General features: G+C 46.2%; 1 protein-coding gene and 1 long non-coding RNA gene across 2 annotated transcripts in view; one reads left to right on the forward strand and one right to left on the reverse strand.

Moving 5' to 3' along the window:
• Positions 1-1382: 1382 nt before the first annotated feature.
• On the reverse strand, positions 1383-371230 carry LOC138488308 (uncharacterized). Its single transcript, XR_011274634.1, has 4 exons — positions 371049-371230; positions 287236-287281; positions 157193-157327; positions 1383-1446 (listed from the first exon to the last, which is right to left on the reverse strand). It is a non-coding gene; the product is annotated as an uncharacterized lncRNA (long non-coding RNA).
• A 55908-nt stretch (positions 371231-427138) lies between these two features.
• Positions 427139-576716, forward strand: part of ASPA (aspartoacylase) — a 336193-nt gene continuing 186615 nt past the window's right edge. Inside the window, exons 1-2 of the mRNA XM_069615192.1 lie at positions 427139-427506; positions 541097-541292. Coding sequence (XP_069471293.1) covers positions 427283-427506; positions 541097-541292 — 420 coding nt within the window. The 5' untranslated portion in view covers positions 427139-427282. The remainder of the gene's footprint in view (positions 427507-541096; positions 541293-576716) is intronic.

The raw sequence follows: 576716 nt of genomic DNA on the forward strand, positions 1-576716 counted from the left end.
TCAGAAGGGAGCTGGATAGTAGAGATAGCAACGAGAGAGAGGAGAGTAGGAGGCGGAATGTGGCGAGGTAAAACAGTGGTAGTGAAAGTAGAGTGAAGAAAAGATTGAGAGACAGACATCATGAGGAAGGGAGCCAGGGCAAACAGACTACCTCGCTTGATCACCTAGGAAGTCCCTGAGGGAATTAGACAGACAAGGCTTCTGCCTTTTGGCCCTCTTATAGAAGGGCTAGTTTAAACAGTAGAGATCACTTGGCTATATAACATATGTATTGTCACCAGAGCGGTTTGAGTATGTAGCCTGGTGTAGGGAGGTGGGAGCCCTCTTTAAGGATGAGGTAAAGAACACAGAGACCACAACCTTGACCCCGTTGTTTCTTTTTGTATACATTTTTATTACAAATAGAGAAAGATATTGGACGTGTCTTGTGACTTATTGAGAACCTTGTGACACAAGCAGGTAATGAAAAAACACATTAAAAGCCTCACTGTATAACAATACTTTTAATTTAATTACCTAATTCTTTATCTACCTGCATTCATACCTAAAATTCCCTGCTTAGTAAAACATGTAGTCAGATTCTAAAGGAAACTGTGGTTGAAAGAGTACAAAATCAAGCATTGATAATATTTTTTTTTTAAAACAAACAATATTAAAACAAGTGAACTCCATATATTTGCTCGGATTCAAAAAGGTTTGTGCATGCCCTTGAGTCAGTACACTGAATGGCACCTGCGGGTACATATGCACAATTGTCCCCGCAGTATAAAACAGAGGGACTTCGTTGTCGCCCCTTTCACACCTTTGCACATGCACTGAAACACACTCATGTGTGATAGGAGTGTTTACCGAGTTCTTTTGCATTGCACTTTAGGAACTACCGTGCAGCTGTGATTGCCAGTAGCCTGCGCTCTGTTCAGCACACAGGTTCTGTAATACATCCCCTGATGTGAAACCCCAAAGTTAACTCTGAATATGTCTAGAATCATCTACTGCTTATGCCAGTGTTAATCTTTCTCTATGTACGGATTGTATTAAATTGTACCTAACCAGTGATTTTATGTACTGCTTTAATATTTACATTGCTCTAACCCCACTCCCCCGCCCCAAACCCCTTTAAATTAAGTCTCGGGAGGATAACTCAGGGGCAACGCGCTCGTCTTGGAAGCAAGACGACGCGGAGCAAGACAGTTTAGATTCCCGAGTCCACGCTTAGAAACCTCTGGGTAATAAGCGCGTTATAAAGAAGCCATTACAATTACAAGTCCCATCGCTTTTGTACTGCGCCCTGACACCCAATTGGGCCTGGTTCACAGACACATAATCCACTAAACATGATAATGGCATTGATTCTATTGAAATGTGAGGAATGCATTTCTACATACCCATAGTTCAATGTTTTCTCCTGAAGAGGTGATGGCAGCGTTCTGGTTTCGCAAGCTTTATCTTAAAAGACAGATGGCAGTGATTGGTTAAATACTAGACATGTGAATAGATGGCAATGTTCTCAAATCAAAATGACACCTCTTACAGGTTAGCTACACACGTTACTATAACTGAGCGCCTGGGGACCAAATCCGTTGGTGACCGCGCGCGGTATAAATACCTTTAACATTTAACATAAATACAAGTTCTACTTGTTCTGCCACGTATAAGTACTGTACACACAGCACTCTAATATACTAACCCCGCACTCTACGCACTGAACTATCAAATGCACTTTTAACGAGCAGGGAAAACGCTATGTATTGATTCTGTTCATTTGTTGTATCGTTGTGATTTGTTACAAACATGTTATTAATGTTGTGTGGCAACCTGTGAAATGTAGGAAATATGAATTACCTCAATTGTTGTGTTGAATGCCACATATGATTTTAGATACATTTGTATTTCTGTTTTGAATAAAATTACTGTATGGAAAAGGGGCGAAGTGCAGGATTTGTTTGTCACCACCTGCAACCTTCCAGAAATGGAGGCGTTGCCTTACACTACTAGACTGTGTTTTCTGTTTTAAAAAAACGTACAGTACAGCTACCCAACTGTAAAATTGTATATAGGCATTTGAATGGTGACGCAGGGGAATGCCCCCTCAGCTCAGCCTCTCAACTTTTTTTGCACTCTTAAGACGCCCACCAACTTAAGCATGGTGTGCAAGTCGCAAATGCAATTGTGAAATTGATGCCTCCCCTTCACTCGGATGGGAATGAATAGACACTGGCAATGCTGGGCAGCCTAAATCTGAAATAGAAGCAAAGTTGTGTGACCCTTTTAACTCTGGATGAGTGATGTTCACTTTACGGTAATAGCTAAACAGTCAAATGTGATGATTTTCATGATAAAGACTTCTTGGGAGACTCCTTATTGGCTGCGATTGACAGGTATCTGCGATCATATCAACACACATGTGAACACATATCGTATTAACTCAAACTACTCCCAGCAGCTACCGAGATAGTAGAGGGCAGAATGTTGTCAGTTGAGCTAAATCTGCAGAACCTCCCCAATAGCCCCCATCCCCGGCGGGACGAATTCCACTTCACTGACACAGGTGAACTGTAAGAATCGTGAGCCATACTTCCACATACTTTCGCTTTTGGTGTGCAGGTGCCAGGTGCGCAACCATTTCAGCCAATCAAGAGGCCAGAATGTTCTGATTAGTTGCAATGACAAACATTTCAGCCAACCAGAGCAAGCAGATAATTCTGGCATCCAAGTTGGCTGACCTATCTGCGTGCTCTGTGGTGGAGTCACATCTAGGGTGGCTTTGGGAGAGGATGGGGGTGTTTGGCGGTGAAGGGAATCCACAAGCTAACTGTTAGGACCCTAGTAGGGTGTGCATGTTCATCCAGACATGCCAAGCCACACTCGCAGGTAATTCCAAAACACTTGCTGCGGGGTAGCCCTGCCCTTTTTGATCACAAGGAGGTGTATTATCTATGCAGCTACATGGGATCCCCCACAGTAAAGTGCCAAGCGTTATAGCATCAAGAACAAGAATTACATAACACATTAGTATGTGAACTTTCATTAAACACCTTAAGGGTAGCGAGTATACCAGGCTTGTAGCACCCTGCCCCTGAGGCGCCCATGGAATGGAAATACATCTCACCAAGCATCATGAGTGCTGGGGAACTCAGTGGAAGGTTGCGGATGGGGAGACAGGTAAGCACAAACTTGCGAGCAAGCTAGCTCCATGCACATTGTGCTGAATGCGAAACAGGAAAAAGCATTCAATGGCAGCTAGGGTGCCGGCTTGCAGAGAGATACGGCCACCCTGACAGGTCAGACAGATGAAGTGCTAGGAATGTTGAGTGCTACATGGCCATGCTCAGGAAGATCTGAGAGATCACAACTTTTTTTGTTTTTGTTTGTATGCTGTCCTTGCTTTCTGTTGATTGTTAATAAAGCAGGGTTTTGCCATTAACCTTGACTATTTCTATTTTTGTGTTTGGGATTTCCCAGCCTACCATTTCCGCTTAAGCGGGGGTTTTCTAGACCATTATTACAGGATTGTCGAATGCTTCTACCTTCCTCCTCCCCTTGTTTTTCTTTTCTTTTCACTCTTAGGGCCTCATTATGACCCGGGCGGTAAGGGATTACCGGCACCAGTGCCCTTACCGGTACCGGTAATCCCTTACTGCCCGGGTCGTAATGAGGCCCTAAGAGTGAAAAGAAAAACAAGGGCAGGAGGAAGGTAGAAGCATTCGACAATCCTGTAATAATGGTCTAGAAAACCCCCGCTTAAGCGGAAATGGTAGGCTGGGAAATCCCAAACAGAAAAACGGAAATAGTCAAGGTTAATGGCAAAACCCTGCTTTATTAACAACCAACAGAAAGCAAGGGCAGCATAAAAACAAAAACAAAAAAAGTTGTGATCTCTCAGATCTTCCTGAGCATGGCCATGTAGCACTCAACATTCCTAGCACTTCATCTGTGGCTCACCCATGCGTTCAGACCCCCTCAGCACTCCCACCTGCCCTCTTCCTTGCTGCACTGGCCCGTTCTGAATACTCACAAGGCATAGCAGGTTTGTCCTCTTTTCCTTTTCCCCCACTGCTCTTAGGTATTGTGGGCCTCATTACACGGATGGCGGTGAACCAATGCGCTATTAGCGCCATGGTTCATGCCGGTAAAATACCAGCACCGCCTTGGTGGAAAGGGGAATTACCGCCCTATTCCAAGGTTGGCGGGGCGGTAATTCCCCCTTCCACCATTGCCCTTCCCCAGTCCCATTTTTGCCCCATAGGGCTCTATGGGAATGGGGAAGGCGCTAATTACGGTACCGCAAATTGCGGTACCGTAATTAGCTCCCTGGTCCCTTTGCGGGTTGGTTTTTAACGCCTGCAAAAAGCAGGCGTTAAATTCCTCAACCCGCAAAGGGACCTCGTAGTAAGGCGGTAAGGATTTACCGGTACCAGTAAAATACCGGTACCAGTAAATCCTTACCGCCATCCGTGTAATGAGGCCCTGTGTTTTTTAGGTATTTTAATGTATTTCCCACTCCTGCTCCCTCCCTAGCCCTGTGGGCGCTACAGTATTTCTTATTGTATAACCGCCTAACAAGCAAACAATAAATAAATAAAAACAGAAAACGCATCATCACTGACGTCGCATCACAATCTTGGTTACAAAAACCTACGGGGTTGAGGTATTGGTTAAGGGGATTGACTGTATATGGAAGCTGTAGGGGTTAGTCTATTCATTGGTTACACTAAATTGATAATAGCGAATACATGTCATCTTTAGAGTAGCTTATTGGCTAATGCAACATACACTGTGCGGCACAACATTAAGAGTTTCTACTGGTTGGAACCTTACCAACCTTGAGCAATTGACAGGCCTTCAACACATGACCCAAAAATGGGAATAGGGGGAGAGAAACCCAACACCTGCATTCTTCCAATTAAATAAGACACTATCCCTTATCCCTAGACCACGAGCCTGAGTCTTCCTTTGTATTTGACCTTGTAAGGCACCATGATTCTGGGAATATGTGGGGAGTTGAGGCAGGTGCTGGGCCGTGTCTGGCCGTAATGAATAGTCACTGTTTTTGAAATATGGGCCACATGTGAGAGGACCATGTTCTGAATTACTTCACTGTGCATTTATTTAGGTTTTAGCTAACATTGGTGGGCTAGTCTGGATACACTTTGTTACTGTGGCATGTTTTAATGGGCATCAAGAGTAAAAGAAACATGATGCATGTTTGCTTTACTCTTGATGCCCATTTTGCTATAACGTGGCAAGATTCTCATATATTGGTGGGCGAGCCTTGATATATGTTGTTGCTGGGCTGGCATGGCATGATATAATGGGGATCAAGAGTAAAGCAAACATGTTGTAAATGGCTAGACTGGCCTACTTTGGCACAACCAGTCTGAATACACTTTTTGACGTGGCGTTGCATTTTTTACCGGCGTAAAAGGTAAAACCAGTATGATCTGGGTTTTTTTCTGCAGCCAGTCTTGACATGTTTTCTCTTGTCCTTTTTACTTGCAAAGCCAGCAGGATTAGGTTCTTACAATGGGATATTGGCAAAGCCAGCTTAGACCTATTTTCTTACAGTCTCATTACTGCCATTTTGTGCAAAGCAAGCATGAGTATGTTCTTATACGGGAATGGTGGCAGATATTGGTGCAGCCATCATGAAAATGGACTGGAAAATGCTCCTATGTAATATTACGTGAGTTGCAACTATTGGATTCTTTCATGGGTTACTCAAGAAAAGCAATTGCAAACTGTTGGGTTTTTTTTACCCACTTTTTCAAAAAGATGTGCCGTAAAGTGCACAATTTTGTAGGCCACCAGGGGGTGCAGACAAGATGGCTGCCTGAGCCTAGAGTTCCCGCTCAAACCCCAGGAACTTTGCAGAGACAGAGGAGAAGGAAGGTCCCAGCCCACTCACGAGGCCAAGAAAAGCTTTCTGAGCAAAGCCCAACACAACGTTTGAAGTCTGGAGCTCGGAGGTGCCCCCAGGCCTGAGCTACGCGGCAGGGAGTGCGAGCGCCCCTCCCCCTCCGGGACTCCACGCTACGCCACAGAGCAGCGCATGGGGAGCAACAACAGGCGAGTGGTCAGAGTCCCACCGGACGCGCTGCACCTGCGGCCTAGACGGCGCACCCCCTCCCAACGGACAAGCATCACCATCAGCATGGTGTGTAGCGGGGTGCAACAGCCCCCGCACACCACCAGTGAGGCGTGCATCGAGAGGGACCGCGGAAAGGAGGTGGGGGCCACGTTGCTGGAAACAGTGCCACTACCCACCCTCTCGGCGGTCGCCCGCCCCCGAGCCCAGCACCAGCAACTGTCTACGGGGCCGGCATGGGGGCACGCCCATACCGCGGTCCATGGGAGGAGCGGCCAGGAGCGGAGGCCAAGACAAAAAGATGAGGAGCTTTTCAGGGGGAAGCCCCCAACGAACGCTGGCAATGCCCATGGCCCGCGTGGGGGCCCCACCGTGCCACAACCTGTGAGACCACTGTGAGGGTTAAAGGACACATGCCCAGAAGAACCCAAGAGCCCTCAAGTCCCTGAAGTCAGGCCTGAAGAATCAAATGCCTCCGGGACCCCTCCAACCTGGGCCGACGCGGGAGCGCGCCCGAACGTTGGCTGGTTGGGGACCCAACACCGCAGGGACACGTGTAACAAGGTGAGGAGGTAGCACATAGGGGGCCCCGGGCAAGTGGCACTGACCCCCACCATCCATGCAAGGGGGACTAGCCAATCTACGACCACTATCAGAGGGTCGAATCCTGCGAGCCCACGCACCCAGACGCTGGTCCCCAGCCACAGGGCCCACAACATCAACCACTGGAGAGTCACTCACAGGCGCCCAGCGACACCAAGAGAGGTCACGTTAACCCTAACAGGACCCCCTTCCAGCCTGGGCCGACGCAGGAGCGTGCCTTCCACACAGCTGGTGTGGAAAATACAGAAGGGGTCCGGACTGATGGCCACCACCCAAGTGATCACCCCCGTAGCTGGGCCACAGAGAGAAGCATCATCTACCCAGCAAAAGCCCCTGGGCCCAAGCTCACCCTACAGAAAGCCCACTCTCACCACGGATAAGGCCCACGCGCCGGACCCCGGCGCACCTCAGACCCGGGGCTGCCCTGCACCAGGCCCAGAAGGACCAAGAGATCCCTGGAAAGAGACCCTGAAACAGGGGCCAGACGAGCAACCAGCGACCTAACCCCGACCCAACTCATCCGCGGACCACTGACTACAGGTATAACAGCCCAACCACTGAAGTCTCTGAAACACCGGTCAGGAGATAAATTGAAGTGGGTCGGGGGGACAGCAACCACCACACGGGTTCCGCGGGGCCGTCCACACACCCGACCTTGGCACAATCTACATGAGTTGGAAGGAAGCTGTTTCCAAATTCCAATTCCGAGCTGACGAGAACGAAATGGTTTCTGGCGAGAACGAAATCCAGAACGCGATCCAGAACAACATCCAGATGATCCTAGAAGAGATCCGGGTGATCAGAACAGACGTGGGGGCCGAGCTGGCAGACCTCACCACAAAAGTGACAACTCTGGAGGACCGCATGGAATGGGTCGAAAAAACAACCAACTCTCCACTGCACTTCTAGAGACTCAAATGGAAGCCAGGTTCATGGAGGTCCAGCGGTGCGAAAAGAAACTAAGATTCAAGGTTGACGACATGGAAAACAGGGAAAGGAGAAACAATTTACGCACTTTCGGCCTAGTGGAATCGGAGGGAGAGAGCCCGCTTGGCCTAGAGGGCAAGATACACAACATCATACAGATCATTCTGGGCACAGAAGCCGCTGAAGACATCAAAATGGACAGAGTGCACCGCGCCGGACGTGGAGGCAAGGGCCCTCGCTCGGTCCTAGCGAGATTACATTATTACAGCGACAAGGCTAGGATCTTGGAGAAGGCTAGGACTCTTGGTAACATACAATACGGGAACTCCAAGGCGGCTGTTTTCCAAGAACTCTCGGCCCTCACCTTGCTGATGAGGAAGAAATGCGGCAACCTCACTAAATGGCTCCAGGAGAGAGGGGTCAGATACCGTTGGGGCCACCCCTTCTACTTAGCATTTGAATGGAAAGGAGAGAAGCACCACCTTGTATCTGAAGAAGATATCCAGAGGGTCACGGAAGAATTATTAAATGATCGGGCTGGCCCCTCAGCTGGCTGTGACGGACACATGCGGGACCCGGGTCGTGGCCCTAGCGGCCCAGACAATTTAAGAGGCAAGGCAAAGGTGAAAGGGGCCCGCAAGTTTCAGAAAACTATACACCCCTCCTCGGCATCCGAGGGACACCTGAAATGAACCAGACGCCGCAATATAGCTTTCAGTCTAAAATGTTGCTGGCCCGACGGCCACACACAAATTCATCAGAGAAACCGAGGACCGAGGTCCCTAGACAGTAAGTTCACTTGACACGTTGGCATCAGGTTAGCTCCTGAGTTAGAGGAGCCAGTTTGAAGTTTGCCACCGAGGGCCAGGACGTGGTTGGCCCTGCCAAGGAAATACTAGTGAGATGGGAGGCGGGAGGGGGGCAGCACATCGAAGTCTGGAGTGTGAGACCCTCTGACAAACCTAAATGGGCAATGGCTCTGACAAGCAGTTGATGCTGGGGAATCCAGACAAACTATGACACTTGGGGCTGGGAAAGAAGCCCTGGTGATTCGTTGACCAGTCCCGACAACCATCGTGGGATGAAGACGAACGCCTCGACAACTGGGAAAGGGGGCAGTGAACCGGGAAGGGGGAGGGATCAGGGGGGGACAACCCTATAAGGTTTGAGGGAAATGGGTTCAGCCAGATCGAGAAGGGGCTCTTAGCTTCACAACGGGCTCCACACCGGAAACAAATAGAGGTGCACAAAGAAAACACGATCAAGGACGACAATAGTTGAAGGTAGGATAGGCACGCTCAATGTCAAGGGATTAAACTCTCCAAACAAAAGATCACTGACCAGCAACATGTTCCGCAAACAACAGCTGATGGTACTCTTCCTACAAGAAACTCACTACAAACAGGGCAAAGAGTTGCTGATTAAAGGAAAAGAAATTGGGAGCAACTTCTAGGCCTCCCATAGAAGTTCAAAGAAGGAAGGGCTGGGCATTCTTCTGAACAAGACTCTCCACCTCACAAATATAGAAACCAAGAGGGGCTTCGGGGGCGATTCCTGGGGATCAAGGGCACTTGTGAGGGCGAACCTATCACGCTGGCCACCCTATACGTGCCCAACTCTGGTCAGATACGGTTCCTGACCCAGATCTTCAGACTAATGGATGAATGGGCAGAGGAGGGCCATGATACTAGGAGGGGATTTCAACCTCATAATGGACCCCAACCTGGACTGGTGGACGGCAAGAGGTGCGGGGCCGAAGGGTGTCACCAAAGACAATCTAGCTCTACAAACTCTCCTCAGTGAACACTATTGGGCAGACGTGTGGCGCAAGGCGTGGCCAGGCCCTGGGGGATACACCTTCTTCTCCCCTCCACACTACACCTATACGAGAATTGACCTGCTTTTAAACTCAGAGGAGGGGGGAGGAGTGGCCTCGCACCTCAGGGTGAAAGCAATAACATGGTCCGACCACAAACTGTTGGTGGCAAACTGGTCGCTCCCTTGTCCCCGGGATCCACCCGATGGCGCTGCAATGACAGACACCTGAGAGACCCAGTCTTCAGAGACTTCCTAAGGAATGAGAGGGTAGCCTACTTTGAAATAAATGACAACGGGGAATCCGACATGGTGATGGTGTGGGAAGCCGGCAAGGCCACCTTTCGGGGTCTCCTGATAGCCGAGGGCTCCAAGCGTAAGCAAGAGTGAGGACTTATTGAAAGCAAACTCCGAGAAGAACTAAAGGCCCTGCGCGCAAGGCTTAGCTCGATGGGGAGGACAGGGAGGCCCTCCTGATAAAGATGCAAGGGAAGAGACAGGCACTTCATACAGTCCTCATAGGGGAAGTGGTCAAGAAACTGAGATACACACGACAAAGGTACTACAAAAGGGTGGATAGAGTGGGGACTTTCCTAGCGCGTAGAGCCAGGGGATGTAGAATGGAAAGGAGGGTGGGACCCACCAGAGATAAAGGGGGCAATGAGTGCAACAAGAAGGAGCAAATAGCAGAATGCTTCGCTGACTTTTACAGGGAACTCTACACAAAACAAGGGAGGGAATCAGTGGAGGGGATCCGGGCATACTTAGTGGAACATCCATTACCCCGACTGACCGAGCAGGAGCTACAGGGGCTGGAGGGGGACATATCAGTTGAGGAGATGAAAGGCGCCATTAAGAGGCTAAAAGTGGGAAAGGCCCCGGGGGGATGGGTATACGGCAGATTTCTATAAACAGTGGTAAGCCATTCTAGCAGAACCCATGGCCAAATTGTTCAATCAAATTAGAAACCGAGACACAATCCTACCCACCTTCCTACATGCCCTCATCACTGTAATACCCAAACCGTGCAGAGATCCGGCAGACTGCGGATCATACAAGCTATTTCCCTCATGAACCTGGACGCTAAGATCTTTGCCAGAATTCTAGCTGCCCGACTAGAAAGATGCCTCCCCGTCTGGTCCACCCAGATCAGGCGGGATTTATCCTTAATAGACAAAGCTCTGACAGCATGCGCAAAACCCTCCATGTACTAAATTCAAAGGCGGTCCGGGATGAAGGGGCTCTGCTCCTGGCACTCGATGCAGAGAAGGCCTTCGACAAGGTCAGTTGGGGATTCATGGGGGAGGTCTTCTCTGCGGTGGGAATGGGACCTAGATGGTTGGGCTGGATGTTGGCGTTATACTCTGCCCCCTCAGCCATGTTGGTTGTTAACGGGACAGAATCAGGGGCCTTCCCCCTGGGGAGAGGTACGAGACAGGGCTGCCCACTATCCCCTCTAATATACGCTTTGGTCATGGAGCCTTGGGCGGTCTCAGTCCGGAAGAATGAGGCAATCAACGGGGTACTGATAGGAGACTCCCACTGTAAGATTATCCTATTCGCAGATGATGCGCTTCTTTACATTACCAAACCATCCCAGACGGTTCCTCATGTGCTGCAGGGCCTAACGCGCTACAGAGAACTCTCGGGATTTAAGGTTAACCTGGGGAAGTCGGTGGCTTTCATAGAGGGAAATCTATCGGAGACAGAGACAGAGTATGTGGGAGAGCTCCCCTTCCGACTCCAGAGGGATGGGTTCCGTTATCTGGGAGTCCAAGTCACAGGGGACCCTACAGGCCTCTACCCCAATAACTTCACCCCACTCTGGATAGAAGTCAAGAGGGATATAGAGAGATGGCCAAGCTGGGGGCTCTCATGGATGGCGCGTCTTAATCTGATTAAAATGGTGGTCCTCCCTAAATTCCTATTCCTTTTCCAGATGCTCCCCATCCAGGTGCCCAAGACCTTCCTGACGGAAATAAAACGAACCCTCTTGAGATTCCTCTGGGCGGGCAAGAAGCACAGGATTTCATACGAGGTCCTAACGAAGCCCATGGAAGACGGAGGGGTGGGGTTCCCGGACCTTGAAACATACTACAAGGCAGCCCAGTTGAGGGTCCTGACGGATCACTTTAACCCTGGGACGGAAAAGCAGTGGGTGGCAATGGACAACAAGGTACTAGCCCCAGTCACGGTGGATGAATGGTTGTGGGTCCCAAAATCGCGTATCCCAAGAAGGGTACTACACCACCCAGTGTTGGGGGTCCTGTGGTCGGTCTGGAAGGAAGGAGGTTACTACAGATGGCTCACCACATGGCCCTCTCTGCTGAGTTGCATTTGGGCCACCCCCGTTTAAAGATAAAATAGCGGAACCGGCTGCGTTCCAGCAATGGTATGAGGCAGGTTTCACTAGAACGGGACACCTTTGGGTGGGGGAATCCTTCCTAACCCTACTAGACCTGGAGGAGGCCCTAGGGTTGGGCAAACTTTCACCGTTCCGCTACCTCCAGCTCAAGGGAGTCCTCACCGAACCTTTGTGGGGGGACACCCTCAGGAGAGACCTGACAGAATTCGACACACTGCTAATCTCCACCCGGGGCTCCAGGGGGGTCATATCTCGCCTCTACAAACTCCTCTTACACTTGGCCCCTGGGGAACCCCCATCAACCCGGACACAATGGGAAAGGGACCTGAGAGGGGCAATTGATGATAAAAGATGGTCCAAAATGTGCATACGAGCTAGCCGATCAACGACCTCGCTTCAGTACCGGCACCAGGCCCTGAAGATATTGCATAGGTTGCATTATTCCCCCTCCAGAGGATCGCTAGGATGAGGGTGGGATATGACCCACACTGTTGGAAATGCTGGAAAGAAAAAGGTGATTACATACACATGTGTTGGAAATGCCCCATGGTTCAAACATACTGTGGAGAGGTACTATCCTGGATTAAAGGGGTCGATAGCGTGGTTAGATCTTTGTGCCCCTGGCTCCTCCTCTTCGGGATTGATGTAGGAGACGACCATGAGGAAACCCAGGGTCACATGCTACAGGTCATGTTGGTGGTGGCTAGGTGCTGCCTGGCCCAAAAGTGGAAGTGCCCACACATTCCAGGAGAAAAAGACTGGGTCAACAAGGTCCGGGTCATCTACGACATGGAGTTTCTGACACATCTCATGGATGAATCTAGAACCAATATCGAAGAACTCTGGCTCCCCTTTTTTGAGAAGTATGAACGCCTGGCCTGAAGTGACAACAGCAAACCCAGGGCCCAATTCGGACTCTAATGGCCACTAGGGATGTCGCCCCACGTGCATGGGGCACTACATTAATAACCACCCCATAAATACCATAAAAAGCTGAGCCCAAGACATCAGTCCGCAAAGAACTGACAGACTGTGCCTTGAAAAGGTTTACATGAGCTCGCCAGACGAACTAGATACCAGCACCCGATTCATGGCTGAGGGTGAGGGAGGGGCAAGGGTTATTGTTAAAATGTTCGAAGGCGAATATTCATGACATTTAATGTATGATGTGATAACCAGAAAATGCCAATAGAATACGATTTTCAAAAAGAAAAAAAGGAACAATTTCAACCCATTACTTTAAGAATGTTCTGGGTGAGAAGCCCCCCCCCGCACACCAAACCCTCCAGAATTTGTTCAGGATCGCTCTCTACACTCAGGCTTATTTGTAGAAAGGTTTATGCCAATCCGGTTAAAAAATTCACCAACCGCCACTGAACGCTAAGGAAACAACATAAAAATATTTTAGCAATACGTTTAAGAAAATATTCTATTAAAATCAAACAACATGGTAACCTTAGCACACCCATAAATCTGAACACATCAAATGTTATATAATATAAAGTCATATGCATACAAACAAATCTTTTTAAAAAAAGCAAAAGTATTACAAAGTTAATTAAATGTACACCATTGATACGACAAACCATAACATATTTTTATGATAGAAAAATACTGCATAATTAAAAAAACATTATGCATATAATTCATATAAAATGTACAAATAAAATATTCAGCAAATATATATTTAAAAAGGCTACTTTAACATCAAAATAAAAACACTAAACATTTCAATATTATTGAATTAGAACAAAATAATCAAATTAGATTTTACAATTACAAACATATAATTCAGTAACAATAAACATAACATAAAATACAACAAAGAGTACACAAAAACATAGAACATAGACTAAACAACCAAAAAAACGTACAATACAACAAACACCATTTAGTAGCATTTATTTCAACAAATAACAATATGTACACAACCTATAAGATTTACAAACTTAGTTACATCTAAATTATAATAGATATACTTTACATAGGCACAAATACAAACATTACATTTCTACTAACAAATCATTATTAAATAACGCAAAATGTAAATAGTAACAAAAACATCCCAAATAGAATACACATTATAACATAAATCAATAAAAATGGTTTTACATTTTTATCAAATACAAATATTTATACAACAAATTATATCACCTTCACTGTTAAACAATGTTAGCATCCAAGCTAATCATTACAAAACAATAACAGGGTTAGTTGAGCTTACCATGATATTTAAGTTTAATATTATTATTTTAATGTATTGATTATATAATTAATGTTTTTACTTTAACGTTATTATTTCTAATGTTTGTAGACTTTATGTTTTTGTTGGTTTCATATTAATTCTTTTCTAAAAAAATATTCAAATAATTAGGATGCCTTCGCGCTAGCGCAAGGCATAGTTAATGTTAACACAAAGTCTCTATGGCATTTCAGAAAATGACTTTTCTTAATAACCATTGCATGCTTGCATGAAAAAATCTAAAAATACTCCAGAGTAATATTTTGAGACAGCCGCCTGTGCATACAAAATTTCACAGATTTGTACATTAACGGCTTCATATATGAACAGTATTTTACTTGGTTCGTATTTTGAACAGTTTTTAACATGGGGTTTTCCCATAGGGATAAAAAATGTGGCCCAAATATCTCAAAATTGTCAGCTTCGATTTTCCTTATTTTTTGCAGGTTTCCAGAGTTTGAATGAGTGCACTGGAAATAAAAATGTTAAATCGACGATTAATTTTGAGGCATTAAGGATTGAAAATGTATCTAAATATGACTCATGTGCACGGACAACCAAGTTTCCAGAGAAAGAATTATGAAACAACTTAAAAATACTTGAAAACCATATGCTCAGCAACCACGCCACACATACACAAAGCAGTTGTAACCACACCGGCATACACAACAACCCACAGTCCTTACACATTAGAAACATACACTTGAGCAACAAAATTACATAACACAAGCAATATGTAGCTAACATTATCATGACAGCATACGCACCCACCCACACTGCGTGTACATCTCAACATACACTCAAGCAATAAAATACAGAATACACACACAACATGCACAACTACAACCACAACCCGCATATGCAACAACAAATTGCATACACATTACAAACATACACTTGAGCAACACCATTACATATTTCAGGCAATATGTAGCCAAAATGATCATGACCGCACACAGCATACGTACCCCCCACACTCTTACATATCTCAACATACACTGAAGCAAGAAAATACAGAATTCACACACAACACACACATAAGCAACAGAAGCACCCACCCCCATTGCATACACACTGATATGATATGGTAAGATATGGCATTTATAATGCGTCTATACACAAGTGTTTCAAGGTGCGACGAGGCAAGAGAGGGGGAACAGAGGGAAGACAGAGACAACAATCTTACTAGGCCAGGTGACATTGATATCGCGCAAGTGCAGCTGAAGGGGGGAAGGGAAAAGTGCAGTGGGGGAGGGGCAGTGCAGTACAAGGGAACAACAGTAAAAATAAATAGAATAAATAAAAGAAATAAGTAAAAGTGCAGCCAACTGGTGGCAAGAGCAAGGGTAAGTGTGGACATCAGGTGTCAAGTGCTGGTAGGGGGCTACAGGGATACAGAAAACAGTTTCCAAGTGCGGGGATGCCAGGAAGGCAGTGCATGGTTTGTCCATTGGCATGACCTTGGTCAACCATACCCACAAAGATATCCTTGATATATATATATATTTTAAATGAATTGAGTAAAGACCGAAAAAAAAAGATAATTACTTCTTGATTTTTTAACTTTTTTTGTTATAATGCAAAGGGAGTCCCCCTCAGCTCCCTCTCGCACCCCCCTACCGTAACTTATACCCTTACCCCACTCCCCATCTATTATTTACCATACATATATCAAAATACCTACTATTTTCGGTCAAATAAATTAGTTCAATTCTCTTTTTTTTTTGCATTAGGTTGTTTGTACAGATTCGTACCCACAATATACTTAGGACAGCCAGAGCAAATCTCAAGTCTCTCATGCGCCCAGACTTTCCTTATATATTTACAATACAGAAATCTCCACTCTTCTGTCACCTGTGTGCACACACCTTTTCATTCTTTACATCTGTTTATAGCACACATATTTCTGGTCACTTCGTCGTAAACACACAAAGGTTCTGCTGTCCCTGGGAGGGAAACAATGCACCTTAAGTCGCACAAAGTATATGCGCTTTGAGATACTACCATGGTGAGCTGGCTCATCATTATTTAAATAGTCAACAATTATTAACGCACAAATCTTGATTATGAATTGCTTAAATGTGCACATTACTTGTTCAATTAAAAAGTAAATGTAGCAAGGCTTCATTGGGCCAAGATTCCAAGGGTAAAAGTTCAAATTTAATTTATTTCCAAAAACAAGCTGATTGTGATAAACACCTTCGGGCCTAGAGTTTGATCTGCGACAAACGTGAATTCCCTCCTTGGGATTGGCCTACATCATTTTTGTAAAGAAGGGTAAAATAATAAAGTTTCTGGGTTTTCCATAACTTGGGGGAATCTTGGTCTCTACCTGTTTCTGTCAGTGCAATACAATTGTGCAGATATAGTGCCTTACTTTATTTTGGCTCAAACTCAAAGTCACAAGGTCATAATACCACACTGTATCTTGTTTAGGGTACTTTCAGTGGGATATTACTCCCAGTTGCTTCTTCATCACTGATCGTTTGACAAATTCGACCATCTGCATGGTGGGCATGTGCTCACAAGGGCTATTTTGAACATTTTAATTAAATGGAATGAAAGTAGACCAATCTCAGGAATATGAGTGGGGCTAATCCACACACATTGTCCTATGCTCACACCACGACAAATGCATAGACCTGTGTACTCGGGCGTGGACACAGCATACAGGCGCAGTCCACCCCTATCAAATTTAGTTGGAATGCGACAGCCAAGAGGGCACAATGTCATCTCCAGGAAGGGGGGAGGACAAACCTTCCCCCTGCCATGGTCAGCCTGATTAACTGACAAAGGCTCCACAGAACCGCCCTGCACTTTTGTTAGGTCCCGCAGCTGGGGGCAGCGATTAACATACCAAAAGAGGGTACTTCCATCAGGCCCACATAGGTCCTGACTGCTTAGGTTAACAAAGAATACAGGAAACCCAACAACCTTTCATATGTAACTGTGTCAACCTGAAGCCAGCTCCGGCCCTCAGTATCAATGACAGTGAACTGTCAAGTCTGGGCCTGTGTACAGTAGGCCACCCCGCAAGGGGAACCCCATTCATAAGGTACAAGAATGTGGTTTGGAAGAGCCAGAGAGTCTGGTCTTGCTGCAGCTTCAAGGGAGACCTGCCTCTTTAAAAGCGACCACACATTGAGGACCATTAACCAGAGAGACTCTGAACACAACAGACAGGATGATGGGTGGGCCTTAGTAGCACAAGGGAGTGAGCCCCGAGCTTTTTCCTGTTTTCACTCCTTTACCTTTCCTGTTGCAAAGCACTCTGGCTATGGCCTCACGCATATAGGAGATTAATGGTAGGGACCCCAGGGTTGATACATTAAGGTAGGCTTAGCCTACATCAATCACTGTGGCCTACTTGGCTTTAAAAGAGGGCTGAGCCCCTCTTTTTGTAGATAATCTGAAGACTTCACCCAGAAGTAACAAAGAAGAACTCAACCGTGGACCCTAGCTGAAGGTACAGTCTGCCTTACATATTCCTCCAGTGAAGGAAGGCCAGGATATCCAAAGAGGGAAACAATATCCCTCCCCTAAACATCTCCCAGGGAACAGAGGGAGATGCAGAACTCAGAGGACCCTCCAACAGCTCCAGAACCAGTACCCAGCCAGCACACAGCATGCCATGGATTCATGGAAAGGAAGTGCCAGAAGTTGTCAACCTACAACCAAGGACAAGGCAGCTGCCTGTAACACACTCCTCAGCTTTGGCCCGTACGTTTTAAAGGATGACACAAGCCAATTGAAGAAGCTGGGAGAAGTGCTGCGACAAGCATCTACCGACGTCAGCCGTAAAAGGACATTTTTGTGCCAGTCGGACCGTTGTCAAGCCGCTGTCGCTTAAAGACATCTGAGACGTCTCGACCAGCACTTCAGTACCAATGATCATCATCGAGACAACGATTCCTGACACTGAGCCACTGTGTAGGCCAACCTGCAGCCATTCGTCCAGCTTCGCTTGCCGAACCTTCGTGCTGCCTGATACCTGTAGCGATTCCCATCTCCAACTCTGTCACAGAAGCCTGCAAAGGGCCCTGAAGCAGATGCAACCCTGTTCAGCACCAAGAACAAATACAACACAAGGTACAATGTGGTTCTGTTACCTATGTCATTTCCAGAAGGCCCCCACAGTTAATTTAAGACCCATTGTTCTTTTTTGCTAAAGCAAAGAAACCTTAGCAAACTGTTGTGGTTATTAACCATACCGACTACCCTCCTGTCAGTATTCAGAGTGCATCCCTTTTCATTTTTTGAAACAATCTGCCCTCTGCATCCCTTTAGAGGGTGGGTTGTATTTTGTAGTGTTGTTAGACTGTCTGTTGTGATTAATGAAGTAGATACTTTTAATACAACCTTGACTGGACACTCCTTTTATTATTGGGTAATAATTGTATTTATGCTGTGTTGCAACTAACCAATGATCCACCACTTTCAGGATATAAGCCTGCTGTTCCGTCCACGTAACCAAAATTGAACAAGGACGTTTATAATTTGCTTGTTATTTCAATCAGTTCAGATCCCTTCTGGTGTATTATAGGTGTGGGGCTGGTAGATGGTTTAGAAACTGATATTCACCCCCGGATCACTGGTACCCCGGAAGTTGATTTGTCACATTGGTGGCAGACAGTCGGATCTAGTTGGAGCCTTGCGCACAGCATAGTTACCCAACGATAAAAGTACTGTTGCAGGCAACATTTATAACAATGCTAGGAATTTGTTAATAATCATGGATCTTGACATAGAGACTGTGAAAGGCATGAGCAATTGTTCCGGTGGTAAACAATGTAGCGGCTAGAAAGCGCTTGTTGGAGGAAAGGAGACTAGCAATGAAGGAACAAAAAGAGCGGAACAAGGTCACCATTGAGCTGCGCAAACTGGCACTCAAAGAGAAGGAGGCCAACAGGTCCACCTCTAGCGAAAACAGCAGTAGTGGCCCAAACCAAGATGTCCGGTATAAACCCCCAGCGTCACATCCCCAAAGATTTAGTACAGACTTATGAAGTGGGGAAGGATATATTTGATTGGTTTGAAGCACTTGAGCTTGCTTTTCAGCTACAGGAGGTGGAGGAGGTACTGTGGGGTGCAGCCCTGATGAGTCGCTTGCAGACCCAAGGGACTGATGCAACCCGTCAGTTAACTCCAGAGGAAAAGCCTGTTTATCAGAGCATGAAGGGGGCCCTTCTCAGGAAGTTCTGGAGCTTCAGAAAGCTTGGAAAGAAAAGTGGGCAGACATTTGAAGCATTCACACACTTATTGAAATATCTGAGCGGGTGGGTGTCTGGTAACAAAGTTGAAATATTTAAAGGGATGTACAATTTGATTGTGTGTGAGCATGTCGTGAAGAATTGTGAGGTTGACCTACACCAGCATCTTGATGACAAGACTATTACAGATCCTAGGGAGCTTGCAAAGGCTGCCTTCACATTTGTAAGTACTCGAGTCCAGAAAAAGGCTCAGGGGAGCACGCCCAAACCAGAAGAGAAATCTTCAGGCAAGAACAGTAACAAGGATGGGAAGGACAAAGGTCCAATCCACTCCTCTTCTAAGTCTGGTCGCCAAAAGAATGAAGGGAAATCCCACAACTTTAGCTGAGCCGTGCATCCAGAAAAGAAGAGCGCAGGCACTTCTAAAACTGGGACACCTGCATTCTCACAACCCAAAGGTTGTTTTGTGTGCAAGGAGTTGGGCCATAGGAAAGGCAATCCTGCTTGCAAGGGTTTAGCCAAGCAAGCCATAGTGAATGTTGGACTCCTGGAGGAGGCCATCATTAGTGTGGGCCTTCTAGAGGAGAACCTCCCACTAGGCCAAGGAGTGGCTGAATGTGGAGGTTACACTGAGTGGGAACAGTACCAGGTCTCCAGAAGAGATTCCAGTTCCCAATAATACCCTACTGTTCTTAGAGCATGTGTATTTCAATGGACATAAAACTCTAGCAGTCAGAGATACCGCAGCTAGCCTCACTGCTGTCACACATCAGTAGGTGCAGCCAGGAAAATATATTACTGGACCTTATTGTACGTTCCGTGGGTTTGAAGGACAGAGTAAGCACCCATTAAAGATAGTGGAGTTCAGTTGGTGATGTGAAATGACCCAGGGCCATGTAGCCGTGAAAGACCAAATCCCGATCCCATGTCTGTGGATTCGAGATAGTCACGGTGGCTACCAGATCGAAGGCCAAAGAGGCTGCCAGATTGAAGACTCTAAGAGTCTTAAAGTCTGGAGTGCTTCCAGAGGGCTTGTGTGAGGGGCCCGTGTAGGCGGTAGCCCCATGTCCAGTGCCACAGACTGCTGAGTCGCCTACTACTGCGGGAGAGAGGCCTGTAGCCACTGAGGACCCTACTTTGGTAGCAGGGGACCCAGTGAACTCAGAGTTGCCTGGTGCAGCAGAGGAACCGGAGGTGGATGACCAGATGAGTTCAGATATGAAGGGCCTGCCTAAGCTGGATGAGTTTACATCAGCTTGGGGCCCAGACCAGACTGCCTTATTTTAACCCAGAAAGAGTGTCCTGGCGGGCCTGCAGAAGCAGGCAGAGGAGAAGGCTAAAGGCGAGGCCTCTGGACTGTTCAAAGTGAACTGGGAGGATGGACTCGTGTACAGTGAGCTAAAATACTCTGAGGACGAGGGCACCAAGGTTGGTGATTTCCCAATGCCACAGAAAGTTCCTTTTGGATTTGGCTCACCAGATTCTTTTAGCGGGTCTCTTTGGAGTGACTAAAACATAAGACTGGTTGTCTGCACACTTTTACTAGCTCGAGTTTGTTGACAAGGTGAAGGAATTTGTCTGGTCCTGCCCAACTTGCAATGCTTCTGGCAAGTCAGGCGGTGCCACAAAGGTCCCCTTAATTCTACTACCGGTGGTTGGGCGGCCTTTCGAGAGAATAGGCATAGACACTGTGGGTCCTTTGGGTCCTCAAACCAGCTCAGGGAACAGATACATCTTGGTGGTGGTAGACCACGCCACAAGGTACCCTGAGGATGTCCCTCTGAGAAGCATCAAAACCCCTGTGGTTGCGAAGACTCTGATAGGAATATTCAGCCATGTTCATTTCCCCAAGGAAGTTGTTTCTGACGGGAACAAACTTCATATCAGTAAATATAAAGGCTATTTGGGAAGAATGTGGAGTCACCCATCGGTTCTCCACATCCTTCCATCCACAAACGGGGTTGTTGAGTGGTTCAACGAGACCCTGAAAGGCATTATAGGTGACTTGGAAGAGCACCCGAAGAGAAAATGGCATATTCTCCTGCCAAGCTTACTGTTCAACTACAGGAAAGTATCACAGGACGGAGAAGGATTTAGCACCTTTGAGATTCTGTTTGGACACCCTGTATGAGATCCCTCCAGTCTAGTGAGAGAGGGATGGAAGGGCAACTCTTCATCCCCCACGCGAGATGTGGTGGACTATGTACTTGGCCTTCGGTCTTGAATGACAAAGTACATGGAACAGTTGACAATGAATCTAAAGGCCAGTCAGGAGCTGGTGAAGCACTGGCATGACGACAAGGCCACAGTGATAGTATATTCTACAGGCCAGTGGGTGTGGATTATTGAACCGGTCAAACCCAGCGCCCTTCAGGACAAGTGAACTGGGCCGTCCTGCGTGTTGGAAAAAGTTGGTGAGGTAAACTATCTCAGTGACGTGAACAGATCTAAACAGATAGGCATGTTCTTTCACGTCAACCGGCTAAAACCCCATTATAGCCGGCATGACTTGGTCATGGCGTTGGTGACAGATGGAGACACTGAGGACGAACTGATCTCCTCCCAGACCTCCTGCACACTGAAGCCACAGATTGTCAACCTTGCAACGGACGTGTCAGAATAGCAACTGACAGACTGACGCTGTTTATTGGGACAGTTTGCTAGTCTGTTTTCGCTGAATCTAGGTTGCGCAGATTGGCGTTCCCATGACGTGGACACTGGAGACAGTAAGCCAGTGTAGTGAAGGACTCACCGGATGTCAGATAAGGTGAGGGACACCATCAAGGAGGACGTTTTCAAGATGTTGGCGCTAGGAGTGATAGAGCCATCACACTGCCCCTGGCTAGCCCAGTGGTACTAGTCCCTAGAAAGAACAGTGGTGGATAGACTGAAGTCCGCTTTTGTGTGGACTAGAGGGGCTTGATTCTGTCACAAAGACAGATGTTCACCCCATTCCTTGGGCAGATGAGCTCATTGACAAGGTTGCCACTAACTTTGACCTTACAGCAGGGTTCTGGCAGGTTGGCTTGACAGAAAGAGCGAGAGACAGGTCAGCATTTTCAACACTAGAAGGACATTAGCAGTTCGCTGTGATGCCCTGCGAATTGAAGAATGCCCCTGACACTTTTCAGAGTATGGTTAACAGGTTTTGTCTGGACTCAAAAAAACATCAGTGTGGCCAATTTAGACAGCATTACTGTGTTCAGCCACACCTGGGCGGATCATTTATCCCACCTGAAGCAAGTGCTATAGGCGCTGCATAACGCAGGTCTGGCTATCAATGCCACAAAGGGCCAGATAGAGCAGGGCAAAGTGACTTACTTAGGCCACTTGGTTGGTGGAGGTAAGAAACAACCTATGGAAGCTAAAGTACAGGTTATTAGAGATTGGGACATCCCCACCACACAGACATAGGTGCGGCCTTCCTAGGGCTCAGTGGGTACTACTGTTCATAAAGGGGTACAAGACCATTGTCATGCCCCTGAATGATGCAACTTCAAAGAAAATGCCAAAGAAAGTGATTTCGACACCTGCTTGTCAAACCTCTTTTCAGGATTTGAAGAATGGATTGTGCAGGGCCCCAGTTCTGAAAGTTGCACACTACGGTCAGGAGTTCATTATCCAGACAGACACCTGTGATTTTGGGATTGTAGCAGTGTTTGCGCAGCTGAACTCTCAAGGGGTAGAGCAACCTATCACCTACCTTAGCAGGCGAATAACAAAAAGAGAAAGGAACTAGGCCATCATTGAAAAAGTAGCTTACGCGGTCGTATGGGCAGTGAAGAAGCTGAAACCCCATATCTTTGTGTCACACTTCACTATCTAAACACACCACCAGCCTCTTAGATGGTTGAATGGCCATGCAATGGGAGAACCCTAAGCTTTTTTGGTGGGCCATATGCCTACAGGGATATGATATGGACATCCAGTACAAGCCAAGCTCCCAGCATGGAAATGCAGATGGCCTCAGGCGGTACTTTCGCCTAGATGATGAACCAGAGCCTCAGTAGGGTGGTGGTTCACATGTTGAGGCCGGGGGGGGGGCGGGGAGGGGCATGTGGGGAATTCAACCATCCGCATGGTGGGCAAGTACTCGTCTTTTGAAATGTGTAATTAAATGGAATGATGGTAGACCAACCTCAGGAAAATGAGTGGGGCTAATCCACACACATTTTCCTAGGCTCACACCACTACAAACTCATAGACTTGTGTACTCTGGTGTGGACACAGCCTACAGGCACAGTCTGCCCCTGTCATATTTAGTTTGAATGAGACAGCCAGGAGTGAACCATGTCATCTACAGGAAGGGGGAGGACCAACCTTGCCCCTGCCAAGGTCAGCCTCATTAACTAAAAAAGGCTCCATGGAACCGCCCTGCTCTGTTGTTAGGCCCTGCAGCTGGTGGCAGCGATTAACATACGAATAGAGGTTACTTCAAACAGGCCCCCGTGGGGCCTGACTACAGAGGTTAACAAAGGAGACAGGAAATCCAACAACCTTTCATATGTAACTGTCAAACTGTCAACCTGAAGCCAGGTCCTGCCCTCCGTCTCAATGACAGTGAACTGTCATGTCTAGGTCTGTTGCTTATAATAGGCCACTCTGCTATAAGGTACGATAATGTTTGCAGGAGCCAGAGAGTCTGGTGTCGCCGCATCTTCAAGGGAGAACTGCTGCTTTAACAGTCTAGAGGAGGCGCCAAGTACCCCCACTTCACCGGTCCCGCCTACATTACCTGAGAGGTATGAACCAAAGTATGTGACGTATACTGCACCAATAAGAAAGCAAGAAGAAGAGCAACGACTCTGTGCAGTACCCATAAGAATACCTATACCTAAGAGAATATGGGAAGTGAAGTACCCATTGAGGAAACCATGCCTGCCTACATCCAAGACAATATGATGGGAATTTGAATGCGATTCCTGATGTAACAAAGAAACTGAATGCTCAGGATGAATGGTGATGTCATACGAAACTGAATCGACTACATTAAGATGATAGCCAGACCAGAAGGGCAGATGATTTTTGAAGAACAAAGAAGTACCATGGATAAGTGACGTCTTGGGATCAAGATGAAGAGACTTATGCCATAAGCATGATGAAGAGACTTAGGTAGTTTAAACGTGTACAGATGCAATGAAACGCAAGCAGCAAAACAATCATGAAGCTAGCCACATGCGTATGGTGAATAGATCGCGGCAAGCGCCAACATATGCATATATACCTCATAGATATATATGGATTAAATAAAGAATGAATTTTCCACTACGTATAAAGCAGTCTTGAGCAACGAGGAAGGCCTCAATTTGGTGTCGCAGTTACAAAAGCAATTGAATTAAACAGAATATATTTCAGCTAAGGAATTGGCTGAGCCAAGAAAGCCAAGGTCTTATCAGAACTAGAATTGTCTGACAGCGGATACAATTAAGGTGAAAGAACAGAAGCTCCTGTTCAAGAAGGTCAAGCGAAAACAAAAGACAGAGTACGATCAGAGAATAAAATCAAATACACAAAAAGGCTCAAATCGTGGTGTCCAGTCACGTGATTGAAGAAAGTTGGACGCATAAGAAGATCACACCTACGCACGGAAGCCAGACAGTACCCATGCTCCTTGAAAACTCTCAAAGAACAGTACAAACTCAAGGCCAACTTCAAAGTGCTAATTGACACTGAACCATTGAGGTGATGATGGATTAGAGTTTTAATTCGTGGGAAGCTGGTATCAAGACAAGCTTACCCGCACCTGGTTGTTCGGCTTGCGTGCTGCTCACGTAGGTTGAAAGTTATTGACGGAGTTAGTAGCCAAAGAATTGTAGAGGACCACGTAGTTGGGGGTCCTATATTTGTGTAGCCAATGTGACGACGTACATTTAGTGACGTTCATAGTGGCCATTTTGGAGGGAAGGCTTAGTTGCCCCACCTGATGTTAAGTATCCAATTATTTCTCTCTTTTACTCTACACATATAACACCTATACACAGTTATTCACTTAGAACCAATCCCGCTTCCCGATAGGTTTTTTGTAGTTTGCCACGTAGCATGACGTTGGTAATGACGCAGGTCAGCACGTCAGTTATGACCAATTTTGGGTTTAAGAACCCAGCTTTTTTATGAAATGTGGAGAGAGTTGAGTATCAAGTGATTGCTGATGTTCGTTGTACTCCCTGTTTTAATTACTTGCATGAAAACAGACAAACTTTTGCCAAGCTATTTGTGTCGTTTCAATTATTGATATTTGATTAAAATCTGCATCCCCATCCATCTCCAGGGTATTGCTACTCATCTTAAAGGGCTGGGACCTCCAGTTCACTTGGTAGCAGAGGATGGTTAGATAAAATACCATCGGCCGTCGACATAAGTAACTTTAGAGTCTCCGCAATATCACACGACCTTTGCCATTCGGCTGACAGGACACAGGACGTGAACTCCCCATAGATCGTGGTTAGAATAAGACAAAATCCTTGCAAGGAGGGTGTGACAGGACCCCTAGTTTCAATAGAAACCCCTCCCACATCTACGAGAAGCGGATTGGAAATCGGCTCGAAGAGGTGGTAACAAAGGCGGTGATCCCGAGGGTCCGAAGACGAAAAACATGCGAACGGTGAGTGAATAAGACCAAAGAGTGTGGCAAAAGGGATGCATGCGTGGTAAATAACAAAGAGTAATGGAGGGAGGTGGGATAAAATATAATGCACAGTAAGAGCATTATATATATATATGTATATGGGGAAAAAGATATTGACTGAGTGTTGTCAAGATATATGAGAGGAAAAAAGTTGTGAGGTGCAGCCACGCTATGAGGATACGCCCTGTTCGTAGACTTTAAAGAGTGCTAGCAGAAGCTTTAATTCAGAGCCCCCTATGAGGGACATATAGAAGACGAGATTAGTTTAAAGACTTTATTAAAGGAATTGGCTTAAGTTAGTTCCAATCGGAGCAGAATTTAGACGGTAAGGCGAGTCCTAAGAGAGGATCGTGAGGTGCATGTACATGTGGCCGGTCAAGTCTCTCTGTTTTCTTTTATGTGGTTGCAAGGGGTGATGACGTCAGAGTTGAAAAAATAAATGTTTTAAGTAATAGAGAAATGTGAGGTTAAGACGCAAAGAGCCTTCCGCTCCGTCCGCCCCGTCTGAAATGAAAGACGAGATTAAGAAAGACGAAGGATAATACCCATTAAGAGAATTTAAAGCATCAACGGGATATGGCAATCCGTCATACGAGTCACCTACGCAAAGTAGTGACGAGGGCCCAGAGAAAGATGCCGGGAAAGATATAACCTCCAAAGTCCCAAGGGACAAGGCTTTGAGATAAGGAAAGAAGTGATCAAGCAAGTACATCTCTAGACATAAGGAGAGAAATAAAGAGATGGAAGAGAGATAAGGATAAAACTGATGAGATAGCGCTCGTAGAGAATGAATGGTTGGGAGGTCAGATTTTACTTAAACTCGATGGTAAAGGCATCAAAGATGTAAGACAAAGGGGCGATCAAGACGAACAAGACAGAAAAGACAAAGAAAGGAAGGAACGATTGAGAGATGAAGGAGCGAAAAGAAAAGATAGACAAAGACAAGAACAGTTATATCAAGATGAGCAAGCTAAAAAACAATAGAGAGCAGAAGAGCAAAGAAAGCGTGATAATAAAAGAAGAACAGCTGATGAAAAAGAAAGGCTGAAAGAGAAAAGAATAGAAGCTGATGAACAGGAAAGGATAAGAGAAAAGAATACAGAGATGAAGAGATGAGGAAAAACAAAGGGCATATGAACGAAGGGATAAGAAAAAGAAAGAGGAAGATAGAATAAGAGAAGAGACGAGAAAGCACAGAGAAGTCGATGACGACATGGAACGCAAAAGGAGACAGAGAGTACGCGATCTTGAGTATCTGAAAAGGGAGGTAAGAGATCCCAATCCATGGGTAGCATGGGAAGACATAGGGGAATTCTTTCCCGAGTCCGAACCATTACTAGGTACGTCTAGAATAAATCTAGAAGACGACTTTGACTCGCAAAGCATTGGGGTAACGATCGATAAAGTATACCACGAAATGCAAGCCCAGAAAGAAGCACAAAGGAAGGGAAAGAATTATCATCTCGAGAGTACTCAGTTGTATGGCACGGAGGAAGCCTCAGGTAGTATGAGACACAAGGAGCTGTCTTTAGACATATTAACATTAAATAGAGATGATGATGAGAGGAGTTGCACGAGTTGGGCACAAGAAGTATCAGATAAAGAAAGGGAAACCTGCTCGAGGGAGGTTAGGAGTGATATATGTGATCTAGAAGAACACCCGCCTTTGGATAAGGAAGTAAGATGGTCAGACTTAAAGATACCTATGTCCAAGCCATCAGAGCCACTGACACAGTCAAGACCGACATAAGGGGCAACCCCATGGTCAGAGAGGGGTAGTCCCCACCCTATGTAAGCAGGCTAAGGTCAGTGCCAGGTAGACGACGATGTGGGAATATTACTCCAGCAGTAGATAGACAAATGATGAGAGATGACAATGAGTTTGGAGCATCACAGTTCCCCTTGTTAGAAAAGGGAGGAACCAGACCACAGTATATACCATGGCCCCAGATGGACAGTGAAAACTTAAAATGTAAACTCCCAAATTTAACTTCCTGCGCTTGAAAATGGATACATGAGTTAGAAAAAATGACGAGAGGGAATACATTAGCTGTAGGGGATATTAAAGGTCTTCTACTCACCATACTTGGTGAAAGAGCTGATGACGTATGGACACAGGCAAGTTACCCTGGTGTGACTACAGTCAACACCGTGCATAGTGGAGCACCGTTTAACAATTGTAGAGCAGCAATTTGGAAAGCGCTTCGAGTACTATATCCAGATACTTCCCAAATGGGAGCTATAATGACAAGAAAGATGAAAGAGGGAGAGGACCCATTGCTTTATATTCATCATTTTCAAGACGCATGGGCGCTTGAAACACGTGAGGCTTAGGGGAAGTCTGTACCTGTATTTTATCATATATTATGTCAAGGGCTGCCACAGCAGGTACAGAAACAGCTCAAGAAATTAATGGGGATAGAAGCAAAACCATGGTCGGAAATTCAGCTAACCATTGCACATTATTACAGACTCCTGCAGGAAAAGAATCGCAAAAAAAGACGATGCACGAAAAGGTGAAGAAGCAAAGTTAGTTCAGAAAAAAATATCCAAATATGCCATTGAAGAGGCAATGTTAACTAACATGGGTGGATCAATCTGGCAGCAGGCAGTAAACATGCCACAAGTAAATGACAAAGACAGTTTGATCAGACAAATACTGGATATGCTCCAAGAGGTAGGGGATATCGAGGATGAGGTCGGCAAGGTAATCAAGGTTATTGGCAGAATAATCAGCAAGGATTTCAGAATATGCAAAATGGTAATCAAAACATGCAATATGGGCAGATCGGGAGACAACCTCTTGTATGTTGGACATGTGGAATGACAGGGCACATAGCTCGTATGTGTAGAAGTCAAGGGATGGTACAGAATGCTCAGTTTTCAAGACAGGCAATGCCAAAACCACCTGCATATTCGCAGCAGAGCAGAAATGGATTTGTGCAAGATCAAACAGTGCAGCAGCAAGCACCGAGAGTGCAACAAGGCTTGCAACCCCAGCAAGTATTAGGGTAATCAACTGCAAGGACAATCGCAGAAATCTCCTATGCAACTTCAGCAGAACACAAACACAGAGCAACCTATGACGCGTAGAATAGGGGGTGTCACTGTTGATGGAGGAAATCCATTTGCGAGTGATGAAGTGAGGCTGTACCCGCAATGGGACAGCTCACTGGAAGACCTGATGTGTTCAGTCCTATCTTTATCGCCGAATCCTCATGAGGAGCCAAGGGTAGATGTAATTGTAGCCGGCAAAGCTTTTTCCTTCTTAGTGGACACTGGTGCAACATGCTCGTGTATACGTGAGGGTACATTTTTAATGTCTGGCGATGCAATGAATACTCAGGGCTATGCAGGAGCAACAAGTTGTGTTCCTTTTACAGAAGAATTACCAGTCTCTATAGGAGAATGTGATATGAAGGTGCCACAGCTTTATTCGAGGCAAACACCTGTCAACATATTAGGACAAGATTTAATGACAAAAATGTATATGACCATTTCGTTTACAGATAGTATAGTATGCTCAACACCGGGAATGCACTATTTAAACGTGTGCGAAATGATCAGGGCATACGCAGGACAAATAGCACCTAGAGCAATACCATTGAAACCTGAAGTGTTCCATTATGGAATACGCATTCTGTTAACATGGCTGCCAGGTCTAGTAGGCAGAACCATGAGAATACCAAATGAGTTTCTATTTAGAGCACAGATACCTATGGATGAAGAAGAGGGGCGAATTTTTCCCCTGGCCTTAGAAGCAGCTATAGTCTGAGGAAATATGGCTTTGCTTGATACAACTGACGATACGGGTAGACGATGGAGCACAATAATTGCCATTGAGGAAGGCTGCAGAGTGACTGACGTCAATGATGAAGATTTGTTTGGAGATGACATAAATGTGCATTACTTATTGGGTCAAAGCGATTAAGAGAGAGGTCCTGCAGAGAATGATGTTAGCAAAGAAACGTCCTGAATATTTTGATGAAGATATGGCGAAAGTGCCAATTTCAGTATGGACCACTGGCCCCTATGATGTAGGCTTACCGAAAGGAGTTGGGGAAGTGAAGATTAAATTTCAACCAGGAGCAATTTTGCCTTGAGCACGGCAATATCCCATGTCTCGAGAGGCAGATGAAGGAATTTTCAAGACGATTTCCGCCACAATGGACCAAGGTATCTTAGTGACCTCAGAGTCACCATGTAATACTTTGATTTACCCAGTGAACAAAGGGAAAGGGGGGGTCGTGGAGGCTAATCCAAGACCTTCGCCCAATAAACAAGATTGTAGACACCGAGTTGCCTCTAGTCCCAAGCCCGTCTACGATTCTATGTCATATACTTGTTGATGCACGATATTTCACAGTGATTGACTTGAAAAATGCATTTTTCTCAATCACATTGTACAAAGACTCACGAGATTTGATATAATTCACTTTTGGACAAGTGAGATTAAAACGCACGAGGCTGCCACAGGGGTACTGTGAGTCTCCATAAATATTTAATAGAGTCCTCCAGATGGACTTGAGCAATATTGCTTTAGAAAGCGGTGTGTTGCCATATGTAGATGACATTTTAGTTTGCAGCACCACAGAGGAAGAGTGCAGACGTGATTCTTTTCAGCTAATGATTTTACTTGCTGACAAAGGATATAAGGTTGACAAGGAACAGTTACAATATTGTCAACAAGAAGTGTTGTACATGGGCCAATTGATTTCACATGTGGGAAAGAAAGTTACTCCTGAAAGAGCTGATGCCATTTTAAAAACAGCTAAGCCATACGCGATAAAACAGATGCAGAGTTTTTTAGGACTATGTAATTATGTCAGAGCTTGGGTCTTTGACTATAGCTCATATACTAGGCAGCTCTTACAGGCCTTGAAGAAAGCACAGGGAATGCAAGAGAAAATCTTGTGGATTGAGGCAATGGAAGAAGGCTTTGACGAATTGAAAAAAGCCATTTGTACGGCTCCAGTTTTAGGGATTCCCAATTATGCAGAGGAATTATTTTTATTCTCGCACACAGAAGGTACTTTTATGACAGCAGTACTCACACAGAGAACTACATTGGGGTACAAACCCCTTGCATATTACAGTGGAATTTTGGACCCAGTAATGAGAGGTCACTTTCCATGCGAACAAAGTTTAGCAGCCGCCACGTTCGCTATAGAAAAGGCTACAAACAGTGATGGGATGCTCCATGACGTTATTTGTTGAACATGCATTATTTGTAATTTTAGAAAAACCAAAAGGCACGTTGACTTCTGCCTAGGAGGTAATCATATCGACTCCAGTGATTAAAATAGTCTGATGCAAAATAGTGAATCCAGCTATGTTTATAGCTGAGCTTATTACCGAAGGAGAGCCTATACACCAGCGGTATTCAAACTGTGGGGCACGGCCCCCCAGAGGTCCGCAGGTGCATCCCTGGGGGGCCCTGAGAGCTCAGCATGAAATGTTTAAAAAAAAAATAAAAAAATGTATGGGCAGGGGCAGCTCACATGGTCAGGCTGAAGCATGAAACTGTCTCAGGCAACAATTAAAAGGTGGCTCGCAATTGTAAATGGATATTCATTCCTTTAGTCACAGACTGGGCCTCATTACAACTATGGCGGTATGGTAACAATGGTGCCGGTAAGCTAACGGCACCATTGCTACCGTATCGCTATAGTACGAGCTGTGCTTGCGAGTGCCTGACAGCCCGCCAGGTCTGACTATGCGGCACCCGCGAGCACAGCTCGTTGGATGCCCTGGCACCGTTGTTAACAGTGCCGGTGCATCCGAGCTCCCCCAAATGGGAATGGGGATCTACTGGTACCGGCACCTGCGAAAGGGCAATTACCAGGTTCACCTAACTCGGCATGACCCGGTAACTGCCCATTCTTGGGTGCCGGACCCAGATGCAACTCCGGAGGCAGCCATGCCGGTTTTACCGGCACAGCTACCGCTAGGGTTGTAATGAAGACCACTGTTTCAATAGTACCCAAGGGGTGCTTTGTGTTAAAATGTAAGTAAATTGTGATATATTCAGCAATAATGGTCAAAATAACTAACCGCATAGTGAAGTAACTCCTCAAACTTTGGTATAGGCATTGCCCTATAGGCCAGTCCAAGCCTGGTGGCTCATCCATAATGGCGAGGAGGCGCCTACCCAGTGGTCCCTCACCCATTATGGAGGAGCTAAGGAGCCAGCCCAGTGAAACAGTGAGCACTCCCTCAGCTGCTTTTTTTCAGCTGAGGGAGTGCTCCTGGGCTGGCTGCACTGTCAAAAGGACTTTGACTGTTCAGTTCAGTTCCCCAGCCGCACATGCTCACTGAGCCATGCAAGGCTGGGGCATTTTGCTTTGCCAGCATTACATAGCTCATTGGAAATGTTGGCTGGGACACTGCATGTCTGTGTGTCCGAGGGGGAGATCCTGCACCTCCTCGCACATACGGACAGAGCAGCCTGGAGCAGGGCGTTTCAGCACCCACATGCAGGCCAATGCAGAAGGTACGTTTATGTTATTTTTTTTTATTTAAACATGTGTATGGATGCGTGTATGCTTATGTTAAGAGTGAATGTATGGTGATGGATGCTCGTGTGAATGATAGTGATTGCTGTATGAATGTGCAGCGCCTTGCATACACACATAATCATGTTGACTGTGTTAGGCCCAGTAGGGCCCAGGGGACAGGGATGGTATCTTATTACTGGACATCTATCATAGATGTCCAGTAAAAAATGTCATACCTGCCCCTTGGGCCCCCCAGCACCAATTGCAAACTGTTTGGCTATTTACCCATGTTTTTGTTAAAAGTATGCTCTACAATGCAACATTTTAACCTATTATTTAAAGAAAATTCACAGGGGGAAACCCCCCGAATACCCCTTTATTGGTTTGGGCTCCCTCCCTATGCTCGGTCGCGATGGCATTTTTGGGGGAAATAGTCATGCCCCTCCACTTAAAAAAATCACCAGCCGCCACTGGCCCTTAGACTGTGTTGGGAACGGGATGGTGGGAACCCAGGAACTATGGTGGGAGCACAATGGCCGGGAACCATGGAATAGTGGTGGGAGCAGAGTGGGGACAGCCCAGGGTGTGTGATGGGGTGGGGCAAGACCACGGACTGGGTAGGAGTGGGATGAGGGAGCCCAGCGACTGTGATGGGAGCAGGTGATGGCGTGCAATACATACTGTCCGTTTGGCATTTCTGGGGGTCCCGGCCTGCCCACTGCTATACACGATTGTGCGAACGATGAAGAGTTCTATGATGAGCTCCCTACAGTAAAAGAGAATGCACTCGCGGGGGAAGAGATTGTCTTCATAGACGGCTCTTCGCAAATTGATCAAAATTACAGGCAAAGATATACAGGTACCGCGATAGTGAGACATTTGGCAAATGGAGAATTTCGAGTGCTTGTGAGTATTCGATTGCCATCACATTATTCAGCGAAAGCTGCAGAATTATTGGCGTTAATACTCGCAGTCGGCAAATCACGCAGACCAGGAAGTAACACTGTACAGCGACCCCACCTATGTGATGTCGACAGTGCACGCAGGATTAGCGTGCTGGAAAAGGAGGGGCTACCTCCGAGCAGACGGCAGGCCAGTGCAGCACTCACCTTTATTGGACAGGCTCACTAAGGCACTAAATCTCCCAGTGGGCATAGCAGTCGTTAAATGCGCAGCTCACACGAAAGGGACAGATTTTTATCTCGCACGGAAATCAAGCAGCAGACGCTGAAGCCAAGCGCATAGCAAATACAGATACAGGAATGATGAATATCCAAACCATTGATGTGAATGAAAGAATGACTGTGATGACAAGTGTGGATGAGGGATATAATCATATGCCTAAAACACAAATAATGGATCTTCAAGGAGAGGCACCGTCAGTCTAGAAATACGGATAACTCTACTTTGCGACCGCAAACGCATTTTGGTGGCCGTGGACCAACCGTCTCAAGCACGATAAGACAGAATATAGGTTTTCGAGTTTGCCAATGAACGGCCATTTTGATGTAACAAGAATCGCCATTTTGTTTTCTAACCATTGCTCATTGCTTTCTGTTCATATTGCCTCGCAGTATATTTTCCGCTTACACTGCTCGACTGTGGAACATTGCCGAAGGTCAAGGAAAAGGTTCAAGGCCGCAATGCCGTGAGGATAACAAGAGTTCGCTGAAACACAAACGTAGGCAGAGCCAGGAAGAATGCCCGGCTCTCTCCCGAATGTAGCCTTGAAGCAGAGCTGCAGGGCATTTAATCATTTTGACAGCTGCCAGCCAGCCTCGTTATATGGTAGAATATGTTAGAATAATACCGCTAAAGGCTTGAATTATGCTGTTCTAACGGCCCCCCTTTGCTGAGCCCGCTAGAGCATGTCGGCTCCCAGGACGCGAATAGCACCTGATAGATAGCAAGGTCCGGAATGCAACTTCCCCCCCGTATGTAGTTCGCTTCCAAGAACAGAAGCGCCGTGTTCTATTCAATAACCAAAAGATGCCTTCGCCCTCACAAATTACAAATTGTTACTAGAATAGATGTTTGAAAATGTCATAGTGGTCGGAGATGTCCATCATCACACCAAGTTCAAAGAAACCCAATAAAGGGGGGGTGTTAAACATGTCATAGCTGATTGTTTGATATGCATTTTGTATATATGTAACTGATGTACGTAATTCACTCTCTTGCGTCCCTCGAGGTCTAGAGATACACGTCGCGGGGCGTGAGACCGAGTTGGCCAACTGAGACTTTTGCTTTGCAATAAAACCCTAGCTTTGGGAATACAACCTCGTGTCTGACATCTCTATCGTGTGTGGTGACCCGCCTTGTTTCCATAGACGTCAGGGTCCCCTAGGGGCCCCTTTCAAGATGGCGCCCGAATAGGGACCCTCCCCCACTTGTTCCTTCGCGTAACGTTGTAATTGAGAAAGGCAGAAGAACGGCGAGGACGGGATGATCGAGCCAGGATCAAGAGGTGTTCGGGGCGCCCTGTAGTGATGAGAGACTCCTTTGCAGATCTGCACACATCTGATCCCTGATCGACGTGCCTGGCTAGAGAACAAGGAGGTGAGGTTCCCGAAATGAGGCGGAAGCCAAGAAACGCAGACACGACGTCCTTTGGTGCGTCAGTATACAGACGACGATTTATCAGGTGAGCCATTCCCCGATTCAAAGTATCCTGATATTGGTTGAGAGTTGACTTTGCAAAATCAAACGCCCTAGGTAAGGTTGATTAATCAGGGGGAAGGTTGAAACATGCCTGGGGTATTGTCCACCCTAGCGGGGTTTTTCCGCTGTGGTAGACAATCTTTGGAAGATGGCCAAATTGTAGCACCTGGGGGAACGCCGGCGTATGAGATGTATGTGAAGTATGGAGTGGGTGCGATAATATTCTGTGAGACTTGGCATAGGCAAACCAGAAAGCAACAAGACCATCAGTGGCCGATTAATGGTAGTTTTGAGATGGCGAGGATAGATAACTTGGAAAGGATGTTGATAAGAAAGAAAGCGCGTCCTGCAGCATTTGAGACTATTAAAGACTGGAGAAAGGAAGCAATGCTCCGATTTAAAAGCAGAGCAAAGCATGCGCGCAGGCATAAATCAAAAGGTGAGGTAGCAGAAGAAAAAGAAGAGGAGGAGTGGACTGAGAGTCTAAGAAGGGCAGGCAGGCGTGACCAGTTGAATATAAAAAAGATATACCGACAGCGAGAATTACACATGGCAGATGAATTGATAGAAACTATATTGACCCATACAAAACAAGGCCCAAGATCAGAAGTAAGACCAGACACGTCAGTAGCTATTGCCCAGACCCCCCCATAGCCCAAGCTCCCCCTCCGGTAGCTCAAGCCCTCCCACAGCCACAGACCGCGCGCGTAACACTTCCTACTAGCCAACCAGGCCCACAACAGACACTCGCTGTTCCCATTGTCCCATCCGCACCTCCCGCCTTAGACACAGACTCGGTACCGTCCGTTCCTTCCGGGGTTGAAGTTGAAACCGCGGGGGCAAGAGGTGGGACTGACCAACGGGAGTGCACAATCAGCAAAGAAAGGAAGGTGAAATTGCAGCAACAGGCAGAGATGTATATAGACGGGAATGATGGAACAGCAACATTGGCTTCGATATATGACTTTCGTAGAAGCAACGAAAGACAGGTAGTGTTGGAATGCATGGGTGAATAATTTGGTGGAGAAATGGAAACAGCTAATTGGGAAATTACCACCGCAGCGATTGTTAGATTTGAATGCATTAGCATGCTGTAGGGAGAGGGTTGAAGAAGTGAGAGAACATGTGTATAGACTTTTTGAGATTAAAGATGAATTAGATAATGATTATGTGAAAACATTTACTGCACCTGTCAAAGTGTTTACTACACCTGCGTACAGGAGTAGGGAAGTCGGGAGACCTGGGACGGGGAAAAAGGGGTCGCATAATAAACGGCAGCAGTTACTATCGCCGGGGCAGAAGGAGATGGTGAACGAATTATCGTTGCTAAAACAGGTGGGGGCAGACTTGAAGGAATGTCTAATTAGAACACGGATACTATTGCAGCAAGTAGTAGGACATAATAGAGGGCGAGGGAACGCACAAGGAAGGAGTAGTTCGAATATGCATGGGGGAACAGTGGGGCCAAATCAGTGTGCATATTGTAAAGAGGAAGGACATTGGCGAGCGCAATGCCCGCATCTACAGAATAGAAATGGGTCTGGTCAGAGGAGACAGCATAGAGGACACCCAGGAGCAAATGGACCAAATAGGAATAGTATGCAGCAGCATCATAATAACGGAGGTAATCAAAACCAAGGCCAAAACCAAAATTCCCCAAACCAGAGCCAGGGACAGCAAAATCAACAATATGGAAATCAGAGTGGGGGAAATAGAGGGAAGAGTGGAAATGTTTTCGATACACAGCCAAACACGTATTACAGTAATAGTAATGATTACACATCGGACGATGTGTTATTTCCCCAATAGGACAGTCCAGGACAGGGGTCGGAACCAGTGTCTATTCCCGTGAATCAGAGAGGACCCTACGTAGAAATGAGAGTCGGGAATGAGGAGCACCACTTTCTTGTAGATACAGGAGCACAGAAGTGTTCAATAGACCATCACTTGGTTCCGAATATACCACTGTCAGGGCAAAAGAATATTTCCGTAAGGTTTGCAGGTACACCAGTCATAAACCCAGTGTCCAAACCAGTCCCAGTTACCATAGGACCATTTACCGAACATTGTCCTTTCCTTCTAAAAGAAAATTGTGGAGAAAATTTGTTGGGATTAAATTTGTTGAAAAAACTAGGTTCTGTTATACATTGCACGGCAGACGGAGTGTTTCTAACGATATGACCACACGATGCCCCTGTGTCAGAATTCATGTCCGAAGCGTTACCAGGGGAACTAAGTAAAGTACCAACCTGTATATGGGCAATGCATGACAACGATGTGGGATGTTTAAAGATAGAGCCAGTAAAGATTATTTTAAAAGAAGGTGTTACCCTACCGCGAATATCCCAATACAAAATTTTGGTTGAAGGTGAGAAAGGATTGAAGAGTATTGTTACCGATTTGGTGAAATTAGGGGTAATAGAGGAAATCACAGGCAGTACATGCAACAGCCTGATTCTTCCGGTTTATAAAAAAGGAGGTAATGAGATACCATACTGTTTCATAATTGATCTACACACATTGAATAAGGAAGTAGATCTGCAATTTCCTCTAGTGCCAGACGTCACTACAATATTGACAATGATACCTGTTTCAGCAGAACAGTAGATATTTGTTCGCGTTCACATTAGGAGGACGATCATTTACATTTACGCGGATTCCGCAAGGTTATACGGAAAGTCCAAGTATTTACAGTAGAGCATTAAAAGAACAGCTAGACATGCTGGAATTACCCGTGGGTTGTGTACTTTTGCAATACATAGGCGATTTATTGCTAGCTGCAGACACAGAGGAGATTTGTAAAGAAAGCACTGTATTACTACTGTCACACCTAGCGGCACATGGCCATAAAGCTAGTTTGAAGAAATTTCAGTATAATCGAAAGGAGGTGGCTTATTTGGGCTACCTACTTTCGAAAGGAGGGAGAAGACTAACGCCAGAATGCATAGAAAGTATTTCTTGTATGCCTATTCCAATGACACAAAAAGGAGTCAGAGCCATAATAGGCATGGCTTCATATTGCCGACAATGGATTGGTAATTTTGCGTTAATTGTGAAACCATTAGTGAATTTAACTAGAAAAGAAGCAGTTATGCCTTTGCAGTGGGATGAGGAATGTCAGAGAGCATTTGATGGATTGAAAACTGCATTATGCTCGGCTCCAGTTTTAGGTACGCCGAACTATGAGAAAATGTTTAGACTATTTGTGTGTGAAAGTGAAGGATGTGCATTGGTGGTTTTGACACAGGAACAAGGTGGAAGAAATAGGCCGTGCGGCTATTTTTCTTCTGCGCTGGACCCTGTAGCGCGCGCACTACCACAATGTTTGCGATCTGTCGCGACGGCTGCTGCGTCAGTGAAACAAACGGAAGGGATGGTAGTGGGGCACACTTTAATTCTGATGGTGCCACATGCCATAGACGTTCTATTAAATAGGACACAGACGCAACACCTCACCTCTGCTAGATTGACAAGATATGAGATTATCTTGTTCGCGCCCCATATCCAAATTATGAGGTGTAGCGCTTTGAATCCTGCAGAATTAATGCCACTAACCATAAAAGAAATTGGGAAGAATGAATCACCCCCCCCCCCACAATTGCTTAATGGTCACTGAGGAAGAAACCAAGGGAAGAGTTGATTTAAGTGATATTCCACAGAAAGAGCCGGATGGAGAGTTATTTTGTGACGGGTCATGTTTTAAATTACCAGATTGCAAGACAACTGCCGCATACGCTATCACTACCCTAGAGAGTGTTGTAGAAAGTAAAAGAATCCCCTATAATTCAGCACAAGCCGCGGAAATAATAGCAGTAACCAGAGCCTGCGAGATTTCTGAAAATTTGAATGTGAATATATATATACTGATAGTCAGTATACTTTTGGAGTGGTCCATAACTTTGGTCAACTCTGGGCTGAGAGAGGGTTTCTGACATCACATGGTGCCAGAATTCAACATGGCCCTTTGATTGTACGTTTGCTGTCAGCACTCACGTTTCCAAAGCGCCTACCAATAGTGAAATGCGAGGCACATAAAAAAGTAACATGCACAATAGGAGAGGGAAATGCGTTTGCAGACAAAATTGCAAAACAAACTGCCACTGATTTGAATACCAAGATGATGACGGTTCAGACAGAGGAAGTACCCTGTATGATAGAAGATGGAGTTGCGACTGTCAAAGAAATGCAGGCCGAGGCTACGGCCGATGAAATACAGGGATGGGCAGAGGGATCTGCTGAGTTGGATTTGGAGGGTTGTTGGGTGGACAAGGGAACTAGAACCTGGATGTTGCCAAATTCGTATGTGACTGCAATGGTCACAATGGCCCACAGCCCTACGCACATTTGTGCCAAGAAAATGATACAGCACCTTTCTACAGTATGGCAGAATGTAAACATAAAAAAGAATGCAGAGAGGTTGGTGCAGAACTGTATCACGTGTTTACAACACAATGTAGGAAAGGGAACAGTGACACCAACAGGCAGTTTTGGCCCGCCCTCCATGCCGTTTGAGGTAGTTCATTTTGATTTCATAGAGATGGAGAGGTGCCAAAACTTAAAATACGTCTTGGTGGTAATCTGTGCATTCAGTAAGTGGGTGGAGGCATATCCTTTGAAAGATTGCACAGCAATGAGTACGGCAAAAGTAATGTCGAAGGAGTATTTTTCCAGATTTGGCTTGCCCCGGGTCCTATGGTCTGATCATGGACCGCATTTTGTGGGTGCAGTGGTATTACAGATATGTGCTGGTCTCCAGATTGATAAGAGATTCCATAGTTCAAGGCATCCGAGTTCTGCCGGTCTTGTGGAGAGGCACAACGGGATTCTTAAATCAAAGATTAGCAAGATTTGTGCAGGAAGCAAGTTGAGTTGGGTGGATGCATTACCAATAGCACTATTAGGCATGCGTACGTCTGTACAGGCTAAAACTGGGCTCTCCCCGTACGGAATCGTAATGGGAAGGCCGGCAAATGTTTGGTGCGCACCTCAGCCAAAACGACTTAGTGAGATAGAACATCCTGTGCTTAGTACTTATTGTGGCTTTTTAATGCAGAAATTGTGTTTGATTCATCAGCACGTGCAGGAGGCATTACCAGTAAGGTACACTGGTCCGGGGCACGCGCTGGAGCCAGGAGACTGGGTGCTGCTAAAAAACTTTGAAAGAAAGTCATCATTAGCACCCAGGTGGCGCAGGCCCCATCAAGTACTTTTGGCGACGCAGACGGCAATACGGGTGGGTGGAAGGAAGTCGTGGATCCATGCCACCCATGCCCAAAAGATTCCAACTGCACTGAAAGTCTTGCCTGACAATGCTGACCGGAAAGAGACAGCGGTCCCAGAAACGAAAGAAACTGTTGCCGGTGAGCAGCCACCTAATCTGCCAAAACAAGAAGTGAAACTCGAAACAAAGCCTGAAACGATTGCCAAAAAGGGGGAAGGGCAAAGAGTGCCCCAACGTTGCCCAGCAGAATCGACATCACTGCTGACCGACATGAAATCTGCCTTGCAGATACCAGCAAAACCAAATTGTGTACCCCTTTGGCGCCCACCAGCACTTGCCAACACGCCAAAAAACGGATCTGCATCATTGGCGCGGCGCACACCAGCCCCTGCAGTAGCGCCACAGGCTGACTTCAAGCCTGAATCTGAAAGTGCACCGGCACTGTTCACGGATCATACGATACCAGGAGCAAGGCGATACAACCTGCGGCCTCGGAAGACAAAGTGATCCGCATTCTTTTTTTTTTGTGTTTATGTCAACCTCTGGTTCAGCTCATGGACGGAGAAGGAACCAGGGGTGTAGAGGAGAGAAGCATGAGAATTGTGCAAATTGGACAATTCAAGACTCGCGGCTCCTCGGTGCAATCATAAAAAGTACATGTGTCCGGAACCAGAGCGGACAAGCTGGGCGCACATGGTACTATGGCAAGTGAGATAATTGATTAACAGTACATGTGTCGGGAACCAGAGCGGACAAGCTGGGCGCACATGATACTGAGGCGATAACTGATCAAAGGTCCTCTGAGCAATATAAGAAGGGACAAGTGGTCTCGCCTAAAAACGAATAATCGAATCCAGGCTAAAAAGGACAGGCAAAACTGAACTGTGCGAATTCCACTGAACTTATAGACATCAGAACAAGCGTGACGAAGAGAGATATCCACAACAAACTGTGATAAGGAAGAACAAGGACGACGAGAAACATGCCAGGACCAGTTCCAGCCTCCTCCTGCACCACCACCGTTGAGAATGAGTCAGTTATAAAGACTATAAGTTTAAGGAAAACGCATGGTAAAACAAATTGTATGCTGGCACTAACGATAATAATGTGCTTTATGAGCGTGGTAGCACCAATATCGACAGCCCTAATATTATGGTGGGTAGAAACAATACACCCATTAGAAATGTTTTTACCAATAATTAATATATCCACTACTGAAAGCCCGGTTCAGGTGATCACTTATACCCTACCCCCAATGGAAGAAAAACACAGGGAAGGTTTTAGAAATAACACCTTACTACTGATAATGAACATGAGGCATGCAATCCTGAAGAAAAAAACTGCTGGGTATGTGCTCATTTACCGCAGTATGCCAGAAAAAGAATAGGGTGGTATGTGCAGCCATTACCATTAAGTTCTGCATGTTGTGCATCTTTAGGTGCAATGTTCTATGGGAAGTGGAATGAGAGTAATACGGGTCAATTAGACAGAACCAACATGAATGAGTTTGAGGAGATAATAATGAAGGCTGTGGGTTGTTCCATTTTCCATAAAACACAAGTAATAGCCCCAGAGCCCACGAGGAAAAGTACACAGAAGATAACAGGACAAAATAGACGAGATAGATTGTCCCCGCCAGAAAAAACATCTGTAATGACGTTTCGTGTAAGAACAGAAGGGGACAAAGATGCAATTCCCCCATCTTACACGGTGAATTATAGCCCAAGAACTGTCCCTTTTTGTCTAAAAAAGAAAGGCTCTTTTTCAGTCGGAACATATACTGGTTGTATGAATACAGTGGTACTAAAATGGGAAATAGAACCAGTATACGTAGGTGATCCAGTTTATTTTATATGTGGAGAGAAAGCATAACCTTGGTTGCCCAGAAACTGGGGAGGTACATGTTGCCTAGGGCTACTATTCCCAGGAGTATTCCTCTTAGAAACAGCAGCCATGGCCAGATTATCCAGAACTAGAGCCAAGAGGACTGACAAAGGTGTTTTAATAGCAACTGATGTAGCAAAATCATTCATTCTATTCTTAGGACAGATAGTGAACTCCTATAATATAAGGCAACTGTCCAGAATCCTAAAGAATACAATAAACACAACAACAGATATATTATTTAACATGACGTTGGAAGAAAGAGGAATAAGGTTAATGATGCAGCAAAATAGAATGGCTCTCGATGTAATCCTGGTTGATCGTGGGGGGAATTTGCAAAATAGTGAGATCAGCATGCTACGTTTATGTCGATGACTATTCCCCCACGATCTTTGAAGCAATAAAGAAAATGCACGTTCTAAGCTCTGAACTCCCCACGGGAGAATGGAGCTGGGGAATAGGATCTTGGTTTTGGGGAATACTACGATCTTGGGATGGAAGTTGACCTCAATATTAGTAGTGGTGTTCAGAATATTCCTAATGTGCTGTTGTTGAATACATTGTTTACCCATAGTTTGCGCAGAGGTAACTGAGGGATGTACGGAAGGATGCATGCATATGATAACAAAGAAAAAACAACCTCATGATCGAACTAGCCCAGACCCAAATGAGATGAGAGCAGTGAAAGAGTTGATGGCAATAGATATTGATGAAGACAATGATGTCCACGATAGCATGCAAGACTCAGACAAAAGTACTTCAGATTCATCATCACTAGAGGAGGTTTCAATAAATAGATGAGTCGTTTGGCATACGGCCAAAGGAGGGTTTGTCAGTCTAGAAATACGGATACCTCTACTTTGAAACCGCAAACGCTTTTTGGTGGCCGTGGACCAACCGTCTCATGCACGATACGAAAGAATATAGGTTTTCGAGTTTGCCAATGAACGGCCATTTTGATGTAACAAGAATCGCCATTTTGTTTTCTAACCATTGCTCATTGCTTTCTGTTCCTATTGCTTCGCAGTATATTTTCCGCTTACACTGCTCGACTGTGGAACATTGTTGTCTGTATGTGAAAAGGACAAGGCCGCAGGGCCGTGAGGATAACAAGAGTTTGCTGAAACACAAACGTAGGCAGCGCCAGGAAGAATGCCCGGCTCCCTCCCGAATGTAGCCTTGAAGCAGAGCTGCAGGGCATTTAATCATTTCACAGCTGCAGGCCAGTCTCGTTATATGGTAGAATATGTTAGAATAATACTGCTAAAGGCTTGAATTATGCTGTTCTAACAGCCCCCCTTTGCTGAGCCCGCTAGAGCATGTCGGCTACCTGGACGCGAATAGCACCTGATAGATAGCAAGGTCCGGAATGCAACTTCCCCCGTATGTAGTTTGCTTCCAAAAACAGAAGCGCTGTGTTCTATTCAATAACCAAAAGATGCTTTCGCACTCACAAATTACAAATTGTTACTAGAATAGATGTTTGAAGGTGTCATAGTGGTCGGAGATGTCCATCATCACACCAAGTTCAAAGAAATCCAATAAAGGGGGGGTGTTAAACATGTCATAGCTGATTGTTTGATATGCATTTTGTATATATGTAACTGATGTACGTAATTCACTCTCTTGCGCCCCTCGAGGTCTAGAGATACACGTCGCGGGCGTGACACCGAGTTGGCCAATTGAGACTTTTGCTTTGCAATAAAACCCTAGCTTTGGGAATACAACCTCATGTCTGGCGTCTCTATCGTGGTGGTGACCCGCCTTGTTTCCATAGACGTCAGGGTCCCCTAGGGGCCCCTTTCGGCACCTCAAGAGGAAAAGAGCTTACGGAAGCAAAGAGGGTGTTCTTCAAACCCCTCTGAAGCATTGTGGCGACAAGACAGCACTGGTAAACCAGTGATGCCTATAGCCTTACTAAGTGTAGCGCTAGAACAGTTACACTACCCAGTGCATACAACTAGGGAGAATCTTGCTGTAACCATTGCTGAGGATTGGTTCGTACCGAACCTAATGGAGCAAGTTGCATATTTTATGGTAAATTGTATTATTTGCCAGCAGTTCACGGCTGGGCATACACTGTGCATAGTGAGTGGGCTCATGCCAAGACCCAATGGCCCTTTTCAGCACTTGCATATCGACTATGTCGACATGATACAAGTTTGTAATGGATATAGATACCTATTAGTTGTAGTATGTCCTTTCTCCAGATGGATAGAGGAGGGTCCATGTACGCACCCAGACTCTACCTGTGCAGCCAAGTTCTTGGTTCGTGAAGTGTTTCCTAGATGGGGGAGTGTGTGAAGTAATGAGATCGGATAACGGACCTCACTTTGTTAATACAGTTTTCGAGCAGATCACCTTGCTGCTTGGTATAAAACACAAGTTTTCTTTGGCTTATCATCCGCGAGTTAGAAGTGATGCTCGACCAACGTCAGAAATATAAGGACTTGAATTGCAAAACTACTTGAACTGTTTAACATCCAGTTTTTCTGTAATTTCAGGACAGTTGCAGAGACAAAGGTGTAAGGCAGTATAGAACACAGAAGGAGATGCTTCAACAATCCAAACTCCTGAAATTCTACATCAAAGAATCTACCCAAGAGATAAAGTCCTGATTCGTAATCACACAAGGAAAAAGTCGGATGAGCCCAGATTCCACGGTCCTTTCGTTGTAGAGGACATGACACCATCTGCTGTCAAAGTGCAGGGTAGACGAGCTTGGATCTTCCTGGGAGACACTAAAATCTACGCCGGAGAGACTCCTCTGTTCACACCCCACCACGAAGAAGCTACAAACATCGGGGAAGAACAACAGCACATGCAGACGAGATCCATGACGAGGAATGACGCATAACCTGACAAGTGGAAAGCGTGAAGAACTTTTTAGTTGGTCTTTGGCTTAATTTGGACATCCCTTTTCAGCTATAAATAAAAGGGTAAAAGGACACGTACAAACACTCTGTGCATCCTAGTTGCAGAGTAACAGAGGATCTGCATTCTTGAAAGCCACAGTAGGTTATTAACTTTGGACTAAGGCATGCTTAAGCCTTGATAACAAGAAAAGTGAGAAAGGTTTATTAACCTTGGACAGAGGCACACTTAAGCCTTGATAAGTATAAGGATATGCCACATTTTGATCGTGGACACAGCAATTGGAAAAGGTACAGTACCCTGATTCCTTCTATGCAGATCTCATTCTGCGAGTGGAAGTAACTGCAAACAAGAACACTGTCTTGAAGCACAATAATCTCAACGGACAAGAGTGCAAAGGTTCAAATGGAGCACCCATTAGAAATTTCAAAACCAAATTCAAATCCCAAACCAACACCTGGGATGGGGACTGCGGGAACACATTAGTTAGTCCTTTAAGAAATTGAGAAACCAAAGGAATCTTAAAGTAAGAGCATTCTTCAGGCAACCGCTTAAATATAGACAGCGCCGCCAGGTAACCAGTAATGGTACCTACTTGAAGAAAGTAAGAAAGACAAAACCATAGGAATGTAACACTGAAAAGGATCAACATTTTGTCCTCTGCACCAGTCGCAAAACCTATGCCAACGGTACAGGGATTTTGTTGCTAGCCTCTTGGCTGAAAGCAACACCTCCATCACAGCATCCGGGAGGTCCCAATACTTATACCTCAATCTTTCAGAAACCAAGTGTGAAGGTTGAGAATTCTGACCTATGGATGGAGAACCTGGACCCCCTCTCTAGAGAGAGAGAGAGAGAGAGAGAGAGAGAGAGCAGATCCTCTCGGTAGGGAAGACGGCGTGGAGGGTAGATGGACATTTCTAGAAGGTCCTGTTACCACACTCTCCTGGCCCAATCCAGAGAAATGAGGATCATGTGGGAACTGAACCTCCGTAACCTCTGCAACACTTGAGGAATGACGGGGACTGGAGGAAACGCGTACAGCAGTGGGAATGACCAATCCACTAGGAACGCGTCTCCTAAGGCTCCTCTCGGAGGAAATTCCCTTGAGCAGAATCTCTCGCACTTCCAGTTGGCACTGGTGGTGAAGAGATCCACTTGTGGGGTTCCCCAAAGGGCAAAGATCGCCAGAAGGACTTCCTCAGCCAACTCCCACTCGTGAGAGACTGTGCTCAGTCTGCTCAGAGCATCTGCTGCTGCATTTTTGTCTCTGGCCAGATGAACTGCTGAGATTGAAATTCCCTGCTGGTTCGCCCAGAACCAGAGCTGCATTGCCTCTCTGCACAACGGGAGTGACCCTACCCCCCTTTTTTGTTGAGGTAATGCATGGCGACTGTGTTGTCCATCATGATCAGGACACTCTTCCCCCGCACAGACGGCGAAAAAGCCTTCAGGGCCAGCCTGATGGCCCTCAGCTCTAACAGATTGATGTGGAATTTGGACTCCGACGGAGACCAACGACTTCTTGCGGTCAAGTCGTTGGCATGAGCGCCCCATCCTGTGAGGGAAGCATCTGTCACTACCGTCACCTCCTGCCACGTTGCCAAAATGGCTCCCCTTCATCAGATTCCCTTTTTTGGCCCACCACAGAAGATCCTGGGAGACCGAGATTGGAATCTGAACGGGATCCGACATCTTGCCTGAGAACTGCCACCACTGCATCATGAGGACCCATTGCAGGGATCTCATCCTCAGCCTGGCCTCTGGCACCAGAAAAATTCAGGATGCCATGAGGCCAAGCAACCTCAAAAAATTCAAAAGCTGGGAGACTCTGGGCATGTTGAAACTTGTCCACCATCTGCACAATGTGATGAGCCTTCACCTTGGGAGATGAGCACTTCCCCAAGGACATGTCCAACACAGCCCGATGTACTGGAGCTATTGAGAAGGTGTCAGATGCGACTTCTTGAAATTGAGGGAGAAGCCCAGCCTGTGGCAGGAGCGGCAGGTGAGACCCCGATGATCCAATGCTTGTTCTGGAGAACGCGCACAGATCAGTCAGTCATCCAGGTAGTGGTAGACGTGAATCCCCCCTTTGCCTGAGATACGCTGCAACCACCACCATTAGCTTGGTGAAGACCCTTGGGGTGGAGGTCAATCCGAAGGGCAGGACCCAAAACTGAAAATGCAAGTCGCCAGCCGCAAACCTCAGGTACTTCCTGTGCTTTGGATGAATCAGCACATGAAAGTAAGCATCCTGTAGGTCCAGAAACACCAACCAATCATGAAGTTGAAAGGCCTGGAGGACTTCAGAAAGAGTGACCATTTTGAACTTGTCCTTCCTGAGAGGTTTGTTCAACCAACGCAAGTCCAGGATAGGTCTCATTCCTCCGTCTTTCTTTGGGATAAAAAATAATGGGAATACCATCTCTTGTTCCTCTCCACTGCAGGCACCAGTTCTATAGCACCTTTCTGTAGCAGGGTCAGGATTTCCGGCACAAGGAGCAGATCCGGAAGCATCAAAGAGAAATTCCCTGGTGGGTTGTCGTGAGGCCGCTTTAGGAAGGGAAGGCAGTAGCCATGGGCTATAGTATCCAGAACCCACGCATCCAAAGTAATGGCTCGCCACTCTTCGAGGTGCTGAGACAGTCTGCCCCCAACCGGCGAACCATGGGACATGGCCTTATGACTGTTTTGGAGTGGCTGCGGCAGAGCCTAAAGGCAAAGAGGCAGCTGCCTGAGCGGCTTTGGCATCTCAATTTCCCTGACCACCACGGGTACTTTTTCGCTGATCCCTTTGACTGGCGGCCCCTCTCGTTCTACCAAAGGAGGAGTAGTAACGAAAAGAACCCCCCGTCCACTGCTGTCCCCTAGGACAAAAAGGCGGAGGTTGACGCACAGCTGTGCTTAAAGATTTTTCCGCAGCTTTCGAGGTCTGCAACCTCTCAAGGCTCTTGTCAGCCTTGTTGCCAAACAAATGTGCGCCATAAAAGGGCATGTTCAAAAGACGGGCTTGCGCAGCCGGGGCAAAACCCGACTTTCGCAACCACGCAAACCTGCGTATGGCGATGCTCACAGCCATGGACCGGCTAACACTGTCGGCCGTACACAAACCCGACTGAAGGGATTCACACATGGCATCCTTGCCATCTTGCACGACAGCAAGGAAACCATCCCTTTCTTCCCCCTCGGGAATATGCTCCGCCGCTAGAGAAACACAGTTCCACTGAGTGTGTGAAAACCTTGCTAAGGCACAAGTGGAGTTAGCTGATTTCAATGCCATACTCCCCGCTGAACATACCTTGCAAGTCCAACCGTCGAAGCGTTTGTCGTCACAATCAGGAGGGATGGTAGGGTACACCGCCTGCCTTGAGGTGGCCGTAGCCGCCTGAACTACCAAACTCTCGGGAGTGGGGTGAGTGGATAAGTAGCTGGGGTCGCTAACGGAAGGGCGTTCCTTCTTTATCAATGATCTGTTAACAGCCAGAAGAGATTCCGGTGACTGCCAAGCAGCCGCCACCCTTTTCTGTAAAGTGAGATGTAACGGTAACACCAGGTCAGAGGATGGACCTTGATCTAAAATGTCAGTTAGATCATCTTGTACAAAATCTTCAGGAGGACTGGACCAGCCCAGATACTCCGTGCCCCTAGCCATGAGCCACTTGTACAACGACTCAGCATGAGCCCCAGGCTCAGGCCTGCCAAATTGCACTTCCGGAGAAGTGTTCAACCCACTGGCATCATGAAGGGTTTGCCTTAACTCTTCCAATTGACTGTCTCCAGAAAAGACAGGAGCCACATCCTGCTCAACAAGGTCCTCAAAGTCAGACCTTTCTTCCTCCTCATATATGTCGTCCAGAGAGAGGTGAAAACCTTGCCTGGGGACAGAAGAGGGTCTGGAGTCCACCACTGGCCTCACAGACTTAGCAGTATCCTTCCTTGGCGTATCCACCATATCAGGGAACTCCAACAGTACATTTCGGGCAAAAATCCCTGAAGGCGTCGAGAGCGTCGACAGCTTCGGCGTCGAGAGCGCTGACGTCTTTGGCGTCGATATCAACAATGATGCCGACGGCTGATAAGAAGGCAAAGCCTCGATGTCCGAGTCGGATGGACACGGCAACCACCGATTTGACGCAGGCTTCGAGCCCTTAGCAGGTTACAGCGGTCTCACTGGGGACGAGCACGTCTCTTGCGCCTATCCTGAATCTTGTCCAAACGGGACCTCAAAGGTTCCCGATGCGAGTCGCGATGCGGACCCGAGCCCAAAGGCGTGCGAGCCACGGTACGAGACAGTTCCTTGACGGCTTCATCAGGAGGCGCAGCCAGAACCATGCCTTGCGATTGAAAAATCGCAAACATCTGCTCCTTAAAGGCAGCCCATTCCTCCAGAGTCGAGGACTTCGTCGGACATGCCACTTTCCTCGCGGCTCTATCCTCCGAGGAGGACGGGGAAGGCAACCAGTGACGGCGCTTCCTAGAATGCCGCGACGAGGAAAAGAATGGGGGGAACCACTCCGGGACCGAGAACCCCGGGCCTCCTCCCAATGCGGAGAATCGCCTCTCGAGTCGTCGGTGGACACCCCTTTGGACGATTTAGATTTTCGGGACTTGCTGGGTTTAGAACCCCTACCCAATGAAGCTTTCCTTACGTTCCCGCAAGGCCTTGGCAGTCAGCGACTGGCATTTTGAACAGTCGTCGGTGTCGTGACTCTCGCCCAAGCACCACAAACAAATGCGATGCGGGTCGGTGATCGACATTTTATACTTGTAGTCCCAGCAAGTCTTGAAGCTAGACCTCAGAGGCAGAGGGGTCGAAGAAGAAGACATCTCTACGATGAAACACACGAGGCGCGCCGAGTTCTTGAAACAAACACGTTTGCAGAAAAAACGGAACTGAGGTTACGGGCGCCGTGCGTCCTATTTAAAACATCCGGTGACGTCGCCCTCGACGGAGGCCTTTGAGGGACATCGACCCAACGTCATTGACGCAGTATGCCCTCTGCCGAAAAAGTTTCTGAAGTGCACAGCTGTGGACATCACATGTCAAAGATGTGGCATACATTGGAGGACACAATCCATTCGAAGTAGAAGATATTGCTGTTGACAGCTGGAGTGGCTCACGCTTCTCTTGAGTTCCACAATGGATGGCAGATATCTTCAAATTTCTTGGAGCTTTGCTATTATTAGTGATGCTTGGATTCTGTGTGATAAAGATAATAATGTTTCAATGCAAGAAGTCATCAAGGAAAGCCACAGGGATGAAGATCATGATCGATGTTGAACCAGGATGGAAGCCTAAAGACTTGACTGATGAAGAAATCAGAGACTTTGTGAAGTCTAGTATCCATGCACCAGAGGGAACAAAGTTCCTGTATACAAAGGACCACAAGGAATATGTGGGAAGATGGATCTACTGCAGTTCAAGTGGGCAGTGCATGCTCATGACATGGAACAAGGATGAGCATATGAAATCAGCCGGATACCTGTAGGGAGTCATAAAAATATGGGTCCCTAAGAGGCACTTCTTCAGATCAGGATGTCTAGTAATAAAAGACGATGTGAGAGTGGTTGATAAATCACTCAGAGTGGGGAGTGTAGAGGAGGAGCCAAGTGCCTCCACTCCACTGGCCCTGCCTACATTACCTGAGAAGTATGAACCAAAGTATGTGATGTATACTGCACCAATAAGAAAGCAAGAAGAGCAACGACCCTGTGCAGTACCCATAAGAATACCTATACCTAAGAGAATATGGAAGTGAAGTACCCATTGAGGAAACCATACCTACATCCAAGACAATATGATGGCCATTTGAATGCCATTCCTGGTGAAACAAAGAAACTGAATGACCAGGATGAACAGTTACGTCATACGAAACTGATTCGACTCCATATAGATGATAGCCAGACCAGAAAAGCAGACGATTTATGAAGCACAAAGTACCAAGGATAAGTGACGTCTTGTGATCAAGATGAAGAGACACATGCCATAAGCATGATGAAGATACTTAGGTAGTTTAAACGTGTACAGATGTAATGAAACGCAAGCAGCAAAGCAATCTTGAAGCTAGCCACATGCTTATAGTGAATAGATTGCGGCACCTGCCAACATATACATACATACCTCATAGATACATATGGATTAAATAAAGAATTAATGTTCCACTACGTATAAAGCAGTCTTGAGCAACGAGGAAGGCCTCAATTCAGTGTCGCAGTTACAAAAGTAATTGAATTAAACAGAATATATTTCAGCTAAGGAGTTGGCTGAGCCAAGAAAGCCGAGGTCTTATCAGAACTAGAATTGCCTAACATTGAATACAATTAACGTGAAAGAACAGAGCTCCTGTTGAAGAAGGTCAAGCGAAAACAAAAGACGTCAGAAGACTATTGTAGAATAAAATCAAATACACAAAAAAGGCTCAAATCGTGGTGTCCAGTCACATGATGGAAGAAAGTTGGACGCATGATAAGATCACAGCTACGCACGGAAACCAGACAGTACCCATACTCCTCAAAAATTCTCAGAGGACAGTACAGACTCATGGTCAACTTCAAAGTGCTAATTGACACTGAACGATTGAGGTGATGATGTATTAGACTTTTAATTGGTGGGAAGCTGATATCAAGACAAGCTAACCCGCACCTGGTTGTTCGGCCTGCGTGCTGCTCACGTAGGTGGAAAGTTATTGACGGGGGTTAGTAGCCAACCAGTTGTAGATGACCACATAGTTGGGGGTCCTATAGTTTATGTAGCCAATGGGACGTTGTACATTTAGTGACGTTCATAGTGGCCATTTTGAAGGGATGGCTTAGTTATTCACTTAGAACCAATCCCGCTTCCCGAAAGGTTTTTAGTAGTTTGCTACGTAGGATGACGTTAGTAATGACGCAGGTCAGCACGTCAGCTATGACCAATTTTGGGTTCAAGAGCCCAGAATTTTCATGAAATGTGGAGAGAGTTGAGTATCGTTGGATTGCTGATGTTCGTTGTACTCCCTGTTTTAATTACTTGCATTAAAACAGACAAACTTTTGCCAAGCTATTTGTGTCGTCTGATTGTTGATGTTTGATTAAAATCTGCATCCCTATCCATATCCAGGGTATTGCTGCTCATCCTAAATGGCTGGAAGCCTCCAGTCCTATAGGGATCACAACAAACAGGAAGATGGGTGGGACTTAGTAGCACAAGGGAGTGAGCCCAGAGCTCTTTCTGTTGTGAGAAGGGATCAGCCAATTTAGTTCTGGGGCACACCTTGTTCCTGGTTTCACCCCATTACCTTTCCTGTTGCAAAGCACTCTGGTTCTGACCTCACGTATATAGGAGATTGTTGGTAGGGACCCCAGGATTGGTTCATTAAGGTAGGCTTAGCCTACACCAATCACTATGGGCCACTTGACAGATCATCTAAAGACTTCACCAGAAGTAACAAAGTAGAACTCAACCTTGGACCCTGGCAGACGAGTCTGCCTTACATCTTCCGCCAGTGAAGGAAAGCCAGTATATCCAAAGAGGGAAGCCAGATCCCTCCCCTAAACATCTCCCAGGGAACAGAGGGAGATAAAGAACTCAGAGTACCTTCCAGCCACTCCAGAACCAGTGCCCAGCCAGTACAATGTATGCCATGCTAGGCTCTGCAGGAAGCTTCCTGGATAGGAAGTGCCAGAAGGTCTCTGAACCTAAAACCAAGGACAAGGCAGCTGCCTGCAACACTCTCTTCAGCTTTGGGCCGTACGCCTTAAAGGACAACACAAGTCCATTGAAGAAGCTGGGAAAAGTGCTGCGACGAGCATCCGCCGACATCCGTCTTAAAGGATATTTTCCAGCCCGTCAAGTTCCTCGATCCGCAACTGACGGTACCGCTAACAGTTGTCAATCCGCCGTCTCTTAAACACATCCTAGATGTCTCGACCAGCACTTCAGGACCACCGATCAGCACAAAGACAACAATTCCTGACCCTGAGCCGCCGTGTAGGCCAACCTGCAGCCGTTCGTTCAGCTTTGCTTGACGAACCGTCATGCCGCCTGATAACCGCGACTCCCGCCTCAAACTGTCACAGAAGCCTGCAAAGTGCCCTATAGCTGACTCGACTCTGTCATGCACCAAGAAAATCTACAGCATAAGGTACATTGTGGATCTGTCCCCCGGGTCCTTCCCAGAAGGCCTCTACAGACATTCTAAGACCCATTGCTCCCTTTGTGCTAAAGCCAAGAAAGCTTAACAAACTGTTGTGGTTATCAACCATACCGACTACCCTCCTGTAAGTATCCAGAGTGCATCCCCTTTCCTTCTTTGAAACTGTCTGTCCACTGCATTCCTTAACAGGGTGGGTTGTATTTCGTAGTGTTGTTAGACTGTTTGTTGTGATTAATAAAGTAGATATTTTTTAATACAACCTTGACTGTACAATCCTTTTATCATTGGCTAATAATTGTATTTCCGCGTTGTTGCAACCAACCAACGATCCACAGCTTTTCAGAGATAAGCCTGCCGTTCCATCCACGTTACCAAAATTGGACAAGGAGTTTTACAATTTGCTTGCTATTCTAATCTGTTTGGATCCCTTCTGGTGTATTAGAGGTGTGGGGCTGATTGATGGTTTAGAAACCGATATTCACCTCTGGGCCACTGGTACGCCAGAGGTTGATTTGTCACAGGTCCTCTTCACAGAGAAATATTGTGAAGTTTGCTAATTGTAATCCACACCAGGAGGATACTGCTTGGTCTACATCTTTTTGGCCCGATGCATACTGCCTTAGGTCATTGTAAAGGAGATGGTGCCTGTCACATGCTATAAACGATATACTGCTCATAGGCCCTCTTCACTTCTCCACGTTTTCAGCTGATGGACTGCTAGAGGAAGTCTATTCTATTGCAGGGTTCATGGTTCATTAGTGTACATGCCCATTATTGTTTTTGTTTTCAAATTTAAGTTTTATTAGGTTTTCAAAAAAAACATAGATGTTGGGTTACAATAATACACAAGACTTTTGCATTTGTATACACACTTCTCATTCTTATCATGTCTTCCTGATGTAGTAAAATTTTACTGTTTAACATGACCCTTCAACTGGTCCGTTTCCCCCCCTCCAGCCCCCACATCCCACCTTTTCCCAGAGCAGAACCACAGTAGGGGGTTGTACATTTTACATTACATTGATGCGTTTGGGTAGCAGCAAGAGCGGTGCGTCCGCATTTTCCTGAAGTCCATACGGTTTGTGAACAATGTGGTCAGAAGTAGTATATGCAAGGGCCACCTTGGGGCTCGCATCAGGTCGGGAGGAGTTGTAGTGATGGATAGGAGGGTCTATCCGTGTTCGTATGATTCAGGCCCTAGGGAGGATTCAGTCAAATATTCTCTTACAAAGTCACACCACATCATTTCATTCTGGGCTGCTTTTCCATGGCGGCAGCGGTGATCCGTTCCATTGTGTATATGTTGCTTGCTACTATAGTCCATTCCCTCTCGCTAGGGAGCGTGGGCGATTTCCATTTAGTGGCCAAGCATGCTGTCGCGGCTAGGAGGAGCATGGTCGCTATACCTCTTATTCTATTAATTTCCCCCTCAGACTGATCAAGACCGAATAGCACCAACAGTGGGGTTGTTTCCCTTTAGATTCTGTCAACCTTTCTGATCCTGCTAAGGACCTCCTCCCAATAAGTCTGTGTCTTGGGACATGCCCACCACATGTGCCAGTATTCCGCCCGCTGCCCACATTGGCGTCAACACAGGGAGTTGCAGGCCTGATATATTTTGGATAATTTATGGGGGTCATATTGCCAGCTATGGAGGAGTTTGATGGCGTGGAGCTTATATTGTGCTGCTATTGATACTTGGGTCGTTCCTGCACAAATTACATCCCATTCGCTAGGGTCTAGTTCCATGCCCAGGTCCCTTTCCCACTTGCGTTTTAGATTTTAAGTCGAACCCTTTCCTACATCCAGTAATGTTTTGTACATGTTTGATATCAAGCCCTTTGTCTCGGACCACGTTTCCAGGAGCTTCTCAAAGGGGGGGGGGAGTTCTCTTTGAATTTTTTCTGCCCATTCTCTCCTCATAAGGGTACCCTTTAGTTGCAGGAAGAGGAAGACTGATAGTGGGTGTATTCCCAGTGCTTCCTCAAGTTCAGTGATCGTGATGTAAGTCCCGTTTCACCATAATTGCCCAACCCTTTCCAGGCCCGCATCAAACAACGGCTGGAATCTTTGGTGATCATGGATTTCCTCCCTTCTACCTGGGGACCATATTTGGCTCAGCGGGGAGGGCCACGTTGTGATTCCTTTCATGCCTGCGCCCTCTCTCCAAATATCCCATATTCTTCCTAATATCGGGTGGTTTCGTAGTCTGTGTTTAAGTTTGCTTCTGGGTACCCACAGCCATTCCGCTAACGTCACCGGAGTCAAGGTGTGGTTATCTAAATATAACCATTGTAATTTCTTCCTTTCCCTTAGATGGGGGATTAGTATTCTCAGTTGCACAGCGTTGTAATACAGTCGTAGATCAGGGCGACCTACGCCTCCCTTTTCTTTGGGCATGGTAAGGGTGTCATGAACTATTCTTGGTTTTTTCCCCCAACCATAGGAATTTAATGATAGCTCTTTTTACTTCCTTGAAGAGTGTGTCTAGGATTTTTATGGGGAGCATCTGGAATGGGTATAGGAACCTCGGAAGGCAAAACATCTTAATCGCATTCATTCTCCCCATCCAGGAGATGTTAAGGTTTTGCCATTTCGCTAGGTCGCTATGGAAGCCAGCTAGGAGTTGGGGGAAGTTTGCTTCGTACAAGTGCTCAGGTGTTTGTGTAAGATTTATACCTAAATACCGGAGGGTGCTGCTTCCCATTACCAATCCAAGTGCAGAGAGGGTGGCAGTGTCTGCCAGGGTGAGTTCTTTCAGGGGGAATATTAACGATTTTGACTTGTTAATTTTGATGCCTGATAGAGCACTCTATTGCTCAGTCAGTAGTATGGCCCTTGGCATGGTTGTAAGGGGGTTCTGAACGTGAAGCAGTATATCATCTGCATAGAGGGCTATTTTGTATTCCCTGCCGCCCATACTTAGGCCTTCTACTCTGGGATCTGCTCTGAGGATTTGGGCTAGGGGTTCCACTGATCGGGCGAATAGGATCGCAGATAATGGGCATCCCTGTCTCGTTCCTCTACTTAACTCAAACCATCTTGAATATTCAGAGTCTACCATTACCGAGGCCTTTGGGGATGTGTATACTGCCTTGATTCCTCTACGTAGGGCTGGCCTTATTCCGATCTTGACCAGGACCGCTTCCAAGAAGCTCCATTCCACTCTGTCAAATGCTTTTTCAGCATCTAAGGACAGGATCATTGGGCTGCACGTCATTTTCTGTGACTTGTGAATAAGGTGTAGTGTTTTTCTCATTGTGTCAGCTCCCTGCCGTCCTAATATGAATCCTACTTGGTCAGAGTGGATTATGGAAGGCATGTGAGTTTCTAACCCGGCCGCAAGGACTTTAGTGTATATTTCCGCGTCTATATTTAGAAGGGAGATTGGGCAGTAGGAGCTACAGTGTTTGGGGTCCTTATCTACTTTTGGTATTACTGAGATCAGAGCCTGGGAGAAGGATTCAGGGGCTAGTCCCGTTCGCAGGATGTCATTGAATAGCTCAACCAGGAAGGGGAGGATGGGGGTTATAAAGGTTTTATAGAACCCTGCTGAATAACCATCGTTTCCTGGTGCTTTCCCCTGTGGGAGCATTTTAATTGCTCTTTCAATTTCCTCTGCTGTTATTTGTGAGTCCATCCCTTTTGCTGTGTCTGGGGGGAGTCTTGACATATGTATTCCCTCTAGATATTGGCCGATCTGATCCTGGGCTTGTCATATTTCTGACGTGTATAGGCATTCGTAGAATTTCGCAAATGCCTCTGTGATCCCCCCTAGGTCTGATATCTGTGTCCCATTCTCAGCTTCAATTGCCTTGACCCACCTTTCTGTCCATCGTCCTCGTAGCCTGGCCGCCAGTAAGGCGTCAGCCTTATCTCCCTTCTCGTAATGCTTCTGCTTGAGGAATTGGAGTTTGCGGATCACTAGGCCTTCCTCTAAACATTTTAATTCCTCCGTTTTTTGCATTGCCTCTGCGGCTTTAGTTGCCCTCTCCGTGTCACTGTTCCATGCTATTGAGTCTAATTGCGTGATCTCATTCCTCAGCCTTTTCGCTATTAAGGTTCTTTCCCTTTTTTTGGCCGCCCCTCCCTGATTAAGACGCCCCTCCATGTCGCCTGGCCTGCCTCCCAAACTGTTCTTTTTGAGATATTGGCCATGTCATTTATTTTAAAATATTCTTTGATTTCGCGGGTCATTTCTGTACAGAAAATTGGGTCTTTCCAAAGGGATTCGTTACAATGCCATTTTGAGTTTTTGGATGGTAGGGTGTCCAGACTAACGCCAACCGTTACCAAGTTGTGGTAGGACCATGAGATTGGGATTATGTCAGCTGTGTCGGTGGCTTCGAGAATGTCCTTCGTTAAGTATATGTAGTCTATCCTTGTGTATGTTTGGTGTGGGGCTAAGTAGAAAGTGAATCCTTTTTCCCTAGGGTGTAGATGCCGCCAAGTGTCATGTAAATCATAGATACGCATCATCTCTATCACTCTGCACGGCCTCCGTCGGAGGAGGGACTGGGCCAGGGTTGCCTGCCTGTCTGTCTATGGCGGGGTCAGCCCATAAATTAAAGTCTCCTCTTAAGATGATATATCCGGCTGTTTCTAGCATTATTTTCGGGATGGTGCGTTTCAAAAAGCACGTCTGACCTGTGTTGGGGGAATATAGTGTAGCTAGAGTGAGAGTGACATTGTGGATTCTACACACCAATAAGATGACCCTCCCTTCCTGATCGGTCCACGTCTTTGGGACCTCCAAGTGTAATCCCTTCCTTATCAGTATGCCCACTCCAGCCTTTCTCAAGGGGACAGAGCTCCAGTATTCGGAGCCCGTTCGGTGTGCAAGATTTTTCGTTCTTCGCCCCGTTTATATTTAGTTTCCTGCAAAAAAAGCACATCTAATCAGGCTCTCTTGAATTCTCTGCATACCAGGGATCTTTTATTTGGTGAGTTCAAGCCCTTCACATTCAGTGTGCCAAACCTAAGCAGCCCATGTCCATTAGCTTGAGATGCTGACGACATTGTATTCCCGTACTGTTCCGTCACTATGCAGGGAACACACACACCTCTGATCTTCTGGTTGCTTCTTAGCTTTGCTTCCATCTGTAGGTCCCCTTGGTTCTTCTAGGTTCTTTTCCCCCTCCACCCACCTCCCTCCCTCCCTTCCCTTTGGCATCCGATCTAGCTGGAACATCTTTACCCAGCCAGCCTCGGACCACCAGTGCGGAACGTGCAATCCACGGTCCGAATATTAAACATCTGTAATAACTGTGAAGCCCTCTGACCCCCCTCTCTGTCCCTCCTCTTTTGTGTTCCATCCCGGAAGTTCTTCTGCTTCCCCCTTAATATTCATATGACATTCCCCTTTCCAGGCAACACCCAACTGTTCGTGTTGTGGTTAGGTTCAGACGGTTTGACTCACCATGTCGATGCTTAGCCCAGTCATCATCTGGAAATCAGTACGGGCATCTGCTGGACGATTTATGAGAAGTGTTGTGAGTCTCACCGGACTCTGAGGGAGTGTTCCCCTACACCCCTTCTGTTCAGTGTTCACTGTTCTTACTGTTCCATATCCAGAGACGTGTTCATTCTGTATTTCCTTGATCCCGGGATTTTCCTACATCTGGGACCTTTTATTCTCCACTGCCGGTCTTTGCGAGGCCCCTCCTCCGGGTTCTGTGTGTTGGGTGGATCACCTAGTAAGTCAGCTATGCAGTTCCGTATGTCTTTTTCTGTTTGTAGTTTAACAGTGTTCCCTTCATGTTTGAATGTGAGGGAGAAGGAATATCCCCATCGATATCAAGTTCCCTTTTCTTTGAGCCATTTGGTCAGCGGTATGCATTTCCTTCGCATGGCAAGGGTGAGTGAGGACAGATCTTGGAAAATCATTACATTGACCGTGTCGCAAACTCTTTGAGGTGTGGGCTTTCTCTAGTATTCTCGCTCTGTCCGAGTAATTGTGGAATCTTACGAGTACCGTCCTCGGGCCACTTGGGGATCCCCCAGCTCTTTGTATACGGTCTATTTTAGGTTCCTCTACCGTATCATCTTGGAACAATACTTTGAGGATCTCGTGAAGTGATTTTTTCAGGTCTTGCTCTGTTTCTCCTTCCCTTGTTGGTATTCCAAAGATTCGTAAATTGTTGCGTCTTTCGCGATTTTGCAAGTCATCGAGTTTCAATCGATATTCTTCTTCTCTTAACTCAATGTTTATGAGTCTCTGGTCTATTTGGGATTCCAGCGTGTCCAGCGAGGATTGGTTAGTCTACACTCCTTCAAGCCTTTCTTCCAGTTTGTCTATTCTGTTTGTGATTCTGTCAATTTTCCCTACAATATCTGCTCTTCATTTCGGAAAGAAGGGCTGCCACGTCGCTCTTTGTTGCAGCAGCTTCTGTTCCTGATGTTGCAATGTTGGCTGTTGAATTGGAGTCAAAGTCAGAGTGAAGTGGGGAGTATTGATACCTGACAAACTTGTGTTGTATGTCCATGCGGTTTGTGTTGCGTACACAGCGATTGTGCTTTCGGGTTGGCTCTTCTCGCCGGGTTCCATAGGTGTGTATATGTCTGGGGAAGTCTCCTGAGGTAGAGGTCCGTGTGTGAGGCGCTGTTCCTCTCCTTTTGTACCTTGGAGATCTTTTCTTGTGTTCTTAGTTGGTTATTTTATTGGCACAAGGGAGGCACACGCCTCTCTGTTTTTCTGAGAGGGCCCAACCCCTTGATTTGTTCAGTTCAGATGTGAAGCTAGATAGTCCCTCTCTTGGGGTGGGAAGACGTTGAATTGGGTTGCTGTGCAGTGTGCTGTTCAGTGGGCCTAATGGAGGCTGCTACCAGGGTGCACAGAATGCTGAGGTTTGTTTCCATAAGGAGGGGGGCCAAGTTCAACACATTACCCTGAGGTCACCACGTGATCGCCGCCTCGGCTGGGTGGGTTTGTGTTCACCAACCCAGGGGGAGAAGGCTGCGGGCCGAGACTGGTGTTTAGCTGTATTGTCTCTTCCGCAGGCTGTACCAATTAGTGTTGTTTGTTTATCCCCACCTCCAGTCCGTCTTGCATTTATGTCCATAGTTAATAGTATGATTCCTCACCGTGGTTGTGAGGGACTGCGCTCAGGTGCTCACCAGCTTGTTTCCAATCGCATTCCGTTTACCTCCATCTATGTAGTTTCTAGGAGGGGTAAGTTCTGCTCAAGACCTGTGTTCTCTTCTTGGAAGCGCCTCCTGGAGAGCTATGGCACCGCAGGGGCGGTATGTCCACATTTCGGTGTAGTTCTTGGGTTTGCCACATGGCCGCTGTGGATTTGGACGCTGCCTATGTCAGTTCAATTGGCCGATGCGGGGTGTCTAGTCCTTACGTTTCACTAGAGGGTCACTCTGTTGCGGCCCACTTGCGTGAGCAAGGCGTTCCCTACTGCTGTTGCCCAGCACCCCAAAGCAGTTTCTGTGTAAGAAGTCTGCTGAGGTTGCAGAGTTTGCCGACTCAATATGGCTGGAGGGTGGAGTTTTGTTTGCTTTCTGCGTGCGTAAATACTCAACATTTCCAAATAGATGTTTCATTAATGGCATTTAAAAGAAAAGACATTTGAATCTGTAAAAGAAACCACTTTTGTGAGTGTGTATTTCCCTCACCAGACAGAGACTTCTAATTCAGTGCCATGTCTTTTTGGCCCCCGAGAGGACATTGTTCCTGTCCCGTTTCTAACCGAAACCACAGAGGGTCTTTAACATGTGCTGCCTGCTGCAGGCGCGCTAATTGTGGGAGCACACAAAGGGATGATTTGTGAGGGCCGTGCACCTATGGTGCCTGCGCAGGCAGATGGCCTTGTGAGGCACTGCAAGGTGGGTCAGTGAGACGGGGGGGGCGTTGAAATGCATTGGGTGCGCTATGTTGGTGAAGCACCCTTCCCGAACGCTGTTCGCCTCCTACACCAGGGAGCGGGGGCCAGTATGGACAGTACCTTGTGTTTGAGGTTTTCAGGGGGCGGTCTGCATCCCTCGGCATAGGTCGTGCGCTTACTCAGTTGCAGTGCGTGTCCATGCATTGATATGCGGCACTGCGTCCTCACTAAATGCTAATTTCGGGGTCCGGTGCGTTTTTCCGTGGGCCGACTGGGGGCCAGGTCTCTGGTGGGGTGGGTTCAGGTGTGCAGCTGTCTTTAGTGCTTCAGTGCAGGTTAATTCCGTGTGAGGCAGTCGGGAAGCCGCGTGTTGTTGCATGCAGGCTCTAGGACGTGGAGCTGGTTCCTCCTTCAGAGGCTCCTAACACGGGAGTCCCACGTCCGATTTCTTCTCCCGATGCGCCCCAAGCACGTTCAGTCTTCAAATTCCGTCGCGTGCCAGACTGGGGGGGTCCAACTGTAGGGGCTCAATCCACTTTCAACAGACCTCGAGACGGAGCTTACACGCGAGGGTTTGTCATCCGTGCACCCGCTGGTGGCCAATCATGCCCATTATTCTTTGAAGGTATCACAGGAGCGGAAAGTGAAGGAGAACAGGAACTTACATGGTTGCGGTTATTATCCAGTCCGTGATGACTCAGACTTTTCCACTGTGCTGAGACAGTTTAGGCTAACTTCTAGAATAGCATATCCTTTGCACCTATAAACAAAATCTCTTTAGATTGTCTAGCCAACATCCTACTCTCCTTTGTAAGAAATGCTTATGTGAACATCTGGCATGTGGTCGTTAGAATATTGAGTAAAGTGTACCCTTTGCATCCATTCCAGAACCATCTCATCTTCATATGGTAATTTTGATATTCTTCTGAAGAGACTCTGTGCCAATTCCTTCAGGTCCCAGTCTTGCACATGTTAGTGAATGCTGCAAATCCTGATATCGTTAGAACGGGATCTATTCTTGTGGTCTTCTTACTTCGGAAGAATTGCATCCAACCAAGACTCCAGCTTTTCCATCCATTGAGAGAGATCCCCCCTGTTCATACGCTGGGTCTCACAGGGTGTCCTGTATCTTATCCAGACATCTCTCAGTAGCTGAGGCATATTTGAACAGATTTGATATTGTCTTGGAGAGGTCTGCTGAACTTCCGTGAATTGTTTTTTTGTCAGAGCATTTGATAGTGGATATCATTTTCATGAGAGGTGCATCCAGCATTTCATCACATTCCGGGGAACGTAAAACCCAGTCAACTGTCTGTTGCTTTTCTTTTTTTATATTCCAGGAACAACATAATACATTTTATATATGCCAACATTGATCTTTTCTTCTTGCCTGGGTCCTTTACCATTTGTTCTGATGAGCTCACCTAGATGTGCCATTTAAATAGGTGCCTCACTGCAGAGATAATGAGTAGCTCTTAATTCCGGTAAGCCCCATTATCTTTTGCCATATTGGATGCACCTGGCTACACCGGCTGCACTGACGGCTCCCAACCCGAAGGAGGTGTAGAGGACACAAGTGACCATGACCTGGAATAACTGAAGGGATCGACGCTCCGCAAACTCTGACATATCCGTCAGATCTGAAACCTAGTCACTGCAAGGCAGAACTCGTAATAGCAACAGTAGCAAGACCTCAAAAGGCAAGTAAAAATAATACAAAACAAAATGAAGAGTGCATAAATCTAACAAGTAAAAATTTGGTTCAGATGTCACATTTAAAAAAAGATACAAGTAGATTGTCTTACATCTGACCATGTTACTTACCCGTCTGCAAACCTACTTGCAAAACAAGCATAACACTGAATGCAGGGAGCCATACACCTTTGCATCCCTGTTAACATTAATCCCAATGAATAACTAATGATACAACAAGTGTTTATGTTTGTAAAAAGAACCTTCTCTAGAGGTGAAGTTTGGTCTCTCAAGGGCAGTTGTGCTCAATTTAGCGCATAGTTAATGGCTTAGGTTTCTAGATTAAAAATAGCTGCATGTCTGAGTACTCTGGTGTGATAATGACATTGGGCCTCATTATAAGTTTGCCGGTCCAGGAACTATGGAACTGGTAAGCTTGCTGGTACTGTAGTTCCCGGATCGGCAAACTACGAGTTCTGTGGGCGGGTGGCACCCGCCAGTAGACCATGTCGGATGCACCGGCACCGTTATAAATGGTGCCGGTGCATCCAACCACCCCATTCTGATTGAGGCCTGTGGGGCTCAAATGGGAATGGGGAGCAATTTTTTACGGCGCCCGTGAAAGGGCAATTACTGGGCCCGGCAGGCCGTAATGACCCGGTAATTGCCCATTCGCAAGTGCCGGAAAAGAAATGATACCAGCGGCAGCCGTGCCTGTATTAGAGGCACGGCTATCGCTGATCTGGTAATGAGGCCCATTATAATGAAAGCCGAATTACAGGAATTACAGGAATACATTGGTGCAATAAGCAGGTCTCCCAACAAACTATGGTAAGTCTCTGCAATTACCTGATACGCAAACTGAAACCGGTAACATTGTAGAAGCCAGGCAGATAAGGGGACGCAATGGTACACACAGTGACAAAACTCGCTAAAGCGAGGGGGTGCCATGGATATTGCTAGGACATCAGAATTAGAACAGTCAGGGGGCCTGATTCACAGAGCATTTTCCAATGGAATTGCACCATTATAAAACGCTTATGTGAATAGGGCCAAGTGTCAGTTATTTTTCATTCATTATGCCCAACTGTAAGGAACTATTTATTTTATTTATTTATTTTAGCATTTATATAGCGCTACGAACACTCAGGCATCTGAGCGCTGCTTATTTCCCACGGTGTGTGGTGCTCATTTATTGACCTCGGAAGGATGAAAGGCTGAGTTTGGGATTCGAACCTGCATCTGGAGGCTCGGCACAGATGTCAAAGTGAGCGCTCTACTCGCTGTGCTATCTGACCGGCTACATGGCGCAACAGTAAAGACAGAGTTAAATAAAACGTTTTTGTGACTAGGGAAAACTCCACATAACTGTGGAAAAAGAGAGCCATGTAAATAAATGTAAAACTTGTAGCTTATGTGGGATTTTCCTGCAGAAATAAAGTATTTTTAGTACAACTTCTGTATGTAGGGTTGTGCTGATACACAGAAAATGTATTTAAAACATTTACTCATGGTGGCAACAGTAAAGACAGACAAAAGTGATCACAGTTCAAGGGTGTTTATTAACTGTATGCAGGTTGGAAAAATGCCTAATCTAAAACTAAATGTAAATATCTAAATCTAAGACACTAACTTTGCGGATGACACCCAGATCTCCATTCCCATCACTGGCAACCATGAGCAAGACACAATTACTGTAAACAAGATATATGCCATAAACCAAAACTGGATGGCTACAAACAGTGTATGTCTCAAAGATAAAAAAACAGATTCTCATTGTGGGATCCCCCCGCAAATATCAAATCTCTCCACTCTGACTATTCGTCCATCACTATTGATGGGTGTCCATTTAGATACTAATCTAACAACTACCAAACAGGTCAATGTCCTAGCCTCAGCCACCTCCTACACGGCCAAACTCATTGCTTCAAGTCGTCAATTTCTGACTCCACAAAACTGTATCACACTGCTCCGTGCGCTCATTTTGTTTAAATTAGACAACTGCAATGTACTGTTGCTAGGCTCTTCTAATACTAATCTGGCCAGACTCCAACTATTACAAAATAAAGCGCTGCGAGCATCCCTTGGCATAAAAGAACCTGACTACATCTCCAAGATCAGGAGGGAAGCACACTGGTTACCGGTTAAAGCAAGAATTATCTTTAAAACTCTCGGTATTACCCACAAATGCCTCACTAAGACTGCACCTATTTACCTTAGCAATGCCATCACCCATAACAGGGCCACAAAAACACTGAGATCCAACAATAGTACTCAACTCTTTGTTCCACGATTCAATTCCACAAGGGCAGGGGGGAGCAGTTTTCCAGTGATGGCGCCGAAACTCTGGAACTCCCTCCGCCTTCACACCAGAAATGAGCCTTCCCAAAAGAGATTTAAAAAGTCGCTAAAAACCTGGCTTTTTAATAAATACTAATCTAGGGCTTGCCCCGTCTCTATCTAACCAGATAACCCTTATCACACATGACCTACTCCCCCAACCCGCTTATCCTGTAACCAGAAACGATTTTGTACTGTAAATGTATGTTTTACTTGTAACAACATCACTGTAACAAGAGACTCAAATATGTAACCCGTGATGTACTTTGACCAGCTAACCCTAACATATGTATGAAGAGTAACTTTTCTTTCACTGTAACCAGAGAATTAAGCCAGCTGTAACCTATGCCATAATACCCCCGGGTTTGGGCGTATAATAAATGCAATAAATAAATAAATAAGATGGGAGCAAGTGTCGACCATCAAATGAAAAATAAGGCAGTCCTAGTGGCGTTGTGTCAAATAAAATTGCCTATACTAAGAAAAACCTATTGCCAATCCTTACAATTAATACAAAAAAGGGTGTGGGATAGTTTGAAAGAAAAGAAAGAAGTGTTCACAAATAATATGCCAGGATGCGGGAGCCTGGGTCTCCCTTCCCAGCGTTTTGAGCACAGGATAAGATGGGACTTCAAAGCACAGCACAATTCTCGAGCTTTCCTCAATCTTAGATTTAGGTTTAGATTAGGCGTTTTTCCAACCAGCATACAGTTTAATAAACACAATTGAACTGTGATCACTTGTGCCTGTCTTTACTGTTGCCACCATGAGTTCCTTACACATCTCTCCAATCCCCAAGGACCCTCCACTCAGGTGATCCTCCCCCGTTTGTCCACCCCCAGGGTTTGGATCCAAAAGCGATGGCCCTTCCCTTGCCATCTGAACAGAAGATCCTCGGGAGTAGATGTGCGAGTACCTTCAGGTTTCTCACAGGACCTTTAAACATTTATAGGCCTTTCAGGTGCAGGCTGAGGAGAAGCAGCAGGGAGAAGCAGAAGTTAGAGTTGCAGCTGTCCTGACAGCGGCACGCCGTGCAGAAAACGTGGCATGAGTCAGGAGTTATGATTTATAAAGAACGCGCAGCAGGAAGCGGTATTGAGGCCAGCTACCCCGAGGCAGACTGTGACCTGTAACCTGCTCCGGTGTAAAGTTCATACAGGAGAGGATACAGAGCTGTGAAAGCTCGTCTGACGGTCAGTGGGACCAACAGCAGACTGACAGGAGCTGCCAAACGCTGAGGAAGGCCAGACAAACGAAAAGCAGTGCCGGCGAGTCAGAAGAAGATACCAGAATATACCAGTGAGTTGGCCTGATACAGGTAGCCCCGGGGCACTCAGAAGGAGACTACTAGGTAGAAAGGAATTCTTTGAATACCAAACATTTGAATTAAAGCTAACTGGGCACAACACCTAGTAAGAGATATCAAATAGGTGAATATTGTAACCCAAATGAAAAAGCCAAAAAGTGCAATAATAAAGCAAAGTGAATTCAACCTTCCTAAAGAGGGATATCCAATAAGGGAATATTGTAACCCGGATTGCCAAAGCCAAAGAAGGGCAATAGTAAAGCAAAGGGTACACAATATTCCTAAAGAGGGACATCCAATAAAGGGACATTGTAACCTGCATTGCCAAGGCCAAAGAAAGCTAAGAGACACCAAAGCAATTTGAATATGATGTTCCCAAAACAAGATACCCCAAGGGAGAAAGTTGTAAGCTACGTTGCCAACAGCCAAAGTGTTGTGTAGAAGGAAACCAGAGACTGCAGGAGCAAAGTCCTCCTTGTAAAAGGGATTAAGGGGGAAGAGAACTGTAACCTGCCTTGCCTATGGCAAACAGATCAATGTGCGAATGACTGTCTTTTGGTGCAATATATTTATGAAAGAAGCTAAAAGTCAATTGTGTTGAAAGTCAAACGACTAAACCAAGAAGCAGTTGTTGGTTCAACTCTTTCCATTGAGGATTTAAGTGTGGAAAGTTTGGAGCAAGCCTTACCACAGAGTACAAGTTGTGATAGTAGGAGTTTTATCCTGGCAGACGAGTAAACCAGGCAGGGGACAAATAGTGGTTAGTCTTGGCAGCTGAGTGCACCAGGAAAAAGATAATTTGAAGTACTGTGAATGTGGTAGGAGGTTGTTGTGGAAAATAAGTGGCACCCCACTACAGTGTTCGATGAACTGTTATATAACCATCCTGACTAAAGAATGTGATAGAAGGTTGTGGTGGAAAAGAAGTGGCCATTTCACAATCATGTTTGATGAACTATTGTATGATCATCTTGACTGAAGTATATCATTTTAAGAGAACTGTCCTGACAGAGGTGTTACTTCTAAAGGAGAAGTCTGATGTAATAAAAAGTAAATGATCTTCATAGAGAAGAGCACTTATATTTGGCTTTGGATTTGAAGTGTGAAGAGAAAGGGCCTCATCATGACTCCAGTGGTAAGCCTTAAAAGTGGCTGTAACGGATAAACTGCCGCAATTACGGCTCTGTCGAATCATGGGTCGGCGCAAATGCTGCCAACTGTATTACAGCCAGTGCAATCAGTGCCGACACAAGGAAGCGCAATTACTGCCACATCATAAGTCTTAACACAGCAGAATTAGTGCCGAAATACGGCACTAATACCGCCAAAAACACGGCACAGTTACCTCCAGCCTTAGGTGGAGGTAAATGCATACAGGTGCCACAAATTAAGCCACAGATGAACTAAATCCACTCAAGAGGGCTACATAAGGCACACACCTAGCCCAAAAACAGTTCCGAACACCATGCTCCCAGTACACATTGTGAGATGGGACATGCTGCGCCTGGAACTACAGAGGCAGGATAACCAGTCCAGGGCACAGGGTGCAGAGAGGCGGAGGAGAGGCCAAGCAAGGCGTGCACCAATACCCATGGTCAGGCCCTCACCTCGGAACCTCACTGACAGTCAGTTGGTAACCCTCTACTGCCTCAACAGGGAGACCATAAGTGAGCTGCTCTCCACAATACGGGGGACATAGAGAGCGGGATCAATATCAGGACAGCTGTGATGTGACTGCTAAAGTTAGTCTCCGTCCTGCAATTGCTAGGAACTGGCACCTTTCAGCACTCCATGGCAATGCCGCATAGCATGGCACAGCCAACATTTTGTGCCCTGCTAGTCCAGGTTCTGGAGGCCCTCCTGCGGCATGTCTCATGTTACATCTCACTGTCCACCACACCAGCACAGGTGCACACCATGAAGGCACAGTCCCATGTTGTTGCACACATGCCAAATGTCATTGCAGCTCTGGACTGTACCCATGTGGCATTGGTGGCCCCAAGGCTCACAAAGCAATGTACTGCAACAAAAAGCACTACCACTCATGGAACGTGCAGGTGACCTGCAATCCTAACCTGTACACCATCCACTATTGTGCTTGCTACCCTGGTTCCACGCACAACGCCATAGTCCTACGCAACAGTTCACTGCCTGGATACATGGAGAGGCACAGAGGACAACGGACGTGGATCGTGGGTGAGTAAAAGTGGCATCACACAATATGTGAATGTGCTGAAATGCATCCAACTGCATTGGGGCGGGGGGAATGTGCACAATTGCAGAATGCATGCCGGGACAAGTCAATCTACAAGTCGAACTTGCCCTACTCCAGCACCAATGACACCGTACACCCCAGAGAACATGTACATGTCAGACGTACCTGTATGGATACGCTGATGCACATCAACAGTGAGGACTACCAACACACACATGACTACAGGTACGAAATGCAACATGTAAGATCAATGATCAATGTTACACAAAGTATTACATTACATCCCACACCAATGAACCTGCCAGTACCACAGCCAAGTACCTAGGTACACTCAGCCTGCAAAGTAGAGCCGCTGCCCCCAGAAGCCTTTGGATGCGTGATGAATGATCCTTCAGGCCACATGCACTATAGGAATATACTGGCACAAGACAGCCACCATGTCATCTTGACATGACAACGATAGACACTTGAAAATACATCTGCAAGAGAACAGGGTGCAAGTGGTCACACTACTATGCATGAGGCGATAAATACAACATGCACATACAGTGAGTCAAACACTTGACAAGCAATGGAGCCCCATATGCATGCACATGGCGTCCTATGCCCTGATGCCGTGAAAGGCCACACCCACACAATACATTGACTCATGGTTCTGCCTTTCTCCTTGCAGGTGACTCTGGATACCCGCAGCTGCCTTGGCTCATGACACCTGTGCGGGATCTACAGATAGTTGGCATACAATCACGCTCACAGCAGGCCCCATGTCTGCATAGAGCGTACCTTTGGCCTCCTGGAGGCCTGTTTCCGCTGTCTGGACCATACGGTAGGTGCACTAATGTATAGCCCAGAAAAAGTGGGGAACATGGTGCTGGTGTGAGCCATGCTGCACAATATCGGCCTCCAGATGAATGTCCCTCTACCGCCTGATGTGAACATGCAACCCAAAGAGGATGACGACACAGTGCCCGTGGCAGAGGCATCTGTACGCATTTGCAGAGATGACATCAGAGCTGGACGAGTGGTGCTCCAGTTACTGATGGACAGTTTCTAATATTTCAACATGGCACACAGCATGCTCCACTGTATACCCAGACACATCAATGATTAAACACAGTGACACAAAAACACCACCCCAACACACTATCCCCATCCCTCACCCCACAACTCCACCCCAACACACCATCCACCCGCCCCACAACACTACCCCAACACACCCCTCTCCCCCATGCCAGAACACCACCTCAACATGCCCACTGTGGGCAACAACTAGGACTGAGTCACTTGCGTGGCCTCTTCCCCCTCAGGGCATCCCCAAGTGTCTTCGGGCCCAGATTGGGAACGGGCCGGTGCCTTGGGGTGCTTGGCAATGACCCGTCTGTAGGAGTAGCAGAACTCTAGGGTATGGACCCTGGCCCGTGGCTATGTTGCAGTCAGTTAAATGCACTGCTGCATGGACTCAGCAAAGGCAGAGATGCACTCTGTCAGCTCCCTGTCACGCTGACCGACACTGTCAGTGCGGCAGTTGTTGCATCCGCCTGTGCCCGGTTGAGCTTCTCGCTGCGAACAATTCTGCATGCGGCACCCTGCATGCAGTCCCGTATGGCCGGGAAGTGGTAGGAGTTGGTGCTTGTAATAGCATCCATTTCAACTTGCTGCCTTTCCAAGGCGTCCAGCCTCTACATGATGTTGTGGCTTGGTGTTGACTGATGAATGGGTTGTGGGCTACATGGTGAGCTAGGACTGTAACAGGAAAAACCCATACAAGGGGTTGTCCATGTCACCCTCTGGTGTCTGGGACGGCTGGCTGTGTAGCATGCAGACTGTGCAATTCAACAGCACTCTGTGGCTGTTGGGTGGTTTTCTACACACTGGCTTTGTCAAACCTGCCAGTAGGGGTATCATCAGTCTGTGGCCGGCTGTTTGGGCGCACCTGGAGTGGTGGTGCTCCCTGAGGCACGTGGGGTGGGTGCAACGCCTGCGCTGCCACCAGCAGGCCTGGTTTTGCTGGGGCCAGGTGTGGCATCCTGTGGCTTGCGCTTGCACGTCACTTCTGGTCGCCCTTTGGGGTTGTAGTGGGCATCGATGCCTTGGAGACACCAGTTGCTGATGGGACTTCACCCTCATCATCCTCAGCCTCTCCCTGAGCTGCCCGAGAGGCTGTAGGGGACAAATGACATGCTTATAAGGCATTGTGCGTTTGCGTACATTGGCATGCAAGTCACACATGCTATTAACAGAGTGACATCCCACCCATGTGGCCAGATGGGCATGGATGTACAAGGCCCACTGCATGTGCCCACAGCAGTGCGGGACTGGTCGCAGCTGTGTGTGTGTGACCCATGGCCAGTTGACCCTTGTGGGGTAAAGGCGGGCTGTCCATGCAGGTACAGCTGTCTGCCGTGGATGCAAGAGGCCCTGTAGGGTCAAGCATATTGTGGCATACTCTCATGGTCATGTGCTGGCATCCAGGCCCAACCTTTGATTTAGCAGCAAAATGGACGATCGGATGTGCTCATGTCCCCACAGCCTCTTCCTTGGCGACGGAACACCTGGTGGGAGTGGATTTACTTGCATCGTCTAGGGCACTGCCATGGCTCAATGGGACGCTGCTGTGCAGCCAACAACGTTGCTCTGTCTGGTTTTGTGTTTGGCTCGCTGCACCCATGCAGGCACTTCTAACATACCACATGGGGCTGACCGACTGGGCCCGGCACATGTTGGCGTGACGACTGTGCGGTGTTGTGGACACTCACATGCCACACTCCTGCTAGCATGGACAGCTCCAGCGGGGGAGTGGAATGCATTGCACTTGGATAATCCGCTTTCCACACCAGCTGTGGGGTGCACTTGGTCGCCTCCCCGCAGGCTGTTGTGGAGGCGGGCTGATGTGAACCCCATCAGGTTACCCGGACTGCCCGGGCCAGCTGCTGGGCCTGCTGGCATGTGCCCCTGTCCATCGGTATTTTTTATGCTAAGGGACATATACATGGTTGGTCATTTACAATGTGAATTGGGGGAAGGGGATGAATCACCTCCTCCCTCCTGGCTGCTGGCAACTGCCTCCCCTCCGACAACTCCCTTGATCCCCTCCATATCGAGGATGCTGCAAGCCGTCTCTCCATATGGTGTGAGGCAAAGGGGCTCTGTGGTTCAGCCTCCGGTGGCCATAGCTTTCTGCCTGTGTTGGGCGAAGAGGCTCTGCACCCTGACGCATGGGTAATTCCAGTGCTTGCAGCAGTCTTCTGTCTCTCCTTCCTGATCTCTCCTATGCTTTCAACACAGTCAACCAATACCACCCTGCTCAATCGTCGATCAGACTCTGGCCTGGCTGACCTCTTTCCTCTCTGATCAACCCTCCCAGGTACAACTTGGGTCCTTCCTATCTTCTATCTCCCGCTCTACCTGTGGTGTTCCCCAGGGGTCTAACCTCTCGCCCTGGCATTTCAACCAATACCTGGCAACTCTCGCCTTCTGCATTTCCATTTTATGCTCAAATTTCCAGTGCTATGCTGACAACACCCAACTCATTTTCAGGCTTCCTTCAGCCACCTCCTCTCCTTCCCTCATCTCGGACTGCCTAATTGCCATTCACAATTGGTGTGCCGTCAATAATCTTTGTTTAAATGCCAACAAGACTGAGATCCTCCTCATTGGTACACCTTCTCCATCCTTTCCCCTCACTCTCTGGCCTACCTCCCTTGGCCCTTCTCCTGCCCCTACCTGCGAGGCTAAGAACCTCGGGGTAATCTTTGACTCCACACTTTCCTTCTCTGAAAACATCTCTGACATCTCTAAAAATACTTATTACTGCACCTGCTTAGAGATACTCTTCCTTTCCTCTCCTTCCTTCAGAAGCTCACTGTCTCCCAAGCTCTGATTCTTTCTAGGTTGGAATAATGTAACAGCCTCTTTCTAAATCTACCTGCCACCACTCTCCGCCCTTTACATCTAATCCAGAACAGGACTGCAAGGCTTGTCCCTGGCCTCAAGCCCTGAGATCTTATCTCTCCAGCTCTGATCCCTTCATTGGCTCCCAGTGGATGCAAGGATTACATTTAAAACTTTCTGCATTATCCACAAGACTCTCTGGGGCCTGGGTCCAAAATACCTTCCACTATCCCTCTGTAAAACCCTACCCTCTCGAGTCCTCCGCTCCTCCAACTCTAACTCCCTCAGGGTCAGTCGCTTTTCAAAGAAACGAGCTGGGGGTAGATCTCTTTCTTCTGCTGGGGCCTCCCTCTGGAACAGCCTCCCTTCCTCTCTGAAACTTGAGGAGAACCATCTCTGGTTCCGGAAGCACCACAAGACCTTCCTCTTTGCTTCTGCTTTCCATACTTCTCTCCCCTGCTGATCTCCTGGCTGAATCTGAAATTGCACAGGTTACCTGGCTACCCCCTGATCTCAGGCCCAGGTCCCCTGCCCGCCAGTTGTACACCTGCACTGCCCCACTGGCAACCCTTGCACTCGGGAACTGTTTCTGTATCCCTACAGCTACTACTACCACTTGACACCTGGTGTCTGCAATTACCCTTGCACTGGTCACCAACTGGCCGCACTTTTATTTATTGTCTTTATTTACTTACTGTTATCCAATGTACTGCAATGCCCTCTCCCCTTTCCCCCTGCACTTTTCCACTTCCCCCCTCCCCTGCACTTGCACAATCTCAATGTCACCTGGCCTAGTTAGTAGGATCGTTGTCTCTGTCTTCCCTCCGTTTCCCTCCCTTGCCTCGTCGCTTCTTAAAACACTTGTGTACAGGCGCGTTATAAATGCCATATCATATATCATATCATACACTCTCTTCCCACTTCGCCCTACTCTCCACTCTGACTACACTACACCTACACCTTTTCCCAATTGCCCTCCTTTCACTTGGAAGTCAATCTCACTTAGTCTCACTCACTCACATTTCACGCACTCTTACACCCAAGTCCCACTTTCTCTCACCAGCCAATACCTCACCTTGCACATGCTTTCATCAATCCATCTCCACACCCTCTGCGTCGTCCTTCACCCACCTAGTCTCTTGGTCCTCCCTTGAACTCACCCGAACAATCCACACTGGCATGTCCTTTCTGCCCCCCATCATCCTCACCCATGCCCCTTGATTGGTCCTCCATGCCAGCTAGTTCACAGGGCCAATTGCCCCCTGGGCCAGCTTACAAGCAGCAGAGAATATAAAATGGGTTTTAAGACTGACCTCCTTTTCATATGCAGCTGTCCAAAGGCTCTCTGTAATGGGCCCCCCCTATAACAGTAGTCAATGTCAAAGTTAGTCTATGCTTTGTATGGAGCATCAAGTTTGCCGTTCTGACACGCACCGCGCTCTGCTGCTTCCCCACTCACTGCCGCCTCTCTCACCGGTGAGTTGTGAAATCAGGTCCCCCACCAAAAGGGTTACTGGAAGTTGCAGTCATATGAGACAAAAATAATCAGTGGCTGGCATGTTATACAGCAGGTATGGGGCAAGAAGAAGTGGAAGTTCCTACATTTAACCAGGCACATGTTGAAAGGAGGGAGACTGGCGCCATCGCCATCCCAACTCTCTTACCCCACCTCTGGGCAGGACTGGTTATAGCAAGTACCGTGGGAGGCCTCCTGCACCAGGTTGAGAGGGGTACCCATCCCCTCTTGACAGGTTCATGTCCATGACCTATGCTTTTTGTTCATCTCCAGAATTGCTCTGAAGGAAGTTCTGGTGGTGATTTTATAGTATCTGCACTGGGGTGGGGAGGCAGACTAGTGATGTCCTGCGAGCTGTTCTGGCGTGCCCAGCGACACACATCTACAAATAACCAACAAAAGAATTTCATCCAAGTAAAACTAAAGGAGAGGAGGTGAGTAGAGGGATTATTGAATATTGAACAGAGGTCCCACCCACCATACGGCCTAGAAATTTCAATGAGAACTGGGCGCCCAATAATTGGAGAAATAAAGGAGCGAGGTGAAATAAATGCAATAGTGGATAACAGAAGCAAATGTCCCACTGATAGTGGTAGCTTAAAATCAGCACATGATGCACAAGTCCACAGCCCTAAAAGTAGTTGTCTAGACAAAAGTAGACTTGCTTTTGTACCTCTAGTATAGGACCATCGTCTTCCAATTGTGTCGTCAACCAACCAATTATTACCTAATAACAATCATAATGGCAGCAGTAATGAGGGAAATGAGCATGGTTACCCAATGTATGTAAGTCCAATTCGAGTATTTTTTACAAATATGTAAAAATGTTTTAACTGGAAAACGGAAATGTTTTCGTAATTATTTCTTTGCACCTAGTTATTCATGCACATTAAAAGATACATGTTTACTTCTTTCGATCAGGCAGTTATAATAGTAGTTTGTTCCTGTGGCAGTACGTGCACTACTGGTCCAAACATATCCATGGAGCTTTGTGAGTGAAAACAGAGGCACATGGGTCTATGGGTCTGTTTCTTATTTTCTGTTGGCAGTGTTTTTACTCCCCTTTTTTTGGGGAGTATTTGCATATTTTTAGGGAGTAAAAGTGGCCGATACACCCATTATCTCTAGGGCTGGTCATGACACATAGGCTCAAGTGGGCCAAGCCATACAGGGAAGGATGACTAACATGGTCTGCACCCCGATTCAGAGAGTGGCATCTGTGATGTCTGCATCGAGGTGCCCTTAGGGTCGGAGTTGCATTTAATTTCATGGAATATCACAGGTCAAATAAAAAATCTGAATGATGAGGATGGGGTAAAATTCATCAGAGCACACAAGATAGTGTGCTTTCAGGAAACATGGGCTACTGGCACACCCTATTTGCAGCGATATACCACATTTGACATCCCGGCCATTAACGGGTGACCAAGTGATGGGCTTCTGGTATGGATTGATGCTTTCATTGGTGTAACTGTGGTGGTTATAAACAACGGTAGCAGGGACTTCTTGTATTTACATCTAAAATCAGGGAATGGTCAGGAATTGCTACTGATAAATATGTATAATAGACAACATTCGGGACGGAGGATGGGTGTATTTAACCTGCTAAAGGCAAGGGCAGACTTATGGGGAGAGCATCATCCCATAAATCCCACAATGACTACAGTGGGAGATTTCAACTTAAAATTCAAACTCCTGGAAATGATGGAGGGCATTTGCAAAGAAGTGGATGACATATGTGGTATTCAAAAGTTAATAACAGATCCAACTAGGAGACCTTACAGAAACGTGTTAGAATGGATTTCTAAACTGTGCTCGCTCAGGTGTTTAGGAGGCCACCCTTGTTAGTGAAACAGGGAACACTTCTGGAAAGATAGCCAGACCAATTCACAGTATCTTGGAGAGCAATTAAGGCTAAATCACAGGAGGAGTGGGGGTGATCTGAGGTCTTTGATGAGCACACACAGTAAGAAACCAAGAATTACCCTTAGACAGTAGTATATGAAAATATACAACTTATTAGGCCCAAGAATAAAAACAAGTGAATAATGAAATGCACAGTAAAATCACCACTCAAACAACACACTTTGTAAAATATATATAGTCACTTTGGTCAATGCAGTAAAGTGTGGAATCCTGCCAAAACCTGTAAGGGAAAAGGACCGGCAAACTTTATGGCATAGACATTCTTCAGAGATGGATAACCCAAACTTTATAAGTCCAGCCCTACGACGAAAGGAGCCTTGTGCTCAATGTTAAATGTGCTCAATGTTAAATGTGCTCGTAAATGCGCTCAGTCGTGCGTAAAGTCACAAAGTACAATTTCTAAGGAGCAGGCAAAGATAGAGACAGGATTCTGAAGGGTGAAACGAATTTCCAAGAGTCAAGGCAGGATCTATTGCGATGACCAAAGCTATTCCCAACTTTTGGAAGACTTTAGGATGCAGAAGCTACCCAAGCCAAAGATAGGACCGCAAAATAAAATGGATGAACAAGGGGCTTCAGTACTCAACCACCCTTAGCTCGGTTTGGGTCCAAACCTGGCAGGTTTGGAGGGGGTCGCCTGAGGTACGATGTCCAGCCATTGATTCGGCTTCAAAGTGCAAAGCCGCTGCAGGTGCAGAGGTGGGTCCTATTTACACTCTGAGCTGTATCTCTAGTCTCGGTTGAAGCACAAAGAAAACACCAATGCAGCTGGTCTCAGGGTACTTGAAGAAACACATGAAAACCACCTTCAGCGACCGTCACTTTTGCACTGTGATGATGGGGTATCCAACTCCCATGGTCTGACGCAAGCTTCTCTCTCATGGCCCAAAGCAGCTGGGATGATTAATTTGGCAAGAAGGTGCTTTGCCGTGCTAGCTAGGATTCCTCAAACGTTTGAGGAAAAACTTGATGGGACAACGCTCCTGCACAGGTGCCAAGGTTCGAGCTGGACAGTCCACACTTCCAAACAAGCTTTTTTGCAGGGCAACCAGGAGGCCTCGAGAGTGATTGGTCCCACCATTCCAAGGGATTGAAGCACCTTTGCAGGTCTTCGGAGATCGAGCGCAAAGCAGGGCTCTACCAGGACAACAGCGAGCTCAGGGTGCCAACCTTCTTCTGCGTGGTTCTGGATAGTCCTTGGACCTGCTTGTCACTTCTGAATACTTGGCTCCGTCTACAGGTCGATTCGGACCTGTTGCTGATCTGTGGGTCTGCATTCAGGGCCCCTCCTCATATCCACAAGTCCAGTGAGTTCTCGCACCTAGCAGCCAATGAGGAGATCTGCCCCACTCATGCAAGGCACCAGTGGCCCAATCCGGAAGCACTGCTGCTCTCATGCTCTCGGGCACACCAGACATCCTGGCACCAGTAGTGTGGCTTGGGACCAGACGGTCCAAGCCCACTTCCTGGGTACTGTAGGGGAGGCATGGTATCACAAGTATGACACTGACACAAAAGGTACAATTTGTAAAACCTTTATTGAAGTTTCTGGGTTTGGAAAAACTCCTACTTTGCCCTATAACTAAGAGGGGAGTAGTCTCGACCATCAAACGATACAGGCCTAATGGAGTCTGTCAAATCAAAATGGCCTATGCTAACAAAAGGTAATGCATGCCCTATCTCATGTACAAAAAGTGCATAAAGGAGAAATGTATGTAAAGGAAAAATCAATGCTCAAAAGAATAAATGTGGCAAAATCAGCTCTCCTCCCAACGTTACACCACACAAAGTAAGGCGGTCCCCGTAGGCAGGACGACACACTCTGGCTCAGTTTTTCCTACACAAAACAGTTCAAGAAGTGGATCGAGAGCCAACTGGCCTTCGACGTTTAGTGGCCTTTTTCAGCCTTTCAAACAAAGTTCATGCCTGTCCCCCACTGTCAGGTTCAGACCTCTTAAAAAAGAAAGTTCACGTTGTTCTGCCTCGGTTCAGACCTCAAAAGTTCACTTACTTCACTTTTGCAGTTCATTTGCTTCATCATTACAAACGATGCACATTTCAGAGACACTTTCCAGTGGGCTACTTCCTTTCGCCAGACCACTCCGTTCTTCAGTATCGCTGATTTGTCAGCCGTTTTTATTTCAAAGTTCATTCACAGATCTGCCTTTCTTCACTTGCAACACACACTGGTCTCAGGTCGCTTGCCAACTCACCGGCTTTGTGCGTTTCTCTCTTGGTTTTTCGATTTCCAATTCACGAGTCAAGGTTAGTACCACAGGCTTGACCTTGCTTCTCAAACGCTGCCGTTCAACCGGGAGGGTCGCTGGCATCCTTGGAACACAATGCAGCATTCTGATTTGGGATCTGTCCTTCTCCATGTGTCTTTTGCGGACTGTTGGAGGCAACGACCTCTGGTAGGTAACTCCTGGGGTTTTCGACCCGCTGCTTTCGTCCCTTGGTCCGTCGCTCTGCTCCAGTAGGTTTGCCTTGGCCCCAGGTGTCCTGCTTGCTTAGAGTATCTATCTAGGTTCTGCCTTTTATCCGTGTGAGGAGAGCTAATTTTTATCAGGTGTATGCACTTGAAAAGTACCTGACTTTGTGTGACCCGATTAGCGGGACATGTCCAGTATGATGTATAAGAGTTAGTCTTGTTACTCTCAGTCACCGTGAGTGAATACCGTGTGTCACCATCAGCTGACTCACCCCCATACTCCGAAGACCCCTCACCTAGGTGATCCTGCGCACTGGTCCATCCCCAGCGTCTGGATCCAAAGGCGATGGCCATGTCCTGGCCCTGGCCACCTGTTTTGCTTCTTTGCATGTGGATTACCTTAGATAGCACTTACCTTAACACACCTACCAAAATGTTCTCAGACTCAGAGAGGCAATAACACACACAAACAACCAATAATGAGGATATAAATTGGCTCTTTACAGGCCCTTTATTCCTTATATAATAACAAAAACATTTACAATTACGCTATCAATGTATACAGTTAATGTAGATATATATGTTAATAAGTATAGAGAAAGCACATCACCGTCAGGATTGTTGAGGAAGAGAGCTTCATCTCGCCCACCACGACACTACCCAGTCCCAAGGCAGGTAGACAGAGAGAACACACACTAACGGGGTCTGGAGCAGAGCGTCCTCCCTCTCAGTGAGACTTCTTCACCCGGGGTTCCCAATCTGAATCTACTACCTGGATGTCCTCTCTCTTATGGGGAGACAGGTCCCCTCCCCACCTCACTTCGGTTGCTAACGCCTGTGCTCCACTGGCAAAAGTCAGGTCAGGATGCTGAAACAAAAGCAAACATTTTGGGGGGGGGGCACAAATGACATGCATTACTTACCGTAAAAGCATTTCTGATGATTGTATCTGCTTAGATTCACATGCTGTGCATATAGTCCGACATCGAGTGGTAACCACAGTGTATTTAATCTTGTCTTTCGAGAATCAAAAGGGGACGTCGACATGAGTGTGCCTGTAACATTATCTCTACATGACGAGTAGTGTACCCAAAATCCCTCACACGTCGTGGTCCCTCTGATTGTATTTTTTCTGCCGTGAGGGAGCCTATGTCTATCGTGAGTGAGTCCAGAAAAGAGAGAGAGAAAGTAGTAGGACGTCTATGTTAGTTCCATCCGAGCAGGGAGGAAGGGTGGGCGCATGTGAATCTAAGCAGATACAATCATCAGAAATGCTTTTACGGTAAGTAATACATGTCTTCTGATGCTTGTTAATCTGCTTAGAATCACATGTTGTGCATCGACTAGCGAGCAGTACCCAGAGTTGGAGGTTGGTTATGAGAAGGAACAGTAGAGAAAAGATGTCTTAGTACTGCTTATCCCACCTGAGACTCAGACCTAGAATGAGTGTCTAGGCAATAGTGTTTTGTAAAGGTGTGTACAGAACTCCAGGTTGCCACTTTGCAAATGGACTCTAGGGGAACATTTGCAATAAATGCTATGGAAGCCCCAGTGCCCCGAGTAGAGTGTGCTCTAGGCTTGAAGGGCAGTTCTCTCTTAGCAAGAGTGTAAGAGAGTGTGATGCATTTAACAATCACTTAGAGATTGCTGATTTAGAGACAGTATCCCCTTCTCTACCAGCTGCTACTTAAACGAAAAATTGGTTTGTCTTTCTCACTGGTTAAGTTCTGTCCAGGTAAAACATGACTGCCCTATGCCCACGCACACATCTAATGTGTGTAAACTTCTCTCAGACATGTTAGTAGGGTTCTGGCAGAAAGTAGGCAGTTCTTTTGATTGGTTCACATGGAACTTGGAGATAAATTTAGGCGCAAAACGGGGGTGAGTGCGCAGAACCACCTTATCTCTGTGAACTGTAATGAAAGGGTCCACAACTGAAGGCACCTCCAGTTCACTAACCCTTCTTATAGAAATGATAACCACTTGGAAGGCTGTCTGATAGGTAAGAGCTTTGTGACTTGCCTTATTCATAGATTCAAATGGAGACACCATAAGTCTGGTTAATACCAAATTCAGGTCCCATCCGGGGGCTGGGTTTGAAATGGGGGGTGGGGGTGAATCCTCTTGACCCCTTCCATGAAAGCCTTAACAATTGGTATCTTCCACCATGACACTTTTTGTTGTGACGTAGTGTAGGCTGAGAGAGCAGCTAAGTGAACCTTAAAGGAATTAAAAACCAGGCCTGAGTCAAGCAAGTGAGCCAGGTACACTAAAATGTGAGTAGGAGAGCAGTCAATGGGATTGATGCACTTGGCTTTGCACCAGATAACAAAGCATTTCCATTTACTGGAATAGCAATATCGGGTGTTAGGTTTTCTCGCTTCCTTAAGTATGTCCATCTATCTCTGAGAGAGTTGTAGATGTCCGAACTCTATGACCTCAGGAGCCAGGCAGCTAAGTTCAAAGTTTGCGGGCATGGGTGAAGTGTTTCCCTTTTGTCCTGAGACAACCTGTTATACGGGCAAGGTAGTTTCCCGGGGGGAGATAGAGGCATCTCCATCAGATGAGCGAACCAGGGTTGGTGGGCCCACATGGGGGCTACCAATATCATGGTGACTGGTTCCTGGTGCATCTTGTGCACTATCTTGTTGAGTAGGGGAGTCGGGGGTGGGGGGAAAGCGTAAACAATATTTCCCTGACCATGTGATCCAGAGTCTGTTCCTCTTGGAGCGGTTCTGTGGGTACCTGGAGGCGTAGTCTTGGCATTGAGTGTTCTCCAGAGTTGCGAACAAGTTCATCTTTGGGAAGCCCCATTCTGCGAAAAAATTGGAGACAATGTTTTTGTGTAATCGCCATTCGTACTCCATGGGTAGTGGGAAATCTCTGCTGAGAACGTCTGCCAGAAGATTGAGTTCCCCTGGAACATGTTGTGATAATAGGAACATGTTGTGTTTGAGAGCCCACTTCCAAATGTTCTGGGACAGTTTGGACAGCCCTGGAGAGTGAGTGCCCCCTTGTTTCACAAGAAACTAAGATATTTCCTTAACACTGTTAAACCGTTCAGAGGCCCCAAAGGAAAGTGTCAGAATGTTTAAACCTTTGGCTGAAACTATCTGGGACAGAGTTATTGGCAAACGGCGATCCCGCAGTTCAAAAGGTCGAGGTTATAGATTGGGATGCCTCATGATTCGATGTAGAATCTCGAAAAGAAAATTGAACCATGAATGAGTGGTGTGTACACGGCTGACCAAAAGGGCATATAAAAATGCAATTGTCGAGATATACATTATGCCAACTCCTTGGAGAAGTAGCCCTTGGACCACCAGCCCCCCATGGTAATGGGCCAATTGCCTTACTGGACATTGCCTTTAGGATATTTTCCAAATGGTTGTTGCTCAGACTGGGAGAGTGGGCTCAAAGTAACAATATCTTGATGTCCTCTCAAGGGGCTTAAAGGTGAGGGGTTAGTACAGTGGGCCACTGCTTCACTCTGAGCATGATCAGTGAGAAATATGGTAAGGTTAAGGAAGGAAGATTATTTGTGGCTTTTTTCAGATTTTGAGAAAGCTTTTCATTTGATCGATAAAAACATTTTGTGGTGTAATTTACATTTTATTGGGGTGCCTAATGGTTATTAAATCTTATCCAACTATGATAGCCAGACATCGCAGCGTCTGTCCAATATACAAGATCAGGGAATTATACATTGTACATTGTTTTTCCACACAAATAACGATATCAGTTGGCCCCAATGTATTCCTTCCAGACTTTGGGCCTCATTACGAGGTTGGAGGTAATGGAAAAACGATGCCGGTAAACGATTACCGGCATCGCTTACCACTCTGGTATATTATTATGACCCGGCAACCCGCTATTAGCGGCACCCTAAACAATGGTGCCTCCAATAGCGGCATGGGTGCGTACACGCGCCCCTTTGGGGAGCAAATACCGGCATGCCGATAATAGGAGGCCATCACAACCCATGCGGACATGCAAATAACGGCATCCACAACCATGTGTCCCACTCCCATTGTCTGGCCACAATACTTCTGGGTCTTTTTGCTGTCGGGGTGGCATCTCGGAGTGCCGTGCACTCCTCCGAGTCTGGCGCACAGGGCTTGCGGGGACTGAGGATGCAGGTGTGGTGGCTGTGGATGAGTCCGAGGCAGGTTCCACGCCTGCTCCAAGGCGTGACCGCTGCATATGGAGAAGGATGGAAGTGAGGACTTGGGTTACTGCCCCCAGACAGTCACTCATGAGTGCAGCTGATGCATTCACGGCGGCTGTGTTCGCTGCAATGGCCGCTGTGGTCCCCGCAATGGCAGTTGCAATACCCCTCCTTGTGTCCTCACCATCGGCAATATACTGCCGCAGGAGATCCAACATGGCCTCCTGTCGGGCCTCCACCCTCGACAGGAGTAACTCCAGGGTGTTGGTGGGAGCTGGATTGGTGGGGGCTGGAGTGGTGGGAGTGCACTGGTGGGTGGTACACTGGTGGGTGGTGCAATCACGGGGCCTGTGTCCTGGGTGCTGTCCTCCTCGAAGGGGCACAGGTCCGAATCCCTCAGGTCAGAGTCATGGAGGCAGGGATCATCACTGCTGTAGGTGTTTGAGGGCTCCATATGGGGTGGAGGGGGCAGGGGGCTTGGGGTGGGTGGACAAGTCACTACTGTGACTCTCCCAAAGTCCACATTGCCATCCAAGACACCCTCGGTGGTGGACGGCACAGGAAGGGACCCCCCTCCGACTGGTGTGGGTGTGGGCAGCTGGGTATGATGTGTGTCCGGCACACTGGGAGCAGGTGTTGGTGCATGTGTTTCCACTCGGACCGGCACACTGCCTGTGGGTGTGGCCTGCTTGTCTGCCATGGGGGTGGTGGTGGTGGCGGTGGCCCTTTTCTTTTGGTGTGACACGGATGCCCTTGCGGTGTTCTCCTGACTGGCATCTTCCTCATCAGTGCCTGGGGAGTAGAAGAGATGCAGGTCATCAGTGATGGTGTCACACGCCAGAGGCATACAATCGTGCTGTTCAATATTCATTAATTCATGCATTCATGTCTTACAGGTGTGTCACACTTGGTGGTCTGAGGGGGCATATTGGCATTCACTGCATGGCAGGTGGCATGCCGTTGATTTGGGGTTTGTGTGATGTGTTACATGGGCACGGTCCAGGTGTGTTGGCCGTGTGTTGGTTATGGGATTGGCACTCAGCATGCATTTCTGTGTGGCAGGGTTTGGGCCGCAATCTGGACTTGGATATGTTGATGTGGGTGTAGGAAAATGCATTGCCTTGCCTAGTCTCTCTTCCACATCACTTGTGCTACGTCATGGTTTCCCCTACAGGGATGTGCAGGGTCACTCATCTCCTTCTGAGGATGATGCTGCACTCCCCGAATCCCTCAATCGACTCAGGATCGATGAAGCTGCTAGCAGTCTCCTCCCAGGGCATCATCTTTGCAGGTGAGTGGGGACCCCACCTGTCGCCATGGCCGCCCTCCTGTTGCTTGACATGATGTTTCTGACCCTCAAGCAGAGGTCGTCCCACCTCTTACAGCAGTCCCGGACAGTACGTGAGGTGGTCCCCACAGCCGACACCTTGCGGGCTACCTCCTGCCAGATTTCCTTTTTCCTTTTTCTTGAGCTGGGCCTCACGCTTCATATCATTTGCTTTCATGATGTCTGCATGTGCAGCGAGAGTGTCCGCCAACATATTCAGCTCTGCATCGGAGAAACGCTGTTTCCGCTGCCGGGGGGTGGTCTTCTGGGTAGCCTTGGACATCCTCAGAGTATTGCCACAGAGCACAACAGGAATCGACTGGTGGTTTGGGAGGATTGCAATGGATTGTGTTTTTAAAGATGGCTGCCGGCCAATTTCCCATTCTGACGCGATGACGTTATTTCTGGTTTTACGAGCCCGGTATTAGCATGTTGGTATTACCGGGTTGGTATTTAGGGGTTCCTCCTAGGCGGTGGCGGTATCGGCGGGTCCCGTGATGCCGCTATCTGGGGGTTGGTGGGCCTTTTGCGGCATGCCGGTATGGCCATTACCGGCATGGGGGTTTGCGCATGCTCGCGCACTCGTAATCACCCACTATTAGCGCCGTCATATGAGCACGGACCCGCTCGTTCCGCCATGCCGTAATGACCACGGTTTTACTGCGCTACTCGTAATGAGGCCCTTTGACTCTAGTACTTCTCTTAGAAAAGTTAATCCATCGTCTCTGAAGGGTATATTTTATAGCATGCTTCTTTATGCCAATGACACAGCTATTTTAGACTTAACCTGGTAGGTCTCCAACAGGACATGCTATACATAAATTACTATTTTGGCAACTATAGTTTGAAATTAAATGTGATAAAAACAAAAATTATGTTTTTCACGGGAAAAGGGTGACACCTTGTAGCTGGTTTCTAAATGAATGTAGAGATAAGAGTGTTGTCCCATTTTTATTTGAAGAAAAAGTGGCAGAAAAGGCCAGCAGGATACAGCGCATAGAACGGTAACTTATGTGGCTGTGATAGGGCTGCGGCTGAGAGCTTGAGTAGGAGCCTGCCAAATTCCCACTGGAAATTGGAATTAGAGAAAGAAAGGGTTTGCTCTCAAACTGCGCACACACATAGAATAATAAGCAATTGCAAATTAAATGAGTGGTTTTAATCAGAATTGGTGCAGCCTGACACGTGTTTCGAGCTTCCCGCTCTTCTACTGAGGCTTAATCTTGGCTAGTGTGTATTTTGAATACAAAGGTAGAAGTTGAGTAATCTGACAAAGTTAGGCGTGGGCTCCCATTATTTTGCAGTTGCACGAATGAATTTTCAGTAAATTATTATCTTGCAGTACTTTCACTGCTATGTGGAGAACTGAAAGTACTGCAAGATAATAATTTACTGAAAATTCATTCGTGCAACTGCAAAATAATGGGAGCCCACGCCTAACTTTGTCAGATTACTCAACTTCTACCTTTGTATTCAAAATACACACTAGCCAAGATTAAGCCTCAGTAGAAGAGCGGGAAGCTCGAAACACGTGTCAGGCTGCACCAATTCTGATTAAAACCACTCATTTAATTTGCAATTGCTTATTATTCTATGTGTGTGCGCAGTTTGAGAGCAAACCCTTTCTTTCTCTAATTCCATTTTTATTTGAACCTAGTCTTATCAAAGAGCCGTGCTTGTGTCAATCAATTTAAGAAGACTGCTGAAAGGGCATCATTAAGGGTTAAAGGGCTTGTTAAAATGTTATTTCAAGTCTGGGGAATTCAGTTCTGTGATTTATTATGGCAGCGAAATCTGGGGCTGTTCGAACTGTCACGTCCTGGAGGGGTTGCTAAATAAATTATTGTGCCAAATAGAAGGTCTCCCGCCAGGTAAACATGGTAGCGCTTTATGAGCTGAATTGGGGGTATTCGGTTTGAAGGTGTTTGCCCAGTTAAGATTTATTAATGTATTTTTTTAAAGCATATCTGGGATTTTCAGCTAATCATAAAGTGAATTTCAATGTAAGCGCAATTGCAGCCTCCCCTGGTAAAGAAAAATACTTGTGGTATGGGGTTGTAAGGCACTGTCCTTTGGAATAGGGGCTGGGATATAACTAAATTTGGCACATTAAGTCAACTCAAAATAGCTCTAAAAGCAAGAGCTTGTCCGATGGGGAGGGATGCAGATGACCAAAATATACATAAATTGCCCTCTTTAGCATTATATGTAGATTTACATACAGATATAAAAGAGGAAGGAAAAATCAGTGGAATAAGATCCCCAGAATGCAGGAGGCTGATGCTAATGGTACGTTTAAATGTACCCAACCCACAATAATTGAAGAAGGTTTGAAGGAGGAAGAACAAAGTGTCCCTGCAAAATGGGAGCCCATGAAGATTTGTCATTATTTCTCTGTTTTTCGTACGCGTGGACATGCATGGAAGCTATGTTTTATATAATTAGTTGTAATTATAAGGTATTTTTTTATAGAGCTTGTTTGAATATATAAAGTTGCCTTATTATTTTGGGCTTGTTCTTTGTGAATTTGATGAGATATGATACATGTTTTTAAATGTTGCTGACGTAATGGAGAAATATGATTAAATAAATATTGATTGAGTAATACTGATCATTGCATGGTAGGCTTTACAGATTACTTCGGTGGATCTTTGGAGATTACTTCCTAAGAATTCTTTTGGCATGTATTATGGCCATAATGATGAGGAACCGGGCCGTTTTGCGTTGTAACGGCCCAGGACCTATGTTGCGATGTCCTTTAACAAAGGCCCCGGACAATTCTACCCAGTACAGCATAGGTTCCTTTTTAATATGGACATAAGCACCCGTGTAGTTTCCTATGCCGGTGCTAATTGTGTTTAATTTAAAAAGCAAAGAAAATTACTTTGTGTTGCATCGCCACGCCACACCATAGTTTTCCAGCCCATTTTCTATGTTGATGACTGTCATGTCATCAACAAGGAAACAGAGTTAGATTACGGTGCTGCACTCAACCGAACCGCAAAACACGTTTAGCAAGGGGAAGGGAAGGCAAGGGGAAGGGAAGAAGGAGGTGGGACAGGAAGGGGACGCTGCCCAACAGCACTTAGGCTGCTCGGAAAATGGGCTTATACTGGAGAATCCAACCCACGTTCCGTGCATCCTGATTGGCCAGTTCCCCCTTCCAGGGTACTAATGGCAAATAGTGCATTTTCAGACACCTTGGGCCTGCTACATTGGTTAGGTATAAAAGTAATATTTTTCTGAAGGATTTGAGCCTCTTTTCTCTCCTCAAAAGAGATTGTGCACAAAACCTAGTGGCAAACATTGGTTAAAACCTTGTGGTGGTGTTAACTAGGTATTTGGACTGATTAATTGGCTTGTTAATTCAGATTTATCAACATAATCTTAATTGGATTTGAATATAGGGCAAATTCATTCTGAAAAATATGGCATGCATTTGCTTTATCTGCCCATTATCCACATGCCAGATGGGCAGAGTATCAAATGATGAAATCTTTTCGATTAGAACACTATGGGCCTCATTACATGTTTGGTGGTATCCCGCCTGTAAATCCAGCGGGATACCACCAAAGGGTAATAGTGTAACTGCCATTGGCAGATTACAAGGATCAGCAAGGGTAGGTTAGGACTCCATGGGGGGATTGCCAGCAGGAATACCTATGCCGGTAATATGGACTGTTTTATGCCAGTGATATGATATGATATGATATGATATGATATGGCATTTGTAACGCGCCTATACACAAGTGTTTCAAGGCGCGACGAGGCAGGGAGGGGGGAACAAGGGGAAGACAGACAACGATCCTACTAGGCCAGGTGTCATTCAGATCGCGCAAGTGCAGGGGTAGGGGGAAGGGAAGAAGTGCAGGGGGAAGGGAAGGGGGAAGTGCAGTACAGGTAAGTAGAATAAAAATAAATAAATAGGGCCAGCTGGTGGCAAGTGCAAGGTAAGTGCAGACAAGAGCTGGGAAGGGGGGGCTGTAGGGATACAGAGACAGTCCTGCAGGGCAGGGGTTGCCAGGGAGGCAGTGCAAGTGGAGAGTGGCTGGGCCCAGGACCGAGGTCGCTGAGAGTGGCCCAGTTGCAGATTCAGTGCAGTTTCAGTGAAGAATTTAGCAGGGGAGGTAAATCAGGCCAAGCCACCGTCGAACTTGTAGTTTGCCGTTCTGGAAGCGTGCCGGTAAACGTTATCACTGGCACGTTAATTCCAAACCGACAAACTTGTAATGAGCCCCAATGTAATAATAAATATAGGTGACACTAAACGTAATAGTTCCGATAAATATCATTTGTGGTGGCATCAAGCACAGACCAAATATAATGCGTGGTGGCATCAAGCACAGACCTCACTTGTACAAAAAGCAGAGCATGCAAATTATTTAATAAAGGAAAGTTGAGTATGAATGCCGAGCATTTATACATTTTTGCTTCTGCTAGCTGTACAAAGGAACAGAACATCACCACTTTCTCCAGGATACAAATATTGGAACATGGTTCAATTATTTTGCTCATTAATACATTGGTCAGCTGAGCAAGGTATCTAACGATGACAGGGTTCTAACAGGGTTCTAACAAGGACACTGCTATAATAAGTAAGAACATTCACAGAAAAATAATATGCATGGTGGCAAAAATCTACAAAAATAAGTCAATTGGAACCACAACAGGATCATTGGCCAACATTCTCACACAGTCCAGTAATCTGTCCTGGTTATACTGCTACTGAGGCTGCATCCTTTCAACACCTCCTTCTAGGACTCCACACCATGGCCCAGAGCAACTGGCGAGAAACAATTTGGTGTTCTACAAGCAACATGTTGCTCCCGAGCTACATGTTGGGGATCACTGCCTTAAGGCATGTAATGGTAGGGTACCTGGGGACACACCGGAAATAAAAACATTTATTAGCGGCCCACATTCAAGTCTTATAGATTTTGCCCAAGTTAATTCTGGAGTCATGGGGCTTGGTTAAGAGATTTGAGATAACAATCGGATTTGAAAGAGACCACCACCACTAGTATTAACAGTGGGAAACGATATGCTTAGGGTCGACAGAGCGAGTGACGGGGAAGAAAAGACAGAATTGGCTGTGGTTGGACATGCCAGACGGGTAATTAAATGGCAGACAATTAACAAGGAGGAGGTATTACCGGATCTTTATGACAGCATTTTACCATCACTGGAAAACCTCTTTAATTAAGCAATAAGCCCCTAGCCGCGGGGGCATTACCAAGTCAGGTAATGTCCCGGGGCCCATAGTTATAGGCCTGAGCGAAGCGAGAACCTTAACGAAGGCCCCGGGTCATTACCTGACTCGGTAATGCCCCTGCGGCGAGGGGCTTATTGCTATTAGTACTCTGGCCCGCAAGACCGAGGTACTAATAGCATTTTGTCTGTTCCAAAACACTGCAGCATTTCGGAACAGAAAAAAAAGAAGAAGAAAATGGTCGCCGGGGAAGGGAAAAAGGGGTCAGTTTTCCCTGTCCATGGCGGCCATCTGGAACGGACACGCTGGGAACAGAAGTGTTCCCAGTGCGTTCGCTCCCGAAAAAGGAGGAATAAGAAGGTAAGTGGGGTTGGGAGGGTGGGGAGTTTGGGGAGGGGAATGTTTGCAGGGGAGAGGGGAGGAAAAAAAAACACACTTAACTGAATCCCCGGTGGGGGAGGATGGCAGCCTCCAGCCGTGTGGAGGCTCGGAGTGGGGATGGCCTGTTTCGAGCCTCCTCATTGGCTGAGGGGCTGCCACACCCCCCGTCGGGAACAAAGGCAAAGAATCCCAGCTGAGGGATTCCTGATCGCGTAAAGCCACGGCAAGGGCCAATCAGAATGTTTGTTACATTCTGATTGACCCTCGCCGGGTACTACTAATAATGAATGCAGTACTTGCGAGATCATAATCCTGTCATATATAAGTACAAGAAACAGGGGGGGATACTTTACATCTAGCGCGAGATCAAATAAGAAAAAGACAATTAAGAAAACACTGGGTATGACACATGTGCGAAGAATGCATCCAGGATACCTCAATGTTGCGCGAAGCAAGAGGGCGCTATAAAAAACGGATACAAAATAAGAAGGAGGAACATGCACAAAACTCATGGGACTTATTATTTATAGCCATTAACAATAAAGACCTGACACATTTCTGGAAGTTGATGGGAGCAGGGACAATTGAGAACCAGACAGTAATTCAAGGAAATATCCCAGAGACGCGCACATTTATTGACCAGCCCCGATGGCAATAAGCAGCAATAGTTCAGGGCAACTAGTCCTCACATTTTCAGTAGATGATATAGGGGCAGCCCTCATGAGTAAAAAAAAACTCAAAGCCCCAGGTCCTGACAAAATTCAAATGGACCGATATAAATCAGAAACCTGAACATGGGCACCATACCTCACATAGCTATTGAATGCAGTGGTAAATTCAAACTCTTGGACAAAGGCAGAGATAGTCCCGCTGTATAAAAAGGGAGGGAGAGAAGACCCATGTAATTATCGCTCAATCTCACAGTTAGATGCAGGGGAACAAATATTTGCCAGAGCAGTGCTGCCACATGCAGAGACCTGGGTCGAGGAAAGAAACATAATAAACCACCTGTAGGCCGATTTCCAAATAGGCACCAGCATCACATATCAGAGCGTGTGCTTGCAGCTCCTCTGTGACAAATGCGTGACCCTACGAAATATGAATTTATACACCATGTTCATTGATCTAAAGACCGCTTTTGACAAGAGTTAGGTTATGGAGCACCTTAATGAATTTAGGCATAACCCCAGCACTCCTCACAGCTATTCAACTCCTCTATACAAATAATGAAGCTGGAGTAAGGTTGGCTGTGGATGGCAGGACATCCAAATCGTTTGAGATACAAATGGGGTTGGACCCAACGCTGTGTGCTTGCACCAAAACTATTTTGTATTTTTATCAATGGTGTTATAGAACGTCTGAAAGCAACCCACACTGATGCACCAGCAATGGTGGGAGAAAGATACCCAATCCTCATGTTTGCAGAAGGTTTAGCTCTCATTTCTTTGACATGGGTTGGGTGAAAATCTCAAATTGTATTTTTTGAGGAGTTCAACTAATTGCTTATCCATTAATGCGCAAAAAACGAAAGTACTGTTTTTTTTTGCAGGGAAAAGGAGGGGACATAAATCAAGCCACAATAACGAACGGAAGGGTGAGAAAATAGAGCAAGTTGACAAAGGTGATTATTTAGGGCTACGAGTCAGAGATAACTGCACCTGGATATCATAGGTAGTGAAAGGAGGAGGAGCAAGATGGCTGCCAACAACTGAACCTTTGTTGCCTTCATCCAATTCGATTGTTTTATGACCCATAATGCAGTGATCACACCCGCTGTAAACTGGCATGTGATGGTATTGGTGACAACTAGGGAAGATCTGGTGGCAATCGAGGCGTCAGGGCCAAAGATACTCCATCCTGTGCGCAGACCTGGAGGAAACCTGTGAGCAATAGTGGAGCGGCGCCGGAGCACCAGGCGAGATCCGTGAAGCAACCCGGACGGTGAGGGGAGAGAGCTCCGTAACCCCCCTCCAAAACACTGCAGTGCAGCATGCAATACAGGCAGCAGTGCTGCGCGGTGACCCAAACGTGGCCAAGCAGTGAGGTGCACGTGCAATGAGCAAGGAAATCTGTGTGCTAGAGGACAACGCAAAGATATATGCGAAGCGAGGGGGTGGCGCAGAGCCTCCGCAGGCTGAAATTTGGACATGAGGTGCATGTGGAGTGACCACAAAGCACCATGATCATTATATAAAACAGCACATAGAACAACACGGCCTGACAGAGTGCTGTAAAGGATCTTGTGTGGACGACGGTGGGGAGAGGGCGGCCTGCAATACCCAGTACTGATGGCAGAGTTAACTTTGGCACTTAAAGCGATGCCATCCGGTGGTGGCGAGTTTGCTGCCTGATCCACTTTGCTCTCGGGCAGTGGACAAAAATGTAACCCAAGCCCCCACCCCAACCCCCTCTTAATGCCCCCATATGCAGAATCACCCCCGGGACCCTTGAGACCGACATTGAGGCACACCAGCTCCAAGTTTGGAGTCATTTGTTGACCGCAGTACGAAGCTGGCTGTAAAGCGCCAAGCACGGATGAGGAAACAGAGCTATGCATGGTCAGAGTTCCGCCAGCACTCCAGTGACACTGCGGCCTCAGGCCTGCTGCGGAAAGAGGACTCTGTTTCAATTAGGTAATAGAGAGGCTGCAATTGCAGGAGGAGAAGGGGAGCGGCAAAGTGCTCTCCTGACAAGAACCGTGGTGGGTGCAGAGCCACGTCGACTGCTATAAGAGGAACGAGATGGTGTCTGGGAAATTGAGGCAGCAGGAGAAGTGAGCAGCATAGTAGGTCCAGATCTCTGTAAGGCATCATAGGCCGTGAGTGCCTTCAAGTGCTGGAGTGCAGGTGGTCCTGGACTGCCCTCACTCCATTGTTGGTTGGCTTGGAGCAACTGGTGGGGAACATCATGACTGGATGCTGATCAGTTGACTGCCCAGTGTATTGTTCTGAATTACAAACTTTTACCTTGATCTGGCTAGACCTAACCTAAAACTTATCACCTGCTTGATCTATGCTCCTAGCCCTTAGAGAGGGTTCTACTGACCTTTGGTCCTGAAGAGTCTGGGGAGAACACGATCTGTACCTGACTTATCTGCATCTGTTTGCTGATAGGCTGCCTGGGCTTACTGAGTGGCTGCCTGCCCTGCTTGCTTCTACTGCATATTCGCCTCCTCTCTGGGCTAATTGGTCACATTTCAATTAATGCTGTTTAACATGGCCTCATTACAACTCAGGCGGTAAGGGGTTTACGGCGCCGTAAACAGCGCCGACCCTTACCGCCTGAGTATGAGGTCCCTTAGCGCCATGGCGGATTTAACACCTGCTTTTAACAGGTGTTAAAATCCATGGCGCTAAGGGACCATGGAGTTAATTACGCCACCGTAATTTACGGTGGCGTAATTAACGCCTTCCCCACTCCCATTATGCCCTATGGGGCAAAAATGGGAATGGGGAAGGGTAAATGGGGATTGGGGACTTACCGCCCCGCCAAAGTCGGAATGGGGCGGTAAGTCCGCCAACCACCATGGCGTAAACATAGTTTACGCCATGGTGGTAAAGTCACGGCCCAGGCGGTAACTTACCGCCTGGGTCGTAATGAGGCCCGTGTGCAGTGGACATTACTGTCAAAGCTCTCTGTTTGCCTCCTTGAGGCCTTCACCGGAAGAGGAATCTACCCACCTAAAGGAATCTTTGACTCTAGTACCTAACACCTTCACCTGCTGCTTCTTTGCATCTGCTTCAGTGGAAGGTGGCCCTGACCGACCGTGCACCACTGATGAGTCAGAAAAAGACACTGCCTGCTTCTTTCCTACGTCATCTGTCTGCTACTAGGCCGCATCGTGAGTTCTTCGCGCCTGTGCAGCTCTCCGCTCCCCCTCCTCTTTCCTTCTATCTCTCTCCCTTCTCCCTCCATCTATCCATCCATCCATGATGCTCTCCAGCTCACCAATCCACTCTAACTGCTACTCTATCACTTATCCATCCTCCCTCTCAAAGCCTGGAAGAAACAAGTTAAAAAAAAATCTCCTGGTCTCCAACCCAGGACTGACCATCGCCGACACCTATGTCAATGCTTCTTCCAGGCAGACTGTCACAGACATCCTCTTTGTCGCTCCTTCCCTGACCTATGGACTCGACATATGGTCTCTGCCATATCTCCCTTCTCCTAGTCTACCATTAATGGTGGCACGAGATGGGATGTTCTCTTGACGGGTTTCTCATCCTCTAGGTGCATCATTAATGTCTTTCACAGTGGAAGTGTCATGGCCCAGGGCTCTCAGCCCAAACATTTCCTTTTTGACAGGCCTCTTCCGTCTCTCATCAATTTTGTCCCTTCTTCCACCACTCCTCTGGCACCCCCCCCTTCCTCTTCTTTACCTCCGAAAGCCGTACCACATCCCTGTAACGCCCCCCTCGGTAGACCTTCAAAGGTAGTAACCAGGTCCACTTGCAACCCTCAACTCTCGCTCTGCAGTTAAACACGCTTCTGATATCTGTCTCCTCCTGGAAGACTTTGACCTCACTTTTCTCGCACTCACTGAGAGGTGGTTCACTGCTAGCTCGGTCACTGCTTTTGACACACTCCTGCATGAGGGTTACAAGATCATCTGCAAGCCCAGGTCTAACCGGTCTGGAGGTGGAATGGCCTTGATCTTCCCTGACTGGATCCCTGCCTTTATCATTCCCACTCATTCCTACTCCTCCTTTGAATGTCTTGTCTACAGGCTTGACGTCTCTCCAGCCTTTTCGTTGACTCTTGCCACTATTTACATAACCCCTGGTCCGGTCGCCCTCTTCTTCTCTGAGTGGTCTGACCTCACCTCCTCCCTTCTTACCTCTACCTCTAAACTTCTCCTACTTGATGACTTCAATATTCACCTTGACTCTTCCGAGGTGGCCACTAGAAGCTTCTGTGGCCTCTGCAACATTCTTTCCCTCACCATTCATCCCTCAGGTCTGAAGCATTCTGACCGACATACCTTGGATGCTCTCATCTCCTCAGACATTCCTATCTCCAACCTTCTCACTACTCCTATCTCTTGGTCTGCCACCTCCTCCTTTCTTCTCGTGTGGATCTGTTAGGTGCCCCTAATAGTCCTCTGCCAGCACTGCCGGTCTCCTTCTCTGTCATTCGACCGATGAAGCGAATGTCAGTTGCTGCCTTTGCTTTCACCTTCATTCCCCCTCCCACTCCTGCCTCTGACGCCCACTCTGTCTCTGCCCTTACTAATCTTCACCTTTCTATCACCAACACTCTGGATATCCTTGCCCCTGTTATGAGGATCCGAATGAAGCCTGCTTCCAAGCGCAACACCAGGTATGATTCTGAGCTAGCCTATTTGAAAAGCAATTGCAGAGTGGCTAAGCGGAAATGGCAGGTTTCAGACTCGTTCTCTGACAAACTGGTATGTCGCCTATTCCAAAAGTAATACAGAATCTCTATTCGCTCCAAGAAGAGGTTTCACATCCAAGCCTGCATCTCCAGAGCCACTAACAACTCTGGCAAACTGTTCAAAATCTGCAAGGAACTCGCCAATCCTTCTGCAGTCTCCACATATCCCCTTCCATCCCTGACCCTGTGTACCTCTCTGGTCAGCCACTTCCTTTCCAAAACCCGGACAGTCTGCCCTCACTCTCCTCTACCCCCAACCCCCAGCTATCTTGCCTCCCTTGACTCCACTCTCCCCTTCCCTACCTCTCTCCTCCAACTCTCCCATAGCACTGGATGAGGTATCTAGACTAATCCTCTTTATGAAAGTCTCCCCCAAACAGGTCCTCACCTGCTCCTCTAGAACTATCAAGGATAACATTGCCTCCCTTGCACCTTCCCGGCCTGATTTCTGTAACCATTCCTTTGCCACTGGGAACCCCTCAAGCACTTCCTTGTGCATCCCCTCCTTAAAAAGCCCTCTTCTGGCCCCTCCTACCCTGCTAACTATTGCCCTATCTCTATGACCCCCTTCATGGGAAAACTCCTTGAGAAGCTTGTCATCTCCGAACTCACCCAGCACTTTGCTTCTGTCAGCTGTCACCACAACCATCAGTATGGCTTCAGCTGTCAGAGGCACAGAAACTGCTCTACTGAACACCCGTGACGACTTGCTCTCTAATCGTTACTCTAACTCTCCTTCCGTTCTTATCCTCCTGGATCTTTCCTCCGCTTTTGACACAGCCAATCATGACACCCTGCTAAATCAGCTGTGTGACACCCTTAGCATCACATATCTGGCTCTGGACTTGTTGGCCTCCTTCCTCTCCAACAGACCTCCCCAGGTCCCACTGGGCCCTCTTCTCTCCCCTATCACACTCTCCACCTGCGGCGTCCCTTGAGGCTCTATTCCGCTGCCGTGGCTTTTCAATATCTACCTTGCCCATTTGGTCTACCTGATCTCCTCTTTCTCTCGTCAATTCCAGTGTTATGCAGACGACACGCAGCTCTCCTTCAAGCTGCCCTCTCCTTCCTCCTCCTCTCTCATCCCTGACTGCCTAACTGCCATTCAGTCTTGGTGTACCGCCAAGGATCTCTGCCTTAATGCCAGTAAGACTGAGATCCTTTCCATTGGGACCCCAGCTCCCTCGTTCCCCCTCGGCGCCCTCTATGGGCCTCCTCCACTCTCCCTCCAGTGAGATAAAAATCCTTGGTGTCATCTTTGATTCCTCTCTCTCTCTCCTTCTCTCCTCACATTGCGGACCTTTGCTACAAAGGCCCACTATCATGTGCTCCTCCTCAGCATTATTCTCCCTTACCTCACCTTCCTCCAGAAACTCAATGGGCCTCATTACGAGTTTGGAGGTAGCCATGCCATTCTTACCGGCATGGCTACCCCCAAACCAGGTACCGGGTCCGGGTCCCAAAAATAGGGAATTACCAAGCCATTCCGACATTGAAGGGCTCAGTAATTCCCTTTCGCAGGACCCGGACCTGGTACATCCCCATTCCCATTTGAGCCTCCGTAGGGCTCAATGGGAATGGGGAGGATGCTAACGACGGGCCCGTTAATGACGGGCCTGTTGTTAGCATCCTGGACTGGTAGCAGGTCCCGCTCTGCACGTCTGGTCTGGCTAGGCGTCCAGAGCGGGACCCGCTGACGACTTCGTAATGAGGCGGCCCGGAATGAACGTGCCGGTCCCTTACCGGCACCGTTCATTCTGCGGCCGCCTATGTTGTAATGAGGCCTAATGTCTCCAGAGCTCTGGTCCTTTCTAGGCTTGACTACTGTAACAGCCTCTTCCTCAATCTTACTTCATCTCCCCTTTGTCCCCTTCAACTAATCCAGAATAGGAGACTGCAAGACGTATTCTTTGCCTCAAGCCCAGGGACAGCTTCTCTCCACCCCTAATTTCTTTCCAATGGCTCCCGGTTGCTGCTAGGATCAAATTCAAGACCCTTTGCATCATCCACCAGGGTTTCTGGGACCCCGCTACATCCAACTCTCTCTACCTACATACCTCCCTGCTAGAGCCCTTCTTTCTGCCTACTCCAACTCTCTGCAAATCCATCGCTTCACTGAGCAAAGAGTGGGGGGTAGATGTCCCTCCTCCGCAGGAGCCTCCCTCTGGAATGGTCTCTCTGCCCCTCTCAGGCTTGAGCCGGATCTCCTTAAGTTCTGGAAGCTCCTCAAGACCCTCCTTTTCTCCTCCTCCTTCTCTCCTCCTCCCCTGCTAACTCCTTCCTCCTCATCTATGACTGGCTCCTGGTTTCCTTCGGAGTTCTAGAGGGTCCCAGGCCCCCTCCGCCCTGTCCCCCACCCCCACTTCCCTGCGCTTATCTGGTTTACATGGCACTTGCCCTTGGGCCTCTCCATTAGACCTGCACTTCCCCCTTCACCCTTTTCTTCCCACCTTAACACTTTTTTTGCGCTGGCCGGCACTTCCCCGTCCCCTCCCTCGCACTTTGTGTTCAGCACTTGCACGATCCATATGTCACAAGGCCTAGAAGGACCGTTCTTGTATCTTTCTCCCTTCTCCCCCCATCCTCCTTTTGTGGTCTTGTGGCGTCTTGAAATACAACTTCTTGTATAGGCGCCTTACAAATATCCAATAAATAAATGTTATATATATATATACATATATATATAGTGTGGCCATTGCCAGATACACGAGAGTACATGGGAATGGTGCTGTAAAGGTTTCACTGGAACCTACAGATTGCATGCTTGGCAGGCAGCTTTGTATGGGGCAGAATTATGGGAAAACACACACTGCAATAGCCTTAGCATCATTGAAAAATAGATTTGTAAAAAAACATTTTGGGTCTACCTATCAAAGCTCCCAAACTCCCTGTATGCATGGCGAAAAACTTGCAAGGTATAGACCTATTAATTAAGCTAAAACCTGTTTGCTATTGGATGAGAGTTTGGACTTCCGCATGAGTAATAAAATACAGAGAAGCACTGGAAGATGTGTTGTCTCAAGAGGGAGGCTGCTCATTACTATGTTATGTCCCTATTAAGAGGATGCTCAATAGCACTGGGTGTAGTGACTATTGGAGAGTACCGGAACAAATGAGCAACCAATTGAAGTCTATAGTCAAGAGTGCATTTAATGCCAAAGCATATAAGGAAGTAATGGAAACGTTTAGAGGATCAGAGAGGCTTAAGAAATACTGGGAAACGAAGAAAGTACTAGGTTATGAGAAGTACCTAGATAACCTAACCTAAGGCCCAAATATTATAGTATATTATACATTAAGCTAAGAATCGGAACATTGCCAGTAGGTGCTTCATGTAATAAGTGGAATAGTGAAAACTCAGATAAATGCATTATTGTAATGAAATGACAGAGAATATCACACATTTTATGTTAACCTGTCCGCTATTCCTGGATTTGCACAATAGATATCTGAAACCACTTTTTCTGGCACGATCAATAAGAGTGACTGCAAAAGCCATTGTACTTTGTCATGAATCCATGGACGACCTAACGGTGCACTCAGTGACGAATTACCTTTATAGGGCCTGGCTGAGGAGGCAAGCCAAGATAAGGAATATGTGCCACAATGAATGAATACTTTTTCTAATTGATTGTCACCTTGCATTTTAGAATTGTTTACAAATCTTCTGTCTGATGATTATGTTATATCAAAGAATGCTGCTTGACAAGGTTAATGTCATGAGCGCTACTCCCAAGGAGCCAAGACTGGCCCAGCGTCCCCGGAAGCAGGCTCATCATCCACACCCCCGGTTCCAGCAGACCCCTACAGGGGCCCTTTGGACCATGTCCTGGCGCCTCTGGCGCAAGGTTCATAAGGAACCACAGTCCTGGCACCATGGGCGCCGGGCTCATATTCTTAAAGTGTGCAGTAGTGATTGGGTGGGCTTACCTGTGCAGACCATGCTGCATACTAACCTAGAACAATCCAAGCTGGGTGAAGTCCCAGCCACTGGCTGGGAGGGACCAATCCTCTGTTACAGGAACTCTTTTCTTACCTGGGTGAGACTGGAGGAAGAATACGCACCAAAGCACTTCTCCACTATTTAAACCACGCCCGAAAGAATTCACGTGCTTCGCGTTATTCTGCAACAGCAGCAGGACGCTCACCGAGTCGGCTCCTGCATTCCAGGTCCAGACACACCCTCAGCTTCTCGAGCAGCAACCTGTGGATGAAGAAAAGGCACAGGAACATCTACTCACCAGAATTCAGCCACAAGAGTCCAGTCTCCGACAACCTGCAAATAAAGACATAAGGTTAGAAAACGGGCAACACGCTCGCAGCTGCGCTCGCTTACCTTATCCATCCGTGATCACACCGGAGTTCACCGCGGCCTTCGCTTCGGCAGCATCCCAGCACCTGGAAGACAAAAGACATTGTTAGTGGTGTCTGAGCCGAAGGGTTCGCAACTCAGTTATACTTACGCGCTTCTTCACGCACAGCAGCAGCAGCATCGCCCTCAGCATTTCGGCACCTGAAAGGAAGGAAAAGACATCATCAGAGGCGCCCATTTGGAAACGGCCACAATTCAGTTATACTTACGTGCCACCGCACGTGCAACAGCGGCGGCATCGCCCACAGCATCTCGGCACCTGAAAGACAGAAAAGGACATTATAAGAGGGTGCTCCTTCAGAAGCGGCCTCAGATCTTCTATACTCACGAGCCTCTTCTTGCACAGCAGTGGTGGTGTCGCCAACAGCTCCTCGGCACCTGAAGGACTATTACAAGCCACAAAAGGACACTGAGCCTAAACACTGAAATCATCCAGTGACGTAACTGGATTCCACGCGCCCCTGCACCAGAAGCAGGATGGAGAGCTCGGCTTTACTAAACCAAAGGTGAGAGTTTGTGGAGCCCAGTCGAGAACCAAGAAGTGGGAAAAGCAGAAGATTGGTGGGAGAACTTATCCAACCAGCTTGTAATTACCCCTTTTTCTTCCACCTGCAGAAAGCTCACCTTACAAGCCAGACAGTCAATATTCGGAGGTCCTGCCCAGAGCGTCTTCCGAGTTCTACGCCTCATCATAGTCATAGAAGGAACTGTAGCAGTCCAGTTTGGGTCAGCGCCTCCGTGGGAATCAGGTGAGCATTACAGTTAAACAGTGAAGCATAGTGGGTATAGTGTATTACAATGCTAAGATTAGAAGCCTTGATGAGAGCAGGTCTGCAAGAAAAAATGCACTGAAGTGAATTGCATTTTAATAATTGCACTTTACAAATTGGCTGCTATAAGATGCCTACAGCAGTTTTAGATGATTTTAATAGCTGTATATCAAGTACAAATATTGTGTGTTTAGTTGTTTTATGTTTTATGAAACTGTAACCTTTTATGGCCTAGTGCCGAAATAAAGCTAATTTGAAATTGAATTGGAATAAGACAGGGTTGCGTTTTAGCTCCTCGCCTCTTTAACCTCTCCTCCGATTTGGGGGAATAATTAGAGAAGGTTCACTCTTCCCCTAACCATCTGGTTAGGCCAACTAAGGATAAGATTTTTAAATGATGACCATATTGATTTTCTTCTTGATTCAATTGGATTAAAATATATGAAAAATGTTTTTCGGCTCAATGCATTGACTAACAACATGGTTATAAATAATACTAAATAAAAAATGATAGGTTTCTGTGCTTCCAAAAAAGCCTTGCCGTTTTCTTGGAAAAACAATGAAACAAAATTATAAGTGGGCAATCGACTGACTGATCTAGGCTTTTCGGTATTTAGTAAGCCAAATGTGGAAGCTATGTTTATGAAGCAAAAAACAAAAATTTAAAATTTTTCACCACAGATTAAAATAATGAATGCCAGATATGCTTGATTCCCTTTAATGCCCATTATTACATTTTAAAGTTGTAAAGCTGTTTTAGGTATTATCTATGACATTAAGATTTGATAATTGGAGAAATTGTATAAGTTGGTTAGGTTAGAAGGTCTTTTTTAGAGAAGATCTCTTTGGCTCCCTTATTCTGTCCCAGCTAGCATTTTGAGAGGTGAATTGGAGTTAGTATGTTTGCAGGCTCAAGTTAAATGAAATCTTTTATTTTTGTATCACAAGATGCTAGACTAACCAGAGGATTCCTTTTATGTGGACCTTCATTAAATTATAGGCAGGAGCTCTGCTAACGTGATTAATAGCTATGTAATGAAATGTAACAACATATAAGAGTCATTGGGGGGGGGGTCATTCTGAAGGCATTATTTTTAACCCCTTGTATGCTAAGAGAAAACTTTGGTTGATGCATTGGTACATGACAAGGGATTTTATTTCGAGGTGCAGATTATATGAGGACCTGGCTGACAAGGAGAACATTCTTGGGGTGATCCCCCTTAGTTGTGTAAGTTTCCTAATGCAAGCATGCATTCTCTTTTTGAGATTTCGTTTTAATGTGCTCCCTAAAGAGATCATAGGGATTCGAGGAAAAACACATTCTGAGGAACGTACCTGTAGATTCTGTAAATGAATTGGCCGAATCGATTTTTTGAGACATTTAATTCTTCATTGTCCAAATATTCTGGGTAAAAGGTTATTTCACCTTGGAAGATTTGTTTACAATTAAATGGCCCTCTCATCTGTGTATTTCTTTTTTCAATCGTTTTCAGAAGCTCCGGGCTCTTTGAGACTGGGGGAGATTAAATATTTTAATAATATATTATTGAAACCAAATAAATGTGTTTAGATTTTATGGATGTTTTTCTAAAATCATGATTGTATGTGATGTGTTGAGTATTTATTTTAAGGGTCTCCATTGCAACCACGACCACCTAAAAGGACAAATTATCAGGGCCATGAAATAAATTAAATTGATCCGTTAGAGGGGGTCAGGAGGTATTGACGTAGTTACTATGTCAGCACGAACAATTGATCCGACTCCATTCATTAGGCTGCATGAATCCTTAAATGACAGCTTTAAGGACCGTGCAACTATGTTGGCAATGCTCCACTCTAAACTCATTTTTATTGAAGGTTTTGTTACGGCACCCAAAGGCAACCTGGAGAAGTCATCTGATTATTCTCTCCATACATTAAGATCTTTATTACAAGAAAGAGACAAACTACAGGGGGAAAGATATCTACAAATGAGCACACAAAGAAAGATGGAGGGAAAGGGCTTGAGATGGCCTCTCATGTAGATTCATCAGTTCCACAAGGATATCAGGAAAACTCTACAGATCTTTGGAAGCCGTCCGAAATGGCACCTTGTCAATCAGACTCTCCTTTGGAGACATCACAATTGCACTTGGGTTCTTCATCAACTGCCACTATAGTAGATCTGCCTTCGAGTGACTTGATACAATGCGCAACAGCGGTCCATGCATCTAGTTTGAACATTCGGTAGGAGAGGCTGCAACTGAGGGCATAAATCTTGTTTTGTCGAGTCCATCTCGGCTGAGTACTTCCATTGCTACAGACTACCCAATCTTAGCCAGGAATAACGTAAAGAAGCAGCAAGGCGGGACGCAATCACAGTCATTATCAAAAAAAAAAATGAACATATGGGCAATGATAAAAGAATTAAATACAAAAACTCAAGGACATTTCGGAGAGACTTGAAAATTCCAGCAAGCCTAAATGCAATGGCCACTTGCACTAGGAGGAATACAACCATATTGCCATTTGATACCCGAAATGTGGAGGAAAGCATGACTGGAGCCGTTAATGCTGCCTCTGAAGAGGAACCACAAAGAGAGGTTTCTCCATGCAACAAGTTTTGATGAACCTCTTGGTGTATTCAGTAGACGATCATTTCAAGCAATCGATGAGACTAGATGAGAGGCAACCACACAGCCAAGTAAATCAGCCTAGGCTGTACTAATCTACCGCAAGGGTCATGGAAGAAGATGATGTCAGTGCAACAAGGATGACAAAGCAATCAAATTTAGGTGTAGGAGGAAATCTCTCTTAGTTAACAACATGACATTTGGAAGTACTGCTAAACCTAATTCAGTTTTCAAAACATTGGAACAAAGAAGATTGGCTTTGGCTCAAGCCTCATCCACTCAGAGTAATCTACCTTCAATCCAAAGGGATAGGCGACAGTCTTTGACTGGTCAACAGAGGGATCAGGCCCAACGGGCAGGAGTCACTAGTTCCTTTATATCCTTGGAAAGATTGTTTAACATCCCTGATGGCCTATCCCTAAACAGAACCAACATACTACACCTTTTCCACAATGCTCCAAAATTGAGGTTTGTAAACTTAGGAGACATAACTCTAGTTGAGTTTCCAAACAAAAACTGCCTGGATAGAGTAACTTTGCACCTATCATCAAGTTTGGTAAAAACGCTACTGCTGGAGGAAGCAGCAGGTCTACTTCCCTTGGGCTTTGACCTAAGAGAGTCATACAAACCTCACTGTGGAGGTTTGGGGGGTGAACGCACAGTTAGGGTAGAGAATTACGCTAAGGAGGACACTCCTCTATATTCAGCCAAAGAGCGTCTAGAACCTCAACAAAGAGATTACAGGAAAGGCTATATGGGCCAGAATTCAGACCAGGCTCATTCGGCATCTAAAGGTTTATGGTATAAAATAACTGTGGATGGGCTAAAGGCTACAAGAAGAAGAGTGGAACTTACAGACAAAGAGTGTGGTGGCCTGAATGTCCAAAAGGGATCATGAATAGGAGGGAGGATTAACTGGAGGAGTCCCCAAAGCAAAGGGTTTTTAAGTTGGCATTGTGGATCTGTAGAGGTTCACGCCACCTCTTTGCGAAGGGCAACCTCCAGTTTGAATCCTTCAGGATTGTGTGCCTGCAGGAAACTTGGCTGTTGGTGCCTCCATCATTGGATGGCTATTCTATTTACTTGAACAGGGCAGTTAAGGGGGCGCCCATCATCGGGCCTCATGATAGCTGTGAAAAGTGGAGTCGACCTCCGGGTAGTGGAGGAAAAATGCCCTAATCCATTTGTTCAGATATTGGTTATGGCCAAGAAATTGGAGGGCAACCCGCTCATGAGTGCCTTATTTTGTGTAACCTGTATTGGAACCCAAAGGGGGTCAAAGACCAGGACTTTATTGATGCTTCATTGATACTTTGATCTATTGTTGCAAGCTCTTGCAGAATTTTTCCATAATAATCTGTGGTGATTTTAACATCACTGGCTTAGAGGAGATCACCAACTCAAGAAATTGGGGGTCAACCAGATAGAGAGCTTTGGACAAAAGAAAAGCATTATGGGGGAAATTATGTCTAACATGAACTTGCATATGTCAAATGGAAAAATAGAATGTGACATCTGAGCCGAACAACGTGGAAACTTGGTAGTAAGAGTACGGTTCTAGATTACATTTTTGTCAGTAGCCATTCAGTCAGTCAGTAAAGCTTTATTCTGCAAATTTGTCTTTACCACACAAAAAGAGGATATACATTAATTAGATACACAGAAGTAGACAATTCATAATAGATCAAAATGGTATGCCGTGATTATGAAGAATCAAAAAATATCTAATCCAATTACAACAAATCCAAAATAACTAATTGCAAAATAACGAATTTGGGAAAAAACAAAAAATGGGTTTGGGAGCGGGAATAGTGGATTTGGGGGTGGGGGAAAAGTATTAGGAACCAAAAAAAGGGGGGGACTTGGGGTGGTAATACCCCCAAACCACAACGAAAAAGGAATTCGTTTTTTTTTAAATTAGTTATTTTAGTATTAGTTGTAATTGGATTAGGTATTTTGTGATTCCACATAGTGACATGCAACCATAAAAATATTCAATTCGCCAATACAACATAGTGTATAAAAACCCAGAAGAATTAATCAAACAGTTACAATGACGTCCTACGAAACCAAGCTCGGTAGAGAAATTCAGCTACAAAATACACATCATTCACTCAAAGAGTGGATTTGCAAAGGTTAACAGCATCTACAATAGTATTCACACATGCTTTTCTAAATAGTGGCCTCAAATATATTTTCCTCAAATCACTATAACCCAAACAAAGTAACAGGAAATGAGTAACAGACTCGCGATCCAATCCATATATTGGCTAAGTTTCGGAATTGCCAGCCCTCCAGTCACGCATAAATGTCACAACTTGCAGTGTACCGATCCTAATCTCCAGGAATAAGGTGTGCGCACGGGCTGGGGTTATTAGATCCAGGTACCTCTCTCCACCTACTGTTGTTTTCAGAGATAGATATGCAAGTCCCACTTTTGATTTCAAACATGCGATTATAAGGCATTCTTGCGTATAGCATTTGGCAAACAACTTGGCATCACTTTTTAGACTACACGGCAGATAATGCGGATTCCGCCATAATTCATCAAAGCCAGTCGATTTGAGTTGATGTTTAACGTGAAGCAGCCATTGGAGGGAACATCCACCAGGGTGGTTCATTAAATCAAAGAGTGCTTCTTGATACTTTTCCAGCTCAGGCGACCCCCAGAGCTTGATCCAATAAAAAACAGGTTTCCAGACCAACTGGTCAATAATAGGGTCAAGCCCACATTCCATTAAATGAGGGGTACTTGGGAAGCCACACAGTAGCCTCAGTAGCTTTGTCAAGAACTTATTCTCTGCTACTTCCAGGTTCAAGCAGTTTGTGTGGTGCCAAATCTTAGCTCAGCTCCATACAGCGCCGCTGGTATGGTCTGGATAGTATAGAAATCCAAGGCCGGGACAAAGCTTGCTCTGCATGGGAAACAAAGAATTTTTTGAGGCCTCTGCTGTTTCTTTCCATAAATGGTCTGTGACCTAGTGGACTGTGCTACCCATGAACCAGTGTCTGTGAACCTCACTCCCAAGTAATCATAGTAGGTAACTTGTTCCAAAAGAGTACCATCAATCTCCAGACAAAGAGCCACAGGCTTGGCTCTCCTTGGCCTTAAAACTAGCGCTTGGTCTTTCTCCTATTTATGGTCAGACCTAGCTGAGAACACTAGATAATAGAGCACATCAAATCATGCCTGATCCCCTTGGGAGATGTAGCCACAAAACTGAATCATCAGCAAAAAGAATAAATCTGGTTAAACATCAGTACCAATTTTAGGGGGTCCAGCCCCTTCGCAGTGCATTCTGCCATGGTGCCCAGGATAATCTCATTGATATAGAGACAAAAGAGGAGCGGGGCAAGGACGCAGCTTTGCCGAACACCTCTATCAACTGTAAACTGCCTGGTAGATTCCCCTCTCGGGTCCCACCTCACAACCGCTGAACTATTAGAGTAAAGTTCAGCTATTACAGACATCAAATGAACCGGAACCAACGTTTCAGAAGCACCTGCCAAAGCTTGGTCCTGGGTACAATGCCAAAGGGATTATGCAAGTCAATAAACACAGCGTAGACCCGCATACGTTTTAATATAGTATATTTCTGGAGGATGGTAGACAAGCGGAAGCACTGGCTCACTGTGCTCAGCCCTTGCTGAAACCCAACCTGTCAATGGGAAATAAGGTCATTGCTCGTCACCCAATCCTGCAATTGCTGGAGGCCCACCCTGGCAAATAGATACCCATGGCATCAAGAAATGAGATAGGCCTGTAATTGGCCGGGTTTTCTCTCCCCCCGTTTTTATATATGGAGATAATCTCTGCGCAACGCCATGATTCCAGAATATGCTCACAATTGGCCACTGTTTGAAATAGCCTTGCTGGTAATGGCATCCAAATATCCGGCTCATCCTTTAAAAGGTCGACTGGAGTATAATCAGAGCCTGGGGCCTTTTGCCCCTTAGCGTTCGATAAGACTTTTCTTACAGGCGCCATGGTGATAATGATAGGCGACCTGGCATGGTCGGTAAGCAACAATCTTGTTTCCACTTATTCTGTTATGTCGGAACCTTTAGGGCAGGCCTCAGTTTTATAAAGGCCACCAAAGTGGGAAAACACAAAGTGCAGCCTTTTGTCATTGGAGTCCTTCCGTTTGGCTACAAGAGACCAAAAAGCCTTACTATCCTTATTAAGCAAAGCTTCCCTGAGCACCTCCCATTTAGATTTAAGGAATTCAGTTTTCCTAGACTTCACTATATTTATGTAATTGCTCCTCTTAATATGCAACACCTCCTTTTTCACCTTTCCATCTGGTGCAAGATAGTGCATAAGGTCATTCTTGGCCTGGCTTCAAAGATTGTCAAACCAGAAGGGTTTCTGCTCGCTTCTCCGGTTGGGACGGGTCACTACGCTAGAGAACCAGGGACCAAGCTCACAGATCAGATGATCATAGTCGACCAATACCTCAAGATCCCCCTGCTAGGATCACATAGATGTTCAATTGCGGGGAAGATTGAGAGGTAAATGGAATGCTTTTTCCTGCTATTGTCCCACTTGACGACCCGTCAGGTGTTCCCAGATATCACAATCAGCACGGAAAACACAGTGCCAATATCCTCCTTTCCCTGCCACCTTAGTTTTACGGAAAGAGGTTTATGATGACTGTCCCTACGATCAGGATTAAAAAAACTCTTCCACTGCAGCCCAGTCACCCATCATAACCAAAATATAATCAATCCTGGAAGAACAGTCAGAACCAAAGAAGGTGTCTTTTCCCTGGCCTATCTTCGATACACCTTCCATTGCATGCCCTTAAATTAAGGCCATACAAGATCCTTGCTGTTTCCAGGGCATGTTTATGTGTCTGAATAGGAAAGCTAGCCATTTATGTCCACCCAGAGCCCTTCCAATTCACAAAGGGGCTCAAACTGGAGGTTAAAATCCCCACCAACAATGGTGTGACAAGGGCCAGGCAACTTTATCTCACAACTATTCACACGGTCATGCATCAAGGCCATTGTCCCCAATAGGTTGAGGCCATAAGGCATGTTGTACACATTAAAAATAAGTAGTGACAGCCACTTAGTATTTGTAGCAACAACCAGCTGCAAAAACGGGGTACTTTCTCCACTCATCTTTGTTTCCCACCCTAATCCTACTGCCACCAGTGTCAACAGCCCCCCTCACGGTCTGCCTCTCGGGCCCTTAACTGCTGGTAAAAGTTAAAAGCCTTAAACCCCTGTATTTCAACAGGTAATACAGCCCAGGTTTCCTGCATACATATAATCTCATTTGATGATACAAAAGTTAACCAGCCAGAGTCCATCAGATGTCTGGCAATCCCAGCAACGTTCCAGAAAAGCACCTTCATATCTTCCGGCCCAGCCAGTCTTAATGATGGGTGTGGTGTGGGGGAGAGGTGTCAATCCAACTCGTCCAAGGATATGCCCCTTTCAGGGAGAATCCGATCACCATTCATTGGTGATGGGCCTGATGGATAATTATGTCGTGCATTAGGTGGAAAGGGTCTCACGAGAGATTAGTGACCTGTGGGGCGGGGGGGCAGGCTCTTGACTATTGCCAGTAACCCCTCTACCAGTTTAGGGTCCCTCAGGTCCAACTCTATATAATCACCCTGCTTGGGGGCCATGCTCCCTCTAGCAGCCCATAAAATATCTTCTCTGAGGACAGAGGTACAACCCCTCATATGGCGAATCCAGTGGATGCTCTTATTGATAAGAGTGTACTTGTTTTCATAAACACCGGGTCTTAGTTTGGGAATGTTGCACAGGAAGATTGAGTTGCACTTTTGTACTCATAGGGACTTCGTTAGTTGGTAAGCGGGCTCCTTCCCTGGGAATTTGGGAAGAAGCGTTGCCGCCTTGGTGTTTTGCTTGTGGCGGAGGACTCTCCACATGCTTGCTCAGTTAAGGGTTTGACCCACTGGGGATCCTTCATAGATTTAATTTTCAAAGACGGTAAAGGAACCCTGCCATTCATTGAAAGAACCATCCTAGCCTGGCACTGTCACTCCAGGGCCCCTCTACCTCCATTTATAGGAATAGGTATACTGCAGTCCTTCTGCTGTTTACATAGGACAGGCGAAGATCCTATCTGGGCTTATAAAAGTAAAGCCCCATGTTTATAACAGTTTTAATTAGGCTGGCAAGCAGTTCTTTAAGGTTACCAACCTCCAATAATAATACAATAATTCCCCAAATACACTTCAACAGTCGCATTTACAGGAGACAGCTTTTCCCTCCTTCCTTATCTATGCCATTGTTCACTATGAACTTTGCCAGCAGCTCTACTTTGAGTTGTCTCCTTGGGCCCCCAGATTTGTTTTTTCCCTTTGGACAACCAGCCCCACTCTCAGCCCAGGGCTCTAGTACACCCATGTTACAATCGTCCTCTTGGTTTGCACAGAGTTGCGCTTTAACTGCCCAGAAGCATCTGCGGCCCCCAAGTCCAAATCATACAAAAAGCCTTTGATTTCGGAGATCAAAACATTAACTTCTAGAATAGGCTCAAAAAGTTTATAAACCCTCTTGGGGTCCACCCCTGGTGAAATTGATGAATTTGCCTTACGTTTTACCATCCTCCTCGCTATGGGCTCCCAAGGGTTAACAAATATCTGTGGCCCTAGAGCAGAGTGGAGAGCCAGCGCACTGAAATAGATTAGAATTACGCAACACTACAGAACACTAGAAGGGATCAAATATAAAAAGGTAAAAAATTCAAAAAACAAATACATCCCGTGTGCATAGTAATAAAAACGGACAAAAATACAAATATGCAAACAATGCCGGTTGGAACAAAATTGCCCAATCTCAAAACATAAAATAAAAATAAGAACAGTTTAAGAACAATAAAAAGTAAAAGGTGTCAAAGGTTTCAAAATCTTAGAATACAAAAAAACAAAGGATTTAAGTACCCTAATACACCAATCAAATAAAAATGGACCCGGCAAGCCTTATAGGTCCAGAAATACAAACTGCAGACTAAGGATCAGAATTGAAAGTCACTGTTGGAACAGGCCCGGAAACATAAAATATAACATAAAATAAAAAGTCACCTAATAAACAGTAAAGTTCAAACAAACAGGGCACGTTGGAAAGTGGAAACGGATTTTGCCTTCAAAGACTGAAGACAAAATCCGTTTCCAACTTCCCACTCAGCGGACCTCAGCGAACAAAGTTCAAGAAAATAAGAGGTAAACTTGCCAGTGTGTGCGGGCAGGGCATGCCCGAATGGCTAAGGATGCTGCCAAAGTCCGTCACCTCCTCCCTGCTCTACATGTTAATCAAAAGTCAGACAAAAGTGGGAATCAATGGGTCAATCATCACTAAACGTGGATCCTGCCAAGAAAATCCAGCTGATTTTGCAAAAGCCTATTCGAGGGAAAAAGAGGAAGACTTCTTTATTTATTTCCCAACAATGCAGGAGACGGGATGTGGGAAGCCGCTAGTAGTATCTAGCCGTCTCAATGGTCAGTGATTGAATCAGCAATCACCTTACTCTGTCCCCTCACAAGTTAGGCAACTGTGATGTGCTAACTGCAGCCTGGTTGGAAAAAGTCAAGCGTGATTCAAGTGCAATTCAATTACACTACAGCAGCCACAGGTCAAAAGTAAAGGTTAACATGTCATATGCTGTGTTACATTTTGAAAGGCTCCATTTAGCATTTAGATTCTATCTGCAGGAACGGCACTCGCTAATTACTATCGTCTAATCAGTGTTACTGGATGCCCATGAGAGCTTATGGGTGCAGTCCGTCCAGTGCCCATGCACGCCACAGCACAGCAGCAAGCAAAACAACAACTGCAGCAGGCTCGGAACTCGGTAGTTGTAACGGTAGTTGTATCCCGCGATTCCTTGGATGTTAAACACACCAGGGTTAATAATTATCGCACCGCAACAGGGATCAATGCTGAGCGGCTTCTAACAGTTTGACACGCGGCAAAAGTTACTTGATTTGAGGTCTTGCCATCATTTAGTAGAGGCCACGACATTTTGCAAATTACATGGTCGACCAGTAACAGTCTTCAGGCACCAGTGAATAGATTGAATCTGGATATCTCGCAAGGCCATCACGGATTGCGTATGTCTGCGCAAAGTATATTAAAATTAAGGCAAAGGTTAATAAGTAAAGTCATGGTCGAATAACAAGTCATTTCTGTCCTTTCATTTACTACCCCCTGCTCCTAACAGACTAAGGCTAGGGAAATTGCATTGAGTATACCTACAAATATACATATAATCACGAGGTGGTTCTTCAAAAAAGATGCCTTTGGGTGGATCTAAAAAAATCAAACAAGATGGAGCATGTAGTATGTTAACTCTATTAAAAAAGAGGAGATAGAAATATAAAAAGTGGCTCAAGGTGTTTAAGCGTGCTATTGTTCTAAAGGCGCACAAAATATTCTGTGAAAAATATGCAGCAACAATGTGAGTGAGATTTGCCAGCTTTTGAATACTGCGGGTACACCAAGCAGTGTCAGTAGAAAGGTGGGTGAGTCACTTTTTCATTTTGCACGACTCTTTAAATGTACCTAACAATGATTTTGAGGTTAAGCTCCCGGGGGAATGGCATACCAACTTTGATAAAAAAAGGTTTGTAGGATCCAATTAGAAGGGCTAGTAGCTCAAGGGCCTCAGGCCTGGATGGCATAACCAAACTAATGCTCAAGATGGACCTCAACAAATGGGTGGAATTTTTAATGGTGTTATTCAAAGAGATCATGAGAGCAAGAGCTATACCAGCCTCATGGAAGGTTTCGATTGCAGTCCCAGACTGACTGGGGCCTTCCCAGGTACTGTGTGTTGTGGGTACACCCTTGGGGTGGGACCTGTAACAATGGAGTCTGAAGTCACCTCAAGTTCTGTGTTGTGGGTGTCTGGTTTTGTTTGTGTGACACAATGCATGGGCCAGCCCTGACTGAAACTGGAGCGAGTGCAGTGTCGGGTTCTAAAGGGCTGGGTGCTTACTCCAATCTACATTCTGTGTTATGGGTGTCTGGTTTGGGCGAACGGCCTGAATGCCTGTGAGCCTGATTGGCTGCCTGCCTGCATGCACTTGTGTATGATTGGCTGACTGAGCCTGGCTTAACCTGAGTGAATGGGGAACAAATGTGTATAAGTAAGGACCCCTCACTCAACTATTTGTTCAAAAGCTGAAGCTGAAGCAAGAAGAAGCTGTTCCCTGTAGGCCAGCTGGAGGAAGAAGTCTGCTGCTGCTTTTCTTCACCAAAATCCAAAAGCTGCTGTGTTTTTCCAAGGATTGATCCCAAGAGAGCACCGGGATAGGCAACCTCTTCCCGTTCTATGAGGAACCATCGTGCACCTGCTACTTTTCATCAGAAGTACCTTGGATGCGAGTCCTGTATGCCTGCCGTCCGGAGAATGGGTCTTCGTGAGTCCAGAAGAGGAGTGCTTGGACATCTCGATCCGAAGAAGTCCAGTTGTGTAGCCCAGGGTCTGGAGGAGTGTTCGTGATCGCTGAAAGCCAGATTGCTACGTATCGCCCAGAAGAGCGGGTATCCTGTCATAGTGTTGCTTGACACCCAGAGCTGCAAAAGTTCCACCTGATCAAACAATCTTTCAAGAGATACCTGACATGACATCTGACCACTTTTTCCCACCAAAGAAGATCCCAGCTCGCTGTGTGAAGAGGAAGGTCAGCCAGTTGGTTTCTTGGCACCAAAAACCGAAGATGTCCCAAGGTTCCAGACTTGGTGAGGATCGGTAGACCAGTCCAATGGTCAAGTCGATGTCGTCAGAAGTCATCCAGAGGTCCATGCTGTGGCTGCAGCACCCAAGAACCAAAAGTCGGTAAACCGCGAAATCCTGAAACCCGACACCTAGAGGTATGTGCTGCGGCTGCAGCACAGAAGAACCTTCAGCGAAATCCTGAAACCCGAAACGTATTTCTGCCACTGCACCTGTCGTCAACGAAAGGCATTCAAGATCCCCAAGGGTCTTATCCTCTTTAGCCAGGCCTTTTCAGAGTCCACAGCAAGTTTCACCTTCGTGGGACATCCACAACCGGAGTAACGACCTTCCAACGTGTAAAACTAAATATGCTATGCTATGTAAACAAAACAGAAGAAATCACAAAGACACAGGAATCAGAGATTTCAAAACAGAATGCATCTTTATTCATGCATTGCATGGCAAAATGTCACTAATCTCTAACAAGCAGCACTCTCTAGCTACGAGTGCTTTTTAGCAAATCCCAACCCTCCCAGCATTAGCTCTACCCCTACACTGCCAGCCTCCTAAAACTAAGACTGTGAGGCTGCCTCCCTCCCTCTAGCTGAACCTAACCTCTCCTACTGAACAGAACAACAATTCGCTGTTATACTGAACAATGACGCATTGCCGCTCTACACACGGAGGGGAAAGGAGCCCTTCTCCCTTCCTCCCGACGGCCCGAGGCTGCAGGAGCAGCCTACAATGCCTGAGCAGCCTTCCAGACGCCAGCCCTCTTCCTACCTCACCTCTGGCCTCGTGCTCTGACAGGTTTGAAACCCTGATGCTGATAAGTGCTTGTTATTTCATAGCACGAATCACTGTGCGCATTAACTGCTTACATACCGAGCAATCGAGTGGAATTTCATTCTGAAATGGCCGCCCACAACTCGATCTACGTTGCCTAACAACATTTGTGTATTTTAGTACACGTTTCCGCCGGCAGGCAGAAGGAGCCGGCTGCAGCCCTTCCGGCGAAGGGCCGCGGCTAAGGGCCCTGTTTTGCGCCTGACTCTTCATTGCCGCTCTACACACGGAGGGGGCAGGAGCCCTTCTCCTGATGACCCGAGGATGCAGGAGCAGACCTACAACACCCGAGCAGCCTTCCAGACACCGGCCCTCTTCCTACAGCGCCTCTGGCCACGCGCTCAGACAGGTTTGAAACCCTGATACTGATACCCGCTTGTTATTTCATAGCACAAATCACTGTGCGCATTAACTGCTTACATACCGAGCAATCGAGGGGAATTCCATTCTGAAATGGCTGCCCACAACTCGATCTACGTTGCCTAGCAACGTTCGTGTATTTTAGTAGACGTTTCCGCCGGCAGGCGGAAGGAGCTGGCTGCAGCCCTTCCAGCAGAAGGAGCCAACTGCAGCCCTTCTTGCGAAGGGCTGCAGCTAAGGGCCCTGTTTTGCGCATGGGAGCGTGACGCCGCTATCTTCCTTAGCCCCACAGTATGAAAGGTACGTCGTCACCAAACCCTCACAAACTCTCAAGGTACCTGGATCCACCTTCACCAGTGCATCCATTGAACTTATCAACAACACTGCAAGCCGCAAGCCTCAACTAGATGAGCCTTTGCATAACTCTTGGTCACTCCACCCTTCGTTACTTTTCTCCTGACAGTCATGCTACTGCCTATGCTGCTGCGATACTAGCCTCGCCGCAATTGCTCGTTTCAACCCACTGCACATGAAATTGTTTCTTACTGTGTGACATTGTTTCTTACTGTGTTTATGGCGACTGCGCTACGTTCATCGGTGCTGACCGATTGATGCTACCTTCATTAGTCCAAGTGGCGCACCTCTACCGGTAACCCACCCTAGTTCATGTTAACTTTGCATAAACAAATCCATATGCCCTCTATTGTTTCATGCCTAAGAAGGGACTCTATATGCTCCATCCTGCCTAATGTAGCTCAAAGCGGTGTTTCACTATCACTCGCTAGCGAATTAATTGGATCGTCACTTACTGCACCTGCTTTTAATTTGTCATAGTGCCTTCCTCAACTGTATCACTTGCACTGTATTGACACAATTGTAAGCTGCCTCTCAGATTCTGTTGCCCTGCCTCTACTCCTTAGAAATGTTTTTCTCCTACAACTAGAGATTTATATGGCACCCCATGCTGATTCAACCAAGTGGTACCTTTTGACTCATTTGTATGATGCTTCCCCTAATGTGTATTATTTTTAGTAGGGCTCTGCACTATTGACCCTATTGCGCCTTATAGAAAGCAATGACCCATAGACTATGACTGTCTCCTATGACCAACAAATCTAGTTTTAGACCCAAGACCAAGAGCCACCCCCTTTACCTCATTGCACCTACACGTCTAAGTGCAAAGTACCTCACTTTCATCCCCAGTCCCACCCAACCATGTCAAGTTGGTTAACCTTCATTATGTTCCCGTTTTGTCTTACCCCGAACCACACAACCTTTTCTAGGAACCACTATATCGGTTATAAAAATGGCCTTTTTCGAAACTAGCTTGCCCCCCCGGCACCACCCCATCCCATGCCCTATTCTGTTTTTGCACTTGCTACCACCATTCCCACCCGCCGCCAACCACGCCCCCGTCACAAGCCCCAATGTCACCACGTATGCCAACACTTAGCATCCCACCACTACACCTACATTAGAACGCTCTGCAGAAAACCACGCTCTCCCAATTTTGGGCGAGGCAAGACACCTTTGCTTAAGATCATGAACAATGTATCGTGCCAACTGCCTCACACATGAACATATAACACCTAAGCAGTCACTGCCTATAGCACACCCCCTTAACGCAAACCTAAATTTAATACTAAACAAAATCCAATTCCAAAACCTACCTCCCCATGACAGCTGACACCTCTAGGCAGTCACCCTCAACCACCTTTCAAAGCGCCCTCATAAATGCACACTCCCTAGGAGCTCATGCCATTGATATACACTACCTCATTACGGAATCACAGCTTGACCTCTTAGTAGTCACTGAATCCTGGCTTCACCAAGCGTCTGGCCCTCTCTTGACGCTCGCTATTCCACCAGACTACACCATCCTTAGAACTGATAGGACCCATTCACATGGAGGTGGTGTTGCCATTATTGGTAAGACCAAACTCTAGCTTAGTCCCTGCCCTATTGAAAACACTGCAGGCTATGAAATACTGCTTGCCAAATTTCCTCCAAATAAAAAACTACGATTAACCTAGTAGTGATCTATAGATCCCCAAACTCCAAAAACCATCCAGAAATAGACATCCCTTTACTACTAGCTCCACTCATACAATATCTAATACCAAATGCATCATCCTGGGAGACCTGAACCTAGGTTTCAATGACAGCCACGACTCAAAAGATATTAACAAAAATTATTTTTGCTTTGACACTGGGCACTTGATCACAAGAGTCACTGCAATATTTGCATCAATTTAATTGAATACAGGACAGCCTCACACATGTTTCGAGCTTTAAAGCTGTTCCTCTGAGGCTGAATCAACATATACACCAATGATTCAGGGTTGCAGCATAGATAGTACCCAATGCAATGTTATCCAACACACAAGGAAGGCACAGTTGATGGGTAATTGGTCATTAGTCAGGCAACAGAATGTTCGATAAGCAGTAGCCAAAATAAATTAAAATTGCCCACATTGGAACAGATATCAAGAATTATACAAAACAAGTCATATGGCCATTGCATATATATAAAATACATATAAAAAGGATATTGATCATCAATTAGATGTCGCAGAAATTTCGAATTTGGGTGGATGCAATATAGCGAGAAAAAGGAAAAGACAACAAAAGACACATCCTTATTAGCATAGAGTCCATAACGGTTCAACTTGTGCACATATACTAGATGCACGAAAGCTATCACATATACTAGATGCACGAAAGCTATATTGATACTTTAAACTCTGGAAATAATATTGTACCTTTGAAATCCTTGCCAATCATACGTAGTACTAGAGAAAATGATTAAGGGTATGATTATCAGTGGAAAGCTTGTAACCAAAGCTACATAAAGAATTAATGCTGGTGGCTGTAAAATAATATTGCCACTTACCAATAAGTTATTGTTAATTTTGCCGATTGTGCCCATTTTTTTCCTGTCATATTGCAAGCATATCAATTCTATTGCTTCCAACCAATTCTATTAATCAAGAGTATATGGTGTAATATAAGCTCACATACCTATATATGTCGCTATTGTGAAGTAATGTCCCTCTAATTGGTTGTGGGCAGTTCTTCAACCGCATATTAGGTAAGTTGCAAATCACATAGGTGAAACGGGAAGAAGGGGAGAAAGTACACTAAATTAGTCTAATTAGCTTAACAAGGATAAGGAAGAGGTCACATGCGCATTCTCAGGCCCTAATGGGCCAGCTAAGGGACGTCCGCGAAAGGCCTCACTTACCAGCGTTTCCGCGTGAGCCGTGTACAGAGCCGGCCGCAGCTATCACTTGTTGCCTTTTTATCACTTCAACAGAGACTAGCGCATACGTCGTGTTACTGACGTATGGCTATAGTATGCGGCCATGTTGAGTGTGTGAAAAGGATCGTAATAATGCCTGTTAGTCAGTTACACAAATTACTTAATAGTTGCCAGCTACATCTAGTGACCCTAAGATGGAATTATGTATAGAATGTGATTAACAGCAAGACAATCCACAGATATGCAGACTGTATGTGAAGAAAATAAAATGGTTATAATGTGAACTTAATTAAGAACCCGCGCATATAGTTATACATAGGCATATAGTTTTGGTGGTGATCCACAGAATTCAACATGCTTGTTCTCACCTTCTCCATAAGCATGGAGAGGCCGATATGCCTTTGACTAAAAACATCCATACACTGTAAATTAATTGAGATGAATGGCTTTCGAGCACCTGTAGAGGGCAACATGCATCTCCGGTCATGAATGGGGTACATATATTGATATGGTAATTATGTTGAACCAATCTTATTCATGAATTAGGTTATACAACACAGATAACACATCTACTGTACATAGCTCCAAAGAGACACAGATAGTTCATGGGTGTGTTGAGTCCATGTGCAACAGTACGATACTGACATATGAGACAGGCTTCCAATTGCCTGAGCTTGAGAATGAGGTTGCCCCCTCGCTGAGGTAAAGATACTTTTGCCATACCCACAAATCTAATCGATTGTTTGTTATCCATTTGGTGAGTTTGTGAGGGTAATTTGCCTCCTGATACCAAATTCTGTGTGTATTGTATTATCTGTATATGTGGACAGCACTATATAGGTAGCACAATCCGGCCTCTTAAAATTTGAATGCGTGAACATTTGTCCACTATTTCCAATAGCGAGGAGGCAACCTCGTTCTCAAGCTCAGGCAATTGGAAGCCCGTCTCATATGTCAGTATCATACGGTTGCACATGGAGACATCTCGGGTACTTTGGGGTGGTCGAACCTGCAGAATTAAAGCAGAAAATGATTTAACATTTATGGACTGGGCTGTAAAAGGCAAGATAAAGTACCCCCTAACTTTTCCCTTACAGGTTGCCCAGGTGGGGGCATCCTCACACAATATTACTATTTTAGTCTAAAGAGAGTACACTGCCCATGTTCTGAAACTAACATGCCTTTCTGACCACTTTTTCCCACTGAAGAAAATCCCAGTTCACTGTGTACAGAGGAAGGTCCGCCGGTGGGTTCCCCGTCACCAAAAACCAAAGACGACGTCCAGAGGTTCCAGTTTTGGTGAGGTCACTGCTGCGGCTGCAGCAACGAAGAATCAAAGGTCGGAAAATCGCCAAATCCTGAAACCCAACACCTACTTCTGCCACGGCACCCGTCATCACATAAAGGCATCCAAGGTCCCCTAGGATCTTATCCTCTTTCGCCAGGCCTTTTCGGAGTCCACAACAAGTGTTTCCTTCATGGGACATCCACAGCCGGAGTAACAACGCGCCAACGGAGACAACCACGAAGACCGAAAGTGCTCCCTTTCAGACAATGTCCGGTTCCTCTTTTTTCTTGGCCTCGACATCCCAGACAACTCCTTCTTGCAAAGGGGTCCATCCTCAAGGGTTCCCATCTAATGAAGCCAAGAACCTCCACCTCTTCGCCTGCCAAGGCACCAAAGATACTGTGATGAGGAAGAGTATCTTCCAGTCTCAGGAATCATCCAGGGGTCCCAGATTCATCTTGGATCATGTTCTCAGTGACATATCAGGTACTTTGGTGGTGGGGGAACCTGTAGAAGTAAAGCAGAACATTATTGAACATTTATGGACTGGGCTAAGGTACACCCCAGCCTTTCCCTTACAGGTTGCCCAGGTGGGAGGATCCTCACATAGTATTATTATTTTAGTAACAAGAGAGTATACTACCTATGTTCCAAAACTAAAATGCCTTCCTACCGTATTCTCTGCAGTTACACCTTGCTTAGCAATTCACATGCTTTTTAAAGACTGTTAGCAGTTGGTGCATTTTTCATGAATCTAGGCATTGTGTGGTACCACATGGAATATATGTTATTGCCATTATTATTGCCATTATTAGAATAGTATTACCAAAGTACAAAGTGCCATTGTTTATATGTATATATTTTACTGAACCTTATTTTATCAAAAGAAGCACCCAACTGTGTGTGGACATTCCTTTGTGGGGGGTTGGGGACTCACTGTACTTAAGAACCAGCCTGCATCATCTCCTGAGAGCTGAAGCCTTGGTTGCTAATCCATTGATACCATATATAGAATCTTGGCTTGTGTGCTCTGTGCCTCCACCCCAACCATTTAAGAGTGCAGAAGTGCAGATACCACCCTCCAGTCTTCACACCAGTGCACAATAAAAAAAGAAATATTAAAAATGTGTATGATTTTTTATAAAAGAAAGTGTACATAAAACTAGTAAATACTACAAATGAAACATTGTACCAGGCAAGCAGGTGTTGAACTATTACCAATGGTTGCACAACTGGCAAAGGAAAATTATAATACAGACGAAAATTGGATTTATACTTAATAATCACTCACTCATGACTACTCATGAGTGAATATACTATTATATGTACTTGATATTTCCCCACAGGGTGCTAAGAGGGTTGATCTAAACATATGTTTTGTGTCTAAAAGCAATAGCCCACCAATGGGAGTAATGTATGGCTTTTCTATACTGAGAATCATACTTTAATTCATGAAATAAATGCATTCTGTCTGCACTGTGGCAACGAAAAAGGGTAAGTTACAAAAGAAACTCCAGTTTAGTCAGGTGCATGGTAACATCATATAGGTGCCAACTTTTCTACAAAAGATCCAAAACTGCTTCAAACCTCTGGTGTGGAAGAAGATGAGAAATCCAAGGGGGATGTTTACACACTAACTCACCTGGTCCATTTGAAGAAAAAAAGACCAGAGCAAAAAAGGCAGGCGGGCCCATTTTGCTTTGGCCGGCCTTATATCTTCGAGAACTCAAGCTGTCACTGCTAGCCTGAGGCTGACTAAGAGTTGCCTCTTTTGCTGAAACACTGCCAGGAAAATAACAATCAAAGCATGACAACATCGAAGAGGTACTTATCCTATATGCCCTAAAATATAGCAAGAGAGCTCAAGGGGTCGACTGGAGGGGTTGCAACTTTATCCACCAAAGCTATGGCTACCGAGGCTGGTTTATCTTCCCAGCAAGAGACAAAACCAGGGCTCAAGAGGATACCCTCAAGGAGCAGATGTTGAGCTAGCTCAAGGTAGCTATAGGACACAAAGACATCATTGATAAGCAAGTCAGGCACAACAATAGAGGTGATGAGCAGACGGTTTAGAATTAATCCTAACCTCTGGCATTGCGCTGGGAAACCCTCCAGACGATTGTTTTTCACCTGCAAAGTCATTACAGAAAGGGGAAAGACCAAATGCAAATCTGGCTTGCTACCCCAAAATGGGTAGTGCAGCCGAACTGCTTGGTCACATCCCTGCACAAGACCACAAGCAAGGTGTATCTTGGGTCTGTAGGAACAGCAGGCATGGAACCCACGTCCCAGCATACCTGTCCCACTCAGGTTGACTTTGAAACAGCAAAGGAGGTGATGCCAGGAGGTTTAGAATGAAACTTAAACTCTGGCATTGATTTGGGTAACCCTCCAAACCATTGTTCTTCACCTGGCAAGTTATTACAGAAAGGGGAAAGAACATATACAAATCAGGCTTGGTCCTATCCCTTCTGCGCAAGAACACAAGCAACCCCAAACATGTTTTTCGGCCTCACTGTCATCGGTTAGGTGTAGCTTGGCTCTCTAGGACCAGCAGGCACAGACCCATGTCTGAGTATACCTGTCCGACTCAGGGTGACTAAGAAACAACAAAAGAGGTGATGGCCGAAAAGGTTTAAAATTAATATTTACCTCTGGCATTGCTCTGTATAATCCTCCAGACCATCGCTCTTCACCCACTAGGCCATTGCAGAAAGGAGAACGACTATCTGCAAATAAGGCTTGGTCCCACCCCACTCTCCTGAAGACATTTGTGGCTGGAGAGGACCGGGGACAATTTTTTACAAATTTTAAGTACGTAGCAGAAACAGACATATAAGTATGATATGATATTTTATTTATAGCGTGAAAGAATATAGGGGCAGGTTAATCATGCCACTATTGACGGGTGAACTCAAGGTTGTTATCAAGTCCTTAATGCTGAGTTTGAGGCAACATTCAACTATCTAAATAAGGGCACTCTTGAGAGACTGGTCTTGGCACTGAACGCCACCAACAATGACGAAAATATCTTCGACTCCACAGAGCTGAGTCTACACTATGGGAAGTGGATCAAGGGATTTTCTCCAGAAGACGTCAAGGAACTAGTGGTACCATATCAAATCTCTGTGTCTATATCACCTTCTTTTCAATGCTCAGTAAAACAGATACATCAGCCTACTCTGGAACAGGCAGTCCAAACCGCCACAGGCTATCTCTGGGCATATCAAGCCAAGCCAAGCAAACTAGAGGCATTGACGCATAGAAGTAATTCCTGGACCGGAGAGAAGCTGGATACATCTGTTCTCGCACCCAGAATCCTCTAGGATGTTAGTACCCAAAGCAAAATGCACCCCAGCTCACTGACTATCAGAAGGTGAAAAACCTTTAAGGTCTGTCCCTGGACTGGCAAAAAAAGGGCTCCATCAAATGAGATGCCTATGGCAAATTAAGCCATATACCATGGGCTGCTCAGAAAAAACAACCAAAAAGCCCATGGACACCAGGTACTGTTGTCCAGCAGAGTGCCAAGATGAAGGCAAAGCTGGGGATATTTGAAGACTGGTAGTACAGAGAAGAATATGAGGATGGGATGGAAGGGCAACTTGTAACATTATAGACAACGGGAGTCAGCAAACATCCATTCGGGCAGGTTTGGTCTTCACAGGCCAATTACTAAAAGGTCATACTGTCCTCAGTAGCTGAAGATATTTCAGTGGAGGAAGGCAAAGTGCCTGAATTGCTAGTGGAAATAATCTTTGGGGCAGACCTTGTCTACTTTCCCAGTAGATGTCTACTTCCCAAAACGTGATGAAAGCCAGACAGAGAGCCACCATCATCAGGAGGGAGAAGCAGCCTGGCAACCCAACCTCTGAAGGACTAGTTATCTGGATTTGAACTCAAGGGCTTGTTAATGATATACCCACAAAGAGCACTTTTTATTAGATCATGTCCAAAGGGGCTTTATGAAAGGAAGGGGTTAGATGGCCAAGTGCCATGTTTTACTCGGTTGTGGTAAAGATGGGCTCTCAGGTCCCCAGTCCTTCAGCACCCTCACATAAAACACCCTCTCAGCAGATCTTCCTCAACCTCTAGATGACGTGAGGAATGATGGGGACTGGAGGAAACGTGTGCAGGACTGGAAACTCCCAGTCCACTACGAATGCATCTCCCACAGTTCCTCACAGAGGAAATTCCCTGGAGCAGAACAGGTCGTACTTCCTGTTGACACTGGACACAAACAGATCCATTTGAGGGGCTCCCCAAAAGGTGAAGATCTCCTGAAGGACTTCCTGAGCTAGTTCCCACTTGTGGGAGACTATGCTCTGCATGCTCAGAGTGTCCGCTGCCGTGTTCTCTTCTCCGGCCAGGTGAGCAGCTGTGAACAAAATTCCTCCCTGTAGTGCCCAGAACCAGAAATGCATTGTCTCTCTGCATAGTGGTAGTGACCCTACACCTCCTCTCTTGTTGAGGTAGTACATGGCCACTGTGTTGTCCATGATGTTCAGGACATTCTTTCCCCGTTCAGAGGGCAGAAAGACCATCAGCACTAGTCTGATTTCCCTAAGCGCCAAAAGGTTGATGTGTAGTTTGGACTCCGATGTAGACAAACTACCGCTGATGGTCTGATCATTGGCGTAGGCTCCCCAACCCATGAAGGAGAGGAGACGTCTGTAACTACTGTTATCTCCAGCCGCGGTTGCCGGGAAGGTTCCCCTTTCAGTACGCTCTCCTCGCAGGCCCACCAAAGAAGATCCTGTGCGGCTTTTCTCTGGACCTGAATTAGGTCTGTCATTTTTTTTTTTTTTTTTATATGTTTGTGTTTAATCAAAAAACGGAGGGTCTCGCTAAAATGTGCCCTTGTCGCGGGCTATGTCCGTGGCAGATTTACTGATTCCAGTATTTTGTACGTAGCTATCTGCCATTTTGTCTTATCTCCTTCCATTAAACGAGCCCAACAAGTATCTTCATCAGCTATAATAAAGTCCGAAAAAATGTGTCTTAACGACTTCTTACTTGTTGTTTTGCGGCACATTTTAGAAGTAAATGTCGTATCGATTCTATTTCTTGTGCATTGCAAAAACGACAAAAGTTAGATGCGGCTTTGCCTCTTATTGCCACGATCTCTTTTGTAGGCAGAAGGTTGAGGCGAGCACGTAACAGCATGTCTCTCCCCTTCCTACAAGGGAATTTTTTGTTGTATTCTTGTAATTCGTTTAGTCTTTTAACATTTGGCGGCAGGTGTGCAGTTAATTTATTTTTTCCTGCAATTTCCAAAGTTAATACCCAATCATATTCTCATAATTTTTTGAGAACTTTTTTCAGATTGGTGATTAGTGTATCTTCGTTCTCCTGTATTTGTTTCAACACTCGGATGTTATCTTTTTTCCATTTCATTAGACTTCTAATAGTGGCCCGTTCAATTTCCTGATTTATCAAATTATAAATTGATGGAGGCTCCGCCATCCGGCATTTCCTGTAAAGCATCAATTTCGCCTGTTCTACGGAGCTTTTAAGGGACGGCAAACTAAGCTCTTTACGGATTGAAGCACCAGATGTTGAGTTAGGCAACGTGAGGACTTTCCTCCAAAACTTTGCCTCCATTTTGGTCCAGATATCCAATGGCAAGTTTATCATGGCGTCACCTCCATATGATAGTGTTGGCATCACCTTTTTCTTGTAAAATTCTTGCACTGGCATCAGCAAGTATCTGCCAAACTTTCTATCTATGGCCCTGGCTTGGGCTGTCATTTTATTTACTTTCGCTATTAATGATATTTGCATAGCTTTATCATGTTTTGTGCTGTCTAATGTGACTCCTAGATATTTGAAGTCCAAGACTGTTTCAATCGGCTTGCCCTCAAGATTTAAGCATGGTCCTTTTCTTTTTCTGGTCGACGTCTCGAATCTCAGCAGTTTTGTTTTTTTAACGTTAATTTCCAGCATATTTTCTTGCATATAACTCTGCAAACTTGCCATTTGTCTCTGTAGTCCCACGGGAGTGTAGTCCAAAAGGACTAAATCATCCGCATATAGGAGCCTCGTTATAGGCGTTTTGCAGAGTTTTGGTGGAAAAGATCGTGTTGCTGTGTCTGAGCCATTTATGTCGCCAATGAATGCCAAGAACAAGGCCGGGGCCAATGGGCACCCCTGTTTCACACCTCTTGCTGTTGATATCGGGTTTGATAGTAATCCGTTTTGGTCCAAACGGATCCGCATGTTGGTGTCTGTATACAGTGCCTTAATTGGATTTAGCAGGGTAGCTGGACAATCCCACGCCTCCAGTTTAGACCAGAGCCTAGACCTGTCTATGCGGTCAAAGGCCTGGGTCAGGTCGATGAATGCCACAAAAATGTTTTGACCACCTTCCAGGACTTTGTTTTTCAGCACGGAAAGGAGTAGAATGTTGGCCGTCGTACCCATATTTTTCTTAAATCCCGTTTGAAACAGGTCTTCGCATGGAGCATTTGCTGCCCACAGCTTAAAGTGATCTAACAACATTGATCCAAACACTTTTCCTATGACATCAAGCAACGCGATTGGTCTGTAATTCGCTGGGTCCTTTTTATCACCTTTTTTTGAAAATTGGTACCACTGTTGCTGATTTCCAGGACGGCGGTATGGTTCTCAAATCCGAACATTTTCTGAAGATTTTGCTCAGTAAACTTGCCCACTCTTCAGGGTTTGTTTTTAAATCCACGTTGGTGACCCCATCGGGCCCTGGGGCTCTTGAGTTCTTTAGTCGGATCTCCTCTGGATCATCCACTTTTAGCCATGGGCCAGGCTCACATCCAAAATATTTGGTAGTGGGTTTCGTTGGAGCCGAATACATTGTTTCGAAGTGTTTTACCCATGTTACTTCACCCACCTCACTTATTAAGGATTTTTCTTGTACATCCATCGTGGCTCTCAAAGTGCTCCAGAATTCCCTTGTGTTTCTCCCACCTATAATTTTTAAGATGTTTTCCGAGTCTTGTTGATAGAGTTTTAACCTGTGTCCTCTTACCCAGGATTTGTAGTGTTTTGCTGCAGCCACTGCTTCTTCGTATGCCGCAGGTGTGTCTTTAGTTTTCGCTCTACGTTGGATTTTGCGAAGGATACAGCGTTTCTCCACCAGAGACTTATTGAACACGTGTTTTGGTGGATTTCCGCCGAACTTTTTTACAATTGCAGTTTTTTTATACTTCGTTAGAGGCGGAATATAGTTGGTTTTATTTGCATCCGCTATCTCCGTCATGGAATGAAATCTGTTCTCTATTTCCACGATGTGCTCCTTTGATAGTTTAAGACGATTTCCTTGTCCATTGATTGCAATATTGGCTTCCATATGGTCGTTCGGGGGGCTTGATGCCTCCCAAGAAGTTGAGAGCAGATTATGGTCACTAGCCCTTGTTCTAATTATTCCAAAATCTTTCGTTATGGCCAAAATCAGTTCTGTAACAAACATGTGGTCTATTGTTGCCTTTGAATTGTTTCTTTCCCATGATGGCAGACACTTTGGGTCTGGGAAGGCTTCATGTAAATTGTGTAAATTTCTCGATTCCATCAGACGGGTCCATAGTTTTCCACGCTGTTCTCCCGATGATCTGTTTACTTGTCTATTTCCATTCCCTGGGAATGCAGAGCAGATTGCATTTAAATCCCCACAGATCAGGAAGTGTTTTACTAAGTGACCTGCCAAGGCTTCATCTATCGCTTCTTCAACTTTTTCCAGGAAGGTAGTTGTTTCTGTGGCCGCTGGATTCCAATAGACGTTTGCTATTATTAATGGTGTTTTTCCGTAACCCTCCTTGTTGTTTGTCTTGAGGGTCCATGAGGCTTTCACCATCAATATATCAAGGTTACTGATCAATGTCTTTTCTAATCTGATCCCGCATCCATTTTTACAGGCGATCAGAAGCCCTGAAGATGGTCTTCCCAAACGACCCTGCTTAGCGGGTGCCAGGATTAAATCAAATCCCCTCATGGAGGGTGGTTCACACAACCAGGTCTCCTGAAGGCATATTAGATCATATGCTCCCAAAATCATGTCACTTGCGGATAGGAGATGAAGATGTCCTCTCGTGTTCCACAAGCACATTTTTATTGACTGCTTCTGTTGTCCTGACTTACATTTTCCTCTTTGAATGTGCTCGTCTCCAATAAACTGCTATTTTTGCTTCTTTTCTGTTAACGCTTTTGGCAACCAGGACCATATTCCTTTAATTGGGACACATTTTAGTGGAAGTTCGCTCTCGATTTTGTTTTGTTGTTGTTCCTGATTCTGTTCCTTTGGGCTGTTGTTTTCCTAACTCTATGAGTCTTTCTTGTGTCTTCTTGTTTTTGTTCCTGATTTTGATCCTTTTGAGAGGATGTTTCCCTGACACTATAGGTTTGTCTCTTGTCTTCTCTCTCACTTCTTCCGTAGTGGATGGTTTCCTTCGGGTTCAATGGCTTTTGCCCTTCTCGCTTTTGCATTACTCGTGTCTTTTCCTTAACTCCGGGACTTGTATGACTTTTCTTTGTTTGAAAATTGAAATTCCGCTGTTTATTCAAGTTTATGTCCGGAGATTCTTTCCTCTTCCTTTCTTTACTTTCGTGTTTCTGCCCTATCTGCGTCACCTGATACACTCTTAAGTCGTATCCCATATTTTCTAGTTCTCTTTTATTTTCCAGGAAGGTGTTTTTTAGCTTTGTTGACGGTATATGCAAGTAAGTTCTGGCCTTGGTGTTTCTATGGCTTGGCTCTACCACAAGTAACTCTTCTGATTTGATATATTTTAAATTTCGGATGTTTTTGAACAGTTTTAACACCGAATTTCTGTTTAGTGTTATCTTGTCCTCATTTTCTTCCACTTGAGTTAATTTAATCTGCCATTTCGCTTGGTCCCATTTCCTTGGTTTTTGATTACACCATTTGGTCCTAGCTCTGTACTGCGAACTCATTTCCCCTAAGCCCCTTGATGAATTTGCAGAGGTCTTTTCGTTTTCTCCACGTTTGCCATATTTGGGTTTCGTGTCAATGCGCATTGGCGTATGCTCTCTTGAGCTTTTACTTTTACTCTTTTTCTAATCTTGGCGATACTGAAAGTCGTCACGCTGTACCCGGTTGGAACGTTCACCCTCCCGGGCCTCTGATCCTGCACGGGAATGATGATCTACCTTCTCTAAGTTTCTGCTACTCTGATTTTCCGGTGTTCTTGATCTAGCCCTTTCTCTCTCCTTTTTTGTTTCCATCATTTGTTTTAGAATTTTTTTGTCTCGAAGTTTCAGTTACCTGGGTTTCTTTTTTGTTTTGACTGCTGGTCTTTACCATTTTTTGTTTTTGACGTTGTTCATTCCATTGTGAATTTTCCTCTATGTTATTATCTGCTTTATTTGTTTTACAGGCAGATTGTGGAGGCGCAATTTTAGAAGTTTTCTTTGGGCTCATGCCTGAAATAGAGTCTTCCGACACATATTGACTCAGGTTCATCAGTTCCTCATTTGCCAGAAAATCGTTTGTTGTCGTCGGTGATGGTGTCTTGTTCGTTTCCGAGCTTTCCTGTCTTTTCCTGGGTTCTATATTTACGTCCGAACTCTCCCCAAGGCATACTTTGTCTTTGTGGTTTACTGGCCGCTTAAAAACTTGAAAAATCGCTTCTACTGATTGAGTACCAGGCTTGGCCAGCCTAGGTGGCAGTGTCTTTGTTCCCCCTTTTTTATGGACGGTTTTTCGCCCTTGAGATTTTCCTCCTAATACTTCAATTGTAATTTCTGGTTTATTTGAGTTCAGTATAATATCTGGATGGCCTGGTCGGGTGTTCGTCTCTGCTACTTTAGTGGCTTCTTCTACTGATGATTTGCTCGCTGTTAAATCTATCATGGTAATTGTTTGAGTCTCTATAGTTTTTCTCGCCACTGTCTGAGCCTCACCTTTCCGGCATGCTTGTTTAGGTGTGACTGATGAATCTTGATTCGCTTCTCGGTTGTTTGTTTTTCTTGCTTCTAGGGCCATGATGTAGGCTTCTAAAAAGATGACTTTGCTATACATCATTGCTTGAATACTAGTGTGGTCCTTCAATGAGTCAGCGATGGCTTCATAGAGCTTCATAAATGGAGAGAGTGCTATGTTTACCGATGACATAATGGAGAGTAGGTCAGTCTTTTTGTTTAAATGTTCCGCTGGACTCGATGAGTGTTGTTGCATTGAGGATCTCCTTGTTGGGGCGTCAGTTATAATTGTTGTCGTATTTCCCCCCTGATGTTTTAACGGTCCAGCAATATCCAGTGAGCATCTTCGATTCCCCGTCGTATCCAGTCGGGGGCTAAGTGGTTCAAGGCCCCACAGGTTTTGATGATGGTTCTGCAAATGTTTCTTCGTTTGAACCTGAACTGGTATTGTCAAATTGGACGGGGTTGGTAGGTCTACTGAATGTATATTTTTCTCCTTCTTGCTCAGATGTCGTTCCCGTCTAGTCCCATCGATTAGTTTCGGATCGGGCTCCTGAAATGGTTTAGTAGATGTTACGTAATCTGGTTCAAACGTGCCTCCTTTATCAAGCTGTGAAGATGATGTGGTATCTACTTCCCGCAATATTTTATTTGACTTGTCCGTCTGTGTTGGTATGCCACCAGAGACTTCTTCTTCATCCCTGGTGTCTGATTTTTCATATGGACTTTCTATTTCCAGTTGGTTTATTGATTTCATTTGCTCCCTGGCAATCGAATTATCCAGTTTCTCCCCCTCTTCTCTCTTTTCTATGTCGGCTTGTGGATGCAAATCGCCATTAGGCGTCTCCATTTCCATAGAGCATAGAGAATCTCCATATCCGATAGCTCCATGTGATGTCTGTTAACCGCTTTTGTGTTTACTCGAGACGTAAAGTAATTTGTCACTGAATTTTTTTCATTTGTTGTTGGCCTATTTTTGTTGAAGTATTTACCACCCTTTTTTCTTTTAGTGGTAATTTTAACCATTTGTCTTTGCCTTTTTTTGTAATTGGGCGTTTTACTGACTTTACTGTCCACAAGAACTGCTTCCGTGTCTGTTTGATCGTCCTTATCGTCTATGCTGCCCTCCGCCTCCACGTGGATCACCGCCTCCACTTGGATCCGGGCCGGCGTCAACTCCGGAGGCGGCGACCGGGGCGTGACCCGCTCCCACACGGCTCCCGCCGTTCGAATCTCATCCCCAGGGACACGCTCCTCCACGTCCTCCGCAGATGCCGTCTCAACCCTCAAGCAACTCCTGCCCTCCCCCCCAGCACCCGATATGGATGGGGGCCCCCCTCCGAGGGACTCCTCCATGCGGCGCGGCTCACCTTGTTGGGCCGCGCTGGGAGGGATTTGGCTCGGCTCGCCGGGTGGTGCGCTTCGCAAGGACTCCACCGCCTCCCCACCTTCCCCGCCTCCCTGGCCGCTCTCCTCCCCACTCATGGACGGGGGACCGACTCCATGAGCCCTCGGCATCCAAACCGAGGGATCCCCACGCAGGTCAACCAGGTCAACCAGGACCGGGACCAGCTCCAAAACGGGATCGGGGTCGGGATCAGGATCAGGCAATAATTGCAATGGTAGCGATGACTGCAGTTGTAGTTTTTTCATTTCGTTTAGGGTGCGTGCCCATGATTAAGTCGTTGATGATTTTGTGGGTCCTGTTTGTTCTGTTTGTACAATTTGTTCTGACTGCGGGGCCAAAATCTGGTGTAAAGTCTGTTGGCCTCCCTTCTCTGGCAGACCCCATTCACTGAGTCTGCCATTTTCGTTTATCTTGGGACTACATGCAAGTATTCCCTCCTGACTCTTAAGGATAATTCCCTGTTGTTTTTGTGACATTTTAGTACTTCTTAAACACCGACCTTTGTCTTCTTCTAGGGGGGATTCATTTAGTTCAATTTTTCTGTTTGCTCTTGCAGCCCTGACAGTCATGACTGCAGGACTGCCACTCGTCGTCCACTCCGTGTCCGCTCCGCGGGTGGATGGTGATTTTAAGCAGGACCTCCCACAATAGTCCAGCAACAGAAAGAGGAGAAAGACTCTCCGGCACAGCACTGCAGGACTGCCACTCGTCGTCCACTCCGCGTCCGCTCCGCGGGTGGATGGTGATTTTAAGCAGGACCTCCCACAATAGTCCAGCAACAGAAAGAGGAGAAAGACTCTCCGGCACAGCACTGCAGGACTGCCACTCGTCGTCCACTCCGTCATATTGCCAGAGAAATGAGACCACTGGGATCTGAGGGCCCATTGGTGAGACCCCATTCTCAGATGAGCCTCCGGTACAAGGAAAACCTCAAAAAAAATCGAAGGCCAGAAGACATTGAGCATTCTGGAACTTGATTACCATCTGCTGAATGTGTTGAGCCCTCACCTCGAGAGGCGAGTCCTTTCCTGGGGAAGCATCCAGGACTGCTCCGATGAATTGTAGTTGAGGAACTTGTTCAAGTATATCAAGTCCAAAATATGTCTCAGTCCTCTGTCCTTTTTGGGATCACAAACTAAGGGGAGTACCACCCCCAGTTCCTCTCAGGTACCGGCTCTATGACACCTTTCTCCAGCAGTATGGAGATCTCCTGAAGCAGGAATGGATCCGGAACTTGAAGGGACTGGCTCCCTGGTGGATGATCCAGAGGCCATTTTATGAAAGGGAGGCAGTAACCCTGGGCTACAGTCTGCAAGGCCCAAGCATCGGAAGTAATGCCCAACCAGTCTTCTGTCATGATGCCTATCCCCGGGCATCCGGACCCAGCCCAGCAGCCTCGGGAGCAGGCATTCAGACATTTATTGAGACCCCAGCAGCCCCGGCTGGGGGCTATCTGGGTTCAGTCCTGGCGCCTTAGGCACAAGGCTCATAATAGACATCAGTCCTTGTGCCATAGGAGCCAGGCTCATAGACATTACTTACCTCCTGCAGACCATGCTGCAAATGAATCAAAGCCCACGTGAGGCCTGGATGGGAATATTTAATTACAGGGACTATTTTTTACTCGGGTGTGGTTCTGGGGAACTTCTTACCTGGGACTACTTTGCAGGCTATTTAAACCACGCCCGAACAGCAGCCCATGCTTCGTGTTATTCTGCACTTCAGCAGCGTGACGCTCACCGTGCCTGCAGGATCCAGTCCTCTGCCACGCCCGCTTCGAACCTGGACACCATCCTAGAAGAAAGGGAAATAAGAACAAGAACTTAACTTTTAATCTTCATCTGTTCCTGAATTCGCTGCACTTCAGAATTGGAAAAGACACATCGGAAATAAAAGCATTGCATCGCTAACAGGCGCGCCACGCCATACTTACCAGTCTGCATCTCCACGGTTCAGCGCTGTAGCCATCATTTCATCACTGCATCCGTGGAACCTGGAAGGGACAAAGAGAACAAGGTGAGCCGGGTGCTAACAAAGACAATCAAAGCAACCATATTCTACTCACCAGAGTTACCGCTCCTCTAGGCATCTTTCATCGGCGTTCCACCTCTTTAACGCCGCACCTGTGGGAGGAAAGAACACTTGTTAAAGACATTTATTTCACTTTTACCGGACAATGCTGGGTAATACAGACTCTTACCCACGCGCAACCTGCAGCACTTCAGGTGAACTCTTCTCGGATTAAGCTGCAATACAAAAGGGATAAAAACAAGTGAAATACAGACAATTGAACTCTATAGACATTATACTTACGGCTCCTTGCCATTTACCACGGAGTCCAACACGTCTGGAACTCGCCCAAAATCTGCAAACCAGTGAAGCAACTGGGATTCTACGCGCCCCTACGCTCGGTGCAGGATGGAGAGCTCATCATTACATACAATAAGGAAACTACTTCTATGAATCAAGCAGACGAAGCTAGGAAGGCCGGTCCAGTCAGCCGTCTCTGCAGTACGAATAACGCTGGTGGAGACCTTAGCAGTCCAGTTCCGATCGACGCCCCAGTGGGAATCAGGTGAGCGTTACATCTTCCAAATGCTGACTGAGCCACCACAGTCCTGTGGACTAAGGCCTCAGCGAGGTTTTGGGGCAGTTGCTAAGGTGGCTGAGGGTAAGGCAGCTGTTGCCTGGGAGGATTTTGTACCACAACCTTGTCCACTTCGAGGAAATCTCCTCTGGCCTCTCTGGCTAGCTTAACCTCTCGCCCTTCTGAGGAAAGTGCAATAGTGAAAGGACCGATGTCTCCATGGCTCAGAAGTTGTATGTTTTGATTGTGGCTGCCGTATTGCCGCACTCAATGACTTGACCACTGTTTTAGAAGTCTAAGGTTTTTACAGACTTCTGTCTGCCTTGTTACTAAAAAGAGGGGACCCATCAAAAGGCATGTTAAGTAACCTGATTGAAAGGCAGATGCAAAACCAAATTCTCACAACCAGGCAAATCTCCTTGGTACAGTACTAGGCGCCATGGCTCTGCTGACACTGTCAGCTAAATCCAGCCCTGATTGTATGGACTCACACATAGCGCCCTTACCATCTCTGATTATACTGAGGAAGCCATCTCTTTCCTCCCCTTCTGGGATATGATCGCCCGCCATAGCTATAAAATCCCACTAAGTATGCGTACATTTAGCTAAGGCACATGTAGCATTAATGGATTTAAGGGCCATACCACTGCCCGAGAAGACCCTCTTGAAGACCCTTTTAGCAAGAGTGTCAAAACGTTGGTCATCCCTAATGGGAGGGATAGTTAGATAGGCGGCAGCCATGGACGTAGCAGCCTTCCCCAACAAGCTCTCATGCTTTGATAGAAAGCGTGGATCCAATGAAAATGGTTAATACTTCCTAGTGAGAAGCCTACTCACTGCTGGATTTCTATCTGGGGTTTCCCAGTTTGTCATAACCCTTTTCTGCAAAGCAGAATGGAAGGATAAAATTGGATCCTTCTGCGGACCCTTGTCTTGAATGTCATTGAGGCCGTCCTGCTGGAATACTGAAGCAGGCCTCCCCATGACGCATGGTGCCCTCTGGAGAAAATATTTTCCAAAGCAGCTGGCACTGGAAAGAGATTATCAAAGATGAGGAATACGTAGGAGGACACAATCCATTAGAGAGGGAAGCAATGAGAAGTGAAAGAAGCCAAGGATTGTGAAAAGTCAATAATCTCAGAAAATTGGAAGGGTGAAAGAGAGGTGTTGCAGCCAAACATGGGGAAAGCGAAACGAGTAGAGGCGAGGAGAAATGTAACACATCTTCTCCCGTGGAAAATAAAACTGAAACAGAGAAAAGTTAACAAAGATAAGAAATAGAAGGATAGGGAACTATGACAGCGGGAAATCTCAGAGGTGCTGCTGTGTTGTCGGGCCTTGAGGATGCATTAAAAGGAAGAATAGTTTCTGAGGTATTGGTACAACAGAAAGGTTAGGAGACTCAGGAGGAGCCCAATTAATAAAACACTTGACTACTCTGCTACACGGCAATACAGTGCTGACAGGGAATCTAGAAAAGTCTGCCAAGGGTACTGTGGTGCCGGCGTTCCTTTATATTCAGTTCTAGGGAGTTCAGGCATTGCGTCATTCAGGCTCTGGTGATCTGACACGTGAACACTGTGCCGAAGCTGAAGGGAGGGGGTGGCCACCGAAAAAGCCCCATCCTGACCAAGACAACCACTGAGAAAAACCTGCAAGCAAGACAAGAAAGAAGTGCAGGGGACACTGGGAAACCCACAGAATGTGAGTGACTTTAATTTTATAGCCAAGAGGCAGAATCCAAAGTAAGTGTAGTAAGGACTGATTCAGTCCTTATGCAAGCTGTAATATCCCTCCTTTGACTTATTTGATTTTACCACATTCATTTATCCCATCCATACCGACTGCAGGGCATGTTTAAGATAAAAATAAATTGTACTGAATTTTATGAGTCTTCAATTCTCTATTAATCCCTTGGCCGTGACAGTACTATGTATGATGCCTCATGCCTTTGCCCACCTTGTTGTTATTCTCAACCCTATATCACAAACCCCTTCTCTCAATGAAGTAGAGTCCTTGTTTTTGGGGGGTTTCTGCCTAGTCACTATCTACTCAAAGGTATGATGGAGAAACAAGTCATTATTTTAAGCCACTGCAAAGTCAAGAGTGTGCTCTTCATTCCCTTGTGGGAAAGTATATTCTATCTATCACTCCCTCTATCTTATCCATTTCTTTTGGGGAAGAACCACACACATCATCCCACCCGCTACCGCCGGTTATTCCCAAGTCTTGCACTTACTCCACTTCAGATAGAAAAATCAATTCACAAATGCAATGAAGAAAGCCGCTAAATCCCTTCCCGCTGCAAAGCACACAACATGCGCAAAGCACTAAGAGCTTGCTACCTTTACCAGGTACAAAACCTCAAATTCCCTTCCAGCCTTGAAGAGTGCAAAGAACAGTTGACAAGGCAGTCCACAAGGAGGCACTGTGGGGATTGGGGAGCTGTGACAAATTTGAGAAGGTTGTCCCTTCTCCCATGAGGGAGAGCCCTTCTCATTTGACCAGGGCGGTGCAACACAGTCCAATAATCCCCACTGGGGGTGGTGCACCGTGGGAGGTTCACATGGGGAGAGATAAACACTGTAGGATGAGGGGCGACAGCCCATGAGATACGTGGTGTAGTCATAACCCTATCCCACCTTCATCAACCTCCCCATAGTCCTGTAGTTCCCTACAAATCCATGTACTTGTGTAAAGTATACCCTTGCACCTCTTTGCCCAGTACTAGCACAAGGAAGAGTAGAGACTATCCACATGACTCACACAAAAGTTTTACTGAGACCAACAATAGCGTCTACATATATGGAGATCAAATTAGAACAACTGTGACGAAGAAGAAAGACAGAGCAATACTGAGCACTGCAAAAGTCCCAACAGCGCAGTCTAGTCATTATGGACCATTGAGAATACCACTTCATATAAAAACAGAAGAAGGACTTGAGATTGAGTCAAGTCCTACCTGGAGAAACCGCTGCTGCAAGTGTCATGCCATGAATTTGGGGAAATAGGCTGGCCGGGATGGCAAGAAGGGAGCGAGATGGAGAGGAAAAGGGAGCAAGATGGAGAGGAGCTGGCCCTAAGTGAAAGGACCACTCTCCGAGCCACGAAGCAGACGCTCCCTGTGTGCCCAGGTTCTGGGAGATGCGAGGAAGCAAAGCCGGATCCCCAGAGCAGAACTTAGCTTCGCAGAACCTCAGAAAGATGCCGGACAACAGCAAAGGCAAACCGAGCCCCACAGCAGACCCCAGGCACCACCGAAGACACACAGCCATCGCGGACCCAGAGTCAAGGTACGCTGGTTGTCATGTGGACGTGGGGTCCCTAAGAAGCAGTAGTAGAAGTTGGAAAGAAGGGAGGGATCCCAAATACAGGGTCTGGGATCCTGACAGAAGAAGGAAGAATCTTGCCAAAGCAAAAATACAGAGAAAGCGAATCTGGGACTCGCACCTATATGGGGATTGCATCCAAGACAATCTTCATAGTCACAGTATCTGGCAGGCTAGTGTACCAGGTTGGCTATGACTTAAGAAAGCCTACAGAAAACAAAACCCAAAAGTGAAGCATCCTGAAAAGGTCGAGTAGAGTACCCACACATGGTTACACATGATTTTATCGAATTATGAAACAAAGAATGAATTTTGAACAAACCCAAAACATCTAAAAAAATAACTTTTTCCTGATGTTTTGGGGGTAGAGGGAGTTAGCTCTAAGCCCCCCTTTTTTCCTTTTTTTAATACTTTTCCCCACCCCAAAAACTACTATTCCTATTCCCAACCGCATATTGAATTCATTCTTTGTTTAATAATTCGATAATATCACTGCATACCCTCACACACATGAAGTTTAATATCAAGATTCATCTGCACAATCACAAAACCTGTCAGTATAGTGTGCCGGATTGGCTGTGAGAATAAGAAGAAATAAAGGGGAGGAAAAGCCAGTACCCTTGAGAATAGTGCTGAGAATCATTTTCCTAGTCGCCATAACTGGGAGAAGAGGACACCAGGTTGACTGGGGAGAGACTGCAAGAAACAACGGGAAAGGTAACATAGCTCTTGACTTTAGGATATCCACGAAAGACTTTAGAGAAAATAAATCTTGATTGGAAAATGGCAGAAATCAAGGAAAAGGGAAGCAAACCCCTTAGTGTTATTTGTGAACATAGTATGAAGCCAAGAGACAGGAACCCCTCTCTTGGCAGTGTGAGAATCGGACAACCTTGTGGGACTAGGTTGTCAATCATTTGGGAAGTTGTTTTGTTGCACCAGTTTTGGAACTTTACTTTATGAACTGGAGAATAACTTTGGCCATCAATCTGAAGAAGATTCCCTTTCACCTAAGTTTGAGTTATTAGTGTTAGAAATAGGTTTTTGACACAACGGTGGACTTGTTTTGTTTGACATCCTGACAAACTCCTGAGACTACTATTTTGAGGCAGGGAAACCCCTCCTAGTGTTAGGGAAAGGAAGGCATTTCCCCAATCCTTATTTTGCTTTAAATATAAGTTTATAGCATTCAAAATGCCACCACTGTGTCAATCTCTTACTGCTACACCCCCAGAGAGCGAAGCATGTTTAACATTTTCTGCACCATAGGTCTAAAGAATGAACTATGCAGACTTGAAGGCAAGGACACTATTCTCAAATCGTCTTAATCCACAGTAGGGGATTCACAACTTCTTACTACATGGAGAAGTGTTTATATTATACAAAAAGAAGTTCAATAGTTCACAAGTGCCTGTCTAAAAAGGTATCCTCACTGGCAGTCAATACCATTCCATATTTCTTCATTTGCATGTACTTCAAATTGTATTAATCACATTTAATGAAATGATTGGTAAAAACAATCATAAAATGATCATATCACATAAAACAAATACAAAAAATAAAACAACAACACAAGTGTATCTTTATAAGTGGGTCCTAATAATATGAATTCTCTAGGGTCAAAAAAAGTGTCAATTATTCACAAACAGATCCTTATGCCACAGAAAAATCTGGCTATTTCATATTCTTTGATGTACTCAATAGGTTCCCAACTTGTACAATTTTCTGTCCCTTATACACATAAAATGTAGGTTATTCTTCAGGGGTATAAAATGTCTTGGGTCGATTCTGTTCAAAGTAGCTTCTAACAGTGAGGGAATACCCTCTCTGTCTTGTGGGATAATTGTCCCGGAGTCTCTTAAAACCTTGAATGGTTTATATTAGGCAGGTTCCAATTGATTGCAGAATTTTTGCCTCTGTTTCCTCTATCTCCCAACCCAACCAAGAGCTGGGTCATCAAATGTCCTCCTTCTTAAGACACCTGCTGGATGTTTCTGATCTATAGTCACCCAAATGTCGTTCCACAATGATTCTTGTAGTTATTTGTGTATATAACTGATTTTCACCACTCAATTCATCTGGTCCAAATAGTGGAATAATGTGCAATTGAAGCACACCAATATTCTTAAGATTTGAGCGCTCCTTGTTCTTTGCTCTTTTACGTTTATAAAGGACAGAAACTTGTACACGTTGAGAAGTTGAAGTACATGCAAATGAAGAAATATGAAATGGTATTGACTGCCAGTCAGGATACCTTTTTAGACTTGAAGGCAAGGAACATGGTCCACAGTATACCAGCACAAGTCTTGTACTAGCGCAAAATTACATTAGAAAATAAGGGAGTTAAATTAGACATAAAGCTACATTTCCAGCTAGCCTAGAGAACAGTGTGCAATCAATTAGCTAATTTGTTAGCTATCCCATTCAGTGCTTTGCAATGCATTGTGTGATGATTTTACGAAACACGTCACAGTTAAACCCTCTAGCACCCAGTATCTCCCCCGTTATCGAGGACTTAGCACCAGATTATTTTGTATAGTTTCAACACTGCATTTTGATATAATATGATATGATAGTATATTTATATAGCACCTATACAAAATGTGTTTCAAAGCGCTTCAAGGCAAGGGAGGGAACAAGGGAAAATACAATGACATTCTTACAGGCCATCAACAGTAAGGATGTGAAATTAACTATCGTACTCGGTCTTACGACATTTCAGATAGTGCAAGAGCTAAGACATAGATAAGGAAAGGAGGGGAAGAGTGTGAAGGAAATGGAAACAGACAGGCGACGACTGTACTAGGCCTGACAACATTTCTGGTAGAGCCGGAGAAAACAAAAGGTGAGGGAGAGGGGTGCAGAGAGGGAGGGGAGGAACAAAACAAGCGACTATCGTACTAGGCCTGACGATATTTCAGATAGTGCTGGAGGGGTGCATGGGGCGACAGACAAGGTTGCTATCATACTAGGTCGAGGGACAATTCAGATAGAGTAAATGCATAGAAGAAAGTAAGGGGAGGAGAGGAAGAGATAGGAAAAGGGACAAATGGAGAGGAGGAGAGAACAGAGAGTAAGCGGTCAAAAAGAGTGGAAAAGCAAGAGGGGAGAGCGAATACAATTGCAGAAGTCAGTGGTAGCACGTAATGTTGCAAGCCAGGATACAAGATGAATATGGAACAGCATGATTTAGGGCCACCATGAGTACAAGATGCAAAGGAAGTCCTGCATGAGAGTTGAGAAAGGGTGACGCACCTTTAATCAATGAAGTTCATAAATGTCAAATCCAGCATTGGCCACAAGACGGTGATGGTGAAACCAGAATGTATCAGGACAGCTTCCTGCAGAAGTAGGCTGGAGGGGGGTGGGAAGCAGTGCAGAAAAATCAAGCAAAACATGCAACACCTGTGTACGAGAAGGGAGGGGACAAGGGAACATCACGGGGGGGACCAGAGGGTGTGGGGATGGCCTGTAGGAACAGAGGGAGTAAACACATGTTGGTGCATGCTTACCTGCTCTCTGAGCAGGGGGTCGGGCCCGGGGTCCTCCTAGTCTGAACAGGTCCAAACAGGAATTGTCCTTTTCTTCATCTTCGCTTCGGACGCCCAGGCGAGAGATGACCTTGATCCAAGGCAGAGGCAGGGCTAAGAAGGTGGGTGAGGCTTCGGCCAGGTGACCTAGATCCACTTGTACCTGCTCCCCAGCTGCAAAGGAAAAGAGGCTGGAGAGCTCCTTAAGAAGGGAAAAGAGCAGCAAGCAGGAAGGCACCAGGTGGGCAGGGCTTAGGCCAGGTGACCTAGATCCACTTGCACCTGCTCTCCAGCTGCAAAGGAAAAGAGGCTGGAGGGCTCCTTAAGTAGGGAAAAAAGCAGCATTGACCACATTTAAGGCCACTACACGCTTCTCTGCTGTGCCTCTTCTGAAGAAATCTGCTGCAATAGCAGCTCCAACTGATCAAGCCAATGAGCGAATTACGGAACTGAAATATTAAGTGGCCTGAAGGAGAATGATATGGACTTGAGGGGTGTCCCTAGATAAAATCAAGAGAGACAAGCTGCTAAAAAGGGGAAAAGGAGCCTGAAAGAGCCTTATACTGCTGCAGGACAAACTGGGCCACCAGATAATACTCATAGGTGATTTAAACCTCCAAATAGAACCCGTTGCAGACCTTTAAGGGACTTGGAATGATCTGGATGAGGCATGGGGCATACCGCCCCTGCACCACCCACTGAGCGTTAGAGCTCAACTGATGGCTCTTATTGATGCCACTATGCTTTTAGGCTTAGGGCATGTAGTGGGCGCTTTAAAAAAGATCAGCTGCCAAAACCAACCTTTGATGTCCCCAACAGTACCTCCCACATTGATTATATCTTTTTATCAATGAGTCTATGGGGCAAAATAAAAGACTTCTAAGTCTTGAGTACATACGGGAGCGAACATAAGTCGCTGTCCCTGAAACTATCTAATATTAGAGGCTACGAGAAAGATTACTATAGTACCCCAAGCCACGTTATTTACATCCAGGGCCAATCTAAACAGTGCATAAAATGGGCAGATCTCAGCCTGGACTCTGTGAAACCACATATTTATGACACCATCATGCCCCAACTAGAACACCTCTCATTGATTGCACACGGGGACCTGGATATTTTCCCAATATATAATAAAACTGCCCAGAGTATCCAACTCTACGTCACCAAACCAAGTAAAAGAATTAAAAATTGTGCAATTAAATCCCATCCATGGTTCGATGAGGACTGTAGATTAGCGAAATCTGATATACTGAGCTGTCTATAAAAAGAAAATGCCAAGGCCCAGATAAAACAGAGCTGAGAGCTCATAGGACATATTATAAGTAAATTGGTCATAGCAAAAGAATAGGCCTATCTACAGGAAGAAAAGGACATAATGCAGAAAGTCTCCCAATCTGGAGATTCCTGCACGTTTTGGAGGATAGTGAGTGGGAATTCACCAGGGCACAAAAGGTTAATGGTGACAGAGATAACCCCCAGTTCCTGGAAATACCATTTTCAAGAGCTTTATGGAATGAAAGATCCACCACATGAACAGGTTACCCCTGCAACAAACTCAGGACGGTGGGAACATTATTGAACCAATACAACTAGGGCTAAGGGGGATATTTAATGCCATATACTCCCAGAAGTGAGGGATGGCTCTGGGCCCTGATGTAATGCCCATTGACTTGATCAAATACGAATCACTGGCATGGGTGCCTACATTGTGGCTCCTTTTTAAATACTCCATTTAAACCGAAATCAGTGTATACCCCAACCTCGCAGATGATCTCTAAAGAGACGGCGATGTTTGAAAAAGCTGTGTTGAGGGATTTTAATTCAGTTTATGAAGAAAAGAATGGACAAAAAAACACAGAGTTATCATTTTTCTAAAACTGATTGGCAGGCTATGAATAGTCTTAAAGAAGACAAATCGGTGGTAATTAAGAAAGCAGACAACGGGGGAGGTGTAGTTGTCTGGGACATCATAAAATATGATCAAGAAATTATGAGATAACTGGATAATGGAGATGTCTACATAAAGTTAAGAGGAGACCCTAATGATACTATACAAAAGGAGATCTTAAGGCTCTGCAATGAAGAATTAGAAAGAGGGGTTATAACTAAAAAAGAACTTGCATTCCTCATTGCAACTAATACTAGAACTCCATTAATTTATATTCTGACAAAAATAAATAAAAATTCAATTAACCCCCCAGGTAGACCCATTGTTTCACTCTGCGGCTCCATTTTGGAACCTATTGGGCAATACTTAGATTTTCTCTTCAAACCGTTAGCAAAACAAACATTGACATATCTGGCAGACAATACAGATGTCATTAAGGAAATAGAACATCTACCTTATGATTCCAGTTCTGATATTCTTATAACATTGGATGTTGAATCATTGTATTATAACATACCACAGATTGAATCCCTTGGAGTGATGAAAAACTTTTTGGAGAAAAGAGTAGACAGAGACAAAATTCTGACTAGTTTTCTTATTGAACTATTGGAAATTGCATTGACAAAGAATTTCTTTCATTTTAAGAACTCCTACTATATGCAAATTAAAGGTACGGCGATGGGGGTGGCCTTCGCCCCTAATTATGTAACACTTTATATGTGGGAGTTCGAAGAGTCCAATATAATGGTTGACACTAATCTTGATTGTATGGGATGGTAAAAAAAGGCGACCCCAATAGGTTTCTCTACTAGATTAGCAATCTTAATCCCAATTTGCGTTTTACAATGCAAACTGATTGTAAGAAGATTCCTTTTTTGGATCTGCTAAATAAAGATGAGGAAAGTGTACTATTGGTAGACCTATACAGAAAAGATACTGATAGAAACACCATTTTGCACTATGCAAGTTTTCACTCTCGAGCACTCTGTTCTAACATCCTGTATGGAGAATTCCTAAGAGCCTGTCGGAATTCCACTAAAGTGGAAGACTTTTCCGTACAATCCAATATAATTGAAGAGAGACTGAAAGCCAGAGGTTATCCCACCAACCTATTGAGACAATCGAAAAAAAGAGCAAAGCATCAACATCGAGATGAGCTTTTGAAAAAAGAGACTAAGCCAGATTTAAATATTGAACAACTTGTGTTCACATTGTCTTATAATACCCAACACAACAAAATAAGGAAGATAATATATAAACATTGGCATCTGCTTCAACTAAATATTCCCAACTTGAAAAAACCTATGTATGCCTTTAAAAACGGAAAACATTTCAAGGAATGGTTGTCTAAAGCAGACAGGATTTCCACATGAGAAAAAAAATTGAAGATCATCACCACGTGGGGGATGGCTCCTATTTTAGGGCACTATCCATGTGGAGGTTGCTGTAATTGCACCTCCACTTCAGCGAGTACAAGTATAACTATTAAGAACAGGAAGTGGATGTTGAAGAATCACACCACTTGTAACAGTAACAACGTCATTTATGTGATAATATGCCCATGTGACAAGACCTACATAGGTAAAACATCTCGGGCAGTGAAGTTGAGAATATCAGAACACAAATCTAAGATCAGGACCAAGCAAATGAATGCTCCTTTGGCTATGCATTATATTGAGGCAAATCATAGTTGCTACAACTTGAAATGGTGGGCCATAGAAAAGGTTTGGGGTACAGATATAGTCAACACCACCAGTAGATTATCACAAACAGAACAATGGTGGTTGTACCACACTCAGAGCTATATGAGGGGTCTGAGCTTACAAGAAGAGTGGAATCAATGCATTAGATAGAACTGTAATGCCTTTTATTTACTTTTGTATTTTTTCCACATGTGAAAGATTTCCTCTGTGTGGTAATATTTATATATGGTATACCATTCTTATTATTGCTTTCCCTGTTCAGAGTATTTTGAAGGGAATTTAGGTCAATTATGGTAGGCAGCCGGCAATAATCAATAACTTTTAAATTTAGATTTGTTTATTGATATTTGCAGTCTTAATTATAAAGTTTTCAGATGCCCGATTGATATATTCCCCACCAAACTTTGTATTTATGGAAAACGTAAGGAATCGCGAGATAATTTTTTCTTCCTATACTCGGATGGAGTGACATGCGATAGTCCTATTTCTATGGTTAGCCTTATGTTGCTGTAGCCTATGCAGCCGAAGCAACTAGAATCCTCTTTCTATGGCTAAAATCTATGATGCCGTTTGTATTTATAGCCCATTCAAGACGCAATCACGCTCTTGAGCTCTAACTTAGAAAAGAGACGGTTCCTGAATGATGTTGACCGACAAGACCTTCTTTTAATTATTTCTAGGTAAGCAAAAGCGGGATGTCCAGTTGCTATACCGCCAGAGGACGTTTTTTACAATTAATGAGACAGGGGGAGTGTTTCATGTACTCTTGGAGGTCTACAGCAATATTCATTGACTGCTTTGGTCATTTATTCTTCCTTCTTCCGCTTTTCTTTTTAATGAGATTGCGTTATGTTGAAAAAAGGACGCTGAAACGCATTGAAAAAGGACAGAAGGATTTTCCTTTCTACCTTGAATAATTCATGAAGGAAGTTAATTTGTGAAATACCTGAAGATACAATCTAACCGAAAAGTTCCTATTTAATCCCAACGGATGCATATACTTTTTGGGTCAACGGCTCTATTACTAAATTAGAACTACAGCCTATGGACAAATATTAGACAAGAATCTTCGCCTATGCCAGCAGTATTATAGATGGAATTGGTGTTCCTGGCAGATTTTAGGACAATATGTTAATGATACTGCATTTTTTACTTTTGTTGATCGACTCTTTCTGCAATGCCCTGTAACGCTCACCTGACTCCCACGGAGGCGCTGGCCTGGTTCGCGCTGCTGTGACCTCTTCTAAGGTGATGCGGAGGGTTCGGAAGACGGACTGGACCGGGCCCCCAAATCTGGCTTGTCTGGCTCGCAGAAGTATCCTTCTTAGGGTCTGGAAGGACGAGCTCTCCATCCTGCTTCTGATGCAGGGGCGCGTTGGTATCCAGTTACTTCACTGGATTTTCTGATTGGTGAGAACCAAACTTGCTTGGCTTCCAGGTAAGTTTTTTGATAAGAGGTTCCCCTTGTGTCCATGCATTAATGTACTAATGCTAGTGTCTTTTTCCCCATAGGGGCCGGGGTACGGAATGCCGGGGAACAGGCACCGACCCGAGATGAGAGGTGAAATCCTTGTAGAAATCAGGTAAGTCTTTAATGAGCGTTTTTTGGTAATGTCTTTTCATTCTCTCATTAACGCTGATGTCTCTTTTTCCCCCTTAGGGGCTGGGGTCCGGAAATGCCAGGATGCGGCGCCGACCCGAAATGAAGAGGGAATGAATCAACAGGTAAGTCTTAACATGGAGATTTAGCTTTCCTTATTCCCTTCTCTCTCTCACCTTTTGTTCTGGTCTTTTTCTCCCTAGGCGCTGGGGCGTGACTGCGAGTCTGGATGATCGCTGCTGTACATGGAGGCGCCCTGTAAAGGTGAGTGGAATGCGGCGCTGCAGCGATCGACGCGATGAGCTTTTGAATAAAAGTCTTCCTTTTCAGGATTGTCGGCGAGATGTCTCCGGGATGCGGCGTTTAGCAGGTAAGGACTTTTCCTTCTTCTGTTCTCTTCTTCTCTTCCTTTGCAGGTGATCCAGGATGCTGGCAGGTGTGGCAGAAGTCAGGATGCAGGAGCAGACACGGTGAGCGTCCAGCTGCTAGATGCAGAACAACGCGAAGCACGTGTGGCTGTTCGGGTGGGGTTTAAATAGCCTTGGAAGAAGTTCCAGGTATGTATCCTTCCTCCAATCAGGTATGTATCCTTCCCCGACCACGCCCGGATGGTAAATTAGTCCCACAGGTAAAGTAGTTCCTTTCAGGCCTCAAGGAGGCCGGGATCCTGCAGATTGGTGTGCATCAGGTAAGTGCACCCAAGCACTTCCATAATGAGCCTGGCGCCTATGGCGCCAGGACTGATGTCTTTTATGAGCCTGGCGCCATAGGCGCCAGGACACTGTCCAAAGGGCCCCTATATGGGGTTGCTGGGTCCTTCCTTGGGGACTGGATGTCCGCTTTCGAGGACGCAGGGCTTGAACCGGCTCCCCGGGAGCGGGCATCATGACAGCACTCCCCCCCAAGGCCCCTCCCAAGGTTGTTCCCTCCGGGGGTTTTGGTTTGTCTGGGAAGAGTCGGTGGAATTTCCTGACTAATCGAGGTGCGTGCACATGGTCGCTGGGTTCCCACGACCTCTCCTGAGGTCCGTACCCCTTCCAATCAATTAGGTAGAACAGTTTTGACCTAAACATTTTTGAGTCTAAAATGTTCTTCACTTCGAATTCAGGCTCCCCATCTATTAGAATAGGTTCTGGAGGTTTGAGTAGTCGGGTTCCGGGTACCACTGGTTTCAGAAGTGACACATGAAAAACAGGGTGAATTTGCATACTAGCTGGTAAATCAAGTTTAACAGCCACTGGGTTAATTATTGCCGTAATAGAATAAGGTCCCAGATATTTTGGGTTAAAAGTTCGAGGCCCTTTGAGTGGTAAATGTCTGGTAGCTAACCACACTTGATCCCCAATCTGATACGGAGGTGCTTCACTCCGATGTAGATCAGCATTCTCCTTGTATTTTCTCTTGGCTTGTTGTAAATGCGTAGTTGCCTCTTTGAAGGCTTGGGTAATTGTAGAATGCAGATGTTCTACTGCAGGCATTCCGAGGTTCTGAGGTGAGTCAAGGTTTGAGGTTCGGGGGTGATGCCCAAACAAAGTATAAAAAGGACTGTGGCCAGTTCCAGAGTGTACCGAATTATTATATGCGTATTCGGCTATCCAAAGAATGTCTTTCCAGTTGCTTTCAGATTGCTGTAACATACACCGTAAGTATTGCTCAAGGGTCTGATTTGTCCTCTCGGTCTGACCATCGGTCTGAGGGTGGTGACTGGTCGATAATCTTACGTCGATCTGCGCCATTTGACAACATTTGCGCCAGAAGTGGGAAATGAATTGGCTTCCCCGGTCAGAGATTAGTATAGATGGGAATCCATGTAGCCGAACAATATTTTCGAGGAATTCTTTGGCTAGGACAGAAGCTGAAGGTAAACCTTTCAAAGGAATAAAGTGGGCCATTTCGGAAAACAAATCCACAATTACCAGAATAGTATTGTACCCCGAACAAGGAGGCAGGTCCGTAATAAAATCCATTGATAGGGTGTGCCAGGGTGCTGGCGGTATGTCTAGAGGTTGAAGGAGACCGGCTGGTCTTTTCTTTTGACTTTTATTTTGGGCGCAAACACCACAGGACATCACAAAAGATTTAACATCTTTTCGCCAAGAGGGCCACCAAAATTGTCGTTTCACCTTTTCCTCTGTCTTGGCAATACCGGGGTGTCCCTCTATTAATGCATCATGATAACCGGAAATAACTAGTTCGTGTAATTCCTTATGTGGCAGGAATAAGCGTCCTTGGAAATAAGGTAAACCATTATCTATGGTAAAGTCTGATCCCTTTTGTATCCAATCCTGTAAGGTTGTAGGGTCCAGGAGTTGTTTCACTCTGACTTGAATGTCTTCAAGCGTCTGTAACGAAGTCATGCCTAGAATCCTCTGTTCGGGAATTATTGGTACTGGTTCTGAGTTTGTATCAGATTCTCCCATTCCAATTCGGGATAAGGCGTCTGCTTTGCCATTCTTGCAGCTAGGTTGATAGGTAATCACAAAATCAAATTCAGCGAAAAACAAAGCCCATCGGAGCTGCCGTGATGACTGAGCCTTGGCGGTTTTCAAATACTGTAAATTCCGGTGATCAGTGATCCCTGTGATGGTATGTCAAGCGCCAAGCAGACAATGCCGCCAGGCTTTAAAAGCGGACTTAATGGCTAACAGTTCTTTGTCCGTGATTGCATAATTAACCTCGGGTGCCGAGAATTTTCTGGACCAAAATGCTACGGGATACAGTTGGTTGGTTTTGGGATTTCTTTGGGACAGGACAGCTCCCATGGCTAGGCTGGATGCGTCAGTCTCAACGACATAAGGGAGATCTGGATGCATGTGTTTCAATATAGGTGCAGAGGTAAACTTAGCTTTTAAATCCTGAAAGGCCTGCTCGGCTTCTTCAGACCATTCAAAACGTTTATTTTTCCTCAAGAGTGCAGTAATGGGTTGTACCACGCGTGAAAATTCCGGGATAAACCTGCGATAGAAATTGGCAAAGCCGAGCATGCTTTGAACCCCTTTCACAGAGCTAGGTGATGGCCATTTGAGGATGGCATCCACTTTTCTTGAGTCCATTGGGACTCCCTTGGGTGTCAGGATGAAACCTAGAAACTCGACTTCTGTGGTATGGAAAACACATTTCTCCAATTTAGCAAATAGTTTGTGTTGGCGCAGTTTTTCAAGTACTGCCCTGAAGTGTTTTCTGTGATCAGATTCTGAAGAGGAGTACACCAGAATGTCTTCAATATATACGACAACACAAACATCGATGAGTTCCCGAAGGACATCATTCATGAAGTATTGGAAGGCAGCCGGCGCGTTACACAATCCGAAAGGCATCACCTGGTCCTCGAATAATCCATATTTAGTACGGAAGGCAGTTATCCATTCGTCGCCTTCTTTAACTCGTACCAGATGATAAGCCCCCCAGAGATCTAACTTGGCGTATATGCAAGCATCCTTCACCTGGTCAAGGAGTTCAGGGATCAGAGGCAGAGGATAACGGTTTTTAACCGTTATCTGGTTCAATGCGCGGTAATCGATACAAGTTCTAAGGTCGCCTTCTTTTTTGGGCACAAAGAACAAATCCGAGGATGCTGGGGGCTTTGACGGGTGAATAAAACCATTAGCTAGGTATTGATCCAAATATTGTCTCAAATGCAGATTCTCATGTTCGGTAAGGGCATAAATCCTGCTACAAGGGGGTTGTGCACCGGGCACCAGATCGATTTGGCAATCGTACGATCTGTGAGGAGGTAACGTGTTGGCCTGTTCCTTTTGGAAGACGTCCTGAAAGTCTTGGTATTCCGGAGGTAGTTGCATGGAGGCAGAGGTTACAGATGCTAGATTTATCTTCAGGTTTTCTGGGTAGCAGGTTTGTGTACAATCCGGGAAGGTTATTCTCTTAACTCGCCAATCAATTTGAGGATTATGTGTCTCTAACCAAGGGATTCCAAGAATAACCTGAAACTGTGGAGCCTTGATTACATCAAACACAACACCCTCCCGATGGCGTCGGGACCAATAAGAGTCACCTCAGTAGTGGAATGTGTTACCGGTCCGGAGGCAATTTCGACTGTGGTGATGACATCTTTGCTGGTTTTAGGACGGAGAGGGAGGTTAATCCTAGAGACCAATTCACGATCCACATAGTTTCCAATAGCCCCACTATCGATGTATGCATTTATTGCATGCAACCGCTTAGGCTGTTCTGGATCTACGAGAACCATTGGCACAATGAAATGCGAGGTCTGAGAGTTAGTTTTCAAGCTCGGCAAGCAGACCCCTACACTTGTCGGGCGGAGTCGTTTCCCGAAACAGCGTCTTCATGGTTTTTATCAGCGGCTCCTACCGCCTTTCGGGGCGGTTTTGCCGGGCAATCTCGTAGAAAGTGTCCAGAATTCCCACAATAAAGACATAATTTTAACTGCCGCCTCCTTTCACGTTCCTTTTGAGTTAAGGGTCCTTTAACCCCTCCAATTTGCATAGGCTCAGAGACATCAACTCCCTTGGGATTAGCATGGGTCTTGACCAACACCCGGGTCTCAAACCTGGACCGATCTGCTTTTCTGTTTTGAAGTCTGTGATCCAACTGGACCACTAAGTCTATATACTCTGTGCATTCTTGGGGCAGATTTACAACTTGGGCCAAGACATCTTTAAGTTCTCTGCGTAGGCCACGATAAAACAACGTGACTCTTTTATCCTCTGGCCATCCCGTTTCCACAATTAGTCTATTAAAGGTTGCAATATAGGATAGGAGGTCCTGATTGCCCTGTCACAGGGATAGAAGGTCGTCATCCAGAGCCTGCCCCTGAGAGTGTCGAGCAAATAACCTTTCCATGCTTGCTTGAAACCTTTGAAAATCACGGAGAATCGGGTCATCTTGAGTAACCAGTGGAACTGACCAATCGGCAGCGCAGCCGCTGAGATATGACAATACAAAGGCTACCTTGGTCTGATCATTAGGGAAGGCTCCAGGTCTGCATAGGAAGTGCAAACGACACTGATTCATGAATAAGGCGAATCGTTTGGGGTCCCCAGCAAAGCGTTCGGGTGGGGCCAGCGGCATGTTTCCAGGTAGATTAATCTGCACAGGGTTACTGGAAACCACAGGAGCGGGGTTCCCTCCGGAACCGGGTAGAGGAGTTTGCCCAGCTTGACCTTGCAAAAGCTGTCTGGCCAGGTCATCAGTTCTTTCCTTTGATATTATTAATTCCCTCCTGAGGGCATTAGTCTCTTGACGAGCAGCATGTACTTCGGCCCGTAATTCCCCCAGTAATTGGGCCAACTGATCAGTCTCAGAACTTTCCATAGCGCCTGGGTGGGAATTTGTAGGAAGGCTTCGCGTTCTGTAACGCTCACCTGACTCCCACGGAGGCGCTGGCCTGGTTCGCGCTGCTGTGACCTCTTCTAAGGTGATGCGCAGGGTTCGGAAGACGGACTGGACCAGGGCCCCAAATCTGGCTTGTCTGGCTCGCAGAAGTATCCTTCTTAGGGTCTGGAACGACAAGCTCTCCATCCTTCTTCTGATGCAGGGGCGCGTTGGTATCCCGTTACTTCACTGGATTTTCGGATTGGTGTGAACCAAACTTGCTTGGCTTCCAGGTAAGTTTTTTGATAAGAGGTTCCCCTTGTGTCCATGCATTAATGTACTAATGCTAGTGTCTTTTTCCCCATAGGGGCCGGGGTACGGAATGCCGGGGAACAGGCACCGACCCGAGATGAGAGGTGAAATCCTTGTAGAAATCAGGTAAGTCTTTAATGAGCGTTTTTTGGTAATGTCTTTTCATTCGCTCATTAACGCTGATGTCTCTTTTTCCCCCTCAGGGGCCGGGGTCCGGAAATGCCAGGATGCTGCGCGGACCCGAAATGAAGAGGGAATGAATCAACAGGTAAGTCTTAACATAGAGATTTAGCTTTCCTTATTCCCTTCTCTCTCTCACCTTTTGTTCTGGTCTTTTTCTCCCTAGGCGCTGGGGCGTGACTGCGCATCCGGATGATCGCTGCTGAACATGGAGGCGCCCTGTAAAGGTGAGTGGAATGCGGCGCTGCAGCGATCGACGCAATGAGCTTTTGAATAAAAGTCTTCCTTTTCAGGATTGTCGGCAAGATGTCTCCGGGATGCGGCGTTTAGCAGGTAAGGACTTTTCCTTCTTCTGTTCTCTTCTTCTCTTCCTTTACAGGTGATCCAGGATGCTGGCAGGCGTGGCAGAAGTCAGGATGCAGGAGCAGACACGGTGAGCGTCCAGCTGCTAGATGCAGAACAACGCGAAGCACGTGTGGCTGTTCGGGTGGGGTTTAAATAGCCTTGGAAGAAGTTCCAGGTATGTATCCTTCCTCCAATCAGGTATGTATCCTTCCCCGACCACGCCCGGATGGTAAATTAGTCCCACAGGTAAAGTAGTTCCTTTCAGGCCTCAAGGAGGCCGGGATCCTGCAGCATGGTCTGCATCAGGTAAGTGCACCCAAGCACTTCCATAATGAGCCTGGCGCCTATGGCGTCAGGACTGATGTCTTTTATGAGCCTGGCGCCATAGGCGCCAGGACACTGTCCAAAGGGCCCCTATATGGGGTTGCTGGGTCCTTCCTTGGGGACTGGATGTCCGCTTTCGGGGACGCAGGGCTTGAACCGGCTCCCCGGGAGCGGGCATCATGACATGCCCGCTATATATGGGATTAATTGATTGTTTTTTCCTTTAGATTTTGGTTAGGTAGTAACTCGCACTGCTACTACACGGATGGAGATAGATTGGCTATTACAGAGATCCACACCTGTGTATTTTTGAATAGAGCAAGAAATAGGTAAAAAGCTCCTCGCCTTTTGATCGTGGAAAGATCTGGGCTTATTGGGGTAATATTTGGACTGTTGGTTTAGTGTGTTTGATTTTAATAGTATGTTTTTTAACTTGTGTTTTAGTGCTTTACAAGTAGCAACTTTAAAAGAAAACGTGCCTTATGTTTACAGTCCTGAAGAAGCCAGATATTAGCGCCCAGTAGGGGATTGCTAGACTTTACATCGTCAAAACTATGAGATAAGGGAAGTCCTATAAAGCTAAAGAGGAATTGTTGTTTTTATTCCCTAGGACACCTATAGTTGACTATTCTGAAGTGGGCAGCTAGAATGGGCCGCTACCACTTTTAGTAGAGGACTGCTATTTGTGCTCTCAAAACGTTTTTAAAGCTATTTTTGATTTCTTTAGCTTTTTGCACTATTTTGCACAATTAAATGTTTTTGCACAATAAGATGGCCCTCTATGCTCCAAGGTTAAATAATTGGAGATTTATTCTCAAGTGATGTATGTGAAAATGGAATATTACTATGTATGTTTAATAACTTTTTATTATTAATTTCATTGCTATATATATATATATGTGTGCTTTTTATAGATATAAACAGGTTTAATAAAATTAAATACATTGAGATGATGTTTGTTTTATCTGTTACACATTAGCCGCAGTACAAGTGTCCCAATATAGCTGTTTTCTACTATGTAAAACAAATTTCCATATGGCATCACCCCATGATTATATATTATTTGCAAAAGCCATATAAAAGCCATTTGCAACAGTGGGTAACTGAGGGCAAGGTGATAGACCATCTGCAAGCCAGGGGTTTGCCAAATATAGGCACCCTAGAACAGGTTAATTACCCAGAAATACACAACCTTAAAAAAGATGAAGGTATACTCGGTCTTCGTCGATCTTAGTGAAAGGGGCCCCTAGGCGTCCCTCGTTCTATGGAAACAAGGCAATAACCATACACGAAAAGATGTGCCAGACACGAGGTTCAAATTCCCAATGCTAGGGTTTATTGCAAGCAAAAAATAGTATCAATTGGCCAATTCTGATCTCACGCCCCGCGATGTGAGTTTCCTAGAACTCGAGGGTCGCAAGAGAGAGAATTACGTACATCAGTTACATATCTACAAAATGCATATCATACAATCAGTAAAGTCATGTTCAACACCCCTCTTTATTAAGTTCCTTTGAACTCGGGATGACGATGGACATATCCGACGAGTATGACGATTATGACATTTTCGATGTCTATTCTAGTAACAATGTGCAATTAGAAAGTGCGGAGGCATCTTTTAGTTGTTGAACAGAACACAGTGGTTCTGTTCTTGAAAGCAAGCTGCACACGGGGGAAGAGCCACATTCCAAGCTTTGCTATCTATGAGGTACTATTCGTGTCCTGGAAGCCGACACGTTCTAAAGGGTTTTGCGAAGGGGGGCCGTAAGAAAAGCATGATTCAAGCCTTTAGCTGTACTATTCTAACATATTCTACCATCGTACGAGACTGGCTGGCAGCTGTGAAGTGATTAAATGCCCTGCAGCTCTCTCCCAAGGCTACAGAGAGGGAGCGTGGGCATTCCTCTCTGGGCTACTCATGAGGAGTTTCAACAAACTCTTCAGTCCCACGACCTTGTGCTTTCATATTCAGACAACAATGTTAACAGTTGAGCAGAGTAAGCAGAATCCACAAGAATTGCAAGCTGCAAAGCAGTTTTCAGACAGAAAGCAATGAGCAATGGTTAACAAGCAAAATGGCGATTCTTGCTACGTTTAAAATGGCCGCTCGTTGTTCAAGCATAGCAGTTTATATTTCTATAATTCGGTGCATAAGACGGTTGGCCCACGGCCATCAAGTTACGTATATCATTAAAATGAAGGGTATTCATTTTTCCAGATTGACACAGATTGATTTTTCCAGTGGGTCACTGAGGGCAAGATGATAGACCATCTGCAAGCCAGGGGTTTGCCAAATATAGGCACCCTAGAACAGGTTAATTACCCAGAAACACACAACCTTAAAAAAGATGAAGGTATACTCGGTCTTCGTCGATCTTAGGAGCGCCTTTGATAGTGTGTCTAGGGCATTATTGTGGTCAATATTAGCGAAAAGGGGTGTACCTGCTGGACTATTACAAATAATTATCTAACTCTATTCCAATAATACGGCATTAGCATAGTGGGGGTTGGGAGGAACTTACAGACCCATTTAAGGTATCTAGAGGTGTGAGGCAAGGAGGTATCCTGGCCCCCCTCCTCTTTTTGATTTATTTTGATGAGGTGGTCCGGCATGTCAAGTTGAATTACCAAAACTGTCCGAAATTAGGCCAAGCGGCATGTCCAATCCTCCTTTTCGCAGATGATGCTGTTCTTTTATCAACATCTGTCTGGGGCCTCACAACCACGTTGATGGACTTTGCAGGAAAATGCCTGGAGCTCCAACTCAACATTAATATAACAAAAAGCAAATCATTTTTTTTTGTCCCAGATTCAGAAAATATGTCAAATGCAGATTGGCAATTAACAATACCATCTTTGAGCAGGTGCAACAATTTGACTATCTATGGGTGAGACTTAATGATCAAGGCAATTGGCCTTCCCAGCTGCCCAAATGTAGCCTGTCCCTGGGAAAATACAGGGGGAGGCATACTGAGATTTTTTTATTCTCACAGTCAAAGCCCCATTTCACCTGTTATTAAAATGCATTCAGCCCAAGCTAAGGCTGCAGCAGTGTATTGGGCTGAAATCTAAGGGTTATTCGAAAGATCCTTTTTGAAAAAACTATTAGGTTTGCCCAAATCTTGTCAGAGCACTCCCATTTATGCTGAATTGGGCCTGAGATAAATTCAGAAAGTTGCCCTCCAGGGTGACATCTAAATCAAAAAACATCTACCACAGAATGATTGAGGCTGAGCTAATCAACGACTGCATGAGTCTTTCTTCAGGTACCCTTTATTTGTCGCATTAACCATCAAGTGGGTTAGAAAAATATCTTGACCATGTCATGCCCCCACTGACACGCAACCATACATTTGAAGTGAAAAAACATGTTTATCATAAAAAATGCTTATGTAACATTGCATGTCGAATATAACGAGGGACCTCCTGAGCCTGTCAATACTGAAATCGCAACACTTGAAATGGCAAATGAGGTTCTTTTCTCCTCTTGCGTTATCAGAAAATCATTTTGGTGTACCCATGAACACATCTCCTCCTTGAGTTGCGAATCTGAAGAGTCCTAAACATACAAAGTCTACTGTGGTATGTGGCGATCTAGACAGAACTCTACAGTTGGTTTGATTACTAACATATAGAAGGGATGTGCAAATGTTTGCTCAAGTGACTGCTCTCAGATGGGAATTAGGCGAGGTGGGTGCAGGGATCCCTCCATACAGCCACTGGGCACAACACCCACTGGCTTGGGGAGGAAACCAGCCCTCTGGTACACCCCACTTGATGTCCCCAGAGACCAGGGGAAGACTTTGTCACAATGCATATATTCATCCTGCATATCCAGAGTGCATAATAAATCCCCATGTTGATGGGTGGAGACAATCTGTGACCGGGAGACTATTTTTAACTTCTCTTCCACCAGAAATGAGTTGAAATCATAGAGGTAGAGTATGGAGTTTGGCCCTGATTTGTCCTTCTTCAGAACATGTAGTAAACACAATGCAGGGTCTCAGAAGGAGATACTCTATCACCCATGTGCTCAATAACTTTGAAATCTCTGAAGCAAGATTCAATGAAAGTTGCTAAGGGGGAGAGGACATTTGGGATAATCAAAGAATTCTTGTTAGTGGCGGCCACATTTTGAGACACTGCCACCAACTAGGCAGATCTGCTCCTCCAGCATTTCCAATCAGTTCTTTGATTTGTCACTGGAAGAGAAAGGAAGAAGTCCCATTGTTGGCTGTAGCCATTTACCGTATTGCGAGGACAAGGAAAAATCCTATTGTTTCCGGAACTACAACCAGGAGACAAAGCCCCTAAAGCCTGCAAGTGCTCTGCCTCTGTCCCCTGTCTGGGTTGAGGGTGAGGCAGATTTAAGAAGGGTTTGAGGTGATAGCTGAATGATTTCACAGTCAATGTATTTGCTTTTTCATTTGTGAATACTTCATCTGTGAAAAAGTGGAACTGCTGCCCATCAAAGGGAATAGCCCTGCTCCCTTCTGGGTGTAAAACTCTCGGATGGTACATTTCATGCTAATAGGGTATGTCCAAGATGACACACATACTGCTGGCAGTCATGTCCAAATGCCTAGCTACTGCCTCTAGCATGTCTCCTGGAAATGCCAGGCAAGAAAGCCTCCTGCTTGTCAGCAGGGAGATTGTTGGAAGAAAATAATGGTCGGTCTTAAGTGCAACGTGCATTACTATAAACAATTCTACTAATGGTTTCAATCATTTTTCCTCCTTAGGAAAAGGATAAAGGCATTGTCAGTTGACAAAGAGCCCCGCCCCCTGCTCTGCCATGTCTGCTGGTTGAGAGGAGGATGGGTCCCCAGACAGTGCTTCTATTCCACTAGGGTTCCAAACCATGCATTCAGCTTCCTAGTGGTCACGGTTGTGAAGAGTGGGTTCTCCCTAAGATTTTGTACCTCCTTTTGTCATCAGGTTGTAGTGATAGGACTTTTTACTGTGTCTTCTTGATACAACCTCCAACATAATGCTAATTCCAATGTGCTCTGGTTCTTTTTCTTGCAGTTTCAAGCAATGTATCACCTAAAGCATATGCTCTTGAAAAGATTTACTGGATAAGGCAGCAATAGTGGGTGCACCGGAAATGGTGGAACCAGCGGTAGTTGACAGTTGTGCAGTCTGTGACAGGGGGTCCTCAACATAGGTGGAGCTAATGGGATAAATGGTCTGGGGAGGAGCTCTTGGAGGAACCATCTCCACATTCAGGTCAAGTAGAAGAAGCACAGAGTCATTATTTGTCTAAATGTGTACATGAATCTAGCTAGTAAACCTAGTGCTCGGAATAGTACTGCATCAAGGGGCCTGCCTGTTGGCCGGTGAGGGTCTCAGGGACGAGGCTGTGTTCGTCATCCAGCCCAGTTTTAAAATGGTTACACATTACATGGCACTTAATTCTACTCAGTTTCGGACTCTAAAACCACCAGAAAAGGCTATGTACAGCAATTCACAGCATTTGGCTAGTCAGACACGAGAATCCCTGGCATGTTTTTTTAAGGTTACAAACAAAAGAAATCAAGAAAACTCAATTGCGGACACAGTACATTATAGTGTCATGGGTTCCAGTACCTTGAGGGCTAGTGAATATTTTCTAATCCAAAGTGAATCATAGAGGGACATAGAGGAAGTGGGGCACAGATGGCTGACGGGCACACCCTTTTGTGTGCCATTAGTTGTAGTGCTATCTACCTAATAATTCATTATAAAGAGAAGTCAGAGTAAATGATTTACAGCTATAAAAAGATATTTTAATCTGACCCTCTCTATTTTAGCTTGTGTGTTTTGAATAATTGTAGGTGGGCCAAGAATAAAGCTGAGACAGTAAAGAAGGGAAGAGAAGAGCAGTGAATTGTTGCTGGGGGGTACTGAAAAGGTGAACTCATTATGGTGGGCATAGTTTTATTACTATTAAAACTAGGTCATACACAATGAATAGTAAGTCCATACCGCATACAAAATTGCTTTATCTGTACATTAGAATACGTTGTGGTTTATTTATTTCCCAGAATCCAGAACCCTCCATGCTAAGGACAAAACATTTGGAATACTTTACACACAAATTGTAAGTAAAACAACTGTGGCCACATTACACGAGGAGCACAAATATTAAGTGATCTCTTCTCAGGGCAATAATGTAGGGGGCATTGTTTCAATGAGGTACTACCAGTTTTGGTAAGAAATAACAAAACATGGTAAATACCATTGGATGTAAAAATACAGCCAGTGGAACACCCGTTTGCCGATATGTTCAGCAGCTCAACCAATAATGCTGGGAATAGAAAATAAAAAAAGTACTCCCATTAGAAAAGACTGCCAGAAATAACATTTAAATGTAGAGAGGAGTAAAAGGAGCCATATAGTACCAACCACTGCTCCATCATTGCTCAAAGTTATACGGGCTACATCAAATGCACACTTCACATTGCAGCAGTTGATTGTACATTATTTCATTTTTATGACCACCTTGGGCCTGTTCCATTTTCAGCAGTAAATGACACCAATTTGTAACGTTATAATGCATTTTCTGCTGCCAATAATTATGATCACCACCATTAACCCGGCAGAAGCCCGGTGCAGTGGATTGATTATACACCCCAACAAAACTTTCCTCTATTGTAATGGGATCCTTGTTACTGCTGGTGGTAATTTACTGTATACTGGTGCTGGTGGTATTCATGTTGCAATTTTCATAAGGATGCCCTTGATGCAGACTTCAGATTTATATCTATACAAAGTGTAGAACATTCAAACATTTGACAACAATTACTTACCCTCTAAAAAAGGAGACAAATTAAAATAATCAAATGTGTCCATGTCGTTGTAGTTTGATTCATTTTTCTGTGGATTTGAAGTTAGTGGTTGTCTGCTTCTTTTTTTCTGATTGAACAGTGGCACAGGTAGGCAACCTTAAGTAAAATGACCAAATATAAATATGTAATGAAATCAATGGGACGGAAAACATATTTGTAACAATCTTGATCCAGTCATACAGTTTCCATAGATTCACACTTAGAAAAGCCTTCTTTGCTAGAAGGAAGATCTTCATCAAAAATACTACACAGGCTCATTACAAGTAAGCAGCTAAGCCCCCCGCAAGGGACGGGTATCTCCATCCACTACAGGGACATTTATTATTACTATTTTGGAATAGGGAGAAAATAAGGGAATCCAGGAGGTTGAGGATTCCCGTGCCTACCGCCACCCTTGACAGAAAATGGGAGGTACGGTATTAGAATGAATCCCTATGGATTTCACCTGCTTTTTTCATGTGTAAAAAGCAGGAGGAATCATTGGGGATTCAAGACTCTCTGCACTCATCAAAACTAAATATGGGAGGAGACACTGTCAGTTACCCGTAACCAAGAGGGGAATCGTGACTAAAATGGTACTTAAGGTAAATAAAAAATAAGCACCCAGGTGGAGAACTTGTCTCTGTTCATTTATTTATATTCTGTGCCATTTTAAACAGGAACTCAAAATGGGTCCCTAAGAGTTTAAAGAAAATGTGTGACACCCACTAGTTTTAGGCCATTACCATGATGAAAGATAAATGCAGTTTAATTTGTCATTCACCCCCTCTATGAGTACAGTGGAATGCTTGCCTGGTCCCAACGATAACTATTTCTCTTTGTTTTAGAATGTCTATCACTTTTGAGAATGGTTAAGAAGTCTGATGTCTGCTAAATTCACTTATGCTGTTTTGGATGCAGAACTTTGCCTTCCTTCTTGGACAGCAGGAATCATATTTTAGGGAAATGGGTGGTATGGTGCTGTAAAATGAAAGGGTTTCCATCCCAGGATCTTCCGTGTACTGGATGGAGCTGTTCATTTTATGTAAATTGCATCCATTTGATTACAAGTAGGGCCTGATGAGATGGACAATCTCACAAAGATGGGAGTCTACTAAGAATCTCATTGCTATGTTGATATTCTGAAAGAAGAACAAGTTACTTACCAACTGTAACGTTCTTTCGACTGGATATTCCTCCCACGTATTCCTTATCTTTGATAAATCCGCTTCCAGCTTGCTGGCCTCGGAAATACGTCCCTCGAGTCGGTGTCCCTCGAAGGCCTCCATATCGGCGCCAACTTCACCATAGGTTTAAATAGTCTCGCGCAGCATCCGTTGCTCAGTTCCGTTTTGAGGTACTGTTTTTGCCTTGTATGAGATGGTTAATAAACTTGAAGGAGCGTAGGCTGCACCTACAAGGGAAGTTTTACTGCAGGGAAGGATGGGAGGGGCGATAAGGAATAAGTGGGAGGAACATCCAGTCTAAAGAACGTTACAGTTGGTAAGTAACTTGTTCTTCGAATGGATTGTGTCCTCCCACGTATTCCTTATCTTTGATAGACTCCCAAAGCAGTAATGAGTAGAGGAGGCAGGAGTAAAACAAAATGTTTCCCTTTAAAGATGCAAAGTGCAACACAGCTTTTCCAAATCTTGTCTCTTGGTTAGAGGAGGAATCAAGACTGTAGAATTTAGTGAAAGTATGTGCGGACGACCCTGTGGCAGCCGCACATATGTCTTTAATTGGAACTCCTCTTTGGAGAGCTGAAGAGGCTGCAATACCCCTGGTTGAATGAGCCCTGAGGTTTTGAGGGGGCTCTTTTCCTGCCAATTTATAGCACTATATAATAGTTAATATAATCCATCTTGAGATGGTCTGTTTTGTAATAGGTAAACCTAACTCGTGCCCTGCATACCCCACAAACAATTGGTCTAATTGCCTAATCCTTGCAAGTCTGGTAATGTAAAAACTCAGGGCACACCTTGGATCCAGTCTGTGCAATCTCTCTTCCTCTTTTCCTGGATGGGGAGGATGGTAAGGTTATTTTTTGTGTGATGTGGAATTCTGAGACCACCTTTGGGAGAAAATTCGGCTTCACTTTGAGAACTACCTTATCTTTGTGAAAGATTGTATGTGGAGGTTTGCAAGACACAGCTTGTAATCACTGTCGCTCACTCTTCTGACAGAAGTTAAAGCCACTAGAAAGACTGTTTTAAGAGTGAGAAATCTTAATGAACAGGAATGAAGGGGTTCGAATGGAGTACCCATTCGAAATTTCAAGACTAGGTTTAGGTCCCACAGTGAAACTTGAAAAGGAGTTGGGGGAAAAACATTTGTTAACCCTTTCAGAAATTGAATCACTATGGGCAATTTGAATTATGAAGGCTTCTCAGCAGTGCGCTTGAAGATTGACAGCGCTGCGAGGTAACCCTTCATTGTGCCAACTTGAAGACCTGAATTTGCCAAGTATAGCAAAAAAGATAACACCATCGGTGTAGTACATGAAAAGGCTAAAATATTAGTTTCTCTACACCAGCTGCAAAATTTGTTCCAACGGCAGCACTATAAAGATTTTGTTGCTGGCCTTCTGGCTGAAAGCAACACCTCCATTAAGTCATCCGGGAGGTCCCAATCCTTGTATCGCAACCATTCAGAAAGGTAGAGGGTCCTGATATCCGGATGGAGAACCCAGCCTCCCATCTGCGAGAGAAGATCCTCTCATTGCGGAAGACAAATCGGAGGACAGATGGACATGTCTAGAAGATCCTGGTACCACGTTCTCCTGGCCCAATCCGGGGCAATTAGGATCATGGGTTTCCGGAATCTCTTCAACCTCTTGATCATTTGAGGAATGACGGGGATTGGAGGAAACACGTACTGAAGTGGAAACTCCCAGTACACCACGAACGCGTCCCCTAGAGCTCCTCTCGGGGGAAATTCCCTTGAGCAATACTGATTGCACTTCTGGTTAATACTGGTGGCGAACACATCCACTTGAGGGATTCCCCAAAGGGCGAAGATCTCTTGAAGGACTTCCTGAGCTAGTTCCCACTCATGGGAGATTGTGTTCTGCCTGCTCAGAGTGTCTGCCATCGAGTTCTTCTCTCTGGCTAGGTGAACTACCGATAGAGAGATTCCTCCTTGAACTGCCCAGGACCAGAGCTGCATCGCCTCTCTGCACAGTGACAGTGACCCTACGCCTCCTCTTTTGTTGAGGTAATGCATGGCCACTGTGTTGTCTGTCATTATCAGGACATTCTTTCCCTGTACTGATGGCAGGAAAGCCTTCAGCGCTAGTCTGATCGCTCTCAGCTCTAATAGGTTGATGTGTACTGGACTCCGATGGAGACCAACGACTGCTGATGGTCAAGTCGTTGGCATGGGCTCCCCACCCTGTGAGTGAAGCGTCCGTGACTACTGTTATCTCCAGCCATGGTTGCCAAAACTGTTCTCCTTTCAAGATGTTCTCCTGGCAGGCCCACCACTGAAGGTCTTGAGCCACTCTGTCTGGGATTAATAGGAGATCTGACATTTTACCTCAGTATTGTGACCACTGGGTCCTTAGCCCCCACTGGAGAGATCTCATTCTCAGGCGAGCCTCTGGCACTAGAAAAACGCAGGATGCCATGAGGCCAAGCAACCTCAAAAAGGCGAAGGCTGGTAGACGCTGGGCATTTTGAAACTTGGTGACCATTTGTAGAATATCTTGAGCCCTCACCTTTGGTGGCAAGGCTTTTCCCGGGGATGTGTCCAGGACTCCTCCAATGAACTGGAGTCTCTGTAATGGTATCATCTGTGACTTCTTTAAGTTGAGGGAGAAGCCAAGCTTGTGGAGGAAGTGGCAAACATAATCTACATGGATCTGAGCCTGCTCCGGGGACGCTGCTCTGATCAACCAGTCGTCCGGGTAGGAGTAGACATGAATCCCTTCCCTCCTTAGACTTGAAGCCACAACCACCATTAGCTTGGTGAAGACGCTCAGGCGGAGGTCAGCCCAAATGGCAGAACTCGAAATTGATAATGAGAGTTGCCAATGGCAAACCTCAGGTACTTCCTGAACTTGTGATGGTTTGGCACATGAAAGTAAGCATCCTGAAGGTCTAGAGATACCAACCAGTCCTGAAGCTGGAGGGCCTGAAGGATCTGAGAAAGGGTTACCATCTTGATCTTGTCTTTCCTGAGGAATCTATTTAATTCTTGCAAGTCCAAGATGGGTCTCAATACTCCGTCCTTCTTCGGTATTAGAAAATAGGGGGAATACCAACCCTTGTTCCTCTCCGCTACAGGTACCGGTTCTATGGCACCTTTCTCTAGCAGGTCTGAAATCTCCTGCATAAGGAGCGGGTCTGGAAGCTTCAAAGAGTTGCTCCCTGGTGGATGATTCTGAGGAGTGTGTAGGAAAGGCAGGCAGTAACCTTGGGCAACTGTTTCCAATGCCCAAGCATCTGACGTAATAGCCATCCATTCTATCAGATGTTGAGTTAAACTGTCTCCTAGTGGTGTTTTGTGTGGGGAGACCTCAGAGGTGTTTAGAAGCGGCTGACGCAGATGCTGAGGGTAAAGCAGCACCTGCTGATGCGGGTTTAGTACCCTTGGCCCGTCCACCACGGGTGAATCGTCTCTGGCCCCTTTGAGCTGGCTGCCCTCTGCCTTTCCCAAATGCGGAGTAAAAACGAAAGGGCTTCCCCCTCCAGGACGTACCTGTGGGGCGATTTTGATTGCAGCCCCAAGTGATTTTGCTGCCACCTTTGAGGTTTGCAATTTCTCCAGGCTGTCATCAGATTTTTTGCCAAATAGAGAGGTGCCGTCAAAGGGCATATTCAGAAGCCTGGCTTGTACATCAGGAGCAAAATCAGACTTACGCAACCACGCAAATCTGCGGATTGTGGTACTCGCCGCTTGGCTCTGCTGATGCTGTCAGCAGAGTCGATACCTGTTTAGAGGGACTCACACATCGCATCCTTCCCATCCTTGAGGATGTTCAAGAATGGGTCTCATTCCTCCCCTTCTGGGAGACAGTCAGCCGCTGATAAGGCACACTCCTAAAGGGTGTTGTTGAATTTAGCTAGCGTGCAAGTGGCGTTAATAGACTTAAGTGCCATACTGCATGCAGAAAATACTTTTTTAGACATGGCATCAAATCTTTTGTCGTCTCTATCTTGTGTTATAGTGGGGTATGCCGACTTACTATTTGACGACGTTGCTACCTGCACTACCAAAACTCTCTGGAGTTGGGTGCTTACGTAAATATTCAGGGTCTGAGGCTGACACTCTGTACTTCGCAGAGAGCTTTTTATTTACTGCAGGGATAACTTCACATGTCTCCCAATTTGCAGCTATTTTTCTCTGCAATGCAGCATGAAAAGGGACTATAGGGTCTTCTTGAGGCCCTTTATCTGAGATGTCAATAAGATCATCTTGCTGGAAAGAGGATGCAGGTGTTGTCCACCCCATAAATTGCATAATTATTGCCATAAGGGCTCTGTAAGGCATTTCTGCATGTTCTCCAGGTTCTGGGATAACTTCACGTGTCTCCCAATTTGCAGCTATTTTTCTCTGCAATGCAGCATGAAAAGGGACTATAGGGTCTTCTTGAGGCCCTTTATCTAAGATGTCAATAAGATCATCTTGCTGGAAAGAGGATGCAGGTGTTGTCCACCCCATAAATTGCATAATTCTTGCCATAAGGCCTCTGTAAGGCATTTCTGCATGTTCTCCAGGTTCTGGTCTGGAAAAGTCTGCCTCTGGAGAGGTATCTATGCCACTGGCATCTTGTAAAGATTCTTGCAGATCTTTCAATCTATTCTCCTGAGAAATGAGTTCCTCTGGAATGAGTACTCTTGATGTTTTTAACCCAAAGGGTCTCTCATTGTCAGAGTCCTCCCCTTCCTCATATATAGAGGATAAAGCACTGAAATAGTCAGATCTTAGATAAGGGGGTACCACCCATTTCCAGAGAAGAAGGAGCCAAATTGGTGGACGCTGCTTGGGAAAAAGTTGTGGTTTTCGATGCAGACGTTATAGGTCTCGACAAAACCCGTAAATGGAGTCGAAAAACTCGAAAAGGGTCTCGACGTATTCGAGAGAACCGGAATCCTACTCGGTGTCGTTGATATTGTCAACGCCACTTTTGACGCATTGGGGGGAACCTTGGACACCTCTGGTGCCGGTGGCGCAGTTGAGGTTTGAGGCTTCGAGGACCTATCCTTCATCAGGGTCAACAACGGCGTCGATGACAGTGTCAATGACACAGATTTGTGCGTCGAAGGTACCTTCGATGATGGCGTTGATGACGCAGTTTTATTCAATGATTTTTTGTCTTTACTCGAGGGTTCATGACAGTCTTGAGGGTTTTTGTTGGCCGGGTCCGACGACTCACTGCGTTTTTGTTTTTTGGGTCTTTCACCTGGGGTTTCACACCTAGGCATCTGCGAGGGGGTCAAGGCCACGTTCTCGAAGACCCTAAGCATTTTTTGAACGAAATTCCTCCCACTTGGCTGGAGAGCTGTGTTTAGTGGGGCAGGTGACCCTTTCTGGGGAATTTGAGGATGAAGAGGAGGGAGATCTATGACGCCTCTTCTTAGAGTGTCTCGATCTCGAAGAATGGTAAGAACCGCTTCGAGATCTCGATCGAGAATGTTTCTTTCGATGGTGAGGAGACAAATGTCTCGACTCAGCCGAGGACAATTTTGAAGGGGTAGAAGATTTAACTGCCTTACCTTGTTCCAGCTTCCCCTTACGCTCCTTCAAGGCTTTCGCCGTCATAGACATGCAGTCCTCACATTCCGAACACTGCTGCTCTGATCACAGGCACCACAAACAGATCCTGTGAGGATCCGTTAATGACATATTTTTACCACAATCTCAAAATTTCTTGAAGTTGGATTGTGGTGTCGATGTTTCGGATGAAGATGCCATTGTAGGACATTGAAATTTTAAAAGATTTTGAAAATTTTCGATGAGCAGAAGAACCGAGCTTTGCGTCTCTGAGGCTTACAAAGTGTGGAAAAACGGAACTGAGCAACGGAAGCCGCGTAAGTCTAGATTTATACCTATGGTGACGTCGGCGCCGATACGGAGGCCTTCGAGGGACACTGACGCGTAGCGCCCTCTACTGTGAAAAAATGTTCTGAGGCCAGCAAGCTGGAAGTGGATTTATTAAGGATAAGGAATACGTGGGAAGACACAATCCATTCGAATTGTGCATTACATCCATACAGTGCAACTCTGCACAAGTACAATGGTAAACATGCACACAAAAAATATCATCCTTCGAGTCAAATGCACATGAAAATTAGGGATACGCGTAGTTTTCATGCAAATGCATCACGCTGCATAGAAAATGTTTGCATTTGACGGATGTGCCCAAAAAGTACTTACTTACCCTCAAAAGCCTGGTGAAGCTAGATGTGCCTAACAGAACAACGGGGAGTAAAGGCGGTGAGACAGGGCAGCATGCCAAGAATTTTCAAATGTCAGAGATTGACCACTTGGTAATCTTTTTGGAGGAGCTTGAGGATATGGTGTTCAGCCTCGGTGGCCAGCATTCCAGCATTGCCGTATCCAGTGCCCACTTGCTAGGGATAACAAACAACTTCAGTAAGGATAGACCATACGTGGAGGTCTTGCTCGCTGCACCACAGCCACAACTCACTGATGTTGTCCAGCAAGGAAGAAACATGTGTCTAGAATTGCTGGTGAGTCTCTTGTTGAGAGTAGAATTTCCTAGCATGTCTGTGCAGGGGTGTTCTCGTGGGTGGGACCCGCCTGATATGCAAACAGATATTTCTCCTCTGGTAAGGTACACTGAGCTAAAATATGGTTGTAGACCCTCCTGCATTGAAACCATTCCATAGAACAGGTTATACGGCTGTGTTCAATAGTAGATCTCAGTAGTCGGCTTATGACATGTTTTACAAACAAGGTCAATGCACTGAGACTACATAATCACACTTCAATGAAGTAAGAAAGCACTCACTGGTGTGAAAAGGCACACAAAGTTAAGGAAGCCCAGAGGAGGGACCTTGCGATTGGGATAGTGTCATACCTGTCCTTAACACAATGCTAACAGAAATGGAGACAGCTGTGGTTAGAAGAATTCCAGCACTTGATGTGAAGGGCATCAGAGGAACACATGCTGGAGATACCTAACAAGGTGAGTGAGCATCCACACAATCCTGGAGTAACTCATGTATGTGCCGCCTGCATCAGAGTGTACAGGTGGGGAATGTCCTTGTGCGTTTCAAGGAAGCATGTGTAGGGCAATGGATGGCAGAAGTTGCAAGTTGGCCTGGCAGCACGTGTCTAATGACATAGTAGCAGTATACAATTCCTATCAATTCAGTTTCCACCAAAAACGTGCATGTGGCAGCATGATAGCATTGGAATTCATTATAAAACTAAAATGTAGTGTACAATGTAATGTTACAGGTAGAAGTGAATGTAATATTTCTGCACCTACTAAAGTGTAATGAATGAAGCCCATGCAATTAAGGATTCATAAGTGAGTAAACATCCACAATTAAGTAATACACTTGCAGTGCCACAGCTCTGATAGCACAACTAAACATGATAGATAAGTATACAGGTGTGTGCTGAAACAGGGGCCTGGCACACAAGCAACAATCTCATCTTACCTTCCATAGGAGTGTCACTACTGGACATGGATTGGATGATGGGAGAAAAGTTCGGGTGTTTGGATTTGATATTCAGCTATGCTGATATTTTCATGTTCGCTTAATGATTGTAAGCCCGGTAAAAGTGGGAGCTTGGTTTGATTAGTGTATGCAAAAGGAAATGCTAGTTATACTTGCTGTTGTATTGATATGGACAGTTTGAAAATACACAGCTGCTGTGTGTTGATCTGTGCTGACAGCACATGAGGTACCTGTATCCAGAGAGGAGACTTGTGTGTCCCTGGTGCGCGGATGCATTGGTTGGGCCTGTGAAATGCAAGTTGGTTTGAAAGGAGTAGTATTCGGATGTTTCATGTGTGTTGCTGCACAGTGTTCAAATTCCGTGTGTGGGTGCTTAGTTGTATTATATGTTGGAAAGTTGATTTTTGTACATGTCACCTACAAGGGAGATATGGGCCTCATTCCGAGTTTGGAGGGCCCGATATTTCCCCATTCAGGGAACCCAGACCCAGTCCATCCCCATTCCCATTTGAGGCCCCATAGGGCTCAATGTGAATGGGGAGCATGCTAACAACGGGCCTGTTAATGATGGGCCCGTTGTTAGCATGCTGGGCCGCTCGCGGGACCCGCTAAGGACGTCTGGTAAAACCAGGCATCCTGAGAGGGTCCCGCGAGCGGACCTCGTAGTGGGGCAGTAAGGGGTTAGCGGTTCTGGCACCCTTACCGGCGCCGTTAACCCCTTACCGCCCGCATTATAGTCTGTATATTAATGCTGCAAAGTATTGCTGCCTTTCACCTACACCAGGGGTTCCTAAATCAAAGGGCCGGTTTGGATTCAAATCTCACAAGTCGCACCACTTATATTATAATTGGTTATTTATAACGTGCTTAATACCCAGAGGTTTCTAAGTGTGGACCAGGGGTTAGAACCTGTGTCCCTCTGCGTCGTCTTGCTTCCTTGATGAGCGCATTGCCCCTGAGCTATCGTCCAAATAGCTTCATTGGAACTACGAAAATGAAAATCTTAGTAACACATTGGCAGCTGGTACAATTTTAAAGGTATGAGACTTAAAGGCTTGCCTCCAAATAAATGCAACAGAGCCATCAAAGTGCGGAAGACTGAAACCATTCAGGAGGGGTTTGAGGGGGTTTTCCTCTTAAAAATGTAATATAGAGTTGCATCTAACACACCAGGGAACAGACCAGAAGAAATAACACTGTGTTGGCACATTAAATGGTTTGGATCTCAAAAAGCAGCTTTAATTTAAGATTATGGTGTTACCACTTATCAAAACTAGTGCTAGACTCCCAAAGGAATGTGCACAAGTACTTTAATAACAATTGTAAATTCATGTTTGTTTCAAATACTGAACAGTTGCCATGACTGTCTTCCTTCTAATTTTATGTCCCAGTGACCAGTAATATTGATCAATTTTGTGTATCTTTGTGAGCTCAGAATAACTGCCTTCTTGTTTATAAATGGGGCCAAATTCCACTTGGGTGGCTACAGAAACAAATACCATTCAGCTTTTGCTTAAATTAAAACAGTATTTCAATGCTAGGTTGATGGTTCATTTATAAGCATTTATTTTGTTGGCCCCATTTTTGTTTGTCAATCTGCCTCATTACAATTGTGCCGGTCCGGAAACAACGGTGCCGGTAAGCCTAAAGGTGCCGGTAGGCTTACCGGCAACGTTGTTTCCGGACCGGCACACTACAACCCTGTGGGCAGGTGCTGTCCCACCCACCAGGGTCAGACAAGCCGGGCGGGACGGCACCCACCTGCGGAGTTTTCACGGGGGCACCATTGTTAATGGTAACGGTGCTCCCATGTCCCCATTGGACTCCATGGGAATGGGGACTAACAAAATTAACGTCACCTGAATTCCCGGCCACCGGACTTTGAATAGCCCGGTGGCAGCGGGAAGTCGGATGCTGGTTATTTGTTACGGGTTTGGCGGCAACCCGCCGGTAGCACCGCCAGGTTTACCGCCAGACCCGCAATGCGGGTCGTTTATCCTGAGCTTTGATAGTCCATCCTTTTAAGCTACTTTGCTTTTGGGCTAATGGTGCTCCTGGACAACCTGCAGGGAATCAGCTACAGGTGACAGCGTCTTCTTCTCACTTTTTTACGGAAACCGAACCAACTACAGGAAAATAGGCCTTCTCTTTGTTCCTTCCCTTGTCTGAATAAATGTATACCCTCTGTTTGGTGGGACGAAGTGACGGGTTTGGATGCCTGCTCTAGCCTGTGAGCCTTATGTTTATCACCCCTGGACCACACAGAAATGTTCAAACGAATGGCAGTAAACAACCACATTCTCACACAGATGTTGCACCACTGGGATCAATACCGACAGACCCATATGCGACCACATATGCTCTGAGGGGTGGTTAGGTTATGTTACTGAGCTTTTTTACCATGACCCATTCTCATTTTAATAGTCTCCTGTTGCTCTGCTGGTCTGAATTATGGGATGGGCTTAGTTAGGGGGGATAGAGGAAAAACGCCAGAAAACATTGCTCTTATGTTGATTCATGCGGTTCAGAGGTACAGAGCACTAAGGCATTTGTGCCTAAATGGGAGGTCTATATGCTCATTGCTAGGATGCATTGTCTAATACTGTTATATGTAAGTTGGTTATAGAGGTGTAGTGCTCTGATATTTGATGTCTGTTGGGAGAGCTATTTATGTGTTGTATGTGTGTGGCTCATTGTTATGCAAATAGTGTGTATGAACCTAGCCTTTTAGTGTGTTAGTGTAGGGGGCAGGTTGGTGGGGGCCCCAGTTGGCAACTTTGAGTATCCATCCTGTGTAGTTGTCACACTCATCTGGATAGAGATGCTATTTAGGTGATGGATTCTGATCTGCCCTGTTATGTAGGGCCTGGAGAAGGCAGACAACAGATCCTCCAGGCTCCCTAGCCTCTCACCATCCTTAAGGAAGGCGAACCAGCACTGAATACAAAGAATACCCTGAGATAAGGTCAGGTAGGGCCGACAAGGCATGAGACTCCAAAGTAATGCGCAGAATAGTGAGTTTCAGAAATCGTTTGTGTGAAGAGAACAAAGTCACAGGGGACTGGGTTGACCTGTCGGCTACCGGATGTGTCTCACAGAGTCTGAATGGAAGAGGATACCCTGGGCTCGTCTCCCCTCAGAGACACAGTATGCATTGAAGCATAAGGTTTAATGCTGGAGAACAATAGTTACAGGTAAGTAACTTAAACTTTCTCCAGCATGGGGTCTGGCATGGATTCACATGCTCATTAATAACAAATACATAGCAGTACAACATTACACAACCACAGACGGTGGCAAGGCTCAACAGAAGCAATAATCCTTACCTATTCTATTCTATGGATTTTTTATATTGTGCCAGCACACCCGCAGACCTCAGGGCGCTCACAAGACATACAACAGAAAACAATCAAGCAGGAAACAAGGAAAAAAAGAACTATTCTTCCATAAGGCTCTCACTCATCTTCTTCGTCAAACAAATATGTCTTTAAACCTTTATTAAACTGAGCAATTCTGAGCGACAATGGTAAGATGGTGCACATGGTTGGAGCCCAGGAATCAAAGCTGATTCAGTAAATGGCGTGGGTGAAACAGAAGGTCATCTTTATTTGAATGCAAAGTGTGCCTAATTGGTGCTCTACTGATTCGTGAACTGAGATACCGAGGGGCATACCAGCCACACATTTGTATACCACACTAGATGCTTTGAAGTGGATTCTCTATTGAATGGGGAGCCAGTGCATCTTCCAACGGGCCCCAGAGATATGTGCCCTCCTATCCATACCACAAACTGCAAGGACTGCCCCATTCTGAATCACTTGGAGCTTTTTAATTTTGGCCTGGGATGTTTCAACTAAGAGACTATTACAATAGTCTGGTTTTGTGTCTATCGTTGTGGCTGCGATTAGTGCTCCGTTTGTTTCTGATAGTTAGGGGCAGATCGGCCAAAGTAAATGTGTTGTCTAAGCACAGGAAGAATTCAAATATGAGACATGCCTTTTGAAGGTTAATAAGGGAGCAAAATAAACCCCCTAAATTTTTACATGTTCTGAGACCTGAATCATGTTTCCTTCAATAATAAAAGCATTGTATTGGAGATCACGTTTTTTCAATTTAGCATCGGTACATAAAATCTGAATTTTTGGTATTTAGAGCAAGTGAGTTTCTAGCTATCCATATTTTGATGGCCTCAATAACCTAAATCTTCTGTGTATGACCCTGACAACACCAGGACGATCCAGATGTTGTCCACATAATTTGCAAACTTAACACCCAGGCCAGTCACACAGTGGTCTAGAGTATACATTGTACAGCAAAGGCGACAGACATGAGCCCTGCGGAGCACCCAAGTTAAGTGGAACCTGCTGTAACTGGGAGTCATCCCTGAACACTCTTGCCATCCTTGGGCCAAGAAACGATTTGAACCAGTTTGCAGCAAGGTTTGAACATTTGCCTATATCAATCAACTTCTCCACCAGCATCTTGTGGTTCACCAAATCAAATGCGGCGGGAAGGTCAAGCAGCAACAATAGTGGTAGACCACCCATGTCAACAATATGGGTTATATTACGCTTCAGATCAAGCAGTGCATTCCCCGTACCATGCTTTGCCTGAAAGCATGATTGTCCTATAGCCAAGATTCACTGTTGCTCAATGAAACTCTGGTACTGGCTACAGGCCACTATCAATAACCTTCAGAAAGTAAGGGACATTCGTTATGGGTCTGTAACTAGCAGGGTCTTTGGGGTCGAGGTTATCCTGTTTTAACAAGGGGGATATCCAAGCTTCCTTGATACACTCTGGAACATAGCCTTCCTGGAAGGAACGGTTTATAAAAACCGTGAGCCAAAGAACGAAAGATGGTAGAAACTCTTTAAACAATGCCGCAGGAAGAGCATATCCCTTGCATGAAGTGGGTTTCATTGTTTGCACTATATCTAGGACTTCATTATCTGAGACTTATTTTAATGTAAATGAAAAATTGTCAGGATTTGGTTCTACCCTAGGAGCAGTAGTTACAATTTCAGATTTGGATATGTTATTAATGCAGTCTGCAACGTGTGCTCGGTGCAGATTTATTTTCTGTGTGAATCCCTCAATCACTTTTTGACACCAAAGATTATCAGTTACAGCATGCAAATCCTTTACAGTACCCTTTAACTCTTGTAGAATCGTGAACAGCTCTCTCGAGTTTGACTTGGCTCCCCTAATCCGTTCATCAAGTTTGATCTCATTTGCCTCTGGAACAGACTAACCTCACAGGTTGTGTAACACAGGTTAGCCGACTCTGGACTCCTCCCTGGAATCCCTAATGACGCAGTAGAACTTTGTGAAGGTGTGCATGGACCTCCACGTAGCAGCCCTGCAGATGTCCAGCAGGGGCACAACAGACAGGAATGCCGTCGTCGCAGTGATCGCTCTGGTGGAATGGGCTCTCGGATGGCCAGGCAGAGTTCAGCTGGCCAACCGGTGACAGTGCGTGATGCAGCCGGAGAGCCACCTTGAAATGGAAGCCTTGGACAAGGCCTTGCCATGGTTCAAAGGACCAAAGTTCACAAACAGTTGTTTAGTCTTCCGAAAACTCTTTGTGCGTGTCACGTAGAACTTCAGGGCACGGGCAACGTCCAGCGAGTGTAAGGCCCTTTCTGCCATTGACAAAGGTTTTGGACATAAAACAGGTAACAGCAAAGGCTTGTTGAGGTGGAATTCCGACGGAACCTTTGGCATGAAAGATGGGTGCGTACGCAGCACCACCCTCAATTCGTGGAAAGTCAAGTACAGTTGTTTGCAGGATAGGGCCTGGATCTCACCTACCCTTCTGGCAGAGGTGATGGCGACAAGGAAAGCCATTTCCCACAAGAGAAACTTGAGTGGGGCCTGATGCATAGGCTCGAAAGGGGCCCCCATGAGCCTCATCAGAACCACATTGAGTTCCCACGCCAGGGCAGGAGCCTTCACCGGCGGGAAAGATCGGAAAAGTCCTCTGAGAAACTCCTTAACGAGTCGGTGGGTCCAAAGTGAAGATCTTCCTGGGGACCTGGTGCTGCAGGAGATAGCTGCCAGATGTACCTTGATGGAGGCGTGCGCCAGTACTGGGGGGCTGTGACCCTCAGAGGGGTAATAATCTGTGACCGGCACCACTTAGCAAAACGCTTCCACTCGTGGCCGTAGCACTTCAACGTCAACAACGCCATGGCCGTGGCGAGGACCTCCTTGCAATCCGCTGGCAACTTATGCCCTTCAAAATCTAGGGCTGCAGGAGCCAAGCACTTTAGTTCAGCGATCCTGGGTCGTGATGATGGATTGCGCCTCCTTCTCTGGTGAGAAGATCCAGAACTACTGGCAACTTCACCGGTGGCGACTCTGACAGGTTAGAAGGTCCGAACACCAAATCTGCCTCAGCCACGCCGGGGCAATGAGTATAATCTTGCATTGACACTGCCTGATTTTGTTGATGACTCGTAGCAGGAAAGGGAACGGAGGAAACGCGTACAGAAACAGCCCTTCCCACAGGACGGAGAACGCGTCCCCCAAGCTCCTCGGCTGGTGGAATCTGCTGGCAAACCTCTGGCATTTGGAGTTTGGTGCCGTCGCAAACAGATCGACCTGGGGACTGCCCCATTTGACGAACAGGCGGTCCAACTGATCTTGACAAAGCTCCCACTTGTGGCAGGAGCGCAGTCCCCTGCTGAGGGAGTCTGCAATGGTGTTCTTGACTCCTGCTAGGTGGAGAGGGACGAGGAAACTCCCCTGTTCGACGGCCTATGCCCACAAGCCCTGTGCTTCCTTGGAGAGCGCTGGGGATCAAGTGCTCCCCTGCTTCTTGATGTAAAACATGGTGGCTGTGGTGTCTGTGAAGATCCTCGCCACCTTGCGTTTCAGTAGTGGGAGGAACGACTTGAGGGGCCAGAACACTGCCCGTAGCACCAGGATGTTGATATGAAGATCATTCTCCTCCGGCAGCCACAGGCCCCTGATGTGCAGACGTTCGGTGTGCGCTCCCCAACCTTCCAGGGAGGCGTCCGTGGTGACCGACTCCTGGTATGGGGGGTTTTGAAATCCTGTGCCTTGGCCCATGTTGGAGTGGACCGACACCTGTATCCAGCGGGAATCCAGGAATTCCTGTAGGGGTCGTATCTGCAACCTGCAGAGACGGACGAGATAGATGCAGGACGGCATCATGCCCAGTAACGACATGATGGCCACCACCGTGGCCGTCTTCGTCGACGATAGCCGTTGCACCTTTCCTTGAATGGCTGCCAGCCTCTAATCTGAGGGCAAAGCCATGCAAGACACTGTATTGAGTCTGGTGCCTAGGAACAGCACGTTCTGCGATGGCTTTAAGCAGACTGGATAGTTGATGGAGAATCCCATATCAGTCAATAACAGGACAGTCGTCTCCATGTGTCCGTCGGCCAGCTCCCGGGAGCAGGCGTTTATCAGCCAGTTGTCCAGGTACGGGTATACAAGTATGCCCGGTAGACGCAGATGGGCCACCACTGGTGCCAGGCATTTTGTGAACACTCTGGGGGCCGACTTCAAGCCAAAAGGCAGGGCCTTGATATGATAGTGCTGGCCCTGCACCATGAAGCGCAGAAACATCTGTTGTTTCATGTGAATGGTGATGTGTAAATAGGCATCCTCCAGGTCCAACAACATCAAGAAGTCTCCTTTTTCCAGCTGGCCAGACATGTGCTGCAACGTGACCATCCTGAACTTTTGGGACTGGTATTTGTTCAGGTGTCGTAGGTCTAGCATGGGCCTCCAGCCCCATGTCTTCTTTCTGACTAGAAAGCATCTAGAATAGACTCCAGAGCCCCAGAGCCGCTGGGGAACCAGCTCTATTGCCTATATTTTCGCAGCATGGCTCATACTTCTTCCAGAAGCTGAGCGCTGCTCCTGACAGGGAACTGGAGGGATCCGTGGACACTTGCATTGGAACTCCAGGGTGTGTTCTTCGGCGAGAGCATCTAGCACCCATCTGTCATTGGTAATCTTTATCCACACGCTGACTCGTCAGCCGGCCTCCCACCGGGGTGTACGAGTGGGTGCTTGACGTCCCAGTCAGTTCAGGCTTGCTTAGGCGCCACCGTCCTGCCCTGCAGGCGACAGCGACGCTGTCCTCCGCACAAAAGGCCTGGGATCGGCCTCTGTAGGCTTCTTGCATTGAGGATCTGGAAGGCTGTCTGTACGACGTGGAGAACCCTTTTGAACACCTACTCGACTCTCCCCTGGAGGAGCGAAAAGAAGATGAGCGGTGCTGCAGGAGAGTGCCCAGGGAACCAGCCGTCTACGTAACAGTCTGGGTGGACTGGAAGGGACTCGGCGACGGCCTTCCCAAACAGATTTTCCCCATCGAAGGGCATGTCCAGCACCTTCGCTTGGACCTCCTGACGGAAATAAGTGGCTTTCATCCTACCCTGTCGCTAAAGGCAGACACTGTTCCCCATTTGGCAGAACCCTGTGTCGGCGACATTCAATGCCACTGTGATGAAGTGATCCGACGCAACTTCCCCTTCCTGGAAGAGAGCGAGTGCTTACATCTTCTTGTCGTCGGGGAGGAACTCCATGATCGGTCCCAGCTTGTACCACAATTCCTTGTCGTACCTGGCCAGAATCGCCAGTGCGTTCGCCGCCTTGATAGTTGACGATGCTGTTTAAGTCACCTTCTTTCCCATTACGTCCTTTTCCCCTCAATGTCTGGAGGCACCGAAGATGATGAGGCCGGGTTAGCCGACCATTTCCTCGCGGCCGACGACACGACCGAGTCCGGCGATGGTTATGACATCAGGCACTTGGGTGCTGAGTCCTGCACCCTATATTTTCTTCTGCAGCCTATCCCGCTTGGCTGGAGCTGTCCAAGTGTTCTTCATAAGGGCCAGGCACCTCCTCCCAAACATCGTCCAGAAAAGGCATTGCCATGATCGTCTTCCTCTTGGCCCTGCGCCTTTGATACAAGAAGCCATCCTCCTTGGTTTCCGCGGGCACCAGCTGGAATAGCTCGGAGACCCTGGCGATCATGGAGTGAAACGCCCCACCTCATCCGGTGGAGACACTAAGTGGAGCATCCAAATCTATTCACTGTCCACTGCGACAGCATCTTCGTCATCATCCGTCGTCGTGGCCGTATCCGTTCCCGTACCCGTGTCTGGGTCTGCTGGGGAGAAGAACAAGTTACTTACCCCTGGTAACGTTCTTCCGATTGGATGTTCCTCCCACGTATTCCTCATCTTATGTTAATTATCCTTACAGCTTTAGCTGCTTTGGAATTTTGTTTCGACAGGGGGGCGCTGTGTGCCGTCTCGTCGAGTCGATGCCCCTCGAGGGCCTCCATTCGATGGTCGACGTCATCCTCAGTATAAATAGCGCACGCAGAGCCCATTGGCTTCAGTTCTGTTTTTCCCTTCCTGTAGAGTAATTACCAGGCATACCATAGACTCCAAGAAAGCTTAAAGTGTAAGAAAATGTAAATTGTACGGTGGGGTAGGCTTGGAGGGACAATGAGGAATACGTGGGAGAAACATCCAATCGAAAGAACATTACCAGGGGTAAGTAACTTGGTCTTTGAATGGATTGTGTCCTCCCACGTATTCCTCATCTTGTGATAGACTCCCAAAGCAGTACTAATTTGGTGGTGGGAGTACTAATTATATTAAACTATTGTCATGGACATAATGTAGGACCACTTTTCTAAATTGTCCTTCCTGACTGGAAGATGAATCCAGGCAGTAATGTTTCACAAAAGTGTGAATAGATGACCAAGTGGCCGCTGAACAAATATCTTTGACCGATACACCGCTCTGAAGAGCAGCAGAGGTTGCCATGCCCCTTGTTGAGTGTGCTCTTAAACCCTCCGGTGGGTCTTTGCCCACTAATCTGTAACATTCCCCAATAGTCAGGATGATCCATCTGGATAGGGCCTGTTTATAACACCTAAACCCAATTTAGGGGCTGTATAGTCAATGAATAACTAGTCAGTTTGACAAAATTTTGCCATTCGTGATATATAAAAACAGTACCCTTTTTGGACCCTGCCTATGTAATCTCTTCTCCTCCTTTCTAGGGGGAGGTGGATAGAAAGTTGGCAAAATTATTTTTTTGCGACAAGTGGAAGTCAGAGACTACTTTATGTAAAAAAGAAGGTTTTTGGTAACATTGGTGTAAGTGTTTAAATCCTCCATCTCCTTGGGATTACTTTGATGAGGTATCCTGCGCTCCCTGTTGAGAACGCACATATTTATATATTCTTTACAGTTGAAAATAATAACATTGCATTACCGTGGAAACCATAATATTTCCTTGGGGCTGTGTGCGTTTTTTCCATCATTTCTTTTCCATCATTTTTTTTTCCATCGTTTTTTCCATTGTGTGGGCTCTTTTAGTAGGGCTGACTGCCTGTGGAGGCAATAATGCGCAGGTTTTGCTTCTCTGTTGCTTCTCTGCAGTATCTATTTGCCATTTTGGTACAGTGTTCAAATCATTCACCGTTTTTTTGGGATGAATTTGACGAAGTAATTCTGTATTCTCTGCCTGCGAACTCAGACAACAATATACTTCCTTGATAAAAAGTAACAATATTGCATTACCATATAGATCATGATTTTTTCGGGGGGCTGTGCCTGTTCTCTCCAGGGCGTGGGCTCTTTCATTAGGGCTGGCTGCCTGTGTAGGTATGAATGCACATTTTCTGTATTCCGTTAGCTTTTATACGCTATTCGGTGCAGGACAGCTCCCGTATCCTTCTGCTTCAGCTCGTGCCTTGTATGGGTGAATACCCATTTAAACCAACAATAGACTGGTTAACTTCCACACATTATCCATTACAGGATGATTTCTGCTCCCATCCGTTTCGCGTTGTTCCTCGCACGGGTTAACATCCAGTGAGAAATCAGGACTACAAGTCCCAATACACTGTGGAATGTAGATGTCATTTGGGAATGGTAGCTGCAACAGCTGCACCTAATTAAGGGAGGCACGCAGGCCATTTGTTGACTGGCCTATATAAACGAAAGAGCGCATTATTGACCTATCGCTCTCCGGAAGTTGGCAACAAGACGAGTCACATACCAAACTGGGCTGCAGTTCACTCCATGACACGCCAGACCTCTACGGGCTTTGTCGGCGGTGTGTCGACTTTATAACGGTAAGGACTGGAGCTGCGTTTGTTCCGATTTCGACATTCTCACTAGTCACGTTGTGTGTGTGCAGATGTCGGAGCCAGATTAAACTAGGGAGTGCCTGTACAAATCATGCCACTTTTAATGACTAAAGTTGGCTTAGAGAATGTGGGTCACAGAAATGTGCTAATTCGCCTGATAAGGCTGCTTATGTCTGTGAGAATGGCTCTGCCTACGGCTATACAGGAAACTGCCCTTGGCGAGTAAGAGCCTTCATCTCTGGTGTTAAAAGGCTGTAGAAATTCAGAATAAGTGGCCGGTTTGTTTGACTCTTATTTGAGCTTTAAACGGATTGCTTATTTTAAGTCAGGATGTTGGTGATGGCTACGTTTTCTAAACTAACACAGGGTCGTTGCGTGAGACGTACTGCTGCTGTCTAATAAATATGTATTATAATTGATACTAAATTAGATTCTGCCTATATATATATTTTTTTGCCCTTGTAGACATACTTGATTGGGTGGTGAACTATGGCAGTAATCACGTTAAGTGCAGCAGTTTATCGGTGCAATGCATAACGCTATCAACTCAAGGTAAGGCAGAGTGACCTTTTGATTTTATTACCTCCCTGAGTTGAAATAGATTTTGAGACATTGTTAACAGCGTCCTCCATTTTTTTCTGCCTTCACACTTTTTAACAGATGCCTGGAAGTGCATTATAGTGAAACCCGTTTAGTAATCTGACAGTGGTCATTTGAATTTGTTAAGACACTCTACACATACCTAGTTTTGTCGAATTACTGCGTAAGCTACCGCAAGGTAAGCTCTGTGAAGTTCTGGCTTTACTTAATTTGGTAGAAATTGCTCACCTAGCGACTTCTTTTCCCTTTTCCCTTCTCCCGCTTCCGTTTTTGCACTATTTAGGGCATTCTAAATACTTAGCATATGATGTGTTGCTCTACGGGAAATTGGGCTCTCCAGAGTGTTTTTTTTTTCATATGAAGTCTTGTTATTTTTAAACATAAGGAGTCCGGCTCTTGGTTGAACAGCCCTATAAGTAGACAAGTTGGAGCATTGAACAGCTCCACAGACATTGTAATATAACAGTCTGATGAGTGAGGGACTATATTGATTGGTCTTTTTATCTCCTTGTCTCTTCACAGATGTCACATGTCCGTCCCTCCCAGTTTGAAATCTATCACAACAGGAAAACAGCTGTTTTTTTTTATGGGATTCAGCAACAGTCCACTTTGAACGGATTGTAAATTGTATGGCTCCAGTTGCCTTTTTAAGTCAGTCTCCACGTAGTTCTTAATGTGGATGATGGCTGAATAGTCGTGGAGAATTAATGTTTATCTTCAACTAATCAGGTTGTGAGGCGGTGATTATAGCTCCGCCCCGTTATACAATCAATTGAGACACATTGTGTTTTTAAGTATATACCCCTGATGAATTTCCCCTGACTGTGTATGTATGGAATGAGTGAGGAATGAAACATGTTGGGTTGAATGGGAGTGAAGTAGTGTGGAATTTATTAGTTAATCCAGCCGTGTTATTTTTCTTTAAACCCCATTACTGTGGTTAGGCTTAGAAGTAACAAATAGATTTAGATATTTTTGTTCATGTTGTAATCCTTGATTTTGTGTTTCCTTAGGATTATTTGTACACTTCTTTTTCCCGGTGTACTTAATTTGTCACCGTTGTGGGTTGGTCGTTGTTATTTTGTTTTTTTCTTTTTCTTTTTATGTATAAAAAGTTTTTATGGATCGTGTCTAAGATTTGTATTAAATGATGAATCATGCCATGTTGGCATTTTTATGATGTATATTTACCATTGAAGGTTAAATAAAATTGATAATTGAATACCTGGTTAAATGTACATTGTTTTTGTATCCACTTCCCATTGTGCAGTGCTTTAATACTGAAGTACAAATGATTAGAGATATGTGAACTTGTTTTTTCTATCTCTATTCCTGCCTTATAACTAGCGAGGTTGGACAAGTGACCTTGTGACACCACACTGTGGACCATTTCCTTAGTTTATATTATTTAGGTGTTCCTAAGGTTAGGGGGCTCTTTTGGTCCTACAGTTTAATCCCCCGACCTCTTTTGTGTATATTGTTTTTCACCCTGAGAACAACCTTGTCTTTATAGAAAACCGTATGTGGGGGTATACAGGAAAGTCCCTTCAACTCCCTTACCCTGCGGGCTGACTTTATTGCTATTAGCAAAACAGTTTTCAAGGTTAAGAGTCTTAATGGGCATGAGTGTATAGGCTCAAAAGAAATGCATGTTAGATATTTTAACACCAGGTTAAGATCCCATACAGGGACTTTGAATGGTACTGGTGGAAATACATTAGTAAGAAGCTTTAGGAATTGAACAATCAGAGGTATTTTAAAATATGAATCCTCCTCTGAAGAGAGCTTGAAAATAGAAAGTGCCGCCAGGTAACCTTTAATTGTTCCAATATGGAGCCCCAGATTTGTCAAATATAACAAAAAAGAAAGCACCATAGATGTGTCACACAGAAAGGTATCCACATTCTTATCCCTGCACCAACTGCTAAACTTGTTTCAACAGCAGCGGTACAAAGATTATGTTGCTGGCATAGCCGAAATCAAGATCTCCATTACGTCATCCCTGAAGTCCCAATCCTTGTATCTCAACCTCTCAGAAACCATGCGTGAAGGTTGAGAGTCCTGACCTCTGGATGGAGAACCCGACCCTCCTCTCGCAAGAGATGGTCCTCTCTTTGTTGAAGACGCATTGGAGGGCAGATGGACATGTCCAGATGGTCCGGGTACCACGCCCTCAAGGCCCAATTCGGAGCAAATAGGATCATGGATTTCCAGATCTTTCTCAACCTCCTGATCACATGTGGAATGATGGGGACTGGAGGCAACACGTACAGGAGTGGAAAATCACAGTCCACTTTGAACGTGTCTCCTTGAGCTCCACTTAGGGGAAATTCCATGGAGCAGACCAGTTTGCACTTCCGGTTGACACTGGTCGCAAACAGATCCACTCAGGTGGTTCCCCAAAGGGCGAAGATCTTTAGAAGAACTTCCTGAGCTAGTTCCCACTCGTGGGGGACTGTGCTCTGCCTGCTCAGAGCATCCACCGGCGTGTCCTACTCTCCGGTTAGGTGAACTGCTGATATGGAGATTCCTTCTTCAATTGCCCAGAACCAGAGCTGGATTGCTTCTCTGTAGAGTGGTAGTGAGCCTACGCCTCCTTTCTTGTTGAGGTAGTACATGGCCACCATGTTGTCCGTCATTATCCGGACATTTTTTCCCCATACAGAGAGGAGACAGGCCTTCAGCGCTAGTCTGATTGCCCTCAGCTCCAAAAGGTTGATGCGTAGTTTGGACTCGGATGGAGACCAACAACCGCTGATTGTCAGTTTGTTGGCGTGGGCTCCCATCCCCGTGAATGAGGCATCCGTCACTACAGTTATCTCCGGTCATGGTTACCAAAAAGATACTCCCTTGAGAATGTTGTCCTTGCAAGCCCACCACAGAAGGTCTTGAGAGACCCTGTTTGGAACCTTTAGGTGGTCTGACAATCTGCCTGAGATTTGGGACCATTGAGTCCTGAGAGCCCATTGGAGGGATCTCATTCTGAGGCAGGTCTCTGGCACCAGAAAAATGCAGGATGCCATTAGACCGAGCAACCTCAAAAAATGGAAGGCTGGAAGATGTTGGGTATTCTGGAATTTGGTGACCATCTGCAGAATATGTTGAGCTCTCACCTCGGGTGGCAAAGCTTTCCCTGAGGAAGCATACAGGACTGCTCCAATAAATTGGAGTTTTTGAGATGGTATCATGTGGGACTTCTTGTAATTGAGGGAGAAGCCCAGTCTGTGGAGAGAGTGACAGGTTACGCTGAGATGTTCCCAGGCTTGTTCGGGTGAACAGGCCCTAATCAGCCAATCGTCCAGGTATGGATAAACATGAATACCCCCCTTCCTGAGACTCGCTGCCACTACCGCCATTAACTTGGTGAAAACCCTGGGGCGGAGGTCAGCCTGAATGGCAGAACTCAAAACTGATAATGAGAGCCGCCACCCGCAAACTTTCTGTGCCTGAGATGGATCGGCACATGTAAGTAAGCATCCTGAAGGTCCAATGAGTTGGAGAGCCTGAAGCATTTGGAAAAGGGTAACCATCTTGTCCTTGCCCATTTATACTGATGATGATGTCGACAGTCGAGCGGAGGCCCTTGAGGGACATCGACTCGACGAGACGGCACACAGCGACCCCTGTCGAAATGTTTTTATTTCCGAAGCAGCTAAAGCTGGAAGGATAATTATCATAAGATGAGGAATAGGTGGGAGGACACAATCCATTCGAAGGGGCCGGACGGGGTGGAGGAAGTTGATATAGGGGCGTCAGATGACGTTCCTCTTCTTCGCTGGAGGCTGATCGGGGACCTGGGGGATCACAGGTACCAGTGACTGAGACATTCTCATCTGGATCTCTGACACCAAGGTGTGTAGAGTCGATAGAATATGCAAGGAAATATCCCTCGGCTGAGAAGCCAGAACAGGACAACTAGGCCCTGCACCGTCGTCCTCCTCTTCAATGTCCTTGTGGACCGTGTGCAAGGACTCTTGATCTCCGTTGTCCATAGACGAGACCTCCATGGTTTCGGTGACAGCCTGGAAGGGCTGTTTCGGGCCATCCTCACCTCCCCTCTTTCCCCCTCTGAGGGTCTTGAACCGGGGCCTGGGCCGGTTTCACCCCTTCTGGAGTGCCTGCAGATGTTGCCAAAGTCACTGCGGCGGTGTTTCACATTGGGGGAAGACACACTTTATGAGCCGTGGGAGCTACGGTCGTAGGATCAGCGCCCGTAGCTGCCGTGGTTGTAGTCGCCGTCGAGAGAGTCGGCAACGAGGTCTTCGCCTGTGCCGGTTGAGACTGCTTGGACTGCGCTGCCTTCTTCTCCTCTGTCCGCAGCTTAATGGATTTCTCCCGCAGTTTTGCTAGTGTAGATGACTTTCCCTTTGAAGAGGAGCTTGAAGGTATGCTGATAATGGAGGCAGAAGGTGATGCTGATCGCGGCCGATCCACTTTGGGACCTGCTTCCATGGTGAACACGATTGCAGTTCTTGGCCTTATCTTGCATGAGGCCCATGGTCTCCTTCTGTGTTTTGGCTTTAGGTGATTTGGACATTGACTTGATGCTACATTGAGCCATTTGTTGACCCTGGGCACCTTTGAAATTTGAATTGGGCATCTGTATCCAGACTCATTTGAAGGCAATTGAGAGGAACAGAACACCAGCCTGTGTTGTGACATATGCCTCAGCGGGAGATAGTCATTACCCGTATTAATAGCTGGGTATGTGGTATGTTTTTCTCTGCAGTGTCTCTAATCGAATACTGAGGCGGTGGTTTGCGCCTATGGTGGAAGTAGATGCATCTAGCAATTGGTGCATGTGGTGTAGCGTCTATTAAGAGTAAACCTTTGATGAGAATTCCCAGTGAAGGTAATTTTGAGTTCACTTACAGAACTGTTGGGAGGGTGGCCTAGTTGTGGACCATGCCTCTAGTCCTCACACTTCAGAAGTTATTGCTGTAGTGCGGGATGGTATATTTAGTATTGTAAACTCTTGACCCACACCTGAAGGTTCCCCTTTTTGTATTTTAGGTGTATTGACATCCATTTATGTGATATGTGAAATGACGCTCCTTAACATAGTGTTGAAGCAGTCTACAATTTTTACAGAAGTTTCCCCTGAAGAATGTTCACCCTTTGAGGAATTGGAAGAACAGAAACATGTCGGGAATCATTTTTACGACACATTCTGAATGTTGAATGTATTAGTGTATTGTCATTTGTGTCTGTCAAATTGTGTTAGGATGTTTTAGATTAATTTTTTTAGGTATTAGTTTTTGGATTCGCTGTGTTCTGTGTTTTGGGTCAATTTATGTTTTAACATGAAATATATATTTTTGAATAAATTTAGATTATGTTTTTTTGATACATCAATGCATACAGTCTATTTTTTACAGACGTAGTGTGCCGGGTAATCAAGGACCTTGGATGTGTGGTTGAGAAAATTGGTGCATAGCCTGGACCTATCTCCATTATACAATTACATATATATTTCCCCTGCTGATGGAGGTAGATGTTGTGTTAGGTAGGGGTATTGTCATACAAACCTATTTAAAACACACAGGAGGAAGGAACCACCCATACTGTCACAAGTGTTACATTGAGAGAAACCAAAGTATTGGAGAGACGAGAGGGAAGCCGGAGAGAATATAAGGTTGATGCGAGACCTGAGAAGGTTTATGTGTTACATAAACAAGATGCCATGGGGTGGCCTGACAACTTTGTGGAAAGCAGACATCTTTCAGAAAACAAAACTGAGTAACCTCAGGCGATGACTGTCTGGGAAAAAATTGTGATGTATTTCTGTGTGATTTGGGACTTTAATGGATAGGTTTTTGGACAGTTTTGTTGACCACACTTGGAGAACTCTGATGTTGTGAATTAGGTTTAGCTTGGAGGCTCAAGGACATATAAAATAGTTTTGAACCTCCTTTAGGTGTTCATTGTTGGAACTTTAATTATTAGAGTAGGGCTTCCCTGGATGGACAAAGACTTATAAGAATAGGTTCAAGACTTTTTGTTACACCCTTTCGACACCCTCAGTTACAGGAAGCACCCAGCAAACCATACTTTGAGTTGTTCAATCCTTGTGACTAGTTCATTAAAAAGATTTTTTATTTTTTGTAGCACTATTCCCTAGTACATATAGGCGTCCATCCAGCCCAAGAGCTTATCTTGTAAATTCAAGTAAAAGATTGTTAAGTGAAATGTGTGTTGTATGTTGTGCCACTGCTAGAAATACATACAGCAGGCAGGATCAGTGTGTAATGCTTAAGTGATCCCAAAACATTAATGATATCTTCATGATTTGGCAAGGTAATTAAAATGAATTCCTGTACTTTTGAGTATCTCAAAAAAAGCACACTTCAAATCTATTTAATCTGACATATGTGAAAAACCCAAGGGCCCTTTTTCAGCACTTAGCAAGCCCCGCCCACATTTGTATTTGTATTTTATTGAACGTATATAGCCCTTTACTCCAAAGTGCTTTACATAAGAACAAGTAAACATACAGCAAGCATAAGATGACAACTGAACCACAACCTGGATACAGCATAAAGAACAACTTACAGTATTGTAGAGGTGAGGCGGGTGTGGGAGGGGGGAGGTGAGCAAGGGAGTGGTAGGTGTTAGAGGAGGTAAGGACGGGGGAAAGAGCAGGAATGTGAGGGAAGAAGAGCGGAGAAGGTGAGACAAGAATCAAGCGGGAGGGAGGGAGGAAGGGGATCGGAGGGATGGAGAGGGTAAGGAAGAGGAGGAGTAGGAGGTAAGGGTAAAGGGGAAGGGAGGAGGTAGGGAAGGTGGGGTGTTAGAGAGGTGAGTGGAAGAGGTAAGATTTTAGAGAAGAGCAAAAGGAAGGGTAGGAGGGAAAAGAGAGGATGTGAAGGGGGAGGCGGTTCCAGTGGAAAAGAGCAAGGAGATGGAAGGAGCGGTAGCGGGAGGGGGCACAGGGTGGAGGAGGAGAGAGTAGGAAAAGATTAGTAGAGCGGAGAGGACGAGAAGGGTGTAGAAGGAAAGAAGGGACGAGAGGTAAGGGGGAGCAAGATCATAGAGGGATCTGAAGACAAGACAGAGGAACTTGAACTTGAGTTGGGAGTGGAAAGAGAGCCAACCTAGAGAGGTGAGGGAGGAGGAGATGGAATCAAGAGGTGAGAGAAGGCATAGAGAGCGGATGGCAGAGTGGTATATGGATTTAAGAGGGGAGAGAGGAGAGGAGGGGAGTCCGAAGAGAAGGGACGAACAGTAGAAGAGTCTGGAGAAGAGGAGGGAAGTAATTAAAAGTTTAGGGGCGTGAAAGGTAAGGAGGGGTCGAATTTTACGAATCTTATAGAGGTGAAAGCGACAGGATTTAGCAGTGAGAGAAATGTGGTGAGATAGAGAGAGGTGAGGGTCAAGATGGAGACCAAGGTTGCGGGAATGGGGAGAGAAGGAGAGCTCGGCGGGGGGAAAGAGAATGAATGGGGGAGGGGAGAGAGGAGGAACAGTGATAGCAGGAAAGAAAAGGAGTTCAGTTGTATCAGTATTCAGAGTGAGGAAGTGTGAGGACATCCAGGATTTAATAGCAGAAAGGCAAGAAGAGAGTTTATCATGAATGTCAGGAGAGAAGGAGGAGAAGGAGAGGAAGAGCTGGGTGTCATCAGCATAGAAGTGGTGGGAGATGCCAAACGAGGAGATAATAGGAGCTAAGAATGAGGTGTAGAGTGGGAAAAGAAAAGGGCCAAGGACAGAGCCTTGGGGAACTCTGGGGAACATGGTGCCTTCCTGCTTGCCGCTCTTTTCCCTAATTACGGTGCCCTCCAGCCTCTTTTCCTATGCAGCTGGGGAGCAGGCCTAAGTGGATCTAGGTCACCTGGCCTAAGCCCTGCCCACCTGGTGCCTTCCTGGTTGCTGCTCTTATTCACCACTTAGCAAGCCTCGCCCATCTAGTGCCTTCCTGCTTGCCGCTCTTTTCCCTACATAAGGAGCCCTCTAGCCTCTTTTCTTTTGCAGCTGGGGAGCAGGTGTAAGTGGATCTAGGTCACCTGGCCTAAGCACCCCCCACGCCCTGCCTCTTCCTTCCTGCTCTTAACTCGTAGATCAAGGGCGTTCAAAGTGAAGGGCAGTCAAAGAAAGGGGCAATTCCTGTTTGGACCTGTGCAGACCAGGAGGATTCAGGGTCCAACCCCCTGCTAAGACAGCAGGTAAGCATGCACCAACATGTGTTTACACCTCTGTCCCCACAGGCCATCCTCACCCTCTCTGGTCCCTCCGTATTGTTCCCTTGTGCCCCCCCTCTTCCCGCACAAAGGAGTCTGTACTGATACATTCTGGTTTCACCATCACTGTCTTGTGGCCAATGCTGGATTTTACTTTTATAGACTTCATTGATTCATGGTGCGTCACCCTTTCTCAACTCTCATGCTGGACTTCCTTTGCATCTTTTACTCATGGTGGCCCTGAATCATGCTGTTCCCATCTTCATCTTGTATCCTGGCTTGCAACATTATATGTTACTACTGACTTCTGCAACCATATTCACTCTCCCCTCTTGCTTCTCCACTCTTTTTGACTGCTTACTCTCTGTTCTCTCATCCTCTCCCCTCTCCCTTTTCCTATCTCCTCTCCTCCTCCCCTTACTTTCTTCTAAGCACTTACTCTATCCAAATTGTCCCTGGACCTAGTATGATAGCAACCTTGTCTGTCGCTCCCCCATCCCCTTAATGTTCCCCCCCTCCCTACAGCACTATCTGAAACGTTGTCAGGTCTAGTAAGATAGTCGCTTGTTTTGTTCCTCCCCTCCCTTTCTGCACCCCTCTCCTTCACCTTTTGTTTTCCTCCGGCTCTACCAGAAATGTCGTCAGGCCTAGTACAGTAGTCGCATGTCTGTTTCCATTTCCTTCCCACTTTCCCCCTCCCTTCCTTATCTATGCCTTAGCTCTTGCACTATCTGAAATGTCGTCATGTTGAGTACGATAGTTAATTTCACATCCTTACTGTTCATGGCCTGTAAGAATGTTGTTGTATTTTCCCTTGTTCCCTCCCTTGCCTTAAAGCGTTTTGAAACACATTGTGTATAGGCGCTATATAAATAAACTATCATATCATATCATATAAACCCCCTAGGTATCCTCTTGAAGGGTGGCTAGGGTGGGGGGGTAATTGCTGTCGGGTCCAGACCTGGCAAGTGGACCAGAGAAGGAGGAGTCCCAAGGTGAGAGATGGCGTCCTCCTTTCTATAACACCTCCCTACCCGACATTCCCTCCACCGGCATACAACATTATGAATCCTAAACCGTTGCCCCTTCCCCAATTCCAACAGGTACCAAAACAAAAGGGAGACGTAGGAGAACTGGGAAAAGGAAGTTACACATATCACCCCGTGTCCTACAGCAACAGGATTATCCCCCTTTTACTGACAACATTCTACCTGATTTACCCATAATCACTAGGAAGCACTACAACTCCCATAATTCCTCCCCACTTTTTTCCCCAAACCACTGAGACAAAGAAGAGGCAAGAAAGAGCCATGAAGATTGCCCATAGGAAACAATATATCATGAATTCCTATGGACAACCTCCAATTTGTCCCCTTAACAAGGTCAGGCAGTGGCAGGCAGGGCTGGACAACCACTTACACCTGACTCCTGTTCATTCTTTCAGCCAATATAAAAGGTGGAGCACATAGGCACACTTTCAGTGAGCTGGGGATGCTGGAGGAAGCACAGAGGCCAGGAGGAAGGAACTGCAGCTGGTGGAACCCTGGAAGGCCTGGAGGAATAAGGACTGACAAAATATTGAGCCTCTGAGTACAAGGAAGGCTGCAGTATGGCGAGGGAGCTCTGTCTCCAGAGAGCCTAACCAGGGGCAGCTGGCATCAATCGGGCAGTGTCCAAGCCAGAGCTCCTACCTTGGGTCAGATACTAATGTCCAGGCATTTGAGAGGCAGGTGGTGAGACCCTGACCTCAGGAAACATCCTATTTTAAAACCTGCAGCTCCCAAAACTGCCAGAATGCTGTTTTAGTGGAACTGGTTGAAGCTGGAGCAAAATAAGAACATTGCATTATGGTACTTGAAGTCCAGATAATTGTTTTTAATGGTTGAACTTTTGAGCAAAGTGGTGCATGAGAAGGAACAGTTATTTCAGGGCAACGGTGAAACAAGTGGAGCAGAGCGACAGTCCGATGGACGGAACCGAGGTACGTAGAAATCTTGGACAACCCGGCGAGAGATCATAACCTCCAAAGTGCCTTGAAGACTGTGCTAGGAAGCCCAGGTTGAGGCCAAGTCTCAGACGAGAGAAGCCTGAGATGCCTAGTGGAAAACTGCACTTTTTGTGCAAAGCGAGAGGGTCCGAGCCTGGCTGAGGGAGACCCAAGTGCAAAGTAAAAATAGGGTCTAAGCCTGGCTGAGAGAGAACCGAGTGAGAAGTAAAGGAGGGGTCTGAAGGCGGCTGGGGGAGACCCGTGTGAGAAGTAAAGGAGGGGTCTGAACCTGATGATGGGAGACCTGTGTGAGAAGTAGATGGGAGTCCGAGCCCGACCAAGGGAGACCCATGAGAAGTTAAGTGACCGAACTGTGATGTTAAAGATAACAGCCACCCTGCAGGGTGAACGGCAGAGTTGCGAAGGTGCAGCAGCAGTTGTGGTATCAGCCTTGACTTCAGGATTGAAGCCACAAAAGACGAAAATAAATTAACACAACCGGTGAGTTGATGAACGCAATGAAAGTCTGGTCTGTGTTAAATGACACTTGACGGCAACAGTATCCGACGAATGAAGGTTGCATGTGTGCCAATAAGACATGAGAGAAAGCAGAGCACTGTAAAAAACTATAAATTAAAGATACAAAGTAACAGAGTGCTTCATCGAAAGAAGATTGCCCAATCGAAAGTCTCTGTGAAATGTCTGATGTCGTAGAAGGGGCAGGAAGAGAAAGAAACTAAGATGCAGAATTTGAACTGTTAGGTTTGATCCCGGCAGAGGGAATCCTGGATATGAGAGATGTCTTTGAACCGTTCGGTTTGATCTCGGCAGAGGGAAACATGGATGCAAGAGATATCTTTGAACTTTTAAAATAAGTACTGTGCTTGAAACTACATTTACCAAGAGGCCTTGGTGAAGGAGAGAAAAAGTGACGTTTAAAGAAAGAAGGTTGAAGTGGTCAAACCAAGGTAAGGGCCAAAGCCTCGAAGTTTCAAAAATCTTTGACAGCAGAAGTAAAGTGAAAGCAGGCTTGAGCCCGACAGAGGGAAGCCTATGAAGGTGTGATTGAAGCTTGGGGATGGGAACCCCATAAATTGTGATTGAAAGGTTTGAGCCTAACGGAGGGAAGCCTGTACTGAATTGTGGTAACCAGAAGGAAGCAAACTTTTGTTGAATTGTATAACTAGTTAAAAGGTGACCTGGGCTGGAGTGAGAGAAAGTCGAGAGGTCCAACGGATAAACTAGTGACTTTTCGTGGAAGGCCAAGTTGGCCCTGGTCTACAAAACAAACTACATCTTTGTGTGCCCGAAGCCAGAGTGTGTCGCAAGGTCCAAGTGTGCCACATTACCCCGTGCTAGGATACCGCCCAACTCGTTATCAGGCCCTTTCATCTGTTACATCAGAATAGAAACAAAAATGTTTCAGTAAATATCAGGAGCAGCTTTTATGTTTGACGCCAAGGGTTGTCAAAAATGTAGCCTCATTGACAACATGTCCTGGGGAAATTTACCAGAGCTAAAGAAAAGGGAACTGAAACTGACATGAAGATTATATGAAAGAAGTACAATTTATACACATTTGATTTCGATGCAGAGTGTACGATACATGAACTTAAGCAATTCCTAATTTCCAGGAACAGGTTAGATAAGATTTACTACTTTCTAAAGGCTCTAGTAAACGTACCAATGTACCTACAAATATGACATTTAGAAATGTATTGCACCTACTGTACACAATAATTAGTAAGAACTGGTATATTCTTCATTTAAACATAGACATACCATAGGAATATATTGGTCAACAACCACACATACGTTACAAGAGAGTTAACACAGTGAGTACTTTACTGTCTCATAGACATTTGTCCTCAGTGGAACATCCCAGGACCGATGGTTAAAATCCCAGGGACATATTTTATATACATGTGGTCTGGAAATGAGGTGCCGGTAGCAGCATTACCGGCACCTTTTCCAGACCGGCAAACTACAAGTGTGCCGGTAAGCACAGTGAACTACCGGCAGGTCAGACCTGCCAGTAGTTCAAGCCCCTATCATCATATTTTTCACTGAAGCACCGGCACTGTTACTAATGGTTCCAGTGCTTCAGGGTTCCCATTCCCATGGAGTCCTTTGGGATTGCACAGGAATGGGAATTTACAGTTCCTCTGCCGCCTGTAATATCCTAGTATTACCAGGATTTTGGGCATCTGAAACGGTAAGCCAAGGTTGCCGGTAGGCTGCCGGTCCGGCCACCTCATAATGAGGGCATCTGTGTCAATATGCTTACTAGAGGATTCTTATTTAAACTGATAGAGAAAACAATATAAATCAATTCATTGATTGTAGGAACACATTTGTAGTGTACATTCTATGACAAGATAGGAGGCTAGCATCATGCTTTAACTTTCTTTAATACTGCCATATCAGCACTTTAAAACATCAACTTTAACTTTCATCTTTATTTTTTTTACTGTATGTTCTCAGGGGAAATAAATGAAATCTCCAAGTTCAAAGTTCTAATGACAACATTCCAGCCTTGTAACAAAGGAACTACGACCTCCATGATCCTCAGGGCCTTAGAAGTCCTGACCTCCTCCTCTCCACCTATCGGTGTCCTGCCTAGGGTATAACCACTCTCAGCCCGAGGTCTGTTCCTCTTTCTTTTTACTGCCATAGTGGAGATAAAAGCCTTTGTTATATATCCGTGCTTTTTACATGATATATATGTTTATAGTAGGTCTTCTCTTTTACAGTAATGCTATTTATTATAAGCGACATGCTTTAAATGCTTTGCAATAATGAATAGATATTCTTATCTGAAGCACTCACAAGTGCGTAACAATCTTTCATGAGAGGGAAGACAGCAGACAGAGCGCACGCGTGCGACTCGCGTTTTCATTTTAATGGTGCTTTGTTTTTCTGTCACGTTTTGGTAGCATTTTCGTTGTGGCGCGTCAGGACGGAGCCGCAAGCAATTCCGCTTGTATAAGGTAGCCGGCCCGCTCTTCGTTTCTCTCGTTCCTGCCTAAGTTCACATGCCGGCGAACATGGCAGGATTTAGGACCCAGAGTAGCCAGAGCCTGTCAAGCTTCCTGGCATCCTCCGGGTCGTGCTAACGCTCGCGCATTTCATTTTCTTTGCAAAACGAAGCGCAGAGCGACCACGGCTCCAGCAGCAGATTAAAAGTTAAAAAATAAAATAAAAAGGCAGAAGATTATTACGCTCATTACAGTGGAGCAGCCTGGAAGGTACAGAGTCTTGGGCATTATTGACTCTGTTTCAGGGCCACATTTGGATTGCTGACTCCCGATAAGTTAGCTTTGTTAACAGAAGGAAGATGGCTCAATTTTCACACGCCAGAGTCACAGTCCACCACACCAGAGTAGAGTGAGCAGGAGTGGGTGGAGGAGCCCACACTGAAAGACACTGAGTTATCCCTCTGTTTCAGAAAAGTACTGAGGGACTCAATGACACAAGCAGTTTCACAAGGGGTGCAACCTATAATGCAAAGGTTTGATATGCTGGAGCCACTCATGGCTGAGCAGCAGGAACAGCTAGCAGCCAGAAAAACACGGGCAGACCGTCCTGGAGAGGGGACGTCAGCAGGACACCCCCGAAAGGGGTTGAAAACAAGGGGTGTAAGTGGACCCGGAAAAGCGCTGACTCTTTGACCCTCCCCCCGCCCCGGGCACTGAAGAAAGGGTTAACTCTGTTCCCCGAGGGCAAGGCGACCCTGTCGCCAGATTGAAAAAAGCCTTCCTGATGAAAAAGGCAGATCGCCAAGACATACCCCCTACCCCGGGGATTACGAGGAGGGCTATGCACCCGACTACGAAGGGGGTGAAGATGAAGACATCTGTAAGCCCGTCAAACAGAATATTGTTCCCGAAGAGGAAGAAAACACAGTGGATATGTTCGACCCAGAGGCCATCAGGCACCCAAAGTCATCGAGTGGGTGCCATCGACAAGAGTAGCACTATATATGGCCCAACATATAAGAAAGCCTCTAGACCGAGAGGTACGATCTCGTATGCAGTCTGAGGGTCCAAGACCGGAGCTGCCAGGGAAGCTGGCTGAGACACCAGATTTCGACTGCAATATGGTCACTTTTGTCAACAAATCGGCGCAAGACATCAGAAAGGGTGTCGACTGCTCGTGGAGGGGATGTCAGGACAAGGTCCTGGATCTAGCGGGGCCACTAGCAAAAATTATGGATTTGGCTGAAAAAGCAAAAGACACCGGCACCGGCACCCCAGTAGATGCCCAGACTTGGGAAACTGGGCGCAGCAGGCAGTGAGGCCGACTGGGAAATGCCAACTGCGCCCTCTTCGGAGAGGAGAAGGGGCGTTCTTCTGAAAATTGACGGCAAGCTCAGCGACCTCGCCTCCTATGAGGCAGGGTAGAGCGCTAAATGGCTTCTTTTTGGGGAAGCTTTTGCAAAAGAAATGTCCCAGTTTGTAGGAACATACTCCGCTTTGGAAAAATATTTCCGGGACAAGTTTTTGCCGGGACCGGACATTACAGGGGTCATTGGTCTGGTTGCTAAAACTACCAGCAGAGACCCCAGGGACCACACGGCCAGTATTGGGAAGGACGTCAGCAGGACCCCTTCTTTCCGGCCAGAGCGAAACACCCAAGAGGTCGCAGAGGGAGAGGCTCCCACCGGCAGCCCAGCGCATCATGCGGTGAGTACACCAAGTATGCGTGTAGGAGGGAGAACTCTCCACTTTGTAAGAGAATGGCAGGCGTTATCAAGCGATGCATAGGTATTGCAAGCAGTAGCGGGTCTGCATTTAGATTTCGTAGGCTATCCAATCCAGTGGAGGGAGCCTCATCCCATTCGCATGCCGCGAGAGGAAAGAGGCGCTTTTGTAGAGCAAACTAATGAAAGTGGTAGAAAAGAAGGCAGTAGAGCGCAACAGGCAAGGAGGAAAGGGCTTTCTCAGCAACATGTTCCTAGTGCGCAGAGGTGAAAAGATCAGACCAGTCAGAAACTTAAAGAACTTGAACAAATGGCTCAAGTACAACCCTTTCAAGACGGAGGGCATTCATCTGCCCTGAGACCTCTTACGTACGGGAGACTGGCTGGTTTGAATTTAAAAGATGCATATCTCACGATTCCGATAATGACAGCTTTTCAGAAGTATCTCCGTTTCCGGTGGGAAGGGGAGATATGGCGCTTTACTTGCCTCCGTTTGGTCTAGCGTGCGCCCCCTGGGCATTCACCAAATTGATGAGACCCGTGGCTGCGGCCATAAGAGAAAGAGGTATTTGCATTATCATTTACCTAGACGATATCCTTGTGCTGGGGTCCGACAAAGAATCTCTCACAAGAGACGTTCAGTGGATTTTCAAGCTTCTGTCCTTGCTGGGTTTCCTAGTGAAATTGGAAAAATCACAGCTCGTACCAGTTCAGAAAGTGGAATTCTTGGGTTTCACCATAGATATTGTAAGGGCAATACTAAAACTCCCAGGGCGCAAAGTGAGGGCAATCATGAAGGAGCTCAGAGCCGTGATAGCGAAGAAGACTATTTTGCTTAGGAAGCTAGCCAGGATAGTGGGTCTGCTGGTGGCCTCCATTCAAGCTATCTTTCCAGGACCGCTTCATTATCAAGCACTACAGAGGCTGAAGATCAGGCACCTACGGGCAGGTAAAGGTTACCATCAGTTAGTGAACTTGGATCTCGAAGCCCTTACAGAGCTGCAGTGGTGGTTGCAGAATATGGAGTCCTGGAACGGCCGGGCGATTTTCTGAGATGTTCCAGACCTGATCATAGAATCAGACGAAAGCAGATCAGGCTCAGGAGCCAGGTGTGAGCAAATACAGACAGGGGAAAAATGGCCAGACGAGGGATTAAGTTTGCACATAAATTGTCTCCAGCTGCTACCATGCTTTTCGCGGTTTGCGCGTTAATGAGAGACAAGATCAGGTGCTGCGTGCTGTTCAAGATGGACAACATCTCAGCCGTACGCTATATGAACAAGTTAGGAGGAACGAAATCCAAGATGCTGACAGAACTGGTGACGGATTTCTGGCATTATTGCCTGCAGAACAGAGTGGCATTGACAGCAGAGTATCTTCCGGCGATTCAGAACAGTGTAGCAGACTAGAATTCACGGTATCTTGTATACTCCAGCGACTGGAAACTACATCCACAGATTTTCAGACAATTACAGGAAATATGGAGCCCTCTAGATGTAGATCTATTTGCATCCTGACTGAACACACAGACGCAGAAGTACTTCAGCTTTCGACCCGGATGCAGTGGGTACAGATACATTTCTACACCCATGGAGTGGAGCAGTACACTATGCCTTCCCGCCATTCATAATGATCACAAGAGCAATAGCGAGAGACAAAGAGGAACTGGTGATGGTGCTACCATTTTGGAAATCACAGGCCTGGTTTCCAGTAGCGATGGAACTTTCTTCGGATTTCCCAAGGATAGTTCCGAATCGGCTGGACCTTCTTCTCGGCCCGACCGGCCGAGCTCAACCACTGATAGAAGCGGGCAAGTTGCACTTGATCGCCTGCAGGGTTTCAGGAGGAGATGGGAGTTGCCAGGAATTTTACAACTTGCGGCAGACTGTATCAGAAACTCCTGGGCGCCTTCGACCATTAGGAGCTATAGTACCGAATGGATCGTTTGGGCGCTATGGTGTACAGAGTGCAGTTTGGATCCCATTTCAGCCCCTATAGTGCAGGTCCTCAACTTCTTAGCATCTAAATTTCAAGAAGGTTGTGCCTACAGAATGGTAGGAGTCTACAGATCAGCGATTTCAGGTGGCCACAACAAAGTGGAAGGTAGTGCTATAGGGGAGCACCCGGCAGTCCTGCGACTCTGCAAGGGTATAACATTGAAAAGACCGCCAGAACCCAAGTACGCGGACTTGCGGAATGTCAGGGACGTTTTTCGTCTATTCCTTGGATGGCCAGAGAATGAAAACCTAACCCGATCACAGCTGTCAGGAAAGTTAGCAATGCTATTATGTCTAGCGGCGTGTCGCAGAGTATCGGACATTAAATCCCTGGAGATAGATGAACTAGTTACTCTTACCTTGTAACGTTCTTTCGATGGGATGTTCCTCCGACGTATTCCTTATCTTAGATATAAATCCTTCAGCTTTGCTGGCCTCGGAAAATTTTTTCGCCAGAGGGCGCTGCGCGTCGATGATCGCCGAGTCGATGACCCTCGACGGCCTCCGTGCCGACGTCGACGTCATCCTGCCTATAAAGGCCGCGCGCAGCGTCCGTTGCTCAGTTCCGTTTTGTAGTCCCCAGTAATGTTTTTGGATTAGACTAATCACCTTGAAGGAGCATAGGCTGCAAACCCACAGGAAGTCATACTGCGGGGATGGATGGGAGGGTCGATAAGGAATACGTCGGAGGAACATCCCATCGAAAGAACGTTACAAGGTAAGAGTAACTAGTTCTTCGAAGGGATTGTGTCCTCCGACGTATTCCTTATCTTAGATAGACTCCCATAGCAGTGGTATTGTGACTGGAGGCGGGAGTAATAAAAGTTATGTTACCCTTCCAGAATGGACAGAGTGTAACACAGCCTTGCCGAATCTAGTTTCTTGACTAGAGGAGGAATCCAGGCTATAGAATTTGGTAAATGTATGTGCGGACGACCATGTGGCAGCCGCACATATATCTCGAATTGGCACCCCTCTTTGAAGGGCTGAGGATGTTGCGATACCCCTGGTAGAATGAGCCCTTAGATTTTGAGGAGGCTCCTTTCCTGCCAATTTGTAGCACTCCAGAATGGCTAAAATAATCCATCTGGAGATGGTTTGTTTTGTTATTGGAAGGCCCAACTTATGTCCTGCATAACCTACAAAGAGTTGGTCTGCTTGTCTGATCTTAGCCAATCTGCTGATATAGAAGCTCAAGGCTCGCTTAGGGTCCAGCCTGTGCAGTCTCTCTTCCTCCTTCCCCGGATGAGGAGGAGGGTAGAAAGAAGGTAATATAATCTTCTGAGTGATGTGAAACTCCGAGACTACCTTCGGGAGGAAGTTAGGCTTCACCTGAAGAACAACTTTGTCCTTGTAAAAGATTGTATGTGGAGGTTTACACGATAAGGCTTGCAACTCGCTAACCCTTCTAGCAGATGTCAATGCTATTAGCAAAACAGTTTTGAGGGTGAGAAGCTTCAATGAACAAGAGTGTAGTGGTTCAAAAGGGGCACCCTTTAGGAAGTTTAAAATTAGGTTTAAATCCCATAAGGGAACTTGAAAAGGTTTCGGGGGATAAACATTAGTTAATCCTTTTAGGTATTGTATTACCAATGGAATTTTGAAGTATGAAGGCTCCTCTGCAGTGCGCTTAAAGATTGATAGCGCTGCGAGATAGCCCTTAATTGTGCCAACCTGTAGGCCTGAATTAGCCAGGTAAAGTAAGAATGACAACACCATAGGTGTACCACAAGAAAAGGGTTCAATATTCTTTTCTCTGCACCAGCTGCAAAATTTGTTCCAACGGCAGCGGTATAGAGTTTTAGTTGCCGGCCTTCTGGCCGAAAGCAACACCTCCATAACATCATCCGGAAGGTCCCAATCCTTGTACCTCAACCTTTCAGACACCAAGCGTGAAGGTTGAGGGTCTTGATGGCTGGATGGAGAACCTGACCTTCCTTCTGCGAGAGAAGATCCTCTCTGTATGGCAGTCGAATTGGAGGGCAGATGGACATGTCTAGAAGGTCCGGGTACCACGTTCTCCTGGCCCAATCCGGGGCAATTAGGATCATGGTCTTCCGAAACCTTCTCAACCTCCTGATCATTTGAGGAATGACAGGGACCGGAGGGAACGCGTACAGAAGTGGGAACTCCCAGTCCACTACGAACGCATCTCCTAGAGCTCCTCTCGGGGGAAATTCCCTTGAGCAAAATCTGTCGCACTTCCTGTTGATACTGGTGGCGAACAGATCCACTTGAGGGGTTCCCCAAAGGGCGAAGATCTCTTGAAGGACTTCCTGAGCTATCTCCCACTCGTGAGAGACTGTGCTCTGCCTGCTCAGAGCGTCCGCTGTCAAGTTCTTCTCTCCGGCTAGGTGAATTGCCGATAGAGAGATTCCTTCCTGAATTGCCCAAAACCAGAGCTGCATCGCCTCTCTGCACAGTGGTAGTGAGCCTACGCCTCCTCTTTTGATGAGGTAGTGCATGGCCACTGTATTGTCCGTCATTATTAGGACGTTTCTTCCCCGTACAGACGGCAGAAAAGCCTTCAGCGCTAGTCTGATGGCTCTCAGCTCCAACAGGTTGATATGTAGTCTGGACTCCGATGGAGACCAACGACCGCTGATGGTCAAGTCGTTGGCGTGAGCTCCCCACCCCGTGAGTGAGGCATCCGTGACTACTGTTATCTCCGGCCATGGTTGCCAAAACATTTCTCCTTTCAGGATGTTCTCCCGACAGGCCCACCACTGAAGGTCTCGGGCTACTTTGACCGGGATCCGAAGGAGATCTGTCATCCTTCCTGAGAACTGTGACCACTGAGTTCTCAGTGCCCACTGGAGGGATCTCATTCTCAGGCGAGCCTCCGGCACGAGGAATATGCAGGATGCCATGAGGCCTAGCAACCTCAGAAAGTCGTAGGCTGGGAGATATTGGGCATTCTGAAATCTGATGACCATCTGCAGAATATCTCGAGCCCTCACCTCTGGTGGCAAGGCTTTTCCCAGGGAAGTGTCCAGGACTGCTCCAATGAATTGGAGTCTCTGTGATGGTATCATCTGTGACTTCTTTAAATTGAGGGAGAAGCCCAGCTTGTGAAGGAAGTGGCAAACATAATCCAGTTGTCTCTGAGCCTGTTCCGAAGATACAGCTCTGATCAACCAATCGTCTAGGTAAGGGTAGACATGAATCCCTTCCCTCCTTAGACTTGCAGCCACAACCGACATTAGCTTGGTAAAGACCCTCGGGGCGGAGGTTAGCCCAAATGGCAGAACTCGAAATTGATAATGAGAGCTGCCAATTGCGAACCTCAGGTATCTCCTGTGCCTGGGATGGATCGGCACATGGAAATAAGCGTCCTGGAGGTCTAGAGATACCAACCAGTCCTGAAGCTGGAGGGCCTGAAGGATCTGAGAGAGAGTCACCATCTTGAACTTGTCCTTTCGGAGGAATTTGTTCAATTCCCGTAAGTCTAAGATGGGTCTCAGTCCTCCGTCCTTCTTCGGTATTATGAAGTAGGGGGAGTACCAACCCTTGTTCCTTTCCGCTACAGGTACCAGTTCTATGGCACCTTTCTCTAGCAGGTCTAAAACCTCCTGCAAGAGGAGCGGATCTGGAAGCTTCAAAGGGTTGTTCCCCGGTGGATGACTCTGAGGGATATGTAGGAAGGGCAGGCAGTAACCTTGGGCCACTGTCTCCAGAGCCCAAGCATCTGACGTAATAGCCTGCCATTCCGTCAGATGGTGAGTTAACCTGCCCCCTACTGGTGTTCTGTGAGGGGAGACCTCAGAGTGGTTTTGAAGCGGCTGATGCAGTTGCCGAAGGTAAAGTGGCTCCTGCTCCTGCGGGTGCGGCTTTCTTTCCCCTACCCCGTCCACCACGGGTAAATCTTCCTTGGCCTCTTTGAGCCGGTCGTCCCCTGCCCCTTCCATATGAGGAATAGTAACGAAAGGACCGTCCTCTCCACGATGATCCCGAAGGACGAAAGGTATTCTGACGGATAGCAGCTCCCAATGACTTGGCTGCTGCCTTGGACGTTTGCAGTTTCTCCAAACTGTCATCCGCCTTCTTTCCAAAGAGGGTAGAACCGTCAAAGGGCATATTCAAAAGCCTGGTCTGCACGTCAGAGGCAAAACCAGACTTCCTCAACCACGCATGCCTGCGGATTGTGGTACTTGCCGCCATGGCCCTGCTGATACTGTCAGCAGAATCTAGGCCAGTTTGTAGGGTCTCGCACATCGCATCTTTACCATCCCTGATGATGTTTAAAAATGCGTCCCTTTCCTCTCCTTCTTGGAGGCAGTCAGCCGCTGATGAAGCGCACTCCCAAAGGGTGTGGCTGAACCTAGCGAGCGTACAGGTCGCGTTAATAGACTTTAACGCCATGCTACAGGCAGAAAAAACCTTCTTAGCCATGGCATCATACTTTTTGTCATCCCTATCCTGCGGAGCAGTGGGGTATGCAGATGTGCTGCCTGATGAGGTTGCAGCCTGTACAACCAAGCTCTCAGGAGTAGGGTGTTTTGACAAATATTCAGGGTCAGAACTAGCCACCCTGTATTTTGTTGACAGTTTTTTATTTACTGCCGGGATAATTTCTGGCGTTTCCCAGTTTGTCAAAATCCTTCTCTGTAGAGCAGAGTGAAATGGAACCACAGGATCCTCCTGTGGGCCCTTGTCCAGTATGTCAGTGAGGTCATCCTGCTGAAAGGCAGGAGAAGGTGCAGACCAACCCATAAATTCTATGATTCTAGACATCAGAGCTCTATATGGAGTCTCCGCATGTTCTCCTGGGTCTGGTTTGATAAATTCTGCTTCAGGAGAAGTGTCCAAGCCACTAGCTTCCTGAAGTGCATCCTGAAGATTTTTTAATCTTCCTTCCTCAGAGGCGAAAGCCTCTGGCTCTGGTGATGTGGTCCTCTGTAAATCAATATCTTGGTCTGAATCCTCCCTTTCCTCAAAAATCGAGGTTAAAGGGGGATACATTGGTTTTTGGAATGGTATAAACCCCATTTCCAATGCAGAAGGAGCCATCATCACAGGCCTTGAAAACGTCGATGTCGTCGACACCGACGTGAAAGTACTCGAAGGCGCCGTGAAAAGCGTCGAGAAATGTGTACTAGGCCTCGAAGAACTCGAAAGGATCGGAGTCCTGCTCGAGAACGACGTCGACGTTCTCGGCGTCGAGTCGGAGGTCTTTTGTCTAACCGTTGGCTGTGGAGTAGCCGTGGTTCTTTCCTTCACCGGCGTCGATATCGGCGTCGACGTCGGCGTCGACTCGCTCGACTGATGCGCCGATGGATCCTTCGACAACGGCGTCGATGGCGCCGACCTCTGTTTCGAAGGAGTTTTCGACGATGGCGTCGATGATGCTTTATCTCCCGATGGCTCGAGGCGCTTTCGGGTTGACTTTTCCGCCGGGTACTGCGACTCGCGGCGTTTAGATTTTTTGGGTTTTTTACCCGGGGTATCACCCTCAGCTGTCTTCGAGGGGGACGAGGCCGCTTTCTCGAAGACGCTTAGCATCTTTTTCCTGAATTCCTCCCACTCAGCTTGCGAGCTGCGTTTTGTGGGGCAATGAACTCTCTCAGGAGAACTCGACGAAGATGACGAAGGGGATCTCCTACGTCTCTTCTTCGAGTGTCTCGATGTCGACGAGTGGTGGGAGCCACTTCGTGATCTAGATCGAGAGTGTTTTTTATGGTGAGGAGACGAACGTCTCGACTCTACCGAAGAAGCTTTCGAGGAAGTTAAAGTTGACCTACCTCTCTCGAGCTTCCCCCTACGCTCCTTCAAGGCTTTCGCCGTCATGGAAAGGCATTCCTCACACTCCGAACTCTGGTGCGTGATTCCCAGACACCACAAACAGACCCTGTGAGGGTCCGTCAACGACATTTTCTTCCCGCAGTCTCGGCACTTTTTTGAAACCGGACCGAGGGGTCGTCGGGTCGGAGGAGGATGCCATCGATATCGAGGTAAATAGTAGTTATTATATACGTTATCTTGACGAGAACTGAGCAACGGTGTTCCGAGGCACAACGAAGCGCGGAAAAACGGAACTGAGCAACGGACGCTGCGCGCGGCCTTTATAGGCAGGATGACGTCGACGTCGGCACGGAGGCCGTCGAGGGTCATCGACTCGGCGATCATCGACGCGCAGCGCCCTCTGGCGAAAAAATTTTCCGAGGCCAGCAAAGCTGAAGGATTTATATCTAAGATAAGGAATACGTCGGAGGACACAATCCCTTCGAAAGAAAGATCTTCTGCCCAGAGGGAGTAGCGTTTACTATTGCTAAAAGAACGAAGACTAATTCCAGAGTTATTTCATACCCTTACTTTAGAGAGAATAAGAAATTGTGTGTGGCGCAATGCATTATAGATTATGAAGTAGCGACAGCCCATTTTAGACCGCGTGGGGTGACCCAAATGCTTATATGCGGTGGCGACAGTGACTATTGCTGGATGGGTGAGGGGAGTATTGCAATGGGTGGGGATAGACTTATCCTTGTTTGGAGCGCATCCAGCTAGGGGAGCAATGGCTTCTAGAGCCTTTACAGCAGGCGTCTCACTTCAGGACATAATGAAATCAGCAGATTGGTCCTTTGAGTCCACCTTTAAGACATTCTATTTCAAGCCAGTGTCAGATATAACCAATAGAGTGGTTGCAAGCTTTGAACAAGCATAATGCGAGCCTCCTGTCTTGTCATAGAATAAAGATTGCCCACGCTTACAGCTCAGATAGTCTTCATTCTATTAAAGACAAGGAGGCGAGCATTATATCCCACCTAGAATGGCAAAAGCTTGATTGAACTTGTAAAGTAGTATGTGCAAGCTTTAGCTCATTCCCACCCTCATTTTTACTTCTCTATTCTTGCAGGAGATACCAGAAAGCGGCTTGAAAGGGTTTAAAGAAAGAATAAGAATGTGTGGTCGCAAGTTGTCCCTGTTGGACACATGAGTTATTAGCTGCGGCACAGCAGTTCACAGACCTATTATGGAGCTCTTTTGTTGACAAGAACTGTTCACATTACGGATCGAGAGCATGGATGGCAAAGAAAGAGGAAGGGCCCTGGGGCTGAGAGTGGTTATACCTCAGGCAGGACACTGATAGGTGGAGAGGAGGAGGTCAGGACTACTAAGGCCCTGAGGATCATGGGGGTCGTAGTTCCTTTGTTACATGGCTGGAAATGTTGTCATTAGAAATTTGAACTTGGAGATTTCATTTTTTTTTCCGAGAACATGCAGTAAAAAAAATCAAAATGCGAAGTTAAAGTTGATGTTTTAAAGTGCTGATATGGCAGTATTAAAGAAAATTAAAGCATAATGCTTGCCTTCTTGTCTTTAATAGAATGAAGACTACCTGAGCTGTAAGCGTGGGCAATCTCTATTGTTGTCTGTGTTTATCAATGCCAATAGGTAGTACAAAACAATAGTTGCGTACAAGAACCTATGAGCACATCAGGTTGATTACAATATTGAATAACCATTGTACTCTGGCTTCACATTGGAAACCACACCATACAAAGGACAGCCTCATGACAAGTATGGCGGAGCGGGGTAAAATTGGCAGTAACAGAATTACTGCCAATATTTCTGCTCCGGCATACTAAGAGTAAGGCCCTGGAGTGGTGGAGTACCTCCAGCATCATGCTGGAGGTACATCCTCCAACTCTCCGCTGAAAAATCGGCAACATTTGTGGAATTACCGCAGCAGAATTCCAGCAACAGTAATTCCACCAAAGTGGTTTAGCCTTTTCGCTTTGCGACCAACCGCACTTTTGTCTGCTCATCATCCACAGACAACAGTAATTCCATTAAGTCTATGGACTCATAAAAATGGGGACTTACACCACCACCACTTGTAATCCGGAAGTAACAACGCTGCACCAAGTGGCGGTAACGGTAATTAAATTTGGTGGTATCTGGGCAGATTTACCTCCCAGATACCACCAAACTCGTAATGAGGCATGTGTAGGAGTTGTGATTTCTTGGCAAAGAAAAAGCTAAGACCCCAAAGTGAAAGGAAGACAAGTAACTGCATCAGACAACAGGAAGCATGAACTATCTTTTCATTCCTTCTACTCCCTACTTCTGCTCCCTCTCTCTCAAGGTTCTTAATCGATCTCTCCATCACTCACTCCCTCCACTTTATTACCTTCTCTGCTTCTTCCTTCCACACTCTTCTTTTATCTCTCCGATCTGTTCACACACACACTCTCTCTCTCTCCTTTCCTGCTATCTATACTCTATAACTCTCTTTCCACCCCCCATTCCCCACAGAAACCACTCACTAGATTCTGCGGTCCATTCTAAACATGCCCTTCTCACTAGCATAGTGTTCATTACGAGTTTGCTGGTATTCCGACAGTAAACCTGCCGGAATACCAGAAAACGGAATTGCCAATACCACCACTTGGTCAGGCGGTATTACCATTGGAGGTATTACCTGCAGCAGTAAAACTGCCAGATTACAAGTGGTGGTTTGGCGGTGTAAATCCCCATCTCATGGAGTCCACATGACTCCATTGGGGATTTATGCCGGTATTAAATCTTTGGAGTTAAACTGGCGGAGTTACCTCCAGTTTGTAGCTGGAGGTAACTCCACCACTTTACATCCAAACATACCGCCAGAGATAATACCGGCAAATGTGTGATTTGGCGGTGGGGAAAAATGGAGGTAAACGGAATTACCCGCACTTTTCCCCCCACACTGCCAAACTCGTAATGAGCCCCAATTTTTGGAAACCCCTATTTAACCCGTCCCTTCTTCGTGCGCAGGTCTTCCTGCAGTCTGCTCTACTTGGTATTCTTTCAACATTCTCTTCTTCTTGCAGTAAGTGGCATTTTTCCCATGGTATCCGGAGGCAGAGTTGTACAGTCTTGATGGCTGCAGGTTACTATGACTAGCTGTTCATTCTGTTTTCTGACGGCCGCACAGTGAGCCTCATTTTGACCCTGCTGGTGTCCAGGCGGTAGAGCCACCAAGATACCGGCAAATGTGGATACTGTTTCCGGCACCCGGTGCCACCGGATTACAGGTGCCGGCGGAGCAGTGTTGATCCCAATTCATGGAGTCCACTCCATGAGGGAATTTGCCATCTTTACCACCAACGGCAATGCTGGTGGGGGTAACAAGAGCTTTTTTGGCCGGTAGGGCACCTGGCTTACCTCCAAATCCAGGTGCCCCACTGGCACTCCAATAGTCGGGCAGTCTGGTAAAGTGCTGGTATCCTCGAATACCGGCACTTTTTTGCCAGACCGCCCTACTCGGAATGAGGCCCAGTGTTGTGGGACATGTGCTCCTGAAATAACCAAAAGAGGAACTGTGGCCTGCAATGGGTTTGCATGGCATAGTGCAAAAGACAGTGGCAACAGTTACATCATCCACAGCACGTTCAGGAGGAGTTTCACAGACTGGGCCCTATCAACTCCCTCAACCCTCCTCTGGGATAGGATTGGCTGTGGCATACGCCCAATGTCGCTTACCCTGGAGCAGAGGGTTCCATGTTTTCCCCTATCAGGGTCAATACCCTAACCCTGTTACAATACATAGAATGCATGTTTCCATACCATCCTGGTCCATGATTACAATGAGTACATTTTTTTTAAAATGTACTCAACATTGCAATAGACACTTAGCTTGAATATATTACAATAACCTGGACAAATACTTTATTCTTGCCACTAAACTTTCAGGTAATCTACAACAGAAAACACACTTAGAGAACATGAACATATAAACAAATCCCCAGGAGTATAAGAAAGATATAAAAGAACCATAGGAGGGATGAGAGACATGATCATGGATACCTTTATTTATCCAATATAATATATAGAATATACATCAAAGATTGGTTGTTACTGAATGGACTATTTGATTACAAATTACCAACTAATCTCCAAATATTTGTGCTACAAATGGTTTTTGGAACATTTCAAGCATTATTTGAACAGAGGTCAGCAAGTTAAGAACAAACAATTACAAAAAAGCCTTTTCTTTGATTAGAACGTGTGTCACAGATGCCCTCAATAACACACCAAGTCCCAAAGACATTTCAAGGATTTTTTATGATTTTCGTGAAAGGGGAGCTAAGGGCCTTCTCTCTCTCTCTCTCGTCTAGAGACTGCAAGACCCTCCCTAATCCATGCGTCCCTACTCCCCAGGTTAGGATCGACTGATTATGTACCCCTACTGTTTAGGTCCCAATTGTCTGGTCATGAGGTTCTAAAGGCAAATGACTTATCTATTTAAATTCCTCTGGACTTCCTAGGTGCGATTAGACTATTTCACAGCTATTTTAGGGGTTGTTGGAGTGCCTTTGAGACACTCTGCCTACTCTGTCCCCTTCCTGTCACATTCTGATATTCTGCTCACTGTCACTCTCCTTTCCTCCACCTACTCACCACAAACCAAGCCCACCCATCTTCTATCCCCTCTCCCTGTGTCTTCCTCCCCTGTCCCTCTAATGTCTCTCAGTAATCTACCTCCACCCTCCCATCTTACTCCTTCCTACTCTCTTGCTCTTCCTACTCTGCCCTCTCCACAGCACTGCACTGCTACTCTTCCCTCTCCACACCACCACCACCACCACTACTACTCTACCCTTGCAACCCTACCTCTCTCCACATTAGTACTACTCTCCCCTCTCCACACTATTACACTATTACTTCTACTATTACTCTCCCCTCCACACTAGTATTACTATACCCCACCTTCAACTCAGTCATCCTTTCACTCCCTCAGTCACCCTCCACTGATCCCGTACTATTTCACTACTACTCACACAACTTACACACACACTCCCAACACAGCACAACTTTCTCTCACCAACCAATACATCACCTTTCCTGAAAACCGCCTAGAAACTCCTATCAACCGTCATTCCTTCTTCTGGTCGCTTGGACTGGGAGGTCTGCCACCTGCTCCTCTTTCTCTGACCTCACGCGAACAACCCACACGTTCCTGTTTCCGGTCCCCAGATTTATCATCCTTTTCCCACTGGTCCTCACCCACTGATTCCGGGGCCAATCTTTGCCTGCTTTTCCCTGCCCAGGAGGTGTTACAGATAATCCATTGCAACTGCTCAGGCTGGGATACGATCGGGACATGACGGGATGGTGGGCATATGAAGAAAAGGGAACTTTGGAATAAGAGTAAAACAGTCACTAAAGTGAGTTTTTTAAAATAGTCCCATCCCGCTTTCTTCATACCTAAGGGAGATTAAGAAACATTACTTAATTACAGGTGAATGGTACTTTTTCACCTGAATAAATTGCGTCATGACATTATCTGCCCAAAGCAGGTGTCCGTCCTGGAGTTAGTATCCAATGAATAATGTTTGCAAAAGAGAAAGTGCAAGCCCATTTAACCACCTTGCAAATTACCTCAATTGATAAATTCCTCTAAATAGCTAAATCAGCCATTGCCAAAATCCTTTCAGTGGAGTTTTAGCCTAAACCTTGTAAAAATCAATGATGCACAAATCTATCCACCTTGTGATGGCATCCTTTGAAGGTTGCTTGTCTACACATTGAGGGCCATACGTTAAGAAGAGTTTGTCCGAGTCTGTCCTCTGAAGATAGAAATTGAGGGGCACATCTATGTAGTGCAGTCACCTTTCAGCTTTGAGGTTAGGGTCCAGAAAGAAGGTTGAAAGGAATATCTCCTGGTTATTGTGGAATGCTGACACTATTTTGGAAAGGAAGGTCCAATGGATCTTCAAAACCTCTGTCCTTATAGAACACTGTAAAAGGTTCCCTATTGAAGAACTCCTGAAGCTCACTTATTCGCCTGGCAGATGTGACTGCCACCAGAAACGTTGGCCACGGGCTCGAAAGACCTATTTACTAAAGTACTCAACACAATATTCAAGTCCCATGATGGATGAGGGAGCTTCACCAGATATATCGCCTTAATTATCCTACAAATTGTTTTTTCATCATGGGATTAGAGAAGGACAAATCCAAGGACCTTGAATTCAAGAATGCCGTCAGGGCAGCTGAAAAAACAACGTCCTCTATGAATGACAATATAACATCTAGAGAAGCCGTATGAGGGTTAAGCTGCATAGACAGGGTCCAATGGCAGAATCTGAGAGCCATTTGATGCAGTATTGAGATCTCCTGGACTCGTTCCTTGCCACCCTTAAAATTGCTTAAAGTTGCTGTACTGTTTTCAGACAGTCCCAGATGCCCCAGGCATGTCTTGATGAATGGGTAACATCAGAGGGGCGGTGAGCCTTAAGTTCAGAAAACTAGAACTTTGTCAGTCAATGGGGAGCTATCGGGATGACCGGCCTCCCAGAATTTCCTCAACACTTGTGGATCGTTGATAGAGGTGGAAAGCCAAAAGCTGTCAGATTATTGTGCAGTACTTGCAGGGCATCCCCTAGAGACCTAGAAGACTGATCCACCCAGGATGCAGCAGTTAAAGTTGGCTTGATTGGTACAAACGTCTGTCTGCAGGAAACCCCTTGTTTCGAAAATTGTCAACAGAACTTTTTGGGTTTACAATTACTGGCAAGAATGGTGATGAAGTCTGCTGAGCTCGTCTGACAACACATTGGTTGCACGGGACATGAGAAGCTTGTATGCATAGTCTGTACTGTGTCACTCACTTCCATATGCCTATTGTCAGAAGACCTAGTTGGGAAGATGTGGTTTCCCAGTACTTGTTCAGGTAAAACATAGCAATTGAGTTGTCTCTTAAGAATAGGAAGTTGCTGCCCTGAACCAGAGGAACGAAAGCTTTCACTGCTAAACAATCGACTTTCAGCTCCAATCCATTTATATGAGCTGCTGAACATCCTCACAACTCCAAAAATCATTAATGACAAAGCCTTCCATTTAAGGACAAAGAGGTGTTCTTTGTCACCGTCATGTTCCACATAGGATTGTGGATGGACAAGGCCTGGATATGGTTCTGCTCCAAAAACAGCTTTGTCGCCTCCTACTTACTGTGTCCAGGATTGGAAGAATGGCCAACTGAAGGGAGTCACTCTGACGCCAAACATTCCCCAGTTGCACCTCATGTGCAGTTGGGCCAATGGAACTGCTGTAACGCATGAAGTCATAATTCCCAAAAGTCTCTAATACCACCAGGTCGACAACTGATGCCTTTGTCAGAAATGACAAAAAGCCTTCTTGATGTGTCATGATGCCCGCTCCCGGGGAGCCGGTTCAAGCCCGGCGTCCCCGAAAGCGGACATCCAGTCCCCAAGGAAGGACCCAGCAACCCCATATAGAGGCCCTTTGGACAGTGTCCTGGCGCCATAGGCGCCAGGCTCATAAAAGACATCAGTCCTGGCGCCATAGGCGCCAGGCTCATTATGGGAATGCTTGGGTGCACTTACCTGATGCAGACCATGCTGCAGGATCCCGGCCTCCTTGAGGCCTGAAAGGAACTACTTTACCTGTGGGACTAATTTACCATCCGGGTGTGGTCGGGGAAGGATACATACCTGATTGGAGGAAGGATACATACCTGGAACTTCTTCCAAGGCTATTTAAAGCCCACCCGAACAGCCACACGTGCTTCGCGTTGTTCTGCATCTAGCAGCTGGACGCTCACCGTGTCTGCTCCTGCATCCTGACTTCGGCCACGCCTGCCAGCATCCTGGATCACCTGCAAAGGAAGAGAAGAAGAGAACAGAAGAAGGAAAAGTCCTTACCTGCTAAATCCGCATCCCGGAGACATCTCGCCGACAATCCTGAAAAGGAAGACTTTAATTTAAAAGCTCATTGCGTCGATCGCTGCAGCGCCGCATTCCACTCACCTTTACAGGGCGCCTCCATGTTCAGCAGCGATCATCTGGATTCGCAGTCACGCCCCAGCGCCTAGGGAGAAAAACACCAGAACAAAAGGTGAGAGAGAGAAGGGAATAAGGAAAGCTAAATCTCCATGTTAAGACTTACCTGTTGAATCATTCCCTCTTCATTTCGGGTCCGCGCCGCATCCTGGAATTTCCGGACCCCGGCCCCTAGGGGGAAAAAGAGACGTCAGCGTTAATGAGCGAATGAAAAGACATTACCAAAAAACGCTCATTAAAGACTTACCAGATTTCTACAAGGATTTCACCTCTCATCTCGGGTCGGTGCCTGTTCCCCGGCATTCCGTACCCCGGCCCCTATGGGGAAAAAGACACTACCATTAGTACATTAATGCATGGACACAAGGGGAACCTCTTATCAAAAAACTTACCTGGAAGCCAAGCAAGTTTGGTTCTCACCAATCCGAAAATCCAGTGAAGTAACTGGATACCAACGCGCCCCTGCATCAGAAGCAGGATGGAGAGCTCGTCCTTCCAGACCCTAAGGTGAGACGCTACGAGAAATCACAGAAGGGTCTCAAGGAGGGTGAGAGGGGAAAGTGGGAGGCCGATTGCATTACCCAGCAGACAGTTAATCCCCTATTTTCGCCTACAGAAGGATACTTCTGCGAGCCCCATTTGGGGGCCCGGTCCAGTCCGTCTTCCGAACCCTGCGCATCACCTTAGAAGAGGTCACAGCAGCGCGAACCAGGCCAGCGCCTCCGTGGGAGTCAGGTGAGCGTAACAGAACGCGAAGCCTTCCTACAAATTCCCACCCAGGCGCTATGGAAAGTTCTGAGACTGAACAGTTGGCCCAATTACTGGGGGAATTACGGGCCGAAGTACATGCCGCTCGTCAAGAGACTAATGCCCTCAGGAGGGAATTAATAATATCAAAGGAAAGAACTGATGACCTGGCCGGACAGCTTTTGCAAGGTCAAGCTGGGCAAACTCCTCTACCCGGTTCCGGAGGGAACCCCGCTCCTGTGGTTTCCAGTAACCCTGTGCATCTACCTGGAAACATGCCGCTGGCCCCACCCGAACGCTTTGCTGGGGACCCCAAACGATTCGCCGTATTCATGAATCAGTGTCGTTTGCACTTCCTATGCAGACCTGGGGCCTTCCCTAATGATCAGACCAAGGTAGCATTTGTATTGTCATATCTCAGCGGCTGCGCTGCCGATTGGTCAGTTCCACTGGTTACTCAAGATGACCCGATTCTCCGTGATTTTCAAAGGTTTCAAGCAAGAATGGAAAGGTTATTTGCTCGACACTCTCAGGGGCAGGCTCTGGATGGCAAACTTCTATCCCTGCGACAGGGCAATCAGGACCTCCTATCCTATATTGCAACCTTTAATAGACTAATTGTGGAAACGGGATGGCCAGAGGATAAAAGAGTCACGTTGTTTTATCGAGGCCTTCGCAGAGAACTTAAAGATGTCTTGGCCCAAGTTGTAAATCCGCCCCAAGAATGCACAGAGTATATAGACTTAGTGGTCCAATTGGATCACAGACTTCAAAACAGAAAAGCAGATCGGTCCAGGTTTGAGACCCGGGTGTTGGTCAAGACCCATACTAATCCCAAGGGAGATGACGTCTCTGAGCCTATGCAAATTGGAGGGGTTAAAGGACCCTTAACTCAAAAGGAACGTGAAAGGAGGCGGCAGTTAAAATTATGTCTTTATTGTGGGAATTCTGGACACTTTCTACGAGATTGCCCGGCAAAACCGCCCCGAAAGGCGGTAGGAGCCGCTGATAAAAACCATGAAGACTCTGTTTCGGGAAACGACTCCGCCCGACAAGTGTAGGGGTCCGCTTGCCGAGCTTGTAAACTAACTCTCAGACCTCGCATTTCATTGTGCCAATGGTTCTCGTAGATCCAGAACAGCCTAAGCAGTTGCATGCAATAAAGGCATACATCGATAGTGGGGCTATTGGAAACTATGTGGATCGTGAAGTGGTCTCTAGGATTAACCTCCCTCTCCGTCCTAAAACCAGCAAAGATGTCATCACCACAGTCGATGGAACCGAAATTGCCTCTGGACCGGTAACACATTCCACTACTGAGGTGACTCTTATTGGTCCCGACGGCCATCGGGAGGGTGTTTTGTTTGATGTAATCAAGGCTCCACAGTTTCAGGTTATTCTTGGAATCCCTTGGTTAGACACATAATCCTCGAATTGATTGGTGAGCTAAGAGAATAACCTTCCCGGATTGTACACAAACCTGCTACCCAGAAAACCTGAAGATTAATCTAGCATCTGTAACCTCTGCCTCCATGCAACTACCTCCGGAATACCAAGACTTTCAGGACGTCTTCCAAAAGGAACAGGCCATTTGAGACAATATTTGGATCAATACCTAGCTAATGGTTTTATTCGCCCGTCAAAGTCCCCGGCATCCTCGGCTTTGTTTTTCGTGCCCAAAAAAGAAGGCGACCTTAGAACTTGTATCGATTACCGCGCATTGAACCAGATAACGGTTAAAAACCGTTATCCTCTGCCTCTGATCCCTGAACTCCTTGACCAGGTGAAGGACGCTTGCATATACACCAAGTTAGATCTCCGGGGGGCTTATCATCTGGTACGAGTTAAAGAAGGCGACAAATGGAAAACTGCCTTCCGTACTAAATACGGATTATTCGAGTACCAGGTGATGCCTTTCGGATTGTGTAACGCGCCGGCTGCCTTCCAATACTTCATGAATGATGTCCTTCGGGAACTCATCGATGTTTGTGTTGTCGTATATATCGATGACATTCTGGTGTACTCCTCTTCGGAATCTGATCACAGAAAACACGTCAGGACAGTACTTGAAAAACTGCGCCAACACAAACTATTTGCTAAATTGGAGAAATGTGTTTTCCATACCACAGAAGTCAAGTTTCTAGGTTTCATCCTGACACCCAAAGGAGTCTGAATGGACTCAAGAAAAATGGATGCCATCCTCAAATGGCCATCACCTAGCTCTGTAAAAGGGGTTCAAAGCATGCTCGGCTTTGCCAATTTCTATCGCAGGTTTATCCCGGAATTTTCACGCGTGGTACAACCCATTACTGCACTCTTGAGGAAAAATAAACGTTTTGAATGGTCTGAAGAAGCCGAGCAGGCCTTTCAGGATTTAAAAGCTAAGTTTACCTCTGCACCTATTTTGAAACACCCGCGTCCAGATCTCCCTTATGTCGTCGAAACTGACGCATCCAGCCTAGCCATGGGAGCTGTCCTGTCCCAAAGAGATCCCGAAACCAACCAACTGCATCCCGTAGCATTTTGGTCCAGAAAATTTTCGGCACCCGAGGTTAATTATGCAATCACGGACAAAGAACTGTTAGCCATTAAGTCCGCTTTTAAAGCCTGGCGGCATTATCTGCTTGGCGCTCGACATACCATCACAGTGATCACTGATCACCGGAATTTGCAGTATTTGAAAACCGCCAAGGCTCAGTCATCACGGCAGCTCCGATGGGCTTTGTTTTTCGCTGAATTTGATTTCGTGATTACCTATCGACCTGGTTGCAAGAATGGCAAAACAGACGCCTTATCCCGAATTGGAATGGGAGAATCTGATACAAACTCAGAACCAGTACCAATAATTCCCGAACAGAGGATTCTAGGCATGACTTCGTTACAGACGCTTGAAGACATTCAAGCCAGAGTGAAACAACTCCTGGACCCTACAACCTTACAGGAATGGATACAAAAGGGATCAGACTTTACCATAGATAATGGTTTACCTTATTTCCAAGGACGCTTATTCCTGCCACATAAGGAATTACACAAACTAGTTATTTCCGGTTATCATGATACATTAATAGAGGGACACCCCGGTATTGCCAAGACAGAGGAAAAGGTGAAACGACAATTTTGGTGGCCCTCTTGGCGAAAAGATGTTAAATCTTTTGTGATGTCCTGTGGTGTTTGCGCCCAAAATAAAAGTCAAAAGAAAAGACCAGCCGGTCTCCTTCAACCTCTAGACATACCACCAGCACCCTGGCACACCCTATCAATGGAATTTATTACGGACCTGCCTCCTTGTTCGGGGTACAATACTATTCTGGTAATTGTGGATTTGTTTTCCAAAATGGCCCACTTTATTCCTTTGAAAGGTTTACCTTCAGCTTCTGTCGTAGCCAAAGAATTCCTCGAAAATATTGTTCGGCTACATGTATTCCCATCTATACTAATCTCTGACCGGGGAAGCCAATTAATTTCCTACTTCTGGAGCAAATGTTGTCAAATGGCACAGATCGACGTAAGATTATCGACCAGTCACCACCCTCAGACCGATGGTCAGACCGAGAGGACAAATCAGACACTTGAACAGTACTTAAGGTGTATGTTACAGCAATCTGAAAGCAACTGGAAAGACATTCTTTGGATAGCCGAATACGCATATAATAATTCGGTACACTCTGGAACTGGCCACAGTCCTTTTTATACTTTATTTGGGCATCACCCTCGAACCTCAAACCTTGACTCACCTCAGAACCTCGGAATGCCTGCAGCAGAACATCTGCATTCTACAATTACCCAAGCCTTCAAAGAGGCAACTACGCATTTACAACAAGCCAAGAGAAAATACAAGGAGAATGCTGATATACATCGGAGTGAAGCACGTCCGTATCAGATTGGGGATCAAGTGTGGTTAGCTACCAGACATTTACCACTCAAAGGGCCTTGAACTTTTAACCCAAAATATCTGGGACCTTATTCTATTACGGCAATAATTAACCCAGTGGCTGTTAAACTTGATTTACCAGCTAGTATGCGAATTCACCCTGTGTTTCATGTGTCACTTCTGAAACCAGTGGTACCCGGAACCCGACTACTCAAACCTCCAGAACCTATTCTAATAGATGGGGAGCCCGAATTCGAAGTGAAGAACATTTTAGACTCAAAAATGTTTAGGTCAAAACTGTTCTACCTAATTGATTGGAAGGGGTACGGACCTCAGGAGAGATCGTGGGAACCCAGCGACCATGTGTATGCACCTCGATTAGTCAGGAAATTCCACCGACTCTTCCCAGACAAACCAAACCCCCCGGAGGGAAGAACCTTGGGAGGGGCCTTGGGGGGGAGTGCTGTCATGATGCCCGCTCCCGGGGAGCCGGTTCAAGCCCAGCGTCCCCGAAAGTGGACATCCAGTCCCCAAGGAAGGACCCAGCAACCCCATATAGGGGCCCTTTGGACAGTGTCCTGGCGCCATGGGCGCCAGGCTCATAAAAGACATCAGTCCTGGCGCCATAGGCGCCAGGCTCATTATGGGAATGCTTGGGTGCACTTACCTGATGCAGACCATGCTGCAGGATCCCGGCCTCCTTGAGGCCTGAAAGGAACTACTTTACCTGTGGGACTAATTTACCATCCGGGCGTGGTCGGGGAAGGATACATACCTGATTGGAGGAAGGATACATACCTGGAACTTCTTCCAAGGCTATTTAAAGCCCACCCGAACAGCCACACGTGCTTCGCGTTGTTCTGCATCTAGCAGCTGGACACTCACCGTGTCTGCTCCTGCATCCTCACTTCTGCCACGCCTGCCAGCATCCTGGATCACCTGCAAGGGAAGAGAAGAAGAGAACGGAAGAAGGAAAAGTCCTTACCTGCTAAATCCGCATCCCGGAGACATCTCGCCGACAATCCTGAAAAGGAAGACTTTTATTTAAAAGCTCATCGCGTTGATCGCTGCAGCGCCACATTCCACTCACCTTTACAGGGCGCCTCCATGTTCAGCAGCGATCATCCGGATTCGCAGTCACGCCCCAGCGCCTAGGGAGAAAAACACCAGAACAAAAGGTGAGAGAGAGAAGGGAATAAGGAAAGCTAAATCTCCATGTTAAGACTTACCTGTTGATTCATTCCCTCTTCATTTCGGGTCCGCGCCACATCCTGGCATTTCCGGACCCCGGCCCCTAAGGGGAAAAAGAGACATCAGCGTTAATGAGCGAATGAAAAGACATTACCAAAAAACGCTCATTAAAGACTTACCTGATTTCTACAAGGATTTCACCTCTCATCTCGGGTCGGTGCCTGTTCCCCGGCATTCCGTACCCCGGCCCCTATGGGGAAAAAGACACTAGCATTAGTACATTAATGCATGGACACAAGGGGAACCTCTTATCAAAAAACTTACCTGGAAGCCAAGCAAGTTTGGTTCTCACCAATCCGAAAATCCAGTGAAGTAACTGGATACCAACGCGCCCCTGCATCAGAAGCAGGATGGAGAGCTCGTCCTTCCAGACCCTAAGGTGAGACGCTACGAGAAATCACAGAAGGGTCTCAAGGAGGGTGAGAGGGGAAAGTGGGAGGCCGATTGCATTACCCCGCAGACAGTTAATCCCCTATTTTCGCCTACAGAAGGATACTTCTGCGAGCCAGACAAGCCAGATTTGGTGGCCCGGTCCAGTCCGTCTTCCGAACCCTGCGCATCACCTTAGAAGAGGTCACAGCAGCGCGAACCAGGCCAGCGCCTCCGTGGGAGTCAGGTGAGCGTAACATGATGTCTGAGATACTGTGTTGAGTATGAAACACCTTGGCTTGTAAGGTATCTGAAATGTAGCCTATGTACTTCAGCCATTGGTATGGAGTCAACTGAGATGTTTTAAGATTGATGGAAATCCTATGCGAAAAGAAGTTCCATTAGAGCTTGGGATGAAGCAATGGTTTGAATGAGCCAGTCATCCAGGTTGGGATATGCATGCACAACTGAGTCAGAGGACAGCCACCACTGATGCTGGAGACTCGACAAGCCGCATTTAAACCAAATGGGAGGCCTGTGCACTGATATGGTGTTTTCCCATCGAACAACAAAAGCATTTTGGATGCTGTGCTCAGATGAGGACATGAAGGTAAGCATCCTTCAGATCGACACTGCAAATCCAGTTCCCCTTGTTCACAGAGTACTGGATTTGCATTGGCGTAATCATATTGTATCTTTGAAGGGGAAGTTATAGATTGAGGCGGGATGAATACAGGATTGTTCGCAGGCCAGTCTGATGGTTCTTCTGAATAATGTACAGTCTTGAAATGAACCCAGACTTCTTCTCTAAAAGGTACCACTGTTTTGCTCCATTTAAAAGGAGACTCTGGATCTCTCTGCAAAGGGCTTTGCTTCTCTTCTGAAGGAGAGGAGTGAGAAGGGGAGAGCTCAAATCCTACTACAGGTAGCACAACTATGAAGACATCAACGTTAAGCTGTTCTTGGTATAATGATAGAAATGTGATTAGTAGCACAATAATGTACTCTTATAACCGTGGCCTTCACTTTGCAGTCATCTTGTTCATAGTTTTAATGTTTCTATTGGGGATATATTGGTGTATATATTTGATCTGGGCTGGCCATCCAAAAGAAGGGAGGAGGGACCACAGGGAACTGGAACGATAGTGCACCCTATTATTTAACTGAATTGGACCCAAGCCCAAACCAGAATGAAAGAATGAATGAAACACAGCCTAGAACAAGTACACACAAGTACAATTATGCATAACGTGATCCCCACAAATAGTAGCAACTCCCTTACAACTGTGTGTACAAGTACAATTTATGGAATCTTACTTCCTAATGTCAAAGTGCAGTTGTGCAATGCAAGCAGCAATGCAAATATAACAAATAGCAAAAGCAAGGTAGCAAAAAGGCACGTACTAGGCCATAAGAGAATAAAAATAAAAAGACACTCACGTAAACCCAAATATGATGCATACCCTGGCTTAGGCCTAGATGCAGTTGAAGATATTCCTCATCCCGAGCACTCCAACAGTTGGTATTCAAACATGAGTACAGTGGAAAGACGAACAACCAATGGCAGCTGCTACGTTTGCTCCTTAATACTGCACGCATTTGGGCCACCCAAGGTTTTAGTACCGCAGGAAGTACCAATGGTAGAGGCGCAATGCCGAATTCATCTTGCGCTCTTTATGTAGGATCAGAGGCACCATTCAGGCACGCAACGTTCACCTAGAACTTGTTCATCCAGATGCTCAGAAGTATAAAATGAGTGCAACCAACCCAAACTGTCTGAAACAACCCTACCTGGTGATCGAAGGGGCGAAATACACTCACAACAAGTGGCAAGAAACAACCCTCACAAGTAAAGCTGAAGGACTGTTAGGTTTTCCCAAAAAGATTGTGGCACTTGTTGAACAGACATGCACACAAGTATGGACAGAGCACATCACCAATTGACATGGATTGCAGCCATGGAGAAGCTAGTAAAAGTGCACCAAGAAAAGACTTATGAACTATGTTTTTTCAGTGAAGCAACTGTTTCTGTCGGCTCAAACAAACAGTGTAACAGTACTGTGATGATTTCAGACCTCAAGAAAGGCCCTGCAGCACTGATGTACTACTACTGGTTGTGTGGCCAACAAGCGTATTTGCACCGCCCGCTCTCTTGGATGGGAAATTGCTCGCTAGCTAGTAGTCCCAGAAGAACACCTGAAAGGGGGGGGCCCTGTATAACAATGAACCCGCAGTGTCCCCAGCCATCAAAGCATAGCACACAAAGCCACCACCAAACTAGCATTCTTTCTGAGAAAGAGCCATATGACCAACTGCGAAGAATGAAAAGATCATCAAATTACATATCAACAGACTCATCCAAATTGGTCACACAAATACCTAATGAGTGCTAGCTCTATAATTCTGCAGAGACATGTTTTGCATCTTTAGTACCCAGCATACAGACGCGAGTAAATGCTAAATGGCTGCAAATAGTTAGATGGGAGCTGATCCAATTGGCCAACGATACTGAACCAGGGTTCAACGTCATAAGAGTAGAGCTGAGGGCTGTTACTAATGACAATGCAGAACAGGTATGTGCTGAATCTACTGACTGCAATTGAAGGAGGGGTTTGCAAAATAATCACGAGTTCATGTTACACATTCGTACCTTCTGAAGATGCTGAAAATGGAACATTGTCACATGTAATCGCTGCAGTACATGACCTCGGAGTCAAATGAAAAAAGAAGCTGGCATTCAAGATGAAGATTGGCTCTCCTTGGCTTCAGCTGGGTCCCATTATGGCTTGGAACATTGGTGAAAATGTTGGTGCCCATCATTGTGTTTGTCTTGTTGAACTTCTGCACGTGCCAACTGGGTCTCCTGTGTTGTGCCAAAGCAGTGCTTAATAGCGCAATGATGATGGTTTCTATTGGCAGTCCTAAGGTTCCTCATGATACAAAGGAAAAAGAAGTACAAACTGACCACCCATTCGCCACATGGACCCAAACCCTGTTGGAGATATAGTTGGCCGACTATACTACACAACCATTGTCCCTCCCCCTGAAAATTACAAATAAGTATGGGTTGACCTGGCTGGAAATGGGGGGTGCATTTATATGACATGTACACCTCATCAGTATCCACAAGCAGTAGAAAGTTTGAGACGTGTGCAGGGCCTGGATGCCGATAAAGGGAACACCCGCATATGAGGAGGCAGTGAGGCAAGAAAATTAGCACAAATATGGGGGAGGAGATTTCTTTTACTGTAGAAGTAACGAAAGGGGGGGATTTTGGGATGGAAATTAGTCTACGCCACCCTCATAGGCGCTTTAAAGTGAGGCAAATCCCTTATGAAATAGTGTAGTGTACAAGGGGTGAGAGAACCGCACTATGAAACTCAGCGCAGATATAATATAGTGCGAACAGCAGATGCATAACCTTAGAAGACGCATAGAAACAAATTTTGTAATTATGGCAGAGACACAGACTTGTATGGCCACGCTGCATCAGTTAAGCGCCATGGAAGGATCAGTCTAGGCCCAAATCATTAAGCCAGAATGAGCCCGCACCATCAGTTCTCACAGAAGCTCACTTCCCCCTTGTCCCTTCACTGTTGCAAATACTTAGTATCTGTGGAAAGAATGCTCCCTGAAAGGCCATGAGACAACACCAGGCTCCTCGCAGTGCCCATTCATCACAAACAAGCTGCCAGCAGGCCTCTAACTCCCACCCAGCCCACACCCCTTACCCGACGCCGACAACCCTGCATTCCATGATAGCAAGTGACCCCCAACCCATAGCATAAACCAAATGACCATAAATGATCTAAGCATGTGCCACTGTTTCACCCCTCAGCATAAAATACATCCTTTGTAACACAAGGTACAGGGAAGGATAAATTATAGACTAAAACAAGGATGGAAGCCTTGAGTGCGAGAGGTGCGGTATCAACAAAGTCCAGAATGTGTGGGTCAGTACGACTGTATTTCTTCCCCCCTTCCCCCTGGCACAAGTCCCTGAGCCTCACAGGTGCATGCCACAGTGATGTAGTAGTAGGCTTAGGATATTATCATAGTTTCACAATGTAACTTATGATAGACCTGACCTTCACTCCATAGAGAGATGAGCCCAGCTGACCCACGTGGGAATCGAATGACGGCTGAGAAACTGACCAATTGTAGCCTGGCATCCCCTATGGAGCAGGATCATGTATAATGTCTTACCAATCATCTGTGCAGGTTCAGACCCTATATGTGATGTCATCAGTGACGCTGTGGCCTCAAAATTCAATTTGGAGTCAGAACATTCTCGAGCAGCAGAGTCCTTTTCTGATAGTTTGTACTGTATACAATTAAACCTTGTTATCCTTGCAAGCTATCTCTTGGCTTCTTTCCCTAGCAGGTTGTATTCATTCTAGTGTGTGCGCATCAGGGACTTGCCTTCACCTTGTTCTCAGAAACACATACGCAGGCTCGTACACTTTTACTACCTATAAATTAGGCAAATAATCCCAAAAAATAAAAATAGAGAGTAAACATACTCCCAACAAAAAAATAGAAAACAGACACGTAGAACTATGTGCCCTTTCGTTCACCCACAGCTCCATGGATGTGTTTGGACCAGGAGAAAAAGCAGTAGCACAGGAGTGAACGCAGTAGCACAGAAAGAAAATACTATTACTACTACCTGATTGGAAAAAGTAAATATGTATCTTTTAATGTGCATGAATAAATAGGTGCCAATAAATAATGATTACAAAAACATTACCATTTTCAAGTTAAAACATATTTTTACATGCTTTTAAAATACTCCCATTAGGATTTGGACTTACATTTTCACTCTAAAAATCATTTTACTCCAAACTTGAAAAATTAGTAAGTAAAATACTCCCACTTGAAAATGTTGTCTGGAACACTACACGCAGGGCAAAAGAAAAGAAATTGTCGCATCTCCTCCTCCGCATGGCACATAGGGCTTCTTGCTCAGCTTCTTGCCCTGTTGTTTTGGTTAAAAGTTCACATAAAAGTAAACAGTTAAAGCTGACTCTAGTTATGGATCTACTTTGGGCTTTAAAATTACTCCAAACCAAGTAATCTTTTGTAGTACAAGTGCCTAAATCATAAAACGCCTATTTTTTAGTTTTACAATTTCCAATGTCCCCTTGTATCCCTCACCATACATTTAAATCTTTTTAAATCGCTTTTTAAGATTGCAGCTGTCAATAGAGTTAAATAAAGTCAGGGGATCGAAATAGGAAGTTGAATTAATAATATGTAGCATTTGTTTTATATGTTTAAACCATTTGATGTCCCCCCGCAGATAAGTACATTTATCAGGATGTGTTGTGTTAATGAAGCATTAGGATTAAACCATACCCTAATCCATAATAAAATAGGTTCTAGAGCTAGCTCATCCTGAATAAACCTAAGCCCCCTACCTCATTATGTGTCACGTAGTTCAGGGCAGAACTGGGGAGGGCTAGCAAATTCCTCAAAAAGCAATTTTCAACTATCTGAATGTCAGAGTTATCTAAAAATTCCCATACAGCTGCCCCATGATTAACTGCCCCAATTGTGCGTGTAGTATACATTGATTTTATAATATTAAGTGGTTGTTGCTTAGATTGCTTAACAAAATTAAAAATACCCCCTATAGACTGTCATTTGCAACGCTTCTTTTATGAAATGGGCATCCGCCGTAAAACTCTCTGAGAAACAATCAAGTAATCAAAGTAATTAAAGTGATTTACTCTGGGAATAGGATTCACCTTACACCACATGGTTTTAAAATTGGCCTTCCTGTTAGTTTGGCAACAAATCATAACCGCTGATTTTTTTAAATTGGCCTGTAAATCTAATCCATTCATTAATTACATGTATTTGTTAATCAAGGTATATATCACCAGCTAAATTATGGTGGGTTTAAAAAGACTTAAAACACCTTCCACCTGAAATGCGAAAGTTTAATATTCTATTTCAGCCAAGTCACACATGCCACAACGCCACCTTGTAACCATCCTTGGATTTACACCTTCAGTTCAGAGCCACATCAGCAAGGCATTGTGGGTATGCAAATTAGCTGAAAAGCAAGGCATTTGCTCCAGGAAATTGTCTTTGTCTTAAAGGGCAGTGCTACTTTATACATGGCTTAATCAACCAAAGACAGACATTTCTCAAGACTGCAGACAACTGCATACCTGGTTTCACCCTAATTGGGGATCACCAGTGTAGTATCATCTGCAAGTTTTATGGTTGGAGCGTTGTGGCATCTTTAAAAAACACCAGCTAAATTATGGTGGATTTAAAAGGCAATTTCCTGGTGGCGTTGTGGCACGTGTGACTTGGATCAAATAGAATATTAAACTTTCACATTTCCGGTGAAAGGGTTATTTTCCAGCATTTTTAAACCCATCATGATATATTCAACCATTGATGAGTATTTTGTCTGAATTAAATCTTTCACAGCACTCATACTCAAATCTATTTACAGGTTTTAGACTGTTGGGGAGAATTCTCATTTTATGGCTAATTTCCCTTCCTATAGAGTCCCCCAGTAGCTTTGCTGGATTTGGAGGGTGTGTTTCTTTTTACCTGCTAAGAGTGAGACTCTTTTTCCCACTCTTAGGCATTTTTTCTATGGTGTGTTCTAGGCTATTTTTGTGTTTAATGCCTATGGGTCTTTCTCTCCCCCATAGGAACCATCTTTATGCACATGTGTTACACAGCACCTGTCGTGCCGTACCACAGGGGTGTTGTAGCGATCCCCAAACATAGACTCCATACCCTGGGACTGACTACTGTCTCCCAGGGCATGTAAAGTCCCCATTGACTTTACTAGTCAATTTCTACGAACTTAACCAGTACAACCCATCTTAATATGGAGGTGCTGGAAGGCGTTAATAGTTTTTCCCCTAGTTTCATTTTCGAGAGTGTACCCTACAGTACCCCTCTAAAAAGTTTCTGGCTGGTGGCAGTGGTTGCTACCAAAAATATCTGACCACAAATATTTCTGTATGGGATTTTTCCATTGTTCGAGGCTACCACTTTTTCTGACAGCCTCTAACATATCGCCGGTGCATTTTAATATTAACTTTGCTCCGGTAGGATTTATTTGACAGAACTTTGATATAACTTCTTTTTCGTGTCTTTCTCTACAATCCTAACCCAGGTCGGGGATCCTTTGTTCGTCCTTTTGGCGGGCTTCTACCAAGAAGCCCTCCTTTCAGCGCCACTGAGTCTGGGGTGGGTCTATTGTGTGGGAGGGGGAGTAGGACCCCTGGACAGGGTTGCCTCAGCAACCCATGTCGCACTCTATCCTGATAGGCTGGAGGGTCTCCCGTCAAGATGACCACTCCACTGTGTGAGTGACAACTAGGCTGTATGAATGGGTCTCTTTCTGCATAAAAGCAGGGTCCGAGGACTGGAAGAGCAAGACGTTGCCACTGGAACTACGGAACCGAAGGGGAGAGAAGCCACAGACCTCTTCAGCATCTACACCACCGGTGAAGCCCTGCCGGATCGTCTCAACACCTTTCTTCCACACGACGAGAGGAGATCTTCTTCGAAAGAGCCTCCTTCCATTGAGCTGGTGGGAACAACCAGTTCGCCCATCGCTTCTCCGGACCTGCCTTGGTCGAATCGACAGTGCCCAGCACTTGGAGACCGATAGTCAGGCAGCTATCGACCCGGACCGCGATTAAAAGGAGCATACCTCTTAAACTTCGTTTGGCAGCACCGCGGTTGGCTTCTTTCTTCCCTGAGTAGTGCAGTACCTCGAACCTTCCTCCACGACGATAGCCTCTCTTCCTCTGCTGGTTTCCCTGAACTGCAGGAACTACTAGGAACACCCGCCAACCCAGGAGCCATTTCTCCACTTTTAAGGTACATTGTTCCGCCAGGCCAACCTTTTTCCACGGTAATGCTAAAGGTGTTTTAAATCCTATTTCCTACCTGTAGGGTTGGCCGCCCTTCTCTCTTAACATTGTCTTCCACTTTCTGCATCCACCTTTTCAACATCGTTAACCAAAGACTTGACTGCAGCTACAAGAACATTTTGCTCCTGGGACCTTGCCCTGTACCACTAACTCTGGCACAGACCTATTGACTCTGGTCACATTTGTTAGACCTGCTTTCTCGAGATTGATTCTCCATTCGAACTGCGTGGTGCAACCCTGTCTTATAACTACCCTTTCCCTCCCACTGCATAATCATTGTGAAATGCCATTTTGCTCAGTTTTCATTCTAAGTATTGCTTATATTGATGCACTGTCTTGCTGAACTGGTTCACAAATGATGGGAAGTGTAGCTAGGGGGTATAATAGCCTATTTCTAGATAACTTGTGTTTTCCCTCCCTTGTGAGAAATTACTAGAGGTTCCCTGGTGTGTAGTTATCACTGTCCCGTTTTGCTCAGTTTTCACTTGGCTCACTTGGTCTACAATTTATATAGGGAGGGTGTATATTTTTCTATTGACTTAATTTAACTTGCTTGATACTTATGATATATGTATATAAAATAAATATATATCTACTTTTTAACTACAAAGCTTTGGTCAGTGTTTCCTTGTACCATAGTACAGTAGGCCTATTGTGTAATCCCTGAATACTGCTCATCTCCCTCTTGAGATAAGTCTGACTGCTCAGCCACAGCTATCAACTAAATCTTTGTGGTACAGACTGATACCAAAGGGGATGTATTGCTCTCACTTGTAGTCCTAATCTGGTGTAGTGCTCCCTAAGGGAACTGCACTGGATTCTGCCTAACATAGACCTGTCAGTATCTTTTGCAAGTATTTCCTGCTGTACCGATGAGATTGCTCAATGAATGACATTGAATAAGTTACAACTTGGCCCCACAAAACCTGAAATTATATTGCTAGGTCCTAAAGGAATAATGACAAATCCAACCACTATCCCCATGCCTATTTGGCTTGACTGCAACATATGCCACCAAGGTAAAGAATTTAGGATGCTACTGGCAGATTGACCTGGGCTGGGATCAGCAAATTGTAGCTATGGTGCAATCAGCATATTAAAAGTAAAGGGTAAGTCACACCAAAACCGGTATGGCTAATGATCTGTGTACACTTCTATGCATCCAATCAATGCAAAACATATTCTTCTGTGTTTACCGCATGTATAATTTAATAAAATGATAATATAAATAAGATTTATTCACAAATTGTGTTCAACAAGATGACATTCTGATAGTCAATACCCTGCACTTGGGTATATTACATTTGTTTCAACTTCATAGTGATTACAACGTTATAAAAATGATAATACAGTGCTTTCACAATTTCATGACTAACACAAAGATTTTTTTTTTTATTCACAAGTCTAAAAGTCAATTTTGTGTATATGTCTAGGGTTAGTATAGATATAGAAGGTGTTTTATTTTGGTGTCTCTTGTGCTACAACACATTTCGGGCTTACTCACACTCAGGTATGGACAAGTTCTTTAAGTTTCTGTAAATGCAAAATGAAAGATATATATATTTTACTCTATTGTTCAATTACATTTATTTTGTTGCATTTTCTGTAGGTTCCATAATTGAAAACTCTAACCTGTGGACCTGAAGGATCAAGTAATTTTGCTTTATTGTGATAGAGTCAGTTCCAGTTGTCTGGTGAATTTGATGTTCTCACGCATTAACAATCCGATCTGTAAATAAGTCACAGTTGCTAACCTAAGTATGGTTGTGGATGGAGGGCTAGAGTTGAAGAGTTCTCAAAATCATCAACTAATACAGAGCCTGAAACTTTGAAAAGAGGTCTCGAATCCATTACAAGAGAAGAACTAACATTGATATTAGAAGACACAAATAACAAACTGGACAACTATAAAAAGAAAATTGAAGCAAAGAAAATAAGAAAGGTCAGACGAGACACCCTGGACTACAAATTAGATATAGTTTATTCCTGGAAGGAATATTATCATCAAAAAGACGTGCCAAAAAGTGGAAAAACTTCATACAACAGAAAGACACCCACAACAGGAAGTGCATCGTCAGAGGCTTCAAGCGCGGAATCTGAAACACCTGAAACAGAACAAGAATCAACTATTGAAGTAGACTACCAAACAGCAACATCATCGGGTCTTTCAAAACGGCCTTCTGAAAATATCTCTTCTTTTTTAGCGGCGCAAAACGAGAAGAAGCGCAAAGAAAAAATCTGTGAAGGAAGGTGAACTTCACCCAGAAAGAAAATGTGTTATTAACATCTCAAACTATAAATTAACTAAATTTGAGGAAAATACCCTACAAAAGGAGATCTCATTTGTGCCACGCCATAGCTGTTCACTTCTGAAAGAGAACATTGATTTTTTCAAGTTAACTCGAAAAATGCGTTTAAAAATATTCTTTGACACTTGTGAATGGGGAAACCCCAGAGAAGAAAATATCTAGAAATGAAACTAAAAAGCATGTTTCTACCACCAATTCACAATCCATTATTGGAAGTCTTCCAGAAACAGGTGCTCAAAGATCTTGAAAAACTTAATTTTAAAAAAAAAGAACCAAATCCAACTTCACCAACAGAGAACAACAGGCATTGGACAGACTATGAAAGAACCCGAATCTTGTCATAAAACCGGCAGACTAGGGGGGTGCCTTAGTATTGATGAACAGCACACAATACACTATGGAATTAGAGAGACAATTGTCAGATGAAAATACCTACTTAGAAATCTTTGAAAACCCGACAGAAAAAGTATGTCAGATCATTAAGTCTGTACTGGAAGAAGAAAAAGCAGATGAAATGATTAGCCATCGCACTGAAAGCTTCCCAACAAATACACACCCTTCTATTCTGATAATATACATACTGCCAAAGGTACATAAGAACTTGATGAATCCATCAGGCAGACCGATAATTGCAGCTAAAAACAGCTTGCTAGAACCACTGGCTCAATACATAAATCGTGAAAGTCAACTACTAATCCACAAGTTCAAAACATATATCAAGGACACAAATGATTGTTTGAATAGACTAGAGAACATAGAAATTGATGAAGCAAATGACATTTTATTCACCATGGATGTGGTGAGTCTGTACACCCATATAACCCATGAAGGTGGCCTCGAAGCTATGGAGTGGCTGCTCCTATCTCCAACAACTAACTGTAAAGCGGGTGAGTTATTCATTCTGAAACTACTAAAAATAGTACTACAATATAACTTCATGTTTGAAGATAGGTACTTCATTCAGACATTTTTAAACTCTATGGGGGCCGCTATGGTCCCCAGCTATGCAAATACATATACGGCTTATATCGAGGAGAAAACATCTTTTGTGACACAAAATGGACCAAACACCTGAAATTTCTGGGAAGATTTATTGACGATCTATTTGGGATCTGGAATGGTCCTGAAGAAAATCTGTCAGAATTTTTCTGGCACTTGAACACAATGGCACCGAGGATCCAACTCACATCCAAAATCACTAGAAAATCAAAAGAATTCTTGGACGTAGAGGTATACAAGAAAGCTGGCAAACTGGAAACTACTGTATTCACAGAGAAAACTGACAGAAATAGCGTACTACATGCAAACAGTTTCCATCCCAGGAAAACTAATGAGTATTCCATTTAGTCAATTCCTTCGGTACAGACGTATCATCTCAAAACAACAAGACTACATCCAAAAAAGTGAGGAATTAAATAAGAAATTCAAGAAAAGAGGGCCTCAACAAGCCAATATAAACGCAGGAGCCAGTGGTCGAAGCGTATGAAAAGAAAGAGTGGAACGATGTTCCCTGCTGGCCTGCACCCACTCCCCACAAACCCCATCCTGACGCTCCCCTCCCACGCTCCATACACACCCTCAAATACATGCACCTGCTGTTTAAGGGAACGTTCAGTGCAGTGCACTGAAAGTGCAAGTTTCAACTGCTTCCTGCACTTTTATTTCAAAACGAAACCATTCCGGAACGGTTTCTTTTTAAAATAAAAGTATAGGAACTGTAATGATGAATTTTAAAAAGTCGAGGTGCACTGCTCGCAACCGCTCCGGGCCACTTTGACCACTGGCAGGAGCAGAAAAAGCAGGCAACATCAGAAGATGTGATGCACTTGATCCCAAAACTAAAGCGCAAGGTGAAGAACTGGTATACATGACTACATATTCCCAGCAAAGTCCAAAGATTAAGAAAATAATCAAGAAAAACTGGAACATGCTAACACAGGACACGATGATGGGGATACTATTCCCAGAACCACTCCTATTTGCGTACAACAATAGCAAATCAAAGCAGACTTCTCTACAAAGAAATAAACAAAAGAAAAACACAGGAGAACCATGCCATCTCACAACTGCAACCATTGTAATAATGTAATTAAAGTAAACAGTATCAATCACCCACACATAGGATACAAAATCAACCTCTACCATTCCTCTACTTGTGATTCCAAAAATATTATTTATGGGATAATATGTCCTTGTGGCCTGTACTATGTGGGTCTGACAACCCGGAAAGCCAAAACCAGGTGGTCAGACCACAAATCTAACATACGTATGGCATTGGAAAAAAAATCGCCAGTGGCACAACATTTTAAAAGTCATAAACACACAAATAAGATTTATTATCTTAGAGCAAGTGAACACAACGAGGAGAAGTGGGAACATCAACAGACTGCTCCTTCAACAGGAAAATTACTGGATCGATCGTCTCAATAGCATGTCCCCAACGGGATGAACATGGACTGGGACTTAAGCTGTTTCCTACAGAAAATAAATGAATCAAAAAACACTGCACGTGAACCAAGTTCTATACATCTTTTGAGACACTGATATTTGGTCCAGGATAAACAGCAACCATAGATTCCATATGATAATCCGATCCTAATTATAACTTCAAGACCTTCCCGACACTGATAACTGTCTCAATTTGGATGTATATCCGCATAAATTGTCAAGGTACGGTAGAAATATTGAGAAGCTAAGAACAGTATATGCCACTTCATATACATATCCTTTTACTTCAGTGAGCATCTATCACTGTAACCATCATCTAACATGGACATGTTTTAATAACAATCACATGGTTTGCTATTATTGAATTTGCACCTTTCAAAGATGGCGCACTGGAAACTATGATGATTAGTCCTTCTTTAGCTCGATGTTCACATCCGAGCAAGCCGGTACACTACTTGGTTACCACAGTAATAACCTCAACAAGGCAAGAGACAACGCTGGACGTGGAACACTGCATATCGAAAAAGAAAGCCGTTAGAAGGTAAGATCGTGAACAACTGAAACAGCGCTGAATGCATGATCTACATAGAAATAGAGGCAACAAAATTAATAATTGCAAACCGGGCTACTACGAAGACTCTTTAATAATAAAAAAGCAGTGAAAAAGACAAAGGCACAGCACGGCTGAATGCATGATTTACATCAAAACAGAGGCATAAACAATTAATACTTTATTTCAGACCGGGCTACTACAAGGACTTTTTAATAACAAAAAAGCCACAAAAAATACACGGGCACAGCACGACTCAAACCCGCGAAGTGTTAATCATCAGAATAAGCAAAATAGAAGTTGTGATAATAGATGTAATGGATCCAACCCATTCTCAAATGTCTTGATGCAAGAAAAATGAAGGACTTGCAATGCAGGACTAATATCGATTTATCCCCCACAGGAATCAGTCATGATGGCTTCAAGTCTTTAAAAACAAACAAGGACGTTTTATCTTCACTGCTCCCCACCAAGGGCGAGATCGATCAGAGACACGGACCAGCATAATTCAAATCCCTACCCCATCTGTAGAGGTGAGCGCAAACATGAAAAAAATCAAAGTGTATATGCACTATTGAAAATGTGGGCTTAGAATTGGGACACAGCGATACACTTTAACGACTGATCCCAATTCTAGCCCTCCATCCACAACCATACTTACGTTAGCAACTGTGAGTTATTTACAGATCGGATTGTTAATATATGAGGACATCAAATTCACCAGACAACTTGAACTGACTATCACAATCAAGCAAGATTACTTGATCCTTCAGGTTCACAGGTTAGAGTTTTTTGAATTTACAGAAACTTAAAGAACTTGTCCATACCTGATGAAGGGCGAGTAAGCTCGAAACACGTCATAGCACAAGAGACAAGTCGATACACCAGAACAAAACACCTTTGTGTATATCTATACTAACCCTGGACATACAAAACAATCGACTTTTAGACTTGGGACAAAGTCACGTGAATTTAAAAAAAAAGAAAAATATTTGTGTTAGTCATGAAATTGTGAAAGCACTGTATTATCATTTTTAAAATGTAATCACTACGGAGTTGAAACAAATTTAATATAACCAAGTGCAGGGTATTGACTATCAGAATTTCATTTTATTGAACACAATTTGTGAATAATTCTTAATTATATTATCATTTTATTAAACTATACATGTGGTAAACACAGAAGAATATGTTTTGCATTGATTAGATGCATAGAAGTGTGCACAGATCATTAGCCATACCGGTTTTGGTGTGACTTACTCTATACTTTCTGTATACATCGATCCTGTAGCCCAGGATCAACTTCTGTAGCACCTGAATACTATTGAAGACACATTAAAAGCTATATCATTTGATTGAAGGTCAAGTAAAAACGCCCAGAATTTTGAGTGCCCCTCTACATCACTGTTTTCACTGCAATAATGTATACATCATGATTGCTAAGTTCAGCCTTGCCTCTCATTGACCTTGAAGATTTCCCTGCTATGGTAGGCTCACCTGTCAATTCAAAATTTGACTATGCCTACGCCATCCTAACAGGCATTCCAAAGCAACTACAGTGACTCGGATTAGCCCAAAATGAGGCTGTTAGACGAGTTTTTAGGACATCTAAGTTTTCATTGTTGTCAGCCCCCCATATCTCACTTCATTGGTTATCAGTAGGCAAAATAACTGATTTCAAGCTCCTTTATTTTGTCTACAAATGCATAAATGGCCTTGCCCCTATGTAGTTAGCGGGCAGGATGACTTGCATTACTTACCGTAATAGCATTTCTGATGATTGTATCTGCTTAGATTCACATGCTGTGCATATAGTTAGACATCCAGTGGTAACCACAGAGTATTGCATCTTGTCTTTCGGGGACCGAAAGGGGACGTCGGCATAGGCGTGTCTGTAACACTATCTCTATTGTGACATGTAGTGTACCCAAAATCCCTCACGCGCCGAGGTCCCTCCCATTGTATTTTTTCTGCCATGAGGGATTCCAAGGCTATAGTGAGTGAGTACATAAAGAGAGAAAGTAGTAAGACGTTTATGTTCCTGCCACCCCGAGCGGGGAGGTAGGGAGGGCGCATGTGAATCTAAGCAGATACAATCATCAGAAATGCTATTATGGTAAGTAATGCATGTCTTCTGATGCTTGTTGATCTGCTTAGAATCAAATGCTGTGCATAGACTAGCGAGCAGTACCCAGAGTTGGAGGTGGGTTATGAGAAGGAACAGTAGAGAAAAGATGTCTTAGTACTGCTATTGCCACCTGGGAATCAGACCTAGAATGAGTGTCTAGGCAATAGTGTTTTGGAAAGGTGTGTACAGAACTCCAGGTTGCCGCTTTGCAAATGGACTCGAGGGGAACATTTGCAATGAATGCTATGGATGCCCCAGTGCCTCGAGTAGAATGTGCTCTAGGCTTGAAGGGCAGTTCTCCCTTAGCAATAGTGTAACATAGTGTGATGCATTTGACAATTCACCTTGAGCTAGCGGTTTAGAGAAAGGATCCCCTTCTCTACCAGCAACCACTGAAACAAAAAATTGGTTTGTTTTCCTCAGTGGTTTAGTTCTTTCGAGGTAGAGCATGACTGCCCTGCGCACATCTAGTGTGTGCAGGCTTCTTTCGGCCATGCTAGTGGGATTCTGGAAAAAGGTAGGTAGTTCAATCGACTGGCTCACATGGAACTTCGATATGAATTTAGGCACAAATCTGGGGTGCGTGTGCAGAACTACCTTATCCCTGTGGACTGTAACAAAGGGGTCTAGAACAGAAAGTGCCTGTAGTTCGCGAACTCTTCTGATGGAAGTGATAGCCACTAGGAAGGCCGTTTTATAAGTCAGGTCTTTTAGACTTGCTTTATGCATAGGCTCAAAGGGAGCTCCCATGAGCCTGGTCAAAACCACATTAGGTCCCACCCAGGAGCTGGGTGAGAAATGGGAGGATAAATCCTCTTAACCCCTTCCATAAAGGCCGTAATCACTGGTATCTTCCACCACAACACTTTCTGTTGTAATGTGGTGTAGGCTGACAGTGCAGGCAGATGCACCTTTAGGGAATTGAAGACTAACCCAGTGTCCAACAGATGGGTTAGGTACAGCACAATGTGTGTGGGTGAGCAATCGATGGGATGTACGCCCTTGGAATTACACCAGATGACAAAACGTTTCCATTTGCTGGCATAGCAATAACGTGTGTTCGGTTTCCTAGCTTCCCTGAGTATGTCCTAGCACCTCTGAGGGACCTGTAGATGTCCAAACTCTATGACCTCAGGAGCCAAGCTGCTAAGTTCAGAGTTTGTGGGCATGGGTGTAGGGTCTCCCCCTGTCCTGAGACAACATGTTGTGTGGGCAGGGTAGTTTCACTGGTGGGGAGAGGGACATTTCCATCAGGTGAGCGAACCAGGGTTGGCCGGCCCACATGGGGGGCCACCAGTATCATGGTAACTGGTTCCTGGTGCATCTTGTGCAATATCTTGTTGAAAAGGAGAGTTGGGGGAAAACGGGTAGACACATTTCCCTGACCATGCTATCCAGAGACCGTTCCCCTTGGAGCGGTTCTGGGGGTACCGGGAGGCGTAGTCTTGGCATTGGGTTCCCCTGAGTTGCGAACAGGTCGATCTCTGGGAAGCCCCATTCTGCAAAGACGTTGGACACAATGGGCCTCATTACGACCCTGGCGGAACGGGTTAAACAGCGCTGTAAAAGGCTGCGGTGCCGTTCAACCCGTTCCGCCACATTACGAGGTCCCCTCGCGGGACATGTTAAGCACGCCTGGGAAAACCAGGCGTGCATACCGGGTCCCGCGAGGGGAAGAGGGAGCAAACAACGGGCCATATCGTAATGGCCCGTTGTTTACTCCCTCTCCCATTCCCATTCAGCCCTATGGGGGCTGAAATGGGAATGGGGATGAACCGTGTCCGTGTCCTCGAGTGAGGAATTACCGGGCCATCCGAACTCGGAATGGTCCGGTAAGTCCTCATTCCGAGGACACGGACACGGATGCGGTTTTGCCGGCAGCCATGCCGCCAATAGCGGCATGGCTACCGGCATACCTCGTAATGAGGCCCAATGTCTTCGTGCAGATGCCATTCGTATTCGTCAGTCAGAGGAAAATCTCTGCTTGAGCATGTCTGCTAGAAGATTGAGTTCCCCTGGAACATGTTGGGACAACAGAAACATCTTGTGTCTGAAAGCCCATATCCAAATGTTTTGGGACAGCTTGGATAGCCCTGGAGAGGGGGCCTCATTAGGACCCAGGCGGTAAGGGGTTTACGGCGGTGTAAACAGCGCCGACCCTTACCGCCTGATTCCGAGGTCCCTTAGCGCCATGGAGGATTTAACCCCTGCTTTTAGCAGGTGTTAAAATCCATGGCGCTAAGGGACCATGTTGTTAATTACGCCACCGTAATTTACGGTGGCATAATTAACGCCTTCCCCACTCCCATTATGCCCTATGGGGCAAAAATGGGAATGGGGAAGGGTAAATGGGTTAATGGGGACTTACGGCCCCGCCAACCTCGGAATGGGGCGGTAAGTCCACCAACCACCATGGCGTAAACATAGTTTACGCCATGGCGGTAAAGGTACGGCCCAGGCGGTAACTTACCGCCTGGGTCGTAATGAGGCCCAGTGAGTGCCCCCCTGTTAGTTCAGGTAATACATGGCTGTAGTGCTGTCCGTTAGAATCAGCACCGTCTTCTCTTGCAGCTGCATCTGAAAGGCCTTTAGTGATTTGAACACCGATAATAGCTCCAGTAAATTTATATGGTTCGATGCTACTTGAGGGGACCACACTCCATGTGCTGTCTGCTGAAGCAGGTGAGCCCCCGACCCCGTGAAAGATGCGTCTGTCGTGAAAGTGGCTTCCACTGCAGGGGTGGTGAAGGTTTTCCCCTTCAAGAGGGCTTCTCTTGACCACCACTGCAGAGAGAGAACAAGGGCAGGCGAGACAACTACCAGATCTTCCCATTGTCCGCTGGCCTGACACCACTGGCTGTTGAGCCACTCTTGCATGGGACGCATGCGCAACCGCGTGTGGGGAACCAAGTATATGCACAACGCCATCATTCCTAGCAAGCGCATGGCCTTGTGTACCGTCACCTCCCGACTGGCTACATATTGAGGAATCTGAAAAAGCATGTTCTGAACCCTCTCGTTGGAGGGGAAGACGAGACTGTCTTCTGTCCGAATTAGAGCACCCAGAAATTATTTTGTTTGACTGGGGACTAGACTGGATTTCTTCTTGTTGATTAAGAAACCCAGCCTGAAGAGAAGATCTACTGTTTTTTGGGTGTTCGAAAAACATGTGTTGTATGAGTCCCCTGTGATGAGCCAGTCGTCGAGGTAAGGGTAAACTGGGACGGATAGTCTGCGCAGGTGTGCTGCAGCCACTGCCAGGACCTTGGTAAACACCCTTGGCGCCGAGGCGATTTCGAAGGGGAGTACCTTGAATTGGTAATGCCTGTCCTCTATCATGAAACTTAGATATTCCCTGTGCGCTGGCAACATTGAAATATGAAAGTGTGTCTCTTTCATGTCCAATGTTGCCATCTAGTCCCCCTGTTTCAGCAGTGGGATCACTTCCTGTAGTGTTACGATGCAAAACTTTTGGGGTTTTATGAACTTGTTCGCTGGGCGCAGGTCTAGAACAGAGCGCATGGTGAGGTCCTTTTTGGGTACAAGGAAGTACACTGAATAAATACCCTTGTTTATCTGAAGAATAGGGACAGCTTCTATGGCGTCCTTTCCCAGCAGCACTTCCATCTCTTGATTCAGGATCTCCAGATGGTCCGGTGAAAGGCACTGTGAGCGCCGCGGTCTGTATTGGGGAGGTCGGGAGAATTCCACGCAGTACCCGTGGGCGACCGTCTTTATGACCCACTGGTCTGAAGTTATCCCCTCCCATGCCGTGAGAAAAGATGTTAATCGCCCCCCGACCGGGTTGACATGGGAGGGGACCTGGATTTGGTGGTCATTTCTGACCAAAAGCTGCGGCTCCTCTAGGATTGGGGCTCTACCTTTGTTTTTGCTACGTCGCTGACCCCTTGAAGGGTAGTATGCGGGGCTTGCTGAAGTTTGTCCTGTGTTGAAATTCCCCGTGCCATAGTGCTTTGACCTGCACGGGACTGCCCTCGAAAGGACCACCGAGAGTTATTGCCTCTCTTGGGGGAAGGTCTTTGTGTAATCTGTTGTAGGGACTTAAGAGTCTCATGCTCTTTCTTGGCTGTTTCCAAGGTCTCATCAACCACTTTCCCGAAGAGGTTAGCTTCCTCAATAGGCTTATTGATGAGAGAGGCCTGTGTTTCGGGTTTGAACCCTGAGGTACGCAGCCAAGCGCGACTTTTGAGTAGGGTTCCTTGGGCCAGAGACCGGCCTGCTGTCTCAGCCGTGTCCAGGGTATTTTTAATCACATTCTGACCACACTAGAGAGAAGCTTGGACTTGACTGGTTCTGGGACCTCTTGGAGGCCTTCTTGGAGTACATCCCACTGAGCGTCAGGATAACTTACCAATATCGTGGTATTATTAGCTATCCGCGTAGTGTATGCGGCAGCCGAGGTGACTCGTTTGCCTAGAGCATAGAGCCGTTTGGATTCCTTGTCTGGAGATGCCTCCCCAGTGGCAAGGGGTACCCCTGCCCTCTTTCGGGTGGTAGTCACTACTAGAGAGTCTGGGATGGCATGCCCCCTAATGTATAGAGGGTCAGAAGGAGACGGCTGAAACAATTTTTCCACTCTTGGGTTCACTGCTCGGGTTTGAGGGAGGGAGCCAACCTTCGCTTGATGAAATTAAGTAGGGGAATAGCTTGGCTAGATGGAGGCTTTTCCTTAAGGCTATCCTCTACAAAATCCTGTTCAGGCACAGACTCTTGAGTAGAGATTTTAAAGTGTTCAGCTGCCTTTTTCAACATAGAGTTGAAGGCCAACTGGTCATCTACAGGCGAGGCCCGGCGAGCCGGGGTGGACGGTGGGGAATCCAGACACAAAACATCAGTGTCCTGATCTTGAAGTGGCAGTGTCTATGTGTCCGTACCCTCCTGCTGGGTTTCTTCCCAATTATCTGTGGCACCCTGCTGTTCCTCTTCATAATTCTGTAGAAAAGAAGTTTCTTCCTCTTCATTGTAAATGTCCATATAGGTGTCCATGTGGACAATGTCTTCCTGCTGGATGGGGACAGAAGGTTGATCTTCTTGAAAATGAGAAGAAGATTGCGGGTTAGGCTCTCCACAAGACCTTTTCGGGGATGGATGATCAGAAAAACTGATAATCCTCTCCAGCCGGTCCATACACCCTTCGAATTTCTCTCTAGTCCATTTAGAGGACCCAGACGGGCCTACGGGTGGAAAAACGTCGTCCTCTGCCCTACGGCGCTGGTAAGAGTCTCTTAGGGTGTTGGAAAGAGGCTCTTGACTATGTTCAAAAGTATCGTGAAAATCGGGGCCCCTTGCCGCATCCAAAGATTTGTCCGCGGCTTGCCCCACGATTTTAGGCCGAACCGGGATAAATCCCACCGCTGCCGTAATCCTCTCGATGCTGTCTTTCATAAACGCCAAATCGACGTGAGATAATTGCTCCGATGGTCTATCGATAGGTGTATTACCTTCCGTGGCGTTAGAGGACCTAGCAGTCGGTTTTTTGACTAAAGGCCTAGTCGTAACTTTCGGGCCTACAATGGCCTTCGTGGCTGTTGCAGCATCGGATTTCCACAATTCGACATGTGAAGTTTTTGGGGTAGCGCCCTTACTTGTTTTTGATTGCCCAGTCGCAAGACGCTGCTGCGGATGTGGGGAAGGCTTTGGACCTGCGCGATCCGAGGAACCCGTCGACCGAGTCAGGCCTTAAAGGGTCGGGGACGGGCGTGGCAGACCTAAAAGTGTCAGCCTCGAGATCTATTACATCCGCAATGGATGTTTGGTCATCTGAGGTGCCCCGTCATTCTCAGTGGGTGTGGCGGTGGGGGAAGGGGGTTCCACCCGCGGCACACCATACGCGGCCCACTGCTTTACATGGCGCTCCTTAAGGGTCTTAGGCCGAAGGAGTTTGCAGGCCGCACACCGCTTTTCATCGTGATCTAAGGGGAGACAGGCGTTGCACGTCCTGTGTTCGTCCTTCCAAGGATATATGACCCTACACTTAGGGCAGAACCTAAAAGGAGTCCTTTCCATAGCCAAAGGGGAAGATGACCAGACCAAAAGGGGAAAGGAGGAAAGACATACCGAAAATATGGTCACCCCAAGCCCCCCACTCTCCCTACTGTAAAGGTCGGCCAGAGGGCCCGACCATGTGGAAAGTCCGGCTGCCGGATCTTAGGCGCCGAAATCCACCACCGTAAACGAATCCCCCGCAGTCTTCATCGGAGATGTTCTTGTGACCGAAGTGACTTAACGGGGAATAACCAACAAGTCGGTATAAGATAAACAATGTCTCTTTCTGTAGGAGCTCCGCTATAGGGCGACCAGTTATCTGGGTGGAAAAAAACAATCTGAGGGACCTCGGCACGTGATGGATTTTGGGTACACAACCCGTCACGATGGGGATAGTGTTACAGACACGCCTTTTCCGAGGTCCCCTTTCGGTCCCCGAAAGACAACATGCAATACTCTGTGGTTACCACTGGATGTCGGACTATATGCACAGCATGTGATTCGAAGCAGATTAACAAGCATCAGAACACCTTTTATCATCCAGCCAGATCACTTCGATCTGTGGATAAAAAGCTATTGGTAATATTGCCTTCTTCTGTATTCATAGGGGAGAGAGGTGTTTTTCTGTCTATGAACAACGATTATGAAATGCTCTACCTTTGGATCTTAGAAACACAACTTCTTTATTGCCATTCCACAAAGCACTTAAGACGCATCTCTTCCGGTAACATATATCTGTCTTGCTCCCTCTTTATATTTCTTGGCAATAAACGTGTTGATATGACCTGCGCCTAAATCCGATTCGTTCTTTTTTGTTGCGCAATATAAATATTAAAAAAATACAAGTTGCGATATTAAACCGACCCTTCTGGATACATTCCTTGCATCCCGAGTCTATATGCGAAAACAGATAATCTGAAAACTGGTGAATATCAAAGGCCCAATTCGATGGTGTACCGAGCCGGGGAAGAATAGACCCTGTAATTACAACCATCTGTTGAAAACAGAAGAGGATGTCTAAATATCCTCTTCAAGCTAACAGTCCACAAAGGCCTCCAAACTCAGAGATAGTATGATTACCAGAAAACTCTTTCCCAGGAATACTCTGGCAAGAGAACAAAACCCAAAAGCCATCTACAAGAAAGAATGAGAACATCGGCAGATGAATGAAAAGGGATGTGACACAGGCAAAGACTCTGAGTCTAGCGATGTTGGCAATCAATCTGAATCTGATGATTCTCTGTACATGAATGTTCTAACACCAATGTATCAAACAGTTCTAGCAACTACTTTAGCATGGCAGACACTGGAGAGACTTAGAGGTCCCCTTTCGGTCCCCGGAACAGTGTGACAACTCACCAAGTAGTTTATCATCAGAGAAAACTATATTTCAAAGTGGAGACAGCGCTGAAAAATCTGAGAGGATGTGGACTAGACCAACCAATCATTTAAATAGTGGTAGGCATGCATCCCGAGATGTCTACGGTGAGCAGCCAGCATGACCATAGGTTTCATAAACACCTGCTGAGTCTCAATGAGCCCAAAGTGGAACACTGTATTGAAACAGACGCTCCAAAGAAAAAGCCTTATAAACCAGTAATGTAGAGGCAAAATGTGTACATGCAGGTATTGTCAAGGGTCATTAGTATGACCGAGTAAAGAGACCCCAAGGATCCCTCTCAAAATGCGGTAGTGGACCTACCATCAGAGGTGTTGTGTGAGGGAGTGGAAAGCGACCTTCATCCCTAGCTCCCCAGTCCTGGAGTCACGTATATTCATTGGTACCTCTTTCCCTGTCTTAATGCCTATCAGTCTGTCCCAGACAGTTCTCTTTCTAATCTTTCAAGTGGTTTCCCAGAGGCATGGCAATCAGAACGACCTGATATACTCAGTCCTCCAGATAAGGTGCATATAAGGCCTTTTAACACACAGAAATGTTGTCAATACGGCCCTTTTGATGCTTCCTTGCATACCACTTACACAGGCTATTTATGACAGAACCCCCATAAATCATGGAGCTCACTGGTGACAGCCTGGCCAGCAGCAGCTTGCAAATCCACTCTTTACTTTAGCAATCCACACAGTTCCTTGAAAGAAGCAACTGGGATGAAAGAGTCCTGGCCCGTTTATTTTTTTAACACTCTTCTCTGTTAATGATCCTATGAAATTAATACCTTCTGAGTAGTGTACAAGGGAATTTATGTTTTGTTTACTTTGTTCAACGGCTTGCATTTTGTAGGTTATAATGTTATTAAATCATTTTGAATCATGAACATGCTTTTCACGTTGCTTTAGGACACATGTAGTATTGTGTAAAATGAAAATGGTCTTAAACAAGGGCTGCATTTCTGCTTCATTTTCCCCTGTTTTAATTGGCCTTAATAGAAGTAGTTGCAGCAGATGGGCATGTCATGCTTTCTTTTTTACTTTCATAACGGAGCACATCAATTGCATTTAATGGCTTGGGGTTCTTGATTTCTTTAAGTTTTAGGAGAGCCACTCAGCAAGCAGTTGTTTCTCATTTGTCAGAAGAAAAAGCTTTTGGTGTTATATATGAAGATGTGGTTTTTGTTTGTCTTAAGATTGCATGTGTTCGCATGCACTGTACATAGTTTGATTTCTTGGAGAGCAAGGAATAGCTAATGTTAGGGGAGAAGTTGGGCCTCATTACAACTCAGGCGTTAAGGGTTAACGCCACCGTTAACCCTTAACGCCTGATTCTGATTTTAACGCCTGCTTTTAGCAGGCGTTAAAATCCATGGCGCTAACCTGCCATGGTGCTAATTACGCCGCCGTAATTTACGGCGGTGTAATTAGCGCCTTCCCCACTCCCATTATGCCCTATGGGGCAAAAATGGGAATGGGGAAGGGAAAATGGGAAATGGGGATTTACCGCCCCACTCACCTTAGAATGGGGCGGTAAATCCGCCATCCACCATGGTGTAAACGGAGTTTACACCATGGTGGTAAAGTTGGTGCACTTAGCACCAAGGTTGTAATGAGGCCCGTTGTCTTTGCCGCCCCCTTACCATTCCCGCGCTGAACAAATGCTGTTTGTGCTAAAGGGGGGAGATGCCCCCCTCCTCTCTGTAATGTCTACTAATCACTTTTCTAACCACTAACAATAAAAACCAAGCCTTATTGATGCTTAGAAACTCCATTTTGTGACACAGAACACCATTGTTTGCTAGGCCTGAAAATTATCTCTAATATTGCCTCTCCCCTGCCCGGCGCCTCGCCCAGACAGCCCAGGCCGGCCCCTGTCAGCTCAGCACAAGCCCTGTTCTCACGAAGTCCAGCCATTCATTATTGCAACATTTAGTATTGTCCCGAGTGAAGATGAGCTCATTGCACTGTGTGGGACCGGAGCAGGCCCCAACCCGAGAGCATCTCCACTGCCCTCCCTGTGCTCCTTCAACCCTCACCCCGCCAGGCCATAGGCCACTGGGCCATTGCCCCTCTGCTCTTTGATACAGATACACATCCGACCCCTTTAAGTGACAAGATGGGGACACCCACCATAGATCTAATCGCATGCACCCATATATTCTCTGTAGAAACAACACATGTCCATCCGTATCATGAGGCACCAGGTAGATCAAAACCCCCAAGGCGGGCACCTGGGTCTGGGGCACTGTTTTATGGGGGCCTAGGCGCAGAGGGTATAAAGCCCATATACCGGTCAGGGAACTCTAAAGCACCCCCATCCATGCCAAACTGCCATTTGTCTCTTGCCCTCAGATCCTGTTGTCGTAGCTTAGATAGCCAAGAACGTAACACTCTGCCAACACGACCTTCACCCCGCGGAGATGAGCCCAGCTGACTCACATGCTGCAGGAGCGACACCTAAGCAACAGCCAATCCAACATGGTCATCCATAAGGATACATACAGTGTCATTGTGTTTTACAATTGTATTGCAGTGTTGTGTACCTATAGTGTGGCATCATTAGCGACGCGGTTTTGACTTATAATGTGCTACCCGTGTAATGTTTGGCAGAGTGCTCTCAGGGCAGCAGAGTTTTCTGCATGCACAAATGATCTTATATAAACATGTTTTGCTTGCAATCTATCTCCTGGTCTCATTCCCTAGTGGGGCGTGTCCGTTATTTAGTCTATTAGTTATAGCGTGCTGGGGAGTGGGTGCCTTCATTTGGTGATACCAACGTGATAGTCCTAGATGCCCCCGTACTTGGGGTGAGAGCCAGGGCTTCCCTGGAAATGCTGCCCCCCCACCTACAGCTGACCAGTCCCCAAACAAAACGCATACACAGAAGAGACGGTTTTGTGGGTCCCGGCTTTGCAAATACCCAACTGCTCGCCGGAGCTGGGTGGGGCCACGGTGTCCAGTCAACTGGTCGAAAAAAAACTGGTCGACTGCAATTTGGTCGACGCAATTTGGTCGAAAACCAAATGGTCGAATTTTTTTTTTTATTTATATATTTATTTTTCGGGTTTTCGTTTAGTATAAAAAGGGGTTTTTAGAGAAAAAAAGGGAGTTGGGGGGGACCCCCCAAAAAAAAAAAAAAGGGTTAAAATAAAAAAAAAAAAAAAAATTCGACCATTTGGTTTTCGTTCAAATTGGTTCGACCATTTGTCTGGTCGACCAATTTTTTTCGACCAAATGTCTGGCAACCTGGGGCCACAACGGGGAGGCCCAGCCATTGGGGATAGACCGCAAACAGAGGGTCTTGGAAGAACATGGTACATGAGTATTGATTGAAAGAAAAAACAAAGGAGGGAAGCGGGAAGGTATGGAGCAGATTTGTTAAAGGGAACACGCAAGGGTTAGATGTGAATGGAGTGATTGTGGAGAACAAAGCAGTTTTCTTTTTCCATGGCCATTAGTTTTTTATATGAAGGAGAGTAAGGTGATAACATAAGAGGAGAAACAGGAACCTAGCTCCGAAAAGGGGGTGCAAGGCAGCGCCACAGAGCACCGTCTCGTCCAGTGCCGGAAATAAGTGAGGAAAATAAAAAAAGTAGGAGCCTTGTATATTTAGTAGGCCTGGGAAATAGTAGTGGTTATTGTTTCAAAATGTTGTGGAGGTAGGCCCAGGAGGGGCGGAGGTGATGCGAATGCTGAGTGTGGAAGAAGGGGGTAGGGTTTAATGAGAAGGGGTCCAAAGTATAAGGGAATATCCTAAGGTTTTATGTTGTTTGTTTGATGTTATCAGTATATTTGTTGGTTTGTTGTGTTAAAATGTTCAGTAGTTAACGTTTTTATGTGTCCGTCATAACCACATATAATTAATGTTTTTGAAGTGAAAAATTGAAAATTGTGATCGATACACCAAAGGTTAACAGTTGAAGGTAAAGGTGAGACAGGGTGGAAATAAAATCCACTTGACAAACATGGGAATGGATACACCCCTCTCACATATTTGTGAGCACCTCCCCTTGTACAGTGATCGAATAAAGAAGTACCATGGGCAGTGGATAACTAAAATAAAGAGGGAAGGGTCACCTCAAGGTCTGGCCGGAAGAGGGGTCTTTTGACAAGGTGGTATTAGATCATATATCAACTTATTTGATCGCTAAACACAAGGGAAAGCAGCTCCAAAATAGAAGAGAAGAACAAGTTAGTTACCAACTATAACGTTCCTTCTACTGGATGTTCCTTCCACGTATTCCTCATTTTATGATATTCGTATACTGCCAGCTTCGCTGCTTTAAAGAAAAAATTCTCGGCAGAGGGCGCTGTGCACAAGGTCATGGCGTTGATGTCCCTTGACAGGCTCCGTACCGTGTCGATGTCACCATTAGTATAAATAGCTTGTGCCGCGCCCGTTGGCTTCAGTTCTGTTTTTTAGAGGAAATATTCGAGGAACACCCAGGCGTGCCTCATGACCGATAGACTCTTCGTGAGAGGAAAGTGTAAGAAACGTAAACTGTACTGTGGGGTAGGATGAGAGGAGTGATGAGGAATACGTGGGAAGAACATCCAGTCGAAAGAATGTTACAGTTGGTAACTAACTTGTTCTTCGAATGGATTTTGTCCTCCTACGTATTCCTCATCTTATGATAGACTCCCATAGCAGTGGTAATTTTGGAGGTGGGAGTACTAGTGATTGTTCTCATGGACGGAATGAAGTACCGCATTGGCAAATAAACCCTCATTGGAGGAAGAGGCATCTAAGCAATAATGCTTGATGAAGGTACGCATTGATGCCCATGTTGCAGCTGAACAAATATCTGCTGCAGGGACACCCCTCTTCAGAGCCACAGAAGTAGCCATCCCCATAGTGGAATGGGCTCGCAGCCCATCGAGTGGGTCTTTTCCCGCCAATCTGTAGCACTCAATTATAGCAAGAATGATCCTGCGGGATATAGTTTGTTTTGTCACCGCTAATCCTAATTTATGCCCTGTATAACCCACAAAAAGTTGGTAATTTTAACGTAATTTTGACATTCTTGAAATGTAAAAACTGAGAGCCTTTTTGGGATCCAGTCTATGCAGTCTTTCCTCTTCTTTGCCCAAATGAGGAGGAGGATACAATGTTGGTAATATGATTTTTTGTGACAAGTGGAAGTCAGAAACTACTTTTGGTAAGAAAGATGGTTTAACCTTAAGAACCACTTTGTCCTTGTAAAAAGTAGTATATGGAGGTTTACATGAGAGAGCCTGTAGTTCACTAACCCTGCAGGCTGATGTTAAGGCCACAAGAAGGACAGTCTTCAATGTTAGAAGCCTCAAGGAACAGGAGTGCAGAGGCTCAAAAGGTATACCAATTAGAAACTTAAGTACTAGATTTAAATCACAAGTTGGAACATGAAAGGGGACTGGAGGGTATGCAATAGTAAGCCCTTTCAGGAACTGAATTATCAATAGAATTTTTAAGTAAGAAACCTCTTCTGAGGAGTGCTTAAAAATGGACAGCGCAGCTAGATATCCTTTAATTGGTCCGATTTGGAGCCCTAGATTGGCTAGATGCAATAGGAAAGAGAGCACCATTGGGGTGCCACATTGAAAAGGGTCCACATCCTTATCTTTGCAGCAGTTACTGAATTTGTTCCAACGACACCGGGACAAGGATTTTGTTGCTGGCCTTCTGGCCGAAAGCAAAATCTCCATTACGCCATCCGGAAGATCCCAATCCTTGTATCTCAACCCCTCAGAACCATGTGTGAAGGTTGAGTGTCTTGGCCTCTGGATGGAGAACCCGACCTTCCTCTTGCGAGAGAAGATCCTCTCTATGCGGAAGACATATTGGAGGGCAGATGGACATGTCCAGAAAGTCCGGGTACCACGTCCTCATGGCCCAATCCGGGGCAATTAGGATCATGGTTTTCCTGAACTTTCTAAACCTCCTGATTACTTGAGGAATCACGGGTACTGGAGGAAACGCTTACAGAAGTGGAAACTTTCAGTCCACCACATACGCGTCTCCTGGAGCTCCTCTCAGAGGAAATTCCCTTGAGCAGTACTGTTCGCACTTCCGGTTTACCGTGATCGCGAACAAGTCCACTTGAGGGGCTCCCCAAAGGGCAAAGATCTCCAGAAGGACTTCCTGAGATAGCTCCCACTCGTGGGATACTGTGCTCTGCCTGCTCAGAGCGTCTGCCGTCGTGTTCTGCTCTCCGGCTAGGTGAACTGCGGATAGAGACATTCCTTCTTGTATTGGGCAGAACCAGAGCTGCATTGCCTCTCTGCACAGTGAGAGTGACCCTACGCCTCCTCTCTTGTTGAGGTAGTACATGGGCACCATGTTGTCCGTCATTATCAGGACATTCTTTCCCTGTACAGAGGGCAGGAAGACCTTCAGCGCTAGTCTCATTGCCCTCAGCTCCAATAGGTTTATGTGTAGTTTGTACTCCGATGTAGACAAACAACCGCTGATTGTCAGATCGTTGGTATGGGCTCCCCACCCGTGAGTGATGCGTCCGTTACTACTGTTATCTCCGGCCATGGTTGCCAAAAAGATTCTCCCTTGAGGATGTTGTCGTTGCAAGTCCACCATAGTAGATCCTGAGCAACTGCACTCGAGACTTGCAGAAGATCCGACATACTCGCCGAGAACTGGGACCACTGAGTTCTGAGGGCCCATTGAAGGGATCTCATCCTCAATCTGGCCTCTGGCACCAGAAAAATGCAGGATGCCATAAGGCCGAGCAACCTCAGAAAATCAAAGGCTGGCAGATGCTGGGCATTCTGGAACTTTTTTACCATCTGCAGAATGTGGAGGGCTCTCACCTCGGGTGGCGAGGCTTTGCCTGAGGAAGTATCCAAAACTGCACCGATAAACTGGAGCTTTTGGGATGGTATCATGTGCCAAGTTTGTGAAGGAAGTGACAGGTGATCGACAGATGTTCCTGAGCTTGTTCGGGAGAACGTGCTCTGATCAACCAATCATCCAGGTAGGGGGAGAAGTGAATCCCCCCTCTCCTGAGACTCGCTGCCACAACCGCATTCAGTTTGGTGAAAACCCTCGGGCGGAGGTCAGCCCGAATGGCAGAACTCAAAACTGAAAGTGAGACCTGCCAACCGTGAACCTCAGGTACTTTCTATGCTTGGGATGGATTTGCACATGAAAGTAAGCATCCTGAAGGTCCAATGATACCAACCAGTCTTGGAGTTGGAGAGCCTGATGGATCTGAGAAAGAGTTACCATCTTGAACTTGTCCTTCCTGAGGAACTTGTTCAAGTTTCTTAAGTCCAAGATGGGTCTCAATCCTCCGTCCTTCTTTGGAATGAGAAAGTAAGGGTACCAACCCTTGTTCCTCTCGGCTACAGGTACCTGTTCTATTGCATCTTTCTCTAGCAGTGTCACACCTTGGGGAAGATGGCGAGTTTGGGATCGCTGGCGTCACGGTACACCATTGAATGTTCCACCACGTCTTTCCAAGCGCAGGGTGCGGGACTAGCTTTCTTTGCGTCGCGTACGTAACCGGTAGCACTTATTCCCCTGCTTCCGGGTTGCGGACGCGTTGCAACGTTTCCTTGGTTCTTCCTTGGTTGCCTGCGCTCCGTGTTACCTCTCTTGCGTTTTTCCCCGTTTTTGGCTTTCTCCCTCTCTCCCGTTTAGCCTCCCTCTGATTCTACCTTTTATTCCTCTCGCTCATATTTCTAGCCTTCCTGCCTCCTCTCCCTCGGGGTTCTTCCCGAGATCCTTCCCGTCATTTCCGATGTCAGCCCGTCTCTTTCCTTCGCTTTGCTTCTTTTTCCTCCTCTTCCTGGCTTACTCTCACTCCTCTGTATTTCCCGCTACCAATGGTACCCTAACCCCTGCCTGTTTACTTACCCGTCTCAGCCTCCCGATCTGTGTCTGCATTGATTACCTGTGTATCGGACCCGGCCTGTTTATTGGATTGCTCCTGCCTCCCGATCTGTGCACGCATTGCTTACCTGTGAATCGGACCCAGCCTGTTTACTGGACTGCCTTTGCCTACTGTAGTGCTCCCTCTGGTCTTCCCTCGTGGATTCCTTGGATCTTCTCCCATCGCACCTGACTTCATCTTGGTTTCCGAGGACTTCAGACTTCTCTAGTACAGCCTGAGGAGTTCATCTGTTTTTTTTTGTGCCTTTGGCTTTTTCCCCCTTCTGCTGACGGTCACGGGGAATCATCCACCGACCCACCTATACGGTGGCACTGTTGCATCCTTCCGTGGCTGTCCTTCCTTGCATAAAAAAAAGGAGAGACCCGGAATCAAAGAACAAAGGAAACCCAGGAGAAAAGACAAAGGTGAGGAGGAAGGAGAGGGATTCGAGACAGAGACCTCTTTTGAGGAAGAGGACATAGCCGACCCTTGTGACAAGCAGGGTTAACATTTCCTGCAACAGGAGCGGATCTGGAATTTTGACTGAGTTGGTTCCCGGTGGATGGTACTGAGACCTTTTTAGGAAGGGAAGGCAGTAACCTTGAGCTACTGTCTCCAGTGCCCAAGCATCTGAAGTAATGCCCCGCCATTATTTCAGATGCTGGGAGATTCTGCCTCCAACCAGGGTTTTGTGTGATAAGGCCTCAGAGTGATTTGGAGGCAGCTGCAGGAGCAGCTGAGGGCAAAGATGCCGTTCCTGAGGCTGGTTTTGCACTTTTTCCTCGTCCACCACGAGCAACATTTCTCTTGCCTCTTTGAATGGCCTGTCCTCTTCCTCTACCAAAAGAGGAGTAGTACCGAAAAGAATGACCTCTCCGGGAAGATGAGCGCGAATAAGGTTTCTGAGGCTGTCGCATGGAGGCGCTAAGAGATTTAGCTTCCGCTTTTGAGGTCTGTAGTTTCTCTACGCTTTCATCAGCTTTATTACCAAACAGCCTCAAACCATCAAAAGGCATGTTGAGTAGCCTGGCCTGCACATCTAGTGCAAACCCCGACTTCCTCAACCACGCAAATCTGCGTAGCACTGTGCTTGCAGCCATGGATCTGCTGATACTATCAGCAGTATCCAGTCCAGACTGGAGACATTCCCCCATTGCCTTCTTTCCATCTTTGACAATATTCAGGAAGCCTTCCCTTTCCTCGCCTTCCGGAATATGTTCAGCCGCTGCCAAAATGCAGTCCCACAGGGTATGGATGAACCTGGCCAGGGTACAGGTGACATTAGTTGACTTGAAAGCCATGCTACCGAAATAAAGACCTTACGGGCCCAAGCATCCACCTTCTTATTCTCTCTATCCGGGGGGATAGATGGATATGCTTTCTGTCTTGAGGAGGTTGTAGCCTGAATAACAAGACTTTCTGGAGTGGGATGCCTGCTTAAATAATCAGGATCAGAACTAGAAGTTCTATACTTCTTAGGAAAATTACTATTGACTGCAGAAATAGTATCAGGAACTTCCCAGTTTTTTTCTACCATTCTTTGAAGTGCTCTATGGAAGGGGAGAACTAGATCCTTCTGGGGGCCCTGATCAAGTATGTCAGTCATACCATCCTGATCAAAAGTGGGTGAGGCTCTACCCCAGCCCATGTATTCCACCACTCTATTCATTAAACTCCTGTACCCTAAATATGAATTTTCTGCAGTGTCAGGTTTTGCAAACTCCAGGTCAGGTGACGTATCAATGCCACTAGCAGAGTGACGGGTATCACACAGGTCTCTCATTTTCGACTCTGGATTGATTAATTCTTCTTCGACCTCTCTACTACCATATTGTATTCTAAAAGGAGAAACCTCCTCTTCTTCAGAGCCACTTTCTTCAAAAATAGAAGACATAGGACCTCATTACGAGTCCGGCGCTAACCGAGGCGGTAAAACCGCCTGGTTACCGCCGGACTCGTATTACCATTCCGCCTCCGTGATTCCCGGAATTACCGGGGCATCACAACCCCGGTTTCCTGGGAATCACGGAGGCGGAATGGTGTTAATCCCCATTCCCATTGAGTCCTGTGGGACTCAATGGGAATGGGGATCATGGAAACACTGGCAGCATCTCGTAATGCTGCAGATGTTTCCTCGTCCGCCTGCAGGCGGGCGGTGTTAAACCCGCCAGGTCAGACCTGGCGGGAACATCACCTCCCGCCTGCAGGAGTTGTGATCACCTGGCATGGAAACAACGGTGGCGGCGGGTTTACCGCCACCGTTGTTTCCATACTGAGTGATTTGTAATGAGGCCCATAGACTTAAAGAAGTCTGACTTAGGTAAAGGAGTAAATCTCCTTTCCTGTTCATGAGTTTGGGTCCAAGGAACCTTCGATGATATCGAAGGAGTCTTCGAGGACACCGATGATATCTTCGAAGTCGTCAAGGGTTTCAATGATTTTTTGTTTTTTATACGGTGTCGGAGAAACACTCGATTCTCGAGGAATCTTCGACGATTTGACGTCGACTCGAGTCTTACGGGTTTCACCCATACTACTGGGTTTTACCACAGTAGTTCCTTACTTCCCTGTGTTGTTCGTCGGAGTGACCGGGGTCTGGCTCTTTTGAGGCTTCTTTGAGGGGGTCGAGGCTGCATTCTCAAAGACCTCCACCATCTTCCTTCTTAATTCTTCCCATTTTCTTGGGGAAACCGACTTAGTCGGGCATCGTACCAATTCGTTAGATGTATCGGAGGATGAAGAGGGAGATCTATGTCTCCTCTTAAGCTTTGAAGAGGAAGATGAAGAGCGTCTCGATTTACTACGAGATTGAGATGTCTTAGAGTGTTTACGACAATCCGATTCTTTCGAAATGCTCGACTTCCTATGTCTTTTTGACAAGGCCTTCGAGGAGGCCTTAGAAGCTTCCCGCCCCACCAGCAGTTTACCTTTCCACTCATAAGGGCCTTCTCCGTCATCGACTGACAGGAGCCACAGTTGCCGGTCGATGGTCTGAACCTAGGCACCAAAGACAAACGCGGTGAGGATCTGTAATCGACATCTTCGATACGCAGTCGATATATTTTTGAACCCCATCTTGGGAGTAGAAGAAGACGACATTTTCAGAAGAAAATTTCGAAGCGCGTCGTTCTCGAGAGCGAAGCAATCGGAAAAACGCAACTGAAGCCAACAGGCGTGGCACAAGCTATTTATACTGATGGTGACTTCGACACGGTACAGAGCCCGTCGAAGGACATCGACGCCACGACCTCATGCACAGCGCCCTCCACAGAGAATTTTTTTTTCCGAAGCTGCAAAGCTAGCAGGATATGAATATCATAAAATGACGAATACGTGGGAGGACACAACCCATTCAAAGTATTATATTTGTGGAGGATGTTTGAGGAAACACCCCCGACAAATAAAAAGGAAAGGGAACCAGAGCCCACAGTAATACCAAATGAGTGAGTGGAAAGAAAGGAGAGCAAGAGGGGGGGACCCAAGAAAATATACCAATTGTTCACAAGACCCGCAGAGGGATATGCTGACCCAGTATACGTACCAAGTGGAAATGCTCCTACCACACCTGCCACTGCAACGCCCTCTCCTTAAGTCAAATTAACCACAACCCCTGCCGCCACAGGTCCAACCACCCGAGATTTAGAAATAGTACCAAAATCTACCCAGGCTGAATTAGCCCGATTACGAAGCCTGTGTGAGACAACATTGCCATTACCCGGGGGCGGGCAACCACCTTTGCAGCCACCATTAAAAAGCTCATCCTTACTGCCAGAGGATGAGTGGAAATCTGGAGACTTCTTCTTTAGGGTAGACAGTGCACGAATAAAAGCGGTTCGAGTAGAGCTTGAAGGGGAGAGAGACATTGTGGGATACGACACCATCGCATCAGAACGTGATGACGAGTGTTGGAGCAACTTTGATGACTCTGACGAGGGAGCAGTAGGAGGGATGCCGCAAGTCCAGTGGGCAACACCGCAAGTGGCAGGGGAGAAAGAAGGATGAGAGGGAAGGCTCCGAAACAGGATGGGTAGAATGGCATTAGCAAAGAAAAAGGGAACAAAAGTGAGCAAGGGGAAAAACAAAAGGTGAAATTCCAGATGCCCCTCATCCATAAAGGGGCACAACGATCTCATTATGTGCCCTGGGCCCTGATGGACAAGAATAATCTCCTCAAGACCCTCCCACCACTCTCAGGGGGCGCGGGGAAATGGATATATGCATTTGAGAAGAACACAGCAGGGGTCCATTGGCCATAGGAGATATTAAAAGCCTCTTGGTATCAACAGTGGACGATCAAGCAGACTCGGTGTGGGAGAAGGCGGGGTTCCCAGGAGTAACCATGGGTAATGGCCTGCACAATGGGGCGCCCTTTAATAACGTGAGAGCACAAGTATGGGATACACTGCGGAGGACCTTCCTTGACACCCCAGATTAACACTCCGTAATGCAATGCACTATGGGGGATGAGGAAGATGCTGCACAGTTCATTCTTCGGGTGCAGTAGATGTGGTGCACAGAGACGGGCACGGCTTGGGACCAATCCACCTCCCTATTCTATTTCATCATTAAAAGCAGCCTCCCGAAGGAGGTACAGGAGGCCCTTGATAAAATAGCTGGGATAGAAGCCAAAGGGTGGCCAGAAATACAGAGCATTATAGTACACCATTGCAGAAGGATCAAAGAAAGGGAAAAAGAAACAGCCCAGAGGAGATTAGCAGATGAAGCAAAGCTTGTGCAGAGCAAGTTGGTGAAGGTCGCCGCAATAATGGCAGTGCTGCCCCCAGAATGGCAGGGAGAAGAAGGGGAGGGGTCAGTAGCCCTACAGGCTAGGATGGCAGCTACATGGGCAGACATGGGACCCCAATGGCCAGGAGGACCCACGAGAGGGAGAGATGGGTATCGAGGGCAACGGGGAGGAAGAGGGGGATATGGAGGACAAGGACCAAGGAGAGTGGACCTGGACCATGTTGGTCGTGCGGGAGGTGGTGCCATTTTGCAAGGGAATATCAAAATGATCAGAGATACAGCAATGAACAACAGTACGGCCACCCGTATGGCCTGCCTAGGGGAAATTACTAACCAGATGGGCAGCCTGACAGTAGACCTATATCAGTGAACAATACACTTTGACACCCCCACACTGCATGCAGTCCCACCCTACTTGCCAGAACCAAGTGACACATACACACGCAAACCCCTTCATCATCACAGCCAACGGTGCTCCAGCGCCTTACCAAGGAACATGTGTACTGAGTGAAAACGTTTTTTCTTGCCCTGGAACGAACACCCACCCAGATTAGGACAGCCCACAGAGAGCACTTGCGTTTCCAGTCCTATCAACTACCTTACGCCCAGACAAGGAACCACTTGGGGGAGCAGAAATAGGGAGCAAACAGTTAATCTTTATGGTGGACTCGGGGTGGAGAAATCATGTCGATCTGAAGGAAATTTCCCACCCTCTGGCAAAAATCTCAAGACGCAAAGGTTCTCTGGGGCTGTGGTCACGGTTCCTTGCACAGAAGACGTGGATGTTAGGATAGGGGGAAAACAGTACAGCACCCCTCCTTTACCATAAGAACTCACCCGTAAATTTACTAGGATGAGACTTACTCATCAAGTTTAATATGAGGATAGCATTTACTGACAGGGGGATAGTGTGCTCCACCTCTGGCATGTGCTCGATCCGAGCAATGCTGCTAATACAGACAATTGCTAATGAGACAGCTATACAAGGGATAGCAACTAATGCAGACATGTTCATTTATGGCATACGAGCGATAGCAAGAGTAGTGCCAGAAATCACACATAAAGACTGGAGAGTACCTTCTGGTTTTGTCTTCTGTCCAGTAGCCACCCCTGAGATATTGCCTGGCACTGTCCTGTCTCTCGAAAGGTATCAGCAAAACGTATTGTAGCGATTGGCCTAGACACACCCAGGTGCGAGTGGCGGACAGTAGTGTGTATTGACCCAAACGTACCATTACGCGAATTAACTGATGAAGAACTGTTAGCTGACAGCGACACTGATGGGAAATAATAATGGAAATATATATTTCATGTGATATAATGGTACAAAACAGGCCAGTGACAAACCCCTCATGGCCATTGTCAGTGCACCGCCATCTTTTTGCAATGCAGATCTGCAGCAAGCACCGCCAAATTTATGGACCACAAACCCCCATGATGTAGGGTTATTGACAGAAGTGACTCTAAAACAAAACTCAAACCCGAGGCGGTACTGCCCAGGATCAGACAGTACCCCCTGTCAAGAGAAGCAGAGGAAGGAATAAAAGACATGCTATGTGCACTACTGCAACAGGGCATTATTGTCCCCTCCAACTCCCCATGCAAATCGGCCATATATCCGATCAAGAAAGCAAAAGGGGGTTGTGGCGTATGGTCCGAGACCTCCGCCCACTTAATGACATTGTTCAAAAGGAGTTCCCTCTCGTCCCAAACCCAGCATCCATTTTATGCAGTATCCCAAAGCAGGCCACGCACTTTACTGTGGTGGACCTAAACAATGCCTTTTTCTCAGTACCCCTCGACTCAGACTCCCAATACCTAACAGTTTTCACCCTAAGGGGAAAAGGATATGAGCATTGTCGGATGCCTCAGGGGTACTGCGAGAGCCCAAGCATTTTCAACAGGATATTGCACAAAGACCTCGGCAATATTGATGTTCAAAGCACCATCATTCAATATGTTGATGACCTCCTGATATGTAGTGAGGGTGAAAAAGCATGCAGGAAGGACTTTGTTACCCTGCTCAAACTGCTGGCCCACAAGGGGTACAAGGTAGACAAGAACAAACTCCAATATTTCCTGGCAGAGGTGTTGTACCTAGGTCAATTGATCTCAAAAGATGGCAAAAGAAGAATAACAGACCGAGGGCCACAGTGCACGCTTCAGCCAGGCCCCACACTCTTAAGGATATGCAGAAATTACTTGGCATATGTTACTACTGCACGGCATGGATATTAGACTACGCCACCTACACCAGACCCCAATTACAATGGTTAAAAAAAGCTCAGAAAGACACCACAATTACATGGACACCTGAGATGCACACTGCTTTTACAACACTAAAAGAATAACTGATATGCACAGCTCCCATCCTAGCCACACCTGATTATGAACAGGAATTTTTCCTCACATTCAAATGGAACATTGATGACAACTGCTGACACAAAAAACATCCTTGGGTCACAAGCCACTATCTTACTACAGCAGCACTCTTGACACAGTAATGCAGGGTCACTTCGCTTGCGAACAGGCTCCTGCAGCCACTCCCCTTGCAATTGAATAAATGGAATGCTCCGTCACATTGTTCGTGGAACACTTCTTGTTTGCCATACTTGAACGATCCAAATGCACCCTCAAACAACATTCCCAAAGCAAATGAAAACACATTGAGCGGGGGGAAGTGTCTTTTTGTAGAAAGGTCAGCATCCATTTGCCCAGAGACTGGTGAAAACACATTGGCACAGCAGAAGTGAGATTGGAGGAGGGAAAGTATGAGATTCTGGTACAAAAATGCTTACCAATGCACTATTCGGCCCAAGTAGCAGAATTGGTAACACTAATTGAGGCCCTCCATGCAGCAAAAGGGTGTGCAGTAAACTTATATTCCGATTCGGCATATGTAACCATGACGGTACATGCTGGATTATCTCGGTGGAGAAGAAGGGGGTTCAGAAGGGCTGATGGGTCCCCAGTACAACATGCAGAGTTATTTAATAAATTGATCAAAGCCCTTGCAGAGCCATCAGTAGTGGTCCTAGTAAAATGCCAAGCTCGCACCAACAACAATATCATTGGGGAATGCAGTGGCATACTTCCCAAACAAAAAACCGACCACAGAATGTGTGCTAAAAGGTAGAGAGGAAGAACTCAGAGGGGATGGATACAATGCACTGCCAATAGCACAAATAATACAGCTCCAAAAGAAAGCACGACCTGTAGAATAAGAGCTATGACCAAAACGGGGATGTACGCAGTCACCCACAGATCTCCTTTGGAGGCAGGACACGACAGGGAAGGTATTGATGCCTGTAGAGTTGTTGCAAGTAGCATTCCAACAATTACACTTTCCCGCCCACACCTCAAAACAGCACATAGCTGCAGACATCCAGGAGGACTGGTTAATTCCGAATCTCCAAGAGTATCTTAATAAAATGACCATTGAATGCATAATGTGCCAAAGATTTTATTCAGGAATGACTCTCAGAACATTACGAGGAACTTTGCCCCGTCCCATCGGAACTTTCCGTGAGCTGCACATCAATTATGCAGACATGGGAGAAAGGTGCAATGGAGCAAGATACTTGATAGTGGTGGTCTGTCCCTTTTCACGCTGGGTCGAGGCAGGTTCCTGCGCCCACCCAGACGCGAAGTGTGCATAAAAACTTCAAGTTAGAGAAGTGTTCCCACGTTCGGGCATATGCGATGTCATACGCTCCGACAATGGTACACATTTCGTAAATTACCTCTTCAAGGAAGTAACAACATTATTAGGCATAAAACATAAAATGTGTTCAATTTACCACCCGCAAGCGAATGGAATGGTTTGAGAAAATCAACGGCCTTCCCAAAAGTAGATTGTCCAAACTCTGTCACACTCTCAAAAAGAAATAGATCTATTGTTTACCATTGTTTACCATTAGCGTTATTCCAGCGCCACCACTTGCCCCCTCATGAAATAGTGACTGGACGATGCATGCAAATGCCACTGTCACCATTGGGAAGAATGTCCAATGCACATAGAACAGCAGCAGTGTTAGGTGAAGAATTCAAAGAATACCTCACACAACTCACAAGAGCAGTAAGAAACATTGCAAAACAAGTTGCTCCCCATTCACAAGGGAAAATGAAACAGAAACCTCCACTGCCTCAGCTGAAAACCTCTAATGTTGGGGGAATTGGTGTACGTTCGCAGTTTTGTGTGAAGGTGGAATTCACCAAGATTTCATGGCCCATATAAAGTGGTGTATTGCACCCCTCTAGCAGTAAAGGTGAAGGGCCTGAAGTATTGGATCCACCTGTCCGATGTCAGGAAGGCCCATGATAGTGTAACACCAGGGAATACAGAACTAAATGAATGAGAAGCAGCAGTGCCCTAAAGAGACAGTGAGAAAATGCAGAACACACCAAAATAATAGACAGGGAGAATAAAGGCACCAAAGTAATACAATTTCTGAAGAAAAATTATATACGCTGAATAATATATTAAGATGTGAAAAGTAATTTCTTTTCCTTGTACTTCATTTCCATGCTTTCCTCTGTTTCTCTATTGTTCTCATAGCTTACTCACACTCAAACTTTATTTAAGCCATTATGTCCCATTCTGTAGGCGCTACAATGGTCGAAAGGACGTCATTCACTACTACTAGAACTCAGTTAGCAGTATGAATGAAATAAGTGCCTCTAGAGCATATTCGTATGGCTGTGGATTGTACTTTATAGCAATTGTTTTTTCAATTATTTTATTACGTCTAGGAATGTATTGGAGTATATCTTTTATTGTGGGAGACATAAAAGAAGGAGGGAGGGGTAAAACTAATATGGGATGGTGTAAAACTAATATGGGTTCACAACACATCGCCAAACCTCACTACCTTACACAGAAATCACACAAAAGTGACACCACAACCTGGGCTAGTGGTAAATAAGGAAAGTGAAAGAATAATCTATGCAAAGATTGATGACTTGTTTACAATGCCACAAAGTGTCTCACAGACAACCGAAGACCCTTCCTCAAATGTTCAAATTGAGTGGGTATGTGAATGTGTGACATGTCCGTTGACACCCACTCAGCCTCGATGCCAATGTTTCACATCTGCCATACCCACCCACCCTTCCCTGTTGCGAGCGCACAGGCATAGGCCTGCTTGTACTGCCTATAGGATAATAGGGCCAGGGTTGAACCACAAATGCACAATGTTTTTGTGGGTAATTTTTTTTAATGAAAGTGGCCAACGTTTTGCCCATGTGGGCCAGTTTGATGTGTTACTTCAATATGCAGCTAGTAGTGAACACTGCCGAATATATATTTTTTAAAATGCACAATTTGCATCACCTTTTCATCAAAATACTCACCTTTGGGTAATATTCAAACAGTGTCCGAAAAGGAATAAATAGCGACTTTGAACTGTGTGCCAAGTTTTTAATTGGTGCTCGAGACAAACGTATGGCCCAGTACGACCCTGTTTGAAGATGCCAACTGTCATTGATACTAGGGAGGAGGATGGATGGGGACGAGCTGAGTGCCAAAGTCCTGGAACACTGCTCAATGGGCAAAAACATATGTTGATTGCAGGGACGGGGTCTTGAAGAGGGGAGTCAGGAGACAATGGGTCTGGCCTGGCCATGTGGACAACGGATACCACAGAATATGTGACACATTATTTGAGGATAGTCACAGCCACATCCGCATGGCGTAGAGGCATGGGGACCCAAGTAGTCAAAAAGATAGAGGAGGTTGGAAATCACATTTTTTCACAAGATGTATAAGACCAGAGCTAACATAAGGAATATGCTTTAACAGATAAGAGAAACTCTACAAATCAGCATGTTTTGTGGGACATTTCTTTCTGGGTAGGACAAGAAAGTGGACCGAAGAGTCAAGAAGCAAACTACCATTTAAAAACATGATCACATCCTGGTGGGAGCAGTCTATTCTGACCCAGAGTGTTTCCACAAAAACAGAACACACCTATCAGTAAATGGGAGGGAATTATTCCATACAGGGATTTTAAACATACTAGCAACAAGGGTGTGTGAATAGAGCTTTAGGAGAGGAAGGGTCTTTTGGGTGAACCCGAGTGGCCCTGGACAGACTCAGGTGTGGCGGCATGGGCCTGGAAGGAAACTGCCAGCAATCGCAAGAGGGCTCACCAGACAAGATGTAGGTCCCCAACACACAGACCTGAGAGCCCACAATGAGGGCAGCTGGTGAGCAAAGGAGGGCCAGTTCCTGTTTCACGGTCCAAGTGCCCAAAAAGTTCAGAACTATGATAACGCTACACACCTGTTAATTTGTGACAAACATAGTAATCTTGTTTGGTTTATTATTTTTATGTTTATAAAAGCCACAGACTTTTATTGCCAACACAAAAGCAAAGAGTCTGCATAATTTTCTATGATGCGTAATGTATATTTTTGTTGCTACACAGAGGCTAGTGATTCCACAGCTTGTGGCACCTTGAGCGTCCACACCCATCGAGCTGTCTTGCGAGCGCATGGTCTGGTGAACTGCCATCGATACTGGGGAGGGACGGAGAGAGGGGTATGGATGGACTTGAAGAGGGGAGTCTGGAGACACTGGGTCTGGGGAGGCCATGTGTACAATGGTCATGGTGCAGAAAATCCCTTTGAGGTGCACATGGTGTTTGGCAACTTGAGTGTTCCCACCCACTCAGCCCCCTTGGGAGCGCACAGTCATAGGTGTGAACTGCCATTGATACTGCAGGGGAGATGGATGGGCATGAGGCGAGTGCAAAAGGCCCTGATCACTGCTGAAGGGACACAAACTTATGTTGATTGCTGGGGCGGGGTCTTGACGAGGGGAGTCTGGAGGATCCCTTTGAGTTTTACATGGCGCTTGGCACCTTGAGCGTTCTCAACCACCCACTACTGGAGGTGGGATGGATGGGGATGAGGCGAACGAAAATAAAAGGGCACCAACCATTCTTTCATGACCCTCATAGACGATTGAGCGTACTCTTTTCTCACTGACAGATTCAAAGAACTATTCGTATATGCTCATTTGTATTTTATTTTGGTGATGTAGATGGCACAAACAAACTACAATTTGTATACTTGTGGTTGCAGCATAGTGTGAAAATCCCCTGTACTTTCCGCTGTCACTGGGGAATTTGGTGCAAATGGCTTGAAAAACGCATGCGGGTATTACTCGTCGAACGTGGAATCCAAGACTCCCATAAAGCTACCATGTAAACGAACGGTAGGCCACCAGCCTGTACCACCTGCAAAAGAGGAACATAAATATTTTAATTGAATGAACCAGATAAGTGTACCACCTTAGTTGAAAATGCATCCTAAATTCTATGGCATAGTTGCCCTGGGAAAAGTAACTTTATGGAAAAATGTACTTAGGCTTTGAAGTATCAACAGATTACAAAAGTGAACACCCATTCAACCCAGAACGGTTTGACAAATAGAGAAATATAGTTTTTTATTTGAAAGTGAAAGACACGTAAGCGATTAACACTCTGATTTGCAATAAGCGAGAGAAATGTATTCAATTTACATACTAAATTCATTTGTCAGTGATCGGACAAAGTTACGACAACGTAGGAGAACAACATAAAATGTTAGTCACCTCAGTAGTCAAAATTACATCACATCTAGAGTATACTTACTCGTTACTTGGATTGCGATGGTGAATTGTTGCGCGAAGTTTGTGCATGAGCACCATCGTAATCCTCAACACGGTCCTTGTGAAGCAGGCTGCTCTGAGGTCATGCAGCTCGGTAACACATAGCAGTGGTGTGTCTTCTTCAGCTATGTAGGCCAAGCCTCCAGAGTTTTCTTGGCAGCAGCAGTTTTCCACCTCGGTTGGCAGGACGTCGCAACAATTGCAGGTACACCAGGTGGAAACATCTTCCATGCGACTAGGCTCAGGCTCATGCTCTTGTGATTCATCTTCCCAACTATCGTCCGATTCCCCATCGTTTCCGCTTCTTTCTCTTTCTATTAGTTCCTCTTTGGGAAAACGGAGGCTCGTACTGGTAGGGCTGTATTGTTGCCATTATACGACAAATATTTAAACATATAACCAGGTTACTCACCGTAGTGACCACCTTACTCCTAGTCCATAGTCCCCGTTCCTCCATACTTATGGAACATCTCTCCGTCCTGTGGGACGGGACCGGAGCATTTTGTAAAAAACATCCAAAATGTTTGCAAAAATGTTGTCCTTCCTCTCTTTCTTGCGCGGGGCCCGGCACGCGGCCGTAACCCCGCCCACCTTGGCTCCGCGCATCGCCCATCAGTCCTTTTCTATCGCCAGGTCAGAGACCTATTAGCAATAACAGAGGAACCTTATTAGAGGGGACGGCGGGCGGGCGTATGGAGGAAAGGGGACTATGGACTAGGAGTAAGGTGGTCACTACGGTGAGTAACCTGGTTATACTCCTATGTCCCGTCCCCTTTCCTCCATACTTATGGGAGATTCCCAAGCACTCCTAACAGGAACTACGGGTGGATGGAAATACCCCTTACTGAAAAAGGTTCTTCAGCAGAGCTTGACCAAACTGAGCATCAGCTCTTGAACTCATGTCAAGAAAATAATGCTCACAAAAAGCAGATGGGGAGGCCCAAGTAGCTGCACTAGCGATGGACTCCCAGGGAACATATTTCTGAAAAGCAACTGTGGCTGCCTTGCCCCACACCAGGTGTGCGTGAATACCCTTAAGAGGTTTCAGCCCTTGGACGGTGAAAGACTCCGTGATGCAGGCGGTGATCCACCGAGAAATAGTCGCCTTAGACGCTTGCTTATCCTGAGGGTTGCTGAAGGTCACAAAAAGTTGAGAAGAACTCCTAAGCTCGGAAGTCCTGTCAAGGAAGAATTTAAGAGCCCTTCTGACTTGAAGACAGTGCAGAACCCTTTCAGCCACTGAGGCAGGGTTCGGAAAAAAGACTGGTAGGGTGATCGACTGATTCATATGGAATTCAGTTACCACCTTCGGTAGAAAGGCCGGGTTTGTCCGTAGGACTACCTTGTCCTCGTGAAAGACCAAGAAAGGATGCTCCACTGACAAGGCCTGGAGCTCACTCGCTCTCCTCGCTGACGTAACGGCGACCAGAAAGGACACTTTCCAGGATAGGTACTTGAGGTCCACCATGGCCATTGGTTCAAAGAGTTTATGGCACAATGCCGTCAGGACTACATTTAGGTCCCAGGGCGGGTGCAGACTACGAACCGGAGGGTAGAGGCGTGTCAAGCCTGCAAAATGCCTCTTAACCACTGTGTTACTCAGAGAATAAGAGCATTGGTCTGTAGAAAGATAAGCGGAAACCGCTGAACGGTAAGTTCTGCATGACAGAATGTGAACACCTGACTCTGCTAGAGAGGACACGAAGGACAGCACCGTGTCAATCGTAGCCGCCCTTGGATCCAACTGCTTTTCCAAACACCAATGACAGAAACTGAGCCATTTACTCCTGTATTGGGATCTGGTCGAGGGTTTCCTGGCTGCCTGGATAATACGCATGTTATCCGTAGACAAGTTAAGATGCTCTAAAGACTTGAACTCAGGCACCATGCCGCCAAGCTGAGTGATTGTGGGAAGGGGTGCCACATCTGCTGTTCCCCTTGATGAAGAACATCGGGGGTCACTGGTAACCTGATCGGCGGATACACCGACAGGTGTTGAAGTTCTGAGAACCAAAACCTGGCCAGCCACCACAGGGCTATGAATAGAAGGGAACAGTTCACCGAGTTCTTCAGTTTCCAAATTGCTCGATGGACTAGAGGCAGAGGCAGGAAGGCGTAAGCTCTCATGTTATGCCATGGAATCTCGAGAGCATCCCCCAGAGAGGAGGCTCCCAGCCCCCCTCTGGAGGCATACTGAGGAAGCTTCTTGGTTACCGCCGTAGCAAAGAGGTCCACATCCGGTGTGCCCCAACGCAAGAAAATCCATGAGAGAACCTCTGCCTTCAACTCCCACTTGTAGCTGACCACTGACCGCCGGCTGAGGGCATCCGCTGTGACATTCAGCTGGCCCGGGATGTGCACTGCCAGCAGGCAGACCCAATGAAGCACGGCCCATTCCCATATCTGGATGGACAGGTCCACGAGGGGGGAGACTTCGCTCCCCCTTGCTTGTTGATGTAATACATTGACACCACATTGTCCGTGCGTATGCGGACCACCTTGTTGGCAATGAGTGGTCTGAAAGCACTGAGCGCTAGGAAGATCGCCAGAAGCTCCAAATGATTTATGTGCAGGAGCTTGTCCTGAGGCGACCAGAGGTCCGAAACCTGAAGAAGATCTAATGTCGCACCGCACCCAAGAAGGGAGAAGTCCGTTGTGATCGTCACCATGGGACTTGGGTCCTGAAACCCCGCACCCACCGACAGGTTGCTGAGAGATGACCACCAATCCAGGTCCACTCTCATGGAATCCGGAATCATTATCAGCTTGGAATCCGGGTCCACAGCCTGATGCCAGGCACTCCGAAGAGCCATCTGGGCCCGTCTCATCTTGAGACGAGCAAGAGGAAGAGCCAGCACGCAGAAGGCCATGAGGCCCAGAAGCCTCTGGAACCACCAGGCCAACATGCTCTCCGACTGCACAAACAACTGACACGTGGCTAACAGATCTGCCATTCTGTCCCCGGTCAGGTACATTCTGCAGTCGATCGTGTTCCAACGAAAACCCAGGAAAATCAGGTCCTGCGAGACCGTCATGGAAGATTTCCGCCAGTTCACCGACAGACCAAGATGGAACAGGAGCTGAAGGAGAGACTGGAGATTGCCCGCTGCTGCCAGCAGACAAGGGCTGCGTAAGAGCCAGTCGTCCAAATATGGATACACATGGATACCCTGGAGACGAAGATAGGCCGCAATAACCGACATCATCTTCGTGAAGATATGCGGCGCCGAGCTGAGGCCAAAAGGAAGCACTCGAAACTGGAAGTGCTCCTCTCCCAAAGAGAAGCAGAGATTTCTCCTGTGTGGGTTCCAAATCAGGATATGCATGTACGCATCCTGAAGATCCACAACGCTGATCCAATCGCCCATCGCCCATCTGCAAGGAGGACCATATCTGGCTGGACGTGATCATCTTGAATTTCTCTTGGGGTAGGAAAATATTGAACTGGGAAAGGTCTAGGATGGTGCGCAGGACAACCTGGTTGGGTTTGGGCACCGTAAACAGCCGGGAGTAGAAGCCCTCCCCTCACTCCCCAAAGGGAACGGGTTCCACAGCTCTGAGGTCCAGAAGTTTCTGAACCTCGTTTTTGAGGGAGGGCGAGCCCGACAGCTGAAAAGGAGGGTTGAGGAATAGGGTAGGGGGTAGAGGTAAGCGTAAGACCGCTCAAGCGACCGACAAGACCCATCTGTCTTCTGTGATGGTCTGCCATGCCTCCCAATGAGACGCAATGTATCCTCCCACCGGGGTCTCGTGCGAGCGCGGAAAACCCTCATTTTGTACGTTTATCGGTGGTGGTACCACCTGAACCTGAGGTGGAGACTGAGGAGCGGGAGAAAAACCACATCCGTTGTTGCCTACGGAGGTTATTCCCCGCAGGGGTACCCACTCTGCGAGACTTGCGGTCGATGAAGCCTCTAAAGCCAGAGGAAGGTCGACTTTGCGACAAAGGTCTGTGGGTTTTGAAAGGAGCCTTAACCAGGACAGACAAGGACTTAGCTGTCTAAGTGCTATCCTTCATCATGGTGAGCTCTACATCTGTTGTAGCATGAAAGAGCTCCTTCCCATCGAACGGAAGGTCCAGCACCTTGTCCTGCACTTCTTTTGAGAATTTAGTTGCATGCAGCCACGCCTGCCGTGCGGTTTCAACCTCCAGCATAAGGCCCCGAGCCGAGGTGTCTACGTGATGAGCCATAGCCTCCATGAAATCCTGGGCCAAGACCCTGGCGTCGAAAGGCCTCCTTTAAAGTCTTCCAGCTTCTCGACCGGGATAAACTCCTCAAACTCCGACAGACCTTTCCACATCCGCATGTTAGCTCCCGCTAATATCAATTCAGCGTTGGCCTGCCTGAGCTGCAAGGCCGAGTTAGCGAAGATTTTCCTCCCAAGGGAGTCGAGGAGCTTGTCCTCCTTTCCCAGAACCTGAGTAGCCGTCGTGGAAGAGGATGCTGCAGGCCTGGACTGCAAAGTGGCGGCAGCCACCACTGTGGAGGAGAGGGATGGACAAGACGACAGGGCCACCTCTTTTGAATAATGCAGCCTGTATCTAGCGTCAATTTTCTTATTGACAAATAGTCCAGAGTGTGGTTTTTCCCGGACTCTGCGGACCTCGGCCAGAACGTCCTTCTGCAAGAACAGGCTGGTACGCTCCAAGGGAGACAGGGTGAACGGCCCAGAAAGCCCGCCCTCCTGCAGAGCGGGTACCTCGGCACTGGGACATCTAAGAAGTTCATCATGTCCACTACCCGGTCATGAAAAGCTCTGATACAGCGGGGAAGATCCTCGCTGTCCTGATCGCCTTGTGCGTCATCTGACAGATCAGGATCCTGCTGAACCGTGTCGGACGCTGCCTTGTCCACAGGGGACAATGGGGGCAAAGGCGGAAGAGTCGGGGGAGGCACAGTAGGCAAGGGAGGCGCCGGCGGAACCACCGGAGGAACAGGTGGAGCCGGAGGCGCAGGAGGACATATCTCCCTAAAAAGCCCTTTGAAATACTCCCTCATGGGGTCGGTACGCATAAGCGTTTGAAATTTACCGAAAAAAGCTTCCTCCGGGGTCTGCTTCGGAAGCTGAGGAGGCCTCTCATGAGGTGGACAAATCCAGGGATGTAACTGGGACGGGTGCCACACTGGCCCCTCCACCGACGTATCCCCATAAATCAACGGTGCCGACCCTGCAGGCAGCGAAACATTGTGCGGAAGAGGCATCTGAGTGTTCCAGTTATAAACTGGCCGATAAGGGTGCGCACAAGGGACTCTATGTTCACCCAAGGGGCCAAGCCCTACACCTGAGGCCGATGGCGTAGTTGTAGGGGTAGCACCCAAAATGGCCACCATGGTCGTGGCGGGAACGGGCGCCATTTTATAATCATCTGAGGGGAACTGCGGCACGTGAGGAAGTGAGGCAGGGGTCCCCGTCGATGGATCAGGGGTCTTAACTTTAGCCTTAACATAAGGGACCTCGGCAGAGCCGGTACTGTGAGGCCTGGACATAACAACCGCCAAATTAGCCTTCGAAGGAAGGACCTCAGCACTGCCGGTAAAAGAAGAACTTTGCTTCGTTGCCCCCTCAACAGGTCTGGTGTCACCGCAAGAGCGGGAACAGTGAGAAACAGCTTTCACAGACAAGGCCTTGTCAGGCCTCTCAGAACTGTTGGTAGCTTTAGCCTCTGAACGAGGGACCTCGGACCCAGGTCCGGTAACAGCCTTATCTGCGCGGGCCTCGAACATCCGTTCGGTAACAGCAAGCCCACCCAAGGCCTCGGGGCGCACCCCGGTCTTACTTTTGAGGGAAGCCGACAGAAAGGCCTCAGAGCGAGCACCGGTACCCCACAACTCAGTAGAACTGGGTCTACAAACAGCCCCCACAGGAGGGGCCTCGGAGCGCACTCCGGTATCCACTGGCCCCTTACAGAGACCCTTGGAGAAAACTCTGGTACAATTATTAGGCCCAACGGGCACCTCAGGAAGAACCCCGGTGTCAGAGCGATCAAAGCCCCTCCCGGCCCGAGAGGAACCCAGAAAGGTATCCCCCGGCCGGGTGCTCTGAAAATAAAAGAACTTCGGGCGTTTCTTCTTCTCGTCGATGAACGCCTGAAAATGTGAAGGAGGAGTTCGTCGGAAAACCTCCTCCCACCACTCCAACCGACGTTGAAGTGCCCGGACCGAAAGGGAGTCGCAGTACAAACAGGAGTCCCAACGGTGATCCGGACCCAAGCACTCTAAACAAAGAGGATGGGGATCTGCCCTCGCTGACACGGTGACACGATGAACAATTTGGAAAGTCTAGTTTGAACGACATAGACGGACTAGCACACGATCGCTAGCGAGAGCCAGAGAGGAAAAAAGGGAAGAAAATCTTTTGAGGATGCAAGTGCATCCAGTCCCGAACGAGCGGAGAAAAGGACTGATGGGCGATGCGTGGGGCAGAGCCAAGGTGGGCGGGGTTACAGCCGCGTGCCGGGCCCCGCGCAAGAAAGAGTGGAAGGACAACATTTTGTTGGAGGAAGGGGACGGGACGTAGGAGTAAAGAAAGTACCTCAGTTCTGCTAGTGTAAGTACCTGTTTGCGGGGCTTTGTACTAAAATGGCTGAACAGAGAAGAAACAAGTCACCGCGAGCAAAACTTAATACAGTGAAACGATTGAAAAAGCAATGTTTTCTGCTCAGAAAGGGTCTGTTTAAGAAGCGTCCTGGTATTTCCATGGAGACACGTCAATAGCTTGCACACAGACAATGTTGACACGAGACTTGCATTGGTCGTTGTCAAAAGGGGCGTAAGCGTCTCGTGATGTCAGTTTGAGGGGCAGGCGATGTGTCTTCTTGCTGCGAGGGCACTTGAACTTAGGGCGATGCATCGACGGATAATATTAGCACAAGATGGTCACGCCCAACCCGTTGTTTTCGCATGTGCAAAAGTGAGGAAAACTAAGGTAAGATGTATAGGAAACATTTTTAAGATCGATTACAGAATGCTTAAAAATACATGCCCGAACGATTGGGACAATAACATTTTTGAGCAAACTATCTATTTAAGAGTGAAGGTACGAATCAAAATCTCAAGAAATCCAGGATGACTTTCATGCACTCATGGAATGCACAAATCGAAATAGAGTCTCCTCCTTTTGACCACCCTGGCCACACTGGGCAGCACCCAGGAGGGGAGAGGGGGACTCATCTCACTGAGGAGGCCCACCAATGGTAGAGGAAAGTGCAGGTGGAGGCAGCACAGGACGGAGTGCAGGCATATGCAGTACAGGCACACTCTGAGGAGAAGGATGAGGAGCCGGAGGTGACAAGATCAGAAGAGGATATTACCTCCTAAATCAAGGGAATAAGTAGTTGTGGAAGAAGATTGACCTGACAAAGAAGAGTGTTGATGTGTCTAGAGGGGCTGAAGCAGCATCACAATTCTTGTCGATGTCTTGAAGTGAGACCTCAGCCCAGCACCATCATGACATTTTGAAAATAAATGTTGCTTGCACCAAAGTTTGGAGAGAAGAGACCTGAACGGTTAAATGGCAGAGCAGGTCAGCCATCAGAAACCCTTTGGGTAGACTGCCAGATATCAGTGTAGAGAGGACCTAAAAACTGATGTGTATCTTGCACGCAACAATTCTTACCCAGTCCACTTGATGTGAAAACAGGTCCTGGGGTAACTCGGACAAAGGGTCCAGAATATTAAATCCTAAATCAGTGCTAGATCTAGCATGTCTTGCAGCAGTTTGATGAAGAGAAGTAAAGGGCGAATCACCATATAGGACAACACTGTGCCTAGTTAGAAAGAGGTAATTTAGGTCATCCTAAGTGCATCTTTCAAACCTCGAAGCAGACTTTGATCTTCCTACAGACCATGGGGCTCATTATGAGTCTGAAAGTATATAGTAAAAGTGGCGGTAACACATTTAACCCCAGCGCTAATTCCGCTGGCAGAATAATGAAAACGGTATTTCCGCCATATTACAAGTTGGAATACTGTCAAAATACCACTGAAAATGGGTGGTAATTCTGCCAAGAACACAGTGCAGTTACCTCCACCAATCAGGTGGAGGCAAATGCATACAGGTGATGGAAATGATGCCACGGGTGCACCCAATCCACTCAGGAAGGGTAAATATGGACCACACCTACCACAAACACACTTTCCAACATGTTGCCACAAGATGTTGCGAATTGGGACATGCAGCTGCTCCTACTCCGCACTGAGCTGAACAGCCTGGAAGAGCAGCACAGAGTACAGACTGCAGATAGGAGGAGAAGGAGGTGGAGGAGGAGACACCATGCAAGGTGAGCTCCCTTACCCTGGGGAAGGTTCGGGGTGAGGGCCTGACGACCAGCTAATCACAATGTACTGGCTGAACAGGGAAAACATTCCTGAGCTGCTCACCCTGATGACAGAGAGCAGGATCAACATTAGAACAGTCTTTCCCTCACTGCTGAGGCTTGTGTCGGTCCAACATGTCTTGGCAACTGGAGCCTTCAAGCACACTGTGGGCATGCTGCATTGCATGGCATGGCCCAGCCCACATTTTGTAATGTGCCTGTGCAGGAAGCACTCATGCACCATGTCACCCGGCACATCTGCCTGGCCACCCCACACGCACAGGAGAATGCCATGAAGGAATGTTTTTTTGCAGCAGCCCACATGACCAACGTGATTGCCGCTCTGGACTGCACCCATGTGGGGTTGTTGGTCCTCACGGCATCTGAAGAGGTATACCACAACAGGAATCAGCATCACTCCCTAAATTTTCAGGTCACCTGCACCTGCGATCCTGACCTCCTCATCACACACTGCTGTGCTCGCTTCCCGCTACCCACAATGCCATGGTTCTGCGGAACAGCACACTGCCCAGATACACGGAGAGGCACAGAGGGCAATGGACATGGATATTGGGTGAGTACAAGTGCATTACACAAATGTATCTTGCAGCACCAGTGAAATGCAAATTAACAAGGGGGTCCTGGGAGTCCCACTGCCAGACATCAGTCCTGGTTACGAGAGACTTACCCAGAGTCTTTAGCTCACTATCTTTCACAGAGAAGAAATATCCCAGACATATCAGCCTTTGTCCTGCCCTGGGGCAGTCCAGCACCAAAATGCTAGGCAATTCTCCTCTGAACAAGAGTACCAACAGCAACCCCAGACACGTGTTTTGGTCTGGTTGGACCTAATCAGTAGCTCCTTTACTAACCACATCAAATAAGTAAGGATCCGTTTTTTTATTGACATCAATTCTGCCAACACAGCATCACAGTGGCACACATTTATCTTTCTGCCCCCCTCACCAGTGTGGTTAGAAATCTATTATACTGTTGGCTCACTGAGTAAAGCCGCCTCACAAAATGATGTTAAATTAAGTGTACCCCTGGCCATCAGAGCACCACTATTTGCCCAAGTGGTAGCAGACTGCACATCTTCAGCCAAATTCACCCGATTCTCAGGCATACAGTTGACTTCACCAAAATCATGTGTGCAGGTGGAGGGTGTTGTGGACAAAAGGGGGACAGCTTGACTAGCCATCATGTGTGTTGCTAGCCCTCCCCCTCCACTCAATACATTAATCCAACAGACCCGAGGGTAGTCAGAGATTGTTCAGACTGGGAGTGTGCTTTGGACACCATAGGAATGATACAAGCAGGAATACGGGTGTCATGTGCAGTGGTTTCTCCTAGAACCATACTTAAATTAGGTCCGACTAGATATTATTTATTTATTTGTTTCTGTTTATAAATAACCTTTACGAAGTTGAAATCCATAATAGAATACAATTCAATACAAAAACAAACATATAAACATCAAAATCAGCGTAAAACATTAGAAACATAAGTAAAAAATAAAAATGTACAGCATCAAGGCCGACTAAGAATAGAACAGAAAGAAAATATAAGAACTTAAAACCACAGATATTTAAGAACTCTACATAATTAGATTCTTCATTCCACACCTCTTCCACTTATTTCAAGTTCTTTCCCCAATTTACATACATTTTCTAAAAATCTAACAACCGCCATCTGAAGCAGCTTATCTTTCCCATGCAACATTTTCCACCACAGTAAGTTCAAATTAACCAAATAAGTGATGGCAACAAATTTACAAAAATACTGTATCCGGGTTGTTCTCAGTGCGGAGCAATTTAACATCAGATGCTCCAATCTTTCTATAGCTCCCAGATCATTTCAGAATCTACAAGTTTGCAAGCTCCCCAGCTCTACCCTCCGGGCATATAGGATTTCTCGAGTTGGAAGTACGTTAAATCTAAAAACGCATGTATTTATGTCTAGCAATTTTATCTGCGAACAGAATTAGATATGATTCCGGACTCCCCACCTTTTTAAAATTGGATACCATATGGTTATAAAAATGCATAGCGACAACTTTGCTGGTCATAATATCCCAGTCCCACCATTCCAAACATTTTTTGACTTTCACAGGATTGAAGATTAAAAGTTCAAGTGTAAGACCCAGGATTTCCAAGTAGTTCATACATTCTTTTTTAAGATCAAATAGATATACTGAAGCAATATTGTCTGCTCGAATAACCGAGGCCAAAAAGATCATATAATGTGCCCTTCTGAGTTGTGGCCAGTTTCCTAAATAATAAAAGTTTTTGCCAGATTACCATGCATTCTATTGAAGTGAATAGCTCCAATCCATAACAAAGTTGTGGTAAGAGCTTCTGTTTCTAAAAGTGGAGAGTAGGTATAATATGAAACTTTCCAAATTTACTGTCAATTTCTTTTAGTTAAATGATTAATGGCACAACATACAAATCCAAGTACTCTCTTTAAGAAGATTTCTGTTTATTTCCAAATCAGGGTAGCCAAGATAACGCAGATTCTGGTCTTACCACAAGTTTTATATGGTTCAAGAACCATGCAAACTGTTTTACATACGGCCGTAAGTGTAAACGTACAATAACTGTTTTACTTTAATTTATCGTTAGATGGTTATACTCGGCGTAATTCTGAAATTTGCATAGCAGACGCTCTGGTCCGATTGGCATGTGGTCAAAGAGCATAAAATCGTCTGCATATGCAGTCCAACTGATTTTAACTCCTTCTACCACCGAAGGTGCAAAAGCGACTTCTTCCAACACCTCTTTTGCATCTGAGACAAAGATTAAATATAGTTGGGGCGAACACACATTCGGTCGCAGACCATTAGGAACGTCAATTAGGGTAGAAAGACAGCCCTGATTATTTAGCCGAACCTGTAGTTTTGACCCCTAATGTAGATGTATTAGTATGGAAAGGAGGGCCGGGGGCATACCTAGACAATTACTCCAGAGTAGTGATCTATCCACCTGGTCAAAAGCCACTGACAAGTCAATGGAGGCAATATAGATGGGCGCAGCCTCCTCCTTCCAGGCTTTGCCCTGCATAACATTCAGCAGTAGACCCCCAACATCCATCCCCACACTTTTCTTGAACCCAAATTGTAATCTAGATAGAATATTATTAGTTTTAATCCAGCATTGTATGTGACTCAGGATAATTCCCGAGAAGATTTTTGAGTCCTCGTCCAATAGAGCGATCAGCCTATAATTCAATAGACAAGTCCGATCACCCTTCTTATATACGGGGACCACATATGAAATTTGCCAAGATGAAGGGATGTTGTGGGTCGTAAGAATATCATTGAACAGAACATACAGTATTTTTGTCCACAGTTGTTTATTGTGTTTGAAGATAACATTCGCTTGACCATCAGGTCCTGCTGCCCTAGACATAGAGGCCCTGTCTATCAGTATTTCAATATCCTCCTGTAGAATATTAAACTTCCATTCAGCGTCACAAATACACACAGAAATTGGCTGATTACTCTGGCCAGATTGAAATAAGTTCCCAAAATGTCCGATCCACTGTTGCTCAGAAATAGCAGAAAAAAGGTCCTCACTATTCAATGTTAATTTATCATTCACCAGAGACCAGAAGGATTTTGAAGTATTATCTTTCAAGGCACAGAGGATACTTTCACCATCTGTCTGGTACATTATTGCTCTTTGTTCCTTGATCTTATTTTTCCAACGGTTAGTGATCTTTTTTAATACTAATTTCTCTCTCAGTGAGAGATCAGTTTTACTAGCAATCTTAGTTCCCTTGATCTCTTGTTTTTACATGTTCTGATTACCAGATCGTAACTATGGGCCTCATTACACGGACGGCGGTAAGGGTTAACGGTCACCGTTAATGGCAACGGTGACCGTTAACCGTTACCGCCGTACTACGAGGTCCCTTTGGGGGTTGGAGGATTTAACGCCTGCTTCTTGCAGGCGTTAAAATCCAACCCGCTAAGGGACCTCGGAGCTAATTACGGCACCGCAAAATTGCGGTGGCATAATTAGCGCCTTCCCCATTTCCATAGAGCCCTATGGGGCAGAAATGGGAATGGGGAAGGGCAATGGCGTGTGTTTATGCCTAACCATGCCTCGCTTGGATGTGGTTGCAGAGTGCATAATAATTATGTTCCCAACATAATATGAAAAGTCTCTTTAGTGTATAATAGATGTTTTTCCCATGGCTAGAGGTATTAAAGTCAGAGAGGAAAACTGCATTTGTCTTCTCCACGTTGCCCTTATTCGAGACAATCCTTGTATTTGCCATATTTGCTTGTAGATATACTTGGCAGCGGTGTACAGCAGTCTTACACCAGGACCCCGCAAGATTCAATTGTAACATTTTATGGTTGCTACATTCCACCCTCAGTAGCTTGAATTCCCTAGCCAAACCCATAAGTAAATCAGGTGCAAAAATATAATCAATAGCACTAGTTTGATCCCCTCTAAACCAGGTTGTATATTCCTCATTTCTGTTCAGGGGTCCCCTGGCATTCAGTAGGCCCCAAGAGTCTAAAAAGTGCCCCCAAAGATGCCCGTGCAAATCTTTCTTGCCCCGATGGCAAACTACTGTCCCCATTCTGCCACCCTGGGATTGGGAGATGTCACTAGGAATTTCGACATTGAAGTTGCCAGCGATTAGAATCCCCATATTCACAGATAGTTCTTGACACTTCAATAAGTAGTCCCGCAACTTTGTTAGTTCTTCTTCAATATTCAATTTCAAACTCCAATAAATATTTACAATCAAGAGATTACATTGTCCAATAAACATACTGCATTCAATCCGAATTAATAGTAATAGACACCAATCGTGGATCCTAAACATTTTTATAATATTAGGACCAATATTAGTTGCAACTGCAGCAAGTCAACCTCCCGATGGGCGCCCCAGTGGGCCCTTTTTTGCTAGAATTGAGTGCACAGTAAAACCATCCAGAATAAATTGGGTAGTAAACCAAGTCTCCTGTAAGAAAATGATGGAACAACCGTTGAGAGTATTACAGATATCAGGTGAATTCCTCAAAAACCAATTTCCCCTCGAGTTCCAGCTCGCAAGAGACAGGTTATTCGGACTGTTAACTGTTGGGCATCAGGCCCTGCAGTTGTGAGATAGAATCCTGCATTGTTAATGCCAGCCATCTGAGATTGAGTTCACCAAAGCTACTACTAGCTTTATTTGCAGTATTATGGGGCAAAATGTCGTCGTCATTAGCCTGTCTGCATTCCTGTATGTTGGAACCCCTGTCCATTGACACAATCTTCAAATCATAACCAAACTTGTGAAATGTACCAATTTCTTTTAGCACTGCATCTACAGTTCTATGTCAAGACCAGAGGCTCCCATTATGCTTCTCTTTCTTTTATCAATATATAAATAGAAAGCTCAGCAGCAAGTGTTAATGCACCTTACTGAAAGCGCATGTATCAAGATAAGCGTGTCAGACAAAAGGTGCATGAAAACACAAAGAACTTAGAAAAAACATGAACAAAAACATTGTAAATCCGACAAAACTCCATTTCCCATGGTGCTTCAGGAAAAGGTCCAGTAAAGGGTCACCAACATGTGACCTAGTCCACCAATGAATAACTGGCTGTCCATATAAACAGTCATGCACATTATGTCACTTCCTCTTTCTTGCTGCTCACATCAAAGATAAGTACCTTTCTATCTCTTTGTTTAAAAAAAAAAATGTTTAGAATTTTATATTTAAATAATATTTTAATAATTGTGAATATGTATTTACATATGATTACTGTATTATCGGAATCTACGTTCCGCGTGTAGCATTAAACTGCTTTTGCCTTCCATAAACGTTTGTTTGTTGTCATACGCGTGTAGCACATTTCCTTGTTTCCGTCAGTTTCAGAGATCCTCCGCGTCAGCTGCTTGGCTGCCGTCAGAGGATCTCTGCCAACTGACAGGAGCCCTCGCGTTCGCAAGTGGCCTGCCTCATCATTTTTCACTGCTCCGTGTGCGCGGTTCCCGGCTCGCCTCTTCGCTCCTACACAGCCCGGGGAAGCTGCGCAAGGAGAGCATTTCTCTCGTGATTACCTCCCGCGACCGCCAGAGGGAGACTCTGCTCTCTGAGTCCTTTATTCTACAGCTGGCACTCGTTTGTCATTTCTGTTGCTTTTACAATGGATTTTGAAAGCGAGCGCCAGCTGCAGCTACGAGTCCCCTTCTTTCATCCACCCCAGATCCTCCGACTGGGATGGCCAGATTAAAGGCAGAATGCCCCTGTCCCAATATTCCTGGGAAAGTAGCCCTCACCCCGGAGCTAGACTCCAAGATGATCACATTTCTGGGAAAGAATGTGAAAGACCCGAGAAAGGGTATTGACCGCGCAAAGAGCCCTCTGTCTACTGGGTAATGCCAGTTGCGCCATCTCGGCTGAACGCCGTAAGGGTATCCTATATAAAATTGACGGCAAGCTAACCGAGCTAGCAGATACGGAATCAGGAGCAGCAGCCCAAGGTCTGCTTTTCGGAGACCCATTTATGAAAGAAATGTTGAAGTTTGTTGGCACCTTTACAGCCTTGGATAAGGCTCAAGCCTCCATCAGAAGGGTTTTTGCTACTAAGGTTTTCTCCAGGGCCGGACGAGGCAGAGGTCGCTACTCCAGCCGCTTCGCCTTTGATCGAAGACCTCAGCAGTCCCAGGACCAATACAATTCTTGGCAAGACCGCTCAGACACTTTCTTCCCCTCAAGAGGGCGGGGAAGAGGTCGTGGATGGAGAAGAGGCGCAAGATATCCAGCCCAACAGCAAACTACAGATCAGTGTACCCATACCAGCGCCTGCGCCACAGACACCTATAGGGGGGAGGTTAGCTCTTTTTGCACAGGCATGGGACTCCTTATCAGGAGATGCATGGGTTAGGGACGCAGGGCGCAGCCTGCGCTTAGAGTTTTTCGCTCAACCTCTTCAAACCGCTCGCCCTGCACCATTAGTTATGTCCATAGCGACGAGAAAGCGTTAGACTGCGAAATACGCAGTCTACATCTAAAACAAGAAAAACACAGGTTTGGCAGAGAAAGTCACAAAACCACAGCGCTTGTATGAATAAATAATAAGAGTGCACATAGGCTGCAGGTGCCTGAGAAGTGTGGGAGTACTGTCAAGTACAACCCACTGTTGTGGAAACAAATAGAGCACCGGCAGTTCTCAGTCACACTGCGCCAAGAGCGCAATATAGGCATGTGTTGCAAGTAATTGAAGAGAGATGTGGTTATAAGTCCGATGGCTTAATTTGCAAAGTAGCCTGACACGTGTTTCAAGTCTAAACCGACTCTTCATCCAAGGCTGTAAATGGGAGATGGGACCTAAGATTAATTGAATGAAGGACAGTGCCAGACAACTCTCTCACGGCTTCGTAATTGCGGTAATTTCAGCACAGCAGGAAAAGCCAAAGTGATGTGAAAGGAGGCTCTTGCACTCTTGGGCGCAGTGCGACTGAGAATTGCCCGTGCTCTACATCTAAAACAAGCAATTCTCCCCTGCTCAAACCAAGGCGGGTTCTTCAGCCCTATATTCTTGGTTCGTAGGAAGCAAAAAGTATGTCCAGTTATAAATTTGAGGGATCTCAACGACTTCATTGTCTACCATCACTTCAAGATGGAAGGGATACACATGCTCAGGGACATCCTGAGGCCAAACGACTGGCTTGTGCGCCTGCACTTGAAGGACGCTTACCTGGCAGTTGCTATTCACCAGGCCCACGTAAACTATCTCAGGTTTTCCTGGAAAAACCAAGACTGGGAGGGTACGAGTTTACCTTTCGGGCTCTCCTCAGCGCCTTGGGTCTTTACCAAACTTCTACGGCCTGTAGTAGCCCGCTTGAGAGAACTGGGTGTCAGATTGATCGTCTATCTAGACGACATTATCTTCATGGCTCATTCTCAAGCCCTAGTAGAGTATCAGGCCAGAATAGCCATCGAACTACTACACAGTCTTGGTTTCCTCATAAACTGGGAGAAATCTATACTCAGTCCATCTCAGAATCTAGAATTTCTCAGATTCCTGGTAGACACCTTGAACTCGCAACTTCTTTTTCCCGTGGCCAAGATACACGCGGTAGGAGGGAGATCTGCAGACTTCTGCAGAGGGACCTCATATCTCTTCGAGAGTTGGCAAGAGTAATCAATCTTCAGTCTTCTTCCATTCAAGTGATTTTTCCTGGTCCTCTTCATTACAGAGAATTCCAAAGGCTCAAGGGTCAGCACCTGAGACAGAGCCTCTCCTACTCTCAACGTCTGACACTGTCGACCTCCGCGCACGGAGCACAATTGGTGGCTCACTCACATGGAAGCCTGGAACGGCAGAGCCATTTTTGGATCCACCCCCGATATTATCATAGAATCAGACACCAGTCGTTCCGGTTGAGGAGCGAGATGCGGCTCTGTCGCCACAGGAGGGACCTGGTCACCTCAGGAGCTGGAAATGCATATAAATTGTCTGGAGCTCCTTGCAGGCTCATTCGCTGTGCGCTCCTTTGCCAGAAGCAAAGCGAGTTGTTGTATCTTACTGAAGATGGACAACATCTCTGCAGTACGGTACATCAATCACCTGGGAGGGACCAGGTCAAGACCTCTAGCGGAGTTAGCCAAAGATTTTTGGCATTTCTGTTTGGAGCACCGGATCTCGGTGACAGCGGAATATCTCCCAGGGCTCACAAACGTAGTGGTGGACTGGTACTCCCGTCCCTCCACAAATTTCAGCGACTGGAGGCTCGACAGAGAAGTCTTTCTCCGCCTCCAGCGAACATGGGGCCCCATGTCCGTAGATCTCTTTGCATTCCGTCTCAACATCCAGCTACCCATCTTTTACAGCTGGAGACCGGAACCAGCAGCATCTGCGACTGTTGCATTCCTACAGCGGTGGACCCAGGGGATTCATTATGCCTTTCCCCCATTTACAATGATAGCAAGGTCCCTGGTGAAGGCCCGTCAGGAGCATACGGACCTGGTTCTCATAGCCCCAGTCTGGACCTCTCAGATCTGGTATCCAGTTCTTCTGGAACTTTCTTCGGATTTTCCAATCCTTATACCACAATTTCCAGATCTCCTTCTGGATCCGCCAGGGCAGCGTCACCCCCTTCTCCTCAACGGATCACTGAACCTAGCAGCCTGGAGGATTTCAGGTCAAGGTAGAGGATTCCCGGCATATCAGCCATGGCAGTCAACCTCATTGAGGAAAGCTGGGCCCCTGCTTCCCTCAAGAGGTATTCTAACTCCTGGAGCGCCTGGAGTAACTGGTGCCGGAGGAACGGTTCACATTCAGTTTCAGCATCTATAGAGGAAATCCTAAATTTCCTGGCATCATTAGTTGAAAGAGGTCTTGCCTATAGGACAGTTAACGCCTACCGCTCAGCTATTTATGCCGGGCATGACCTCATTCAGGGACTTCCAGCTGGAGATCATCAGCTCGTCTGCAGACTGCTTAAAGGAATCAGACTTACAATTCCGCCCCCGCCCCGCTATGATAAGCTTTGGGACGTCAACAAGGTTCTGAATCTTTTTCTGTCATGGCCGCATAACAGGGACTGGTCTGTCAGGCAAACTTACTACGCTGCTCTGCTTAGTCTCCTGCAGGAGGGTACCCGGACGTCAGAGCTCTCGATCTGGCGGGCAGGACCTTTTCTCCTGATGGGGTAGTATTCCACTTGCACAGGAGAACGAAATGTCAATCGAGGGTGATTTTGTACCCCGCTTTCAAAGATCAACCTAAGCTTTGCCTAGTTAAATGCTTAAAAGTTTACGAGGCGCAGACCGCCCCGCTTAGGACTTCCCCTAATGGGCAACTGCTGATAGCCCTACGTAAACTGCACAAGGCAGTTTCGGCTCCAAAGCTAGAGCGCTGGGTGCGGTGGACTTTGACTCAAGCAGGAATAGATACCCTGCATTTCAGGGCCCACTCCGTGAGAGGAGATATGGCTTCCAAAGCATTTCAGGTCGAAGTACGCCTAGAAGATATCATGAGAATAGCGGATTGGACAGGTGAATCAATATTCAAGGAATTCTACCTTAAACCGCTAGAACAACCAGCATCTATTGTGGTAAGTAAGCTTTAAACAACCATAATGGGAGCCTCCGGTCTTGACATAGAATAAAGATTTTCCATAATAACTTACTAGAAATTCTTGATTCTATTAAAGACACGGAGGCGAGCATTATCCCGCCCAGCAAGAGAAATAACAGCGCTAATCACTTTTGGGTAATAATTGTGCGATTTATTTGGGAATGTTACTGCTTATTGGACTGACTTATGTATGTCAAGTTAACACACTAGTTCTCTCCCACCCCCGTAAGGGGAACTAGGGTTCTCTGATGCATAAACTAATTCTAGTTACTTTCTCTTCCCTGACAGCGGCTACAGACAAGCCCTCTTGATCGCCTAATCAGCTCCGCTTTGGCTTCTGTCTTAAGACGACCTCAGTTACAGTTCTTCTTTTCACCGTCTTTCTTCTTGAACAGCCAAGTTTGCAGATTCGAAAGAGGAAGTGACATAATTTGCATGACTGTTTATATGGACAGCCAGTTATTCATTGGTGGACTAGGTCACATGTTGGTGACCCTTTACTGGACCTTTTCCTGAAGCACCATGGGAAATTGAGTTTTCTTGGATTTACACTGTTTTTGTTTATGTTTTTTCTAAGTTCTTTGTGTTTTTATGCACCTTTTGTCTGCCACGCATACCTGCGCTTTCAGTAAATTGCATTAACACTTGCTGCTGAGCTTTCTATTTATATATTAATAAAAGAAAGAGAAGCATAATGCTCGCCTCTGTGTCTTTAATAGAATCAAGAATTTCTAGTAAGTTATTATGGAAAATCTTTATTGTGCGAGAGTAGAAAACAACCCTTACATAATCGTATCTGGTAGGGTGAACAAAATCAATTAGTTTCACATCACCCGTAGTAATGAGGGATAAACTAGGGATTTCCCCAAACAGCAGCAAAACCGTTGGTCTATTTAGAGACAAAGGTCCACCATTATTGAAAAGATAGTGCATCAGTAGGCTTGATGATTCAGCACATCAGAAAGGCCGAAAATTAATCACTTCAAGCCGTGTATCCTGGTGGGCGTTCATAGACTTGCCTGTCAGAAGACTAGAATAACATGGGTCTTTTTCCAGACGGGTCCCCACAGCTTGCACATCTGCAAGATCTTTCCTGCCATCACCAATCTGTATACTGCTACCCAAACGATCCCTAGTTAAAGTGCTCATGTTAACCTTCACAGATTTACATTGTTCATTCAACACCAAATTTTGTACCGAACTTTGCACAGTACTTTCTATTGGTGCAGAGTCCACTTTTGTTATCGGTACGTTGTCATGTTCATCCAACATCAATTTATTACCCTTCTTATAAACCATTATCGGGCCCCCTCTCCAAATTATTCACCTCAGCGTCATTGATTACCTCACCCTTGGAAGTAGCGCAAACTTGGGTATCCAAGTCGCCCCTGTTGGAGTGGGCATTCAAAGACCTTTTACGCCTTGGACCGTTTGCCTGTAGGCTCTCACCACACACCAAAGTCCCCCCTAGATTAGGAGTGAATTGTGGATGGATACCACAGTTTGCAGGTCCTTCTGAACCAATTGCATTTGCTGGGGGCTGTACAATTTCCCCCGCTTTTGCAGCCCCCATCCCTGTGGGTGGAGTAAAAGTGTTTCCTTGAGTTCCCCAGTTGTCATATCGATACATTCATTTAATTCCGGGGGTGCCATCATGTTTGGAGCTTGAGCAGCCATATATGTCACAGGTTTCCTTTTTTCTCACCTGTTTATGCTGCCTTGCGGGATCCTTCGCTGGGGTTTTCTTCCGTGCTGTTCGGGTCTTGTATAAGCCCGCTCGGCCGTCGTCGGATTCCAGGATTCGTTCAGCTTCTTCGTCCGGGATCAAGGAAACTCCAGGAAGACCAGGAAGGAAGGCCGCACACGGGGGCGGTCTGCCCGGAACGCGGAAGGATACAGGTACAAAGGAAAGGGAAGGAGAAGGAGTGGGTCCGGGAATTCGAGCAGCAACTCAGTTCCAGGAGCACGACGCGACGCACGTCTAGCCTCAGCTAACGATAGCGTTGAGACGCGCGGAGCCGCAGGGGCATGGTTCATTTATGGAACGTGCTGCATGGACGTAAAGGTCGATAGACCACGTTCTGTGAATACGCCCATGTTGGGTGTACTACAGCGAGTAACCCCTGACGTGCCAGGGACCAGGAGGACCAAAAGGGGCGTGATCGATGGATCATGACAGCATGCCCCCTTCTAAAACTTGTTCCACAAGGTTTGCTTGGATGTATTAGATGGAACTTTCTGAGCAATCTGGGGGAGTTTAGGTTTGAGACTGGTTCCCAGGTACGCTCACTGGGTGGATAGCCCTTCCATTCCACCATGTATTGAAGTTGTCCTCGTCTATATCTGGAGTCACATATTCGAGACACTTCATATTATAGCTGGTCATTGACAACCACAGGACTGGGTCTGAGATTAGTCCGGGTGGTTTGGATGTAAGGCTTCAATAGAGATTTGTGAAAAACTGGATGGATTTTCTTCCAGAAGTCTGGTAGTTTAGGTCGTAAGGCCACAGGGTTAATGACTTCTTTTATAGGAAAAGGCCCATAATATCGAGGAGCCAATTTATTCGGTCTGAGATGTCGGGACAGTAGCTTCGAGGATAGCCATACTTTATCCCCAATGGTGTAAGAAGGCCCTGGTCTTCTCCTAATCTGCATAGTGCTTAGTTTGGATCTGTGCTCTTTCTAGATGTTCCTTGGCTTCTCTCTGTACATTCATGAGTGTTTCAATCCAGGAATCGACTGTTGGAACTGGTGTAGGGTGCGGAAGGACTGAAGGTAATACCGCAGGGTGGAATCCATGGCTGCAAAAAAGGGGCTGGTTTTAACAGCCGGATGGTCCGAATTGTTGTAGGCAAATTCTGCACTGGTATCAGAAGCGACCAATCGTCCTGGACCTCAGTAGAGAAACAACGAAGGTATTGTTCAAGGGTTTGATTCACTCGTTCTGTGACTCCATTGGTTTGGGGATGATATCCTGAGGAGAGGGCTTGTTGGATTCCTAGTATCCTGCAGAGGTGTATCCAAAATTGAGATATATACTGTGGTCCTCTGTCCGATATAATCTTGGAAGGAAGTCCATGCAGTCGGAAGTTGTGTTCCAGGAAGATTCCAGCAAGTTCTGATGAGGATGGTAACTTATACAGAGGTGTAAAATGGGCCATATGAGTGAACAAGTCAATGGTGACCATGATAGTGGTGTACCCTCTGGATGGCGGTAATTCTACAATAAAGTCTGTAGCGATGACTTCCCATTGACTTGTTGGTGGTGTAGGCTGTAATAAGAGCCCTGCTGGTTTCTAGTTGTCATGTTTGTTTTGATTACAGACAGAACAAGATTGAATGTACAGTTGAACATCAGCCTTCATTCTGGGCCACCAGAATTGTCTTTGTATTAGACGAAGGGTGTTGGAAATGCCACAATGACCGGAGTGAAGGGTATCATGGCAGAGGTTTATTATCTTTTGTTGTAGTTTCTGTGTGGGAATGACCAGGTTGTTATTTTTAAACAGGTATCCGTCCTGGGTTCTCAGATCCCATTGAGTCCTTTTTGAAAGATCCTTCCAGAGTTCCAAAGTCTGAGTTTGCATATGAATGGGCCTCATTACGACCCAGGCGGTAAGGGGTTTACGGCAGCGTAAACAGCGCCGACCCTTACCGCCTGAGTACGAGGTCCCTTAGCGCCATGGCGGATTTAACACCTGCTTTTAGCAGGTGTTAAAATCCATGGCGCTAAGGGACCATGGAGTTAATTACGCCACCGTAATTTACGGTGGCGTAATTAACGCCTTCCCCACTCCCATTATGCCCTATGGGGCAAAAATGGGAATGGGGAAGGGTAAATGGGGATTGGGGACTTACCGCCCCGCCAAGGTCGGAATGGGGCGGTAAGTCCGCCAACCACCATGGCGTAAACGTAGTTTACGCCATGGTGGTAAAGTCACGGCCCAGGCGGTAACTTACCGCCTGGGTCGTAATGAGGCCCAATGTCTTCCAGGAGATTGTTTGCTTGAGCTACAAATATTGTATGGGGAAACATCTTGGGATATGCCCGATCTCCTGGAGGTTCGTAGTCTGGACGTCGAGAGAGGGCGTCAGCTATTAGATTTTGTGTTCCGGGAACGTGGTGAATCTGGAACTGGTACTGGGCAAAGAAGAAGGCCCACCGAGCTTGACGGCTGTTCCTACATTCCAAGGCCTGCAGTACTTGTAGGTTTCGATGGCCCGTGCGAACCTGGACAGGATGTTTCGCTCCGAGGAGTAGATGGCGCCACTCGGTGAAGGCTTGACGGATGGCCAGCAGTTCCTTTTCCAAGACTGAGTAATGGGTTTCACTGGGAGTTAACGTCTGAGAAAGGTAAGCAATGGGGTGTTCCATCCTGTCCCCGAATAGCTGTTTGAGGACGGCTCCAATAGCGTAGCTGGAGGCATCTGTCTCCACTATGAATGGTCGGTTGACATCAGGTTGAGCCAGGATGGGAGCTTGTGTAAACTCAGTCTTCAACCGTTGGAAGACTTCCTCTTGAGCTGTGGTCCAAAGGAAGGGAACGTCTTTCTTTAACAGGGCAATGATTGGTTGGACTATCTCGGAAAAGGAAGGTATGAATTTTCTGTAGAAATTAGCTAAACCCAGGAAAGACTGGATTTGTTTCACAGAGGTGGGGCTTGGCCAGGGTAATATAGCCTTAACCTTGGATCGATCCATTCCGATGCCTTCTGGACTAAGGACAAATCCTAGGTAGTGTATAGTAGAAGCATGGAAGATGCATTTCTCGGGCTTTGCTAGGAGCTTGTTTTTGCGTAGTCGTTGTAACACTGCCTTTACATGTTCTTCGTGCTTGGAAATGTCCTTCGAGAATATTAGGATATCGTCCAGAAAGACAATCACGAAAAGTAATAGCATGTCTGAGAACACCCTATCCAAGAAGCGTTGGGAGACCGCCGGGCAATTAGCAAGTCCAAAGGGCATGACCAAGTATTCATAATGACCAAAGGGTGTTCTAAAAGCCGTTTTCCACTCTTCTCCTGCCCTAATGCGAATCAGATGGTAGGCCCCCTTGAGATCCAACTTGGTGAAAACAACTGCGCCCCTTACTGCCTCCAGAATGTCCGAGATCAAGGGTAACGGATAGCGATCCTTAAGGGTGCATTGATTTAAACCTCGATAGTCCAGACACAGTCTGAGTTCGTTGGTGTCTTTCTTGGGAACAGAAAACAGTGAGGCCCCTGCTGGGGATTTAGAGGGTCGTATGGTGCCATTTGCAAGATTAGTATCCAGGTATTCTCGAAGGGCTTTCTTTTCAGGTTCGGATAAGATGAACATCCTTCCAAAGGGAATACAGCGGAAGGGTCCGTTTCTATAGCACAGTCTTCTGGTCTATGGGGAGGTAACGCCTGGACGATGGCAGAGGAGAAGACATCAGAATATTTCTGGTATATCTCTGGAACCCGGATAATGTTTGAGACAGAGATTGTACCTTGGTGATTCGTAGGAGGTCCTTCTGATGGTGTCGGAGCAAGGTCTGACAATAAACAGTGGGACACACAAAATTCTGAGCCCAGGAACAAGGAACCCGCTGCCCAATTGATTTACGGATTGTGTTTTTGAAGCCAGGGCATTCCCAAAACCATTGGGCAGTGGGCCGACTTGATGATGTCAAATTTTATCCTTTCTCGATGGTGTATAAATGGCAAGTTCGACGTCCTTGGTCTGAAGGGTTATGGGTCCTGAAGAAAGGGGTCTTCCATCAATAGCTTCCACAGGTTGCATGATAGTCCGGGATTTGCAAGGAATATGGTGTTTAAGAACCCATTCTTGGTCTATGAAAATCCCCATAGCTCCACAGTCCACCAGTGCCAGGATGGGATGCATTTCCTTCTTGGATGGCGATAAGAAGGCCTGTAAAATCACCAAAGAATTTTGTCCAGGAGAGTTCAAGGATGGAATTGATGTGGAGCAGGCATCTCTCTCCCGAACCTGTGCTCCATTTAGGATCGGCAGCTGGTGTTTCCCGAGCGCCGTGGGGGGGGGCTATTGGGCACTCTCTCACTAAATGTTTGTCTAATGCACAATAAATACACAACCCGTTATGGATCCTACGCATTCTTTCTTGGGAGGATATGGGTCCACGGAATGCCCCTAGCTGCATAGGTTCAGGCTCGTTACTTGAAGTGGAAATACCTTCGGGATTCGAGAGTATCCCAATGGGGTTCTTCTGGAGTGGCGACTTGCTTTTCTTTTTCTCTGCCTTTCTCTCCTGAATGCGAAAGTCAATCTGCAGGGCAAGATCCATCAGGGCCTGATAAGAACTTGGGCGCGCCACTCTGGCTAGTTCATCCTTGATGTCTTCGTTTAGCCCTCTTCGAAATAGGGTAAAACAAGCTTCAGAGGACCAATCCGCTTCTTTAGCCAGCAGTTTGAAGCGTGTGACATACGTAAGCATATCCTGGGTACCTTGTTGAAAGTCGAGTAGACGTTCCTGGGCACTGTAGACCTGCTCTGGGCGGTCAAACATGGTCTTAATGGCCTGTATGAAGCCATTGAAATCATCCAGGAGAGAATCCCCAGAGTTAACCAGTGGGGTGGCCCAGGTCAAGGCATTGCCGGAAAGATGCGAAATAATAAAGCCCACCTTAGCCCTGGGCGTAGAAAAATAATAAGGCTTGAAAGTAAAGTGGACCAAGCATGAGTCAAGGAATCCACGAAGGCTCTTTGCGGAACCATCATATTTATCAACAACGCCGCCCAGTATTACACTCTCTTTCGTAGCGGATTCACGGGACAACACCAATTGCTTTAAGGCGGCGTTCTCTGCCTTTAAATTTTGCACTTGGTCGTCAGCTCTTGCATGCCACGCATAAGGTCCTGGATGGCCGCTTCCATGTCTGTGTCAAATTCAATCAGGTAGCGTCTCAATCTGTCACAGGTTTCCTTTTTTCTCACCTATTTCTGCTGCCTTGCGGGATCCTTCGCCGGGGTTTTCTTCCGTGCTGTTCGGGTCTTGTATAAGCCCGCTGGGCCGTCGTCGGATTCCAGGATTCGTTTAGCTTCTTCGTCCGGGATCAAGGAAACTCCAGGAAGACCAGTAAGACCAGGAAGGCCGCACACGGGGGCGGTCTGCGCGGAACTCGGAAGGATACAGGTACAAAGGAAAGGGAAGGAGAAGGAGTGGGTCCGGGAATTCGAGCAGCAACTCAGTTCCAGGAGCACGACGCAACGCACATCTAGCCTCAGCTAATGATAGCGTTGAGATGCACGGAGCCGCATGGGCGTGGTTAATTTATGGAATGTGCTGCATGGACGTAAAGGTCGAAAGACCGCGTTCTGTGAATACGGCCATGTTGGGTGTACTACAGCAAGTAACCCCCGACATGCCAGGGACCAGGAGAACCAAAAGGGGCACCTGCATTGGTACTGACATTACCTCTAAATGTCCCCTTAGTACCCTTATTTTTTAGATTCTCACGCAAAGAGTCCGGGGCCAGGAAGCCCCCTGTCCCTCTACACACTATCACATCCGCCCCCTCTACATCACCAATGGTTTCAGAATCTGAGGATACTATTTCATCTCTCAACTGCCTACTCCAACTATTCCTGGCAACTTTCACAATTTTCTATTTATATTGGGAAACATTCTTTTTCTTCTGTGGGATCGTTTTTTCCCTGCTGTTTTTATTTTTATTTTGCTTTGTCTGCTTCTGGGAACAACCTCTGTTTACATTCAAATTAAGATTTCTATTCCCTTGGTTGTCATTATTGGGTTCAGTGTCCTTGATTGGAGCTATTTCTGTAGACTGATCAGCAGCCAAGAGCTCCTTTGCCATAGGAGGAGGTGCCGGAGAGCCTGTCATAGCCTCCCCCAAAGCCCCCATGGGCACTAACGGGGCCACAGCGGGGTCCAGAAAATTCATGTTAGCCTTTCCACAGTTCATATTGGGGCAGTTTTGCCTTTCCAGCGCAGCAGTCAGCTGCTTTAAGAGAATAGTGTGCAAAGTGAGTTCATTTAGAACTAAACCATTAAGCGTCTCTTCTTGCACTGGCCCCCCCATGTCTTTCCTTCCCAGAGGTTGAGCCGAAGACAGCTCCCATTCAGCCTCCTTCCCAAGTGGATACTGGGATAGGGCCAGAAGGGAACTGTCTATTGCTTCAGGACTTTGGGCATCCCCACTGTAAACCGTAGCAGAACTTTCTTGAGGTAGGCACACAACTTCTGGGCTCTTAATCACGTCCCCCGATTCAATTAACAAGATCGATTCATCAGCCACACCCCCACCTTCATTCCGGTTTAACAAGGCAGTTTCCAGCGGGGAGGGGGGAGAAAGGGGAAGAGGTAGCGTTCATCCCATGCTCAGAGTTCCTTTTACAGGAGTGAAAACTAGCGGAGCAGATAGAATATCGTCGTAAGGCCTGACCACTGCCTTGGATTCTCTCCTTGTCAGCGGTACAGTCCTTTTATAAGTGTATATCTCACGCTTATTTTTCCACATAACGTACACATAAATATTACTGACTAGATTCAACCGTCCATGGCAGGTTTTTACCCCACAAAAAAATAGTGCTGAGTATATTACCTGAAAAATATACAATGCATCAAGTAAAACAAGACAAAAAGCAAAGGGCCAGTTTCCTGAAGTTTACCATACCCACCGGCTTACCGCTCTCCCGCGACCACGCCGAACAGCCCAACAGCACTTACGAAGCACTTCCGGAGGCGTGCGCGTGCACCGGTGGCTATATGCTGGGCTTCAGGAGGCGGGAGGCAGTGGGCGTGGCAAATGGTAGTGCAGTGTATCTTAAGAAAAAAAGAAATGAAGTAACGTAAGTTATGCCACCAATACACTGAGACCTAAGCAAGGTCACAAGAAGTCTAAGCACAAGAGGCACAATAGACACAACACAAGTAACACTGTCGGCGTCAAGAGAGGTGCAAGAGACACAGCACAAGTAACGCTGTCAGCAGAGGTAGTCAATGATATGTACTCTGGATACCGCAGTACTTAGCAGTGTTTCGCCTCAGTAGATGGAAGTAGTTCTTCCGCTTGCGCATAGGAGCCCAAAGTCAGTTCCAATAAGCAGCGTGGCACAGATTCAGGCCGAATGGAGGTACACAGCGAACACAGCCCAACAACACTTACGAAGCACTTCCGGGCGCGCGCGTGGATGCGCGTGCACTGGTGGCTATATGCTGGGATTCGTGATGTGGGAGGCAGTGGGCATGGCAAATGGTAGCGCAGTGTATTCTGGATACCACAGTCCTTGGCAGTGTTTCGCCTCATTAGATGGAAGTAGTTATTCTGCTTGCGCATAGGAGCCCAAAGTCAGTTCCAATAAGCAGCGTGGCACAGATTCAGGCAGAATGGAGGTTCACAGCGAACACAGCGAGCACAGCCCAACAGCACTTACAAAGCACTTCCGGATGCTAGATATTGAATTGATGGATTACCGGGCCATGAGTTGTCTGAATTAGTCTTTGGCCCCTTATCATGCTCCTGCAGCCACACATGGTCTACTGACTGTAGGGATGCATAATTTTCAATTTTGGCTTCAATGTTAGGTGCACTGTCCACCCCCAGCTCCCCAAGGATCCAGGCTGACTGGGGCATTGAATGGGGTATTTCACTAATAAGTGAATGGTCTTCTACCAAAGGCTTTGCCAGCTGAGATAATTCAGGCTTTTCAGAGCGATGTGAAAATGGTAAAGTTAGAGGTTGCATTTATCTCTTGAGTGTCAGCTTTCCCCGTCAAACTACTGGCGCTGGTACGGGGGTAAGCAAGAGAGTAGCATCTGGTGCTATCAGCTGAGCGGAGAGTGTCATTACAGATTAGCTGACCAAGGGGCCCAAGTGCTTTAACAGTTCTGGTCAGGAGTCGATATATACACTATGCACAATATCGGCACACAGAGTCGTAAGCATTTCAGGAAGCCATGTTAGTCCGTTTGATCTCAGTTTTCTTACAATACCTCGGGCTCTGTTTCCCAAGTGATACAACCACCTGCAGGTGCTTACAATTATCAAGTGTCATCAGGCAGCAGCATCGTGGAGTAGCATCAGCTCCCTCTCTCCAACTGACTGGGCAATCTTCATGTGACCTTCCAGCCTTTTCACGCAACCCTGGTGCAAACACCCTGTGGGAGCAAACAGCTGCACCCTTGACTCCCGCAGGCTTCACTCTGAAGGGCGAGTCAGGCGAATTTAATCAGGAGGGGGCGTGGCCAGCAGAGTCCCCGGCAGGTTTTCCAAAGCAGCTTCCCCCTACAAAGCCAAGACAGCAATGAGGTCGGAGCTGCAGCAAACACCCACACCCTTGACTCCTACAGGCTTCACCCTGCGGGGCAGGGCAGAGCAGGCGAATTAAATCAGGCGGGGGCATGGCCAACAGAGTTCCTGGCAGGTTTTGCAGAGCAGCTTCCCCCAACACAGCAAAGACAGAAATGAGGACGGAGCAAACAACTGAACCCTTGACTCCCCCAGGCTTCACCCTACAGGGCGGGGCAGATGAATTTAATCAGGAGGGGGTGAAGCCAGCAGAGACCATGGCAGGTTTTGCAGAGCAGCTTCCCACGACACAGCCAAGACAGAAATGAGGTTGGAGCGGGAGCAAACACTTGCACTCTTGACTTCCGCAGGCTTCACCCTGTGGGGCAGGAGAATGTAATCAGGAGGGGGCGAAGCCAGCAGAGACCCTGGCAGGTTCTGCAGAGCCGCTTGCCCCGACACAGCCAAGACAAAAATGTAGTTGGAGCGGGAGCAAACACCAGCTCCCTTGACTCCCGCAGGCTTAGATGTTGCGCTGGTCCTTGGCATGCCCCTGGCATCGTCCTTAGGTGAATTAAACATTTTCTCTCTTAGTCATTATTACAGATCTGTGCTTAGTGAATGTGCATGTTCAATTTTAGAGATGAAAGCAGTAATAGAGTTTTTACCTCCTTTCAGGATGGGGCATTACATTCTAGGTTTGTACTCTAAGACCAGCAGTCTAATTGGTGTGAAATATTGTAGGGTGTGTTCGAGATTCCCTTCAGCATCTGTGTGTGATTGGCCCTGTGACATTCTGTAAAAATATAAAGACCTTTTAAAGAAGAAGACAGCTATTTGGTAGAGCAAGAACTGCAAATAAATATTGTTGGTGAGCCCTGAGGCATGTTGCCAAATAGTGTAATACAAATAATTACAAATAAGGAAATCATGTTTTTTAAATGTGATTACAAACAATTTTAACTACTAATATGATTTTTTTTTTTAAAAACAATATATAAAATGTACCAAATCAATTGAAAGTGAACAAAAGACTAATACCTGCCGTGGTACGCGCTAAATTGTCACTGAAACTCCTTTTCATTATCTAAAAACAAAAACACATGTTTTCAATGTGAGGTGACTCATTAATACAATAAGAATATGTTAACTTTGTAAAACTAATATTCACGCAAACTATTGTTTCAATATATAAACATTTAATAAATGAGCACATATTTTGAAAAATAAAAAGACACATTTAATTTACATTGGAAGCAGTAATCTTTCCCAGTGGATTTTCAGACTGTGCATCAAATGTTAATAATTAATCTGCTATGGTTTCATGTATACATCTTCATTCATTTAGCTTAACTGTGATAATATTTTAGAAAGAAGTCAACTGTAAATATTTTGATTCTTCACCTTCACTTTCCTCATTTGTTCCATTTCTACTAATTTGTTTCATTTCTAAAACAGTGTACCCTTTCCACGCCACACTCATAACCACGTGATGCAGGTCTGCAACCTTATGAATCTTTTACAATCACAGGTTCTAATGCCGGAATCCAACCAATAAGGGTTGGGAAAGGTATGGCTTAGCAGACCATTTTCTAAACATATACATTTTCATTTTAGACTACATTATGATTAATGTGTCAGATGCTGTTTTTGCCCTTTTGAAACGGTCACTAAAGCGATCAGCCATAGTAATAACAAAAACATTGCAATTTATTAGATCCACTGAGATATTATGTCTTCACTGAACACTTTTCTTTATATTCCATCTATAAACGTCACACAGACTTGCTTTGTTTCACTGAACAAACGTGTCCCTTGAATACAAGAAATAGAAAGTCAGCGTTGTTTGTAATTGGATGAGCAATGTGATGTCTGGGGATGGAGAAGCACTGCGATAGACTTTGTTTCCCGGATTCTCCCAATTACTCCAACTTGAAAGATGAAAACACAGAGGTACTAACTTGATATTTAAACATTATCTCATTGGTGTTTCTTACTACTATATTACCATAACTCATATAATAAGGGACTATCCTTAGCCAGTTATTATCAGTCAACAATGCCCTTCTGGCGTGGACCCATGACTTCAATGCGTCCCTAAATACTTTCATGATGGTGACGCTACAGTATGGGTCTGTGTAAAGTGGGAGCAATGTGGACGGAAGTTCTTCTATTCCTGTCCTCTGCTGGGGTACCATACTGCAAACCGATATCTCTGAGTCTGAGTGGTTTCCATAAGTGCCCAGGAAGGAGGAGATGGCTTCCAGTCCTGCACCTACCCACCCATATTATTTTTCATAGGTATGCACTAGTCCACGGATCCCAAGAGTTTGCCCCTTCGAAAGCCCCTCTTCCAGAGAACTAGGACGAGCAACCACCTAAACTACAGAAACGTTGATGAAATAAGGCCACCAAAAGCAGAGCAGTCATGTCATTGACCTTGACCCATGTCCGCTTCTCCAAATTATATCCCTTCCAGTCAATTAAATAAAGCCAAGCTTTATGATAGAACCTTGACTTGAGGATGTCCCTGACCTTGAATTCCTCCTAGGGTCCTACTGAGGGGGGAAGGCAATGTAAGCAGTTGTGGTAGCGAAGGAAAGAGATGAACAAGTTACTTACCCGTGGTAACGTTCTTCCGATTGGATGTTCCTCCCACGTATTCCTCATCTTTTGATAATATCTCTCCAGCGTCAGCTGCTTCGGAAAAAGAATTCTCAACAGAGGTCGCTGTGTGCTGTCTGGTTGCGTCGATGTCCCTCGAGGGCCTCTGTTTGACTGTCAACGTCATCATTAGTATAAGTATTGCACGCATCGCCCGTTGGCTTCAATTCTGTTTGTTCCCCCCCGTAGAGGAATTACTAGTCATACCATAGACCGTAGGCTCCAAGAAAGTGTAAAGTATAAAGACACATGTAAATTCTGCGGTGGGGTCGGCTGATAGGGGCGATGAGGAACACGTAGGAGGAACATCCAATAGAAAGAACATTACCAAGGGTCAGTAACTTGTTCTTCGAATGGATTGTGTCCTCCCATGTATTCCTCATCTTTTGATAAACTCCCAAAGCAGTAATAATGTTGATTGTGGGAATAAGAATTGTGTTATGTTCTTAAATGTTACCATGGATAAAATGAAGGACAGCCTTCCCAAATTGTCCTTCTTCACTGGAAGATGAATCTAGGCAGTAATGTTTCACAAAAGTGTGAACAGACGACCAAGTGGCCGTTGCAAATATGTCTTTAACTGTAACACCTCTCTGAAGAGCAGAAGAAGTTGCCATGCCCCTTGTGGAAAGTGCTCTTAAAACTTCCAGGCGGGTCCTTACCCGCTAACCTGTCAAATTCCCCAATAGCCAGAATAATCCATCTGGATAGGGTCTGTTTTGTCACAGCCAAACCTAATTTATGACCTTTATCGTCAATTAATTATTGGTAATTCTTACAAATTTTGGACATCCTTGATATATAAGAACTGAGAGCTATTTGTGGGTCCAGTCTATGTAACCTCTCCTCCTCCTTTGCAGGATGAGCAGGTGGGTAGAAAGTTGGCAAAATGATTTTTTGTGACAAGTGGAAGTCTGAGACTACTTTTGGTATAAAAGAAGGTTTAACCTCGAGAACAACTTTGTCCTTAAGGAAAATAGTATAAGAGGGTTTACAAGAAAGTGTCTGCAACTTGCTTAACCTGTGGGCTGACGTTATTGCCACTAGTAAGATAGTCTTTAAAATTAATAGTCTTAATGGACATGAATGCATTGGTTCAAATGGAATGCATGCTAGAAATGTTAACACCAGATTGAGATCCCATATAGGGACATGAAATGGAATTGGTGGAAATACATTAGTAAGGCCTTTCAGAAATGGAATAATCAGAGGGATTTTAAAATATGATGTCTCCGCTGAAGAGCGCTTGAAAATTGAAAGCGCTGCCAGACAACACTTAATTGTTCCAATCTGGAGCCCCTAAATGCTAAATGCAACAAAAAATTGAAAGGGATCCACATTCTTATCTCTTCACCATATTCTGAACTTGTTCAACCAACGGCAGCGGTACAAAGGTTTTGTTGCCAGCCTCCTGGCCGAAAGCAACATTTCCATTACATCATCTGGGAGGTCCCAATCCTTATATCTCAACCTCTCAGAAACCATGCGTGAAGGTTGAGTGTCTTGACCTCTGGATGGAGAAACCGACCCTCCTTTCGCGAGCGATGGTCCCTTTGTGGAAGACGTATTGGAGGGCAGATGCACATGTCCAGAAGATCCAGGTACTGTGTCCTCCTGGCCCAATCGGAGCAATTAGGACCATGGATTTCCCGAACTTTCTCAACCTCCTGATCACGTGAGGAATGACAGTGACTGTAGGGAACGCGTACAGGAGTGGAAACTCCCAGTCCACTATGAACGCATCCCCAAGAGCTCCTCTTGGGGGAAATTCCCTGGAACAGTACAGCTCGCACTTTTGTGTGACACCGGTCACGTACAGATCCACTTGAGGGGTTCCCAAAGGATAAAAATCTCTTGAAGGACTTCCTGAGCTAGTTCCCACTCGTGGGAGACTGTGCTCTGCCTGCTCAGAGCATCCGCTGCTGTGTTCTCCTCCCCGGCTAGGTGAACTGGCGATAGGGACACTCCTTCGTGAATTGCCCAGAACCAGAGCTGCATTGCCTCTCTGCACAGTGGTAGTGACCCTACACCTCCTCTCTTATGGAGGTAGTACATGGTGTAAGGAACTCATGGTGGCAAAAAGTAAGACAGACACAAGTGATCACAGTTCATGGGTGTTTATTGAACAATGAATGCTGTATGCAGGTTGGAAAAACGCCTAATCTAAACCTAAATCTAAGATGGGAGCACGGGTTTACCATCCAATGAAAATAAGGCAGTCCTTATGGCGTTGTGTCAAAATAAAAAGGACCTATACTAAGAAACCTATTGCCAAACCTTACAACTAATACAAAAAGGGTGTGGGATGATTTCCAAGGAAAGAAATAAGTGATGTTAAACAATAGGTCAGGATGAGGTAGCTTGGGTCTTCCTTCCGCACGTTTTGAGCACAGGAAAAGTTGGGATTTTGGAGCACAGCACACACTAAGCTTTCCAAGCACGGGTCAACAGTTCTGTGCTCTATCATGAGCCTCGATGGCCAAGTCTTGTTTCTCTAGAAAGTCTCTTGCCTTCAAGGGCCTGACGTTTTCAAATAACCAAAAAAACAAAAGTTCTGTTAACAAAAATTAAAGTTTGCTTCCAGTTCACATTGGGTGACGGCTTCACGCCGGGGTTCCGCTCTTCCAGGCTCTGACCCTTCAAAAATCCTTATCGATATCAAGGCCTTTGGTAGCTGAGTCTCCTGCTTCTGAGGGCCTGATGGGCTCACAAAACAATGAACATACACAAAGTTCTCTTACATATGTCTCTCAGGTGATGACTTCACCCCTGGGTCCCCCTCTTCTGGGCACTGACCCTTCATGTATCGTATTCCACAATATCAGTTCTTTTCTTACTGAATTTTGAGTGATAGCTTCACCCCTGGATCTCCCTCGGTCAAGCTCGGACCCCTCTTGACGGCCAGTACTTGGATGATGGCTTCATCCCTGGATCTCCCTTGGTCGGGCTCGGACCCCTCTTGACTGCCAGTACTTGGGTGATGGCTTCACCCCTGGATCTCCCTCGGTCAGGCTCGGACTCCTCTTGACTGCCAGTTCTTGGGTGATGCCTTTACCCCTGGATCTCCCTCAGTCGGGCTCGGACCCTTCTCAAATGTTAATGTCTTTTAAAGCAGTTCCAGTGGACATCCCTCTGCTGGGTTCACTTAAGTCAACACACTGCTTCTTGGGACTTTAGACTTGCCCCCTCTTCGTTAGCATCCCTCAGTCGGGTTCACTCTTGCTAACTTCACATTCACTTTACTTTCAATTGTTGGGGGATTCACGTCCCTTACTTTCTCTCAATGCGGGATTCCCTTTCCTTACTTTCACAAAGTTTGTAGATCAAAGTCTTTCGATTGTCCAGGGATTTTACTAGACCTCCTGCATGACCACGTTGACCTCTTTTGGTGGCTTTCCTGCAGCCTTCTGATAATTGTAGTTTTCTCTCAGATAGGGATCGACCAGAGTCTCTCATGGTAGCACCCAAGTGGTGCCGGTTTCCCTCTGTAGCTGTCTCCCCTTAAGACTTTTCACAGTTCATTGAAGTTGTTTCAAACTTGCCATTTTACGATTCTCCCTCAATACAGCCCGGCTCTTATCGGTTCTCCCCTCGACTCACCGGCTGTGATGAACCGCTTGGGTTTCGGCTTCCCTGGAGTCAAGGCCAGTACCACAGTCGTGGGAGCTTCCCTCGCTCCTGCTTATCGACATAGGCTTTCCCCGTGTACCGTTGACAGCTGCTGCAAGACACTTGTGCTATTGTTCGCAGTCTTATTTCCTCCTCTTTTAAGATTCTGAAGGCCTGGGATGAAAAGGGAAAGGTCGTTTTTCTCCTCGCCACCCTCTCGATTCCCGCCGCCTTTCTCCTCTTGAACTGCTGTGCCAGATTAGCTGTGCCGTCGTGCTTTCTGCCGTGCTCATACTGTGCTCTCAGGCTCCACCTCTCATCTCTGTGGGGAAGGGAAAGGACTGTTGGTGTGATTCTGGTCAATTGCCTGACTTTGCCTGAACATTGAATTGGGACATGTCAGGTAAACGGTTTGAGTGTTAGTCCGTTGTCCTTTGTGTTGTGCGAACGTATTCGTGTCGGAAAAGGGGGCGGAGGCAGTGGTTTTGAATGTCCTACGTGGTAGGGTGGGAAAAAGGTGTTGAAAGAAGGGGGATACCGTGTCTCACCAGTCGGTGTCCCACTCCCACTCCCCCAGGACTCCCCATCCAGGTGATGCTCCCTCACTGGTCCACCAGGATGATAGATCCTTGAGGTTTAGGCAGGGAGACACCTTCAGGTTTCTCACAAAGGCCACTCTGTTGTCCGTCATTATCAGGACATTCTTTCCCCATACATAGGGCATAAAGGCCTTCAGCGCTAGTCTAATTACCCTCAGCTCCAAAAGGTTGATGTGTAGTTTGGACTCTAAGGGAGACCAACGACCGCTGATTGTCAGATCGTTGGCATGGGCTCCCCACCCCTTGACTGAGGCGTCCTTATCTCTTGTAATCTCCGCCCATGGTTGCCAAAAGGGTTCTCCCTTCAGATCGTTGGCATGGGCTCCCCACCCTGTGACTGAGGCGTCCTTATCTCTTGTAATCTCCGCCCATGGTTGCCAAAAGGGTTCTCCCTTCAGAATGTTGTCCTCATAGGCCCACCACAGAAGGTCCTGTGCGACTCCGCATGGAACCTGAATTAGGTCTGACATCCTGCCTGAGAATTGGGACCACTGCGTCCTGAGAGCCCATGGAAGAGATCTCATTCTCAGGCAAACCTCTGGCACCAGGAAAATGCAGGATGTGATGAGGCCGAGCAAACCCAAAAAATCGAAGGCTGGGAGGCGCTGGGCACTCTGGAATTTGGTGACCATCTGCAGAATGTTTTGAGTCCTCACCTCGGGTGGCAAGGCTTTGCACGAGGTTGCATCCAGGACTGCTCTGATAAATTGGAGTCTTTGTGATGGTATCATGTGGGACTTCTTGAAATTGAGGGTGAAGCCCAGTCTGTGGAGAGAGTGGCAGTTGATACTGAGATCTTCAAAGACCTGTTTGGGAGAACGGGCCCTGATCAGCCAATCGTCCAGGAATGGGTAGACGTGAATCCTCCGTCTCATGAGACTTGCTGCCACCACCACCATCAACTTGGTGAATACCCTCCGGTGGAGGTCAGCCCGAATGGCAGAACTTGAAATTGATAATGAGATCCGCCAACCGTGAACCTCAGATACTTTCTGTGCTTGTGATGGATAGGCACATGAAAGTAAGCATCCTGAAGGTCTAATGACACCATCCATTCTTGAAGTAGGAGGGCCTGAAGGATCTAAGAAAGGGTAACCATCTTGAACTTGTCCTTCCTGAGGAACTTGTTCAAGTTTCTTAAGTCCAAGATGGGTCTCAATCCTCTGTCCTTTTTGGGTATTAGAAAGTACAGGGAGTACCAACCTTTGTTCCCCTCCGCCACAGGTACCGGTTCTATTGCACCTTTCTCTAGCTGGATCAAAATTTCCTGCACAAAGAGCAGATCTGGAATTCTGAAAGAGTTGGTCCCCTGTGGATGATCCCAAGGCCTTTTTAGAAAAGGAAGGCAGTAACCCAGGGCTACCGTTTCCAGTGCCCCAGCATCTAAAGTAATGCTCTGTCATTCTTGCAGATGCTGAGAGAGTCTGTCTCCCACTGGGGTCTTGTGGGCTAAGGCCTCAGAGAGGTTTTGAGGCGGCTGAAGCAACCGCTGAGGGTAAAGTTGCCATTGCTTGGGCTGATTTAATACCTCTCCCTCATCCACCACGAGAGAATGTTCTTTGGCCTCTATGACTGGCCTGTCTTCTCCCTCTTCCGACTGAGGAGTAGAATCTAAAGGACTTACCCCTCGAAGATGATGAATCAGGGTACAAATGTTGCGGTTGTCTAATACGGCACTGAAAGACTTAATCGCCGCTTTCGAGGTCTGCTGCTTTTCCAGACTTTCATCAGCCTTGCTGCCAAAAAGCCTTCAGCTGTCAAAAGGCATATTGAGGAGTCTAGAATGTACATCCGGTGCAAATCTGAACTTCCTCAGCCACGCAAACCTGCTTAGCATGGTACTCGTTGCAATGGATTTGCTACCACTATCTGCAGTATCCAGAACTGACTGGAGGCATTCACACATTGCCTCCTTACCATCCTTGACGATAGCCAGGAAGCCGTCTCTTTCTTTTTCCTTCTGGGACATGGTCAGCTGTCATAGCTACGCAGTCGCACAGGATAAATGTAAAATTCGACAAGGAACAAGTAGCATTAGTTGATTTCAAGGCCATACTTCCAGCCATAAATATTTTTCAGGCACAAGCATCCATTCGCTTGTCATCACTAATAGGAAGGATTGTATGGTATGCTGATTGCTTTGTGGACGTGGCTGCTTGAACCAATAAACTCTCCGATGTCGGATGTTTTGTCAAATATTCTAGGTCACTGCTGGATGGCCTATATTTTCTTAAGGAGATTTTGTTTACTGCTGTTTCAGTTTCTCGTGATTCCCAATTAGATGTAACCCTTTTTTGGAGGGCAATATGAAATAGTAATATTGGATCCTTCTGGGGACCCTGATCCAATATATCAGTCAAATCATCCTGCTCAAATGGTGGTGCAGGCCTACTCCAACCCAAATATTCAACCACCTTGCTCATCAGTTGTCTATATGAGGCGTCAGCGTGGTCAGTAGGGTCTGGCTTCCCAAAATCTAATTCTGGGGAAGTATCTACTCTACTGGCTGTCTGCAAGTTTTAATATAAGTTTTTCATTCTAGACTCTTCAGAAATTAATTAATCCGGCACATTTCGGGTACCAAATTGTAAGCCAAAAGGTGGCGTATTATCATGTGACGGCTCATGGTCTTCATAAATTGAAGTTAAAGGTTTAAGGAAATCCTTTCTTGGTAAGGGTTTGAAAATGTTATCCTGTGCTATTGGGGGCTTCAACAACATCGAAGTAATCATCGACGAAATCGAAGTTAACGGTGTCGTAGAATTCGACTGTGTCGGAGTCTACTTTGACACTGCCGTCGACAGCTCAGACGCCGATGGCGTTGAAAAGATTGATATTGTTGCCATCGAAGTTGCCGACTTCTTCTTCCTCTTCGAAGGAACCTTCGAAATACTAGACTCTTGGCTTGTCAAAGCCCTCGACAATTTCTCATTGGATCGAGATTTAGATAGTTCTCGATGTAAATCCGGTTTATGCCTCGGCCTCGGAGGTTCATGGGTTTTAGCTTTCGACTTCCCTTTATGCAGAGAAAAAGGTGCATGGACTTTCTCCTTTTCTTTGGAGGGGGTCGGGCTGCCTTCTCAAAGATTTTTATAATTTCTTTACGAAATATATCCCATTTGGCTGGTGAGTTGGATTTGGTTGGACATTTGATTACCTCAGAGGAGGAATCATTGGATGTTGAAGGCGATCTGTAATGTTATTTCTTTTCCTTCTTGGAAGAGGACGAAGAATGACGCGATCGACTTCTCGGTCGAGATATTTTAGATCTTTTATGTTTAGGAGAATCCCTCGACTCTTTGGACTTTCTTTTTGTCAAAGGGCCTCATTATAAGGCTGGCGCTCCCGTAATGAAGGGGACCGGCCCCCTTCATTCCGGGAGCGCCGATTACGAGTTTACCATCGCGGGACCCGGATCGCACGATATAATCTGCCCGTTATTCCTTCCCTCCCCATTGAGCCCTATGGGGGCTCAAATGGGAATGGGGATGGGTTCCTGCAAGGAGGAATTACCGGGTCCTCCTATGTCTGAGTAACCTGGTAAGTCCCCATTGCAGGAACCCGGTAATGGAGCCTGGAACGGAGACAGCCATGGAGCTAATAGCTTCATGGCTACCTCCATTCTCGTAATGAGGCCCAAAGTCTTCAAATGAGACTTCAAAGGGAGCCTACCCAGTGACAATTTACCTTTATGCTCCCTTAGAACCTTGTCGGTCATCGCCTGACAGGAGCTGCACTCGGACGTACAATGATCAGTCCTGAGACACTACAGGCATACACGATGGGGGTCAGTGATCGACATTTTCGAGCCACAATCTTGGCACTTCTTGAAGACCGTCTTAGGCATTGATGGAGCCGACGGTGAAAACATTTTCGATTTAGAACATTTGTTATGAAGTTCAGTGAAGAACCAAAATGCGCCGTAATTCTTTGAAGCAAAAGCTCGCAAAAACGGAACTGAAGCCAACGGGCGCTGCATGTGCTACTTATACTATTGATTATGCAGAAAGTCAACTGGAGGCCCTCGCGGGACTTTGACTCGACCATACAGCACAAAGCACCCTCGGTCTAGAAAAATCTTTCAGAAGCAGCTGAAGCTAGAGAAATATTATCAAAAGATGAGGAATACGTGGGAGGACCCAATCCATTTGAAGACTTGTTTGAGGGAAACATGAACACTAGATGGATAGCATCAGAGCAAGGATGCTTGAGGTTCATGGTTACTGAAATAATACCTTTGTCCATTAGAAATGGTCTGATATATCTGGGTTCGATATTGCAGTTTAGGAGGGGAAACCATATCAATTTCTGGTCTGTGTAAGATGGTGCTGGCCTCCTTTTTCTGTCAGCGTCTTTTCTTGGGTCTTGATATGTTGGAGATGATTTCTGTGGCTGTAGACATCTGAGATGGGCTTGGTTATACACAGGGATGGAAGCTGGGAAGAACACATTTGAGCGGTGAAAGGGGGGTATCTGCAACTGCAGAATGCAGAGAATGGTTGCATGCAAACTTAGCCAGGGGCAACAAAAGCAGCCAATGGTATTCTTGTTCTGTGGCAGAATACCATAGATACTGACAGAAAGTTTGGTTAACTCATTCATCCTGACTGTCACTCTGGGGGACGCTGAAGTGAAGTTCAATGATACTCCCAGGAGGCAACTCTCTTCCTTCCACAATTCTTAGACAACTTGTGAAACCCAATCTGGTATAATGCTCTCGAAAAAGTCATGGTAACAGAGAGCATGATTAATTAACCCACTTAGCCAGAATAGGGGCCGAAGGCACTGAAGCCAGTGCAACAAAATGGGTCTGCTTTGCGGATGAACATGTACTGTGGTCAAATTGCTGTATGTCATGGTATAGCTGGAAAATTACTTATGAAGTCCATGGAACAGACCTAGTAAGGTCTCTCAGGGACAAGAAAGGGTTGTAACACTCCGATTTCTCTCCGCGTAATGATCTTTGCCCTGGCACATACATTGCAGGTAGTCCATCACACAATTTGTCATGGTCACCCAACAGCAGGGGTGTACTGGCCTATAGGGAACTCTGGAGATTTCCTGGTGGGCCTCTGTACCCTGGGCCACTTTTGTGTGGTATTTTCAAATGTTCTCAAAGGAAAAGCATTGGGATTGCTGAAAATGTGTCATATGGGGCCAATTTGAACATTATTTCCAGGGCCTCTTTTGGTCCCCAGTAATTATTTCCAGGGCCTCTTTCAGTTCCCAGTCCACCTCTGCCCAACAGGAATACCTATTTATCCAGAGGTAGAACTTTTGTGTGTCGTAATGACTTACTCTTGGATTGTCATGACACCAGTGAAGCATAGTGTCTTGGCTCCCCACAGTGGATAGCTAAAGCCTATTCCCTAAGAACAGTAGTGCCTTGTTTTTCATGATGGGATGCTATGGAAGACAGGAAGTCCTTTGTTTGCATATCTCAAAAGGTCCAGACACAGCACCTACAACCTTGCCGGCTGATATAAAAAGGACGTTTACTGGATCTCTCAAATCATTGGGATATGACCATTAGAGGGCATCAGGCTTGGTATTTTGGGTTTCAGGGATATATTTCATACAGGTATTGAAACAATAAAGAACATCGATCCAACAGGTTTGTCTCTAAATCATGGTCTTAAGTTAAACCCAAGTTGTGATTACCTGTGATAAAGGTTATGGGGTGGTGAGCCCCTTTTAAAAGTTGTCTTCAGGTCACCAAGGCTTCCTTAATGTCCAATAACTCCTTCCTTTTCAAACATGCTGTAATTCTTCTTGACCTGATTAAATGTGCAGGAATAGTATGCAATTGGGTGAGGCACATCAGTGACCTGATAATTCTGAAAGAAACAGTACTCCTAATGCATAATTGGAAGCATCTGCATCCACTGTGTAAGCGTGGCTAGGTTCTGAAAAGATACAGCACCGGCTGAAGGCAATGATTAGAGCTTTTAGTGATTGAATTGTAGACTGGATATCTCTGTCCCACATGAGGGCCGTACCTTTGTTGAGAAATATTCAGGGAAGCCCAGGAAAAGTAACTCTTTAATGTTCCTGGGACAGGGGCTTCCACAACTGGAGCAATTTTTGATAGCTCCATCTTTACCATTGTAATGCTAATATGTATCCAAATTAGGCTCAAAGCACACTTGAATTGTTTTGAGCATAGTTTGTGGAGTCTGAAATGCCCCAACATCTCACACACGTGTTAATTAACTAGCATAACAGGGGGATAAAATCAAGCCTACATCTAACTAATGACAATGTAAATATCCAAGATGTCTCAGAAGACATTGGGCCTCATTACGAGTTTGGCGGTCTGGCAAAAACGATGCTGGTACGGTAATACCGGCATCGTTTACAGGACCAGCGTATTACGACTCACGATGCCAGTGTTACCGGCATAGCCAGGGACCCAATGTGACGGGGCACCACCTTACCAGAATGTGCGCACATGCGTCAGAGTGCCAGTAACACCGGCATGCCGCAATGTAGGGCACATTACGAGTTGCACGGACATGCACTTACCGGCATCCAGATGCTGGTAAGAAGGGTCACCATGATGCCGCTAACACCAGCATCGCAGGGCAGCCGTTAATAGCAATCTGCTATGTGCAGACCTGCCACAGGTGCACACAATCAGCTTAGGTGGAGGCAATGGAGTCTGGCCCAGCACAAAAGAGATCACCCACACACCTCACCCCTTCCAAGTCCAAAATGATACCACTAGCAGTTGCTATACAGGAGCTGGAGGACATGCCTGCACTGCTACTCATTGAGCAGGCAGTAAACCAGGGAATGCAGAGGAGGCGCAGGAGGAGAAGGAGGGTGAGACCGGGCCAGCACATACCACCAGTGCAGGCAGTGGTATCACGCAGGCAGCCACCAATCCCTCGCATAAGGGCCAATCCATTTCACTTAACCCCTGCACCGATCCACACCCTGTACCGGCTGGACAGGGACACCATCACCACCATAGTGGATCTTATCCATGATGACCTGGTCAGCCTGATCAACATCTGCACCGCCATCCCCCTGCTGCTGAAGGTAGTGTCTGTGCTCCACTTCCTGGCCACAGGCACCTACCAGCACACAGTGGGGCAGCTGCATGGCATCTCACAACCATGTTTCTCCCATGTGCTGAACCAGGTGCTGGATGCATTCCAGAAGCACGCAAGGGCCCACATATCCCTACCACGGACTGCGGAGGAGGTCAATGCTATCGAAATTGCATTCTATGCATTGGCAGGCATGCCAAACATCATTGGTGTCCTCGATTGCACCCATGTAGAGCTGGTAGTCTGGCATGCCGTAGAGGTGGTGTACTGCAACCGGAAGCTATACCACTCCCTCAATGTCCAGATGGTGTGTGATGCAAGCAAGATAATTACGCATTGCTGTGCTAGATTCCCTGGATCCACACATGATGCAATGGTGCTGCGGAACTCCACGCTTCCCCGCTACATGGAACCGCACGCTGCACAACGTGCCTGACTGCTGGGTAAGTCTGACCACAGGGCCATGGGGGGTGTTGTTGGGCGGGGCACAGGCATATGCAACCTGTCTGCTGTCTAGGCCATGGGGGGTGTTTAGTTGGTGCGGGGGGACCACAGGCATATGCAACCCATCTGCTGTCTGGGCCATGGGGGGTGTTGTGGGGGGGGCACAGGCATATACAACCTGTCTGCTGTCTGGGCCATGGAGGGTGTTGGGGGGGGCACAGGCCTATGCAACCTGTCTGCTGTCTGGGCCATGGACAGTGTTGTTGGGGTGGGGGGGACCACAGGCATATGCAACCTGTCTGCTGTCTGGGGCATGGGGTGTTGTTGGGTGTTTGGACTCCGTCCTGGGTGCCATACACTGTGACCCAAATCATTTAAACAGAATGCATGAGACTGACAATGGATGCAGAAGTGCCATGGCTGCACAGCAATGTGTAAATGGTAGCAACAAACATAGCGCCCACCCCTGCACATGCACATGGTACAAAATCAGACTGGAGCCACAGGTACCACAGTGCACCATCCTGCCGACACAAAGACGAATTCACATGAGTGCAGCAAAGCACATCACAGGCCATGCAGCCATGACTGTGCGGAAAATAAAAGCCTCTCTGGGAATCCCCTGTCACTGCCCTGCCCGATAGGAACACCACAGACCACCATGCCATTCCGTGCAGCTGAAGGGACACTTAAAAATCCAAAGTCAATTGGACGTAGAAAATAGATTTCATCAAGTAGTCTACATCAAAGGAACGCATCTCTACACTGGCGGACCATAACATAAATTCCATTGTGCCATGGTCACATGGGTGAATTTGTTGACATACATGGGCATGGCGTCATCAAGTAGTCGAAAGCATGATGGGCAAACCTACATGTATCATGTCAGACATCAGGCAAATGCATCATACAGTGCTGTACATGCATTCTGATCTTCCACTGCCACACACCCATCGCATGTGGCTACATCATGGACCTTCTGACCTCATCTGTATGAGTGCTGTATCCGATGTCAAGGCCCCTAAACTGTGAACGTTACCTATGCTCCCCCACCATGGATCGACACCAAGTACACCAACCTGAATTTTTACTCTGATGAAATGGCAATAGCGGGCAGTGAAATTCTCTTGCATTTCACCACGAACAATGTACAACCTGTGCACTCAAGGAATGGCAAAAATACTCACAATCAATATTTCTTTTGCTCCAATGCAGGTGATGCTGGGTATCCCCTGAAGCTGTGGCTTCTCACCCCTGTTAGGCATTCACTCAAAAGGCACAAAGAAGACTACAATCGTGCACATGCATGCACTCGTGTGATGATTGAGCAGACTTTTGGGCTGTTGAGGCATGGTTTCGCTGCCTTAGCAGGTCGGGTGGGGCACTCATATACGGGCCTGAGAGGGTGGACAAGATTGTATTGGTTTGTGCCATGCTGCACAATATCTGCATTCGGCGCAACGTAACCCTGTCCCCTGACATGGACCAAATTCCACCTGATGATGAGGAGGATGATGGAGAAGGTGCTGCACATCGGGCACGTCACAATGTGCCTGGAGGACGTGCTGTGCGCCAATCTTTGATTGGACAACATTTTTGATGAACTGGGTCACGCAAGGCACTGGAAACAGAGGCCACTGTGTGCTGGGGACGGGGGACACTGGGCACTGGGAATGGGGGACACTGGGCAGTGGGCACAGATGAAAAATAAATTGACACACACTCAAGAAGCAATGTCCAGTCATGTGTTTTTCATAAGCTCGCCAGGTGTATTAATGCAATGACAACTTTGTACATGAATCAACGTTGACCTCCACCATCAACATACTACAAACTACCCCCGCCCACCCCCATGGCCCAACACCCCCACACACCCAGGTCCCCCACGTCCCAGCCCCCATGGCCCAACACCCCCACAAACTCATGCCCCCCCAGCACCCAAATCGAGTTCTACTGGACTCCCTCCTGACATGTCCAGGTGTCTCAGCCTACTAACGCCCCCTTTTAGATGGAGGGGGTTGTTCCACTGGCCGGCGCATCCTGCGCATGGACCCGTGCACAGGGCTTGTCTGTGTCGAGCTGGCTGGGGTTGGCTTGCCGATGGTGGGGGTTGTGGGTCGGTTGGGACAGGATGAGATTGGGCCATGGTGGCAGCCAACTGGTTGACAGCCTGCGTCATGGCTGCCATGCCCTCACGCACCCGCCTGGCCACACGGTATACGGCACGGGTAACTGCCTATGTGTTTTCTTGATTGGCCCAGCGTGTGGCTTCCCCTTTGGCAAGGTATTGTTTCACCATGCCGTGCATGGCCTGCTGCTGCCCCTCTATGCGGCTCAGCCACCCCTCAAGGTCCCGTATGGATGTTGCAAATGGTGGTTGCACGGGAGGTGGTGAGATACTTCTCACAGGGCGGAACTCATGTTCGGTCATCTCCTCCCCAGTACTGGGTCCACCAGATCCATGTCCTATGGAGCACTGTGGGGTGTCCTGCATAGGCAGTGTGTGTTGCATTACCTCTGATATGCAATGGCCTGCTGTTTTCGCATCTTGCTGCTCCTCGTCCTCCTGCGCGCTATGCTGTGCGGATTGTGCCGCCTCACCTATGTCACTTGTGGCCGTTGACTGCGGCCCCCCAAGATCACTGGCCGCTGGTGATGCATCATCCTGCACATGAGGTGTCTGCTGGGGGGCCGGAATTTTCTTGGGCGTGACCTGTGGGGCCAGTGTGTCTTTTGGCATGCGTGCCTTGCTGGCACCAACGTGTCCGGCCTGGGGCTCCTGACTCTGTGTCGTAGCTGGTTGCTCCTCTTGCGCCCCGGCCTGTTCGCCCTGTTGGCTGCTGGGATGTGGCTTGGGAGCAGTGGTTTTCCTCGGGCCCGCCCTTGAGGTCGACGGCCGGGTGGCGTCATCGTCCCCTCTGCCCATGCGTGCATCTGTTTTACTGGTGGTTGCGGTGTGTTCCGCATCGCTGTCTGATCCCGAGCCTGTGGGGGATGGAGAGGCAGGGCATCAGTCATGGGTGAACGTACATCCTACATACATCGATGTTGGTACATTATGGGTGACGTGCATTGACATGTGCATGTTGGAGGGGCAGGCATGGTGCTTGCAGGAGTTAGGGGGTATTGTTCTGGCATCCTTGTGATGCAGCCATGGTGTCCATGGTGTCTGTTGGGTGGCCTACAGGTGTGGCGTGCCTTGTGTGCTGTAGCCATGGCTCAGGGGCTGTGTGCCATGTGCTATTTGGTTGTGTCTCAAGTGTGCAATCATTAGTGGAGTTGTGTGCACCAGTGATGCGGCCGGCATCTCGACGGTGATGTATATGTGTGTGTGTGTGTGTGTGTGTGTACATGCATATGTGGCTAGTGTTTGCAATTGTGGTCTCATGTGGTTTGAGTCAGTGGGGTATGTTATGTGTTTGCGTGGCCGGGATGTAGCGTTTGTGTTCGGGCTGAGTTTAGGTGGGAGGTGATGGTCCATGTATTTGCTCTCATCTACTTGCCATTTGGACTCTACCTTTGTACTTGGGTATTAGGTGTGCATGGTGACTTTTGTATTACGCTAAGGCTCACTCACAGTCATCGGCTGATGATGGGACTCCAATCTCTGAGTGCCCGATTCCCTCTATGGACTCCATGTCGATCACAGAGCTACAGATCTCCTCCTACCGTGCCAGCTTGATGGGTGATGAGGAACCACCTCCTGTTGCCTGGGCCTGGCTGTGGTTGGCGGACAAGATGTTGCATACACGCAGCCGCAGATCATCACACGTTTTGCGGGAGTCTTTGACACTGCGTGGGGTTGTCCCCACTGCAGAGACCTTCTGGGCCACCTCCTCCCAGTTATTTTTCTTCTTTAATTACGCAGCACGGTGCATGTCTTGGCAAAAAACCACATCCGCATGCGCAACTAGACTGTCGGCAAGCATATTTAGCTCCTAGTCGGAAAAACGGGGCTTACGCAGATGAGGTGTGCCTTTTCGTGTGGCCTTGGACATGGTCTTGCTGGCAGGGTACACCGTTCTGGAATCCAGGTCCTGTATGCAGAGGATTGCGATGGATTGTGCTTTGCAAGATGGCCGCCAGCACATTTCCCGTTACGGCGCAATGACGTTATTTCCGGTGCAGTTATTAACGTTGTTGTTATTAGCGGTACTGGTACCAACAGTGCTATTCTTAGCGGGTTCCGCGATGCCGGTGTCTACGGATTTGATGAAGCTGCTATTGGGGGGTTTAGAAGCTGTTACCGGCATGCCGGAATGCGCGTGCACGCAGACTCGGAATCAACCGTTGATTTCGGCAGCAGTGCAGCACGGACACGGTAGCAGTGGCATGCCGGTAATGGTGGTTTCTTACCGCCAAACTCGTAATGAGGCCCATTGTGTAGAAGTGCTGGAATACTGCTGGGTGAGGCATCACAAGATACATGTAATGTCCAAAACTGTGTGAAAACGTCATCTTCCATTCATCACCTGGGTACATGTGCACCATGTTATATGACTCTTTTAGATTAATCTGGCACATGCCGTTTGGTCTATTAAAGCCTGTGTTAATGGAAGAGGATATCGGTTCTTATTGATGATGGTTTTGATTTGCCATGTGTCCATACAAGGGCAGAGCTCAACCTCACCCTTTTTGGAAATAAAAAATATCAAAGCCTGTGCAGGAGAGGTGAAGTGGGGTATGAATCCAATTCCTAAGGTTATTATTCGGTAAAAGCCTTTACTATGATGTTCCACTTCTCTGAGATGGAATAAATCTTACCATATGGCATCTGGACTTCCACTAGGAGTGCTATTGGGAAATCATAGCAGATGAGACATAGGCTATCTGTTTCAAACGGATGAAACATCTCATAACACACCTTACACTCTTGGTGAAGGTTGTTCTGGACAATGAGGATCCTAGCTGGACACAGAGCATGATTCTTGTCCATGAACACCACCTTCCTTTTCGACTAATCTATCCTAGGGTTATGGCACCGTAACCAAGTTATTCCCAAAATAACTTGTAAATGGCGTGCAGCAATTGAGTCAACAGTGATCACTTCTTGGTGAGGTTGGGAACACATCATGCACAGCAGGGTTGACTGGTGGGAGACCGGGCCGGATTTAAGGATGGAGCCACGCACTGACAATGTGGTTTTGGTTCTTGGAATTAATGGAATCCTTTACTTTCTAGCTAAAGCCAAATCAAAATAATTCCCCATAGCACCTCTATCCAGAAGAGCCAAAACGCCCTCTGACTTCTGTGTGGCGAACACAAATCTACCTAAACATATTTGGAAAAAACAAAAGTAAAACCTGGTGCGATTAATCAAAAGGGAGTAATTCATCATCTCATCCACCATTAGACCCCTAGTAATGATGGGAGATATAATTTCCCATTCGAGAGTGAATCCTCTATTTGCATGCCCTTAAGGGATGATCTGCTTCTTCATAGTAAAAGCAGACGTTAATCATCTGTACGTGTTACCGCTCTTCCGAGGTTAATATTCTTCTGCCTAGTTACAGTGGGTCAGTGTCATCACTCAGGGGTGGGAATTCTTTTCTTTTTTATAGGCCATCATTCTAGTTTTATAACATCTGCGTATCCTCTTTGTTTCTCCTACCCTCTGGTCCAATTAAACTAATAAAGTTATGTATTTAGCAATAGCGTCTGGCAGAGAAACCACCTTGCTCATTGCATTCTTGAACTTGTATCTTGCGCCCTGGTAGATTAACTGTAAGTAGCATGCCTTCTGGCCAAGGGGTCTGACCTACTAAACCACAGAACTGTGTTTTGTATGATAAATGATTGTTGTGGCCCTAAGAACGATTAATTGATTTTGTGCAAATTGGTGAGCATACTGCAGATAAAAGATGGATTTAAAGGCATCCTTAAACTTAAAATTATCATTCCTAGTCAGTATTGAGTCGGTGGAATCAAAATAAGAGGTTCCCCAGACCAAGGCGGTCTTCTCCACATTGAATAATATTAAGGTTTCTTAACCTGGCTGGGAGGATAGAATGGGGGGTGGTTTAACAGCAGTCCCTAAAATAGTTTGGACCTCCATATATTTGGTAGGCATGGGTGGGAAATGTATGCAAAGCCAGACCCAGGGGACCAAAAGGGCAACTGGGGTGGGGAGCAGCTGTGAATCAGAACAGGTATATATAGAAATGGCAGAGCTGGGGTCTGCCCGTAGCACCAGCCCCTAATTAGAATTTCCACTAGGTAATTTACTTGAAAGCTGTTCGATCTTTTCTTTAAGGGCCGTTTTTGATGGGAACAAAATGCTATTTTCCTGGTTATGTTCTACATTGCTGTGGCTACTTCCTTCACTCGCATAACCCTGGTTCACGAGAGAACGATAAGGTTCTTTCATTCTGGCAGGCAGAGGCTGGGCACATTGCAGAATTCCCTTGGGATCCAGAAGGCACACATACAAACCTGCCTGCACACTCACCGCCTGAGAAAAGGCATCAGAGATGATGGGATGGATCCCTCTGAGGCAGGAGTGACTTTCAATTAGACAACCCCAGAAACCTCTATGGCACCATGCACCGAAGCTTGAGTAGAGAAAAAGACAGTCAGTGATGGAAATACACAAGACTTTACCCAAGCAGGGCCCCTCCTCCTCTCCCTCATGTGAAGATTACCTTGTTTCTGTGGTGTTGGGCACGAATCACACATTGGTTGACACGATATATCAAAGAGTGGGGTGTGGTCCTGTTACTATCACTTGACCGGATTTCGTAGCATAGATTTGTCAGTGTTTCCCAATGTCGTGTTTCATCCACAAGGGCCAAGGGACCAGTCAGCTCTCTGGACAGGTTGACAAAGTGTATACGGTTCCTTTCACTAGAGGAAAATGGATTTGGGGACTGATCGTCAGTACCTGAGCTATGAGATGTATGTGCGCAGGTGAAACATCTCACCCACCAATACAGAGTCCAAGATGATTGTGAGAACATTATGCTTGAAGTCTCACAGGTTTTTGTAATCTTTTTTTGTGGGTTCGCCCTTCCAGCGCTTAGACAGGGTTCGAAATTGAGGGGAGCTTCGAGCTATTTAGCTCCTGCTTGTAGCCTCCAAGAGTCCTGTTAGCTTGACTCAACAGCTGATGCCAAACAAATGCACCTATGTGAATTTATATTCATAAATAATGTACACAATTATATTTGTGTATCTTATGTGGAAGTCAGATTTGCAGAACGCTATTTACTAGCTCCTCTTCCCACCGTTGCAGTTCATGGTTACTGGTTAGTGTTGGTTGGATACCCAGGAACTGCTTTAAGCTCTTGCTTATCCAATCTTAATTTCGATCCCTGAGACCTGAGAAGCCAGCACGTTCATAAGTGCTGTTATGATGATGAGGCAAAGGCATTAGTTCCCAATCTGGAAAATTCCCTACCACCCCCTGACATCTAAGAGATTGGCACTGCTATGCAGATCTTAACAGATGTCCCTTTAATCACTTTTTTCTTTGTGTAAAAAGTACTGATAAATTCAGCTGCATTCAGCCTCCTTGAGTAACAAGTCACTAGATAAATGATTTCACCTTCTTACAACTAATGCAATATTGCTCCCATTACATATGTTAAGCCTATGCCTCCAAATGTATGGAAAAGGCATTCCCCGACTGCACCATTAACTACCTAATCACTTATAGGCCACCAGGCTCACCACTAGACTTCCAAAAGCACCTCCTCCAAACCCTAGGGAAAAATCTAAAAAGCTCAACCAAAACAATTCGGCTTGGCGATCTCAACCTAGGCCTGCATGACCTAAAGGACAAAGGAGCCGCCTTACTAGCCAAGGAACTCTTTATTGGGTTTGACCATAAAATCACTGCAGCAAATCCATTGACTGGATCGCAGACCACAACTGCTCCTCATCCATTACTAATCTCTCAGCCCTCCCGTGGACAGATTACCACTGCATTTGTTTCTCTATTCCCATCATCCCTACTCGCAAGGTGCTTTCGTATTCCCCACTGGCCAAAGTCAGAAGCTCAGAAAAATGCACCAAAATCAACCTCACACCTCTCCTCGACATCCCTGAACTTAAACCTCCATTTACCACTGACCCCATCTACTTGGCCAACACCTATGCCCACGCCTTCACCCAAGCCATTGAGTCCATAGCTCCCCTAGAAGACAAAAAAGAAAAAAAATCAATGCACTCTAATGCATGGTTTACGGAAGAATTATCAATTCTACGCACTACTAAATGCTGAGCTCTAGCAAAGTGGCAATCCATGCCTAATCAATCCTCTCTAAAAGAATTCAAAGAAATCTCATCCGTGTATAAAAAAGACATATTCCTTGCCAAATCAGAATCATTCAACCACAGAATTTGTAAAGCTAACTCTAAATCTAGAGAAATATTCGAAATCTTCAGAGATCTCATCACCCCCGCCACCAGCCCTGATGAAATCATCAAAGATGAAGCCTGGTGTTCCAGCATTCAGGTCGCCCTAATCAACAAAATCAAGCTGCTCCAAGAAAAAATAATAGCACAGCGCAAAGCCCTTCCCAAGGTAACTCACCCACATTCCCTCTACCTAATCCGCTCGCTCAAACCCTTCACTTCGTCTTCAGGGACGTCTCAGAGACGGAAATTACAGACCTCCTCTAACACATCAAACCCTCGTCATGTAAAGGGGACATCTGTCCCCCGACCATCATCAAAGAATGCGCAGTCTCACTGGTCCCTATCATTACAGCATTCATTAATGCTTCATTCTCCTCTGGAATTGTACCACTAAGCCTAAAAGTAGCCTGGTTCGCCCACTCATAAAGAAACCCACCCTAGAGCCCGCCTGCCCCAACAACTACCGCCCTATTAGCACCGTCCCCTTTCTCCTTAAAATCCTAGACAAAGCCGCCCACAACCAAATCCAACACTACTTGGAATCCAATGCCATTCTAGGCAGAAGACAATCAGGTTTCCGCAAAGGACATGGCACAGAAACCGCCCTGCTAGATTTAAAGAACTAAATCACAAAAATAATGAATAAAGGCAAACCTGCCCTCCTGCTCCTCCATGATCTCTCTGCCGCGTTTGATCTTGTCGACCATGACATTCTCACATCCCATCTATCAAACGCAGCCCACTTCTCGAATAGTCTCTTCCTGGATAATCTCCTTCTTAGAAGGTAGGGGTATTAAGGTGTACTCAGAACAGGGCAATGCAGCCCCCCTCCCCATCATCAACCGTGGTGCACCCCAGGGATCCTGTACTGCACCTACACTCAACAACCTGTTCACCAAACTTCTCTTTGACATGCTGGACGATCTCGGCATAGCATACACAAACTATGCCGACGATACCCAAGTCCTCCTCCCCCTCACTGGTGAATATGACAAAGACGCAGAAGCTCTCCTCCAGATATATGCTACCATCCAAACTTGGATGGCAATCAATGGTCGCTGCCTAAACGGGAATAAAAGCGAGATCATCATTCTGGGCCCCAAGGAAATTCTTTCCAAACTCAACCAAAAATACTCTCACTTCACCATCGACAACACGAACATATCAGTCTCCACATCAGTTAAGACCCTTAGAGTCTACATAAACTCTACACGCTCAATAACAAGACAGGTTAGCGCCAACTCCTCTGCCCTCACCACCAAACTGATATATGCCATAAAACCCTTTCTTACCCTCAAAACTGCCTCTCCATTGCCAGAGCCACGATAGGAGCCAGACTTGATTAATGCAATACCCTTCTTGCAGGCACCTCTACAAAAAGCATCAACAGGCTCCAAATAGTACAAAATAATGCGCTCTGCGCTGCCCTAGACATCCCCAAAAATGACCATATAACTCAGGCCAGACGGGACGCCCAGTGGCTCCCAGTTAAAGAAAGGATCAACTTCAAAATCCTCACCCTCACACACAAATGCATCAATCTCTCCGCTCCATCCTACCTATCAGAAACCATATCCAAAAGCATCTCTGCCCGCCCCAAAAGAAGCCATTACGCCAAGCAACTCTGCGTACCCCCCATAAAAAGAGCCAACGCTGGTGGCATTGGCTTCCCCCACATAGCGCCCACATTCTGGAATGCCCTACCCAAAGCACTTAGAGCAGAACCCTCTCTGCAGTCCTTTCGCAAACCCCTCAAAACCACGCTATTCATATAGCCTCACACTACACTGTTAGGACAGTTTTTCTGAAGTACTACCCACTTCTTCAAAACCATTCAACTGAGGCAGTGCAAGACTCCACTCTTAGTATAAGACTGTACCGCCTGAGTACATGGTAGTGTAGGCAGAGCAGCCAGGCTTATCTTAGGAGGGAGAGAGGGCAGTAGATACAGTACAAATGAAATTGTCATACAAATGATCCAAAGAAACACTGAAACACTATGTATTGTAAAAATACAGGATTTATTTAAATACAGGTAGACCCATATAAATCTAGAGGTTAAGTAAGTACTAACACATGATATGGAATCACAATATAAAACACAACACTATACTTGAAAGTACACAGACCCAAGTATAAACCTTATTTGGAACACCTAACAGTAGTTCTAGGGAAGTCAAAACCTTGTTATACACATTTAGTATAGGTCAAGCCTATTCTTTGGGAGTAAAAGACCAATGGTTACTTTTAGATTACTTTTGGTAATACAAGGACAGTAGGCCCTTCCAATTGTACAGTGACACTTGGAACAAATCACATAAACATTCAACTGGACAATATACTTTTGGTGGTTCATAGTGATAATTTCGACTACAAAAATGTTGAAAGTCAAAATTTCGAAAAAAAAGTCGACTTTTTTTTCAATGCATTTTTTTTTCGAAATGGGGGGGTTACCCCCCCAACCCCCCTTTTTTAATTTTTTTTAAAAATGTTCCCCTTTTTTTTAACTCCCGAACCCCTAAAATAAATATATAATTAAAAAAACGAAAGTCGACATTTTTTTTCCAACATTTTTTTGTCGACATTTTTGTCTGTCGACATTTTTTTTTCGAAATTATGACTGCCCACCACTTTTGGTGACTAGTGAAACACTTATTCTAGGTGCAGTAAAAACCTATAACTACTTTTGTCATAACACACAGTTATACCAGGTGAGTAAAACCTATGGATGTAATGTATAATTACAGATGCTTTGGAAATCAGGGAACCCCAGATTGAGGTAAGCAATAACTCTGGTAACTTGTTTTGGATGGCACACAGCTAACACAAGGTAAGTACAACCTACTTACTTTAACTTCACAATGAAGGGGAGAGTAAAACCCAATGTCACAGGTTACTGAATAGTTATTCTAGGTAGGCAAGAACCTAATGTAGACATTTTAAGGACAGGCTAGCAGCAAGTCAGGGGAAGCAAGACCCAGTTGGGGGACACTCATACAGTTATCCTAACAAGACTAACCTGGTGATACCAACAGTTGGAGGACACTCATACAATTACCGTACAGGAATAATTTGGTGAAACCAACACATTACTTTTGTAAAGAGGCACAACCTAATCACAGGAGAGTAAAATACCTTTGCATCTACTTTCTTTTAGACTGGCAAAACAGTGGCTAAGGAAGACAAGATGTTAACCATACTTTTTTACAAATAGTGCATCACACATTCAAGATCAGTAAGAACATTTGTAACTGTTCACTCTTAGAATTACAGGTACCCACCAACTCTTTACAAGTAAGTAAAAACACTTGATTTCTTTTCTAGGCAGAAGTCCCAATCCCTTCAAAGTCTTTCCCTTAGAGCATGAGTGTTCTCAGTGGCAGAAGGGGGGCCACTAGGACTAGTGACCAACAGGCAGTGTCAGAATAATTTCTTAAGTAGAAAACGTCAGAGTCCCTTAGGAAAACTGGGCAAACAGGTGAGTACTTTACTTCTAGGGTTAGAAGAGGGTCCAGGGGCTTCACAGAAGACACACCAGCAGGATTCTAGCAGTGGGACCGGGTGTAATGGACGAGGGACCTCCCAATCACAGAAAACACCCGGGACTAAACAGAAATCCCAACAGGCTTAAGGTTAGTATATACCCAAGCCAACACAGTACCTCAGCAATGAAGAAGAGATTGCAGCAGGAGAATTTCAGGGACTGCAGCCAAATACCCGGTCAGTGGATTCCTTGTCCTGGAGACTGAACACAAGACCTCAGAAGGAACTTTGCAGCAGGGATCGATGAAGAAGGCTCTAGGCAAGATTTCTCTTGCGGCTGAATGCGGTTCTGCGGGTTTGGCACCTTTCCAAGGAGCACAGAAGAAGACAGAAAATCGCGGTTGAATTCTCGTCATTTAAAAGGTCCACCACTCTTGTGAGGGGACTTTTTGGACTCGATCTGTGTCTCTGGAGATACACCAGGATGCCTACGAAGTTTCAGCGAGATTCGGAATTCGGAAGACCTTGCACCGCACGGTGGCTGGAGGTCCCTGAGTATTGGGGTATTGCAAGAACGCAAGATCACAGCAACCCGTGGGATAGCTCAAAATGCAGGTCGTCTTGAGTCTAGTGGGTCTCACCAGGCTCTGGGTTCGGGTCGTCGTTTCCGGAGACCCCAGGTCGATCGGAAGGAAGGGCTGCAGCAGGCTCCGGTTACACAGCAGGCTCTCCAGTCGCTGGAAATCATTCCCGCCGCTTTTCCTTCGTCATCCTCTTCGGTTTTTTGTTCCAGTGGTCCACATGACTTCAGCTTCAAAGGTTTCCACTATTTATCAGGAACTGCAACACAACATCTGCATTCTCCCCCCGCATTTTACAAGAAAGGGGCGTCTGGCTGTCCAATCAGGACAGCCAACCCCCCACTGGGATTTGGCCCAGTTGAAGGAAGCCCTAAGACAAAGGAGGGGGAAGTTTTGGACTCCTCCCCCACTTCCTGTGCTTACAGACTGACTGGAGCCTGGGCGGGGTGTCCAAGGGACTCCCGCCAAAGACAAAACTCAAACAAAGGAATTTCCCACCCTGGAGGTTAGGGGAAGGACCAAGAAACGACAAGAAACACTAAAATGGCAGAAAAAGAAGACGGGCCATTTTGGTAAAATGAGCACCCTTAGGTGCCTTTACTGCAGCTGTGATTACAGCCCGCGGTAAAGGTGCACCAAATTAGTAAAAGGTATCACTGCCACCAGCCATTAACGGTAAGCTTGTCACTGTAACAGAATTGTTACAGTTTAAATGTGAAAGGGTATACATTGTATCTCCCCAGCACTCCACATAAGGTGGTGTGTGCTGGTTTCACAGAATAAAATGTAAAAGGGATCCAAAGATCCTTTCTACCCTTTGGAACTGTAGTTCACTCAAGGTTAGCACAAGAAAGTTAAATGGGGAGCCCCTAGGGCAACCCAGCAACAACAGGCACTTATTGCCAATAAGTTGTTAGACATGATAACTTTAAAAAGACACTATGGAGAGTCTTAAAAATGACACCCATAAAAAGAGTTAAAGACAGGTGAGTGTGGAAAAAGGTTCCCACTCACTGAGGTATTAATGAAAAATATCCCACTAGAAAAGCAAAAAGTTCTGGAGTTGAACCAGGAAAGGAAGATTCACCAGCTCTGTGGAAATCTTACCTAACATACACCATAGGCCCCACAGCTATCCACTTCCTGCGAAATTTGAATCCTAACCGAAAATGCAATTTCTATGTAACTATATAATTCTAAGATGAAACTAAATGCAAAATTCTATGTAACTACCAAGCTTTACTCCCATGTAACCAGTAATGAATATCTGTAACAGCGCCACAATGCCTAAGGGCTGATGTGTGCTTTAATAATACGAATAAATAAAAAATAAAATAAATATCTGAAAAGTAATCTCTTCTAAGTTTCCTTATACAAATGGTATATTCTATTCTTTTTGAGCAATCGACAATTGAGACACTAGTATAGATTAATTTGCCATGAATTGGCTATAAACATTAGGCACCCATAAAATGTAAGAGTTACTCACTGTAGCGACTGGTGTACTCTTAGTCCATAGTGCTATGTCCTCCATATTTTGGTAATTTCCACCCAGAAAAGAGATCAGAGCTTTTTTGTACAGTAAAACACTCTTAACAATCTACTCCCCCGTGGACTATCTCACATAAGTGGCAGCAGCTGAACCTGTCGCAGCTCTGCCGCCTGGCACCTCAGTCAGTTTTCCATCTGCCCGGTGACACCTAACATACGTCTTACTTAAGTAGAGATGGAGCGAGGGCATATGGAAGAAATGGGACAATGGACTATAAGTACAGTAGTTACTATGATGTGTATGTTTTACATCCTCATATGCCCTGTTGCCTTATCACTGTGAGAAATCTGAAGGCGTCTCACCCGCTAGAACTTGGGGATCTATCATTCAGGTGGCCAGGGCACGGCCATCACTTTTGGATCCAATTTCTGGGGGTGGACCAGTGCGAGGGGATAACCTGGATGAGGGGTCTCAGGAAGTGGAAGTGGCACACCGGATGGTGAGACGCGGTATCTCCTTCCCTGTAACTGTTAGGCCCAAGTGCTAAACTCAGAAGTGGTGGCTTGACACGTCATGAAGCATTGAGTCTTTCTGACAATATACCCCTCAAGAGTACAAAAGGACAGAATGAGGTGAGTATTGCCCAAAAATATTTGGTACACCCTGGTACCCACACAGCTGGCTGCAAAAAAAAAAAACAAGGATTAATGTACAGTTTAAGGCAGTGGCGGAACTAGGCGAGATTAATAGCCGTTACTCACAAGTGAAGAATGAGAGACATGACTAAGGTTTTTCAAGCTAGGATGATGAGTACCCTGGGAAAAAGATAGCAATTACTGGAGGCAAACAAGGTAGGTAAGAGCAAGACTCAAACAGTATTTAGCTTACCGATAGAAGGATGTTAGGTGTCTTGTCTTGGAGTGTTTCTGAAGAGAGGATTGCAGCAATGTTGGTGTAATCCCAGGAGCACAAAAGTCTTGTTGACTATTCCCGCCAGCACGAGGACGCCTAAACACTATTTTGATACTTGCGCCATTGCGCTAAAGACACCTGAGTTCTTTAAAGTCTTCAGACAGGAGAAGAAGCGAAGATGTGAAGAATCGTTGAAAGTTCCATATTAGTGATGATCCAGTAAATGTTTGCAGTCCAATAAGCGTTCAGAGTTGGCAACAGCTAGGCGAGATGTAGAGGGCTTTAAGCGTGTGGAGTCATGTAAGCGTTCCGAGTCGGCAAAAGGTAGGCTACGTGTAGCGGGCTTAAGCGGGTGCAGTCCGGTAAGCGTTCCGAGTTGGCAACAGGCAAACAAGTCAAAGCAAAATCAGGAGAAAAAGCAAGGAAGTCGAAATATGGACCAGAGGATCAAAAACCAGGAAAACAAGGTAACAGCAAGATGTGGAGATTTCAGAACAAATTCAGAAGCAGCGCCGTGCAGAGTCGGCGGGGTATATATAGCGAACAGCTGACTGCACGCATACGTGCCACCAGAATCTTGAAGGCATACGCGTATGGCAACCCATGGAGATCTCTGAAGGAACACGTGCTTCTGGATGAACAAGTTTTCTGAGGGCTTAGTTTGAGTCCCAAATTCTTAGGAATACAGGCAGATTTGCTGGAGGCAGGGGAGTGTTTCCTCTTGTGTGTACCTGGTGCAAGAAATGATGAGGAAGAACTGAACTGAACCCTGACAGTAACACCTTTACCCCATCCTACCAAGTAGGATACATAGGATCTCAATCACCCCCCTTTCCCGACACAAAATTCCTTCACGGACAGCTCACTTCAAGAGAAAACAGACTAACACCCGAGCCGTAGACCTGACATGTCCCAATACAATGGTCAGGCACGGTCAGGCAATTACTGCTGACCATTACACACACCTGTTACGCTCACCTGGCTCCCACAGGGGCGTCGGTCGGACCCGGACAGCTGCGGTCTCCACCCACGTGATGCGTAGTGCAGAGATGACTGACTGGATCTGCCCTCCTAATCTTGTCTGCTTAACCCATAGAAATATTCTCCTGCAAGTGGAGAGATGGATTTAGCCACTTGTGGATTCAAGTGATGGCACCCCCACAATCCTCCCCAACTAATCACCTCCGAAATACCCTCACAGCAATCTCACCTTATATTCTTGAAAGATGAGCTCTCCATCCTGCATGGATTTGCAGGGGCGCGTCGATTCCAGTTACTTCACTGGTTTGAAGGCTCGAGAGAGTTCTGGAGAGTATTGACTCTGAGGTTCCTGGTGAGGACCAGTAAGTATTAAGTTCATAGATTTCAATATGTCCGATGTTCACTCTTGTTCCCCCCTTCCTTTCTTGTCTTGCAGCTGGCTCGTGAAAAGATGCTCTTGTGGCAGCTGGTGGCGCTCAGAGAAGAGTCTGTATTACCCGGCGCTGTCCGGTAAATGTTGCACGTGGAAAACGTGTTGTTTTGTCTGTCTTTACAGATGCGGCACGTGAAAATATGGAGAGTCACAAAAGGATGCCTCCAGTGGTAAATCAGGTAATTCTATGGTGGTAAGAATTATATTTGTTGGTTCCCTCGGCTCACCTTGTGGTTTTATTTTGTCTCCTAGGTGCCGAAGTTCGGCGAAGAAATGATGGAGGCAGCGCCGACCTGAAGGATGCTGTGAAGACTGGTGAGTATGGCGCGGCGCTGCAGCTGGAGGTGCGGTGCGTGCAGAAATGATGTTCTTTACAGGTCCGGAGATGAGATGGATCCAGAATCAGGTGTGGAATAGAAATAAGTTTGTTTTCTAACCTTGTCCCTTTCTTTCCTCTTTGTTTTAGGAGCTCCGGATTCGAGTCGGGCGTGGCAGAAGACTGGATGCAGGCTGCAGGCACGGTGAGCGTTACGCTGCTGGATGCAGAATAACGCAAAGCGTGTGTTGCTGGTCGGGCGTGGTTTAAATAGCCTCAAAAGTAGTCCCAGGTAAGAAGTCCCTAGAACCACACCCGAGTAAAAAATAGTCCCTGTAGAAAAATAGTCCCTTTCAGGCTTCATGTTGGATTGGAGTCATTAGCAGCATGGTCTGCCTGAGGTAAGTAATGACTATGAGCCTGACGCCTTAGGCGCCAGGACTGATTTCTACTATGAGCCTGGCGCCTAAGGCGCCAGGACTGAACCCAGATAGCCCCTAGCTGGGGCTGCTGAGCTTTTACTAAATGTCTAGATGCCTGCTCCCAGGGCTGATGGGCTTGGTCAGGATGCCTGGGGGTAGGCATCATGACAGCACTCCCCCCCAAGGCCCCTCCTAAAGTTGTTCTTCCCCTGGGCCCTGGTTTGTCTGGGAAGATCCGATGGAATCTTTTCACCAACCGAGGTGCATGGACGTGGTCACTAGGTTCCCATGACCTTTCTTGTGGTCTGTAGCCCTTCCAATTGATTAAATAAAAAAGTTTTGATTTAACCATCTTGGAGTCCAGGATATTTTTTACCTCGAATTCACGTTCTCCATCTATCAAGATGGGGTTGGGTGGTTTGGTTAATCTTGTTCCTGGTTGAACTGGTTTTAAAAGTGAAACATGAAAGACAGGATGAATGCGCATATTAGAGGGTAATTCCAATTTGACGGCTACTGGGTTGATAACGGCCTTAATAGTGTAAGGTCCCAAATATCTAGGGTTAAAAGTCGGAGTTCCCTTCAGAGGTATGTGTTTTGTAGCCAGCCAAACTTGATCCCCATTCTGGTATTGTGGAGTTTCACTTCTATGTTGATCAGCATTTTTCTTATATTTCTCTTTTGCTTGTTTCAAATGTTCTGTTGCCTCTTTAAAGGCTTGTGTAATAGTAGAATGCAAATGACTAACTGCAGGCATTTCTAAATGCTGAGGCAAATCTAGTTCTGAGGTTCGAGGGTGATGTCCATATATGGTATAAAAGGGGCTTTGTCCGGTTCCTGAATGTACAGAGTTATTGTATGCATACTCGGAAATCCATAAAATATCTTTCCAATTACTTTCGGTCTGGTGTAGCATGCAACGTAGGTACTGTTCAAGGGTCTGGTTGGTCCTCTCCGTCTGACCATCGGTCTGGGGATGGTGACTGGTTGATAACCTCATGTCGATTTGCGCCAGTTGACAACATTTCTTCCAAAAATGTGAAATGAATTGACTACCACGGTCAGAGACCAATACGGAAGGAAATACGTGTATTAGAACAATGTTTTCGAGGAACTCCTTGGCCAGAATTGAAGCAGAAGGTAATCCCTTTAGAGGAATAAAGTGGGCCATCTTGGAATAAAATCCACAATAACTACAATGGTGTTAAATCCATTACATGGAGGTAGATCTGTAATAAAGTCTAACGATAAGGTGTGCCATGGTGTAGGTGGAATATCCAAAGGCTGGTTTTTTCTTCTGACTTTTGTTTGGGGTGCAAATGCCACAAGACATTACAAATGACTTTACGTCTTTTCGCCAGGTGGGCCACCAGAATTGTCTCTTAATTTTAGCTTCAGTTTTTGCGATATCTGGGTGTCCTTCCATCAGGGTGTCATGATAATTGGAGATGACTAGTTCTTGTAGTTCCTTGTGCGGTAGAAATAGTCGCCCTTGATAATAAGGTAGGTCATTGATGACTGAGTAGTCCGAGCCTTTCTTCACCCAGTCCTGCAGGGCTGTTGGATCGAAGAGTTGTTGGATCTTTACTTGAATATCCTCTAGTGTCTGTAGAGTGGTTATGCCAAAAATTATTTGTTCTGAAATTATAGGCACCGGTTCCGGGTTCGCATATGCTTCTCCCATCCCTATTCGGGATAAGGCATCTGCCTTGTCATTTTTACAACCTGGTCGATAAGTGATCACGAAATCGAACTCGGCAAAGAACAATGCCCATCGAAGTTGATGAGACGATTGGGCCTTGGCTGTTTTTAAATACTGCAAGTTCCGGTGATCGGTGATTACCGTAATGGTATGCCTGGCACCGAGAAGATAATGCAGCCAAACCTCGAAGGCGGATTTGATGGCTAATAATTCTTTATCGGTAACCGCACAGTTTAACTCAGGTGCCGAGAACTTTCTGGACCAAAATGCTACTGGGTGAAGTTGACCGGTTTCAGGATCCTTCTGGGACAGGACAGCTCCCATGGCTAAACTGGATGCATCAGTTTCAACTAAGTTTGGAAGTTCGGGGCGTGGATGCTTTAGGACAGGTGCAGAAGTGAATTTCGCTTTCAGCTCTTGGAAGGCCTTTTCAGCTTCTTCGGTCCACAAGAAGCATTTGTTTTTTCGCAAAAGTGCTGTGATAGGGTGTACAACTTGTGAGAAATCCGGAATGAATCTGCGGTAGAAATTAGCAAATCCGAGCTTGCTTTGTACCACTTTAACTGAACTGGGTGATGGCCACTTGAGGATTGCATCCACTTTTTGAGAATCCATTCGGACTCCTTTTGGAGTCAGAATAAATCCAAGTAATTCAACTTCCGTAGCATGAAAAATGCATTTTTCCAATTTTGCATACAACTTGTGCTGGCATAGTTTCTCAAGGACTGCACAAACGTGCTTCACATGGTCTGATTCTGAAGAGGAGTACACTAGAATATCGTCTATGTATACAACAACACAGACGTCAATGAGTACACGAAGGACATCGTTCATACAATACTGGAAGGCTGCTGGTGCATTGCACAACCCGAAGGGCATCACCTGGGATTCGAATAACCCGTACTTAGTGCGAAAAGCAGTCTTCCATTTATCGCCTTTCTTTACACGTACCAGATGATATGCCCCTCGGAGATCTAATTTAGCATAGATGCAAGCGTCCTTTACTTGGTCTAGTAATTCGGGGATCAGAGGCAATGGGTATCGGTACTTAACCGTGATCTGATTTAATGCGCGGTAGTCTATGCACATTCTGAGGTCACCTTCCTTTTTAGGCACGAAGAACAAAGCTGAAGATGCAGGGGACTTGGATGGATGAATGAAGCCATTAGCAAGGTATTGGTCCAAGTATTGTCGTAGGTGAAGGTTTTCGGGGTCTGTAAGGGCATAGATCCTACTACATGGAGGTTGTGCACCGGGTATGAGATCGATTTGACAATCGTATGATCTGTGAGGTGGTAGGGTGTTTGCCTGTTCCTTTTGGAAAACATCCTGGAATTCTTGATATTCCTGAGGTAACTGCACGACTGGAGGAGCGACTGTGGCCAGGCCTTGGTTCAAGGGTTTTTTCGGGTAACAAGTATGTGCACAATCCGGGAAGGTTATTCTCTTCTCTCGCCAATCAATACAAGGATTATGTGTTTCCAACCAAGGTATTCCTGGTATTATTTGGAACTGCGGGGCTTTGATTAAATCAAACACAATTGTCTCTCGATGCCCATCCTGACCCAATAGTGTCATCTCTGCGGTGGAATGAGTGACAGGCCTACAGGCAATTTCAGTTCCATCGACTGTGGTGATGACATCCGAAGTGGTCTTTTTGCAGAGAGATAGATTCATCCTAGAAGGCAACTCGTGGTCCACATAGTTTCCTATGGCCCCGCTATCAATGTATGCCCTCACTGTGTGCATACGTGATTGCTGCCTTGGATTTATAATGACCATTGGTATGATGAAGTGCGAGGTCTGAGTATCCTTCTTCAAGCTCGGCAAGCGGACCTCTACGCTTGTCGGGCGTGGTCATTTCCCCAATCAGGCTCTGTTTGATTTTTATCAGCAACTCCGACTACTCTTTTAGATGTTTTTATAGGGCAATCCCTAAGAAAATGTCCTGAGGCCCCACAGTACAGACACAATTGCATCTGCCGTCTTCTTTCTCTTTCCTTTTGAGTTAAGGGTCCCTTGACCCCCCCGATCTGCCTTGGTTCTGATATATCTGTTCCTTTGAGGGTAACATTGGGTTTAACCAATACCCGATTCTCGAACTTAGCTCGATCAGCTTTTCTATTCTGAAGTCGGTGGTCTAACTGGACCACTAAGTCTATATATTCTGCACAATCCTGAGGTGGGTTCACAACTTGGGCCAAAACGTCTTTGAGTTCACCCCGAAGTCCATGATGAAATAATGTAATTTGTTTTACCTCTGGCCATCCGGTTTCCACCACTAACCTATTGAAAGTGGCGATATAGGTTAGTAGATCCTGGTTACCTTGTCGTAATGATAAAAGTTCGTTATCCAGGGCCTGTCCCTGTGAATGTCTGGCAAATAGTCTTTCCATGCTCAATTGAAAACCTTGAAAATCCCGAAGAAGAGGGTCATCCTGGTTAACTAATGGAATTGACCAATCCGCTGCGCTGCCACTAAGATATGATAGTATAAAGGCTACTTTGGTTTGGTCGTTCGGAAAATCTCCAGGTCTGCATAAAAAGTGCAAGCAGCATTGGTTCATAAACAGGGCAAACTTTTTTGGGTCCCCAGCAAAATGTTCGGGTGGAGCTAAAGGAATTCTCCATGGTAGAACCACTTGCACAGGATTGCTCGATGAAACAGGAGTTGGATTCCCCCAGAATCCATGTAATGGTGTTTGACCAACTTGGTTTTGCAGCAATTGTCTAGCAAGATCATCAGTGCGCTCCTTTGACACAATCAGTTCTCTACTGAGGGCATTAGTCTCTTGGCGCGCGGAGTGCGCTTCTGCCCTAAGTTCCCCTAAAAATAGGGCTAGTTGGTTGGTTTCTGAGGTTTCCATAACGCTCGGGTGGGGATTTGTATATAGTCTTTGCGTTCTGTTACGCTCACCTGGCTCCCACAGGGGCATCGGTCAGACCCGGACAGCTGCGGTCTCCACCCACGTGATGCGTAGTCAGCAATGACTGACTGGATCTGCCCTCCTAATCTTGTCTGCTTAACCCATAGAAATATTCTCCTGCAAGTGGAGAGATGGATTTAGCCACTTGTGGATTCAAGTGATGGCACCCCCACAGTCCTCCCCAACTAATCACCTCCGAAATGCCCTCAAAGCAATCTCACCTTAGTTTGAATGCCAAATTCTTAGGAATACAGGCAGATTTGCTGGAGGCAGGGGAGTGTTTCCTCTTGTGTGTACCTGGTGCAAGAAATGATGAGGAAGAACTGAACGGAACCCTGACAGTAACACCTTTACCCCATCCTACCAAGTAGGATACTTAGGATCTCAATCACCCCCCTTTCCCGACACAAAATTCCCTCACGGACAGCTCACTTCAAGAGAAAACAGACTAACACCCGAGCCGTAGACCTGACATGTCCCAATACAATGGTCAGACACGGTCAGGCAATTACTTCTGACCATTACACGCACCTGTTACGCTCACCTGGCTCCCACAGGGGCGTCGGTCGGACCCGGACAGCGGCGGTCTCCACCCACGTGATACGTAGGGCAGCGATGACTGACTGGATCTGCCCTCCTAATCTTGTCTGCTTAACCCATAGAAATATTCTCCTGCAAGTGGAGAGATGGATTTAGCCACTTGTGGATTCAAGTGATGACACCCCCACAATCCTCCCCAACTAATCACCTCCGAAATACCCTCACAGCAATCTTACCTTATATTCTTGAAAGATGAGCTCTCCATCCTGCGTGGATTTGCAGGGGCGCGTCAATTCCAGTTACTTCACTGGTTTGAAGGCTCGGGAGAGTTCCGGAGAGTATGGACTCTGAGGTTCCTGGTGAGGACCAGTAAGTATTAAGTTCATAGTGTTCAATATGCCCGATGTTCACTCTTGTTCCCCCCTTCCTTTCTTGTCTTGCTGCTGGCTCGTGAAAAGATGCTCTTGTGGCAGCAGGTGGCGCTCAGGTAAGAGTCTGTATTACCCGGCGCTGTCCGGTAAATGTTGCACGTGGAAAACGTGCTGTTTTGTCTGTCTTTACAGATGCGGCACGTGAAAATATGGAGAGTCACAAAAGGATGCCTCCGGTGGTAAATCAGGTAAGTCTATGGTGGTAAGAATTATATTTGTTGGTTCCCTCGGCTCACCTTGTGGTTTTCCTTTGTCTCATAGGTGCGGAAGTTCGGCGAAGAAATGATGGAGGCAGCGCCGACCCGAAGGATGCTGTGAAGACTGGTGAGTATGGCGCGGCGCTGCAGCTGGAGGTGCGGCGCGTACAGAAAGGTCCGGAGACGAGATGGATCCAGAATCAGGTGTGGAATAGAAATAAGTTTGTTTTCTAACCTTGTCCCTTTCTTTCCTCTTTGTTTTAGGAGCTCCGTATTCGAGGCGGGCGTGGCAGAAGACTGGATGCAGGCTGCAGGCACGGTGAGCGTTACGCTGCTGGATGCAGAATAACGCAAAGCGTGTGTTGCTGGTCGGGCGTGGTTTAAATAGCCTCAAAAGTAGTCCCAGGTAAGAAGTCCCTAGAACCACACCGAGTAAAAAATAGTCCCTGTAGAAAAATAGTCCCTTTCAGGCTTCATGTTGGATTGGAGTCATTAGCAGCATGGTCTGCCTGAGGTAAGTAATGTCTATGAGCCTGGCGCCTTAGGCGCCAGGACTGATTTCTACTATGAGCCTGGCGCCTAAGGCGCCAGGACTGAACCCGGATAGCCCCTAGCCGGGGCTGCTGAGGTTTTACTAAATGTCTAGATGCCTGCTCCTGGGACTGATGGGCTTGGTCCGGATGCCTGGGGGTAGGCATCATGACAACACCTGATTTCCATTACACTACCCCACATGGATAAAAGGCGGAGCAGAAAGCACAGCACACAAGGAAACAGCATTACCAATATGGCAGTTTAATACAAGGCAAAAGATGGCAAAACCGAAGAGGATTGCAAGGAGGGAAGACCCTTTGACCTTTCCAACGAAAGACTGTGGGCCTCATTACAACTGTTGCGGTAAGGCAACAACGACGCCGGTAGTGCTACTGGCGCCGGTGTTGCCATGCAGCAACATTCCGAGTTTGCTCGCGGGTGCCGCTCTGGACGCCTGATTAGACCAGGCGTGCAGAGCGGCACCCGCGAACAGTCCAGAATGGTAGCAACTGTACCGTTATCAACGGTACCGCTGCTACCATCCTCCCCATTTCCATTGAGCCCTACAGAGACTCAAATGGGAATGGGAATATACCGGCTCCAGGTCCTGTGAAAGGCCAAATTACCGGGCCCTCCAAGGTCGGAATGGCCCGGTAATTCCCCTTTTGCAGGACCCGGAGACGGACCTGGGTTTGGGGGTAGCCATGCCATTATTAAGGGCATGGCTACCTCCAACCTCGTAATGAGGCCCATTGTGTTGAGAGGATCTGAGCCCTGCTGAGGGGGATCCAAGATGAATAGTGAATCGCCTAAGAAGTTGGGTACTTGTGAAAATCTGAAAGAGGAAACAATTTATCGTTTGTTTATCGCATCAGGCACTCTGAATGAAGAGACTTTGAAAGGCAAAGAGACTTGGGCACAGAAGGCCCTGATGCTAATGATTGAACTGTATCCTCATGTTAGAGAAGCCTGAGACTGTGCTAAACTCCAGTGTACCGCCTTGTCCCATGCTGAAAACGTGGACCAGGGAGGACAACAGCCTGAATATCCTGACATATAATTTTGCAAACAGTTCTTTCTTTTTCGTAACATTGGTTCCCACACTATTTGTATTTACAGGTGAGGATTGGGAATAGGTTTATTAGCACAGGCCCTTTTATTTTGACAAGACACTACTAGGACTGCAATATTATTAATTTGATGGTCATAGCTTGCTCCCATCTGTACATTTATGATTAGATAGGCATTTTTCAACCCTTTTTTTAGTTCAATAAACAACCTCGAACTTTGGTCACTTGTGTCTGTCTTACTGTTGATACCATGCATCCCTTACATCACGCTGAGAACCCTTTGATTAGCACACAAGAGTGAGGTGTGGGCCTGCTACTCTCAATAGACTGGATCGTGTAGCTTATATTTGCCAGTGTTTCCCAAGTCTTGTTGTATCAAGAGAGCAAATTAGCTAATCAACCCTCAGCTGGAGTCGGATGAACAAAAGGTATCCATTTCCTTCCACTAGAGTAAAGAAGGTGTCAGATATGATCGTCTGTTCCCGAGCTGCAAGATTTTTGTGAGCAGGTGAAACGTCTCACCCACCATTACAGAGTGCAAGATTATTATGAGAATGCCACAGCCAAAGCAAAGTACTACACAACAAACATCATGGAAGGATACAACAAGAACACAACGATCTTTCAAGCCATGAAGCACTGCATCACCCTGCAGCTGGACCCTGCAATACCACAATCCACTGACAAATGCAACAGCATAAACAGCTTCTTCACAGACAAGATACGGGAACACAGTGACATCTCCAAACACACCACAGACGTACCAGGTCAGAGGGTATGAGGATGGACCAAATTCAGGACAATTACTCCAGAAGACCTGACCAATACTTCTGCAGCCCTCAAACCAAAACCCAATAACTACAAAGGCAAAATTCTGCCGTTCTCCACTTTGATGGTTATCAAAGGTAAACACTCATACTATTTCTCAAAAAACAACATATTCCTTAAAGAAGGCACCATTGCAGATGCACAAAAAATGGGACAGTGCCTCCCTCTGCTAGAGAAACCCACAATCAACATAATGGCCTGGCCAACTATCACCCCCACATGCACCTACGCTTCCTGGACAAAATGATTGAGAAAGCTGTACCTATCGAGTTACATGATAGGATCACTCAGCAGAATCTCCTACAGGGTTAGCAATGTGGTTTCTGACCACGATACAGCACTAAGACAACCATCATTCAAGATATCAATGACACTCTACAAATCTTGGAAAAGCAGATCCTGCTCACTCGTCCTCCTCAACCTCTATGCTTTCTTTGATACAGTTTACCATGAAGCCCTCCCCAGGAACCTCGCCACATGCATGGGCTTCAAGTGAATGATCCTGTAGTGATTTACCTCATACCACTGTACCAGGGGACCTCAGGTAAAAAGTAATCACAGGAAAATAAAACAATCCAAAAAGGAGCGTACAACAAGCATGAGGTAACACAAATGTATTGGACTCAAAAAGCAGGGAGCACATTTAAGACAGCCCTGTGGAACTGAACTGAATGAAATCAGCTGTCAATGCGTCCACTGCGGCTAACCATTTTATACCCGAATGACAAAAGTATCCTACAACATTTTAGTTACATTTTTAGGGCAGGTCACAGGAGCTGACTGGTGGAACTACATCAGTCCCCTATATGCATGTATATGTTATGTGGCCCTGATTGGGTGGAACATTTATTTGGAAAAAAATCCCATTAACACCCCTCGTGATGTCACAAACCTTCCCACACCGTCCCTCAATTACGTGATTGTGCTGAAAAAACACTTGTTTGCTACTGGTTGGCAATACCCAATATATAAAATGGCTTGAGATGGCAAGGGGCGAGACATTCACACCGAGTCTGACCAATGAGGTGCCCTGCGGACATCAGCGAGTACACTGTACAATGTTGCACCAAGGGACACCAAAACCTTTCTCTGCTGATTTGCTCCCTGTCACATGCCCCATAACCCCTAACCTAATGATCTGGGCCCCCCAGCTCTCTTCTCACACCTTGCTGCCAAGAGCAGTCTGAAAAAACGATACCACATCGTGACTGGAGTATAATTACCTGCATTTAATTTCTATTTCTCTGCCAATTCCCCTTGTGCACCCTGGTGCCTAGCTCATTGGCCTCAAAAGTATCTCTTAGAGTGACTTCACTGGGGCTACGATCTCCTGGGAAAATTCTGATGTGCATCATTTCTGCACGCTGTTTCTGCTGAATGTTCAAAAAATACATACTGCTTGTCACAGAAAGGCATGCAGGTCGCTTTGTTATGAGCTGTCTGAGAGAAATGCTTTCCTGACATGGGCCCACAAGGAAATGGCTTCTCTACTGTTCACATATTGTTCAAAAGCCTCCCTACCATGTAACCCCCTAAGGCCCCTTGAACACCGACCCGGTTCCCGCTCTACACAATTACCCCTTACTACACTCAAAGCACCCACCCTTCCATCATGGGACTTCTCATGCTGCGCCGGCTTCTGTATCCCCTTATGCAAGCAGTGCCGCGTTCAATGACATCCTCGCCCCCGATGTCACCCTCCATGTCACTCTCAACGTCACCATGTTACTTGCGCAACTGATATATTTCCCCCTTGGCAGCACTGAACCTAGTCCTTTACAACACCCCTCCAACAGGGTGATCCTTTTTTGTAAATAATACATGTATTCTTTTCTATGTAAAATGTATTACCAATTCCAAAGCTGTCTGTAACCACGCCGTGATACCCCCGGGTCTAGGCGTGTAACAAATGAAAAAATAAAAATAAAACAGATCCCAGAAATGCCTAGCAAACTGCGAGGTTCAACAAGGCTCCTTCCTGCCCCATGTCATTTTCAACGTCTAACTGGAACCTCTAGGGAACTCCTTGCCATCAAGCTACACCAATTCGCTGATGACACATGGCTTTACCTAAAGATCAACTGCATTAACAACACCCATCAATGGAAGAAGTGTCTGTCCCTCATCTAAGCCTGGATGTCAAGTGTTTACCTGAAGCTCAACCTTTCAAAGACTGAATTAATTCTCCAAGGAAACTTCACCATGCATGCCTAAGCCCAAAATTGGCTGACTGACAGATTCACACCTCACCCTGGGCAAAATCTCTCGGCTTTACTATTGTCTGTGGCCTCTTATTCAAAACACACATTGCCAGGAAGTCCCATGCAACATGGTCATCTTGCACTGCTTCACAAAGTCAATCCTTTCTTCCCAGCCTATTTCGGAACAGTAGTCCAAGCCCTGCTCATGTTCGAAATGAATGGTGGCAACACCCAACTCACAGGAGTCCGAGATACCACTCTTCTGAAAGACATCCAGAACGCTGCAGCATGACTCGTCACAAGACTACGAAAATTCAGTCACATCACCCCCATACTCAAGAACGGCACTGGCTACCTCTTCAATCAAACCTCATGCTAAAAACGACCTGCATCCCCTACAAAGCAGTCATAAACAAAACACCAGTCTACATGGCCAAGGACCCCACCTTCCCATGTGGCCAGCACACCACCAGAAGCCACAGCATCGGCAGGCCGGAAACAAAGAACTGCAAGAGGGTAGAAACAAGGCAACTAGCCTTTTCCTGCTATGCTCCCTGACTGCAACAAATTGCTAATACAAATAAAACATACTCCCCCATCCTACACACCTAAAATGGTGGAAGATCCTACTCTTCAAAGAACATTATGCTGATCACACTGCTCAAACCAGTTTCTCTCCCTCCGGTGTTCCCCCTCCCAGCCTCATTTTCTCCCTACCCATCCTTGCTCCTCCTGCACCTTACTCTGGACACAGCCCCTTTAAACAGCACTGTGTTTCTTCGTAGCGATGTTTGCTTTTTGTATTTATCCCATACATGCATCCTTTCTGGCTATTTGTATGATCACAAGGTTACCTTTGTGACTCCATAAAGGCCCCAGTATTATCCCCTCAGGAAGCTGGATGCTGAGGAAAAGAGAACGATGCAGAAGCACACACCCCTGTTACGATAGCAGGTCTGTCTGCTTAAGGAGGGGAATTGGAGTTACAGAGCTCTGATTGATGAAACTGAAATGCACAAACGCACACTTCGCAAACCAGTCCACAGTTATTAAGATCAGTGAGGAGCCACAGTTCTCAATAAACTTCACGAGAACTTTGTGCAGGGGAAGAACCGAAGGGAGAGCATAAGGTTGTATCATGCTTTATGGCAGTGCTAATGCACGTCTCTAAGATAAAGGATCCTGTCCCATTTCAAAAAAGCATTAAAAGGGACTTGGACGTTTGAAGGAAACCCTCAGCATTGGAAGGTAGATATCGTCTCTTCCAGGTGGTGTTCCCAGTCGTGATTGAGTTGAACCAGCCTGCTGAACAGGAGTTTGCTTATAATTCAGTATCCCTAACAAGTGGCTTGCCTGTATTTATAAATGTATCTTAATGGTACATTTCCATACATCTGCAGCCAGTGTTCAAAGAGGAGGGGACCATATGCTGCCACGCATATTGATATAATACATGGCACTAGTTTTATCCGTGCAGTCCTTTCTTGATCAGAGGTAGAAAAGCCCAGAGTGCCAAGAAAAATCTCAGAGTTCAAAGATGTTGAGGTAGTCCTTCCTGTCCACTGATGACCTAGGATTACAGATAGTGTGATGAATACCAGGGTATTGTCACTGTTTGTATGGGGAAGCAACTTTCCATGAGGCCAGGGAGGCGAGGCCACTACCCGATAGTCCCCATGGGGGTGGTACTCAGTGGGTGGATCTCATGGGGAGGGAAACCCTTCATGGGACCAGTGACAATGACACTGGGAGAACATAGTATTCACTTAATCTTTTGGTACCCCTACTCTCCCCATACCCCAATCAGGCCCCTCTGGTTCGCTATAGCTCTATTTGTTAATGTAGAGCAGAGGATCTCATTCACAACATTAGGACAAGGAAGAGGGAGACTTACCCAAGCTTAATACAACATACCACTGAGATGAAATAGATAGCACAAGGAGGCAAAAGCCCACTGCGGAACCAACACATGCGGTACAGTTTTAAAGAGACAGACCCTTTCATAAAAAGGGAAGAAGGACTGAATGAAGCGTGAAGCCAGCCCCGGAGGAGCAAGGAGTGAGACGCCCGTTCCGTGGCAGAAGACCCAAAAGCTGGAAGCCAGGATGCAGAAAGATGTGACTTTCCAAGAGGTCCAAGCGAGGCGGACCTGGCCAGTGGCAGAGAGAAAAGAAGCCCGACCGGCGAAAGCAGACTGAGAACCGGGACACGAGTAACCAGAGACATGAGGTAGAGTCTGGAGCTGCGGAGCCATGAGAGACAAAACGCCGAGCACAGTAGCAACACAGAAGCTCTGCTCCACCTCCAGAGGAGACGGAAGAACGCCTCAAGACTTCCCAAAGGTAGTGAAAGGGTTGCACCGGTTATTGGGGCACTTAGGGAGCTGAAGTAATTAAAAAGCCTCATAGACATATCACAAAGATAAAAAGGGGATGAAAGAGGAATGATACCATGTGATAAGAACTTTGTAAAGCAGATAAATACATCTCGAAGAGCTAAAGGGGATAACAGAGGAATTATACAACTTGATACAAAAACTTTGTAAATTATGCAAACACATCCCGAACAGCAAAAGGGGATAACAGAGAAATTATACAAGTTGCTACGAACATTAGGAATAAACCTAAGTGGGATAGCAACTGGCAGGAGAGTATACCAGGGATGTCTAAGTTGACAACAGGTAAAGCAGGGACAGGGATCCCGCTGAAGCAGAAGAACAGAGTCTGGGATCCACATGACAGCAAGGAAGCCCCGCCAGTGTGCAACAGGGTCTGGGACCCAAATGGAAATGGGCAAGGCCCATCAGAAAAATATATAAGGGTCAAAAACCCACATCAGTGAGAGGATGCCTATAACCATTGGGCTGGAGACACTAAGAAGGTACAAAAGGATAAACAAAGGCAAAGTAAGATAATCAAGTCTGGCAGGTCAGTGAACCAGGCTTGATATGCCATTGAGGATTACAGTATTCAAACATTTGGGAAAAGTCTACGGTCAGGTCTGCCAGGTTAGTGAACCAGGCTGATAAGAGACTGGAGAGCTTCATTTTTGTTTCACAGAGGAAGAGGATTCCTCCAGAGGATTTGGGGAACTGTGTTTTGTTTATGAGTTGAAGCAAGAACCAAGGAAGAGTTCCCCTCTAGGAGATTGGGGATCTGTGTTTTCTTTAAGTTGGTTTGAACATTTATGCAGTGGACATTGTAACTACATACTCTTTCACAAGAACTATGCATCGGAGTCTACATCCAGAATGAGAGGGGCCTCCTTCTGGATTAATGAGACATCCAGTTTTACTTAGTTGGTTTGAAAGTGTAAGGGACGGAAATAGGTTTAAACACAAGAAGGTGGACACTTTACTTTATGGACATCCTGACCGGGTCCTTAGTATTTCTGTTGAGGTAGGGAAACCCTTCATAGTAAATAGGGCAAGATAGGTTTTTCTTTTACTTTTGTGGTTATAAATAAAAGTCTATGACAACCATTTAACCACAACTGTGTCCAGACTCGTACATCTGAACCCTAACAATAGATAGTCTATCCAGGGTGGCACCCCACCCCAAAGTGTATGGGTAACAAGTGAGTGAAGGACTATTCTCTGAGAACAGAAATCCCACTAAGAGTTTGTGAGGAAGGGACCATCACCACCTTATGTCTTTGTGTATGGATAGCAAAATTAATAGAACTGTAGCTTGACTGTGAGGCTATAGGTTCCCTACAGAGGTGAATGGCAATTCAACTCTTTACATCATGGATCTTGCCCTGGGCACCGCCAGGCTACAGAAGGCCATAAGGCTCAACAGCCTCTGGAACCAACTTGTTGTGGTAAACTCGTGTGACAGGAAGTGTGCTGATGCAGCCTGGAGATCCCCGATTTTATCTGGGCTGTGAAAGGCTTTAGCAGTCTCTGAATCCCATACTTAGGCAATGAACATCAGCTTTTGGGAAGGTAGATACACCAACTTGTTGTTGTTCATCTACCGGCTCAGTGAGAAAAGAAGGTTGAGCAAGGTTTGAAGACCTTCCAGAAGATGCTTTGGGTTCACAGCTCAGACAGTCTTTCATCTAGACAATGGTAGACATGAATGTCTCTGCAAGGATGGGTTGGAGGTATCGCTATTAGAGTGGCAAACCAAATCAAATCGTGAGATTCTAAGTGAAAGGTGTCACGAAGGGGCAGTTCCAGCTAATCATGTTAATGGCATCTGCTAAGAGGACTAATTGCCATTTTAAGCTACATAATTCCTGGTCATCCACAAACAGCATGCATCCAATATACTGAATCTCATGGAGTTTTTAAGTGTCCAAGCAGTTTTTTACTTGTCCATGCTAGATGATCCCAGTGGTGAGTACTCTCTCTGTAGTGCTGTTTTGAAAGTCTTGACAGCTTTGCCCTCTCGCTCCATGGGAATCCTGGTGCACCTACCAGGGAAATGCCATGCAATTCGCCGCTCGTCCAAGATGTCACCTTGTGATCTTACGAGGGCAAGACCTCATAATTTTTCCTTCTTCACCTTTTTCCTGAGTAGGATCTTCTCCTCACCTTCATTGCCCCATTTCAGCTGCTGTAGTAAGACCCCTCCAGCCAGGTTTCCCCTCTCTGGTCTCTACTGCAAGTTGTAACCCTCTTGCAGAGTGGCCTATTTGGCTTGTCCACCTCTTGTTCACACCCTGTCTCTTATTCTTCCCTCGCTGCTCTGCTCTAACACTATGTCCCTGGTATGCCAGCCTAACTCCCACACAGTATATTGGTCTATACATTGGCTTGGACACTATTAGATTGGTGGCTCTGTTTCAACATTAGCGTGTGTTGTGTGACTGGTGCATGCTACTTGGTTCCACCTCTTCCCCATATGCGTCTCCCAGTTTCTCACTTATGCTCAAGTGTTGTTGTTTCCCTAATAATTTGATTGGCCCCAGTGCCAGAGGGCTCAAGGAGTCTAACATCTTGAGATCAGGCTTTTGAATTATGACAGCTGGGCAGACCCTCTTTTTAAGGTTGTCAGTAAAGTGTGCTAGTTCAGCACTGGCCTATACACACAGAGCAAGTATGCTTTGTTTTTGTTTGCTGGTGACCAATTCTTTTCAAGCTCTGTTATGTGATCCATTCTATGGCTTGCACAACAAATGCATGCTTATCAGAGACGCTCCACTTGCGGAATTGCAAACAGACTCCGGAGTAAGCAGAATAGGACCCACATGCATGGTTTGAGTACAAACCCTTCTTGAGACTGATTTTCACTAGGTTTCGCCCCCTGATGCTGATCCACTCAGTTGATGGGAATACTGGCCACTTTCCCTCATTTCACATGAGATAAATTTCTTGATGGGGCATGCTTTGACCTTTCCTTGCAGGGGTGACTCTAAAATACATGATAAGGCATACAAATGCAGATTGAGGAGCTTTGGGATATGTGTTTAACACCTGGAAGGTTTTTATCAAATAGACAGTGGCTTCTCTTGTCCCCTCACCCCCAGAGTTACCCAGTCCCACCCGCTCCATGGTATCTCCAAATTGTGACTGCCACAGGGTCCACCGGTCAGCTGCCTTCAGATTCACAAATCCAATGCCTCTGGGAACGGGAAAGCAAGTCTCCACTGTGATTGAAAAGATTGAAATAGGAAAGGTACAGGACACTGTGCAGGCCCACCAGTTTTTTGGGGGCATTTTGACCACTGTGAAGAACCTGAAGAAAATATCCTGATCCGTTTTTGACTCACAGGGCTTACTCCAAAGCCCAATTCTCCATTTGTTTCTGTGCTTCACCTAAGTCAAGCTGAACAACAGAAAGGTGAGATGGAGGTAAAGGGAATGGTGGGGAAGTCTGCAGCTCTTCCACCCAATAAAGAATTGCCACGGATCTTTCAAATCATGCATTCAAATCGATCTCAACTCGCCCCGCCACCTGGAGTCCAGTGAGCAAGACAGAGCGAGTTTTTCGTTAGGGTTTGGATCATTATTAGAAGATTGTGAAAAACATCAGTTAGAAGTAGTGTGCTGCTGCCTATATCAAGTGTGCTAGGGGGCCTGCCCTACTATCTGTGTTGGCAGATTTGAAAATCACAAAACATGCCCAAAGACTTGGCTCTGTCCTGTTATTGTCCTGATGCAGGGGAGGATGTCAGCCTTTTTGTTATCAAGAGAACAATCAATTTGACTGTTTGGGTTGAAATCTTTCTTTGCACTAGCTCCTTGTCAGTGGATGGGTGAACATGACCCACCCATCATATGGAAGGTCACCATTATTGTCTTAAATATCAGAGAGGAATTTACAAATGTGTATGTGTGGTGTACTGAGGATTCTGCTATTCTTCTATGGCTTCTATTGGGCCAGCATTGAAAGCAGTTTGCGTGACAGGTGGGAGGTCTTTCTAAATCCAGACAGCTCTTGCCACAGCTTCTGTTTAAAAGCAGCCAACAGTGCATTCAAACTGGTCTGTGATAGTGAGAGTAGTTCTGATATGCCATCTTTCCTAAAGAATCCATGCGTTTGCCCTTGACCGCTGCAGCATGTGGCCTAGCCTTAATTTTCATAGCCTCCTACAATAAATATTTTTGCAGGTGGATGTCTAATTTATTATTAGGGGTGTACCGAAATTCGGCTTCGAGTAATTATTCGGCCGAAATCCGGCTTAAATTAGCTATTCGGCATTCGGCCGAATAATTAATTAATTATTACTCGAAGCCAAATAGGTTCCCCTTTGTCCGCATACATGTAATCCTGCAAGGAGCAGACGGGCTAGTGTGAGCCTCCCCAGGCCCCTCTCATTGGAAGCGTCTGCTCCAGCCTGAGGAAACATGAGCTGCTGGCAGTGAGCTCAGTGCCAGTCCCGCAGCCCTTCCCCCGGAATCACACAACAGCAGGCAGTCAGGTGGCCTGGGGCATTCCGGGAACATTGCTTGCACAAGGCCAGTGGCAGCAGTTAACCTATTCAGCATAACACAGCTGGCATCAGAACACTATCCTCAACACCAAAACAAGCAGTGAGGCTGCTTACAATGGGATGCCTATGATGGGCGAATCAGTAAGGGAAAGGTTTTCAAATGCTCGTTTTTATGATTTCTTGGTTGTTTACATTATGGCACTTTATAAATATACCTAAGTGGGCATTTTTTGGTAAAATGTGTTGCAAATTCCACTTTTTAAAAGATGTGTTCAGTACCACTTTTCAAAACTACTAGTTGCATACTGAACCAACTAATCAAAGTGGCCCACTCTTGCTAAAATACTGGCCCATTTTGACATGCTGCTAAAGGTCTGAAAAGAGACCTGGCTGCACTGACCTAGTTAAAATAGAAATGCTCATGCTTTGCATGAGCGTTTTCCCATTATTGTTTTATTTCTTTTCATACATCAAGCTGCCATGTCAGTGCCAGAAAGTTGGCAGCCTCAAGGAAAGCTCAACGCTGCTAAAGGTCTGAAAAGACACCTGGCTGCACTGACCTAGTCAAAATAGAAATGCTCATGCTTTGCATGAGCGTTTCCCCATTATTGTTTCATTTCTTTTCATACATCAAGCTGCCATGTCACTGCCAGAAAGTTGGCAGCCTCAGGGAAAGCTCAATGGTGCTCAAGGTCTGAAAAGACACCTGGCTGCACTGACCTAGTCAAAATAGAAATGCTCATGCTTTGCATGAGCGTTTTCCCATTATTGTTTTATTTCTTTTCATACATCAAGCTGCCATGTCAGTGCCAGAAAGTTGGCAGCCTCAAGGAAAGCTCGATGCTGCTAAAGGTCTGAGAAGACACCTGGCGCACTGACCTAGTCAAAATAAAAATGCTCATGCTTTGCATGAGCGTGTACCCATTATTGTTTTATTTCTTTTCATACATCAAGCTGCCATGACAGTGCCAGAAATTTGGCAGCCTCAAGGAAAGCTCAATGCTGCTAAAGGTCTGAGAAGACACCTGGCGGCACTGAACTAGTCAAAATAGAAATGCTCATGCTTTGCATGAGCGTTTTCCCATTATTGTTTTATTTCTTTTTATACATCAAGCTGCCATGTCAGTGCCAGAAAGTTGGCAGCCTCAGGGAAAGCTCAATGCTGCTAAAGGTCTGAAAAGACCCCTGGCGGCACTGACCTAGTCAAAATAGAAATGCTCATGCTTTGCATGAGCGTTTCCCCATTATGTTTTTTTTCTTTTTATCTTTTAACAAGCTTTTAATAAACTTAGTGAGCTCTATATGCCCATTTAATAAACATGAATACTCATGCAATAGAATGTCTCTTGATTTTATTTAATGAAATGTTGTTTATTATGTTCTAAAACATATTTGTTTAAAAAAGCAACTATTCGGCTCACTATTCGGTTCCAGCCGAATAGCTGGACCAACTATTCGGTATTCGGCCGAATAGTAATTCCACTATTCGGTACACCCCTATTTATTATCCTCCCTGCAGGACAACATCACGGAAACTAACACATCAGAAACAGATGGTTCCTTGGGTGCTGAAAGACCCATGAAACTGTTTTTTTCCGAACACCCATTCAAACCGAAAAAGGATAATTTTGTGCGAATTTGTGGAGGGGACAACAAGCTAAGTAGTTTGCCCTAAACGGAAACCCAGCCATGCAGGAAGGAAGACTGCCACAGTGTGCAGGAGCTTGGAACGGTCAGGGCAAAATGCCTTTCAGGGAACAGAGTTCTTTGCCCCCTCCTCATTTTCTGCAAAGATTAAACTTGTTATCCCTGCAAGATAAAGTCTCTTGGCCTTAATTCCCTAGAGGGATGAACTTTATTCTGGTGTGAGCCTGATTAGGAGTACGCGTATAATTAAGGGGTACCCCTGTAAGTTGGGCTACCTTTCAGTGGTGACGACCCGATGTGACTTTCGTTTTTTACCACCGTACTTTGCGAAGACCCAGGACAGTCAGCTACACCCATCTATAGTGATCGGTCCCCTAAATCAAAAAACACGTGTTTCCTGAGCGGTTTTTAGTAGAAGCCATTTTAAAAGAAATCCTCTCCACTCACTGAAGCAGGGCGTGGTTCCAGAAAGACAGGCCAGCATGGGGACTTCGTAATGGAGGAAAACTCAAGTAAAACACGCCCATGTGAGTATACTCTTGCAAGTGATAACATGGGAACCTGTATATATGTTATGTTAGGTTATGTTATGTTACTTTGCATTTATATAGCGCCTGATGTACCATTGGTATGGTCTGAAGGCGATGGTAGGTTGAACGCCCTTGGGACCCGGAGTTCAAGTCAGTAGAGAGAGTAGAGAGAGTCAAATGTGCGTGTGAGCACCGGATAGGTGTGCAGCTGGTGTGGCATTCATGTAATAGCTGCTTCTTAGCGGTAGGTGTGGTGGTTGAGAGATCAGGAATATGTGTTTGTTCTGGCAGGATTTATCCAGTCCGAATGTGGCTGCATTAGGCCTGAGGAGAAGGCCTGACTGGGGGTGTGTAACCAGCAGTGTTTACTTAGAGTGATGGGGAGTATACGGCAGATGTTGGTATGAGAACAGTTAAACCGAATGGTGTCATAGTATCTCTGTGTTCTAGTTGAATGGTGGTGTAAAGAAGAGAGTAAGTGTGGTGATGTGATATGATGGGTTACATGCTCTTTCAAACATTCCATGCCCTCCAAACCATTCCATGTAAGTCACGCAATTCTATGCGCTCCAATCTGTTCCATGCACTCCAGTCCGCCCTATGCACTCCAGTCTGCACCACACACTCCAGTCCGCTCCATGCGCTCCAGTCTGCTCCGTGCGCTCCAGTCCGCTCCACGCACTCCAGACCGCTCCAGTCCGCTCCATGCACTACAGTCTGCTCCATGCACTCCAGTCCGCTCCACGCACTCCAGTCCGCTCCACCCACTCCAGTCCACTCGACGCACTCCAGTCCACTCCACGCACTTCAGTCCGCTCCATGAACTTCAGCCCACTCCACAAACTCCAATCTGCTCCACGCACTCCAATCCGTTCCACTCACTCCAATCCGTTCCACTCACTCCAATCCGTGCCACGCACTCCAATCCGTTCCACGCACTCCAATCCATTTCATGCATTCGAATCTGTTCTATGTACTCTGATCCGTTCCGTGTAATCTAAGTTGTTTTATGCTCTCCATCCACATATTTCACCCGTACCGTCTACATACTTCATCCGTTCCATCCACATATTTCACACGTTCCATCCACATACGTCAACCGTTCCATCCACATACGTCGCCCGTTCCATCCACATATGTCACCCGTTTCATCAACATACGTCACCTGTTCCATCCACATACGTCACCCGTTCCATCCACATACATCATCCATCCATACGTCACCCGTTTCATCCACATACGTCACCCATTCCATTCACAAACGTCATCCGTTCTATTTACATACATCCCTCGTTCTATCCATATACGTCACCCATTCCATCCACATACTTCACACGTTCCGTCCGCTCTATGCATTCAGCGGCTCTACGTACTCATCTGCTCTACGCAATCATCCGCTTTATGCACTCTTTTGCTCTAGGCACTCATCCTCTTTACATGCACTCTGCACTCATCCGTTCTACACACTCATCCGCTCTCATCCACTCTATGCAACTCATCCGCACTAGGCAGTCATCCGCTCTATGCATTTATTTGCTCTAGGCACTTGTCCACTCTAGGCACTCGTCCGCTCTAGGCACTCGTCCACTCTAGACCCTTGTCCGCTTTACGCATTCATCTGCTCTAGTCACTTACCCGCTCTACTCACTCATCCACACTACGCACTCACCCGCTCTACGCACTCACCCGCTCTGCGCACGCAACTGCTCTACGCACTCACTCGTTCTACGCACTCACTCGCTCTTACGCACCCCTCCTCTCTTACGCACTCATTTGCTCATACGCACTCGTCTGCTCTAACCACTAGTGTGTTCTACGCAATCATCCACTCTACACACTCCTCCATTCTTACACACTCCTCCGTTCTCACATACTCCACCGCTCTGTGCACTCTTCTGCTCTGCGCACTCTTCGGCTCTGCGCGCTCTTCCGCTTTGCGCCCCATCAAGCTCTGCGCACCCACCCGTTCTGCTCACCCATTCGCTCCACGCATTCCATCCACATACGTCACCCGTTCCATCCACATACGTCATACATCCACATAGGTCACCCGTTTCATCCACATACGTCACCCATTCCATCCACATACGTCATCCGTTCTATTCACATACATCCCTCCTTCCATCCATATACGTCACCCATTCCATCCACATACTTCACCCGTTCTGTCTGCTCTACGCATTCAGCGGCTCTACGTACTCATCCGCTCTACGCAATCATCCGCTCTACGCACTCTTTCGCTCTAGACACTCATCCGCTTTGCATGCACTCTGCACTCCTCCGTTCTACACACTCATCCGCTCTATGCACTCATCCACTCTACGCAGTCATCCGCTCTACGCAACTCATCCGCTCTAGGCAGTCATCCGCTCTAGGCAGTCATCCGCTCTATGCATTTATTTGCTCTAGGCACTCGTCTGCTCTAGGCACTCGTCCGCTCTAGGCACACGTCCGCTCTAGGCCCTTGTCCGTTTTATGCATTCACCTGCTCTACTCACCTGCCCGCTCTACTCACTCATCCACACTACGCACTCACCCGCTCTACGCACTCACCCGCTCTACGCACTCATCTGCTCTACGCACTCACTCGCTCTACGCACTCACTCGCTGTTACGCAGCCCTCCTCTCTTACGCACTAATTTGCTCATACGCACTCATCTGCTCCATACACTCATCGGCTCTACCCACTAGTCTGTTCTAGGCAATCATCCACTCTACACACTCCTCCATTCTTACACACTCCTCTGTTCTCACATACTCCTCCGCTCTGTGCACTCTTCGGCTCTGCGCACTCTTCGGCTCTACGCACTCTTCTGCTCTGCGCGCTCTTCCGCTTTGCGCCCCATCAAGCTCTGCGCACCCATCCACTCTTCTCACCCATCTGCTCTGCTCACCCATTCGCTCCACGCATTCATCCACTCCACGCACTCATCCGCACCACGCACTCAACCGCTCCCCGCACTCATCCGCTCTATGCACTCGTTCTTTTCACGAAGTCATCTGCTATATGTACTCATCGGCTCTACAAAGTTGTTCGCTCATACGCAGATATCCGCTCTATACACTCATCCGCTCTATATACTCATCCGCTCTATACACTCATCTGGTCTGCACATTCATCTGCACCAGCGTTCTACACACTCTTCCGCACTTCCAGACTCATCCACTCTACACCCTTGTCCCCTCTACACACTCATCCGCTCTACACTCATCCGTTCTGCACATTCATCTGCTCTACGCACTCCTGCGTTCTACATAATCCTCTGCACTTCCTCACTCCTCCGCTCTACACCCTCGTCCGCTCTACACACTCATCCGCTCTACACTCATCCGTTCTGCACATTCATCTGCTCTACGTACTCCTGCGTTCTACACACTCCTCTGCACTTACGCACTCGTCCGCTCTACACACTCATCCGCTCAACACATTCATCCGCTCAACATACTCATCCGTTCTATACACTCATCCGATCTACACACTCATCTGCTCAATGCATTCATCTGCTCATCGCATTCATCCGTTCCACACGCTTCATCCATTCTAACGATTTCATCCACTCCATTCACTTCGTTCATTCATCATGTATTACATCCATTTCATTAATTTAAATCTCATTACTGTTTTGGTACGATTTATTCTTATTATCCACTTCACTGCTTTGATCTACTTTACTCGTTCTATTCTGTTTGTCCTTTTACTTTATATTAGCGGTTATTAGATGTCGATTTCTCACATGGATCTTGATGTTGTATTGTTATTTCTCTTATTGTTATTCAATATCTAGTAGTTTCTTGGATTGGTGTCATTGAGATGCTGATATTCTGTTTGGGTTAGTTTGCGTACGGGTTGGTTTTAGGGGAAGAGCCAGGTTTTCAGTAGTTTGCTGAAAGACATTAGATCTTCAGTTAGGCGGATGTGGGGTGGGAGTGCTTTCCACAGCGTGGGGGCCAAGGCTGAGAATGATGATCCGCCTAACCTGACTGAGTTTGTCTTAGGTATGACTAGGAGGCCGGCTGAGCTTGATCTTAGAGTACGTGGAGGGTGATAGAGTTTTAGCTTGTCTTGAAGATATTGCGGCCCAGTTTTATGCAATGCTTGATGAGCGATGCATAAGGTTTTGAAAGTCACCCTTCGGGCCACTGGAAGCCAGTGGATAGTCTTAAGGGCTGGGGAGATGTGGTCTCTTGGGCCGAGCGCAAGTAGCAGTTTGGCTGCAGCGTTTTATGCCCTTTGAAGTTTATTCAGTTGGTAAGCGTGGACTCTGAGGTAGAGGGGGTTTGCGTAGTCCAGTCTTGATATAACAATTGATTTGACCGCGGAGAGTCTGTTGGGAAAGGAGAGATATGGAAAGATGCGCCTAAGGGTTTTAAGGTGGTAGTGGCAGGACTTTGAGACGTTGTTGACTTGGCGCGGGAGTGTTAGGTCAGAGTCAAGGGTGCATCCAAGGTTTTTTACTGAGTTAGAGGGGGTCGGTGAGTTGCCCATGGTGGATGGCCAGGGTAGTGGGTGTGGAAGAAGTTCAGAGTTGCCACATACCATGATTTCAGTTTTGGAGGGGTTTAACAAGAGGTGGCTTTGGGTCATCCAGAGCTCTATGTTAAGGAGGCAGGAGGCGAGGTCAGGTCGGCAGTTGGGTTTTGAGTTCAGGAGTTTTAGAATTAGTTGAGTGTCATCAGCGTAGTTGTAACACAGGATGTTGTGTGAACGAATTATTGGTGGGAGGGTGATCAAGTAGAGATTGAACAGGAGGGCGGATAGGCATGCTCCTTGTGGGACTCCCGTGTCGAATGGTCGGGCTTGGGAGGAATAGGTGGAGAGTATTGTTATTTGGTACCTATTTTTGAGGAATGAAGCTATCCATTTAAGAGTGGTTCCACAAATTCCTAGGGAGTGGAGGCGGTCAAGGAGGATTGAGTGATCGATTGTGTCGATGGCGACGGATAGGTCAAGAAGGATTAATGCGGTGCATCCCGCAGAGTCTGCCGTCATTTTGAGGTCATCCCAGATTGAGGTTATGAATAATAGTATGGTGATGTGAATGATAGTATGGTGATGTGGATGATGTACGAGGTCAATGGAATAGATGGAATGAGACTTTTTGGTGGTGTATTTTGGAATAGGACTTTTGGTGATGTATTATGGAATAGGACTTTTTGGTGATAAGGAATAGATTGGATAGGATTTCAGGAGATGTGTTAAGGAGTAGATTGATAGGAGGTGGGTTATTTATTGAAATTGTCACGTATTTCTGTTTTTCTAGGAGGTGGGTTATGTACTGAAATTGTCACGTATTTCTGTTTTTCTACTTTTTATAATGGAAAAAGGGAACGTTAGCGTATAAAGACTGGGATGAAAGGGATCCTCAGCCATAACAAGTTGAGAAGGTAGTACCACGCATTATTCTTTTATGACGATAAAAGCAATAGGTGGTATTACAAAGGATATAAGGAAAAACAGTAGTGGCCCAGTATAAGGAATGGGCCTGGATTGTAGTCCATTATTTTTGTATATTTTCTCTTGCTGTCTTTTGTGGTAAAAAAGGAAGGTGGATGAGGCGTGGTCTGTGTGTGTGTGTGTGTGTGTGTGTGTGTAAAATCAAAGTGGAAAAAGTATAATGGGGTGGGGAAAAGTGGGTTGATCTGTATTTTTGTGTAACGCGAAGCAGAGTGCGCAGCATAGCAGTAGGGTCTAAGTGAAGTATTAGGGACGCACGCAACATTATGGAGTAAGAAACTCCAATAAAACTCACGCATAGGGTTCTGCCACTGTATTGCGACAGAATAAATAAACAATGGATAGTAGAAACAAAGGAAGGGGGGAAGTCCTGCTCCTGGCCAGAGCAGGGCTCCCATAAAAGAAACATGGTAGAACAAATGTCCATCTTTTTAGCAGCAAAATGTAAAGGGAACAAATCCCAAAAAAGAAAATAGATTCTCGATCTCTTGCAATTAGTTCAGAATATGGAAGATCAGACAGGTGAAAAAGAGATCCAATGTAAGGGGATATACCCCGTAATGCCTGAACCTGCAATAGCGTATACAAACCCAGTCTATAAGCCTACAGTGGCAGAGAGAGTGTCAACAGGATTATCCGGATTAGCATCTTGGGGTTGGGGGGGGCCTTAAGAGCTTTTGCACCTCCATATAACCCATCCACAAGCGCTGATATGCTCGTAGCATCGGTGTACCCAGAGGATCCACTAGTAGACATAGACAACGAGTTAAGAGCATTGTGGGAAAGGTTAGTCAAGTTACAAGAACCTGAAGATGTATCACCAGAAATAAGGGTACTGGTACAGGAAATAGGGGGTTGGAAGTCAGGAGATTTCTTGTTACGATTCAACCCTAAGGCAATAAGAAATGTTGATAAAAGATGATGGGCAGAGTGTATGGACGGTCCTGGGACAACAAGTAGAACAAGCAAGGGGAAATGGAGAGGAAGATCAAGGTGATAGAAATAATGAAGAGGCAGGGCAAGAAGGAGATCAAGGAGAGGAGGTGGTGAGAAACCCGTCCCTGCCACAAGAGGCAGTGAGGAAGGACAGACCAAGAAATAGACCAGATTTAATGGTGGTAGTACAAGATCAGAAGAAAAAAGGGGTAGAAGACAAAATAGATATGCAGCTGCCTCTCATACATAAAGCACTAGGGATAACGCAGTATGTGCCATGTCCTCAAATGGACAAAAATAATTTGATCAAAGCTCTCCCCCAGTTTATAGCTGGAGCTAGTAAATGGATTTATGGATTGAAAAACAAACAGCAGGGGTTGCCTTAGCACTAGGAGATTTTAAGAGTTTACTGGTCACCATAGTTGGGGATCAGACTGGGGACATATGGGCAAGGGCTGGTTACTCTGGGATAAGTCTTGCAGATAATGAACATGATGGAGCAGACTTTAATGAAGTAAGGGCAAGGGTATGGGATGCCATATGAAGGATGTACCCAGATACCCCTGACTTACATTCTTTAATGGAGTGCACAATGGGTGATGATGAGCACCCAGTTAGGTTTATTCTTAAATTACAGGAAATGCAGAGTTCAGACAGTACAATTTTTCTATTTTATCGTAAAGAGGGGATTAGCAAAAGAGGTCCAGAAGGCACTAGATACAATTGTGGGAATTGAAGCCAAATGGTGGGCAGAGATACAAAGTATAATAGTCCACCGTTGTAAGAGAATCAAGGAGCGGGACAGGGAGAAAGCCCAGAAGCGGCAAACGGACGAGGCAAAACTAGTGGAAAAGAAACTAAATAAGGTTGTCGAACAAGCACCAGTGACGGCTCTGGCTCAGGGGGAAAGGACAGGAGACACTCAACAAATTGTGAATGCCACAATTGCAGCAGTATGGGGCAGGCAAAGGAGGACAATGGGGTGGTGGGGCACAGTACCCCAACCCACAGTGGCAGTATGAAGGAACACCAAGGGGAAGAGGAGGATTTCGAGGAGCAAAGCAGGAGGCTTTGGGGGATAGGGACTCAGGAAGGGGGATTGGGAACATCACAGTGCTGGTATTGCGAAAATGGGGGTATTTCGCAAGGGAGTGCATTATGGGCCATCACCTCGAGGGCAGGGATTCCAAAGGCCTCAAGGAATGAAACAACAGCAATTTTGGCGAGGGGGTCAAAACAAGTTCCCTTATGGGACTGACAGGTAATGTAACGCTCACCTGGCTCCCACGGAGGCGCTGGTCTGGTCTGGGTTGCCGTGGCCTCTTCAAGCGTGATGCGCAGAATTCGAACCACCGATTGAACAGGACCCCCAAATCTTGCTTGTCTGGCCCATAGGAATATCCTTCTGCAGATGAGAAAGGGGATTAACTGTCTGCTGAATAATGTGCTTGCCCCCCCTTTCCCCCTTCGTTCTCCTCTGACTTCCTCCAAAACCCTCGGTTTAAGCTCACCTTATGGTTTGGAAGGATGAACTCTCCATCCTGCTTCTGGTGCAGGGGCGCGCGTTCGTCCAGTTACTTCACTGGTTTTCAGAATGGCGCATGGCAAATCCACTTGACTTTACTGAGTGATACGCCGTAAGTATGAAGATGCAAAAGTTCAAGTGTGAGCCTCCTTTTATGTTGTCTTTTTCTGTCCTTTATTTCAGGTGCAGAACAAAGGCGATGCGTTGAAGGGTTTAATTGCCGGGGTAAAATCAGGTGAGTCAGTGATGAGGGCGACCCCTCTAAATGTCTTTATAATTCCCCAGTAATGTCTTTTGTCCTTTCCCCATAGGGGCCGGGGTGCGGTACCTGCCAGAGATGTGGCGCCGACCCGAGATGTGGAATGGCTCACCAAGAATAGCCGGTAAGTAATATGGCTGAAAATCCAGCTTTCCTCTTGTGTTCCCTTGCTCACCTTGTGTCTCTTCTTCTCTCCTTAGGTGCGGTGCAGAGATGTGGCGGCCGGCATTGAGAGCCACGATGGAGCCGGGCGGCGTCTCGGGAACAGGTGAGTGAAGCGCGGCGCTGCAGCGAGCAACGCAGTGCTTTTAAATGGAAGTCTTCCTTCAGGAATGCTGGCGTGAAGATTCCGGATGCAGGTAAGAAGGTTGAAATAGTTCTTGGTTTTCACCTTTCTCTTCTCTTATTCCCTTACAGGTGTTCCAGGTTCGAGGCGGGCGTGGCTGGAGTCCAGGTGCAGGAGCAGACACGGTGAGCGTTCAGCTGCTGGGATGCAGAACAACGCGAAGCACGTGTGGCTGTCTGGGTGTGGCTTAAATAGCCTTGGAAGAAGTTCCAGGTGAGTATTCTTCCACAGCCCCACCCAAGTAACAAAATAGTTCCTTCAGAAAAATAGTCCCTCCTAAGCCTCATTTGGCTTGGTTCTTCATGCAGCAAGGTCTGCATCAGGTGAGTGTGCAGCATGGTCTGCTTCAGGTAAGTGCACCAAACACTTCCCTTTATGAGCCTGGCGCCTATGGCGCCAGGACTGATGTCCAACATGAGCCTGGCGCAAACGGCGCCAGGACAGAGTCCAAAGAGCCCCTGTAAAGGGCTGCTGGGCTTTTACCCGGGGGCGTGATGCCTGCTCCCGGGGGTGCTGGGCCTGGCCTGGTGCTCCGGGGGTAGGCATCATGACAGCACTCCCCCCCAAGGCCCCTCCCAAGGCCTTTTCCCCAGGAGGTTTCGTTTTTTTTGGGAAATTCCGATGGAACCTTTTTACTAGCCGAGGTGCATGTACGTGGTCGCTGGGTTCCCAAGATCTTTCCTGAGGCCCGTACCCCTTCCAATCAATTAGATAGAAAAGTTTTGATTTTGAGATCTTAGAGTCCAAAATGTTCTTCACCCTGAATTCAGGCTCCCCATCTATCTGGATTGGTTCTGGTGGCTTTATTAATCTGGTTCCTGGTTGCACTGGTTTCAAAAGCGACACATGAAAGACGGGATGAATCCGCATGTTAGCTGGTAGATCTAGCTTGACTGCCACTGGGTTAATTATAGCTTTGATCGAGTAAGGGCCTAAATACCTTGGATTAAAAGTCTGAGGTCCTTTGAGTGATAAGTGTTTGGTAGCCAACCATACTTGATCCCCTATTTGGTATGGAGGCGCCTCCTTGCGATGCAGATCCGCATTCTTTTTGTATTTCTCTTTCGCATGTTGTAAGTGTGCAGTAGCATCCTTGAAGGCTTGAGTAATCGTAGAATGCAAATGGTCGACTGCGGGCATTTCGAGGCTCAAAGGTGAGTCCAGGTCTGAAGAAGAAGGGTGATGTCCATATAGGGTATAAAAGGGGCTCTGACCAGTTCCAGAGTGTATCGAGTTATTGTATGCACATTCAGCGACCCATAAAATGTCCTTCCTATTAGCCTCCGATTGGTGCAACATACATCGTAGATATTGTTCAAGGGTCTGGTTCGTTCTCTCCGTCTGACCATCGGTCTGTGGGTGGTGACTGGTTGAGAGTCTTACGTCGATTTGTGCCAGTTGACAACACTTTTTCCAAAAACGAGAAATGAACTGGCTTCCCCGATCAGAGATTAGTATGGATGGGAATCCATGCAGACGGATGACATTTTCGAGGAATTCCTTGGCAAGAACAAAAGCTGAAGGTAATCCTTTCAACGGAATAAAATGGGCCATCTTGGAAAATAAATCCACCACAACCAGAATAGTATTGCATCCATTACAAAAGGGCAGGTCCGTGAAAAAATCTAGTGACAAGGTGTGCCAAGGTGCTGGTGGAATGTCTAAGGGTTGAAGAAGACCGGCGGATTTTGTTTTTTGACCTTTGTTTTGGGCGCAAACTCCACAGGACATCACGAAAGATTTAATATCCTTTCCCCAGGACGGCCACCAGAATTGTCGTTTAATTTTTTCCTCTGTTTTGGCAATGCCAGGATGTCCTTCCATCAGAGTATCGTGATGACGGGAAATAACCAGTTCTTGCAATTCCTTTTCTGGCAAAAATAAACGTCCTTGGAAGTAAGGGAAGCCATCGTTGATTGAAAAGGCAGACCCCCTTTTGTTCCAATCCTGCAAGGCTGAAGAGTCCAGGAATAGTTTTACCCGTGCTTGAATGTCTTCAAGGGTTTGTAAAGTGGTTATCCCCAAGATTCTTTGTTCGGGAATTATCGGCACAGGTTCTGAGTTTGTGTCCATTTCTTCATTCCAATTCGAGATAGCGCGTCCGCTTTGCCATTCTTACAGCCAGGACGATAGGTGATTACAAAATCGAACTCAGCAAAGAATAAAGCCCATCGGAGCTGTCGTGAAGACTGAGCCTTGGCAGTTTTTAAATATTGTAAATTTCGGTGATCAGTGATCACGGTGATGGTATGCCTGGCGCCAAGAAGATAATGCCACCAAGCCTTAAAGGCGGACTTAATGGCTAATAATTCCTTATCGGTGATTGCATAATTTATCTCTGGCAGCGAGAACTTTCTGGACCAAAATGCTACGGGGTGCAGTTGGTTGGTTTCGGGGTCTCTCTGAGACAGGACAGCTCCCATGGCTAAGCTGGATGCATCGGTTTCGACTATATATGGGAGATCAGGACGCAGATGTTTCAAAATAGGTGCGGACGTAAATTTAGCTTTTAATTCCTGAAAGGCCTGTTCAGCTTCCTCGGTCCATTCAAAACGTTTATTCTTCCGCAAGAGTGCAGTGATGGGTTGCACCACCCGTGAAAATTCTGGGATAAACCTGCGATAAAAATTGGCAAAACCAAGCATGCTTTGGACACCTTTCACCGAACTAGGTGATGGCCATTTGAGGATGGCATCCACTTTCCATGAGTCCATTCGGACCCCTTTAGGTGTCAGGATGAATCCAAGAAATTCAACCTCGGTGGTATGGAAAACGCATTTTTCCAGCTTTGCAAACAGTTTGTGCTGGCGCAATTTCTCAAGGACGGCCCTGACATGTTTTCTGTGATCAGATTCCGAAGAGGAGTACACCAGAATGTCATCGATATACACGACAACACAGACGTCGATTAGTTCCCGAAGTACATCGTTCTTGAAGAATTGGAAGGCCGCAGGCGCGTTGCACAACCCGAAAGGCATCACCTGGTATTCGAATAGTCCATATTTTGTACGGAAGGCCGTTTTCCATTCGTCGCCTTCTTTAACTCGTACCAGATGATAAGCCCCCCGGAGATCTAACTTGGTGTATATGCACGCATCCTTCACCTGGTCAAGGAGTTCAGGGATCAAAGGCAGAGGGTAATGATTTTTAACAGTTATCTGGTTCTATGCGCGGTAATCGATACAAGTTCTAAGGTCGCCTTCTTTTTTTGGTACAAAGAACAAAGCCGAGGATGCCGGAGACTTTGACAGGCGAATGAAACCATTGGCTAGGTTTTGATCTAAATATTGTCTCAAATGCAGATTCTCCGGCTCAGTAAGGGCATAAATCCTGCTACAAGGGGGTTGTGCACCGGGCACCAGATCGATTTGGCAATCGTACGATCTGTGAGGAGGTAACGTGTTGGCCTGTTCCTTTTGGAAGACGTCCTGGAAGTCTTGGTATTCCGGAGGTAGTTGCATGGAGAAGAGGTTACTGATGCTAGACTGACCTTCAGATTTTCTGGGTAGCAGGTTCGTGCACACTCTGGAAAGGTTATTCTCTTCGCTCGCCAATCAATTCGAGGATTATGTGTCTCTAACCAAGGGATTCCGAGTATAACCTGAAACTGTGGAGCCTTGATTACATCAAACACAACTGCCTCCCGATGGCCGTCCAGACCTACAAGTGTTACTTACCTCAGCTGGAATGTGTTACCGGTCCCGAGGCAATTTCGGTTCCATCGACTGTGGTGATGACATCTTTGCTGGTTTTAGGACGCAGGGGGAGGTTAATCCTGGAGACCAATTCACGATCCACGTAGTTTCCTATAGCCCCACTATCGTTGTCTGCCTTTATTGTATGCAACCGCTTAGGCTGTTCCGGATCTACAAGGACCATTGGCACAGTGAAATGTGAGGTCTGAGAGTTCGTTTTCAAGCTCGGCAAGCGGACCCCTACGCTTGTCGGGCGGGGTCGTTTCCCGATACAGAGGTTTCATGGATTTTTTCAGCGGCTCCTACCACCTTCCTGGGCGGCCTTGCCGGGCAATGTCGTAGATAGTGTCCAGAGGATCCACAATAAAGACATAAGTGCATCTGCCGTCTTCTTTCACGTTCCTTTTGCGTTAAAGGTCCTTTAACTCCTCTGATTTGCATTGGCTCTGAGGCTTCCGCCCCCTTGAGGTTAGCGTGGGTCTTGACTAACACCCGGGTCTCAAACTTGGACCGATCTGCTTTTCTGTTTTGCAGTCTGTGATCCAATTGGACCACTAAGTCTATATATTCAGAGCACTCTTGGGGCGGATTTACAACTTGGGCCAGGACATCTTTAAGTTCTCCGCGTAGACCTCGATAAAATAACGTGATTCTTTTATCCTCTGGCCACCCAGTTTCCACAATTAGTCTATTAAAGGTTGCAATGTAGGAAAGGAGGTCTTGATTGCCCTGTCGCAGAGATAGAAGTTCGTCATCTAGAGCCTGCCCCTGGGAGTGACGAGCAAATAACCTTTCCATGCTTGCTTGAAATCTTTGAAAATCACGAAGAATCGGGTCATCTTGAGTTACCAGTGGAACTGACCAATCGGCAGCACTGCCGCTGAGATATGACAATACAAAGGCTACCTTGGTCTGGTCATTAGGGAAGGCCCCAGGTCTGCACAGGAAATGCAAACGACACTGATTCATGAATACGGTGAATCGTTTGGGGTCCCCAGCAAAGCGTTCGGGTGGGGCCAGCGGCATGTTTCCAGGTAGATTAATCTGCACCGGGTTACTGGAAAGCACAGGAGCGGAGTTCCCTCCGGAACCGGGTAAAGGAGTTTGTCCAGCTTGACCTTGCAAAAGCTGTCTAGCCAGGTCATCAGCTCTTTCCTTTGTAACAATCACTTCCCTTCTGAGAGCATTAGTCTCTTGACGAGCGGCGTGTACTTCGGCCCGTAATTCCCCCAGCAGTTGGGCCAACTGGTCATTCTCGGAAGTTTCCCTAGCGCCTGGGTGGAGCGCCTGGGTGGGAATTTGTAGGAAGGCTTTGCGTTCTGTAACGCTCACCTGGCTCCCACGGAGGCTCTGGTCTGGGTTGCTGTGGCCTCTTCAAGCGTGATGCGCAGAATTCGAACCACCGATTGAACAGGACCCCCAAATCTTGCTTGTCTGGCCCGTAGGAATATCCTTCTGCAGATGAGAAAGGGGATTAACTGTCTGCTGAATAATGTGCTTGCTCCCCCCTTCCCTCCTTCGTTCTCCTCTGACTTCCTCCAAAACCCCCGGTTTAAGCTCACCTTATGGTTTGGCAGGATGAACTCTCCATCCTGCTTCTGGTGCAGGGGCGCGCGTTCGTCCAGTTACTTCACTGGTTTTCAGAATGGCGCTGGCAAATCCACTTGACTTTACTGAGCGATACGCCGTAAGTATGAAGATGCAAAAGTTCAAGTGTGAGCCTCCTTTTATGTTGTCTTTTTCTGTCCTTTATTTCAGGTGCAGAACAAAGGCGATGCGTTGAAGGGTTTAATTGCCGGGGTAAAATCAGGGGAGTCAGTGATGAGGGCGACCCCTCTAAATGTCTTTATAATTCCCCAGTAATGTCTTTTGTCCTTTCCCCATAGGGGCCGGGGTGCGGTACCTGCCAGAGATGTGGCGCCGACCCGAGATGTGGAATGGCTCACCAAGAATAGCCGGTAAGTAATATGGCTGAAAATCCGGCTTTCCTCTTGTGTTCCCTTGCTCACCTTTTGTCTCTTCTTCTCTCCTTAGGTGCGGTGCAGAGATGTGGCGGCCGGCACTGAGAGCCGCGATGGAGCCGGGCGGCGTCTCGGGAACAGGTGAGTGAAGCGCGGCGCTGCAGCGAGCAACGCGGTGCTTTTAAATTGAAGTCTTCCTTCAGGAATGCTGGCGTGAAGATTCCGGATGCAGGTAAGAAGGTTGAAATAGTTCTTGGTTTTCACCTTTCTCTTCTCTTATTCCCTTACAGGTGTTCCAGGTTCGAGGCGGGCATGGCTGGAGTCCAGGTGCAGGAGCAGACACGGTGAGCGTTCAGCTGCTGGGATGCAGAACAACGCGAAGCAGGTGTGGCTGTCCGGGTGTGGCTTAAATAGCCTTGGAAGAAGTTCCAGGTGAGTATTCTTCCACAGCCCCACCCAAGTAACAAAATAGTTCCTTCAGAAAAATAGTCCCTCCTAAGCCTCATTTGGCATGGTTCTTCATGCAGCAAGGTCTGCATCAGGTGAGTGTGCAACATGTTCTGCTTCAGGTAAGTGCACCAAACACTTCCCTTTATGAGCCTGGCGCCTATGGCGCCAGGACTGATGTCCAACATGAGCCTGGCGCCAACGGCGCCAGGACAGAGCCCAAAGAGCCCCTATAAAGGGCCGCTGGGCTTTTACCCGGGGGAGTGATGCCTGCTCCCGGGGGTGCTGGGCCTGGCCTGGTGCTCCGGGGGTAGGCATCATGACAGGTAAGGGCAACGTGGGCAACAACTACTGCAGGGTGTGGGAACACAGTTTAACACGATGGCAGGGTGAACAGGCGCCCCATTCCAAGGAGTTGCAATGGCAGGGGCGGCCCCTTTTCATTCCCCGGGACAAATACATATTCTGATTAGGACAGCCCACAGAGAGCACTCCCATGTCCAATCCTATTGACAACCGCACACCCTGAAGAGGAGCCCTTGGTGGAGGAGGAAATAGGAAACAGGCAATTTCTATTTATGGTAGATTCAGGTGCAACTAAAGTATGCATCATGGAGGGGAACTTTCCATTATCAGGTAAAACTCTTGACACGCAGGGATTCTCTGGTGCTATTTCTACGGTTCCATACACTGAGGAGCTGGATATAAAAGTGGGAGGGGAGGTTGTACGAGCCCCCTTGTTATATTCAGAGAGGTCCCGAGTGAACGTGTTGGGTAGGGATATGCTGAGTAAACTAAATATAACTATATCATTCACAGAACAAGGGGTAGTGTGTTCCACTCCAGGGATGTGTGAAGCTCAAGCAATGGTAATAATCAATGCAATAGCAACGGAGTCAGTAGTCCATTTTTATGGTATTAAGGTATTAGTAAAAGCAGTGCCTCCAAATGCAACAAAGTGTTGGCGAGTGCCCACAGATTTTATTTTCCAACCCATGGTGCCACCCAAGATGGTGGCAGGGACAATATTGTCATTAGATTTACATGAACTAGTAGTGTCTTGATTGGAACAGACGGCGTTGGGTGCGAGTGGCGCAGAATTTTATGTATAGATCCGACAGTACAATTAAAGGAAATGACTGATGACGAGTTATTTGAGGACAGTGAGCAAAATGGGGAGATTATTTTGGGAATCTGCATCCCCTGTGATATCATGGTGCAGTATAGGAAGGTACAGTGCCCCCTGATGGCAGTGGTGACCAAGTCTTTATTTTTAGAGGAGGACATGCGATATGTGCCAGCACAATTATGGATTGTTAATCCACATGATGTCGGGTTACTGAGAGATGTGACCCCCGCACAGATTACATTGAAGTCAGGTGCCTGGCACAATCGTTCAAAATGTGGATGATTGGTTGGTATGTAGTGAAAAGGCACAACAGTGCAGGAGGGATTGTGTTGCAATATTGCAATTTCTGGCTCACAGCCGGTACAAGGCAGATAAAAAGAAGCTATAATACTGCCAACAGAAGGGACCATACTTAGGACAACTCATTTTTGCAAACAGGAAAAATCATTACTAGAAAGGGCGACGGTAGTACGCGCCACCCCTAGTCCCAGTACTGTAAAGGAAATGTAGCAGTTTTTTGGGCTTATGTAATTATTGTAGGGCATGGAGCCTAAACTACGCAGTCTACACCAGGCCACTGTTACAAAGTCTCAGGGAAGGACAGAGGACTTAAAAGTAAATTGGAATGGACTGACAAAATGACTAGACAATTTCAGGACTTAAAAGAAGCTATTTGCACGGCCCCTGTTTTACCAACACCGAATTATATACAGGAGTTTTATTTATTTTCCCACTCTGATAAACGGCTCATGCATTGACGGAAGGAGACGTACTATATGTGGATAGGTCATAAATAATTGACCAGGGGACAGGACAGGGGCACACAAGGGCGGTAGTGGCATTCGGTAAAGAGGGGGATTAATAGTGACCTCCCCTGTAGAAAGCGAGACCATGGTTTCATACACAGCATTGCCCATATTACAATTGGACCAGGTTTAAAGGTCCATAAGAGGTGGTGTTCTGTACTCCTCTCACCATCCGTATGAAGGAGTTAGATATTGGGTGCACCTCTCGGATGTCCGAAGAGGACCTGAGACAAGGCAAAGCTCAATCAACAGAGTAATAAGTAAATAAAGGATCCATGCCAGGGTGGTGTGCAGTGGCACACGCCTGATTTTTTCTTTTTTCTTTGTTTTCTTTTTTTCATAGATTTTTCTTTTTTATCTTTTTTCAATATTTTAATTTTTTAATTTTTTGAAGGTCCAGAACCTGGTCGGCCATGGTGGAAAAGGGTCTCTCTCTTTCTGTCTCTCTCCCTCCCTCCCCCTCTCCCTTTCGCTCTCCCTTCTCTCCTCCCTTTCCCTCTTTCTCCCTCTCTCTCTCTCTTTGTCTCTTTCTCTCTCTCTCTCTCTCTCTCTCTCTTTCTATCTTTCTTGATTACCTTTTTTCTGCTCTCCAGGAATAAGCAAGGATGCCTGACCAATGTATTCCAAACCTCTCTGTTATGTAGGGATGAAGTTAAGTTACATTACATTTGTTCTAGAAATTATGTAGTGCATCTTTTTAGTATCATAATGTTTTGTATGACACCGGTTGTGGTTGTTGGAGTGGATGATGGTATGTCTGTTATATGGGGTGGCCATATAAAGGGGGGATGGACAGTTGGAAAATAATGCAAATATGTCCATAAAAAAGAAATACAAAATGCCTCTCTTTTTGCCAGCCACCCCTACAAGTTTTCTTAGACGAATGAAACAGGAAGTACAAATGACGTATGCTTTATATAAGGGGATGGGCTTTGACGTAATTTCTGATATTGAGTAACCGGGATCCTCGAATAGCTGGTACTCTGATATGCGCATTGCAGGAAGGAACATAATCAATGAAAGCTGTTACGTGTGTGCACTTATCCCACACACGAAAGGAGCTCCTAAGGTTTTAGTTCCACATCCAGTCCCAATTACAGAGGCACAATGGCTGGTACATCTTGCACTATGAAGGATAAAGGGCACATTCCAGACACACAGCGTGCAGTTGAGGAGCATTGATCTATACCCAGCGTTATGCAATGGCAACACAAAATAATGCCAGTGTCTACAAGTACCATATTTTTCCTTGGGAGGTTACTCAAATGGCAATGACAAATGGCAGGGCACCACAGTGACTTTGCCCGGCAGATGGACTGATTGAGTACAGCGGAGAAGCAAAATCCCAAATAGAGACTACGGCCCTCATTATGAGTCCAGCGGTAATGGTGCCGGTAAAACCGGCAGGTAGCTACCGGACCCGGAATGAATTACCGCCGCCTGACTTGCTGGAATAATTGTGGCATTACAGCCCTGGCGGTCCGGTAAGTCAGGCTGCGGCATTTGTAAATCCCCATTCCCATTTGTGTCCAATAGGACTCAATGGGGATGATGGAAGCACCTGCACCATTTACAATGGTGCCGGTGTTTCCAAAAAAGTATGCAGGCCGGTACCGTCCCGCCCGACAGGTCTGACCTGGCGGATGGGATGGCACCCGCCCGCAGACTCATAGTGTGCCGGTCCGGTAACAACGTTGCCGGTAGGCTTACCGGCACCATTGCTACCGGACCGGCACACTTGTAGAGGAGGAGCCAAGTACCCCCACTCCACCTGCCCCACCTACATTACCTGAGAAGTATGAACCAAAGCATGCGACATATACTACAGCAATCAGAAGGCAAGCAGAAGAGCAACGACTCTGTGCAATACCCATAACAATGCCTATACCTAAGAGAATATGGGAAGTAAAGTATCCATTAAGGAAACCATACCTACATCCAAGACAATATGATGGCCATTTGAATGCGATTCCTGATGAAACAAAGAAACTGAATGACCAGGATGAATGGTGACGTCATACAAAACTGAATCAATTCCATTTATAGAAGAAAGTCAGACCTGAGAGGCAGACAATTGATGAAGAATGAAGAAGTACAAAGGATAAGTGACATTTTGAGATCAAGATAAAGAGATTTATGCCATAAGCATGAAGAAGATACTTAGTTTAAACGTGTACAGATGCATGAAACGCTAGCAGCAAAACAATCATGAAGCTAGACAAATGCTTATAGTAAATAGATTGCGGCAAGCGCCAACATATACATATATACCTCATAGATACATATGGATTGAATAAAGAATGAAGGTTCCACTACATATATAGCAGTCTTGAACAAATGAGGAAGGCCTCAAATTCAGTGTTGCAGTTACAAAAGCAATTGAATTGGTTTATAGTGACATTTTCAAACGTCACATTTTTGAAATGCCATTTTTTAGACACCAAAATGCCGGGATTTATTTTTCACACGTTTGTTTTTTATTTTATTTTTTAACCCCTGTTTTTTTATAGACACTTTTTTTTAATAACGAAACAAAAATAAAACATATAAAATGTTAAAAAAAAACATTCTGAATTTTTTTCTTTCTGCATTTTTGTTTCGAATAAATGGCATTTCGAAAATGTGTTTTCGAAAATTTTACTGGATACCATTGAATTAAACAGAATATATTTCAGCTAAAGGAGTTGGATGAACCAAAGAGCCATGGTCTTATCAGAACTAAAATTGGCTGAAATTAAATACAATTAACGTGAAAGAACAGAAGCTCCTGTTCAAGAAAGTCAAGTGAAAACAACAGACATCAGAGGACTATTGAGGAATAAAATCAAATACAAGAAAAGCTCAATTCATGGTGTCCAGTCACATGATGGAAGAAAGTTGGACGCATGAGGAGATCACACCTACGCACGTAAGCCAGACAGTACCCATACTCCTTAAAAAATCCCAGAGAACAATACAGACTCACGGCCAACTTCAAACACTAATTGACACTGAACCGTTAAGGTGATGATGGAGTGTCCGTTTTAATTGATGGGAAGCTGGTAGCAAGACAAGCTCACCCGCACCTGGTTGTTCAGTCCGCATGCTGCCCACGTAGGTGGAAAGGTATCGACCTGAGGGCTCTTCGGTACCCCTCGCCCGTCCCAGACCCCTGGATAAGCGGATTCAGCTCTAAAAGACAGGAGGGGCATCTTAGATGATTTCCTACTAGATCGCCCACCTCCCACGTTCCCGTGCAAGTTCCCTAAGGGCGACTCTCACCTTATTGATGTTAACGGTGCGCTCTCCGTCCTGCCGCTCTGGGCAGGGGCGCGTCGATTTTGGGCCCGTTCCGCCGAGTTGCTTCACTGGCGAGGGCCGGAGTTCAGACCGGCTGCAACTCCTTCTTCAGGTAAGTCTTAGTAAGTGAGAGCAAAGTCTTTATTGATGAGAATAAGTCTTTATAGGTGAGAATAAGTCTTTGGTATATGAGCTAACTCTTGTCCTCGTTGCTGGTGGTGGAGGTCGTGAAGAAAGCCGAAGACTGGTTCAAGCAGGTAAGCTGAGTCGCCATGCGGCGCTGAAAGCGTCCTTGCAAATGACTAACCTGATAAATTTGTCTTGCAGACCTCGACGGGCTGGAGTTGGAGGAACCCCCGATGGAATGAAGAAATTGGGGGCAGCGCAAGTTGGGCGGCTTCGAAGAACAGATGAAGCAGCTAACGGGAAAGAGTTGAGATGATACCTGCTACGGATGACTAGGAAACCACAGGATGCTGCGAAGTGGTAAGTATGGCGATGGTCTTGCCTTGGTTACTCCGAGGTCGAAGGATGCTGCTGAATTGGTAAGTATGGCGATGGTCTTGCCTTGGTTACTCCGAGGTCGAAGGATGCTGCTGAATTGGTAAGTATGGCGATGGTCTTGCCTTGGGTACTTCCGAAGCCAAAGGATGCTGCTGAGCTGGTAAGCGGGGCGTTGGTCAGGCCCAGGAAGGCTCCGAAGATGATGGACGAAGCTGAGCAGGTAAGGATGCAGAGCCGGATGAGCGTCACGCTGCAAAGGCAGAATAACGTGAAGCGCGTGCTCTTGTTCGGGCGTGGTTTAAATAGCTAGGTAGTATCCCAGGTGCCTTTGGGGCGGGCCCCACCCTGGAAGCTAGAATGCAGCATACAGTTCTCCAGTATTCCGCATAGGGGCGGCCATGCTTATCCATTGGCCATAGGAAGCCGTCCCAGTGAGCGTCTCCTATGCCAGCAGCGCCAGGACTGGCTCCAGGGCATCCGAGGAGGCCCCAATAGGGTTCGTAAGGGCCTGTGTCCCCTTGAGGGAGATAAGGTTGTGACACCAATCCCGCTTCCCAATAGGTTTTAGAAGTTTGTCACGTAGGATGACGTTGGTAATGACGCAGGTCTACACGTCAGTAGTGAAACATTTAGTCTATAAAAATGTTGTTTTTTCTTAAATGAGTTGAGTTGAGTATGGAGCGATTGCTGATGTTCGTTGTACTCCCTGTTTTACTTACTTATAGTAAACCAGACAAACTTTTTGCCAAGCTATTTGTGTCATCTGAATTATTGATGTTAGATTGAAATCTGCATCCCCATCCATCTCAAGGGTATTGCTACTCATCTTAAAGTGCTGGGAGTCCCCAGTTCACTTGGTAGCAGAGATTGATGGTTAGATAAGATACCATCGGCCGTCGACATAAGTAAACTTTAGGGTCTCGGCAATATCGCACGACCTTTGCCATTCGGCTGACAGGACATGAAGCTCCCCGTAGATTGTGGTTAGAATAGACCCAAATCTTGCAAGTCGGGTGTGACGGGACCCCTATTTTAATATAGGAACCCCTCCCACTTCTATGCAAAGTGGATCGAAAAGCAGCTCGAAGAGGCGGTAAAAAAGGCAATGATCCCGAGGGTCCGAAGACGGAAAAGTGCGAACAGTGAGTGAATAGACCAAAGAGTTTAGCAAAAAGGATGCATGCGTAGTAAATAATGGAGAGTAATGGAGGGAGGCGGGATAAAATATAATGCAAGAGTAAGAGAGTAAAATATATGTATATGGTAAAGATATAGTGTTGCCAAGTAATATATGAGGAAAATAGTTATGAGGTGTAGCCATGCTATAAAGATACGCCCTGTTCCTAGATTTAAAATAATGCTAGCAGAAGCCTTAATTCAGAGCCCATTTGTATAAGGGACATATAGGAGATGAGATAAGTTTAAAGACTTTCTTATGGGAATTGGCTTAAGTTCCAGTCGGAACAAAAATTGTAGAGGGTAAAACGAGTCCTAAGGAAAGGATTGTGCGGTGCACGTACATGTGACCGGTCGAGTATGTCTGTTTTGTTCTATGTGGATGAAAAGTGTGATGACGTCACTATTGAGAAAAAGAAATGTGTAAGTGATAAAGAAATGTGGAAGTAAGACGCAAAAAGTGATTATTTTAAGATAAAAATGTGATGGTTGTATTTTAGCAGTATTAAAGTTTAAAAAATTGCATTATAATGGGATTGCAGCTTGCGACGATTGGTGCTCGCTTATAAGTGCATGTTGATTGAAATATAAAATTGAAAACTGTAACTAGAGCATAAGCAAAGTGGCAATAAAAAGAGAGCTAAATTTAGAAATGGAAGAAGTTGCGCCATTAGTGCATCTTTGAAAACAGCTACCAAAGCATGCGCTTAAACTTAAACAGTATAGTGCAGAAGGGGGCCGCAGACAAAATGTTTATGCCGTGGCCCCAAAGCGGGTCATTATCGAAAAGAGCTCTACATCATATGATGACATATTTACATGCTGCGTACACATGAAAAAAGTTAGAAAAGCGCCTATGTGTCTAGAGCTTTGGAAAATGTATGAACACGAGAAGGAGGAGGAGCCTCCTTTAGATTGGATACTTAATATATGCAAAGAGGGGGTTGAAGAGCCTTCTGCCCGCCCGCCGGGTCTGAAATGAAAGATGAGATTAAGAAAGACGAAGGATTATATCCATTAAGAGAACTTAAAGCATCGACGGAATATAGCTATCCGTCATACGAGTCACCTACGCAAAGCAGTGACGAGGGCCCAGGGAAAGACACAGAGAAAGATATCACCTCCAAAGTCCTAAGGGACGAGGAGAGACATGACAAGGACAGAAGTGATCAAGCAAGCACATCTCTAGACAAAAGGAGAGAAATAAAGAGATGGAAAGGAGATAAGGATACAACTGATTAGATTGCACTCATACAGAACGAGTGGTTGGGAGGTCCGATTTTACTTAAACTCGATGGTAAAGGCATCGAAGAATTAAGACAAAGGGGAGATCAAGACGAACAAAACAGAAAAGACAAAGAAAGGGAGGGATGATTGAGAGACGAAGGAACGAGAAGAAAAGATAGACAAAGACAAGAACAGTTATATCAAGATGAGCAAGTTTAAAAACAAGAGAGAGCAGAAGAACAAAGAAAGCGTGATAATAAAAGAAGAACAGCCAAGGAAAAAGATTAAAGGAGAAAAGAATAGAAGCCGATGAACAGGAAAGGATAAAGGAGAAAAGAATACAAAGGCGAAGGGATGAGGAAAGGCGAAGGGCAAATGAACGAAGGGATATGAAAAAGAAAGAGGAAGGTAAAATAAGAGAATAGGTGAGAAAGCGCAGAGAAGTCGATGATGACATGGAACACAAAAGGAGACAGAGAGCACGCGATCTTGAGTATTTGGAAAGGTAAGTAAGAGATCCTAATCCACGGGTAGACTGGGAAGACATAGAGGAATTCTTTCCTGAGTCCGACCCATTTTCAAGCACGTCTGGAGTAAATCTGGAAGATGAATTTGATTCGCAAAGCATTGGGGAAACGATCGATAAAGTATATCACGAAAATGCAAGCCTAGAAAGAAGCACAGAGAAAGGGAAATATTTGCTTCTTGAGAGTACACAGTTGTATGACACAGAGGAAGCTTCCTGTAGTACAAGACAGAAGGAGCTGTCTTTAGACAGATTAACATTGAATAGAGATAACGATGAAAGGAGTTAAACGAGTTGGGCACAAGGTATCAGACAAAGAAAGGGAAACATATTCGAGGGAAGTTAGAAGTTTAATATGTGAGCTAGAAAAACATCCACCTTTGGATAAAGAAGAAAGATGGTCGGATTTAAAATGACCTATGTCTAAGGCATCAGAGCCACTGACACAGTAAGACCGACATAAGGGGCAACCCCATGTTCAGAGGGGGGAGTCTCTCCGCCCTATGCAAGCAGGCTAAGGTCATTGCCAGGTAGACGGTGATGTGGGAATATTACTCCAGCAGTAGATAGACAAATGATGAGAGATGAGAATGACCATCACAGTGCCCATTGTTAGAAAAAGGAGGAGCCAGGCCACAGCATATACCATGGCCTCAAATGGACAGGGAAAACTTAAAATGTAAACTACCAAATGTAACTTTCGGCGCTGGAAAATGGATACATGAGTTCGATAAAATGACGGGAGGTAATACATTAGCTATAGGGGATATTAAAGGCCTTCTAATCGCCATACTTTTTGAAAGAGCTGATGACGTATGGACGCGAGCAAGTTACCCTGGTGTGACTACGGTCAACACTGTGCATGATGGAGCGCCGTTTAATAACTGTAGAGCAGCTATTTGGAAAGCGCTTCAAGTGCTATATCCGGACACGTCCGATATGGGAGCTATAATGACAAGGAAAATGTAAGAAGGAGAGGATCCGTTGCTTTATATTCAAAGTTTTCAAGACGCATGGACACTTGAAACACAGGAGGCTTGGGGGAAATCTATACCTGTATTTTATCATATATTATGCCAAGGGCTGCCAGAGCAGGTGCAGAAGCAGCTCAAGAAATTAGTGGGGATAAAAGCAAAACCATAGTCGGAAATTCAGTTGACCACTGCACACTATTGCAGAGTCCTACAGGATAAGAATTGCAAACAGGACGATGCACGAAAAGATGAAGAAACCAAAGTTAGTGCAGAGAAAACTATCCAAGTATGCCATTGAAGGGGCAATGTTAACTAACATGGGCGGATCAAACCCACAGCAAGCAGTACCTATGCCGCAAGTAAACAACCAAAGACGGTTTGATCAGACAAATAATGGATATGCTCCAAGAGGAAGGGGATATCAAGGGAGAGGTTGGCATGGTAATGAAAGGTATTGGCAGAATATTCGGGGACGTTTTCAGAATAACCAACAAGGGTTTCTGAGTTTTCAAAATGGTAATCAAAACGTGCAAAATGGGCAGATGGGAAGACAACCACTTGTGTGTTGGACGTGTGGAATGACAGGGCACGTAGCTCGTATGTGTAGAAGCCAAGCGATGGTACATAATGCTCAGTTTTCAAACCAGACGTCCAGAGCGGGACCCCCGAGGGATCCTTGTAATATTGCGGAATGCGTTTAACGGCGCTGGCATCATTACCGGCATTGTTAAACGCATTCCGAAATAGTTGTAATGAGGCCCAGGGAATACCAAATCCTCCTGCATATTCGCAGCAGACCAGAAATGGAGTTGCGCAAGATCAAACAGTGCAGCAGCAAACACTTAGGGTGCAGCAAGGCTTGCAACCGCAAGTGACAGGTAATCAACCGCAAGGACAATCACAGCAATCTCCTATGCAACTTCAGCAAAACACAAACACAGAGCAGCCTATGACGCGTAGAATAGGAGGTGTTACTGTCAATGGAGGAAATCCATTCACAAGTGATGGAATGAGGCTGGACCCACAATAGGACAGCTCACTGGGAGACCTGATGTGTTAAGTCCTATAAATTACGCCGAATCCTCGTGAGGAGTCGAGAATAGACGTAGTTATAGGCGGCAAAGCTGATTCCTTCCTAGTGGACACGGGTGCAACACACTCGTGTATACGTGAGGGCACATTTTTAATGTCTAGCGATGCGATGAATACTGAGAACATTACAGGAGCTACAAGTCTTGTTCCTTTTACAGAAGAATTACCAGTCTCTATAAGAGAGTGTGATATGAAGGTGCCACTGCTTTATTCAAGGCATACACCTGTCAACATATTAGGATGAGATTTAATGACAAAAATGAATATGACTATTTCATTTACAGATGATGGCATACTATGCTTGACACCGGGAATGCACTATTTAAACGTGTGAAAGATGATCAGGGCATACGCAGGACAAATAGCGCCTAGAGCAACACCATCAACATGTCATGTTATGTGAACTTTTAAAGCGCGCTTTCACCAAAGTTAGAGAACAATAGCAGAGTTAGAATAGCAAGGTCTTCACAGATTTTCTAAAGGCTAGGTGGTGGCGAAATAGCCCTGATCTTAAGAGGAAGGTTGTTCCACAATTGAGCCGCAGCCACAGAGAAAGCCCGTCCTCCAATCCATTCACGACGGTAAGAGGGGACCACCAACAGGTCGACAGATGAAGAATGCAGCAAACGGGAGGGGAGATAGCGAATAAACTTGGACTGGAGATATTCTGCCCCCAGTCCATAGATAGTTCGGTGTACAATGCATACAGATTGAAACTCAATTCTCTGGCTAACAGGGAGCCAGTGTAAAGTACGAAGTACAGGGGTGATATATGGCCCATAGGGGGAGCCAGTAGCAGTGCGTGCAGCCAGATTTTGCAGGCGCTGAAGGCGCTGGACTAGGCTTTTGGGCTGTGCCAGATTTAGTGAATTATAGTAGTCCAGTCGGCTGAGCACCATGGCAGCAACAACTGGGGGATGGAGCAAATCTGGCAGAAGTGGTAGAACCTTCTTCAGTATCTTAAGATGGAAATGACCCACTTTGCACGCAGCTGAGACTTGGTCATTCATAGACATGGGTGCAGAGAGGGTGATACAGAGATTTTTAATCACCTCTGTCTTGTCCCCATTCAGCTTCAGCCAATTCTGGCCCATCCACTCACCTACAGCCATCAGAGACTGATGGAGGCGCGATGACACCTCAGTAGGATCTAGATCGAGTCGGATCAAAAACTGGGTGTCGTCGGCATAAGAATAGCACCTGACGCTGAGGGAGCGGATGAGACAAATAAGAGGCCAGATGTATATGTCGAAGAGAATGGGCGACAAGGCAGAGCCTTGGGGGACACCAAAAGCAAGGTGAAAAACACAAGAGAGATAGGGAGGAAGAGAGAGAACCTGAGCATTGTCGGCCAGGAACAATGAAAACCAAGCCAGGACCTGACCCGCAATCCCAATCTGGGACAGGCGGGTCAGCAGGGTGGGGTGGTCGACAGTGTCAAAGGCAGCTGAAAGATCTATCAAAATCAGTGCCCCCACCAGACCAGCATCAACAAGCCTGGCCATGTCATCCTGAACTGACTCAAGAACGCTTTCCATGCCTTGACTAAGTCTAAAGCCGGATTGAGCAGAATCAAGCAAAGTAGATGACTCGAGAAAAGTGGAAAGAAAAGGGGAAACCAAGGATTCCAACAGTTTCATTGGGAATGGGAGGAGGGAGATAGGACGGAAATTAGAAGGAAGAGCAGGGTCAAGCGAAGGCTTCTTCAAAAGGGGAATCGCGGTGGCGATTTTAAGTTCAGCCGGGATAGTCCCTGTCTGACAGAAAACATTGACCAATGAGGTGAGTTCCATAGAGATGTCCCCAGCGATTTTTTTCATGACTACTAATGGGACTATGTCCAAAGGGGAGCCAGATTTAATGCGCTCTATTGCCCGCATAACTGTTTCCTCAGAGACCAATGGAAAGGTAGACCACGTCTTTTCTTCCAACGGACTGCTCACAGCAATGTAAAGGTCATTAGCAGTGGTAGGCACCTGAGACGATTGGATGGTAGATTGAATAGCCTAAATCTTAGATATAAAAAATTGGGCTAGAGAGTTGCAGTGGTCCTGGGTCGAGGGAAGTGCAGGAGTGGTTTTCTCGGAGGAAGATAACGATCTAACCACCAAATAAAAGGGCCTTGGGTTGACAGAGGGCCGACTCCACCGTCTGTGTAAAATACAGTTTTTTCGCTTCACAAATATCGGAAAAGTACGCAGCAGAACATGGCTGCCAGGTCTAGTAGTCAGGATCATGAGAATACCAGATGAGTTTCTATTTAGACCACAGATACCCATGGATGAAGAAGAGGGGCACATTTTCCCCTTAGACATAGAAGCAGCTATAGTATGAGGAAATATAGCTTTGCTTGATGCAACTGATGACAAAGGTAGACGATTGTGCACAGTAATTGCCATTGAGGAAGACCGCAGAGTGATTGACGTCACTGATGAAGATTTGTTTGGAGATGACAAATCTGACGATTTTGTGATATTTGAAATGTGCATTACTTATTGTGTCAAAGCGATTAAGAGAGCGGTCCTGCAGCGAATGATGCTAGCAAAGAAGCGTCCTGAATATTTTGATGAAGATATGGCGAAAGTGCCAATCTCATTGCGGACTACAGGCCCCTATGACGTAGGCTTATTGAAAGAAGTTGTGGAAGTGAAGATTAAATTGAAACGAGGAGCAATTTTACCTCGAGCCCAGCAATATCCCATGTCTCGAGAGGCAGATGAAGGAATTTTCAAGATGATTTCCGCCATGATGGACCAAGGTATCTTAGTGATGCCAGAGTCACCATGTAATACTTCGATTTACCCAGTGAAAAAAGGAAAGGGGAGGTTGTGGCGTTTAATACAAGATTTAAGGCCAATAAACAAGATTGTAGAGGCTGAGTCCCCTATAGTGCACATATTATGTGCAGTAGGCGCATATGTAGTAGGTGAACATGTCATAGGAGCATGTATGATAGGAGTGTGTGTTGTAGGAGCGCTTGTTATAGAAGCACGTGTCATAGGAGCACGTGGCATAGGAGTGTGTGTCATCATCATCATAATCAAACAATCTTTATTCGGATAACAATAATTCATCAAATCACTACAAGACAATCAATAAGAACTATTGACACTTAGATACAAAATTTCAAACTTTCATCAAATAAGATTAAAATTCCATATTTCATATTACATTACTACGCTCACCATGGTCTCTCAAACAATTTCAGGATTAATAGATGTTTTAAAAAAGACTGTAGCAGCATTTGTATTAAAAAGTCTAGTTTTTACTACTAGAAATGTCCTTCTTACAGCACAATCATTTCATAGCACCTTCCACTTTGTTAGTATCTATTAGTTTGTCCACAATTATCTGCCATGTCCTAAATAGGGCTATATTTAAAGCGAGGCTATTTCCCCGTCAAGACTGTGAACAAACTTTCTCAAATGTTTCATGTAAATGGACCCCAGGGTTTGACATCTAGTCATTATGTGTCTCTTAGTTTCCAATAAGTGATATAATTTACATAATCTGCAGCTTTTTTTTACTTTCAGGCATTCCCTATCATGGACCGGTGACTCGAAGTGTCAGTAGCTGGTTCAGCCTCATTAGTATGACAAATCTCCTTAAGGCAGGCAATGGGGTTAGTTTCAAATATTTCTGGGGGCACAGAAAACGCTGTGTCCCTCATATATAATCCTTTAATGTGTGTAACGTTGCCAGATGTTTGTAATTGCTATACCAATCCCACTCTTTTAGTGGTAAAAACCTATTTCCCAGTAAGGGACCCATCCTATATCCTGGAATAATTTAAGATTAGTATTTTTGTAATCAACTAAAGTTTGTCCAGATGCTTCCACAATATTTTGCAGTCAATGCCATAGCCTTATTACTTTTACTTGCAATCATTTCAGTTTGCCTTTTTCCCCATTAACAGCCCCAAGTATTGATATGTGGAGGCCTGCTCAACCAATCCATCAGAGGTATCTAATGGTTCGCCATAATACATATACTTTTGTCTTCTCATAATTTATTTTGAATCTATTTTCTTTTGCTTATATATTCAAAGTGTTTGCAGACCTTGTTAGGCCCACCAATGTGTGATCCACCAGAATCGTGTCGTCCGCATCAGACAGCCATCTTACATTAGTCTGGCCTATTTCTGGTGGGAAACACCTAGTCTCAGACAGTCGTTCAGGCAAATATGCCAGATACAGGTTGAACAACATTGGCGCAAACACAAACCCTGTTTCAACCCTTTGAAAGTGGGAATGTTGCTTGTGCACGCACCCATGCTGCTCAACTTGACATGTACTCTTGTGTTCTCATTGAGTTTGATTAGGATTCTGAGTAGTTTTTTCTGGAATCTTTATTTGCGCCAACTTAACCCATAGAAGTTGCCTATGAACATTACCAAAGGCAGCCTTAAACTCCACACATAATATATACAATGGGAGATTGTTATGTTTTTGTGCCATACAAATGAGCGTGTTCATTGTTAAGATGTTGTGTGACGTAGCTGATCCCGCCTGGAAACCAGCTTGAAATGTAGCAATTTTTTATCTTCCGCCAAGCATTTTACCTCTTTTAGAATAATAGTAGCAAATAGCTTGCTGGGTACATCCAACAACGACAAAAGCCTGTAATTGGCATGTGCAGTTCGAGAATTCTTTTTATATATTGGTGTTAGCACATCCTTCCTCCAGGACTCCGGTATGCATCCCTCGTCATACACTTCTTAAATAATATCGTCAGTATGTTTGTCCACATCACTGGATTCCTTGACAAAACCACATTGTCTAAGCCAGGGGTGCATAACTGATTTTGACAGAGGGCCGAAAGTACCTTACATGATGGCTATAGTGGGCCGAAAAGTAAATGTGGGTGGGGCGGTAGGCGCGGCGCGGCGTGGCAGGAGGCTTTTTCAACCCCCAATTTTGATTAAACACGTGGAAAAGAATATGTACACTATGCCCCATGGCCCCTACCTCCAACCAAACACTATGTCCCATTGCCCCCACCCCTCAACCAAACACTATGCCCCATGGCCCCCACTCCCCAACCAAACACTATGCCCCATGGCCCCTACCCCAAACCAAACACTATGCCCCAAGGCCCCCACCCCTCAACCAAGCACTATGCCCCATGACACCCACCCCTCAACCAAACACTATGCCCCATGGCTCCCACCCCTCAACCAAACACTATGTCCCATGGCTCCCACCCCTCAACCCAGCACTATGCCCCATGGCCCCCATCCCCAACCAAACACTATGCCCCATGGCCCCCACCCCTCAACCAAACACTATGCCCCATGGCCCCCACCCCTCAACCAAGCACTATGCCCCATGGCTCCCACCCCTCAACCAAACACAATGCCCCATGGCCCCCACCCCCAACCAAACAATATGCCCCATGGCTCCCACCCCTCAACCAAACACTAAGCATACACCAACACACCATGCACCCATACAAACCCGAGCCCCCCAACTCAGCATACAAACTCACAAGCATACACCAATACACTACAGCCCTGCATCTCAACATACACAGCACTTCACAAAAACACACACTCAGGCAGACCCGACACACCCCCGAACCCCGCATCTCAACATACACAGCACTTCACAAAAACAAACACTCAGGCAGACCCGACACACACCCCACCCCTGCATCTCAACATACACTGCACTTCACAAAAACAAACACTCAGGCAGACCTGACACCCCTCCCCCACCCCGGTATCACAACATACATAGCACTTCACAAAAACACACACTCAGGCAGACCCGACACCCCCCCGGCCCCGCATCACAACATACACAGCACTTCACAAAAACACACACTCAGGCAGACCCGACACACCCCCACCACTGCATCTCAACATACACACACAAACATAAAGGCAGGACAGACCCGACACACAAACACAAACAAGCAAACAGTGCCGACCCCTCCCATCCCCCGTACTTACCTGACGTGCTGGAAGGCAGGCTAGCTGGAACGCTGCTGAGGTCTCTGGCACTACGGCTGGCGTGGCAAGGCTGAAATGCCTTCCGCCATCAAGCCTTACTGGCCACGCCAGCTGTAGTGTTGGCCCTCCATTGGTGCAGCACATACGCACTACGTGACTTGTAGGAGCCACGTGGTGCATGTGCCCTGAGCTAATGAGGGCCACTGTTTTGTCCGGCCTGGAAGAGTTACAAAAACTTTCCTACTGGAGGGCTGCCGATGCTGCTTGCGGGCCGCCCTCCATTAGGAAAGTCTTTGTTCCTTGCGGGCCGGCCAAAACTGCATGGCGGGCCACAATTGGCCCACGGGCCGTAAATTGTCCACCAGTGGTCTAAGTCATTAGGCCTAGGCGCCCTAGATTTTTTAGACCACTTATTATAGCTCTCAACCTTTTGCAACTGCTTGGAGGGTGAGAGCCTGGGTTTAACACCGTAGGTGGCGTCCGGCGTTAGAGGAAGTGACATCACAGGAAGGTGTGCGCAAGAAATCCCAATACTAACTAACTAGGGAGCTGCAACACTAGGCCCTTTTGCATGCAACCATTGTACCAAGTAAATGCAGTAAAAAAAAATACAAACATGTTCATTCTGTGCAGTTTATATTTTTTTCCCCACTAGTGCATCTGTAAGAGGGTGCTGAAGCAGTGGACATAGAGCATTTTTGCCACTAATAGCAATGGTGATGTAAATTGTAATGTTATGCAAGCAGCACTTGGGATCTATGGAATAATCAGGTTCTGTATGGCCAACACTGAACAGGAGGCCTGTGGCAGGTGTTGCATAGAGCGTTGTCACCAGTGGCATACCGAGCGGGGTGGCAAGCTGCCCCTGCACCGGCTCTTTTGAGAGCCTGACCAGGATTTCTGTCAGCGGGTTACTTCTCCCATTCAGCACCTCAATGAGGGTGCCCAACAGGAAAGGTGTCCCGCTGGGAGGACAATGCCCCAGGGAGCTCCGGGCAGCAGAGAGCTCTCATGTTGCTCTGTGTCAACAGAGCATTTCAATGTGAGCCATTAGGCACTGATGGGAGGGAGGGGGAACTATTAGCAGGGATGTTTGTCCCCAGGGCTTTAAGTGGGGTAAGAAATCGAGGGGGGCCTCATTTGGGGGCGTGGCTTGTGGGAGGGGCGTGGCCTAGAAAGTACGCAAATCGTAAGGTATACACACAAATATATATACATGTTATACATGTTAGACCTTACGGTTTGCCTAGTTTTCAGGCCATCTTTTTAAACATTTCGGGTTTATAAAAGATGGCTTTGAAAGTACACAATTCAAGCCATCTTTTATAAAGCTTTGACTACGGACAAAATTGTCCGTCGGCAAAGCTTTATAAAAGATGGCTTGAATTGTGTACTTTTCAAGCTGTCTTTTATAAACCTCGAAAAATGTCGAGGAATCCCCAGGCTCGCCGAGGGTTAAAGACGCCTCGGCAACCTGGGGAAACAAAGGGACAGTAACTGCCTCTGGTGACCTCTCGCACGAGGGGTCACCAGAGGCAGTTACTATGACTGACGGAAGTGGCAGCAAAGCCTCAGCGTCGCTGTGGCTGGCTGGCACTTCTGTCAGCTCGCCTGACTTCATGGCAGGCGCATCTCTCCGTAGCGGTGCAGCAGCGACGGGATAATGCATCCCGCCAATCTTAAGGTGGGACTGGGGGGACCCTGGCAGGGCCCCGGCTCAGCCCCACTTTTTAGAGACTGCCGGGGCCCTGCCCCGGCAGGCCCCGGCCCACTTAAAGCACTGATTGTCCCTTTAGAAATGTGCATGGGATGGAGTGATCAGCTGTGAGAAGGGTGCATAATGGTGCATGCTTTATTCATTTATTTGTGTTTTTTTTTACCAGTGTGTGAAATAATGACTATGGCTTTACCCAAGGGGGATTTGTTAGGATCACATTAACCTGCATGATGCTATTGTGACTTTGCATGCAGGAAGGGGAGAATAAAACTAAAGCCATACTCTTATTGCTCAACATATTTCTATAATAATGTATATAATGTAAAGCTAATTATGAAAGGCATGTTTACAAATAAAGTATTTTTTAAGCACATGCAATGCAAAGAGAAACCTTAAGAAATATCTATATCAACTAAACCTGTGAAGAAGTGGTCAGTTGCTTAAATTGTCAACATCCCAGTTCCACCATTTAACCAAAGTGTGTGATGGACAGATCTGCAACCCTGTAAGTGTTTTACTCTGCAAGTGTTTTACTGCAGAGCGTATGTTAATATATCATGCTGTTATTTTAAAAAGGCCTGACTATAGAGCTGTTCCATATATAACAATCATGCAATTTAGGTATTTTGAACCACAAAGTTATTTGCCACTTGGCTTACTTATGGCAACTTATTGTAAAGTCTACTTCCATGATGTCTCCAAGTTTTATTTTTTGTGTTAGGTGTTAATATGCCATCTGCCACTAACGTTACCAAAAAGGTAGATTGTGACAGGTGTAGGCGGTTTGTGGGTGTAGACCTCCACTCTTGCAATGCTGGGATACTCCCCTGGTTGTCATAACTCAGAAATGTATTTTAAATTTGAAAAAGTGGCCAGTCACTCTCTCTGCCCACTTTTTCAAATTTAAAATGCATTTGCGAAATTATATCTGACTCACATCGTGCTTCACAGCTATTTCCTAGAAACTGCAAGAAGCTCAAAGCATAGACCTGAAGAGAGAGAGTATTACCGTTTCCTGAAGTAATCCGTGCTCCAAGCCTACATCAGCAGGGCCTACATGAGCATGGCAAGACTGTAGACACACAAGAAGCGCAGAAACCCGAATTCAAAGGCAGCAGCTGCCTTAAGGCTCTAGAATCCTGGCGCTGCGTAGTTGGGCGGATGCGATGCACTCTCCGCAGTGCGCACGAAGCCGAAGCCAGGCGTCAGATGTAGCACCTCACGTTTGGCTGGAATGGCGGAGAGACTCACTTTCCCGCGGCGCTGGCTCGTTAGTGCGCATGCTCCCAGAGCCAGCGCCTGCGCAGTAAATGCGAGTCTCGTGAGGTGGGCGAGGCGCGTGAAACAAAGGAGCTGGCGTGGGGAGGTGTGTGAATGCTTTTGGCGGGTGACAGCCGCCACAAGCAGGTGAGTTGAGTGCTCTGTAAGCAGTGCTATGCTTTCTTTGTTAAATGACAAGTCAAACGGTCCCATATCCTTTGCATATGTATGAAAGCAGCATTTATCATGTCTTCCATAAGTGTTGAGTCTGTGCTTAGCCCAGGCCTCCTCACTAATAGTATTTGTAATAGTTGCAGCTTTTGCTCCATTCGTGTTTTTGAGTGCACACTACACCCTTTTCCTGTCCCCCTTTTGCAAAATCTCATTCATGGTTTGCCACTGTGCATTCCTATCAAGAAGCGCCTCTTCTTTCCCCAGTTGTGATAACTACACTTAACTTTCTTTATCAATAATAGCTTCCCTAATGCTCATCTGTCGAGGCTCTTATTTGTCTAATATCTTTCGTATTTCTGCATCATATACCCAAGCATGCTCTTTTCACTGTTTTACCACATATGTGCTGCCTAAAGAGATGACTGTAGAGGTGATTTGATTGAACTAATGCACGATTTCGTTAGATGACATATCTCACATATTATTTATGCAGGAGTCCTCTATCATGGCTATTTGTTTATTGATAGTATTGACATTCTTGTCTGTCCACGTTATACTATTATTTCCTGTATTCATGTCTAAATCACCAGTTTTCATATGACTTTCCTTTCCCATAATGTCTAATATCTTTCGTATTTCTGGTTCATATACCCCAGCATTCTCTTTTCGCTGTCTTACCACATATGTGCTGCCTAAAGAGATGACTGTAGAGGTGATTTGATTGAACTAATGCACGATTTCGTTAGATGACATATCTCCCATATTATTTATGCAGGAGTCCTCTATCATGGCTATTTGTGTATTGATAGTATTGACATTCTTGTCTGTCCACGTTATACTATTATTTCCTGTATTCATGTCTAAATCACCAGTTTTCATATGACTTTCCTTTCCCAGTCCATATTTAGATGTAGCGCAAGGGATGCGTCATCACTATATCTGTTACATACAGCTTTCAGACAATCGACATAGGCAACATTTTCAATTCTAACAAAGAAATAGTTGGTCTTCCCCTTTTATGACCAACCTGTCCCTATTCACCATTTGCCAATTCACTACTTTACATGGATGGTTACTTTTGTTGCCATCCATGTAAAAGGGGAACGTTAACCAGCACTCTTGGGTAATAAAAATATCACACTCTTGCAATAGATTGTGTCTCCCCGACTCCTGGTGTAGTGACGGTGGCCATGTGTGTTCCACGCTAGTATGCTTTTATAAAGCTTAACCATTTCCAAATGGGTCCTTCCAGTTTGTCATTCAGTTCCAGAACTACTCCTTTTTGAAAATCGAGTTCATCTCTTATATCAATTCTGAAACAAAAAAGTAGAACTCTTAACCAGACAGTATATTTAATAGGCAAATGACCAACTTCTAAGAAGAGTCGGAACAGTTGGTGTGCTACGTGCTAAAATAGTACACTTTTCAGGAAAGTTTTTTCTTCTACTTCAATAGACCCTGGTGCTTTTTTTTCTAACAGTTCTACTGCATAAAGGGCTGCGGAGCAGGCCTGTAGTTTGTATACGTCTGATGTTTCCACAGTTGCATGTCCCCATATTTTCTCAATATACAGTGGTTGAGTTTTATCTGCATTGTCCATGATGAATTTGCTGTTATCCGTGCCCCTAAATAATCAGTGTTCGACTTGTTGGATAGCCGCCCCCTTATATTGAATATGCCTTTTTTGTTTTGTTTTTTGTGACACACCATTGATACTGTTTTTGTCATGTTTATTTCCATTGTGTAATTATCGCAAAATGTTTCCAAAAATTGAAGTTGCTTTTGTATCCCCGTTGGAGATCGTGATATCAGCACCACATCATCTGCATAAAGCAGGATTCCAATATTCATTATTAAGCCTTGGTGCATCACTTTCACAATTTTGGATAATTGCTCCCGAGGGTATTTATGTGCAAGGAGAATAATAGTGCTGACAGAAAACAACCTTGCCTTACCCCTTTATCAATGACAAACGCCGCAGTGCACTCACTACAATTTCCATATCTCACTTTAGCCTGGTTCCTCTCATATAAAGCTTTAATCGCATTCACAATTGATACCAGGGCTTGCAATTTACCCAAAACTAACCATTAAAGATCTCTATACAACTTTGTCAAAGTTGGCTTTCAAATCAATAAAAACAACATACAAACATATATTCTTTTGGGTGCAGTATTTCTCTTTCAGCGTGCAGATGAGGAAACAATGTTTCACTGTACCCCGTTTATCTCTGAAACCCTGCTGTAATACTGGCAAGATTTCCAATTATTTAACCCATAAGCCACCATCTATTTGATGAAACCTGATGTGTTAAATGCAAATCCCCAGAGACTATGAATTCTTGTGAACGCCTGTGACACTCTGGCTCCGCAGACCTGCCCTAAGCACTGCCGAAAAAAGGGGCTGGGAAATAGAACTCTGATCTGCCCCCACTTACCTGTCAAGCAAACACCAACTGGAGGCAGCCACAGTATGGGTAATAACAAGGTGGACTTTTCTCCTCAACCGCCGAATCAGAGATCAATTATCCATGTAAGCCATCATATTTCATACAATTAATAATGCCTTTATGCATGATGTGATACAAATTAAAAACTAAACATACAATATGTTACAGCAATAAATTGGTGATTTTCAATTTGAGAAAATAGTTATATCTTGTTACTTATCGGTTGTAACTGTAAGCAAGTCAAATAGCACAGTTTGTTGTTTTTAAATGAAATCGCAAAATACAAAGATTCTTACATGATATTTGTAGGCAGCCTGCATCAACAACAGTGTGTTAACTCACTTATAGGTGCAATTGGTTCTCCATCTCGTTGCTAATTTGTGTTTTGATGGCTGTTGGCTATACATTATTGCTTGACCAAGCAAACAATTCCTCGCCGAGCCTTCTCGAGTGCAGCCTCTGTGATACTAATGACTATGAAGTTGTTCCATGCAAGCGGAGGGATGAAAGCCCCCCAGTTTATGCTTGCTTACTTTGGGGTGGCAGAGAACTGCTTTGCACAAACCTGGCCTCGCCGCTGGTGCCGGGACTGTCATAAAGGATGTTCTATGGACAACAGATGAAGGGCCTCATTACACGTTCAGCGGTGTGGGAAACAAGTGGTAGTAATTCTGCTACTGCAACTTTTTTGGAAGGTAACGGAATTACTGCCATTTTTCCTGCAGTGCAAAATTATATACTTGGAGGGGAAGTGGAGGATTTACCTCCATCGAAAAGCTGCAAATTAATCCACCCAATGACTGCCAGAAAGTGGCAGATTTACTGCAGAGTAATTATGCCAAGATTCCCATGAAGTCCTATGGACTCCAAAAATGGGGAATTATCACCACTTGTAATCCCATGGTAAACCCACTGGACCAAGTGGCGGTAACAGTAGCCGAATTATGGTGGTAATTCAGCAGATTTACCACAGAATTACTGCCAAACTCAGAATGAGGCCCCAAAGATCCTCAACTGTCCATGACAAACAACAGAGGTCAAATTGAGCAAGAACTAAACCGTATGACGTTCCCTTACTTTTTTTCAGGGAAATCCACCACCATTGCCTTACTTTCTGTAACTCAGAGCATTGTTCCAGGGAGGCAGGGAAGGGCACCTTGGATTTTTTACTTCTCCCCTGCTGGGGATTTGAACCTGAGCATTGCTTTAAACACTTGAGTGTCCTCACGGTACAAAATGGGCCCGGAACAGGACAGAGCAGAGCTCTGGCAAAGCTTGCCTTGAAAGAGCTGTGCTCCGTGGCCAAGGAGTTAGCCCAGGAAACGTCCACACCTGTTCCCAAGCGAGCGACTGAATGTAGAAATAGCCAAAGACTCACATCCTGCTGATAAGCTATCCAAATTGGTATATATGTCTTACTATTTACAGAAACATTTTGTTAGGGTGAGCATTGTGACCAATAAAGAGAGCAGAGTCCAACTTTCACTACTCGCTCAAAAGGGTGTCTTGCTTAATCACTATCACAGAAATGTTTAAAATTAAAAATTGTGGGCATTCTTATGTTCCTAAAATGCTCTTTGTTTTTATACAAATTGCCAGGCTTCGGTTCCATGGTGAGATACTGGGCCTCATTACGAGGTTGGCAGTAACCCGCCAGAGCTACCGACGGGTTGCCACCAACCCTGTAACACCAATTCCACCACCTGATATCCCGGTACCACCGGGATATCACAAGTGGTGTCGGAATGGTAAATCCCCATTCCCATGGACTACCATAGGACTCCATGGGAATGGGGAATAATAAGCACTGGCACTGTTACAAACGGTGTCAGTGCTTCAGTGAGAGACATGCCAGTAGGGGCCTGATTTCCTGGCAGCCCACGCCTGCCATGGGATCCATGGTCCCTACCGGCATTCTTTTAGTATGGCTGTCAGGAAAGGGAGCCGGTACGTTGGTACCGGCACCCTTATTTCCGGACTGCCATACATATAATGAGGCCTGCAGTGTTGCTTGACTTATCTTGGGGCCACGCCCCCCTGCCAGGCCCCCTTGTTCCTCTGGCCCTGCCCCCCCAAGCAGGAGCAGGTTCCCAGAGTTCATTTTTTCCATTCCACCAGTGATCATACTGCGCTATCTCACAGGTGCTTGACTTCTTTTATTTCTACAGACTGCTTGGGACATGAAGAGAGGCAGATGAATGTGTCATTCATCACATCGGCCCCTCGCCCGTCCGAGTGCTACAGAAACAGCAGGTGCACATCACTTATGGTATCTGACTCCTCCCCACCACCGTACAGCAGGTGTGAGAGAAACAGTACTCGCTGAGACAACCCTATCGACCCTAGCCCGCAGGGATCGCAGAAAAGCTAAAGGCCATGGAGGATATGAACATGCTATAACAAAGGTGATGAAAGCAAATGACGGCACTACTGAGCACTGACACAGGTAGGTGCATTAGACACGAAGCACATACACATCCACCATGAAGATACATGAACAATAGGTCAAATCGCACTTAGACATGAAGAACATGCTTGAATCCACTAGGTTAGAAAACATATACTCGCTCTCTATGCTGAAACGCATGATGCATAATGCGGAACGTAACTAAAATGAGTGGCCATGTAAAACAAGATGGATGGCGCAGCGACGTTCGGATGAATGGGAGACATTGAGAGACCTCGAAGTTGCAGGGGGACCTCGCTCACTGAGTTTGCAGAAAAACACAACCTGAAGTGCGGTATTCAGTGATTTTACTGAAGAATTTGATGGATGTTTTACTGAAATAAAAATCAATCAAAAACATGAAATTCATTTTTACATCTTTTTTATGGGGGTAAGGGGTTAAAACGAGTGGGGAGAGGATTGGGGGTTAGAAACATAGGGAAACAGGGGGGGTTGGGGAGGAGCCCCCCAAATATTGTTTTTTTATTTAAACGTGTTTTAATTCATTTTTGTGGCATAACAACACAACAACAACTTTCCCAACTAACACCCCCCCCCATCCCCTCCACCCCACCCACCCAGGAGAGCAGTCTTCACTTTCTTTTCTTCGGATAGTGTTCATGATGTGAAAAGGTCCAAAATTCTTATTTTGTGTGGGCACCATTGAGCCTTATAGTCTGATTGTAGATACGCCAGCACAGATCCCCATTCCTTTTGGAAAAACCCTTGGGTTCCCTGGAGTTTATGTGTCATTCATTCCATTGTTAATAGTGCCCACACCTTCTGCAACCAGTCAAAGATCGTGGGCGGGGCTCGCTGCTTCCATTTCTGGGATATCGCTAGCCATGCGGCTATCAATAAGCCCATTATACCCCATTATACCCCTCTTCTGCTTCTTCGTATAGTCCTTGGATCTTGGGTCCCACATCCCGCATAGCCATACTTTTTCTCCTATTTGGCCCATGCCTAATATCTCCTGTATCTGTTTTTTTACTTCTTTTCAAAAGCCCTCTATCCCCTGGAAGTCTTACCAGATATGTCCCCAGTTCCCTACTCCTGAGCAGCCTCTCCAGGACCTATTTGAAGTCTGTGGATACATTGTTTCAATCTCTCCGGTGTATAGTGCCATTGCACCACCATTTTTATCGACATTTCCCTCATCTGTCTAGCCTGTGTCAGCTTGGGTATGTTTTTCCAGAGCCCATCCCATTATTGTTTTGGAACTGTTTCCCCTAAGGTGACTTCCCACTTCTTCATGCAACTCCAGCTGAGGTCCTCTTTCTGAACATTAATACATTTATATAGTGATGAGACCAGTTTCCCCGAGCCTGCATTGGTCACTGTATACGTTTGGAAGGGAGTGAGGTCTCTTATAGCCGCATGTTTAATGATCGGTGAGGTCAGCCAATGTTTGAGCTGCTCGTATTTGTATCTATCCGAGTCTATCAGGTCTAACTGGGCCTTACATTCCTCAAATGTTCTAATTTTCTGATCTTGGAACATATCCCCTATTTTTGTGCATCCTGCGGATTCCCACTTTCCGAATGCCACCTTCTCCATTCCCAGTGGGAACTCTGGGTTCCCGAACATGGGTTTAAACGGGGCATGGACTTCCATCAGGACGCCTCAGGTCGACAATTCGTCCCAAGGTTCTAGAGATGCTTTCATCACCTCGATAATATGTACATTTGTGTGTCTGCGCAGTTTCCCTTTCCATAGGGTCTCTGCCAGTGGGGCACCCGCCACCAACTTGTCTTGTGCGGCCCAGATTTTTTGTTGGTCTCCCGTGATTAATTATTTTAGTGCCCACAGCTGCACAGATTGGTCATATTTATGCAAATGTGGTGGGACTAGGCCTCCCTCCTGGATGGGGGCTGACAGAACCGTTCTTGCTACTCGTGGGGGCTTTTTTTCCAGATATATGACATAACCACCTTTGTCAATGCTCTAAAGAAGGATCTGGGGATTCTAATTGGGATAGCCTGGAAGTAATACAGTGGCTTGGGTATGGTGTTCATTTTAATCGAGGTCATTCTACCCCACCACAATTTCATTAGGGTGTTCCATCTGGCCAAGTATTGTTTAATTCTCTGCAGTAGCTGCGGGTAGATTTCCCCATATATGGGCTCCACCGTATCTGTGAGAGTTATGCCCAAATATGTTATCCCTTTGTCTGCTATCCTTAGTTGTAAGGATTCCGCCCTTCGCCTTATCTCATCATGGTCCCCTGCTAGTAAAGTTCTGATTTCTGTCTGTTTATTTTTAGCCCTGATATTGTCCCAGACCTTTCCAATTCTTGTATTGCTTCTGGATGGGAACGTTCTGGGTCCGTAAGGGCCGCTAACATATCGTCTGCATACGCAATTACTTTATGTGCCTTCCCATCCATATCTATCCTTTTCAGGGTGGTTGCTTCTCTAAGTCTGATAAGTACGGGCTCCAGGTAAATGGCATAGAAGAGTGGGGATAGTGGGCACCCCTGTTTTGTGCCCCTGTTGATCTCAACTTTACCTGTGACTTCTCCATTTATGGCTAGTCTGATAGAGGGTGTGTTATAGTTTGCTTGTACCATTTTTATAACTTGCTCCCCCATTCCCATGTGTTTTAGTGCCCTGAAGAGGAGTGACCATTCTACTTGGTCGAATATTTCAGCATCCAATGATAGTAATATTGCTGGGGTTCGGGTGATGCCAATCTTCTCTACCAGATGGATGATTCTCCTTGTGTTGTCATAGGTTTGCCTCTCTGGGATAAAACCAAATAGATCTTGCCTTATCAGGTCATGGAGGAGAGTTGACAATCTTCGTGCCAGGATTTTTGTGTTTTATTTTTGAATAATGATTTATTAGGGCGATTGGTCGATAGGATCCCAGTTGGCTTCGTTCATGGATGCTGTGATGTTCCCCACCTCTTTGAACGAGTTATGGAGCCTTGTCAGAAATGGGGTCAGAGAATCAAAATATTTCCTATAGAATGAGGCTGTATACCCATCGGGGCCCGGGGCTTTATTTAATGGTAGACCTGCAATGGCTTTTTTGACCTCTTCCTCACTAATTTCCCTATCTAAGGCATGTTTATCTGCTTCCGTTAATCATGGTATGGTCACCTTTTTGAGATATGTTTCCTGCTCTTCGCTATCCGGGTTGTCCGATTTATAAAGTGTTTGATAGAATTCTCTGAATGCCTCTCATATATTGCTGTTGTGTGTCTGTGTTTCCCCCAGTCTATTGGGTAGGGTTATGATTGTTAGAGTATTTTGTTTGGCTCTTAATTGTCTCGCTAAGCACTGGTCTGCCTTGTTGGCTTTCATATAGTACCAATATTTAAGATATAGTAGGCACTTTTCTGCCTGTTTCGTACAGAGCGTGTCTAGTTGGCCCTGTACGTGTCTCAAGGTCTTCTTCAGTTTATTGCTGGGGTGTTGGATTATTTCCCTTTGAATGTCTAGAAGTTTCTCCTCGAATTCTTTCTCCCATTAGACCCTATGCTTATCTTTGGCCGCCTTCAGCGCTATCATATGGCACCTCATTAGTGCCTTGAATGCTTCCAAAATGGTTTCTAGCCATGCCTCTTCCGTGTCATTCTGGGTGAAGTATTCAACAATCTTTTCTCTTATATTGTTCTCCGTCACGGGATCTTAGAGCAACTCTTGTGGAAGCTTCCACCTCCATAGTCCTTTAATTCCGCCTGGTAATGTGATCTCCACCAACAGTGGCGCATGGTCTGATATCGATATGGGCCCTATGTCTATCTCTTGTACTCTCCCCATTTGCCCAACCGACACCCAGAAGTAATCTATCCTGGACATTGTATTGTAAACATGGGGGAAGTGGGTAAACCCTTTCTGTTGGCCTTTTGTCCCCTCCATATGTCGCAAAGAGCGAGGTTATCCATCTTTTGACAGAGATTGTTTTTTTTGGGGTTCCCCGTGCCCTTGGTGTCCCCTGCCACTCCTATCTCTATCGGGTTGCCAAGCTAGATTCAGGTGCCCTCCCAGTATTATATACCCTTTTGCAAATTCTTCTGGTTTCCCTAGTTACTCTCTCAAGTATCCATCCTGTCCCGTGTTAGGTGCATAAATTGATACAAGTGGGAGTGGGTGTCCCTCTAGTGTTGCATTTACAAATATGTATCTCCCCGATTTGTCCTCTGCCGTGTCTTGTACCCGTATCCCCAGGCTATTGTGGAACGCCATAAGGACTACCGCTTTTTTTCTAATGCATTGGATTTGATTATATGTCTATAGCCTCTTATGTGAAGTTTCACTTTATCTGACATGTGTTTCTTGCAGCATTATAACATCATACCTTTCCCTACTGAGCATCCTTTTTACCGGGGAATTTAAGCCCCTCCAATTAAATATAAGTATTTTTAGCCCCCCATCTCTGTTTTGTCCAGTGGGTGCTCCTCCAGCGTATCATGTGTCCTCTTCCCCAACGCTCTCCCCGGTCCCCCCCTCTCCCTCATCTCACCCTCTTATTTCCCCCAAACTTGTGTTTCCCCCAACATCCCAGAAACTTCCCCAAGGAGGGACCAGGGTCCCAAGGTTGCTTGTGCGCTGTGCCCGTCGCTCCTGACCCTCTGCTGACTCTGGATTAAACCCTGCGTTCACTCCTAGCGTCTTACCGGGTTACCGGTGGTAGTCCCCTGGCCGGGCCGCGACTGCTTACTGGTCATTGGTTAGTCGCTCCCTTCTGTCCCCTCTGGATGCTGCGTCCATTCTCCCGTTGGGCCCCTTACGTCCTTGCTCTCAGGGGGGCTGTTAGAAGTTTCACCTCCTTCATTTATTGTGACAGTTGTGTTTCTTCTTTTGGCGTATCGTCTTCCATTTCCACGGTTTCATTAGTGTACCTTGAGTTGTCGGTTGCTTCTCCGCCTCCCTCTCTTCGTCCTGGACATTGAAAACATGTTCCCCTTCCTCACAGGTGGTCACTCTGTGTTGCTTGCCCTCCCACGTGAAAAGAAGTCCAAATGGGAACATCCATTTGTATCTAATTTGTTGTGCAACCAGCACCTTCACCTCCGGCCCATTTTCCTCCTTTTTTGCAACATCACTTGTGCCAGGTCTTGGAATAACTGTATTTCCACCCCATTCATTCTGATGTAGTCCATAACCCTTGCTTTCCTTAATATTTGTTCTTTCTGGGGGTTGGATGATAGAGCGAACAGTACGTCACGGGGCATGCACCCGGTTCAGACCTTCTTGGGCCCACACAATGGATCCTGTCTATCAAGATTTCTTCTTCATCCACGTTTGCCAAAATGTCATTGAATACTTTTTGGACTGCGACCTTGAGGTCTCTGTCTTCCACTGATTCCACCATGTTTTTTAATTCATATGTTAGACCTACGGGAACGGTTCTCTAGGCCTTCACACCGCAGCTCTAAGTTGTGCATTATCCACACCAGGTGTTCATGTGTCTCGCTGTTTTGTAGTGCTTCCTCTTCCACGTTTTGGACTATCCTTTCTAATGTGTCAGTTTGTTCTTCAAGTTTGGCCCCATCTGTCCTTATCTCTTGTACCGCTTGCTTCATGTCATCTCTGACTGTTGCAAATTGTTCCTGAACTGTGCTCATGAATTTCTCTTGGAGAACCCTGAACCATTCTTGCATATCGTCCTTTATTGCCGTCATTGCTTGTGCTGAAGAGACGTCCTCTTGGATTTTCCCTTTGCTGCCAGAGGAGGTGTTGGTGGTCCACATCTGGATCAGGTTGGAGTCGTGCCTGGAAGTCAAATACTGTGGTGAGGCTGCGGCCTCTTTCCCTCTCGACTTGGACATTAAGGCTATATGTTCCCTTTTGCTTCTTTCTGCTCTTGCTCGACACTTTCTCCTGTTTTTATGTCCTGTTCTGCTTTCTCCTCCTCTTCGTGGTCCCCTGAGGATGCGGAATGTGTAGACAGCATTGTCTTGCGACCTGTGAGGGTTCCCCACTTGTCTCTGCCTATTTCTGTTCTAGGGAGGGTCTGGTCCTTTTCGTTGCGTGGCCGTTTTGGTGTTGGTAGTGCCTTGCATGCTTCACTCCAAGTGGTTGGCTGCCTTTATAGGGGTGTGGCTGTTGTGAATCTGGTTTGTTTGGTCTCTATCGTTGTGTCCGTTGGTACTTCTCTGTTCAATTCTGCCCCATGATTGGGATCCGCTTCCCTGTCTCTTGAAGTGTTCCTCTGGGTGTTCCGGCACAACGCCTGCTTCATGCTCTGTTTTAGTGTCCGCTCCCCTGTCTCTTGATGTGTCCCACTGGGTGTTCCTGGCGCAACTCCTGCTTCCTGCTCTGTACTAGTGTGTTGAGATGTGGGGGTTGGGGTGGCATGGGTGTGCCCACCCCCCTTTCGACCAATGCCGCTTTTCCATCCTGTTTTATGGTGAATTTAACTTGGGCCTCTGTGTTTTGAATCTCTATTTCCTCCCTTGTTCGCCCTTCGTGGCGTCTCGTTTGTGGTTGGGAGGATATATGCCCGGATGTCTTATAGGGGGATTTCTTGGGCAGCCTAGTGCGCTTGTGTAGCCTAGGGGCCTTCTATTGTGGCTCCAGTCCCCATCGGAGCCCTTCCTGGTTCCTCATTAGGGTCCCTGCTGCTTTGTTCCCTGAAGGATCCCTGTGGGGGGGAAATTCCTTCCTGTGTCCGCAGAGCTGGTGGTTTGCCGCCTTAAGTGCGGAGCAGTCTTTTTGTGCTATACTCGGTTGTTTGGGTTTCCCGGGCACCTTAATTTAATCCTGGTAGGGGGGAACAAGGCATGTGATCGTCAGATCCTTGTAATTCCCCCGGTACTGTCAGGGCTTCTATGTGTCTTTGCCCCCTCCGCTCCACCGTGGCCTGATGTCCCGCTATCCCGCTCCTACTGTGGAGGTTGCCGCCTAAATCTCTGCCTGCGAGCGCGGGGTGTCCGTCTTCCATTTTGGATGCTTCTCTGTCCGGGAATTAGTCCGCTGTTGCTCCAGAGCTCTTGTGATGTGAGCCCTGTGTGGGAAAGTCCCTTGCCGTGCACCTTTTCGTGCCTCTTCATGTTGGGTCCCTTCACCGTGGTTGGGGGATTCTGGGTATTTTTTACTGCTCCCTCCCGTCCTAGCATCCCGCTGCACCTCTTGGGTGCCTTCCGAGGGGTGGGGGTGCTCTGCTTCGCTCCCTGCTGCCCCTCTGGTCTGTCTTGCGTGCTTGGCTGGCTCCTGGACCCCCCTTATTCAGCTGGGAGCTGGACTGTGGTGGTGCTTCTATTCTCCCCTCTCCGGCGTGCTCACCTTCACTTGGATTTCCAGCAGGACGCCGGTGAAGGGCCCCTTTTGCTCGGAGTGGTATGCTTCCTCCTCGCCATTGTTATCACAGATTTTCCTCCAGCGCCTTTGAATCTCTTGAGCCTTCCCGAGTACTCGCACCGGTGTGTCTTTCCTGCAGCGGCCTGGGTGTGTGGGTAGTGAGGGAGGCACGTCCCCCTGCTGTTTGATGCTCTACCGCCTCCACTCCGGTGTCTGGTCTTTGTTCCTGCCGCGCCATGCTGATCCTCACCAGCCCCTTCTACGCTTGACCGGCTTCCAGTAATTCCACCTATCAGGTTTCCCTGCGGATGATCCCCATCGGGTTCTTGTGGGAGAGACGGTACCAATTCTTATTTGAACCTCTTTATTGTTGCTGCCCGGCAAGAGATGCGCTCACACGCGTCTCCTTCCCTGGCTCGCATCTTGGAATCCCTATTTATTTTTATTTTTTTAAATCAGTGATTTTTTCAATGGATTTTTTTGGTAAAAAACCCATCAACAAATGTTCTGGTAAAATCACAAAGAATCAACAAGTACATTTAGTTTGTCAAGGCTATTAGGGAAAGAAAGGTTTGAATCGATGCTCAAAAGTGCACACGATAACAGTTCCCAGGCATGAGACACAGATTTCTTAGATCAAATAAGGAAACTAGTAATATTGGAAGGTCAGTTTCCCACCAACTCAAACTTAATATTGAAAGGAAAGTAGCTCGAACAAGTCTCTAGAGGCCAAGGAAGGTAGTCACGCCTGCAGTAAAAATGGCTAAAATGCTCATAAATGAGGAGCAGTATAATCCAAAATGTGGTCTCCACACACGTGACCTACAGTTGGAGGATAATGCCTATTCATTAGATTCAGAGACATAGACCTTCATTCCCATCCAGTTCTCGGGACAAAAGATGTTGAAAGATAAATGTCCTGACTTGTGGCATAGATCATTCAGAAATGGTAACCTTATTGGGACAAGTAGCACCCCAAATTGTTGCTCATGTGCTGGTATCCTTCCAAGGTGCCAAGGCCGAGAATACCAATATTGACATATCCCTACACAACTTCAGCACTCCACTACCAACGGTGAAGCAGCCACTCACAGTGCATTGTGATGACATGTGTAGCAATCCACAAAGTGGTCTCAGGCGGAGCTTTCAGATAGGCTCTGACCAATTAATGTATTAACACATATGCATCATATAGTTGAGCCCCGTAACCATTCCCTTACCACCTTAGGTTTTCTGAAATGAAAAGTTAATTGTGAGGTCATACCCGTTTTTAAGGTCTCATCAAGCTTGGAGTTATTCGAGAGCTGGCAAATCATCTTGATGTCCATATCTGTCCCTATTTCATATGGGTTTTATTGAAAAAAACAGTTCTCTGTCAGATTTTCGGACTCATTCTGTTTTTTGGCCGTGGGATTTCCCCTGGCCTGTCCTCCTTGCTTAGCCCAGGGGTTTTCCTCCCCACTTTTACATGTGGCAGCAGAGGATGGTTGACCAATGCCCTCAGAATTCTTACCACTGCAAGCCCTAAGGACTGTGCAGAGACCTGTGAGGACCGGATGACCAATCCTGCATGAATTGAGACGGTCGTTAGTAGCCCCCTTGGTGAAATTCCATCCCGCTCCCCACCCGAAGCCCCGCAGGCCAGAAGGCAGAGTGGCAGATTTTGGGAGGAGCGATTCCGAAGGCTTTGGCTGACCCATGGATGTAAGGATGAGAGCATTGATTTGACAAACAGAGGGGGCAGGGGACTGTTTGCATAATCAGAGGATTTGCTCATGAAAGCTGTGGGGGAAAAATTATAAAGTGTTTATTTATGAGAGTTTACCTGTAGCCAGGGTTACGGAAGGGGATGCCTTACACTCCAAGAAGGGGTATTGAGTACTGAGAAAAGAAAAAAGAAAAAGTATAATGAAACAAAGAAGTAAAAGAGTTATCCTGTGTCGAAGGCATAGAAGAAGGTGTCTCGTCCAAAGGGGCAGTTATTAAAGAGAAGAAGAATCCATTGTCAGAAGTAGGACAGGAAGATTATTTATGACGGCTAGCTTGTTGCAATCAGGACAATAGGATTTTTTTATGGAGTCTACCATGTCATATTTAGGTCAGGATGACGGCCGTGGGATTTTCTGCTTGGTTTTATTGTCTTGAGGGTTCACCCATATGTCTATTTGTGTAGAAAGTACTGGTGCCAGTAGGAGGTTGTATGGGAAAATTGTGACGTAGGTGGAAGGGGTGTCTACCAGTAGCAAGCTGTGAGGGGATTGTGGAGACTTGGCAGATGAAGCTATGGTTATCTGCACTTTGGTGTAACAGTGCAAAGGGGAGAAATTGGTCTGCAATTGTGAGGTTTGTGCTGTTGGTCCGTGTCATAGGGGCACATGAAGCTTTTTGTCTGGGCCCAAGAGGCACTTTTTTGGTGGGAGCGGCATTTGTGGTACACACCCCATGTGGTGTTGCTGAAGTAGGAGAGGCTTAGGCAGAGGTCAGAGAAATGGTGACATTTAGAGAATACTGATTTATTGCTGGTGAGAAGTTGTAAAAGTAGAGTGTAACCATCTTGAGTGCAAACAAAAACAGTTTTAAGGTCAAGCAAGTATAAGCAGTCAGAAGTATGATGTGTGAAAATGGGACACGCTCCCCTTATGCATCCCCTCCGCAATATAAGATTAAGATTTGTAAATATAACGTAGAATGGGCTCGCCGAACGGCAGGGAAGATGGCCTTAGGAGGGCAGTCTGTTGAAATCTGGACTGCAATACATGACCACATATTTACATTCTCCATATAAGGGAAAGAAGTTGAGCAACAGGTTAGCAATTCTGGAACTATGGTAGATGTTCAGGGACGAGGTGGAGGACTCACCCTGGAGCGAGTGGATAGTCAATCAGCACGATCTGGGGGGACGAAGCACCCACGGCTCCTCCTCCTACTCCCCAGAGCACTGACCCATCAACTGAGGGACAGGGATTCTACCCATTGAAAGAGTTGAAAGCAGCAGAAGGTTATGCTAACCCTGTATATGTGCCTTCTGCGTAAAGTAGTGCAAATGCAATAAATGGAGCCACGCTGAATAAACAAAAGCTAGGGATCACTCATGAACTGTAGGCAAAGCTGACAGAGAGTGACAAGGAAGGGACAACAATTAGCCAGAGTGAGTCAGTCGGAGGACAGATATTGCTTAAACTAGACAGGAAAGGTACGTGCAATATGAAAGACCTGCGAAAAGGAAATGCAGGAGAGGTAGGACAAGGGGGAGGAAGAGGCATGGGATAGTGGTGCTACCATTAAGGTAACAAGATCACAGTGGGCTCTATGAGAGGGAGGAGCTGAGATCATTGGATAAGGCAGTGAAGGGACGACATGGGAAATTTATGTTCAACGGTTGAATCTTGGGAATGAAGAAGGCAGGGAAAGTGTTGATAGTTGTGGGCCAATGGGGTCAGATGAGTAAAGCAGGGAAAGTGAAGATGAGGAAGAAAAGAGAAGCATGTGCAGCCCCTCTGCGGGAGCAAGCCTAGAACGGGAGGCTGAGTGGTCAAAGGCCGAAGAGATAAATGGGGAAAAGCATGAACTCGGGAACGGATCAAGGGACAGCTTTTTCAGAAGAGGGGCAATCCAAGCTTTTTTAATAGATTTAGAGACTGTGCTTTCTTTAAAGGACCAGTTAACAAATTTAGTGAACAAAGGAGCAAGTGTACTGGCACGTGTTTTAACAACAGCTCCAGGGTAGAGAACGCCCTTGCAGTTGGTTGGTTTCAGTGTGCCTAGTGTGTCTCGGATTATTGTTTCTGTTACTTCAGAAAAGTCAAAAGGTGGATCATGCACCATGCTAATTTTTGCGGTCCCACTAGGCTGTGTTTTGAGCAAGGAGGATAATTTGGCTTTGATGTCCACCTTGATGTCTTCCACTTTACCCCGCATGGAGTCCTGGATAAGCTGACACCATTGTTCATTTTTATTAATTAGCGAGGAACGTGGGCATGGGTCCTCCAATTCATGTAATATTTTAAACAGCTCTTTCGAGTTGGGAGCTTCCTTAATCCTTTTCTCATGTGACTGCTTTTTAGCCTCAGCATAGCCTTTTTGTGATTCCTTACTCCCCCCTCCCCCAGCCAAGTAGTTAACCTTGTTATCCACTGTGGGGGATCTTTCCCATTTTTTAAAAGCTTTGTATAGGACTCCTCCCCACGACTGTACTGCAGGTGTGAGAGACGGTACTCACTGAGACAACCCTACCCCGCTGGGATCCCAGTAGAGCTAAACCTACTGGCCATGGAGGATATGAACATGCTATAACAAAAGTGATGAAAGCAAATGACGGCACTACTGAGCCCTGACACGCGTAGGTGCATTAGACACGAAGCACATATGCATCCATCACAAAGATACACGAACAATTGGTAAAATTGCACTTAAACATGAAGAACAGGCTTGCATCCACTAGGTTAGAAAACATATACTCTCTCTATGCTGAAACCCACGACGCACAAGAATACACATAATGCTTGCTTAACGCATAACATAACTAAAGTGAGTAGCCATGTTAAACAAGATGGATGGCGCAGCCACGTTCGGGCGAATGAGAGACACAGAGGTTGTAGGGGAACCTGGCTCTCCGAGTTAGCAGAAAAGCCAAACCTGAACAGCTCAGGCAACCAGTGCATATTATTTATCAATGCTATTAGGGAAAGAAAGGTTAGAACCGATACTCAAAAGTGCAGACAATAACAGTTCACAGGCATGAGACACAGTTCTCTCAGATTGAATAAGGAAACAAGTAATACTGGAAGATCAGATTCCCACCAACTCTGAGTTAATTTTGAAAGCAAAGTAGCACCAACAAGTTTCTAGAGCCAAAGAAGGCAATCACACCTGCAGTCAAAAGGGCTAAAATCCTCATAAATGAGCAGTATAATCCAAAATGTGGTCTCCACACACGTGACCCTCATTTGGAGGATAATGCCTATTCATTAGATTCAAGAGACAGACAGAGACCTTCCTTCCCATCCAGTTCTCGGGACAAAAGATACAAAGTAGTGCACTGTTGAAATCAAAATGTCCTCGCTTGTGGCCTAGAGAATCAGAAATGGTAACCTTATTGGGACAAGTAGCACCATGGTGCCATTCTCACCACACCAGAATTGTTGCTCATGTGCTGGTAGCCTTCCAAGGTGCCAAGGCTGAGAACATCAATACTAACCAATCCCTACCCACCTTTAACGCTCATCTATCAATGTTGCTGCAGCCACCCACAGTGCATTATGATGACATGTTTTCACCTGCAGCAATCAAGAAGGTGGTCTCAGGCAGGGGGTATCAGATAGGGTCTGACCAATGAATGTGCTAACACATATAGAAGATCTATCTAGTTGAGTCCCCTAACCAATCCCTTCCCACCTTCAGTTTTCTGAAATGAAACATCAATTGTGACGCCATACCTGTTTTTAAGGTCTTGTCAAGCTTGGAGTTATTTGAGAGTTGGGAAATCATCATGATGCTGTTCCTGTTTTATATTGGTTTTGTTGAATAAAACAGTTATTTGTCAGATTCTTTTACTCTTCTGTTTTTTGGGCGTGGTATTTGCCCTGGTCTGTCCTCTTTGCTTATCCATAGGGGTTTTCCTCCCCACTTTTAAAGACATAACACTGATTGCTAAGCCGCCACAAAGCTCTGATTGGCAGTGATCTATGTCTTCTGCAATTAAGCATGTATTGCTGCAGACACTATCTGTACAGGTAATGGCCAAGGGGTCGTGGGGTGGCTATAGTCCTGGATTCAAGACCTTCTGCAAAATCCACTTGTCTTTCTGGGGCCTGAAACCCTGCTACATCCAACTCTCTCTCCCTAAATACATCCCTGCTAGAGCCCTTCTGTCTTCTAGCTCCAACTCTCAGCAGATCAGAAGATTTTCTAAGCAGAGAGTGGGGGGTAGATCTCTCTCCTTCACAGGAGCCTCCCTTTGGACTACCTGCCCCTCTCAGGCATGTGCTGAGTCTCCTAAAGTTTTGAAAGCTCAAGACTCTACTTTTCTCTTCTTTCGTCCCTTTCCTCTTCCACTGCTAACACCCCTGTCTGCCTCAGTGGCTGGTTACCTGGTTCCCTCTGAGTTCTACAGTGCACCAGGCCCCCCCACCGAGTCCACCCCTCCTTCGCACTTAGCATGTGGACTCTCACAATGCATCCCTTGCACTTGCCTGCCTCTCCTGCCCTTAGCGATCGCCTAGTCCTTTGTTCTCCCCCCTCCTTGCTCCCCTCCGCCTCCCTCTTTCGCTTGCACTCACTCTCTTTGCACTGCACTTCCCTTCCCACCCTAGCACTTTGCATTTCGCACATACCGGCACCCCCCTCCCTTGCACTTCTTCTTACTGCACATGCACAATCCTAATGCCACAAGGCCTAGTAGGATTGTTATTGATATCTTCTCCCCTGTTCCCCACCCTCGTTTTTTGTCTTGTGGCACCTTGAAACATAATTTATTGTATAGGCGCCTTACAAATATACCTTCCGACAAAAAATCCTCTAACACCTCATGTGCTAAGGGCAAGTATGTTTGTCCTAAATTCCCACAAGGAATCAATATATGCTTCGCCCGCTATCATGGTTAGGAGGTGTGTATGATAGGTGATTGAATGTGGAGGCTGCTTAAAGCTGCATGCCATGGGAAACCACGCCAAACTAATGGTCGTCATTTAAATGCATTTTCATTCATTGTTTTCGTCAGTCTTGATAGTACTGTTGTAAAACACAACGGTTAGGGATGGAGTGGAGGAAAGGGAGGACACAGGTATATGGTTTGAATTAGGGGGTAAGTATGGGGTCTGTGGGAAGAGAAGAAAGGAGCAGGCAGGAGTAACATAGTTCTACAACTTTTTTTTTTTACATCGACCCCTAACAATAACAGAGTGGTAATCCGAGACCATGGCCAGAGCAGTGGTGGAAATGGAATAAATGTAAAGGGGGATCCCACAAGGGCCGCAGTGGGTGTGGAGTTTGGGGATAGGGGTGGAGTGCTGAGGGGATGGAGTTCTGAGGAGGCAGAGTTGGCAGTTGGACTCCACTCAAAGCAAATGTTCAAAATAATATTTAAAACATTTTGCAATTTCTTCCATGCTGCTTCTTTCAAAACTGCACATTGTACATCAGTTCCACTTTAAATCACTTCCATGCCAGTGGTGCACCCAAAATACTGGGCCTCATTACAATACTGGCAGTAGCCGTGCGATGCCATCGGTATCATTTCTTTACCGGGTCATTATGGCCTTTCTGGACCCGGTAATCGCCCATTCCGGGGCGCCGGAAAATATTTTCTCCCATTTGATCCCTGTCCGCAGAACTCGTAGTTTGCTGGTCCGGGAACTACGGTACCGGCAAGCTTACCGGTACCGTAGTTCCCAGATCGGCAAAGGTGTAATGAGGCCCACTGTTGGTAATGCAGTGCTTTTTAGTACATTAAGGGATCCATAGACACACTCTACAGTAGAAGGCTACCGGGGTAGCTCAGCAGGTTGAGAGACCGTTGTTGAGATATTATATATTCAAAACTGCTTGTTAATTGTAAGTCTTTTTGCAATGTTTTATAAAAAAAAACAAGTGCTATAAAATGTGTTTTGCCAGGGAATGGATTGGGTTGGTTGCTTGCTTATATTCAGGGCGGATGTGGGGGTATTTCTGCACCTGTAGTGAAAATCAAAAGTTGGCATGCATGAACCCACAGTTTAATTTCCTAAAAATTGCTGTCAACACAACAGAAGCATTTTATTGTGATTATTGTGATTAACCAGTTTGACAAGCATATAACAACTTCATAAATATAACCTGTGATAAAACACAAAGGGGCACACAAATTACAGAGTATGTGTGGCAGTCCGACAAAAAAAAAAATAAAAAAACTTCTAAGAAAACTAATGAATGCAAGCAGCATTTTTCAGTTTGGAAAATACTTGTGTTCTTCTATAAAAGTGTGAAATGCACATTTGGAAGACAATGGTGTGCCCAGCATGTACAAAGCCTGCTTTCAAGAGTGATGCCCCCTCCCAGTTATATTCATGGCCCATTGATTCCTCTGGTATCCCTTTCAGGCCAGAAGAAGACAGGCTGAGCGAATAGAGACTGCAGATGCGCAAATGACGGCCGGTGAAAGGAGCACAGCACAGATTAATTAGATCACAAAGCTCCCCGCTTCCCTCGGGGAAGCTGGAGGCTCGGTATAGCCTTGTCAGGGCTGAGGCTAGCCGGGTCCCTAGATCCGGCCAAACATCTGATGCTGGATCTCATGCCCCATACTTGCCAACCCTGCTGATTTGGGCGGTAAGCTACTGCTTTTTATGGATGTATGCTTCCTGGCCACAGATAACGTGAAACAGACACTCTGCCCAAGGCCTGGGCACCGTGAGGTCCAGCCAAGTGTCAAAGCGTCACAGCGTGACACCACACAAATTATACTTAACTCTCAGAGCTGCCTGTCTGAGCTCATCGTGCCACGCGAGCCGATGCTCTGCCTCTCACTGCAGAATAGTGAACTTCCCAGTGCCTGTGCTGTATACACACATCTATACTCATATTCTCTAAGGCAGGTAAATTAATTACTTTTTCAAATTTTTAATATGTCAAGGGCAGGCAAGGGATCAAGGCCTTTCAACTTTTTCGATTGAAAGAGACCATGAGCCTCAAGGAGGCCCCCAGCAAACTCTCCCATGTTGCTAGTCAGAAGTTATAACACAGCAATATATTTCTCTCTATATTACTTCTTTTCTGGGGCTTGCCTTACAAGCTACATTTGCGGTAGCCCTTGCGGCCGTCACTTCCCTTGGGGTATACAGAAGTGTTATCTCCTCGTAGACTTTTCAGACCGGTTCCTCCATAGCAAGCACTTGTTGACATAGAAGAATGTATAGCTTTTCAGTGTGTATTTCTTGTTTCAGCTCTCTGCTGTCTGGCCATTCGTGATAAACACAGCTATTAACCCCCAGCTGTATTTCTTTGTCTCCTTTGTAATGTGCCTCTGACTGTATTCCTCTCTATGCAAGGGGGTACGAACACAACCATTATGTCGAACTTGCCTGTGATCGCTTCAAGGCCACTTGAGCATATCTCCTGTGATGGCATAAGGTCAAAGGTCACGATGCAGATCTACGTCATCTGTCCGCAGCTGATTTTACCACGGCCGGAAAGTTTGCATTAGAAAGGTGCGAACCACCAAAAGTTTACACCTTTCTCATGCGAACACACATACAAACCCACACCCCCACCCACAACACACCCATGACACACACCCCACCCACACCCTCAAAACACCCCCACCCACACCCCCAACATAAACAAACCCCACTTAGCTTTTTCTTCACGCTGAGTCCCTGCGGCGCCAGTTCGGGAACCGGCACCGCAAGGTCCTTTTCTTTTCTTTTTTTTTACGGGGGCTGCAGGGGTTTCCCCCGCTAATGAGCAGGGGTCACCCCCAGAGCCCCCCTTTTTTTTTTTTTTGCAGGTGGGCTGCAGGGGTGTCCCCCGCAACACCCCGCTCACTATACCATACAGTATAGTGAGCCGGGTGTTGCGGGGGGTACACCCGCAGCCCCCGTTTTTTTGTTTGTTTTTTTTTTACTTACCTGCAATGCTACCACCAAAGGTTCAAACTTTTGCTGTTCGAACCTTTGGTACACCCGCAGCCCCCGTTTTTTTGTTTGTTTTTTTTTTACTTACCTGCAATGCTGCCACCAAAGGTTTAAACTTTTGCTGTTCGAACCTTTGGTTGTAGCATTTGTAGAACTTTTCGTTCATGCGACTGTTTAGATACAGTCTTTTTGTACAATACCCATCATTATGCTAATTACTATTTATCAAACTTTAAGATTACTACAGATTTTTGGTCACAGAATGTTGGCATGTATGGGACAAGGCAAGAGCCGGCCCATTGGCCAGCGCTGGGCCAGAGCCATCCCTGATCTCGTTTTCTGCATGTCTCAAATTGATTTATTTTCAAAACGTTCTAACTTTGGTTTTTAATGTGGTTATTATAATCATGAACTTTATTAAAATGCAAAATGAAATCCCGAATGTTGAGTGTATTAATCCATAAAGTTCCCAAAATATGTATTTACTCCAAGAAGTAGGACCCCAACTCTTAGTTTATATGTCAACTGATGTGCACAGCGCCACGAGTAAAAGGGCGGGAAAACACCAGCAGCATAAAATATTCACCCGATACACTTGCGAAATACGTTACAGCCTGCCTCGAAGGCTACAGGAAGAGCGTTTGTTAGAGGAACGGACCTACCCAGGATCTCCTGTCACATGACATACACTTTTTTTTTCCCACGCATGGTAATGTAATGAGCTGGAACGAAGGTGTTAAGTGAACTTAGTTATGTTTGCATGTCCTCTTCCTTACGTGATCTATTGTCATTTTAAAACAGGAAAGTAGGATTTGAAAAAGACAAGTTCGGGAATAAGGTATTTAAGATTTGGGCTGCGCACATGCACACTGTCTTTTGCGAGAGCATCCTGCATGACAGGATTGAGGTGGGCGAGCTATGGGAAAAGTCTTGATTTGTTTTTGGGAGGTGGGTCATTGGGAACTGGTTCTCCAAATGACGGACCACACTGTAGTGGCCTTCAATGAGTAGAGGACACTGTGGTGGTAGGAAGATATGATATGATATGATATGGTTTATTTGACACAAGGCACATACAGGGCAAAGGGATGTATATAAGTCCAGGACTTGGGGCTGGGGGCAGTACCCACAGTTCAGTTCCTATGCCCCCCTACAGTTAGCTTCACTGCAGAGTATGTAAGCTGGTGTACTGATATCCCCTGCCAGCTGGAGCTCCCACAAGGCTATCCTCAGCCATGGAATTAGGCTCAACTGAGTCCAGGGATATGTTGATGAGGCAGATTTTGTAGGAGGGCTGATTTCCCTAAATCAGGAGGAGTGCCGAGGCCCAATCGTATTCTGGTGATTCTCTCCGACTCTGCTGCGTCTCTGTGTCCCTCCTGCGTAAACTCTCGCAAGATCTCGCCGTGCCAAGATCTTGCATGATGAGTCCCCACACCCCTCCTTTCATGGGAAAGGCTGGTTCCTAGTCCATGACAAAGTCTGGGAATCTGGTTGGCTTCCTTATTTCGCGTTGAGCCCGGTTCTGGTCTGTGGCTGCTTTGCAGGATTGGGGGATTATGCAGGATGTGTCACATTGGGTATGTTCTGCTGAGGTTGCTTCCTGGTATGGTTATCTAGACCGCAGTTTGAAGCACATGTGTACATGTTCATTTTGGTTTTCTTCTTTCCTGATCTTCATCTCTGGTTGTTAGGGGTTGTTGGCTAACTCCTGTGGCTCATGGCCGTCTCCTACTCCCATGGAGGGGCAAGTTGTGGACGCCCTTCTCTTGTACACAGCCACCCTTTCCAGGTTCCACCTTCTCCCATCACCGGTGTAGACCGGTGTGAACATGGTTGGTTCCTTTCCGTGCGACTTCTATGGCCTTACTGTATTTGGAGCCCGTTGCAGTGTCTTTGTGGGGTAAGCGTATCTTGACCAAGTCCCATTCGTTGACCCGTGCGATATGTTGCTCTGCGTTCGTCGCCCTGAGATTTCATGATCTCCTTGCTCTTTTGTAATCTGAACACAATGTTGTTCATGCCAATGTCGTCGTCCTCTCTAAATTTGTGTAGCCACTGTCGCACCAGCGTGGATGCGGCCCTTCTCCCTCTCAACATCGGAAATTGAGATACTTCTGTGATGGCATTTGGCATCAAGCGATGCACTGCTATAGCCTCTTTGACAATTTTCCAGGGATACATTCCTGATGCGCATGCCACTTGTAAGGCTCCTTTAATGAATCGGTTTGCCCTTTCTTCCAGCCCGTTGGCTTGTGGGTGATACAGGCTTGCTCTCAACTGACAGATATTGTGCTTCTTTAGAAAGCTGTTATGCTCACCTGATATCCACAGGGACGCCACCCAGCTGGGTTACTCACTGGTATGCTTCTCAGCTTTGCCCTGATGTGGTCTGTGGGGAAGGTTCTGCCTGAAAATACAGGAGGACTGTGTTCAAGACTGACCGACTGGGGTAAGTATCCTCACTTCACCCCCGTATGATTTCAGTCCCTCTGGCGCCCTCTCCTCACCTTGTGGTAGAATTAGGATTGCTCTCCGTCCTGCCTCCTTTGCAGGGCCGCGTTGTCTTTCTTGGGCGAGTGCTGTCCAGTTACTTCACTGACGCCGGCCCGTTTGATATTGTTCAGGTAGGTCTTATTGCTGTTCTTTAGTTTTGGTGCTATCCTGCCTGCCTTTCTTTGTTTAAAAATGTCTCTTTTTTCTCCCTTAGGCATGCGGAGCTTCAGCGCGGCAAACTGGCTTGGTTGAGCCCTGCTGGTATATGATGGTGCATTAAGAGCGCTATGATGCAGTAAGAAAGCGCTATGCGCAGCGCTGCAAAGTCTTGCCTTTTCTAACCTGTGTTTTCCTTCCTTGTAGGTCGCTGTATTCTTCAGCGCGAGTGGAATGTCCGGAGTGGTGCCAGCCGAGAGGCGACTAGCCAGGTAGCCCTTTTGAGCAGTTCATAATTTATAAATGTCTCTACTGCTTTCTTTAATGTTGCCTCTATCTTCCTCTTTCAGGTCGTTCTGTCCGGGAGGCGTGCAGATTCGAGGAAGCTGTTCTCAGTAGCTGCGAGTGTTTAAAGATGAAGACTGCAGGTAAGAGGCTGCTGCTAATGATGTTCCTTTTGTCTCCTTGCAGGTTCTGCTTCTCTGATGTTTGAGGGAATAGCTGGACACGGTGAACGTCACGTTGCAAGCTGCTCGGGTGTGGTTTAAATAGCCCCAACAAAATAGTCCAGGTAAAGTAGTCCCTAGGCTACCACACCCAAAACACTAGACCGCATAGCTTGGTTCGTAGGAACCAAGCTATGTGGATGCCTCCATGTTGGCTGACAATACAATAAAGTAGTTCCCAAGCACATTGTTTTTCATGGTGTACGAGCCTGGCGCCATAGGCGCCAGGACTGGCCCCATGTGGGCTTTTGAAGCGGATGCCAGGCTCTAGAAGCCCGAGTCCTGACTCCACCTGGCCAATGGGTTTTCCAGAGGGGGTTTTGGGCGAGGGTCGTGACAAAAGCTTTCCATCTCTCTGGAAACTAGTTGCACGCCATTGTCTGTTACGATCTCTTTGGGGAGCCCTTTTCTTTGAAAGACGGAGCTGAGTACTTCTATGACTGTGCCTGTGGTGATGTCCAGCACAAATTCAACTTCAACCTACTTGGAGAGATAGTCCACCATCACTACCCTTGTACCTGTTGTCGCTCAAAATGCCGCCCAACAGTCCAATAAAGTCCAGTCCTATTTTATGGCAGATGCCAGGAGGGATTTCTGTGGGTATCATGGGTGCTTGCCTCGCCTTTAGCCGTTTGTCGCTGTTTGCACATTCATGGCATCTTTCGTTCATTGCCCTTACTTCTTGGTCCATTCCAGGCCACCAATACACGTCACACACTCTGCGTCGTGTCGTATTGCTGCCTAGATGACCTGCATGCACTCTACATAATATCACCTTGCGGATGCCTCTTGGAGGAATTACTTGGTCGCCTCTCATTATTAGACCATTCATTTCTGTGATTTCGTCGCTGACTTTCCAATATGGTCGCAGACCTTCCGGGACTGCTGTCTCACTGGGCCAACCTTTGCGGGCCCATTCTGCTAATCGTCCCAGGGCATCATCCTATATCATTTCCTCTTGCCATTGAGACTCGCTCATCTCCATGAAGTCTTTGTTTCTTAGATCTCCTGTGGATGCCACAAAGCATTTGTCTTCCAGGAATGTAGTGCCCGGGGTACTCTGATCCAGAATCCTGGACATGCAGTCCACTTGGGCATTCATCCACCCTGCAATGTGGATCATCTCTGGCAGCGATTCTTGCTAGGCGCTGTGTCACCGTTTTTGTGCTGCCGGGGCTCAACATGTGCACCAGGGGTTTGTGGTCGGTAACTAGGCGGAATTTGGTTCCCCAAACTACGACCTGAAATACTCTACAGCCCAGGTGCATGCCAACATCTCCTTCTCGACCATAGAGTAGTTTTTATCTGAGGTGGACAGTGCTTTCGACGCAAATGCAACAATGTTCTCAGTGTCTCCTTTTTTTGGGTGAGGGTGGTGCCCAAGCTGTATGCACTGCTGTCTGTTGTTATGTACGTTTCCCATTCAGGATTGAATGGCTTGAGAAACGGTGCATGTAGGATTCTCTTCTTGATTTCGGCGAAGGCCTCAACATGTTGTGATTCCCACGTGTACTCCGCACCTTTCATCAGGAGCTCTCAAGGGAGATTTGGTTTTGGAAAATCTGGGAATGAATTACGTGTAATTCTCTGCGAGACCCAGGAACAACCGAAGTTCATCTTTTGAAGCCGGGGCTGTGGCGTCAACTACAGCTTGTAGCAGATTTTTCTTGGGGCTCACTATTTCCTTTGAGATTCGGTAACCCAGGTATTCTACTTAGGTAGCTCCAATTATGCACTTCTCGTGACGCAAGTGGACTCCTGCGCTATGTGGTTTGCCAAGTACTTCTCCTAGCACTCTGTCATGGGTTTCTGTGACTTTGGCATACACGAGGATGTCTTCTTGGAAATACAACACGTTGTCGATGCTGTGCAGCAGTGAGTTCATCATTCTTTGAAATGCTGATGCAGCGGATGACAACCCGAATGGCATTCGTGTGTATTGAAATGTGCCGAATGGCATGATGAATGCAGTGAGGGGCGTGAGGCCTTGTGCAGATTTATCTGATGGTAGGCATCTTGCATATCGGGTTTTGAAAATACTTTTGCTTTCTTCATCATCAGTATGATTTTGTTGATGCTGGGCAAGGGGAAACTGCCCGTGACCACCTCCCTGTTAAGGTTGCATATATCTATGCACACTCTCAAATCGTTGGAGCATTTCTTGTTTATGAGGACCACCGACCAGGCTTAGCCATTCGGAGGACTCGACGGTCTCAATTGTTCCTTCCTTGACCATTTTCTGAAGCTCAGATTCGAGTGCCAACCTTGCTGTCGCTGGAATGGGCCTGATTTTGTGCACATAGTTTTTTATTTTCTCTGGTGTTTCGGAGAACAGCATGGGGAATGCACTTCTCAGATCCGACGCTCCTCCTGAGGAGACCAGCAGCACTTGTTCAGCACTGCTGGGGTCTAACCGGATGCTCAATTTATGCTGGTCATCCCATCCCAGTACTGCTGGACCATTGGTCGAAAAGACTTTCGTTGTGATGCACCTATCCTTGAATTAGAGTTTGGCTTTGATGTAGCCTAATAGGTCTACGGTGGCTCCCCCGAAGACTGTGGGCTTTTGGTTGGGGTTTCTAATCTCGACTAAATCGCGTCCCGTCATGTTTTTGTATGTCTGGATGGGGAGGATGGTCAGGTCTGACACCGAATCGGCCATGACGCCTGTTTCCTTTCCATCCACTCTCACCAAGCAATGGGGTTTCTCCCTCCTAGCTCGAGATGAGTTAACCATGATACCCATTGGCTTGTCGTCAGGTTCTTCCTCATTGCTCGTTTCTCTGGCTCCGCCAATGTGAGTGACATTCTTTTCCCACCACGTGCAGACTTCGGCAACGTGGCCAAAGCGCCTGCACTTGCAGCATTCTTTTGTTACTTGCGGGACAATCTCAGTCGTTCGCCAGGTGCTTAGTGCTGGCACACCTGTAACACTTAGGTGCATCTTTCCTCTTTGGTCCTTTCTCTCTGGAAGCTTCTTGCGACTTAATGTCTCTATGCCCCTTCCATTGCACAGCCGCCATTTTGGGTGCGGGCAACGGCCCACTTACTTCTCTGCACCTTCTCAAGGTCTCCTCCTCGGCCTTAGCTATTTGTATGGCCTTATCTAGGTCCAGTTCTTTCTCTTGAATAAACCTATCCTGGACTTTGCGGGAATTGGTGTGGACCACTAACATGTCACAAATGACTTGCTCCACGTTGTCCATGAATCCGCATAAGGCTGCCAGTTCTCTCATCCTGGTGATGTAATCATCGACAGGTTTATTACCTTCTTGTTTCCTTGTATAAAACTTGAGTCTGTGGAGGACCACATTTTCTTTGTTGGAGAACCTCTTAAGTATGCAGAGAACTGCCTCTTTGTAGACATCATCGCCTTCATCTGCAGTGGGCAAAGCCTTCAAGCCTGCAAAAATGCGCTGTCCTTCGACCCCCATGGCGTTAAGTAGCATGACCTTCTTCCTGGCCGGCAAATAGCACGTTCCTCCCAATGCTTCCAGATACGTGGAGAACAGTGGCTCCCATTGCTGCCACGGGATTGCAGGCATGCCGAGGGACTGGAGGAAAGCAGGAGGTGGGGTGGCGCCCTGCATGGTTCTGCGCTGGTGTTTTCTGGTCCTCGTCACCAATTATGTAGTGGCCTTCAATGAGTACAGGACACTGTGGTGGTAGGAAGAGGTGTTTATTTGACACCTGGCACATACAGGGCAAAGGGATGTATATAAATCCAGGACTGGGGACTGGGGGCAGTACTCACAGTTCAGTTCCTATGCCCCATACAGTTAGCTTAACTGCACAGTATGTATGCTGGGGTACTGATATCCCCTGCCAGCTGGAGTTCCCACGAGGCTGATCTCAGCCATGGAATTACGTTCAGATGTGTGCAGGGATCTTTGGATGAGGCAGACTTCGTAGGAGGACTGATTTTCCCTAAATCAGGAGGCGCGCCAAAGCCCAACCATATTCTGGTGCCTCACTCCGACTCTGCTGCGTCTCTGTGTCCCTCGCGCGAACTCTCGCAAGATCTCGCTGTGCCGAGTTCTCATGTAATGAGACCCCACACACACCTCACCACCCCATACCTCTGAACCTGTTTGGTCATCTTTGCGGGTGAAAAGAGATTTGTTTTTGGCGGGTGAGAGTCCATTGACATCTATGGATGTGCAAAGGGCTTGGTGAGCGAGTGGCCTGACTCCAAGGTGGGTGTTAAAAGTGTGTTAGTTTGAGAAGGTGGCTGGCAGCCCCCTTCTCATACCTGTGAACCTTTTCAAATGAAAAGGCAGGGGAAACAAGATGTTTCTTTTGACAAAGCTCTCAACTCACGCAGGGCTGGCCCAAGGCATGGGCCTTCTGTTCCGCTGTCCAGGGCCTGTGGTCCTGGGGGCCCTGCAGGTGGGCACCATCTAACACTTGTAATTCCAGAAATACACTTTGTTTTCAATAGCGGCTATACAGTAGCCACAGGGCTGACACATTTTTAGGCTATGTATGAGTGACATTTACATATTTGCAATGTACTTCGGTGGGAAATTGACATATTTTGTGGGTGACATTTTGAGTGAGGTTTAAAGAGACTTGAGCAAAAGTACCCTGATGCCAACGACTGCTAAAACATTGTGTTACACAGCAAAACAGCTAGTTGCAGGTTTTTGGCAGTAAATGTGAGCAGGTTAGACATAATGGCTATGGAGAAGGAAAGGTTACTGAGTGAAGTAATGGGGATCTCAGGTTCCCACACTACGCTGGAGTCAGGAGTTAAGGTGCTGGGTATGTGTATTCCCTGACTGTGAGCAGAGGTAAGGTAGATGGAGAGAACACTGGAACATCCATCCCAGCAAGTACGGCATCTCTAACTGTCACTGTAGGAACATATAGAACCCAGTCCCTCACCAACACTCCAGCTCCATGTGACATCACACCATTCCGCACCCACGCACAGATGCCCAATACAACATGTCTCCATCCCTAATAATCAACAAAAAGGGGGATAATCCACAACACTACCAGTCAATTCTGGCACAATCTACGTGTGGCCAGCACACAGACCAATTAAGACCACCAAAACACGACCTGACACGTGCATGCCAAGCAACATAAAATAGTGTAGCCATACCAAAGAGCCCCACCACAATACCAACACACTGTAAAGTCACACAAGCCAAGAGGCACGCTTTTGGTGCGGGCGGCATTTGTGGTACGCGCCCCAAGTGGTGTTGCTGAAGTAGGAGAGGCTTAGGTAGAGGTCCAAGAAGCGGTGACATTTAGAGAATACTGATTTATTGCTGGTGAGAAGTTGTGTAAGTATGGTGGAGCTATGGTAGATGTTCAGGGACAAGGTGGAGGACTCACCCTGGAGCGAGTGCATAGTCAATCATCACAATGTGGGGGGACGAAGCACGCATGGCTCCTCCTCCTACTCCCCAGAGTAACGACCCATCAACTGAGGGACAGGGATTCTACCTATTGAAAGAGTTGAAAGCAGCAGAAGGTTATGCTAACCCTGTATATGTGCCCTCTGCGTACAGTAGTGCAGACGCAATAAATGGAACCACGCTGAATAACCAAAAGCCAGGGATCACTCATGAACTGCAGGCGAAGCTGACAGAGAGTGACAAGGAAGGGACAATGACTAGCCAGACTGAGTCGGTCGGAGGACAGATATTGCTTAAACTAGACCAGAAAGGTACATGCAATATGAAAGACCTGCGAAAAAGAAGTGCAGAAGAGGTAGGACAAGGGAGGGGAAGAGGCATGGCAGAGAAGGAAGTTAGAGGAGGCGGAAAGAGAATGGGAAAAAGCAATAGAAGAGGAGGAGAGTTAGAGGAGGAGGTAAGAGAATGTGAAAAAGCAATAGAAGAGGAAGGAAAAGAAATGGCAGGAGAAAAGGAGGAAGGAATTCAAAAGGAGCAGAAAGGGAGGAAAAAAAGACAAGGAAAGAGTGGGATAACAAAAGGATGAAAAGAAAAAAACAGAAGGAAGCAGAAGAGAAGGCAAAGAGAGAAGTAGGGGAGGAAAGGGATAGACAGAGTTAAGCTGATAGAGGAGGAGAAAAGACATTGAGAGACTCGTTAAGCAGCGTATGCGTCTAGAAAAGGATAAATGTAAGGAACAAGAGAGGGAATGAGAAAGGAGTTGGGAGTGGCTCTTCAGAGAAATAGAAATGGAAGAAATTATGAAAACTCAAACACTTTCCGACGAGGATGAGGGAGCAGGGATACGAAAGAGGATTGGGATACTGTATCAGAGCAGGAGGGATAGTGGTGCTACCCTTAAGGTATCAAGGAGCACAGTGGGCTCTATGAGAGGGAGGAGCTGAGATCATTGGATAAGGCAGTGAACGGACGGCATGGGAAAAGTATGTTCAAACGGTTGAATCTTCGGAATGAAGAAGGCAGGGAAAGTGATGATAGTTGTGGGCTGATCGGGTCAGATGAGTAAAGCAGGGAAAGTGAAGATGAGGAAGAAAAGAGAAGCACATGCAGCCCCTCTGCGGGAGCAAGCCTAGAACGGGTGGCAGAGTGGTCAAAGGCCGAAGAGATAAATGGGGAAAAGCATGAACTTGGGAACGGATCAAGAGACAGCTTTTTCAGAAGAGGGGCAATCAAATCTTTTTTAATAGATGCAGAGACTGTGCTTTCTTTAAAGGACCAGTTAACAAATTTAGTGATCAAAGGAGCAAGTGTACTGGAACGTGTTTTAACAACAGCTACAGGGTAGAGAACGCCCTTGCAGTTGGTTGGTTTCAGTGAGCCTAGTGTGTCTCATATCATTGTTTCTGTTTTTTAGAAAAGACAAAAGGTGGATCATGGACCATGCACATTTTGCAGTCCCGCTAGGCTGCGTTTTGGGCAAGAAGGATAATTTGGCTATGATGTCCATCTTGATGTCTTCCACTTTACCGCGCATGGAGTCCTGGATAAGCTGACACCATTGTTCATTTTTATTAATTAGTGAGGAACGTGGGCATGGGTCCTCCAGTTCATGTAATATTTTAAACAGCTCTTTCAAGTTGGGAGCTTCCTTAATCCTTTTCTCATGGGACCACTTTTTAGCCTCAACATAGCCTTTTTGTGATTCCTTACTCGACCCTCCCCCCGCCAAGTTGTTAACCTTGTTATCCACTGTGGGGGATCTTTGCCATTGTTTAAAAACTTTGTATGGACTCCTTCCCACGACTGTACTGCAGGTGTGAGAGACGGTACTCACTGAGACAACCCTACCCCGCTGGGATCCTAGTAGAGCTAAACCTACAGGCCATGGAGGATATGAACATGCTATAACAAAAGTGATGAAAGCAAATGACGACACTACTGAGCCTTGACACACGTAAGTGCATTAGACACAAAGCACATACGCATCCACCACAACGATACACGAACAATAGGTAAAATTGCACTTAAACTTGAAGAACAGGCTTGCATCCACTAGGTTAGAAAACATATACTCTCTCTCTATGCTGAAACGCACGACGCACAAGAATACACATAATGCTTGCTTAATGCATAACACAACTAAAATGAGTAGCCATGTAAAACAAGATGGACGGCGCAGCCATGTTCGGGTGAATGGGAGACGCAGAGGTTGCAGGGGAATCTGGCTCTCCGAGTTAGCAGAAAAGCCAAACCTGAACAGCTCAGGCAACCAGTGAATATTGTTTATCAAGGCTAATAGGGAAAAAAAGGTTAGAATCGATACTCAAAAGTGCAGACAATAACAGTTCACAGGCGTGAAACACAGTTCTCTCATATTCAATAAGGAAACAAGTAATACTGGAAGGTCAGATTCCCACCAACTCTGAGTTAATATTGAAAGCATAGTAGCACCAACAAGTCTCTAGAAGCCAAAGAAGGCAATCACACCTGCAGTCAAAAGGGCTAAAATCCTCATGAATGCTGAGCAAAATAATCCAAAATGTAGTCTCCACATACGTGACCCTCAGTTGGAGGATAATGCCTATTCATTAGATTCAGAGACAGACAGAGACCTTCGTTCCCATCCAGTTCTCGGGACAAAAGATACAAGGTAGGGCAATGTTGAAAGCTAAATGTCCACGGTTGTGGCCTAGAGAATCACAAATGGTAACCTTATTGGGACAAGTAGCACCTTGGTGCCGTTCTCACCACACCAGAATTGTTGCTCATGTGCTGGTAGACTTTCAAGGTGCCAAGACTGAGAACATCAATACTGACCAATCCCTACCCACCTTTAACACTCATCTATCAATGTTGCTGCAGCCACCCACAGTGCATTATGATGACATGTTTTCACCTGCAGCAATCAAGAAGGTGGTCTCAGGCGGAGCTATCAGATAGGGTCTGACCAATGAATGTGCTAACACATATAGAAGATCTATCTAATTGAGTCCCCTAACCAATCCCTTCCCACCTTCAGTTTTCTGAAATGAAACGTCAATTGTGACGTCATACCTGTTTTTAAGGTCTTGTCAAGCTTGGAGTTATTTGAGAGTTGGGAAATCATCTTGATGTCCATAGCTGTTCCTGTTTTATATTGGTTTTGTTGAATAAAACAGTTATTTGTCAGATTTTTTACTCTTCTGTTTTTTGGGCGTGGGATTTGCCCTGGCCTGTCCTTTTTGCTTATCCACAGGGGTTTTCCTCCCAACTTTTAAAGAAATTACACTCATTGCTTAGCCGCCACAAAGCTCTGATTGTCAGTGATCTGTGTTTATCTTCTGCAATTAAGCATGGATTGCTGCAGACACTATCTGTACAGGTAATGGCCAAGGGGTGGTGGGGTGGCTATAGTCCTGGATTCAAGACCCTCTGCAAAATCCACAAGTCTTTCTGGGGCCTGAAACCCTGCTACATCCTACTCTCTCTCCCTAAACACATCCCTGCTAGAGTCCTTCTGTCTTCTAGCTCCAACTCTCTGCAGATCAGATAATTTTCTAAGCAGAGAGTGGGGGATAGATCTCTCCTTCACAGGAGCCTCCCTTTGGAATGGTCTAACTGCCCCTCTCATTCTTGAGCCAAGTCTCCTAAAGTTTTGGAAGCTCAAGACTCAACTTTTCTCTTCTTTCATCCCTTTCCCCTTCCCCTGCTAATGCCCCTGTCTGCCTCAGTGGCTGGTTACCTGGTTCCCTCCGAGTTCTACAGGGCACCAGCCCCCCCACCGAGTCCACCCACTTCTTCGCACTTAGCATGTGGACTCTCACCATGCATCCCTTGCACTTGCCTGCCTCGCCTGCCCTTAGCGATCGCCTAGCCCCCTGTTCTCCCCCCTCCTTGGTCCCCTCTCCCTTTCGCTTGCACTCTCTCTCTTTGCACTGCACTTCCCTTCCCACCCTAGCACTTTGCATTTCACGCATACCATCACCCCCCCCCTTGCACTTCTTGTTACTGCATGTGCATGATCCAAATGCCACAAAGCCTAATAGGATTGTTATTGATATCTTCTCCCCTGTTCCCCAACCCCTTTATTTGTCTTGTGGCACCTTGAAACATAATTTATTGTACAGGCGCCTTACAAATACCCCCCCAAAAAAATGTCCTTTAACACCTCATGTGATAAGGGCAAGTATGATTGTCCCATATTCCCACAAGGAATCGATATATGCTTCGCCCACTACCATGGTTAGAAGGTGTATATGGTAGTTGATTGAATGTGGAGGCTGCTTAAACCTGCATGCCATGGGAAACCACGACAAAATAATGGTGGTCATTTAAATGCATTTTCATTCATTGTTTTCGTTAGTCTTGATAGTATTGTTGTAAAACACAATGGTTAGGGGTGGAGTGGAGGAAAGGGGGGGCACAGGTATATAGTTTGAATTAGGGGGTAAGTATGGGGTCTGTGGGAAGAGAAGAAAGGAGCAGGCAGGAGGAACATAGTTCCACTACTTTTTTTTTACATCGACCCCTAACAATAACAGAGTGGTAATCTGAGACCATTGCCAGAGCAGTGGTGGAAGTGGAATACATGTAAAGGATGATCCCACAAGGGCCACAGTGGGTGTGGAGTTTGGGGGTATGGGTGGAGTGCTGAGGAGGTGGCGTTCTGAGGAGGCAGAGCTGGCAGTTGGACTCCACTCAAAGCAAATGTTCAAAATACTATTTCAACCATTTTGCAATTTCTTCCATGCTGCTTCTTTCAAAACTGCACAGTGTACATCAATTCCACTTTAAATCACTTCCATGGCAGTGGTACACGTAGGCCTGTTGAAGGGGGTTGGAGAAGTGAAGATTAAATTGAAACGAGGAGCAATTTACCTCAACCATGACAGTATCCTACGTCTCGAGAGGCAGATGAAGGTATTTCTAAGACAATATCAGCTATAATGGAACAAGGTATCGTAGTGATGTCAGAGTCGCTGTGTAATACCGCGATTTATCCTGTGCAAAAAGGGAAAGGGGGTTGTGGTGTTTAATTCAAGATTTAAGACCAATTAACCAGATTGTAGAGGCCGAGTTCCCTTTAGTTCCTAATCCTGCAACAATCTTATGTAATATCCCTGTTGAAGCACAATATTTTACTCTGATTGACTTGAAAAATCTGTTTTTCTCAATCCCATTGCATAAAGACTTGCAAGATCTGACGTCATTTACGTTCAGACAGTCTTGCCTGAAAAGTACTTGTTGCCCCAGGGTACTGTGAGTCTCCATCGAATTTCAATAGAGTCCTACAGATGGACTTAAGCAATATTGATTTAGAAAGTGCAATACATGGATTACATATTAGTCTATACCACCTCAGAGGAAGAGTGCACACACGATTCCGTTCAGCTAATGATTATTCTTGCTGACAAAGGATATAAAGTTGACAAAGAGAAATTGCAATTTTGTCAACAAGAAATGTTGTATATAGGCCAGTTAATTTTGCATGAAGGAAAGAAGGTTACTCCTGAAAGGGCTGAGGCTATTTTGAAAACTGTAAAGCCACACACGATAAAGCACATGCAAATATTTTTTTTGGGACTGTGTAATTATGTGAGAGCATGTGTCTTTTATTACAGTTCTTGCATAAGGCCCTTGTTGCAAGCTCTGAAGAAGGGACAGGCAACGCAAGAGAACATTATTTGGACTGAGGAAATAGAAGAAGGGTTTGATTAATTAAAAAAGGCAATTTCAACAGCTCTAGTTTTAGGGATTCCTAATTATGCTGAGGAATTATTTTTATTCTCACACACGGATGGCACTGTTAGGACAGCAGTACTCACACAGAGAACCACGTTGGAGTACAAGCCCTTTGCATATTATAGTGGGATTCTAGACCCGGTAATGAGGGGTAATTTTCCTTGCGAACATTCTTTGGCATCCGCTGCGTTCGCCATTGAGAATGCTGCCAGTATAGTGAGGGGTGTTCCATGACGTTATTTGTTGAACATGCATTGTTTGCCATTTTGGAAAAACCTAAAGGCACGTTGACATCTCAAAGGGCTTCTGCCTGCGAGGTAGCCATATCGAATCCAGCAATTAAAATAATCTGATGCAGAGTAGTGAACCTTGCAATGTTTATAGCTGAACCACTGGCAGAGGACGAGCATGCACATGATTGCTCGAAATATGAAGAGTTTTATGATAAACTACTGAGGGTAAAAGAGAATGCATTGGTGGCTGGGAAGATTCTTTTTATTGATGATTCTTCGGGAATCGATCCAAATGATGGACAGAGATATACAGGTGCCGCTGTGTTAAAGCACACAGCCAATGGGGAGTTCCAAGTATTGATAAGTGCACGACTACCATATCACTTTTCAGTACAGGCAGCAGAATTAGTGGCGCTGATTGTCACACTCAAGAATCATGCAGACCAGGAAGTAATAGTGTACATTGACTCCGCCTATGTGACCTCAACAGTGCACACAGGGCTAGCACGTTGGAAAAGGAGCGGCTACATCTGAGCGGACGGCACTTCAGTGCAGCTCACAGGCTTATTGGATAGGCTTATTATGGTACTACAACTCCCAGTAGCCATCACAGTCATTAAATTCCCAGCTCACACCAAAAGGGCAGATTTTATCTCACATAGAAATCATGCAGCAGGCGAGGAAGCCAAATGTGTTGCATGTTCAGGTGTTATTATGTCTTTTGACACACCTGATGTGAATGAAAGCATGGTGGTAATGATGAGTGTGTCTGGATGTTATAATAACCTGTCTAGGACTCAATTGATAGTGGTTCAAGGGGAAGCACCTCATGATGAGAAAGACTTATGGACGCAGAGAGGGTGTTCTTTAAACCCATCTGAAGCACGGTGGCGACAAGACAGCACTGGTAAACCGGTGATGCCTGTAGCCTTATTAAGGGTAGCGTTGGAACAGCTGCACTACCCTGCACACACAACTAGGGAGCACCTCACTGCAACTATTGCAGAGGATTGGTTTGCGCCAAATTTGATAGAACATGTTGCATTTTATGTAGTAAATTATATTGTATGTCAAATGTTTACCGCTGGGCACACATTGCGCACAGTTAGGGGAGTTATTCTGAGACTTAATGGTCCCTTTCAGCATTTGCACATCAACTATGTCGATATGCTGCAAGTATGCAATGGATATAGATATATGATTGTCGTGGTATGTCCTTTCTCGAGGTGGATTGAGGCTGTCCCATGTACACATCCAGACTCCACCTGTGCAGCAACATTTTTTGTACGAGAAGTGTTTCCTAGATGGGGAATATGTGAAGTATTGAGATCAGATAATGGCTCTCATTTTGTTAATGAAGACTTTGAGCAAATAAGCTTGTTGCTTACTATAAAGCACAAGTTTGCATCAGCGTATCACTGCAAGCGAACGGTGTCTGTGAGAGACTCAATGGCTTGCTTATAAAAAGAATAGCCAAATTGAAGCTTATCTTGAAGAAAGGATGGTTGCATTGCCTACCACTGGCATTGTACGTGTTGGGAAATCCACCAGGTTCAGACCACCATCTTACCCCACATGAAATAGTGGCAGGGATGTGAATGAGGACACCTCTCACACCTCCGTCTAGCACTAGAAGTGATGCCCAGTTAACTGCAGAATTTTTAGGAAAGGAGTTACGTGATTATCTTGTATGCATGACTTCAAGTATCTCTGTCATTTCAGATCAGCTCATGAGAAAGGGGTGTTGAGCAACGCAGAACACAGAAGGCGATGCTACAGCAACTGGAATTGAAAAACAATGTCTTCCTAAACTTTTCCCCGGAGATGCAGTCCTAATCCGCAATTTCACTAGAAGGTGGCGCGAGCCGCGTTTCAACGGCCCCTTCATAGTGGAGGACGTAACACTGTCTGCAGTCAAGATACAAGGCAGACGTGCTTGGATATTTCTCGGAGATGTGAAAATCTATGCTGGAGAACCCCCTTCATCCCAACCCCCATCGGAAGCAAGCATCGGGGAAGAACCACAGCACATGCAGACTAGGTCTATGACGAGGAATAAGGACGCAGAAGCTGTTGAATAAAGATAAAGAGTTCATTGGACTGTGGCTTATTTCGGGACACTCTTTTCAGTCATTAAAAAAAAGGAGTTAAGGGAAGATATTTGTTCTTAAGCCACAGGAGTTTGTTGCCATTGAACTGAGGAATGCTTAAGCCTTGATTGAGAAGAAAAGATATGCCAGATCTAGAGTTCCTTTTCGATGACTAGAAGAGGGAGCAGTTCCCTGATTCCTTTCTCACTGAGTTCCTGTTCAGAGGCACGCATGGTGGTGCCCAATGACAATGTTACATGGATCGTACTTGCAGTTTTTGTGTGCATTTTGCACGCATACCCTGCGCTTGTGGGGAGATCTACTAGTGTTCATCTGTTCATGCAAGATCCTAATAATTGTCCAATCATGAGGAGATTGCTCATAGCTATAGTTGAGCAAATCCTTTAGCTTTTTGAGTACAGTGGGGAAAACGTGAATGCCCCTGTCAGAGGATAATGCACATAGACTGGTCAGCTTGGTATTTTACTATCTGATTGAGGAATGTCGGCATCTTGTTGATAGACACACTGATGTCCGCACGTTCCTAAGAGACCCAGAAAATAATGCAGCACTTAAAGAAACATTGAGAAACATAATAACACAGGTGAACTTATACTCTGAAAGAACATTGAGAACTGAATGAGACTTTCGAGGGATAGATCGAAGGTCAACTGGTTAAAGAACTTTTGTTTCATGCTGAAAAAGAATCATCATGTCGTCGGGTGAAAGGCCAATTCGTGGTCTTCATTAGGAACTTTTGTTCATCATTGTCCAGTAGCAGTCAGCTGATTGAGGAAACGTGTGAAGCCGAGTCAACAGCTTCCAGAAGTAGTGCATGATGTTGCCCGATTAAAAGTCTGTTTTTCCTTCCTTAAAAAGTAAAATGGGCAGTATCAATAGTAATATCATTATGGCAGAACCTTAGAGACGTCCACGATGTGCAAGAAGCTATTGCTGCAAATGGTCTTATTTGCTTGTGATTTACACTTGCATTTTGTTCATAGTAATACTGCTCTCACTTACAGTACATACTTCTTACTATATAGATGTAAATGGAGCAAAGACTCCTGTGAATCTTCCTGTACAGAAGGAGGGTACAGATATGGCAACTACTAGGCAGCCGAGACATTATGTAATTGTTCCTACTCTAGAGGTACATACGAAAGCACCTACTCCTGAGATAGATGAATCTGGGTTACTTTTTGGAGGGAGGACACATGTATAGATTATAGCAGACTCCATATGGCCAGCCTTTGCTGCTGCTAAAAAGAAATTCTGGGATAGGAAAATACTTCTAAACCTTTCTCCTACACAGGTAGCACATGTAAAAGCACCAAGTTTACTGTCGAACGTTTCGAGGATTGGTCAAGTAAGAAAGAATTTTGCTGACGTACTTCATGAGATGATCATAGAGGATCATAAGAAAAGAACACGATTTAACAGAAGTGCTAGGGAGGATGATCATGAGCTCAATAATTACCTGGATAGTACAGCACACTTGGGGAATAACATATGGTATCAGCATATGAAAGAAGTGGGAAGAAGTTCCTCAAAGGAGGAATGATTTGTATGTGCACTCCTGCCTTACAGCATGGGAAAGTCTTAAGATCTTCATAGCTATTGAAATAGACGTCCACATAGCACATTGTCTTTCACAAATAGCACTCTGTCGTACAAGAGACCAGTTCATGGGCGGAGATGCCTATCTTAAATGGGATACTGACTAGACAGATCCAGACGAAGATGATTATGTGCAAGACACAAAGACAAGAGACAAAGCAAATACCAAGCATCATGTGATCATATATGAAAGGCCTGGAGTAAAAGGAGCTGGTTTCAGATGGGAAGTAAACAGAAGACTTCAGAGTCCGGGAAAATCTGAAGAAAACATTCGACATTGGAAAAACAGAGGCCAGATGCAGATTTGGGGATTAGTGTTATCACCAGATGGCTGGGAAAAAGGAGTGGTTATCTGCAGAGCCTGCATGGTATTTGATTGTCCTGAATCAACTATTAGCATAGTGCAAGATGGATGCAAGCCACTATGGCTGAGTCTTGCTAAATTACTGACCTGGGTCAATGATAGAGGAGGACCCTTGCAGATAGTGCCTTTGGAGAGCGCAAAGATGTGCTTCAGAGACAATGGCGCAAGAAAAGTTGGAGAGCATCAGAACTGTGGTCGAATCTTTGATGCACCAAGAATGAACCTTGGGACAGCAGTGATCGTGGATCACTATTGGGCGTGTGGAGCCAGAGCTTGCATGAGGTTGCCCAAAGATTGTGTGTCAGGATTAGCCCAGCACACCATCAACACTCTCTGTCGTCTATACCATCTGACAAAACCTCTCCAAGCTTTTCACAACATTCAGTACCCCATTTCACCTGCAGCCGCCTCAGAACTCACACAGCATTGTTACCATGGCGATTGTGGTGTCTTCTCCACAAGCGCAACGCTATAGCGTTCCGCAGGGGAGGAGCCAAGCGAGGTCACGGTCACCCGTTATAACGCTTCCGGGTTGCCGCACTTGCTGCTTCTGATTTTGAATCAAGGCTAGTGTTTGCCCGAATCTTGCTCTTGTTCTTGACCCACCTTGCCCTTCATTTTTCCTGTGTTAGCCTCCCTTCTAAACAACCTCGGCCTGCCTTTCTGACTGTTTCTTCTTCGGGAAATGCATTACCTTCATTACCCGCACACTGCTGACTCCAGACCGTCTAACGACCTGCTTCTGCTTTTCAGATTGTATTACCTTCATTGTTCGCACGCTGCTGACTCCGAACCGTCTACCGACCTGCCTTCCTTTCAGTTTATGAAACCTTACAGCTCGCACGCTGCAGCCTTTTACACACTACTGGTCTGCAATTAGGAGACTCACCTGTGAACTGCTGAAAGATACCAACGTTCTCCTGGTCACCTCGGGTCTGGCTTCCATTCCCTTACTGCCTAGAGCGAATCTGCACCACCCAAACTCCAAAGCGCCTGGACTAGAGACTGTGATCATTGGTGCATAGGCCGACAGGCGTCCTCATTTTGTCGGGGTAGCACCTTGGACTAGAGACTGTCTGTTTTTACCTTGGGGTCCTCATGCCGGCGGTGTTTAGGGCTAGGTTGGGTGGTGTATGAGTTCCTCTGAAGTGTTTTTCCTAAAGACCCACAGTGGTAACTCATATCCATCTCACCTCATTGCTCTCTTCTTTATTTGGTATTATTGAAAGATTATTTGTTCTGAAATCAGATCTTTCCTCTTCTACAGTCAACGGTGTCTGAACACTCCAACAACGGATGCAGTGATCCCATCTTTCGGGTAATTGATTCCTTTGTAGTTTGAGTAGAAATACAAAGGAATACATTGGTAGGAAGAACTCTACAGCTACGCTTCTAGTTCTTCTACCGGATTATCAACTCAGGACCAGCAGCCAGATATTGTGGAGGATTTTGCTCAATAGTGAATGTTCATGTTCCAGCATTGGTGATTCCAAAGAGTGACCTGAATCTTGACGGTTTCCCGAAAGCAAATGCTCACCTGAGGAAGAAGAGATCCAAACTATTTCTCAGCCAAGTCAATAGAAGCTTTTGATGCCATTCCATATGAACACAGACTGTTCAGCCAGATTTTGTCAGTCTTCACATTGATCTATATGCGAGAATCCAGGTTGGAGCAAATACCAAATGGCTGCAGATTACCAGATTGTAATTGCTGCAAACAATCAACACTACCATAAATGGATCCAATGCTTTCAGGAAAGAGATGAGAGTCATACTACTGATGACCGTTCAGAATAGATATGTCCTGGAAATGATCACAGTTATGGATGGAGGTGTTTGTGCAAAAATTGGAGAATTGCACTTTCATACCTGCTCATGACGACGAGAAGGGCACCTTGACAGAGGCCATAGATGCTAACGGAGCTACATGTCCAGATGGTAGATGAAGTGGAGGACATTGCTGATGACAGTTGGTTTGGATCTCTCTTTTCTTGGATTCCACAATGGATGGCTAACATTTTCAAGTTCCTTGGAGCCCTGATAGTGATGATATTGCTTGGATTCTGTGTAATCAAGATAATAATCTCGCAAAGCAAGAAGACTGCAAATAAGGCTATAGGGATGAAAATCATGATCGATGTTGAGCAAGGATGGAAGGCCAGAGACTTGACAGATGAAGAAATCAGAAACTTTGTGAAAACCAGTATTCATGCACCTGAAACAAAGTACCTATATCCGAAGAACCATAGGAAGTATGTGGGAAAATGGATCTACTGCAGTCCAAGTGGACAGTGCATGACCATGACATGGAACAAAGATGAGCAAGGGAAATCAGCTGGATGCCTGAAGGGAGTCATAAAGATATGGACCCCGAAGAAGCATTTCTTCAGACATGGATGTCTAGATGTGAAGGATGATGGGAGAGTGGTCGATGACTCGCCCAGAGGGGGGGGTGTAGAGAAGGAGCCAAGTACCCCTACCTCAATAACTTCTCCCATATTGCCTATTACTGGGAACCAGAGTGTGAGACACGTGCGGTACCAGTGAGAATACTGATACCAAGAAGAATCCTGGAAGCAAGGTTCCCATTGAGAAAACCATACCTGCATACGAGACAGTATGATGGCCATTTAAATGAAATCCTGGAGGAATCAGAGAGAATTAATGGCAAAGACGAATGGTTACTTCAAACAGAGTCGAGCTGACGTACATAGAAGAGATGCAGAGACAAGAGAATGACGATAGTCTATAAGGCATCAAGAAAGTATCAAAGATAAGTAACATCTTGGGATCAAGGTGAAGAAGCTTATGCTACAGAACTGATGAAGATATGAAGTCATTTTACATGTGTACAGATGCAAAGACACGCAAGCACCAACATATATATATATATATATATATATATATATATATATATATATATATATATATGTATATATATATATATATATATATATATATATATACATATATAGGCCTCTTTTTCAGTGTGTCGCAATTAAAACCAATTGAATTACAAAGTGAATCTCAGAAAGGCCAGGCTGGATGAGCCCAAGAAGCCAAGGTCTTATCAGGCTGGGGTGAGCTGACATTGGATACAAATCGTGTGAAAGAACGAAACTCCTGTTCAGAAGGCATAGACAAAACAAGGAAGACATGTCTATTAGAAAATAGTATTTTAAAATACTCCAGGAGCTTGAAATCATGGTCTTCAGTAACGTGGAAGGATGAAATTGGACAAACATGACGACCACACCTACGCATGAAGGCAGAGCGTGCCTTCACGCCCCTGAATTCTCCAGAGCAAAGAACACACCCAAGGACAAGTTCAAAGTCCTAATTGACAGCAGACCACTGAGGTGATGATAGATGAGTATACTAATTGGTGGGAAGCTATGGTTAAAGATAAGCTCACACGCATCTGGAAGCCCAGCCTGCGTGCTGCTAACCTAGGTGGAAAAGTACTGACAGAGGTTAGAGTGTCAACGAATTGTAGGGGGCCGCTTGATTAAGGGACCTATAGTTTGTATAACCAATGGGACGTCATATATTTAGTGCCGCTCATATTGACCATTTTGAGGGGAGGGCTTAGTTGTCCCACCTGATGTTAAGAAACCAATTACATTCTCTTACTTTCTTAGACTAGTATGGAACGTATGCTTATATGTCCATTGAGAGACAACTACTGTTACTCATAGGTTTTTGTAGTTTGCCTTGTAGGATGACGTTAGTGATACCTAGGTTAATGTCATCTATGACGAATTCTTGTTAAAAAAGAATGCTTTTTTTAAGATGAATTGAGAGAATTTGCGCTGAGACGTCCGTTGATGTCCGTTGTACTCCCTGTTTTAGATAATTGATATTAAAACAGTTATCTTTTTTGCCAACTCCAGATTTGTTTCGATATTGATGTATGAATATATTCTGCATCCCCATCCATCTCATGGGTATTGCTACTCATCTTAAAGAGTTGGATATCATCCAGTGCAGGGGCGCCTGGGGCACAAAACCTTGCAAATAGATGTCAGGAGGTCACAAAGGTTTGCGTACTTGAGAAGGCATGGGAGAATTGAGAAGGTCAGTGCAGGGATGGGTCAAGCTGGGCTGGGCAGCACGCTGGCTTCTGCTGTAGTGGTTAGGAGCAGCCCGGGATTCACGCCAATGGCCACAAGAGCGGCAGGGCTCGTTTGGCACGTCACAGTCACAATAAAAGAAAAAAATATCGAATGAAACCTTTTTTGACATGTTCTCCCTACTAGAGTTGGAACAGCTGGGTTTAGACCTTGTTAAGGAAGGAAAGAAAGATGAGGACAGATAGTTAAGCCAAGAAGAGTGTGAGAAAGGAGCGCAATATTATGGATTGGCTGTACAGTGTCAGAAGGTACACAGCAATAATGGTAGAGAAGTACCCACGGGTTTCAGTGTTGCTACCTACATATGAGCAGTGCATTCATGAAGCGCAGGAACAGTACGGGGGGGCGCATGGTTGCATTATGATGAAGGCTTTAGGCTAAATATGTCTCGGGGATAGCTCAGGGGCAGAGTGCTTGCTTTGGAAGCAAGACGACATGGAGCAACACAGGTTCGATCACCGGGTCCGCGCTTAGAAACCTCTGGGTATTAAGCGCGTTATAAATAACCTATTATATCATATATCAGAAATGTTTCCCAGTATAAATTGGACCATGAGGACATGTCTGGGTACATCCACCAAATGATAGCAGCTAAGTATTTCAGGGCCAGCCTACAAGCAAACAATGTATCACATGGCATTTAACAGCTTCAGAGGCAGAAGCTACAAGTGCAACTTCCGGAGTGGATTTGGGTGAGGACCCAAATCAGGTGACTTTGGAAGAAGTACTGTATGTTGGAAATTTGAGAAAGGAAATTGAACCTGGAGGCCAAATTCCAGGTACAGGCACGCATGCACCAAGTGTGGCGGGGACCATACGGCTGCAGACTGAGGGCAGAGGCAGAAGCAGGCGCCAAAATAGAAAGAGCAGACAAAGCAGAAAGGAGGAGGCGCAAACTGGGATGTTTGAAAGAGCTCCAAAGCCAGTGAAGCCACTTATCTTAACAGTGGCTGCAAAAACATTGTTGCAGGGTGTACACTTGTTACTGCTGTGCACTTCCCCACACTTGCTACATTGGGCCTCATTCCGAGTACGGCGCTAACCAATGGCGCTATTAACGCCTTGGTTGACGCCAGACCGGCAGCGCCTTGGTGGATGGCGGAATTACCGCCCCATTCCAAGGTTGGCGGGGCGGTAATTCCCCATTCACCAAGGCTCTTCCCCATTCCCAAATGAGCCCCATAGGGCTCAATGGGAATGGGGAAGATGCAAATAACGGTGACCGTTCATTACGGTCACCGTTATTGGCTTGGAGGCCCCTTTGCGCCCTCGACTTTAACACCTGCTCAAAGCAGGCGTTAAGGGCGAGGGCGCAAAGGGAACTCGGAGTATGGCGGTAAGGGATCACCGCCACCGGTCTCGTTACCGGTGGCCGCTATCCCTTACCGCCATACTCGGAATGAGGCCTATTGTGTTTATACCTGCACTTCTTACCCCAATTTCAGCTCCCTTTCTCGAAGTTCCAGCAAATTGCTGCACTTACATTCTGTGGGGCTCCTTGTGTTGTGGGGGGGTAAACCGGGTTGTATACCGAATATATGTCTTTGATCCCCATGATTGTCTCTTGCGAATGGGCTGCCGCCCTTTATATTGGTCCCCTTATCTAGCTGTTGTAAAGATGGGGTTTCCCTGTTTGCTGTCCTGGCATGTGTGTGTCTATCCTTGGTTTGGCCTTGCCTTCCATAGATTGGATACATACAAGTTTGCTTCTTGTTCATCCCAACCTAAATCTGGGTAACTGTCCATTGACATTAGGATTTCCTGTCATAGTTGAGCCAGGTGTCTCCCCCATATGATCTGTGAACCTCGTGCCCTGTGTGCTGATAAGCTAGTATTTCTGTCCCTTTTGGTCCCCAAAATCAGAACTGCTGACAACCAGTTTTGGAAAGCATGTTCCACTGGCGTCTTTTTATGACATTCTTTTCGTCATCCTTCTTGTCATCTTTACTAATATCAAAACCTCTTCTCTGGAAGTCTAATAATGACAATAGTTCTATAAATTCATTCCTCCGCATTTGCCTTTTCATCTTTTTTTCGATGTGCCATGTTTACATTCTTGTGACTCTGCTTCAAATTATTTTTTTAAAGGCACCATCATTATCTCATTATTTTCCATAGCATTCTCTTTCTTCTTAATTACACTTGTTTTCTTAAGACATGCTTTCAGGTGATCCCTCTCATCTTCGTCTGCTTGATCTGTGTCATTAGTAATCATAACATTATCCTTCTTACTGGACTTTCTTTTCCCCAATTTCTTAAACATATGTTAATTCTTTTTTAATACTTTTTTTTATCATGCTCTCCTTTTAGACAAAATCTTTTCAATCGTTTTTTCCACCCCCGCCACCACCACCTTTCAGTAGCAGCGTTATTTCTTTTTTCTTTGCTCTTCGTCCCGGTAGCACTGTCCACTGCTTTCCTGGGGGCTGGTCGAACAATTTCCTCCTCATTTTGTGTTTTCTTTTTCGGTGGACCCTCTGCGATGTCTGTATCTAATGCCACTACATTCTCACACTCTTCGGAAAGGCTGGGAGACTGGCTCCCCTCTGGTGTCTCGGAATCTTGGCAGAACTTGCTCTGGACCGGGTCTAAGCCATGCTTTTCCGCAGCTGCTTCCCATGCCAGTATCTGGCGCTCCTTTCCCCCTCATGTGGCCATGGCTTAACCTCGACATAAGGTTGTTTGATGTTAGCACCACTGTGTTTTTAAAATAAAAACACTCCTTAGTGTGTGCCCCGCACTAAAGAAAACGAAGACTGCAGGACCTTTTTTCCTGTGTGTTACCGCCCTGCTGATGTAGTCTGCTTGGTTAAATCACTGCTTTGTTTTCTTTTTGTGTTGCTGCTGTGACCAGTTAAAAGATGTGAGTGCTTTTAATCACTGACTTTTGCAAAATTCAGCATGCAATGGTTGCGCCTGGTGCGATCTTCTCCTTCTGCTCTGTTGGAATTGATAATGTAGGCTGTAAAGTCCTCTGCCCCTTATCTGCCGCGCTTGGAAGCACTCTCCCTGCTACGGTAGCAGAAGGTTAGTAAGTCTTTTCCCCATCAGGAGCGCTCTTACTTCTGCTCCCGGCACTGTAATGAATGCATGTTAGATGCGTGTTGATCAACACTCAACTGCAACCCTGCAGGCATGTTCCGCTGCTCCCGCCGGCGTCCCTGTGTTCGCCACATACGCAGGCTGCTAGATGAGGACTCAGCAAGACTCTTCTCGTGCGCTGGCCACCCACCGGGCTGCAAGGTAAGAACTCGGAAACCCCTGATTATTTGCTTTTTGTGCGTGTGAAGGGGTGACTGGGATTCACTCGCACGCCCGGGAGGCACTGTGACACACCATGCGCTTCTCAAATAACGGAAGGCCCACACGGTCACTGCCGGTCTCAACTCTGTCACTTTATTAACTGATTAACTTCCCCTTCCTCCCCGCCTTCCCCGTCACATCCTTTCCCAGGGTCCCGCCCCCACCCTAACCCCGCCTTCCACATAAAGATGTGGATTGGATTGAAACTGAACATGACACCATTCCGTGGCTGATGTATTGTGAGAGAATGGTCAGCACTGGGTCGCTTGCTGATTCCTGTTGAAGCATCTTCCATGCTATTGGGAACGGTTTTAATTGGTGAATAATGTACTGCAAGTATGCGTCAGTGATCGAGTGCTCCGGAAGTGAAGGTCCTGTGGGGTGGCGTGAAAGGTAGTTGGGACGGATTCTTGTCCTTGCCTGGTCTGTGGCGGATAGAGAATTTGTAGTGCTGGAGACAGAGCCTCCATTTTTTTATCTTCTGTGGCACTGTGGCATCTGGGATTGGGGGTTGCCATAAATGGTGATAAGGGCTTTCCTTATCTGCCTGCAAACACTTATGCTCGGTGGCGGGGAGGCTGTGGCTTGCATATGACACAACCTTTTTCATGTCTGGGGTTCTGGGGTCATATTGCGCAAGTATCGTGCGTAGTCCCACCGGGCTGGCATCCACTGTCACTTTTGTGTCATTGGGCGAGTTGAATTAGGCCATATCAGGGGCCGAAGCGGTGCGGGTACGAATTTCTGCAAAGGTGGTCTCGCATTCTGGTTTCGAGATGAAGTCCTGATTGTTCTTAGTCAGTTCCCTGAGCGGAGCACTTACCTTCACAAAGTTTTCCAGGTAGCGAGAACAGTAACTTGCGACCCCCTCCAGGAATGGCCTGAGGTCCGACACATCAATTGGGTGGGGGGCTTCTTGTAATGCTTTGAACCTCTCTGGGTCCGGACGCATGCCCTGGTCCGAAAATATGTGGCCACAAAATTTGAGTTTGTTTGCCCAATTCGCACTTGTCATTAAGTGTGACATTGGCTGCTTCTAGGGCCGTGCAGAACTTGTGTAGATTGTCGCTGTGTTCCTGGGTTGATTTGCCAAACACCAGGATGTCGTCACTGTAGTTCACACACCCTGGGATGTGTTTGATTACCTGGTGGATCTCTTCCTAGAAAGTCTCTGCAGCTGAAGATATGCCAAAGTGTAAACGCTTTTAGCGATATAGCCCCAAGTGAATCACAAAAGTGGTAATACATCTGGACTCCTGGGCTAGCTCCAGCTGGTGGTAGCCCTTTTCGAGGTCGAGTTTTGAGAACACAGTTGCACCATTGAGGAGGTGGATCATGTCCGTTATTTTCAGGGCTTGATGGCGCTCACGCTGGATGGCCATGTTGGGACGGCGCATATCTATGCAGAGGTGGATGGAACCATCTGCCGGTTTTCTTGGGGACCAGCACAATTGGGGAGGCCCATGGGGTCTATCCCACCGCAGGGTCGATGTTGTGGAGGTCCGGTAAGTGTCTTATGTCTTCCTCCACCTGTTTCTGAATGTTTATTGGGATGCCCCTGTATTGCTGGGCAATGGGCTTGACCTCAGGATCAATCTGAAGACTCACTTTGCAGTTGCATAGTTTGCCAAGACCCTTGACGAGGTTTGGAAATGCTTTTGTGACATCCTCTCCTGGGGCCAGATATTTATAGGCCATCATGCAGTACAGAATATGAACATGTCCCATGTCCACGGCTGTGTTGAAGCTTAGAATGCATCCACTATTGGCTTCTGTGGAGAGGACATGCAGCTGTATGCTGGCCGTGTGCGATTTGTGCACACAGATTGTGGTAAAAGTGCCCTTGCATGGCAGGGGCATGTTCGAGCCATAAGGGAACATTTCAACCTGTGAGGACCTCAGTCTTGGCGGTTGTGGGAGGCGATTGTAGGCCTCCTCATTTAGGACATTTACTGTTGCACCTGTGTCAATGAGAAATTCTGTAGGTATGTTGTGGACTTGGGAGTGTTAAGATAGGGCTCTGTTCCTTCGCCATCTCATTCCCCACCACCCAAACATACCTTTTTTCCTTTGGCTGTCTTGCGAGGATGAATATTCACTCCCAGATGGTGAGCGTAGGGCTGTGAGTGATTCTCCTGTCGGGAGACGGGAGCGATCATCTGAGCTGTTGTTGGCCGTTTTCACCTTCCGTGGGACTGTATCTTTTGTATTCGCGGCTCGACCTCCTGTCATCCGAACAGTGAGTGGGATGGCGTCTGGTGTTCCTCTGGGAGGCGGCCTTGACGATTGGCACCGGGGCGTTTCTGCAAACGGCTCTGAAGTGGTCATCACCCCAGCAGGCCTCACACTTCTTGCCCAGATCTGTGCACGTGCCCTCATGAGGGAACTCGTAGCCACACCTGTAGCAAGATTTCGTCGATTGGCTGGTTTTGTCAGGAAAGGTCAGCGTCAGCTTCTTGATGACTTCCTGATCTCTAGCATTCCGATGAAATCTTCACTCGTCCCCAGTGGTCGAAGTGGGCAGGAGCAGGTGGGAGCGGTGCTCCTCTACTTTCTTTAATTACGTTTTACGGTTCCTATACTTTTATTTTTAAAAGAAACTATTCCGGAATGGTTCCAGTTTAAAATAAACATGCAGGAAGAAGTTGAAACTTGCACTTTCAGTGCTTTGCACTGAACCTTCCCTTTAACAGTAGGTGCATGTGTTTGGCAGTTTGTATTGTGTGCGGGAAGGGGGTGGCGATGGGGTTTGTGGGGACCGGGGGCAAGCCAGTACGGTACATAGTTCAACTACTTCTTTTCATACTCTTTGACCACTGCTCGTCTCAGGCCGACCACCTGTTGTGTGACTGAGTCGGTGCAGGCCATTGCTAGGATTTCGTCGAGGGTCAGTTGTTTCTGGAGCAGCTTCCTTTTGAATTCTGCAGACTTGCACTCTATGATGATTTGGGAGCGTAGTGCTTTGTCATTGGAATAACGATGGAAAGCGCAGTGCTTCATGCGGATGCAGAGCCGCATAACATAGTTGTCCAGAGTCTCTCCCCGTTCTTGCATAATTGTATGAAAGATATGTCTCTCGTAGTCCACATTAGTATCTGGTGCGAAATAGGTGTCAAGTGCTTCATGAATTTCCTGGTATCTCGCCTTCTCCTCATCAACTAATTTGTAGAGGATATCCCTCACAGCGATTCCAACTGCCACAGTGAGTATATTTTTCTTAGTTTCTTCATCCATGGGGCCCATCACCCCCTTCGTACACTCTGAAGTCCTTCATCCATCGGACTCACCGGGGCCCCAAATTACCTTTGTCTCTGAGGTCAAATGCTCGGGGCATCTGCCACAGCGTAACTACTCCTTGGCCTTGGTGAAAGGCTTCCAAAAGCCTGGCAGGCACTGTAGCCGGTATGTCCTCCTCCGACATCTGTGTTTCTAGGCTTATTCTTGTCAGTAGCACGTGTGTGACTGTGCCTGTGCCACCCCTTCCTGGAGGGACAAGGTTCTTTCCCTCGTGCATGGTCCGGTGCTTTTACATTGCCTGCTCGAGGCGCATGACCACCAGTGGGCCTCACGCGCCAAAATTATGCTTTTGAAATCACTGCTGCAGCCCGGGCATGGAGCTGCTGCATGAGCGCAGCTTATCACTACAGCTGGAATGATGGGAGCCATCACCGACGCTCCCGTGGATGTGATCACCTTGGCAGCCTGGGTTGGCGTGAACAGATAAGGCGGTCCACGCCTCCCGCTCCTTTCCGGAATGAGGATGCCCGTTCTGGGTCGGTCCGTGCCAGATCTGTGCCTACCTCGTCGCCAGTGTTAAGGAGTGACTGAGAGTCACTTGCACGCGCCAGAGGCACCGTGACACACCATGCACTTCTTAAATAACGGGAGGTCCACACGGTCACTGCCGGTAACTTATTAACTTCCCCTTTCTCCCCGCCTTCGCCGTCACATCCTTTCCCAGCGTCCCAAGCCCACCGTAACCCCGCCTCCCACATAACGATGTGGATTGGATTCAAACTGAACATGACAGTGCAGTGAACCAAATAAAGTTTGCTTGCCAACTTCAAAGATTATGTCCTTCGTGCAGAACCGAGCAATGGTTTCTGGATGGAGCCGACTCTGCGTGCTTCGAGCTCCGAGTAGAGCGAGGAAGCAGGCTTGAGGGAAGATAAAACCAAAAAAGCGACACGTGGATAAAGGAAATGTTTCTCTTTTGGGTTGTGCTCCTTTCAGAGATTGGCCATTGTGGCTAACCTTATGCCACCGCCCCTGTACTTATGGGTCAAAATTGCCCGGGGGCCACATTACATTTTCCTGGCGACAAGGCCTGATCAAAGGGGGGCGGTTTCGGCCACCGCCTCTGCCACCCCCCTATTGTGTTATTTAGTTTCCTTTCTCACCTACACTCACCTTGTCCCCCATTTCCCAGTCTCCTCCCTCCTGTCCCCCCATATCCCTGTTCTTTGAAGTACAAGGTGTTGTGATGCTGGAAATACATCGGAGGGACAGGGCCTCCGTGCCCTTGTCCTTTACTGCTTTTTATCGTGTGTTCTGTCATGTTTTCTGCGCAGGAGTTCATGTGGGACTCCTGGCGGTGCAGCTCTCTCTCTTTTGGTTTGGTGAACAGACCCGTGGGGTACCCTTATGGCACCCATGGGTAGAGGTACAACCCTGTTCCCCTAGTGTATGTTTTTGGGCACCTGTGTGTGACCCACAGAGCAGGTATGGGCTGGTGACACCTCCATGCTGAAATGTCTGGTGCCCTGAGCGTCCTCCATTTTGGGATGCCCAGGCCCTGTCATTGGAATCGGTAGATTCCTGATGGAGACAAAATGGCCCCCATGGCGTCTTGCCATCCATCCCCTGTTACCTTGATCTTCCCGAAGTCCCTGGAAGCCCTGCCTCTGTCCCTTCCCCCTGACTGGCTGTTGGGTGGAAGTTCTGTATATGGTAGTGTGGGGAAGTGCTTACCAGAATGGCTGGAGCCTTCTCAACGACCGTATGTTGTGGGTACGCCTGTGGGTGGGACCTGGGTGAATGGAGTGCGTGACGAATATACATTCTATGTTGTGGCTGTCTAGTATCTGGTGTTTGACACAATGGTTGAGACAGCACTGCCCGAAACCGGTATGAATGCAGCTTGGAGTGTTGAATGGCTTGGTACTTGTCCCAATACACATAACTTGTTGTGAGTGTCTGGAGAGAAGTGAAGGGCCTGAATACCTCGTGTGCCTGATTGGCTGCCTGCCTGCATGAATGACCGTAGTTGTGATTGGATGCTCGAGTGTGACCCGGCGGAATGAATGGGAGATCAACAGTATATCTGGGGACCTCTCACTGCTAGGAATCGTGTTCAGAAGCTGAAGTCCACTACGACAAGTAACTGATGTAACTGAAGCTTGATCCTGAAGCCCTGCTGGACGAGAAGAATTGCTGTTGCTCTCCTTCGCAATCTGAAAGCTGCTGCGCTTCAAGAACTGACGCAGAGAGGACCTGGTAAGGTGCCCTTTTCCCGAGCTACGAGGGACCATCGTGCACAGCTGATCTTTGCCTAAGCTCCCTGGTAGACAGACCTTCGACAGGCTGCCGACCCGATACTAGGACTGCTGCGGAACTCCAAGGAGAAGCACCCGGACTGTTGTCCGCCACTGTCGACGACCGCCGTCGCCGACTGGAGCCACCGTGCTCCCATTGCCTAAGAACTTCATTGATCCAAGGATGCTCTCGTCTGCACCGTCGCCGCTGTATCCTGCTGGAGAAGGCCTGACCATCAACGCGCTGAGGAACATCCACCGGTGGGTTTCCCGCCACCCAAAGACCACAGAGACGCAGACGACTGTACGCCCTTGCTGTGCCACAGTTCTTCAACTCTTTGCAGTCCAAAACTATCGACACCGAGGTGCCCCGCACGCCTCTTCCTGGCAGGACGTTTACGCTTCTCCGTCAACGAGCACCGCTAGGAACGACGCGGCCACTTCACAATCGTAGCTCGACCTCTTCTCCGTCGGACGTTCGACGACCCGTGACTCCTGCCTGAAAGGGAGGACACTCAAGAAGGGTTGTCGATTTCCCTGACGAGGAACGCTACAATGCCAGGTACTTTGGAGTTGCAGAACTATTGGAAAGTCTAGTGGGAACAATACATGGACTGGACTTGTATCTTTCTCCGACAGGTTGCCCAGGTGGGGGATCTCCACACAGAGCTGTGTTTAACAGTAGTTACAGGTATTCTGCCTACTGCTCAACCATCTTGCTTTCCTTCCTCTCTCTACTGCTGGTTTCCTCTTTATTTTTATCTGTGTGTCATTCTGACCGTATGCACTTTAAGGAGATCTAATAACGTTAGCGGTACCACTTTAGAATTGTATATATTTACCATTGTTGATTTTCGGGGTACAAAGTGAGTTATCGTGATTGTGTATATGACCTTGACTATTAATTATATAAAGACTGTGTTTTAACCGATACAGTGTGTGGACATTCTTTCGTGGGTGCTTGGGGACTACACTGTACTTAAGAACCAGCCCGCATCACCTCCTGAGAAGCTAGGCCTTGATTGCTCGACTACGTTACCATAATAGAGAATCTTGGCAGGGGTCTCTGTGCCTCCCCTCTACCATATAGAGAGCGGAAGTGCAGACCCCCCCTCCGGTCTTTAAAGGTGTCATGACCCCTTGTACTTCAACTTCTGGCTCCTGGATGCCTTGCATCCTGGTGAGGTGGGAAAAGCTCAGGGGCTGCTGACACTGGGGGTTTGTTAGGGGCGCCTGCTGGTGCCGACCCCCGTGTCCTGTATTGCCCCTGCCACACTCCCCCTAACACGCGGTGTGCTTCTATACATGTATTCCGCGCCACATGACAAAGGTTTCTGGAATCGTTAATGTTCATTTTACAAAACGTCCCCATTATCCTGCGAGTTTTACAAAATCTGCTTATCTGATTTTGTTTTTAAAAAAACGTTTTGCTTTGATATACATCTCTTAAAAGGCTTATTCTCCTAAGCCATGGTTACAAATCAGGAGTGTGCGTATTTAATAAAAGGGCGGGTTTTTCTGGCTGCTAGATCGGCTTATCATAGATTCCAGTTCTCTAGAAAGTGCTGAGTTGCTTTTACTGAACAGGAAACTGTTATTTTGCAAGTCATTGTTTAGTTCTCAACTACCGCACAGGCAGGGGCCGCCGGTTTGGGTTTAAGCGCATTAACGTCCCTTTGGCAGACTTAGTGGCGTGTTTCCTCGACATTACCGACTTGTTAGTTTCCTCGACATTACTGACTTGTTAGGTGGCTACAGACCGCCATTGTTTTGTTCATGTTTGGGCAGGGTTATCTGCCATTAGAAACACGTTCGTTACACTTACATTTCTGCTTAATAGACCAAACTCGGAATGCGCTGTCTGCTGTCAAGCTCTGTAGTGGGCAACTTCCCTGGGATGGAATTAATGTTTTGTCTTAATGTGTCCCTTAAAGTGCAAGCGCCAAGAGGCAACTAAGTTGTCAGAAGTTGTGCTTCGAACACTACGTTGCATTATATTACAAAGCTGAGAGGGCAAGTGGAATTACTTAACAGTAAATCTATTTTCGTGTACTTTGCATGTAAACTGGGCAGCCAACGTGGGCTGAACGTTCGCTAACTTTACGCAGCAGGCACGGCTCTGTCTCCGCCTTGTTGGCTGCCGATCATTATTTCGGATGTCAAATTCTGAACCTGGCCATGCAATGAACATTTGGTTTCTGGGGACGGTTTGAAACACTGCAGGTCAACTTTAATCCAAGAACAGCCGGACAGTCTTGAGTAGGAAACTTCTAGCTGTGTACATTTTTCAATGTGCTTCACGATAGTGCCCAAACATGGTGAACGAGGGGCAGGGCTCTGGGAGGAGTGTCATTTTCCTGACACCCTTATGCAAAAGCAGAAGGCTGTAAACACCTATTAGCCAACTGTAGAGACGCTCCTCCTGGACTTTGCTTCGGAGTCACGCCAGCAAAGCCCTGTCGTGGCATTCTTGTGCTGGGAGGCCGCTGTTGGGTTGTTGGCAGCGCTTCCTTAAAGTTGCAGCGCACCATGGCAGACTACACTCCCATAAGAAGAGTTGCTATCTTCGGGGGCACTCACGGCAACGAGCTGTCGGGCGTGTACCTGGTGAAGCACTGGCTAGCGAATGGCAGCGAGATCCAGAGGCATGGTCTGGAGGTGACCCCGTATATTACAAACCCGAGAGCTCTTCTGAGTCGGTCACGGTATATCGACTGCGACTTGAACCGAGCGTTCACTGCAGAGCATCTCAGGTGAGACTTGCTGCACGCATGTTTGTTTCACTAGCTGCTTTAGAATGCACACGTTCCGTTTCAGTGCATGTAATCATTTTATCATGATCGAACATTCACATTCTGTTTCATACATGCATTGTTCCTGAGCCATGCTGTGTTTACTGGGCTTGAAAATTATCTGCGTTCTCGCTCAACTATGTAAACCAGTGCAAAATATGAAGCGATACCTTTGCCACTACTCTGTTCTGTATGATTTATCTAAGGGAAAGGGAATGAAAGGCACCCCCCAGGGCCAGCCCTAGGATTTGTGGGGCCAAGTGCCTCACATTAAGTGCAGGGCTCCTTAACTTGAATTTGATAACATTACAGGAAGTGACTTCACAAGATAATAACCACTATGTATGTAAGCAGTGAAAACATTGTGTGTGTGTGTGTGTATATATATATTCACTAACAAAAAATGTTGTTAAAGGGACGTTAAGTTGCAATAGCAAAAACCTATGACAGTCAATGGAAAAACGTTGTTACAGAGATGTTATGGTTACAGGTAAAACCAAAAAAATAAGGTTTCGCCAGTTATGGTAAACTAAGCAACCATAACTCGCGCCACCAGTGTGCACTGCAAGGACTAACACCCATGACATCAAAGATGCCATCACAAATCTCATTGATGACATCACATGAGCATTTAGTTTTCATGGGAAGCCTCCACAAGACATTGTTATTGTAATGGTTGCAGAAAACTATCAAACATCATTGGAAGAACTATGATGAGATAAGTAGTTCATTGAGCAATGCATTGCTGCACACAGCATTGTATTACAGACTTCTTTGCAGTACATGAACCAACTCATGTCGAAATGTCGCCATTGTCTGCACCATGCCCCATAGAAGTGTAATCTTCAAAATCTTCCCATGTTACATAGTGAAATCAGGAATGCTTTCATTTTACAGTTTCGGGTACTGTGAAACAAGTAAGAAGAATCTCACATTGCCTTAATAACTACATAATTGCACCACTGCACAGAAAACATAAAGACACCACAATGCATACAAATAGGCGCATATACAGGGAAATTAAAGTAAGCAAAAAAGGAGCAGTATTACCAGAAACTGTTCATAACATAACTGATTATCTTTATGCACAGAAATGATTGCAGTGTTTTACGCTTTCTTATTCCCCTATATGTATATGTATCATATGATGTGAGTGCATCCTAAGGAAAGTAGTGCAAGAACATATGAAAGCGATGCCGTACACAAAGATAGAACCTTTTGAATTGTTAGGTCTTGACTGTCAGTGAAGAAAAGCACCTGGCCTACTTATGTCAGTGAAAAAAAGACGGAGCCACATATGTGATGTCATCAGTGATGGGATCAATGAGATTTGTGATGGCATCTTTGATGTCATAGGTGTTAGTCCTTGCAATGCACACTGGTGGTGCGAGTTATGGTTGCTTAGCTTACCATAACTGACGAATTTCGTTTTTTTTCTTTGGTTTTACCTGTAACCATAACATCCCTATAACAACATTATTCCATTGAATTTCATAGGTTTTTGCTATTGCAATTTAACCATAAGGTCCCTTTAGCAATGTTTTTTGTTAGTGAATTTCATTGGTTTTTAGTAGGGCACTGTAACCAGAATGTTGCTTTAGCGTAGTGTTTTTAGTAAAGACGATAGTTTTTTTAATAGCCTAACTTAACCATAACGTCCCTTTAACAACGTGCTTTCAGAGAGTACGGACCGCAAAGTACCAAGACCATAACATCACTACAGTGTAGGAAGCACACTGAAGTTTGTCTACTAATTGCATAGGTGCTGCAGTAAACAATAGTAGAGAAGCATAATGTTTCATTTGTTACGCTGCAATGGCAAGCACCTTAGAGTGGCTGGAAGAAAGTTCCCTTCATGACGCAATGACTTACACTACAAACCCCATTGGTACGCACAGTACTGTGAAGCGTACATTATGTACTTTATATTGCTATATGTACACTAAACACATTTTCTTTTCTTTGAGAGAACATATTGGAAAGGAAAGCAAGGCAGCACAAGCGGCAACCCTTCCACAACAGCACATGGCCATAGCAAAGGAAAGAAAGTCTGTGCATAGCAAAAAAGACAGGCAGAGAGCCAAAGTGGAATAATTGGTGAACAATTGTGCCACCTGAAAGGTTGCGTACAAGGGTGTATTAATGACAAAAGAAAACAGCACTAGCAGACCTGTACGTGTACCCCTTCCCCATGTCAAAGGGCGCCATCCCCTCAAAATCCGTGTGATGGGAGACATTAAGGTGATACTTCAATGTCTTCCTTCCCTCACAACCAACTTGAGGAAATCCCCAATTCCCCACAATAAGTATCCACTTATGCTACCCCTTCCCTTTCCAAATGGTGTGAATGAATGTGTACAAGTAAACGTTAATAAGTGAACGGTTTTTGAGTGTATATGTGATTTTTTTTGTTGTAGAAATGCCGTTCTCACTCAGCGGCACCTAGTCCTGTTTGGAATGACTGCAATTAAGGAAAAGGTAGCTGTCCTACGGACACCACAGCTGCCCGACCTATCCACAATGACAATGGAGGCAACCGTACGACGCCAGCACGCTTCGCATGTCCGCATGTTGTCCTCCACCTACGATTACATGTGGGAGGGGAAATTTGGTTGTTGTGCAAGTACACGCATTTGTATCTGTTGATCTGTGTCCTGGTAACACTGACACTGTTCAGCATAAGCGAACGAACATTAATTAGGTTGAGGCACCCACCCACGGCCTACAGGTACCTGTACAGATAAACATCCCACCTGCTATACCCTATAAACAGCCAGCGTCTCCCAAAATGCTCGGCACACGTATGGCGCCCTATTATTCTGTACAGAAGCGGCAACAGTATGCACATGCGCACAATGTATTCCGCCCAAAATGCGTCCTGCAGACAGCAGTTCAAAAGGAGAGCAGTGGCGAGGTCACCATGTGACTGCACCCACAGCGGCAAAGTACAGTGTTGAGGAAAGTAGGGAGTGTTTTTTCGGAAAGTACACGTCTACAAACACACCACAATGTGCAATTGTACATGTATGTAGATTTTTGAACTATGTAGGCCTGTTTTCCGGGTGCACGTTCTCCACAGCAGCCCTACAAAAGGCCACACAGCAGAGCTACTCTGCAATCTGTCTGCAGCTTTTCAGAACAGAGTAGCATGGCACATAGGTTTGGCGTGTAAGTGATGTTGGACCAAATGGGCTGTGCTACATAACGTTTGCAAGTAATTGCAACCATGTCAGTCCGGCTCAGTGCGCACAGTAATGTAGAAAATTATGAACAGCCCTTCCTGTGACCCACACCAGCAGGTGTGATAGTCCCCACTGTCCCAATGTCATGGTTAGCATGCTGAAAACGAGCATATGTGCATGTGCGTTTCCCCAAGGACGGCGAGGGCCGTGTGTTACGCTCACCTGGTAGCCACAAGGACGCCACCCAACCGGTTTACTCGCTGGTATGCTTCTCAGCTTTGCCCTGATGTAGTCTGCGGGGAAGGTTCTGCCTTGTGGTAGAATTAGGCGTGCTCTCCGTCCTGCCTTCTTTGCAGGGGCGCGTTGTCTTTCATGGGCGAGTGCGGTCCAGTTACTTCACTGACGCCGGCCCGTTTGATATTGTTCAGGTAGGTCTTATTGCTGTTCTTTAGTTTTGTTGCTATCCTGCAGGCCTTTCTTTGTTTAAAATGTCTCTTTTTTCTCCCTTCGGTATGCGGAGCTTCACCGCGGCGAACTGGCTTGGTTGAGCCCCGTTGGTAAATGATGGCACATTAAAAGCGCTATGATGCGGTAAGTAAGCACTAAGCGCAGCACTGCAAAGTCTTGCCTTTGCTAACCTGTGTTTTCCTTCCTTGTAGGTCACGGTGTTCTTTAGTGCGAGTGGAATGTCCGGAGTGGTGCAGCCAAGAGGCGACCAGCCAGGTAAGCCTTTTGAGCAGTTCGTAATTTGTAAATGCCTCTACTGCTTTCTTTAATGTTGCCTCTATCTTCCTCTTTCAGGTCGTTCTGTCCGGGAGGCGTGCAGATTCGAGGAAGCTGTTCTCAGTAGCTGTGAGTGTTTAAAGATGAAGACTGCAGGTAAGATGCTGCTGCTAATGATGTTCCTTTTGTCTCCTTGCAGGTTCTGCTCCTCCAAGGTTTGAGGGAATAGCTGGACACGGTGAGCGTCACGTTGCAAGCTGCAAAGTAACGCGAAGCATGTTGTCTTGCTCGGGTGTAGTTTAAATAGCCCCAACAAAATAGTCCAGGTAAAGTAGTCCCTAGGCTACCACACCCAAAACACTAGACCACATAGCTTGGTTCTTAGGAACCAAGCTATGTGGATGCCTCCATGTTGGCTGACAATACAATAAAGTAGTTCCCAAGCACATTGTGTTTCATGGTGTATGAGCCTGGTGCCATAGGCGCCAGGACTGGCCCCATGAGGACTTTTGAAGGGGATGCCAGGCTCTAGAGGCCCGAGTCCTGACTCCACCTGGGCAATGGGTTTGCCAGAGGGGGTTTTGGGCGAGGGTCGGGACATCACTCCCCCCTAAGGCCCCTCCCATGGTGTTCCTTCTGTCTGGCCCAGGTTTGGTTGGGAAGTTCAGATGGAATTTCCTGATTAGACGTGGTGCGTAGATATTCTCACTGGGTTCCCAAGATCTATCTTGTGGTCCAAATCCTTTCCAATCGACGAGATAATATAGCTTGGTCCTAGAGTATTTAGAGTCCAAGATATATTTGACTTCGAATTCTGGTTCTCCGCCAACAAGTATGGGCTTAGGTGGTGTCCCAATCCGTGTGCCGGGTTGCATTGGTTTCAGGAGGGACACATGGAATACCGGGTGGATGTGTAGATTAGGTGGTAAAGCCAGTTTCACGGCTGCTGGGTTGATAATTGCCTTAATGGTATAGGGTCCTAAGAATCTGGAATGAAAGGTCCGGGTTCCCTTGATGGGTACGAATTTAGCGGCTAACCCAACTTTGTCTCCTACTTGATAATCAGGGACCTTTTCCCGGTGTTGGTCGGCGAATCTCTTTTGTTTTTCTTTGGCATGAATAAGGTGTTCTTTTGCCCTTTTGAAAGCCTGAGTAATGGTTGTGTGTAGAGTCTTTACCGCTGGCATTTCCAAGCTGGCTGGAAGGTCTAGTTCAGAGGTACGTGGATGTCTGCCATAAAGGGTATAGAAGGGGGTTTGTCCCGTCCTTGAATGCAAAGAATTGTTATATGCATATTCTGCTATCCAAAGTAGGTCTTTCCAATTCCTTTGTCCGTGTTGCAGCATGCACCGTAAATATTGCTTGAGTGTCTGATTGGTTCTCTCAGTTTGGCTGTCTGTTTGGGGATGGTGACTGGTAGATAGCCGAACGTCGATCTGCGCCATTGCACAACATTTTTTCCAGAAGTTTGAAATAAACTGGCTGCCTCGATCAGAGACCAGAACCGAAGGGAGGCCATGTAGCTTAACCACGCCCTCCAGGAACACTTTTGCTAAAGTGGCTGCGTCTGGGAGGCCTTTGAGAGGTATAAAATGGGCCATCTTCGAGAATAAGTCCACAACTACAAGGATGGTGTTGAACCCTTGGCTTGGAGCTAGATCAGTGATGAAGTCAAGGGAAACAGTGTGCCATGGAACTGGAGGAATGTCCAATGGTTGTAGGAGACCAGATGGATTTTGTTTCTGAGATTTATTTTGTGTGCAGACACCGCAGGACTGAATATACTGAATGATGTCCTTACGCCAGGTAGGCCACCAAAAGTTCTCTTTCACCTTAGCTAGGGTTTTGGTGATCCCAGGATGCCCTACGATCAGTGAATCGTGATATTTTGAAATAATATGCTGTTGTAATTCCTTCTTGGGTACATACTATAGGCGATCCCTAAAAAAGGGTAGATGGTCCTTGATGGTATATTGTTCTCCTTGAGTTTGCCATGCGAGGTAGGCATCAGGATTCATTGTCCGTTGGATTTCTTTTCGTAGTTCTGCTTGTGTTAAGGCTGCCGTGATACCCAAGAGTTTGTCTTCAGGTATAATAGGTACTGGGTCTGGAGTTGTATATACTATTTCATCTATGCCCATGCGAGATAAGGCATCCGCCTTCCCGTTTCTGACTCCTGGTCGAAATGTGATTACATAATCATATTTGGCGAAGAAAAGGGCCCACCGTAATTGGCGCGAGGACTGGGCCTTGGCTGTTTTGAGATATTGCAGGTTTCGGTGGTCTGTGATGACTGTAATGGTGTGTCTGGCCCCCAGAAGGTAGTGCCTCCAGGCTTTAAAGGCGGATTTGATAGCCAGGAGTTCCTTGTCCGTGATGGCATAATTAATCTCTGGAGGTGAGAAATTTTTCGACCAGAAGGCCACAGGAGGTAGCTGGCCGGTTTCCGGGTCTCTGTGAAAGGACAGCCCCCATTGCGAGACTGGACGCATGAGTTTCAACGACATAAGGGAGGTTTGGACGAGGATGTCGCAGGATTGGAGCGGAGGTAAACCTTGGTTTAAGTTCCTGAAAGGCTTCTTCTGCTTCTTCGGTCCAAGCAAACTTTTTATTGTTTTTTCATAATGGTACTATGATTGGGTACACAACCTGAGAGAAGTCTGGTATGAACCGGCGGTAGAGGTACGCAAAGTCCAGCATGCTTTGTACCCCTTTCAGAGACGTTGGTGAAGGCCATTTCAGAATGGCATCTACCTTGTGCCCGTCCATTCGGATGCCTCCTGGAGTAAGGATAAAACCAAGAAATTCTGCTTCGGTGACTTGAAAAAAGCATTTTTCAAGCTTTGCAAACAAGCGATGTTGACGGAGCTTGGTGAGGACTGAACGAACGTGCCTGACATGATCTTGTTCCGAGGCTGAGTATACTAAGATGTCGTCTATGTACACTAAGGTGCACACATCAATTAACTCCCTTAAGACGTCATTCATGAAATACTGGAATGCTGCAGGAGCGTTGCATAACCCGAAGGGCATGACTTGATATTCAAACAAGCCGTACTTAGTACGGAAGGCGGTTTTCCATTCATCTCCTTTTCTGACTCGGACCAGGCGGTACGCTCCTCGAAGGGACAATTTGGTATAAATCTGGGCATCTTTAACTTGGTCTAACATCTCAGGGATAAGTGGCAAGTGGTAGCGGTTCTTCACGGTGATCTGGTTCAATGCGCTGTAGTCAATATAGGTTCTCAACTCCCCTTCCTTTTTCGGTACGAAGAACAAAGGACTGGCTGCAGGCGACTTCATGGACAGATAAATCAGTTTGCAAGGTACTGATCTGAATAGGATTTCAAATGAAGGTTTTCTGGTTCTGTGAGAGCCTAGATCCTGCCGCAAGGGATTTGTGCCCCAGGAACAAGGTCGATCTGACAGTCATAAGGCCTGTGCGGCGGCAATGTATTGGCTTGGTCCTTTCGGAAAACATCCTGGAAATCATGGTATTCACTTGGCAAGGTATTAGTTGCTCCCAGGGTTGATACTGTCACTCCGGGAGTCATGGGGACATGGGGATACAGACGTCAGGTTTCTCCTCTTGGTAATAGCATGCAGGGGAGCAGTCACCGGGGAAGGTTAATTGTCATGCCCGCCAGTCTATCAAAGGGTTGTGAGCAACCAACCATGTCATCCCTAGTATTAGCCTAAATTGAGGTGCCTTGATGAGATCGAATGAAATAGACTCCCGATGTCTGTCCTGGCACAGCAAGGTTACCCTGGCTGTGCACTGGGTTACTGGTCCGGAAGCGATTTCTGTCCCATCCATGGTGGTTACCTTGTCCATAGTTGGCTTAGAACACAAAGGAAGCCCTATCTCTGCTGCCAGTTCTTAATCAATATAATTTCTAACTGCTCCGCTATCGATGTATGCTTCAACTGCATGCATTCTTGATGACTGTTGGTGGTTAATTAAGATCACTCATATTGCAAAGTGCGAGGTCAGCAACTATTTCTTCTCACTCGACAAACTGACCTCTACGTTTGTCGAGCTTGGTAGTTTTCCGATTCCTTAGCTTCATCCTTCTCTGTGGCCCCGACTGTTCTTCTTGAGGGTTTTACTGGAAATGTCCTGGTTTCCCACAATACAAACAAAGCTGTTGTTGTCTTCTTTTATCCCGCTCTTGTTTTGTTAATGAAGGCCGTATCCCTCCAATCTGCATGGGTTCTACAGCATTTTCAGGTACAAGGGGTGTGTTTTCCCTTGGTCGAACATACACGGTCCGAGGGTCCGTCTTAGACCGGTCTGCTTTTCGGTCCTGCAACCGGTGGTCTAGCTGCACCACCAGATTTATGAATTCTGCACAGTCTCTGGGTGGATCAACCACATAGGCTAAGACGTCCTTTAATTCGCCTCGTAAGCCGCGATGGAATAACATGGTTCTTTTGTTTTCTGGCCACCTAGCTTCGGCAACCAGACTGTTGAAGGTAGCAATGTACGTTAACAAGTCCTAATTCCCCTGTCGGAGGGACAAGACTTCATTGTCTACTGCTTGTTCCTGGGTATGGCGAGCAAAAAGGTTTTCCATTTCTCTCTGGAACCCCCCAAAGTCATGTAATAGAGGATCGTCATGGGTTACCAACGGCACCGACCAATTTGCTAGACTACCGCTCAGGTATGATAAGACAAAAGCTACCGAGCTTGGTCGTTTGGAAATGCTTCAGGCCTACAAAGAAAATGAAGGTGGCACTGATTAATGAATGCCTCATACTTCCATGGGTCACCTGAGAACCTTTCTGGTGGTGCCAGGGGCACTGTTCCAGGTAACGTGATCTGTACCGGAGTGGGTGGTATGGCGGGGTTTTGCATCGTTGGATTGCTTCCAGGTAGAGGCGTCTGTCCTGCTTGTGATTGCAAGTATTGTCTGCTAATCTCTTCAGTGCGTTCTTTGGTCACTATTAGGTCTCTCCGGAGGGCATTAGTCTCTTGTCAGGCAAAATGAACCTTGGCACGAAGCTCTCCTAGTAATTGGGCCAATTGGTCCATTTCTGATGTCTCCCTGGCGCCCAGGTGGCTTTGTTATGGTAGTCTTCATGTTCTGTTACGCTCACCTGGTATCCACAGGGACGCCACCCAGTCGGGTTACTCACTGGTATGCTTCTCAGCTTTGCCCTGATGTGGTCTGCGGGGAAGGTTCTCCCTTGTGGTAGAATTAGGCATGCTCTCCGTCCTGCCTTCTTTGCAGGGGCGCATTGTCTTTCATGGGCGAGTGCGGTCCAGTTACTTCACTGACGCCGGCCCGTTTGATATTGTTCAGGTAGGTCTTATTGCTGTTCTTTAGTTTTGTTGCTATCCGGAATGCCTTTCTTTGTTTAAAATGTATCTTTTTTCTCCCTTAGATATGCGCAGCTTCAGCGCGGCGCTGGGTTGGTTGAGCCCCGTTGGTAAATTATGGCGCATTCAGAGCGATATGATGCGGTAAGTAAGCGCTATGCACACTGCTGCAAAGTCTTGCCTTTGCTAATCTGTGTTTTCCTTCCTTGTAGGTCGCAGTGTTCTTCTATAACACTTACCTGAACTCCACGGGAAAACCACTTGAACTCTTCTCAGAGAGCGATGCTATTCTCTAATCTAAACCTTAATACCGAGCTGGATTCCTATAAACACACAGAAATTCTCCTAAGCAACTTCAAACTTTCATAAACAAGGGCACTAGCTATGTGTTTGCAGTAGTAATATTATACTCCTTCTCTTTACCTTCTGTCTTTTTATGGTGGGCTCTCTATCCTGCTTCATCGCAGGGTAGCTTGTTCTGAAGAAGGGACTGAGGTTGGTGAATGGAGGGCGTGTATGAGCAAGATTTAATTACAACCTGACTAGAGAAATATCAGAAAAATGTGAATGAGAATTACAGAGAACAACCAGTGACACTGCTACCCTTCCAAAAATAAAACCACTCAAGAACACTCAGAGAGTCGTCTGTTCAACATGCTACTATGTGTGAGTGAAAAAGGACTGGAAGTGGAACGTGAGTGACTAGCTTCAGCAGGAGGGTGCCCTTGAGGAACTTTAACACAATGCCACAATAAGATACTCTACCTGTGTGTGGAAACGTTTGCCGTGCAAACGTGCAGTAATTGGAAAACTCTCAAAATACACTAAGGCACACTTCAAGGAAATAACAAATGTGAGGAAATACTTGCTGCGATAAAATGCTCTGACTGGAAAAACACCTTAAGCACCTAACGCACTTCAAAGGCAGCCGAGAATCAGTCAGGAGCTAGCGGTGACTGGAACAGCTGACTGACAGGAATTACGAACGAGGACTCTGAACTGCGGAATGACTGCTGTGACGGAAACCTGGAAACTAAACCAAACGTAATTAGAGAAATGCTAAAACTGAGGTGCTCAGGAAACTGGAAGTTACAGGCAGGTTTTAACGGAGACAGAGCGGACCGCGATAAGCGTTAACTGCAAAAGCAGAAAGACGCGAAGTGCGGAGCACTCGAGGGGAGGGGCTTAAGTATGGGGTTAGAAAGAATGCCTAGACCCAAACAGTGACTTCAGGAACAAATGAGGCAGCCATGTTTGGAAGTCAGGAAGTGTCTCCCTTGCCTGCTCCTTCACCATTGAGTCTGCGCTCGAACCATGAATGGTAGACGCAGGACCAGGTTTTCTTGGGGCTTCTGTTGGGAGTTTTGGCCGTGACCATGACAGTATTCCCCACCAAGGCCCCTCCTAAGTTGGAAGTTCCCCTTTTTGGTTTGTGCGGATTGTTTTGATGAAAGATTTTTAACAGTCTTGGAGCGTGGATGTTCTCAAGAGGTTCCCAAGTTCTCTCCTGCGGTCCTTATCCTTTCCAGTCGACTAGATAGAATAATTTATTGCGCACCATCTTGGAGTCCAGAATAGTCTTGACTTCGAACTCAGGATGATCTTCTTCCACTTCCACTGGAGCAGGAGGTTCTTGAATTCGAGTATTGGGACTCACAGCCTTCAACAGAGATGTTCCTTGGAAGAGTTAACTTCATGGCCACAGGGTTAATGACTTTTTCCACTGTGAAGGGTCCCAAATAATGAGGAAGGAATTTCCGGGTTCCTCGCAGTGCTAGATTCTTAGTGGCTAACCAATCGGAGTCTCCCACCTGGTATTCTGGTGAATTTCTTCTTTTGAGATCAGCAAACTTCTTCTGCGAATGCTTTGCGACTGACAATTGTTCTTGATCCTTGATCATGGCTGTGGCTATGTTGGTGTGCAGGTTCTTTACTGTTGGCATTTCCAAAGATTCAGGTGGATCCAAAACTGAAGTTCTTGGATGGCGACCATTCAGAATGAAAAAGGGGGCCAAACCAGTGGCGGAGTGCACAGAATTATTGTATGCATATTCAGCCACCAACAAAACGTCTAACCAGGTTCCTTCATTTTGGTGGAGAATGCGTCTGAGGTATTGCTTGAGCGTTTGATTGGTGCGCTCCATTTGTCCATCAGTTTGTGGATGATGGCTAGTGGACAACCGCACATCAATCTGGGCTAGTTCACAGCATTTCTTCCAAAACTTGGAAACAAATTGGCTTCCTCGGTCTGAAACTACAACGGAAGGAAATCCATGGAGTCTTACGATATTCTCCACAAATACTCTCGCGAGAACCAATGCTGAAGGAAGTCCCTTCAAGGCCACAAAATGTGCCATTTTGGAAAAAAGATCCACCACAACCAAAATGGTGTCAAATCCTTCACATTTAGGTAAATCGGTAATAAAGTCCATGGAGACTGTGTGCCATGGAGCAGGTGGCACACTCAGTGGTTGAAGGAGCCCTGCAGGTTTCTTCTTCTGTGATTTTTTCTGAGCGTAGTTGCCACAAGTTTGAACAAATTGTTCTACACCTCGACGCCAAGTAGGCCACCAATAAAATCTTTACATTTTTTCCCTAGTTTTAGTGACTCCGGGATGACCTTCAATGGTGGCACTGTGGTAATTAGCAATTACTTGAGTTTGTAACCTTCTTGTGGGCAAATATATACGACCTTGATAAAATGCAAGCCATCCTGAATGCTGTAGTGTTCTTTATTAGATTCCCACTTCTGCAGTTCAGCCTCTGTCATGCTGCTTTTTATTTCTTTTCTTAACTCTCCGAATGATGAATCTGTGGTGTCCACAACTCCCAGTATCTTCTCTCCAGAAATGATCTCCACTGGGCTGGGGGCAACATAAGCTTCCTCTCCTTTACCAATTTGCGACAAGGCATCCGCTTTTCCATTTCAAACACCTGGCCGAAAGGTAATGACGAAATCATATTCGGCAAAGCAAATGGCCCACCTCAACTGTCTAAAAGATTGCGCCTTGGCTGAGCGTAAGTATTGCACATTTCTATGATCTGTGAATATGGTAACAGTGTGTCTCGCTCCCAACAAATAATGTCTCCACTCGTTCAGTGCACTTTTGATGGCTAACAATTCCTTGTCTGTGACTGAGTAATTCAGTTCTGATGGGGAGAATTTTTTTGACCAAAATGCCACAGGATGCAACTCTTGTGAGTTTGGGTTGCGCTGAGATAAGACTGCTCCTATGGCCACATTTGACGCATCAGTTTCAACTACAAATGGAAGATCTGGTCTTGGGTGTTGTAAAACTGGTGCTGCTGTAAATCTCTCCTTTAACCTTCGAAAAGCCTCGTCAGCCTCTGTAGTCCAATTAAATACTTTGTTCTTTCGCAGTAAACAAGTGATGGGATGAACTAGTTGCGAAAAATCTCACACAAATCGTCTATAAAAGTTTGCAAATCCCAGGAAGCTTTGAACTCCCTTGACAGAGGTAGGAGCTAGCCAAGTAAGAATGGCCTCCACTTTTCTGTTATCCATCTTAACTCCTTGTGAGGATAAAATGAATCCCAAGAATTCTACTTCCGGAACATGGAATTGGCATTTTTCCAACTTCACATATAAGGAATTTTCTTTGAGTTTCTGAAGAACTGAGGTCACATGTCTCACATGTTCCAAAGGATTGGCGGAGAAGATGAGAATATCATCCACGTAGACTACCACACAAATGTCCAATAGTTCTCTGAAAACATCGTTCATAAAAGACGGGAAGGCTGCCGGGGCATTACATAATCCGAAAGGCATTACTTGGTACTCGAATAGCCCGTACCGTGTTCGGAAGGCGGTCTTCCATTCATCTCCTTCCTTGCTGCGGATTAAATGATAGGCCCCTCTTAAGTCAAGCTTTGTGAATATTTTCGCCTGTTTTACTTGGTCTAACAGAGTTGAAATGAGTGGAAGTGGATATCAATTCTTTACAGTGATTTGATTCAATGCTCTATAATCTATGCAAGTTCTTAGATCACCTTCCTTTTTGGGAACAAAGAAGAGGGGCAATGCTGCGGGAGACTTAGATGGTCTAATGAATCCGTTAGCCAAGTATTGATCAAGGTAAGTTCTTAGATGACCATTTTCTTTTTCTGTTAGAGCGTAAATTCTACTACAAGGAAGCGGAGCTCCTGGAACCAAATCATTTTGACAATCATACTCCCTATGAGAGGGCAAAACCTCCGCTTGTATCTCCTCCTGAAAAATATCCTAATATTTCTGGTATTCTGATGGCAAGGAACCGATTGCGCCCAAGGTGATTTCAGCAGCATGTTCTGGCTGTAAGAGCTCCACAGCACCTTCCACACTCCGACATGAGTTTTCACAATCTGCAGTAAAGGTTAAGGTTCTGGAATGCCAATCAATGACCGGATTGTGCTTTTCTAGCCAAGGAATTCCTAAGATTATTTGAAACTGAGGGGCTTGAATAAGGTCAAAGGAAATCCTCTCCTTGTGTTCTTCCTGACAAACCATAACAAGGTCGTTTATGCACTGTGTAACCGGGCCAGGCACTAATAGAGTGCCATCCACTCCGGAAACCTTCTCAGCTTTCAACTTTTCCGTTATGGAGAATTCTAATCTACTTGCCAGACGATGATCCATATAGTTGCCGATGGCTCCACAATCAATGTAAGCATTCAACGCGAACCTTTTGGTGGTACTCTCAGTACTACATAGGACAATTGGGAACACAAAGTGTGAGGTCACCGAAACCTTCTCCACGCTCGACAAGCTGACCTCTACACTTGTCAGGCACTGGAGTTTTCCGACACCTGCTCCTTCTTATCTTGATTAACTCCTCCCAAAGGCTTTTCTTGCTGGTTTCACTGGTCAATCCTTCAAAAAGTGGCCGGCCTTCCCACAATATAGACATAACTGCTGTTGACGCCTCTTGTCTCTTTCCGCCTGAGAAATTGGCCCTTGTATTCCTCCCAGTTGCATAGGTTCGGGGTGGACCTCGGTCCCAGACCTTCCAGCAGGTTCCTTAGCATGAACAAAATATGTTCGACTCTCTGAACGAGAGCGATCGGTTCTTCGATCCTGCAGACGATGATCCAACAGGAGAGTCAAGTCAATGAATTCCGTGATGCTCTCCGGCGGGTTTACGACCTGGACCAAAACATCTTTTAACTCACTTCTTAGACCACGATAAAACAAGGTTGTTCTTTTCTCCATGGGCCAATTGGCTTTAGCAACCAACCTGTTAAAGGTTGTGACATATGCTAGTAAATCTTGATTGCCTTGTCGAAGTGACAGCAACTCATTGTCTAAGGCCTGTTCTAGGGAGTGATGAGCGAAATGTTTTTCCAATTGTTATTGAAATTCTTGGAAATTTCTCAACACAGGGACATCTCTGTTGACTAGAGGAACAGACCAGTCAGCAGCGTAGCCACCCAAATAGGACAGGACAAAGACCACCTTAGATTGATCAGAAGGAAACATTCCTGGCGTGCACAAAAAATGTAACCTGCATTGATTTAGAAACACAGCAAATTTTTTTGTATCTCCTGTGAAACGCTCTGGGGGCGCTAACATAACATTTCCAGGGACCACCACTTGAACAGGAACAGGAGCTGTGGTGGACACTGAAGCCTGTGGGTTACTCATGGGCAAAGGAACCTGTCCTGCTTGAGTCTGTAAGAGCTGACGAGCCAGTTCCTCTGTTCTATTTCTATTTACCACTAACTCTCTTCGAAGGGAACTGGTCTCCGAACGGGCTGCATGGACTTCAGCCCTTAGCTATCCCAACAGTTGCGTCAAGGTATCAATTTCAGGAGTCTCCATGGTGTTCAGGCAGAGTGTTTTTCAGCATGGCTTCGCGTTCTATAACGCTTACCTGAACTCCGCGGTAACACCACTTGAACTCTTCTCAGAGAGCGATGCTATTCTCTAATCTAAACCTTAATACCGAGCTGGATTCCTATAAACACACAGAAATTCTCCTAAGCAACTTCAAACTTTCATAAACAAGGGCACTAGCTATGTGTTTGCAGTAGTAATATTATACACCTTCTCTTTACCTTATGTCTTTTTATGGTGGGCTCTCCATCCTGCTTCAGCGCAGGGGCGCTTGTTCTGAAGAAGGGACTGAGGTTGCTGATTGGAGGGCGTGTATGAGCAAGATTTAATTACAACCTGACTAGAGAAATATCAGAAAACTGTGAATGGGAATTACAGAGAACAACCAGTGACACTGCTACCCTTCCAAAAATAAAACCACTCAAGAACACTCGGATAGTCGTCTGTTCAACGTGCTACTATGTGTGAGTGAAAAAGGACTGGAAGTGGATACCTAAGGCACTTTTCAAGAAAACAACACATGTATGGAAAGGTTGCCAAGTAAAGTTGCTGTGACTGGAAACTCCCAATACACTATGGCACGCTTCAATGAGGCAACAAATGTGTGGAAACGTTCACCGTGTAAAAATGCTGTGACTGGAAAACTCTCAACGCACAATAGCACACTTCAAGGAAATAACATGTGTGTGGAAACGTTTGCAGTGCAAAAGTGCAGTAATTGGAAAACTCTCAAAATATACTACGGCATACTTCAAGGAAACAACAAATGTGAGGAAATACTTGCTGCAAGAAAATGCTCGACTGGAAAAACACCTTAAGCACCTAACGCACTTCAAAGGCAGCCGAGAATCAGTCAGGAGCTAGCGGTGACTGGAACAGCTGACTGACAGGAATTACGAACGAGGACTCTGAACCGCGGAATGAATGCTGTGACGGAAACCTGGAAACTAAACCAAATGTAATCAGGGAAATGCTAAAACTGAGGTGCTGAGGAAACTGTGGAAGTTACAGGCAGGTTTTAACGGAGACAGAGCGGACCACGATAATCGTTAACTGCAAAAGCAGAAAAAACGCGAAGCGCGGAGCACTCTAGGGGAGGGGCTTAAGTATGGAGTTAGAAAGAATGCCTAGACCCAAACAGTGACTTCAGGAACAAATGAGGCAGCCATGTTTGGAAGTCAGGAAGTGTCTCCCTTGCCTGCTCCTTTACCATTGAGTCTGCGCTCCATCCATGAATGGTAGACACAGGACCAGGTTTTCTTGGGGCTTCTGTTGGGAGTTTTGCCCGTGATCATGACATCTTCAGCGTGAGTGGAATGTCCGGAGTGGTGCCAGCCGAGAGGCGACCAGCCAGGTAAGCCTTTTGAGCAGTTTGTAATTTGTAAATGTCACTACTGCTTTCTTTAATGTTGCCACTATCTTCCTCTTTCAGGTCGTTTTGTGCGGGAGGCGTGCAGATTCGAGGAAGCTGTTCTCAGTAGCTGCGAGTGTTTAAAGATGAAGACTGCAGGTAAGATGCTGCTGCTAATGATGTTCCTTTTGTCTCCTTGCATGTTCTGCTTCTCCGAGGTTCGAGGGAATAGCTGGACGCGGTGAGCGTCACGTTGCAAGCTGCAAAGTAACGTGAAGCATGTTATCTTGCTCGGGTGTGGTTTATATAGCCCCAAGAAAATAGTCCAGGTAAAGTAGTCCCTAGGCTACCACACCCAAAACACTAGACCGCATAGCTTGGTTCTTAGGAACCAAGCTATGTGGATGCCTCCATGTTGGCGGACAATACAATAAAGTAGTTCACAAGCACATTGTTTTTTCATGATGTATGAGCCTGGCGCCATAGGCGCCAGGACTGGCCCCATGAGGGCTTTTGAAGAGGATGCCAGGCTCTAGAGGCCAAGTCCTGCCTCCACCTGGCCAATGGGTTTGCCAGAGGGGGTTTTGGGCGAGGGTCGTGACAGCGTGCCCCAATAAAGCAGAAACATTCCTTCTTCCGTTTCTACTGTCTTCTTTTCAGCACGCCATCATTGCGTACTGTTAAAATGTTCCACACGCATCCACCAATAACATTGAAGAGCTCCCCATGTAACAGTATCAGTTCTGTACAACAGTCCTCTGTGTACACACCACACGCAGAAAAGTTATTGTGCAATCCCTCTGCCTACGCAGTCCCATTTCCATTACCGCCATCCCGAAAATACCCAGATGTGGCTTTTGTGCTGCGTGCAGGCGTGGGGGAATTAATTGCTACCAGGTTAGGGGGAGTTCGTTGTAAGGGGCAGCTCTGAAAAGAGCTTTTTTTTGTAGAAGCTTCTAGAGAAACACATTTTTTTTGGTTTTTTATTTGATATGTGTTTTTTGTGCTCACATTATTACAGTAAACTCTGCAGCGCATCCTGTAGATGAGCAAAGAAAACTGCATTACCAATGGACGACAACAAAATGGCGTTTGCTTGGAACAACTCTGAATTTCCACAACTAATGGGGTAATTGTTGAAGAAGAACATTCCACGAGCAGGCAAAAAAGTATACATGCTTCTGTTGATGAAACACCTTCCTGCGTCTGCCTCGGAACAACATACATGAGCAGTGGCCCATACTCCTCATGGTATTATGGATGAGAAAAGCACCTTGGCAGTGGGAAAAAGCGTCTTCACGACATCCAGCAATCTCCTCAGTCAACAGAACAAATGTAAGCAAGCAACGTAACCCACATGCATGCCGCCGTAGTGGATGACGATAACATCGACAGTAGCAAAAGTGGCCAGGTCTTCGCAAAGTACATGCATATCAGCGAAACTGCACTCATATACAGCGTTCCACAATGCATCCACTCCGTCCAAACCGAAATTGCTGTCAGAGTGACTTTCCAGGGAATAGTTGTGTAGGTCTATTAGAAAGGGATCACCTACAGTCAACACTATGCGTTTCACCATGTCAGCCACCCTCAGTATGCAGAGTATAATGTACAACTGTTTCACCACCCCTTCCTGTGAACCACACCCACAGTACCTGATTGGCTAATCCCCACAGTGCCATGTCAATTGGACAACATGGTGAGAAGGGCAGATCGTGGCACGAGCGCTTCCCAAAGTACCGCAAGGGCTGCACCCTTGTAAATCTTGAGCAGTCCTTCTTCCCTTTGCACTTCTTCTCTGCAGCACTACCTCATTGGATTACGTGTAAATAGGCCCACACGCATCCACCAATCTCATCCAAGCCTCCTGTACATCACTTCAAATGTATCATTACACATTCACACTACGAGTGTCGTGCCATTCCAAAGCACGTCCACTACAAATTTCAGTAAAAGTATGCACGATTTCTCCATTCACATGGCCACCCAGTATGTGGCACGTGTAATCCTGAAAGTATCACAGAATCTGCAACTTTTTCATGATACTGAGGGGGGAGGGTGTGGAGGGGGAAGCAATATGAAACAGGGTAGGGGATTGGGTCTTCCATCATAGATGTAGAAAGGTTTTCTTTTTTACGTAAGTGCGAGCAACCTTTTTTTTCTCTTTATATGCGTTTCTGTTTGCCTCTCCTCACATTTTTACCACATTCTGCTCAATACTTCTTGCACAGTGTAAAAGAAAATGGCAGTGTCAATGGCGCTCAAATAAATGTCATTTCTACGGAACCACTGCATATTTTGCAACCTCATGATCTCATAGTGGATGGAGAAAATGCTAGCAGTCTACGTAAATTCACACATGCTTCTGTATATAACACACCTTTCCGACAGAGGACAAATTATATCGGCATGGGCCTATATTCTCTTGGTGTTATGCATGAGAAAACAACCTTGGCAGTAGTAAAAACCCACATCAATGCGTTCAGCAACCTCTTCAGGTGACGGAATGTCCACACGACATGTAACCCAAATGTAGACTTTGATGGTGCACCACGACAAAGTCAACGTTCATGACGGACGCCGCATATCTGCAAAGGCGAACCATCCCGCCGAAACTGCAGTCATAATGACAGCCTCAGAAAGCGTCCACTCCTTCCAACCCGAAATTACCAGCAACGCCTCTTTGCACACAACACCTGTGTAGATGGAGCACAAAGGTATCACCAACGATACACACTGTGCGTCTCTCCATCTCTACCAACCTCACGACACAGTATTGGGAAAAAATGGTACCCCTTCCTGTCAACCACACCCTAAACACCTAATTGCCTATTTCCCACAGTTACATTTGCATGGCCACCATGCTCATAATGGCAGGATGTGGCACATGCACTTTCCCAGCTACAGTGAGGGCCACGGCCCAGTAAAGCATACTTCTTCCCTTTGCAATGGTATTTTTGCAGCAATCCCTCATTGGGAGCTGTGACATTTTCAAACATGCATGCAGCAATCACATAAAAACGTCTGCATTGCACACTATCAATTCTGTACACCACTCCATATTTACCATTAAACACTCTCAGTGCACGTTCCGTTTGATTCCAAAGCCCCTTCACCAGAAACTTCTACTAAAGAATGCACAATTGCAGCATCCACAAAGATGCTGAGGTGCACCCAGCACACCTTTGGCCATGCACACAACAGTGCAGCCCTTGCCCACACCCACTACAACACTATAGATCCATGTATGCGACCATGTGGGCAGCTAACATAATGCACAAACGTAACATACGTAGCGTCACTTCTACCCATTTCCCCCACACCATAAAATACCCATTCATCAAAACATGTCTCAATTTGCAGAATCCGCAAGCATACCACAACCTGCACCACCCCTACCCACTGCCATTCACAAAATATTGTGTCACTGGCAACCTAAGCACAACATCTGCACAACATTGGGCATATTTCAATAAATCTGCACACAGCAGAGTAACCAAGCACATATAAGCTGCACTTCAACAATACCCTCTTCCATACTCCCAGTATAGAAATACTGCAACCTGTCGCCACACTGCACAACTTCTCACTGCACCATCTCCTGCTGTACACCAAGCACTGTAGCATCTTGCAACTATCACCACAACCATGGAACGCACAATGCACGCTTTTTAACTCACCTGTGCTGCTGTAGCACGTCCACAATGTGCTCCACGCCCATTCTCCAAAGATCACCACCCTGTGCGTGATGCACTGTCAAACCTGCATTGCTGCAGTGGGTGTGCTCCTTGCACACATTCACTGCACCTTAATGCAACCATGCATGTCAGCATGTCACCAACTACCACTATGCACATACACACCATTGGCACCAGCACTCCTACTCAACCTCTTCACCGCAATGGAGCTATACAGCGAAAACTGCAACAGTCACCATAATCTACAAACATTACACTGTCTCCGGCACCCTTAAACACTTTCATTCACATACTATGGTCTTACCCACTTCCACTCAGAAAGTATTGTCACTGCCAACCTAACCACAACATGTTCACAACATTGCCCCTACTCCAACCAATCTCCACACAGCACACTATCCAAGCACATACTCACAGTATGCAAACACTGCACCCAGTCCCCACACTGCGTGACTTTTCACTGGACCATCTCCAACCACACATGAAAAACATTACCATGTTCTAACAGTGACCTCACCTGCAAAACCAAACATATACGCATGGCAGCTCACTTTTGCTGGTCTATTGCTTCTGAAATGTGCTCCACAACTATTGTGTACAAGTCACCACCCTCTAACTCATGAAGAGTCAAAAATGCATTATTGCTGCGCGTGTGCTCAAACCCTAGGCTCTTGAGTGCATGGCCTACGGCCTACGGCCTTCTGCCATGCACCCAGTCGTCTATGCGTTGAACACACCCAATGCAATGTAATGCCACCATGCATATCACCAACTACAACAATCCACATACACACCACTACCACCAGCACTCCTACCCAACTTGTGCACCGCCATGGAGCTATGCAGCAAAAAATTGCAACAGTTACCATAATGTAGAAAGAAAACACTGTCTCCTGCACCAATGTGCATTTTCATTCACATAGTATGGGCATACCCACTTCCATTCACAATGTATTGTGTCTCTGTCAACCTACCCACATACTGGTTGCAACATTAGCCCTACTCCAACCAATCTGCACACACCACACTATGCACGCTCACCCTCTACCGGATGCAGAGTCAGACATGCGTTGCTGCGGTGGGTGTGCTGAAGCCCTAGGCTCTTTAGTGGATGCCCTACAGCCTACGACCTTCAGCCATGCACCCAATAGTCTAATCCTTCAACAGACCCACCGCAACTTCATGCACCCATGCATGCCACCATGTGCCCAACTACGCAATCCATCTGCATGGCATAGCCACCCATACTCCCACCCAACCTATGTCTTGTGTAATTCACTCCTCTTATGAAATTCACCTGCCACCACTCACCGCGGAATGAGGTTGCCGCAAACAGGTTGCAGCACAAGCTATCGGGCTGTTACGACAGCTGCCTCCAATCACCACACAAAGTAGTCGCCTGGTTAGGTACCTGCAAATTGGTGCAATATGCACGAATACTGCAGGCACTCCTCAGTCTTCTTCCACCTATTTACATATGTCAATGTCACATAAACCACTTCTCACTCCCCCTCCGTTCTTGCCGCCAACACATGGCGTACGGTATATTTTCCAGACCCTTTCGCCGGCACACTGTCCTCGGATACACCATGTTGGCATTTGGCAAAAAATGTTGATGCACAGCACGCGTCCCTCCAGCCAACCACTAGCCGCGTCCAAAGTTCTCCAACAGCATGCCGTACCGCAAGCCAATGACACTTCTGTCCGTGGAGCGAACAGCGAAATGGGTCTGCAGAGTGGACCCAGATATCACTAATTTTTAGAGACGTACATTTTAGTTGTTTGCAACAAAAGTACTTATCGGATTCCCAGCAAACACATAAAAGCACCCTTTCTGAACCAAGCCCCAGGGCTTTAAGTGGGCCAGGGCCCGCCGGGGCTGGGCCCCGGCAGGCTCCGAAATTTCGTTTTGAGGCGGGGCCCTGCCGGGGCCCACTAATCTCCCCTGGCAGCCCCAGCCACTACACGAAAAGGCATTTTTTTCTACAGCCTGAAGCTCTCGCTCGTGAGCGAGAGCTTCAGGCTTCAGAAAAAAATGCCTTTTAGCCATAATGGTGGCGCCGCACCTGCGAGGCATCCCTTTAATCAAGTGATGCACGTGGGCCGGTGTCACCATTATGGAGAAAACGTGAGGCCGCTGGAAGCAGAGGCCTTGCATTCTAAATACTGAAGCTCCCGCGGATTCGCGGGAGTTTCAGTCTTTAGGAAAAAGGCCTCTGCTTCCAGTGGCCTCACCCTTTCAGCCTTAATGGGGACGCTGCCCCTCCCCAGCTGGCGAGGGGCAGCACCACCATTGAGGCTGAATAGGCGAGGCGCTGTCCCCTGCCAGGCAAGCCTATACAGAATAAATGCTGAGATCAGCACCCTCTCCCCCATTGGGGAGAGGGTGCTAATCTCTACAAAAGGCTGCCTGGCAGGGGTGCCAGTAGCCCATTGAGCTGGGGCTGGTCGAGGGGGCGTGGCCTAACGGGCCATCAAGACCCCCGATGTTAGGCCACGCCCCCTCGATGAGCCCCGGCTCGATTTGTAGTGCCACTTAAGGCACTGGCGACAGGACATCTAAGGGGCCATGAACGTTGGTGGGGTGGGGAGGGGGACAAACACCCTTGGTCCCTTTTAAAAGTCAAACGTGGCCGAAGAAAGGGAGCACGCAGATTTACGGCTTCTATGATCGTCCCATCCATGCATACATGCGCTGGTTACATGTGATTTTAACGAATCACAAAACAACAAATACATTTTTGTATGTCTACAATGTAGACATTGTATGTCTAAATGTCTATAAAAAAAGAACACATTTTTTGTGTTGTTTTTTGCGGGTGGGTTCTTCCGCCCATGCCCTCCTCCATACTTTTCTTCCACCCCTAAAACTACTATTCCCATTACTACATCAATGTAGTTTTAAAAGATTCGTAATTTTTTTTAGACGTTTTGGAGTCGTTAAAAATTCTATTTGTTAAAATCACTGCATACCATATGCGCTTGGGTAAGGTGAGGGCAGGAAAGCAAAAGGAAAAGTGCCGATACAATGTGCTGAGTGGGTGTCCTCTAAAGGAGACGTGTTGTGCATTAGCTCTACAACGTGGTGGAAGTTAGATTTTAGTAATACATTTCTTTTGGTATTTATCTTTGTATAAACCAGGCCCTGACTGAGAGGAATCAGACCAGTCACTCCACCTAGTCTTCCAGAAGGCCCATGGCACAAATACATGCACCCACATCACACACAGGTATTGAGGTCAAGACTTTCACAACAGCATACCTCTTGCACGCCTACTTAAGGAAACCCTTTCGGGTCGTCTAACCCTTCAACCATTATGATATGACATGATTGGTTATTTATAACACGCTTAATACTGAGAGGTTTCTAAGCACGGACCCGGGGATCGAACCTATGATGCTCTGTGTCGTCTTGCTTCCAAGGCGAGCTATCCTCCCTTTTCTCATTGAGAAAAGATTCCTGAATAAGCTCCCGACCTACCATCCCCCGACAATCATCATAGAAACCAAACTGAGGACAGGAAGAACCCTGCTGCCCGAGTATTAATAACAATACTGAACCTCCCCCTTTCCAGCCCACTAGCAGATTGAAAAGCTACCAGGTCGGTCTCGCCTATCAATCTTCAACAAATAGCTTCTTAAGAGCCTTCGTAACTTCTCCTCCAACTGGCCCCAACTAACCAACTCAGGGCCCGATTCTGAACACAATGTTAAGTACCGAAAACGCAGTGCTTAAAGTGGGCCGGGGGCCCCGTCCCACCGCAACATTGGCGGGAATCGCGGGATGCATTATCCCGTCGCGGCTGACAGAAGTGGCAGCCAGCCACAACGACGCTGTGACTGGCTGCCACTTCCGTCAGTCATAGTAACTGCGTCTGGTGACCCCTCGCGCTAGAGTTCACCAGAGGCAGTTACTGTCCCTTTGTTTCCCCAGGTCGCCTTTAACCCTCGGCGAACCTGGGGATTCCTCAACATTTTTTGAGGTTTATGAAAGATGGCTTTGAAAGTACACATTTCAAGCCATCTTTTATAAAGCTTTGCCGACGGACAATTTTGTCCGTAGTCAAAGCTTTATAAAAGATGGCTTGAATTGTGTACTTTCAAAGCCATCTTTTATAAACCCAAAATGTTTAAAAAAGATGGCCTGAAAACTAGTCAAACCGTAGGGTATACACACAAATATATATAAATGTTATATATTTGTGTGCGTACCTTACTATGGTTTGTGTACTATCCAAGCCATCTTTTCTAAACAGAGAAATGTTACTTTGGCTTGCATAGTACACAAACCATAGTAAGGTACGCACACAAATATATAACATTTATATATATTTGTGTGTATACTCTACGATTTGCGTACTTTTTAGGCCACGCCCCTCCCACAAGCCACGCCCCCAAATGAGGCCCCCCCCTCGATTTCTTACCCCACTTAAAGCCCTGCCAAGCCCCTGCCGCAAATTTGGTGCAAATCCGTCCAGCCGTTCTGGCTGTAGACGTGCGCAAAGTTTTTGCCCATTCAGTCTATGGAAAAAAAAGCCTGCCCTGCACGAAACCTCACGAAACTTGCAGAAAAAATTCAGAGCGGGCCATATACTTTTTTTTTATCAACGTTTGGTGCGGATTCCTCCAGTGGGAGCGAAGTTATAAGCTGCTGAAAAAATTGTCTTCCTATGAGTTTAGCAACTTAACCATAACTACACGGCCGCTACTGCGGGCTTTGTAATAAAATCTAAGATGAGAATTTCCAATAACACAGTATCAAAGTATAAAAGGTGGCCACCTTTTAAGCCCAACTATTTATAAGGATAAATTCCAAAGAAAACAAAATCCAAACATGAGGCGTGTTCTTTATTGGCATCTGCATTAGAAACATGACAACTTGGTGTGAAATCCTAGTAGCTGAACACTTGAGCAAGCAAACTTTTTTTAATGCTGGCCTCAAAAACACAGTACCGTGGTTGCATCTACCCGTTGAAAAAAAGTGGGCAGATGCTGTCCACCCACATGTATCCACTTGTGCCCTGAAAATTAGTACAGGGCCAAAACCAGAGAAAATATCCCCTCCAGGATGACAACCTCTTTTGTCATATCCTTGTAAATATTCATGGCTCACTTGCAAGCTTCATATACAATGTGAGGAAACTGTTTTTTTTTACTTAAACACTTTTTGGATTGGTAAACATAATCATGTGGAAATAAGGCAAATAGCTAAAACAGTTTTGTGCAATACATTTAATTGTGCTGGAGAAAGGCAAGGATTTTAGGCAGCTAACTGCTGCTTTGCATATGCTTTCAAAATAAAAAGGCCCCTTTGCAGTTCTTAACACAACAGTGGTCTCTTAAATAGGCCATCAATAGTAAATTGCACCCACTTTAAGAAAGAAGGTGATCAGCACTGCTAATGAGGCCCCCAGAGCCTATTAGGCCACTGAGCAGGGGGCGTAGGGGGTGGGGGGGGGGGGTGTTTGTCTCTCTAGAGTTGCAGCAGGAGGTTGATAGGAGACTAGTTTCCTCACCAGAAGAAACAAATGTAACAGTTTATTGAGAAGTCACCCTCAACACGTGGAGCTCCTTCCCTCCCCACTTAAGTGGTTATGCAACAAACTGTTAGCCCTATCTTAGATACATATCATGCCCCTTAGATCCCCCTCCCATGAGCTAACAATGAGCCAAGAACCAGGCCGGTGTACGGGAAATATATTGGTATTTATTTAAATTAAAAGTAATAGAAATTAGCACGAACATGTCAAAAACCACTTTATCCTTGGCATAACAAAATCACCTTTACTCGGCATAAATAAATCACAAAAGTGAATTAAAAAGAACACAGTCAAAATTCTTCAATATCTGCAAATTTCAATTCACGAAAATAATTACACTGATCAGTCACAAAGGCAGTTATGTGATGTGCGATTTTGATTTTCCTGTCGGCTTAAAAGGCTAGAAGTAGGATTTCAAGATTGGTTCAATACATATGGCAATTATGATTTCAAACACAATTTTGGTTTAAAATAAACACAGGGTGATTTAGCGGTTTGTTTTTCAGACCCCCCCCCCCTTGCTTTGGAGTATGTTGGGAAGTCAGATAGAAAAATTGGAATGATTTGGGGAATATTGGATTTCAGACCCCACCCTTATTGAAAGGCCTTTGTTGGGGAAGCTAGATGAAACAGTTGGACTGATTTAAGAACAAAGACACCCTTGTTCCTTAAAGAAGTCAGGGCTAGCTGGACAACAATGATTACCCAATTAAATAATAGGCTATAGTTTTCAGCGCACACTTGGAAGTGAGTTTTGTTAATTTCAAATCATAAGAAAATTCATCATGTAGTGTTCTGCCAAATGAGAAATTAATTCAATGAATATTTTTGGTTAACTAGGTTAAGGAGCTACACGGTTTTGCTTCCCCCCACCCCTCCCCCGTCCACTATAAAGTGAAAGGATTCAAGGCAAGCTTACTCCCGCACCTTTTTGTTTCCCAGGGCTCAGTTCTACTTAAATAGAAAGCCTCTGTTTAAGTTTCAGGAAAGCCAGCTGCATCTCAGGACACTCTGGGAAGATAGGGCAGGAGTCTGGTCACTCCACTCTCAAAGATGGCCTCCTGCTCTCCACCATATGAACCAGTCAGCTTTGAGGCCTTACTAGAGATGACAGCTTCATCCAGATGCACTCTCATCAATCTCCTCTGATGCCTCCTTACAGTAGTCAGATTGTAACTTTCAGCAGCTTTCCCGATGGTCTGTACCTTCTCTCTGTCCTCCTGTCTTTCTCCTTTTTCTGTTCCCCTGACCTAGTGCAGTCCCCCTTATATAGCAGCGATGACACCACCAATTTTACAATCTTGTGGAAGTAACCTGCAATAATCCCTGCTACCAGAATTGGACAGTTACCCTTCTCCCTCCTCTCAAACCCGGTGTCTAAGTAAGGATTGGTTTTGGGGTCTGGAGCAACATATGGCAATTCCCATTTGCCATTGCCCTTTGTTCTTCTCCTTTCAACTTTTTGGTGAAGACTAGTTATGTATCACAACTTCATAATGTTACTAGCAACTGCCATACTAAACATATTTTCAGTTTCAGCTAATCATGGGGAATTGGATAAGCTAACCACCAAATCCATATCATGTAGCAGGGCCATGTGGCATCTTTCAGCCGTTTTCATAAAAAGCACAACAGTTACGAATATGTAAGTTATTAAGCAAATCCCCAATGTCATTTTCCACCCGCTCACCAACTCTCACATTTGGAACAAGTTCAGAGCAGCCAGAAACACATCTTAGATAGCCATTACAGTTCCATTAGTCGCACGTGGATGAGTTTTATATCCCCAAAATCGCCTGGAAATTACATCAAAAATGGTAAAAAAATGAAATCAATCCGCCTTATGGTTGCTGAGAAAAGGGCTAAATGATCATTTAAATTCATTGTGAATCTTCATGTGGAACAAATGGTCTTCCGGCCATTTGTTTTCACTGGGTCAGCCTGTGCCCAGAGTTTTTTTTTTTGTATCAGTCTCCTTTGTGCTGAAAGATTGCTCTTTGAAGTGGGTGCCCCCATTTTCACACATATTAGTCGTGCTCCAGCCAAGGGTGATCTTTCTTGAGATCAATGCTTTCAGAGCCAGCAGGTCTGGAGAACACTGAATTTTGACACCTTTAGCAGGACATTTTATTGCCGTTGTTCATTAGATGGGAGATGTGACTTCCAGGCCAGAGTGGGAGTTTTCCTTGTGAAGCTTTGCCCTCAGCTATCAAATAGGACTTTATTGGGCTGACATTTACCATGAAGACAAAGTGGCTCTTCACATGTCATTGGAGTTTTGTGTTGACAAATAATTTAAATAGCTTGTGGTCAACCCGCCCATCATGTTTTGTTTTCCTGACATTTTTCTGTGAGCAGTGTTTTTTTCACTTTTACATTTTAAAACCATTTTTATTTGCATGCACATGTGCAGGCCGTATTTGTTTTCATTGTTTAAAAACCCTTTTTTCCATGTGACAGGGATCTTTGATTCCTCCTTCCATTGTAAATTAAAATGCTGCTTATCAATTGGTAATGACAGTTAGGCCCCTTTCCACATGGCTCTTTAATTTTAGTTGAAAACCAACAACAAAGTCCAGGCCATTTTTGTTTCAGTGTTTAAAATGTTTGTCATTCATGTGAAAGCGACTTCCGTTTGAGACCTTTCAATGCCCCCACACAAAAGGGAGCCAAACCTCGAGGGAGAACATCTACTTTGAAAAAGAAAAATATTTCGGCAAGCTTCCCCCGTCGTCATGCAGGCTGCAGTGTTTGCCGCCTGTGTGCTCAGAGTGAACTGCAGCAAACGTAGGCACTCTGAGCACACGGTGTCATGATCTCTGCTTCCAAAAGGTCAGGGTTTTCCCAACTCTCTTGGAAGCAGATCCATAACCCAGGTTCCGAGTGCCAACCAGTCCCAATTGGGACCTTTTGGACCCAGTCCTGGCGCCAGTGGCACCAGGCTCATAAATATGCCCAGTCCCAGCGCTGGAAGCGCCGGGCTCATAATGCTTGGGTGGACTTACCTGCAGCAGACCATGCTGCTTACTTGCCTGCCAGTTGAGCCTCTGATCCTCTTCTGTTTGGAACTACTTTTCCTGTTGGGTGGGGCAGGAGCCGCTCCCTAGATTCAGAACACTGGAACTCTTCTGGAAAGCAGGAACTCTTTTCTTACCTAGGCGTGGCTGTTGAAGGAGACACCTAAGCACTACAGGAGGCTATTTAAACCACACCCGATGGATGAATCTTGCTTTGCGTTATTCTGCATCCTCTGCAGCAGAACGCTCATCGTGTCTTCTGCATCTGATCCTGGGCCTAAGGAAAAAGGCTTACCATCCTGAATCCAGTCTTCAGCAACACCTATAAAGACAAGAAAGAACAGGTTAGCATTACGGTCTTCAGTGACAGCTCTTCACTTACCTGGTCCATCGGCTGTCACCAACGCCTCGCGCTGCATTCCGGCATCTGAAAGACAAAGGCTTACCTACTCTTCGTGCGCTCCGGAGGTCTTCACACTGCATTCCGGCATCTGAAAGACAAAAGCTTACCAACTCTTCGCAGGCTCCGGAGGCCTTCGGCGCTGCATCCCGCATCTGAAAGACAAAACAAGGTGCGTTTAAAGACATTGGGGAACTTTAATACTCACGTGCCATTACTCCTTTCCACATCTAACCCAGTGGGTATTCCGGCACCCTGCAGCCGCTCCGAACTTGTACCTGCAAAATAAAAAGACAGTTAGAGCGCATCGTGAAGCAGGCAACAAGCGCTTACTTACGTGCTTCCAGGCGCTTCTATTCATCACACGGGCTCCATCTTCAACTCACTTCAGCCCGTCATCCGCCATCGCCGGAACCCTGCAAAACAAGAGACATCATTACTAAAGACTTTAAAGACATTAGAATTACTCGAAACTTACCGTTCGTGCAGTAAACGACGGACAGCAGCCCTCTGAAGTCAAGAGGCCTGCGCTACCTATCCAGTGAAGAAACTGGTTACAGCACCCTGCCCCGAGGCAGATGGAGAGCTCGACATTCACTTACCTAAGGTGAGAGCGTTAACCTTTGGGGTTCTACAGGAGAGGAGAAAAGGAAAGAGTTAGGGACACCCCAATAACCCCAGTTCATTAATCCCATATTTTCTATCTGCAGACATCTTACTCTTCGAGTCAGGCATACAGTGCACAGAGGTCCAGCCCAAAGAGCCAACCGGGTGCTACACATCACCTTTGAAGATACGGTAGTCGCCCAGTCAAGACCGGCGCCTCTGCGAGAATCAGGTGAGCGTTACACATGGCCCACATTGCAGCCTGCAAGAGGGAGTCAACAGCTCCCTCGGCACAGGCCCTAGCAGGCGTGTGGCCAAGTGCAGCTGCACACACCTAGCGCCGTCCCTGGCAGTTCTATGGACACCATTTCCATAGAGTTTGTGAATCTGCCTATTTACTATCTCTGAAGGTGGTTTTTGGTCATGTGGATATATCTTGTAGTCGGGGGCTGCCTAGCTTGGGAGCTCCGTGGTCGCCAACATCCATCCGTAAATATCGGCGGATATATTGCGTCTCATCGACCATCACTGATGGGATAAGAAGCTGTCACCCTGCTGTGCATTCAGTTTCAATTTGGACAGAAACCAGGGCTGTGAACCCTTACTACGACCTCCTCTAGACTCCACTCCGAGGTCGGCCTGCGCGCGGCGAGGGCCGTGTGGACTGCGGTGCGGCCCCCTACTGCTGTGGCTGGGCTTACCCTGTAGACACATGGGCCCCATATCCTTGTTGCTGTGAGTGGCCGGAGCCGTGACACATTGCCTGGAGTGTAGGCTCCCCTGGCGGCTGCCCCCTGCTCTCTACGGCCCATGCTGCTGCTCTCCCGCACCTGTCGCGGATGCGGAGCTGGTGCGTGGGAGGCTGCTGGGACTGGTGATTCCCTCTGCAGAACAATACCTGGATGCGGCGGGTGCCCCTGCCGGAGGACTTCCCGACCCCCTCTGGGGCCTTGTCTGCCACTTTGCATCCTCCGAGCGTGGGGACAGCGGAGGGCCCGGCCAAAGGGGGGCCATCCGGTGGACTCTTGGCCTCCATATCCTGAGGCGGTTGCCTTGCTGGGATCAGAGTGGATTGGAGCAGCGCGGCGGCAGGTGGCATCAGCGGCCTCTTATTGTGGACTGCTGGCTCTGGCGAGGACACGAGCACATCTGCCCTGCAGGCTGCGAGGTGGGTGTTGAGGGCTCAGATCCATACTGCACGTTAGATACCACCTGTGAGACTGGACTCTATACAGGACAGCACCTGCTGTTGTACCTGCTCTGCTTAGCCCTGTGGGACTGGCCCCTGCTGTGCTAAAGCTGTGGTCTCCACCAACACAGCAGATATACTTCTGAAAGTTCATCTATATTGGGCCGGTATCTTAAGCCGGTGTGGCCACCTCTGGGTTCACTCTGTGACTCCTCCCATGGTGATCTGTGCAGGCATTCTGGAGGCCATACACTGGGCAAATAATTATTAGACCCCCCAAATGTGACCCCCGCTGTCCACACTGACAACAACGCCTATGGCGAACTGTGGCCGGCCCGCACCATTATATTGGCGCTTCTCTCTCCACACATACCTTTTCAATCTGTAGTGCGGCATAATCTGCGAATGACCCCAAATTGGCTGCCATTGTATCCCAATCTCCTGCAATTACAAGACACTCCCTGACCCCTGCCCAGATTGGGGTACACCCAGCACTTTGACTCCTTCCCTGACTAGGACGCACTTAGTACTCTGGACCACCAACCATCTGGAGTACACCATGCATCCGGTAATATAAATATGCCTAACAAATCCCGGAGTGCCATAACCATGTATAAATTCACCAAGGTGACACCTCGACCTGAGCCAGGGCACTAATCATCCAGCCAGGAGGAGCCTGACCCACCCACTAATGCCTCAGCACCTGACCTGGCAGCAATGATGGCGTCTATGACCAAGAATTTTGCTTCTTTCCACGAAAAGTTAGACGACATAAATGCCAACGTCGTATCGCTTAAATCCCAAATAGACCAGGCTGGAACCAGAATTACTGAAGCCAAAACAAGAATTAGCGCCAACGAAGACAACCTACTCACCCTCCAGGAGACGGTTGGCTCCCATTCCCGCAATATGAAACTCGTCAAGGCCAAATGCGATGACCTCGAATCCAGATCGCGTAGGAACAACATACGCATAATCAGTGTTCCAGAAAATGCCCTGAAGGGCCGCATGGAACTAGCGGTAGAGGAGTTGCTAAAAGAGCTGCTTGATAATCCTGACCTGTTCCCCTTCTTCACCACTGAGCGTGCTCATCGAGCCCCATCACCACGTCCAAAGCCCAGAGATTTTCCCAGGCCTGTCATCGCAAAAATTATCAACTATAGAGACAGAGACCTTATCCTCCGTCTATCACAGGAGAAGGGAGAGTTACGTCTTGGCTCCCAAACAATCAGGATTTTTCCCGACTTTTCGGTGGGGGTACAACAGGAAAGGCGCCAGTTTCTCAGGGTAAAGAAGCTGTTGCAGGATCGCAACATTCAGTACGCAATACTCTTCCCAGCACGACTGAAGTTCACCTTTAAAGGGAAACTATACTTTTTCACGGTTCCTGAGGAGGCGGTGAAGTTCATAGAAGCACAGATTCCACTCAATAATCCCCCTGTAGACCTCATGGAAGACGACTGAGCCCTGAGCATAGGATTGTTCAGTCACTGTACTAGCCACATTGGTTCTATGGTACTCGTTCACTGACAAGATGGCGGTATTGTTGCCGCATTGGCTCTTATATGACAAATTGGCTATTACAGGTTGTGGTACAATCGCTGACAACTTCTTCTCTGTCACTTTTGATCATTGCCCATTGAGTCTCATGTGATACAAATCTATGTATGTACCTATGACTTGGCCTCTCGCTCTTATATTGGGCGGATTTAACTGACCAAATGAAGCACGCTCTACTTACCTTTTTTCTTGTTGCACACATTGTCAAATGTAAGTGTTCGACTGCTATGTATATTGCTGATTTATGTACCACTTTGGTAACTTCTTTGCCTCTAATCTGTTGGCTGCACGGCAACAGCGCACCCCACTGCAGTTGGAACTGCTAATTCAGAAGGGTTATTGATTTTTGGCCCCTGTTGGGCCCATGAAGTAGTAGGATTGAGTTGGGGAAGGTCCGTCGACCGGGGGGAGGGTAAGGGTGCAGCTGGCCACGGCCAGATGGCGAGGGAGGGGGAAGGTATTGTTTTGGGAAGTTATATTGAAAATGGCAGAGGCGAACCAACCTACCACGCTATGTCAGAGCGTCTCAAAAGTAACAACACAAAATGTGAACACAGGCCACGACAAGTGAGCTGGGATGTACCTTAGACAGGTAGAATGCCTATCACCATAATGTCCTGGAATGTCCGGGAACTGAGCAACCACACCAAGGCCCACAAAATTATGGACTATGCCCACAGACACAGCAGTAAGATATTGCTACTGCAGGAAACGCACTCTACGGGTCGATTGCCAATGAACATGGCACCACTATGTGGAACTAATAGATACTACACTTCCTATTCCACACAGGCCAGAGGAGTGCTGACACTGATCCACAAATCCATCAGATTCATACTGCAAAAGAGCTATATAGATACCGAAGGCAGGCATGTCATCCTACACTGTACAATAATGAACAGGGAGTACCTTCTTGTGTAAACACGTATGGTCCCAACGTAGATACCCCTGATTTTGTAGACACAGTGGCCTCTATACTGCTGGGATATGTAGGTGTTCAGATCATCTGGGGAGGTGACATGAACTTTATAATGGACACTAACCTGGACAGAACGGGAACTGCACCCAGGCCCTTGTCAGGGGCGGCACGCAGATTACATAAACACAGCGCTGTACTTAACATTTGAGACGCATGGAGAACGTTGCATCCTCAACTGCGTGAATATACCTATTACTCCACTGTTCATGATAATTCCTCCAGAATCAATATTTTCCTAGTGTCAAGTGATATGATGGGTAGAGTGGAGGGAGCGCAGATACTTACCCGTACATTGTCGGATCATGCCCCAATACCCCTGTGGGTAGAACTGGGAACACCCATAGTAACTTTCAACACATGGCGCTTCAAGTCCGTGGCCCTCAGAGACATTGGGCCTCATTACACGGAAGGTGGTAAGGGTTAACGGTCACCGGTAAGGGTACCGGTGACTGTTAACCCTTACCGCCTTACTACGAGGACCCTTTGCGGGACCCGACCTTAACGCCTGGTGTAGACCAGCCGTTAAAGTTGGGACCCGCAAATGGACCTTGGTGCTAATTACGGTACCACAATTTGCGGTACCGTAATTACCGCCTTCCCCATTCCCATTATGCCCTATGGGGCAAAAATGGGATGGGGAAGGGCCATGGAGAAAGGGGGAATTACTGCCCCGCCAACCTTGGAATGGGGTGGTAATTCCCCTTTTCTCCATGGTGGTACCGGTATGGTACCGGCGGCAACCATGGTGCTAATAGCACCATGGTTTACCGCCTTCTGTGTAATGAGGCCCATTGTCTTTAAGACAGACATATTGGCGGATATTTAGTCCTTTTTTCGAATGCACTACCCCTCAGGCCACGTCTATCGGGGTCATGGGGGGATGCCTTCAAAGCATATATTAGAGGTATGTCCATATCTAGGGAAGCGGGGGTGCTGAAAACAATAAGGGCAGACCTCAGCCGCTCTGAATCTAGACTGCGTGAATTGGAACAGGACTGCACGACGGCGGCTGACCCTGCCAAACTCGCTCTAATTAGCGAGGAACTCCAGACATTTAACACACATGCTACCAGAGAAGTTCAATATTTTAGCCACCCACAGGCTGCTCGAAGGTATGGGGAGAGTGATAGACCTGGGAAAACACTAGCAACACTAACAAGGGGGGAATAGGGTCAGACCAGCAGATATTGGCTATCTTTACCGAATTCTACACTAATCTATTCTCCTTACCCCCCAAACATAGTGAACAGCATATGAGGGATCTCCTCGATCAGATACTCACAACATGTATTTCCTCTACGACCAGGGACCAGCAAGACTCTCCGATCCTGCTTGACGAGATGGTGGGTGCCATCTCAGATCTCCCTAAAGGTAAAGCACCGGCCTGATGGGCTCACAGCCAAATTCTATCAGGAGCATATAGCCATACGAGCCCCTAAACTACTGGAGGTCTGGGAGGAGTCACTCCACGTGTCCGTCCTTCACCCTCCTTGCGAGAAGCCGTTATAACGGTACTGTTCAAGCCCGATAAACCTGGCGACGAATATGGTTCGTATAGGCCCCTTTCCCTTATGAACTTGGATACCAAAATTTTCGCAAAAGTGAAAGCAAATCATTTCCTCCCAATTATGACACATCTGGTCCATGAGGATCAAGCAGGCTTTGTGCCAGGGAGGTCCACTTCCCATAGATATCAAGCGATTGTTCAATGTGATGTCCCGAATTGACCAGGACTCGAACGCTATTGCGGTCACACAGGATGCTCAAAAAGCGTTCGATATGGTATCGTGGAAGTACATGTGGCTGGTGTTGGAGACAATGGGTATTGGCCCCAATGTGATTGGATACATTAAACTACTATACACCTCCCTAGTGGCTACGGTTCGGGTTAATTCCTTGACGTCAACTCTGTTCCCACTTCTCAGAGGCACCCGACAGGGCTGCCCATTCTCCCCCCGATTCTTTTTGCACTGGTGATAGAGCCAATGGCAGACTACATCAGAGCATGAAACGCATCAGGGGTATCTACGTTGGGACCGTACGTGTTTACAAGAAGGTACTCCCTGTTCATTATTGTACAATGTAGGATGACATACCTGCCTTCGGTATCTATATAGCTCTTGTGCAGTATGAATCTGATGGATTTGTGGATCAGTGTCAGCACTCCTCTGGCCTGTGTGGAATAGGAAGTGTAGTATCTATTAGTTCCGCATGATGGTGCCATGTTCATTGCCAATCGACCCGTAGAGTGTGTTTCCTCTGCGTTTGAAAGACACTTCCGAGATTATATCCCTTTACGGAGATGATGTCTTATTATACATTAGGAACCCCACCACTTATCTTGATCCCGTACCATGAGATATCACACGCATAGGCACCTTCTCGGGATTCACAATTAACTACTCAAAATCTGAGATCTTTCCGCTCAGTAACTCCACCCAACAACCAGCCACTGAGTACCCACTCTGCTGGTCCCCTGGGGGGATCAGATACTTGGGAGATCGGGTGTCCTTAACCAAGACCACCCTGCTGGCAGACAACTATCTGGCTGTTGCACAACTGGCCAAATCGAAAATGGCACAGTGGTGTCCTCTCCCACTGTCATTCGCCGGGAGGCTCCCTCATCAAGATGGTCTTGCTTCCCAAGTTGCTGTATATTTTTAATAATATACCCATCTGGCCCGGGAGGAAGTATTTCTTGAGGCTGCACAACTCATGTGCACGTTTCCTGTGGCACTCTGGTGCTGTGCACAAGAAATGGACAGATATGACACTCACGTATGAAAGGGGGGGATTCACTGCCGCTGACCTAACGCTATACTGGATAGCGGTACAGGCCCAACATGTCACCCACTGGTTCCCTAGCTCCCCGAACCGTCCACATGTTAAGCTGGAGACCCTCGCAGCAGCTGGAGTTAACATAATGACCCTCATACTATATCAGCAGTATGTACCCGATTCGCCCATTGGCCCAGTCGGAACTACCTTACATGCCTGGGATCGACTATTAAATGCAACATCTGAACCACGCCCTTACTATAAATGGCTCCCCACATGGGGTTTCCCCGGGCTGGAACCCACACATGACACAGCACTGGCTCGGCACTGGGGGGGATCTAGGATACCAGGCACTAACAGACTTCTATCCAGATGGTAGATTTATAGATCGACAGACATGGGAGCCGGGCCACTATGGGTCCGCGCTGGAGACCCTACAATATTACAGACTACGCACTGCATTCCGCACCGCATGGCCCGTCTTTCCCAATGAGCCCCAGGACACTCCAGGGATTGCATACATCGCCAATTTGGGCGGTGCTCGTGGCGTGGTCTCCTCATTATACGAGATATTGTTGGCGATCGTCCCAGCCCAGCCCTCCAGGGCACGCAATGATTGGGCAGCGGAGCTGGGCCTCGAGATCTCTGATCAGCTATGGGAAAAGATGTGCTCACACACTAACAGAGTATCTCTCAATTACCGCCATCGAGCAATACAGTATAAATTACTGAACAGGCTGTACTACACTCCTCTCAGGATCTCTACATTTTCCCACACCACCATACACTCCTGCCCCCGCTGCAAGGCAGAGAATGCGGACCATTTGCACATGTTTTCGGCATGCCGTAAACTGGGGGAATTCTGGGGGAGAATCCTGGAGACACTCGCCGAGATCACTGGAACTGTAATCAAACCTGACCCTCTTGGAGTCTTGTTTGGGGTGTGGAAGACCAGCGACACTAAACGCATTGCTAGATTTTTAAACATAAGCTGCATTGTAGCCAAGAAATGTGTTCTTCACAGTTGGAAGAGTCCCTCCCTCCAACATTTCAGAAGTAACTAAACGTACTTACATGGTCCCGAAACTGTAAAGAAGAGTTTCTTACTATGCTCCCTCCTCATTCTTGCCCCAAGAACGTGTGGTCAGCATTTAATAGTTACCTGAATAGCCAGGAGTAGAGCGCATCTGAGAGTAGCTTGTCCCTGGTCTCTCAGCCACGCACTTTAACGTTGGGATACATTGTGATTTGCTACTATCCCGCCTGTTCTATCTGCTCTTGCGGATGCTGTATTACTTCCTATGTGCATTGTGAATGTTTTGCCTGCTCTGACATGTGTGTTCGGTGTAAACCTCTGCTGACAAAAATAAAAGTTAAAAAAAAGGATATATCTTGTAGTCGAACCAAACAGTTCTCCTCCACAGAAGTATGTTTTTTCTAATATAAAGTGTGCATTATGTTATTAAAGGCATTTGGTAATTTACAGACCATCTAAGCAAGAGAAGTTCCTTTGATACATCATAATGTACTATTCCTCAATACTTATTGAATTTTCCTACATGTGCCGGGATGGATCCGAAGTTGAACACCTCTGTACAGCGAAAATCTTCTTCGATCACATACTGATAATCTTAATTACTGGTAGTCCTACCGTTTCTTGCCCCAGTCCTTCCTCTTGAAGGTCCCCACCCTTCCCAATAGCAATCATCATTTGTATAATGCCTTTACCTATTGGGATGGTCCCAAAGCACTGTAGGTTGAACGCCCTTAGGGGGCCAGAGACCAGGTATGGGAGGATATGTCAGAATGCGTTTGTGCAGTTGAGCCAAAAGCGAAATTGGGTTGGAGTGGCCAAGTCCCTATTAGCTACCCATATCAGGCAGGCACGTGGATGGGTGCTTGCAAAAGTATAAGAGAGCCTGCAAGAGAAGTACAAGTACCATGTGTCTAGCTAGACCGAATTTTGGTTGTGGGGCATAGCTACATTCTCCAGCATTGGATCTTTCATGGATTCACATGTTTTGAATATTCCCTGCCAACAGGCTGGGAATCCTCAGTAACGTTTTATTGTAGCTTATAATGGAGCTTGTACAGCTTACTTTAGTAGCCCATCCATATCCTTTTGGGTGCATTCAGCCTTGGTCAATGGGACGTCGAGTGTCTATCCCCACCCAGGGGGCCATCTTCAGATTCTAACCGCACATCATGCTGAGGAGTCCTCAAAGCTTTTTCTCCTGGAGAAAAAAGACCAGAGAGCAGCATATTTCTTCAAAACTTTGAAATATTTTTTCAGAACGTCTTAATACCAACATCTATACTGGTAAGTGCTTGCTTACTTTTGTAATATGGAAGAAAAATGAAAAGCTCTTTTCAAGGTATGCCAGTCATGTGGAATAAATAATGTGCATGAGGGAGACAAGCATTCTGAATATATATACTGTCTCTATCCAAATCTCATTCAGGAGGATTGTGAAATTTGTGCCACCTTTAGCACAAAACCCCTCAAGGATAGAAAAGGAGACTAGCCTTTTGGCTTAATTAGGACAGATACAGATACCCCCTTTAGAGGTTGAATCCTCTAGAAGTGTGATGGTGGACAGAACAGGCAGGCCAAAAACCCATAAGAGGACCAGGTCTGAGGAAAGGATGTAGTCTTCTTCTGCTACCCTTATGAGGAAAAAGGAAGGAAAAACAGAAAAAATCTGTCTGTCCCTCGATGACCCGACAAGGACGAAAACTACGACGGAATCTACTGTAAGCGCTTGGTTGACTAGCACAGCTGTTCCCTGAAAACCACAGTCGACGGCACCACGATCGTCCATGACCCAATCATCGGATGGCCGCCAAACCATCGTTGTCAGCTTCTTCATTGTCGATGGCCATGAAACCATCGCCGTTGACGGGTTAACAAAAATGCATGTCGACAATAACATTGTCTACACACCCGTCGACGACAACCATGCCCCCTAAGACCTCGTTGTCAACAGTGTCAGCTACTTCCCCATCGGTGGTACCATCCACAGAAAGCCAGACCGCGTCCAGGGCAGCATTAACGGTACATGGAAAGTCACCAACACCTTACCTGTCTCTGCCGTTGACAGGGGTGGGGGCAAAAAAAGGAGGTTAAAACGTCCTCATCTACAGGCATGCAGAAAATATTTAAAAAATCAGGGAAACTTAAGGGGAATTAGAAAGATTCAGGCACAAACACAAGTCTGGAGACAGACATATGCCAGATAGAAAAGAACAAGAGCCAATAGAGGACTCTACATCTGTATAGCAAGGACCGATAGTTATTAAACTAGCACTCAGGCCCCTTCACTTGCCCAACGTCATGGAAAACCAGACCATAATAGAACCATCTCCACCACGATCACCCGCAGGAGATGCTGATCACCCTATAGCGTCCAAAGTTCCAGCCTTGTCCCCAGTCTTGTCAATTCTTCCAGACCAGATACTGGAGCACCACATTGATTCCAAATTTGAACTGGGATACTCTCTCTCCGGCAGTCCTCTGAGGAAGACCAATACTCACCATACTAAACACCTATGGAACTAAGGTTACACAAGTTACCGGAGCCGGCTTTGGCAACCCCCGGCAGCCCCCCCCCCCGAACCAACTGAACCTTTGCTCAACCCGCACTCCATGTTATCATTACAGGTGTGATCCACTCTCCAGTCTCTCTACTTCAACAACTGGATATTAGGCTACCAGTGAACCAGCCACACCCACAGGCACCCATGAAGCGCAGGCCCTTTGAGGGACCCCTGCAGGCCAGACAGAACAGCTTAAAGGAGCCAGGTGGAGGAACCAAGAGAAGATACACCCACCATGAATATAACCTTGCATCAAAGAGAACCGCAGATGAAGCACACACGACTGAACCGGACCATAAGTCCCATTAGAACACAAGGGCCTTCCCCAAGGCTGCAACATTTTCCATACAGTCATGAAGAGGGAGAATTCTAAACCTCTACCACGGACGATGAGGGAGTTAATGGCGACACTGACACCTCTTCCCCAAAATCACTGCACCAAGATAACTGGAAGGACACAGACTTAGGCCTAAATCAAGACTCTGCGGAACCGTTGCGTCAGTCTCCACCTAACAACATACCAGCTTTTCACAATACGGTTCAAAAGGGATGTGAGGAATTTGGCTTAATACCATCTGAACAGAAAAAGGATTGTTTCCTTTTCAATTTAATGCACAAGCGCAGGAAGGTGTTAATGTCAATTCCCATTTTAGATAATGTTTGGGAAGAAGGGCTGTTAGTCATGAGAAACCCCTTCTCAGAACCAGCAATAAAAGGCCGCTTAGAGAAGAAATATAAGGCGCTGAAGGTATACCCAAAAGGCCTTACATCCCAACCAACCCCTGACCCGGTAGTATCAGCACCAGCATGCAGAAAATCAAATACGCAACATTAGAAATGCACAGTACCACCTGACGACGATAGCAGGAAACAAGACACATTTGGCAAGACAGTTCTGGCCACAGGAGCCACAACAGTAAAAGCAGCATATTCATTGGCATTAATCATCAAGATACAACCTCGAGATGTGGAACTGGATAGCAACACTACTGGAGTACTTGCCAGGGGATAAAAGAAAACAGGCCCTGGACATCCCACGAGAAAGAGAAAGACTCCCCCAATCATGCGATCAACATCACAGTCCACATAGCGGAAATGGGGGTTCAAACAAATCCATAACAGCGTCGTACTATGGCAACAGGCATGTTTAAAATGCACAGATTTCAAGGCAGATGCTCAATCGAAGGTACTAGACATGCCGAGGGAGACCAACATTTTGGTCCCAATGACGCCATGAAAGCAATAAAAACTGACACAGATACAGCGAGATTGCTTACAACACTAACAGTAAGACACATTTTTCGCTCCATCTGAGGAGTTTTGGGTTGCTCCATGGCGACTAATAGAGATGGGAAGGTATACCAGAAGGGTGCCTCATATTCACAGATGCACTACCAGGGGTATCCCGGGCATACCCATACAAACAAAAAGACTACATTCAAGCTCCAAGAAGGTTACAGAAAATATCCGCCTTTAGGGGCAGGCAGCAAAAACAAACTGGACTTCCATTGACCAAGAACACCCACAGTCCAACTGCAGCAAGTTGGGAGCACGTTGCAGTGCCATCTACAGCAGTGGCAGCAGTTAACCACAGACAAATGGGATTTAGACATCATACAAAAATGACACATCATAGAATTCCAAGGAACACCCCCCTGATGCCCCCAATATTTTCAACACCAACTGCACTTATCATCATAACGTTCGAAGTGGAGAAACTGCTCATACAAAACGCAATCGCAAGTCCCAAAACATCAGAGGTGCAAGGGAACCTACTCTAGATTCTTGGTGGTCAAAGAAACAGCTGACTCGTGTCGACCAGTGCTGGACCTAAGAAGTCTGAACAAATATGTCAGGAAGCAAAAGTTCAAAATGGTCAACTAGCCAGATGTCATAAAGTTGGTAAGGGAGGGCGACTTCCTAGCGTCACTGGATCTCAAAGATACATATTATCACATTCCTATTCGCAAAAGCCACAGAAGATTCCTAAAATTTGTTGTGGGAACAAATCACTATCAATTCAAAGTCCTCCCGTTTGGTATTTGCTCGGGCCCAAGAACATTCACAGAATACCTAGCCCCGATAGCCACGTCGTTCAGCAAAAGAAGATACCCTGTGTATCCATTTCAAATGGATTGTGTCCTCCCAGGTATTCCTTATCTTTGATATTTCCAATATCCTGCTTTGCTGCTTCGGAAATGATTTTTCAGGAGGGGGCGCTGTGTGTCGATGGCTGTCGAGTCGATGTCCCTCGGTGGTCTCCGTATCGACATTGACATCACCGCAGGTATATGTAGCACACGCAGTGCCCGTTGGCCTCAGTTTCATTTTTCCACGCTTACATCTTTGGATGCGGTGTCCCTCTTTCCTGACAGAAATCTTTGAATCTTCTTCGAAATCTCTTTAAAACTATCTTGAGTTCCGACACTGGCTTCGTCTTCGGCATCGTCCACCCCTCGATCCAGCTTCAAAAAATGCTGTGACACTATGAGAGTCGGAAAGAAACGGTGCCAAAGATCACCATCTTCCTAGTCTTCTAGTTCACTGGAACGGGCCGTTTGCCCCCGTAAATCCAATGCACCGGCCCAGTGGGAAGAGTTTAGACTCTGAATGTTGAGTGTTTTCGAGAATGTGGCCTTGCCCCCTCAACAACACCTAAAGGCGATGCTCTGGTCGAAAGACCTCTAGTGATGACCTCCTCGACGCCACATACATCGAAACCATTGATGCAACCGTTGAAGCTATCGACGCAGCCATCGAAGCCATCGACGTTGACAATTTCAACTTTTTCGGCTCCTGTAACAGCAAATATAATGGCAACTTCCATTGAGAAGACTTACACCCCTTTGCCATGCTCAGATGTCTTCAAATCTCTCTCTTCCATACATGAGGATGCAGAGGAATCCTCTGTTGAAGGGAGATCGTTTGGGTTACAGTATGGAACACCATCTGCGCCTGAAGCACTAATATCAGAGGACTCATGCATGAAAAACTTGCAAGAATGCCTTCATGAGGCAAGTGGAATAGACACCTCTCCAGGGGTTGAATTTAAGAGCAGAACCTGGTAACCACGCTGAGGTAACATACAGGCAGCTAATGTCAAGGGTCATGGAATACATGGGGTGGTCAAGACCTACTCCTGTCTTTAAACAGGATGATACTGATTTATTAGACAGAGAACCAAAGGAGGACCCAATTGTCCCTTTTTATCAAACCTTACAAAGGCGTGTGGCTACTAATTGGGAGACACCAGAGGTTTTTCCAGCTGTAAATAAAAAGCTGACAGCTAAGTACAGAGTTTCTAGCTCTGATTCTTTTTACCTCTTCAAACACCCAAAACCAGAAAGGCTGGTAGTTCAGCAGCCATCTCCATGAGTAGGCAAAATGCCTATCCTACGATACCGCAGGATAGAGGGGACAAAGGTTATGATGCCATGGCCAAAAAGGGGTTTTCGGCCGGGAGTATGGCCTTGAAGTTGGCCAATGCTACAGGCTCGCTAGCGAGGTTCACACACACCCTTTGGGAGTGCATTTCTATGGTGACTGACCATATCCCTGAAGGAGAGGAGCTAGACGGATTCCTTAACATTGCCAAGGATGGGAAAGATGCAATCTGCGAATCCCTCCAGACTGGTCTCGACTCTGTTGACAGTATCAGCAGAGCTATGGCGGCTAATACAGTGATGCGCAGGTTTGCCTGGTTGAGAAAGTCAGGATTTGCCCCAGACGTACAATCCAGGCTTCTCAACATGCCCTTTGATGGCACTCATTTATTTGGAAACAAAGCTGATGGGAGTTTGGAGAAACTGCAAACTTCCAAGGCGGCGGCCAAATCCCTTAGAGCTGCAATAAGACAAACTCCATACCGCCCCACGGGTATGCCCTGGAGGGGTAGGTCCTTTTGCTACTACTCCACATTTTGAAGTGGCAGAGGACAGCCAGCTCAAAGAGGACAAAGACGATTCCCCCGCAGTGGACGGGGAAGAAGTACCAAGACCGCAACAGCAGTGGCTGCCTTACCAGCTGCTCCAAATCCTCTCTGAGGTCTTCTTTCACAAGACTGCAGTAGGAGGCAGGTTGTCACAGGATCTGACAGAATGGCAGGCTATTACTTCAAGTGCATGGGCATTGGAAATAGATGCCCACGTTTACTGCCTCTCTTTTCTGCAGAAACCTCAGAGTCATCCACTAGGGAACTACACTTTGAAGGTACCAGATCCGCTCCTTATGCAGGAGATTTTAAACCTGCTAGAGAAGGGTGCTATAGAACCAGTACCTGTAGCAGAGGGGAATAAGGGTTGGTAATCCCCGTATTTTCTAATCCCCAAGAAGGATGAAAGATTGAGACCCATCTTGGACTTAAGAGACTTGAACAAGTTCCTCAGAAAGGACCAGTTCAAGATGGTAACCCTTTCTCAGATCCATCAGGACCTCCAGCTTCAGGAGTGGATGGTATCATTGGACCTCCAGGATGCTTACTTTCATATCCTGATCTATCACAAGCGCAGACAGTACCTGAGGTTCGCCGTTGGCGGTTCTCATTATCAGTTTCAGGTTCTGCCATTTGGGCTGACCTCCACCGAAGGGTTTTCACAAAGCTGAGGGCTGTTGTGGCAGCGAGTCTCAGCAGGGGGGGAGGATTCACGTCTTCCCCTATCTAGACGATTGGCTGATCAGGGCCAGTTCCCCAGAAAAGGTCCTGGAACATCTGAGCTCCACATGCCACTCCTTCCACAGGCTGGGATTCTCCCTCAAATTCAAGAAGTCCCACCTGATTCCATCACAAAGACTCCCATTCATCGTAGCAGTCCTGGGTGCATCCCTGGGAAAAGCCTTGCCACAAGAGATGAGGACTCAAAACATTCTGCAGATGGTGACCAAATTCCAGAATGCCCAGCATCTACCAGCCTTAGATTTTCTGAGGTTGCTCAGCCTCATGGCATCAAGCATTTTTCTGGTGCTAGAGTCTTGCCTGAGAATGAGATCTCTTCAGTGGGCTATCAGAACCCAGTGGTCACAATTCTCAGGAAGGATGTTAGATCTCCTACAAATCCCAAACAGAATCTCACTGGATCTTCAGTGGTGGGCCTGTCGGGAGAACATCTTGAAAGGCGAAACGTTTTGGCAACCATGGCCAGAGATAACAATAGTGATGGATGCCTCACTCACAGGGTGGGGAGCCCATACCAACTGTTTGATCATCAGCGGTCGTTGGTCTCCATCGGAGTCGAAACTACATATCAACCTTTCAGAGCTGAGGGCAATCAGACTAGCGCTGAAGGCCTTCCTGCCATTTGTACGGGGGAAAGAATGGCCTGATAATGACGGACAACACAGTGGTCATGTACTACCTCAACAAAGAAGAGGTGTAGGGTCATTTCCACAGTGCAGAGAGGCAATGCAGCTCTAGTTCTGGGCAATACAAGAAGGAATCTCTCTGTCGGCAGTGCACCTAGCCGGAGAGAATAACACAGCGACAGATGCTCTGAGCAGGCGGAGCACAGTCTCCCACGAGTGGGAACTAGCTCAGGAAGTACTTCAAGAGATCTTCACCCTTTGTGGAACACCTCAAGTGGATCTGTTCGCAACCAGTGCCAACCGAAAGTGCGAACTGTACTGCTCAAGGGAAATTCCCTCAAGAGAAGCTCTAGGAGACGCGTTTGTGGTGGACTGGGAATTACCACTCCTATATGCATTTCCTCCAATACCCGTCATTCCTCACGTAATCAGGAGGTTAAGAAGGGTTGAGGAAATCCATGATCCTAATTGCCCCAGACTGGGCCAGGAGGACGTGGTACCCGGACCTTCTGGACATGTCCATCTGCCCTCCGATACGTCTTCTACAACGAAAGGACCTTCTCTCGCTAGAGGATGGCCGGGTTATCCATCCGGATATCAGGACGCTCAACCTTCATGCATGGTTTCTGAGAGGTTGAGATACAAGGATTGGGACCTCCCAGACGACATAATGGAGATTTTGCTTACGGCCAGAAGGCCAGCAACCAAATATTTATACTGCTGCCGCTGGAATATGTTCTGCAGCTGGTGTAGAGATAAGAATGTTGACCCTTTTTCATGTAATACACCAACGGTGTTAACCTTCTCAAGCATGAGATCTGGCATGGATTCACATGCCCGTGAATATTCCCCGTCGTCAGGCTGGTAACCCACGGTAAAGAAAAAATCAGTTTCAGTTTCATTTCTGAACTGTCTTTCTCCTAATAACCAATCACTGAGCTCTGGTTCATATTAGCCCCAGCCAATGACTGCCCTCTACCTAAGCCACTCCTCTGGCAGCCATCTTCAGATTTTTACTGCACGTTCAAGTGTTGGGAGTCCTTGTGTTTAGCTCTCGAGTTTTTACTGTGTTTATCGTTTTTGGAAGTGAATTACTCTATTTTTCGGTTAATCGGGCCTTGTGCTCCATTGATCAACCTATCGGATTAACGGGGACCCGTTGTCGAATTTCTTTAGTGCCCCTCAAGAGCGAATTTCATTGATTTTCTTCGTGAGGCTTCCAGAAGATTCTCAGGCCTATGCCGCGTGGACCATGTCGGAGGAGAAGAAGGATTCAGCTCCCCTGTTCAAGTTCTGCTCCAGCTGCGGCTTGCGCATGGTCTTCTCAGCTGACAAGCATTCCGAATGTCTTTACTGCCTGTATCCGGTGCACAAGGAGGAGGATTGTGCATTTTACCAGGAGATGTCCTTGCGCACGATGAAGGATCGGCACAGGCGACTAAACGAGTGGCTACAGGCTAAGGCCCCTGCTCTGGGTGGGTCCCAGGAGCATGCCTCTCCCAGATTCAAGAAGGCTGAGCAGGCCTCTAAGATCTTTGAGGGTGCCCCCCCTGTGGAAGTCCAACAGAAGGCTAAGCACCGCAAGTCCACTGTCACCCGGAGCGCCGTTGCGGCAGGCTACCCGGCGGACAGGGCGCGTTCAACATCTCCAGCTTTCGGCACCAGTCAACCCTCAGGATCTTTGGCCAAGAGGAAGTCACATCATCCGGGCAAACTCAAGGAGAGGCCCAAGTCCGCGCTACTGGAGAAGACCAAGTGGGATCAGGGTTCGGACCATCCTCCTAAGGAGAAGGCCAAGCAGCACAAGGTTCCAGCCCTGACCGTGAAGGCCCAGGTCCACCCGGCGAAGGCCCAGCCTTCCATCTAGAGACGTTGGCAGCGTCTCTAGTGAAGGCCACTGCAGCGGCTCCACAGGGCGTGACCCCGAAAGCAAGGGTGTCCCTTCCTCCCAGAAGGGAGATGACATTCTGGCCCATACAGAAGACTCAGAAGAAGAAGATGCTTGTCATCTCCCTGAGACTTTCACCGCTGGAGGCGAAGAAAGGGGGGGGTGCAGTGGCACTCCATTGTATGGATATCTCCTCTGAGGAGGAGCTCACTGGCCAGCAACCCATCCAGAAGGAGGTGAGCGTAGGGGACAGGCCCTACGACAAGCACACTGACGAGGAAGAGCAGCAAGGCGGCGACGGACTGGGCTCACAGCCGATGCCCCAGCTGCCTATTCTGCAACCACTTCAGCTGCCAATCCCACCTGCGCTACCTCCCAGAGACCTTTCGGTGGACATTCTCTCAGCCCTGCATACGCTGGGCTCTGAGATATGGACAAGTATGCCCATCGCGCCGGCGGCGCCGTCCGAACCCCGGGCAACGAGGGAGCCTACAACCAAGAAGAGAAGAGTTCAACCTCCACCTCCTTGCCCCCCTTTGCGCTCTTCGCCCCTCCCTCCCCCCGAAGGATAAGACACCGGACACGGGCGACGACAGGCATGGACGACAACAGCGGATTAGGGGACCTCCCGTCTCCGCCGCCTAGATCTTCACCGCTGGACAAGATAGGCTTGTTCCATTCGATGATCTCCAGAGCTTTGGAACTTTTTCAGCTCACCCCAGTGGAGAACAAGACGGAGGGTTTCTTATATCAACGCTGTGAGGCAAAGAGAAAGACCATCCTCTCGATCCCACACATGGATGACATCTGGGACGAGGGTATGTCCCTCATGAAGAATCCTTTTACAGCCTCAGTGAAAAGGGATCGCCTTGAGAAGAAGTACAGGGTGCCGGACTCTGCGCCAAGTGCTTGCAGGCCCAACCGTCTCCGGACTCAGTGGTATCAGCGACGGCCAAGAAGAAGTCCTCGGGTGGCACTTCCTCGGCAGCAGCCACTCCTATGGACAGCGAGGGCAAGAAGTTAGATGCCATGGGGAGACGGGTCTTGTATTCTGTGGCTACTACCATCAAGGCCACCCTTGCCATAGTAGCGTGCTACGACCAGGAGCTGTGGTTCAAGATCGCTCCCCTCCTGGACTTCCTCCCCGACGACAAGAGGTCGGAGGCGCTGGAAGTTCTGCAGGAAGGCGAGGTGGCATCCGACCACGCCATCACAGTAGCCATGGACATTGCCGACGTGGGGCTCCACCAAATGGGCAATAGCGTTTGCCTTCATCATTGTGGCTGGCATAGGGCCACCAGTTTTTGCCAGGATGTTCACTCGAAGGTGTTGGACATTCCCTTCGACGGAGACAATCTGTTCGGGAAGGCAGTGGATGAGTCCTTGCAAGCCATGAAGACGGACACGGAGACAGCTCAGGTTGTGGGCACTCTTCAGCAATGAAGGGCATCCTTTAGGTCCTCGGGCGGCAAGTCCCAAGGTTCATCCAAGAGTTTCAGTGGGGGCTCCACTTCTTACCGCCAGCCCTCCCAATCTTCGGCACAGGAAACCAACAGGGGCCCTTCCAATGCTTTTGGAGGAGGATGTCATTGTCGTCAGTGTCCCCAGGGCAGCCCTTCGACGTCCAAGCAGGATTGAACCGGCCGTGGGGTCGCCCCCCCTCCGTGCACCCCGGTGGGAGGCAGGCTGGCGAACTTCATCGGCATGTGGGAGACCAGCTCCACCGACCGTTGGGTGCTGGACGCTCTCGCCCACGGACACACCCTGGAGTTTCAACAGAAGTGTCCCCGTATACCACCGGTGGCTCGTCAGGAGAACCACGTCCCCTACCTGCTGCTGGAGGTGCGGGCCATGCTAAAGAAAGGCACGTAGGAGCTCGTCCCAAAGAGGCTCTGGGGCTCCAGAGTGTACTCAAGGTACTTCCTCGTAAAAAAGAAGACTGGCGGCTGGAGGCCTATCCTAGACCTCTGTCGTTTAAACAAATACATCAAGTCCCGAAAATTCCAGATGATCACGCTTCAGCATGTGCTTGGTCAGCTAGAAGAGGGGGACTTCCTGTTGTCGCTGGACTTGGAGGATGCAGACTTTCACATCCCCATTCACAAGGGACACCGCAAATTTCTATGCTTTGTGGTTCAAGGGAAGCACTACCAATTCAAGGCCCTTCCCTTTGGATTGAAGTCGGGGCCAAGGGTTTTCACCAAGTGCCTGGCACCAGTGACGGCGCACCAGCGGCTGCAGGGGATCCACGTCTACCCTCACCTGGACGACCGGCTCATCCGGGCCAGCTCAAAGGGTATTGCCGTCAATCACACGGCAAGGACCGGTCGCCTCTTGACGGATCTTGGGTTCTCAGTGAATTATGTAAAATCCTGCTTGACTCCATCGCAGGATGCTCTGTTTCTGGGATCCCGACTCATCGCAGGAGAGGATTGCGGCCATATTCGGCAAGGTGCAATGGCTGTTGGCACTGAAGGTTGCCACGGTGAGGACCGTCAAGTCTCTGCTCGGTATAATGTTGTCATGCATCTACCTCATCCGACGGTGCAGGCTACGGATGCGTCTGCTACAGGAGTTCCTCGACGACCGTTGGATTCAAGTGTCGAGAAGCTTCGAGGACAGGATCTCGCTCGACGAGAGTTTCCGTCAAGCGATAAGGTGGTGGGGGTTTGCGCGCATCTGTCAGGGAGCGTGGATTTGCAGACCCCACCGCACCAGGAGACGGTCACGACGGACGCCTTTCTGGAAGGATGGGGAGCCCAGACCAGAAGTCTTCACGCAAGAGGTCTTCACGGACAACACCACCACAATATTTTACATCAGGAAGCAGGATGGCACCAGGTCCCCAGCGCTCTCCAAAGAAGCGCAGGAACTGTGGCACTGGCAGGAATGAAGAACACAGTCGCAGACTCTCTCAGCAGGGAGCTGTGTTCTTGCCACGAGTGGGAGCTTTGTCAGGCCCAAGTGGATCCCCGGTTCCGCAGATGGGGCAATCCCCAGATCGATCTATTTGCGACAGCGACGAACAACACATGCTGGAGTTTTGCCAGCAGGTTTCCCCAGGCGGGGAGCATGGGGGACACATTCTCATTCCCCTGGGACGGCCTGTTTCTGTATGCATTGCCTCCGTTGCTGTTGCTTCTTTGCCTAGTCAATCAGCTCAGACGGTCCCGGCGCAGGATGATCCTCGTCGCACCAGCGGGCCGAGGTAGATATGGTACCCGGACCTTCTTGACATGTCAGCAGCCTCTCCAGTCAAGCTTCCGGTGGTCGCAGATCTTCTCGCATCACGACCCAGGATCGCTGAACCTGGAGGCCTGGCTCCTGCAGCATTAGAATTTGGGGGTAACGACCTTCCAGCGTACTGCAAGGAGGTGTTTGCCAAGGCCAGGGCATCGTCCACTCTTAAATGCTATGGCATAAATGGAAGAGGTTAGCCGTTTGGCGCCGTGCACAGAAGATTGACCCTCTACGAGTCACGGCTCTGCAGGTACTGCCGTATCTACTGTCGTTTGCCAAGCAGGATTGGTGCATGCTTATATGAAAGTGAATCTGGCGGCTATATCCTGCTACACCAGATCTCCAGGACAATCGACATTGTGGTCACATCGTCTGGTTAAGGAGTTTGTCAAGCACTATTCCGTTGTTCCCGCTGGTGAAGGCTCCGGCTCCGGCTCCGGCCCCGGCGTGGGAACTCAATGTGGTGCTGACTAGGCTCATGGCACCTCCATTGGATCCTATGCAACCAGTTCCACTGAAGTTTTTGTCGTGGAAGACAGCATTCCTCGTGGCCATCACCTCTGCACGGCGAGTGGGATAGATTCAGACCCTGTCCTGTAAGCCACCTTTCTTAACTTTTCATCGCATGAGGGTGGTGCTGCGGACGCACCCCTCCTTCATGCCCAAGATGACGACAGACATTTGTCTAAACAGACCCTTGATGTTACCTGTATTTTTCCCAACGCCTTCATCGCCGGCTGAAAGGACTTTGCACTTGCTGGATGTGGCTAGAGCGCTTAAGTTCTGTGTGGACCGCACGAAGAGCTTCCGGAAGACGTTGCAACTTTTTGTGAACTTTGGCCCTGTGAACTAGAGGAAGGCCCTCTGCAAGGCTTCCATTTCCAGGTGGCTCTCCGGCTGCATCACCCTTTGTCACCGGTTGGCGAACCGACCATTGCCTGGCTGTCCGAGAGCCCATTTGACCACAGCGATTGCTGCAACTACGGTGTTCCTGTCTGGTGTGCCCATGCTGGACATCGGCAGGGCTGCTACGTGGAGGTTGACGCACACCTTCACGAAATTCTACTGCGTCGACCGGGAGTCCAGAGTAGGCCAAGCAGTGCTTTGCAACCTGTTCGGTTGAAGGTGAGCCTGGTGAGGAGGTAAGAGATGCTTATGTTGAGCCTTTGCCACCTCCCGTGGTTGTGCATGTGTGTACTGCTTTGTATTCTTTATTCATGAGCATGTGAATCCATGCCATATCCCATGTTGGAGAAGGAACAAGTTACTTACCTGTAACTGTTGTTCTCCAGCATGAGTCTGGCATGGATTCATATGCGAACCCTCCCGCCTACCCCTCTGCGGCTCTACCCTTGGTCTTACTGCCACTTTACGTACTACCAAATCTGAAGATGGCAACGGGAGGAGGGGCTTAGGTAGAGGGCAGACATTGGCTGGAGGCAGCATGACCAAGAGCTCAGTGATTCGTTATTAGGAGAAAGACAGTTCAGAAATGAAATTGAAACTGATTTTTTCTTTACCGAGGATTCCCAGCCTCGCGATGGGGAATATTCATGAGCATGTGAATCTATGCCACACCCTTGCTGGAGAAAAACAGTTACAGGTAAGTAACTTGTTCCTTCCTATTACATCTGGCAAATCTGGGGCTATAGATTGGTACCATCAACGGATATCTGGCAGCGCTTTCTATTCTTAAGCGCACCTCAGAGGAAGTCTCCTATTTTAAGATTCCTCTAATCGTACAATTCTTAAAGGGACTGACTAATGTTTTCCCTCCAATCCTGTTTCAAGTCACAGTGTAGAATCTCAACTTGGTGTTGAACATTTTGATGGGAGCTCCTTTCAAGCCTTTACATTCTTGTCCCATAAGACTTCTAATCCTAAAAATCATATTTTTGGTGGCAATTACATCAGCCCGAAGGGTGCGTGAGCTACAGGCTTTATCGTGCAGGCCTCCTCATACTGTCTTTTATAAAGACAGGGTGGTACTAAAAGGGAAGCCTATTTTCTCCCCAGAGTTTCATCTTACTCAGAAGATAACGTCACCGTCTTTTTATCCTCCTCCACATGCTGGGAAGGAAGAGGAAAGACTTCAGAGGCTTGACCCTAGACTTGCACTGAGTTTTTACATCTCCAGATGGGCAAGATTAAGACAGGATGACCAGTTATTTGTGGGCCATTCAGGTCACAAGTTAGGACTGGCCATTACCAAGCAAACTATATCAAGATGGATTATTCTAACAATATTGGAATGCTACAAGTTGGCAGGTAAAGATCCCCAGAACACCTAAGAGCTCATTCGACCAGGGGCATTGCAACTTTGTCTGCCTTGCAGAGGAGAGTTCTGATAAGATATATCTGCAGCTGCCACATGGTCGTCTGTGCACACCTTTTCTAGACATTACAGTTTAGACCCTCCGGTCAAGATTGAGCATTTGGAAAAGCACTGTTGCATTCAGTGCATACTCAACCATAAATACTCATGCCATACTAATTTCTACTCCCACCTCCAAATTACGTAAACTGCTTTGGGAGTGTATCAAAGATAAGTCATATGTGGCAGGACACAATCCATTCTAAGACCAAGTTACTTACCCCTGGTAACGTTCTTTCGACTGGATGTTCCTCCCACGTTTTCCTTATTGCCCCTCCCAACCTACCATGCAGTAGAATTTCCCTTGAGGTTGCAGTCTACACTCTCTCAGCGGGAGTAACCATCGAACACAAGATAATAAACCACTCGTAAAAACGGAACTGAGGCCAATGGGCACTGCGCGTGCTACATATACCTGTGGTGACGTCGATACGGAGACCACCAAGGGACATCGACTCAACAGCCATCAACGCACAGCGCCCACTGCTGAAAAAATAATAATTTCCGAAGCAGCAAAGCTGGATATTGGAAATATCAAAGATAAGGAATACATGGAGGACCATCCAGTCGAAAGAACGTTACCAGGGGTAAGTAACTTGTACATCTCGACGATTGGTTAGTACGAGCACTATCACACCGGGCAGCGGAAATGGTGATCCATCAGGTGACCAACACTCTCTTATGCCTCGACTTTTCAATAAATTCAAGGAGATCCTGCTTCAAGCCTTCTAACACGCTAGTGTTCCTAGGGGCACGGTTCAACACCACTAAGACCGGGCACGTCCCTCGGTAGAGAGGGCAGTGTCAATACACTGTCTAATCATGAAATTCTACCCCGGTGCCAGGATCACAGTCAGAACCTTCATGCAAGTACTGGGAACCATGGCATCCTGCATTCCCCTAATACAACATTGCAGGTTACAAATCAGACCGCTACAAGAATTCCTAGCGGATCGGGGGTCCCAGCTAACAGGATCATGGAACGACAGGTTGACCGCAACAAGGTCACTCACAGGCAGCTTGCAGTGGTGGCTCATGCCATCTCACATCGCAAAGGGAGTCCCATTCAGGGATCCACTGTTTCAAGAAACCCTAATCACAGATGCCTCACTGACATGATGGGGCGGGCACACAAACCAGCTATCAGTAAAGGGCCATTGGTCCCCGACCGAGACACAACTATACATCAACATCCTGGAGCTGAAGGCACAGACAACATGAACACAATGTCTTCTGTGGGAAAACGTGCGCACATGGTGAAGGGCGCGCTCTAGAGAAGCCCAATGGCTGTGGCACTGGGCCATCAAAAACATGCAACCACAGGGTCACCTTGCCCACGCATATTAAAGGTCGCACATTAGACTGGATTGCTGACCTCAATTGTAAAACTTCAATTACACCCATTGAACCATGTGTTTGGACTGATCACCATCTTATTTCCTTCTCTATTCAAGATGACCTCTAACCTAACGCTTCCACCCAAATGGCCCCTCCAGTATTAACTAGAAACAGGCGTAACTTAACTGTAAACAATTTACTGCTGCTTCTCCACCCCATCACCAGCCCTACCGATCTCAGTACAGATCCTACAGTGCTAGTAGAGCTTTACAACTCAACGCTATGCCAAGCCATTAATAAAATAGCTCCACTTAAACTACCCAAAGGGAAACCACGAGCTCACATTAACCCCTTGTTCACCTGCAATCTTAAAGCCAAAAGAAAGGAAAAAAAGGCATGCAGAATCCCTTAGGAGAAACAATCCATCCGATCAGAATAAGGAGAATCTCATTAATATTTCTGCCAGACATAAATCAGAAATCCCCAAACCAAAAGAGAGACATTCATGAGAGAATTACCAAAGACAACTCTAGTACAAGGGAACTCTTCACTATCCTAAGAGAGCTTGAATCTCCCTCTACCCCAACTGACAACAGCTTAAAAGACAAAACTTGGTGCACCGATATCCAAGACACGCTCTGCAACAAAATATCCCTTCTTCAAATAAAGATTGCAGCCAAAAAAAACAAGTCTCCAGCCCAACAACTCGCAGAAGCAGGAAGCCCCCAAGATTCAAAATAATCAGGCAAATCAGTTTAAATTTGCCACGGCCTCCATCGACGAAGTGGAAAACATAATGAAATCACTCAAACCCTCGAAATGCCTAGGCGACTCCTGCCAAGCCTCCATAATCAAAGACACAGCAAGGGAGCTAGCGCCATTCATCACCAATCTAATAAACTCCTCCTTCAACATGTGCACAGTCCCAACTAATCTTAAAGAGGCCTGGGTTCTCCCCCTCTTAAAGAAACCCAATCTAGATCCCAGCATCCTGACAAACTACAGACCTATAACAACGGTACCATTTCGCCTAAATATTTTAGACAAAGCAGTATACCTCCAGATTCAAACGTATCTCGAGACTAACAACCGGTTAGGTCTTCGTCAATCAGGTTTTAGACCAAGACACAGCACTGAATCTGCGCTCATCTACCTAAAAAAAAACAAATGGATGAGCTGAAGGATAAAGGTGAATTATCTTTCTTCTTCTTGACTTGTCTGCAACATTTGATCTGGTGGATCACAAAGTGCTTTGTAATCACCTGACCTCAGCTGCCCATTTCCTGACTGAAGCCACTGCCTAGATCCAATCCTCCTTGAATAATCGATCCATGAGAGTGTTCTCTCCTATGTCCTCAGCAGATCCTGTTTCTGTTACTTGTGGAGTACCCGAGGGCTCCTGTGTCTCCCCCACTATGTATAACATTTTCAACAAGTCTCTGTTTGATGACCTTGACGATCTGGGTGTCTCCTACACTAAATATGCAGACGACACCCAGATCCTCATTCTAATCTCAGGTGACTATGACACTGATTTGGCACGGATCAACAAAATATACCTCACTATACAAGCCTGGATGGCCACACACGGTCTTTGGGCCTCATTACGACTCAGGCGGTAAGGGTTTTACGGCGGCGTTAACAGCGCCGACCCTTACCGCCTGAGTACGAGGTCCCTTAGTGCCATGGCGGACTTAACACCTGCTTTTAGCAGGTGTTAAAATCCATGGCGCTAAGGGACCATGGAGTTAATTACGCCACCGTAATTTACGGTGGCGTAATTAACGCCTTCCCCACTCCCATTATGCCCTATGGGGCAAAAATGGGAATGGGGAAGGGTAAATGGGGATTGGGGACTTACCGCCCCGCCAAGGTCGGAATGAGGCGGTAAGTCCGCCAACCACCATGGCGTAAACGTAGTTTACGCCATGGTGGTAAAGTCACGGCCCAGGCGGTAACTTACCGCCTGGGTCGTAATGAGGCCCTTTGTCTTAATGATGAGAAGACAGAGCTCCTGCTCACTGCATCATCACCTAGACTCAACAAACTCAGTAACCTCTTTAAGTCATTTAACATTGACGACATAAACATCAAGGTGTCCAAAGAAGTAAAGACTCTAGGGGCCTCATTACGACCCAGGCCGTAAGGGGTTAACAGCGCCGTAAAAGGTGGCGGCACGTTAACCCCTTACCGCCTAATTATGAGGTCCCTTTGCGGGTCCCTACCTTAAAGGCTGGTTTTACCAGCCGTTAAGGATTGGACCCGCAAAGGGACCTTGGAGGTAATTACGGTACCGCAATTTGCGGTACCGTAACTACTGCCTTCCCCATTTCCATTGAGCCCTATGGAGGCAAAAATGGGAATGGGGAAGGGCCAATGGGGAATGGGGAATAACCGCCCCACCAACCTTGGAATGGGGCGGTAATTCCGCCATTCATCATAGCAGAATCGGTTAAAATACCGGCGGCAACAATGGCACTAATAGCGCCATGGTTACCGCACAGGTCATAATGAGGCCCTAGGTTTCTATTTGGACTCAGCGCTGAAGTTGAAAAAACAAGTCAATGCAACTGCCGCAGCCACAAGTTATACATGCAAACTTATCAATGCCTGCAAACCGTTTCTTTCATCCGACAGTTGCATTACATAAGCAAGAGCTCTTATTATGTCTAAACTGGATTATTGTAATCCACTCTACTTAGGCACAAGCAAGCAGAACATCAGGAAACTGCCAACTCTCCAAAACAATGCCTTAAGAACTGTGCTAAGCATCCTAAGAATGCAGCACATCTGGAACGCTAGGCGCACCACTAAATGGCTAGCTATTAAGGACAGAATCCATTTCAAATCCTTAACCCTTACCCACAAATGTCTTGCTAACTTGGCCCCTAAATATTTAGTGGATACATTTGCCAAACATACCGCTGAACGCCCCACCAGAACCTTGAACGCTAACTGCCAAAAGGTCCCGAAGTTCAAGCCAAAGAAAGCAGGGGGAAGGAGCTTCCCAGTATTGGCTGCCCAGCTACGGAACTCCTTGCCAGCAACCCTAAGAGCAGTCCCTTCTCACTACATGTTTAGGAAAGAAAATAAATCATGGCTATTCTCCTTTGACATATAAATCTTGCCACAACCTCCACTCACTCACTAGTTCATATCCGAACTGCTTGTCAATATATTCTCTGTAACTCATCCCTGTAATATAATGTAATTCAAATGTATGTAATTCTCCAGATTGTGAGTCATAATTTTGTGTTCCTTTGCTGTAATTTATTTTGCCATTTCTGCTTTTCTATAACTACCTAAGTAACCATGTAATGTGCTATGTGCCCAGATACCCCAGGGTTTGGTGCGCTTTATAAATAAATAAACAAACAAACAAGCATCCCACCTTCTGGGGAAAGAAAACAAAACTGCAAATTGAGCTAAGCCAATGGCCAGTCCTACGGATGGCAACTGGCAGACAGGAAGCTCCTACAAATCTACAACAAGTGGGGAACACTGACCATAGACTTATTCACCACAGGGGAGAACAGAAATGCCCTCAGTTCACAAGCAGATATCCGCACCAGCGATCTCTAGGTGACGTGTTTGCAATATCATGGGAAGGAATGTTCGCCTGTGAATTTCCCCCAACACCAGTAATACGCAAGGTCCTACAGTTGATTGCGACATACAGGTGCATGGTCATCCTCATAGCGCCAACATGGGTGAGGCAACCATGGTTTTCAGAGCTTGTTCACCTATCCCAGGACTGCCCAATCCCTCTGGGTCAGAACCCTGACCTGCTGTCTATGTGCAATCGGAAGGTGCGACATCACAACCCAAGGGTGCTCAACTTGAAGGCCTGGCTCCTGACAATGAGTTTGGACGGGTCCCGCTCATGCAGGAATGCCGAAACATCCTAAAGGCTGCCAGATTGGATTCCACAAATAGATCATACATATACAAGTGGAAGAACCTTACCTACGGGCAAAACCCCAGGTTCTGACGGACTACCCATAAGGAATTTGAACCAGAGCTAGCCCCACACTTATTGAATATGTTCAAGGAGTCATTGGAATCTGGTGCCCTCCCGCTTACCCTAAGGGAATACGTGATCATATCCCTCCTTAAGCCCAACAAAACACAGACCGAGTGTAGCTCGTACAGACCTCTGTCTATGCTTAATCAAGACATTAGTATATTGACTACACTATTAGCCAACAGGTACACAAGCTGGTTCGCCCTGACCAGACTGGGTATGTACCAGGTAGAGGTATGACCTTTAACCTGCGACAATAGCACCATATTATTGATAGTTCTGCAGCTTGGGAATCCCATTGTGCAATCACCATGCTTGATGGGACTGGCTATACGCTACCCTCGGCAGGTTTGGCTTCGGACAAGAGTACATTAACTGATGTATACCAACCCAGTGGCCAGAGTTAAAACGGACAAATACATCTCTGCAGCTTGGAGGCTGAAGAAGGGCACCAGGCAGGATTGCCCACTGTCCCCCGCTCCTTTCCATCTTAGCAATGGAACAGATTGCAGAATACTTGAGGACAGAATATATTTTAGCAGGAATAGTTGTGGATGGCCCTCGGCATCTCATTCCAATGTATGCATTCAAAATCCAGAGGATAACTTGGAATTGATTCTAGAAGCCCTGGCGCACTTTGCTAGGATCTCTGGTATCATTATCAGTGAAGAAAAATCATCTCTGTTCCCGCTGGTGGGTCTCGCTAAAATAGCACAGAATAAGCTCCCAACCCTGGCATGAAGGCCCATGAAGGGGTTAAAAGTTTGATACAATTCTGGAACCACTGCCCCTCTTGTTAATGGGTAGGGCAGCGCTGTTAAAAATGGTGGTCCTCCCTAGACTCCTTCACCACTTGTGAATGTTTCATACAATATATCCAAGTTCTTCTTTATAGCCCTAGATACTCAATGTGTGGGATTCCTATGGCCGAATAGCAGAAGTAGAACAACACTAGCTTCCTTGCATAGGCCTTATGTCCTTAGAGCCTAGGACTTCATGTGTACTGGGGTGTCTTGTCCATCCTGGTTGCCTGAGCTGTCATGTCACTGTAAGAATGTTGTGTGAGTGCAGAGAATGTTTGACTGTAAAAGAAGTTCTGCACCCAGGCAGTTGGAGCTGAAAGCCTGGGTGGTGGGAGCCAGTGGGCTCCTGTCCTGGACCCTATTATCCTAATTTATACCTGTACTGTTTCTGTCCTCTTGTAACCTGCACCGAATAAAGGAACTTCTCCAGCATTGTCTCGGGAGGATAGCTCAGTGGTAACGTGCTCACCTTAGAAGCAAGACAACACGGAGCAACACAGGCTTGATCCCTGGGTCCGCGCTTAGAAACCTCTGGGTATTAAGCGTGTTATAAATAACCTATCATATCATATGAATATTCCCTGTCGTCCGACTGGGAATCCTTGGCTACCTTTTGATTCCCCTTGCTAGAGGCAAGAAGAACCTATATCTTGTAGCCTAACACCCTTGTTATGGGTGGTTTTGGTCCCCACCAATGGGACCTCGAGTAGTCCTAGACTAGATCCTCCTCTTCCCCTCAGATTCTAACTGCGTGTCGAAGCTAAGCTAAGGGAGTCCTCTGGTTTTCTACTAATATAATCTAGGTGTTAATCCATTTAAAATACCTTTTTTCTTCTTGTTCTTGACAAATTCAACCATCAAGCCTGCAACATCAACGTGTGCCAGATAAGTGGGGATGGATGGCAAAAGGAGACCTCTTTTAAGGGCCTGTTACACTTGTAGCCTGAAATAATGTATATGAGGGAAATAAACACTATGGCCCTCATTACGACCCTGGCGGAAAGTGACAGACCGGACCGCCACAGCGTAAATAGCGTTTCCGCCATTGCACGATGGAGCAAAGTGCGGCCCATTCCGACCCATCGGGCACGAGCACCACGGCATGGCGGAAGTGCAAAGTCCGCGATGGCGGAAATGACCCCAAAACGGCCCACACCGCCGCCGTACGGCGCCCTAGGTGCAATACCGCCACCCATCACAGCGGACACCGCAGTGAGCGCCAACCGGAAAGTACGGTGACCGTAAATATACGGAAACGGAAGTAAAAACATGGGCCCGGAACGGGAAACATCCCGCCGTACACCTATAAAACCACAAAATCCACACAACCACTAAAAACACTACCCTGAAACACACCCCAACCCGTCATCCACCCTAGCGAAACCAAGAAAAATGGGAAAAGTAGCGAAGAAAGCGTGCGACCGCAAGCGGCAGGTCCACTTCTCCCGTGAGGAACTCACCGTGCTAACAGAGACCCTCCAGGAGAATGCTGCCGTCGTCTTCTCCACGCAAATGACCAGGACGGCACTTGCGAACAAGAAGGCCATATGGGCTCTGGTGGCACAGCGGGTAAGTGCGGTGGGGACCGCACCCCGCAACCCACAGCAATGCAGAAAGCGATGGGACGACCTGCGGATACGCGTCCGTAGCATACTTTCTGCCAACCGCAACATTGCCACAGCCACTGGGGGAGGATCGGAATCACCCATCAAGTTGACCCCCTGGGAAGAAATCTGTGCCTCCACCATTGGAATGGAGACCATAGAGGGAGTCGGAGGGATGGAGAAAGGAGTGCAGACATCCGGAGAATCAGGTAGGTGGCCCAAATAAAACAATGCCAAATCCACAATGTCCAATCATGTGAAGTACCATGTGTCCACATAGTGCAACAGAAACACATGTCCAGGAGAACGTCCACACACATTGGCCTGATAGCGCACTTTAAAACTCACAATAAATACATAAATAATTAAAAACCCCTAAAACACCCACTACACGAGCAGCAGGCACACCCTAACTGCAGGCTGCCAAACAACTGCACCCTCACTCCACACACGAACGAAAGCACCTCCAAGGCCCCGACCCAAATCACCCTCAGGTACCACCCCAATGCATGTGATACATTGCCATTCCAATTCCCACAGACCCATTAATAACCCTCGCCCTCCTTTACTCCACCACAGGGTCCGATCCAAACGACGAGCATCAGGACACCCCTACCAGCACACCTGCAAAGAGGGCCAAGACCAACGGCCAAAGACCCTCCACCTCAGCTGCACGCATCAAGACACGGCAGCAGCACAAATCAGGTGGCAGCACAGAGGATGGAACATCAACAGGCACCCCAGCAGCCAGCATGCCCACAACACCACCACCACAGGTCCCCCCAATGGATGCCACAGAAGGCACTGCCTCTGGTGGCAGCAGCACCATAGGTGACACCCCATTGATGGCAGCATGCTCCGACACAGAAGACGGGGATGTCGAAGTCAGATCCATCCATGACCTGTCCCAATCCCCCTGTCTGTCCCATCCCGTACAACATGAGGATACCACGCAGGGGCTCCCACAAGACGACGACTGGCCATCCCCCACAAGCCCTGTGGCAAGGCAACATGAGGTCACCAGCCCCTCTGTGACACCACCGCAAATGGCCATGGCCCAGCAGAGGCAACAGTCCCTCGACCAGTTAATCGTGCAACAGCAGCAACTGGCCACGCTCCTCAAGGACCATGCCGATGAATGTGGGGGCACTAAGGCAGACATAGAAACATCAACTGAGACACTTAGGGCAGAAATGGAGAGAAGTACAGAGACACTAAGGGCACAAATGGAGAGTAGCACCGAGAGCCTGAGAGTCCAAATGGAGAGTAGCACCGAGAGCCTGAGAGCCCAAATGGAGAGTAGCACCGAGAGCCTGAGAGCCCAAATGGAGAGAAGCACCGAGAGCCTGAGGGGGGAACTGCATGCGACGTCCAAAGACGTATGTGCCGAACTTGCCGCAGTGCGCCGTGTGCTCACTGAGCTCTCACAAACCCTTAGGGACATGCATGGACGTGAGCAGGCAGAGACATCATCCGTTGCAAGTTCCGTCCAGGGCAGCCCCCAACGTAGATCTGGGAGGAACCTGCGCTCCACAGGCAGGGGTGCCCCTGATACCCGCAGAGGGGGCTTGCAATAGCGACAGCCCACTGACAATGAGCATCTTTGGACACTGGTGTTCGGGGGGGAGGTAGGAGGGTGGAGGGGGTTTTTTGGGCTCACTTGGGTGGCGGGTCGATAGGGTGTTCAACATGATATCACATATGCCATAAACAGTGCACGATCAACCAATGAGATGTGTGGACAATGATCTTTGTGTACTAGGCCATCATAGGCGTACAGTCCATATTGTGCATGTACCAGACACACACAGTGCCACGAGTACCGTGTCCATGTATCAGCCACCAGGCATGAGTGCTAGAAGCATGCATCAATGAGATGCTGACGAATGTCACGTCCCTCCTGTGCCTCGCAGACTCCTTGAGGTGCTGCCACATCCCCACCCTCATCATGACCATCTTCAGGTGCTTGCAGTTCTGCATCAGGGGGCATGGGCACATTCCTACGTACGCACATGTTGTGGAGCATGACACATGCCATGACCATCTTTGCAACCTTCTCATGGCGGTACAGGAGTGCCCCGCCAGACCTGCTGAGGCAGCGGAAACGAGTCTTCAGTAGGCCGAATGCCTGTTCAATGACTACACGGGTACGTGAGTGGGCATGGTTGTAGTCCTCCTCATGCTGGTCCCGTGGGTTCCGGACTGGTGTGAGGAGCCATCTCTTCAGTGGATATCCAGCATCACCTGTATGTGGACGATAAACGTATGATGTGGAATGCCATTGCTACGTACGCACACCGCCCCCCCTCCCCCTTCCTGCCAGGTCATTGCCGATTCACATACCCCACATTATCATGCATGAAATGAGACTCACCGAGTAGCCAGGATCTGTTCCCTGCGTGTCGCTCCATGTAGCGTGGTATTGTAGTGTTCCTCAAGACCATAGAATCATGGGTTGATCCAGGGAATCGGGCACAACAATGTGTAATGATCCTGTTGGAGTCACACACCATTTGTACATTCAGGGAATGAAATTGTTTTCGGTTGCGGTACTGGGCCTCCATGGCATGTGGGACGACCAATTCCACATGGGTGCAGTCGATGGCACCAATGCAACCCGGTATGCCGGCAAGTGCATGGAATCCCACTTTTGTGTTGGTAATTTCCTGCTCCGAGCGTGGTAGGGAGATGTAGTTGTCTGCGTGCTGCAGGAGGGCATCGAGCACTTGCAATAGTGTCCGTGAGAACAGTGGCTGAGAAATGCCATGCAACTGTCCGACTGTGTGCTGGTAGGTGCCTGTGGCCAGGAAGTGTAGTACAGACACCACCTTCAGTAGGGGTGGGATGGCGGTTGGGCTATCTATCATGCTGACAAGGTCAGCCTGTGTCATGTCCACAATGGCGGCTATGGTGTCCCGGTCCAAACGGTAGAGGGTGTGGATCTGCTCATCAGTGAGGTTGAACGGATGTGCTCGGAGGCGTGGGATTGCGGGCTGCCTGCGTGGTGGTAGTGGCTTTGCTGGCGGCCCTTGCTGGCCCTGCCTTGGCCTCCTCCTCCTCCTGCGTCTCCTCCGTGCGGCCGGTTGTAGTTGGTGTTCGTCTTCTTCCTGGAGTTGGAGTACTTGCAGTGCTATCAGGTCCCCCAGGGCCAACATCGCGAGTCCTGCCGGTAGCATTTCGGAGTGGGTGTGGTTGTGGGAGGAGACTGGGTGTGCAATTTATGTGTTTTCAGGCTGTATGGCCTCCACCTGTGGTGATTCATTCCACCTGTGCAAGCTGCTCTCCCCTTTGGCCGAGCACGTCCCGCACACAACGCTGCAATTCGAGTAATAGCATCTTGCTATTACAATCATGTATTTGTACCCGATGGCCGTGTAACATTTGGTGATATGTACATTCGGCTATGGTCCCATTGTTTCACATACAATCTTTGCAGTCGCGAACAGACTTGTGAAGGGTCAGTGGAACGTAGTACTCGAGTAACGGTGGGCCCTCATGCATCACTGTACCGAGTTGCACCGACGGGCGGGGCGTCCCATTCGTGGGTGAAGGCAGTTGCCATTTTCACACACAGCCGCACTAGATGGATTAATTTGTGATTTCAAACGGCCACAGATGCCTTTTCGACGTGATGTTGCAAATGAGGAATTCGAAGGGCGGCGCTTTCGGTTTTCAGCTAGCGGCGAGGAGATGCCCACAGGACTGACTGCAAATATAACGTTCTATTGTTCAATGTCCTTGGGACAGGGGCCATGGCGAGGATGCAATGATTGATATGAATAGTATGGGATGCGCAATAGCGACGTGGGCGATGAGGCCGGACGTTCCCAAATACATGTTACTTCACGACACTGGAATTACGGGCTGGGGCACTGTGGATTTTGCAGGCTGCATAGCGCACAGACTCAATGGAAATTTCTAATGTTATGTGAGTAAATATTCAGGCGTATTTATGCCGGGATGAGGGAATGATGAATGGATGCATGGGCAGATGATTTGATACAGAGTTTGCCATGTACAGGGCTTCTTTGAATCTGTCCGCCTCCCCTGCGCTATGTGATGCAGGGCTGCCATAGTGGGACCATCGTCTATCTGGCCTTGTTGAGCCCTCCCTGTCTCGACGCGCCTTCAGACACTTGTGTCCATGCACGTTAACATTCCCATCTGATGGATTCTGTTTTCACAGACGCATGCACAGGTACACTCGTTTGTGATGGTGTTTACACCTCGATATAGATGGTTATGAGTCGCAAGTGGTTTTGGGGTGGTGATGATCCTTTGGAGTGGGCTAGCATGCATATGGCTGTGGATTTAGTGTGATCATTGGAGTGAGTTGTTCGAATGTAGTTCTGATGGCCATTTTGTTCTTTTTCTTTTCTTTTGGTTGACAGGTATCTCCTCCCCTTTTGCCACTGCCATCTGTATGCCACTCCTGCAGATGGCTTTTACTCCCGACACCTGCTGCTTCGTGTTAATCAGTGGAGCAGCATTACGATCTTATGGGACGATCGCCAATGGGCCACATGCCCTTACGCAGTACTAGTGGCTCGGAGCAACATTTCGGCCTTTCAGCTGGACTAGTGCCTCCCCATTGGGACGGCCCTGCGGTTCTGTGCGCTACCATGTTGCCTTTTCATACGTGAATGTGGCTCTGTGTACCATGATGGAACAGGGCGTCACACAAGTAGTAGCTGCTCATTTCTTGCGGATGCAGCCCACAATGGTGAAATGTGTTTTGGAGTTCATGGCCTAATGGCTGTATGGGCTTGGTGATTTTGTTGTGCATTAAATTTCTATTCTGATATGGACCGTGTAGCGTTCTTCTTTGCGAGTGATGTGGCATAATCCTATTTGGGGAGCGATGTATTGTGAGGAGATCTGCATTGGGTTCCAGCTTCGGAGTTTAGTTGCGTGGTACTGTGCTGGGCGCGTTTGCCTACGAAGCCCAGTGAGGTCAGGGATGGGGGCTGCCAATATGACTGTTTGAATGTTGTCATGCTCAGGGGCGGGGGATTGGGTTTTGTGTAACAGATGCCGGTCAGCCAGGTGGACTGGTGGAATGATGTGATTTTCGGAATATTGCTGGTCACAGGTGCCTGTGTTTGCGTGCGTTTCTTGGTGGGGGACTGTGGTCATGTCCATTGGAATGGCTTCTGTATTCGTGCCATCTGTGCCCTGCAGCTCCCATTGGCCCCTCTTGTGATTCTTTTGTTCGTTGGCATGCATGGGTGACTTGTACATTTCACTGGTTGCATTGTGACTTCATTGCACCTACGGGGAGTTGTACTTTGTGGGCAGGGAGCGGTGTACAGGCACTCAGTGGGGCCGTTTACGGTTGATTCGCGATGCCGTACTTCTCACCATGGCGGAATGGTACTTTCCGCCGTGCTTGATGGCGTTAGGAACATGTCCGGTAGGGTCGGAATTCGCGTACCCTTGCGCCATGGTGGTATTTACGGTTTGGCATGGCGCGCGCGCGCGTACTTGGTGCAGTTAGCGTTGGCGTTCACTACGGTGTCGCTAATGGCTTCGTACTTTGCGGTGACGGGTCATAGTCGCACCGAGCGCTATTCGATGGCGGTATTGCATTTCTGCCATCGTTTTTCGATTTCCGCCAGGGTCGTAATGAGGGCCTATGACTGCATATACTGCTTGTATCCCCACCAAACATTTGACTACTGCCATTTCTGTAAAGGTCTCCGTTCTAAGACACTCAAGGTTAGAAATCGAAGACTGGTCTTTTGGCTCAATGAGGGGAACTAACCCAAGCACCCCTACAACATCGAATCGAATCGACCAAAAGCATGGCCATTCCCACAGGGAAACGACTATAGTCGAGGGAGACAAAAATAGGTCGGAAGAAAGGCTGCCGAAAAAGACCAAACACTGAGCTATCAACGTTAGGCGATCCATGGAGCCGGAAAGTCTGTTGTGACCCAGAGAAGGTCCGTCGTCGCCGGGATGGAAGTTGGGGATGGAAGGCGGCAAGTCGACAGGGAGAAGGAAACACAAATAAAGGTCATTCGTGGAGGAAGAGGAAGCCTCATCAAAGTCACCACTTGGTCCAGTGGGGAGTCACAGGGAAACCCAAAACCCCTGGGACAAGCTAAGACTGGCCATGGGTGCCTCCTAGCATCACCATTCACGACTGTAGCCACAAGTCCCTCTTCGTCGACTACACAGAAGGGACATTAACAGTTGTCAACAAAGGCCGGTCAATGCACCAAAGGGATATAAGCACACTTCAACCACGTCGATGCAGTAGGAGCTGGCAAAGGCACATAAGAAGGGCCCGCTGACTAAGCACAAACACAAGGCCGCTTCACATAAATACAGGGCAGCTAGCCCCTCGACGAAACCCCACAAAATAGTCTCGTCCATGACGCTTCACAAGGCTGGCCTGGCGACGGCACTCCATAAACCTGGATCGTCGACGAAGAACCGCACGAAAAGAGACAGCACAGGTTCAGCCACCTCGTCCCTGCCTATAGGGACTGCATGGGGGGAAGGAAACGCCTCAGTCGACAGAGAAATAAAACATTCTGCCACCTCCTCAACCAAAGAGGTAGACACCTCTGGGGACTGCCCAACAACTGCTCGAACCCATACGTCAGGTCTCCCCAATTCAGTACTCCTATGTAATTCCTGAGGATGTATTGCACTACGAATTTGACACCGACTTTGAGACCCAACATCAGCAAGCCCAAGGTTCAGAATCAGACCAGTCAGTTATAATGCTAGAGGAGGCACTAACTAGACCCCAAACAACAGAAAAACACATCCCGGAGGAAGGCCCTTTGGGGGTCAACCACCAGGAAGAAGTGGAGCCAGTCCCAGACATAGGCTCCTCCCACCTAGAAGTACAACAAAGAGAAGTACGGGCGCTATTAACAAACCCCCAAGCCTTACTGTCTACAGGTACTCTCTTTTCTGCATAGGGTAATCACCCAGCTTGATGCAGCGCTAATGAGACCAGTGATGCCATCCTTACAACCTCTGCCTAAGACAGCGGTGGCACACCCCTCTCCACAGAGGTCAAGATCTAGATTAGGCGGCAGGTCAGCAAGGTCCTCCAGTGGACGGTCACAATCCAGGTCAGTCTCCCCAGGTCCCCTGCCAGTCCTTAGGGGCAGAAGTGCATCACCAGCGCTAACCTCGCCATCACGCAAAAGAAGTGGCACCATCTCATTGCTAGTGCGATCAGTGCCAGAAGAGGGGAAACTGATGGATACAGATGCAGGCAAGCCCCAGGACACAATGGGGGTCATTACAAAGTTGGGGGTAGGGGTTTAACTGGGCCGGTAGGGCTGCCGGCCCCGTTAAACCCCTTCCGCCGCATTGCAAGGTTTGCTCGCGGGACCCGGTAAGGACGCCTGGTTTTACCAGGCGGCCTTAGCGGGTCCTGCGAGCAGATCAGCATGCTAACAACGGGCCTGTTATTAACGGGCCCGTTGTTAGCATGCTCCCCATTCCATTGAGCCCTTTGGGGGCTCAAATGGGATTGGGGATGTACCAGGTCTGGGTTCCCTGAATGGGGAAGTATCGGGTCCTCCAAGGTTGGAATGGACCGGTACTTCCCATTCAGGGAACCCGGACCCGGTACCCGGTAAGGGGGTAGCCAGGCCGCTAACAGCGGCATGGCTACCTCCAAACTTATAATGACCCCCAATGTCTTTGTCATCCTACTCCCCGCAAAGGGAAGTCAATTGGGACATGGATTCCCCACAGGAATTTGCCCCGGGACGAGCAGTCAGCCAAACCGTCCCCCCCAGGACAACATCACAGGGTTCCATTGCACCATCATGAAAGCTTGTCTCATAAGATGAGGAGTGCTTTTTATTTGACCACATGGGAAAGAGGAGGAAGGCAGTCATCTCGATACCTATCCGTGACCATATCTGGCAAGAGGGACTTAAGATAATGAAGCACCCATTCACAATCCAGCTTTTAAAGGATTCCTCTATGAGAAGTACACCCCGCCAGAAAATGCACCCAAGTGCATAACTTTTCAGCCTTCACCCGAGTCAGTAGTGTCAGCAGCGGCAAACCGAAAGACAAAATAGAAAGCAGAAGTGCGTGGTATCCCGGAAAAGGAGGCGTGCAAACAGGAAACCTTTGGGAAAAATGTCCTGTCACTTGGTGCCACGCAGTGAAAGCATCCAACTCCCTGGCCATCATTGCCAGGCACGGTAGATTCTCGAACATCCCCCAGAGGAAAAACGAAAGGAGGCGAAGGTGATCCTAAAGGAAGGGGAAGAAGCCTCCAACCTAGGGATCAACATGGCAGTGCACCTGGCAGAAACAGGGTTTAAACGGTATCCCTACATATTATCCCCACCAACAATATTGCCGTACACATGGTCGTTTGTCTCACCATAGGTGATATTTTTGGGGGGGATAATTTGTGGGAGCGGGGGATGCGGGGGTGTCCCCCGCACATTTCAAAATAATGCAAGGGTTGCAGGGGTGTCCACCGCAGGGTCCATGGCTCAATATCGCCACAAAAATATGGCGATATTTTTGTATCGCGATATTTTTTGCAGGGATATTAGCACATGGAACCGTTTAAACAGGTGGCCAATGGTGTGGTCCTAAGAAGGCAAGCATGGCTCCAATGCACGGAATTCCGAGCTGATGTCCACCACAAAACATGCCCTTTAAGGACGACACTCTTTTTGGTCTGAAGATTGACAAAACTCTCAAAACCATCAAAAGGTACAAAGATACAAACATGTACATTCTGATCCTTAACGTCCTTACAGAACCGCCCACCCTTTCGTCAGTTTAGGGGAGCCGCGGGCAAAACATTCATGTCTTCATCTAACAGGGGCCGATAATACTGTAGGGGCTTGGCATATTACTCCCAGAGGTACAAGAGAGTGTAGCAAGGGTACCAGAAGTCCAAAGGCTATATTCGGAGCCAACGCCCCTTCCATGCCTTTAGACCACTCGTGCACAAGTCCGCGCTCCTCGCAGAAGCGCAGCTCATGCTGCAAAAAAGGGCCATAGAAAAAGACCCTAGAGACCTCAAGGGGGAAAGGAGTATACTCCCAGTACTTCATCCGCAAACCGGATGGAAAATGGAGGCCCATTCTAGACCTACGGAGGTTAAACAAATACATCAAGTGCCAAAAGCACGTAATAGAAGCAATGCAGCACCATGACTACCTCGCGTCCTTAGATCTCCAGGACGCATACTTTCATGGCCCCATCCACTCAGAGCATCGAAAGTATCTCCGGTTCATGGTCGGCTACCAATTCAGAGTGCTTCCATTCGGTCTAAAATCTGCTCTTCGCACTTTGCAAAGTGCCTCACGCCAGTGGCGGCCAATCTTTGCAAAAAGTGTCATCATGCCTATCCCTATTACGACGACTGGCTGGTACACGCACCATCCAGGGCGTGTGCAAAGCTCTCCATTGTGGCAACAGTGTGTCTTCTCCAAACATTAGGCTTTGCCATCAATTACAACAAATCTTTCTTTCAGCCATCGAAGAAACTTCTATTCCTTGGAGCGGAATTCTCCACCCAGGAACCCAGAGTGTGCCCCTCACATGACGTGGTAAACGCCCTTGCAATACTGCTGAAAACCTTCACACCAAACAAAATATGAACAGTGTGTCACTGCTTGCAGCTGCTCGGTACAATGGTGTCACCCCTGGCCCCGCACTGCAGGCTCCACATGAGGCCACTGGAGGAATTCCTGTCTGCGAACTGGTCCCAGATAACCGGCTCATGGGGGGAAAAGGTGCAAATCCTTCTCAGGCTGTGCTCAAGACTCCGATGGTGGGCCAACAAGGCCAATGTCCACAGAGGGAAGACGTTTCAGGATCCAACTCCCAACAAAACATTGGTGACAGACGCCTCCTTCCAAGGGTGGGGCGCACACATGGACCAAATGCATGTCAGAGGGCTGTGGACACCCCACAAGATGGCCCTACATTTAAATGTGCTCAAGCTCAGAGTGGTTCGGTGGGTGCTCAGATCATTCCTCCCTATACTGAAAGGCCAGACAGACAATACCACCACAATGTATTATCTGCGTAAGCAAGGGGGATGAGGTCCAAGATATTGTCCAAGGAAGCCCAACTGACTTAGGTACAGAACCAGGCGGCGGACAGCTTCAGCAGGTGAGCGTTGCAAAGCCACGAATGGGAGCTCAACTCCTTGATGCTATAGTCACTATTCGGGCTCTGGGGACAGCCAACAGTAGACCTATTTGCAACAGTCCACAACACAAAGTGCACCAGGTACGCCAGCAGGATACCCCAAAAGGCCTCAATGGGCAACATGTTTGCTTTTCCATGGGTTGTCCTCTTCGCGTACGCGTTCCCTCCATTTCCATTTCCCCACAGGACAATACAGATGATGAAGCCGCACTCCTGCATGGGGATTCTCATCTCATCAAAGTGGCCGCACTAGACCTGGTACTCTGACCGCGTCCAGCTCTCCAGGAACAAACCCATCCGACTCAGCGATTGTCCAAACCTCATCACCCAGGCCCAAGGGAAGATAATACACCACGACCTGCCTGACGACGTGGCTCCTGACTTCGCTGAGATCGGAGGCCTGTACTATATTGCAGGGAGTGCAGGCACATTCTGGCGGCAGCAAGGGCCCACTCCACTAACAAGTCATACGGCCTGAAGTGGTGCGGAACCCAGCAAGTGGTGCGAAACCCAGCGTGGGCAACACCAGGCAAGGCTTAACCCATTCTGGGTGTTGCAGGAGGATATACTGCCATACCTACTTTGGCTAGCCAAGCAGGGCCTCAACCACAGCTCCATAAGGGTATATTTGGCAGCCATCTCTAGAGACACTGCTGGAATAAAGGTTCTCCCCTCTATGACCGCAGGCTAATCAAGCATTTCCTCTGTGGCCCGTTTAGGAGGATCCCTCCAGAAAAAAACAGATATCATCGGAATGGAGCCTTAATACGTACTCTCAGGGCTCATGAAGAAACTTTTAGAGCCGATGGCCACTACATCACTAAAATATCTGTTGTGGAAGGTAGCATTTCTGGTGGTGATTACATCAGCCAAAAGGGTATCCGAGCTGCACTGCTTCGCAGTTAACCAGCTTTACCTGAGTTTTCAAAAAGACAAAGTGCTACTCATGATGAACCTGTGTTTCATTTGCAAAGTCACCATGGACATCCACAAGAACTCGATGATCGCCTTACCGGTTTTCTTTAACAAACCAACATCCCCAGCGGAGGTGACATTGCATTTGCTTGATGTCAAGCGAGCATTAAAATACTACATTAACCAGACCCACTCCTTTCGGAAGTTGATGCAGCTTTTCCTAACGTATGGTCTGACGAATAAAGGCAATTCACTCTCCAAGCAAAGCATAGCAAGGTGGATCTTGTCTACCATCACACTCTGTCACAAATCAGCAGGGAAGCCCCTCCAGGAGCACCCCCATGATCACTCCACAAGAGCGACAGCGACCTCGGCAGCATGGTGGTTGGGGGTTCCGATCGCAGACATCTGCCAAGTGGCTACCTAGTCAGTGCTGCATACTTTCACAAGGAACTACTGCCTGTAGAAGCTGCACACAGAGGATGTCCAAGCAGTCCTACAATGCCTGTTCCAATAAGGTACGATCCTATGGGTTTACTGAGCGAAAATGTGGTGTTTTTTCCTTTATACACTGCCATCTACTGTCTACTGCTACATAATCTATTCATAGCATGTGAATCTATTAAAGATCCAATCCAGGAGAAGTAGAAAACGTGTCACCTGTTACTCCTGTTCTCCAGCATTGGTATCTTTCAGAGCTTCACATGCGCCCTCCTTCCGTCCCATCAGGTAAAACCAAATACGCCGTCCGGGCGCCTATCGCCACAGGGTCAGAATCTGAGGGGAAGAGGAGGGTGCACTCTAGGACTACTCGAGGTCCTGTTGGTGGGGTCCAAACCCACCCATAAAAAGGGTGTAAGCCTACAAAATGTAGGAGGTTCTTGCCTCTAGCAAGGGGAATCAAAAGGTAACCGAGGATTTCCAGCCTGACGGAGGGGAATATTCATTGCTTGTGAATCTGTGAAAGATAATAATTCCGGAGACCAGGAGTTACAGGTAACAAACTTTATCCTTCTTAAGGACTTACCTGCTGACTCTAGAGTGTCTCTTCATAACAGATGGTGATGGGCTGGTCTTCTGATGCGGACCTAGGCGATAAGGAACTGGGAAGAGGAACAAAGGTTCATAGGTTACTTGCAGCAGGGGGTCCAGGTAGGGTTGGACAGGAGCCCCTTCCCCCCAAAAGTCGATTACCCACCACCCAAGGCAGGGAGGGGCAAGGACCTTTGGGGAAGTGACTGAGCTGTGGGGCCACCCAGGTTTGGAGGATGAAGACTAGGAGTGCCCTCTCCCACCTCAATGCACATGCTGTGGGAGCCCCTGGTACTATTTGGTGTACCCAGGGCAGAGCTTTGGTGCTGAGGGATGCCCTTTCCCATTCTGTGAAGTCCAGTGATGGAGGCTAGTACTTGGGGGTTGTGAGGAATTTGACCATCCACATGGAGGGTGTGCGCTCCCATGGGCTTTTTTGAAATTTTTAATGAAATTGAATGATGGTAGATCAACCTCCGGAAAATGTGTGGCGCTATTCCGTACACATTTTCCTATGCTCACCGCATGACATACACATAGACACGCGTACTCTTGGTGGACACAGCCTTCAGGCGCCATCCCCCCTGTCAGATTTAGTTGGAATATGACAGCCAAGAGTACATCAAGGGATCTCAGAAGGGGAAGGCAAAACCTTCCTCCTGCCATGGCCAGCCTAATTAACTAGCAATGGCTCCATGGTGCCACATTGCCCCTTGTTAGCGGCTGGTAGCAGCTTCACATACTAATCAGAGTTAATTGAAACATGCCCACGGGGGGCCTGGTCGCAGGACTAATAAAGGACAGGAAAACCCCAAAAACCTTTGATATGTACTGTGTCAACCTGAATCCAGCTTCCGCTTCTCAGTATCAAGGGCAGTGACCTGTCATATCTGGGACAGATGTTTATAGTGTTCGCCCCAGCAGGGGGACAGCTTTCAGATGGCACAAATATGTGGTTTGGCGGCAACCGAAAGTCTGGTTTCGCCGCATCTTCAAGGGAGACCTGACGCTTTAATCAGGAACCACAGAGAGCTCTATTAACCAGAGAGACCCCTTGATCCACAACGGACAGGAAGATGGTTGGGACTTAGTAGTACATGTTTTCACCACTTTAGCTTTTCTGTTGCAAAGCACTCTGGTTATGACCTCATGCATACACAAGATTGTTGGTGGGGACCCAGGATTGGTTCATTAAGTTAGGCTTAGCCTACACCAATCACTGTGGCCCATTTGGCAGTAAAAGAGGGTTGAGCCCCTCTTTTGGCAGATCATCTGAAGACTTTGCAAGGGGTAACAAGAAGAACTCATTTGGGCCCTGGCCGAAGGTACAGTCTGCCTTACAGCTTCCACCAGTGAAGGAAGGTCAGGATTTCCAAAGAGGAAGCAATATCCCTCCACTTAACATCTCCCAGGGAACAGAAGGAGATGCTGAATCTAGAGGACCCTCAGCAGCTCCAGAACCGGTACCCAGACAGCACACAGCGTGCTCTGCTAGGCTCTGCCTCAAGCTTCCTTGGTGGGAAGTGCCAGAGAGTCTCTGAACCAAACCAAGGGCACAGCCGTTGCCTGCAACATTCTCCTCACCTTTGAGCCATCTGACTTAAAGGATGACACAAACCCAGTGAAGAAGCTAGGAGGAGTACATCGACAAGCATCAACCAGTGTCCGTCTTAAAGGACTTTTTTGAGGCAGTTGAGTCCCTTGAGCTGCAACCGACTGCACTGCTGACTTGTTATGCCGCAGTCGCTAACACTGTCCGAGATGCCTCAAACAGTGCTTCTGACCTGCTGACTAGCACTGAGACAACGATTCCTGTCCTGAGCCCCCATGTAGGCCCGCTCGCCGAATTGCCTGCCGCCTGATACCCGCAGCTGTCTCCCATCTTGAACTCTGTCGCAGAAACTGCCAAGCGCCCTGAAACAGACTCTAAAATGTTGAGCACCAATAACTTCTACAAGCACAAAGTACGTTGTGGTTCTTTCCCACTGGTCCTTCTCCAAAGGCCCCTAGTGACATTTTACGACCCATTGCTACCTTTGTGCTGAAACCAAGTATCATTGAACTATTGCGATTGATTACTTTACAGACTATCCTCCTGTCAGTATCCAGAGTGTGTCCCTTTTCCTTCTTAGAAATGGTATGTCCTCTGCGTTCCTTTACAGGATGGGTTGTATTTTGTAGTGTGCTAGAACTGTCTTTTGTGTTAATGATAAAGTAGATCGTTTTATACGACCCTGACGGGAAAGTCCCTTTTATCATAGATTAGCAATTGTATTTTTGCAGTTTTGCAACTAACCAACGATCCACGACCAGAGATAAGCATTCCGTTCCGTCCACGTTACCGAAATTGGACAAGAAGGTTTATAATTTACTTGTGTTTCCAATCTGTTCAGATCCCTTCTGGTGTACTTGGAGTGTGGGGCTGATTGATGGTTTAGAAACTGATATTCATCCCTGGACCTCTGGTGACCCGGAAGTTGATTAGTCACAGGGGTGCTTTTCCGCTTTCCCTAGGCCAAACTGGAGCTGCGCCTGTAACTGTGTTTGCAAAGCGCTCCAAGGCTGTTGACTAGTAAGAGAGGATATTCTGGGGAACAATTGAAGCAGTCTGATGCGAGGATCACCCAGCACAGAAGATTGGGACCCCTGCAGAACAATGAGACTGAAAGAAAAACGCTCCTGAGTATTATTTACGGCCAATGAATAGGGGCTTACTTTCCGCTTCCCCATTGTGGCAGTTGGAGCTGGCCATATATTCCAAAGACCCGCTCATCTCCTTGGTCCTGTGAACACTGGTGATGTCACATAAGGTCGTGTTCGGATGCTGACAGCTCGAACGTCCAGAGATATTCTGACCAAGCAATTCATTCTTCCTTCTGTTGCAGTGTTCAGCTATAGACAAACAAGGATTGAGTTAAGAATGTTTTCACCTCTTTCACCATCATGACGTCGAGATGGCTGTGACAATGAGAAAATCGTTCAGGTTGGCAATTGACCGCTGCCTGGGAGTTCTTTAGGAAAGCGGTACTGGTAGGTAGGGTGACCAGACGTCCCGGTTTTGCCAGGACTGTCCCCGAATTTAGAGCTCTGTCCCCCTTTGTCAAGATTATGGGCTCCATTGGAAACTGCAGTGGTCCCAGTTTTTGGTAGTAGGTCTTCATAGCTGGCAGGCAGGATTGCACAATCTCGCACAAAAGAAATGCTGCAATTTACAATTTAAGATAGTGTTAGTTTGTGATAAATTAGTGTTAAATTATTTATAATATGTTTTTATTTGAACAGTAACACTTAAACCCCCCTTCTCCAACTGCTACCAAAGTGTGCCTTGACAGCCACTTTAGTTAGTTAGTCCTACTCTTATGTTACTTGCCCTGTCCCGGTTTTTACTTTTTAAATCTGGTCACCCTATGGTAGGCAACTAAGGCTCCCAAAACAAGGAGTGCTGCACATGTGTGGCTTTAAGGGCCCTAGTGAGGTATCCTGTACTTTTGTGCTTCTTGGAGGGAACGTAATTGTGGGAGCTATCAACAACCATCCAGCAGTTGTCCGACCAGTATACTTAAAGGGGAAGTTTGCTCAAAAATTTTATTGCCCCGATTGTTCGGGCATTTACTTTTAAGTATACTGTAATTGATCTTAAAAAAATGTCCTATGCATCTTACCTCAGTTTTACTCACTTTTACACATGCGAAAGCAACGGGTTGGGCGCCAGCATCTTGTGCTAATCTTTTGATGCATCAGCAATAAGTTGAAGTCCCTTTGCAGCACGAATATAGATCGCCTGCCCCTCAAACTGACATCACTAGTCCAAACGATATGCTCCACCTATTTTCATGACGTTCATGCCCAGCGTAGCCAAACGTGCCCCGTCATCGCCCACGCCATAACGTTACTTAACGCAGAACCAGGAAGATAAACACACACATTGTCTCACAGCACATAACTGTTCTTTCTTGTCCCAAATAGGAGAGCAAAACATTTATTTTTAAGAAAACATCAATAGTCCGCAATGTAACAGGTGCTTTTATTTAGCAAAGAACACTCACAAGAGAAGATTAAGTCCGCAAAATGAATGATATATTTTTGCAATACAAGTTATAGCTAGCGAACATCGCATGCATCAAACGGTTTTTTATAACTTCCTCATGATACAGAGATTGCGTTCAGAGTTCAATCAATCCCTGTACTTCAATTCTAGTGTGTCCTCATATTACACCACCAAAACCTTCTAAGGGTGCATATGGTGTTCCGTTTGTGAGAAGATAGGGATTCTTTTCACTTTCAAGTGCAACGCTTTCGCATCAGCACGTTTTCACATCATAAACACTGACAGGTTGCACCTTATTGCTGGTCACGCTAAACAACAGATTGGTCCCTGTCGGCCGTCCCTCATAGTGGTTGTCAAATAAGCACCGTTGATGATTATACGCTAATGTTGATTGAAGAATCCATCCAATGGTAGTTGGTAAAGATGGAATGCGGACTGAAGAATATAGGTAGAATATAGCTGTGTAGATAACTGAATAAAAGAATATATTTTAGTAGCCGTTCTCTCATTGAATATAACAAGTTACCTTATAATTCAGAACTGGATGAAACCTAATCATAACCACAAACCACACAGAAGGAACACAGACATGTCAAAACGGGGGAGTACGTCAAACCACGACGTGCATGAAAGGTTAGCTCTGTGAAGTAGTTATCCCTCCCAGTGGGAGGGAGAACCAGATACACCCACTTCACATAGGGGGCCCTACCACAAGATATGGACAGACATGGTCATGTTTTCAATTGAACCACAGACAGATGGCATTATAATAGGAGTGGTAAGAGTAGTGATCGAAAAGAGAACCCAGTGCCCATTGCAAAGGTTCTGCCCCAGCCCTCCCCCTCCGAACCCCCCACTTTATGTTGCACAAGGATGCAGCAATGACAGCACACCAGGATATCTCAGGGGACAAAGTGGTGTAGATATCATTATCCTGCATACAGGTTGTGGGTGCAGGTTTTTTGTGGAATAATCATCACAATATGGTCCAGCTAACAACCCATAACTCTGCACAGAATATTTTAGTGGGCAAGGCCAGTAAGGAATATGTCCAAAAAAGTCATACCTCTATTCACACCTCTTTAAACTATACACAAATAACAATTATTACTAGACAGATAAACAGCAAGTTCTGCACACAGGTTTTTGTAGTGCACGGTATGAATATCATTCAACATAACATCACATACTGTGTCAATTCTTTTGGTCGAATCGCACATTCGCATGTCAAGGAATTAGTCATCATGCAAACAGCACACATGCCGTTTTTAATCGCTCAAATATTCTATATAGTTAAGCTTACATAATTTCTGGAAGTTCCATTCTCTCGATGTCACAGTGAGTAACTGCTCCGAATAACAGATTGCAGAAATGGAAACTAAAGTTTTGTATGTCCACTTTCAATATAGTAAATGTTAAACATTTTTCGTGGGTATTCGACACATTGGGCCTCATTATAAGTTTGCCGGTCTGGAAACTACGGTACCAGTAGGCTTGCCGGGACTGTAGTTAATGGACAGGCAAACTACGAGTTCTGCTCGCTGGTGTTTTTTCTCCCGCCAGGTCTGATCTGGCAGGAGGAATGGCACCTGCGAGCAGAGCAGGTCAGATGCACCGGCACCATTCTGCATGGTGCCGGTGCACTCGACCTCCCCATTCCCATTGAGCCCTGTGAGGCTCATATGGGAATGGGGAGCATTTAATTCTGACGTCCACGGATGGGCAATTACCGGGTCTGGCTGGGCCATAATGACCCGGTAATTGCCCATTTGCGGGTGCCTGACAAAATTGCAAGTTTGGCGGCAGTCTGACGGTTTTACCGCCAAACTTGTAATGAGGCCCATTGTGTCCTTCGAACTGTTGCTTACTTTCGCCAAAGGCAAAATAATAATACCAACCTATTTTCAGTGATTGAAGCCAGTGACGGGTAGGTTTCGATTTTGGGAACGAATGCCACAAAAACACACACTGGACAAGAAGCTGCTTCGGGCAAGTGGTTCAGAAAACCAAGGACAGTTACAAACAGCAATGTAAAATATGTGCTGCGACAGAAACGTCAGGACCTCTCCCTCGTCCAGCACTGTTTCATCGCACAAAGCATACCCCTACTGCTAGTCTCCTATATACCTAACACCCTTTGTTACTATGTCCCTGTTCCACTCTTGAATCATTTGTTTGCTACTTACACTTCTGCCACATATTATACGGCTCTTACTATAATTCATGCATGTCCATTCATGCTCGCTTGTGAATCTGAAGCAGCCCTGTCTACCATCATGCGAGACAGTGTGACATTGTGTGCTCATACTAAATATGTCTCCTATGTGTTCATTCTCATGTCAAGTGGGCACATGAAGCACAAGGTGAACACTTGTACCCAGCATTCTACAACACAATTCTATTTCAAAGCGCCATAAGGTGAAATGGGAACACAGGTTGGGGAAAATAATGAATAAACAGTAAGTTACATTCCTGCTCTGACTAGGCCCTGTGCCAATCAGTCGTGCTAGTGCATAGGGGAGAGGTGATGGGGATGGAAGGAGGAGCCTATGGGTGTACAAGTGCTGGAGGAGGGCCGGTTAGGTTAAGTGCGAATCGGAGCCAGGGAGGAGAAAATCATGCTAAATGCTTGTATGGTCAGCTCTCGAGGGTGGTATGTATAGCCATCAAGCGGGGGCACTTGGGGCTGGGCATTGGTGGCCTGGGGTGGATGCTGCTAGTATTGACTAGGAGGATGAGCCAGGTAACCTGTGGGATTCATGAGGATAAGACCACCAGTAACAGCGGCAGTGGGGTGATTACCGGTGAACGGAAAGAGGTATAGAAGGGTGGAGTTTTTACCAGTTTGCGGAACTGAAGCGGGTGCTCCAGAACTCTGAGCGGGTCATGAATCCTGTTGGGAAGGCAGCCACTGGCTGAGGAGAGAGACTTGGCACGCACTCTCAGATTGGAGAAGTATTTTTGACTGTCGTGGAGTTGGAATTAGAGGAGCGTACGTCTGTATTAGGGTAGTATTTAGGAAGGAAAGTAGGTGATTGCATGGTCACAGGCCCCAGAACGGTTTGTAATTGATGCTTAGGGTCTTGAATTTGATCCTTGTAGCCACCTGGAGCCAATTAATAGATTGTAGGGCTGTGCTGACATCCTTTTTACCCCTTTCCATTGTCCTTTCAGCAAACTTATAGTGTCGATGGAACTCATCTCCACTTCGTCCATATAAAAAACATATCCCCTAATGGAACGACTTATTGCATATGCTAAGGGGAGGCCATGAGCGCAAGTGCCATGGATTGCTTTGGGGAAGGGTGTTTTGGGTCTACTAGAGGGTTTGACAGACACCAAGCCTGCAGACGAGGCATTCCAAGTACGAGTGAGTAAGATTGTGACGGATGGTGTCCCATACTCATTCATTCAATAAAAGGGCCACCCCAAAGTGACTTTTTAAATACCACTAGAGAATCTGAAAGCATATATATTAATAAATTAAAAGCACAACTAGTTTTCCTTGATTTAGAAATGAATGCACATACTTCAAATAATCACATTTACATTTTAGGTTTTATTATATAGGCAATAAAAAAATAGTTATAGGCGCCCCTATGTGAGAACGAACACTGCTAAATGACTGGTTCTTTGAGAACGTACCCACTTGAGAATCCGCAGCCTCACTTTAGCTCACTGTACCTTTCACAGAAAGGAAATATCCATTTGCGTATCAGTCTTTGTCCCACCCACATGGGCAGCCCAGCACTGAAATGCTATGCCAATTCTCTTCTGCACAAGAGTACCAACAGCAACCCCAGACACGTGTCTTCAGGCAAATTTCATTAAGATATTCATGAAATCTGATTAGGTGATACCTAGTACCTGGCCCTATTCCAAAAATATCATCTATGCATCTTCTCCAAACTATCGAATGGATATTCCAGTGTTTATTTTCCAGAATATGTTCCTTTTCAAGAAAATACATAAATATGTTTGCATAGGCATATTCATGAATATATTAATTAAATACACCCGGATCAAGTTCACTCTAGAGACAGGCGAACCACATTTACATTTCTTGGACGTGGACCTTAGAATATCTGACACTGGATTAGAAACCAATCTTTACCACAATCCCACATATGTCAACACATTTTTGCATTATGCTAGCTTCCACCCGAGACAAATGATGCAAATCTTACCTTAAAGTCAATTCTTACACATCAAAAGAATAACAACCAACACTGTGGCACTTGAAAATAAATACTTAAATCAGAAAACCAAATTCATCAGGAGAGGGAATCCTGCTGAGATTTTGGAACAAGCCAAAAAGAAGGCAGATGCAATTGACAGAGCGACACTACTTCACCCAGTTCCAAAAGGTAAAGGAGTTCCACTTCTCTGTATCTCTGAATTTTCCAGACAGAGTCTTCATCTGCGCAGAACCATCACCAACAATTGGAAACAGCTACACCATGATCCACTTCTTCAGAAACTGTTTCCTAAACCTCCTATGATGGCATTGTGTTGCAATTGGAATTGCAAGTGTAATACCATTACATTGTTTCTGTACAGTGTCCAAACATTTGGGAACATATTGAACATTTTATTGTGAACAGATTTTGAAGACAGCTACAAATCATTTAAATCTGGAAGTCAACCTTTCAACAAGTTCCAGTTTTGGAGGACAATGCTTGTTTGCAATGTTCTGTGGCATTGTATGTGTCCTGGGAACAAAATCAGGATCCATTCCATGCGTATGCATGGCCAACACAGTCAGTGTGAGATCTTTCACAAATTCAAAATCCATTTTCTGGTTTATCAACTTGGCCACCCATTGCTTGCTTCATTTTGTAATGGCCATGAAATAACGAAGCATCCCGAAAGTTCCTGCAGTTTTTGCTTGTTGCCTCCCAACATTCTCGTTGTGCGCAAGTACAGCCAGTCTTTTTCTGATCTCCATACCGTCTATGCCAAAATACAACCTTTGGGCCTGTACTTTAGGCACATATTATGGAACACCTTCAAATCTCCTGTATGGCAGAATTTGGTCAGTCCCTTCAGGTCTCTTGAAAGTGTTTTATCATACACCATCTTGTCAAGTGCTGTGTGTGGTGGTGAACATGGCACCAACCACTCCTTCTTACGCTGCGCCTTCGATAAAATTCCATGTCCACATTCGTGGAAATGTTTGTTTTCTCTCCATGAGTGTATGTTGGAACAAAGGTGCATCAATGAATGCCATTTTTCAAGTAGAATTTCTACCGATCCATCACAAGTTTTGTAGCTCCACCAAAGATGGTTGCTTAAAGGTTTTCTGAACCCTTTTTTCCACCAGCAGCTGTACTTTCTTTAGTGATTGATTTGGCAATGTGCCATGAATCAAATTGATGTTGAATGTGTGGAAACTGCTTTGCATGGCCTTTGCAATTCCAACATGCCTGTCAGTGGCTATCAGATATATTTGCATTCCCCTGGATTCCAGAGGTTCGATGGATTTAATGAAACCATGTTTCACCATGGCCACAGAGGTTGTACATTCAGACACCTGCAGGATGACCGAACTCACAATACTACTACAGCCTGCCCCTTTTCCTCCATACTTGTGGGACATTCCGTCCATCAGGATGGTGCCAGAGCACTTTTTAATAGCATCAAAAAAGTCACTTTTTTGTCCTTTGTTTATTTTTTACATGGGGCCACAGCACATGTCCTCAGCCCCGCCTTCTTGAGCTCTGCCCCGCACATCGCCCTTCCATCCTTTTCTCCACACGGTCGGGGTCGGACACACTAGCATCTCAGGGAATATTTTTATTTTTGTTCCCTTGTCCTTCATTTTCCTGCTCCGGTTCCATGGCCATCTTTTTTCGGTCTATGCTGGAGCGTCTGGGATTCGTGTCCTGTTCATCGTGTGACCACCGCTTCGCAAGGGCGTATCCCCACTTTCTTTGCCTGGAGTGCTTAGACCCGGAACACTGGTGGGACTCGTGCTTCTACTGCGACTCCCTCTCCGTTCGGGCCCTCCAGCGTTGGCTTGTGATGTGGGAGGAGGTGTTCCAGCGGATTCCTCCACCACATTTACAGCAGTTAATTGAAGTAAAAAGTAAGCGACCGGTAAATTAATTCCTTTTTAGGGCACCCCGGCCAGGGGACTCCTTCACAGGGTCTTCGTGGTCCGGGAGGGGCTCAAGTAGCTCTGTTAACAGGGATCTCCCTGAGGTGTCCCGAAAGGGATCTAATCGGCACTCCGGAGTTCCCTCCAATGTCCATTGCACAGGGCTGCCAGGACCAGATCTTAATCCAAGGTTCCCCTTTTGGGGGATAAAGTTAGGCCCAGTACTTCAAGAGCCGTTTTCACCGGGGTCAGTCCCGAGGTTTCCACATCTGGAACTAAGTGCACCGAGTCTCGGCTCGAGGTTCCTGTTAAGGTGCTAAACGTACTAGGGTTACCTCTGAGATTCCCCATCTTCGGGCTATATCTAAGACCAGCAAAATTGAGGGGCCCCCTTCGAGGGCTCTGGCTTCAGTGGGTGACTTAAGCCTTCCCACACTCAGGCCTGTGGTCTAACTGATCTTGCTGAGGGTGCAAAGATCACCTTAAGTCTTCAAGTACATGGTCCGTCGAGGTTCCCTCATTGGGGGCTAATTTATCAGCAGTCTCTAAGGGGTCACAGAAACACTCTAGGTCTGCTAGCACTAGCTTTGCCGAGGTTCCTTGTTACAAGGCTAAAATGGAACATAAATCCCCTGATTCCCCTGTGGTGACCACGGCCTCACTGGCACCTGTGATGCAGTTCACCTTAGGTGTTAACAAAATGGTGGTCCAACCCCCGCGTTCCACGTAGCCTACCTCTCTCACACCAACGTTCACAACAGCGGGTACTGAGGGGTCTGTCTTTTGGGCTGAGTAGCCCTTTCCACGTTTTGTGGATAACAAAAACCTGTTCCGCCCTCCAATGGATTGGCATGTTCGGACTTCGCTGCTGCACACAGTCCCGCCCCCTCCTACGTCTGCTCTTTTGGTTTACGTAGATCCAGTTGGTGGAGGACCAGCTTGGCAACCATCCTCTTTGCGATCCTGGGGGTATGCCCCTTCTGATCGGCCTCTGCTCACTCCAGTACCAAGACCTTCTTCTAAGGATGCATTTTTTGGCAAGTTTCAGACACTGATGAATTCTGATCCCATAGCGGCGTACTTTAAGGATTTATTTAAGGAAATCCATCCTAAGCCGCCTGAACCAGCCCCTTCTCTGGCAATCCCTCTGCAGGTCCCAGTAGTCCCACCCCCTCCACTTCCTGTGGACCTCCTCCTCCACTTTCTCCTGTGGATAAGACTCCTGTTGCACAGTCAACCCTGCCCTCGGGGCCCGAGGCACCACGTGCAGTGGATCAGGCTTCTGCTCCCTCCTCACTGGATGAGGATCAAGCGGACCAGCACAGCGATGACCCACCCTGCTCTATTAAGCCTTTCATGACTGGGTTGTGGATATGATGGCGTTGCTAGACATCCCAATACCCGAGCCTCTGACTCCACAAGAAGGGGTGCTTTCTAGAGCCTTTACACTGTCGACACAGGAGCGCACTGGCCAACTCCTTCAAAAGGATGTCTTGGGAAAAGCCCACAAGGTCTGGGGAAAACCTAATTCTGGGCAACACAGAAACAAGAAAATTGACACCCACTACAAGATACATGCGTCTGAGGGCATATCCTTGTCTGCATGTCCACTCCTCTCATCAACGGTGGTGGCAGTAGTTACGCTCCAGTTGAAGTCGGCCTCTACATCCTCCACTGCAGTTTCTCAGATCCTTTCCAAAGAGGGCAAGCTTCTTGACGCCATTGGGAAAAAGGGTTTTTACAATTCGGCTCTTCAGCTGTGTCAGGCTAATACCGAGCTTATCCTTGTGGCTGCTAATGTAAAAATGTGGAAAGGTATTCCTCCTTTAGGCTCGAAGACTTTAAGGGCGGCTTATCCAATTCCAGAATTCTGCCGCAGGATCTACTTGCGGCTGCGGCCCATCATGTAGATATTTCTGATCGTGGCCTTATAATTGGAGTAGACATCTCCCGCCAAGCGTGGCTGCATGCTACGAAGGTTTCGAAGGAAGTTCAGGACAAGGTGCTTGATCTCCCTTTCGAGGGTAAAGAACTGTTCCACTCTTCCAGGGATGAGGAACTCACAAAGACCAAGGCAAGCATTCAAGCTGCCAAATCATTGTTGGTCCTTGCGAAAACCCCAGCAAAGGCACCTTATACTCAGAGGTTGGTGTCTCAAACAAAGTCCTTCTCTGGTTTCAGAGGCTTTCAGGACCGCTGTGCGTGCCGCACAGAGGCTCCAGCTGGTGGCCCTCGTTGTAAACTACAAAGGCAAGGTGGCCGGTTTTTCTCTCGGTCAACAGCCTCCTCTTCAGCAATGGGTGGTCTCCCAGCCGATAAAACATCTAAATATTTTGCATTGGTCGCACGAGACTCCGGTCTGAGGATGAATTTTGTCTCATCAGGAGGCATGGCAGACCATCACAGAAGACTGATGGGTTTTGTCTGTCACCCAGGCAGGCTTTCGCTTGCCACTCCCCCTTACCCTACCCTCTCACCCTCTCACCCTCCTCTCCAGCAGACTGGATCGCCCTCCCTCAGAACCGAGGTACAGAAACTTCTAGACCTCCAAGCAGCGTAACCTGTTCCCTTGTAGGAACAAGGTGAGGGCTATTACTCCTGTCTGTTTACAGTGCCCAAACGCAACCAGGCTAGCCTGCGCACTATCCTCGACCTCTCCAAGTTCAATCTTTTTCTACCCCAAGAGAAATTCAAGATGATTACGCCCTGCCAGATAAAGTCCTCTCACCGGAAGGGCGGTTGGCTCAGCGTGGTAGACCTTCAGGATGCCTACATGCATATTCTGATCTGGAGCCCGCATTGAAAATATCTGTAGTTCTTCGTGGGAATGGAACATTTCCAGTATCATGTCCTTCCATTTGGTCTCATACGGACCTGTATGTCTTTACGAAGATGCTGTCGGTCATCACAGCATTCCTGAGACTGCAGGGGTTCATGTATATCCATACTTGGACAATTGGCTCCTGTGCAGTCCTTGCCCACTGCCTGCTACGGCCAATCGTCAGTCACTCCTTAAGCTCCTGTTCCATCTAGGGCTGTCGGTGAACTGGCAGAAATCGTCCATAACGGTTGCTCAAGACCTGATCTTTCTGGGTTTCCGTTGGGATACCGTCAGTACTAGAGTGTTGCTGACGGAGGACAGAATTGCAGACCTTTCGACCACATGCCAGCTCTTCCTGCAGTCCTCCCATATGTCGGCCAGGTGGTTCCAGAGACTCCTGGGCGTCATGGCCTCTTGAGTGTAAGCTCTACCTCTTGCACGCCTGAAAATGAGACTTGCTCTTTGGAGCTGCTGGTCCCAGGCTACAGATCCGGATTCCAAGATGATTCCAGTCCCATCCTTCATGACGGCATATCTTCAATGGTGGTCATCCTCCAGCAACCTTTCAGTGGGGACCTCCTTCTAGGAGCCCTGCCCACACGCAACTGTTACTACAGACTCCTCCCTTCTGGGGTGGGGAGAAACACTGCGTCACCTAGAGGTGTACGATTTGTGGACGCATCAGGACAGGCGGTTCCATATCAATTACCTGGAGCTCCTAGCAGTTTTTCTGGCGCTCAAGGCTTCTCAACCCTCTATCACCAACAGTGTGGTTCGAATTTGCAAGGACAATTCTGTAGCAATGTTCTACATCAACAAACAGGGGGGCGCCAAGTGTCCCCTCCTGATGGACCTTGCTATCCAAATTTGGAATTGGATTATCCAACACAATGTCTGGCTTGAAGCTGTGCATATTCCGTGTTACATCAATGTGGCTGCAGACTCCCTCAGCTGCCAATCTTCAGCGAGTTACAAGTGGCAGGTGAACACTGATGTTCTCACCAAGATCTTCCAGCAATGGGGTTCTCCAGCGGTGGACCTCTTTGTGACATCATTGAACAGGAAACTTCCTCTCTATGCTTCCAGGGATGGGCTTGGCGTGTCTTCCTTGGGGAATGCCCTTGGGATACCGTGGAACAACATGAAAGCTTATGCTTTCCCTCCTTTGCCAATGATTCATCTGTCCCTCTGCAAACTCAGGAGTGCATCGAACTGCACTCTCCTCTTCATAGCTGTTTGGTGGTCAGCCAGGTTCTGGTTTTCGGAACTGCAGCACCTGTCGGTGTGCTCCAGGATCAGGTTGCTGCAGATTCCAGACTTTCTTCACCAGAGCCCGTCCCTGGGAGCATAGAGAGGAAATTTCATGTTCAATGATGTCGCAAAGAGGCACCCCTCCTTACAATCGTTCAGGTTGGCGGCCTGGTGCCTGAGTTCTGATCATTAGCGCAGTTCAACGTCTCCGAGGACAACATGCGTATAATTCAAGCGGCAAAAAAGCCCTCTATGAGAGCTCAATACAGGAGCAAGTGGCTCTGTTTTTGTCATTGGTGTCTAGCCAAGGAGCTTGACCCCAAGCAGGCTTCTATTGACTGTGTCTTGTCATTTGTATCTGACTTTGCAGCCTCTGGCAGCCATGTCTTATCATGCAGGACATATTTATCCGCCATTGCAGCTTATCTGTCCTCAGACAGTTGCTCTTTTTCACTGGAGAGCTCAGTCATTAAGAGACATTTTGCAGGCCTTCTACATATTTTCCCACCGGTTTGGGCTCCTCATCCCAAATGGGATCTAAATGTAGTCCTCACTGCTTTGTGTCATAAGCCTTTTGAACCCATGGCCACTACAAAGCTCAAGTAGCTTTCTTGGAAGGTGGCCTTTCTGATTACGGTGAATTCTGCAAGACAAATAAGTGTGCTTCAGGCGCTCTGTGTCGAACATCCGTTCCTAACTTTCCTCAAGGATAAGGTTGTGCTTCGCGCTCACCCTTCTTTCTTTCCCAAAGTGGTTTCTGAATTCCATTTAAACCAGTCAATATCTTTACCAGTTTTCTTCCCGAACCCGGTCTCCGATGCCGAGGGTTTTACAAAATCTAGACGTTAGACGTGCCCTGAAGTTCTACCTCGACATAACAAGCGAACTTCGAAGTTCTCCACAACTCTTTGTTACGTTTGATGACCCAAAAGGGCTTTGAAAGCGTCCATCTCTCGGGGGATAGCTTCATGTATTTCCGATGCCTACAAAATGATAGGCCTTCAGCCCCCAAAGGGCATTCATGCACATCTGGTTCGTGGCAAATCGGCTGTGGTTGACTTCCAAAATTATGTCCCTTGGGTGTTCACAGCCAAGGCTGCAACGTGGGCTTCCCCATCTGCTTTTTGCAGACATTACTGTCTTGACCTGAGCTCTGGGGCTGATGCCCAATTCGGCCAGGCAGTTCTTAAAAATGTGTTCCAATAAGGGATTCTTCCATCCACCCGTAGCTCCTTAGGTCATTGCTTGGGAATCTCCCACAAGTATGGAGGAAAGGGGACGGGACGTAGGAGTATGACAAAGTTACTCACCGTAGTGACTACCTTACTCGTAGTCCATAGTCCCCTTACCTCGTTATGCCCGCCCGCCGTCCCCTCTAATAAGCATCCACTATTGTTGCTAAATGGTCCTGGACCTGACGATAGAAAAGGACTGAAGGGTGATGCGTGGGGCGGAGCTCGGGCTGCGGTCAAATCACATGGCCCTGCGTACACATAAAAGGACAAAAAAAGTTACTTTTTTGATGCTACTAAAAAGTGCTCTGGTCCCATCCCGATGGACGGAATGTCCCACAAGTATGGTGGAAAGGGGACTATGGACTAGGAGTAAGGTAGTCACTACGGTGAGTAACATTGTCATTTTTTTTTACTTTCCATGTCTTAAAAGTGGCAAGTGCAGTACTTGCAGAAAATCCTGGACTGTCACACTGTCTGATGCCAGCAAGCCTGACCCTTTTGCCAGAGAGTATACTGTCCACTGACATCTGTTCCAATTTCCAGGCATGACTAATAGCGGGGAACAAGAATTCCCTCTGATATTTGTAGTACTGAGTTTTAGCAAGGAACTCAAGTCCCACAAATTGACAGACACTGGAAATCTTACTGCAAGTCGATCTGATGAACATTAAAGCTGCTGAACAAAGTATATTTCCAGCAGGCGCTTTACCGAGCATCGGTTGAGCAGACCATGAAAATGTGTTATGGACGTGGACACAGCTGGCCTACATTTTCAGGTTGGTGCCTTGAAATACACGAGAGAAAATCACCAATGGCTCCCTGCATAAGCACCAGCTTAATTTATGATCACATTTAATCATTTGTACAATCTCTAGCAGGCAGCAGTCTAATACAATGTATTTTTGCTCCTTAATTATCGAATTATCCTGCAGTACTGTGTTTTGCGACTCAACAGTGGTAAACAAGTCCCCCAAACTTGGCATACTGAACTCGAGATCTTGAGCAGATACGTCGGTCATTTATGTTGATGCTTCAGACTCTGTTAGTTCGGGGTGTGATATTTCCGCATTTATTGGAGAAACATGTAACATTAAATGTTTGGTTGGTGGAACATTTTTAGAGGGTGCAGATTGGTTCAATGGGTCTGCAAGCAATTGCAATTCATCTTCAGTGTCTTCAGTTTCATCTGGGTGACTTTTCACAAAGTAGCAATGATCCATGGTAAATGTATATGGTTCGCAGGTGAGATTTCATTAATTTTCTGGAAACTGGACATATGCTTCTCAACTATGAATATAGACTGGACCACACTGTGTCCCAAAAAGTAGTTGATCAATTGCGGAATCCATTTGCCAAGCGACATCTTTGGTTTCAGTTGTTGTCTGAGTCTTTATACTCCTCTTCCTCCTGGGCCTCTAACCGATTCAAAGAAAAACATGCTCAATGTATAGCACACATACAGAAGATACGATTTTCCAACTAAAACATAATATGACTAAAACACCCACTTAAAAACTTCTCCAGAACAAACCGGTTTGTTCTTTACCCTTGTTTTCATAATTTGCTTCAAAACTGTGAACTTCGCTTTGCCGACCACAACACCAAGCTGAAAAAAAGAAAGTTTTTATACGGTTTAAATCAAGAAAATTTCATTTCAACTCAAATAAACACTTATACATATCTACAAACAGAACCAACTTGATGTACAGAAAAACATTACAACATTTTAAAAATGTCATCACAATCTGATGTGATGCTCAATTGCTCAATTATATTTCATATTATGTTATATATATACCGCTGGTAGAAGTTTCTCTTCAATTTCGATATCTTCAGTACATTCCTCAAAAAGAAGATTCATACAAAAAAGTTAAATGTCAGTTGAACTTAAGATCTTTCTCACAGAGCACGTCTCCACAATATTACTTTAAAATGATTACAGACCTTATACTGTAAGGTTTGTTGTTGCAACACAAATAGAACATTCTTATGAACATAACCTCGAAAACTGTGTACGTGATTTGGTCATAATCTACATTTCACCTGATAACCTTCCGAGATGACACATGGGGCCTGTTAAGTATCATGAAAAAACACACCTTGACACGTAGTAGCAGGTTCAATACTCTTTATTGAGAGTAGTGTCTATTCCAGGGAGAACAGCCCCCAGCAAGGGACAGTGCAACCGTCCTCCTCTCATTCACCCGCTCCAACTCCCACACTCCAGAACCCAGAGCCAACACAGATAATAGCAATCAGGTTCTCTTGTAACTAGGTGACATGATGCACAAGGATTGCATACTTGATTAAGGTACAGAATGCATGGCTATAGCTCAAGTGCAACATCTTACTCATCCTAACACCTCCTTTCCTTATCCAAAAAAAATAATAATAATAATGTTAATTTCTTAAGTACTAAGGATGTTGATCTAAAAACAAAACTGTTGAACTATAAATAACTGGGGTATAAATAAAACTCATATTGAGTGTTATGAGAACAGTTCCTCTGAATACAGTTAGATGGCAATAAAACTTCATGTTACAAGTATAAGCACCTTCCTCCCCTTTTTTAAAAAAAAATACCGTTTACATCATAAGGAGGCTTCTACTCATCCTCACCACCATCAACCTTCATTCATCCCCTTGCAAAGAGCCACTATTTCTTTGTTCCAAAAACCACCTCCTTTAACTAGAACAGAGGAACCTAGGTCCTTTATGACTTGTTTGGTCTGGGAAAATAGTGACGCCCCTTTGCGTACTTTGGTGGGAAGTTTGACCTTAATCCAGTCACCTTCCCCAACTTTGAAATCTCTGCAGGAGTTATTTTGATCATACCATATCTTAGATCTGACTCCAGACTCAAGCATTTTTCCTCTTAAATTCTCTAAATCAACACCTACCAACTTGGACCTACCCATTCAGCCAGGACATATATGTGAATTGGGTTTTCTCCCTCATAGTACCTCGAATGGAGACACACCTGTAACACTGTGGGGAACTAGTCTGTATTGAAATGTCCTTTCCATCACTGTTCTTATCCAATCGCCATCCGTGGCAACAGCTATCCTGATAGCTTCCATGAGCGTCCTGTTGAAGCTTTCTACACACCCATTGCTCTGGGGGTGGTACAGAGACGTGTTAAACTGTTCTATTCCATGACTACTCAGAAACTCTCTAAATTCCCTGGACACCAATTGGGAGCCATTGTCAGATAAACATTTTCTGGGAAATCCTTCTCTCCAAAACAACTGTTCCATGAACTGTATAATGCTGCCACTAGATATATCCTTTAAAATACAGACTTAAGGCCATTTTGACAATAGGTCCATAACCACCAACACATAGCTGCCTCTTCCACCCCTAATATTGAATGGCCCCAAAAGATCTAAGGCAATTTCATCCCATGGCACCCTGGGAGATCTCCTCACAGTCATGGGCACCTTCTGTACCCTGAGTCCTTTATCTCCTTCAGTACAATCAAAACAATTATTGATCTGTTCTTCAGTATCTTTGTCAACACCAGGCCACCAAAACTCTGACCTCAGCAACCCTTTGGTTCTGGCAAGCCCTAGATGCCCAACTTGGGCCAAATCTATTATTAGTTTTCTCATTTTAAATGGTGCCACAAGTTGATGTCCCCTATATAGGTAGCCATTCTGGACCCATAATTCTTCCGTCACTTTGGCAAATCCGCATAAATCACCACTGTATCTCTTTATCTTACCGTCCATCACCAAAGTCAAGAGTTTTTGATAAATGGCATCTTCACCACAAGCAATATCCCAATCGTCCTTTTTCAATGTCTCATGTACCTGAAATATCTCCACACTCTCCTCAGAACTCGAATAACAATCACCACTTTGATACTCCCTTTGCACCGATCTAGATAAGGCATCTGCAACCACATTGGTCTCACCACTGACATGAAGCATGGTATATTGTAAGCCTTGCAGAGAAGTCAGCCACTTCATGATGCACCTGAAAACTCCTTCCAGACCACCTTTGGTGAAAATCCCAACAAACGGCTTATGGTCAGTGCATATTGTGAACTCTCTGCTCCATAGAAATGTTTTAAATGTTTCCACTCCCCAGACACATGCTAGAGCTTCTTTTTCTACAACTGAGTATCTACCTTCAGGTCCCTTGAGTGATCTAGATGCAAATGCTACTGTGTGTAGACCATGTTGATCCTCCATTTAAAAGTAACCCCCTTGCGAGTAAGCATTCTCAGGTTTCTTGACATTTCTGACAGGCCTCTGACAAATTTACCATAAAATTCTACTAAGCCAAGAAAAGACAAAACATCTCCCTTGGATTTTGGTGCCTCCATCCTTCTTATTGCTTCTATGGCTTCCCCTTTTGGTTTGACCCCATCCCCTGTAATCTCATGGCCTAAATACACTACTTTGTCAGCCTTGAATATGCATTTTCCAAAGTTACTGTGAGACCCGCTTCTTTCAATATCTCTAAGACTCTCTTCAGTCGCTTATCATGTTCTACTTCGTTGCTCCCACATACAAGGACATCGTCTTGGTAACACATAACGCCTCTCTCACCCCCAAGCAATCTGTACATTATACTCTGAGAAACACTTGCCGCAGAAACTAACCCAAACGGCATGCAAATACATCTGAATAGCCCAATTGGAGTAATAAACGCTTTGAGATCCCTAGAGTCAAAATGCAACTCTACTTGATGGTAGGCGGATTTTAAGTCAAGAATGGAAAATACCTTGGAACCAGATGCGCCTACCAACAGGTCATCTATTCTTTGTAAGGGGAATCTGTCCGCTACCACCATGCTATTCAAATGTCTGAGATCTATGCACAACCTCAAAGATCCATTGCTTTTCTTGACTTCCACTATGGGACTAACCCACTCCGAAGAATCTATCTTCTCAATCACTCCTTCACTATCCATCCTCTTCAATTCTTTTTCCACCCCTTCTCTGAGAGCCAAGTGAATAGTACGCAATTTAGCAATTTTAGGAATGGCACCCCTTCCCAAACACATTTTATGCACAAACCCCTTCAGACATCCTAACTTGTTTGGTGTGGCATTGGTTTGTACTTCAGTAGAGGACACAGTAGTGTCTTCACTAACAATACCTGTTCAGGATGGCTTGCTTCAAGTCGTATTCTTAACTCAGCTTGATCACTCCAAGAAAAGAGCTCTCCCCTTTTACAGGCAACATGTACAATCCCTGTAGACTTCCTATCTTTAAACTGCAGTTCAGCTTCGAAACTTCCTATGATCTCTATCGGAACATCTCCATACGCATTAGTTCTAACAGTATTCTCCCACAGCATACAGCAATCACACTTCTCCTTCCACACTTGTACACTTATCAAAGTGTAATCCGCTCCACTATCCATTAGCATAGATACTGGTACTCCTCCAAGTATCACAGTAGCATAGGGTTTTTTTTCTTTATCCTACCATCAATGGCATTCACAGAAAACACTACCTCTCTACCATTTTCGCTGTATGGATCATCTTCATAATCCACACTGACCTCATGAACCTGACCTGGATTAGCATTGAAATTCCTACAACACCTGGCAATGTGCCCTCTCATACCACAATCATTACATATAATGTGTATCGCAAAACACTCCCTCTCTGATGCCAAATGTGATGAGCTCCCGCATCTGTAACACCTCCTTCCTGGAGGACCCTTAGAATATCCAGATTCTCTAGAATTCCTAAAAATAAGAGTCTCGCTAGACACTCCCTTGGTATCTTTCATAGATGGCCATTGGTGGCCCCAAGCTCTACCAGAGGGAAACCTATTTTCCTGCCGACTTTCAAGTTTCTTCCCCATTTGTGCAGAACGCTTCGAAGGCCCTGTATTTTGTCTCTGTGTCACTTTGGATACCTTTTGAATTGCTCCTTCACTATCCTCTGACTTGGGTTTCTCACCAGATGGATTGTCAGCCTGAAGCAATTTTATGCACTTGTTCGTGTGCTCCACAGTCTTCGCAATCTCAGTAGCCTTGTCTAAAGATGGGTTCCTCTCTTTCCATAACTCCTTCCTGATGTTATCATTGGAACACTTAATCATCAACTGATCCCTTAAATGCTCGTCTTGACAGTGATCAAACCTACACTTGACTGCTAAGCCTCTCAAAGCTGTAACAAAATCCTTGATGCTCTCTCCACATTTTTGGCTCCTAGTTGCAAACTTGTACCTTTCCAGTAAAATGTTCTCTTCAATGCAGTAATGTCTGTCTAATTTCGCTAATGTTCTCTCATAGGGGACTCCATCAGGCATATCTGGGGTTCTGGTAGCTTTTTCACAACTTCTTGCCCTGCAGTCCCCAAGCAATGAAACAATAGTGCTTCTTTGCACTCATTAGAAAGGTTAGCACCAAACACTGCAAGTGCATACTCATGGAAGCCCTCTTTCCAATCTGACCAGCGCACTTATGGCTCACCTGGTGTAGGTAGAAAGAAAATCTGAGCAGGTACATTAACCATGCTTCACCAGCTCACTCTCACCTCTCCAGATCACTTGCCAACACCTTTTTCAGAGTTATATGCACATCCAGGAGCACACCCCTTCAGAACTGTCTATCCTAACAGGGCCTCATTACAAGTTGCCGGTCTGGTAACACTGTACCGGTAAGCTTGCTGGTACTGTTGTTACTGAACCGGCAAACTATGAGTTCTGCTCGCTGGTGCCTTTCCGCCCACCAGGTCTGACCTGGCGGGCGTACCAGCACCCACGATCAGACTCTGATGGTAGCACCGGCACCATTCTGAATGGTGCCGGTGCTACCGTCCTCCACATTCCCATTTCAGTCCTATGGGACCTAAATGGGAATGGGGAGTAAATAATTCTGGCGCTTGGCAATGGGGAAATACAGGGTCCGCCAGGGATGTAATAGCCCCGTATTTCCCCATTACCAGGCACCAGAAAAATTTGTAAGTTTGGCAGCAGCCTGCCGGTTTTACCGACAAGGCTACCGCCAAACTCGTAATGAGGCCCATGGAGTTGATCAGAGATCACCCTGCAAAACATAGTGATTATAAGGTTGCCTTCAAAAGTAGTTTGCTTTGTAATGTTTCCTTTTGAATCTATTCTGCATTAAGGAGGAAGAGTAATTTTAGTACAAAAAACAGAAAAGTTTAAAACAGTGCAAGGTTACATGCAGATCAGTCTCAAAGTATCTTTTGAAGGATTTACTTTCATTCTAGCAAAGAAACTGTAAGTATGCATACCTCATACTCTGGACCTGTTGTAAACGAGGAAGTGACTGAAGTGGAAGTTCCAGCATCCTCTTATAACATGGTACTTGTTTTACAATGGATGTAAAGGCAAAATTAAACTGAAAACATGAGATGCAGAACATGGTCCATACTGAGAGACAGCCATACATGCCACTTTGTGTAAGTAATTAAAACTATACATAATTTTCTATATTTTTAAATTCCATGCATAGCACATGCATGTATGTTTCAGTCGCATATAAAGAACTAGTAAAATATAATTACTTTATAGGCAAGTAAGGTTGCTGTTGACAGTACAATGTCGGAAAAGGTACATTAGTATAAAAAATGTGGCCACATCCAACCCTCTAAAATACCACTTCATGCATGTTGGTTGGGCTCACCATTGGGATAATAGAAGTGCCAGTGGTTTCTTCACTAGTGAAAATCTGTGCTTCTGGCAGTGAGCTCTACGTAAAGAGGGACATGTCAAACAACACATTTCCAAAACATTAGGTGACTTTTAAAGGGCACTATGGAAGTTTTTACAAAGGGTCACATTTTACTGATTTATTATAGTCTCCCGAAAACAGGGATAGAGAAAGCAGTCTAAAATGAAACATTTTAAAAGTTCGGTAATTCTGGTAACAAGGGCAACTTGGGTAATACAAAACTGATGCAAATAAACACTGAAAACTCTAAGCTGTTCATCAAGTTACCTTTTCAACACACTGTTTTAGTTGATCGAGAGATCACTGAGAAGACATATTTATAGAGACCACTGTCCTACATACCAACAAACATAACAAATGAATCGTCCAATGCTCACCTGATACAGAATGTGCCGAAATTGAGTCGCATTTGGAAGCAATTTACGGGGAAACCTGGGTCGACACTTTTTTGTGTACTGCGATTGTTCGTACATATCGTCAGTAAAGTGCAGGCTGCAGACGGGGAATCGATTGGCCCTCAAGTGTCCCAAGACAGCCTTGGCTCTACTTTCAATCTCGTCCACTGGAAAACCGCAATTTGTAATCCATCTTCTTATTAAATCAATATCCTTTGGGAATATATGCAGGACTGTCAGGAGTTTTGACATGGCTCACAGAAGGGCAACCGAAAACGATACATGAAGGCATTCTTGAAAAGTCTGTAAGATCTGTATAAAAAAATTATTGATTATTACAAACAATGTATGAATGTGAATAAAGCAACTATTGCACAGCTTTGTTTGTAAAGTTTGTTTTAAATAAAGAAAGAAAACCTGTGTTACCTAGTCAAATTAACACAGCAATCACTTTCTTACAGAATTGATTGTTAAAACGCAAAATTGTACTCGCCCAAAAAGAAAACATGCTTTCAAACATGGAACACGAAACATTGCATTCTGTTACAATGCATAGTGATGCAATGTGCTATCTACTGAGATCAAAATACATCAAACATTTGATAATGGTGAAGACCTTTGAGGTAAATGAAAATTAGACTATGTACATTTAGTGGAAATCAATAGAAACTTTCAGAGCAGCGATCGATGACCATACAGAACCAAATAGGTGACCTACCCTTAGTTGGATGAACAAAGTGCTGATTCAGCAAGCCGGGGAACAAGTAGCCATGGAACAGGTATCCAGGGAACAGGTAGCACAATGACAATATACCTTGTGGATTGCATAGATGTTTTCCTGATAAATGTCAAGGTGTTTATAAAGGCTTAGAAAAGTGGGTGTGTATGTGAATGTGTGACGGGTTCATTGACACCCACTCAGCCTTGATTCCAATGTTTCACATCTGCCATACCCACCAACCCAGCCCCCTTGCGAGCACACAGGCATAGGCCTGCTCGTACTGCATATGGGTCAATAGGGCCATGGTTGAACCACAAACGCAAAATGCTTGTGTGGGCAATTTTATTTTATCGAAGTGGCCAACCATTTGGGGCAATGTGGGCCAGTTTGATGAGTTTCTTTTATTTTTTATTTTATTTTATTTATTTGTTACATGCCCAGACCCTTGAGTATCACGGCGAGGTTACGGACAGTTTTGGAAATAGTCATACAAGGTTATAGTACACAGAAACTATTAACAGCGGAATATTATATATAGAGTTACTTCAATATGTGGCTAGTAATAGTGAACACTGTGGATAACAATTTGCATAGCTTTTTCATCAAAATACTCCCCTTTGGGTACAATTCAAACAGTGTCTGAAAATAAATCAATAGTGACTTAGAACTGTGGCCCACGTTTTCATTGGTGCCCGAGACAATCTTATGGCCCTGTAGCACCCTGTTCATAGGTGCCAACTGCCATTGATACTAGGGAGGAGGATGGATGAGGTGAGCGCAAAAAGGGCCGGAAAACTGCTCAATGGACAAAAACATGTTGATTGGAGGGACGGGTTCTTCAAGAGGGGAGTCTGACATACAACTGTGTCTGGCCTGGCCATGTGGACAACGGATATCACAGAATATGGGACGTATTCTTTGAGGATAGACGCAGCCACATCAGCATGAGGGGGAGGCATGGGGACACAAGTAGTCAACAAGGTAGGAAGTTGGAAATCAAATTGTTTCAGGAGATATATAAGACCAGAGCTAACATAAGCAATATCTTTTAACAGATAAAGAGAAACTCTACAAATCAGCATGTATCGTGGGACATTCCTTTGTGGGTAGGACAGGAAAGTGGACCAAAGAGACAACATGCAAACTAGCATTTAAAAACACGATCACATCCTGGTGGGAGCATAGTCTATTTTGACCCAGAGCATTTCCACAAAAATGGAACACACCATCAGTAAATGGGATGGAATCATTCCATACAGGGATTTTAAACATACTAGCAACAAGGGGTTGCAAATAGAGCTGTAGGAGAGCAAAGATCTTTTGGGTGAACCCGAGTGGCACTGGCACTGGGCCCACTCAGCTGTGGCGGCATGGGCCTGGAAGGAAGATGCCAGCAAGCGCAACAGTGCTCACCAGGCAAGATTCAGGTCCCCAACACACAGTCATGAGAGCACACAATGGGGGCACTCTGTGAGCTAAGGAAGGCTAGTCCCTGTTTCTCGGTCCAAGTGCCCGAAAAGTACAGAACTATGATAACACTGCAAACCTGTTCATTTGTGAAATAAACACAGTAATCATGTTTGGTTTATTAAAAGCCACTGACTTTTATTGCCAACACAAAAACAAAAAGTCTGAATATTTTGGTATGATGCGTAATGCATATTTTCAATGCTACACAGAGGCTAGATATTCCACAGCTTGTGGCGCCTTGAGCGTCCACACCCACCCAGCTGCCTTGTGAGCGCATTGTCTTAGGTGTGAACAGCAAACGATACTGGAGAGGGAGGGAGTCAGGGGGGAGGATGGACTTGAAAGGGGAGTCTGGAGACACCAGGTCTGGGAAGGCCATGTGAACAATGGTCGCTCTGCAGAAGATCCCTTTGAGGTAGGTGTACATGGTGTTTGGCACCTTGAGCGTTCCTGTCCACCCAGCGCCCTTTGGAGCGTACGGTCATAGGTGTGAACTGCCATTGGTACTGGAGGGGGGATGGATGGGCATGAGGCGAGCGCGAAAAGCCCGGAAAAATGTTCAAGGGACACATACCTATGTTGATTGCAGGGACGGGGTCTTGAAAGGGGAGTCAGCAGACACTGGGTCTGGGGTGGCCATGTAGACAACGGTCCCTGTGCAAAATAACACTTTGAGGTGTACATGGTGTTTGGCACCTTGAGCGTTCCCATCCACCCAGCCCCCTTGCGAGCGCACGGCCACAGGTGCAAACTGCCATTGATACTGGGGAGGGAGGGGGATGGTTGTGGACGAGGTGAGTACTAAAGGCCCGGAACACTGCTCACGGGACATAAAGTTATGTTGATCGCAAGGACGGGGTCTTGAAGAGGGGAGTCTGGAGACACCAGGTCTGGGCAGGCCATGTGAACAACAGTTTGTGTGCGAAATAGCCCTTTCAGGCGTAACTGGTATTTGATACCTTGAGCGTTCCTGTCCACCCAACCCCCTTGCGAGCACACGGCCACAGGTGCGAACTGCCATTGATACTGGAGGGGGGATGGATTGGGAAGGGGAGAACGCCAAAGGGCATCAACCATGCTTTCATGAACCTCATAGACGATTGGGCGTGTTCTTGACTCAAACAACTATTCATATCAACTTATTTGTATTTTATTTAGTTTGGTGATGGTGTTGGCACAAACAAACTACAAATTGTATACATGAGGTTGCAGCACAGTGTTTAAAAATCCCCTGTACTGTCCGCTGTCATTTGGGAAAAAGGCACAAATGGCTCGAACGACACAGGCAGGTATTACTCGTCGGACACTGAATCCAAGCCTCCCATAAATTCACGATGTAAATGCACGATAGGCCCCCGCCTGTACCACCTGTGAAAGAGAGAAACAGAAATATTTTACTTGATTAAACCAGATAAGTGTACTCATTTACTTGGATTGCATCCCAAATAAAAAAGTAGCTTTCAAGTATGGACAGATTACAAATGTGAACACCCATTCAAGCCAGAACGGTTTGGCCATAGGGAAATAGCGTTTTTAAGTGAAAGACACGTAATTGTTTGGAAGTTAAATCTAGCGATGCAACAAAACAAGTACGAGAAATGTATTCAATTAACAGACTCAATTCATTCGTCAGTGATCGATCGAAGTTACTACAATGTAGGAGAACAACATGAAATGTTAGTCATCTCAGTGGTCAAACTTGCATTAAATGTACATCATGGTTGCATCAGATCTAGAGTATACTTACTTGTTACTTGGATTCCGAGGGCAAACTGTTGCGCCCAGTTCGTGCATAAGCATTATTATATGCAACACGGACCTTGTGAGGCAGGCTTCCTTAAGTCATGCAGCTCAGTAACGCAGAACAGTGGTGTGTCTTCTTCAGCTATGTAGTCGAAGCATCCAGAGTTCTCTTGGAAGCAGCAGGTTTCCACCTCAGTTAGCATGACCTTGCAACAATTGCAGGTAAACCAGGTTGAAACGTCTTCCATGCGACTAGACTCAGGCTCCGGTGATTCATCGTACAAACTCTCGTCTGAATCCCCATCATTTCCACTTCTTTCTCTTTCAATTAGTTCCTCCTCTGAGTATTCCGGCTAGTACTGGTAGGGCTGTATTTTTGTCATCAAACAAAAGAAAGGTCACTATCTATCGGTGGCACACATATGTACCCCCGCTCAAAAGCAAGGACTCTTGCTATCTACCTTAAACAAAATACAAGGAGATTGCATTTAGATCAAACAATGATGTCTTTTATATAAAACACATGTCAAAATGTATTAATACATCAGAGCGCAAGTCTAACCACCTGCTGAATCATATAAAAATATAAAAAACATTAAAAACAATACACATAATACATTGTATTTGAATGCATCAATCGCCAAACACACATGCAAATCTGAATACAAATACACAGGTCAGTAACAATGACTTGACCTAACACAGTGATGTTTATTTCCACCTATTCTCCCACTATGTCCATATTAGCCCGACTTATATAAGTTTCTGTCCTATAATGCTGTAACTAGCTGGACATTCCTCAGGGGCTAAAGATGTGTAGAAAATGTGTTTCTTGTAGGTGGCAAGGAAAAATTCCCTCTGGTTGCTCATTGTATAACTCGTTAGAATCCCTGTGTAGATGGGTACACAATTAAAAAAACATATGTAAATCTTTGAGCTTAATCGGTCTACTATTTGACCTAGCTAACATCCTTCACACCACAAGGATAGACAAGTAACCCACTAATCAAATACCTGAATATGTCTTCATCGGTGAGTCATCAGCCAAAAAATACAACTCCAGTTGTTTCACACAATTGCTCTTGCGATTAGCTCACTCCTACTCCATTCAATGCCCGCAAGAAAGAATGTTTACCGACTTAATGATGTTATCAGTCTCTTACAATAAATTAGAGTTCAAACTCAAACAACTACCACTGTCTCCTTACCTTCCACAATACATCATGGCCAAAGTAGTGGCTTTCAAGGTTATCTGTTCCTCAAACTATCGGTGTAAAACACCTGTAAGCCAAAGGAGAAAACCACAAAAAGAACAAGAGTCCCTGTGAGTAAATGGTAGCTCTAGGTCTGTTCACAGGCTAACCTAAACAAAGGTTCTCACTTACTTGTCAAACTACTGGTCACTTAAGTCCACACATTCTCTCAATCAGAGGCAGGTATAGCTTGTTCTTTCCTCAAAAGACTATTATTGTCCTACAATGTCAAAACAAAAGATAAGTTCAAAGAACCAATCTGTATCTTCACACATCTCCCCACATTCATCAATACTATGACCTCTCACAACCTCCAACCTTACCTCCAAAACAGGAAAACTGCTGGCTAGCAACCATCACCAAACAATTGTGAGGCATGAATGCACCATTTTTAAAAAAAATGGCACGACCGCGTTGCAGTGATGACATCATCACGTCACGCAATGACGTAATACGTCATACGTTCCACACCCGGGCCCAGGAATCATTGCACAAAGCATCTGCGGAGTCCCAACGCCATCAAAATTATGCTGTGGTCCATTCAACTTGGAAAAAGGTTCAGTTTACAAAGATCATATTTGCCCAGTCCGTTTTGGAGTAGGAAGCTAAGAACCCTTACTGTCTCTTGGAAATGTGAACATAAGGTCAAACCCCCTAAAATCAATAACAGTGTTACAGGTGAAAATGCAGACTGATGATGCACTAGATATTTCAGAGCGTCAATGATTGCGCTAAATGTTGAAATATCTGCATCATTTTACATTAAAGGGATATACAGATAGTTCAACGGGCAATTTACACCGGTAATGCACTAAATATTCCAGGGTAGCAATGCTTGTGCTAAGTGTTAAAATGTCTATAACCACCTTATTTTTCATTCAAGGAATGTGCAGAAAGGGCAACAATAGCCCAGTAAGTAATTGCAAAAACACAATTACATAACAAACATATGAATAAGATTCTATATACAGTTAATACTTTTGTCATCTTAATTCACAGTATAACATTCACCACTTTCAAAAACATATCTGTGTCAGAATCCTAGGTGATATTAAACATTACACTCGATGTTCTGCAACCTCACAATTTCATCATGAGCTTGTATGATTATGATTACATACACAATCTATACATACACCATTAACTTTTTTTTGCGTATTTGTATCAAACACCTAGTTGATGTTTTACATTATTACTGGGAAACACTAAATGCTAAGGATGATGGAACACTAGCCTTAATTAACATTATGCCACTCAATATTTTCATCGAGCCCTACCAAATGGCTCTTAGTGAGAAATGTAATTTTTTGCTCCAAATTAATGAGTTTTTTATTTATATCCACCTGGGATTTCCCTCTTACTTTTCTCAAGTCACACCACTCCAATTCCACAAAATGTTAAACTAGGTGTGCATTTTCAATCTTATTCTTCAGGCAACTCTTATGTTCCATCATCCGAGTTTTTCACTTCCTGTTGGTCTTCCCAATGTACATGAGAGGACAAGGACACTTGATCACATAGTTCCTGAAAATTGAATAAGTAAAAAATCCAGTCAGAAAAATAATTACTGTTAAAGAAGGAGAAGAAAATACATTACAATGTTACAATTACCCATAGATCAAATAAATGAACAATCAACACAAACTATTACATTTTGCATTCACACATGTTAAAGTAGAAATTAAATAAGGTTTGGTGAAGACATTGGTACATAATAAGAGAACTATTTAAATAAAACGCAGGTACTGAGTTAGATCAGTTATGCTAGTGTAAGTACCTGTTTGTGGGGCGTCGTACTAGGAAGTTAGCTGAACAGAGCAGAAACAAGTCACGGGCGATCAAAACTAAATACAGTGAGACGAATGAAAAAGCAACTGCAATGGTGTCTGCTCAGAAAGGGTCTGTTTTTACTTATCGAGGAAAGAGGCGTCCTAGAATTGCCACTGAGCCACATCAATAGCTTGAGCACAGAGAACATTGACACGAGACTTGCATTGGCGTTGTGAAAAGGGGCGTAAGCGTCTAGTGATGTCAGTTCGAGGGGCGGGCAATCTGTATTCTTGCCGCGAGGGCACTTGAACTTAGGACAATGCATTAACGGATCAGATTGCACAAGATGCTGTGCCAAATCCATTGTTTATGCATGTCTAAAAGTCAGTAAAACTAAGGTAAGATGCCTAGGAAATATGTTTAAGATCAATTACAGTATGCTTAAAAATACATGCCCGAACGACCGGGACAATAACATTTTTGAGCAAACTTCCCCTTTGTGCCTATCGGCGAGAGGCTGGGATGCCGTGTCCCGAGGATCAAACTGACTTCAATAAAATGGGGTAAGAGACCCTCTTTTTTTGTTGTCGGGGGCCTGTATCTACTAGTCATATAGTGTTTCAACAATATACAGTTACCATTGTGCTAGGGTAGTGAAAGGTTAGTAGAAACAATGACTTTATGTGATGTTGTTATTCAACACATATTCCGAGTCGGTGAAGAAGGGAGGGGTAGCCTGCATCGTTTTGTATCCATACCGAGGATCAAACTGTAAGTGATTTCAATCCGGCACACACCCAAGTCACGCCCAGCATGTAGTACGCAAATGAAATCCTTATTTATTTTTATCTATAAGTTCAATATTCTGAACGATATACCACTCATATCACACCCTTCTCCTGAGACCCCCGCGGTCACACTGAACCAGGAATCAGGCTAGTTTGCAAAGGTAAATATTTATTTATGTATTTAGAGTTTAATCACAATATATTTTAATAGGTACAACAATCACCAATGGAGTGACAGAACACTGAATAATATCTTTAATACACTAGGAATCAAATAATGAGCACAAAAGCAAATGCAGCACAGAAAAGAATACTTTTGGTTTGGTTTGAAACAGATGGCACTATGGTTAGGGTTTCTCCCTGCAACACCCCTCAAGCCCCCAACAGGCAATTAAATAGATGTGAGGAGAGAGCAGGTATTCAGGAATAGCACAAATCAAACAGAATATCACTCCCACCCTCCCCCTTCACACACAAGAGAAAAACAGAATTGACTTTTCAGTTGTCAGAATGGCTTTGAAATTGTCTTTGGAATTGACTAAAAGAGTCAAAACGCCAAATGGGGTAAAAACGCCAAATGGGGTAAAAATACTTAAATTATTATAAATTCCTATGGGAGCCGCTTTGAACAACTGCACATAATCACAAACAATGATTTAGTCAAAAGAAAACATTTCAAACCTCAAAGTCCAAGTGGGAAGCAGTTTACAGCTATTTCACACATGTAAAACCTTTCAGAATTTCAATTCGCTGCAAACATTCTATGAATAGCTAAGGATGTTAGGTACAAGTAGGAGTTGAAATTACGCTTCTATCATAAAAACTGAGGGAGTTATAGAGGTTTTCGTGAGAGTCGGTTTTGCAAAATGGGCGCGAGAATGGAAAACAGAAATGCACTTTTGGAAATGACAGATGGGTTTGATTATACTATATTATGACTGTGAAAAAGCGAATGCCACAGATGGATCTTACAGTCACGTGACCAGCATAACCCTCCTGTTGTGGATACTCTAATTCTTCCAGGGATTTACTTTTCTTAATCAAATCAATAAGAATTTAAGGTTTAATAACACAGATGAGAAAAGAGTTAGCGCAAAGAATTTCTAGCAATACTATGGTTCTGAATTAGAGATGGGATGGGTTTGAGATTGGCATCATACAATGCAGATATATTATGGGTCACTGTTCTTCCTATTAATACTCACAGAATAAGTTATTAAATTGGACCGTCAGTTCTGGTCATGGATTGGGTCTGTCAAAGAAGGACATCACATCAGGCGCGGGACTGGAGCATCTAGGCCGGTCACCGGATTTGCACAGGGTCTGTCCTTCTTGGTTGTGGGTATTTCAATCAGCTGGATAGCGAGTTCCTCAGGCAAGCTATGTGGTAGCAAGCCAGAGAGTTTCAGGATACTGGTTCAAACGGCCTTCCCACACCACAGTGCTTCACTGGGTTGTGAGAAAAAGTTTGAGAATTTAGGCCATGCTGGAAGTCAATAGTTCTCTACTTCTTGCAAGAGTCTTGGCATCTGGATCTGGAAGGACGTTAACGCTCGATGTAGAATGCTGGATCAGAGTGCTTCGTCAGAATCAGGAAGGTCAGTGGATCAGTGAGTCCATATGTTTTGTCAGCTGTCCCTATTTATCCTTTCAAATGACATCACAAAATGGGTGTATGGGCCGACTTAACTAAGCTTGCCCCTGTGAGCTGGGATTGGGCCAAAACCTCATCTCCGCCTTGAATCTGAGTGATTGTATCAAGGCCGAATGATGTCACATTTTATGGTTTGCTTTACAGTCCTTAGAGACCTCCCTTTAGCCACAGGTCTCAAAATCTGATTTTATCCTAAATACTTATTTTTACATTGGTCACCTCCACACAAATCACACACAAAGATTCCATATTTTATGTAGTAGCTGTTCCTCAAAATCCCACAGCTGTGGGATCTTGTTTCACCTTTCTACAGAATGTTGTCCTTTTTGCCATGAACACAATTTCCAAACTTTCTGCAACTTTCCATGAATGTGTGTGTTTACCATAGGGATGTGTGTTTAAAGTTTCACAATTTTAGCATTAACACAGTTCACATAAAACCACATATATTGCCATTCCTGTCCACAATATGTTACACAGTTCTACCGCCTCTTAAAACGTGCAGCCAAAAATTAGACTAACAGATCTGTCCTTGGTATATTTTTCACCACTTTGAATCACAAGTTATGAGTCTTTAAAAATTGTTCACTGTTCAAGCTTAACAGCAAATTGTCCTGCCCCTTTGTCTCTGCCTGCAGTCCAGGAGCAGCCACCTCCCTTGGTAGTTCCTTCCAGGAGCAGTTTACGACCCCTTTCACACCTCCGTTTCCTGGGCTGAAGGGTCTACTATTGTTCATTCTCTTTCTGTCAAGAGTCTGGTCTAACCCACAATTATCATCTACCAGTGAGTTTCTGCTGAGAGGATTTCCCCTCCCCTTGGAAGAAACTTCTTTTTCCACTTCCAAAGGGTTGTAGCTCAGCCAGGCTAATTTATTCTTAATTAAAAATCCAGCAAAAACCAAACTTGTTGCATCAAATCGCATAAATAAATTACTTTTTTAGCTTTAAATCTGTGGGATCAAAAACACAACTAAGACCTATATTCATTTTATCAACAATCCTTTTATGTTTGCTAATCCGGCAAACATTTAATTGAAATACTTTGAAGTTTCCTCAGGAGCTCATCTGACAGCTGTCATTCACAGGTAGCCCAGGGTACTGCTCACAGATTTTGACAGGGACTGTCAGTTTACCGTCAATTCAGTTTTTCTGAAGAAAAACTCTTCACATTTAGGACTTTGCATGTTCCCAATGCTTCATAAGATTACATGAATTTGAGTGCCAAGCAAGATTTTGAATGTCGAGAAGTGTTGTGTTATAGGCATTTTGGAGTTTTTAGCAACAAAGTAGATGTCCTTTATAGGCACATTTTGGAGTTTCATTTGCAAAGTGCTGCTTCTCTTTTCTGCAGTGTGTGCTCTATCCCACCACATATGCACCACGGGTGGCACGTTGTGCATCCATCTTTTTGTGTGTTGCAGAACATGGTTTTTGTAGGTTTCTGGCACACACAAGAGTTTTGCCCCCATTGTTGCTGTTTCTTGCGCCATAACTATCAGAGTGGTGCCGCATAGCATAGCGGAGTGGGTCAATATATCCCACAGAACGAAACAAGCACTGATAAATGCCATTATTTTGCATGTATTCAACTGTGAGTGTTTTACCTGACTGTGCGTTGCCATGCGTGATGCTTATTCGTATGGTATGATTGATTTTGATGTCTTTTGCGGTATATGTTCTGTTAACAGGGCAAGGCGATAAATATGTAGTGCTACCTTGGGAACCTCGTGAGGAATATCATTTTATTTAGACATTTCAGGTTTAAAGATGCAGCGCAGTGAGGACTCTGAAAAAAATGGTTTTCTTATGAGTACAGTGGCAAGATTTTACTGAAATGTGTTGAATATCGAGAGCCATGTTGTGGGAGTTTATCTCAGTTAATTGACACAGTTGTTAGGAGAGTGTGTTTTCTTTACTCACTAGTAATAACCAGTTGAGGAGTTACAGGTTTTAGAACTGCTCTGAGCAGTTTGGACTTTTTACAAAAGCTTTTAAATACATGTTTAGTTATTGCCATTGTTATTTGTGATGAATATGAAAGAAGTAAATAGCGTGAAGTGGATTTTTAACTAAATGCAGATGTTTATGTACAGGTGTTCACTTTGTGTGTACAGGATTAGCACTTTGTTATGCAACAAGGATCCTATACATCGAAACAATGAGTGAGTGTGTTTCATTTCTGTTGATGAATTTGATGATACAATCTTTTAGGTGGTTGTTTGTGATGCTGAGTTGTACATTACTTCAATGTGTATGTTTTCCTACCAGTGTGCCTTACGCTTGGTGGTGGTGTGTTAAGAATGATTTGTCACTTTGCAAAGTGTTGGCATGTAAGTTACCAGAGTGTGTTAGTATTGCATCACTCTGTGTTAATGTAGTGTGTAATAGTTTTTGGATTTGGGAGAGATGTCATAGTTTACTTTCTCCTCGATGCTGGGTCTCAGAATAACTCTTCTGTTATAGAGCTTTGTGCACGTGGTTGTGCTTGGGTTTGGTGTTGTTCCTTGATTTTAGACTCGGCATCATGACACCTTTGTGATTTGTTTTGGCTAGGTCCAGTCAATGTTATAAGAATGTTTTTTCTTTCCCTTTTCCCCTGAGCTATTTGGAGTAGGCGGGTTGGCCCGATACTGCGGGAAATATGAGGGTTAGCTTGTTTGTAGATTATGCAGTTGTTGTTCAGGTCCTCCTCTGGAAAAGAGGACAGATTGAAGCATGTACATACTGTGAGCCCTTGCTTTGCAGTTATGTTGGGTTATTTGTGGCCAGGAGTTTAGGATGGGGAAGCTGGTTCAGTTCTTTTTGGTGGTCTGACACTGCTCGATTGTTACATCTCACCCATTTTCTGTAGGCTTTGTCTTGGTTGCTCCCTCAATATGACATCTTTGTTTAGGAAAAAGGGAGAGGAGATGGTGTGTGTTGTGTGAGTCTGGTCGAGTGGGATGTTTGATGTGTTGTGAAAAGTTATTTTCTGCATGTGGTTCACCCTCATGGTTGCTGGATCCATTAGGCGTTAATATGTATTTTAGATGTGTTTTATGGCCCGTTGTTGGAGCTGTGCCTCTGAGGTTTGCGGTTAGTGCTCGAGAGTGGTTGGCTCGTGACCTGGGGTGGCAGTCCAGGTGGAAGGTGTGGGGTGTCCTGTGATGGTTTAGGGTTGATTACGTTTGGTTGCCCAAGATCGGGCAGAAAGTGCTAGGTGTGGCAGGCCTGGGATTCAAGGGTGTCAGCCTTGAGTATAAGGAGCTCTGATTTATTTTTAATGTTGGTTGTGAAAGTTTTTCAAGAGATTCAGGTTTTCTGTGGATGGTGTGATTAGAAGGTTTGTGTGCAGATCTCAACCTGAGGTGGGCAGAGGGTGTGGGTGTCCTCTGCCTTCCCTTTGTTGTGTTTGTTGAAGGAAGGGAGGTGTGTGGTGTCTTGTCCTTCCTGGTTGTCTGAGCTGTGATGTCACTGTAAGAATGTTGTGTGAGTGCAGAGAATGTTTGCATGTAAAAGAGATTCTGTACCCAGGCAGTTAGAGCTGAGAGCCTGGGTAGTAGGAGACAGTGGGCTCCTGTCCTGTACCCCATTACCCTGATGTACACCTGTACTGTTCCTGTCCTCTTATAACCTTCACCTAATAAAGGAACTTCTTTAGAACCTACCTGCTGACTCCTGAGTGTCATTACATAACAGATATGTGTACTTGAAAAAGTCACTGCCAATTTTGGTGCTACGTTTTGAGTATTTTGTGTGCCCTTCTCGAAGCAAACAGTACAGGGGTGCCGTCTTCGGTTGAAAGACTTACACCCCTTCACCAAAAGTCTCAGCCGAGTGACCATTCTGCATTCAACAGTGAGGCATGCAAGCATCTATGCTGCATGATACCCTGCATCAATACCTTCCCAAATGCAAAAATGTATCTGACATCACTGCAGAAATGCGAAGAGTATGACTAGTCCAAGAAAACAGAAAAGTATGTTCTCCATGAAACCCATTACGCTGGTGGTTCAGGAGTTAGACTGTGATGAAAGGAGTTCCCTTCCAAGCAACCCTACCCACACAGTAATTGGTGACTGATGCTGCTCTTCAAGGCTGGCGTTCGAGTGTAGGCCAACTCTCATATCATTATGCTGAAACGAAGCACCATGCACAGACGTTTGAAGGCATTTCTCCCTTTATCACCATTCCACCGATTCTCTGCTGATGTAGACAGCATCATCAAAATGTATTCTCTGAACAAACAGGGAACATTACCATGGGAGTCGCAGACAATATAACATTGGCTGCTACAACAAAACTGCCATAGCAGTAATATAACAATTATCCACATTCCGGGTATTAGATACATTTGATTTAGTGTTCTGAGCAGGTCATTGCTGAAAGACGATGATGAGTCGTTGTTAAGGGATAAGGTTCATACAGTGTCAGATCTCCTGCTCAGCCTTTGCTCAGTTCACAACACCGACATCACCAGACCTAAGGTCTCCCATGTTGTATTATACGATCCTGGCAAGTTTCTGGTTTGCTCATCCGATTGTTTCCAGCTGTTTTGTTGGCTCCTAACCTTGTTTGCATCATGGATTGGTTTTTGGAGTTCTCCCTTGATATGGCAAACTGAAATCTCTTGGCTCCTAACTTTGTTTTGAACTGTGGAATGGATTTTCGAATTCCGATTGATTCATTTATTTATTTTATTTATTTCACCATTTATATAGCGCACCAAACCCAGAGGTATCTAGGCGCCTTTTGCTTACGAATATGGTTACAGTGCTTTAAAAGTGCAGAAAAGTCCAGTTACAACCGTTGGAAAGTCTAGCCTCATGTTGCAAGCCGGCTACATCAGGCATGCAGTTACACGTCGTTTTTATAAGCTTATGTCCAAGTACATAAATTGGAAAGCCAATCATCAAGTTACAAAGGTAGCTTCATCAATACAAGCAGATGGGCACAATATGGTAAAGTCCGGATGCATGAATTGGAAAGCCTACTCTCCGGTTACAAGGTGGATACATCAGTCATGCAGTTACAAGTTGTCATAATAAGGTTATGTCCAAGTACATAAATTGGAAAGCCAAGCCTCAAGTTGCAAAGGCGGCTACATCAATACAAGCACATGGTCACAATACGAATGTTTCTACTGGATCTGTACACTTTGTATTCTAGACTGCATTGCGGAAAGCTCTACAGACAGTTGCTGCACACCTACCTTGTTGACTCCTGCTTACCAAATTCCCTGTCTAATATTTTGTCCATGGTTTCCTGTTGTTCCAAGCAATAGGTACTCAATGAGTGCCCTTCACATTCAGTTACTGGGAATAGAAGGGTAGAGAGTTTGATTTCCTTTTCATAATAACCCTTATCTTTTCTTTGCAGCCTGTGTGAGGTCCTGGTCGGTATTCCTCCCAATGTTTCATTCAATCAGACGACCTTTAGAAATGCTGCACACCTTAGGGTGCCTCATAAGGAGAAATATCTACCACCTGCCTGAATTGTTTTTCTGGACGGTGTGTGAAACACAGATGTTCTGCTGTTGAGGAACCCCATAGATAAAACGTAGAATGGTAAGGCTTTGTCTCCAGACTCTTGGAGGCAGGTTCCAATGGGACATTTCTGTGTGCTTTTCCATAGAATCCACTCCTCTCTGAATTGATAATCAAACGGAAAAAGTCCAAAACAGTGATGATTAAATCATCTTTCTGTTCCAATGGCAGTACCCTAACCTTCAGTTCTCATCACAATTACCACATTTGAGGGTTTTGTGAAGGAATCGCATAAGCCCCTTTGGGACACTTATCATGCTCCTGGCATTTGCTCAACGGTGGCGCTGGCCCTGGTGCGTGGGGTGCTGCAGATGTGGGCCACCCTGACCCGTGCCAATCAGAGAATACTTAACATTACAGACTCCTCTTTGACAAAAATGTTTGTACACCCAATTCTGCTGGAAAAGGAAGATGACACAGTATTATAGTGAAAGTTACACCTCATTTTGTCACTGAAAAACAAACTAAATCTCAACTGTCACTCGCCTACATGATACTGGTTCAGCCCACCTGCTTTAAAATGATTGTTTTATTCTTCTCTGTAGACATCTACCTATGTATCAGTTTCTTTGTTCAAATCTTTTTTCTATGGGCTGTAAACAGTTTTATGTCTGTATAAAAGTAGAAACGGGGTGGTTTAGAAAGGTTTTTTTTTTAAAGGAAAACAAATATAGGAAATATTTGTAAAATTTGTAATTGCCTTTGAAATTACCTAAAATATATATTTTAATGTTAAGTGTTCCAAAATCCCACGTTGAGGCTATTCAGTGTTTATGAATTTAATTTAAATATCAATTATGAATAACTAGGATTAGAGGTGGGTAACATTATTTTTCTATTTTTGCAAATCCCACATTTAAGATGCAGTTTTCCTTGATAGGTTAAAGGAAAGTTGGATCCTGCTGACAGATTCATCAGGTCCTACCAGACAACTGTAAATAACTGTTTCTTGTACTTTGTATTTTCGTGCCTTACAGTTTAAAATGAAACCTTGTGCAATAGAAAATAAACAATGAATCAGAACAGTATTTGCAAAAGTAAAATCTCATACTATCATACTATACAAAAACACACAATCTACTGATATGGTAAAAATTACATCATATAAAAACAGAAATAACGTGTTGACTGTCAGGGTGGTTCTTTTTATAGTTTACAATTCTCCCACTCAAAATAGTTTTCCATTTTCAGGTTTTACTATTAACTCTCTGAACAAATTCTGCTTAAATGTCTATGAGTGCAAATGTCAGTTAGATTAGATGCCAGCCACATATATTAGTCTTGCCTGCATGTACAGTAGGAAAATGCTTTTTTGCACTCTTCTTTTTCAGTACTCCTGGCTTCCCTTATAAGTCAGATAAGAACCATGGTGCCTGATGTCTCTATCTTTTAAACAAAGATGGGGATGACTCTTTTTGAAATTTTACAATGTTCAATTTTCATGATATCAGTACATACTGTAGTCATAAAACGAACGTTCACTTGTCTAAAACCTAGAATACCCATTCATATAATTTTCTGAAAGAAGGTAATCTGTCTGCTACACCCGCATTGTAATCTTTCCAAATACCCCTATGCAAAAGTTGAAAAGCACCAATGAGAGTTCCTGGATGCTTTGCATAACATCAATGAACATTTTAGGAACACCTAAATGAACAAAGAACTTTATAGTTGACAAATGTACTTGTGATAAAATAATTGTTTACTTGAATCACAAAGTGCATATTGCACACTGGTCTTGATGCATATGACATTTTTACACTCCCTCTAGCATTCAAGTGTTAAAAACTATGAACCATATATACTCATTCGGTTAGCCTCAGGATCTGTATGCAAGGGTGAAAAGGGTGAGTTATCTGTCACTCCAGTAGGATCTGAGGACTGCCTTACTTCTCATTTTTGGAGTTCCAGTGTCATCTTGCTAAATTTGGGAACCTCGCAAAGTTTTTCAAGATGAGGGGCTGGGTCGCAATTTAAGAATACCTGTGCATGCGGGGATATGTGCATGCAGTCTCCAATGCACATACATTTTTAGAAAATTGTATGCATATGATAGTGCTTTGTCAAACTAAAGACCCTTAAAATAGAACCAAAAAGCTTCTGTTGCTATGCTGTGGTCTTGCTGAACCATTCTCTTCAGGCTTTTTCAGAAATTAGACATATATAAAGATGGCACCAGTACCTGATTTGTCTTATATAAGGTTAGGAATCTGCCTCTTGTAGTGAAAGAATTTTTGAAACCTGGAGCAAGTAAATTGGATTGCAGGGCGTAAACCACAACCTAATCCAATATAGTAGGGATTTCAGTATTACAGTCTGAGTTAAACTTGCTTTTTTATATTGTATCAGGATTCTCAAACCAACAAAATGCTTTGCATGTATTCTGCCCACTTGTGTCTTTTTAGAAGTCACATTGAACAACTGCTGTATGATGGCAATGGTAATCAATAGTATAACAGACCTTGTATGGTTTAAGATATTGATTGATTGATTGAGTGATTGATATTTTATTTCTATCGCGCTCCTACACAAGTGTTTCAAAGAATGAAAAATATGGTAAAAATAATCACACACATGCATTTGTTACCTTTAAGAATACTGCTGTTTAAGTGTCGAAATGTAAATGGACTTCTTCTCTTTGCAAATGTAAATAGCAAGACAGAAACCGAGAATATACCTTATGAAGTGTCGCGAGCCCAGGAAATCAACAGTTTATTTGGTCCAAAAGGAAGTAATGAAGCCTATGACCTTATTTTTGACCTTCACAACACAACATCAAATATGGGCAGCACTCTTGTCCTGGAAGATTCTAAAGATGACTTTACAATTCAAATGTTCCATTATATCAAGGTAACACATATAATTATATATTGTACAATTAAAGGTGTACTGTTCATTCTTTGGTTTCTATCATTTTAGGCTTGCATTTTTTGCCAGTTATGTCTTCATTAACGTGTTGACAAAAACAGGAGAGTTGCTGAATCTATTCCAAAAATATTCAGCAGCCTCCCGCACACTTACAGGTGAAGGTTTATGTAATTTCTAATATTGGTTTTTCTTGACTAATACAAGCTGGAAGATTAAGAAATTATATGGTCTGTAGTTATGTAACATATACTGATTCATTTAAAATGTTTGCAGGATCTGCCACAGCTGCCAACCCTGTAGAGCCTGTTTGTTCCCCTATGCATTGCTGTGCATAGAGACATTACTCTCTGCCTAGTTTTATGATAGATGTCCAATGATGCCTATTATCCTTTGGAAATTCTCTGCATTTTAGCATTTTCATGCTACCACTTTTACATGTAAACAATTTTCAAATTTAACATAATTTCTTCATCCTGGGGCCTTTATCATAAATCACATCTGTTAGGACAATTCCCTACACCCAATTGGAGTGGCATCCTGGAACACATACTTAAAAGAATAAAATAATAATTAATAACCTCTGTGTCCTCTTTTTATTTTTCTAAAACATATGTAATAAAATTCACACAAAGGATCATTGCACCTACTCACGGCAAAGGGTGCACCATAGATTGGATAGCCAGTGCCAACTGCATAACCAATATCCAATCCAATATCCCCTCACCTTGGTCCGACCACAACTTTATCATATTCTCCACTACCATCACTACCCAGAATTTGAAACAACCCTCACCAACCATCTTGGCCCCATCTAGAAATTCCCAAAACATCAGCAGAGATAATATGTTACCATTACTCACTCCTATCCTCGACCTGACACACCTTGATACCGACCCTTCAATTCTGGTCAGCCAATACAACGAAGTCATGCTCGAAGCTATTGAAAAAATCGCTCCTCTAAAAAACAAAAAAGCCAAACCACCAGCACATAGTAACTCATGGTTCACCCCTGCACTCAAAACCCTGCATGCTGCAAAAAGATCAGCTGAAAACAAATGGCATAAATCGCCTACCCAAGCAAATACAAATCTATTCCAATCCTTAGCTAACAACTACAAAAATGAAATTATTAAAGCCAAAAGTGAAGTCTACAACCAAAGAATATCTAATGCTCAATCCAACACTAGAGAACTATTCACTATTCACCGCAAACTGGAATCGCCAGCACCATCCCCAGACCATACAATTAAAGACAAAATATGGTATACCAATATTCAAAATGCCCTTGCTGACAAGATTTCTTTACTACAATGAAAAATACAACAACAAAAAATCTAAAATCAAGTCTAACCTAACCCCTCCTACCATACACTCACCTTCGAACACAATTAAAGTATCTAAATTCACATTCTCCGCAATCTCTACCACAGATACAATCAACATCATCAAAAGCCTTCTAGATGGAAAAGTGACATCTGCCCCGCAACCCTGGTAAAAGTCAAACTTGCACCTTTTGTTACCAGCCTCATTAACAACTCATTCGCTGCCAATACAGTCCCAAACGATCTAAAAACAGCATGGGTCTTACCGTTGTCCAAAAAACCTACCCTTGACCCGAATATCCCAACCAATTTTTGCCCCATTACCACAGTTCCCTTCTTACTTAAAATACGTGGTTGTGCGCCTATCTGCAGATCCAAAAATATTTGGAAGACAATCATCTTCTAGGCCAAAGACAATCAGGTTTCAGGCCAGGCCACAGCACTGAAACTGCCTTACTCGACCTGAAAACGCAAATGGACCAATATAAAGACAAAGGAGTATAATGCATCCTCTTGCTGCTAGATCTCTCAGCAGCGTTCGTTTTGGTCTACCATGACATACTATGCCAGCACTTAGAGACTGCTGCCCAATTCTCTCCAGATTCTATCAAATGGATCAAATCATTTCTGTCTAACAGGACCATGAGGGTCTTCTCGGACACAGCAGCAGCCAATCCGGTCCCAGTCCCAGTGACCTGCAGTGTCCCGCAAGGCTTGTGTGTTTCACCTACACTCTATAACGCATTCACCAAGCTCTTGTTCGATAAACTTGACAATATGGCTATCTCGTATACAAATGCTGCGTATGATACCCAAATATTATTACCTATCACGGGGTGCTATGTTACAGACACAACCATATCTCTACCTTCAGAAGAAACATCCACTGGCTCCCTGTCCATGACAGAATCAAATTCAAAATTCTGACGATCACTCATAAATGCATTGCAAACAAGGCACCAAAATACCTCAGCGTCCTCATCTGCAAAGACAAGTCCAACAGACCAACCCGCTCTCCCTACACTAATGTGCTCATTACCCCTAGGTTCAGAAGGCAAAAAGCCAGAGGCTCTAGCTTCCCTACATTAGCTCCCAAATTGTGGAATGCTCTCCCCCATCAACTGAGAAACTATACCTCCTTCTGGGCTTTCAAAAAAAATCTAAAAACCCTTTTCTTTAGATCCAACCTTCTGCTCTAACCACCTAGCCGTTAGTCCAGCATGTAGCAGACCAAGGATCTGCAATCAACATGTAAATAATATGCAAAATTGTGTAAATCTTCTTGAAACTGATCTAAATATACTGTCAAAGTGTAATATGTAATGAAACATCTGTCTTCCAAGTTCTGCAAACTGCAACCATATCCTTAAGTATTTCACAGTGCCTAGCTGCCTCTGGGCTTTGTGCGCTTTATAAATGATTAAGTAAATAAATAATGTAAGCTCTGTAAGTCTTCTGAAAACAGGTATAGTACCTGTTTAAGGTTACCATGTTCATGCCCTTGCCTACATTTGTCTGAGTTTTGGGTCTCCTGTTTAAGAATTGTGCCAAATGTGGGGGAAGATGGGGAAGGAGGATGAACACTCCAAATGCCTGTTCTCGCTCTCAGATTCCCATGATGTTGTTGATTGCAGACACTGCACGGCTGTAACATAATGCATACACTGCAGGGCTGTAACATAATAGGCAATCTAGGAAAGGGAGGCATGGCTTCTTAACTCAAAATGATCAGCAACTCTTGACATGACGACTGTGGAAGAGATTCACGCTATACCCCTGAAAAATCTGCAAACAGAAAGTAGGGTTGTGAGACTTCCCCTGATTATCCTATAAGACTGAGAAATGTATTGGGCTTCTTATTACCTATATACAGTCTGGCTTGGGGGAAGAATGTGGCACCTATCTATATGGCCTCCTTAGTCCTCTCTACAGCATTCGATTTGGTTGATCGACATATATTGTGGGCTAAACTACATAGGTGGGGGCATTTCTATTGGGCTCTTACAAATTCTGATTTATCTCAATTCAGATAACTCTATACTGTTTAAGTCAAATCATGAGGTAGAACTGGCAAGAACAATTGATACTATATCTGACTTGAAGCAGGGGTGCCTTCTGGCCCTCTGCCCTCTGCCTTGTTAATTTATATGTTGATGATATAGGTGCTGTTTTAGAAAAAGTGTCCTTAGATATCCAAAGGTAGGAAATATTAAGTTATCATGTCTCGCACATGCCGATGGCTTTCTACTTATAGATTTGACACCAATTGGTCTGGATCACTTGTTAATGGCTTTTTTACGCAGTTTATGGGGGAGAATATATGAAAAATTAATCCAATTAAATCTAAAGTGGTGATGTTTTGCCAGAAAGATAAGAAATGTAGATCTAAAGGCTTTATTAAAAAGGTAAGGCTTGGAATCACAAATAATTTAGTGTATTTGGGCCTCCCGATCTCAGCAAATCCGAGTAAGAACCATCATAGAGAAATGTTAAAAAGAAAGCGAATATGTTGGCAGCACCGATGGTGAAAATTCACAATAAATATGGGAAATTCTCCCTTGAACCAGTATTAAATGTTTTCCCGGAGTATCTATTATAGGAGCTGGACTACTATGAATCCCTTTTATAGCTGAGAAGTCCATTTTGTCCCAAAATGTGTTCCACTCATGGCAATTAGACATGTGTCGGGCATGTAATTTTTTCAGAGTTGGGGTATGTGGAAAACACTGGCCTTGTTCCATAAAATACTGTGTTCTCCACATGGTACAATATGTTCAGAAATAGGATTAGCTTCCTTGGCATATACTGGTGCTTCGGTTAGAGATTTTATGGCTAGCTCTGTGAGATATCCTAAGGAGATAGACTTTTGAAGGGAGATTTTGATTTGTAATCCAATGACGGTCAAGAGGGATGTGATTTTAAGAGATTGAATACAAACCAGAGAGAAGCTAGAGGGATTTACCTTGTATGCCCATTTTACGTGCCTACATAATAGTTTGCACAGCTGAGCCATATATACTGAAATTCTGAGTGAGGTCTCATAGGAATGAATTCATGAGGTTCAGGCTAAATGTTTTGTTGACGAAAGAAATTGCCTGTATTTGTAGTGGCCTACTGTTATGCGTACAGGTTTTCGTAATGGCCTACGTACGTTTCATGTAACCAAAAGACACAGGAGAACCAACCAAACGTCAGGCAGAGGATGGCGGGGGAGATTACCTCAAAACCCGGCTTTCCGAGGCGGTTGGAGGTTTCCATGGAAGTTAGGCAATACGTTGCTAAGGAGACGCAACGTTCGTGCTGGGTCACAGCGGTGATCATGTGATCCTGGATATTTAAACCCGCCTCCCTTCTTGCTCAGTGCTTCTGATTAAGCATTTTTTGACCTTGTTCTTTGACTACCCGGTAACTTTGACCCCCTGATTTTGGACCCGACCTTGATTTTTGGATCTTCCTAGTCTCTTTAGGTAACTCTGTGCTTTTCTGGTATCCAACCTCTCCTTTCCGCCCGTGGATTCTGTTTTGCCTACTCCTTAGTCTTGTCTTGCCCTTGTGATTTCCGACCCGGCTTGCTTAAAGGATTTCTTGGATAACGTTGACTTCACGAAATTCTTATTCTTCTGTTCGTACATTCTTGTACTGATTAACAGCCTCAGCTGCACCGTGGAACAGCCTCCGCTGCGCCGCGGGACAGCCTCCGCTGCACCGTGGGAAGGTATCCGCCGTCCAGCGACACAGCCTCCGCTGCACCGTGGGACAGACAACGTCCGCTGCAACGTGGGATATCATCCGCTGCGCCGCGAGACAGCCTCCGCTGCACCGTGGGACAGCATCTGCTGCATCGCGGGAGTTGTACTTCGTGCTCCACGATTTTGGAATCCCTCTGAATATTCCTACTATATACGGCCCGTACCCAGATCGTGGTAAATCTTCTTAGGATCAGTTCTTTCACTGATCAGCTACGTTGGTCTCGGAGGGAAATCCAAACATCTTTCAATTAATTGATCCATCTGTATGTGTGTTTGTACCATTCAGAGGGGTACATTGGTGGGAAGAATTCTTCTTCTACACTACGGGGTCAACCAGTGAAGAGGAATTCTGACATAATCAGAAGCCTTCTAAACATGGACCCCAACGAGACGCTAGCTAACCTCCTCCAATTAGTGGCAGATCTGAGAACAGATATGGCTAATGCTCATGCCACCACTCAACAACAAATTTGGAACTCCAAACAGCCATACAGCCAATGCCTCAAGCAGCACCGGCATTACCGGATGCCCCGGTCGTTGAACCCGCACAGGCGGCGGCCGGGCCATTGTATATTACGTCACAATTTCCTTTGGCTCCACCAGAGAGGTTCCATGGGGACCCAAAACATTTCAGGACATGTCTAAATCAATGTCGCTTGCACTTTTTATGCCGTCCAGGTTCTTTTCCTGATTCTGCAACCAAGGCAGCCTTCTTGTTGTCCCATCTTGGGGGTACTGCAGCTGCCTGGGCTAACCCTCTTTTGGAAGAGGGTAGTCCTTTATTGTTCGATTGTGACGCATTGATTGAAGCAATGGGCAAGGTGTTCGATACTCGATACAAAGCCCAAGTCATGGTGTTGGAAATATTAAGTTTGCAGCAAGGAGATATGACACTCTTGGCCTATTTAGCGAAGTTCAATCAATTAGCTGCTGAGATGGGTTGGCCTGATGATAAGAAGGCCTCATTGTTCTATAAAGGACTATCCAAAGCCTTAAAAGATACCCTTGCTATGGTCCCAGTAGTTCCAGCCTCATTTCCGGAATTACTGGAACTAGTTCTTCAGATAGACGCCCGTAAAGCTGCTAGGAAAGGAGAGAAACGTGGTGTGGTTCCTGACCTCCACATCAACCCTGTACCGTCCACTGTTGCACCAGAACCAATGCAGATCAGGGCAGCTACACGAGGTCCTCTTTCACAAGAAGAAAGAGAGCATCGTAAGAAAAACAATTTGTGTTTCTATTGTGGGTCTTCGGAACACCTATTGAAAGCATGCACCAAGAAACCCTCCAAAAAAGCAGGGAAACGCGAGAGCTCGGCAATAAGAGGAGTCCAATTGCCGAGCACTTATGTTTCCAAGGACTCCATATTAGTCCAACCTGTTAATATGGAGGTACATTTCAGGTTATCTCAAGACAGGAGTGTTCAAGCCACAGCAATCATAGATTCTGGAGCTACAGGAAACTATATTGATACCATGTACGCCAAGGATCTGGGCATTCCTATCATTGATAAAGTGAATCCTGTTATTGTGAACGCTCTCGATGGATCCACCCTGGTTTCTGGAATGGTGACCCAGCAGACAGAGGATTTGGCAATGGAGACTATAATGGGACATTCAGACAATATTTTCTTTGACCTTATAGCTGCACCACAGTTCAGGCTCATATTAGGAATTCCGTGGCTACGGTTACATAACCCTTCCATTGATTGGCACACAGGCAGTATTGAATTTATCTCAGAATATTGTGAGAACCGGTGTTGGAAGAACAAGGTCCCAGCTAATAGTCCTTGCCATCCTAAATTGGATATTGCTTCTACTATTGGAGCAGTTATAACCAGTGTTTTGCCTACAGAATATTCTGAATTTAAGGATGTTTTTGATGAAGGAGGTGGTTCGGTTTTGCCCCCGCACAGGCCTTACGACTGTCCTATTGATTTGATCCCTGGGGGAAAATTACCATTGGGTAGGATCTATTCCTTAACCCACAAGGAAGATCTAATTCTGAAGGAATACATTGATCAGTCTCTGAAATCAGGATTCATACGCCCCTCACGTTCACCTGCGGCTTCTCCCTTATTTTTTGTGCCCCAAAAAGAGGGGGATCTCCGTCCGTTTATTGACTATAGGGCACTCAATTCCATCACTGTTCGGAATCAATATCCCATTCCTCTCATCTCTGTGCTATTAGATCAACTGGGTTCATCTGTTATCTTTACCAAATTGGACCTACGTGGTGCTTACAATTTAGTAAGAATCTGTAGTGGAGATGAGTGGAAAACGGCCTTTGAGACCAGGTATGGGTTGTTTGAATACAGAGTCATGCCATTTGGGCTCTGTAATGCTCCCGCTACGTTTCAATATTTCATCAATGATGTTTTTCACGACATGATGGACCAGTTTCTAATACTTTATTTCGATGACATACTGATATATTCCACATCATATGAGTTACATGTGACACACGTTTCTCGCGTCTTACAAAGACTGCGTGAAAATAATTTGTTTGCTAAATTAGAGAAATGCATTTTCCATGCTTCAGAAGTGGAATTTCTGGGGTATGAGATAACTTGTAAAGGAATTCAAATGAGTCAGTCTAAGGTTAAGGTGGTTTTGGAGTGGCCCACACCCACCTCATTGAAAGCCCTGCAATCCTTTTTGGGGTTTGCAAACTTTTATAGGAGGTTTATTAGAGATTTTTCTACTTTGGTCGCTCCATTGACAGCTTTGACAAGCAGTAAAACAGTTTTTCTTTGAGACAGTGTTTGTGATCAAGCCTTCCAGAGTCTCAAATCTGCATTCACTAGCGCTCCTGTGCTCCAACACCTTGATCCTAATCTACCATTTGTGGTAGAAGCTGATGCTTCGGACATTGCTCTTGGTGCCATTTTGTCTCAAGAATGTCCAGAAACCAAAGGGTTGTATCCGGTGGCATTTCATTCAAGGAAATTGACTTCCTATGAACGAAACTATACTATCACTGAAAGAGAATTGTTAGCAGTACGGGACTCTTTCCTGACCTGGCGACATCCTTTATTGGGTACAGCATTCCCTGTTCAGGTTTTCACTGACCACAAGAATCTAGTAGCTCTACAGTCTGTTAAGTGTTCTACTGCCCGGCATGCTCGGTGGCATGAGTTCTTTTCGATGTTTAATTTCACCATTACGTCCCGGCCCGGTTCATTACACATGAAGGCCGATGCCCTCTCACGCATCCATGGTGAGTCGTCTCCTCCAAGTGCAGACGGTCGTCCTCTATTGCCACATCAAGTGATCTGTGCTTGTACTTTACAACCTACCTTGCGTGACGAATTACAGGAATGGGTGAAAGAAAATCCTGCGGAAGCGGCCAGACTTAATATTGAAGTCATACATGGTTTGCCTCAGATCAAGGGATTGCTATTCCTTCCAGATGATGATACTCGGAAGAAGGCCATCAAGTGGTGCCATGATTCAATGTTAGCAGCACATCCAGGTACTAAGAAGACCATAGATCTCCTACAGCGGTGGTGCTGGTGGCCTTCTATGGCTAAGGATGTTGCCGAAAACAATTGCATGTTGTTATGTATCTGCACAATGTAAAAGCTGTCATTCCAAACCTGTAGGCTTGCTTCAGTCTATGCCTGTCCCTGACTATCCGTGGTACATGATTTCCATGGACTTTGTGGTGGATTTGTCTCTGGTTTCTGGTTTTAACACCATTTGGGTGATCATTGATTATTTTACCAAACTGGCGTTGTTCGTACCTTGGCAAGGTCTCCCTACTGCCCCAACATTGGAGGATTTATTTCTGAAAAATGTTTTTCGTTTTTTTGGTCCCCCTTGTGTTATCATTACGGATAGGGGCTCACAGTTTACTTCTCGTTTCTGGAAATCCCTTACCGCTTCTTTTGGAATTGATGAGAGATATTCCAGCTCGTACCATCCTCAAACAGACGGACAGACCAAACGTCTCAATTTAACTATGGGACAATATCTTAGGTGTCTTACTCATCAGTATCAGGACACCTGGCTTTCATTGCTTTCTATGGCAGAATTTGCTTATAATAATTCCCTCCATTCATCTACGCGCTCCTCACCATTTTTTGCCTTGTATGGTAGGCATCCTAGGTCTATGCCTCTCTCTCCTGTTCTACCTGCACGTCACCCCGCGGCTTCCTCTTGCATTCAGCAACTTGTTTCGATACAGACGCAGGTTAAACTACACCTTGAAAATGCTCAGTCTAGTGCCAGACGCTACGCTGATGCCCATCGTTCTCCGGCCCCAACGTATGTAGTGGGGGGAAAGGTTTGGCTGTCCACGAAGAATTAACATATTCCTGGTAGAAGGCCGCTTCTCCCACGCTACATCGGTCCATTTGTTATCACGGCAGTAATAGATCCTGTCGTCGTACGACTGTTTCTTCCTGCCAAGTGGAGAGTACACCCTGTTTTCCATGTATCCCTCGTTAAAGCCTTTCATCCTGGTACTTCTCTCCCTTCACATCCTCCTCCTCTGTCTGTGAAAGGTGAAGACGAGTATGAAGTCCACAAGATTCTGGATACCAAAGTTTCCAGAGGTGTCAGGATGTATTATGTGGATTGGAAATGATATGGTCCGGAAGAGAGAACATGGGAACCTGTCAGTCATATACATGCTCCTCGATTAATATCTGAGTTTTGGGCCTCGAGGGGACGGGACCCGTCTTTAGGGGAGGGTACTGTTATGCATACAGGTTTTCGTAACGGCCTACGTATGTTTCATGTAACCAAAAGACACAGGAGAACCAACCAAACGTCAGGCAGTGGATGGCGGGGGAGATTACCTCAAAACCCGGCTTTCCAAGGCGGCTGGAGGTTGCCATGGAAGTTAGGCAATACGTTGCTAAGGAGACGCAACGTTCGTGCTGGGTCACGGCGGTGATCATGTGATCCTGGATATTTAAACCCGCCTCCCTGCTTGCTCAGTGCTTCTGATTAAGCATTTTGTGGCGCTACTCATTTCTTGACCTTGTTCTTTGACTACATGGTAACTTTGACCCCCTGATTTTGGACCCGACCTTGATTTTTGGATCTTCCTGGTCTCTTTAGGTAACTCTGTGCTTTTCTGGTATCCGACCTCTCCTTTCCACCCGTGGATTCTGTTTTGCCTACTCCATAGTCTTGTCTTGCCATTGTGATTTCCGACCTGGCTTGCTTAAAGGATTTCTTGGATAATGTTGACTTCACGTAACTCTTGTTCCTCTGTTCGTACATTCTTGTACTGATTAACAGCCTCAGCTGCACCGTGGGACAGCCTCTGCTGTGCCGCGGGACCGCCTCCGCTGCACCGTGGGAAGGCATTCGCCGTCCAGCGACACAGCCTCCGCTGCACCGTGGGAAAGCGTCCGCTGCAACGTGGGATATCATCCGCTGCGCCGCGAGGCAGCCTCCACTGCACCGTGGGACAGCATCTACTGCATCGCAGGAGTTGTACTTCATGCTCCACGATTTTGGAATCCCTCTGAATATTCCTACTATATACGGCCCGTACCCAGATCGTGGTAAATCTTCTTAGGATCAGTTCTTTCACTGATCAGCTACGTTGGTCTCGGAGGGAAATCCAAACATCTTTCAATTAATTGATCCCTCTGTATGTGTGTTTGTACCATTCAGAGGGGTACATTGGTGGGAAAAATTCTTCTTCTACACTACGGGGTCAACCAGTGAAGAGGAATTCTGACACCTACCAAGAGAATTGTATTTTTTCAGGTTCTGTTGCAATACAAGGGAGAGTGAATCTTTGAGACATGTGTTACTGTCCTGTCCAACCCTGAATCCATAGCTTATTTCATTTCTGGGAAAGTTTGTGTACAGCACTGTGCAGGTAGATACGAAGAATTTATGCAAGACTCTTTTGGGTGGTAGATATCTTGTTTTGTCATTAGAAGTTTTACATTTTCTTAAGGATTTAGATTTGGATAAATCATTAAATCTATTCAGAATGTTTCAAAAAAGCTAGCAGGCGCTCCTCTCCAGAAAGAACATGGCATGATAACCTGTTCTGAGATGAGAGTTTGCAGCACACGCTTTTTGCTCACTGTACCTTTCACAGATGGGAAATATCCATTTGCATATCAGTCTTTGTCCCGCCCACATGGGCAGTCCAGCACCGAAATACTATGGCAATTCCTCTCTGAACAAGAGTACCACCAGCAACCCCATACACGTGTTTCAGCCTTGTTGGACCTCATCAGTGAGGTGAAGCTGTGACTGATGAGGCATTTCGGTGCTGGACTGCCCATGTGGGCGGGTCAAAGACTGATATGCAAATTGATATTTCCCATCTGTGAAAGGTACAGTGAGCAAAAAGCGTGTGCTGCAAACTCTCATCTCAGAACAGGTTATCATGCCATGTTCTCTCTGGAGAGGAGCGCCTGCTACCTTTTGTGAAATATGTACTAAGAATGTGTTTTATTCTGGTATTTAATAATGCATGTATTTTATTTGTATATAATAATGGATTATATATAATGTGTAATGTGTTGTTATTTAATATTGAGGTTTATTTAATGTGTTGAGATTTATTTTAAATGTGGAGTATTGTAAAGGCTTGTTTTAAAACAAAATAAATTACTGGTACGCTCTCCTGTCTTCCACTGTTAACCCACTTTGGCAACACCATTCGATGCTGAAGGCGGTCTCAGTGTTGAATGGTCTTTTGCTGTCGATTACTTTTTTGATGCTCAGTTGTTTGGTGTTGAGAACTCTTACATCACAAGAGAGTGTTTTGATGTCAAGTGATGTCTTGCCTTTGATGTCAAGTGATGTCTTGCCTTTGGCAGGGCATGTGTCTTTAGAGGAACCTACCACATTTCGGTACCACCTTCAGGTAGCAATGTACACAAGGTGCCATTTAAGAAAGGGAGCCATGTCAGACATATGTTTGCTCTAGTTCATCCTGCAGAGCCTTCTGACACCCAAATAACAATGACTGGTGATCTGGACAATGGTGATTCAACATGGGAAAATATACAACCAATTTCTCACCCCAGTGAGGATGTGAGGCCTTCGAGACAGTCATCTCTGTATAACATGGTCTCTTTTGAAGCTTTGAATGTGTGGGCTATGGCAGCATTAAGAATTCCTCTGGTAGCCGAAACTTACAATGCCTCCCCCATTTAGGAGACACTGTAAGGCCCTTTGTCTCGCACAGGGTCAGTACCTATAGTGTCTATTTTTGGAACAAACCATGTGCATGTTCCTGCCTCCGACTTCGGCAGAGATTTGCCCATCACATCAGGAAAAGAAATGTAAGGCTCAGCAAGAGGTTTCTTTTTTTAGGGCTTATTCACTAGAAGTGGCAGCCACTAAGGAAAGACCAGCTTTTCCTTCAAGCTCATTGTCCTCAGGGCCGCCAGAAAGAGATATCAAGTGGATGAATGGACTACCTAGGAAACAAGGTTTGCTCCACAATTGCTCTGGCTTATAGAGCCTCATAACATACACCTCTACTGATCAGCTGTGACTGCTCACTGTCGGACAAGTTTGACAAGCTTGTGCAATACATTTCATCTGATAAGAAACCAATTGATCTGGGTTTTTTAACAGAAGGGCAGTTGGATTCTAACCATATTATTCAAGTAGCTGAAAACTGTGGGACCTTTCTTCGAGAGGCATCTGCCATGTTATGTGCATGGGGTGTGTTTATTATCTGGCACCGATGGAGTTAAGATCGGAAATGCAGCAAAAGATCCAAGACTTAACATTCTCAGCAAATACTCTGTTTGGGACCCAAGCAGATGAGAAACTCCAGAGGATAAAGACATTGAAGGCTGTTGGATCAAAAATTATAATGACTCCATACAAGAAACAGTTCTACCATAAAAAAACATCCTGACAAGTAGATTCTTTCAATCAGGTCAACAGCAGATTAGCTTTCAAAAAAAGAGAAATACGTGAGGCAGCCATGGTAGAAAATGTTCTACAGCCACCACCTCCGAATGCAGACTACCTGCCTCTGATTCCAAACTATGATGTTGTAATTCCTCCCGACCATTTAACATGAAGGTCGGATGGAGGAGAACGGTATTGCTTTAAGCATGGAAGGGAAATCGTAGAGCATGCCTACGCCTTACAGATCCAAGAGATACCTCCCTGAAATCTTCCATGATATATACAACCTTTCGCCCAAGTCACTTAGCACTCTTGTATCAGGAATCTTAAACCTGCTTATGAAAAGGGAAGTTAAAAAGAAGTGTTACAACCATCTAAAGGGAGAAGTGTTCTCCTGATACTATGTGGTTCAAAGGAAGTCTTGGGCCGGAAGTCTTTGACCAATTCCAGGAAACAAAAATTCAGGATTTTAGCGCTGCTAATGGATCATTACAGCCATGAAAGATGGAGACCTGCTATGTATGATTGATCTATAAGCATTTTCTGAATCCAGTGCTGCCCTTGGACAGAAAATTCCTCAAGTTTCAGATTGGACGGCCAGATTACTAGTTCAGGAATCCTCCCTTTGACTTCCACCCAAAGTGCATGGAAGTATTGGCAGCACACATGAGAAAGCAAAGTGTGTTTGTATACCCAAGGCTGTATGACTGACCTTTAAAAGCATTAATCTGCAGTAATCTGCAGTGCCAATAAAGTAGCACAAAGTCGCACAATTCAGCTTCTGCAACACCTCACACTGGCCGTCAATTGGAAAAATCCTGTTCTTCAACTATGCCAGAAGGCTCTTTCCCTCAAAGCACTGATAAGCACATAAAAAGAAAAAGTGTTTCCTTTGGAGGAGATGTTTACTACTAAAGCCAGTTCGTGGGTATCTGGCGTCACTCAGTAGGTAGGAGCTAACACTTCAACTTTGTGCCTATTATGTACAAACCATTCTATTTAAATGTGTTCTAAATACTCAAATTTAATGTCAAATATGTATGTTTATAAGGCACCATGTGGCCTGGGGAGACAAAAGTAGTTTGTGATAAACTGTTGGATTTAATCTAACTAATCTGTCCTAGGGTAAAAGCAGGAGCTAAATAGCTCACAACAATTTCTAACCATGTGGGCATGATGGCTTTGTGTATTTTCCTGATCCCACATGCAAGGCTAACAATGAGACTGTTGTAGGAATACCTGGATGCTCAGTGGTCAAAACCGGCAGTCAACTGGGAAGGCAATGTTTGTGAATTCCAGATTTTTCTTCAGTGGTTGACTAATAGATTGAATGTGATGAAAGCTCTCCCCTTTCAGTAGGCAGACAATCAGAATTTGTGTGATTGGCAGATATTTCTCTGCAGATGTAGGGTGCTCATCTAGGCTGCAAAACAGTTACTAAAGTTGGTCACAGGTGGAAAGTATCTTGCACATAGTGGTAGGGCTTAAATCCGTACATCTAGCTTTTGAGTAATTTCCCCCTTAGATTTGTTGAAACTCTTTTCTAATTCAGACAGACAATATGGCAACAATGTATTACATCAAGAGACAAGACGAAATCCAGACCACTGTTCATGTCAGCCCAAGAACAACTTCTCCTGCATCGGATCTTTCATAGATTCACATGCTCTTGAATATTCCCCATCATCAGGATGGGAATACTTGGTTAACAGTAAGCACTTTCAAAGAAATTCAAGAAACTGCATTCACTTTAGTGTTCTATTAGTATTGTTTTGGGTCATCTATCCATTAACCAACATGCAGTGCCTCACTTAGCTTCCCCCTGAAGGCCATCTTCAGATTTTTCTTGTACTTTTATAGTTGGCAGCCCTCTCCAAAGTTCACACTTTATTTGACGTTTCCTCTAAGAATCTGCTCAGCTTTAACTTTGAAATTGAAAGCTATATATAAGTACTGTTATGAGGTTTAGGGAGTTTCTACGCTCATTTGGGACTCCCTTACCAGGGACATAAGTTTGCTCTGTGTTGCTCCAGGGTTGAGTCCAGTGAACTGTCACCTTCCTCTCCTCACCATGGGTGATACAAAGCCAAGAACTGCCTTTCCAAGATCCGCACTACTTGTACATTGAAAAACATTTATGTGGAGGATTGGCATCAGAAGTGGTTTTATTGCCTTTACCCAGATCACTAGCTGGAGTCCTGTCCTATTTGCCAGTGTTTTTGCAACACAACTCTTAAAGATAGGCACAGAAGACTAGTGACTTCGAAGAAGGCACTGTGGCCTTCGACTCTGCTTCAGTGAGGTGCTGTGATTTACTCAGTCGTAGCAGAAACCTAGAGAGCCTTCCCTCTTCCAAGACGTCAAGGTCCTATGAGGAGTCTTCCTGTGGAAAAAGGTGAAAAAAAGTGATTACACCTGGGCTCAAGGGTTGTGATAAATTTCCCCTGTGTGACAAGCCTGTTTCTGCTTCATCTTCTTACATATGCTCTGCCTCATTGACGAAATCCTCGACAACATTCCTGTCCTCGAGCCACACTATTCCTCATGCATCGACAACTCCATCCATGACCGAAACGCCTTTGCCCACAAAGCATTAACCGTTGAGGACTCCGTCAATCAACTTGTCAACGACTAAGGCTGTGAAACCGTCCCATCCTCTGTCGTCGATGACCTGGTTGGCGACCTTGTCAAATACCAATACACCCAAATCTTCTACGCTCATCCCGTCTACCATTGTTTCATTTATGGCCTTGTCTACTCACCTCTCGTCAGCACTCCACACTCCACACACAGCTCCTTTGCTGCTTAAGTTACCAAAAAAGGGCTAAACAGCCCCTTTTAACACTGTAGCCTTTTGCTCCGCCCACTCTGACAGAGCCTTTTAATATTCCTCCAGAGGACATACTGGAACACACCATTGATATTGACTCAGAAGGGGTGTTTTCTGCGGATGAGGAGAAGTTATCTTGGTTGCCTCCAGGAACATCCCCTCCCTACTATAGTGCTTCCAAAATACACGCCACATCCAATGGGCCAGCTAGGCTCCTTGCAACTTGTGCCATGACCTGACACGCATTACCTGTCTATGGAAATTTTGTGCACCTTGCAGAATCTGGCGTGTGAGCTCCAGACAAGTGTTCCGACTACTCCTCCATGGCCAGACCCAGCATCTGCAATGTTGACCCAGCTTGGACCGCAACTCGCTACCATCCGAGACCACCTTCACCAGAGGATCAACTGCCTTCACACCAACACATAGATATTTATTCAAACTCTGATTCCCAGGATTGTGTGCATTCAGATACAGCCTTCACTTACTCATTCTGCAGCAAAGAGCCCAATGATCTTGTGCCTGCTGATGAAGAGCTGCAAGAGCTTCCATCAAGAGATTTACCTATGGATGAGATCGTTGCTTCCCTGTCACCATGACAAAAGTGGCAACATGTTAACTTGCTCCTTACTGAACAGAGGAAAGAAGGTTTCCTCTATCAACGGAGGGAGAAGTCACAAAGGACAGTTGTGTCCATTCCAATCTTGGATGACATTTGACAAGATGGGCTACTAGCCATGAAGAATCCTTTTACAGCACCACCGAGAAAGGACTGATGATGATGCCCCGAAATGCCTGCCTACTAAGCTGAGCCCCAACTCCATTGTATGTGCAGTGAATAGAAAGAGATCAGCTAACCTTTCATTGCCCTTGCAGTCCCTTCTGACAAAGAAGGCAGGCAACTTGATGCTATCAGCAAGAAATTGATCACCATTGCAGTGACCACTATTAAAGCTACCAACTCTTTTGCCATCCTGCTGAAGTATGACCGGGAACTCTGGTTTACAATCTGTCCCATCCTGGAATTCCTACCTGACAACAAGAAACACAGTACTTCGAGAAGGCAAATCCGTCTCTGACCATGCCATCTCAGTGGCTGTCGATATTGCCGACATGGGATTCTGCCAAATGGGCAATTGTGCGATGTCAAGGTTGGCTGATGGCTACAAATTGTAGACCTCATGTGCAGATGAAGATTATTGACATGCCATTCAAAGGCAAATATATTTTTGGTAAGAAAGTCCATGATAATCTGCAGTCTATTAAACCGGACATAGACAAGGCCAGGTCCCTCGGCACTCTACAACAAAGGAAACCCTTTCAGTTCTTTCAATCTAAGCAACACCTCTTCTCAAGATCTGGTGGAGTCTACCTCTTGATATACCGCTCCCAGTCATATGTGCCTTGTACGCCTAAGGCGAGCAGTACAAAGCTCGATCTGAACCTTACAGAGGTGCCCACAGACAACCCAACTCTTCTCAGCTGAAAGGCCAATCCAACAAGAAAGCGCGACTCCTGCCCAGCACCCCCATTCTATTTCAGCATCCCAGGGGGAGGATGTCTGTTTTCTTTCCTGGGCCAATGGAAGAAAAAAACATTGGATAAATGGGTGTTTTTAGTGGTGACACCTGGCCACACCCTAAAATTTGTAAAAAGGCTGCCAACAACTCTCAATGACAGCAGGCCACGAAAGCATCTTCATTCACTTCAACTAGAGGTGCTATTACTCCTGTCCAAAAGGGCTATATATGGAGCTCCTCGAATCTGGGTGTCTACTCACAATATTTCTTGGTCTGGAAAAATTCAGGTGGGTGGAGACTGTGAGAAACCGGAGAGTATTCCCACTCCTGCTCCCCTTGGATCCTCTGTGCAGGTGGCCAGGGAAAGGCCATTGCTCTTGGATCGTGACCCTGGGGGTGGAGAAGTGAGGGAAGATCACCTGGGTGGAGGGTCCTTGAAGACTGGGAGTGGGGTGCCCTTGGGCGAGATATGGTATCCCCCTTTTCCTGTTAACAATCAATCTAACCCTCAACCAACCTTTATGGGCTATTTTAAGCCAGTTCCCCTCTATCCTCCACCTCTAACACTTGACAGTACTGGGACAAAGAAGAGCCACTAAGAGCAGTGAAGATTACACCTTTTCACCACTTTGGTATTGGGATGAAGAAGATGCCTGCCAGGAGCTGTGAGGGGCAAGCATGTCCCTTTAATTATGGTCATGCAGGCCTAAGTGGACATTCACACCTGCAGCCTGTCAACGGGCTGCAGGTGTATAAAAGGAAATCAGCCAGACAGGAGCTAGAGCAAAAGGGGAAGCTGCAGGAGGGACCTGTGAGGAGGAGGAGGCAGCCATGGTGGGACTGGAGACAGAGCCAGAATGCCGGCAATCATCCCCATGGACTTGTCGAAGCCGAAGAGAGTGGGCTGCATGTTTTCCCCAGGTCTGGGAGCCTCCCTCTCCAAGTGCTAGCAGCAGGAATTGCTGAGGAGGAGCCCGGTGTTGCAAGGACACCGCCTGCGTTAATGAAGCAGCCTTGGAGCTGGCATGCACAGAGGGAAGCACACGGCAGGCAAGCTGGGTTCGCGCCGGCTGGTTTCCTGACTTCAGGAAGCCAGAGGAAGTTGCTGGAACCTCCGGGAGGAGTTGTGGAAGACCGGTGAGTGCCAGGGGGCATTTAAGCACCGGGTACTCCTGAAAGACCGCCGGTGAATAGTGGTCCGTGTATTGAATAACAAACTAAATGAAACCTTACCTTTGATAAAAATAACTGTATGCTGATCATGCTGAATACCGAGCTAAATGAAAACTTAACTCTGAAGCAAATAAGTGCATATTAAATATCTAACCGAATGAGATCGTACAAAGTAAGTAACACCAGTACATATTGAATACTTAACTGAAAATACAAAAAAGGGTAGCAGGCTGTGTTTTTTTCCCACTTTGAGAGTCAACAACCATCGGCTTTTTGCTCACTGTACTTTTCACAAAGGAGGAATAACTATTTGCATATCAGTCTTTTTCCCGCCCACAAGAGCAGTCCAGCACCAAAATGTCAGGCAAGCCTCCTTTGAACAAGAGTACCAACAGCAACCCCAGACACGTGTTTCAGCCTTGTTGGGCCTCATCAGTGAGGTGGAACTGTGCCTCTCTGAGCACAATGAACAAGGGGTCCACGCCTGGGTTCCCCCAGGTAACTTAGTGTGACCAACCCCAAGTTACTTGCAAAAATACAAAACAATCTGTGACGCAACCTCCCATTGTCGCTTGCGGGTAGATTATCCCTCATAAAAATGATTGCGGTCCCCAAGCTCCTCTATATCTTCGCCAATGTACCGGTATGGCCCGGGAAGCAATATTTCAAGAGGCTCCACTTGGCGCGCGCCCAATTCCTATGGCACTCCGGGGCTGTCTGCAAGAAGTGGCAACATATGACCCTACCCTACGAAAAAGGGGGCTTCACGGCCCCAGACCTAACAATGTACTGGATCGCGGCACAGGCCCAACGTGCTACACACTGGTACGCACACGTGAATCCGCCCCCGCACGTTAAGCTTGAGAAGCTAGATGGTGAGGGGACCAATATTATGACCTTAATATTGCATTGTACGTTTCGAACGGACGCCCCGGCAGATCCAGTTGCAGCCATGATCAGGGCGTGGAACTCTATATTTTACCCTCAACATGAACATTGCCCATATTACAAGTGGCTCCCTATTTGGCAATTCCCAGGACTCTCCCCCACACACGATCAACATGTCCTACGACACTGGGAGAACCTGGGTTATCGAGCACTAACAGACCTATACCCAGACAGTAAATTCATCACCCCCCTGACTTGGCGACACGAACATTCTAACTCGGCATTAGAGTTCCTACAATACTTCAGGCTAAGAGCGGTAGTCCGTAAAATGTGGCCCTCATACCCAGACGAGCCCCCTGACTCGCCCGAACTTCAATACATTGCAAACTCCGCAGGCAGTAAGGGCATTATATCCTCACTGTACAAAATACAGCTGGGAAAACCCAGGGGTGCATCCCTCAAACCACGGGAGGAATGGGCTAGGGAATTAGAGCTGGAAATCACTGAAGGGATGTGGAATAAAATGTGTGCACATACGTGCAAAGTTTCCCTCAATGCCAGATTCCGGTGCATACAATACAAACTCCTTAACAGACTTTATTACACACCACACAAAGTAGCGAAATTCACACATACCCTAACCCATGTGTGCCCTAAATGCAAATCTGAGGAGGCCGATCACTTACACATGTTTTGGGCTTGTGTCGCGCTGAGGGTGTTTTGGACAGAGGTGGCAAAGGTGCTCTCTGAGATGGTTGGGTCCCCAGTAGACCTCGACCCACTAGCTCTACTGTTCGGTATATGGAATGGTGATGATGCAAAGAAAATGTCAACATTTTTAAATGTAAGTGCTATAGTGGCAAAAAGATGTATATTACAATGTTGGAAGCGCCGTTCCCCCCCACCCCCCACCCTCGAGATGTGGCTGAAATCCCTCACCTGGGTGCAAATGTGTGAAGAGGAATATATTGGTACCCTCCCAGTGACATCTCGTCCAAGAAATGTGTGGTCTGAGTTCTGAGTCTGGTTTCTGTATTTCGCTGCAAATTATATGCTGTACCTGTCGTAACTTCCTGCCAAAAAATAAAAGTAAAAAAAAAAAAAAAGAAATCCAAAACAATCCGAAATGCATGTTGCACAAGGATATAACCTAAAACCTTAAGTACATTAAGACTAAGTGGAAGCCACACATTGACCTTTGATGAGTAATTGAAGTGCAACAAGGCCACAGCTTGGCAGGAGGTGTGTGACATGTGGTGGTAAGGCCACCATCCTAATAAGAAGGAGCCTACAGAGGGCACAAATCTACATACAGCCAAGACGTAAGGAACTAAGTAAAGGTGCCTTGGTGCACAGGTGCAAGTGCCAAGGAACCTGTGCATGTGCTGAGGAGTTCCAGGGCCCTGGTTGCGCAACCTGTAATGGATGGACTGTGCGGTCTTACAACTGCGCCACGACCAAAGAGCCCTGAATGGTGAAATATAAGGAGACTGAGCAACAGCCCAATGAAATCACTGCATTTGAACTGGTGAAATGGACCAGACGGAGGGTCGGGTTGAACTAGTGTATTGTTGAGACTTTTTGTAAAGACTGCAAGCAGTATAAGTGGCGGAGTTGAAGTCTTTGGAAGGGAACCCTGAGACTTAAAGGGTCTGCACTTGTTGTCTTGGGAACTCGGTATGAAGACTGCTTTTGTTTGAACTGTGTTACTTTGAACTATGTTACTTTGAACTGTGTTGCATGAAACTTGGGGAAGGAAAGCCCAAGAAGTGGTTTTGATCTACAACATCTTGAACTGGAAAAACGTAATCGTAAGCCTTTTTCATGGAACTTTCTTGTGCTTGGGGAAGGAAGAACTGAAAGAAAGCTGCGAGCAGGAAGAAGCTTGGAACTTTAAGTTCAAAGCTATTTCTTTTGACTTTGACATCGCTACACATTTGTTAACTGTAGTTGTGAGGGCAAGGATAGGTTTTGGACACAGACAAACTTATATGTTGAACTCTTTGACTTAGACTTTCCTTAGTTTTGTTCAGGTAGGTAAATCCCACCTTGGTATAGGCCAAGTTAGTCCTTCAACCATCCTGCCATTTAAGTTAATAAATATGTCTGTGTCTTACTTCGTGATGCCTTCACAAATGGTGTCCTGTGTGGGATGCAGCTCAACCGATGCAAGTTAGGGGACCCTATAGTTTGAAAAACGAAGTGCCGGAGCATCGGATCCCCCCCCACGGTAGCTACTAAGGGCTGTATTGGGTTTGATATGTATAGTAGTAGGGATGAGATAATTACCCCGGGTGAAAGACGATTGATACCCACTGGTATTGATTTAATCGCCTAATATATACATTAGGCTGCCAACCAAGTCAGGGTTAGCATGGAGATTTGGAATTGATGTATTGGAGCGAGTGATGGACCCAGACTTCAGAGGTGATTTTAAGGTCCTGCTACAAAATCACAGAAACAATACATTTCAGATTCACCAAGGGGATAAGGTGGCCCAAGGTGTGATTGAGAGCATTATTCCCATTGCTTAAAGAACAATAAGGGGAGGAAAGAACTGACAGGGGAACATGAGGCTCTGGAGAGGCTGATGAGACATCTGATGGTCCTTCCAAAGCGGAACCTAGGAAATCTATAGACGAAGAACTTAACACACTTTCGGATTTAGCTTTTGCTCACAGAAATGACCCTTTGTTGGTGGAAGCCTTTGTGCAAGTGCTATCAGAACCAGAGGGTCGGAGAAAACGCTGACCTTTTTTCTTTCTGAAACATGGGCTCCTTTATAAAAGAGATACCACTTCGGAAGGACAAGTAAAAACCCAATTGGTGCTCCCCAAAATTCACAAGCGGGTCGTCCTAGAGACAGCCCATTCTCATCTGACAGGATACCATCTGGGGCAGTCTAAGACTCAAGCACATATAACGAATAAATTTGACTGGCCCAGAATCCACGCTGACATTAAAACCTTCATTTAAACATGCACATTATGCCAGCAATCTAGCACACATAACCATTACCAGTCCCCTTAAAACGATTACCAATAATTGAGGTTCCATTTTCTCGGATTGGTATCGATATTGTGGAACCCCTAGGAATGCCCAAACTGAGGAATTAATACATTCTAGTCATTGTAGATTATGCCACACGTTATCCCGAGGCCTTTCCCCCGAGAGCCAACATGACAGAGCAGATCCTGAAGCACCTGCTTCCTTTCTTCACCCGAGTGGGGTTTCTGAAGGACATATTGACGGATCAGGGCTCTACTTTCATGAACAAACTTATGGGGGAAGTCCAAGAACTATTACACATTGCTACCTTCAGAACATCTTTGTATCACCCCCAGATGGATGACTTAGTGGAAAGATTTAATAAGACTCTTAAAACCATACTCCAAAAGTTAGTTGAACAAGATGGTATAAACTGGAATCAAATGATACCCTGGCTTTTGTTTGCAGTTCGGAAGACCCCTCAGGTTTCAACAGGATTTTCCCTGTTTGAACTCCTTTATGGACAAGAACCACAGGATGTCCTGGAATGTTGAGAGAAACTTGGGAAGAGAGAGATAGAAAGCTTCAATTCCCCTGTACCAGACTTTAAATGGGTTGAAAGAACACGACAGTTGTATGGTCTTTGGTACAGGCTCACATGGTTAAGGCGCAAGAACAACAGAAGACGTCTTACGGTAAAAAGGTTTCCCTCAGATCCTTCTCAATAGGTCAAAAGGTACTCGTCATGTTGCCCACTTCAGAAAATAAGTTTGTGTCCAAGTGGCATGGACCGTACGCGGTAATAGAGCAGATGGGTCCATATAATTATATGATCTCGAAACCAGATTGCCACGTTAAAACACAAATCTATCATATACATGTATCAAAGGAGTGGAAAGAAAATCTAACAGAGTCTCCAGCCATACTATCTTGTCTCCTACCAGAAGACACAGATAGTAAGGTCCCAATTTCATCTGACCACAATAACAATCAGAAACTAAATCTAGGAAACCAGCCAGCACAGGCCTCTCCTGCCTCCACGAGGCAGGGGCTCACTTTTCACCGGACACGACACAAAGGGAAGCCCTTTTGGGCCATTTTGGGCCCACCATCAGCCTCCTGTGCAAGCGGTGCTTGAAGCACCTTTTCCAACTTCTATATTTATTATTTTAATAAGAAAAAGAAAACTAAATTGTTTTCAAGTGAAAAACGCTTGCACCACATTTTTTCGGGTGCCGTGTTTTCTGGTTTCCACTGTGAGGATGCATTTTTGCCCCCTTTCTATCATGGCCGCCTTTGTCCTGTAGGCACTGGAGTACCTGGGGTCTTTGGAAGAATTCACTTCGATTGGGCCCTCTTCTGATAAGGCCTAATCTGGACAAGCTTCCAGGCGAATGCCGGCCCACCCCCCAAGACCCCACTCCTAAGGCTCCTGTCCGAGCCTGTCCGGGCTGGCTGGGCATGTGGGCCCACTCTCTGTTAAGGCTGGCAAAGATATGAGCTATGCTGGGCATTGCAAGCTAATGCTATTTGAACACCTGTGATGACCTACTCTGAAGCCTTGACTCTAACACTCCCTTTGTCCTCATTCTCCTTGACCTCTCCTCTGCTTTTGATACAGTAAACCACAACATCCTGATCACCCGTCTCTGGGATACTCTGGGCATCACAGATCAGGCCCTGGCATGACTTGCATCCTTTCTCTGTGATAGTCCTTCCCAGGTCGAACGTGTGTCCTTTCTCTCCGCTATCTCTTTCTCTATGTGTGGTGTCCCCCGGTGATCTAATCTATCCCCCTGGTTTTCCAATATCTAAATGGCCTCTTTGGCCCACATAATCCATGCCTTCATCTCCAACTTTCAATGTTATGCGGATGACACACAGCTCTCTTTCAGGCTACCCAGAGCCTCTTCCTCCTTGTTGCTCCTTCCTGACTGTCTGTCTGCAATTCAGTCCTGGTGTGCTGCTAACAATCTCTGCCTTAATGCCAGCAAGACAGAGATTGTCCTCATTGGGACCCCTGCTCCCACTTTTCCACTCACTTTGGGCTGCCTCTCTTGGCCCTGCGCCCCCACCCACCAGTCAGACAAATAACCTGGAGGTCATCTCTCCTTCTATTCTCACATCTCAGACATGTTGAAAAAGTCTCACTACCAGCTGTACCTCCTCAGAGGTATTCTACCTTTTCCCAACTTCCCCCATAGGCTTACTGTCTTCAGAGCCCTGGTTCTCTCCAGACTGGACTACTGCAACAGTCTATTTCTCAATCTTCCTACTTCTATTCTCCGACCTCTGCAACGTATCCAGAACAGAACCGCAAGACTTATCCTTGGCCTCAAGTCCAGGCACCGCATCTCTGGTGCTGAAATCACTCTTCTGGCTCCCAGTGGCTGCAAGGATCAAGTTCAAGCCCCTCTTCATACTCTACAAGGCTTTCTGGGTGCTGGGGCCCTTACTACCTACAACGCTGTCTTCCCAAATACTCCCCTTCTAGAGCCGTCCGCTCGGCCTCCTCCAACTTTCTGCAAGTGAGCCACTTCTCCAAACAGAGATTTGGAGGTAGATCCTTATCCTCTGCAGGTGCCTCCCTCTGGAAAAGCTTACCTAGTTCAATCCGTCTTGAGCCTGACCTCTTTAAGTTCTGGAAACTCCTCAAGACCTACCTCTTCTCTTCCTCCTTCTTTCTCCCTCTCCCCGGCTAACCTCCTTTCTCCTCAATTCCCTTGTTCCTTCTTTTCCCCAAGATGCTCAGTTAGCTGACGGGTCTCCTGCTGCACCTCCAGAGCCCCACAGGTCTCAGGCTCCCCCGCCAGTCCTGCACTTGCCTCCAGGTCTCCTCACTCTGCCTTTCACTGCTGCAATATGCTCCATTTGAGGGTCAACCACTCTGCACTTAACCCAGGCCCGTGCTGGACTGGGCGCACTTATCCCCCTTCCCCTCCCTCGTACTTCCTGTTTTGCACACTTGCATGTTCCTTGACCTTGAATGTTCTAGGCTTTGCAAGACTGTCTGTCCGGTCCTCCCTCTGTCTCCTCTCCCTAGCTTGGCGTGCATGAAAGACTCATGCATAGGCGCATTGATGACCAACTACCAAGCAACCTGAAATGTGGCCAGGCCAGTGCTGTAGTTTATTAATCTGTATGCTCTCCCCCTCCCTTCTCCCTCACTCTGTGTCAAGCACTACAATAGTATATTTTCCTCATGGCTTGCATGCTAGCTATTGTATATCATTTGGAATCTTCAAGGCCTAAGAATGACGACTGTACCCGTCTTCCCTTCCCGCCTTGAAGTGCTTTGAAGCATTTCACTTGATAATAAGAGCTCTATAAATAAACAATTACAATTATATGAGCTCATAAGGCAGTGCAGTGATGTATTTCGAGAAAAACCTGGAAGAGTCAAGGGTATTTATCACCATATCCCGGCTCCCGTAGATAAAGTGGTACACCTGAGACTGTATTGGTTACCTGAGGATAGAAAAGAAACCATAATTCAGGAAGTCAAAACCATGCTACAAGCTAACATCATTGAACCTTCTAATATCCCTTGGTCCTCCCCCATCGCGTTGGTGGCAAACCCTGATGGAAGTTGGAGATTCTGTATAGATTTTCATAAATTAAATGCTATCTTGTCCCTTAGGGTTTAGTTTCAGGAACTTCTTCAGGGGAATATATGAATTGGGGTGGACCAATGTCCACAAGCCAATTCGTGATGGTCTTGTTGTTGACTTGGCAAGTTGAAACAGTTGTTGCAGTGTGAAGGTTTTAAATAATGTTTTCCGGTGGACAATCCAATAGGGTCTATGTTCCACAAACTCCTGTCTTTAGTACAAGGAGGTAAATCCAGGCCAAACCGTCTCTTATTGTCAGTAAGCGATCCTAGGTAGTTGCATTGGGTCTCAGTGTAGCAGTCCTAGGGGGTCCTTTACGTGTAACTCGAATTCGAATAGACACTTCGTCTTCTTCGTCTTGCAGTGGTGTAGTTTAGAGTACAGTAGATGAAGATTATTAGTAGGGTCCTGGAAGTCTCAGACGGGTAGGACGCCGTCTGTGTGTGGCTTCCACCGCGGTCTGTGGATCGAGCGTTGGGAAACCGTTCAATGCCATCCACCTTTCGACACTCAATCTCACAAAGGGATATTGGCAAGTTCCTTTGCATGGGCGTGATAAAGAAAAAACTGCCTTTGTCTCTCCCATTTGATTTCAAGGTACTACCTTTTCGGCTACATGGTATTCATGCAACATTCCAGAGGCTCATGGATAAAATCTTACAAACGTACTCAGAATTTTGCGAAGATGACATTGTGATATATAGCAAGACATGGGAAGATCATTTGTACCACCTCTATACCATCATGGGTATTGAGAAAAGCGGGGTTGATTGCTAATCCCAGAAAGTGCAAACTGGCTCGGTCAGCTGTAAAATATATTATAATTTTTTGTGGGTAATGGCACAGTCCAACCACAGCAGGAGAAGGTGAGTGCAGTCCTGTATACCCCCCCCCCCTCCAAAAACTAAGAAAGATATGAGGGCCTTTTTGGGACTGATCGGATGCTACAGCAAATTTATTTCAAATTTCTCTAGTAAAACATCCAGACAGACAGACAAACTTAAAAATGTTGAGCCACAGAAGATCAAGTGAGGAAAAAGATGACATTTGCTATACGAACTTGAAACAAGCCCTATGTTAGGGCCCCGTTTTGGGCGTTGCCGACTTCTCTAAAGAATTCATCTTCCAGACTGATGCTACTTTAGTGGGGCTAGGAGCTGTTCTGTCACAAAATTATGATGGGTTTGAACATCCCATTCTATACATTAGCAGAAATCTCTTCCCCAGAGAAAAAAACTATTCAGTCATTGAGCTGGAGGCACTGGCAATGAATTGGGCCATCTTTCATCTAAAGTATTACCTCTTAGATTGCAGGTTTCATTTTGTGACAGACCACTTTCCTCTGGTTGGGATTAGTCAGAGGAAGAGGTCCAACCCTCGGGTAATGCAGTGGTTGTTGGACCTTCAGCGGTATTGCTTCACAGTTGATTGCCAGAAAGACAGAGAGCAAGGTAACGCAGACTTCCTCTCCCTGTTTCCTGTGAAGCACCCTGGTCCAACCCGCATTGGGGAAGGGCATGTGAGAAACCTGAGTGCGTTCTCACTCATACTCCCCTTGAATCCTGACCCTGGTGGTGGAGAAGCGAGAGAGGATCACCTGGTTGGATGGTCCTTTAATACTGGGAGTGGGGTGCCCTCGGGCGAGACATGGTATCCCCCTTTTCCTGTTGACAACCAACCTAACCCTCACCCAACCTTTATGGGCTATATTATGCAAGTTTCCCTCAATCTTCCACCTGTAACACTTGACAGTACTGTGATGAAGAATAGACCACTAAGAGCAGTGAAGTTTACACCTTTTCAACACTTTGGTACTGGACGAAGAAGCAGCCTGCCAGGAGCTCTGAGGGTCAGACATGTCCCTTTAACTGTGGTCAGAAAGGCCTATGTGGACATTCAGACCAGCCGCCTGTCAAGGGGCTCCAGGTGTATAAAAGGAAATCAGCCAGACAGGAGAGAGAGTGAAAGGGGAAGCAGCAGGAGACCCCTGTGAGGAGCCAGCTACGGTGGGAATGGAGACAGAGCCAGGACGTCAGCAATCATCCGGATGGGCTTTTGGGACCAAAAGAGATTGGACTGTACATGTTCTCCGGGTTCTGGGAGCCTCCCTCTCCAATTGCAAGCAGCATGAGCTGCTGAAGAGGAGCACGGTGTTGCGAGGACACCGCCCGCGTTAAGGAAGCATCCTTGGAACCAGCGTGCAGGTGGAGAAGCACACGGCAGGCACGCAGGACTCGCGCTTCTCGTTTCCCGACTTTAGGAAGCCAGAGGAAGTCAAGGGAACCGCCGGGTGGACTTGTGGAAGACTGGTGAGTGCAGAGAGGGTATTTAAGTACCGGGGTGCTCCTGAAAGACCGCAAGTGAATAGTGGTTTGTGTATTGAATACCAAACTAAATTAAAACTTACCTTTGATACAAATAACTGTATGCTGAATACAGAGCTAAATGAAAACTTAACTATGAAGCAAATAAGTGCATATTAAATATATAAACAAATGAGATCTTACAAAGTAAGCAACACCAGTACATATTGTAGCTGTCCAGTCATTCATTCGAAAACAAAAGGATAGAATGCAATACATTCGAGTCAAAAGGACCTTAAAAAAAAAAGACCGAATGCCTTTGTATTTTTGGTATAAGTAAAATTATAGGTCAAATTAATGGTTTTTGGCCTAAAAGCAGGTGTTTGAGGGGGGGCCTTTTGACTCGAATGTATTTTGATCCTTTGTATCCGATCCTTTCACTCATAACCCATATTGAATACTGAAAAGAAAGCAAACAATCCTAAATGTATGTTGCACAAATGTATGACCTAAAACCTGAAGATAAGTACATTAAGGCTCAGAGAAAGCCACACAGTGAACATTGATGAGTAATTGCAGAGCAACAAGGCCACAGTTTAGCAGGAGGTGTCTGACACGTGGCTGTAAGGCCACCAGCCTAATAAAAAGCAGCCAACAGAGGGCAAGAATCTATCTACATACAGTCAAGAGGCCAACCTAAGGAACTAAGTTAAGGTGCCTTGTTGCACAGGAGCAAGTTCCAAGGAACCTGTGCGTGTGCTGAGGAGTCGCAGGGCCCTGGTTGCGCGTCCTGTAATGGGTAGACAAAGTGGTCTAACAACTGTGCCTAGACCAGAGAGCCTTGAATGGTGAAATATAAGGACACCGAGCAACAGCCTAATGAAATCACTGCATTTGGACTGGCAAAGCGAACCAGAAGGAGGGTCGGGTTGACCTAGGCCCTCATTAGGACCCAGGCGTTAAGGGGTTTACGGCGCCGTAAACGGCGCCGACCCTTAACGCCTGATTCCAAGGTCCCTTTGCGGGATGGTGATTTTAACGCCTGCTTTTTGCAGGCGTTAATACCCATGCCGCAAAGGGACCTTGGTGCTAATTACGCCACCGTAATTTACGGTGGCGTAATGAGCGCCTTTCCCCATTCCCATTATGCCCTATGGGGCAAAAATGGGAATGGGGAAGGGTAAAATGGGAAATGGGGATTTACCGCCCCACTCACCTTGGAATGGGGCGGTAAATCCGCCATCCACCATGGTGTAAACGTAATTTACACCATGGTGGTAAGGGTACGACCCAGGCGGTAACTTACCGCCTGGGTCGTAATGAGGGCCCTAGTGTTTTTGTTGAGACTTTTTGGCAAAACTGCTAGCAGTATAAGTGGCAGAGTTGAAGTCTTGGTAAGGGAACCCTGAGACTTGGGGCCTCATTACGAGTCAGGCGTTAAGGGTTTAACGGCGCCATAAACAGCGCCGACCCTTAATGCCTGATTACAAGGTCCCTTAGTGCCATGGTGATCTTAACGCCTGCTTTTTGCAGGCGTTAAAATCCATGGCGCTAAGGGACCATGGTGCTAATTACGCCACTGTAATTTACGGTGGCGTAATTAGCGCCTTCCCCACTCCCATTATGCCCTATGGGGCAAAAATGGCAATGGGGAAGGGTAAAATGGGAAATGGGGATTTACCGCCCCACTCACCTTGGAATGGGGCGGTAAATCCGCCATCCACCATGGTGTAAACGTAGTTTACACCATGGTGGTAAGGGTATGACCCAGGCGGTAACTTACCGCCTGGGTCGTAATGAGGCCCTTGGAGACCACACTTGTTGTTGTTGTCTTGAACTGAGTCTCAAGACCCTGCTTGTTTGAACTGTGTTACTTTGAACTATGTTACTTTGAACTGTGTTGCTTGAAACTTGGGAACGGGAATACCAAGGAGTGGTTTTGAACTACAACACCTTGAACTGGAGAAAGATAATTGTAAGCCTTTTTCATTGAACTTTCTTGTGCTTGGGGAATGGAGAGCTGAAAGTAAGCTGCAAGCTGGAAGAAGCTCGGAACTTTAAGTTGAACACTATTTCTTTTGACTTTGACATCCCTACACATTTGTTAACTGTAGTTGTGAGGGCAAGGATAGTTTTTGAACACAGGTTAACCTTTAGGTTTAACTCTTTGGGCCTCATTACGACCCAGGCGGTAAGGGGTTTACGGCAGCGTAAACAGCGCCGACCCTTACCGCCTGATTCCGAGGTCCCTTAGCGCCATGGAGGATTTAACACCTGCTTTTAGCAGGTGTTAAAATCCATGGCGCTAAGGGACCTTGTTGTTAATTACGCCACCGTAATTTACGGTGGCGTAATTAACGCCTTCCCCACTCCCATTATGCCCTATGGGGCAAAAATGGGAATGGGGAAGGGTAAATGGGGATTGGGGACTTACCGCCCCGCCAACCTCGGAATGGGGCGGTAAGTCCGCCAACCACCATGGCGTAAACGTAGTTTACGCCATGGTGGTAAAGGTACGACCCAGGCGGTAACTTACCGCCTGGGTCGTAATGAGGCCCCTTGACTCCTTTTCTTAGTTTTGTTCAGGTAGGGATATCACACCTTAGTATAGGGCAAGTTATGCCTTCAGCCATCCTGACTTTTAAGTTAATAAATATCTTTTGTTTGAACTTTAAGTCTGTTGCCTGTGTCTTACTTCGTGATGCCTTCACAAGATCCATCATCAACCACAGATATCTCAACAAATTCCTCTGCTGACAATCATTCAAAATGGGTACGCTACAAAATATTCTTGGCTAACTTGCCAAGGCAGACTTTCTATCGTCCCTAGACATGAAGGACACCTACTTCCCCATCCCCATTCACTACCAACATCACAATTTTCTGCATTTTGTGGTAGCAGGACACCACTTTCAATATAAGGTCCTTCCCTTTTGGCCTCAAGTCCGCCCCAATTGTATTTACGAAATAATAATAATTAGGCATTTATATAGCGCTACGAACCCTCAGGTATCTGAGCGCTGCTTATTATTACCCATGGTGTGTGGTGCTCACTTATTGACCTTGGAAGGATGAAAGGCTGAGTTTGGCCCCGCCGGGATGCAAACCTGCGTTAACAGGCTCTGCATGGATATCAAAGCGAGCGCTCTACTCGCTGTGCCACTTGACCGGCCCTACCCACGGCACATCTCAGGAAGTCATGGTGCCACGTGTTCCCTTATTTGGATGACTGATTGATCTGAGCACCATCCCTCAAACAGAGCCTGCAGCGCAGGCCAATTACATGAAGTATCTGTGATTCCATCTCAATGAATGGTGTTTCTAGCGGCACACCTGGACACCACAATTTCAACTGCAACCCTGTGTGCCGACCGGGTCAACACAACACTGTCACGGTTTGAGCATTGCTGCTAAAATGTTTTTCCTTGGTACGAGTGATCAAGTTCCTTTTGAGCATGATGTCCTCATGCATTCCGCTCATCAGAAATTGCAGGCTCCAAATTCGGCCTCTGCTAGAATTGCTGGATACTCATTGAAATCACATTGGTATGACAAGCTCTTACTAACTCTTGCCTTTTACAATGCTCTTCTTTTGTGGGCGGAGAGTTCAAATGGGGCTCCTTTTACAGTCCCATGTCATCAAGTGACCGTGACAACAGACGCCACGATGGATGGCTGGGGAGCACACACTGCCAATTTATTTTAACGCCAGAGGCCTCTGGTCAATTGACAAATCTTTGCATATCAATGTTTTATAGCTCTGGGCTGTGTTCTGGGCCCTCAAGTCTTTCCTGCCCCAACTCTGGGGAAAATTGCTGCATGTGTTTACAGACTAATTGACCATGATGATCTGCATCCATAAACAAGGAGGTACCAATTCTCAAATGTTATCCTCTGGGGCCCATGTCCTGTAAAATGGGGTCTGGCCCAGGGATTGTCCCCCTTTCACCTTCCGGACATACACAGCTGTTTGGCTGATTCTCTCAGTACGGAACTCTGCTCCTGTGTCATGCATTCCTCGCAACAGCCTGGACCCCGGAACTCCTTCCAATCACCTGGTTCGGTGGTTTCTCGGCAGTGGCACGGATCACATCCGCTCCTGTGCCCACCCGGCCTCGAAGAGCACGCCGCATACTGTGGCGTCCTTGGTGCCTGCTTCCCCCATCACGCTGGGGTTTCCCCTGGCGTCTGTAGGCACGCAGAAGCTATCTCATTCATCATAGGAGCTCATTGGGCACGGCGCCTCGCAAGAGAAGGTCATGTGAGCCGATTAGCGGTCACTTGACCGGTCACGTGACTAGGAGGGAAGTCACGTGACTCAGAGGAACCCTATAAGAGAGCTCCAGCCCTCTTAGTCAGTGCTTCTCAGCTGTTCCTTTGGCGAGTAGCGTTTCTGTGATCCTCGTAGTCCTGTTTTTGGATTTCCTGGATTCTTGACCTTGTTTTGCTTCTGGACCCTCTTGTTGGATTTGTCCCTAGGAACTCTGTATACTGGAACTGAATAAGACCCTTGGATTGCTTCTTGGAGTGCCTTTGGTTTTGCCCTCTGTATTTGGTTATTATGGACTTCCTCATTTGATCTGTTCAAGACCTCTGGATTACTACTGGCCTGCCTTGTTTCCTATTTCACCCAGTATTACCTCCTAGGTGGTACTTCCCATCCCTTAGGACCCTCCCACCTTGCTATCCACTTCAAGAGGAACACTTCGGTTTCAAGCTGTCACCGGATATCCCTAGGGTAGGTGTTCTTTCTGTCTACCATTTTGGTGTTTATAGTAGTTTCCTTGTACCTACTTGCTAACCCTTCTTTCTCCCTTACAGTCATCCGGGACCCAGTGTTTCCTGTTCCTGCCAACCACCTGTGGCCTCATTAATCGGTCAGCGAGTTGATTGCTCTTCTATGACTGGTACTTGGGGACAGAGGTACTATAATCATCGTGGGCCTCAGATCGTGACATCCTGCCATGAATGGTAGCTTCTACAGTTCCAAGTGGAATCTCCTGTATGTGGTAAAGTCTGGACATATACCTGTTTGCCACAAACGGCAACTCCAAGTGTAACTTGTTCACCAGCAGGTTGCCTTAGCCAGCTAGCCTGGGAGACCCATTTACGTTTCTGTGGAAAAGAAGGTTCCTATATGCTTTTCCACCCTTTCCGCTCATCCCTAGAGTCCTCCACAGAGCCAAATATGAGCCGAGGAGACTGATCCTTGTAGCGCCAGCATGGGTGAGGTAGTTCTGGTTCTCAGAACTTCTAGTTTTCTCCTTGTCCCCAACCATCACGCTCCCATCAGTGCACAACCTGGTTTCCATAGTCAAGGTTGGGGTACAGATCCTTGCTCAACCTCGCAGCCTGGCTCCTATATCCATAGAATTCCACCAAATTGACATGCCCCAGAACTGCAGGTATGTCCTCTCTGGCCCTTTGCATCATCTGCTGTTTAGAACAAAAAGATGGTAGAGATTCACCATCTGGTGTTCTGGTCACATTGTGGGTTCCCTTAATTTCCAGCCACAGCAAATCGTGCCATACTAGTTATCATTGGTTTCCAGTGGCCTCGCTCATTCTTCCATCAGAGTCCATTTGGCTGCCATATCCTACTCCATGTGCAAATAGGAGGCGCCTTCGCTGTGGTCATAGAGGTTTGTGAAAACATTTATAAAGGGACTTTTTCAGACTTTTTCTCCTGTTCACAAGCCTTCCCCTACAGGTGAACTGAACATCGTTTTCACCAGATTAATGGGCCCCCATTCAAGCCAATGCATAAGGCCAGCATTAAATGTGTTTCCAGTAAGACAGTATTTTGGTGGCTATTACATCAAACAGAACAGTAGGTGAGATTGAGGCACTCTCCTCGCAACCGCCATACCTCACTTTCCCCAAAGACAAAGTCCACCTGCGGCCTAATCTTCTGCCCAAGGTGGAGTCTCCTGTTCACCTAAATGAGCCATTGGTACTGTGTGTCTTCTGCAGCTTCCAACTGCACCTGCCGAAAACTCTTCACCCCCTTGATGTCATGAGAGCGTTCAAATACTACGTTAATCATACCAAGGATTTTCAAAAATCGTTGCAACAGTTTATTTCCCTTGGGCCTGCTGTTGCTGGCAAGGGACTTTCTAACGCTTCCAGATGGCCCTCTGCTTGTATCGCTTTCAGCATGCTAACAGGACGCTTCCTTGTCGGCCTTATGTATGTTCTACGAGAGCAGTCTCGTCTATCACCACTCTTCTTGCAGGAGTTCCACTGTGTGACATCTGCAGGGCGACGACAATGAGGTCTCTGCAAACCTTCTCCAGGTTTTACTGCATTTAAAATAATTCTTCAGAGGATTCCAGGATTATCCAAGCAGTCCTTTGTAGCCTGTTCTGCTAAGGCAAGCCATCTTCCTCCTCCAAACATATATGTAGATGAATATTAATGCATTTTACTGCTTTGTAATGTATACAACAGCATGTGAATCTATCACTGATGAAATGCTGGAAAATAAGTTACTTACCTGTGAATCCTGTTATCTAGCATTGGTACCTTTCATAGATTAAGTTGCAACCCACCCAATTGACCTATACGAACTGCAAATGCCCTCTAGAGGTGGCGCTAAGGGTGACACTGCCTATTGGCTAAAGGATAAATGACCTAAAATAACACCAAGAGAACAATAAAGTGGATGCAGAAGCTTGTTATTCTTTGAAACTGCTTATTGTTAACAAGGATTTCCACCATGACAAGAGGGAATATTTATCGGCATGTGAGTATATGGAACATAACAATGCTGGAGAACAGCTAGTTACAGGTATGTATCATATTTCTTATCTTTGACAGCGGCCCACATGCCAGGAGTGCAAAACCCTTCCTCAGGAAAAACATGAAGGATCTCAAAAAAAGTAGTGATCAGCAGTGTTTTTGCAGAGTGTGGAGTATCAGAACTAGACCTTTTCGCTTAGATGGGAAACAAAAACATGCAGAGACTTCACACATAGGTTCCAAAACAAGAGGTGTTTAGAGAAAGACCTTTTGATTGCTTGGTCAGTAGGATTCGTGTATGCCAATCCTCTGTTCCCCTGGTGATTCAGAATTGTCAGAGCTCACACCCCAGGATGATACAGTAATCAGTGGTGCAGCCAGAATTTAGCTAAAGTGTGGCCCTGAACAGTGCCTACATGGGCCATGGA

The sequence above is a fragment of the Ambystoma mexicanum genome, chromosome 9 (genome assembly GCF_040938575.1).
Source record: "Ambystoma mexicanum isolate Mex_15411 chromosome 9, UKY_AmexF1_1, whole genome shotgun sequence".
In the NCBI taxonomy this organism is placed as follows: domain Eukaryota; kingdom Metazoa; phylum Chordata; class Amphibia; order Caudata; family Ambystomatidae; genus Ambystoma; species Ambystoma mexicanum.